The sequence below is a fragment of the Ambystoma mexicanum genome, chromosome 10 (assembly GCF_040938575.1).
Source record: "Ambystoma mexicanum isolate Mex_15411 chromosome 10, UKY_AmexF1_1, whole genome shotgun sequence".
Classification (NCBI taxonomy): domain Eukaryota; kingdom Metazoa; phylum Chordata; class Amphibia; order Caudata; family Ambystomatidae; genus Ambystoma; species Ambystoma mexicanum.
This window is the reverse complement of record NC_090932.1, coordinates 118,580,819-119,119,299: the sequence shown is the minus strand read 5'-3', so window position 1 is coordinate 119,119,299 and position 538,481 is coordinate 118,580,819. Positions and strand designations below refer to the sequence as shown.

The following is a 538,481-nucleotide window of genomic DNA, read 5'->3' as shown; positions in this document are numbered from 1 at the left end:
AATTGCCAAGAACTTGCAGAGGCATAGAGAGAGGACGAACGTGACAGACATGTACCTCGCAATCTATTTTCCTGGGAAGTATAACTGCAGTAACAGCAGTACCTTGCTCTTGAGCCATTATAACTGAAGATTTTGTAATGAATGCCGGTGTGGCAGTGAAAAAAATCCTCCTCTGAAACACTTGGTGTAGAAAAAGCAGTCCCGCCAACTCCAAAGAGGACAAGAAACAATGTAATGCAGACGTTCCAAAAAAGCAATAAGCCCATTTGAGCCCACAACGTATACCTTTTAAACAATACAACACTTAATCAGCCTGCTGTAGAAGCATGGGGTCAAGCCTTGTGTTCTCCTCAAAAGATACACCACCAGAAGTGGCTAACTCGGTCTCGGGTTTCTCCACAAGACTTTCTTAATTTTCCTCCTTTCTCACCTCATCATGTAATTCAGCAAAAGGTTTTTCGCTCCCGGTTATCTTGTTTAGAGATTTGAAATGATATCCATAACACTTTGGTTGGTACGAAGTGATTCGTTTATTTATGATAATTTTCTTGAGTGTTTCTTTCTATAGAAACTTTTTGTGTTTTGAGAAATACTGTTAGAAACTTGGAGTGCAAGTTTGGTCATCATGTAATTCTTTCCATGGTGATGAGACATTCTCCCTTGGTCACTGAAAAGATTCCTCATCTATGAGTCGGATGTGTGATGAAGGACAAAGCTAGTCCAGACTTGTACCATGGCCCACAGCTTCAGCTTCCACCATATAGGATCTATGAGTCGGATGTGTGATGGAGGACAAAGCTAGTCCAGACTTGTACCATGGCCCAGAGCTTCCACCATATAGGATCTATGAGTCGGATGTGTGATGGAGGACACATCTAGTCCAGACTTGTACCATGGCCCAGAGCTTCCACCATATAGGAGCTATGAGTCGGATGTGTGATGGAGGACAAATCTAGTCCAGACTTGTACCATGGCCCAGAGCTTCCACCATATAGGATCTATGAGTCGGATGTGTGATGGAGGACAAAGCTAGTCCAGGCTTGTACCATGGCCCAGAGCTTCCCCATATAGGATTTATGAGTCGGTTGTGTGATGAGGACAAAGCTAGTCCAGACTTGTACCATGGCCCAGAGCTTCCACCATATAGGATCTATGAGTCGGATGTGTGATGGAGGACAAAGCTAGTCAAGACTTGTACCATGGCCCAGAGCTTCCACCATATAGGATACCACCTCTTGGCTTCTAAAGGGTTCCAGCCATCTTTCAGACCCCAAGTGCTGCCACTATGCCCCAGAAAACCCTTCTTTGGTCCTGCCCCAATGTAGTGATGTTCTTGTTCTGCCACCCTTTGCAGGCTCACCCACTAAGAATTTGGGTCTTTCCAGTTTCTCCCTTCCTTCATGTTTCTTATATGCTTCTTAATCTGACGTTCCTTTTCCCTCTTAATGGTTCTCCCCTCCTCTCCACACCATCACTTCTTCTCATCACTGGTCTGACTCACGTCCTTCATCTTCCTTTCATTGTCCTAATTTCTCTCTGCTTACCCTCTTTCCTCCTATCCTACACTCTCGTCTTCCTCCTCCTTCTTACTGATGGCCCTCCGCTCAACTTACCGTCTTCCATCCTCTCACCCAAAGTTCTCCTCTCTTCTGCACTCCTTTTTCCCTCCTCCCTGTTTGCAACCCTCTCCAGATATCTTTTAGTATTTCTCATCAGCAGCTATCCCCAAAGGCACTACCTTTCTATTGCACACACACACACACGCGCGCGTTCACTTGTTCCTCCCCATTTTTTTGATCTCAGTCATGGTGGTAATTGGGGTTTCAATTTGCAAACAGGTTTCACTAGTGTGCATTTTGGTATGGGACTTGTGCATTGGCTGGCCAATGTTGGAACTCGTTGTTCATTGGTGATAAGTTGTACAAGGCCCTGTGAAGCAGTGTTCCGAACCAACAAATAGATTGAATCGAGCACGCTCTTCCATGCAGATCACTGCCATGTTTGCCTCTGGGGGTCATGTCTCTGGGAGCACAAAGGACTGCTGTGGGACCACAAAGGTGGCAGCCAGCTATTATCATGAGCGAGAGCTTTTTCGTGCTCACACTTTGAGTCAATGTGGAACTTTCCAAGTGGTGCTGCTAATTCTGTTTGCCTCTTCAAGTAGTAGCCAAAAACATCTATGCTTTGTCAGGGGTTTTTTTCCCCTTTAAGATGTTTGAACACGGCCACTGGACAGTGGCCTAATGTACGTCAGCGCAGGCAGAGTGCCACAAGTTGGTCCCAGGTTGTGAGCCGCTGCCCCCTGTTCCTGGTAAGGCGGATGCAGCTGGGTGGTCCACCCCATTCTGCCACTGGGCCCTGCATCTTGGCACCTCTCAGGTGCTCCACCTCCCTAACTACTATCAGGCACGGAACTCTGTCACAAACAGGCAGCACCATGGGATCAGGGGAGTATAGAAGGACATTCAGGCATTTCCATTTTAGTGGTATATAGTTTAAATAATGCAGCCTTTTTCGTTCAGCTTTATTCAACATAAGTCTTAAGCACAACAAAAATGCATCCATACAGAATAGCCACAACACAATAGATTAAATCACGATCAGTAAATCATTGATACTCCACAGAATCACAATACTACATTTAAAAAAGTCTCTACAAAATGATGGTCCTTAAGCATTCTTCCTGCTGGTGTACATTAAAATACAGTGAGCTGGTGCCTAACTTCGGAGAAAGACCTTAGTCCTTAGATAATTCATGATTGCATAGCATACAAATGCATCGTTTCACAATGCTACAGCAATAGATTGATCACATCCTGCCATACAGCTCTGATGAGCTGTATACTTTCTATGGAGGCACCATGACATTGTCCGTGTTGGGTGCGGACTGATTAACCTGCCATGTACTGTGGAAGGTCAGTGGGTCTGCAATAAGTCATAGCTTCCTCTGCATGGCGGATATGTGTCACTTTGACTAATGGTATCAGATACTGAGCCCTCGGCTCCTTAAAGCCATCACAAAGCACTATAAAGTGCATTACAGTCTCATCGCACCCTCAGCTCCTTAAAGCCATCACAAAGCAATATCAAGTTCATTACAGTCTCATCACTCCCTCAACTCCTTAAAGATATCATAACATTCATTAGTCTCATCGCTCCCACAGCTCCTTAAAGCCATCACAAAGCAATATAAAGTACATTGCAGTCTCCTTGCTAGTTCTAAATACTGGGCAGATAATAGAGTTAAACCCACTCCAGTTCCTTGTAAACTTTGCTACACTCTGCGTGTTCATCCTGAACTCAATATAGACAGGGTAATTCATAGAATTTCGCAGAAAAGTGTCGCAAGCGGCTGGCGCAGTGTGTCCGCGTGCGATTGACTGCGCCAGGCACGTGCCCTAAACCCGATTTCCGCGCACAGCGTATTCATGGATTTTAGGCTTCCAAACCAGCCGTGGCGCAGAGAATCGCAGCGACCCTGCAGCAGCGCCAGTAACGCCCCCAAGAACGCCCTCGCGCGAAGGAAAAGCCATCAAAATCGATAAATCATCGCAAAGGGCTGCGCTAACCCTGGACCATTTCACCGGGCTGGCAAATAGCAAACGCCAAGCGGGGAATGTGTATTGCAGGGGTGCGCGGGAAGTTCCACACGCGACTGGCCCCGTGCAAGCAGGGTACGTGTATTTCAGGGGTGCGCGGGAAGTTCCACACGCGATTTCTGCAGGGTACGTGCATTTCAGGGCTGCGCGGGAAGTTCCACACGCGAATGGGCCAGTGCGAGCAGGGTACGTGTATTCCATGGGTGCGCGGGAAGTTCCACACGCGATTCCATCAGGGTACGTGTATTTCAGGGGTGCGCGGGAAGTTACACACGCGAATGGGCCAGTGCGAGCAGGGTGCGTGTATTCCATGGGTGCGCGGGAAGTTCCACACGCGATTTGATCAGGGTACGTGTATTTCAGGGGTGCGCGGGAAGTTCCACACGCGATTGTCCCAGTGCGAGCAGGGTACGTGTATTTCAGGGGTGCGCGGGAAGTTCCCCACGCGATAGTCCCAGTGCGAGCAGGGTACGTGTATTTCAGGGGTGCGCGGGAAGTTCCACACACGATTGTCCCAGTGCGAGCAGGGTACGTGTATTTCAGGGGTGCGCGGGAAGTTGCACACGCGATTTCAGCAGGGAATGTGTATTTCAGGGGTTCTGGGGAGTACTACACGTGAATTGGCCGTGTGGGTCCTCCCAGGTGTATGCTCCACAACCTCCACGGCCCCTGCAGGCAGCCCACACCACGGGGGACTACCCTGCACCCCTGCTCATGTCACGCAGGCAGCCCACCCACCATGGGCATGCCCCCCAGCCAACCCACATGTCACCTTGCACTACTGATCAACAATGCATGTCTCCCACCACCCCCACCCCCCAGCACTGTGGGGCACCTGCCAGCAGGCCCCCACTCATGTCCAACTCATGTTTCCCACCACCCCCACCCCCAGCAGTGCAGAGGCACCCTCCACCAGGCCCCCACTCATGTCTCTAACCACACCCACCCCCCAGCCACCATGGCCACCCTCCACCAGGCCCCCACTCATGTCTCCCACCACCCCCACCCCCCAGCAGTGCAGGGGCAGCCTCCACCAGGCCCCCACTCATGTCTACCCCGACCCCCCTGCCACCATGGGCAGCACCCACCAGGCCCCCACTCATGTCTCCCACCACCCCCACCCACCAGGGGCACCCTCCACCAGGCCCCCACTCATGTCTCCCACCACCCCCACCCCCCAGCCACCAGGGGCAGCCTCCACCAGGCCCCCACTCATGTCTCCCACCACCCCCACCCACCAGCAGTGCAGGGGCAGCCTCCACCAGGCCCCCACTCATGTCTCCCACCACCCCCACCCCCCAGCAGTGCAGGGGCAGCCTCCACCAGGCCCCCACCCATGTCTCCCACCAGCCCACCCCCCAGCAGTGCAGGGGCAGCCTCCACCAGGCCCCCACTCATGTCTCCCACCACCCCCACCCCCCAGCCACCAGGGGCACCCTCCACCAGGCCCCCACTCATGTCTCCCACCACCCCCACCCCCCTGCCACCATGGGCAGCCTCCACCAGGCCCCCCACTCATGTCTCCCACCACCCACACCCCCCAGCAGTGCAGGGGCACCCTCCACCAGGCCCCCACCCATGTCTCCCACCACCCCCACCCCCCAGCAGTGCAGGGGCAGCCTCCACCAGGCCCCCACTCATGTTTCCCACCACCCCCACCCCCCTGCCACCATGGGCAACCCCCACCAGGTCCTCACAATCCCCAATCATGTGCGTAATGGTCAGCCTCCACAGCCAAAAGCCCTACCAAGTAACCCATTCACCCACATGGAAATGGAAATCACATGTTACACCCCCAATGTTCATGAAGCTAATGAACCCATGTCCGTCACACACAATGGTTGCAATTGAATGGGAAAACACCCAACATGACATGCATGAAACCAATGAGATGATACCACACAGTGAAGTATGGAAACAAAATTGTATTGAAAAAAATAAAGAATGCTAAAGAAAGGAAACAAACTACAATGTGAATGAGAAAAAATAAGCTTGCTGTCCGTATAAAAACAAAAAACTGCAAATCAGAATCCAAATAAATTTTGTCCAAAGTCAAATGTAAAAAAATCTCCATGCAATAAAGAACTATGTAAAAAACTACCAAGGGTCCATGAGCCCAACTGAACAAAGGAAACCTACTAAAAAACCTACCTAAAAATCAACTATATACAAAAAGTGGAGCAGTGTCCGTCGACTCCAAATCATAATAAGAAACAAAGGAAACCTAAAACTAAAGAACTATATACAAAGACGGCAGGCAAGTCCAGCGGCTCACTCCGTGGTTTCCCGGGCCAGGGCATCATCGAACTCCTGTTCAATGTCCCGGAGGCGGTCCAGTTCCATGGCCCCGAGGGTCCGCTGGGACGACGCCGTGTCCTCCTCCAACCCCCTGCGGATTGCCTCGAGGCACTCGGCCCGCCTCAGGGCCCTCCGCATGGAGTTCTCCGCCCTGACCATTGTGAGCCGCGCCTCTTCCGCCCGCCGCCGCTCCGCACCTATGGCGTGGCCCAACCGCTGCCACACGGAAGACACTCTCTGTCCTGGGTCCTCCTGCCCTCCGGCCGATGCCTGCCCCTCCGATGTGGAAGGCCCCGAGCCTTCATGTCTCCCACCATGTTGCTGCTGCTGCTCTGCCTCTGCCCGTGCACTGCCTCCTGCTGCCTGCACATCCTCCGCCGGCTGGGGTGCAGTTGTTGATGTGGCCACCCCTGCTGGACCTCCGACTCCCGACTTTGGCAGGGATGCCTCCTCCACCAGCCTGGCTGCACCGTCAGAGGCAGCTCCACAGGGCACCCAGGTGACTGATGGGTGGGAAGATGGCACAGAGGACGACTGGCACGTAGGGGGTCCAGTTGAGGAGGGGGTCGGAGCAAGCCCCATCAGACGGAGGAATCCGGCCTGGGTGACCTGTCCCAGCAGGCTGACGTGGTCAACGAGCCATTCGAGATGACGTGCAGTCTCTCCATGAAAAGACTGCAGGTCACCTCGCATGGCCCGTTGACGCATCGCCACACCAGCAAGGACAGGCTCAACCCGGACCTGGATGGCCACGTCCGCAGGCAGAGGAAGGCCAGTTGACGTCAGCTCATCCCCTGCCTGAAAACGGGTCTGGACGTAGGCATCCCTGCTGGTGCAAGATGATGCAGGGACAGGATCGGGGACAGGATTGCACACAGGCACCTCCGCGGCGGCCTGTGCTGCCTCCTGTCCCTGGTCCTGCACTGCACCACTAGCACCAGTGGGATCCCCACCTCCAGACCCCGCCTCTGGTGCTTGCATGGCCTCCTCCTCCACCAAACCCCCCACCAACCTGGATGACTCTGTGCCATCTTCCCCTGTTGGGCCCTGTGGGATCCCAGCTGCCCCTTCTGCTGCCGAGGAGTCCAACTGCAACCTCCGCCTCTTGGACCTCCCCCCGGCAGCTGCAGCCTGGGACGCGGCACCGGACTCCTCACTCCCCGACGAGATGACAACATGGGAGGGGAGCCGTGCCTTGCGTCTCCGGCTGGCGGTCGGATCCCCGCCGCTGTGCTCCACAGCACCTTCTCCGCCCTCTTCATCAGTTGACGCTGCAGACAGGGAGAAACAAAACACAGTCATCAGGGCACTGTACAATGGACACATACACACATGACAGTTGCACATGAGTGGCATTGGCAAACCTCAGACATGTCATCACAATCCCCAGCACACATGTCATTGCAACTCGCACACATGAGCCATACCACAGCCCTATCGCAACTGCCAGCACCATCCCTACACATACAAAAGCATCAGCAGCCAAAGGGGAGCCAGACATCACATGCAACACAGGAAGTGCACCACACATGTACACACACCACCACACTTGCATGCATGTCTACACCTCTGCCAAGTGTCGCACTGTTCGGACGGGCATCCATGTCACATCTGCCAATCAGGCTTCCACATACCGCTGTCACATGCATCCATGTTGCATCACTGTTGCACCCTTGTCAAATACACACACATGCACATGTACACAGTGCTCGTACATGCAGCCGAAAACAACATACATGCCTGACATGACGGACATGTCTACTTACATACACATTCATCCAAACATGTGTGCACGCACAACTGCATTTGCCATGCAAGCCTACACACACAAGCACCATCCATGTCTCACACATTACAGCCCTCGCATGTGTCAGCCCCATGGCCCTGTACACCCCCACCCATACTCGACCCCATACAAACAGATGTGCAACCTGCATAATACCGAATAATCACCACACGCACTGCTCACAATCAGGATACATGTACACTCACCGCTCGACTCCAGACGGGTCTGCTTCTCTAGGACCTGGACGTGGAGCGCTGGGGATATGCGTTCCAGGACCCCCATCTGTTCTTCCGACGACAAGTGGCCCCGGCGCCCCTTGGCATCCGCTGCCTTCAAGAGGCGCCGGGCCTTGTTCAGGGTCCTGGACCTGAAGTCCTCCCAGCGCTTCCTGACATGTTGTAAGTCCCGGACTGCCACCCCCTCCGCGTTGATGGCAGTCACGATGTCAGTCCAGATCCGAGTCCGTCCTTCCTTGTCGGCGCGGGAACTTCCGAAGAGGGCATCATACTGCCCCAGGACTTGCTCCACCAGGACACCAACTTTGGTGGCACTGAAGCTGGTTCTCCTCTGCCTCTCTGGCCGGGGGTTGTCAGTGGTCACAGATGGTGTTTGCCCCGACATGACAACCCCAGAGGCAGGAGTGGGTGGGCAATTTGGTCCTGGGGCTGGGCTGTGGAGCGATGGAATTCCAGTCGGGAGTCTTCGGTTCCAGCAGGGGTGGTCACAGCAACAGCACCCCTGGCTGATGTGCACGCAGCAAATGGCAGTGCACGTGGGCAGCAGGCAGTCAGGCAGCAGCAGATGGCAGGTGGGAGCGTGCTCGTGGCTCTGGGGGGCAGTAGTTCGGCCTTCTGGGCAGGAGCGTGGTCTTCCGTGTGCTTACGCGTGGCCAGCTTGGTACGGAGTGATTTGGCACGTGAAAATCCTGCACGTCAGCGTGAAAATCGAGGAAAGGCCCTTAGCGCGTAAGCGCGTCAGCACGCATACACGATTCTATTGGACCAAAGGCCCTCAGCGCGTAAACGCGTCAGCACGCATAGGCGATTCTATTGGACCAAAGGCCCTCAGCGCGTAAGCGCGTCTGTGACGTGACCCGCACGGGTGTTTCCCACACAGCACGTGATGACAGAGCACACATGGAAAGACTGCACGTCCGAGTGTCATCGCGTGTAATTGGACAAAAGTGCGCGTACACGCGATTGGCCTATGTACGTGTATATCAGGGGTGCGTGGCCACTTACAGATGTAAGTACTGTATCCCGGGGTGCGCGGGAATTTCCACACGCTATTGGACTGGGTACTGGATTTCAGGGGTGCGCGGGTCACACGCTCGCCTACAACACGCGCAACGCATAAATTTGCGCGCTAACAAAATAACAAGCTCAGACCCAGGATGAACATACCGTTCCTAGCAGCAGTGGGCGTGGGCTACCAAAGGAGGAGGAGGAGGAGGATAGTCAGGGCCAGAATATTCACACCCAGAACCAGCCTTTTCGGGATGCCTGATGACCAGGTGCATGGGAGGTACAGGTTTCCACCACACATTATACTGGACCTGGTGAGTGAGTGGGAGGATGACCTCACATCACCCACCCTGTGCTCCCAAGCACTCAGCCCCCTGGAGAAGGTCCTCAATGTACTGCACTTCTTAGCCACTGGATCATTTCAGCGAACAAGTGCCATTGTGGGTGGTGTATCACAGGCCACCCAGTCACGCTGCCTACACCAGGTCTTGAACATCATCACTGCACGCCGATCAGTCCGCAGGCACATATACCTGCCCAGAACACCTGCAGAAAGGCATGCTGCCGCCCTGGATTTTTACGGTGTGGCACGATTCCCCAAAGTGCTAGGTGCCATCGACTGCACCCATGTGGCTCTAGGTCCCCCCAGGGCATCAGAGCACATCTATAGGAATCGCAAGCACTGGCATTCCATCAACGTGCAGGTAGTATGTAATGCCAAGGGAATCATCACCTCAGTATATGCCAACTATCCCGGGTCAACCCACGACAGCTTCATTTACCGAATGTCCACCCTAAGCCGGGACCTAGAAGCTGGGCGGCATGGCGATACATGGCTGCTTGGTGAGTATGAATGCCACTGCACATGCATGCATGTCAGATACTGAGCAAGGTCACAACCCCACCAATGATACCAATCACCACCTCCACAGGGGACAGTGCCTACCCTCTCAGCCCCCACATGATGACGCCAATTCGGAACCCCACCACGCCACCCGAGGTAAGATATAACACAGCCCACATTACAACCCGGGGCATAGTGGAGCACACATTCGGAGTGCTAAAGTCACGCTTTCGCTCCCTTGACCGTTCTGGCGGCCAGCTGTTGTACGCTCCCCCACTAATGTGCAGGATCATAGTGGCAGCATGTGTCCTGCACAACGTTGCAACACGCCGGGGCCTGGCCGTGGACATGGTGGTGGCACCACATCCCCAACCACATGCACAGCCGCTGCGCATGGGAGGGGAAAGGGCACGGGGGGAGGCAGCCCGTACACAGCTAGTGGCTAATTACTTCACATAGAAATCACACTCCTGTGGAGTGCACACTGCCCTGGCACATTCCATCTGACAATCAATGATGACTCAACCTGACACTGATCCTGAATGTCTGGAGAATGAACCGTGAAAACCATATCAGCCTGAGATTGTTCACCTGGAAGTGTCACAATGTGTGCATCCCTACCCACACAGACACCACCAATGCAGTTTTGTGAAGTAACACATTCAAGCAGCTAAAATGAATACCCACTTGCAAAATGCAACAAGAGGACAGTGCCATGTCAGCCAACCCCAGCACCGCCACACGACACACCGTGCCATGTCATGCTATTTGCAGGTAAACAAAGTAATCCCCACAACATGACACTAGTGCCACAATGTACAGTGTCCCTATTAGAAACTTGCAACACCTGAAATGCTCACAGTAATGCCGGACCAACAACAAACTTGAGCAGGTACTACAATTAACATGACATCAAAAAAATGTTAAATATTAGTAGTCTCACCACCTGGAAATGCCTGCACTCCCACCACTACCAAATGTGTAGTGTTGGCGCCATGTAGAGTTGTAGGTGCACTGCTGCCAACATGGACCCCATCTCCAGACTAGAGGGCCTTGTGTAGACATGAGGAAGGGACCTGCAAATTGGGAGGTAGACACAGAAGATGAGTTACACATCAATGCAACATGCAGTGTACAACACAACAGCAATATGCACTAGGAATGTATACACAGTATTGACTAGACTACCCACACATGTAGTGGGAGTCCAATGTCACCATGTACGTCAATGTCACTTGGGCACACCCTTTGCAAGCCCATGGAAACGGGAACCAGGAGGGGTGTGTGTGACTCAAACCCAAGCATCTGAACCAAATACATTACAAGCCTGCATGTGCCCAGCCACAATGCAGGTAGGGAATAAAATAAATAAAAATAAAAATAAAAATAAAAAAAAATAAAAAATGGCCATTGATGGGCCCGGGGGGGTTGGGGAGGCCACCCAGGAGGTCCGAGGACAGGATGCACACCAGAACCCACCTGCGTGGATCCTGGGAAAAAAAAAAACACCTCCATGGGCTCATGGCCCACACGGCTACCCTATTGTGGGAGTATCACTGCTGTCGCTATTATCACCCTGTGCAGCTGCATCCGGAGGTGGTTGCACTATGGGAGGCAGCCCACGCAAGGCCCTAGTCTGCTCCTCCATGGCTGCAAGCATGCGGGTGTGGTAGGTCTGGTTCTGGAGGATGAGTGTGCGGAGGTCCACATGCAACAACTCACGGGATGCCCAGACCTCCGCCCTCGTTGCTTGCATCTCAGCTGAGAGCGTACGGGTGAGACGCTCCAGCTGCTGTTCTGTCCTGTGGTGTGTTGAAGCCTCAAGCTCAACAAGAGTCGTCCTGAGGTGAAGGAGCTCCTGCCTCAGGGCTTCCCTGTGGCCCTGGGACTCAATGGAGATGGCCTCCTGCAGAGTCGCCAGTGCCGCCCGCCTGTCCCTGTTGGACCCCAACATGTCCTCCCTGTGTGACTGGCAGATGGAGTCGGTTGCCTGCTCTAGTCGCTCCATCAGCCTTTCAGGGGGGACAATGGAAGTGGCCACCCAATCCATGGCCTGAGCCATCATCTCGGATGATGCTGCCTGTTGGGTTGCCATACCATAAATGGATTGCTCCCATGCGGTATTGCCAGGTGGCGTACGGCCACCACGTCGGCGGCCACCACACCTGTCTGGGGCAGGGCGAACTGCGCCTTGCTGTGCCGGCACTGCCTGAGGCTGCAGGACTGTATTCCCCCTCTGATCTGCTGGCCCAGGAACAGGATCAGATGTCGCGGAGTGTGACCCTGCATCCGTAACCACCAAAGGTGTAGCTGCCAACACTGACATCCCCATGGAGGGTTCTGACCCTGGTGCAGGTGGGTGGGACAGAACAGAATCCCTCCCTGGAACACTCACCTGCGACGGCACGTAGGTCTCATCCGAATCAACACCTGAGTACAGCTCGGGGGAGGTGCAGCCAGAGACACCCCTTGAGAGCACGACCTGCAGCACTTGTGGGTTCTCACCCATCACCACACCACGTCCCGCACTGGTGGTTGGTCGGCCCTCGGACCCCTCCTGGGTCTGCACCATCTCCACAACCCCAGCAGTATCAGGTGCGTCTTCCCCTGCAAAGACATAAAAACAAAGAAATGGAAACAGGCATTAGCACCATGGCACACAATGAGGGCTGAGAAGCAAGAGAACCAGTACTTGATTGACACATGTCCCACATGACTAAAACCCTCCCATGCATGCACCCTCACTGCGTATGAAGGGCAGGCAAATGGCACACACTGATGACACCAAGATGGAAGAAGAACACATTTTCTGCATGCTGCCTGGCAGTGGCATCACACATTGGCCTGTGATTGCCAGGTGAAACACACATGCCATCACACAGATGGCATGTACCATTGCTATTGAGTGAAGATGGAGAGGAGGGCAGCACCTATTCATTCAGTCCAGTTCCCGCATGTAATAGCTTTTCTAATTCAAACAGGTCAGATTCTTCACCTGGAGCTGCCAGTCCGAAATGGTCCAATTGCACAGGGACATGTTTGAACAAATGATATCCAGGTAACAAAGTCACTCCACTTTACCATAGCCATGTCAGACATGTGACTAGAGGACTGCGACATGCCTAGTAAAAGTGGTGGAATGCAAACAATCTGACTAAATGAACAGTGAAAAATTAAGCAACAATGTTGTGGCAAGGTGACACTTCAAGGGCAACTGGCGTGCAGTTGGGCTAGATGTCTACTGTTGGCAGAAGGGATACTGCTATGGCCAAATGCATCTGCGCAGGATGTATTGCATGAAGCACATGGCTGACCCATACGACTCAGGTGCACACACTCTCACCTGGCACACAAACAGAAGCCCTCACACACACCATGCACATGGATGACGCACACATGCATGTGCACTCACCGGACAATGTCTCGTAATCAGCCAAATCTCCCACGCCTTGGATCTGTTCCTCCGTGACGTAGGTCCCAGCGACTGACTCATGTGGAGTGAGTTCCATGTCTACTACTGGAGACCCACCTCCAGTCACTAGAGTTGCGGCATGACTTGAGGCCAGCTTACTCTTTGCCCTGCGCTTTAGGTCATTCCAGCGCTTATAGCAATCATTGGCTGTGCGCCTCACGATTCCAAGGGCACTTACGATGTCCGCAACGGTCTGCCTTTGTGCCTGGCGTTGTGCAGGTGTGGTCTTGGATCCTGCAACAATGACCATCTCGTTGTCATGTGCGGACACATACTCGACAAGTGCATTCAGTTCTTCATCCGTGAAGCTGGGCTTCCTGGACGGGCCGGACTGTGTAGCCGTGTCTGGGGCATCAGCCTGTGCCGGACGAGCACTCTTCCTCTTCCGCTTGGAAGGTGGTGGTGATCCTGAGTGTAATGCGCTGCTCTGGACACTAGGGGCAGGAGCCCTGGTGGACTCTGTATCAGGAGTGTGGGATTGCACACTCAGCATGGGAGTTGGTGCAGGCATTGGCTCTAGTGTGATGGTGTCAGGGGGAATGTCAGCAGCATGGACTAGGACCGACACTGTCCGGGCTGGGTGTGTGAGGGCTGGGGTGGATGGAGCCGCAGCTGCCCCTGCAGCCGCTCCGCGCTGCCTACTTGGTGCAGCAGATGACCTTGCTGCCCCAGATGCACGTGGCATGGTGACATCAACGTGCACCAGCGCACGTGTCATAGGCCTGCTGACCTGGAAGTCAGCCATGGAGTCAGCCAGGTCTGGTGCCACAATGGGCTGGTCCAACAAGGGCTGAGCGCTGAGCATGGATGGTGTCAGCCACATCAGCCTCAACGGGAGGGAGGGGGGATTATGGGTGCCCTTGACTGGTCCTCCACACATGGGGGGACAGGCTCACCCTGCAAGTAACGACCACGTCCCCTACCGGATCCACCACGGCCACCACTTGTGGCTCTTCCACCTTTGCCACCCTTACGGAATCCTCGCCTCCCAGCCATGGCACTGATGTTAATTTGCGTATGGGAGTGGCTGTAAACTATTGTCCTGGGCAATTGGGGGTCAAAGGGGTTGGGTACCAGATGGTAATTGTACCCTAGTGCTCTTGCAAGGCTGATTGTAACCCCTGGGGAAAGATGACGGGTCACGCTACGCACAGGAGCCCCAAAAAAGGGAGATGACGTGCACGCAACCCCTCCTAGACCACGTGTGCAGAAAGAAAAACCTGCACTACGCTGTGGCACCCAGTAACACAAGAATGAACGTATGCGTGTCACACGCAGCCTAGAATGACCTCTGAAGGGGTAGGCTACACACGGGGCAAGCACAGATTTTCGATACGTGCGTGACTCACCGTCTGCCAGGTAAAAGAGCGTGAAAAAGGAGCGCGTTTGGTTGGCAACACCCCCGCCAAAAGAAGATTTGTACGCTGTCTGAGGAGACAAGACAACAGTAGAAGGGAACACTGTTTGAGGGAACAGGCCCAGGTAAACCAGTAAAAGAGAAAAAAGAGAAAAAGCTGTCAGAGGTAACAGGGAATACGAACTTGAAACGCTGTGAAGTAAATCGCGTGTGAAACGACAAGAAGTACTGAATTCACCCACTCGCTCTCCACGAAAAGCACGTACAAGGAAATGGTGTTCTACACGTACCTTTTATACAGGCCCACACGTCCAGCGTCACTTACGCGGCGTGTATGCGCTAGGGCCATTTCCACCAATTACACGCTTTGTCATTTATGCGTGTAGGGCCATTTATACCAATTACACGCTTTGTCACTTCTGCGTGTAGGGCCATTTCCACCAATCACACGCGATGACACTCTGACGTGCAGTCTTTCCACGTGTGCTCTGTCATCACGTGCTGTGTGGGAAACACCTGTGCGGGTCACGTCACAGACGCGCTTACGCGCTGCGGGCCTTTGGTCCAATAGAATCGCGTATGCGTGCTGACGCGTTTACGCGCCGAGGGCCTTTGGTCAATAGAATCGCGTATGCGTGCTGACGCGCTTACGCGCTAAGGGCCTTTCCTCGATTTTCACGCTGACGTGCAGAATTTTCACGTGCCAAATCACTCCGTACCAAGCTGGACACGCGTAAGCACACGGAAGACCACGCTCCTGCCCAGAAGGCCGAACTACTGCCCCCCAGAGCCCCGAGCACGCTCCCACCTGCCATCTGCTGCTGCCTGACTGCCTGCTGCCGACGTGCACTGCCATTTGCTGCCTGCACATCAGCCAGGGGTGCTGTTGCTGTGACCACCCCTGCTGGAACCGAAGACTCCCGACTGGAATTCCATCGCTCCACAGCCCAGCCCCAGGACCCAGTTGCCCACCCACTCCTGCCTCTGGGGTTGTCATGTCGGGGCAAACACCATCTGTAACCACTGACAACCCCCGGCCAGAGAGGAAGAGGGGCACCAGCTTCAGTGCCACCGAAGTTGGTGTCCTGGTGGAGCAAGTCCTGGGGCAGTATGATGCCCTCTTCGGAAGTTCCCGCACCGACAAGGAAGGACGGACTCGGATCTGGACTGACATCGTGACTGCCATCAACGCGGAGGGGGTGGCAGTCCGGGACTTAGAACATGTCAGGAAGCGCTGGGAGGACTTGAGGTCCAGGACCCTGAACAAGGCCCGGCGCCTCTTGAAGGCAGCGGATGCCAAGGGGCGCCGGGGCCACTTGTCGTCGGAAGAACAGATGGGGGTCCTGGAACGCATATCCCCAGCGCTCCACGTCCAGGTCCTAGAGAAGCAGACCCGTCTGGAGTCGAGCGGTGAGTGTACATGCATTCTGATTGTGAGCAGTGCTTGTGGTGATTATTCGGTATTGTGCAGGTTGCACATCTGTTTGTATGGGGTCGAGTATGGGTGGGGGTGTACAGGGCCGTGGGGCTGACACATGCAAGGGCTGTAATGTGTGAGACATGGATGGTGCTTGCGTGTGTAGGCTTGCATGGCAAATGCAGTTGTGCGTGCACACGTTTGGATGAATGTGTATGTAAGTAGACATGTCCATCATGTCAGGCATGTATGTTGTTTTCGGCTGCATGTACGAGCACTGTGTACATGTGCATGTGTGTGTATTTGACAAGGGTGCAACAGTGATGCAACATGGATGCATGTGACAGCGGTACGTGGAAGCCTGATTGGCAGATGTGACATGGATGCCCGTCTGAACAGTGCAACACTTGGCAGAGGTGTAGACATGCATGCAAGTGTGGTGGTGTGTGTACATGTGTGGTGCACTTCCTGTGTTGCATGTGATGTCTGGCTCCCCTTTGGCTGCTGATGCTGTTGTATGTGTAGGGATGGTGCTGGCAGTTGCGATATGGCTGTGGTATGGCTCATGTGTGCGAGTTGCAATGACATGTGTGTTGGGGATTGTGATGACATGTCTGAGGTTTGCCAATGCCACTCATGTGCAACTGTCATGTGTGCATGTGTCCATTGTACAGTGCCCTGATGCCTGTGTTTTGTTTCTCCCTGTCTGCAGCGTCAACTGATGAAGAGGGCGGAGAAGGTGCTGTGGAGCACAGCGGCGGGGATCCGACCGCCAGCCGGAGACGCAAGGCCCGGCTCCCCTCCCGTGTTGTCATCTCGTTGGGTAGTGAGGAGTCCGGTGCCGCGTCCCAGGCCGCAGCTGCCGGGGGGAGGTCCAAGAGGCGGAGGTTGCAGTTGGACTCCTCGGCAGCAGAAGGGGCAGCTGGGACCCCACAGGGCCCAACAGGGGAAGATGGCACGGAGTCATCCAGGTCGGTGGGGGGTTTGGTGGAGGAGGAGGCCGTGCAAGCACCAGAGACGGGGTCTGGAGGTGGGGATCCCACTGGTGCTAGTGGTGCAGTGCAGGACCAGGGACAGGAGGCAGCACAGGCCGCCACGGAGGTGCCTGTGTGCAATCCTGTCCCCGATCCTGTCCCTGCATCATCTTGCACCAGCAGGGATGCCTACGTCCAGACCCGTTTTCAGGCAGGGGATGAGCTGACGCCAACTGGCCTTCCTCTGCCTGCGGACGTGGCCATCCAGGTCCGGGTTCAGCCTGTCCTGGCTGGTGTGGCGTTGCGTCAATGGGCCATGCGAGGTGACCTGCAGTCTTATCATGGAGAGACTGCACGTTATCTCGAATGGCTCGTTGACCACGTCAGCCTACTGGGACAGGTCACCCAGGCCGGATTCCGCCGTCTGATTGGGCTTGCTCCGACCCCCTCCTCAACTGGACCCCCTATGCGCCAGTCGTCCTCTGTGCCATCTTCCCACCCATCAGTCAGTGGGTGCCCTGTGGAGCTGCCTCTGACGGTGCGGCCAGGCTGGTGGAGGAGGCATCCCTGCCACAGTCGGGAGTCGGAGGTCCAGCAGGTGTGGCCACATCAACAACTGCACCCCAGCCGGCGGAGGATGTGCAGGCAGCAGGAGGCAGTGCACGTGCAGAGGCAGAGCAGCAGCAGCAGCAACATGGTGGGAGACATGAAGGCTCGGGGCTTTCGACATCGGAGGGGCAGGCATCGGCCGGAGGGCAGGGGTACCCAGGACAGAGAGTGTCTTCCGTGTGGCAGCGGTTGGGCCACGCCATAGGTGCGGAGCGGCGGCGGGCGGAAGAGGCGCGGCTCACAATGGTCAGGGCGGAGAACTCCATGCGGAGGGCCCTGAGGCGGGCCGAGTGCCTCGAGGCAATCCGCAGGGGGTTGGAGGAGGACACGGCGTCATCCCTGCGGACCCTCGGGGCCATGGAACTGGACCGCCTCCGGGACATCGAACAGGAGTTCGATGATGCCCTGGCCCGGGACACCACGGAGTGAGCCGCTGGACTTGCCCGCCGCCTTTGTATATAGTTCTTTAGTTTTATGTTTCCTTTGTTTCTTATTATGATTTGGAGTCGACGGACACTGCTCCACTTTTTGTATATAGTTGATTTTTAGGTAGGTTTTTCCTTTGTTCAGTTGGGCTCATGGACCCTTGGTAGTTTTTTACATAGTTCTTTATTGCATGGAGATTTTTTTACATTTGACTTTGGACAAAATTTATTTGGATTCTGATTTGCAGTTTTTTGTTTTTATACGGACAGCAAGCTTATTTTTTCTCATTCACATTGTAGTTTGTTTCCTTTCTTTAGCATTCTTTATTTTTTTCAATACAATTTTGTTTCCATACTTCACTGTGTGGTATCATCTCATTGGTTTCATGCATGTCATGTTGGGTGTTTTCCCATTCAATTGCAACCATTGTGTGTGACGGACATGGGTTCATTAGCTTCATGAACATTGGGGGTGTAACATGTGATTTCCATTTCCATGTGGGTGAATGGGTTACTTGGTAGGGCTTTTGGCTGTGGAGGCTGACCATTACGCACATGATTGGGGATTGTGAGGACCTGGTGGGGGTTTCCCATGGTGCAGGGGGGTGGGGGTGGTGGGAAACATGAGTGGGGGCCTGGTGGAGGCTGCCCCTGCACTGCTGGGGGGTCGGGGTGGTGGGAGACATGGGTGGGGGCCTGGTGGAGGCTGCCCCTGCACTGCTGGGGGGTGGGGGTGGTGGGAGACATGAGTGGGGGCCTGGTGGAGGCTGCCCATGGTGGCAGGGGGGTGGGGGTGCTGGTAGACATGGGTGGGGACCTGGTGGAGGCTGCCCCTGTACTGCTGGGGGGTGGGGGTGGTGGGAGACATGAGTGGGGGCCTGGTGGAGGGTGCCCTGCACTGCTGGGGGGTGGGGGTGGTGGGAGACATGGGTGGGGGCCTGGTGGAGGGTGCCCCTGCATTGCTGGGGGGTGGGGGTGATGGGAGATATGAGTGGGGGCCTGGTGGAGGCTGCCCCTGTACTGCTGGGGGGTGGGGGTGGTGGGAGACATGAGTGGGGGCCTGGTGGAGGGTGCCCTGCACTGCTGGGGGATGGGGGTGGTGGGGGACATGGGTGGGGGCCTGGTGGAGGGTGCCCCTGCACTGCTGGGGGGTGGGGTGGTGGGAGACATGAGTGGGGGCCTGGTGGAGGGTGCCCCTGCACTGCTGGGGGGTGGGGGTGGTGGGAGACATGAGTGGGGGCCTGGTGGAGGGTGCCCCTGCACTGCTGGGGGGTGTGGGTGGTGGGAGACATGAGTGGGGGCCTGATGGAGGCTGCCCCTGCACTGCTTGGGGGTGGGGGTGGTGGGAGACATGAGTGGGGGCCTGGTGGAGGGTGCCCCTGCACTGCTGGGGGGTGGGGGTGGTGGGAGACATGAGAGGGGGCCTGGTGGAGGGTGCCCCTGCACTGCTGGGGGGTGGGGTGGTGGGGGACATGAGTGGGGGCCTGGTGGAGGCTGCCCCTGCACTGCTGGGGGGTGGGGGTGGTGGGAGACATGGGTGGGGGCCTGGCGGAGGCTGCCCCTGCACTGCTGGGGGGTGGGGGTGGTGGGAGACATGGGTGGGGGCCTGGCGGAGGCCGCCCCTGCACTGCTGGTGGGTGGGGGTTTCGGGAGACATGAGTTGGGGCCTGGCGGAGGCTGCCCCTGCACTGCTGGGGGGTGGGGGTGGTGGGAGACATGGGTGGGGGCCTGGCGGAGGCTGCCCCTGCACTGTTGGGGGGTGGGGGTGGTGGGAGACATGAGTGGGGGCCTGGCGGAGGCTGCCCCTGCACTGCTGGGGGGTGGGGGTGGTGGGAGACATGAGTGGGGGCCTGGTGGAGGGTGCCCCTGGTGGCTGGGGGGTGGGAGTGGTGGGAGACATGAGTGGGAGACTGGTGGAGGGTGCCCGTGCACTGCTGGGGGGTGGGGGTGGTGGGAGACATGAGTGGGGGCCTGGTGGAGGCTGCCCATGGTGGCAGGGGGGTGGGGTGGTGGGAGACATGAGTGGGGGCCTGTTGGAGGCTGCCCCTGCACTGCTGGGGGGTGGGGGTGGTGGGAGACATGAGTGGGGGCCTGGTGGAGGGTGCCCCTGCACTGCGGGGGGGTGGGGTGGTGGGAGAAATGAGTGGGGGCCTGGTGGAGGCTGCCCCTGCACTGCTGGGGGGTGGGGGTGGTGAGAGACATGGGTGGGGGCCTGGTGGAGGCTGCCCCTGCACTGCTTGGGGGTGGGGGTGGTGGGAGACATGAGTGGGGGCCTGGTGGAGGCTGCCCCTGCACTGCTGGGGTGTGGGGGTGGTGGGAGACATGAGTGGGGGCCTGGTGGAGGGTGCCCATGGTGGCAGGGGGGTGGGGGTGGTGGGAGACATGAGTGGGGGCCTGGTGGAGGGTGCCCCTGGTGGCTGGGGGGTGGGGGTGGTGGGAGACATGAGTGGGGGCCTGGTGGAGGCTGCCCATGGTGGCAGGGGGGTGGGGGTGGTGGGAGACATGAGGGGGGCCTGGTGGAGGCTGCCCATGGTGGCAGGGGGGTGGGGGTGGCGGGAGACATGAGTGGGGGCCTGGTGGAGGGTGGCCATGGTGGCAGGGGGGTGGGGGTGGTGGGAGACATGAGTGGGGGCTTGGTGGAGGCTGCCCCTGCACTGCTGGGGGCTGGGGGTGGTGGGAGACACGGGTGGGGGCCTGGTGGGGGCTGCCCATGGTGGCAGGGGGTGGGGGTGGTGGGAGACATGAGTGGGGGCCTGGTGGAGGGTGGCCATGGTGGCAGGGGGATGGGGGTGGTGGGAGACATGAGTGGGGGCCTGGCGGAGGATGCCCCTGCACTGCTGGGGCGTGGGGGTGATGGGAGACAGGAGTGGGGGCCTGGTGGGGGCTGCCCATGGTGGCAGGGGGGTGGGGTGGTGGGAGACATGAGTGGGGGCCTGGTGGAGGCTGCCCCTGGTGGCTGGGGGGTGGGGTGGTGGGAGACATGAGTGGGGGCCTGGTGGAGGATGCCCCTGCACTGCTGGGGGGTGGGGGTGGTGGGAGACATGAGTGGGGGCCTGGTGGGGGCTGCCCATGGTGGCAGGGGGGGTGGGGGTGGTGGGAGACATGAGTGGGGGCCTGGTGGAGGCTGCCCCTGGTGGCTGGGGGTGGGGGTGGTGGGAGACATGAGTGGGGGCCTGGTGGAGGCTGCCCCTGGTGGCTGGGGGGTGGGGGTGGTGGGAGACATGAGTGGGGGCCTGGTGGAGGCTGCCCCTGGTGGCTGGGGGGTGGGGGTGGTGGGAGACATGAGTGGGGGCCTGGTGGAGGGTGCCCCTGCACTGCTGGGGGGTGGGGGAGGTGGGAGACATGAGTGGGGGCCTGGTGGAGGCTGCCCCTGGTGGCTGGGGGGTGGGGGTGGTGGGAGACATGAGTGGGGGCCTGGTGGAGGGTGCCCCTGCACTGCTGGGGGGTGGGGGAGGTGGGAGACATGATTGGGGGCCTGGTGGAGGCTGCCCCTGCACTGCTGGGGGGTGGGGGTGGTGGGAGACATGAGTGGGGGCCTGGTGGGGGCTGCCCATGGTGGCAGGGGGGTGGGGGTGGTGGGAGACATGAGTGGGGCCTGGTGGAGGCTGCCCCTGCACTGCTGGGGGGTGGGGGTGGTGGAGGCTGCCCATGGTGGCAGGGGGGTGGGGTGGTGGGAGACATGAGTGGGGGCCTGGTGGAGGCTGCCCCTGCACTGCTGGGGGGTGGGGGTGGTGGGAGACATGAGTGGCGGCCTGGTGGTGGGTGCCCCTGGTTGCTGGGGGGTGGGGGTGGTGGGAGACATGCATTGTTGATCAGTAGTGCAAGGTGACATGTGGGTTGGCTGGGGGGCATGCCCATGGTGGATGGGCTGCCTGCGGGACATGAGCAGGGGTGCAGGGTAGTCCCCCGTGGTGTGGGCTGCCTGCAGGGTCCGTGGAGGTTGTGGAGCGTACACCTGGGAGGACCCACACGGCCAATTCACGTGTGGTACTCCCCAGAACCCCTGAAATAAACATACCCTGCTGAAATCGTGTGTGGAACTTCCCGCACACCCCTGAAATACACGTACCCTGCTCGCACTGGGCCAATCGCGTGTGGAACTTCCCGCGCACCCCTGCAATACACGTACCCTGATGAAATCGCATGTGGAACTTCCCGCGCACCCCTGAAATACACTAACCCTGCTCGCACTGGGCCAATCGCGTGTGGAACTTCCCGCGCACCCCTGAAATACACGTACCCTGATGAAATCGTGTGTGGAACTTCCCGCGCACCCCTGAAATACACGTACCCTGCTGAAATCGCGTGTGGAAATTCCCGCGCACCCCTGAAATACACGTACCCTGCTCGCACTGGGCCAATCGCGTGTGGAACTTCCCGCGCACCCCTGAAATACACGTACCCTGCTGAAATCGCGTGTGGAACTTCCTGCGCACCCCTGAAATACACGTACCCTGCTGAAATCGCGTGTGGAACTTCCCGCGCACCCCTGAAATACACGTACCCTGATGTAATCGCGTGTGGAACTTCCCCCGCACCCCTGAAATACACATACCCTGCTGAAATCGCGTGTGGAACTTCCCGTGCACCCCTGAAATACACGTACCCTGATGTAATCGCGTGTGAGACTTCCCGCGCACCCCGGTATACACAAACACGTATTTTTTGTCAGCGGGTGTCCGTGTTTGTGGGTACCCCTTTGCACGTCATTTGTCCTGGAGGGCCACAGTATAGGACATTCATCATGGCAGTATATAGGTGCTATTTGTTGGCGCACCTTTTGGCGCACATTTCTTACAGCCGCAGAGACGCTACCGCCTGCTTTCTTGTGGCGGTCGTGTTTGTGCCTGTGCGCTGGTTTGACCGTGCGCTTTTTTGCCCTATTCTATTCCATGAATACGTGTTGTAGGCGAGCGTGTGGGCGTTCCGCGCACTTGTGCCCTGTACTTCCCCCGTGACGCCCAGGTTTTGGCAAGTTGTTCCCCATTCCGAGTGTTACGCCCGTGTTCCGCCTACTTTTGTTGCGTGTGCCGCGCTATGAGTGATTTTCGCTGTGGCCTGTGCGATTTTCGCTGTGACCTGGCGCACGCAGTTAGATGGCCTGTGCGCCGACGTGCGCCGCGCACTTTTTATCGCACACCCGCTGGTTTCTCGCGCACGGCCTTCCATGAATCGATGTGCGCTGCTTTTCGCTATTCCACTGCGATTCGCACGTTTTTGCCCACTTGCGCCGCGCTAATTATTCCATGAATCGGCCTCAGAGTGTGTGTGCATATGGCGGTGTAACTATATCAATGTACTCTTCAAACCCAGGCTCATGTTTGCTAATCAATCACAACATGCCGGAGCTCAATGAAAGGCACACATCCTGCATCCTTTTCCTGGATACCAGTTTGGCTGCAGTTTTCGCTTCACGCTTGCTTTTCCCCATGACAGCCGGGTTGTGCATTAAGCTACTCAGGTTCAGGGCTGAACCCAGAATAACACTGGTTTAAGACTAAGCCGTTTATTGGCCGGATGCCACACTCCAGGTGTATACTGGCATTAGGGGAGCTCATTGGAACCGTTAATAAGGTTTTTTAAAACGTGTTCTCAATAACTGCTAAGGCTCGGCAGTTAACATAACCCCAAATGTCAGCTCCATGTAACGAGGAAGCTAAAGTTTGCAAAGGTAGGGGTCACCGCTCATCTCCATGTCTGGCCGAGATTTTTCTTACGCCCCCACTGTGTTTTTTTCCAGAGTTGCACATGCTTCAACAAGTTGGACTGACCAGAAACCACTTTCTGAGCATCTTGTGCATCATAGTAATGGTAGAAAATAACTTGTTCTAGCCTGTTACCATCCACCTCAAAATTCAAGTTACGCTGTTTCGAGAATTTGGGTCTAAAAACCATTATCTTGGATTCACCTTTATCTTTAGTCTTTATACGAGCTGTATTCCGTTCTTGTACCATCAAAGCATACAATAAAAATAAGAAAAAAGCATAATCACAGAATCGTAATGATTAGGCAACAATAAAATGCATATTAAGATATCAGATAAAAACAGACAAAAAGCATCTAAATGTCACTGGTGGTTTCTTTTGTCAATAACATTAAAACACACTTTCTCATCAGCCATGCCCTGTGTAAGTATTTTGTCACCAAGTGGGCCACAGATAAATCGCCATCTTTGGTGCAAAAGTCCAGTGCTTCTGCAGTACTCTGAATTCAGTTTCATCTAAACATGGCCAACGGGTATGTAGCTCTTATAGCACCTGTTAGGGAGAATTCTCAAGAATGTGCTAATTTCCCTTACCTTTGGAGACCCCCAGCAACTTTACCGGATTTCTAGGATTTGATTTTTTACCTGGAAAGAGTGTGAGCCTTTTTTCCCACTCTTCCATGTATTTTGAAGTGTGTTTTACTTTTGTGTTCTGTGGATATGTAGTTTTAAAACCACTCCATAGGCATCATCTTTTGCTGTGTGTCATACAGCACCTTCAGTGCAGTGCCACAGGGATGTCTTTCAGACTTCCCAAGGTTTAAATACCTTCTCTGGGACTGACTATTGTTTCCCAGAGCATGTGTGGAGGCAATAGCTTCCCAGTAAAAGCAGCGTAATTCTGGAACTCCCTTCCTCCTACCTGCAGGGAGGACCTACCCTACCACCAGTTCAGAGCCAGGACTATCCACTGGCTCAAATCTCTCGACTCATAATGACCTTTCGATGCCCAGATGCGCCACTACCATGTGGCTCCTTACCTCATTGAATGTAAATATGTATATAGTATTACCTATAGTGTTTATGTCCTACCCTTCCTATTTGGCATGATACGTCCGGCCCTGTAACTGCAGCTGGACCCCCCCCCTACTGTATGTAACTAGGTTTTGCAACCCTCTTGCTGCCTTTGCGCCTGGCTACCCCTGGGTTTGGTGTGCATTATAAATAAATGAATACAAATACAAATACAAATGTCAAGTTAAATTGACTTAAATTGACATACCCAGCACACACTATCTTCCTAAGGCGTGCTGGAGGGGTTGCCTAGCATCCCCTGAGTCAAAACATTCATGTAACAGTCAAATGTTACCCTTTCCTACTTGAAATGACTGGTGGCAGTGGTTTAGATCAAAGTACCATGATTTGTCCCGACCGCGAACAACAGTAGCTAAAAATGGGTCACCCATGTTTGTCAATATAGTGCCCAAGACCTATCTGTAAAACAGACTCCGGTCAACTTTTTATGCCATTTCTTTTTGGAAAGGTCCTTCTTGTGTTTAACTCTGTGCACCAAGCCAGGTTTGGTCCCTTCGTTCATTTTCCTTTGGCTGGCTTCAGTGCAAAAGCCCTCCTCTGGCGCCTGAATGTCTGGCGTGGACAGGATGTGACGGAAGTGCCCAAAACTCCCTGTGCTTAGTCTTCTAGGAGACCTGAATGCACTCTGGCATGATTGGCCGGCTAGCTGTCCATCAAGGACAGACACCCTGCTGTGTGATTGACAGCCCAGCTGCAATGAATGGGGGAAAACTGTTTAAAAGCAGGTGTCTGGGACTTGAAAAGCAGAGTCGATCATTGGAATGAAAGAACCGAAGACGAGTTGAAGGAAGAGGACTGCTGCAACTCCTGGACGACTGGTGAAGCCTTGCTGCAGGTCCGAATTGCCTGAAACTCCATTGGCAGAGAAGCCCTTCAAGGTCAACTTCTTCCCTTGAGTTTGTGGAAACAACCAACTCGCAAGCCACCTGGACCCCTTCCTCATCCTGGTCAAATTTTCTTCAGAGTGCTGTTGAAAACCAGATCGCCAGTGGGAAGGAAACCAGTTTGTGGATTTTAAGGAACTCACACCTTAAACCAATGTTTTGCCAAGCTTGTGGCCTCTACCCTGGGCAGTGCAGGAACCTCCCGACGTCCTCCTTCTTGTCCCCATGATTGAAGCTCAGGAACAGTGAGATCTGCTCGAACTGCCAGAAACAACTGCCTCAGCTACATCTCTTCTTCACTCTACAGGTACTGTGCAAACACGGTCCGGAAATCTTTTCGGTCATGGTGGAAGTTTGTGAAACTTTCCCAACTTCGAAGGCTTGTCCTTCCCTAAACATTTGTCTAACTTTTCATCTGACCAAATTCTTCCAAGATCTGTAGCAAAGACTAAACCGTTTACTACCAGAACTGTGCTATCCTGTACAAAGACTCTGATCCTTGACTTTGGCCCAGGCCTATGAACTGAATTGCTGGTTGTAGTTAAATGAAACCCTTTGCCCTGCCTATGAAAGTATTTATGCTGTTGATTCTTATAACCTTGTCTTTTTACCCCTTTTGTGTAGTGTTCCCCAAGGGTACTTCATGTGATTCTGACTAACAGCACTGTACACATGGCACAACAGCATAGAATGGGAAATTGATTTGATGGGTACACCACAAATTGGGCACTGTGGACCAATTCGTGGCATATGCAGAAATTCCCATGGAGCCAGCTCTTAAGTCTAAATAAAGTGACTTTGCATGTGGGGGTTGAATGAAATCAAGAGATATTTTGAAGCCAAAATCTACTTTGATGCTCAGGTAGTGGCGACCACATGAAAGTCTGAAGCAAGCTGCCTCGATGGATTGCCTTCACTCCTGTTGGCTCGCCTTGTTATCCAGGTACGATGAACCCTACACCATGGAGGATGGTCGTTTGGGAGATTACGTTTATGCAACCAGAATTTGACATGTTCCAGCCAAGGGGTAGAACCACTGCTTTCCAGCGACATAAAGTCTGTCAGCATAGCTCTGTAATAAGCTAGAGCTGGAGTGGTCCACAGACGTGTCCATAGCAAAAGGGGTTTGAGGGATATCGGATCTTCAGTTGGCCAGAGGTTGTAAGTTAACTTAGTCACAGAGTTTCAGAGACTTACAGGGTGGTTGTTTTTAGCATAGTCCCAGATCTCTTCTGTAGCCACTGGTACTGCCTGTATAGTTGTACTATTGGGGATAGTGCACCCCACATGTGACAGTGCACTTTTTCTTATAGCCCTCCATACTTTTCCAACTTCAGATCTGCTTTGGACATGTGCTCCGTCCAAAGACCATTCTCAATGAAACGAAGGCCCACATAGTTGTAGGCCTGGATCGACACCAGTTTCTCCACATTCACTTCCATGGCAACAGTAGATTTCCTTGCCACTCTATGCCTGAAGATCATTGATTTTGTTTTTGCCTGGTTTATATCGAGGCACAGTTCCCCACATTTTCCTGCAAACAAGGACATGCCATGCTTGGCTCCCTTTGGGGCAATTTGCCAGCCACACGCCATCAACTGTGAAGGACAATGCAGGGTAGTGCATGCTGCCCATCCTAGGGGCATTCAGATTGTTGGCCGCCAACTCCTCTATTAGACCATTGATGTAAAGACAAAAGAGGAGTGACACCAGTATGCAACCCTGCCTCATCTCTCTCTGCATTGCAAAGGGCTTGGTGCATTCACCTCCCACACCTCAACCCAGACAGCCTTGCTTTCTGTACATAAAGCCTGCATTATGGCACGCAAGGTTGTTATATGCAGCTTAGACCAACCAAAGTTTATTCAATGGTTCTGAATCGAAAGCAGTACGGGAGGACATAACGATGGCATACACTTTGATGTTATTAAGAAGTGTGTTCCTTTTCACTAGGAGGTCCAGCTGAAGGCATTGCTCTAATGTGCCCGTGCCATCCTGGAATCCCGCTTGTAGGTGGCTCAGAATTCCTTCAGTTGCTGACCATTTCTGCAGGTGTTCAAGGATGACCTTTGCATAGATTTTCTTGCCCATCTAGGAGGGAGATGGGTCAGTAATTTCCAGGATGCTCCATACCTCGTTTTTTTAGTGTATGGGACATATTGCCGCCTCTCGCCGTTTTGCTTGTATGGTGCCCAATTCGATTGTTGCATTGAACACTCTTGTTAGAACTGGTCCCCAGACATCTGGCTCTTCTTTGTATTGATCGATAATTTTATTTTATGCAGTCTCGTTCTGGAGCTCTCCCACTTTTCATTGCACCAATTGGCCTTTTTACTTTGTTTATGCTTACTCTAAACCCTATATCTTACTATTCAACACACCCAGTCTCGTTATGCACTACATTGACTTCTTGGTCCCTGGAGCTTTCCCACTTTCCATTGCACCAATTGCCCTTTTTACTTTGTTTATGCTGTGAGAAACCAGAAGGTTTCTCACCCACTTGTCCCTGTGGATCTCTCTCTCAGGAGTCCAGGGCACGGCCATCATCTTTGGATCCAGACCCTGGAGGTGGACCAGTCCGGGAGGAACACCTGAGTGAGGAGTCTTGTGGGAGTGGGACGCCGAATGGCATGAAGCAGTATCCCTCCCGCTGTAGCACCTTTAACCCCATCCTACAAGGTAGGTTACATGGGAACCTTCCCCGCTTTCCCTTCTTCAACACTTTAACACGGACAACCTACCCTGAGAGAAAACACTCACACCTGAGCAGTGTACCTGAAATGTCCTGCTACTATGGTCAGGCAATTACTAACACTCACTCACACCTGACTTCCATTAAACATCCCCACACCGATAAAAGGCAGAGCATGAGAGCACACTCTGAGCAAGGCAAAGCACACGAAGGAACAGCAGTTTCGAGTCAGCAGCTGAACAAGGAGATAAAGACGGCAAACCAGGAAGTGTTTCTAAAGGGGCAGTACCCTTGATCTTTTTGGCAAGATGCAGTTACTTTCGAGAAACCTTCAAGGCTGAAAGTGTAAGGCCAGAAAACCAGACTGAAGAATCTTGCATTGTGTGTTTGAAGATACTGAGGGCCCTCCCGCTTAACTGACAAAGGTGGGGAGGAGCAGTAGCCTCCTTGGTATTCTCCTTGGCTCCAAGAACAAAGAAGCAACAGAGCTCAACACAGCCGTTGAGTTGTGGAGAATGATGCAAGACCCCAGTTTGTGTTGAAGTCAAGGTTGCAAGTGGCAACAATGTATAACGAGCGCTGGAACGAACATTGTTAAATGCGTGTGATGAAAGGCATGAGTAAAGCTAAACTGTTGATGAATGTTTTAAATTGAGAAGGAAAGATACGACACAGTTAACAGACTGGTCCGGCACCGTGAATGTGCTCAATAAAAGGTCTCTGTAAGGTATCCCGCCAAGAGACATGAAAGTAGGTGATTGATGAGAACAATTGTGTGAAGTGAATCAAAGTGGTCCTGCGACGGTTTAAGCAAAACCCATCGCACATTCAAAAATCTTAGATTTTTATATCAAGAGGATCCGAGTCCGAACAAGGGAGATCATTATAAAGAGAGTCCAAGCCTAAATGTGGGAGATCCATGGCCTGAGCCCGAACATGGGAGACCAAGTGTGAACATTGTTATAAAAGGGGGGTCTCAGCCTGAAGAGGGAGATTCATGATGAACATTGAAAGCAAGAACTTGTGCATGTGAAAATCCTGATAGGAATGGAACTTTGAGATTTGTTTGTTGCGATAGGACCTCTGCAGTAAGAGACTGTTTTCGGAAAAGATATGTGTTGGTAGAAGACCCTGATATCTGTGCTTTGATCTGTATCCTCGTGGCTGAGAAGCCAGTGTGTACGAAGCTCGAACTGGCCGTCTTGCCCCGTGCTGAAAACATGGGTAAGGGAAGCCAACTCCTCAACCGTCTGGATATATTATTTCTTGAACACTTTTCTTTTGCATACACCATTGTCCCACACCCTTTTGTATTTATAAGCAAGGATTGGCAATATGATTATTAGTATAGGCCCTTTTATTTTGACAAAGACTCAACTTGGACTGCATTATTCTCCAGCATGGGGTCTGGCATGGATTCACATTCTCATGAATATTCCCCGTCGTCAGGCTGGGAATCCTCGGTAAAGAAAAAATCAGTATCAGTTTCGTTTCTGATCTGTCTTTCGTAGTAGTAACCAATCACTGATCTCTGCGTCATACTGACCACAACCAATGACTGCCCTCTACCTAAGCCCTGCCTCTGGCAGCCATCTTCAGATTTTTACCGCACGTTCAAGTGTTGGGAGTCCTCGTGCTTAGCTCTCGAGCTTTTACTGTGTGTTCCGCGCTTTTTCAGGTGAATTTTCACATTTTTTCGGTTAATCGAGCCTCAAGCTCCACCGTTTCTACTCCCGTTAACGGCTACCCCTTACGGGATTTTCCTACGCCCCTCAAGGGTGAAGATTTCGTTGAATCAACTTCTTGGAGGATTCCAGAAGATTCACGGCCTACTTCGAGATGGCCCAGGACGTGAGTTCGTCACCCGGACCCATCTGTTTCGCAGCTGCCCTGGATGCGGGCTGCAGAGTGTGTTTAAGGAAGACGAACATTCGCAATGCCTCTACTGTCTTCATGGGGACAAGACTCATGTAGAGAAGGACTGCCAGTTCTGCAAGAACTTGTCGGAGCGGACCATGAGGGACCGTCGATCCCATCTCGCCAGCTGGTTGGAGAAGGGCTCAACGGGTGAGAAGAAGAAAGGGTCCGAGCGGGCTTCTAAGTCCTGTGCGGACGCCCCGGCGACGGGGGCCCAACACCAGGCCAAGGGCTGCGAGTCCGCTGGCTCCGGGAGCGCCAAAAGGTCGGACTCTTCGGTCGCCAGGCAGGGCGCACCTTCCCCGGCACCGTCAACCACGAGCCAACGCTCCGGTTTGGGGAAGAGGAACTCCGAGACCCCGGGTTAGCTTCGGGAGAAGCCCCGTCCGATCTCGGAAGAGGGGGAGTGAGGTGTTGCCCCTCCCCCGAAGGAGAAGGCCCGGGACGCACCTAAGGTGGTGAAGGCCCCTACCCAGCAGGCAAAGGCCTCTATCGAGGCGATTGCGGCGACTCTGGCCAAGCCAGCAGAGACCCCGCCAGCAGAGACTGCCTCCGGGACTAGAGTTTCCCTGCCGCCAAGGAGGGAATCCTCTTTTCAGCCCATCGTCGTGGCCACCATGATGGAAGAAGCGAGGGGGGGCACGGTAGCCTCCTCGAGCTCGGTGTCCGCCTCGGAGGAGGAACTGACCGAGGCCGTGAGGAACCTCGAAGTCCAATTCGAGAAGGTTCGATCCCGTAAGGAAGATCCTTGGGAGATAACCGAGGAAGACGACGATGGCGAGGAAGAGCAGCCTTCCCTTCTGGCGCAGCCGGAACCTAGGCCTCAGGATGGCTCGGCGGCCATTTTGTCTGCGATCCAGTCCTTATGCTCTGAGATAAGGACGAGATTCCCACGGCCCAGGCTGGAGGACCCGCAACCTGGCCCGTCGGGAAGTCCTCAAAACAAACGACGGAGGACCCAACCCTCTCCTCCACTCGCCCCAATAAGGCCTAGAGTTCCCTCCTCATCCTCCCACGAGTCGGGAGATGACGGTGCGATGGGCTCGACGATGGGTTCTGAGGGCGACGGTGACGACGACGGAACGGGTCTCTCGTCTCCCGTCGCACAGGCCTCGCCGCCCGACGAGATTGGCTCATTCCACGCCATGATCGCCAGGGCGTCCGAATTGTTCCAGCTCTGCCAGCTCTGCCCGGAGGAGCAGAAAAAGGAAGGTTTCCTCTATCAGCGCCGGGAGGCCAAGAGGAAGACTGTCATTGCGGTGCCTCTAATCGATGACATCTGGGAGGAGGGCCTGTCGGTTCTCAAGAACCCCTCCACGGCACCAGCCAAATGGGAATGGCCTCAGGGCCCAGCCAATGCCAGACTCGGTCGTCTTGGTGGCGGCGAAGAAGAAAGCGGCGGGGTCAGGAGCCTCGACGTCGAATTCCCCGCCGGACGGCGAGGGAAAGAAGTTGGATGCCATGGGGCAGTCATTTCGTCGGCGGCGACGACGATAAAAGCGGCCAACGCCCTGGTGATCGTGGCCCGTTACGACAGGGAGCTCTGGTTTAAGCTGGCCCCCATATTGGACTTCCTACCGGACGACAAGAGGTCCGAGGCCCTGGAAATTCTTCAAGAAGGCGAGGTGGCGTCGGACCACGCCATAACGGTGGCAACCGATATTGCTGATACCGGGTTCCGCCAGCTGGGCAACGGTGTCTGCCTACGACGACGGGGTGGGCTCCGGGCGACCGACTTCCGTCAGGACGTCCAGACCAGGGTGTTGGACATGCCGTTCGACGGCAGCAACTTGTTCGGGAAGGCGGTGGACGAATCCCTCCAAGCCATAAAAACGGACACAGAGACGGCCCGCGCCCTAGGAGCCCTTCAGAAACGACGGCCCTTTCGGAGCTCCGGAGGCAGACAGGGTGCCTTCAAGGGATCCAGCGGTGGCTAGTCGTTTTACCGCCAGGTGGCACGCTCCTCGTCTCAGGAGGCCTACATGGGTCGCGGCAAGCAGGGAGCGCCTCGCCGCCGTCGGCAAGGTGGCCAGGGCGGCAAGGCCACCACCTCCAAGCAGGACTGAACCGGCCGTGGTCTCGGGCCCCCACCGAAGCACCCCAGTGGGAGGCCGGCTGACAAATTTCGTCGGCGTGTGGAAGTCCATCTCCACCGACTGTTGGGTGCTGGATACCCTGGCAAGAGGACACTCTATCGAATTCCTGAAGAAGTGCCCTCACGTTCCACCTGTGGCCAGGAAGGAAATCACATCCCGCAACTGCTGTTGGAAGTACGGGCGATGCTCAGGAAGAGGCTCCGGGGCTCCGGGGTGTACTCAAGGTACTTCCTTGTCAGGAAGAAGACGGGCGGCTGGCGCCCCATCCTGGACCTTCGTCGTTTGAACAAATACATCAGGTCACAAAAGTTTAGGATGGTCACCCTCCAGCACGTACTGGGACAGCTGGAGGAAGGCGACTTTCTATCGTCGTTGGACCTAGAGGATGCATACTTCCACGTTCCCATCCTCAAAAGTCACTGAAAGTTCCTCCGGTTCGTCATCCAGGGACGCCACTACCAATTCAGAGCACTGCCGTTCGGATTGAAGTCGGCCCCCAGGGTCTTTACCAAGTGCCTAGCACCTGTGGCGGCGCGGCTGCGCCTGCAGGGGATTCACGTCTACCCCTACCTGGACGACTCTCTCATCCGCTCAAGGATGAGGGAACTCGCCGTCGAACACACTGCGAGGACCGTCCAGCTACTCACAGACCTGGGATTCGCCATAAACTACCCAAGTCCCACCTGGTGCCGTCACAGGTGGCCCTGTTTCTGGGAGCGAAGCTCGATACAGTGAGGCGACTGGCGGCCCCGTCGGAAGAACGGACGAAGACCATTCTAGGCAAAGTGCAGCGCCTGCTAGCCACGGACGTGGCCAGGGTGAGGTCCATCAAGTCCCTCCTGGGGATGCTGTCCTCTTGCATCTACCTGGTGCACCTCTGCAGACTACGGATGCGCCCTCTTCAAGAATTTCTCGACGCCCGTTGGATGCAGGCGACGGGCACCTTCGAAGACAGGGTCCCCCTCAACGAGGTGTTCCGGAGGGCGATTCAGTGGTGGGGCGTTCGAGTGCACCTCACGGCGGGTAAGGACTTTCAGACGCTGGCGTACCAGGAGACGGTGACGAGGGACGCCTCCCTGGAAGGTTGGGGCGTCCACACCGGAGATCTCCACGCAAGAGGCCTCTGGCTCCCGGAGGAGAGGCTCCTGCACATCAACGTCCTGGAACTCCGAGCCGTGTTCTGGGCTCTCAAATCGTTCCTCCCGTCGCTCAAGGGCAAGGTGGTGCGGACCTTCATGGACTACACCACGACAATGTTTTACATACGGAAGCAGGGAGGCACCAGATCCCCAGCCCTATCGAAGGAGGCACAGGATCTGTGGCACTGGGCGGTCGCCCAGGGGATGTCCCTGGTTCCCTTCCACGTGGCAGGAGAAAGAAACACCATCGCTGACTCGCTCAGCAGGGAGCTGCTCGTGTGTCACGAGTGGGAACTGCGCCAGGATCAGGTGGATCACCTCTTCCGACGATGGGGCAAACCCCAAATCGACCTGTTCGCAACAGCGACGAACTCGAAGTGCAAGAGGTTTGCCAGCAGGTTTCCCCAGCCGAGAAGCATGGGCGATGCGTTCTCGTTCCCCTGGGACAGCCTATACCTGTATGCGTTCCCTCCGTTGCCGTTGCTGCTTCGACTCATCAGCCTGCTCAAGAGGTCCCGGTGCAGGATGATCCTCGTCGCACCGGCGTGGCCGAGGCAGATCTGGTTCCCGGACCTTCTGGACTTGTCAACGTCCCCTCCCATCAAGGAGGTGCCATCTTCCACCACGACCCGGCGTCGCTGAACCTGCAGGCTTGGCTCCTGCAGCGCTAGAGTTTGGAGGCTACGATATACCGTCCGATTGCAGAGAGGTTCTTGCAAAGGCCAGAGCGTCCTCGACTCTCAAATGCTACGGTCATAAGTGGAAGAGGTTCTCTATCTGGTGCCGAGCACAGAAGATCAACCCCCTACAGATTACGGCCCCTCAAGTGCTGCCGTACCTGCTATCGCTGGCAAAGGCTGGGCTAGCCCATGCCTCCATTAAGATTCATCTGGCAGCGATCTCCAGATATACCAGAACCACAGGACGGACGTCCCTGTGGCCCCATCGACTAGTAAAAAAGTTTATGAAAGGACTGTTCCGGTCGTTCCCGCCGGTGAAGGCCCCGGCCCCGGCGTGGGAACTTAACGTGGTGCTGACCAGGCTCATGGGGCCCCCATTCGAGCCGATGCACTCCGCACCGATGAAGTTTGTGTCGTGGAAGACTGCATTCCTGGTGGCCATTACCTCCGCACGACGAGTGGGAGAGATCCAGGCCCTATCCTGCAAAGCACCGTACTTGACTTTCCATGCCTCGAGGGTGGTGCTTAGGACGCACCCCTCCTTTATGCCCAAGGTGCCGTCGGACTTCATCTTAACGAGCCCTTGGTGCTACCTGTTTTCTTCCCGTCTCCATCGTCACCGGCCGAGAGGACTTTGCACTCGCTGGATGTGGCTAGAGCGCTGAAGTTCTACGTGGACCGCACAAAGAGTTTGCGGAGGACATCACAGCTGTTCGTGAACTTTGGACCTGTGAATCAAGGGAAGGCTCTCTCGAAGTCTTCTATTTCCAGATGGCTCTCGGCTGCATCATGCACTGTCACCGGTTGGCTAACCGACCGAGAGCCCATTCGACCAGAGTGATCGCTGCTACTACGGCGTTCTTATCTGGTGTGCCCCTGCTGGACATCTGCAGGGCTGCTACGTGGAGGTCGACGCACACCTTCACGAGATTCTACTGCGTCGATCGGGATTCCAGGGAGGAGTCCAGGGTCGGCCAAGCAGTGCTGCGCAACCTGTTCGCTTAAGGTGAGCCTGGTGAGGAGGTAAGAGATTCTTAATGTTGAGTTTTTTGTATTGCTTAATGTTGAGCCTTTTGCCAACCCCTGTGGTTGAGCATGTGTGTACTGCTATTTATTCTTATATTCATGAGCATGTGAATCCATGCCAGACCCCATGCTGGAGAAGGAACAAGTTTGTTCTCCAGCATGGGTCTGGCATGAATTCACATGCGAACCCTCCCTCCTACCCCTCTGCGGCTCTTCACTTGGTTATACTGCCACTTCATGTGCTACCAAATCTGAAGATGGCTGCCAGAGGCGGGGCTTAGGTAGAGGGCAGTCAATGGCTGGGGGCAGTATGACCCAGAGACCAGTGATTGGTTACTACTACGAAAGACAGATCAGAAACGAAACTGATACTGATTTTTTCTTTACCGAGTTTTCCCAGCCTGACGACGGGGAATATTCACGAGCATGAGCATGATTCATTGACTTCTTGTTCCCTATACAGATGGGAGAAGTGGTTTGACCAGGTGGTGGGTGTAATGCTTCAGTTAATTACCTGTAGCAAATTAGGAGCAACTCCCGCCACCAGATTCCAAAAGGTTTTTGAGGAGTCGGACCTCAAGCTTCTGTGAGGATTGTCCACCTCGGTGCGTGGTTGAATTTTTTTCTTTTCTCATTTTCTCTTTTGGTGAATTTATAAATTGCTCCAAGGGCTCGCAATTGGCTTTTGTCTGTTCCTGAGGTCGCCCTGAAACAGGAAAGACTGGCTTTATTGCAATTTCTGCATTCCTCATTGGACCAGCTCAGCCTGGTCGTTGACTTGTGTTTGGCCACTCTATTTGTTTTTTTTAAGCAGTGGGTAGGGCCAAGAACTCTTCCATAATAGTCTGGGCATCAGTCTGGCAGTCACAAATATGGGCAACGTGCCCTTCAGCAGCCTGGTAGAGCTCGGGAGTCTTGTTAAGCTCTACATATCTAGAGCGCTCTACATATCTGCTCTCTGGGGCATTCTTTCCTCTGACATTCCATCATTCAGTGATAAGATTGTACAGGGGTTTGTGGTTGCTCTCCTGGTGGTCCTTCACTTCAAATGAGACTACTCGCTTCCACAACATTGCATTAACCATTATGTAGATGTGCCCATGCTGGCAGAACTAGCCAGCAGTGAGGTTCTGAAGTGGTTCACTGGGCTGGTGCGGCTTGACAGTCTCTTGTCAGATATTTAGGTTCTTTCTTCTAGTCATCCTTCGGGTATGCGTGCGCTGAGAGTGGCAGTTGCGGCTGTGAGCGAACCGAGCAAGCTGAGCGGCGCTGCCTGGGATTTTGAGCTACCTCAGAGTGCCTAATCACCTTTCGGCACTCAGGAACTGGACCCGGACCCGGTAGGTCCCGTTACCAGGTATTATATGGTGAGCGTTGTCTCCGGCTAAACCTGGCTCAGTCTCAGCGTGAGCCTGTGTAATTGTTTAGTCGGGTAGCGTGGGAATCCGGGAGCCCCTGAAGTGAGTGGCGACGGTGTCTAAAGCTTGTTTCTCTGCGGTGAGACTGGGAGAGGTACGGGAGCATTTAACATTGATATTAACACGGTAGGAAGCTTTCCTGCGTTTAATGCCCAGTATAGAAGAATTTTGTGAGGATACGTGGCTCTGGGTGAAATCACCAAATGTAGCCATTGGAAGCTCACTTTTGAATTTTTTGGCAAGTTATGGTGTAGGACTATTTACTTATCAAGGCACTGAGTTTCCTCTTGGGTCTTTAGATGGTGGTGCCTTACTAAAGGGCACTTATTTTTCTTTTCCTTTTCCTATACTCCCTCCTATCCCCTGCGGTATTTCTGTGCAATCTTTTTATGCACTAGCCTCTAGATAGGCTGAAGTTGCTAGTAAACCTGATGTGATGGGGTGCAAGTGATTAAAGGTAATGTTGATGCTAAGGTTGAACTAACCTCCTATCTATACCTTTACCCACTGGTGTGGGCTGCGATTGCTGTGTGAGGGCTTCTGATAGTGCTCATTTCCATCTTTTCACCTGCAATCAGTTATACCAACTGACTTAAGGGGTGAACAGGAAACTGTCAGAAACATTTTCCTTTGATCCTGATTACACCTAGTGGCAAATGGCAATTGTGGAAAACGGACTGTATTAGGTGGATTTAGTTTTCAATAAAATCGTCTCTGCAGCCTTTTGGGGAAGTGAAAGCAGAGTATAAGAAATCATCTAAAAAGTAAAATGCCCCCCCGAAGAAAACTATCGCAGAAAAATTATAACTTGCGCAATAAGAAGCCCAAAGTACCAACAGATAGAACTGCGAAAGGGGGTGCTAATAATAAATCAAAACAGCAATTGCCAATAAGCAAAAGCACTATCACAAACTTTTTTCTGCTCAATCCATCGGAGGAATCTATTCCGAATACTCTTGAAAAGGAGGAAGTGAATAATCAGAGCACAAGTAATGTGCAAGACTACTCTTTGGTATTGATGATTGACAACAACTCCGTATTGGAGATATGCCTCTCTGTTCGGCTATAGATAAAGATAAAGTAGTGACAGCGAAAGAACTCTTACCAACTACGACAACCCCAGAGAGGCTATCGATGTCACCGAACTTAGGTGTACACTCAGAAACCTCAGAACCAGAGTTTAACACAAGCTCCTTTTCTGATACAAATACCCTGGTTGAGATTCAATCTACAACGGCCTCTCTGCAGTTTGCGCTAAAAATGTTGTTAAAGTTGCGTGGCTGTATTCTTGAAAATACAATCAATTTGGCAACATCGAGTACTGTAGATAAAAAGACCATCGAGGAAACTGAGAACAACTTGTCTGGAGCCATTCAGATGATTAAAGAATCTACCCTGCCGTTGGAGGTAGATCAGAATGTGACTAATAATTCTGAGGTATATTTCTATTGGAAACAGCGGAGACTAGCTAGAAGGGCAACAATGAAGAAAAGACCATGTAGTGTGCCCTTACTACACTCAGAGTCTGTTACAGAGATCAAAAACATGAAAAAAGCTAGGAAAAAAGTAGCACGGGCGAAAAAGAGACATTCTGAAAGAGAAGGACACCTTACTAGTTGGCTTATTCCAGAGAAAGATAAAGATCCACTCGATGTAGAGGAAGCACCATCTGAACCTTGTATTTTGCTAAACAAACAGTCAGTAGAAAACATCTCATCTACACCGAACAATGTAAGGGAAATCCCTTACCTTGAGGCTATACAGAAGTCAGTGCATATCAACGACGGGCAGAAGCCAGTAATTGGCACCAACCGTATCTGTATAATCAAGAATCTTTACCAAAATACCAACCACGATTGGTTGACACAAACAGAATTCTTGATTAGGCTGGACTCTATTCCACAACTAAGAGTCTTGACATCTGATGACTTTGAATACATCGAACCACTAAATGCTCATAACACTAATGAATCAGCAATTCATTGCACATTTTTGGCCACTGCTAATTTGCGGCATACATATAAAGTTAACTTACTTGAGGTTGACGTGGAAATTGATGCAGACCCAGGTAAAGAAGATCTGGATTGCCCCAGGAAAGTATTGTTTGAACCGAAGATTAAGACCAGCGTAACCCAGCTTCCTGCAAGTAATCTGGTCCAACTGGCAGATGTACAAAACATCATAAAGTGGCTGGCGGAATCTTTGCCGGTAGTATTGAAAAAAGACTGAGGGAATTCATTCCTCTCATGGAACACTGGGGGTTACAGTCACTTAATTGCCCAGAATGGATTGCTGCCATATATAAGTAACTATACGTGTATTTGTCTACAGGAGGTATGCTTGACTGGCCCAAAATTATTGAATGGATATATAGTGTTCCAATCCCATGCTAAAAAAGGCGAAAGGGGAAGACCCTTTGGGGGATTAATAGTTGGCATTAAGCATAATGTTAAATCATGTCATATAGAAATTAAATCAGATGATTTTGTGATTGCGATTGAATTAGTTCTGTATATCGAGAATAAGGCTGAGAAAATGTTATTGATAAGCATTTATAATCCACTTGAGGATTGCCAAACTGTAATTATTCAAGAGACTCTTCCCGACATCATGATCAACTGGACTTATAACCAGGAAAACAAATATGTAATGATTGTTGGGGATTTCAATTGTGATATGTCTGGAGGGGTGGGGACTACGAGTAATCCAAATTTAAGACCTAAGAGTGTAATGTCCCATACGAAAGTGGACCTCAAAGGACAGTATTGGTTGATTTTTTGTTTAATTGTGGGACATGGAAATGGTCCGTTTCCTTGGGAAAGCAGTAGTTCAAAAAGTATCTTGGATTATATTTTTGTGACTGCAGATATAGCTAGCCGGGTAAAGGATATGAAGGTTTCCAAACATATTTAAAGTGATCATGCCTCACTTGGGTTAACTTTGAGTGCTGATGATGTAAATTATACTGTTAAATCCATGGTGGACCGAAGGGCAAATCATACTGCTACAAGTATTTCCTGGTCAGAGAAAAACATAGCCAAAGTGGTAGCTACTTTGTCATTAGACCATTATAGGGATGCCAACCAATTCCATGCCATGTCCATAGATAATATTGAACATTGGATTTGTACACTTGCAATTGTGCATGCCACAACTGGTGCTGGAGGTGCGGTAGTAGGTCTCACCAAGAGAAACCCTTTTGATAGCGATGTTAGAGATGCTAAAAGCCAACTCGGAGCAGAAATAAGGAAGGCAAGGAAAACAGCTAGGTCAATTAAATGTTATCTTTCTGTCTGTAAAATACTCAAGGGCAAGTTTCAGTCTTGGTTAAAACAAAAGAAATTAAATCAATGGTAAGAGACCATAAGGCTACTATGTACCAAAACCATTTGTGACATCTGGGGCACTCCTGGGAGAAGTAAGAGGCAATATGACAAATTCAATTCTTAATCCTATTGGAGCCCATAAATGGGAAAGATTCCTGAGGGATTGCAATATGCCTAGTAATGTTGAGACAATGGAGGTTGATAACATATTTCCTTCTATGCCTCAGTTTAAAGTAATGGTTGCTATGCTTATTGATAAGATAAATAAGTTAAAATCTTCCAGGGCACCTGGCCCTAATGGCCTGACCAACATCACACTGAAATGTAACCCTACATTTTGGGCCGAACTGCTAAAGATTCTCTATGACAAAATAATGCTGGAAGGTAGAATACCTTGCTCTTGGCAAACAGCCACACTTGCACCAGTGCATAAGAAGGGTGATGAGAGCGATCCTAGCAATTATAGATTATCGATGCTGGATTACACTGGCAAACTTTTTGTGTGTGTAATCCTAGACAAATTATATGAATGGGTGGATAAAGAAAATATATTCAATTGCTTTCAAAGTGACTTTAGGAGGGGGCCACTCTACAACACACAATCTGATAATCTTAGACACCTTGCGTACTGCGGCTAGGAATAAGGGTATCCTCCCCTGTATGCGTTATACGTAGACTTTAAAGCAGCCTTTGATTTGATCTGCAGAGACATCCTATGGGCTAAATTAGAATCACTTGGTTGCCCCCAATGCCTGCTATATTATCTTAGGCTCCTTCATCAGAACAAAGTTTCCCTTAAACTGGATCATCAAGGGAACATGACTGCCCAAATGGAACAAAATAGAGGAGTCAAGCAGGGCTGTGTTACGGCCCCGACATGGTTCCAGAGCACGACCAGGCGAAGGGAGGGGAAACAGGAGAGAAACAAAAACAACGATCTTACTAGGCCCAGTAACATTGAGAACGCGCAAGTGCATGGGGAATGGAAAAGGGGGAAAGTGCATGGAAGGGGGGAGAAATTGGAAAGTGCAGAGCATAGGAAAGAACTGAATAAATAATAATAAATATATAGTGCCTATACACAATGTGTTTCAAAGTGCTTCAAGGCAAGGGAATGAACAAGGGAAAATACAATTCTTACAGACCATTAACAGTAAGGATGTGAAATTAACTATCATACTCACCCTGATGACATTTCAGATAGTGCAAGAGCTAAGACATCGATAAGGAAGAGAGGGGGAAAGTGGGAAGGAAATGGAAATGGAAATGGACAGGCATCTACTGTACTAGGCCTGATGACATTTCTGGTAGGTGAGGGAGAGGAGTGCAGAAAGTGAGGAGTGGAACAAAACAAGCGACTATCGTACTAGGCCTGACAACTTTTCAGATAGTGCTAGGGGGGAACAAGTAAGGGAAGGGAGGAGACAGAGAAGGTTGCTATCATACTAGGTCCACGGACAATTCTGATAGAGTAAGTGTATAGAAGAAAGTAAGGGGAGGAGGGAGAGGAGATAGGAAAAGGGACAGGAGGAGAGAACAGAGAGTAAGCAGTCAAAAAGCGTGAAGAAGCAAGAGGGGAGAGCGAATACAATTGCAGAAGTCAATAGTAACACATAATGTTGCAAGCCAGGATACAAGATGAAGATGCGAACAGCATGATTCAGGGCCACCATGAGTACACGATGCAAAGGAAGTCCAGCAAGAGAGTTGAGAAAGGGTGACGCACCGTGAATCAATGAAGTCCATAAAGGTCAAATCCAGCATTGGCTTGAAGACGCTGATGGTGAAACCAGAATGTATCAGGACAGACTCCTACAGAAGTAGGCTGGAGGGTCGGGGGGAGCAGGGTAGAATAATCAAACAAAACAGGCAACACCTGTGTTAGAGAAGGGTGGGGGCACAAGGGAACATCACAGGGGGACCAGAAGGGGGTGGGGTTGGCATGTGGGGAAAGAGGGGCTAGATGAGTGTTGGTGCATGCTTACCTGCTGTCTGAACAGGGGGTCGGGCCCTGGGTGCTCCTGGTCCGAACAGGTCCAAACAGGAATTGTACTTTTCTTTGTCGGCCCTTTGCTTCAGATGCCCGGGCGAGAGACACCCTTGATCTAAGAGTTAAGAGCAGGAAGGAAGAGGCAGGGCTAAGAAGGTGGGTGGTGCTTAAGCCAGCTGATCTAGATCCACTTGCACGTGCTCCCCATCTGCAAAGGAAAAGAGGCGTCAGGGCTCCTTAAGTAGGGAAAAAGAGCGGCAACCTGGAAGGTTCATAACCCACCTAATCCCCCTGGCTAATGTGGCAGGGGGTACCGGTTTGTGGGGTTTCCTATAAGAAATTAGCAGCTGAGAGGTATTAGGATGCCGAAGCCCCTCTGTTTTTAACTCAACAAATTTTAAGCATTGTACCACACACAGTTTTGGATTCTCTGGAAAGGCAGGGACAGAAATGGAGGAAATCGAACACTTAGTTCGCCTGTAAACAAAGAATGTATCCCCTTTCGGTGTGAACACCTTGTTATCAAGATCCAATGCCCTGATATCTGAAACTCTCAATGGAAAGAAGGCATAACAACATGACTAACTTGGATAAAAGTTGCTGTAAAGTCAAATCATCATTATGAGGCCAAGAGTGAAACAAATCCAATACCATATTAACATTCCATAGAACAGAATACTCAGCCTTAGATGGAACCTTGAGGCAAATTGATTTGAGGGCCTTGCACACCAAGACGTGTCTACCCACTGGTTAACCTTGGAGCAACACATGTCCAGCTGAAATGGCTCACCTGAACCCATTGATAGCTCTGTAAGCCTTGCCTTCTTTAAACAATTTCACTAAAAACATAACTAACTCTACTGGAGGGGCAGAAACGGATCGAAGTGTTGAGCCACACAGTTGATGAAACTTATTTATTGTTGAAGTTTTTCTTTGCTTCTGTGGTGTCAGAGTAAAGGATTAATGCATAATACTCGCCTCCTTCTCTTTAATAGAATCTAAACCCACCTGTGAACCTTTTAGTTCGCTTCTCTTTAGCCATTGGATCTTCAGCCTTTCGTCCTGTACAGGGCTTGGGAGCTGCAGATTGGTGGTAAAGTGGGAAGCATAGCAGTTTTCGTTACACTCGTTCCTGGTTTTTTTTTTTTTTACAGTTGTGCTACTCACCTCGTTTCCCAGATGGCTGACCATCAAGGTGGGGCATAGAAGCGCTGCACAACAAGGATCCTGTACTGCAATGGATACGAATAAGCTGCCAAGATTATTTAAACCGATGAGGTCCGCTCGGGCGCAGTGATCTAAGCTCACAGATTTAAGAGTCTTCCTAACTTTCTATGATCTGCACCCATGAGGGCAACGGACCCATACAAATGTACCGCATTTAGGCAGCACAAGCTCATGCTGGCTACTGAGGAGATGGCACAGAGTTAGATAGAGATGGCCAACGAGCCGCAACCTGAGCAGGATCGGCAAATGGGACAAGGCAAGTCCCAGGTGAATGTTGCAAGTTGAGTGCGAGAGAGACAGAGAATGTGGGGAAAAGCAGAGCGAGCCTTCCAGGGCATTTTTAGGACAACACGTGCAACCAAAGATCTCCAAGAAAGGCTAGGCAGCTGCCCAGGTGAACGTAGGGGATTGAAAGCTCTTTACAAGAGAGAGTGCTGCAGCAGATCTTTGGTAGAACAAACAAATGGAATTTTGTTCGCAACATGAAAATGCTACAAGAAAGAGAAGGCAACAGCCGATACGTGGACAGAAAAAACGCTCTTAGCAACATAAGCACAATGACAAGCACCCACTAGGAGGAGATGGTAGATCGCACACAACACAAAGCCACATTATGAGGATGTGGAGCCACCCAGCACAAAGAAATGCAAAGAGGCGAGGGAGAATGCAGAGGACATAAACACAACCAATCAAGACGAAAGAAGCCCAACGAAAAGAAGAAACATACAGGTAAGAAGGGAAAGTAAATGGGTAAAAATGTTTTAAAATATAAATCGCAACAAGACATTGAGATTGGGGAAAATGGAAAGGATGGTGGCCGAACTAGAAAGATTACAGCAAGGGGACCTGCACAGATATCAGACACCAAGGAAGTCGAAAGGGAACATCTTAGAGCCTGGGAAAGAGGGGCAGCCACGGCCACAAGTGCACATATTAACCCAACAGCAAGTGGAGCGCCTATACTGAGCAAACCATCAATTTTAACAGCTAATGGAGCTCTTAATACAAACTCACCAACAGGCCTCAAAGCCAATGGGGCTGTTAAGTCAAGCACACCAACAATTTCAGCAGCCAGTATTAATGTTAATGCAAGCAGCCAGTATAAATGTTAATGCAACCATACCAACAGATCGAGCAGTCAATTGAGCGTTTATTACAAAATTTGGGAGACCCACAACAGGCAACAAACCACAGAAAAGTTTAAATGGACACTAGAGCAGAAAGTGAAAGAAAAAATATGGAGGAAGGAATTCATAGAGATATTTTCACTGTTAGAATTTTAAAAAAGAGGTTACCATGTAGTGAATGTGCATAAGAAGGAGGAAGACAAGAACACAGCAATGAAATCAATGGTAGAACAAAACTTCAGGAACTGGTTGAGGGCGCTCTACATAATTTCAACCATCAAACTAGAAAAGTTCACAGTAGGAGTAGCATTAACAGCGTACCGGGATAAGATACTGGAGGTCGTTGATGCGTTTGGAGGTGAAGCATGGCTGAACTATGATAGGGAGTTTAGGATGACCATGGATAAATACCCAGACCTGGGTTGGACTGAAGAAAAAGCCAATTTATACATTTTTGAAGTATTAAAAACAAAATCCTTACCAACCAACACACACATGTACCAGCAGGCAGGGAAAACCCCACAGCCACACACAAGTACAAACAATAATAATTACCAACACCAAAACAAAGGGGGACAGCCCTTTCGGAAGAAGCAACCCTGGGGGTTTGGGGCATATACCCGCAGCACAAACTCAATGAAAGGGCACACCCCTAATGGGAACACAACAATTTGATAGACATTTGAGAAAGGTTTCTGCTCTTGGGGGAAGGACTGTAGATACAGACACCAGTATAGCAGATGTGGGGGAGCACAGCATCACCAAATGTGCTAGAAACGTCCCTAAGAACGTCAAAGACAAGGACCCATAGAACACAAGTAGACATTGGCAACAGTCTGATAAACGTGCGGGCAATGGAGGCATGGCTAAATATTAAAGGGCACAGCTTATCGAACATCCCACAAAACTGGAAATCAGCCAGAGAGAACCCAGTAATAGTGACAGCAAAAATACAAAACGAGCTGGGTTTGGGAAGAATAAGTCATCTCACTTGAAAGACAAATTTCAGAATCATATATGCAAGTCACCGTGTGTTTTAAATATCTAATATAATTAAGAGGCTCTACATCTGGATCACATGTTCCCCAACTTCTCCCTGTGGACCAGTGTAGCTTTCCTCATTGTTGGAGAGTGGGACTGCTGACCTGCTTGTGGAAGCTGGAACCTCAAGTCCCTGGAGGTCTGAAGTGTAGTGATTTGTAGCTGGGAAGTTCAAGCCCTTATAGTCTTTTAAGCTTATATTACTTTTCATTCTTATTTTCACAGAGCAGTGTATTCCAGAATCGCACAAAACAGTGGGGAAACAACATCAAATAATATAAAATTGCAAAGCATAACACAGACACATTTCTAAATCCTTTCATGTACAAAATAGACCTCCTCCAACACTTGATATGATATGATATGGTATTTGTAACGCGCCTATACACAGGTGTTTCAAGGCGCGACGAGGCATGGAGGGGAGGAACAAGGGGAGACAAAACAAACGATCCTACTAGGCCAGGTGTCATTCAGATCGCGCAAGTGCAGGGGTGGGGGAGGGGGGAAAAGTGCAAGGGGAAGGGGAGGGGGGGAAGTGCAGTAAAGGTAAGTGGCGTAAGTAATAAATAAAAAAGGGCCAGCTAGTGGCAAGTGCAAGGTAAGTGCAGAACAAGTGCTGGGGAAGGGGGGGGGGGGCTGTAGGGATACAGAGACAGTCCCGTAGTGCAGAGGGGTTCCAGGGGATCAGTGACTGGGACCAGGACCGAAGGCAGTTTAGAGTGGTCCAGTTGCAGGATCAGTGCAGTTTAGTGAAGAATTAATTAGCTGTTCAGCAGGGGAGAGGGAGAGAGAAAGCAGAAGCAAAGAGGAAGGTTTTGAGGTGCTTCCGGAACCGGAGGTGGTTCTCCTCAAGTTTCAGGGAGGCAGGAGGGCTGTTCCAGAGGGAGGCCCTGCCGCGGAGAGAGATCTACCCCCAGCTCGTTGCTTCGAGAAGCGGCTGACCATGAGGGAGTTGGAGGCAGATGAGCGAAGGGCTCTGGGAGGAAGATATTTGGGAAGAGAGAGTTGAAGGTATTTAGGACCCAGGCCCCAGAAGGCCTTGTGGACAATGCAGAGGGTTTTGAACTTTATCCTCGCAGCCACTGGGAGCCAGTGTAGAGATTTCAGTCCTGGAGAGATACGGTCCCTGGGCTTGAGGCCAAGGACAAGTCTCGCAGTTCTGTTCTGGATGAGTTGCAGAGGGCGGAGAGTGGAGGCAGGCAGATTAAGATAGAGGCTGTTACAGTAATCCAGCTTCAAGAGAACCAGGGCTCGGGAGACAGTGAGCTTCTGGGGGAAGGAGAGGAAGGGAAGAATACCTCTGAGGTGGTGCAGCTGGTAGTGTGACCTCTTGGCGACGTCAGAAATATGAGGAGAGAAGGAGAGTGTGGAGTCGAAGATGACCCCAAGGTTTTTTCCCTTGCAGGTAGGAGCAGGGAGGGGGCCAAGAGAGGCAGGCCAGAGATCTGCAGGGAAGGAGGGAGTGGGAGTACCGATGAGTAGAATCTCAGTCTTACTGGCATTAAGGCAGAGGTCATTGGCGGCACACCATTCTTGGATAGCAGACAGACAGTCAGAGATGAGGGAAGGAGAGGGGGAGGCTGAGGGTAGCCTGAAAATGAGCTGGGTATCGTCCGCATAGCACTGGAAATTAGGGCAGAGAGCGACGATGCACATATCACATTTCTCTCCTAATGGTCCTCTTTGAAGAGAATATTCCTTTGAAGTAATGACATATTTCATCGTCTTTTCTCCTATTCTAAAATACTCTGTGTCATACTTTTCCATTTACAGTTTTAAGGCAGGCTACTGGGGAACTAACATATTGGTACCGTTTCAACTATAGTAATCAACATCCTGGTGACTAGCCACAAGTGCCCTTGTAGCCCCACAAGTACCAACTTTCAACCTAGCATCCTTTCATATTCCCTCTTTAAACCTGCCCTAAAACCTTCACTTTTTGCACAGATGCTTATGTGCTCCCAGATACCTTTATCCAGATTGCAATACCAGAATAAAATGGAGGTAACTCGGTACAACTTTGCCAGCCTGTCCTGTGTATAAAACAATTCATAGAAAAGTTGGCTGTGGCTTAGATTCACCCTCAGCAGGACCGAATGGGAAGTAGAATAGAGATTTCACCATTGCTACTCTCACATGGAAATCCATTCTCCATTCGCCCCTTATGTCAAAATGACCATCGTTATCCGACTGCTTCAAATACTATTTGCCACTGAAATACTTCCCTTTCCAACTTTGAAAAAAACAACAAGGTACAGGATTGGAAAATGAAAATGTCTAAATGGTGACCTAGTATGAAACGACATAATTGCAGAAATGTACACAATGGAAACATGTGATGTGTACTAGTATCTATAACTTTGCAAAACAGTTCATTGATTTCTCATGCAGGTTCCCAATTGTTGTAATCCATCCGCTTTTCCAGGATGGATTACGAAGGGGGGAAAGTGCTGATAAATTTAATAATCTATCCCTGTCACAAGAGGGTAGCAACCCCTCTGAGCCTGGTCAGGGAGGACTTCCAGGGTAGAAGCAACAGCCAATCCTACCACAGAGCAGGGATGGTGGCAGTTGAGAGGGTGCCAATTTCTATGCCCTTCTCAAGTGCCAGTCTTTATATTTACAATCCTATCTTACATAACCCCATACCTCTGGCCTCGTTCTCTTTCTTTTCTCAAAATGTCAGGGAAGCAACAACCCGCAAAGACGCCACTCACAGGATAGCAACCCATGAACAGCCCACGCAATCCAAGCTGGGGAGAGAGAACCCCCAAAAGGAGAGCCTGAGCTCCTACACAGCTTGTCCAGGTCCTCAGCAATCTGTGTACCGATGGGTATCCGCAAATGTGATCGATAAAAAACCCGAATGGTAAATATTTTCGAATTTTGGCTGTGAGGAAAAAAAACTGAACAGCCCGAAATTTCAAATAAATTTACCATTCAGTGCCTTTATAGTGAACAAGGGGTTCAGGGGTTGCAGGGGCGTCTCCTGCACCATGTTCACTATAAAGGCATCAAGGGTACAATAAAGTTAGGGAAAAAAAGAGGCCCCTGCGGCGTTGGTTCCCATGCACAGAAGTGAAGGGAACCAGCGTTGCAGTGAGATGCAGGAGACAGTGGCACACAAGGAGGTGTGACGCCCACAAGTAAGTAAGGGGTTGGGGGGAAGCTGGTTATCAGAAATGTTCAGGGGAGTGAAAACCGAAAGTCATTTTAATTCAAATGAATTCTCTTGAACATTTTTAATTTGTTTAATTCACGGTAATCCATACCGATATACATGGCGAGAGAGAGAGAGAGAGCGCATGCAAAAGGGGACCCAGATCTCCTGTGCAGGTTTGACAGACGCTGCACACTGCTCCTAAGCCTCTACACATACAGAAGCAAAACATTTGAGGCCGCCGTACACCACCACCGACTATAAGTAGAGCGGCAACTGCTCAATCGGACAGCACTTACCTTTTGGGGAACTACGTCATAATCCCTTAAAACAAACTCTTACACTTTGCAGCATGGGCCACGATTGTTGCAGCACAGTGCCACTGCACAGGGAAAAGGGGTGAGGCTTTCCCCGTGTTTTGACATTTTCAGTAAAGTAATGACTAGATTGGCCAGAGCCAGAGAACCAATCGTGTATGTGAAAGGCAACAGGAAGAAGAAATGCGTGCATTCTTTGGGTGAGGTCAGAGGGGGGAGGAGGTAACAGACCAGAAGACTAGCAGGAGCGTTGACTAGATTTTTGGAAAAGGTGAGATATCGGATGGTGAGAGCAAGTGGTACTCTTTGGTGAGTGTGTGTGTTAATATTGAGTGAGATTGTTAGGGGGAGTGTAGGGAATGATCCTGGAGTGATTGCGAGAGTGGAGCAAGTGTGACTGTAGAGAAGGTGAGGTGTTTGGCAGAGGGTGTAGTCAGGTGGAGGAGGGCCTTGAGCTGGATCAAAACATTTCTGGCTATATACATTGGCGGCCTCCTAAAAAAAGAAAAAAGCCATGAAAGGCCATTCCCCCAGCCTGCAAACATTTAGTAAGCTTATGTCTTCTTATGGAGCTATGTTTGCTTGCCTAAATAAACATTAGCACCCTGGTGGGGTGAGCCAGCCAATCAGGGGGCTGGTAACGTGGGCTTGGACCGCCGGTACAAACCTGCGTTCGATCCCACCTGACTGCCGGCAACCCCGCCGCCATCTTGCTGCCCACCTTCAATCCCGTTTTTATTTTTCCCCTTCCCACCCCCCACTAAACTTATTTCTGCAGCAGCGGCATTTCCCACCACCACCGCCGCCAGTTCCTCTCTGCTGCTGAAGGCCACCATGGAAAGGGAAGGGGGCTCCTTACAGAGCCCCCTTCCCTTTCCACAGTGGCCCTCTTGGCAAAGTATTTTCCTTCCTTCAACTAGCAACCGGCGCGTCCCGTTGAAGGAAGGAAAATACTTTTTTTTGCCCCCCGGGTTACCGCTTTGGTACCCCGGGGTGATAAAGGCCTTTTGCCCCTGTTTCAAGGGCTGGAACAGGGGGTAATGGCCTGGGGTCCTCAGTAATGGCCCTCGCTTCGCTCGACCTATTACCTTGGGCCACCTGGCCGTTAGCCCCCATTCCAGCCCTTGGAACGTTGACTTAATGCCACATCATCACTGCACTACATACGTTTTTCATAAATATGTCTTTTCCCTGGCAATAGAATAATGGTTTGTTATTTATATAGTGCTTTCCCCAAAGCGCTGTACATAGAAATTGTGCATATGATTGTCACCGAACTAAAGTTAGTACTCCTTTATCAACCTCTGAAAGATGAAAGGATGAGTTGACCTTACCAGGATTTGAACCCATGACATGTAGAGCGCAAACAGATCACACCATCAAGTACTCACCCCGCTGAGCTTATTGGACTAGCCTGAAAAAATAGATACTATGGCAGTAACCAACAGTTTATAAAATTACTATGGGCACCAATGGTCCGAGGTAGCGTCTGCCATCAATTTAACTGTGTTTGGCTTTCATCAAATGTGTTTTGATAATTGAAGTTGTATAGCTCCTTATTGGAAAAAGAGGGCTTAATCCCACCTACATTTTGGGGACGGAGAATAAATTAACTGAACCCCTTTAGAACAGCAAGAAGACTCCATGTGAATCAAAATTACATCAGTTTTCAAGGTATTCATTTTGGAACCTGCTACCCGTGACGACGCATCCACTCCCTTTGAAGTCCTTTCTAAACAGGATGAATCAGCACTGATGAATAGGGCCACGCCCTAAATTCAATCTTATTTTGGGTACTGTAAGTGGCATGATAGGAAGACCTGTCTCGCCGTGCCCGATTCAACTGCCCAGGCGCTCTAATAGCAATGCAAATATAGGGTGTGTAGAGAGGGCATGCTCACCCCTCTCCCCCACCACCTCCTCTTGATGATCAAGCTGTCGCCATGTTTTTATCAGACATTTCCAGGTCTGCATTGGCCCCATTATTTAAATGCTGTGTAGATATGGTGACCTGTGCTGGGACGCCAATGGATCTAGGACGCTCCATAAAATGTACATGTTCATTATGTCCGTCACTGCATCTAGAAACAAGATGGCCAAAGTATCCCCAGTGCCCTGGAACCATTCTACACATTACATTAAAAAATAATTATTATATTCACTGAGAGCTGTCACGCAGGTCAAAAACTCTCTGACCTGGACCTACCAATAATGGGCCAATTTTTGCCAATCTATCCGTCAGTATTTTAATAAAGGTTTTCTAATCACTATTCAATAAAGCAATAGTTTGTAGTAACCAAGAATTCTCAAGATATTTAACTAGTTGTAGAACTGGCAGCAACGCCTCGTTCTAAACATTTGGGAGGCAAGCACCCTAGAATAAAGAGTAACCCAAATGGCATTCACTTACCTTATGCTTCCTTTTTTATTTAGTTTTTAAGAAATCTCAGCCCCAAGTCTTTCCAGGCTTAGCGATGGACCAGCCTCTAGATTCCCAATTGCCAGATTTAGTTGTACCTGGTGGTATTAGATCAGTGACACTGGAAGCTTGTTTTATATGCACCATAATTACAATTTTCACTAAAATCTGTAAAAGTGACAGCCACAGATTGTACAGTTTCCTTCAATAGGTTGGTTTAAAATTCCAGAAACACCTTTGATATTTATAATGCCTCAGTATTGGGCCCACCTCTTAAAGGATGGCTCTCTTGATATTCCTGGAGGATTGTTTCACCTTAACCTGCCAGGCCAAACAAAATGGTGCTGGCTACAAGATTGTGAATGACTCATAACGTCCGGACTACCGTTTTTAAGCATGACATAACATTACAAAAGGGGTCAAAACCATTTTCAAATCAGACTGGGTCCAAACCCAAAAGGGTCAGTCAACCCCAAAGTGTAAGGTCACATTTCTTCTGCACAAATCCGCAAGCAACCACCAACTAGTTTCATTCTCATTGGCAATTTTCAGTGAGGTGTAGCTTGGTTATCAAGGCATGGCAGTTTTGAGTCCCATGGGTGCACATACTTGTCCCACTCAGGGTGACTTCAGAAAAACAAAATGGTGGTGGTTGCAATTTTTACAATGAATCATAGCCTCTGGCATTGCTCTGGGCAACCCTCCAGAAAATCGTTATTCTGCCTGCCAGGCCATTTACAGAATGAGAGAGAACATATGTAAATCAGGCGTGAACCCACCGCAAAAGAGGCAGTTCAGCCCAAATTACTAGATCACATCCCTTCTGCTCAAAGCCACAAGCAGTCTTGATATGTTTTAGGCTTACTGGCAATCTTCATTGAGGTGTAGCTTGGGTCTCTAGGCATGGAAAGCTTGGGACCCACCACTGACATGCCTGTTCCACTCGGGTTGACTTCTGCAAAAAACGAAATGGTGATGGCTGGAAGGGGTAGACACAAGTTACACCTCACTCTTTGTATCTAACTGCCATGGGTTTTCCCCACCAATGCAGAGGCCTTTTTTGGTTATTTTGGTATTTTTGCCATTCAATGCCTTCTAACGTTTTCTTTTTCATTAACCCCTTAAGTGCCAAGGAGGAGGAATCTCGTCCTTGGCAACAGGGAGGTAATCCCAAAGATGAGATACCTCGCCCATGGCACTTAAGGGGTTAAAAATAATTTTTCTAATTATATTTCTTTAATCTGTCCTCACAAAAACCCTATCTAGAGTCTCCTCCCACGTGGTGAGGGAAAGGCAGATTCTTCCTGCTCCAGACTCGTGGGGCGGTGTTAACCGTGAGGATAACCTGGGAGGTGAAGGACCCAAGGGGAACAGGAGGACTTTGTTGGTTGTTGGATGAGGTGAGGTATTTGTCTTCCTCAATGAAGGTTTGCTGTCAGAGAGCTTTTATGTTCTCAAACTGATTGTCAGAAAGGGGGTGAAGACAATCGAACCTTACCATGTATTAGAAGAAAGAACATCTCCTTTGGGGATTATGTATAATTAAAAATTATTAATTTGGTGATGATAAATTCATGGAAAAATCTTGATCTGATGTGGTGGATTTCACATCCCATAATTCCATAAAATACTGGGATGATGAAGAGGACTGCAGAGGCACAAAACTGCAAGTAACAGTCAATTGGGATTAATGACCCTCACCTGAGGGAGACTGCGAGGCAGCAAAAAACCCCCTCAGGTGCAGGCCATGGAGAAGAAGGTGAAGCAGAGCAGTAGTAGATGGTATAGGCGGTTTCCTACCTCCACATGGAAGCGGAAGCAGAGCTCTGTGCCGGGACCACGGAGGCGTGTAAAGTGAATGCTGATTCTGAGAGGGTCTCATATGCTCAAGTTTTCAGCTGCAGAAATTGTCAGCGGAAAGCACACGATTTCACAGTTGTACTCACTGTCAGCCCAGCACCGGGGGCAGGTGAGAACCAGATTGCTGTGGGAGCCATGAGAGCTCTGATATTGGCAGACGTGGGCTGTGCAAAGCCACAAGGAGGAGGTTGCTGAGTCATGCAGGGAAACTGAAGCAGAAGACCTGGAGGCAGAGCAGTGAGCGGACATGCATGCCAGACCCCGTGAGTTCACTGTTACATTGTGACCCCAGAGCTCTCTGTAACCACTCGCTGCCCGAGTCCAGGAATTTAATCTTTAGCATTGTGAACTGTAACAAAGTAACAGTAAGGAGAAGGAAACCTTTTGAATACCAAAATAATGCGAGGCAGGTTCATTCTTCTGTTATGAACCAGGCTGATTTAAAGAGACACAGATTGCAGAATAAGAATATGATTATTTTACCAGAGGAGTGTGATTAAGACATTGTGGCGCATAATGAGAGCCAGCAACCATACAGGGCAATATTCATAGAAGAGAAGACAACCTATCATTGCCAAAGCCAAAAGATAAAACATACCCAAGCAATTAAAAAAGACCCTAAAATGCTCAAGCAAAAGAAGGCAACGGAGGATCTCAGTGTTGTTAAAATCCATTGCTAATATGCAAAGGAAGACTTAAAAGAAAACAGCTTAAACCCACATTGCCAAAGCCAAAAAAGCATCAAAGTGAAACAGAATCCTAATCTGCAGTTGGTTAATATGGACATGGGGAAAATAAGAATGGCAAGAAGGCTGGCCTTATGTAGGCAGAGATTCAGAGGGAGTGGGGCATAACTTGCTCACAGTGTGGCACCCACCCAGATGTGACAAAGAAGCATCAGTGTGGCTCTTGTTTCCATTGATAAAGGGAAAAAAACAAGAGTGACACGAAGGCTGCCCTTCTGAAGGCACATACTCAGATGGAGTGGAGTATAAATTGCACAGAGTAGGGAAACCAGCCAGGTGTGTAAGAAACAGCTTCATTGTGGTTCAAGTTTGCCTTTAAGAGTTTCTTGTATTTTACGTTGTGGAGCAAAAGACATTGCTAACCTGTTTTGAGTTTAACCTTTACCACACAAGTACTTACAAGTAGTAGTTTATTCTGGACTTGCAGGGGAGTACACCAGGTCAGAGAAGGTTGTAGAATTGTTAGCTGTTCTGGCAGGAGAGTACACCATAGCAGAGAGCTTTGTTCTAGTAGGCCTGGCAGGTGAGTGGACCAAGTGGAAGCCGTTGAAGTACTGTGGTGTGGGTAAGAATCCTGAAAAAGAAGTTGAAGAACCACTTAAATGTTTTTGTGGATTAATACAAAATCCTGACAAATTAATCATATTGAAGCAAGTGTTGTATGAACTGCTGCAGAAGTATTTAATAATGTCAAACAAGTGGTTTTGTGAACTGGTGCAGGAATATCCAGACAAAGACCTTTTTGTTGAAACCAAGGAAGTGAAGAAGAATTTTGTGCTGATGAAAAGAGGTTGTTCCAAGATCTTTGTCACAACTGAAAAGAGGAAACGTTGAACACTTATGAATTATTGATTGACTACAAATTGGAACTTTGTGTTATGGAAGTGGACTGCCTTGCAATACAGGATTCCCTTAACCTTTTTGGAACTGTTGAACACAATCCTGCTTGAATCTGGAGAAGGTGACTTCACCCAGATCAGAAGCAGAAACTGTTATGTCATGAATTTAGCCGTTATATTTGTTCCTTTTGAACTACCATATATCACCTTACTACGTTTGTGTATGTTTAAGTGTGAGGGACAAAAAACCTTTGTTAGAGTGTTTCCTTTAGTTTATTATAGGCATGGGAATCGTTGTCGGGTAGGGATAGTGAGGCGTTCTTCCAACGTTTTGAGTTAATAAAATGGCACCTTTTGAAAAACGTTCACTAAGTTGTCCGCCTCACATTTCTGACCCCTTATCTCTGCCTAGTAATACTATCAGACTTGATTATGTGCAGTGTAAGAGCTGCCGTAACAAATTTAACTCCTTCCCATCTCCTCTTGCACAGGAAGCACTTAATGTACTTTACTTTAGGTATGTAAGAGATGAGGAGAAGATTCAGCTGCGGTCCCTCTTTTTTTTGTAACATTCCAGCCCTGAAGGCAGCCTTCAAGGTAGTCAGGGGGTTTGAACCAATTCATAACCTATGGTAGAATAGATGTCTGAATTTGTCCCATTATCACTTGTGTTTTTCCTGTTGGTTGAAGAAGTGTTCATATGCACTCAGAGATGCCCAGGAGCCAGAGAGTTGGTGGACCGCAGGTTAGAATGCACGTAAAGAAGCAAGCAGGCCCACATCATGTGAGTTTGATATTCTCCAACGCAATTATGTATTCTTTTCAAAATGTTAGGGTCATTGTATTATTATTATAATTATTATTATTGTTAGCATATACCTCTACCAATAATGATTATTTAGTGATTGTTTAGCCATTGTTTTTTAAAAGTCCAGGTAAATGTTACAAAATAATAATGTTCTACTAAGATTCTAAGCAACATGAGCTACAGTTTGAGACCAGTCATCATCATCACCGTTAATGCCAATAAATGAACATACACAAATAAGTTGAGCATTCTATAGTGAATGTAATAGCTACTTGACTTTCTATTATCAAAAGAACTTCAAGGCCGAGATATTCCCTGGCTTGTCTTCTTTCCTGGGGGAGAGTGATGAATATAATGGTATACTGATAGAGGGAGGTGTCCAACGGAAAGCCACCATTGCCTCTTTGTTCTTACATTTGCATCTAAAGTACAAAGTGGATGGTAACTAACCCCAGCCCCCCTTAAACGGATGTATTGTATTGTATTGTATTTGGTTATTTATATAGCGCTCTTTCCCCCTGTGTGTGGCCTCAATGCGCTTTATTTGGTTGGAACGCGCTTGGTGACCATAGTCAGTGTGGCAGAAAATTCTAAGGAGTTCAGTTTAGGAGATGAATGTGTGCATGTTGCGGGTCTAGGGCTTGGGTGGCTGGCAATGCTCGACTAAGCAGCCCAAAGAGAGGCCAGGTACGTGGGTGGGCGCTGTAGAGGGTTTGCGATAGATTGCTATTGTTGGGAGAGTGAATGTGTGACCAGCTATACCGAGTTCCTTTCATCCTTTCAGATGGTATTCACCGTATGCTAGTGGCAGAGGTGTTGAGGTATGTTAGGTGTTCCAGTCTGGACGGCTATGTGTAGAGTTGGACCAGAAGAGCATAGCCATAGCCATCGATGTGCATTGATTGAAGGCACTTACCACAATGCACCTGGGCACATTGCACTCATCTTATTGGTGTGCTCTTATTTCACCCATATGTCGCCATCCATAGAGATGACTTTTCATTCCAAGTGAAGATAGGGTTATTTTTAAATGATTATGTATAATCTATTAAGGGATACATTTTCAGACCTCCATGTGCCTTGACGCCAAATTAATAATCCCAGTAGGGTTGAGAGGCCTCGGTAGCCGAGACTCTTTACTTCTTGAAGTACCAACATTCAAAATGTACAGCTTCTGCTAAAAGATCCTTTTCGGGTATTGCGGTGCACTTTTGTAACCTATTACCAATTGATTTGTGTAAAATCCCAGAGTATTTGAGATATAGGAAGATACTGAAAGCATGGCTTTGGACATTTAAAATTAAATAATCTGGATTGTTCGGTATCAATTTTATGACCTATTATCTTTGCATTAGTAATTTTGAATTAGTCTGATTTTTAATATTTGTACATTTCAATTTAGAAATATGCAACTTGCTGACTATATGTGTATTTATTGTGAAGCGCTCAGATACATGTGTGCCTTATTAACGCTATAGAAACATTTTAAATAAATAAATGCATTGGGCTGTAGACCATAAACTAGGGTAATTGGGGAAGGGGGGGGGGTCAGAATAATGGAAATGTAACCATTATTTCAAGTACATGCATATAATAACCAAATAATGATAATTGGCTGTTCAGAGGGCTACCCATAATGTATGTCCATTTTTAAGTTTTGGAGAGTGTCTCTTTGCTTTAGGCACTGTTGCACTGTGATTTTTGTTCTTGTGTGCATTCAGATTAGTAATACAGTTAACTATACCTGATTGGTAGATCACAGGAGATACTACTGAGCTGAGGTAGATACATCAGCCCACACCATAAATTGTGGCCTCATGCTACATGCTCACTGCTACTGCACGAGCAATAATTACATTAACAAAACCCCTAGTGAAGCGGTTCAAACCCGGCTCCCTTTTCCAAAGTCAAATGCTGGAAACATACAATAGCAATTCTCTGGTCACGCACATTAAAGGCGAGTCCAGTGCATCAGTATAAACAGGGTACTATCTTTAGGATTACATTTAGAGTTTATGCTGCAGGACAGTAGATAAGACAACACATTGGGTATGTATTATCCTCTTCTCAAGGACTGTGATTCGCATCGAGGGAAACCGCATAGGACGATTGGAGGGTGGAGCTGCAATTTCTGTTTTCTTTTAGGGGTTGCTCTGCTCGTGGGAATCATAAGTAAATAAATAATGCCAAGCTTGCCAAGATGGAAGGTACCATATCATGGCAAATGCCACATCATGTGTCCCACATTACATGCTTATGTCCACTTTGTTCAGAACTTCATCAACTGGCTCACCACACGCCTCCATCGCTGTGCTATTGTACAGATACCTGCGAGGGGAATGCCTGGGCCATCTGTAAATGTGTTATTGTGAGTAGGTTCTGATCAAAATTGTCATCTCAGTTAAATAAATATTAATACATAAATCCCAAAAAACCAGGGCCAATTGGGTATTTTGCACAGTTCTTCTGATTTACATGCATTTGTTTCCAGTGTTCCTACCAAGCGGGTCTTCCTTTTTCCTTTCAAGACAACTACAAGCCACTGCAGGGTTTCAAATCTTTAAACGTCCTTTCAATATTGTGGCATTGCAGTTGCAACCAGTGTAAGTGCTCATGCCAACTTGAGACGTATAACTTGTCCTTGCCCTTAAAAGTCTTCTGGCCCTTGCTAGGTTGTGCATCTAGTTATCCAACACATACATTGCTGTGTTCTCTCCTGTCAGTTTAATCTCTCACAGTGCAGAATATTTGGCTGAGCCACCTATTGTGTCTTAACCCACCCTCGGTCTGGCCTGTTTGGCTTGGGCACCTACTCCCCTCAGCTTCTGATTCCGAGGCTGCTCTCCCTCTTGTAACACCCAGCCTCTGCAATGCTGTCCTGTCACGAAGCACAGTCCAGCGTTGTTTGCCTCCTTTACATGTTAGCTTGGGAAATTATTGTTCTAATGAGAAAGTTGATTGGTCCAACCATTTTACTATTCCCATGGAGTCATGTGATTGATAGTTGCCAAATTACATCACCTCCTCCCCAGGTGGATGTCTGTTTGCCTCTGAGTGCTTTCAGGAGTTGTGTTTTCTCCAATGGCTCCATATGTCCTGCGCCCCTGTGTCTGCACCCTGAGTGCTCAAATATCCAGTCGGCCATCTTGGGAAGAGTCGTGAGTTACCCAGACAGCCCTGATCTGCTGATGTTGAGGTCTCCGGAAACTGCTGTTACTCGCTCATGATATTATCCTAATTATTTGGTCTTACATTTGTACTAATATTTGTAAATTATGATTTGTTTAAATCTTTGTAACTCTAGTATTTCGAATTTCATTTAATTTAATTCCCCATTCATGTTCCATGTCATCACTGTTCTTCTCGTCATATTTAATATGTATTGATAATTTCTGATCTTCTCTCATATCCTCTTTTCGACCATGTTGGGTCGCCACAAAGAGTTGTTGTGTGGAACAATGTGCTCCTGTTTCCTGAAGGGCGTGCACCATTGTTTGAAGAACTCATGGGGCTTCCGGGCAGAAGGTGTTTGTTTATTCATCTGGGATGACTGTTGAACCAGAGAATTGTGTTTTAAACTGTTCATCTGCCTGGAGTGTCAGAAAGGAACAGGACATCCCAGAGGTGCTTTACCAATGGCCTTACAAGCAAACACTCAATACAACTTTCTTTAGGAACCTGTACACAAAACCGTGTAGTTGAGAGATGTTGTAACTGCAGGCTTTCACAAAGGAATGATGAGATGCTGCAAATGTACTCGAGGACAATGACTCAGTGAATCATCAAGAACGGGTCAAAACAAGAGAGAAACATTTACAGAAAGTATTGCAGTCTGTTTAAAGCAACTGTATTCATGTACTTTCAGCCTTCCCAGTGGTCCATCGCCTATATGCAAACAATTGCTGTGTCATTTATAAGGTAATTTTAGTATTCGGTGGGGTATGATAACATTCATTAAAACGTTCACCTATTATCTTCTGTCACATGGGAGAAGGAACAAAGTGTGAAAGAGATACACAAAATGTGTGAGAACACAGTTTTTTTATTCTTAGATCACCCACCTGTTTGTATTTGTAATAACTAGCCGGCTGTCCACTAAGCGACGGAAGGGCAGCCTGTAGATGGAGAGCGAGTGGAAAGGTAGAATCTCATAGGGCCTCTAGGGAGTTACAACTTGGTTTCCCTACTGCCACAATCTCCAGAGGCGTAGCCAGGATTGTCTAACTGGTGGTAGTGTAGTTGGGCCTATCATAGTGACATTAACATCTGTAAATACCCACACAGTGATTCTAAGGGGGCATTTACAGAGTTTGGTTGGCCTTTGCCCGCTCAGGCCCAGCCCTCTCTACGCCTCAGACTTTCTCTCTAGAGATCCCTATTTCCTGTCCAAAACGTCACTGCAGCCCAGTTTTCTGGGTGTTGTGGGTGCGTTGGAGAAGTGTGTTTGAGAGCATACCTAGTAATGTTCACTAAAGGCCAAAAAGGAGAAATTCGTTGGAAATCACTCTAGGCAGAAGAGTACTCTCAAAGTCTGTGAAAAGGGCATCCTGAGGTGAAGGACATATGGACTAGTGTCCATTCCCTACTCTGATCCACACAGTTTCAGGAATCTGCACCCGGACACACATTCTTCGATTCACGGGCAGTCTCAGGGAGGTTTTAAGTGCCCCTGCCCGATGGTCTGAGTCTCTGTATACTTGTGATGCACTTCTACAAGGGCAGGATCTTATAGACCTCCACCTCTTTCCCTCAGGGTCTCCATAGATTATTTACCAAGGCAAGCCCTTGCTGTGTTCCCCCTCTTTCCCTTGGTTTCTCTGTAGATTCTTTACAGAAGCCAGCCTTTTTATTTTCCACAAGTTGTCCTAAGGGTTCTTCTGGGTGAGATTTCTTTCACCGCTGCTTAGGTCATTGTGATGTTTCAGTAATTATAGGTCTCCCCAGCTAAGGGCTGACCTTCTTGGGCTTGAGCCAACCACTGGCCATTCACTGGGTGAAAGCATCACTTTAGCTCTGGTAGCTTTGTGGCAATCCCCAGGATGTGGGACCGCGCGCCAGCAGTTGGTTCTGAGCCCTTGTCTGTCATAAATGTCATTTAGCTGCTGCCAGCTTCTAGGTCAAGGCTCCCAGCAATCTCCTTTTTCTAATCTCTTTTGAACAATGTGACTTATTTGGCCAAACCAACTACTCTTTCCCAGGTCTCTCATAGTGTGTACTAATTGCCTTGGCCAACTGTTTCTCTCTGCTTCTGTTTCCCCACTGCAGTCATCAACTTTCAGGATTGGTAAAATATCTTAAATGTCAAAGCATCCCGGCTTGTTTTCGGGACTTTGTGTCAGGTGACCCACTAAAGCCAGCGTATTATGGGCCAGATAGCAGTATCTGTTGGATACCCCGGTCACTCCTGCTAAGCCCCGCCAGTAGTCAGGTTACTTTCACTTTAAACAGAAACCGGTTTCTAGCCCTTTTAATGTTAAAGACCCAGCTAAAACTGTTAATGCTGCCTTTTGCAAAAGACATAGATAAAGCACTGGGCAGCACCCACAATACACACAACCCCATCAATTTCCTTTCTGTCTTGTGTAGCAGGCATTGCTCCAAAATGTGCCTGTGAGAGCGAACAAAGGAAACAGGAAACCCCAACGTCCTTTCACATGCAACTTTGTCAACCTGAAGCCAGCTCCTGCCCTCAGTATCAATTGACAGTGAGCAGTAATGTCTGGGACTGCGTGTTTACAGTAGTTCACCCCACAGGGGGACCCCATTCATAAGGTACAAGGATGTGGTTTGCAGGAGCCAGAGAGTCTGATCTCACTGCAGCTTCAAGGGAGACCTGCTGCTTTAATCAGGAACCACAGAGAGCTCCTTTAACCAGAGCGACCCTTTGATCCACAACAAACCAGAAGATGGGTGGGACTAAGTATTACGTGTTTTCACCCCTTTACATTTACTGTTGCAAGGCACTCTGGTTATGACCTCACACATGCAGGAGATTATTAATGGGGAACCAGAACTAGTTCATTAAGGTAGGCTTAGCCTGCACCAATCACTGTGACCACATTTGCTTTAAAATAGGGCTGAATCCTTCTTTTGGCAGATCATCTGAAGACTTTGCAATGGAGTAGCAAGACAAACTCATCATTGAACCCTGGCTGAAGGTACAGTCTGCCTTACATCTTCCTACAGCAAAGGAAGTCCAGGCCCTCAAAGAGGGAAGCGGGGTCCTTGCCCCAAATATCTGCCACCTGAAACCAAGCACAAGGCTGCTACCTGCAATACACTCCTCAGCTTTGGGCCAAACACAAGTCCAGGGAAGAAGCTAGGAGAAGTGTATCGACAAGCATCTACTGACGTCTGCCATAAATGACGTTTTCGAGCCAGTCGAGTCCCTCGAGCTGCAGCTGACTGTTGCTATGCTGCAGTCGCTTAATAACTTCCAAGACACCTTGACCGATGCCTCAGAACTGCCAACCAGCACTGAGGCAATGATTTCTGACCTCAAGTTGCTGTGTAGCAGAGCCTGCAGCCGTATGTCCAGGTTTAAAGTAGCCTGGCTTATAATGATTGCGCCACCCATATGTTTCCAAAACCAACTTCCTTTATATTTCGCAAATTTGGTTATATACAGCAAATCTTTGTGCAGTTTTTAGAGTTTTCCATTTGAAATCACAAAGCCCTCTATTCCTAGTTAACATGTGTTTCGGCTGCTCAAGAGCCTTTTTCAAAACAAATAGGGCAATAACACAAAGCAATCATATTCTGTGTGCATAATTGATAAATAGATTCATATATTTCACCACAAAAGGAAAAAGAAAATGGATGGAGGGTTGGGTTTCCAAATTGTTGCACACATTTAAAAAATAAACAAAAAATATATAAATTCAAATCAGAGAAATCGTACCCAAACCATAAAGGAAAAATAATGTCATTCAGTAAAAGTAAATATACATAGAACATGGACACGAGAAGAAATAAAAATAAAAAACAGAGAAAACAAAAAGAATTGTTTTAGCATAATTTGACATATGTTAATGTGTAAATCAATTCCATATACTGATGAATTACATTTAAAGGCCATTATATTATTAATAAAGGTTTAAAGCATCTCACATTAGTCACTCCCTCCAACAATACAATACTGAAAAATAATGAATTCCCTCTTACCCATCTTTTTTCACAATAATCACAGGTTAATTCCTATAATCAATGAAATATGGGATAATTTTTTGTCTAATCATACTTTCATCACAGTAACATTCTAGTGTTTTGAATATATATCCACCTTGTTCGTGCACTATTATTGTACCTCTCCTTTTAATTTTAGCCAACATAGTGCAAATAACAACGGGTCCCATTTTGTGTGAACACATGCTTAGTTGTAGATAAAAGTTAAGTAACGTTCCCGTGCCTCATATATAATTCTTCACTCAATCATTCAAATATGTGTCCGCGATGCGTACTATGATGCGTGCTCCACATTATCTATCGGACTGAAGACAATCCGTACATCCCTGCGTGTTACCATTCGTACCACGATGTGGGCATAGAAAAACGTCTCCTTATCCCTGCTTCACGGCCCACAGTGTCCGCTTACCTTGAGCACTTCTAATCCTGATTCCTCGCGTCAGCCTTGCTCTGAAATGAGCCGCCGCGGGGGTCTTCTTTGTAATTTATAGTGTTGTCATAGTTACTTGCACAGTCCCTTCTTGATTTCTACTCGCTTTTACAAGGTGGCCATATTGGAATGTCCATGTTTGCTTGTTCAACTGTTTGCCACCTGATACTCTGAGCTGTCTCCCATCTTGAACTCTGTCGCAGGAGCTGCCCTAAAACCGACTCAACCCTGTCGAGCAACAGGAACACCTACAAGCACAAAGTACATTGTGATTCTGTCCCTCTGGTCCTTCTCTGAAAGGCCCTAGAGACATTTAAAGACCCATTGTGCCCTTGGTGCTGAAGCCAAGTATTCTTGAACTGTTGCAAATATTTACTATACCAACCACCCTCCTGTCAGTATCCAGAGTGCATCCTTTTTCTTCTTTGAGACTGTCTTGTCCTCTGCATTCCTTTATAGGGTGGGTTGTATATCGTAGTGGTGCTAGAATGGTCTGTTTTGATAATAATAAAGTAGTTTTATACAATCTTGACTGAGCAGTCCCTTTTATCAATGGATAATAATCATATTTTTGCTCTATTTAAACTAACCAGCAACCCACGACCTTTCGGAGAAAAGCGTGCCGCTCGTCCATGTTACCGAAATTGGACAAGGAGGTTTATCATTTGCTTGTGTTATCAATCTGTTTCGATCCCTTCTGATTTACTAGAGGTGTGGGACTGATTGATGGTTTTTAAACCGATATTCATCCCAAGACCACATGTGTCCCAGTAGTTGATTCATCACAGGCAGAGAGGAGGGAGTGTAGGAGTCTTGAGGCAAGAGAGGCAGAAGGAGGTGAAAGGGGGAGAGGAACTTAGAGAGGTAGGAGGTTTGGAGGAGGTGGAAGACTGCAAAAATCAAGTGGTTGCAGGAGAAAAGAAGCAAGTGTTTGTGGGAGATCAACAGGAGGAATTAGATGGAGAGACGGATTAACCTGGACAAGAGAGTAAAGTCATAGCAGAGAGTCAAGAGGGAGCAAGAATCACCCAGATTAGGGTTTTGGGAAGAGCCCCAATCTGAAGGAGCTGAGCCCAAGGGGAGAGGGGGAACAAGCAAGTTGTACTGCATTGAGAATGGTCAGAAGCAGAAGAGAGTAAGTCAAGAATGGGTGAGCTCAGGACCCTTGGATGAGAAGTTAGCTATACCCATGAGGCCCTCCTTGTGGAAACTGCATGCCAAGGGAAGACATATTCTAGCTATTTGTGCATCTGATTATAAGGTCACAGTTGCATTTACATATGTGGCATCCGGACTAGAGCTGATCAGTTATTAAACGGAGAGGATTGAATCTCAGTGTCCCTGCAAAAAGAGACTGAGAGTCATGGGAAAGGTAGCCCAGATATATATATATATATATATATATATATATATATATATATATATATATATATATATATATTTGCAAAGCAGGGAAAAATAATTTCCAGTTCTCCCAGGGAGGGATGGCACTCGCGGCAACACAAAGAACGCTGGTGTCAATCACTTCCTCGAATCAAAACCAATGCAGTGCAGGGTTAAATTCATTATCCAGTTTTATTAGGCATCTGCCAGATTTAAAAGCACACGGTACAATGCGTTTTGCCGCCTACTCGCAGCTTGTTCACGTACAAGTGAAACCCACAACCAACTGTGTTAATATAGGTTTACAAACAATTAACCAGTCTCTATGGTTCTTTGTGCCATTTGTCCTTTGTCACTTTCTAGTACTAGCTATATATATAGCTTCAGTGAATAGAGAGAAAAACATGGCGGCCATTTTGTAAGTGGCAAATTTGCCTTGTATAATGGATGTATTATAGCCTAAACCATGTTAGCAGGATGTTTATTTCTGGCAAGTATAACCCAAGTGGGTCAACTCTTTTGTAAATCTGCCAGGGTACAACCAATATCCCTTTTGCAAATGCACATTGATGAAGTAATTATTGATTCTGAATAGAAAACATATAATCCTAAAATTCTTCATTTTTCATTTTTACTTTTACTTGTACAGTGCACATGCCTGAAAATTCGATTGACAGGCTATGATTCAATATAAATGTTTGCAACTGATTGAATATAAGCAGAGCAATAAAGTGCTGAGTGCTCAAAAGTGTCATGTGCTAAAGTGCATCTATTGCTATATGAAGCAGCAAGGATAAAGTGCCAATGCATAAAGTGCCTAATTTGGCTAAAACCTATTTCTGCTATTAAGTATGCAAACATAGATTTTAAAATAAACCACTCAGTACAAACGCAATAAAACCAATACAAATATGTGCACCATTATAGTACAATAGGATTTAGAACAATTATGCAATGTAGGGGAAATGACTATGTTTAAAGGTTAACCTCTCAATTCAACCTTTTGACTGGACAACCATAGATTGGAGAACTGGCAATAAGAACCATCTAGGTGAATAAAATTTAACAATGTAACACAACACAAATTTAAAAAGATGTTTTTGTTGACGAACAGACTTCATATGGAGAACTTAACACTTGTCAATACACCTAAAGGTAAGCTATATCGGTCCTGTGGATCTAGGTTCCCAAATAGGTATATAACTCTTCATCTAGATTGTGTCCTTTGGGTTTTTTGGATTCAAAGTCTAAAATATATTTGGTTTCTTTTTTCCGCAGATCAAGTTCTCTAGTGCCTCCCCGTGGGTTGGCTTTTATATGATGTAGGCCAAGGAAACTTAGACAGTCCAGTTTGCCCTGATAAACATCTTTAAAATGGACAGCCATTGGATAGGAGGTTTCTGAGTTTTTTATGGCTCGCATGTGTTGTAAGATTCTCAGCTTCAATTTGCCGATAGTGCTTCCAATGTACCAAAGGTTACATGGGCATAAGAGTCCATAGACCACAAACTCCGTAATACATGTAATGTAATTTTGCAATTCAATTAGTTGTCTCGTAACTTGATGCGTATAGTTTGTTCTATTTAGAGCATACTTGCAGGCTTTGCATTTAGTGCATTTGTAAAATCCAGTGGGATTTGCATTTAGCCAAGAACTGTTCGATATTCTGTCCACGGGAGGCAGGAAACTGCATATTAGTGAGTCTTTGATTGATGGAGATTTTCTGAAAGTGATATTAATACGGTCTTTGAGGATGGTAGAAAGTACTTCATCAGATTGCAAAATATGCCAATGTCGATGAAAAATTTGACGAATCATATTGGCGTGGGTTCCAAACGTTAAAATTAGCCTCGTTTCATCATCCTGTTTGTCTTTCTCAAGAGTACGATTGGAAGAGAGCAAGGTATTTCTGTTAAGGTTACGCGCTTTCAAATAGGCTCTCTCCAAAATTAATTTTGGATACCGCTGTTTGGCGAAATTTGCAGCAGTGAATCGACACTCCTGATCGAATTTTTCTATTGTGCTGCAATTGCGTCGTATTCTGGCGAATTCGCCATAGGGAATACTCCACTTTAAAGACACCGGATGGTTGCTGGTTGCAAAAAGAGGCATATTGGAACTTGTTGGTTTTCAATGCAATTCAGTTATGACTTCCTTCTGATTCGTTTTCACTAACACATCCAAAAAGACCAACTGGTCTCGACTATGGATTTCAGTAAATTTCAGATTGATGTTGTTCGTATTCAATATTTTGACGAAGTCCAGCCAATCTCTCTCATCTCCATTCCAAAGGATGAAGAGATCATCAATAAACCTAAGCCACAGGACCACTTGATTTGTGTATTTGATGTTACGTTCAGTCCATACTATAAATATCTCCCACCATCCCATGGTTAAATTTGCATAGGATGGTGCAAAGCTCGTACCCATAGCAGTTCCTCTGATTTGGTTGTAAAATTAATTATTAAACAAAAAGACGTTGTTGGTAAGTCACATCTCTATCATTTCAACTATCATTTCACCATGTGAAAGATAGTTGAGAGATCTTGTGTTTAGAAAATATTTACACGCCATTTTGCTGTTCTCATGCTGTATAGAGGTGTATAATGAGACAACATCTAATGTGGCAAACATGTAATTTTCTTCCCATGCTATTCCTTCGATCTTTCTGAGGAAATCTTTCATGTCTCGTAAATATGACGGTAAAGTGAATACGAGGGGAAGAAGAGTCTGATCCACATATTTGGAGAGGTTTTCTAATGAAGCTCCATTCAGGGTAACAATGGGACGGCCTGGAGGATTGGTAGGATGTTTATGGATCTTAGGGAGAAAGTAGATGGTTGGAATGCTGGGGAATTTATTATACAGGAATCTGCAGTCGTCTTCATCTAGAAGGCCCAAATCGGACCATTTCTTTAGAAGACGCTCCACCTTAAGTTTTATTCTTTCTGTCGGATTTCCTTCAAGTTTTTCATAACAACTGGTATCCAATAATTGTCTTTCAGCTTCTCTGATATAGTCCACTCTGTTTTGTATAACAATATTAGTACCTTTATCAGAGGCTTTAATGACAATACTGCTGATTTCTTGTATTTCTTTCAAGATTTGTCTTTCTTTGGCGGAAAAATTGGGTTTAGCTTTAATTGTTTTGAATCGTGCTTTTTGAAGATCGTGGATCACCAAATCTTGAAAAGCTTCTAATTTACCACCAGGTTGAAATAGTGGATTAAAACGTGATTTAACCTTCAATTTGCTTTTCATGGGCCAGTCTGTCTCTATATTCAACGTTTCTAAAGAGATATCTGACATGGCCTCTTCGTCATTGTTTGTTGATTCCAGTTCTGCCAAATCAAGTAAAGCATCAAGATCCTCTATACAAATAGCTGTTTTTCCTTGAAGGACTTGTTTAGGCTTGCTTTTCGGAGGATTCAAAATGAAAAATTTCTTTACTCTAATTTTCCGCATGTATTTATAAAAGTCAATCCTAGTTTCAGCATAGTCGTATGAAAAAGTTGGACAGAAGTTAAATCCATACTGTAAAACTTTAATTTGATCCATATTAAGGGAATAACTCGACAGATTTATGATACTATTATCAATGTTAGTGCTGTTCTTCATTTCTGTTTTTTCTGACCAGAGCGTGTTCTTGGATTCCCATCTGGCTCGGTGCTGCTTGTTCCTTTGTCCCCTCCTTGTTTTCCTTTTCCACCTCGTCCTTGCGATTTTCCCCGACCTTTGCCTGGAAATTTCTTTGAGTTGCTGCGGCCGTCTAATCCTAGCATTCTCATCTCCTCTAAAAAATTGTTTTTTTTTAAGCATTCTCCTTTTTATATATCTTTTTCATTATTATTCAATGTCTTAAGGAGATAATTTGTGAACTGTGACTTCTGGAAAGGAAAGAGACTCTACAGAGTATGTGTTTATTGTTTGTGTATTTTCTTTCTTTGAGAATCCCCAGGAAGAGGCTCTAGTCGGTTAAGAATAAAAACTTTTCTGAACCTGGCATCGGTCCCCTTTGTGGTCCCTACTCAGCTGCATGACTCTTCCTTATGAGTCTTCTGATTCTGTTACAGCATGGCTTAGTCACTAACATTTTGAATGAGAGCACTGGTTATTGTTTCGGTTTTCCCATTCGTTTCAGTTTGGGCATTGATGCATGGCTAATGTGCCCCCCTACTGATGTGCATTTCTCATTCCCTCTTGCTGTAAGGTGTTATGAATGTTCTGATAATTTATTTCAGGCTTTGCTCTGGCCCTCTTGACTCCAGGTATAAAACAACCTGCCTGCCATCTTGGCATATTTCAGTGGTGTCAAGGATTCCAAGTAATCCAGTGATCCAGTTGTCAGAGCTGCACAGACTATTAGTGTCTTGTGGCCAACATACACTCAGTCTGAGTTATTTTCTTTGATGTCATGTATTTCTCATTGGATCCACTTCCTGGCCCCTGTTGGGGCATGCACACCTGATCTGAGCCCCATAATGCTGGTGGATATTTAGATGGGACCCACTGTTCCCTGCACATCTCCTGCATATGATGTTCTCATAGCAAAACTATCCTGATTGTCTCAGGGCTTCTTTTCCCTAATATAATTATCTCGTTTGATAACAGCAATGGGCACTTTCTCATTCTTCAAGACAGATATTTCCTTTTGGATGAAGGATCTTTCCTCGCAGGAGTAAATGCTGAGCATGTGATGGAGTACCTCAGAGGGGACTGGCAGAGCTCTGAAGAATCCTCCATTTACCATGCCAAGAGTAGCCTCACATGGCTTCCTCAGAGGTCTCCAGTCCCCCTCTGCCCTGTCCCCAGAGTTGACTCTATCACACTGCATGTATGACAGTCAGAGAGCTTTCCAACTTTATGCAAATACTAATTATATCTAGAATGTATTGCAACACCAGGATTTACTAATTTGATCTCCAGGCAGAAGAGTCAGTCAGACAACTTAATGCCATGATTTAACGTGTTGCATTTAAATAAAAGGAAAACACCTATCTCACCCTATTTCTAAGATGGAAATTCCTTTCCTAAAAACTAAAATAACTAATGGTGCTTGTTAAAGTCCAAAAACATTTTTTTCATCTGAATTCTAATTAATAACTAGCATTGCCACTTAGAAAAATAAACGGAAAGGAGGAGACCAAAATACGGTCTCATGATTATGCTTCTGCGTGGCCCAGCATTGTGATTTTCTCAACAATTCCAAACCGTTCAAATCATTCTTCCATATGCTTTCTCTCTTAACAACTTCCTTCTCAGGTTTAGGGTGTGCTGTAGAAACTGGCCTACTTAGACTGTTTCAGTTTTCACAATCCTGCCCGTTTTTTTTAGTTTACATATAAAACAAATGGTCTCATTTACCAACTCCAATTCTCATACTCTTGGAGATTTCCCCAACTGGTATGTGGAGGAGATATGCCGTTGTCTTTCAGATTTACCAGGGCGCATGTTACTCTGTGTTTCTCAAGCTCCCTTAACCATGGCGGTTTTTCCCAGTTACAACCGACAAACGTGTATTCCTTCTCGTCTGATTTGGATGGAGTGCTTGCTCCATTAAGCTTTTCAGGCTTCCTTAAACTCGTTCTTTCACTTGTATTCCTTCTCTTCTGATCTGATCTAATCTGGATGTAGGGCTTGCTCCATTAAGCTTTTCAGGCTTCCTTAAGCTTGTTGTTTCACTTGTATTTCTTCTCTTCTGATCTGATCTGGATGTAATGCTTGCTCCATTAAGCTTTTCAGGCTTCCTTAAGCTTTTTGTTTCACTTGTATTCCTTCTCATCTGATCTGGATGTAGGGCTTGCTCCATTAAGCTTTGCAGGCTTCCTTAAGCTTGTTGTTTCACTTGTATTCCTTCTCTTCTAATCTGATCTGGATCTAGCGCTTGCTCCATTAAGCTTTTCAGGCTTCCTTAAGCTTGTTGTTTCACTTGTATTCCTTCTCGTCTGATCTGATCTGGATGTAGGGCTTGCTCCATTAAGCTTTGCAGGCTTCCTTAAGCTTGTTGTTTCACTTGTATTCCTTCTCTTCTGATCTAATCTGGATGTAGGGCTTGCTCCATTAAGCTTTCCAGGCTTCCTTAAGCTTGTTGTTTCACTTGTATTCCTTCTCTTCTGATCTGATCTGGATGTAGGGCTTGATCCATTAAGCTTTCCAGGCTTCCTTAAGCTTGTTGTTTCACTTGTATTCCTTCTCTTCTGATCTAATGTGGGTGGAGCGCTTGCTCTGTTAAGCTTTTCAGGCTTCCTTAAGCTTGTAGTTTCTTGCACCTTGCTGTATTCCTTCTTTCCTTCCCCAGCCTCATGAATGGGCCTTGTTAGTCCAGGACTCTCAGACAGCCATAACCTCATATACTTTCTTATATCAAAGTGGTCAAACGATCTTTACCCAGCTTCATACCAGGATTTGCTTATTTGGGACTTTCAGGCACCCGTGACCTCATATGCTCTCTTGCTTCAGTGTGTTCATGATTTAATTCCCCAGCTTACACCAGGGGCTTATTGGGTGGGGACTTGCAGGCTCTTGTGGCCTCGTAGGGTCTCTAAAACTCAATATATGATGTCCGTTCCCCTTAGCAATACCTTCTCTGCTGAAGTGTTAGCTTCCCTGACACAGCGTCCGTTGACAGCCGCTCTCTGTCAGACGTAGAGGTTGGAGATTCATTCCTTCCCCACCAGCCCAGTCTCTGCATCTGTCGCTGGGCTCCCAGCCTACCATTGCTTTATTGTGGTCACGCCACCAGAGGAAATGAGGCCTTCCCCATTGCTACCTCTCCTGACTCTGACTGCTTGATCAGATGGAACACCAGTGTTCTAGCATTCGGCTAAGCTCCGGCTCGCTTCGCAGCTCATCGTCGGCTCAGTATTCAGACTTGGCTTCGAACCTCCAGGACATCCCTTCTGCAGAGGTGCATCTCTGCATCGGACTCGCTCTCTGCCCAGTGTAGGAGATTCCCTTCTGTACACAGTCTTCGATACAAGGCCTTTTTCTGTTCTGATACAACCTCAACCTAATAAGGACAAATAACCCCAACAATATTCACACATCGGATTTACAAATCTCTCTTGCAAGGGAACGAGGGGGAGTGATGAACCCCAGAGGATTCAAGATATTTCCCATTTGATTCCATTCCTACGTGCACCAGTTAATTCTTGTCAGACAATAATTCCAGAGAGACCCATAAGTACATTTAAATCCACTGACACCTTGAAGACTTTTCCTTCACATTTTTGTCAAATAAATTCTCTATTAAAAACTATCTTTTTTTGCTAATTCAAGCCCAGATTTGTCTACCAACCCTCATCAAAGATAATATTTACTTTATCCCATCACAGCCAGACGTTATCAACTATTCATTGCTCTATGAATCCCCCCTTGTACTGATAAAACCAATCTCATTCGACAGGACCTGATGGTTCATGTCCACAGAGTGACGGCCCATAACATAAAATTGGGATTCTGCCTTGTGTGTGTATATATATATATATATATTGCAAGGAATGAATAGTCACTCCCCCACTATAGAAGACTCAACCATATCTCACTCGCAGATTACACCGAGGACCACAATGCCTTGTTGGGTATTAGTGGGATGTAGTCCAAGCCAGGTAGCCATGACATACAGGAGTTCAGAGGTCAGAACAATTTCCCTGAAGAAACAAAGGTGTAAAGAAGAAACAAACATGGAGGCACAACAAGGGACAGCACAGGGTCCTTCAATGATCTTAGTCACAATATAGCCCCACTGGAGGTAATACCCAGAAGTGTCCTTTCCAGGGATAGTCAAGAAATCCCAACGGTTTCCGGAACTGATAGAGTCGCAAGTACAGGTTCCAAAAAAGACAGAGGGACTGCTACAGCAGTCAGCAACGTGAGGGAATCCAGAGGCAGGCACATGCTGCAGTCCAAACAAAAGGGTAACCAACATAAGGTACCAAACGCACAGCCAAAATAGTCCCACAAAGAAGAGCCAAAATATCTGAACATGGGTGTACAAATGCCTGAAGAACGCTAGACAGCATATCCAACTCTCCAATGTTTTCAAGTTTCTCTCACTGTCCTGCATTATCCTTTAAGGTGCCTTTCTTCAGCCCGCGCATACCCAGTAGACTCCGCGGAACGCACCATGATGCTGTGAGCATGCACGCTGGTGAACTAGGTCTCTTGGTGGGGCCACTATGAGGTACCACTCGAGACATCATCCGTAGAACCCGATTTCAAGAGAGTCTGATAGTGTGTGTCCTCCACAAATCATGAGATAAACCAAACTAATGACTTTTCTAAGTGCTTGTCTATCTCAAATCTCCTACTGCAAACCAAGATTTTGAGAAGTTGATGTCCGCAGAACTACAAGTGTAGCATGAAAAGAACTCACTCTTTTGTGACAATTAGGTTGTAGACAGTGAGGCGATGAACCATACTTGCTGATAGAGAGAACTATATAAGATCTCTGAATGTAGTCCAATGTGTGGACCTCGCCCCTTTCTCTCTCTCGGGGACCAGCAGTGCTTAATTTGTAAGCAAATAAGTGCCAGAGCCCAAATATTTTCTAGAATGCCTGTACACATTGTGGTGGGCCACTCCCCGCCCACTGTTGGCACTACCCACAGCTGCTCCATGCTGTGTCAACATATTTGTGGTTCAAGCTGCTACTCCTGCTGGTTCATTGAGGCTGATGATCCACTCTGTGATTTACAGATATCAATCAGCATAACAAATTAGTTGTGTCTTAAAATAAACTAAACATTTAAGTGTTTTTTAAAAACACATAATCGTCAGTATTGAGCTCTGATCCTATTAGTGGCAAGTGGAACATGTTAACCATCTAACCACAGAACACATGAGCAAGCATGCTTTGCTCCTAAAGTAAATTGATGGACAAATGCAAGCAACATCTTTGCATAACTGATGGACTTGGCTATCAAACACTGCAGCAGGAGTGTCATAGATTGGTTGTCACTCATGACAGGAACTCCTCCTCGATATTGGCGTTTTCAAAGCCCTTGCTCCTGTTTTGGGGATGTTGGATGGTGACTGTCCTGTTGTTATCAACACACCCCGATGGTTATTGCAGTAGAGAATGTGCAGCAGTGTCATGCAAGCTGAGTGGAGCAGTGTGCAGACATGGCCAGCATCAATCATCAGTGCCCAGCATTGTCACCATCCAACACATTGGTATTCATACAAATTGATACATAGCCCTGCCAACCTGGGTCATCGGGTTCATGAATAACAATGAGCTAGTTCATGCAGAACCTTGGCCAGTGCACATTGCAGCGCTCAAAATTAAGGTTCAATGAGCATGAGCTAAAACCAGTTCTTGGGTGTCAGGCATCACCCAGTAAGTAGAAGGTACAGCTAGTTAACTAGGAATGGGTACTCAGTGCACCACAAATCTAACTGCCGCATAAGATGCACAGTTTATCTCAAACACTTAAAGTTAATGTCAGAAATGCAGGTTTGTAAGGCACCACTTCGATTGGGAACCAAACGTAGTTCCTTGAAGGTGTTGGTTTCAAGGTAGCTAGGCTCTCCTGGGGTAGAGGTAGGAACTAAATAGCTCCCAGCCATTTCGAACTTTGCACTATTGTTCTTATATTACTATGAATGACTGACTGCCAAGTTAAAATGATAAAGTTGACAAAACACCACAGCATAATCAAGCTGGAATGAGCAATGAGTGCAGGGGCTCAGAAATAAGTGTCAGCGCTGAACCCTGCTACACCCCCCCCACCACACACACACACACAAATTAGGCACTGTGGACCAGCACTGGCGTAGAGCATGCCATCATGCTATATACTATTCTTGAAAATAGATGGGCGTTGTGTGTAGCCTTCAAAATGGAGTTACATGAATGATTCTAAAGCACAACAGCGCTTCCACGCCACCATCCAAGCCTTACATGCAGAGTCCCATTGCTACACTGTTTAACATGTACATTCACACAATGGCCCCTCTGAATAGCCACATCCCAAAAGCCATTCAAAGTGCACATGGATACCTGACAGATACTGTTTCGTATACGGAAAGGAAGTGACTCGCGACAGCATATCTGTTCTTGCTGCTGCTTTTCCTTGACTACCATCTTCTTAGAGGACCATTTTGATAGAGAACTGTTAGGCAGGAGGATTAGCTCTGAGGGGAGAAGTACTGGACCTAATGGGTTGGAGTTTAAGGGACTAGGGTGAAGGGACTAAGAGTGAAGGCAGGAGTTAAGGTTAGGAATAACTGTTGAAGAGTTAGGGATGGTGGATTCTAAGTGGGTAGGACGGGGCCTAGGAGTAAATCGTAGTCATTGAAGGTCTGGGGCAGGGTACTGGGTATGGGTGAAGGGTAAAAGTAAAGGGTGTGGCTAAAGGTTAATGGATGAAGGGTAAAGGTGAGGGCATAGTTTTGAAGGTTAGGAGTAACTAGCTAGGGGTTAGTCGTGAAGACATTACTGCTAAGCATTAGGAGTGAGGGATACGTGCTTAGGTTATCCAAACATTTTATAAGAAATGAAGAAAAGGCAGCGCTAGAAAAAAGCCCAGGTGAAATTAACTAAAGATAATTACTTTACTAATGTGAAGCAGAATGATCTATGCTATTACTGCAAAACCGGAAATATCGACTAAGAAAATGCCGACTTCAATTTCAGCACGCACAGCGCAGTGATCACATAGATCACTTGTTCCCCACATCCCCCTTCCCGTTTCCCCCAAAACCCCTTGCCTTTTCAGTGGCACACTTCTGTGTGTGTCGCCAACTCTCCTCTACCCGAGCAGCGTCAGTAGCTTCCACTTACGTGGGTTGGAAATTATGCTGTAGGGTCCTTTTTTTTCTTCCTTATTGTCCCCCACTAGTGGAAGCGAGGGACACCCCCACAACCTGCAAGCCCATTAGACTGAACAAAGGGAGTGGGGGAGACCCCTGTAACCTCTGCACTCCTTATTCAGTGTAATGGGAGTTGGCATGTTTGTACGGCATAGAGATGCAGTTTTGAATATGTCAGCATTTTTTTGTCGACATTTTGGTACGATTCCGAAGCATGGCAAATATAAACGCAAGCAAAACCTATCATTGTAAATTTGCTGGAGGAAGTAACAACTGCTTCTGGAATCATCCATATCCAAAATCAGATTGACCTGCTTGTGAAACAGCTCCTATATGATGCATGTATTGGAATGAGGCAAAAACCTCTCCCTACAATGAGCCATGCTCCAGACATTGCACACAAAATAAAGCAACAGGTAAATGCAGTGCCAGAAACTGCTCCATTCCACCTGCACATACTTAGTACAATTCTTTTGCTGTTTAATTTTTGTCACAGAGTAGAGCTGGTCAGAACACTGATACTTTTACAACTCATTATTGTACCATTCAATATTATACTGTGTGACGAATCCCAGGATGATATGATGTCGCATTTATAACATGCCTCTACACAAGTGTTTCTAGGCGCGATAAGACAAGGGGGGGGACAAAGGGAGGACATACTACCCACATACAGACCCTTAAGTGCTGGGGAGCCCATAGGCAGTGCGAGGGCAACGGGACATGCAGGAGCCTGGGACCAAGCTCAGAGGGTGATCAGCTAATCGGTGTGCAGTGCAGTCAGGTGCATCAGCTGGGGAGAGGAAGAGAGAAACTGGAAGCAAAAAAGAAGTTCTTAAATTGCTTCCAGAACCACAGGTGGATCTTCTCAAGTTTGAGAGAGGCAGGGAGGCTATTCCAGAGGGAGGCCCCAGCCAAGGAGATAGATCTGCCCCCAACTCTCTGCTTGGAGAAGCATCTGACCCTCAGAGAGTTGGAGGTGGATGATCGGAGAGCTGGAAAAGGAAGATGTTTTGGAAGAGAAAGTTGGAGGTAGAGCGTTCACAGGTCCCAGAAAGCATTGTGGACTATGCAGAGGGTCTTGAAGTTGATCTTTGCAGCCACGGGTAGCCAGTGAAGAGATTACTGAGCCAGAGAGATACTATCCCTGGGCTTGAAGCCAAGGACAAGTCTTGCAGTCCTGTTCTGGATAAGTTGTAGAGGTCGAAGAGTAGAGGCAGGAAGATTTAGAAAGAGGCTGCTGCAATAGTCCAGCCTAGAGAGGACTAGAGCTCTGAAGAAGTGAGCTTCTGGGGGACAGTGAGAAAAGGAAGAATACCTCTCAGGAGGTGCAACTGATAGTTTGACTTCTTAGAGGCGTCAGAGATGTGAAGAGAGAAGGTGAGGGTGGATTGGAAGATGACACCAAGGTTCTTAGCCTCACAGGAAGAGGGCCCAGAGAGAGTAGCCAAAGAGAGAGAAAAGGAGGGAGCGGGTGTCCCAATGAGGAGGATCTTAGTCTTACTGGCATTAAGGCAGAGATCACTGGTGGCACACCATTCCTGAATTGCAGCCAGACAGTCTGGTATGAAAGCAGAAGCAGAGGTGGCTGAGGGGAGCCTCAAAGAGAGCTGAGTGTCATCCGCATAACATTGAAAATTGGAGCAGAAAGTAGCAATGCAGTGGGCATGAGGTGCCAGGCAGTGGCTGAAGAACCAGGGAGAGAAGTTAGACCCCTGGGGTCACCACAAGCAGAGGCAGAGATAGAAGAGAGGAAAGATACCAATTGGCCCTGCGAGCATTGGTCAGTGAGAAAGGAGCTCAACCAGAGCAGGGTCTGATCAGTAATACCAAGGTTTTTGCTGAGGTAATTGAGCAGAATGGAATGGTTCACCAAGTCAAAAGCAGAGGATAGATCGAGGAGAATGAGGACAGAAGGGAGATTAGAGTCAAGATTGGAGAGCAAGTCTTCACGTATTCTGGAGATCAGTTTTGATGTTTATGGCAGCTCTGAAGCCAAACTGGTGGTCACCAGTATGTAGATTAAGCTGGGAGATGGCCAGCTTTTCCAAGCGTTTGCCCAGGAATGGAGATCGGGCAATAGTTAGCTGGAGAGGAAGGATCGGCAGAGGGCTTCTTTAGAAGGGGGTGCACAAGAGAGTGCTTAAGGGGGAGGGGGACCTTCCAGTGGCAAAGTAGTGATTGCAGAAATTGGCCAAGGCTGGAGCAAGGGTGTTGATGTGGTCCTATATGGTTCTGGATGAGCAGGGGAGAACCTGCTTTGACAAGACTTTCATAGATCAGAATTGTCAAGAAACATTGTTAGGGGAGAACAGGGGAAAGGAGCAGAAACGAGGAGGAGATACACCCTCAGATGGGCTAGGAGTGCTAGAGGAGGAGGTAGAGGAAGAGAGAGTGGACAGGATGTCCTGAATTTTAGTAGTGAAGTGAGAGGCCAAGCCAGTGCAGAGGGCCTGCAAGAGAACAGGCAAGGTAGAGACTGCAGCAAGATTGGCGGGCTCCTTGCAGATTTTGAAAAGTGTGTTTGAGTTGTTAGATGCCACAGAGATGTGGGCTTGAAGGTAGGCACTCTTCTTAGAGAGGACAGAGAGTCTGTACTGCCTTTGGAGCAGACAAACTAACACTAAAGACTCTGACTTCCTTTTTATTACCGGGTAGGCTTTGACAGCCTCACTGGACCAAACGTTATAGCCCAAGGTGATCTTGGCACCATTTAACAACGGAAGGCAACGTTTTCCTGCTCTTTTCCAAAATTGTGTGCGAACCGGATATTGCATTATTATTTAAACAACGCGAATCCTTGGATGTGTGTCTTTCAGTCACATAATATTACATGCATTCGGCAGCAGATGATCGCTGCCGTCATTCCAGGACTTTGCTACGAAATGGTAGACAACATCCCACGAAAGGAGACCACACAGCGTTCTATGGATAGTTGAGCATCACTACGAATTGTTAGGTAATTAGGCCCTAAGGGCCCGATTCATGGAATATTTGCCCGGTTCAAAGTGAATTGATGGAATCGTGCAAAGTGTATTTTTGCAATGCAAAGTCAGTGCATAGTCATTTTTGCAGTACAAAATAACTTTTCCCAGACTTTGCAGGACAAAAATACACTTTGCATGGTTCCATGAATCAGGGTTTGTTTTGGCAGTGCAAAGCCCCCTTCCCCACCGCACTTACCCTTTCCCCCACCGCACTTACCCTTTCCCCCTCCCGTGCACTTGCACAATCTCAATGTCACCTGGCCTAGTAAGATCGTTGTCTTTTCTTCCTTCTGTACCCCCTACTTGCCTCATCGCACTTTGAAACACCTGTATATAGGTGCGTTATAAATGCCATATCATATCAGCAGTGCAAATTTACTTTGAACCAGGCAAATATTCCATGAAACAGGCCTTAAGTATTTAAGTTGGCCATGGCATTTCCCAATCCCAACACCTATGGGCGCTTGACTTCCTAAAGCCCCGTAACAGTGAGTGCAACAAATTCCGCTGACACTGTCCCTGCCTACTGAGCAAGACGGAAAGGTTCTTAGGACAACCCTGAGGCTAAAGGGTTGTGTAGCCCCAAAATAAAGCGCATTGACAATCCATAATATGTACGCTCAATACTGATAGAACCTAAGCATATACATTCTTATCATGTGATAATAACCTTGTTTTTATCTCCCAATTACTGCAGCTCTTCAATCAAGAAGAACTGCTCGCCTGAATGCTCCTGCACTCTGCATTACGATCATACCAGAGCGAGGAGTCGATGGGTGCTTAGAGATTTTCTCAGAGCTCTCATCCTTTCTTTGACCTTGTGTATGTTCTTCATGGTTCCCGAAGACAAGGTCAGGATATACCATGACAGATTGAAAGACCTGTTTAACTTCCAGAACCATGGAGACAATGTTAAAAGAACTGGTAAACTCCATGCATAAAATGCAAACTGAGATAAATACCTCCTGACAAGAAAACGCTGTTTTGTTTCAGTCCTTCACTGTATTACAAAACAACGTGGATACCATGGTGACCAAGAGTCCCACCATGAGCCGTCCCTGGGGAGCTACTGCAAGTGGATCAAACGCACAAACCAGTGGACCAGAATCCCAGTCTGTGTCCCGTCCCCTATTGAATCCGGCTACGCTTCCCCCACTGGGTACTGGCCCAAACATTTCCACCCCCCTATGCCTACTAAATATAGGGGAGACCCTAAGGAATGCAAGACTTTCACTACTCAGTGTAAAATTCTTTCTTCATCCACCTGGCTTGTACTCCTCAGACCAAGCCAAGGTTTCCTTTATCCTTCTCAACCTTGATAAAACCGCCCTATCATGGGTCACTCGTTATTTAGACACAGATAACCCTATATTAAGTAATTACAAGGAGTTCTTCAAGGCCTTCCAGTCGATGTTCGGTCACTAGTATGTTACCCAATCACTCAGAAACCAATTCATGGATTTGCGTTAAGGGAACAGAGACTTATTCTCCCACATCGCTTTGTTTCGAAAATCTAGTCTCCCAGACTACCTGGCCTCAGGACGTCCAGTTAACTATCTTCCAACAAGGATTAAGAGATGATCTTCAAATGACAAACCTCAGGCTCATCCTCTGACAAACTGGCCTGCCGTCTACTCCAAAGACAATACATATTCTCCATCCGTGCCAAGAAAAGAGCCCACATACAGGCATGGGTTTGTAGTGCATCTATCAACATGGCTGAACTTTTCAAGATTTGCAGGGAACTAGCCATCCCTTCTGCAGTCTCTTCCTCCCTGTCTCCCTCCCTCTGTAATGCACAGGCCACACACTTTGCCAGAAAAACTCAGGATATCCTGAACTCCCTTGTCACTCAGCCTCCCAACTCTTCTCACACCACCATGCCTCCCTTGGCCCCTCACTCTCCTCCTTCCCCTCTCCACCTTCATCCCCATCACACCTGAAGTTGTTATCAGAGTTGTCCACTCCATGAAGGTCTCTTCTAAACAGGATTCCCCTTGCTCATCCAGAACCATCAAGGACATCATTGGCTCTCTTGCCCCCTCACTCTCTGATGTCTACAATCACTATTTTGCCAATGGATCTTTCTCCTCCTCCCTCAAGCACTCCCTTGTGCGCCCCTCCTGAAAAAACCATCAGCACACCCTACCTGTCCGCCAACTATCGCCATATTTCCATCACCCTCTTCCTGGGGAAACTGTTGGAGAAGCTGGCCCGGCCCCAAATCAACTCTCACACCAAACGTGTTAGTGGCATCCACGACCATCAATCTGGATTCCAAGCATCCAGAGGCACAGAAACTGCTCTTCTGAACACCTGTGAAGAACTGCTCACATCTCTGGACTCCAACTCCCAGGCTGTCCTCATCCTACTTGATCTCGCCTCTGCATTTGACACTGTCAACCTTTCCATCCTCATTCAAAGATTCCACGATACCCTTGGTATCTCGGATCGGGCACTGGACTGGCTCACATCCTTCCTAACTGACCGCTCATCCCAAGTCATCCTGGGCACCTTCTCCTCTCCAACTTACTTCTCCGCCTGTGGCATCCTCAAAGGTTCTATCATCTCCCCTTAGCTCTTTAACATCTACCTTGCTCTGCTGGCATGCCTCATCTTGTCCTTTCGCCCCAATTTCCAGTGTTATGCAGGCAACACTGAACTCTTTCTCTGACCCCCATGCACCTTCCATCATCCCCGACTGCAATTCCGTCCTGCTGCACCTCTAACGATCTCTGCCTCAATGCCTGTAAAACTGAGATCCTTCCCATCGGGACCCCTGCTCCCAACCTCTTCCCTTCAATCTGGCCTTCCTCCATGGGCTCCCCCCTGTTCTGTCCTCTGAAGCCAGAAACCTTGGAGTCATCTTCGACTCCTCTCTCTCCTTCCTCCCTCACACTCAGGACATTGCCAAGAAGTCCCACTTTCAGCTATTCCTTCTCAAAGAAATTTTCCCTTTTCTCACTTTCCCCCAGAGGCTCAATGTTACCCGCGCCCTGGTTCTCTCTAGGCTTGACTATTGTAATAGCCTCCTCCTGAATCTACCTTCTTCCACTCTGCAACCTCTCCAGCTAATCCATAATAGGAGCCAGACTTATCTTTGACCTTGAGTACAGGGACTGCATCTCTCCTGCCCTAAAAAGTCTTCACTTACTCCTGGTTGTTGCTCGGATTAAATTCAAATCCCTCTGCATAATCCACAAGGCTATCTGGGCACAGGGACCTCGCTATCTTCAACTCTATCTCACAAAATACTCTCCCTTGAGACCTCTACGTTCCTCTGGTAACAACTCTTTCTGTGTAAAGTGCTTTGCTAAGCAGAGGGCAGGAAGTTGATCGCTTTCCTCAGTTTGCTCCCCACTTTGGAACAGCCTTTCCTTCCCTCTGTGCCTTCAGCAAGACTTCCTTAAATTCCAGAAGCTCCTCAAGGCTTTCCTCTTTACCTTCCTTCCCATCTTCTCTCCTCTGCTAATCTCACAGTTGCTGTGATTGGTATCCTGGGCCCTTATGCATCCTCGGGGCCCCTGATGTATCGCACCCAATCGCCCAACTTCTGTCTACCCTCAGCACTTCCCTTGGCACTCCCTCCACCTTGTAGTCTCACATTTACACCCAACACGGCTCCAGGCTGTGTAGCACTTACCACACCATGCACTTCATCTGTTGCTCACTCACTAGCACAGACACTACAGCATTGTCCCTCTCTGCCCTCTTCCTTGCTGCACTTGCACGTTCTGAATACTCACAAGGCATAGTAGGTTCCTCCTTTTTCTCCTTTCCTCTCTATTGTGTATTTAATTTGTATCACTCCCTTGTTCCCTCCCTTTCCCTGTGGGCACTTTGAAGCTGTATGTACTTGCTGTATAAGTGCCAAACAAGCAAACAATAAATAATCAATAAAGACGCCATGAGCCAGGCTGTAACTCCACCTGTCACCATCCAAGAATGCATCGCCCTCATAGCAAGACTGCACCAAAGGTGGCGGGGTCGGAAAGGTGAGCGTAAATGCTCAGAATGGAGAAGAACACCTTACCCAACAGAGCGAGTAAACAACCAACCGCTGCAGGACCAGGGACCTATGCAACTCGGAAGCACAGGAGGACCAGTTACACTGGATGAAAGAGAAAGGAGGCAAAAGGGGAACCTGTGCGTTTATTGTGGGAGTCAAGGGCACACAGTCTGGAACTGCCCGAGAAAACCAATTGACAGAAAGGTTCTTAGCGCAACCCTGAGGCTAAAGGGTTGTGTAGTCCTCCCAAATACAGAGGATTGACAATCCATAACAGGTACACTCAATACTGATAGAACCTATGGAGATACATTCTTCCCATGTGATATTAACTTTGTTATTATCTCCCCATTTGGTGCAGCTCGACAATCAGGAAAAGCTGCTTGCCTGAATCCCTCATGCACTCTGTATTTTTGGATTATGATCATGCAAGGGCGAGGAGTCGATGGGTGCTTAGGTTTTCTCAGAGCTCTCATCCTTTCTTTGACCTGGTGTATGTACCTCATGGTTCCCTAAAACAAGGTCGGTATATACCCATGACAGCAGGCCAGTTTGTCAGGGGGTGCACCTCATGCACTCCACTTCCACCCCACCACCCTCCACTTGTCTTTAAGGGTAGCGAGGTCAGAATCATACCAAGAGTTGCACTTTAATTTGGGCTTCATGCGGATCCTCATGACAGAGGCAAGGACATCCAGAGTGTTAGAGATAGAGAGATGAAGTTTAGAGAGGGCTTTGTCAGGGTGTGGGTTAGCCAAAGGTGGAGGAGGAGGAGATAAAGTACCATCGAAAGCCTCAAGTGACAAACGCTTCATGGGTCGGATGACCGAGAAGGTAGGTGGCAGTGCTGGGGTCGGCATGACTTGCAGGGCATAGAGAGAGCGAGAGAGCGGTGGGAAGAAAGTAGAAAGTGATCAATCCAAGAGAGTGGAGTGGTGAGAGGGCTAGAGAAGGGGAGGTCTGAGGAGATCAGTACATCCAGGGTGTGCCTTGCAGAGTGAGTCAGGCCAGATGGAAGAATAGAGAGAATCGCTAAGGTTTGCGAAATAGTCCTGAAGAAGAGCTGGTAACATCCAGGTGTATGTTCAAGTGAGGAGAAGTTTAGCGGTAGAGGCAAGGAGCGAGTAGGAGAGGTCAGCCAACTCAGAGAGGAAAGGGGGTGACCTAGCCAGATGGCCTGTAGATAGTGGCCACAGTGAGAGAGCCAGGATAGATAGAGAGCCTGCAGACCAGGCACTCAAAGGAGTAGTACTGCTGCATTGGATTGATAGAAACAGGGATCCACTCTGGGTAAATCAAGGCTACACCCCCACTGGGACGGTTGGTTCTGGGTTCAGAGAGGATTTTGTAGCCATTGGGAAGGAGAGTTTCGATACTTGTGACAGAGCTGGCCATGAACCAAGTCTCGGTGAGAGAGAGTACATCCAAATCAAGCTCTACCAGGAGATGTTAGATGTCAGAGGAGTGTTTGACAGCTGAACAAGAGTTGAGAGTAGCAATGTGGAGCAGATTGCCACATTTGAAGGACTTCGGGGAGGGGTCCAGGCCAGAGGTACACCCTGTGGAAGTGTTGGAGGCACCAAGGATGGGCAGAGGATGAAGGAATAGAAGGCAGGGTAGTCAGAGAGAAGAGAGTGCCAGAGGGGTGGCCGAGGAGGGAGGCATCAGGGTGGCCAGAGAAGCAGCATGGGGTGCCAAAGAGGTGGCAGAGGAAGGAAGTGGCAGAGGAGCCAGAGAGGTGTAAGTCGGGATAGCAGGAGAGCAAATGAAGTTGATAAGGCGCGGGAAGCATCTATCAAAAAGGATGAGATAGGACCAAGACGGTGCCATTTAAGGAGACATTAATGATGGTCTTAGAGGAGTGGAAGGGGGCAAGGAGGGCCTCCCACTGGGTGCCACCATTAATGGCAGAAGAGGAGAAAGGAGAGAGAACAAAGACCATGGGGGGGGGGGGTTCATAGGCCTGGAGAGGGAACGACAAAGAGTATGTCGGTAAGTGTCAGTCTGGAGGAAGCACTGGTATAGGTATCAGCAATAGGGAGGTGTGTGTTGGAGACCAGGATGTCCCTTTTGAGATTTTTGCTGACAGACTTAGTGGGAGGGATATGATAGTCGATAGAAAAGCAAGCAGTTAGAAAAGATAGGGGAGACTGGAAGCCCCATAGGGGGTGCAGGGAGGAACTGGGGGTTAGGGAGAGGGGAGCGCAGGCAGGTGAGGAGGACAGGGAGTTCGCATAGGGGGGAAGAGAGGAGGGAGGCACAGGGTGGGACACGAAAGGGGGGCACAACAAAGAACAAGAACAATGGACCTACAAAGCAGATGCAGTACAGAACCAACAGAAAGAAAAGAGGACAAAAGGGAACCTAGAAGTAGAGAATGCAGGTGTAGTAAAGAACCAAAAGCAAAACACAGAGGTCTGCAGGGAACCTAGAATTGAAGAAAGCAGGCAATTGCAATGTGATGCCACAAACCGTGGATAGCAACACAATATCAAGAACGGTAGAGAGAAAACACAAAGTCAATACAGCCAACAAGGCACAGAACATAAAAGGAACCTAGAAGAAGAATGCAGGCAATTCAAAGTAGTGCCATAAAAACTGGGGAGCACGAGACATTTACAGAATAGTGCACAATAGATCGAAGAGCGAAGGGCTGAGATGGGAGAGGAAGGAAGGGAAACGCAGGAGGGGGCAGAACAGGATGCAGGGACCTACGATTCAAGGGCGCGCATGTGGTGAGAGAAGCAATGGAGCGCACATGGCCAAGTTGTTTTTGCCAAGTTGTGTGCTAAGTATTTGAGCACAATACAACACACACAGATTTAACTTTCGCAAAAGGTGTAAAAAAGGCTAAATTTTTTAGCACAGCACAATATAACACACCCAGATTCGACTTACCTGATCATTTGCAGCAGGTCGACGGTGGGAGGGAGGGAGGGCCAACAAACAAGGAAGGAACCGGGACAAAGAGAGCAGGCACACACGCAGTGCGGCGCAAGAATAAAACCTCTACAAATGTGCAACATACTGTGCCACTGAGCACCTATCCTCACCCCAGCACGAGAGAAGTTGACGTTGGGGTTGCCTGATGATGGTGGGGATGGTCTGTGGGGACAGAGGGAGAACACACATGTTGGTGCATGCTTACCTGCTGTTTTAGCAGGGCTTCGGGCCCTTGGTAATCCTGGTGCGAACAGGTCCAAACAGGAATTGCCCTTTTCTTCAGACTCCCCGGTGACAGACACCCTTGATCTAAGAGTTAGAGCAGAAAGGAAGAGACACGCTAAGAAGGTGGGTGGTGCTTAGGCCAGATGAGCAAGATCCACTTTCATCTGCCCCCCAACTGCAAAGGAAAAGAGGCTGGGGGGCTGCTTATGTAGGGAAAAACAGCAGCAACCAGGAAGGAACCAACAGTGTAAAGTGATTGACAGGTGGGAGGGCATAGGACAGGTGATCTAGATCCATTTGCACCTAATCCAACTGCTGCCCACCTGTCATCACTGCTTCCGTAGCAGAAGCTCCTTCCCATGAGGCCGCGGAGGTGAGGCCTCTACTCAAAAGTTCCCTTGGGGGTGGTATTCAGCAGGTGCATCTCATGGGATGAGAAAAACCCTGTGGGACAAATGATGATTATTGTGGGGGAATACGCTATCCGCGTAACACCTCCACCTCTCCTTCACCCCCACGCTCTCCATGCCTAGTCTCCTGTCCTATGTACTTGTATAAGACTCAAGAAGTAGAAAGGACTGAGACAGGGAAGAATATACGTAGCTATCACAAAGATCCAGGGGAAGAGACTGTGACGAACAAGAGGTGCGGATGCACAGGGATCAAATCAGATGAACTTGCATGCACAGTCTAGTCTAAAATTGCAGAGCTTATAGGATATCAACATAAAAACTGACAACCGACTCCCCTGAGAGAAAGATCCTCCCGGGAGGAAATGACAGCATGGTGCAAGCTCAGCGTGGAGAAAAGCAGGAGGAGACCAGAATGCTGGAAGGCGAGATGCATGGTGTCCAGGGGACATGTCAAGAAACTGAGAACCGAGACATGGGTGGGGAGAGCACGGGCAGTGCACCACTGCGAGAACACGCGGCCTGATTGGAAAGACATGCCAAACAGGGTCAAAAGCTGCTGCAGCATGCCATAGAGAGCTCCACATCCCTTGAGAGCCAGACAAAGATACAGGGAAGCCTGCAACCGGCTAGAGGGCTGTTTGGGAAACATTTACCCACTCATTAGAGTTTCTCTCGATCTCCAAGCTGCATTTCAGCAGTTACCAACAGAATGGCTGCGCTGGCTCCTTTGAGCGCCATTGCCTCGCATCAAAACTGCATTTTGCAGCTACAAAATGATGGCTGCACTGTCTTGCCAAACACCTATGGGGCAAGATGGAACAGGGAGCACACTGATAAAGGCTGCCAGTGTGTTGTCTTACATCCACCAAGGAAGATAATTGAAAACCAGCGCTGCTTTGCTGGTTGCTTCAAATTTCTTATTGGAAAAGGAAATATTTACATTTAAAATTATGCCGCCCTGTTGCTCTTTTCATCTGCTTAAACATTACACTGCTTTTATCAGTGATACCCTGCTATGCCCGTCCATATTCAGAATGTGCTCCAGCAGAACAGTGCATTATGACTGAATGACAGGCTGTGGCAGGCAAGATCTGGGAAATCACTTGAAATGTACTCTCAGCCATACGGAAAAACACTTGACTTTTGCTATAAAGTGCAAAAATAAACCCTTCAATAGAAACCCTAGCTTTCGTTGCACATGTCAATTTCAGTGGACATTTGCCTTGAATATACTGCTGTGTAAGAGAAACTGACAAGGGCTGGAAACAATGTTTGGAATCCAGATGGGAGAGCAAACGGAATTTGAAGGTGGCGTCCCAGCAATTCACCACGTGTCATAATGTGCTTTTACAAAAGAGAAAAATGCCTGTTTTAAAAGTACAATGTGATTAAGGCCCTGTCCTTGCCTAGAAATGTAAGGGGGGTTTGGGAAACATCTGGATAATGTTTTATTTTAACAGATTTGCTTCTGATTCAGAACAAAATAAAATAAAATAAATAATTAAATGCCTTGGCTGTACTGGGGAAGCAGTCAAACATGTTTCCTGCTCAGTTTACATGGACATGTGAGTGCTGGCAACAGGAGTGCCCCCCCAAAAGGAGCCACAAAGGGATTTCTGGGACACATACGTTAATTTCTGCTCTTGAAAACATTGAATGGCCAAGAGGAAGAATATCACACCCCCATCAGACTTCTGTCTGGGCTTCAGTTTGAGACAATGGATTCTGGGACACCTACATGTTACTTTTGGAAGTGACACCTACCAGTCACTTAAACTGAAAAACTCCATGGCATCCCTGGGCTAAACTGACATTTGGTGGTAGCCTGGAAAAAATGGTCCCAGTTGGAGGACAAAGGCTAGCCCATTTTGGCTCAAAGACTATTTAATGAATACATTTTAAAGACTGTTAATTCTATAACCGGACAATGCAGTAATGTAAACGTTTTACAGTTTAAAGGTAATTTTCGTGGCTTTCAAACAAGATATTGTGGCTGTTCATAGCATGTATGGGACGTAAACACCAGGAGAACGTGAATGATGGGAAAAGTACATATGATGGAACGTTAAAAATTACTGGAAATGTGCTCTATGATAATATGTATAAATGCTTAACATTGTGGGATTTTGGGTGAAGCGGTTCCCACTAAAAACTGCAAAAAACTATTAGAAGGGCGGAATAATGTCGTACAGACCTGGGAGTGGGAACCCCATGCTCTGTGTGAAATATACAATTTGCCTATGTATTTTGCAAAATTGGCACAACTGTATAAATGTGTGATTTTCGTTAAGATTGATTTTAGGCAAAAATGACTGTGGGATGGCTTTGAATCTCATAAAACACAACCCCATGAACTGAGTCCCCTCCTGGAGGAGGCAACCAACATAGGCTGACCTATCCAGTTCTTCGGGTAGGTCTAGTTTAGTCCTACCCAACAATAAATCCTGTGAGTCACCCGCCTTATAAAAAGAGGAAGCTAACAGAGACAAGGACACTCTCTTCTGTATTTTCCAGTGCCTCCATATCCAGACATTCCAGACCCACCCTGCAGATTCCAGACTCCGCTGCCAGAAAAGGCATAGTTGGTTCAGGTCCTCCTATCAAGGCAAGCCCACCCTTCATGACCAAACCCCATAACAAAATCCCACTAACTCAGGGAGAAGGGGGAAAAGCTGTGGCACCCTTTTGGGAGTATCCTGTGACCAGACTGGCTTTTTGCCCACTACCTGCTTGCCAGCTGTACCCTTGTGATCCAGTGACCAGACAGGACCAGCTGTTGTTCTGCTAGGAGAGTCTGCCGCCTTGCTGTGACCAGAGTCTTTGAGTCCAGAACCTGCTTGACTGTCCCAAATCCCAAACTCAAGAGCGGATTGTGAGTATATCCCCATTCCATAGCACCACATAGCCTACCCCATCTTGATACTTTGTCTTTGTTCCACTCTCTGAGTAATCCTATCCATACCCTGATAACTTGTTTAAAACTGTCAGAATTCTTTGTGCATCCTGTCCTTGATTTCTAAGCGTTAACGCTATTCTTCCATTCAATCCTGTCTTGTAGGTCCTTAGCAATATTTTAATTAAATTAATGAATTCTCCCTAAAGAAAAGGGGCACACTGCGTGAAGGGCTACAACTGCAGTGTAACTTTTCTATTCACGGCTGGCGTTCCTCTTTTCTAGCCATTAAATTTAGTGTAAGTGAAATTTGTCTTTTTCTTTTCCAAGACGATTTTCTTTCCTAACTGCTTTATTTTACAAAAACCGAATCTCTTTCCATATTGAAAATCTCATCCATGTATTCAGCTACAGTCACCCTTTCACTACCCTATTGTCCCTTTGATGTGCATCTATTATCCAGCCTAGAAACCACATTCTGATTATGTCTATTTCACTCATTTAAAAAAAAAAAAAAACTGAAAAAGTGTAATGCAACTTTTCAACGTGTCATTTGGCTGCACTGTGGCTTTACTTTCAAGTTGATTTCTGAACTGTTGCCCTTTGTTGACACCTTGACTTGTAGTTGCTAGTGATACTATATCCCTGATACTGTGATACATCATATTTACCTCTTTGATTCAACTGCACATTCATTTAATTATTTTTTCAATTCTGAGTGTCATTTTATGCAATTGCAAAGGGTTTTTGCCTCTTATTTTGTTAGGGAAGGTCGGATTTTGATTCTGTTTGCTGCATAGTATCCCTGACTCTTTGCTGCTCCTTCCTACCCACTTAAAAAGTGCTCCTATTCATTTGTGCTTTGGATATGTTCTTGTAGGAGGTCAACCAAGTGTATTTCATTGTAATTATCACCCCATTGGTAATTGCTGCACAATATTCAAACTGTGTGATTTTCTTTGAACTTAAAATAAATAAATATTGTATTCCCACAAACCGGCCTGGTTCATGGTCCATTGTGACCCAGGATATTTGTAAAACGGGGTGTGATACGGGTTGGATGCCAGCTCAATTCGACTTCATAGAAAATAAAGAAAAAGTATTCTAATTGAGCGCTGCATCCTAGGCTAAGGGCAAGCTTCCTGATCCAGTGTGTGACGTCCGATTGGAATGCTTTACAGTTTGGGGGCTCGTCCAGGATTTCAGATTGTGTATTCACCCATGACAGCTTAACACAGCAGGCTAACCTTCAAGGTAGTGATACTTTGTGTGGTTGGAACACTCTGTTACACTGTTAAAAGAGCCTCCCAAAAACAAAGACCCTAAGTATCAGGCCTGAGTATAAAATTAAAGCTAAATCAACCCCAAATGAGAGACAAAGCAACAGAATACAGGTTACCCTTATAGAAATAAATTAATAAAGAAAGAACACTTTCCAAAAGGGCCACATTAGAGATCAAAATGGCTAGGGAGCACCTTCTGCACACATTATTTGTAATGGGGGAATAGGCAGAGCAAGATGAGAAAGTCTGGCTAGAAGAAATGATGCAACAGGCCACCGCCATGGACATGGACATGTGGCAGGATGGTGGCCTATTACATCAAGCTTTGAGCGAGTTGTACAAGACTCCCAAAATTAAAAAGGAGCATATTAAAATTGTCAGAATCACAGCTTACATATATCTCCATATGGGAGTGATGCTGGCAAAGCATGAAGAAAATAGACCTCTTGCACAAAATCAATATGAACTCTTAACTAAAATTCAGACTGAGCTAAAATTAATGGAAGAAACATTGAACAAGTGTCAAGATTTTACGGTAGAATCTGGAAATTACATTAAACAGCTAAAGGAGGACTTGGCCCTGCAACGACAGAATAATTCAGACCAAGAGACCCAATTAGATGCATTGAAAGAGGAGTGTAGGGAAAAGGTTGAAGAGAGTCAACAGAATCTGAATCAAAAATTAACATATAACAGGGTCTGCTCAGGACAAATAACCATGCTGCAAGATCAGGTCAAAAAGTTGGAAGAGGAGAATAGCAAATTCATTATTAAAGAACTCCACTCGCAAGCAGAATTTGATCAAGAATGCCAGAAATTAAATGCTATCAAGCAACAAAGAGATGACCTGGCTGAACAGAGGGCAACCTAAATCAGGAGAAAGATGCCCTATGTCAGGAAGTAAGCAACGTAAAAACAGATTTACAGAAAAGAGAGTTGGGCCTCCAGAAACAAAATGAACTCTGTAAGAGGATTCAATTCAGCACTACAGCCAAGTTAACGCCTAGTCTAGAATACTGAATGAAAACCCTTATTGATATATCTTTAGGTCCAGTTCATGCGTTCTGGGGCTGGGAGACATTCCACCCACTTGGTAAACAAGCATGTCACGGTCAACATGTACTTATTCCCCCTCGCCGAGCGAATCACAGGGCCTACAAAGTCGATTTGTAAATCTGACCATGGCAGTGTCATTCCCCTCTTTTGTAAAGGCGCCCGGTGTGTGAGGGATGATGGCTGAAATTGTGCACACACAAGGCAACCCTTCAGGTACTGGTCGAGGTCCTGCCCCATGTGTGGCCAGTATGCAACCTCTCTTAAGATTTCCAATGTTGTGTGAAACCCCCTATGACCGGCAGTGGCCGCATCATGGGCGTGACTTAACATCAGGCTTCGGAATGAGGTAGGAACCACCCACTGATCGTGGCCAGCTTTGGATTTCCTTACCAACAAACCGTCTTGGATCCGGAACATTTTGGGACATTTCATCAACACTCTTAGGTCCTCTTTCCCAATGTAATCGGTATCCGTCAGGAGAAAGTTCTCAGGGTCCTCAAGGTGCTGGTAAAATTTACCAATTATTGGATCCCCCTTCTGAGCAGTAATCAAATCAGCATCAGGGGTCTCCTTACTCCATTGTGCAATTGAGAGGTCGTTGTGAGCATTTGTCTGGGACCTAGTGATGGCAGTGACCTGGATTTCCCCCAACAGGGACTCAATCTCAATTAGATCCCCTTGGATGGCCCCGGTTTTGGCCAGCTGATCAGCTAAGTCATTTCCAGTTTTGTCTGGTCCCTCTACTTTGGAATGACCCTTAATCTTCTTCCAATAGATGGTCATCCCATTCGAGGTGACCAGATCATCAATGTTTTGGATCAACTTCCCATGTTTCAAGGGTTTGTTGTTAGCACATAACATGCCTCTGGTTTTCCAATTAACCAGGTGCTCCACGAACCCGTTCCGTACATAATCCGAATCTGTGATTATGACCAGTTCGTGGAGTTGATGTTGGACAGCAGTGAGGATGGCCTGATGCACAGCCATCAATTCTGCCACCTGACTACTTCGGGGACCAATTTTGTATCCAGCGGAGGGTTCTGGGGACTCATTCACCCATGCATTCCCTACGCCAGCCACCAGTTCTTTCTCCCCGTTGTTGTCAACATGGTAAGAGCATCCATCCACGTACACAGTGGGCATTCCCTCACACTTGTCTTCTTCAAAGACTTTGTGGGGGGAATTAAGGTATGCCTCCATGTTGTCCTTTATTTTTAGACTTTCGTCCTCGAGACAGTTTTCTCTGGCACAATCATGCAAGTCAGCCAGACCTTGCGCGAGGGGACTCTTCTTGTTTTGGCCATATCTGACCTCCACAGGAAAGCCTTGCATTGACAGAATCCAGGAAGTAATTCGGGAATTACTCACATTTCCGGCCCGGATTCTGTCACTTTGGAGATATTGCAGAGGCTGGTGTGGAGTCTCCACTATGATGTGTTCCCCCTGGATAAACGGGCGGTAATTCTTCAATGCCCACACCGTTGCCAGGAGTGCCTTCTCACAATCGTTGAATTTTTCCTCCACAGAGGATAAAGTTTTGCTCGCATAGGAGATTACTTTATTGACCTTGTCATGCTTTTGATATAATACTGCCGTCAAGCACGTATTAGAGAACCCCGTCTCCAGGAAGAACTCCTTGTTTCTGACAGGGTAAGCTAGGCAAGGCGCTTGTGAGAGGCTTCTTTTGAGTTGTTTTACTGCCTCGGCTTGTTCTGGACCCCATTCCCACTTGACCCCCCCCTTCAGGAGATGAATCAGGGGTCTGGTGATCTCTGCGTAGCCCTCAATGAACTTTCTGCTGTAATTAGTCAGTCCAAGGAGGCTCCTTAGTTCCCGCAGAGTTGTGGGGTCTTTCAGTTTCTGAAGTGCTTCCACTTTCATTTCCTGGGGACAGAGACCCTGAGGAGTAATCTCATGCCCCAAGAAATTAACACGGGTTCTACACCACTGTGCTTTCTGAAAGGAAAGTTTTGCTCCGGCGGCCCTCAACTGTGTCAGAACATAACGGATCTCCGCTATGTGTTCCTCCACAGATGAACTTTTGATGAGGACATCATCTACATAAGCCAGGTTACCCCTCGTACCCAGGTCAGGCATGGCCTTATGTAGGAAAATGTTGAATTCATTTCCGGAGTTGAGGTATCCGAAGGGAGTCCGGGTCCAGGTGTACTGCTGGCCCCCAAAGGTAAACGCCAGCTTGTATTGGTCCTCCCTACTGACAGGCACGGTCCAGTATCCATTGGTCAGGTCTATTGCAGTGAATACCTGTGACCCCTGGATCTGGGCCAGCCCTTGGTCAATGTAGGGCAGAGGCCATCGGGAAGTATGGACCCGTTTGTTGAGCTCCCTGAGGTCGGCGCAGAGTCTCCACTGGCCGTTTGGCTTCAATATTCCCAGCACCGGATTATTGAAGGTGCTGTGGACTGGACGGATTATTCCCCGGGACTCAAGGTTCTTAATTATTTCAGTAAGGGACTCCATTGATGCGAGAGGCAAGCGATATTGCTTCACAAACACTGGAGTCATGCCAGGGTCCGTGGGGATTGTTGTGGTGTGGATGTCGGTGCGACCACAGTCATATGAGTCTACCGCAAAGAGATCTTGGAAATCCAAGAAAACTTGTTTCAACTTTTGCTTTTGTTCCAGAGTCACACAGGCATCAGCTAGGTTGACTCTCTCTTCCACCATCTGCCTGAAGCCTGGAAAGACTTCTGGTTTGGCTATCTCCGCGGCCTCCTCCAGCTGGGTGGAGAAGTCCCTGGTCAGAGTGCTGATTTGGACCGGAGGCTTCAGGTGGGAAAGGCAGCCCTCATGGACCTGGAAAATCACCTCATCCCTCCTGAAGTCACACGTCACATCTTCCTTACCATAAGGGCAGGAAGTGTACACCAGGAAGTTCCCCCCATGCCGGGTAAAAATCCTGTCTGGTGTTGTATTGTCATCACTGTCACTGTCAAAACAGTCCTTGGGGATTGGTCCTAACAGTTCATTTACTAAGTCGATGGAAAAATGTCGGTCATCAACCGCCATTCCAATAATGGTGCCTGCGGCTAGAGTAAAACTCTTTAAGTCGCTGTTATCCACCTCTATTGGAATGGTGTCATGTTCTATGTTGACTAATGGAGTTGGGTTTACCCCCAACCCTTGCTGTTGGAGAGAAGCATTTAGATGTATGTAAGCATCAGGGTTTTTCAACTCTTGTCCCCTTTTAACTTTCACTTCCAGGGAGAATTGTCGGGTCCTTTCTGGGATGGTGACTTCCTCTTTAACCTGAATTTCAACTGCATAAGGTAGCAATTGAGCTGACCTAAATGCTTTTTCTGGATCATCAAAGCCCATGGGATTATCCGCTAATCGGGACCAAGCTTTGAAGTTTATTAGGTCCAAACTAATGGCAAAGCGATTGAGAATGTCACTGCCTAAGTAAAAGGCGGCAGTGACGTCTCGCACGACCCAACAATTATGGACTATGCTCTTGTTGCCAATGGAGATTTTGAGCATACACCTGCTTGGCAGGAGATGTTTGGAATTAGGTGCTTCCAGGTCCATTTCCCATTTGTCTATCAGTTTGAAGGTGGGAATGGCTGGATCTTTTGGGAGTTGGCGGAACATGGCTTCGCTGATGAAGCTCTTACCGTTGTTCACACACACTCGAGCGAGAACAGAGTCCTTCCCATCATTTAACTGAACAGGGATGAACAACTGCTCTCCAATTTGCTGAATCTCAGCCAGGCTCTGAGCTGATTTCACATCTTTCTGGACTATAGGAGTGGGGGTTTCTGATTGTGGATTAGTATAGAATTTCAGAGTGTTTCCTTCCAGCGTGGAATACCACTTTAGACTGGAAGGAAGGTTGATTTTCAGAAATAGAGAGGACCCCCCATCACCAGTCTGTTGTCCTACTGCTATTACCGTCACGTCTGGAATTTGGTTGTTCTGGAAGTGAAATTCTACTTGGTCGGATTTTTGTTCAACCATGTGGCATGTGCCGTTTAAACTAACATGGTTGACACTCTGTTTTAATTTTATGGGTCGGCTAGTCTGAGTCCAGAGGACCTTGTTTACGCAATCTATTAGGGGTGACAACCTTCTCAGGAGGTCATTCCCTAGTAAACAAGGGGTGCCCTCTGGGGTCACAACTATGACCGGGTGTTTCAACTTATGTCGCCCGATCTTAATGTCCAAGTCTGCCGTCCCCTCGACGGGAATTTCCTTCCCGTCAAAGTTCTGCAGTTGTCCAGGAAGAGAGGTGAGAGGAATTTGGTAATTCTCTCCCCTTCCTGCATTCAGTTCGTCAAAGGCCCTTCTGGACAGAAGGGTAGCTTGAGATCCAGTGTCCACCAGTGCTGAGATTGTACCCTGCCCCTGTACTTGTACCGGGGCATAATATCTTCCCTCCTTCTCCTCAAGGGGGCACAGATAATGTACATTTTTGGACAACTGGTGGGCTAATTTTCTGGTTTTGGACATCGCTAGCGAGGAGATTTGGGCAGAATTCTGTGGAGAGTCTTGGGAATCTGAAAGAAAAAATTTGCAACTGGAGATCAGAGCCATTGTGGGTTCCCCTGGCTCCGTTTCTGGGCCGCCCCCCCCTTTTTGGAGGCAGTCGCCAGGATGGGTTTGAACCAGGGGATTTTCTTGCTGTTGGTTCTGGGATGAGATGGTGGGCGGCGGTAGCTCAGTCTCCACATCTCCCCAGTCTGGATTTGCATCCCTAGGGACCCATTTTTCTTTGGGAGGAGTTCCCCCCTCTCTGAAGGAGAAGATCCTTTTCCCAGGATCCTCTGAGGATCCCTCTCCCTCAAATTGGAAGATCTGTACCTCCTCCTCAAACTGAGTCTGTTTGGGTCTTTTGTTTCTCCTACCCCCCCCTCTGCTCCTTAGGAGGCAGACTTTCAGGGGCAAGAGATTTTGTTTCCGGTTCCTGGGTTTCCAGGGGCTGTTTACAAGTGAGGAAGGAAGCTTCCTCCAAGGCTTTACACCCCCCTTCCCTTTGTGCCTCCTCCCTGGGAACCGGTGATTTATCGGGGTGCTGCCCCCGTCATTGTTCTGGAGCACCAGGTCCAGAGTTGGGTGCGTTCTGCGCCGGCATGCTGATCTGAGGGTTCTGCTGTGCCCTCAGTATATGACCCATATCCCGCGCCATGTTTTGAACCTGGTGCTCTAACTGGGAAACCCGCTCAGGCTGATACGGGGCCCTGTTTTCTCCCCTGGGCTGATCCCGGGAAGGGTAGCTGTCCCTCCTCTGGTAGTACCCCTGGTTGGGAAGATTTTGGTACCCCTCCACCCTTGGCCTCCCCTCTCCCGGATTCAGTGGTCTGGGCTCAGGGAATTGAGGAAAGAAGGATGGATGATTTTGGGGTTGGAAGTCGGGTGGATATCTGGGGAAAAAGTTCTGCCCAGGGTTTGGTAAATTTCTGCCCTCCTGTGGGAAGTTTGGAGGGAAGTTCCCTGGGTTAGGTGCTTGGCTGGATCCCCCCCCTTGGGCTGGAGGAGTCCACACATAACCCAGGATGGGTCTGTTACCTTTGTAGCGAGGACTTACATAGTCAGGAGAGCGAGGGACCCCATTTGTGGGGCTGCCTCCCTGGCTCCCTGTCTGCGACTGGCCCGAGGACCTTCTGGGCCTAGCATTATTAGGTGCAGGTAGGTTTTTAGGCCCCCCCATCTCCAAATCCAAAACGGGGGTGACCTTTACCTCTGCCACCTTGGCAGCAGCAGGGGTGCTGTTGGCTTTGGGGTTTTTCTGGGCATTGCTTTTATTTTCTATGGGCTTCTGCACCTCATAGATGCGGGTAGCCTGTTCAATGACCCAGTCTAAAGATCTTTTCTCGTGAAAATCCCTCACGAGCTGGGTCATGATATATTTGGGCAAGGCGTGGAAAAACGTGTTTATAAATTCACGGCTATCCGTGCGCACCCTTCTTGTGGTCTGTGCAAAAGCCCGCTTTAACTCCTGCACAAATTCTTGTGGGGCCTGATCCTCCCCACATTGCAAATTGTAGGCTGCCTTGCGAGCCTCTTGAGGATTTCTGTGAACAGAAAAATGTTTCAGGATGGCCGCCTTATAGGTGGACCATCTTAAATGATTTTGGTCCTCCAGCCCCGCAAAGAAACTGGAGTATTCCGGGGAGAAGGTCCACTTTACATATTGAATGCAGCTTTGGCTGTCCTTCAAATGGAAAGTCTCCATCATTTGTTCAAACAACTCTAAGTGCTCCCAAACAGAATACTTAGCGTTCTTATGGTAAGGCGTGATGACGCTCCTGATCGCCTTAATCTGCTTTAAGGGGTCCTTGAGCAAGGCCCTTTTTGCCTTATTGGCCCTTTTGGTTCGGGTATCCCTTGTCCATTCTTCGTCGGACTCAGAGGCACTGCTCCCAGAGGTTCCCGTCCGTTCTTCCAGGTTTTCCCGGATTCTGCGAGCCTGGGAATGGCTGGCAGAATGTGGGGACCTGGTCTCCTGTGTCCTGCGCAGTTCAGAGGAGTCTTCAGATTCCTCCTTGCTGTCAGGATTTGATGGGTACCCCCTCCACTGACCTAACTGGGCAGAGGTTTTCAGGATGCCCTTAATGGGCCTACTCTCCTGGGGTTCCCCACTGAACTGTATTGTACTTGGGTGCCCATACCCGGATGCCCACCCCTCCATTCCTGGATGGTACTGGCCTATGAGCCCCATGCTTCTGGCTGGATAGTAATCTGCCATCCCTGTGGCCCTGTGCTCATGTGCGCCAGGGGACATGGGGGTGGCAGAGTCCAGGGACTGAGAGGTATGAGGGCCTCTGGTACTAGGGCTCCTGAGGTTATGCTCCGGAGTTTCCATTTCCCAGCGAACCTCATCTCTATCCGCCCCTGCTCCCTGCTGCAATGCAAGAGCCTGCATTTGTGCCTTCAGTTCCTCAGTTAAGGCCTTACTCGACTCTATCAGTCTCTCCTGCATCGCTACCTGCTGTTGGAGCCTATCATTGTGTTGACAGAGGGCCTCATTTTCCCTCTGTACTTCCTGGTTGGTCCTGGAGAACTGGGCCAGTCTTTGCTGCAGGAGGGTTACCTCCTGAGCTGTGTCCCTATTGGCCTGCTCCTTTCTTGCTAGAGCATCCTCCACCCTCCTGGTGTGCTCTAGCAAGTTCTGGTTTTCTTTTTGGAGGTCACCCAGTCCCTGGTGGGCCAGGTGATTTTCTTCCATTTTCCTTTTTAAATGGCAGACTTCCTGGCCTAAGGCGTCTCTTTCCTGACTAAGAGCCTGCATTTGTGCCGCCAGGTCGTCCCTTTGCCTTTGGAAGGCACCAGCTTTCTGGCGCTCCTGATCAAACTCTGCCTGGGTATCCAGGTCTTTCAGGATCAGTTTATTGCTCTCCTCTTTCTCTCTGTCTATTTGGATTTGCAGGGTGGCTACCTGCTCTGTGCATGCCCTGTTGAAATTGATCTGTTGCTCCAGCTTTTTCTGGCTCTGCAGTAAGGAGTCCAAACTGTCTTGGTGCTCCTTCTGCAGGGCCAGAAATCTAGTATCCTGTTCTGACTTTTCCTTTTGCAGCACATCCATATCCTCCTTTATTTTAGTAATGTACAGTCTGCTGTCATTTTCTGACTCCTGGCTCCTCTGCAGCCTCTGCTCAGAAGAGTCCAGATCAGATTGGACCTTCTGTAATGCCATCTGTTGCCTATTTGCCAGATTTTGGCTTTCAGCACATCTATCCTGCATGTCTCCCATATATAGGTACAGGTATGCTGCTATCCTGGCGATCTTATTGTGTTCCTCTTTGGCTTTAGGAGCCATATATAGTTCACTCAGGGCCACATGTAAGGGACCCTGATCTCTATATATATCTGACCCTGTTTCAGTGACCTGTTGTGTGATGGCCTGCAACCACACATCCTGGCCCTGTTCGGTCCATTCACCTCTCACAAATAGCTTATGCAAGAGGTGCTCTCTGGCTATTTTCATGTCTACTAAGGTCGTCATTCTAGAGATTGGTCTCTGTCCTGACTTACAGAAGTTAGTATTTTATTTTTGCAGAACAGAACTTTTCTTGGAGTGTCCCTTTTGAGGAATGCTTCACAGCGTAATGCAGCGTGGTGATCCGACCGGGTGTATGTATCCCGTCAGTTAGCACACTGTATTAAGCTGCACAACTGGTAAATCTAACCCAACATCCCGGACGAGCCCCCACTTTGTAAGAGGATTCAATTCAGCACTACAGCCAAGTTAACGCCTAGTCTAGAATACTGAATGAAAACCCTTATTGATATATCTTTAGGTCCAGTTCATGCGTTCTGGATGACTACCCTTGTATAACACCCCTCTCTTGGAATCCCCCTGACCCCACTGAGCCAAGAAGTAATTCTGTTTTGCAAGTTTAAAAGGTTTATTTGATAAATTAAAATATATATCACACTTTTTAATAAATTAATAATTGAATATCACACTTAATCTGATATGGTAAATATTAACAACGGAGAATCTGGCACTAGCACACTTCTTTAATCACTAATGAGTTGACATGAAATGGATAAGGTAGCACACTGGTAAATAGGAACAAAAGTATAATGTGGTAGAGGATGCTTTATGTAGGCTCAGGTGGATGCAATATTCAATGAATGCAGTACAGAAAATACGCAATATGATTTCAACCAAACAATGTAATCACTTTTCTCTGGCTACTCCCCTCCCCCCCTTGATGCAAGGCAAGGAAATGGAAGGAAAACACACAGTTCTCAGAAATGCAATCAACTGTAATTCAGTTCAATCCAGCAAGCTTAAACAGAAGTTTGAAAACACAGGCAAATGCTTTGATAGGTGCTAGCAATGAATGAGAAATATGCTGGAAACGCTCTTAATTCCCTTTTAGAGGTTCAGGATGAGTGGTATCTAGTTAATATTAGTCCAGGCTCACACTAGCAATGATGCAGGGATAGTTAGCAGGTTAAACGAATTTCTGGCAAATGAAATCAGGCAGCAGCAGTTTTTTTACATGTGAAGAAATTGCAAATCGCGGCAAAATTCGCGGATGCGCCGAGCGCTATTACAAAGGAACCGCAAGGACTATCTCTACCGTTTTGGGGTCCTAGGAAAGCCTGGGATCTCAGCTTCCAAATGAAAGTTATTGCAAGTCTCTAGCCCAAACGGTTGCGGAGATATGAGTAATTTAGTAAAGGTCGTTTTTGGTTTTGTAAATTTTAAACGCACACTTTTTCAAAATGACAAATTTTACTAGAAATGACAGGTGACAGATAGGAGGCAGTTCTACTTAGGTTAAATAGATTTAATTAGATGAATTTAAACTAAGAGATGTGTTCTGAGTTTTGCTAAGTACTCACAAGAGATTTTGAACAGGAAAGCGACTTGGTCACGATCTTCAGTCTGGTCAGGTCTTTCCGGATTCTGCTCACAGCGCCTGGTCTGGTCTCGGCTAGGCACAGCACTGCTTTCTCTCTGGTCTGGTCTCTGCTAGGCACAGCACTGCTTTCTCTCTGGTCTGGTCTCTGCTAGGCACAGCACTGCTTTCTCTCTGGTCTGGTCTCTGCTCTGGATAGATTGAAGTCTCTAGTTTGGCTTTCTGGAGTTTGATGGAGGTAAGTATGGATTTTTCCGGCAGGGCTTCCAGCGGCAGATGAAATTGAATGTCTCTATGTGTCCTGACTCTCTGCTTTTATCTGTTTCTTGAGAATGGGTGTGTGTGTTGCATCACTAGACTTGCCCCTCTCATTCGTCATTGGTCAGGCTTCCATTCCTCCGCTTGATTGGCAAACTGAACTGTGAGTCAGATTGATGTCATTTTATGATCTCTTGAAACAACCTCCCTTATCATCTGTGCACCCAAATATATATATGATCAAAATCCATACTTCAGAGTTACACAGTTGTTTGAAATTACATATACATGGTGTGGCTGAATTTAGCCATGTCTATGTCCAAATCTGCTCATTCTCAGAGCTTGCATTCAAAGAGTGTACATAATTGACTTTTTAACTGCTTTTTCAATTTCCGACATGGACCCAACTTTACATACATGTGTGCAGGGGGTAGGGACATTAACTGATGAAGTTTCAGATTTTTAACATGCACACATTTAGAGTAATATCCACTTTTCCGCTAAAACCCCCCTGAACATACCACCGGTTCCTACCACGTCTTAAACTGTGGGCAGAAAAATCACAAGAATTATGGTATCATTTATAAAATTTTCACATGTCCGCACTATGAATTATCCCCCTTTTTATAAAACCATATCCTTGCTGCAGGGGTGTGTCTTTTCAGGTCACATGGTACAGAAACCAGTCTTTCCAGTTTCTGCCAAGCCAGCTTGCTTCTCACAGGCAGTGCCCCTCCCAGCTTCTCCAGGAGGAAGCCACTTTTTACGACGTCTGTAATAAAAACCTTTGCCTGAGTGGAGAGGGCTTTGTTCACTCTCTGGCAGAGCACAGGAAATTCAATTATCAGATAGATGGCATATCCTTAGTGTGGGCAGCAAAAGGAACATTGGCCTGGGAACATAGTTGTGACTCAAGTTTCACTCCTGATGGGATCCGTTGCTAGGCAAAATCAAGTTCCTTAAGCCAGACCTTCAGCTAACTTTTTGTTGCTTTTAAAATAACTTGTAATTTTACACATGCAGCTAGAATGCTGATTCTAAGTGCAAAACTATGACATTTCAACAGTTACAAAGGCATGTGACACCAAACATAGGTCACTCATTTAATTTAACATTTTCGATTTTGGTGGTTTTAAATCCAGTTGCAGTTAGGCTTAAGCTGCTGACTCCATAGCATTTTTGTTATAAGCATTGTTTTTGGGCTCTTCATTTCCCAGATTTTGTAGGCACACAAAACTCCATTCTGCCAAATGTCTGCTGGTGTTCAGTGAATATTTTGCACATGTTGCAAGGTTTGAAATAGGCATTTTGCTTGCCTTCAGAAAAACACACAGTGGGTTTTAAAACGCCGGCTTTTGGATAGTGGTGAGTACTGGTACTGCACCCATTTTTGGGATTTTCTTGGATTAATGCATTCTAAACAGGAATGGTTCTTACATGGTAGTAAATCCTTGCTTAACATTGTTTTGATGGGGCTCCTTACAGTAAGATGGTTATGTGGAACCCCACAAAAAGGGTTGAATCTTTAAAGTGGTCCAATGAGTCACGATTTCAGCAACTTTTTGACATCAGTAAAAGTGGATTTTGTTAACAAAGACCTTTCTTTACCCTGGTGGGTGGCAAGTTAGGTAACCATTTTGGTGTGCGCACAACTGCGCAGCTTTCCTGGATTTCGGCGCACATGTGGGTTTTCCGCCATCTTGAATTTCCTAAGCCCACAGCACCAAATGTTGTAGCAGGGTAGCTTAAACGTGGGTCAGGACACCCTACAACTCAAAATAGAATACAGAAAGTTATTGGAGCACACCAGATGGGTAGACGTTTCTCTGGAAGAGAACACCAAAACTAAAAATGCGCAAACTCAGGAGGTGAATCTCCTGCAACAAAAATGGTCCCATTTTTCCCAAACTATACAGGCAGCACAAAAAGATAATGAGGCCCTTTGTGAGGAGAAAGATGGGCTCCACTAGCAGGTGGCAGCTCAAGAGCGGGTCAGAGGCCAGTAAAGCCCTGATAGCTGAGAAAAAGGGCGAAGCAGCATCGCACAGACTTGGCGTTGGAACCGGTATGTTCCTTGTGAAATATGGAATCTGACTATCTGATTTGTATAATGGTGACAATTGTAAATATAAAGTTGTATTCCATAACTCCTTTTTGTGAAAAATTAGTTTTGTGGGACAAAGAAGTCATAAAATGCCTACACCTAAGGGGAGGTCACTTCCTTCAATCCAGTCAGCTCGGAGGGAGGTGGTGACAGGAATAGCCTGACCTTCCTAAGTAAAGAGGTATGTCCAAATGATTTCCACCCACATTGTAAATTCTCTGATGTCACTCTGCCTATATACGCGCTAGGTCGGGAGGCATAGTGAGATTCAACATTCAAAATTCATCCTGCAAGACTCCAAGACTCCAGAACCAGGTCCAGAGGTAGCTGATCCAGATCCAGGCAGAACCACCTATCCAGAACCTCCTGTCCAGAACTGCCTATACAGAAACAGATCCATCCCAATAATTCAGGGAGAAAGGAGGAAAGGCTGCTGATCGCTTGGGGAGAATCCAGCAACTAGACCCTCTGCCCGGCTGATGCATCCCACTGTCCACAGTGACCTGACCCCCATTGCCCAGCAGTTCCCATAAAAGAGAGCACAACCGCTGTCCAGAGAGTTAGTTGTCCAAACTACCCAACTCAAGTGCATTTTGTAAGTGTCACCCTCCCCAGTACCAAAAAGCTGCCTACACACCGCTCTGTTACCTTGTCTTCTATCAAAATCCTATACAAATCACATAACAACCCTAGTAATCTGTCATGCCCCGGTGTTCAATTTCCCCACCTAGCCGTGGGGGGAATAGCAATTGGAGGTTGCCGTGGCGCTTGTTGCAGCGGAAAGCGCAAAAGAACTACAACATCCAGCATTCCCTGCCTAAACACGGTCATGTGATGCTGAAGCGACGCACCTCCCGACTTCCAGTTGGAAACACTACTAGTAGCAGTGAGACACACAGCTCAGGTGCTCCTTAACTGTGTTGTTCCTGTCATGTTAAGTCGCTTATGTATTTTGACTTCATGGTATCCTGATCTTTTGATTTGCTCTAAGGACTGCCTTTTGCCTGAATCCTATCTGGTCTCTGTTCGCCTGGTCCCCTTTTCCCCATTTGCTGACTTCCCCGGTTATCATACCTCAGGATTTTCCTCCCGACGCCGAGTCTTCTCTTGCCCTTGGATTTGTTTGCTACTTCTGGAAACTTCAGTACCAGCCTTGTTCTCCGCTTGTATACTAAATTTCTACTCACTCGCTATCCTGGCACAGAGGTTTCTTACTCGCTAAGTGCACTGCCCCTCATTCTCCTCCCACTGCCTTTCCTTTCCTCCGCACCTGGGTAGAGATCACTGTTGCCTTTGACAGACTAGCCCTGCTTGCACTTCCCTCCGGTGTGCTTCCCTGCTTCTTCCCGCTATCCTCTTATAACCATTGGATGCTCTGCTGTATTTCACCATTCATCCTCTGCATCATCATTGTTTGGTAACCACTGGACGCTCTGCTGTATTCAATTCCGGTTACCCACCGGCCTCACAACGATACCTTTGTGACCCCTGGACGCACTGCTGCTCACTCCTTTTGGGTCCGACACCAACAGCTCATCTGGATTACCAAGCTTCTATTCCACCTGGATTTGTTGTGACTTTTAGACGCACCCTCGTGCTGTTCGGGTTAGGTTGTTGGGACATTTGCATTTGGAACAAGACTCTCTCTTAGGACCTGCTTCTTCCTTTTCTGCTACTCCTCCTCACAAGATACGTAGCTTCTTCACACTCTTCTCGGACGCATCAGGTAAGAGTGGGGTAATCTGGGGTTTTGCGGAGTGTTGGACCGGAGTCTTTTTGGTATTGATACTGTGTTATTGTTTTCCTTCCTTCTAGTATTGTGGCTGCTCCTTGACTTTTCACTCAAGCCCCAGGCCTGGCAGGTACCTTTTCTACCCTGCAGGCCACACTCTTGGGAGAAAAGTTTTTCTGTCTTTGGTCTACGGTTATTGGTGGTTCAGATCCGGCTCACCCTCATTGTCCAGCAAGACCCCGACAGATTAAGGAGCCCTTACTTTTTGCGGCATGGAAACAGCGGCATATCCCATGGCTGCACTTTTGCAAGCCTTTTCTGCCCTCCTTACCGTTATGGCATCCACCCATGCTACGCTACATCAGCTTATGGATGTCTTACAAAGTTTTGTACAGCCTCTTCCTCCTGATGAGGAATTTGGGGATGTCGCGGCTGCCGCAGCCCCTCCAGTCCATCCGACCCCACCTCCTGCCCCGGCTCCCTTGGTCCTTCCTGGGCCGTTCCCCTTGGCTCCGCCAGAACATTTTATGGGAGACCCTAGAACGTACCGGACATTCATCAAACAATGTCGGTTACATTTCCTTTGTCGACCTTTGGCTTTCCCTGATGCAACAACTAAGGCAGCTTTTGTCTTATCGCATTTAGGCGGCACGGCCGCAGCCTGGGCCAATGCGCTCTTGGAGGCTGATGACCCAGCCCTATATGATTTCGAGGCCCTGTTACAAGCCATGAATGCCGTGTTTGCTGCCTGGTATAAGGCTCAGGCATCCGATTTGGAGTTCCTTGCTATCACTCAAGGTAAATAGGAATTGTTACCGTATCTTGCTTGCTTTAATCAGCTAGTTGCAGAGAAAACATGGCCTGAACAGAAGAAGGCTGCAGTATTCTACAAAGGCCTATCCGAGGAATTAAAGGACGCATTAGCTGTTGTACCGTCCATTCCTTCTGTGTTCTCCGAACTGGTAGACTTGGTCTTACAGATAGACGCCCGTCTCGGCCAGAGACGGGGAGAACGCTGAGTTCCCGAGTTGTGTCCTGCTAAATCAACTCCATCTGCCCCTATGTCGTTAGGAGATGTAGAACCCATGCAAATTGGGGCCACCAGAGGCCCACTAACTACGGCAGAGCGAGAGAGACGGGTCACGAATAACCTGTGTTTCTATTGTGGCCAAGCTGGCCATTATGTTAGTGTGTGCCCTAAAAGACCAGCAAAAACGGCAGGAAACGCCAAGACTCGTCCTTGAACTGAACCGGAAGGATGAGTGTACCCACAGACGGTTCGGGTGATCCTTCTTCGTCATCTCATATATACTTGTTGATGTGTTTTTCTACGGCTTCCCCCAATGTTTCCTTCTCTTGTCCGGTCATGGTGGACTCTGGCGCCAGTGGCAACTTCATGGATGTATATTTGGCCAAACAACATGAGTTGCCTACATATCCGAAAACCAGGCCTGAAGAGGTACAAGCTGTGGATGGTTCATGCCTGGTTTCAGGGGATATCACAGAACATACGGCCCTATACATATATCCACCTCTGAGGGGCATTTTGAATGGATTTCTTTTGATCTAATTTCCACACCTCAGTTCGGGGTGATACTCGGTCTTTCATGGTTAAAAAGGCATAACCCCGTCATTGATTGGGATCAACAAACGGTGCAATTCACATCTGATTATTGTGCCAAACAATATTAGCTATATCATCCTGAGGCAGGGGTTTCACCCTGTCTAGTAATGGTGGCTAACGTTTCTTCCATCAGCGCTACATTGCACAACCCTGCTCCAGAACTGCCCTGAGTGTATTCAGAATATAAGGATGTTTTTGACAAGGGCCTCTCAGAGAAACTTCTGCCTCATTGGAGTTATGACTGTCCTATAGACCTGGTGTAATTCCTCATGGTCGTATATAATCCTTAACTCAAAAAGAAGAAGAGTATCTGCGGGAGTACATCGACAAAGGCTTGCGGTTGGGGCACATCAGGCATGCTCAGTCCCCAGCGGCCTCTCCGATATTCTTTGTGCCCAAAAAGGAGGGGGATCGTCACCCCTGTGTGGACTACAATGCCCTCAATAAGATCACCATTAAGAACCAGTATCCATTGCCGCTCATTTCCGAACTGCTGGATAAACTGTCTTCATCTTTGGTGTTTACCAAGTTAGATTTAAGAGGCGGGTACAATCTTGTACATATGCGGGAGGGCGATGAATGGAAGACCGCTTTTAAAACCAAGTTTGATCTTTACGAATACCTCGTCATGCCCTTCGGCTTGTGCAATGCCCCTGCTACATTCCAACATTTTGTCAATGACATTTTCCGCAACATATTGGACTGTTACATAGTGGTCTATTTAGATGATATTTTGATCTTCTCTGACACCTTACCACATCATGTGCAACACGTCCGTTCCATTTTGCAACGCCTTCGGAAACATTCATTGTTTGCCAAACTGGAGAAATGTGTTTTCACACTACTTCAGTGGAATTCTTAGGATTCTGAATATCAGACCAAGGGTAGACATGTGCTCCTCTAAGGTGCAAGCTGTATTAGATTGGCCCGTCCCGACTACTGTGAAATCCCTACAATAATTCTAGGGCTTCGCCAATTTTTACAGGTGGTTCATTGCCTCTTTTTAAAAAAAAGCTGCTCCACTTACTCGGCTTACGAGTCAGTCTGTCCCGTTTTGTTGGGATCAGCAAACCCAGGAGGCTTTTCGGACACTCGAAGAGGCATTCACTTCCGCCCCTGTCCTGCAGCATCCCAACCCGTCTCTTCCTTTTATAATGGAAGTGGATGCATCCGCCATCGCTGTAAGGGCCATTCTCTCACAAGTTTGCCCTTCCACATGGCGGTTACACCCAGGGGCATATTATTCCAGGGCTCTGTCTCCATCCGAACACAATTATACCATCATGGAAAGAGAATTATTGGCTATCAGAGCCGCGTTCAAGGAATGGAGACACCATCTTTTGGGTACCCGCCACCCTGTTCTTGTGTGCACTGATCATCGCAACCTACAGGCTCTGTCTCAAGCCAAGTGTACCAACGCCCGTCAAGTACGATGGCATTTGTTTTTCTCCTTTTTCGATTTTACAGTCACTTACCGGTCCGGTCCTCTACATGGTAAGGCCAATGCCTTGTCCCGCATTGGTGTGGATGTTGACACTCCCAAACCACAGCCTACTATACTTCCCTCTGGGGCAGTGGTCTGTGTCTGTTCGGTCTCTGTTTCTCTTCTAAGCCGACTGAAGCAATGGGCCTTTGATCACCCTTCCCTTCTAGACCACCTGGACGTGCAATTGGTGGCGGGACTTCCCTATATCCAGGGATTGTTATATCTCCCGGATGTCCGTTCCAGAAAGCTCACCTTGGAATGGTCTCATGACTCCCGATTGGCCGCACATCCGGGCCAAGCCAAGACTTACGATCTGTTACGGCGTTGGTGTTTCTGGCCTGGAATGAAAGAAGATGTGAACCATTATGTCTCTAGATGTTCCATCTGCACTCAGTGTAAAAGACAAACCAGAAAACAAGTGGGGTTGTTGATGCGGATGCCCCTGTCACACTGTGACCCTAGACTTCATGGTTGAGTTACCTGTTGTGGACTGCATGTCCTCCATTTTGGTGGTGGTAGATGTCTTTACTAAAATGTCCTGTTTTATACCCTGTCAAGGGATTCCCTCGGCCGCCGGGGTGGCGGTCTTGTTTTTTGACCATGTAGTCAGGTACTTTGGACTCCCTACAGTGATGATATCGGACCGGGGGTCTCAATTCACATCTCGTTGTTGTTGTGCTTTGACCACTTCCTTGGGCATTGACGCACGCCTCTCCTCAACCTACCATCCACAGACTGACGGACAAACCGAACGTAACAATGCCACAATGGAACAATATTTATGTTATCTCTGTTTGCAACATCAATCGGATTGGTTGTCGGTTTTGGGGGGCCGCAGAGTTGGCATATGATAACTCCAGACACTCTTCAGTAGGCTGTTCTCCTTTCTATGCCATGTAGGGGCAGAATACCAGGGTTCTCCCTCTCCCTATGCCCTCCCTGGAACAGGTACCAGCAGCGAAATCCATACGGGATTCTTTGGTGAACATTCGATCAGCGGTTTCCGCTCATCTGCACACTGCTCAGGCACGCGCGTAGAGGCAGGCGGATAGACGACATTGTCCTGCCCCCGTTTACCATCCTGGTGATCCCGTATGTTTGTCAACAAAACATCTCTCCATTTGTGGAAAGTGAAAGTTGTTACCGTGTTATGTGGGTCCATATAAAATCATACGCTGCCTCAATCCGGTTGCTGTCTGTCTGGATATCCCGGTATGTTGGCGAGTGCACCCGTTCTTCCATGTTTCTCTCCTTCGCCCGTGTCTTCCAGGCACCCGTTTCTCTGTTCCCCCTTCCCCGATACTGGTGCAGGGTGAGGAGGAATATGAATATTGTTTTCCTTCCTTCTAGTATTGTGGCTGCTCCTTGACTTTTCGCTCAAGCCCCAGGCCTGGCAGGTACCTTTTCTACCCTGCAGGCCGTGCTCTTGGGAGAAAGGTTTTTCTGTCTTCGGTCTATGGTTATATATAGGGTCTGTGTAAGTCCTTAATAGCATTTTTAAAATAAATAAATTAATTCCGCTGTAGGGAGGAATGGGGCACAAAATGGTTAAAATTGCAAATTAACCTCCTTGCGTGCAGTGTCTTTCTTTAATAATCTAGCCACTAAAAAACAGTCTCAGTAGAACAAATCATTTTGTTAACAAAACCGATTTTTGCCCGTGTGATTGCTTTCGTTATAAAATCTGATTTTCTTTTCCTATAAAGAAACCCATACTGTCACCCCATAAGAGTCATCCCTTCACTTCAGTATCCTATCTGTTATGTGCCTTTGTTTCCCACCCCAAAAACTGATTACCGATTTTGATTGCTAAGCTCATTTCCCTAGCTGTTTGCTTGTTTAAAATCTATGAAAAATAAGAAAATGCAATTCTGCCACGTGTGATTTTGCTGTATTGTTTTCCTTCGCAAAGTCGATGTTCTCACCTGGATTCATGTTGCTTAGTACGTTGCCCAGTAGTTTGTAAGCTTCCTTGCCTCTTTAGTACAGCCACCCAAATTCCTGTTCTATCCATTCTACCGCACATATAAACTGACCTCTAATCATCCAGTGAACTTCGAGTGCCATTTTGCTCCCTTTTCAAGGTTTTCATTTCCTTTTTGGGCTCCCACTCTGGAATGGTAGGTCGAATTTCCAATCTGATTTTTCCCTCATATTTCTGACTCCTTGCTATTCCTTTCCACCCACACAAAATGTTGTCAGCAGGTGTTTAGGGGAGTGTTGCAGGGGAAGTGCATAACAGTTGTGCCATCTATAAGTATGACAAAATGTGATCTTGCTTCCATCTCCATTTATAACTTATGTATCTGATATCAGAAAGATTAAATTAAGTGTTTTATAACATTTTGCTGTATATTAACACCACACTGGTGATTGCTGCCCTAAATTTGATTTGTTTGATTTTGCATTTCAATTTGAAAATAAATAAATATTTCATTATTACACACCGGCCTGGTTTATGGTCCATTGCGACATGGGGGTGTTTGTCAAGGGGGGTGTGAGACGGGTTGGGTGCCTTCTCAAAGCAGAATACGAAATCAATAAAATAAAAAAAATGTTTTTATTGTGCGCTACAGTGGAAAGAGTCCTGGTCTGGAGTCTGCCGTGTTGTAAATTCCACTACACGGCAGTGTGGAGAGGGGGTTGTACTGTCAAGGGGCTGCCTGGGTAGTGTTAGAGGCGAGGTGGGTTGGTGGGTGGTATCAGGACTTGAGGGGGCTCCTTGGGGGTGGTGGCAGAGAAGAGGGGGGCTGGCAGATGGTATCAGGACTTGAGGGGTCTGCCTGGGGGTAGTGGCAGAGGTGAGGGAGAAGTGGGCAGGTCGTTGTACTGTCAGGGGACTGCCTGTGGTAGTGGCTTAGGTGATGGCGGCTAGTGGGTGGTGGGTGGTGTCTGGATTTGAGGGGGCTGCCTGGGTGCAGTGGTGGAGATGCGGGCGGCTGGTGGTTGGCTTTGGGACTTAAGGGGGCTTCCTGGGGGTATTGGTGGAGGTAAGGGCAGTGGGGGTAGGGTGTTGTACTGTTGGGGGGCTGTGTGAGGTAGTGACAGAGGTGAGGGAGCTGTTGGGTGTTGTCAGGACTTGAGGGGGCTGGCAGCAGGTTGTTTTGGAGATGAGGGGGACTGGTGGTTGGTATCAGGAATTGAGGGGGCTACCTGGTGGTAGTGATGTAGGTGAGGGCCATGTGAGCAGGGGGTTGTACTGTCAGGGGGCTACCTGGGTGTAGTGATTGAGAAGAGGGGTGCTGGTGGTTGGTATCAGGACTTGAGGGGGCTACCTGGGGGTAGTGGCGGAGCTGAGGGTGGTATGGGGAGATGGTTGTACTGTCATGGGTCTGCCTGGGGTAGTGGCTGGGGTGATTGGGCCTTGTGGGTGGTGTCAGGACTTGAGCGAGCTGACTGAGGGTTGTGGTGGAAGTGAGGGCTATGTGGGGAGGGGGTTGTACTGTCAGGGGACTGCATGGGATCGTGGCTCAGGTGATGGGGTCTGCTGCGTGGTGTCAGGACTTGAGGGGGCTCCCTGGGGTAGTAGCAGACGTGAGGGTGGTGTGGGGAGGGGGTTGTACTGTCAGGGGTCTTCCTGGGGTAGTGGCGGAGGTGATGGGGGCTGGTGGGTGGTGTCAGGACTTGAGGATGTTGCCTGGGTTTAGCATCAGAGATGTGGTGGGCTGCTGGTTGGTCTCAGGACTTGAGGAGGCTGCCCTGGGGTAGTGGCAGAGGTGAGGGCAGTTTGGGCAGGCAGATGTACTGTCAGGGGGCAGCCCAGCGTAGTGTTCGAGGTCAGGGGGGCTGATGGGTGGTGCCAGGACTTGAGCAGGCTCCCTGGAGGTAGTGTTGGTGATGAAGGGGGCTGGTGGCTGGTATCAGGACTTGAGGAGGCTGCCTGGGGGTAGTGGCGGAGATGAGGGTGGTGTGGGGAATGGGTTGTACTGTCAAGGGGCTGTCTGGGGTAGTGGTGGAGGTGAAGGGGGCTCATGGGTGGTGTCAGGACTTGATGGGCTGCCTGAGGGTAGTGGCAGAGGTTAGGGCAGTGTTTGCAGGTGGTTGTACTGTCAGGGGGCTACCTGCAGTACTGTCAGAGGTGAGGGGGGATGGTGGGTGGTGTCAGGACTTGAGGGGGCTTCCTGGGAGTAGTGGCAGAGGTCATGGGGGCTGGTGGGTGGTGTCAGGACTTGACGGGGCTGATGTGCAGTGTGGATATATGCCGGAAGCTTGTTTGCTTTGGGAGTATAGGGAGTGTTCGCGATTTCACAGGGGTGCAGCCGTTATTACCATGGGTGCTTGCGCATGTTTGCAGGAGTTTGCAAGAGTGTAGCTTGTCTTATGAGCTGTTTTGTGCGGTGCCACCCTGACTTACGTGGGAGCTTGTGCGGTTTCGCAGGGGTGTAGCTCTGACTTATGAGGGACCTTGCACGGTTTCGCAAGGGTGTCACTTTGACTTATGGAGGAGCTTGTTCGTTTTCGCAGAGGTGCCGCCTTCACTTATGAGGGTGCTCGTGCATTTGCGCAGTGGTGCAGCCCTGACTTACGAGGGAACTCGTTCGGTTTTGCACGGGTGCCGCTTTGACTTACAAGTGTGCTTGCGTGTTTTCGCAGGTGTGAAGCATTGACTTAAAAGGGATCTTGCGCTTTTTCGCAGGGGTGCCGCAATGACTTACGAGGGAGCTTGTGCGGTTTGTAGGCGTGTGCATCGACTTACAAGGGAGCTTGCATGGTTTCGCAGTGGTGCTGGATGGTGGGTCAGGGGTAGACGCAGAGGTTTGCACTGATGCAGGGATATGGCTTTGTTTATGGATTGCATGGGAGCATGTTGAGGGCGTTCCTCTTGCAGCTCAGTTTTCTTTGCGGGTTGGAATGCGTTTTGAATTCCATGACTATGCGGAGCCCGCATTGGAAACTTTGCGAGTAGGGCCGCGCAGAGTCATTCTCGGCACTCAGGCTTTGCAGGATCCATGCACCCTTTTCCATGAATTAGGGCACTTTGTCTAGTTACATGAGACAATTAAATAAGGCTGGAATAAATTGATGAAACCCTCTACTTATTAAGAGTGGCTTTAGTGTCCTCTGTCGAACTACTTAGGTTCGGTAGAAGAATAAAAGGTGCCCAATGGTTTCCATACAAAAATGTCACATCCATGACTCAGGCTTCATTCCTGGCCAACTACCCTTCACAGTGTTTAATGGGAGGCAATTGAACCCGAGGCGTGTTAGATGAAAACGCTTACCAATGGCAGGACACCATTCCAAGGAGGGCTGTGATAAGTATGAGAGTGAAATTGCCATGTGTGCTCTTCTAGAGGGTTTCTCATACTCAGAGTTCATTCTTCGTACATTATATTATGTAAGTAATAATTCCTTCCCCTACAGGATCGTTCTATAGATTCGGGTTGGTTCAACCAATGGCTTGTATTCATTGAGGCCAGGCTAGAGCTAACATGTTTCAGCCATCTAATTGTTTTCCGCCGATCACAACCCATTTTATTCCCAATAATCTGACCTGACAATGTGGCACCAAGATTTGCCCATGTGGAGAGCCCTATCAAATCCGGGCTATGACTTGACCATCCTCTATATAACTCATCCCCAGTTCACCCGGACTGAAGAAGTTGGATCTCGCTGTGGTAGGGATAGTAGATTCCGACAGAACATGTTCTCTATGCTTTGCAATGTGACCACTGTCTCTGTCTTGGAAGGATAGTTCAGCGGCAACGTGCTCGCCTTGGAAGCAAGACGACATGGAGCAACACAGGTTCCAGCCCGGGGCTGCGCTTATAAACCTTGGGGGTATTAAGCAGCATTATAAATAACCAATCATATCATATCAAACCTGGACGTTATATAAAGTTCACTGACTACAGCTTCGGCAGTGTAGACTTTTTTCATTATGTCCACTGGCTGTTCCTATGCTATTAGCACATTGGGGTATGCCGTCTGTTGCCTAGCCCATTGTAATAGGTTGCTACAATATGTGTTCTTTACACCGGCCGCAGCTAGAAAAGCTGAAATGTATGCCAGTATTGACATTGTGGACTCCTTCCAAAGGAATCCCATTGACCAGGAAGCTCTAGATCCTCTAAGAGCTTTGCCCATCGCCATAGCTGATGATTTTACCAATTACATTGTCATTTTCCTGATGGACATAAAATTGACATATTACATCTGCAATGCATTAGGTGTTTGTGCGTGCGAGGAGTACGTGGCAATTTGAGATACATCAGATGTGCAGTTTCCAAAATGGATTGGAGCGAGCACCCACCCCTGACGTGCGACCCAGGGACATGTAGCATCTTTGGAGATGTTGTGAGGTGCGGTTCCACAGTGCCAGCAAACAGGTAAGGAGACAGTCTTCTGCGCATGGGCATGGTGTGGTGACGTGGCCGTTCCATCTCGAATGGCAATGTGGTCCTATCTGGACAGGAGCCCTGCTGACCGTGTGCTACAAGGATCTCATGTCCATAATGACACGCAACCTTATCCCATAAACACATAGATATACAGGAACAAAGGCTTGCTGCATAGCTGTGTACTGGATTTTACATGGGGACCAGGAGTAGGTGAACGGCAACGCTGAACATGGCTGCCACCGACCAGTAATGCCCCAGCTTCCAGCTATGGAGGGTACATACGGACAACATAGTACTTGATATTGCCTGACCGTGAGAGACTCAGGGTTTCTCAGGGAGACCCTATTTTACCCACATTTCTGGTGGATTAGGACTCCTCTAGAAAAAAAAAAATCAATAGCCACTCAGGGTTAAAAGTGAAAAACAGAGGGTTCAATATTCTAGAGGGATGGCATGGTACTTCTGGTTTCACACGGCTAATGTTACCCTATTGCTTACACTCGTACTAGACTCTGGAGGGCAAACTGCCTTTGCTGCCTGTGGCGCCACACCCGTCAACACCATGACCCATCCTTTGAAAACATCATCGTCAATGTTTGAGTTCATCGCCCACAGCAATACCGTTGAGGGAAGAAAAAAAAACCGCGAGCATCATCTTCCATTAAGCCACGTGCAGAAATAAGGCTATAAATAGAGAGGGCGACCCTTGCTCTCTCACGTTGCAAAGTGGGGCGCCCCGTGCAGAAAGGAGTGAGGCGCGTTGTCCAAGATGGCTGGAATACTGCTGCTGCTCTTTCTGATAAAATGTCAAGGTGAGGATTGCTATTGTTTTCCTAAAGACAATACACATCCTATGATATTTGAAAGATCACGTGAATCTAAAAATATGTACTATACATTGTGACAAATGTTTCATGATGGGACAGAAGATCATTTTGTGTGACAACTGTATTGTGGAGTAATGCTGTGAACTCAATCCCATCTAGGCTTTCTCAAAGGGAACTGTTCAGCCTGTTTAGAATAACGCACAATGTGTACAGACAAACAGATGAAGATGTTTGCCCAAACTTACACCAATTCAATAACTTCTGGAAGCAAGTGTAAAAGACTAGGTTTGTCAATTTCAAAGTCAGCAACCTAAACACTAGACCGCAGGTGTTTGGGAAGCGTGAAATGACAGCATTTGGGAAATACTTGGCACATTTTCTTGAAGTAGCATTATGCAGCATTTTACACTTTGAAATGCTGCTACTCGGTATTGATTCAAAAGAGTTTGAATCTGGCCGGATCCCGAGTTGTGGACCCCCAATGGTGAATTTTTGGTGCTATTACCGTGTGCTACTAGCACCGCAGTAACAGCACCAAAAATAGATGGAAAATTGACAGAATTATCCCCAGCTCAATGCAAATAGCGTTACTGCAACTCGGTCCAGTGCTTTTAGTGCTAGATCCCGAGGTGTGGTAAAGCGGTAAATCCCAATTTGTATTGGGTCCATTGGAACCAATGGGACATTTGTGACGCTATTAGCGTGTGCTAATAGCGCTGCAGTCATAGCACCAAAAATGGATGGAAAGTGACCAGATTTACCTCCAGCTCAAAGCCAGACCAGAGGTAAATCTCAAACTTTCCCCCCAACTCCTAGTTGGGCGGAGCATTAATGTGGTAGTAATAGCATTACGAACGCATTTTTTACAGCTCTTGTGATGACCCCCAAAGATCTTGGCAGTGTTCTGTTTAAGAATGGTCTGAATTCAGGTGCTCAATCATGTTTGTATATATGCATGTATATATGTATGCATGTACTGGATTTATAACACACAACAGCATCTAGCAACCAAACGAGCATCAAGGCACATTGTTTAGGACATGCAATAGCAGCTTAAATACCAACATGCACAGCCATTTATCTAGGAAAGTGAACAGTTTTCAATGCTTTCCTAAAAAGCCAAATGATTTTCCAGCAAAGGAAAAGGTGGAGGCAAGGCATTCCGTGGCGGTGCTGCCTGCACAGAAAAAGAGCAACCACTCCACTTTTGAATCTACATCTAGGAGCAATAAGTACACTGAAGAAACTGATCTAGGCTGAATATTAGATATATAGCATAAACCAGCTGCTAGTGAGTTTGCTAATCTGGTTGGGCATGAAGAGATCTGTATCCAGACGAATACCTAAATTGCAAACCGATTTAGACGGTTGTGGGCAGGGGCCAAATGAGGCTGGCCAATAATAAATAATCTTGCCATGCCTGCTCTCTTTTAATATTGACATCTGGTGACAATGGTTCAGTAGATAACATGTGTCCAGCTTTACTGGAACAGATGCATGCATCAATTTTCTGAACTTTTGTCTGCAAACAATTGGAACCAATCCCGATTTTAACTTGTTCCATACAGCTTTCAAATTTCCCAATAGCGATTCCTCCTGATTGCTTCGGTGAAGAATCAGCTGGGTGTCATCAGCATACATAAAGAAAACTATCCGTACCCTATGAATTAACTCAGCCAGTGGTCTCATATGGACATTATATAACAGTGGACTCAGTGATGAGCCCTGTGGGACTTCACAGGAGATAGGTCTCTGAGTAGAGCAAAAGGTGCTAATGACACAAATTCGGCTCGATTTGTAAGGAAATACTTCAGCCATCTCCAGGCACTGCCTTTAATGCCCATATTGTACAGCCTCTCTAACAACATTTTAGTGGCCATGATACCGAAGGCCACGGACAAATCCAGTAAGACCAAAGCGCCCATCTTCTCTGAATCCACTCAACATGTAAGACCATCCCGTGCTACTACCAGCACTCATTCTGTATTAGCAAATGGTCTAAAAACCTGCCTGTACGTCATCCAGCCCACCTGATATAGCCACAAAGTATTGCAACTGGGAAGTTACCTGCGCTTCCAACATCTTATTGAGGCGATATTAACCAAGGCGGAGGGCCGACCCAGTCGGTAATGGCCTGCAGCCCAAGTTAAGGGCTCGAACGGAGTGATTGTCGCTTAACGCTGGTGGTGGTGCCGTTACCAACATGGTCGGCCTTCAGCTTAGGTTAATATGACCGTTAGCACCCTGTTAATGGTGGATTTTCCTAAAAGAAACATACCTTTGTGGCATGGACCTGCACCGCACAGTGCTGCTTGATGACTGTGATGTTATCAACATGAAAATGGACTTCACTGACCAGCAGCACTGTCCGTTTTCTACAACATTAGAACCTGTGTCAAACTACACTGGTGCGAAGTGGTGAAGGTGGAGCAGGGAAAGGAAGGGAGGTACCCTTAACCAATCAAAATGCTCTGAGTGTGGTCTTTCCTTGGTTCATACAACCCGCTTCCAAACATTTTCATTGGTTTACAATGCTGCCCACGGTGCTAATGAGCAATAGTTACCTGGATTACTAGCATCTAGTGTGTCATTCCTCAAAAGAGGGGTCACCAATGCGAGCTTGAGACAGACCCTAACTTTCCCATAAGAAAGTGAGTTGTTTATGATCTGACAGATGTATGTCAGGGTAGGAGAACCATCTCCGGTTCCGGAAGCACCTCAAAACCTTCCTCTTTGCCTCCGCTTTCTCTCCCCCTCTCCCCTGCTAATACTACTGAAACTGCACTGAATCTGCAACTGGCCCACTCACCGTTCTCTGTCCTTGGCCCAGCCACTCTCCCCTGCACTGCCTCCCCGGCAACCCCTGCACTGCGGGGCTGTGTCTGTATCCCTACAGCCCCCCTTCCCAGCACTTTTCTGCACTTACCTCCCACTTGCCACCAGCTGGCCCTTGTTATTTATCCAGTATGCTGTATGCTAATAACCCTGTACTGCACTTTCCCCTCTCCCATTTCCCCATGCACGTTTCCCTTCCCCTCTACCCTTGCACTTGCGCGATCTGAATGACACCTGGCCTAGTAGGATCGTTGTCTGTCTCCCCTTGTTCCCCCGCCTCGTCGCGCCTTGAAACACTTGTGTATAGGCGCGTTAGAAATGCCATATCATATCATATCATATCATATCATATAACATCTTTCATAAGCCATGTGTCAAGAGACCCCGGACCACGTTTTCCACACACGAGTTGCGACAAACACCCCTCTGTTAGTAGTTGGGACGAGGTAAAGTTTAAATATGAGGGGGGTTACCCAAGTGCTATGATTTCAACACTGTCAATATCTTCCTTTATAGCTGAAGAGATACATTGAGCACTCATCTTTTTAATGTTTTCATAAAAAAACTGGGCTAACTCTTGCCATCTTTCTTGGGAGGGAGGAATATGCCTTTTAAGCACTTCTGTCGATCATAATTCAGCAAGAAAGAGAAACAATCTCCTTTGGCGAATTAGCACTGGTAAGAATTCGATTTTGCCCTTGTGATCTTTTTTTGTAGATGATTGATAAACATGTGCTTATGAGTCTGTTGTTTCTTTTTCCTGCATACTTTTATGTCTATCTGACCAACTTTTTTGGATTGCTCAGATTCTCTTTAAGCCATGGTTTACTATATTTCAAATTACAATGAGCAACAGTTTTTTTTTTTGGTGGGGGCCAATTGATTTAAGCCATTTAACAGGTTTTATTAAAGGAATCTCTGAGGGTGGTAGTGCGCTGCCTCGAGATTCTCCTGTGCGAGTTTCTGTGACAGTCTGGTCCACAGTAGAAGGAGCAGTATGTATTGTTTTGTCCACTCGTTGAGGGACATTTTGCTGCTGCCATTGTACACTTTTCTAGGGATATGCTGGTTAATTGTCATTTGAAATGTGTTTCTTAATTGAAGCATCTCAAGTAAGTACATATCCCCATTTTTACATCTCAACCAATCCTCGCAGTCCTTACTCAATGAAGTGTTTATGCTCACGAGACACTCCACAAGACAGCCATAACAAACTAATCCCAGAATACTTTCTCACTCCATTTCAGTGTTCTGAAGTAAAAAACTTACAAGCAAAGGCAGTAGATTTGGCTGCCCACAGTGTGGGCGATAAGTAACACTAAGAAACATACCTAATGCATTTTTCTGAAGGCAGTGAAATGTTCCAAAGAGTTGCCCAGTTGCTAGCTGGACATGATTTGCGGGTACCCAGTTAATATACTGAAAACAATTCAGAGCGGTACATTTCACCGAAGATCATAATACTGAAAAACACCCAAAATCTTAAATAAATATATAAAGGGATTTGGGGTAAGGGGTTAAAATGAGCCGGGCTGGGGTGGCGTTATGAGGGTAGACAATCGTGGGATCCCAAATTTAAAAAGAAATCACTGTTTTTCAGTATTTTCTTCGCGATGAAATGTACCACTCTGAATTTTCGGTCAGCAAAACCACATATAACCGATTTGAGAGCTCTTAAATAGATACCAGTTAGCTTTGAAGCCAGTCTTTTCTGGGCAAGGATATGATATGATATGGCATTTATAACGCGCCTATACACAAGTGTTTCATGGGCTCATACTAGGAGATGATGGCGGAGATCCTCCAAATGGAGGGATCCTCTAACCTCCAGTGTCACAAGCATATTAAACTATAAAATAAATGTAATAAATAAATAAGCATATTAGTTAAATAAGCATATTAAGCTATATAATAAATATTATAAATAAATATATATATCTACACTGTGTTAGTCTGCATATTCTATGGTGTTTGTCCTCTACTGTTGAACCCATATACAAAGTAACGTTGAAGCAGGCTTACAAGCCCTCGAATTATGGTTTAATAATAAATGGATGAGTTGTATCTAACTCTGGGATTGATTATATGACAATCAAGTTATTGAGTGCGTTGGAGCAGTATCTCGATAGGATGTTCCTTAATCAAGGGAAAACGGAATTCTTCAAATTTCGACTGCAGATTCTGCTGGTGCTTTCTTTAAAGTGAAAATGGAAATAAAATATCTGATGTTTCAACCACATAATTAACAAATGAACTGCACCATGTGAAATATCCTATTCATTTTGGATTCAAGCAGAAATGGCTGCCCCCCATGCAAAAGGCATGTGGAATTTGGCGAGTAAGTTTAGCATGTTATATCTGCAATCATTTCCCTTCAGTTCGTTTTTGAAGTGAGGCAATTCATCAGGAAGGCTTGGTCCTATACGATAAACCAGATTGATGATTTGGTTTGATAATCTGACTAATACAATAACTCCGAACTTTTTAAAGATTGGTGGAGTAGTGCCTACATTTGAAGTGATTCAAAAGCAGGGAAAGTTACCGTCCCAAAACGAAGTGGGCTATTTTGACGGGAACATGGAGCAGGGGCCTGTTGTGATGAACAATTTTATCAATGCTTCTTTTAATGGTGCACCCTTTATTATAATTGCATATAATATATGTGCTGATTGCCATCTTTTAAATACATTGGGGCTCATTACGGGTCTGGCGGTAACCGTGCCGGTGCTACCGGGAAGTTAGGCACCAGCAAAATGTAGGACTCTATGGAAGTGAGGACCACAGAAGCACTGGCACCGTTGTTAACAGTGCTGGTGCTTCCGTGATGGCTTTGCCTGCCTTGACCGTTGTGACCAGCAGGGTCAGGCCTGTTGGGGACAGCGGCTCCGGCAGTCTAACCCTAGTTTGCCGGTCCAGAAACAACAGTGCAGGTTAGCTTACCAGCACCATTGTTTCCGGACCACCAAACTTAGAATGAGATCCATTTTTTTATATTGTTAGCATGTGGTACACCAATAAATTTGTTGATTTTGCTCACCCTTTCGTCCATTCGCCAGTGGCTTGTAGTTGCTGTGGTGGGTCTTGAGCAGTTGGTGCTTTTGTTCTTAACCCCAGGGTTGTGGCTTTAGGCCTTCAGACAGGTGAAAACTGGAAACACAAGATCTTCCATCTTGCTCTTTCCTAGGTGAACCACCCTTCAGGATCTTAGCATTGATACTGACAATATATTTTTGTTTAACAAACATCCAATCGCTGTGTAGTCTAAAGGAACATGCTTTTGTGTTTGCTTCTTCTCAGCTTCGTGCGATTACCACTTCGGTTAAGAGGGTTGCATTATGTGATTCTCCTAAGATAAGTCATTTGTTTCCTCGTATCTCCAAAGGACACAAATTAGAAGAAAGAGGAAGTGCCCATGTGCCACTTCATGATGTGAACATCCTGCTGCCTGTTAGATCAGAATCATGTCACCTGTACAGCCCAGTCTTCCACCGCTCCATCCCTCATAGCCACTGTCCAGATATACAGACGAGGCTGCCTGCAGTGTTCAGTGGGGTTCCTCCGGGAATCACCCTTGGCATGTACCCCAAAATCATCTACAACAACAAAGGTTTGCTGACTTTCGGCCCACCCACACTTTTTCCCATCTCACCTCTCTTCATTACTCCTGCTAGCCTCTTCTTTGGAATTCGAAAACAACCCCAGGACTAGCATTCTGCTGCTTTTTCCCCAATGCTTTAAGCCCTTGCCTGCTAACCACTTGCGCGTGTCTATTCCGTTGGAGTGGGAGCCACGTGTGTGCCCCGCATGTATGACTTGACTTGGTGAGCCCCAGAAAAGAGAAGCCATTGTGCATCCAAGTCTGGGTCATTCTATGTCCTCATCAGCCTAGTTGGTGTTGCCAATGAGTGATCTGTGCCCCGAGATCCCTGCCTGCTAGTCTGCAGGCTCAGTAGTGAAGAGACCACACAAACCGAGGACTGTCATCAGTGCTCACCTCCCTGAGTAAGTACCCACTTCGGGCTCCTTCATCAGTGCTCTGGTGCCCAGCCAAGTAAGGAAGCCACCTCTGCGTCTCACCCCAGGTGGCAATGTAGAACAGGTATCTCCATTGCCAGGAATGCCAAATTGTCAACGCTTCAATTTACCTGTGGTGTGGGGACAAGTACTAGGGTACAACCTTTGACTGTGTTGCTGTCATGGGAAGTGACATCCTAAGGCATGGCATCAAAAGATGTGGCATCATAGGCAAGTGCATGTGGAAGGTGCACTGCGTAGGCCTTGTTTTGTATGCACCTAATTCCAAATGAGTGATTGATCGAAGGTTTCAAATGATCCATAATCAATGGCATTGTTCTAAACATAATTTGAACCTATAATTATTTGAGCCAGTATGCCAATAGTGAAAGAGGACTAACCATTTGCAAAACAATCTTAGATAGTTAAAGATTGCTAACCATTTGCAAAACAATCTTTGATAGTGAAAGAGTGCTACCCATTTGCAAAACATTCTTAGATAGTCGGAGTACTAACCATTTGCAAAACAATCTTCGATACTGAAAGAGTACTAACCATTTACAAAACAATCTTAAATAGTGAAGGAGTACTAACCATTTGCAAAACAATCTTAGATAGTCAAAGAACACTAACCATTTGCAAAACAATGTTTGATAGTGAAAGAGTGCTACCCATTTGCAAAACAATCTGAGATAGTCAGAGTACTAACCATTTGCAAAACAATCTTAGTGAAAGAGTACTAACCATTTGCAAAACAATCTTAAATAGTGAAAGAGTGCTAACCATTTGCAAAACAATCTGAGATAGTCAGAGTACTAACCATTTGCAAAACAATCTTAGTGAAAGAGTACTGACCATTTGCAAAACAATCTTAGATAGTCAAAGAACACTAACCATTTGCAAAACAATCTTTGATAGTGAAAGAGTGCTACCCATTTGCAAAACATTCTTAGATAGTCAGAGTACTAACCATTTGCAAAACAATCTTAAATAGTGAAGGAGTACTAACCATTTGCAAAACAATCTTAGATAGTGAAAGAGTACTAACCATTTGCAAAACAATCTTAGATAGTCAAAGAACACTAACCATTTGCAAAACAATCTTTGATAGTGAAAGAGTGCTACCCATTTGCAAAACAATCTGAGATAGTCAGAGTACTAACCATTTGTAAAACAATCTTAGATAGTGAAAGAGTACTAACCATTTGCAAAACAATCTTAAATAGTGAAGGAGTACTAACATTTGCAAAACAATCTTAGATAGTGAAAGAGTGCTAACCATTTGCAAAACAATCTTAGATAGTCAAAGAACACTAACCATTTGCAAAACAATCTTTGATAGTGAAAGAGTGCTACCCATTTGCAAAACAATCTGAGATAGTCAGAGTACTAACCATTTGTAAAACAATCTTAGATAGTGAAAGAGTACTAACCATTTCCAATACAATCTTGGGGCTGCTAGGAATATGAGCAGCAATATGCACAGCTGATGGCTGGAAGATTTTCAATATCATGGTTTCTTGCATTCCTCTGTGCGACCTCCCCGACCGTAATTCTTCAGAGTGACATTACAATACAGAAGGTGAAAACCATATTCGCATGAGGCTTTCTCTCACACCAAAAGAAGCAGTGGTTCGCCATGAAATGCCTGATCGCATCTCTTGTGTACAAGATCACAAGCAACCAGAGGCATTTTCAGGCTGTTTTGCCTCTGTCAATGAGGTTTAGCTTGCCATGGCCCAAAATATGTATCAGAAGCCCCCTCCACAGTGCCACCTACTGGAACCACCAGCGGCGTCCACTGCTATCAGCATCACTCAACGCCATCACATTTGGCATCATCCGAATTGGCTGGGAGTCTGGTGGCTAGTTAAAGTGGGTGTGAAGGTGCACTGCACGTTCATGTTTGGCTTAGAAACTTGTGCCTAGTTCACAGCACTCCTTTACATACCACTTTAAGTGTGGCAAAAAAGGAAGGGAAATAGTGCCCTCTAAAGCACCCACAGCTCCAGTAAATTGTCCAAAAGCAGATGTGCTTGTAAGAAAGACTTGTCAAGGAGCATAGGGGCTCCCTAGGCAATTTTCATACAATCGCAAAGGAACAGTTTTTCTTCAAAATAATACATTTTAAGGAATGCATTGTCAAAGAAGTTAGGGTACCTGTTAGGCCTTCTCCCTGAGGGGCTACAGATGTTTTGTTTCTTGGCAAATTTGCATATGCCATACTTTACACACTGTGACTCTCATAAGGAAATGGTCCAGGTAGCACTTTTTTTCGGTGCTATACGCATATTACACAATGCCCAGTTTAAACCATTGCACTATGTAATTCCCCAAGGCCGAGCCAATGCCATTTGCTTTCATGTGACTTATTGGTTCTCCATATGTTACGTTGTTGTAGCCCTAGACCCCTATCACACCACCTCTAAGTCTAAACCTTACCACTCTGCTACCTACTGTGACAAATCACAGCTATTCATACCTTTCTCCCCAAGGGGAGCCCCCCCCTTTGAGGCTAAGGAGGTGAGCTCGCTCCGCAAGACCCTGCCTAGGAGTCTGGGTAAGTGGGATGTCACTCGGGGGGACTTGGTTTAACAAACATCCGCCCTGGTTTTAAACAAACAATAACTTGCATCTTGTTCTGAAACTCCAAAACAGTCTTCCAAACAGTGTATACAAGTTGGACCAATATTTCACAGACGGAGGACTCTCATTAACGCATAGTGGCCAATTTTGACCGATTGCAGAGTGAAGTGCCGTGCACACACTATGATCACATTCATATGTATAACATACCTATGTTACGGTTGGTTCATTGAATCATGCTACAGTGAGTATGTCACGTTATGCCAAGTTGTAATAAATGCTGTTCCCAGGGAATGCACTGTCCACTTGAATAGCATGTATAATGCAATCCCTCAAGCACATATACCCTAGTAGCTTGCACGCAGCCCTCATTTATAAGGGTCTCACCATTTATTCGTAGGCATGTTATAGGTGTCTAAAATAATTAGGCCTATTAGAACCAGGCTGATGGGAAAGTTTTTTTAACGAATCTCGGAGGGCAATACCCAGCGATTGGTGGGACACCCTGAAATGGTTCCATGTGTCAATATCCCGCAAAAATGTTGCAATACAAAGATATTGCCATATTTTGCGGTAATATTGAGGCATGGACCCTGCGGGGGACACCCCCGCATCCCCTGCATTATTTTTAAATGTGCGTGGGACACCCATGCAACCCCTGCTCCCACAAATTATCCCACCCAAAAATATTGCCTATGGCATTGCAGACGACAGCAATATTTTTGGTGGGGATAATATGTAGGGATATCCCTGAAACAGGGCAAAAGAATGTCCTTATCACTGGTTTTGCTCGCCTTTTTAAAGGAAATGTTTCAGCTACTGACAGACAGGTCTTGAGGATTATGTTTGACTGTAATTGAAGTCTGGTTCTAACTGAATCGTTTAAAAAAACCTTGAAGTTTTCCTTTTATGTTCTTTTTTTCATTTCTCAAATGGAAGTCTCGTTTTTCCTTTCGCTTTCTTTCTTCTCTTTTTTACTTTTTTCTTTTCTCTCTAATTAGTGAATATTGTGATTGCAGCAAAAAGGTTTATTTTGTAAACTAAATGCTAATAAATTATTTTAAAAAAATATTTCTAGAAAAAATGAAATTCAAATTGGAACCATAGTTCAATATATCGAGGATCCTCCTTACAAATGATAGATTCAGAGCTGTGCAGGATGCTCACTTTAAAAGTATCCCTACTGCAACAGCTGAAGTAAATGAGGATGTGCCTGGGTCACTGCACCACGCAACTTTCACTTTAACTGTTCACAACACTACAAAACACCCCGTGTTTTTTGTCTGAAGCATTAGTGCTCAAGTGACCCTCAGCGGACGGCCTGGCCCTCATTTTAATGACAGAGTGCACTCATTTGATTAAAAGTAACTCATTTCATGTTGTTGTTCTAAAATAGTCATCATCCAGCACAAGGCATTTTATCAGTGAGTTCAAGATAAACCAAAACCCAAACATCAGAGGACACGCGTCTTAATTAATAGATCGAGTGCTTTGCATTTTTTCAGTGAATACCATGCATAACGCAACGCATCAAGCACGTTTGCTTGCAGATTTCCCCTGTGACATTGCCCAGTTTGAAACAATGTACACAATAGAGTGTGTAAGCACGACAGACTGCCGGAGTCAAGCGCATGCGGTAAACAACGGCCACAAAACAAGTTGCTAAACAGGTACAAAGCATTTGCAACTAAGAGCATACGACACTAAGATAAAGTACGTTTGCAGTATTGCATTGTGCAAACATAACCGGGTTCACCAAAATGTCCCATTTGTAAAATCGAAAACCAATGACTTGCCTGCCAATTCTTCTGCAAGGCGGGGCAATGCGCACTCTATTTTGGCCTTTGCATTGTTGCTTCTTTCTGCTCTGCCCCTCTCTTGGAGGAAACATATTACTAATGGCTGTGAAGGGGCAGGCACGCGCCCGCCACAACAGAAAGGAGCAAACACTGACTGGCACCACAAATCACAAGGCTATAGAAATCTTTCCAGTTACTACTAGACACAGCGAGGTATCCAGCCCTGCACGGAAATTAAAATGGCGCCCAAGCAGCTGGCACTGAAAACCGAGTGATCGTTTTGGGGATTGGGACACACACTACCCATGCCCCCCCACCCCCTCAACAAAACATAAAACAATGCATGTTATGCACTCCTTTGTAAAATCCCATTATTCCCAGTTGGAGTAGGCCATCACACACACAAACTGCACACCCTGTGGGAAGCAAGCACACTCCCTCTGAAGAACCAATGCAATGCACTGGAGTGGGAGTCCTTCCTAACAAAATGACATGCACGCCTACTGTACCTTTCAAAATATCATACATCCTGTACATGCTTAAAAGCAACACCAAGACTTGCCACGAGGCAACAATCAACCAAAGATGGCAACTGTAAAAACAACATGAATACTGAAAACCCATGGACGTCATATTCCTTCATAACAATACTCACCTATAGCTAACAACACGAGCAATACGTATAATGATGACCTCAGACATACCTTGTAAGAAACACCCATACAAGGACATACACATGTTGCATGCATTCCAAAGATGAAAATTCGCCACATTAAAATGTGGAATTTACATAACTCTACATCCAACATATTTGGCTTGATATAAAATCATACTTCATTAAGAAAAAAGCACATATTAAAGACAAACTTTCCAATATATGGTAACAGCTATGGAAATAAATTAAGTTGGACTTGGGGCAGTAACACGTCTGGAGTTATCATAGTGGTTGTCATAAACCTTTATTAAATACATTTTTTCTTGTTTTTATTTATTGGGTATTTATAATGCGCATATACAGCAAAAGGTGTTTTCAAGTCGCAAGTGGTTGGAAAATGCCTCAATGTCCTTGATCTTGCAGGTATTTCCCTACCTCAAAAACCAAGGGCCTGTCCTATGTGAAGATGCCCAAAACAAAAGTGTCCTGTGCCTAAAATCCCATCCTACCCTTTTCATTCTAAAAGCAACTACAATGTGCTAAGGGTGCTGTCTTTGGCTTGAAAAGTGCACAGAAGTTCAAGTTCAACAAAAAGGTATTATTCCAACAGAGGTTTCAAATGGATAGTGTTGGCTCCCTTCCCCAGGTTTCTCTACACCAAAACAAATGCTCCTAAATAATAACCAATTTCTTTGTAGCCCAAGAGGATAACCCTCTCCTCTTGGTGTTGCAATTCACTCCTGGGAAATGACTCCCTTCCCCAGGTCTTTTCCACATGTCATACAGTTCAAAATCCTAAAGGCATGAATCTTCCTTTAGATTCTTTTTCCAAAGTCACGCAACTGAAATTTAAAATCCTAAGGGCAATACTCTTCCTTGGGATTCGCTTTTCAAAGTTATTAAATTCGGGTGCAGTTCCCAGCCTCCCAAATGCTTGGTATACACTCCTGCCTGTAATTTTGTACCACTCAATTCTTCATGGGTGCGGATCCCATATCCCAGATATGCTCTTCACCTGGTATACTCTCCTGCCAGGACTTTTGCACAACTCAACTCTTTCTCAATATGCATGTGGGTCCCAGACTCATACAATATCAGGTAACAGCCTTCTCCATGCTTTCCTTATCAAGTGGGCCAATGACACTTTGCTTGCAAATTCATTAGTCTCTCTTACTTCACAGCACTTTCTGCCCTCTCAAATCACCTTGTCAGGCTTTCTCTGGGATGTGCGGCATTCGCAGTGAAGCGACCCAGCATCCCACCTCTTCCCACTCGCCACACCTGTTTCAGGTAGTCGCTTCAGCATTGCTTGCGCTGCCTGTCTGCTGCTGCCTGACCACACTCAGAGGGAGCATCTCACTTCTGCTTGCCTTCCTTTTTGGTCGGTCATGATCTCAGCAAAGGAGCACCATTCCCATTCAGAAATACTAGGGAAGCAAGGAACTTCATATCAGTCAGTGGGTCAACAGTGGCTTCAAGCCTGGCACAAAAGACATTTGTCTCATTCATAGAATTGCACCCATATGCTCACATAGCGCTTACATTGGTTTTTCCTACACTCAACATGGTTGCCGCAAAGTCTGTTGTAAACTCACAGCACATACTACACCTATTGCAGAGGGAGCTACTTAAGCCCTGCCTCCGCTGGAGCGCTCGCTTCGCTTCTTCTCCGCTGACAGCGAATAACGCTACCAGCGATCTCCTGACAGAACCTGTCAAAGGAAAAAAGAAGTTAAGAGATATTAGTTTCCACAGAAAATCAACAGAATTCCATAGTTTACTGAAAAGACTTACTGAACCGAAGTGTAGAGGAGGTCCCAGATATGACCTGCACCCCTGCCCCTCATTGCGAGTTGCCAGTAAGGTACTCGCCGTGGTATGTGACGTACGAGGAACAGCAGAACCAACAAAGGGCAGCAATGGGCCGCTGCCCTGTGTACATTAGAAGATCAATACCTGTTGAAATGCCCATAACCAGGCAACCCTGGGCAGCACGGTACCCAATCAGACAACCGTACCTGCCATTGGTACAAAACAACGAGTATTTACAGACTGTCCACGAGGAGACCCCGAAGGCCTTAATGGAAGGCCAATGGAAATAGACTAAGGATCTGGGCAGCCCCGAGAACAACCAGAAGTGGCTACTGAAAGCTATGCATGCCAGTACCGACAACTGCAAGGAGAATTGTAATGGACGAAGGGGAGAGACAATGTGAAAACATATGAGAATGGTGCCATGAGACAAGACGGAAGCAACCGCCTTATTGAACGTGTGTAAATAAGCTTGAAACGCATAATGCTAGGTAATCGATACCGACTGCAATGTTTAAGTAGAAGAATAGAGCGGCATGCGCCAACTATATATGTCTACCTCAATACAGCACATTGTACACGTGTGACTCCATTTTGTTTGAGCCAGTATAGGTCAAGATAAGAGAGGCCCATGCACGTGGCCAAGCGAACACAGAATCAAATGCACGAAAAGACTGAGAACTGAAGCAGATTCACGGTGGACCAACACGTGACCAGACAGGCGCGAAGATGTATTACTGCCTGATGTCATTCAGAACCAAGGGGTGCCATAACTTTTCCTGTTAAGAGACTACAGATCCGAGGCCATACCCAGCCAACTAATTGACACATAGCCCTAAACTACTGATTGATGAAAGGGAGGCAGGGTGAATCTTGGGACACCAGGCACCAGAGTGTATATTCTGCAAGCTGCTAATTAAAGTGGAGATTTATGTTTAGGGGTGTAACTTGCCCAATCACAATGGACCATGTAATCTAGGGTCCTATAGAGACTGTAACCAATAGGACGTCATACTTTTAGTGACGTCAATCACGTGTGTTGTAGAGGGATGGACGTAGACGCCCACCCGATAAGAGTTATCCAATCCGTATGCTTTATTTTCATATATAGATATAACACCTATACTTAAGTTACCTTTCCCAACCAATTATAATGCATGATGGTTTTTTATAGAAGTGTACGTCAATGATGACGAAGTTTGCCCATTAAAGAGGCTGTTGTACTGAAGTTCGGGTTAGTTGGGGCGAGAAACGTGTTTGCGATGCTGTTGATTTCCACAAGTTGATGTATGTATTAAAAACACTTCCCTTTGCCAATTTACTGAGTCCCTAGAATTTATTTGTGCTGGAGTATGTAAGTCCTGCACCCTGTCCCCACTCGGTGCAGCTATCTTGTCTTACAAGTGTTTGGGGGTTGAGTACTGACCAATGGGCCCGTCAGTAATTTCCTCTCCCCGAGAACAGAAGTATTTCCGAAGTGTTTCTTTATTCAGCTGTTTATTTCGTAGTCTCTGCATCTTCTCTCAGACGTTCCGTCGCAGCAGTAGCATCTTCCTCACAGCAGTCTTTGTTCGTGGTCGCAGTGCCTTCATTTAGACGTTTTCCTCAGCAGTCTCTGCATCGCCTGAAGGTACTTCATATACAGTTTTCTGAATACCTGCAAAACAAAATGTATTTTCGTTAATGAAATTTGTCAATAAGAAAGAAGACAATTTACATATGTTGCTTACCTGAAGACCCAGCAAGTTATTATTCGCTTAGTTATTACCGCCCTCGTCTCTCAAGGCTGCAATTACTCAGTTAAGACGAACTCACGTTTATTAAATGTTTCCTCAAACCGAGTACAGTTGCAGCCATACAGCAGCATCTAACCTTTTCTGAGAACCAAGAACCTGCAAAATAAAAGGGGAACATTTAGAAAGAGAGATCTCTCCAACATAGGGACTGCTCAGAATCTGAAGAACTATATATATTTTTTCACCCAAGAATCCACCCAAGATAACTCTAAAAAGAGGCAAGGACATTATCTGACGCAAATCTTTTGAACACTGCAGCCTCTCAAGTTAAAGGTTTCAAACCAACGTGCCCCTGTGTAATACAGGAAGGAAGCAAGGGGAGCTCCACAAAACCTAAGCACAGGTGAGGATGAGGGATTTATCTAAGGCACACTGCAATACAGTTTTTTCCCGCCAATAGAAATTACAGTAGTTCTATTGTTATTATAGTTGTTTCCACAGAATAAGAGCCCAGATAACAGATCCTTTAGCTGAGAAGGCATTACAATCCTGCGGAGTCCCAGGTAAGCGTTACAGGTCTCCAGCCTCCTCTGACAGCCACGCGCTGTCAACGAACACACCCTGGATGACCTCCAGTTCTTCAGTGTTCAGGGAACAGCATTTCCCAGAGTGCTCCAAGCTCCTGTAGCCCTGCACTTGCTTCCTGCAGTCCATCCGGTATTCCTTGCAGCCCGGCCTTCTCTGAGCCGAATCTAACGGGAGCCACCTGCTCCTTTCAGTCTCTATCCTCTCTGCATTTGTTGTCGAGGATTTAAAGGTCCCGCCATGGCACCACTCCATCCAACAACTGGAACGTGTTGTTTGTCTTCGGGCTTTGCAGATCTTTATCGTTCCGTCCGTCTTTCTCATCCCAGTAGTGAAGATTTGGTTGTGTACATGCAGGGAATAATCAGCTGTATTTGCTGTCTCCTTTTCTACATAACAATATGTCAAAAAGGCATGAGGAATGGAGGGGATATCCCTAAAAGGAAAACAGGGATACCATGTGTCATCTGACAATGTCTCACTCCACCCGGAGGGTCGCCTACCCCCCATTTGATCCCCCCTCGCATAGCCACCCCCAGGGTCAGCATCAGGTAGTAGCCACTGTCCCCTGGCCACATGAGAAGAGGCTACCTCTGGAAAAGGAGTGATGGCATCATCAGATTCATTACAGGCACACAAACAAACCAGCATACAGCGCCTTGAACAGCCAGGCCACACTGCAGCACTGAAGAACTGTTGTGTGCATGTGGATGTATGTCAGTTTCTTGAATATCAATGTGTTCCCCCGTCACGGTGGCTGATATTCTAAAGTTAAAAGACTAAACTGAACCTAAGCGTGTCGGTAAGATGACAACTGCTGCCCACACATCTGTAAAAGAAACAAAACATAGGGCCTCATCACAAGTTGGGCAGTAGCCCTTGAATGCGGCAGTAACAGGGTTACTGCCACATTTACCACTCTGCCCAGTCTCAAGTCCAGCTCGTTTTCCCCTAGCTCAAAGCTGGGGGTAAACACGCTGGGAAAATGGCAATTTTTGGCTCAATTACCACTGGCGGTATTACCGTGCAGTAATTGCGCCCAAAAATCCCCATTGGGTTCAATGGACCCAATGGGGAATGGGGAGTAACATTTAGTGGCCAACCCGTGATCCGGCAGTAATACGCCGGACAGGTGGGCGCTAATGCAAATAAAGTTGGCCCGTATCCCAGGTGGGATACGGCCCAACTCATGATGAGGCCCATAATCTCCACTCCTCTGTGACGTAGTGCAAGAAAGGTGTTAAAACAGTACAATGAAAGTTCTGTCCTTCACAGTAAGTACTGTTGTCAAGAATTAAGTCCTGGGGCTAGGCCCCATCAAACACTGGCACAAATTAAGTGCTGGTTTCTGCACGGCAAGCTTGGGACCCATGTCTGGGCATACCCGCCCCACTCGGGCGACTTTATCAAAACACAAAGATGGGAGCTTGAAGGTTTTGAATGAATCAAATCTTCTGGCGTTGCTCAGGGAAACCATCCAGGCCATAGTCATAGTTTTTAGCCTGGCTTCCATTGCAGAAGGGGAAAGACCAAATGAAAATCAGGTTTTGGTTCCACCACACAAGCAGCAATTCCATAGGCTACCATTCACCTTTTCTGTTTTGCCTTTCTGTTTTGCCTTTCTGTTTTGCAAAAATGTTAACAGTCCAGTCGGATCTGCTAAGCTATGTCACCTCTGCATGACAAAACAATCAGCACCAGATAGGTTTGGCTCTGTGGACCTTCTGTGAAAGGTGCCAAGTTGTGTCAGGTGATGCACAGGGCAGCCCAGGTAGCTTTGGGGGCTGCTATACTGATATAATGGGAGATGGAACTACATACAGCAGGAAGATAAAAGGGAGGAAGAACAGACAAGTTACAAAAGAACAACTGAACAGGAAGAAAAGGCAAACTGCATTGGTGAAAAAGAAGGGATGGGACCCATGTACTGGACATACTATGAAAAAAAACAATAGGGGTGTAAACAGGCAAGAATTGAGACTACCCACAAAATTAGCGACATTCAATGTTTTTGTGCAAGTCACTCTCACAGGCACCACACCCTACAAGTCCTTTTAAGGGGGCAACAAGAGTGGTTTCTCTATCTGGGCCCTAAGCCACAAACAGGGAATGTACTCACACAAGACAAGGCAGTGTGGGTCCAGCCATAACATACAGTGGATGCCTTATGTGGGAACAGCAAGCCACACACTGTTATATGAAATACACTATTGACTACACGTAGGACGAGATAAAGAAATGGCAGAGATTCACTCTTAGGTTACAGGAGGCACAAGTCTGGGCACAATAAAACAATTCCCAGTCACAAATGGGAAACAAGAATTCAGAACAGGAAAGCAAGAACTAGGAATCCAGAAAACAGTAGCACTGAACTGGGACATGGTAAGAGAGGCAAGGAACTGGTACAAGGTAACAGAGGCAAGGACATGGTACAAGGTGAAAGAGGCAAGCAACTGGTAAAAGGTAACAGAGGCAAGGATGTGGTACAAGGTGAAAGAGGCAAGCGACTGGTAAAAGGTAACAGAGGCAGGGATATGGTACAAGGAGAAAGAGGCAAGGAACTGGTACATACTAACAGAGGGAAGGTACTGTTCCAAGGTAAGTGAGCAGGATACTGTTCCAAGTTAAGTGAGCATGGTACTAGTACCTGGTAACTAAATCTAGGGAACAGAAGCAGGCTTGAAAACTGGACTGAAAACACACAAACCGTGCTCCTCGAGTGCCTGCAGTTATGCAGCACAGTGCCTGGGGTTCCATTGGTCTTTTACCGTTTCCATTGCCTTTCATACCAGCTGACTGACCTTTCTTTCCAAGTTGCACTGGGGGCACATAGAGCGTGCACACAGTGCTCCTCGAGTGCCGGCAGTTATGCAGCACAGTCGCTGGATGTCCAATGGTCTGTTTACCATTTCCATTGCCTTCGATACTAGCTGACTGAACATTCTTTCAAAATTGCGCTGGGAGCGCATAGCGCTCGTGCAGAGTCTTCCTCGAGGGCCTGCAGTTAGAGCAAACTTCAAGGCGATGGTGTGGACAACCTCATCTTGGTGGTGAGCTGTCGGTACTCTTTTGTTGTTCCCTTGCCTGCACCGACACCCGCGTTGATGGCAACAGCGTCCTCGTGTAATGTAAGATGCTCCAACCATACGCAATCCCTTCTATCCTGGAAGGGTGACATTCTAGTATAATGAACCAGGAAGGCAGTTAAACATATCTCGGATCCTTCTCCATCTTGAGACCTCACTAATGAGGGAGATGGTAAGAAAGAAAAAATCCCCAACTGTTATGCCAAAATGGGAGGAAAGTCATGTCTGAGTAATGTACCTAATATTGCCTTAGATACACAGCTTAATCCTAGGGCAAGCAAACCCCTTGTCATGTCGGCCATTCAGCTTAACTCTTCCTCTACATTGCCACTGATTGGCAATAATTCTCTCCTAGATTTAGGTTACAGTCTCCAGTGAGAATTGAACTCGCTAGAAACAGGTGTGGCCCCATATAAGCCAAATCCAATTGCTAACATTATGTGTTCTAATTTTTCATTATCCCCCGACCTTTGCCATTGCGGGATATGGTGATAGCATCAGCAGCAATGAATCATTTTTAAGTGATAACACTTTGGGGATTCCCTCAGCTAATTACAGTGCATTGATCTACTGATGAAAGGGGTTCTGTCCATATGTACCTCTGTTCAAAAAAGCAAAGTGAGATACACAACACAGCAAAGCAACACTGAACAAAATGCTAGCCCCTACACACCCCCATTCTTCGACTTACAATAATAGCATGCTTAAAGGGCCACACATTATTCCATTTCTGTCTCCCAGGTCCAAATCCCACAATGCATCTCCTACAGACTTGGCATTTCCGAACAAGCCTCATGAGACAGTTCTCCCAGCAGTCTCTCCCAGCAGGTACAATGATATTATATGATAGTTTATTAATAACGTGCTTAATACCCAGAGGTTTCTAAGGATCGAACCTGTGTTGCCAAGGCGAGCATGTTGTCACTGAGCTATCCTCCCGAGACAAATGGGTGAGCCGCAGTTGGTTCACATTGACGTTGACTCAGTGGAGTTATCTTCAACCTCTGATAGGGCTGAGGATTGCAATATTTACCGTAACAAGCGTAGTAAAAGAAAGCCAAAAAAGCTGTGAAGAAATGCACTCAAAATACAGAGCTTTAAAAAAAAACTCAGAAGAAAAAAAAAACTGTCTCTTCATCCAACCAGTACGAAATAAGAGAAACCCCTGAGTCCAATGCTGAAAAAGAAAAGACTAATAGCCAACCAAGCAGAAGAGGAAGCCTGTTCTAAGCAAAAACGTAAGACACAACGTTTGGACGCTTGTTTAATGAAAGCCAAACCCCCTGTCACAAATTCTGTCATTGAAAACACTGCTGACAACTGTGGTCAGTTTGGATATAGAAACCCAGTCTATGGAAGTTCTTCATGAGGTCGCAACTAAGTCCACTCAACCTCAGCTTTATTCGGATGACCTGAGAGGACCTGCGGTGTCTGCAGCCAATCCATTGTGTAGATCAGTGCAGTAAATCAACTATATGCAGGAGTGGCCAGAGAGGGAAGTCCAGTGTGGATAGTTAATGATGTGTTTGCAACTGACCAGACCCTGTTCATGAACCATTCATTCATAGTGAACCTCAAAGGAGCTGCCTCTACAAACTCTACATTTGTAGCTTTTGCTAGTGCTTATTTACTTTGAAACATGTACAATAATCAACGCATCTTTAGAAAATAAAGTAATGCATCATATCCAGTTGTACACGTGGGATGCAATGCAGTGTAGGACTGTGGCAGATATCTGATAGTTTACATTTGTTGTTTTACTTATTCAGTCAGTTCCCAATCTTCATTGCCTGCAGCACTGGACTATGAAGTTGTTTATCCTCAGGAACTACACCCCAAATACAAGCGAGGCATCGAGGTAAGGAACGCATGTTGCTAAATGTATCATTGTCCCACGTGGGACTTCATGTGTCCATTTGCATACCTGTTAACTAATTCTAAATGTATGCACACATGGCCATATGGTGCAGAAATGAATTGTCTACAAGTGCGATTGTGTTTTCTGTCTGTGCAGTGTATATAGGGTAATCCTGAAAAAGAACAGGATATCTAATGGGCAACGACAATGCAGACGTGTAACCAGCACACCTAGATGAGAGCAGCCTTTCGTGGTAGTACCTTAATCCTACTAAGAACTAACACAAAAAAGTCCCACCTCCACCTCCGCCTCCGTTGGAAGATCCTACGTTACCTTGACATGAATTATACAATCCAAGTTGCCAGAGCACACAACGTGTCATGCCTTGACTGTCGTATATACGCCTATTTCTGGGTTCAAACAAAAATCAACTACAGCTAGTCCTCAACAAATCAGCCAGGGTTGACCTGGGTCTGAAACCTTGGGTTCACCTCTCATTAGACCTGAACACCCTACATTGGCTCCACGTGGAGAATCCAATTTTACCCAGCGTTCCCTGCCTCATTTCTCAGGAAACTGAGGAACAAACTACCTGAAACATTAGATAAACAATTACATCCCAAGGCGAATGTTAAGGATGTTAAGATTCCCTACAGCCCAAAACCTAAGATTATCCTGAATGAATAGATAGTGACATGGAGGCATATAGCTTGCAGTGCCAGGTCCTAAACACTGGAACAATCTTTCTTTTGACTTAAAACAGAGCACAGCTCCAAGAGAAATGAAGGAACCCTGAAACGTGGGCTTTACCAAACTCAAACCCTAAACAGAAAACCCTCCTCACTGACAGTCGGGATCCACTCTGACGGCCATGACCCAATAGATCGTCTTCAATTACCTCTGCCACCATTAAGAATTCTGCTCCCTATCCGTTTCTGGCCCTCCCAAACCAGCCCGCGTTGGGCCCGTGAATTACTACGTTTAGTTACAGTGTCAGACTTTTGATACCAAATAATTAGCAAAATGCCTTTTTTCCCTCAGTGTCAACCCACCCTATAGTAATTTGATTACTTTAAACATAGCTTTCTCTTTTTAATTACCAGTCTGGAACCTTAGAAGGTTATATGTGCTTGCCTACAGTTTATGTTGACTTTTTTTCAAATCATTGCACTGGGAGTGCTAATAAGAGCCTGTTGAATCTACTGTGAGTTATATTCCCCACACATTAGTTGCAGTACCTTCTAATACTATGAGCAACATGGTGCTGCGACTCACAGAGCACACACCGTCCCTGACTACCACCGCCGTCACGCTGATGCAATAATGTGTACAGGGAAAGCCCACACTCTGTCACTGAATGCAATGTATTCACACTGATGACTTCAATGTTGCCAGTATCCTCCAAACAAAAGAACACGGTTTGTATATGCTGTGTTTCTGCTGCTGCATCTTATATTGTGCTACATGTGTACTGCACACATCTCTGCAACTCATGTTTACTGCACACTAGATAACAGTGCCTTATAGCACTGTCTAAAACATGTATCTGTGTGGCTGTGCGAAAGCACTGTTGCCAAACGTACAGCACTCACACTGATGCCAACAATTTCAACAGTGCTCCTGTAGCATTCCACACAACACGACACAATTGGAACATATGAGCATCTTTATTAGTTTGGTGGTATCCCGCTGGTAAATCCGGCGGGGTTACCACCAAATGGTTTTACCATTACTGCCACTTGATGTTCAGGAATTACCAGCAGACTGCAAGTGCTGGTAAGTGTATGTAAGTGCTGGTAAGTGCTGGTTATGCCAACATTCATTGTTGGTGGGGTAGCTGGATTTACCGGCAGCTCTGAGCTTGTAGTTTGGTGGTGCAGGACAAGTGGCGGTAACGTAATTACCAAGACTTATTTCCCCCAGCACCAGCCTTGTAATGAGGCCCATGTAGCTACATTTCTAAGTTGTGTTTCATATTTACTCTACACATGCATTCAGCATACAGCAGCTACACTGCTTTCTGCATATCCGCAGCACCATTTCAGACATTGTTTCATCTTTATGTACTGCCACTAGGCTGCAGTTAACACAACCACCCACAGATGTCCTCACAATGCACAACAGCGGATCCAAGGGATGCATGTTTTTTAGGAGGGCAGGAATGACTGGTTCTTCCATATAAACTTCACTACAACAATGTGTACATTCACTTTTAAAACCGCACATGCATAGCTCCTCTTCAATGCCATGCCACATGCTTGTTGTTTATTACATAGTCAAATTAACCTCTTCAGTTTGGGGTCCCCCCAACTCTCTGCCATCCATGCCATCTCGTTTCATTGGGATCTTACTGCCTACCACCTTGCTAGGCCCCTGCTCTTCCCCCTACTCTACATCTCAAACCCCTCTTGATGTTCATCTCCTCTTTCCTCGATTTTCCTAACACCATGGCCTCCTGATTTTCAACACGTTAACAACGCCTTGTATTGTCTCCCCCCACCCCCTCCTGCCATTCTAAACAAACCACCTCCTGATGTTCAAATCCGACCTTTTATGGATACCACCCCTGCCGCCCCCTCATCCCCCAACACACACACACACACTGGTCACCAGTCTCCTTCTCTCACGTTCTTGACTCTCTAAACTCTTTCCACTGCCTCCTCCAAAAACATCCCTCTGTCTCCAACCTCCTGACACAACCTCCTTCTGACACCCACACTCCCTGACTGGAAATCTGGTTTATATTGCGCTGTAACACATCCTCTTGCTGCAAAGGTTTGAACCTGTGGGTGTGAATGTGTGAGGGCAGTGATTGGCTGCTTTTAATTGACTCACCTGTTTTGGGTTAAAGCTTTACAGCCAGACCAGCTCATCCACTGCAGGAGTGCTGTCGCCCGAGGCTGTCCACAGCATTCATTTTCTTTACACAAGATATGGAGCAGATGATCATTCTCTGTACGAGTGTTGAATGATGCTGAGCAGAGTAGACGCACTTTTGAATGTGGCACTGTTCTTCCTTTGAGCACTATGAAGACCCACAACCCATGGAAACAAACATGTTAAATGGACTGGCTGTGCATTTGCCATGGAAGAATAGGGTGTTCCACTGATGCCTCAGCTGGTGTCTGCTTCTGATGTTGAAGAAATCTAATAACTTCACATCATGTGTTCCCTTTGTCTCAGACTTCCTTTCCTTCACCACTTACTAGAGAAATCAGATCATGAAATTCAATAGAAAACTGATCATTCCTTGCAGGTCACTTTTGGGCTGTACTAGCACACATTTAGAGTTACTTTACTTTTCTCAATTCATCCTCAATATCATCTTTTATCAGGGTCTTGTACTATCTTACACAACATATGTCTAATGTTTTAGGCAGTGTTAACATTTTCCAGAGCCCTTACCCTCTTTTAGATGACCTGAAAATCATATTGTGTACGCTCATGCCTTTTCTTTGCAGACTGTACTTTTGAATTGTGCTGTCTGCTCATTAACAACTTCTTCCCCTGACAAAAGACACAAAGAAGAAAAATGATAAAACAAAGCAACAGTTAAGAGGAGTTCAGAAGGAATACGAAGAAATCGGGAGAGAGGGATGAATGCACGTGACATACTAGGAGTGAGAAATTAGAGAGCATGTAGTGTGGCAGGATGAAGGCCCAACTGCCTATCATCTCCCAGCATAGCACGCCACTACCGCCTGAGATCTTCTGCGAAGAATCTCCACTCTTTGGGTGCCCTTCTAATGGATGTGAATATCTTTGCTGTTGACAAGCAGACATTCAGTAGCCCTGCTTGGCGGTGCAGTACACACAGCCTGTCCATAATGTGGCTCCCACCCTTGCGTCTTCTCGAATGGGGCTTAGATTGAGATATCGATGGTCGCTGCCCATGTTAAATGACTAAGACTCACATTGTCTAGAATTGCTGGGATTTGCTAATCCATCATCCATCAGATAGTCACTAGGCATGTCAATCACTCATCCATCGTTTACAGTGTGTATGCCCCTACTCATTGTCTAAAGGATGTAGTGCTATACGTCTGCACCATGTGACATCCTGTTCCTACTGGCATCCATGCACTAGAGCATGATGATGCACATGTGCCTAAGTGCAACTACCTGAAACTCCCATACATGTGGGAATTTTACGGGAACACAAGCTGTGTAGTTAAACTTGAACATTTAAGTCGTGTTCTCAATCCAAACAAAGTTATCAAAGCCAAGGAATTAGGTGAGAAAAAAACCCTATATGATATACAAAAATGTAATAAATGTGGCACCATATAGAATGCCCTACTCAAATCGGATATCAAAGTCATTAAAGCAGACTGCTTTCATGAATTTGTTAGGAATTTGTTAGGATTCCAACCTATTTCTGAAAACTACCATGACAACAGTTACTGAATGTTCATAAAATCAATCCATCTTTCATTTTCAGGCGAGGTATCCAGATGTTGTGCAGTACGAATTGAACTTGGAAGGAGAAAAACAGATCCTCCATCTGGAAAAGACTGCGTAAGTCCAAGGGACCCTTTTGAGACAGCTCAGTTGGTGAAAGCATCTGATGCATTCATCTGCCTGCAAATGATAAAGTCCATACATTATGGGGAGTTCCAACTAGCGTCTTCTGCTTCGTGGATCCAGACAATGGCAGCATGGAGTTTGGTGTTCGTCAGAAGAGTTACTTACAGTGTTCAGAATCCTCAAGACCTTGGCTGCAAGTGCTGCACCAAAGGGGCTTGTTCTCGTTCTTATAATACATTATTAGGGCCTTGGAAATACATTGGAAGATTTGCTTGGTTGGTTCTTTTTGCCACACGTGTATTGGTGGATGGGCACCTCAATGTTCGTGCACCTCTTCCGCTGCGTCTGCCAACAGATGCCCTCTGGTGCCTACACCTTGGTTAAATGATGCAGGCTTCTTTTGGACACCAGGGCAGGCTGGTCTAAAACTTGTGTGTTCTTGTTGTAGGGATCTTATCGCCAGTGACTACACAGAAACCTTTTACTTGAGTGACGGGCAGCCAGTGACCACCATTCCACAAAACCTGGTAACGTACCAACCCTTTTAAGGCACATATTTTTCTGAAGTGATGTTAATAATGTCTAACAGGGTTACTGTGAAAAGGTATGTGCTCTGAATGTTACTGAATTTGCAAACACTTCAACGGTTTGCAGGAACAAAGCAACCGTATATGTTGATAAATTCCCCCAAAATACATTGATTTTCCTCCATGATATATTAACTGTAATCCTGTGCAATCTTTCTCAGGTGTGATTCGTGTAGGTTTGCGAGTTTCCGCAGATGCTACTTCTTGGCCAAACTCTCCTGAATCTTTTTTAAGTGGCATTGACCTCAAGGAAATTCGGGAGAAGTTCGAGCAGGGTCAGGATGATTCTACACAAAATAACTTCAAAGGCTACAGGACGAAAGAGAATGGTTAGTGGAAAAGGAGGCGTGGAGAGTAGCTGAACATAGGGGCTAGCAAGAGGAAGAGTAGTCCTGTGCGTCTTAAATTTTTCTCTCCAAATCAAACAGCACATTAAACGCTTCAGTAAGACATCTCAGTGGGTGAATGCACCACCTGCATAGATCTACGTGCATTCTGCAGGTCACAGGTTGGAATCTGGGTAAGAATATCCCTTATATCTGTCTGAACCTGAAAATGATTAAAGCTGATTTGGTCAAGGTTAATATTCCATGTCAAACCAGCAGACCAAGTGATATGTCAGGCAGGCCTCTGCCTTTCATCATTTGGGGCCAATACAGTAAGTATTATTGAGGTTTATAATTCATAACAGACATAAAAAACATGACAGACATGAACACCTAAAAAGGCTATTGGGTTGGAAAAGAATAATGCATTTGGTATGTATGACGTTTCATCCTGCTGAGTGTTCTTCCATAACAACCACTGAGGATACACATGTTATAATAAGGATAGTCCAATGCTGATGGTCAATAACCTCAGAAAGGCCAACATGTCAACCATTCATGATGGATACGGCCATCCCTCCGATGTTACTTAAATGAGTATCACTAAGTCGTGTAGTATTGCAATGTTATGAGGTCTTTATCTTGGAAACGACATATAACATATCTATACATTAAAGGCAGCATACTGATGAAAGCTAACCCTACTTTTGCCTCATCAAACTGTCTTGCTCCTCACCAAGTTAAGCCTATCACTTTTTTGGTGGCGTCTCACTGCACTGAACTCTTAAACCTGTTCTTCGACTCTCCTTGATTTCTCTCTATTTTTAAAAAGGCCACGTTCATCACTCTCCTAAAAAAGCAAGGGGCTGTCTCGAACCTACCAGCTAACTTACCCATGTCTCTCCTTCTGCACTACTCTAAAGTGCTTGAAAGGGTTGTGTTCAATTATCTTACGCATTTCATAGACATCCACAACGTTTGAGACCCCATACAAGCAGAGCTCATGTCACTGAATGGAAACTGCTCTCATGAATGTCTCCAACTTCATCATCTCTGCTAAGCACTCCAGCACATCCTTTACCTTCATTCGTCTTGACCTGTCTGCTGCCTTTGACACTGACAATCACTCTTTTCTTTACCTTCATTCTTCTTGACCTGACTGCTGCCTTTGACACTGACAGTCACTGTTATCTCCTCAATAAACTCTCTCTTCTTGGGATTCACAATCAAATACTTGCCTGGATTGAATCCTACCTGTCACCTCACCAGTTCGCTGTCTCCTGGAACAATTATGACTCTCAACTCACCCTGCTAACTGTTGCTGCTCCACAAGTCTCTGTCTTGGGTCTTCTCCTCTGTGCATTCTACACATCTGCTATTGGGGCTCTCATCTCCTCCTTTGGGTTCTTGTACCATCTGTTCACAGCAAACACCCAAATCTACTTCTCTTTTACTAAACACTCATCTGATCTCTCTATCAAAATGTCCAACTGTCTCTCTACCATTAAATATTGAATGGCTTCAAACTCTCTCATGTTAAACTCTATCAAAACAAAATAGTTCTTCTTCCCTGCCAAATACTGTCATCATTTCCTCTAACTATCCAGTTCCCACCTGACACTCTCCCCTATTCTTCTTCAGCTAGAAACGTCAGAGTCATCTATGACCCATCTCGCACCTTCGCTACTTTCAATAGCAGCTCGCCTCATCCTTGTAAATATTAGGAAAATCATACACCTCCTTATGTTTAACACTGCCAGGCATCTCCACCTCTATTGTCTTCTATAAACTTAACTACTATGCCAGCATCCTCTTTGGTCTCACCAACCATGCTTTCTATCCTCTCGACTACATCATTAACTTGACTACCAGGCCTGCATTTGAACTCTCTCACTTCCCACCTACTTCCTTGTACTGCGACGAGTGTGGTGGATGATGCTTCACACAAGTGCCAGATTTAGATTTCTTCTCCTGGTTCACAAATCTGTCCATGGTAAGGCACCACTGTAAGTATACTCCTCAATAGAAGTATACACACCTTGTAATCTCAGCTCTGACTACCCTTGTGGCACCTCGCCGTACCTGTGTTTCCTCTCACTTCCACTCTTTCTCTCCTCTTGATCCACTTGCATTGACGTTTCTTCATGGACATCCGAGAAACAGACCACACTGAGTTGTTCAAAAGCAAGCTAAAAGCCAACCACCTCGCTTCCAAGTTACACTCTTACTTACCTCTCATCTTACTTCTAGATAACATTTTTCCTCGCCTTTAACCTGCCTCTGTCCCTCACTTTCTCTGTCTCCACTCTAGCAGTTCATCCATCATGGTCACATCCCTAACACACCTGGCCGTACCACCTACCTGCATTTAAAATTGTCTCATGCTGGTTGTGCTTAACCTATGTATGTTCCCCCATGTATTGTTCCTGACGACTGTTCCATTTACTCCCCTCCACAATCTGCTCGGAATGTCACTCAAAGTCACCTGATTGTAAGAAGCTCACTGCTTCCCATCAAAGCTGATTTCTAATCTGCTATACTTTCTTTTGTGATCAAAAGAGTATTTATTCTCTCGGTATATAAATAAATACAAACGTTCTACCTCCAAAAGGTAGTTCCTATCTTAACATTTGGTGCAGAAGCGGGATGGAATATAAGAGAGCAAAATTGGAATGTATTAGAGGGTCTCTTTTGGAGACGTGTCCTCAACCTTCCGATTTGTATTCCAATCATACTGATACGTCATGAACTATCGCTGAATTCACTCTTTACCCATGTGATCTGGAAGTCCATCGCGCTGTGGCGTAAAATGAGAGAAGTGGGCGGTGCGCCAGCTTATAGAATATTCACCGCCGCTGACGACTCCAAAATCAGCTGCCTGTTGGATCAATGGAGCATAAGAGTTCAAGAGTGGATTGCTGCAGCTGATATTAACAATTTTGATCTATTTTCCCGTCCTCAAGTGGCCAAAAGCAAATTTGAAGCGTGGGCATGGATCGACAATGTTGAAAAACATACAAACCTCGCTGCTTCCCAATGGCTAGGCAACGCTAAAAAAAAACTAAGTTGCCAGCCTCATTACCTGACTCAATGTTATACTCGTTACTACCGTGAACAATTCCTTCGCTTCCGCTTAAATACGCTGAATACGAAGGAAATTCTATTTCAAAGGAATCAGCCCAATGTAAACAATAACCTTTGTCGCTTCTGTGCAGTCTCGGTTGAAACTTTGAAACACTTAATTCTAAATTGTCCAGCTACTGGTGACCTTCGTTCTATTCATTTAGGCAAATACGCCCCCATGGATGGAGACATGTCTACTTGGTGGCTTTTGATTTCTTCCGGACAAAACACCAAATATGTTTGCACGATCGTAAACTACTTGAACGCTATCCTGAGGTTTCCCCCTAACTATAAGGGATGTCCAGCCTGATGCCTCAGAAGGTTGCGTGTAAAACTGAAACTCTCTGTGTCTACAGTCAAGGCATGTTATGTTGTGTTGATGTTTTGAAACAAAAGTTTTTTTTCTTTTATGATAAAAAACTATAGTTTTTCAATAAAAAAAATAAATGAAAAAAAAATAAATACATGAATAAATATATAAAAACATTGTTTGTCCCACCAAAAAAACATGACCTATTCACAAAAGGCATTTTAATGTGCATTTCATTGATGCACGCATTCAGATGCCCTTTTCGTCCCCTTTGCACATTTGCTGTTTTTTATTGTTTTATTTTTTGATTAATGCAAGGTCCTGGGGCTGTGGCCAGCACCATGTGGCTCTTTGCTTCTGGGGTGGCTGGCTTTCTTGCGCAGGCCTCTTAAAAAAAAGAAAATAAAAAAAAAAGAACAGGGGTTCCACAAGTCTAACACTTTCAGCAGTGAACCTAAATGAGAAAGAATGGGAATATCAGAAAATGTGTCTTTCTAGAATTCTTTACAATAATTTCTAGACTCATTAGTAGATGAGCCGCTGATTTAGTCTGTTCTTAAACACCTCAACTCAGCCTTTAATCTTTCTGAGGTCGATAAATGAATATCAACACAGGTTGGGTGATATTGTATGTATAGTTGTTCTACATAAAGCGCTTAAGCTTAAGTGCTATTTAATACCACATCTTTATCATTTGGCCATGGACATCTGCTTGCATTCAAAGTAATTTGGTAATATGGGCCTAAACACACTGATCTAAATGATACATATGGCGATCCATTCTTGTATGAAATGTATATCACATTATAATGATATCGTAACCATCTTTTTCGTAGTGTGTTTAGGAATAATGCTATGTGACGCCACTTACTGTTTTGTCAACGGGTGAAAGGTCCCCGTGATATCACTTCGGGGTGGGGTCAAATGACATCACTTTCTGTGATGTCATCAGAGGTCAAGGGTCATGTGATGTCACGTCTGCTACCCCTGGCATTTTGGTGAAATGACGTCCCTGAACTGCTGCATTCCTGATGGCATTAGGTTGTGGTCTCTTGGTGCTGTACCTCAGGCAACACGTTAAGGAACCATGCTGGGAATCGTGACATAGATATAGCTTGGGGTAAGTCTTCTTTATTCCTTCAACTGTGCACAGGATCACGATTGAAACGTATGTTCAATTCACATGTTGCCTCAGCAGGTTCACTGAACCCGCCTTCCTTTCTCTCACAACAAGAGACATACGTGAAACCTAGTAAATAGATTACAGATGCCTCGTAGCCTTCTAATGCTAAATGTGTACGCATTTCCACCCCCACGTAAAATTATGACAAATGTATTATGCCCTGATTCTACTTATGCACACATACTTGTGCACAACTACAGCACTATAGACCAATAAGAACATCCAAAGAATATTTAGCTAAATCCTAAAACTCACTGAACTAAACTTAACTACTGCAGTAGAAACTAAACTAGACATAACTTTGATATCACTATACTTATTTGCACAACTACCCCCCACATTAACCCTCAGAGACACGTTTCAATGTAATCTTTTCAAACAGCTTTAGTAAATCAGGATCTAGTGCCTGCAAAATCGAAAGATAGCGATCGCATAGCGATCGCTCTGCAAATCAATAACTGTCCCACATACTAAGCAAAAACCCAGTGCAGCCGCCAACTTCCCTTCATCCTCCAAACAGTGAAAACCAGTAGAACATCTCTTCCTCTGAAAGTTCTGCCCGGTCCAGGGACAGCCCTTGTCTTCATGGCCCATGCAGTACTTCCGAAAGTTTTGCTCAGCCAGTGGACACTCCTTCTCCTCGTTCTCCTCGGACTCCCTTCAGCGGTTGCTCTGTAGCACCTCCTCATCACTCCCATGCACTGTACTCTGTTTCAGTCGTCGTTCTCCTTGAGCTTTTACTTCCGGTCCTACACAGTGGTCGAAATAGAGGAACTATGTTCCCTGCTGGCCTGCCACGGCTCCTCACAAACCCCATTTCCAACCCCCAAACAAACACACTTGGAGGCCGATTCATGGAATTGTCTGTGCAGAAAATAGGGCACCTGCATGCCCAACTGCGTGCAAATCCGCCTTTGTTCATTCATGGAACCAAATGCGTGGTACTTTCCCTGGGGTTGCACTGGCTCGGCACGTCTATGTGAGCTTTCAAAGGCCTTGCACGAGACTCCGAGCAGAGCGTGGGCGTGACCTGTGCGGAAGGCTGGCAAGCGGGCGCAACACCAAAAATGGGGAAGAACTTGCAAAAAAGTGGGCGTTCTGTGCGACGGCCTGCAGGCAGTCCCTCGCACGCCCACTATTGCGCGACACAACACATATTCATGGATTTGATTGCGCAACGTCTGGGCTTGAAAATGGCCATGCAAGTCCTTCATACGATACACCACCCAAAGGCAGGTGTAAGTACACTTGCGCGTAGGATTTTCAGCGCACAGGGTGGGGTCTCATGTCGGATTTTAGGGTGCGTGTACTCAATCAGGAATCCAATGTAATTTAGGGGTGCGCGTAAGCAGTATAGCGGAGTGCAGGAACGTTTTACGTGGGTTTGCATGCAGATTTCCCAAGTTATTGCTGAGTTATGATTTTTTATATGCATGTTCTCGGGGTGCTGAATACAGTTACAGGGAACCCCGCATAGGCACCCCACCCACTGTTTGAAGGGTGTGTGTATTTGCGCCCGGTGGAGCATGCAAAGGTAGCTGATATGGCAGATTTCTGGTTTGCGTGTGGGGGTGTCAGGGGCGTTCAAGCCGTGACTTGCGAATACGGTTACTTTGTGTGAACAATTCCATGAACACGCGGGGCGCTCATTTTTTCTTCTGCACACAGGCTCGTGCAGTGTCCTTCTCGGGACGTGACCCTTGCACGATTAATGCCGAAATTCCATGAATCGGCCCCCTGCTGTTTAAGGGATTGTTCAGTGCAGTGCACTGAAGTGCAAGTTTCAACTTTTTCCTACACTTTTATTTGAAACGAAACCATCCAGAACTGTTTTTTTTTTTTTTCTTCATAAAAGTATAGGAACGGCAACCATTTATTTTTTAAATGTAGAGGAGCAACGCTCCCAACCGCTCCTGCCCACTTCGACCACTGGTCCTACGCAATGGTCCCTATCTCCTTCCATCACTGCTTTGCAGTTCAACACAGTCAACGGCGTGCTCAGCGAATGGCTCTCCTTCGCACATCTTCATCACAAGTCTTTTAAACACCGGAGCAACAGGAGCTGCGTAAGGAAGAATCGAACGCCAACGTTTTACTGCTTTAAGCTCCACGGTTCATTCTCCAATACACACAGGAGCAAACCGCTAGCGCCAATACCACTCAAAATACCCAGCCAATAATTAACAAGCCCTGGGGCATGGGCCCTTCCTTCTGGGGGATTATGGTCAAGGAATTCCATTACTCCCTGTGCAGCAGTCACAACTCAGAAAGTCAGTTGCCCACTCATCGCCAAATTTGTGATCTCTTGGTTCTGTACCTCAGGTGACACAGTAAGGAACCATGCAGTGAACGCTGACACATAAATAACTCTTACAAATCGATTAATGGAATTAATGTGCGCTGAAATTTTCAGCACAAGCGTGCGAAAGCGTGCGAATTGCAGCGCAAGTGCGAAAATCGCAGCGAAACCCGCGCACAGCGATTCAGTGAAGTCCGTGCGCGTGTAAATCCCAGGATGTGTGCCAAAATTCTGCGTGGCACATGCTGGCGCACACGTCTCCAAACAGCATGCGCTACGCGCACAGGGAAATCGCACATAGCGCGGCGCACACAACAAAAGTAGGTGGAACAGGGGGCGTGACACGCGGAATGGGGAACAACGCGTGAAAATGTGGGCGTCACGGGGGAAGTACAGGAGGCAAATGCGCGGAACGCCCACACGCACGTTCAAAACACGTATTCATGGAATCGAACGGGATTAAGGCGTGCGCCAAAAAATACACGCTAATCCGGAAACACGTACGCCAGCAGGAAGCAGGTGTACGTGGTCCCGCGCAGCATAAAAGTGCGCGCAAACAAACAAGCTCAGATTCCAGGATGAATATACCATTCCTAGCAGCAGTGGTCGTGGGATACCGCAGGAGGAGGAGGAGGATAGTCAGGCCCAGAATTTTTACACCCAGAACCAACCTTTTTGGGATGCCTGATGACCAGGTGTATGGGAGGTACAGGTTTCCAGCTCACATAATACTCGACCTGGTCAGTGAGTGGGAGGATGACCTCACATCACCCACCCTGTGCTCCCAAGCACTCAGCCCCCCTGGAGAAGGTCCTCAATGTACTGCACTTCTTGGCCACTGGATCATTTCAGCAGACAACTGCTATAGTCGGGGGGGTGTCACAGGCCACGCAGTCACGCTGCCTACACCAGGTGCTGGCCATCATGACTGCAAGCCCATCAGTACGCAGGCACATATACCTGCCCAGAACACCTGCAGAAAGGCAGGCTGCCATCCAGGATTTTTACGGGGTGGCACAATTCCCCAAAGTGCTAGGTGCCATTGATTGCACCCATGTGGATCTACATCCCCCCAGGGCATCTGAGCACATCTACAGAAACCGCAAGCACTGGCATTCCATCAACGTCCAGGTAGTATGTGATGCCAAGGGAATCATCACCTCAGTATATGCCAGCTATCCAGGGTCCACCCACGACAGTTTCATTTACAGAATGTCAACCCTAAACCGGGACCTAGAAGCTGGGCGGCATGGCGATACATGGCTGCTCGGTGAGTATAAATGCCTCTGCACATGCATGCATGTCAGATACTGAGTAATGTCACAACCCCACTAATGATACCCATCATCACCTCCCCAGGGGACAGTGCCTACCCTCTGAGCACCCACATGATGACACCAATTTGGAACCCCACCACGCCACCCGAGGTAAGATACAACACAGCCCATATTGCAACCCGGGGCATAGTGGAGCACAAATTCGGAGTGCTCAAGTCACGCTTTGGCTCCCTTGACCGTTCTGGTGGGCAGCTACTATACGCTTCCCCAGTAGTGTGCAGGATCATACTGGCAGCATGTCTCCTGCACAACATTGCAACACACCAGGGCCTGCCGGTGGACATGGTAGTGCCCCCACATCCCCAACCACATGCACGCCCGCTGCGCATGGGAGGGGAAAGGGCACGTGGTGAGGCAGCCATACACAGCTGGTGGCCAATTACTTCACCTAAAATCACACCCCTGCGGAGTGCACACAGCCCTGGCACATACCAGCTGACAATCAATGATGATGACATAAGGGACAGTCAACTGTCACTACCATACCAGCCTGAGATTGGTCACCTGGAAGTGCTACATTGTGTGCATCCCTACCTACTTAAACACAACCAATGATGTGTGATAAAAAGACACACATTCATGTTGCATGAATGACTACCCCCTTGCAAAATACAACATGAAAATAGTGTCATGTCACCCAATCCCTCCCCATCTCAGCTACCCAACACACCATGGCATGTCATGCAATGTGAAAGCAACCAAATGAATGCACAACACATGACACAAGTGTCACAAAGTGCACTGTCCGAAATGGAAACAGGCCACAGACAATATGCTCCCAGTAATCAATAAGAAACAGCACACATGAACAAATACTTACCAGCAACACAATACAGAAACACAGGATGAAACAGTGGCAAAATATGACAGTACAAATTCAAAGTAGTGCAAGTCTTACAACCTGAATACGCCAGCACATCGACCCGTTCCATCTGTACAGTGTTACTGCCACGCAAATGTCTCAGTGTACTCCATCTGCAAAGTAGACGGCCTTGTGAAGACATGAGGAAGGAACCTGCAAATTAGGAGGAAGACAAGGATGCACAAGCACATATCAATACACCATGCAGTGTAGAAAACAACAACAATATCTAATAGGAATGTCTACACAGTATTGACTACAGACTGCCCACACAGCTCATGGGAGACCAATGTCACTGTGTAATTCACTGTCACTTGGTCACACCCTTTGCAAGCCCATGGTAACGGGAAGCAGGAGGGGTGTGTGTCTCACGAACCCAAGCATCTAACCCAAACTCAGGACAAGCCTGCATGTGCCCAGCTGGAATACAGTGGATGCCCACGGGAGCCACACAAGGCAACACACTGTTAAAAAAAAAAAAAAAAAATGGCCATGTGGGGGCCAGTGGGGGTGGGAGAGGCCACCCAGGAGGTTCGAGGACAGGGTGCACACCAACACCCACCTGCGTGGATGTTGCGGAAAAAAATACCTCCTTGGGCTCATGGCCTGCACGGCTATGCCATTGTGGGAGAACTGCTGTCGCTCTCCTCACCCTCTGCTGCTGTATCAGGAGGTGGTGGCACTATGGGAGGCAGCCCACGCAAAGCCCGGGTATGGTCCTCCATGGCAGCAAGCATGCAGGTCTGGAAGGTCTGATTCTGGAGGATTAATGTGCGGAGATCCCCATGCAGCACCTCATGGATTGCCTGCATTTCTGCACGCATGGCCTCGCGTGATGCCTGGATCTCCTCACGTGTTGCCTGCATCTCAGCTGAGAGAGAACGTGTGAGCTGCTCCAGCTGCTGTTGTGCCCTAAGATTAGTGGAAGCCCCAAGGTCAACGCGAGTCTGCCTGAGGGTATGTAGTTCTTCCCTCAGGGCTTCCCTGTGGGCCTGGGACTTTATTGATATTGATTGGCGCAGAGTCTCCAGTGCTGCCCTTCGGTCCCTGTTGGACGCCAACATGTCTTCCCTGTGTGATTGGCAAATGGAGTCTGTTGCCTGCTGTTGTTGCTCAATCTGCCTTTCAGGGGGCATAATGGAAGTGGCCACTCTCTCCATTGCCTGAGCCATCATTTCTACTGATGCTGCCTGTTGGGTTGCAATACCGTACATGGAGTTTTCCCATACAGTATTGCCTGGTGGCGCACGGCCACCGCGTCGACGGGCACCACACCTGTTTGGGGCAAGGCGATCTGCACCTTGCTGTGCTGGCACTGCCTGAGGCTGCAGGACTGCATTCCCCCTCTGATCTGCTGGCCCAGGAACAGGATCAGATGCTGTGGAATGTGACCCTGCATACGTAACCGCCAAAGGCGGACCTACCAACACTGACATCCCCATAGAGGGTTCTTCCCCTGGTGCAGGTGAGTTGGACAGAACAGAATCCCTGCCAGAAATACTTACCTGCAACGGCACATAAGTCTCATCATCCGATTCAGCACCCGAATAGAGGTTTGGCGAGGTGCACCCAGAGACACCCCTGGAGAGTATGGCCAGCAGTAACATTGGGTTCTCACCCACCACCACACCACATCCCCTACTGGTGCCCGGTCGTGCCAGAGATTCCTCCTGGGTCTGCACCATCTCCTCAACCTCAACAGCATCAAGTGCGTCATCACCTGCAAAAACATTAAAGACAACAAATGGAAACAGGCATGAGCACCATAGCACACACATAGGCCGTGACAAGCCACAGATCCAGTGCATGATCAACACATGTCCCACATGACTATAACCCTGCCATGCATGCACTGTCAAAGAGTTGGAAGTGGAGTCAAAAAGGCAGACAGTGGGGAGAGCAAGATGGCAAAGCAACACATTTGTAGCATGTTGGGTAGCACAGGCATCACACATCAGGCTGTGAGTGGCATGTCCAATACACATACATGACACATGCTACCACACAGATGTCATGTAGCATATCCATGGTAAAGTACAAAACTACAGCAATATGTCAGTGATTGAGTACTGTCACACATCCATGTGGCATCGACATGATAAGAAGATTAATGCTGAATAGTGTTTCAAAATATGCGTGTGCCACACACTGAAACACATCCAGTGTCCAAAAATACTGTCATTGTGGGCTGATCAAAGGTTGGTCACTTTGACCTCACAGGAAACATCTGTCATGTTCCACATGCAAACAGCCCCTTATAATAATTTTTATGCAGGCCAATACTCCATCAGCCTGAATGGTGTAATCATTAACATAACCAGGTAATAATAGTGCCCCAGTGTGGCCTGTAAACAATGATTGAAGCATATCACATATGTCGCAGTAGGGCATAAAATTGTCTAGCAAAAAGGGGAGAGTGCAAACAATCAGCATGAATGAAGACTTACTAAATCAGACCAATGTAGTTGCAAGACAACAGTTCAAGGTAAAGTGCACAAATGTGGGCTTAATAGGCAACTGTGGCCAGAAGGGATACAGTCATACCCAAATCCAAGGCACGTGAATGTATGGGAGGAAGCACATGGGTGACCCATACCACTCAGGTGCACACACCCTCACCTGGCACTGAATCTGAACCCGTCACCCAAACAACATACACATGGATTACACGCACACGCATGGGCACTCACCAGACAATGCATCGTAATCAGGTAGTTCTCCCACGCCTTGGATCTGTTCCTCTGTGACGAAGGCCCCAGCAACAGACTAATGTTCAGTGAGTTTGTTGTCCTCTGGTGGAGACCCACCTCCAGTCACCAGAGTAGCGGCATGATTTGAGGCCAGCTTGTTCTTTGCTCTGCGTTTCAGGTCATTCCACTGCTTGTAGCAATCATCAGCTGTGCGCCTCACAAATCCTGGGGCACTTATGTGGTCGGCGATGATCTGCCAGTGTGCCTTACATTGACCAGTTGTGGTCTTGGACCCTGCAGTCACCAGCATTTCATGCTATGTGCCGACACATAGGACACAAGTGCATCAAGTTCCGGGTCATTAAAGCAAGGCTTCCTTGACGTGCCGGAATGTGTGTAGCCATGTCTGGGGTCTCAGCCTGTCATGCCAGAGCACCCTTCTTCCTCTTCTTTAAAGGTGGAGCGGAGCCAGAGTGGCTGACGCCGCTCTGGTCAGTAGGTGCAGAAGCACTGGTGGACTGGGTAGTAGGAGTGTGGGAATGCACAATGACCATAGGTCTTGTTCCAGGCATTGGTTGCAGGGTAATGTTGGCAGGGGGAATGTCAGTTTGATGGACCTTGACCGACACTGTCCTGGCTGGGAGAGTCAGAGCTGGGGCAGATGGAGCTGCAGCTGCCCCTGCAGCCTCCCCACCCTGCCTACTCGGGGCAGCAGATGACATAGCTGCCCCAGATCCACGTGGCTTGGTGACAACAACTTGCACCGCCACACGTGGCCTAGACTTGCTGACCTGGAAGTCAGCCTGGGAGTTTTCCTGTGCCAGGTCAGGTGCCACAATGGGCTGGTCCAACAAGGGCTGAGCTGGGATGGTGTCAGCCACGTTTTCCTCAACCATGGGGGGGGGGCATGGGTGTCCCTGATTGGTCCTCCACACATGGGGGTATAGGGGCACCCTGCAAATCCCAGCCACGTCCCCTACCGTGCCCACCACGGCCACCTTTTGAAGGTCGGCCACCTTTGCCTCCCTTACCGCTTGGTCGCCTCCCAACCATGGCACTGATGTTGTTGTGCGTAGGGGAGTTGCAGTAAACAATTGTCCTGGGCAATTGGGGGTCAAAGGGGTAGGGTACTAGATGAAATTCGTACCTTAGTGCTCTAACAAGGCTGTCTGTGACCCCTGGGGGAAGATGACGGGTCACACAATGCACAGGCAGCCCAAAATCAATAAATAACGTGCACGCAACCCCTCGTAGACCACGTGCGTGAAAAATGTACCCGCACTACGCTGTGGCACCCAGAAACACAAAAATAGGCGTAGGCGTAATACACGCAGCCTACAATGACCTCTGAAGGGGCAAGCACAATTGGTAAATACATGCACGACTCACCGTCTGCCTGGAAAAAGAATGTGAAAAATACGCCCGTGTGCGCTTTGGCAACGCCCCCGCCAAAAGAAAAATGGTACGCTGTCGGAGGAGATAGGACAAAAGAAGAAGTGAACGCTGTTTGAGGAAACAGGCCCAACAAAAAATCAGAAAAAAAGCTGTCAGAGGTAACAGGGAGTACAAACTTGAAACGCTGTGAAGTAATCGCGTGTGAACCGACAAGAAGTACAGAATTCACCCACTCGCTCTCCACGAAAAGCACGTACAAGGAAATGGCGTCCGACACGTAGCTTTTAAACCGGCCCACACGTACACGTCACATACGCGTGTACACGCTAAGGCTCTTTCCTCCAATTACACGAGCTGACACTTGGACATGCATTTTTTGGACATGTACGATGAACATACACCCGTGTTGATGGAAAGGCCCGCGCGCGTCACATCACTTACGCGCGTAGGCCCTTTCCTCGGAATACACGCATCCACACGTGGACGTGCAGTTTTTCCACGCGCGATGCCACATCACGAGGGAAAAGCCTGTGCGGGTCACGTCACAGAAGCGCTTACGCGCTAATGACCTTTGGTCCAATGAAACCGCATACGTGTGCTGACGCGCTTACATGCGAACGCCCTTTCCTCGAATTACACGCTGACGTGCAAGATTTTCACATGCCAAATCACTCCGTATCAAGCTGGCCATGCAAAAACACACGGAAGACTACGCTCCTGCCCAGAAGGCCAAATTACTGCCCCTCAGAGTCCCGAGCACGCTCCCACCCGCAATCTGCTGCTGCCTGACTGCCTGCTGCCCACCTTTACTGCTATTTGGTGCCTGCACGTCAGCCAGGGTTCCAGTTGCTGTGTCCACCCCTGCTGGAACAGAAGACTCCCGACTGGGATACCATCGCTCCACAGCCCAGCCCCAGGACCCAGTTGCCCACCCACGCCTGCCTTGGGGGTCGCCATGTCGGGGAAAACACCATCTGAGACCACTGGCGACCCCCAGCCAGAGAGGCAGAGGGCCATCAGCTTCAGTGTGAAGGAAGTTGGTGTCCTGGTGGAGCATGTCCTGGGGCATTATGATGCCCTCTTCGGAACATCACGCGCCAACAAGTAAGGACGGGAGAGGATCTGGGACGATGTAGTGGTTGCCATCAACGCGGAGGGTTTGGCAACCCACGACATCAAGCACATCAAGAAGCGTTGGGAGGATTTCAGGTCCAGGACCCTCCACAAGGCCCGGCGCCTCGCGGAGGGGGGCCGGGTCAGCATGAGTGACATCCAGATGAGGGTCCTGGAACACGAATGCCCAGCGCTCCATGCCCAGATCCTTCAGAGGAAGACCCGTCTGGAGTTGAGCGGTAAGTGGCCAAGCATTGGTGTGCGAGACAGGGCATGTTGCAGTGTGCTGGTAGTCTGATACTTGCCTGTATGTGTGACATGGGCCATGTATGGATGTGTGTGTGCAGGGACATCATGGTAATGCATGTGAGACCAGTAATGTGCGAACCACATGGTTGGTGCATGAGTTCCAATGCTACATGGGGAGCTGTAAGGCAAATGCACACATGAAAGCATGCCAGTTTCTGATCTTGCACATGGTGGGGGTGTGATCGATGGGTGCTGCTGTCATGTACATGTATGGTGCACATGTGTGTGTGTCTGAGAAGTGTGTCTGTGACTTCGATACGCCATGGATTCATGACACATGTCTGTGATGATGTGTAGATTCACTCATGCGGTGCGGTCACCGTTGTATGCACTGTGTCTATCCACTGTGTCTGTGGTGTACAAGGCATGATGCATGACCCTCCGGTGATGTGTGTGCATGGGATCAGTGTGAGCCAGGATGCATGTGAGTTTGAAGGCAACATTTTGATTAATAGAGGCCCTTGTACATGGATGCTGACGTTGATTGCAGGCGCCATGCCTGTTTATGCATGTGTGTTGCGTGCATTCACCAATGTGTTGTGGAGGGACAGGATGGAATTGATGTTAGACACTGCCACTCATGTGTTATTGCTTCCTGTCTAGGGGAATATTGTACTGTACCCTGATGCTTGTGTTCTATGTCTCCCCCTACGCAGCATCAAGTGAAGAAGAGGGCAGAGACGGCGCTGTGGAGCCAAGCGGCGGGGATGCCTCCACTGGGCGGCGACGCAAGGCTCAGCCACCCTCCCAAGACTTGCCATCATCCGGGAGTGAGGGGGCTGGTGCTGCGTCTGCCACTACGGCTGTGGTGGAAGGGCCGGGTGAGCCCCCACAGGGGCTTGCAATGGCGGAAGACGGTACAGAGACATCCAGGTTGGTGGTCTCCAAAGAGAAGGAGGAGCCCGCTACTGAGCCGCACATGGGGCCTGGTGAGGGTAGTACCACTGGTGCAAGTGGTGCAGTCCAGGGCCAGGGTCAGGAGGCAGCACAGGTCACCGCAGAGGGGCCTGTGCATGTCCCTGTCCTTGACCCTGTGACTGCACCACCATGCACCAGCAGGGAGGCCCCGTCCCAGGCCCGTCCGCAGGTAGGGGAGAGTGCCATGTCAGCTGCCTCTCCACTACCTGCAGACGAGGGGTTCCATGAACGTATGGGCTCCGTCCTGATTGGTGTCGCGTTGCGCACGCATGACATTCGTGATGACATGCATTTCCTGGGCAGAGAACGCACGCCATCACGAAGAGCAGCGTCGCGACGTGGCACTGTTGGGAGGGGCCCTGGTTGGTGGGTTCCTACATGTGACGCGCACTCTGGCGGACCTCTCCTCCTCTGTGGAGACTATGCGTCAGTCGTTCTCGCTGCCGTCTTCCGGCACAGATTCCACCAGGGCCCCCTGTGGACCTGGCCTGACCACCACAGTCAGCACATCCCTGCCACAGTCGGGAGTCGGCAGTCCAGAAGGGGTGGACACCACAACTGGAGACCAGCTGATGGAGGATGTGCAGGCATCAACGGACAGGGCACATGGACAGCAGCAGCTGCAGCAGGAGCAGGCTCTAGGTGGGAGCAAGGATGGCTCGGGGCCATCGACATCAGGGGGGCAGGCATCGGCCAGAGGGCAGGAGGACCCTGGAATGGATGTGTCTTCTGTGTGGCTGCGGTTGGGCCAGTGTATAGGTGCGGAGCGGTGGCGGGCCATGGTCAGGGCGGAGTTCTCCAAGCGTCGGGCGTTGAGGCGGGCAGAGTGCCTCGAGGCGACTCGCAGGGAGTTGGAACAGGCCATGAGTGCCTCGGGGCCAGGACAGAGGCCCGCCTCCAGTAAATAGACATGGAGTTCGATGATGCCCTGGCCGAAAACATCAATGAGTGAGCCGCAGGACTTGCCCGTCACCATTGTAAATAGTTTATAGTGTTAGGTTTCCTTTTATTTTTTTTAATTTGGGGCTTTTGGACTATGCCCCACACTTTTGTAAATAGCTTTTTAGTTAGGTAGGTTAGGTAGGTTATTAGATAGGTTTTATTTTTTTCGTTGGGCTCATGGACCCTTGAAAATTGTATTGTACATAGTTGGACGTTCAATTTATTTGGACATTTTAATTTCATTTCAACATGGATCAATGGATTTGGTGGACAGAGAGGTTTTGCCATTTTTCTTTTGGACTTGGATTTTTTTGAGGAATTTTTTTATTTTTATTTGGACATGCATTTCATTTCATATTTGCCATTATTTTATGCTTTAAGTACTTTCAATTGGTTTTCATGTTAATACATTTTGATCTTTTACTTCAATGTGTGGGATTCACTCATTGGGTTCATGCATGTTGACATGTGGGTTTACTCAATCAATGGCAACCTGTGTGTGTGTGTGTGTGTGTGAGATGGACATGTGTTGATGTGCATAGTTGACTTTTGGTTTGTGTCATGAGATGGGCATGTCACTGCTGGGTGGGTGAGTGGGTGGGGGTCATGAATGGGACATGAGTGGGGGCCTGTTGGCAGGTGCCCCTCACTGCTGGGGTATGGGGGTGCAGGGGGACATGTGTGGGACATGAGTGGGGGCCTGCTGGAAAGTGCCCCTCACTGCTGGGGGGTGGGGGTGCAGGGGGACATGAGTGGGGGCCTGCTGGCAGGTGCCCCTCACTGCTGAGAGGTGGGGGTGCTGGGGGACATGTATGGGACATGAGTGGGGGCCTGCTGGCAGGTGCCCCTCACTGCTGGGGGGTGGGGGTGCTGGGGGACATGTGTGGGACATAAGTGGGGGCCTTCTGGCAGGTGCCCCTCACTGCTGGGGGGTGGGGGTGCAGGGGGACATGAGTGGGGGCCTGCTGGCAGGTGCCCCTCACAGCTGGGGGGTGGAAGTGCTGGGGGACATGTGTGGGACATGAGCAGGGGCCTGCTGGCAGGTGCCCCTTACTGCTGGGGGGTGGGGGTGCTGGGGGACATGTGTGGGACATGAGTGAGGGCCTGCTGGTAGGTGCCCCTCACTGCTGGGGGGTGGGGGTGCAGGGGGACATGATTGGGGGCCTGCTGGCAGGTGCCCCTCACTGCTGGGGGGTGGGGGTGCTGGGGGACATGTGTGGGACATGAGTGGGGTCCTGCTGGCAGGTGCCCCTCACTGCTTGGGGGGTGGGGGTGCTGGGTGACATGTGTGGGACATGAGTGGGGGCCTTCTGGCAGGTCCCCCTCACTGCTGGGGGGTGGGGGTGCTGGGGGACATGTGTGGGACATGAGTGGGGCCTGCTGGCAGCTGCCCCTCACTCCTGGGGGGTGGGGTGCAGAGGGACATGAGTGGGTGCCTGCTGGCAGGTACCCCTGACTGATGGGGGGTGGGGGTACAGAGGGACATGAGTTGGTGATCACTAGTGGAAGGTGACATGTGTGCTGGCTGGGGGACATGGCCAGGTGTGCAGGGTAGTCACCTGTGTTGTGGGTTGGCTGCAGGGGCCGTGGATGGGTTGGAGGGCACACCTGGGAGGTCCCGCACTGCCAATTCATGTGTGGGACTCCCCGTGCACCTCACTAGATATGCGTACCCGCTCTGACAGCGGAATTGCGTGTAAAACTTCCCACGAACCCCACAGGGCCCTTCGCGTGTGAAACTTCCTGCGAACCCCAGTAATACACATACCCCACTCGCACAGGGCCCTTCGCGTGTAAAACTTCCCGCGCACCCCAGTAATACACGTACCCCACTCGAACAGGCCTTTCGCCTGTGAAACTTCCCGCGAACCCCAGTAATACACGTACCCCACTCGCACAGGGCCAATCGCGTGTGAAACTTCCCGCGAACCCCAGTAATACACGTACCCCACTTGCACAGGGCCAATCGCGAGTGAAACTTCCCGCTAACCCCCAGTAATACACGTACCCACTCGCACAGGGCCCTTTCGCATGTAAAACTTCCCACGAACCCCAGTAATACAGGTACCCCATTCGCACAGGGCCAATCGCGTGTGAAACTTCCCGCAAACTCCAGTAATACACGTACCCCACTCGCACAGGGCCCTTCGCGTGTAAAACTTCCCGCGCACCCCAGTAATACACGTACCCCACTCGAACAGGCCCTTCGCCTGTGAAACTTCCCGCGAACCCTAGTAATACACGTACCCCACTTGCACGGGGCCAATCGCGAGTGAAACTTCCTGTGAACCCCAGGAATACACGTACCCCACTCGCACAGGGCCCTTTCGCATGTGAAACTTCCCACAAACCCCAGTAATACACGTACCCCACTCGCACAAGGCCAATCGCGTGTGAAACTTCCCACAAACCCCAGTAATACACGTACCCCACTCTCACAGGGCCCTTTCGCGTGTAAAACTTCCCACAAACCCCAGTAATACCTGTACCCCACTCGCACAGGGCCAATCGTGTGTGAAACTTCCCGCGAACCCCAGTAATACACGTATCCCGCTCGCACAGGGCCCTTCGCGTGTAAAACTTCCTGCGCACCCCAGTAATACAAGTACCCCACTCGCACAGGGCCCTTCGCGTGTGAAACTTCCCACGAACCCCAGTAATACATGTACCCCACTCGCACAGGGCCCTAAGTGTGTGAAACTTCCCGCGAACCCCAGTAATACACGTACCCCACTCGCACAGGGCCCTTCGCGTGTAAAACTTCCTATGCACCCCAGTAATACATATACCCCACTCGCACAGGGCCCTTCGCGTGAAAAACTTCCCGCGAACCCCAGTAATACATGTACCCCACTCGCACAGGGCCAATCGCGTGTGAAACTTCCCACGAACCCCAGTAATACACATACCCCACTCGCACAGGGTACTTCGCGTGTAAAACTTCCCGCATACCCCAGTAATACATGTACCCCACTCGCACAGGGCCCTTCGCGTGTGAAACTTCCCGCAAACCCCAGTAATACATGTACCCCACTCGCACAGGGCCCTACGCGTGTGAAACTTCCCGGGAACCCCAGTAATACATGTACTCCACTCGCACAGGGCCCTTCACGTGTAAAACTTCCCACGAACCCCAGTAATACACGAACCCCACTCGCACAGGACAATTGCGTGTGAAATTTCCCACGAACCCCAGTAATACACTTACCCCACTCGCACAGGGCCCTTCGCGTGTGAAACTTCCCGCAAACTCCAGTAATATACGTACCCCACTCGCACAGGGCCAATCGCATGTGAAACTTCCCGCGAACCCCAGTAATACACGTACCCCACTCGCACAGGGCCCTTTGCGTGTAAAACTTCCCGCGCACCCCAGTAATACACGTACCCCACTCGCACAGGGCCAATCGCGTGTGAAACTTCGCGCAAACCCCAGTAATACACGTACCCCACTCGCACAGGGCCCTTTTGCCTGTAAAACTTTCCGTGAACCCCAGTAATACACGTACCCCACTCGCACAGGGCCCTTTCGCGTGTAAAACTTCCCGCGAACCCCAGTAATACACGTACCCCACTCGCACAGGGCCCTTTCGCGTGTAAAACTTCCTGCGAATTCTAGTAATACACGTACCCCACTTGCACGGGGCCAATCGCGAGTGCAACTTCCTGTGAACCCCAGTAATACACGTACCCCACTCGCACAGTGCCCTTTCACATGTGAAACTTCCCACGAACCCCAGTAATACACGTACCCCACTCGCACAAGGCCAATCGCGTGTGAAACTTCCAACAAACCCCAGTAATACAAGTACCCCACTCTCACAGGGCCCTTTCGAGTGTAAAACTTCCCGCAAACCCCAGTAATACACGTACCCCACTCGCACAGGGCCAATCGCGTGTGAAACTTCCTGCGAACCCCAGTAATACACGTACCCCACTCGCACAGGGCCCTTCGCGTGTAAAACTTCCTATGCACCCCAGTAATACATATACCCCACTCGCACAGGGCCCTTCGCGTGAAAAACTTCCAGCGAACCCCAGTAATACATGTACCCCACTCGCACAGGGCCAATCGCGTGTGTAACTTCCCACGAACCCCAGTAATACACATACCCCACTCGCACAGGGCCCTTCGCGTGTAAAACTTCCCGCATACCCCAGTAATACACGTACCCCACTCGCACAGGGCCCTTCGCGTGTGAAACTTCCCGCAAACCCCAGTAATACATGTACCCCACTCGCACAGGGCCCTACGCGTGTGAAACTTCCCGGGAACCTCAGTAATACATGTACTCCACTCGCACAGGACCCTTCACGTGTAAAACTTCCCACGAACCCCAGTAATACACGAACCCCACTCGCACAGGACAATCGCGTGTGAAATTTCCCACGAACCCCAGTAATACACTTACCCCACTCGCACAGGGCCCTTCGCGTGTGAAACTTCCCGCGAACCCCAGTAATATACGTACCCCACTCGCACAGGGCCAATCGCATGTGAAACTTCCCGCGAACCCCAGTAATACACGTACCCCACTCGCACAGGGCCCTTCGCGTGTAAAATTTCCCGCGCACCCCAGTAATACACGTACCCCACTCGCACAGGGCCAATCGCGTGTGAAACTTCCCGCAAACCCCAGTAATACACGTACCCCACTCGCACAGGGCCCTTTTGCGTGTAAAACTTTCCGTGAACCCCAGTAATACACGTACCCCACTCGCACAGGGCCCTTTCGCGTGTAAAACTTCCCGCGAACCCCAGTAATACACGTACCCCACTCGCACAGGGCCCTTTCGCGTGTAAAACTTCCCGCGAACTCTAGTAATACACGTACCCCACTCGCACAAGGCCAATCGCGTGTGAAACTTCCAACAAACCCCAGTAATACACGTACCCCACTCTCACAGGGCCCTTTCGCGTGTAAAACTTCCCCCAAACCCCAGTAATACACGTACCCCACTCGCACAGGGCCAATCGCGTGTGAAACTTCCCGCGAACCCCAGTAATACACGTACCCCACTCGCACAGGGCCCTTCGCGTGTAAAACTTCCCGCGCACCCCAGTAATACATGTACCCTACTCGCACAGGGACCTTCGCATGTGAAACTTCCCATGAACCCCAGAAATACATGTATCCCACACGCACAGGGCCCTAAGCGTGTGAAACTTCCCGCGAACCCCAGTAATACACGTACCCCACTCGCGCAGGGCCCTTCGCGTGTAAAACTTCCCACGCACCCCAGTAATACATGTACCCCACTCGCACAGGGCCCTTCGCATGAAAAACTTCCCGCGAACCCCAGTAATACACGTACCCCTCTCGCACAGGGCCAATCACGTGTGAAACTTCCCATGCACCCCAGTAATACATGTACCCCACTCGCACAGGGCCCTTCGCATGAAAAACTTCCCGCAAACCCCAGTAATACACGTACCCCACTCGCACAGGGCCCTTCGCCTGAAAAACTTCCCGCGAACCCCAGTAATACATGTACCCCACTCGCACAGGGCCAATCGCGTGTGAAACTTCCCACGAACCCCAGTAATACACATACCCCACTCGCACAGGGCCCTTCGCGTGTAAAACTTCCCGCACACCCCAGTAATACACGTACCCCACTCGCACAGTGCCCTTTCCGTGTGAAACTTCCCGCGAACCCCAGTAATACATGTACCCCACTCGCACAGGGCCCTACGCCTGTGAAACTTCCCGGGAACCCCAGTAATACATATACTCCACTCGCACAGGGCCCTTCGCGTGTAAAACTTCCCACGAACCCCAGTAATACACGAACCCCACTTGCACAGGGCCAATCGCGTGTGAAACTTCCCGCGAACCCCAGTAATACACTTACCCCACTCGCACAGGGCCCTTCGCGTGTGAAACTTCCCGCGAACCCCAGTAATATACATACCCCACTCGCACAGGGCCAATCGCATGTGAAACTTCCCACGAACCCCAGTAATACACGTACCCCACTCACACAGGGCCCTTCGCGTGTAAAACTTCCCGCGCACCCCAGTAATACACGTACCCCACTCGCACAGGGCCAATCGCGTGTGAAACTTCCCGCAAACCCCAGTAATACACGTACCCCACTCGCACAGGGCCCTTTTGCGTATAAAACTTTCCGTGAACCCCAGTAATACAGGTACCCCACTCGCACAGGGGCCTTTCGCGTGTAAAACTTCCCGCAAACCCCAGTAATACACGTACCCCACTCGCACAGGGCCCTTTCGCGTGTAAAACTTCCCGCGAACCCTAGTAATACACGTACCCCACTTGCACGGGGCCAATCCCGAGTGAAACTTCCTGTGAACCCCAGTAATACATGTACCCCACTCGCACAGTGCCCTTTCGCATGTGAAACTTCCCACGAACCCCAGTAATACACGTACCCCACTCGCACAAGGCCAATCGCGTGTGAAACTTCCCACAAACCCCAGTAATACACGTACCCCACTCTCACAGGCCCCTTTCGCGTGTAAAACTTCCCGCAAACCCCAGTAATACACGTACCCCACTCGCACAGGGCCAATCGCGTGTGAAATTTCCTGCGAACCCCAGTAATACATGTACCCCACTCGCACAGGGCCCTTCGCGTGTAAAACTTCCCACGCACCCCAGTAATACATGTACCCCACTCGCACAGGGCCCTTCGCGTGTGAAACTTCCTATGAACCCCAGTAATACATGTATCCCACTCGCACAGGGCCCTAAGCGTGTGAAACTTCCCGCGTCCCCAGTAATACACGTACCCCACTTGCGCAGGGCCCTTTGCGTGTAAAACTTCCCACGCACCCCAGTAATACATGTACCCCACTCGCACAGGGCCCTTCGCATGAAAAACTTCCTGCGAACCCCAGTAATACACGTTCCCCACTCGCAGAGGGCCAATCGCGTGTGAAACTTCCCATAAACCCCAGTAATGCACATACCCCACTCGCACAGGGCCCTTCGCGTGTAAAACTTCCCACATACCCCAGTAATACACGTACCCCACTCGCACAGGGCCCTTCGCGTGTGAAACTTCCCGCGATCCCCAGTAATACATGTACCCCACTCGCACAGGGCCCTACGTGTGTGAAACTTCCCGGGAACCCCAGAAATACATGTACTCCACTCGCACAGGGCCCTAAGCGTGTGAAACTTCCCGCGTCCCCAGTAATACACGTACCCCACTCGCGCAGGGCCCTTTGCGTGTAAAACTTCCCACGCACCCCAGTAATACATGTACCCCACTCGCACAGGGCCCTTCGCATGAAAAACTTCCTGCGAACCCCAGTAATACACGTACCCCACTCGCAGAGGGCCAATCGCGTGTGAAACTTCCCACGAACCCCAGTAATACACATACCCCACTCGCACAGGGCCCTTCGCGTGTAAAACTTCCCGCACACCCCAGTAATACACGTACCCCACTCGCACAGGGCCCTTCGCGTGTGAAACTTCCCGCGAACCCCAGTAATACATGTACTCCACTCGCACAGGGCCCTTCGCGTGTAAAACTTCCCGCGAACCCCAGTAATACACGAATCCCACTCGCACAGGGCCAATCGCATGTGAAACTTCCCGCGAACCCCAGTAATACACGTACCCCACTCGCACAGGGCCCTTCGCGTGTGAAACTTCCCGCGAACCCCAGTAATATATGTACCCCACTCGCACAGGGCCAATCGCATGTGAAACTTCCCGCGAACCCCAGTAATACACGTACCCCACTCGCACAGGGCCCTTCGCGTGTAAAACTTCCCACGCACCCCAGTAATACACGTACCCCACTCGCACAGGGCCAATCGCGTGTGAAACTTCCCGCAAACCCCAGTAATACACGTACCCCACTCGCACAGGGCCCTTTCGCGTGTAAAACTTTCCGTGAACCCCAGTAATACACGTACCCCACTCGCACAGGACCCTTTCGCGTGTAAAACGTCCCGCGAACCCCAGTAATACACGTACCCCACTCGCACATGGACCTTTCTCGTGTAAAACTTCCCGCAAACCCCAGTAATACATGTACCCCACTCGCACAGGGCCAATCGCGTGTGAAACTTCCCACGAACCCCAGTAATACACGTACCCCACTCGCACAGGGCCCTTTCGTGTGTGAAACTTCCCGCGAACCCCAGTAATACACGTACCCCACTGCACAGGGCCAATCACGTGTGAAACTCCCCGCGCACCCCAGTAATACACGTTCCCCGCTTGCGGTGTGCTGTGTGGCGGCCATGTATACTGGTACAGGGTTAGCGCAGCCCTTTGCGCTGGATTGGGGATTTTGATGGCTTTTCCCTGCGCTAGGGGCGTTCTTGGGGGCGGAACTGGCACTGCTGCAGGGTTGCTGCGCCACTGTGCGCCACGGCTGGTTTTGGTAGCTAAAATCCATGAATACGCTGTGCACGGACATGGATTTTAGCGCACGCGGCTGGCGCAGACAATCGCACGCGCACACTGTGCGCCAGCCGCGTGCACCACTTGTGCGCTAAATTCTCTGAATTACCCCCTTAATTGGTTCATGTTACAAGCCTCTGCTGACAGGTACAGATTAGGACCCACAATAACTACTGGTGCCTATTACCCATGTTGGCCACCTCCAACTGGTACTCCTGAAATACCCCAAGGAGAATATTCCACTGGTGATCTAGATGTGTAATAAGCTATGACATCACAACCCAACGACTAGCCACTACACAGTCCACTCCCTCAAGCAGGAATACATATTTTTAATCTACACATTTCACAATGACAGAGGCTTGAAGGGCCCATCGTGGTGAAATGGGCTCCCAGTTCCAATGCGAGTGCTGTGAGCTTGCCATTCATTAGTGTTGGAAGAGTGGGGAGGGGGTGGGGGTGAATGCATCATTTGTGCTGCACTACCCTGCAGAAGTGCAAATCACCTTTGGAAATAAGGTATCCTGACTATTTCTCAAATGAACCCAAGTAAAACAAGAAGTAACCTCTGCGCATGGTTGATTGCATTTCTTTTGGTCAATTTGTCCCCAAGGATTCTTTTAAAATATTTCTTTTGTCAGCTAAAAGGAGAGTTCATTTTTGTTTCGACATTAGAACCCCGATGAGGGTCAATCAGAATGTAACAAACACTGTGATTGGCTTTCGCTCGGGCATTACCTGACTCAGTAATGCCCCTGCGGCTCAGGCTTATTGCTTAATTGTAGAAACAGCCATGTGCAAACCAATAGTCACATAGATCATTTTGTTTTATTTGATGTCCCTGGCAAGAATGGTTCTGGCCTTCTGAATTAGGTTTATACTTCATTTGCTCTAAAGATGTGCTGGCTTAAAAGGGTATGACCTCTTCAAACCGACTGTTTACAGAAACATGTCATCAGCATGAAATGTTCATGGTCTTAGCCATCTATCACCTGCATCCCTTGTAAATTTAGCTAAACCAGAACCACCCAAATACAGCCACTGTTCAATTGCTTTGGGAGCACGTTCCTGACAAACATCTTTGCAAAGGGATTGGCTCAACATGTGGCAGCAATTACTGCAACCTTGCAGCGTTACTCATAGCCTGGACATTCCAACTCATGCATATTACTTCACCTGCCATGCCAGGGTAGTATCATGAGAAATGCAACAGGTGAATTTTGTGTACATTGCTTCTTCCTCCCATAATCTGATTGCATTTTGCACAACACATATTTTTATCTGTATACACTGAGAGTAACGTATGCCCCCTCTCCCCCCACCCTCACTGCACCACATAACCCTGCAATGTAAATTCCCACCCACTGACCCTTAAACATCAAGCAACTTAGCTTGGGGAAGGTTGTTGTTATAGGTAGGAAGGCCACCATCTGAATTCCAACGAAATGAAACATAGAATAACAGTCTATAAAATAAAGCACCCAGTAAATGTGAAAGGAGTCTCAAGTGAACAAACCAGGATTTTACTTCAGTGGCGACCAGTCTCTCTCTCTCCAGGACAAGGGATATTATTCTCAATGAAGGCAGCTGCTTCACATAGCAAGGTAAAAAAATTGCGATTTATTTTGAAAAGTAAGTCTCAGTTTTGCCGGATACAGCATGGAGCATGAGATGGACCTATCCCATAAGAGCTTCTTCACACCCAGAACTGTTTTCCATTCTTGTTGGACTGCGATAGAGAAGTCTGGATAAATAAAGATCCTATTTGATCCAAGATGCAGTTGGCCCTTCTCTTGAACCGCTCGCAGGATAGCGTCTCTGTCCCTATAGTTGGGATTCTGAGCTGTTATTGGTCTGGGAGGGGCACCTGGTCTGAGGTGGGGCACCAAGGACCCATGGACTCATTCAACCAGGAAATGAGGGGATAGAAGAGGCTGATCCTGTATTTTTAGTAAAGTGTTCTGTATAAATTGCTCCATACGGCCTCCAGTTTGACCCTGCAGATCTGGCAGAATTCAAACGTTATTCATTTGTGACTATGATTCCAAGTCAGCACATTTTATTTATTTATTTTATTTATTGTGTTTGTTACACTGCCAAACCCTTAGGGTTCTGGTACATACATGCATTCAGTTACAACATATTCAGAAACATTGGCAGCATTGGTTAGGACCTTGATCATTTTCTTGAAACGCTGGTGAGATTTTTCATTTCTAATGTGGGCCGGTAGAATGTTCCTAAACGTTGTTGTAGCTACTGGGAAGCTAGAACCTCCCACACTTTTACTTTTGTACCGTGGAACATTCAGGAATATGCTCGAGCAAGATCTTAGCAAATGCGTGGAGACCTTTTGGTTTACGCTATATTCAGATAGTTGGGGGCATCATTGTTGATACATTTGTGGGTAGTGATCAGGGCCTTAAAGAGGATTCTCGCTTGGACAGGGAGCCAGTGAACTTCTTTTCTGATATGGGAGATGTGATCCTTTCTTTTTAAACCAAAGGCAGCACGTAGAGATTTATTCTGGAGTAGTTGCAGTTTGGCCAGTTTAGAGGTCTTAGTGCCCAGTAAAAGAATGTTACAGTAGTCTAGTTTTGAAAGGATGAGGGCTCATGCTAGAGTCAAGCAGTTCTGGGGAGTGAGAAATTGTCATCTAAGTGAGATAGATTTCGTAGTGAAGGCTTTGGAGGAGCATAAGGCGTTGAAGTGTTTGGTCATGGCGATGTTAGCATCTAGGTAGACACCTAGTGTTTTTACTTGTTTCAGAATTGGGATAAAGGTACCATCAATATTTATGGCAGAGTAGTTATCATCTAGGGATTTTAAGCTGGCATTTCCTCTGTGTGGCCTTAGCTGCAGGGGCAAGGGTATCAAGTGCCTTGTTCATGGAGTCCACATACTCTTCAATCAGCCCTACCCTTGTTTCAGCTTTATTGATGCAGTCTTGAGCCCCCGCCAATTCAGCGCTCAGCGATGATCTTTTTATTTTTTATATTTTTTTTATTGTGCAATAGTTAATTATAAACCTTTAGGACAGTTAAAAGAAAACCATTCATAATACGTCATCATATATAAAATACTTCAGAAATACATTTTATCAACAACGGTTCAATAAGTTCATTTATAAAATGATACACCCACTTTCTAACCCAAAAACTGCACACCAATAAAATATATTTTCATATGTAGCGACATAACAATACTCAAAACAAACCCCCCTCGCACAGTAGCACACCTTTGTAAGACACATTGCAATGCTCTTCAGCATCCAAATGTTTTACGGTATCCTTCCAAATCATAAAAGCAGCGGCCGATATAACAATGGATTCTGCCCCCTATAGTGTAGACCATAATTGATCACTCCTGATATTTTCTATCCTTGTAAAAAAGGCTGCATACCCTTTTATGTATTGTTTTATAAGGGTAGGGCATGCTGTTAACAGGTGGCGACTTGATTCAATATCATTTTGGCACATTCTGCATACACCTATATTTTTTATCTTTGCATTCCATATATCAGTAAGTTCCCTAGTCGGTAAGATATTAAAACGTAGTTATAGTATAAAACGCTTAACTTCGACTGAACATCATTTCACCAGATACCTGCGTGGTTTAGAGAAAACAAAACTCTGGTGTGAGTATTCCAAGTATCTTTTCTTCATATGTAATGCGTCAACCTTACAAGACATATCCCATGATCTGGCCTTCTGTTTCTTTTTACTGGGAGGCCTGGGGGTACTTGACACAACTCCAAGAGTTTTCAGGCCATTAGCCAACAGGTTTCTCCCAGGCACTTCACTCTGCACACTAACAGGTATGTTGACATTCATATCATTACACTGAATGAGAGCTGGTAGCTGGGGAAGCATTTGCACAGGGCCTCCAGCTAACTAGTTTAGGCATTTGGGTGCCTTAGCAACATCCTCCACCTTGAACAATGATCCATCAAGCACAGTTATGCTGGCTCCAGTGTCTCTGATGGCAGGGGTCTCCTGGCCATTCACAAGAACACTAACTTTATAAAACTCTTTAGTATTATCTGGGATGGAATTATAGACATCTCAATTCTGTTGTTCCCACAAGCCCAGGCACACTAAAGAAACACTGGCTGAGACTGTCATGGGTTCATCAGCCAGTAGGTGACAGTTTCCACTTGCCATAGGTACTTCTTCCTCTGGGGAGAAGGCTAAGGAGACAGTGTGTTCCCCTGAAGGTTTACCCTTACATCTGGGATCCCCTTTCACATGGTCAGTTGACGCACAAACATAACATTTCCCAAATGTCTTGATGAATGGAATTTTATTCTGACCTCCATTTGATTTGGGTCCAGATGGTGCACCAGCCTGATTCGGTTTCCCTTGTGGTTTACCCTTATGTTGCTGTTTTGGGCACTCTTTTGGATTGGAGGTATTACAATTCTCCTTGTTATCTTTCTTTGGCTGCTTCCCCTCATCCTTCTTCTGAGTTGCCCCAGAATCCTCGTGAGTAGCCCTGTTGGCAACCCACAAGTCAGCAGCCTTAGCTAACTTCTTTGGATCTATCTCCTTAGAATCAGCCAAGTGCTGTCTGAGCTCAGGAGAGCAGGTGCCATAAATTAATTCCAACATAACAAGATTTCTCATACCTTCATTAGTGTTTACTCTGTAACCCTTAACCCACCCATCTAAGTTTTTCAAACATTCACATACCCAGGTAGCCCAAGGGGTACCATCATGCTTTTTGAGGATCCTACACCTCTTAAGGTACTGGGAAGGGGTCTTCCCAAATCTAGCAATTAAAGCTAGCTTCACACACTCATAATCCATCCTATCCAACTCCCCCAACTCTATCACAACATCAGATGCAACAGTGGGTAGCCTAGAGAAGAGCCAAGGAAGCAACTGATTCCCTGTAATATCTTGAATCCCATGGTTATATTTAAACATTCCCAACCAATCCAAAATATCAAGCTTAAACTCATACATACCCACAATTTCTTTAGGCATATATGGTCTCTTAGGACTGGAAGACCTAGAAGACTCTGGGAGGGAAGCATTTTCCAAAGACAACTTTTTCATTGCTAAGGCATGATTCATCTCCATTTCTCTGAGCTTAAGTTCTTGATGCTTTTGTTCAGTTTGAGCATTTAAACATTTAAAGTCCAATTCAAGCCTCATCTTTTCTAGGGCAATGAATTCAAGACTGAGTGTAGGGCCTGTAGGGGTCCCAGTGGACAAGGGTTGAGTTTGCTGAGCAGGTAAAGGAGCAGTGAGGCCTACATTGTGGGACACACCTGTTTCATCTAACTCATCCATCATAGACACATTATCATTCTCATCATTTTCCACATTTGCTGAGGGGTTAGGTATTTCAGACCCACCCTCCAGACTTTGTTTCTCTAACAACCTTTCAATCAATTCAGACTTTTTGCCTTTAACAGAGAGATTCCTATCTCTGCACAGATTTTTCAAATAATCCAGAGTGTAACTAAGTAGGGTGTCCTAACTCTAGCTTTCCATATCAGACATGATTAATATTGCTTTTGGTGATGTTTAGCCTTGTGGTTTGTTGATCCATGATAATTACATCATTCTAAGTCTAATCACTATACCTGATACCACCGCTGCCACCAGTGTTAGGCAGAATTATATGTAGTACCCTTTGGGAACACCACACAGAATTAGGACTACAAGTGAAAGTACAAATTCACCTTTGGTACAGGCCTGTACTACACAGTAAAGTGGTAGCGATGGCTGAGCAGCCAGACTTATCTCAAGAGTAAAGTGAGTAGTATCAATAGTTACACAAAGAACAGCAATTACTGTGATTCAAACAAACACTGACTCAAGGTTTCTGAGTAAAAGAATATACATTTATTTACACATCAGTTATAAAACATTTCACTATTATCAAGCAGATGAAAAATCACAATCTTAATACACTACACCGCACCAATAGATTCTGGACAAGTTAGGCTCAAAATGAAGTGTGCGCAAAATGGCACTCCACTAATTTAAAAGGGAGGGAAAGACAAAATTAGACAGAAATTGAGCAGCACCATCAAGTAAGTAAGCAGTAAGTAAGCAGGGCAATATAGAAAAAGGAACTAAAGTGAGGAAATCAAATCAAGGGGCCTGGCCCAAAGTCAATTGACCAAAGTCTTTGCATAGGATCACACAGTTCAGGGTAGTTTGCAGTTAAGTCTTTGGCAAGAGTTCAGAACGAAGTTGGTCGGATGAAAAGTTACTTTAAAGAATAAAGAAGGACAAGGTGTCAGATTGGCGAAAGGTTTCACACACGTTCACTGCGGCTGGACAAAACAAACAACCGGGTTAGCACAGTACCTGTAGAGCAGAAGAATGCTGTAGCTGCGGCAGACGTTCCTGGGAGAAGCGACTGTCGGACTGACAAGAAGGTGGAACACTGGAGGGTCCTGCACTGCCCAGGGAAGAAACCAGCAGAGGGGCAAATCGACGAATAAAAGATGTGCTCCTTAAAACCCAAGCAGGGTCCAATCCTCCTGGCTATCCAGTTCACTGTAGCTGTGCACAGCAAATTCGACCAGAGGAAGGAGGCCTGGCTTGCAGTTTGGCGAACTGGTTGTTCCCACCAGCTCAAGGGTAGAAGATTCCTTGCAGATCTTCCCTCTCGTGGAAATTTGGAGATTCGGACCCGCAGCAGGGCTTCACTGGGAGGTTCAGTCGTGGTAGAGGTCCTCTCCGTCAACTTCTCTTCGGTTCTCTCGATTCAGTGGCGACTCTGCCTTCTCAGTCCCAGAGACCTGCTTTTTATGCAGTTTTCCCCCATTCACACAGCCTGGCTGTCAATCACACAGCAGGGTGGTTGTCCTGGCGGGACAGTCACCTAGCCAATCAAACAGAAGTGCAAGTTGAGTTACAAAGGGAACCCATGGCAGGGGTCCTAAAACCCCTCCCTCACATCCTGCCTACCCAGACTTTCAGGCACCTAAGGAGGGCTTTGTTGCAGAAGCCCGCCAAAGGTCGGTGAACTAAGGGACCAAACCTGGTTTGGCGCGCAGAGTAAAACACGAGAAAGACCTTTACAAAAAGAAATGCGACTAAACCCAGCCGGAAGAAAATAAAGACATATATGGTCCAGTGGGTTTAAGTTCGAGGCTACCAAGATAGCCTAAAACAATACCACGGCTATGTTAAATAACCCAGGTACGGAAAATAGGGTAGATACCACTGCCATCAGCCAAGTGTTAATGAAAAGGGAATGAAACAATGTTCCATGAGAGATGGACAAAAAGGGATAACTATTAACCCTTTCCAGTACTCTATGTAAGATAGTTTGTACTGGGTCTGTGGTTTTAAAATGACTAATAAAGTCAATGGCAACTTTACATGTTCTGGGAACAGTTGTCAGTCCCAGAAAATGCAGTCTGAGTTGGGAAGTCTAAAAAGACAACCCTGTGTTACTCCAATGAATGTGCTGTATAACACACAGTAAATAGATGATGCCTATGGAGTAGGCAAGGCTCCATAGTCTATGAACATAAAAATGTTAAACACACACAGCAAAACACATGTAAGCGTGGGGAAAAAAGGCTCAGACTCTTACCAGGTGAAAAAAATAAATCCTAGAAATCCAGCAAAACCGCTGAGGGACGCAGTAGGTAAGGGAAATTAGCCATTTTGGAGAATTCTCCCTAACACTCCTGTAGTTTGATCAATTTGTGAAGAATCATCAATTAATAGAATTTCACCCCCTCCAAGAGCATTTTCTCTAACATGGGGAATATTATCATAAAACTCAGTATACATTGTGCAGTCATGTACATAGTCCTTTTTCCCTACTGTTTCTGCTGTAAATGTCACTAGATTCACTACTCTACATCTAACAATTTTGATTGCTGGGTTCAAAATAATCACTGCTGCCATCACTTCCCCGTTTAAATGTGAGAATAAGTAAATCTCTTCATTATAGTCTGGAATTCCTAACACAAGGGCTCTAAAAATCGCCCTTTTTAATTCTTCAAATCCTTCAGTCATCTCGTCTATCCATATTATCTCACTTTTATCTATATGTGCTTCCTTGAGTCCTTTTAAAAGTTGTTGAATATATGTACTGTATTCAAAAAGCCAGGTCCTACAATAATTACATAGGCCTATGAATTATTGCATTTCCCTTACTGTCTCAGGTTTTGGAGTTTTCATGATTGCGTCTGCTCTCTAAGGCATAACTTTTCTCCATTCTTAAGCAATTAGCTGTCCTATGTACAGGACCTCGTCCTGGCAATATTGTAATTTCTCTTTGTTTACTTTGTATCCTTTCTCTGCTAGTATGGTTATTAGTTGAACTGAATATTTCCTGCATTTCTCTGCATTTTGTTTTTTACCAATGTATGTCGTATTTCTCTATTCTCAACCTTAATCCAATAGGTGAGACTTATAAAAAATACTAACTCATCATCTGAATTTTTATCTCTACACAGCTCATTATCTGTCAAGTCTGTTAGTGTGTATCCTTCGTCAAGAGTTATTACTGTTCTCCATGCGCTTCCCTCATCATCTTTCCCATGAATAATGACCCTTTCCTCTCTCACTATCACTTCCTCCAATTCTATGTGGATAATCTGTCCTTCCTCATCATCTATAGGTATTTCTGCCCTAAACAAAAAAATGTCAGATATTCTCAACAGTTTAACTATCTATCAAGGAAGCCATGTCAACACAATATTCATTCCCTACAAAAATAATTTGGGGTCTGAAGGAACCCGTTGTAGTGCCTTTTGGTCTGTAAAAGCTGATATACATTCTCTTACATGCATGTTGTGTATCCCTGGAGTCGAACACACTATCCCTTTGTCACAGAAATATATCATCATGTTAAGTTTTGTCATCAAGGCACGTCCTATGTTAACTGCCACCGGCCGAGAAAACAATTGCGGCATAGACACACCATGTTCTCCTATAGAAATTGGTAATTCATCAGAAAATAAAACTGAACTCATAGCCTCGGAGAATCCCTGTGCATTCATGGCAATGCCAGATATTGGGTACTTTCCCTCTCGAACACAGGAACGAGTCGCTCCAGTGTCTACAAGAAGTGAAAATGTCTTGTCTCTTATCATTACCCTGACCCTTGGTTCCTCTTGGGGGCGTGGTGTCACTGATAGTACTGAACACGTCAGGTCGCTCTGTGAGCTTTTCTATTGTGGATTTAAATTCATCCCTGTACCTGGAAAAGGATTCCCTCCCACTACTGTCACACTCCCTGTCCTGTATGTGGATGCTTGTGGGGCTCCTGCATTTGAATTCCATTTTGGCACTATTGCTTTCTGTGTCTTTGCTTGCTGGGTCTATACTTGTTGTGTTTCCATATGCGCTTGCTGTGGTTGCCCTTGTGGCGACTGTGATTGTAACAGAACTTGTTGCGCTTGCTGGATTTGCGGCGCATGTGTCTGATTCTGTGTGTGATTTTGGGCATAGTACTACTGTGGTTCTGTGTATTACTGTGGAGAATAGCCCATCCCCCCTCATGAAGCTTGCCAGTTCTGCTGTATACCCCGTTCTTAAATTATTGCAATTATTAAATGGCGCTCCGTCTTGTGTTGTGTTTTGAACTGTCACACTCGCATATCCTGTTAATCTCCAAATGCCTTCAGCTCTCCCCCCAGCTGTCTATGCTGGTCTCCCTTGTGAGCAGCCAGCACTGGGGCTCCCTAGGTATCAAGAAGCCTGTAACATCCAGTCTACACCCTGCGTTAAGAATCACAGCGGTAAAATGGCCGCCGCCGCAACCAACATTCTACATGGTCCGTGCATTCCAAGCAGGGAGCCAGCTGATTGGGCACTTGCCCATCCAATGGAGGAGGCCGCAGCAAGCCGGATGGGGAAGCCAGCCAGCCTGGAAGGCCAGTATGCAAGGCCAGGCAACAGTGTCTCTGCTGTTCTCCTTTTTGAGCAGCCCCCGCTGCGGCTCCACAGGCATCAAGAAGCCTGAAACATCCAGTTTACACCCTGCGTTATGGAAGACAGTGGTAAAATGCCCGCCACTGCAACCACGTTCTACATGGTCTCTGCATTCCAAGCAGGGAGCCAGCTGATTGGGCACCTGCCCTTCCAATGGAGGAGGCCAAAGCGAGCCAGATGGTGAAGCCGCCTACCAGGAAGGCCAGTATGCAAGGCCAAGTGACGGTATCTCTGCTGGTCCTCGCCGATTCAGCTGGTGAGCCGGATGACACTGCGCAGCACATCTCCAGCATGGTTTGTCTATCTCCACCTGCCCTGAAGGTAAGCTAAGGTTGGACCTTGATATGAGCGCTCCTGTCATGCCTTGTTTCCCGCATGTGCATCCCCGTCATAACGCACCCCAAGTCGGTATCCCTGCCTTGGAAGGTGATTTCTTGCATATCGTGCAGCACACCCCCTGCATCAGTCTGGGTGCACCAAAGTCCCACCAGGACTTGTCATAACCTACCCTCTACATGTCTAAGCAAGATCTGTGTCCTGCTGCCCTGCATTGGCGTTACTTGCTCACTTACTATAAGATGGCAGCAGTGACTTCACCATTTGACCCTGATCCCATGCGGCACTCCACTGACATGGGCTTTTCGGCCATCTTGGATTTTCTAAGCCCACAGCACCAACTGTTGCAGCTTAATGACTCAAACGTGGGTCAATACCCCTGACAGCTCTCACTAGAGACTAAACCCTCGTCTAGAGTTGCACTCTCGGGTGACTTAAACTTGGGATTCAATGACCCTGCAGACACCCACGCACTCTCCCTAGCAGGATCTGTTGAAGCATTGGGCTTCACCCGACACATCTCAGGCCATATACATGACAATTGCAGCACCTTACACTGGCTAATTGACTACACCTGCAACATTAAGGTACTGTGCAACACACCCCGCCCTTGGTCAGACCACAATGTGATCTCCTTCACCATTCCGGTGAGTCATCCCTCCACACTGGCAACACCACCTCTCCCAGCCGCCTTTATGAGAAACTCCCGAAACATCACATCATCCAACATCATCCCATTGCTGGAACCCCTTACTAATGATCAAACTTCTACAAAGGACTCAGCAGCTATGGTTGATCTCTACAATCATGCACTTCTCATGGCAATGGATAAAGTGCCCCCCCCTAACCAAGCATAAACCTAAGCCTCCAACCCACCTGAACACTTGGTTCACCCCTAATCTTAAAACTTTACATTCAACTAAACGAGCTGCTGGGACCTTATCGAAAAGAGATGCTTCTGATACGAACAAATGCCATTTTGTTACCATTTCAAAATCATGAAAACAATCCATAAATCAAGCCAAAAGCGCCTCTTATAATGAAATAATTGAAAAAGCGCAGTCTGGGCCTCATGAGCTTTTCACAATATTACGTGAACTAGAGTCACCAGTTACCCCACCAGACAACTGCCTCAAAGACGTCACCTATTGTGACAACATCCAAAAGGCACAATTGGATAACATTTCTCTACTCCAAGGTAAAATCCCCCCCAAAAAAAACTGTTGACCTTGGGTGCATCCCCAGTCAAACCCTAGCTCCACCCGACTTTGACACCAACCTTTTTGAGTTCTCATTGGTCACCGACCAAGAAGTAATAAACATCATCAAAGGTCTTAAGCCATCGAGATTCCCAGGAGATATCTGTCCAGCAGAGCTAGCAACTCTCATTGCAACACTCATCAACAGCCTCCTTCTCCACCTGGCTGTGCCAACCAACCTAAAAAATGCTTGTGTCCTCCCACTTTTGAAGAAGCCAACACTTGACCTTAACATCTCTACCATCTATTGCCTTATCACAAATGTCCCACTCCTACTCAACATACTGGACAGAGCTGCATATCTTCAGTTTCAAAAGTATCTAATAATTAACAATCTTCTTGGTCTACGCCAATCCGGATTTCGTCCAAGCCATGGAACTGAATCTTCACACCTACATCTAAAAATACAAATGGATGAACTTAGAGCTGACGGAAAGCTAGCCGTCTTCCTCCTGCTAGATCGCTCAGCTGCCTTTGACTTGGTGGATCACAAAGTCCTCGGTCAACATTTGTCTTCAGCTGCACACTTCTCCCCTAAAGCAATACACTGGATTGAACCCTTCCTTTCCAATAGATGAATGAGAGTTTTTTCTCCCTCCGCTTTCTGCTTCACCAGCCCCAGTATCCTGCAGAGTCCCTCAAGGATCCTGCGTTTCTCCCACACTGCACAGAATATTCCCAAAACCCCTCTTTGACCTCCTTGACACCCTGGGTATCGTCTACACTAACTACGCTGATGATACCCGAATCCTTCTTCCTTTATCAGGCAACTACGATACTGACTCTAACTCCTTGAACAAAATATATCAAAGCATACAAGCCTGGATGGCCTTGCACTTGCTAAGTCTTAACGATGACAAGACCGAGTAGCTCCTCCTCGGATCTCAAATCCTGCTAAACAAACTAGATTGAGCATACTCTTCATTCATCATTGATGGCAACGCCATCCCAGTTACTAAATAAGTAAAAACCCCCTGGGTCTATTTTGACTCTTCCCTCTCGCTCACCAGACAGGTTAGTGCCATTGCCTCATCTATGGCTTACACAACTAAACTTATCACTGCTGCCAGACCTTTCTTAACTACAGACAGTTGCACCACCTTAGTGTTGAGAAAGAGCCAAAAGACCCTACCAGAAGCTCCGCCCCATGTTGCCTATATGTTGGGAACCGGAAATTGCAACATGTGCAGTAACAGTGAGGATGCCTGTACCATAAAGAATTCTTGAAACAAGGTATCCATTGAGAAAACCCTATATGCATTCACAAAGATATGATGTCTTCTGGACAGAGTCCCGGAAGAAGTGTGAAAATGAGTGAGAAAGAAGACTGTGACGTCATGTGAAGCAGAACTGATGCACCCTGAAAAGATACATAAGACAAAAGCGTACAGACATTCTATACAATCTGAAGAGAAGGTGTCAAAGATGAGCAACATTTCGGGCTCGAAATGAAGATGCCCATGTTAAGAAATGCTGAAGAAAATGCAAAGTCATTTTACAATTGTACAGATGCTGTAATGCAAGTAGACAAAGTAATCTTGTGAATAGGTTGCGGTGATGTGCCAATATATATGCACAGGAATGTATAGAACCTGAATGTTCCACGATGCACTTTAGCAAAGCTTGAACCCCGTTAACGGAAAAGGTTTTAGTGTGGCACAGTTGGAAAATAGCTAAAAACAAAGGAGAATCCAAGAAAGGCTGGGTGGACCAGCACCAAGAGTCGAGGCCACTGTAAGCCTGGTTGTCTGTCAAGTAGTTACATGAACGTGAGAAAGATACAAACTTCTATTTAAGGTGGAAAAAAAACACTGAAGGCGTCAAAAGTTCATCATTTAATGGTATATGCAGCAAAGAGCTTGAAAATGTGGTCTCCAGTCACATGGTCAGATTCAAATAGACTTTGGGCCGAGCTACACTGAAACCAGAAGATAAAACCATGCCACACTCACTTTTATTGTCAGGCACAGAGAGCTTCTGCAAGGCCAAGTTCAAAGCCTTAATTGAATGGCAGACCGCAAGAGTGATGATAGATGTCAGGCTAACTGGGTGAGAAGCTATGGTCAAGACCCGCCCACAAGCACTTGGGGTACTAGCCTGCATACTGCTAGCATGTGGAATATTCCAGAAGGGTACAAGCGTGGCAAAAAATTATAGAGGGCCATGTAACAGACAGCCCTATAGTTTGTGTAACCAATGAGTCATTGGGCCTCATTACGAGTCCGGCGGTAACTGCAGCGGTAAAACCTCCTGGTTACCGCCGGACTCGTATTACCATTCCACCTCCGTGATTCCCGGAATTACCAGGGCATTACAACCCCGGTTTTCCGGGAATCACGGAGGCGGAATGGTGCTAATCTCCATTCCCATTGAGTCCTATGGGAATGGGGATCATGGAAATACCGGCAGCATCTCGTAGTGCTGCCGGTGTTTCCTCGTCCGCCTGCAGGTGGGCGGTGTTAAACCCGCCAGGTCAGACCTGGCGGGAACATCACCTCCCGCCTGCAGGAGTTGTGATCGCCCGGCATGGAAACAACGGAGGAGGCGGGTTTACCGCCACCGTTGTTTCCATACCGGGCGATTTGTAATGAGGCCCATTGTGTATTTTGTGACAATGAAGATGACTTGCACTAGAGGAGGGCTTAGTTGTCCATCTAATGTTAGAGACCCAATCACAACCTCCGTCAGTATAGAACGTATAATAAGATGTTCCCTGTAAGCCTATCGCATCCCCAAGTAGGTTTTTGTTGTTTGCCTTGTAGTGTGACATCACTGATGACAAATCTTGACTATAAAAGTTGTGTTTTTGATGAAATATTTCGAGATCATGCTATGCGAAGTCCATTGATGTCTGTTGTAACTCCCTGTTTTAGATAATTGCAAATAAAACAGTACTACGCTTTGTCAACTTCATGAGTCAGTTTGATTATTGATGTATGAGTACGTTCTGCATCCCCATCCATCTCTAAGTATTGCTATCTAGTCTTAAAGGTCCCAGGTCTATGGGTTCACGTGGTAGAAGAGGTAGGATGGTTAAAGATTTGTCGACCCAGTAGGCTTTTAAGGGTCTCGGAACATTGGATGTCCTCCACCATTTAGCTGGAGGAACACAACGCTTCCTGTGGATAGCGGCCGAAAATACATTCTTGCAAGAAACAACAAGATAGGTGGGACAGGTCCTTCTTTCACAGAATTCCCCTAAAGATTTCTACAGGCAGCTCAGCGGACTGAAGGCTATGGTGGCCGGTTGAGGAGGAGACGATCCAGAAGGTCAGGAGTTGAAAAGCGAATGGTGAGTAGACGGAGAAAGATGGCAAAAAACGATGTATGCATATTAAGTGGGGAGAGTGATAATGGGAAGAAAGTAACAGAGGTTTGCTGGGGTATTTAGTTAATGACAAAGAGTGTCAAGTACAGGTATATATAGGACGAGGAGTGTCATAGATTAAGCCCATAAATCTTGCGTTCAAGGGACATCTAGAAGAAGTTATTTCAAAATCCAAGTGGACAAACCTAGGCTACGAGCGAACAAGGTTCACTAAGAGAGATAATTTACACTCCGATCTGAGTAATTTTAGGGATGAGAATAAGCAGCAAGGAGCGCTGAGAAGAGATATATGTTGGGGCCGGCCAGTTGGCCGTTTGTATAGTCTGTGTATTATATGTATTAAGGAAATGATGAAATGTCGAAGAACGACAAGTAGTAAAAGGTTGAGATTAGATTATTTATTTATTTAGTTGATTAATTGTGTCGATTGAATAGGTAGACTGTAGTAAAGTGAGACATAGAGGTTTGGAGCGGTGACGATTGGTGCACGCTCATATTTTATTTTTTTTCTGAAAAGTATTTTCTGTGTAAAATAACAATAAGTATTGACAGTTCATTGTGACCTGTCATAATGGAGGATGTACTCCGCTCATGCACCTGTGCAAACAGCTGCCAAAACATGCACCCAAGTTTACGCAATATAGTGCAGCATGGGTTAAGGGCACGGCAGATAACATTTTCATGCTATGGCCACAAGGGTGATCACTGTCAAAACCAGTTTTGCAACATATGACCACATACTTGCACACTGGGTACACGGGAAAGAAGTTGGAAAAAAGGTTAGCTAGCCAAGAGCTTTGGACAATGTATCGGGAGGAACGGGAACACCCGCCTCCCGAAGACTGGATGCTTAACCAGTTTAAAGAGGGGGGTGTTGAGCCTTCTGCTCCCCTACCGCGCCTGAAGTAAATGGCGATAGTGCAAAAGATGAAGGATTATATCCATTAAGAGAGCTAAGGGAGCAACAGGATACAGTAATCCGATACATGAGCTGCCTGCGTATAGCAGTGATGAGAGTCCAGAGAGAATTCTAGAAAAAGATGTGATCTCTAAAGTTCCGTGGGTGAAAGAGAAAATTGAATGACCAAGTGTGACCCTAGATATAGAACGAGAAATTAAGAGATGGAAGGAAGAAAAAGACAAAGTGCTCATACAGAACAAATGGATGGGTGGTCAGATATTGTTCAAACTTGATAGGAAGAGCATCAAATAAGTACAGAAATGGAAAAATCAAGATGAGAAAGATAAAAAAAAGATAGGGAATGTGAGAAACAATTGAAAGAAGATGAGTATAAAAGAAAGAGCATACAAAGACGGGAATAAATGTATCAGGAAAAACAGTTAAGAAAAGAGGAGAGAGCAGACGAGCAAAGGAAATATGACAATAGGCAGAGAGCAATCAAAGAATGAGATAGGCTAGAAAAGAAAAGAGAAAAAGAGGAAGAACAGAAATTATGAGATAAAAGAATGCAAAGACGCAGAGATGAAAAGGTGGGTAGGGCAAATGGGAGAAGAGAAGTGAAAAGAAAGGAAGAAGAAAGCATTAGGGAGGAAGGCAAAGAAACTAGTAGAATTAGATGGGGAAATGGATCAAAAAAGAAGACAGAGGACACGCGACATTGGTCGCATTGAGAGAGAGCTAATGGAACAGAGACCAGTGGTATTATGGGAGGACATAGAGGAGTTCCTCCCATCGCAAGAACTGATGCCAGGACCCTCTACAGTAAACCTAGAGGATAATTCTGAGATAAGAACTATCAGAGACAGAATTGAGAAGGTTTATCAGGATATGAGGACAAAAAGTAAATTGAGAAATAATGAGAATGATGATCGATCTGAAATTGCCCAGTCACGAGGCAAGGTGGAAGGCCTGTTTAGTCCCGAGCATAAAGCCCTATCTTTGGACAGGATGACTCTAAACAGAGAAGAAAGATGACAGTCATACTAGTTGGGAACAAGATATGTCAGATGAAGACAGGGAAACTTCCATGGGGAGGTGTCAGACTCTGTGTTTTGTTTCCTTGGAATGTCCCAACTTCCCTCCTCCTCCTCCTCCTCACCTGTGTTGTCAAAATCTTCATCCACTGGGCTGAGGGATCTTCGGGCTCTGTAGTCCTTTTCTTTTTTTGTCTGCGGCTTGTGTCTCACACGGGAGTAAGCCACAATGAAGGCTATTGAAAGAAGCACTCCACAGTGACCCCTTTCCCGGGGGGACCAAAAAGGGGAAAAAGCCGAAAATGGCAGAAAAAACCCCTGTGGATTTAAGGTCACAGCAGGACTCCTCTTGGAAGCTGGGCTCATAGTAGTAGTAAGATTGCAATGGAATATGCAACGTATAACAATCAGATTCCGTGGAACAAGGAATCAATGAATCCAAAAGTAGAAACGAAATAAGCAGCATTTTAGAAAAATGGCAAGCCAGCGGGGCCCAGCAAGAAGAAAAGAGGAGGAGTGACGAGCGAGAGAGTAGGAAGAAAGGAGGAGACAGAAAGTACTGAACGGGGTAAAAATGCTGAATGGTAATTAAGGCCAGAGAAAGTAGAAAAGAGGGCACAAGAATGAAGAAGGGAAGCAAAATGCAGAAAAAGCTCTGAAAACAGAAACGGAGTGGAAGAAACGTGTAAAGCAACAGCGGCAGCAAAGAGGCTCAGCTGACCGTAGGGTTTGCAACGTGAGTTGCAGAAGGGGTCATAGCTAAAAAAGACCTACGGACATCCGAAGCGGAAAACAACTATACCACTGGATGTGCGTAGAGTACTGAACATGATGGAAATCAGGAACTGTGCAAAAGAACTTGGGGCAACAGGCGCCAAGATCGAAGACGGCGCATGACAGTGTACCCCACTCTCAGTCTCAAGCCCCCGGTTTTGCCTGGATGAGGCCTGTGAAACTTCCTAAGAAGGACGGGGGCATGAATATGCGAAATGGGTTCCCAGGCATCCTCAGCATGAGAGAATCCCTTCCAATGCACAAGGTATTCCAACCAACCTTTTCGGTATCTGGAATCTCTCAGTAGCGAGACCTCATATTCAGGCACTCTGGAAGGGTGAGACGGTACAGGGAGCAGTCGAAGAATGCTTGACTGATCAGCACTCCTCAAAAGTGAGGCATGAAAGACAGGCTGGATGCGCTTTAAAGCAGAAGGTAGTTTGAGGCAGAATGCCACTGTGTTCATTTTGGCAGTAATAGGATAGGGCCAATGAACCGTGGTGACAGCTTAGACGGATGGGACCACCGTGGCAGATATTTAGTGGAAAGCCATACTTTGGAGCCCACTTTCCAGTTAGAAACATACTGCCGATGCCTGTCAGCCTGCTGTTTATATGCCTTGATGCTCTCTGTCAGATTGAGTTTAGCCATTTCTTGGGCGTCTTTAAGACGGGATAACACCTCTTCCACCGCAGGAAGAGAAGATTGAATGGGAGAGAGTCGAATGATGGAACAGGGATGAAACCCATACGAGCAGTAGAATGGCGACATCCCACTTGCAGAATGTCTGGCGTTGTTATATGCGAATTCCGCTATGGGTAACAAGTCAACCCAGTTATCTTGTTCCAAATTGGTGTAGCTCTGTGGATACTGTTCCAATGTAGAATTAAGTTGCTCAGTCTGCCGATTAGTTTGGTGATGATAACCTGAAGATAACTCTCTTTCGATGCCAAGGTTTTTACAAAGCGATTTCCAGAACTTGGATAGGCATTGACTACTACGGTCCAAGATCACTTTGTCCGGGTGACCATTTAGCTTAAATATATCCTTGATGAAAGTCAATGCCATTCCCTCCGCAGTGGGCAGACCAGGGAGAGGAGAGAAGTGAGCCATTTTAGTGAGAGAATCCATGGACACCATATTGCAGGAACAACCGTGTGAAATTGGCAGATCTACTATAAAATCAGTTGTGACGTGGCTCCATGGACGATCAGGGACGGTGTCTTGTTTTAACAAACCTATACGTCTTTTTGTACTGCACTTGCTTTGCTTGCACACACTACAGGTCTTAATATACTATTTGACGTCTTTGGAGAACCCAGGCCAATAGAAAGCCCTTTTGACTTAATCCAATGTGCTGGCTTGCCCTCTATGTCCAGCTGTTTTATGGTTGTGACACCATGAGAGGATATTTTCTTGGGGCGCTTTGGAAGGCACCCATAACTTCCTGAACAGTAGGCCATCCGTCTTTGTCAAACCTCTTGGTTCCGGTTGATTGGCGACTGCCTCTCTGATTTGCTGCAAGAACGTGGAGACGTTACTGATGACCCAGTTCCTTGGGAACAGTCTTTCTGGTGTACGGGGAGAAGTGTTTAAGGCATACGACTTCCTGGAAAGAGCATCAGACAAGGTATTCTGACTCCCTGGGATGTAGGTGATACAAAAATCAAACTGGGAAAAAAATGTGCCCACCATGCTTGTCTAGAATTCATACAATCCATGGACTGTAGGACCTGTAGGTTTTTATGATCTGTCCTGATGATGAAGGGGTGACTACTCTCCTGTAGTAAGTGTCTCCATACTTTACATGCCTTTTTCATGGCTAGAAGCTCTCTTTCAATGACTGAATCGTTTTGTTGGCTTGCAGTGAGGGTTTTAGACAAATATGGTATTGGGTGTTCTTCATTTTGATGTTCCTGTAGCAGTACAGCCCCTATAGCGGCTGCAGAGGCGTCTGTTTCGAGGATGAAACATTTACTTTGATTGGGCTGTTGTAGTATGGGAGCACTACAAAACTGTTTCTTCAAATGTTGAAAACTGTGCTCAGCTTGTGTATTCCAGGTGAATGGTATAGATGATTTCTTGAGAAGACTAGTTATTGGCAGAAACTATTTCAGAAAAAACGGATATAAAACACCGGTAAACATTTTCCATGCCCAGAAATCTTTGCGCCTCTTTAACCGAAGAAGGGGCAGGCCATTGGAGAATGCCATCTATCTTCTTCTTGTCCATCTGGATTCCTTGAGGCGACAGGATAAAGCCCAAATAGGGCACTGAAGTAACTCCGAAAATACACTTCTCTCTCTTAGCCAGAAGGTGATGTTTTTTGAGACGTCTCAATACTTCAGTAAGATGTACTATGTGATCTTGCATGTTTTGGGAGAAAATCAGAATATCGTCAAGATATACGACAACTGATGGAAATAGCAGATCAGAAAAAATTCAGTCTATAAACCTCTGGAATATGGCTGGGGTGTTTACAAGCCCAAACGGTATCACGTGGTACTCGTATAAAGCGAAGGGTGTCCTGAACGCGGTCTTCCATTCATCCCGGAATGTATTCTAAGCAGATGATAGGCGCTGCGTAGATCCAGTCTGAAGAAGACAGAAGCACCCTGGACGGCTTCTTAGATGTCAGGAATGAGGGGCATAGGGTATCTGTCCTTTTCAGTTACCTTATTGAGTCCCCTGCAGTCAATGCATGGCCAGAGGTCTGTAGAGTCCCATTTTGGTAAAAAGAACAATGGATCTCCGAGAGGGGATTTGGAGGGCCTGATGAGACAGTTGTATAGATTCTCATCAAGGTACTTCCTAAGCGTTTCCTTTTCCTTTTTTGATAAAGCAAACATTCTGACAAAAGGTACCAATGCATTTGGCAAATTAACAAGGGGGGTCCTGGGAGTCCCTCTACCAGACATTAGTCCTGGTTACGAGAGACTTACCCAGAGTCTTTAGCTCACTATCTTTCACAGAGAAGAAATATCCGAAACCCCGCCCAGGGCCGCGGTAATCAGCGACATCTTTGACATCTGTGGCCGAACGAAGAAGATCCCAGAATCCTGGCAAAGAACCGTCATTGTTCCAATTTACAAAAAAGGACCAAGACAGGACCCGGCCAGCTACAGACCCATAGCGTTGCTAGATATCCTGAGTAAATTATATGCCACTCGCCTTTTGGCCCATTTTTGGATCTGGGAGAAAAACAGCGAGGCCAATGACCACTTCCAAACGGGCTTTCAGAAACATGGTGCCACGACCATCAACCTTTTCACTTTGAACATCTTGAAAGCCAAAGTGAAAGAAGGAGCACCCAAAGTCTACCTGGCTTTCGTGGACCTCTCGAAAGCCTTTGACAAGATCGACAGAGCCAGGCTATGGGCAAAGCTGCAAAGCTGGAAATGCCCGATGAAAATATTAGAGCCCATTATGGCACTTAACACGGATATAAAGATGAGAGTAAGACTCAATCAACAGGGGGATCTGTCAGAAGAAATACCTGTGAACAGAGGAGTGAAGCAGGGCTGCCCGTTCGCGCCAGCGCTTTTTATCGCCTTTTTAGGCGACTATCAGCACTCTGAAACAAAGATCCGAGCGTTCCCTCCAAAAGTTGGGAAAGTCAAGATCCCTCGTCTACTGTACGCGGACGATATTATCATCATTGATCAAACCAAAGTGGGTCTCCAACGCAAACTATCTAACCTGCAAAACTACATGGAGGACAATTTGCTAGAAACAAACAAATCCAAAACAAAAATCTTGGTATTGGAGAAACTGAAGGCAAAGGGAACTTCTAAGCCCAATATTTACCTTGACAATGAACACATCGAAGTGGTCACCAACTTTAAATACTTGGGGACACAACTGGACACTTCCAAAACAGACCTTAGTTTTCAAACTCAACTGTGGGCAAAAGTAAAATGCCTAACGGCTCAAATAAGGGTGATCGACCGTAAGTTCGGAAAGTTCTCCCTGTTACCAGCCATCCTGTTCTATAAAACGAAAGTAGTCCCATCTCTGACATATGGAGCAGAAGCTTCGCTGTATCTTCCTCCGCAAATCTGGAACAAATTGGAAGGATATGTGTGGAAAACGTTGCTGGGTCTCCCCAAGTCTACTGCAATAGCTGCCATCAGAAGGGAACTAGGACTGGTTTCTTTAACATCCTTGGTAAACCAAAGTGCGATGCGCTTATATAGTAAAATCATCTCTGCGGATACTTTACCGATTCTAAACATTATTCACGCAGAAATTTCAACTGGCAATTGTCTCGCACTAAAAAACTGGGTCACCAGGAGACTAGAAGATCTTGAAATGATCAAATGTTCCCAGACGGAGCTAAAGGAAAACCCAGATCGTATCAAAACTAAAATGGAAGACATGGATTGGATTACCACAATAGAGCAGACATCTAACAACAAACTATTGAGTCATCTACCACCCTCTTTTAACAAGCTGAAAAAACCCCTAAGTTACTGTGCTAAATTTCCGGAAAAAAAACTGAGAAACGTGATTATGAGAGCCCGCTTTAACCTGCTACCAACCAGAGAGATATTGGCCCTCAGAAATCAGGGTTCTGTAACACTCTGTCGTCTCTGTAAAAGCCCAAACACAACTGAAACACTAAAACATCTGATAATGGATTGCATCGCCATGAACGACATAAGAAATGTCTATCTACTCCCTTTGTCTGAGAGATTGTGGTTTTTGCAGAAAAACGACATATGGAATAGACTAATCTCCGGGGAGAATACCAAATGGTCTCAGGCACTATCTAAACTGATCGATTTAGTCTTTGCAAAAATCATGCAGACTGATGCCAATGAGTCCGGTGAAACCACCTCCGCTTTGGCCTGAGCAATGGCGGAATGCTTACCTTTTCTTCTTTTCCTCTCTCTTCTCTTCTTTCCTTCTGCTGATCCCTGAAGAGTTTCGCCCTGGTCGGATCTGTTACTGTTTTCGTTGACAAAACTCAGTTTTAACTGTGTAAAGTTCAATAAAAAAAAAAAAAAAAAAAAATATCCGAAACATATCAGTCTTTGTCCTGCCCTGGGGCAGTCCAGCACCGAAATGCTAGGCAATTCTCCTCTGAACAAGAGTACCAACAGAAACCCCAGACACGTGTCTCGGCCTGGTTGGACCTCATCAGTAGGGTGGATCTGTGCCTCTCTAAGAATAGTGAGCAAGGGGTCCACGTCTGGATTCCCCTAGTAACTTAGGGTGAGACCCAAAGTTACTTAAATATGCAAATTAACAAGGGGGATCCTGGGAGTCCCTCTACCAGACATTAGTCCTGGTTACGAGAGACTTACCCAGAGTCTTTAGCTCACTATCTTTCACAGAGAAGAAATATCCGAAACATATCAGTCTTTGTCCTGCCCTGGGGCAGTCCAGCACCGAAATGCTAGGCAATTCTCCTCTGAACAAGAGTACCAACAGAAACCCCAGACACGTGTCTCGGCCTGGTTGGACCTCATCAGTAGGGTGGATCTGTGCCTCTCTAAGAATAGTGAGCAAGGGGTCCACGTCTGGATTCCCCTAGTAACTTAGGGTGAGACCCAAAGTTACTTAAATATGCAAATTAACAAGGGGGGTCCTGGGAGTCCCTCTACCAGACATTAGTCCTGGTTACGAGAGACTTACCCAGAGTCTTTAGCTCACTATCTTTCACAGAGAAGAAATATCCGAAACATATCAGTCTTTGTCCTGCCCTGGGGCAGTCCAGCACCGAAATGCTAGGCAATTCTCCTCTGAACAAGAGTACCAACAGAAACCCCAGACACGTGTCTCAGCCTGGTTGGACCTCATCAGTAGGGTGGATCTGTGCCTCTCTAAGAATAGTGAGCAAGGGGTCCACGTCTGGGGTAGGGGGACAGGGCAGGACAAAGACTGATATGTTTGGGATATTTCTTCTCTGTGAAAGATAGTGAGCTAAAGACTCTGGGTAATTCTCTCATAACCAGGACTAATGTCTGGCAGAGGGACTCCCAGGACCCCCCTTGTTAATCTGCATATTTAAGTAACTTTGGGTCTCACCCTAAGTTACTAGGGGAATCCAGACGTGGACCCCTTGCTCAGTATTCTTAGAGAGGCACAGATCCACCCTACTGATGAGGTCCAACCAGACCGAAACACGTGTCTGGGGTTTCTGTTGGCACTCTTGTTCAGAGGAGAATTGCCTAGCATTTCAGTGCTGGACTGCCCCAGGGCAGGACAAAGACTGATATGTTTGGGATATTTCTTCTCTGTGAAAGATAGTGAGCTAAAGACTCTGGGTAAGTCTCTCATAACCAGGACTAATGTCTGGCAGAGGGACTCCCAGGACCCCCCTTGTTAATCACCAATGCATTTGGCACCAGATCAATTGCACAATCCTCCGGTCTATGGGGAGGTAGTTCCAAAGGAGTAGTTTCAGCAAAAACTGTGTTGTATTCATCTAGCATTTGTATAAGAGAGTGAATACCGTCAGTTGTGTGAAGAGCGCTGGGAATGGTCCTTACATTTTGGTAGCGTACTTCCTGAAAACAGTTTTGGTGACAATAGATTGAGCTGAAATTCCAACAGTTGGAAGTCCAGTCTATGCCCGGATTGTGTTGACGTAACCAGGTGATTCCTAGGATGAGCGGAAAGTGTGCTGCAAGGATGATGTCAAATGTAATAACTTCCGAATGCTGGTGAATGATAAGTGCCAATGGTTCGGTAGTCTGGGTAATCGGCTCGGAGCTCAAGGGTTTTCCATCCACACCCTCGAGCTTTTGACCTTGCCTGCGGTCTATATGCTTAGCTCCAACCTTGTCCACCCAGCGAGTGTTTGCGAAATTGCCTGCGGCTCCGCAATCAAGCAATGCCAGAGCCTCAACATGGTTGCCATTGATAGTAACTTTTACTGTCAGTACCATGAGGCGAGAGTCCTCCGAAGTGTCTGTGGAGCCAATAGACATCGATGCATAGGGACTACAGGATTTCCCTCGATATCCCTTCCCTTCTAGGATCAAGGGTTGTCATTTTCTGACTGTTTACTGGGCAGTTCAGTGCAGTTTCGTACTGTATGTTGATCCGAACCACAATAGGCGCATAACCCTAGTCCCCTCCTGCTCTTGCTTTCTTCTGGGGTAAGGGATCGACGAGTTGCACCGTTCTGCATGGGTTCGTCAAATGGTTTGACAGTAGACGGAGGAGGAGAGGGGTTCCTTGTGAAGGAAGGACATGTTTTACGTCTCTCATGACGCCTTTCTTGCATTTTGAATTCCATTTGGAGTGTGGCGGTCATCAATTCCGGCAGGGAGGAAGGTTGTGGAAAGTGCGCCAATTTGTCCTTTAGTTCTTCTCTGAGGCCGCGCCGAAACAAAATGAATTGGGATTGTTCAGACCAGCCTGTTTCCATAGCTAATCTTTTAAATGAGGAGATATATGACAGTACATCAGCTTTACCCTGACGGACGTCTAACAGGTCTTCCCCTGCTGCCATAGCAATTTCGGGTCTCTCAAAAGTGCGTTTTAGGAGATCCACAAAGGCCCCAAAATCCTGGAGTACGCGATTAGTACCGGTCACTAAAGGGGTGGCCCAGGCCAGGGCATTACCCGACATGTTAGAGATCAGGAAACCTACTTTGGCATGATCTGAGGCATAGGTGCGGGCTCTAAACATAAAGTACACCCTGCAGGCATCCAGGAATTCATTTAATTTCTTGGGAGACCCGTCAAACTTGCCAGAGGACAGTGTCATTGGGGGTAGGTCTGTGGTTGGTGGTTTACAAGCTGCCACCATCTGTTTCAATAAGTTGTTCTCAGCCTTCATATTTTGCATCTCTAAGGAAAGATTTTGAACTGCAGCTATTAATTCTTGCACTTGTTCAGCAGTAGCCATTTTTGGGATTTGGCGTTGCAAACTTTCAGACTCTGTGTTTTGTTTCCTTGGAATGTCCCAACTTCCCTCCTCCTCCTCCTCCTCACCTGTGTTGTCAAAATCTTCATTCACTGGGCTGAGGGATCTTCGGGCTCTGTAGTCCTTTTCTTTTTTTGTCTGCGGTTTGTGTCTCACACGGGAGGAAGCCACAATGAAGGCTATCGGAAGAAGCACTCCACAGTGACCCCTTTCCCGGGAGGGACCAAAAAGGGGAAAAAGCCTAATACGGCAGAAAAAAACCCTGTGGATTTATGGTCCTGGCAGGACTCCCCTTGGCAACTGGGCTTGCAGTAGTAGTAAGATTGCAATGGAATATGCAACGTATAACAATCAGATTCCGTGGAACAAAGAATCAATAAATACAAAAGTAGAAATGAAATAAGCAGCACTTTCGAAAAATGGCAAGCCAGCGGGACCCAGCAAGAAGAAAAGAGGAGGAGTCAAGAGCGAGAGAGTAGGAAGAAAGGAAGAGAGAGAAAGCACCGAACGGGGTAAAAATGCCGAACGGTAAATAAGGGCAGAGAAAGTAGAAGAGAGGGCACAAGAATGAAGAGGGGAAGCAGAATGCAGAAAAAGCTCAGAAACAGAAACGGAGTATAAGAAATGTGTAACGCTACAGCGGCAGCAAAGAGGCACAGCTGACCGTAGGGGTTGTAACGCGAGTTGCAGAAGGGGGGGCATGGCTAAAGAAGACCTACGTACATCCGAAGCGGAAAAGAACTAGACCACTGGATGTACGTAGAGTACTGAACGTGATGGAAATCAGGAACTGTGCAAAAGAGCTCGCGGCAACAGACGCCAAGATCGAAGGCGGCGCATGACAGGATGAGGGTGTTGGTGTGTGCGGTCCCAAGAGGTGTTTTCAGATGGAAAAAGTGAGGTGGTCGGATTTGGACCTGCCTAAAGAAAGGACGCCAGAGCCTATGGCACAGCCAGAGCGACCTAAAAGGGGACCTCTTAGTGAGAAGGGAGACTTGCCACCCTATGTGAGTAGACTGAGATCATTACTTGGAAGAGGCTATCAGGAACCATTGTCCCTACTATGAATAGGCAGATTATGGGAGACAATTGCGATTTTGTGCTTTCACAATTTCCCTTGTTAGAAAAAGGAGCGGCCAGACCGCAGTATATTCCATGGCCCCAGATGGATAAGGACAATTTAAGGTGTACATTGTCCAGTTTAACGTTGGGGGCTGGGAACTGGATCTATGAATTGTACAAAATGACAGGAGGAAAGGCGTTAGCTATAGGGGACATAAAGGGTCTCTAGCAGCTATCCTTGGTGAAAGGGCTGATGACATTTGGACGAGAGCAGGTTACTCAAGTGTCATAGCACAGAACACAACGCATGATGGAGCGCCATTTAATAATTTGAGAGTGGAAGTCTGGAAAGCGCTTAGAGTACAACATCCTGATACGTCAGATATGGGCGCAATTAAGGTACGCAAGATGCAGGAAGGCGAGGATCCGCTTGCTTACATTCTGAATTTTCAGGAACAGTGGTCTTTGGAAACTCGAGAGCCATGGAGGAAATCAATACCTGTAATCTATCATATTTTGTATCAAGGATTGCCAGACCAGGTACAGAGACAGCTCAAGAAGCTGGTGAGTATGCAAGCAAAGCCATGGCCAGAAATACAGCTGACCATTGCACACCATTGTCAATTGTTGCAAGAGAAAAATCGAAAGAGAGAAGATGCTAGGAAGCTTGAGGAAGGCAAAGTAGTACAGAAAAAGGTGTTGAAATATGATATAGAAGGGTCAATATTGACTAGCGGAGAAGGGCTAGCATCTCAACAGACAGCGGGCATGTGGCAAGTGAATAATCAACAGCAGTTGGATCAAGTGGGAACAGATTTATGCCGAGAGGCAGGGGAGGCTTCTGCGGAAGAGGAGGCTTTCAGAATAATCAGGGAAACTTTCAGAATAACCATGGTGGTTTTCAGAATGTGCAGAATGATAATCAAGGCACGCAGAGAGGGCAAATTAGAAGATCTCCTCCTGTGTGTTGGACATGTGGAATGACAGGACACAATGCATGACCATGTGAGAGCCAAGGGTATGTACAGAATGGGCAATTCTCAAGAGGGACAACAGCTTATCCTCCATCATATAGCCCACAAATCAGGGATGAGTTTGCACAAGATCAGACAGTGTATCAAGCAGAAGTACCACAAACACAACAAGCTTTGCAACCACAGTAAGCACCATTGAATCTATCGCAGGGGCAGTCACAGCACGCACCCATGCAGAGGGTGGGAATCCTTTTACAGGAACAGGAATAGGTATGTACCCACAATAGGACACAGAGTGACATGATGTGTTCAGTACTATCAGTGATGTCAAATCCTCAAGTGGAACCAAGGGTTGATGTTATCATAGGAGGTACATTCTTTTCTTTTTTAGAAGACACAGGAGCATCTCGCTCATGTATGCAAGAGGGAACATTTACGTTATCAGGAAATGCCATAAATGCTCAAGTGTTCTCTGGAGCTGCAAGTAGAGTTCCTTTTACTGAGAAATTGCCTGTCTCTATAGGAAAGTGTGGTATGTCTGTGCTGTTGTTGTATTCAAGGCAGACACCAGTTAATATACTGAGCCGAGATTTACTGACAAAGCTATTTATGACAATTACCTTGACTGATGAAGGCATAGTGTGCTCAACGGCAGGAATACATTATTTAAATGTGGGAGAATTTATCATGGCCTTTACTGGGCAAATAGCTCTGCAAGGAACGCCGTTAGAGCCCAATGTTTTTCATTATGGGGTATGCAATTTTGGTAATGTGGTTACCCGGTTTAGTGGGCAAGATTATGAGATTACCTGATGAATTTCTGTTCAGGCCACAGATACCTTTAGACAAAGAGGGGGGGCAGGTTTTTCCCTAGGAATTACAGGCAGCCATAGTTTGAGGGCATTTGGGCATGCTCGAAGGATTCAATGATGAGGGCACGTCATAGAGAACAGTGATTGCTATTAGGGAAGGATATAAATTGACTGACGTAACTAATGAGGATATGTTTAAAGATGGCCCATCAGATGACGAAGTAGTGTTCGAAATGAGAATTACATATTGGATCAGAAGAGAAAGACGAGAGGTTCCCCAGAAGATGTTGATGGTGTGACAGTGTCCTGCATTTTTTGATGAGGATATGGAGAAAGTACCAATTTCCTTATGGACTTCGGGCCCTTATGTACGTATGCCTGTTAAAAGGGGTGGGATAAGTTAAAATTAAGTTGAAGACAGGAGTAATTTTACCTCGAGCGAAGCAGTATCCCATGTCTCGAGAGGCAATCAAGGGTATGTTCAAGACTGTGGGCTTCATTACACGTTAGGCGGTAAGGGTTTACCGGTACAGGTAAGGGCTCCGGTACCAGTAAACCCTTACCTCCTTACTACGAGTTCCCTTTGCGGGACCCGACCTTAACGGCTGGTTTTACCAGCCGTTAAAGTAGGGTGCCGCAAAGGGAAATTGGAGCTAATTACGGTACCGCAATTTGCAGTACCGTAATTAGTGCCTTCCCCATTCCCATTATGCCCTATGGGGGCAAAAATGGGAATGGGGAAGTGCCTTGGTGAATGGGGAATTACCGCCCCCGCTCACCTTGGAGTGGGGCGGTAAATCCGCCATCCACCAAGACGGGCACGGTAAAATACCGGTGGCAACCATGGCGCTAATAGCGCCATGGTTACCGCCTACCGTGTAATGAGGCCCTATATCAGCTACGATGGAACAAGGTATCTTAGTGATGTCAGAGTCACCATGTAATACCGCAGTGTATCCGATTGAAAAATCAAAGGGTAGGTCATGGTGTTTAATTCAGGATATGAGACCAATTAATCAGATTGTAGAGGCAGAGTTTCCCCTAGTTCCAAATCCTGCGAAGATTTTGTGCAGCATACCGCCGGAAGTGAGATATTTTACGTGATTGACTTGAAAAATGTGTTTTTCTAAATCCTGTTGCATAAAGATTCCCAATATCTTACATCATTCACGTTCCGTCACACTAAGCTGAAAAGTACATGTTTGCCCGAGGGGTACTGTGAGTCTCCATTAATCTTCAATAGGGTCCTGCAGATGGACCTAAGCAATTTTGATTTGCCAAGTGTTATGCTGCAATACGTAGATGATATTTTGGTCTGTAGCACAACAGAAGAAGAGTGCAGACGAGACTTGATTCAGCTAATGATTATTTAGTAGACAAAGGATGTAAAGTGGATAAAGAGAAGTCGCAGTACTGCCAGGAAGAGGTGTTAGACATAGGACAGTTAATCTCGCATGAAGGAAAGAAAGTTACACCTGAAAGAGCTGAGGGGATCTTAAAAACGTTAAAACTAACAAACGATAAAGCAAATGCAACAGTTTTTAGGACTGTGTAATTATATTAGAGCAAGAGTATTTGATTATAGTTCATACACAAAACACGTGTTGCAAGCCCTGAAGAATGCACAAGTAAGTAATGAAAACATTTAATGGACTGAGGAAATTAAGGAAGGGTTCAATGCACTAAAAAAGGCAATTTGCACAGCTCCAGTTTTAGGAATTCCCAATTATTCTGAGGAGTTATTTTTATTCTCGCACACAAATGGGACAGTCATGACAGCAGTACTCACACAGAGAACTACATTGGAGCACAAACCCTTAGCATACTACAGTGGGATCTTGGACCCAGTTATGAGAGGTTACTTCCCTTGCAAACAAACGTTGGCAGAAGCTGCGTTTGCTATCGAGAAATCTTGCAAGCATAGTGATGGGGTGTTCCATTATGTTATTTGTTGAGCATGCTTTGTTTGCTGTTTTGGGGAAACCTAAGGGTACACTAATGTCTCAAAAAGCTCCTGCCTATGAGGTGGTTATATCAAACCAAGCAATCAAAATAGTCAGATTTAAAATGGGAAATGCTGGCACGTTTGTAGCCGAACCACTGGCAGTGGATGAGCAAGTGCATGATTGCTCAAACTATGAGGAGTTCTATGACGAGATACCGAGAGTGAAGGAAAATTCTCTAGCAGATGGGAAGGTTCTCTTTATTGATGGTTCTTCTAAGAGTCATCAAACTGAGGGAGAAAGGCATTTAGGCTCAGCTGTGGTAAGACACAGAGCCAATGGGGAATTTGAAGTGGTAGCAAATGAGAGACTACTGTCTAATTTTTCAGCACTGACTGCAGAATTTGTGGTGCTTATTGTCATGCATGAGAATCAAGCCGTGCATACAGGGTTAGCACATGGGAAAAGGAGGGTCTACCTCTGTGCAGACACGCCGCATTATAGGACAGGCTTATTAAGGCACTACATCTTCCGGTAGCCATCACAGTAGTTAAGTGCGCAGCACACACTAAACATGCTGACTTTATTTCACGTGGAAACCAAGCTGCAGACGAAGAGGCCAAAAGAGTTGCATATTCTTCTGATATTTTTAGACTTGATACTCATAATGTGAAAGAGAATATGTTTGTGAATGAAGGGTTTAATCATTTATCACATACCCAATTAATGGAAGTACAAGGTGGACTTCCCAGGAAGAGAAAGATCTGTGTATGCAGAGGGGGTGTTGTTTATCGCCTTCCGAAGCATTGTGGCGACAAGACAGCACTGGTAAACTGGTGATGCCTGTAGCCTTATTAAGGGTGGTGTTAGAACAGCTACACTACCCGGCACATGTCACTATGGAGAGCCTAGTGACATGCACTGACTAGGGAGTGACTAGGGAAAGCCTTGCAGCAACCATTGCAGAGGACTAGTACCGAACCTGTTAGAAAACGTTGCTTTTTATGTAGTAAATTGCATTGTATGTCAAAAGCTTACTGCTGGCCACATGCTGCAAACAATTAGAAGAGAATGTCTTCGACCAAATGGTCCTTTTCAGCATTTACATATCGATTATGTTGATATGCTGCAGATTTGTAATGGATATAGGTATATGATCGTGGTAGTGTTCCCGTTTTCAAGATGGATTGAAGCTGGTCCATGCACACATCCTGATGCCACTTATGCTGTGAAGTTCTTAGTGCAAGAGGTATTTCCTAGATGGGGAGTATGTGAGGTGTTGAAATCAGATAATGGTCCTCATTTTGTGAATGAGGTATATGAGCAGATTAGCTTATTGCTTTGCATTAAACACAAGTTTTCTTCTGCTTATCACCGGCAAGTGAATGGAAAAGGTGAGAGTATCAGCGGTCAATGGCAAAGTTGAAACTGACCCTGAAGAAGGGATGGCTGCATTGCCTGCCCCTTGCATTATGTGTATTAAGAAATCAGCCTGGTTCTGACCACCACCTCACACCCCACAAAAGAGTTAAAGGGAGGTGAATGCGAACACCTCTGACTCCTCCATCGAGGACTAGGAGTGATGCTCAGACAACTGCAGACTTGTTAGGAAATGAGTTACGTGAGTACTTAATATGTATTACTGCTAGTATCGCTGTCATTTCAGATAAATCAAGCGAACACGGTGTCAGTCTTAAAACACAGATGAAGACCGTACAGCATCCGGACCTGAGAGACTATGTGTTGCTAAATTGTTAGCTGGAGATAAGGTTCTAATAAGGAACTTCACGAGAAAGTGGCACAAGCTCAGATTTAGCAGCCCTTTTGTCGTGGAGCATATTACTTCGTCAGCAGTCAAAGTCCTAGTGAGATGAGCTTGGATACACCTAGGAGATGTAAAAATCTACCCTGTAGAGACTGCTGCACCCCCAACTCATTTGAAGCAAGTCAAGGACAAGAAGTTCAGCACGTGCAGACTCAATCAATGACGAGGAAGAAGGACGCAAAGACTGTCCAGTAGACAGATGAAAGTGTACATTTGGACTGTGGCTCCCCTGAAACACTCTTTGTAGCTGCTAGAAAGGAGTGATAAAGCTACTGTTCTTGAGCCACAGGAGTTTGCTGACATTCGACTTTGGAGTGCTGGAGTAAACAAAAAATGCCAGATTTAGACTTTCTGTTCGACGATTGGAAGAGGTTACAGTTCCCTGACTCGTTTATCACTGAGTTTCTCTCTGGAGGTTCCCATGGTGCTGTCAGATGTTGACATACACAGACTGCTTCTTCCTGTCTTCATATTTATACTGAGAGCTTACCCTGCTCTTTTTGGGAGGAGCACAGATATATATACTTCTGTCCAAGATCCTAAAAATGGCCCGCTGATTAGACGATTATTGGCAGTAATTATACTGTCTTTTGTTGCAATACTGTTGTTGATAGCAAACCTTCTTGAGGCCAAGGCATGAACATTTTATCAGCTGTGCCTTTTACCCATTCGGCATGATATTTTCTAATTTTGGGTGTGTATCTCGGTAATGTTTTGCACAAGTGTAGTAGGGGAGTGTCCCCTCTAATGTCAAGTCATTTTTAAATGTCAATACTTGCCGAGTCTTTTATTCTATTACTACTATCAATTATATCACAACAATCAATTCGGGACAGCACCATCAATCGCTGCCCATTATCCCAAAATTTCCACCAAACAATTTCCAAGCCTACACAATAGTATTATCTTTGTTTCTTCGTTCATGATTTTACCAATTCTTACTATCCTGCTTTTATTATTGACAATCTGAGAATTGTATTTTATTCTATTTCTTCTCAACTGATACTCTCCTATGGTTGGCATCAATTGCTTGTTTTTTAGGGTCTGTTAACCAGGCAAATTATTTGCTATTGTTCTATAGTTTTGGCCTACAATCTATATTATCACAATCTAATACAAAATATGTCAACTTTTTACACTAATATGTGTTTACAACCACAAACAAACGTGCACAACAATTTCTATAATCGTCATCTTTACGGTGTCTAGCAAAAGTATCTCATCTCTTATTTTACTCCATTTTGGAGTGTGTTGCACATCCTTCCTTGGCCTTGCCACAGCAATCCCTTAAAATATACTCTGTTCCAGAGATTTATGTGGTCCCATCTATCGTCTTAAGAATAGGAAACGAGGTATCACTCCTTAATCAAACCCCATTTCGTTCCCCTATCATATATATACATGCAATACGATCCCTGGCCTTTTATTTGCCACTTTTGATGTTTCTACTTAAGTCTGTTGTTCAGTTTGAGCCCTTTGGTATCGACTCTTCCCCAACCGACCACTTTGCCTTCTGTCCGCAGGGCACCCTTGGGGACCGGATAGGAATTTCTTCAAAGAGGAACCTGGCAACCGTCTCAGTTTACACGTGTTTTTCTCCCGCTCTCCACAGGAACATCCGCAGTCTTTGTGCACATGGTGGAAGACGTCAAGAATCCGAGAGTCTGGATCTGAACCAACTGCACCGCTACCAAAATGTGCAGTAGTGCCTTCTGCATTCCAATTGCCAGATGTGAGAACCAATAAATTATCTCAGGCCCAAATAACTGGACAGACTCAAAGAATATGGCAAAATACTACTTTATTATTAGCTCATTAAAGTAGGGAAACCAGGCAAACAAACCAATTGTAGCTCACACACTCGCAAAGCATTTCCATTACACAAAAGTCTTTATACTTCAATGTGCTTCATCTATGACGTCATCCTACATGGTGAAGGCACTCCCCTGCATGATCACGCCAGAAAAAATACAACCCGCTAGGGAAACAAGGCCAAGAGATTCTTGCAAGGATAACAAGTTTTGATCACACCAAAAAAAGGGTAGGACAGCAAAGAACTCTGCTGCTCAAGAACGTTCTGCCAAAAATAGTACAAGCAGAAGGTGATAAAGAAATACATCGTCACTCAGGATGTCACATATACAGTAACAAACCCGTGTGGATGGTTGGTGAAACCCTATACATGGGTGGCCTGCTCCTTTTGGGTTACCAGGCTGCTATTGGTCCCAGGCTTAAGATCCTGCTGACTCACACATTCTTCTCTCATTCCATATCACACCATACGCATCCAAGTTTTCCACCCTTGCTTTGGACTATAATTTATTCCTCCCTGTCCCTCGTATTACAAAGTGTGTCATTATGAAATAAGGTGGTATGGTCGTGTTCTTTTAGATCTTTTATGACCACTGGGTCGATGGTTGGTGGTCTGGGGTCACCTACTATCACGGAATTCAGGGGTCTCATACTGGGGCAATTTTGGTTGTCATGGTGAGCTGGGTAGGGGTTGGTTCTGCTTTGGCCTGCCTGTGATAAATGTGCATTGCAAGGCACCTGGTATTGTCTTGCAGCCTTGCAGGGCACATTCCTTCTTGAAATAACACGTATTTGCAACAGTTATGGAACAAAGGGAAGTTTCTATGGGAGCTAGCAGCATGGGTCCCTCTATCATCAGCGCTTGGGCCTGTTCAGGATTTTTTATTGTATACGGGTTTACTGCACCGCCATGCAGGGCCGAATGTTTTACCATAACTACAAAAATGGTGCTTCCTTATATGTGCACACTAAATCTATGCATTTATATATATTATTGTGTTTGTTCAGGGTTTCTTAGCATACCCTCCTCCCCTCTGGTACATTGCAAGTGTGGTTATGGGATTTGCATTACTCTAATCCACCTAGGTGGGTGGGAGAGGTTCATTTGATTCCCAACCTTGGCAAACAGTAAAAACCTATTTGTCTGGAGCTTTATGAAGATGGGCCTCATTACGAGTTTGTTGGTCCGGAAACAACGGTACAGGTAAGCTTGAGGGTACCAGTGTTTCCTGACCGGCAAACTACGAGTTCTGTGAGCGGGTGCCTTTCAGCCCGTCCAGGTCTGACATGCCGGGCAATACGGCACCTGCTCGCAGACCTTGACGGATGCACCGCCACTGTGGCACACAGTGGCGGTGCATCCGTCCTCCCCATTGAGTCGACTAGGACTGGATTGGAATGGGGATTTTATTGAATCCGGCTGCAACCGTGCCAGTATATACTGGCACGGCTACCACCAGAGTCATAATGAGGCCCAATGTCTATTTTCCTGGTCTTGCAATATGTGTGAGGAGACCACGATTTTGTCCATTCTTAGCTTCAATTTAGTGCTATTTGATTTAATTATATTGGATGCTATTACTCCTCTTAGCCTCTGGAGACTTGGTTTCTCCATCTTGCATATGCTTTTAGCATCTTTGATTGTTAAATACTTGGACCTTCCAAATGTTCACTCCTTTGCTTAATCTAAGAGAAATATGTCATGCATATGTAGCTTATCCTCTTTAACTCCTTTTGTGCCTTGCAGTTGTTTCTTGCTGTGGCATCCTTGATCCTAAGCCAAGCAAATATTCTTTGTTCTTGCACAGAGCTGTACTCCAGCGCCTGCCAGCTCTGCAGCCTTGGTCTCTCTCCTTCAGGCTTCTCGTTTACTATTTTATACAGAGTTGAAGTCCATTTTATCATTATGGCTGCTTTACCTGTGTTATATTTTCTACTGAAGCAATGTTGTATAGCTTGGGCGTGAGATGACTTGCATTGAGTCTTTGAGCAAGTCATCCTTGCGCACTGTATTGAGACATGGACATATTTGACAGTTGAACTGCCATACCTTGCTGACCCATTTGCTAAGAGGGTCTTTCTTTCAGTGGCAACAAGGTGCGGGATGAGGTGGAAGACCCTCAGGTCTTGCATTTCACCAGAAACGTGCAGCCGTCCTTTATCTGCATCCTCAAAGCCTAGTCTGACAGGGTTGCTTTTCAAGGACATCCATACACCCTGCACGACTGGCACATTCGGCGCTGCAGCAAAGGTGATCCCATCGTGGGGAGGGGGTTTGGATGCTTAGCGACCCGTACTGAACTCGGAGCAGCATTGCGAGGGACAGCAATGAACAACTCACGGCAGTGGTCACCGGAGGAGGTGAAGTTGCAGTCATTGTGAGCAAAAGCTATTTATAGCTAATCGGGGTAGCAGGGAGGAGGTCTGGAGGAAGAGGCACACGGAAGGAGCCTCACCGCATGAGTGAGAAGCTGATACAGATTCTTCCGGCATAACGTTCTACACATTTGTAGTGGCAGGTGCCATTATCTTCTATGCTCAGCTCCACTGGTGGAGGAAAATACTAGAATCCAAACTCTGTAGTTGTCATATTACACTCATAGCTCCCCCATGTGGAGGATAAAATAGTACACTTTCTTCCTTGGTTTCAAATTAATTCCAGGGCATTTTATATTAGCTCTCAGGAAGAACAGTGAGGGTGGGGCGAAATTATTATCTAATATAAGGAATTGTTTTTTCTGTATTCAAGGTTTTCTCTGTGGATAGAAAAATTATCAGAATCCAAAGAACAGAGCTGGTGGAATTGACCTGAGGCAGCCTCTCTATACTGGGCTATGTTTTACAGTGAGGAGGACTATCTCAGCACCATCTGATAGTGACAGTAGGAGGAACTCCTGTCTGAAGATAGCTGGGATTAGAAAGGAAAGGGACAGTCTTGGTACAACTTTGACAGTCCCAGCACCATCTGGAAGTGACAGTGGGTAGATCTACTGTCCGAAGATAGCTGGGATCTGGAGTTTGAGTCAAGAGAGAACTTATTTCATTTTTGGATTTACCCTCATCCTCAGTACTTTTACAAAGGCAGACATTCTGTTCAGAATATAACTGGGATCAGTTCAGTTATTGGTTATCGACAAAACCATGCAAAATATAGAGGCACCACTCACATTTTGACAACACCCAGGGAACCTCTAATTCCATGGGAAGATTGGAGAGATTTGTTTACATTTTATTTTGTGCTATCGGGTGGTGAAAGATACTCGGATGAGAGGAAGTATTCAACATTAATGTGTTGTTTGGGGGCAGCAGCTGTGTGCATCATAAAAGAATGGCCTGATGCTGTGGATGAGGGTGCAGCTGCTGGAGGGAGGGGACATTGGGAAGGTGTGTATGCAATGGCAATGAAAAAATTACAGGTACAGTTTGACAAACAGATCAATATAGTCTTAGAGAAGTATAAGTTCTTCTCAAGAAGACAGGGAGTGGGGGAGGCAGTAGACTCAGCTGAGGGTGTTATTGGCATCATGTGAATTTTACGGGAAATGGAAATGAGTCTATCAGAGACCAAATCATGATGCACACATCTAAATCTAAAATACAGGAAAGGTTGTGGCAGGCAAGGAATCCTCCTTTACTAGACGGATTAGCAATAACCAAGGGCATGGAATTAACTAGCATGTGTTTAAAGTTAGTGAATTCCAAGAATAACAAGGAGAGTGTACAAGCTATAGTGGATAAAGTGGTAGACATTGCAAGTGGTAGTGATGAACCTAATGTATGTTTAGTGAAGAAACACACGGAAATGGGTCGGGGTCATTATGGTGTGAGAGGACCTATTGTGTCTGGCGGGAATAATGCATTTGCACATGATAACGGCAAGGAACAATGCCCCAGGTGTGGGTTTGAGAAACATGCCATGAATGCTAAGGAATGCCCAGCCATGAGAGTGAAATGTAGACATTGTGGAAAGACGGGGCACTTTGCAAGGTTGTGCAAATTTAACAACAATTGTATGGAGACAGAAAAATATGTCCAATTTGTGGGAGAAGGGAGAAGTGAATGGGCAAACAAAATTGTGCATATTTTGGGAGGTAAAGAGAACAATGACGAAGAAGAGTATGTGCTCCTGGAAGTGGAAATTGTAGTGGCGTCGTCCCTAGTGATGCATTAGCGGACTCTGGATCTCCATATATCATAATTTCGGAAGAATAAAAGGAAATATGGGGTGACACAAGCCACATACTACACAACACTGACATAATGCCAAGAGCATATGGTGGAAAATTGAGGGAGGAACTGCGGGGTCTATGTGAGCCAGGCATAATAGAACCTATTGGAAGCAGTGAATGGTTGTCCCCAATTTTGGTCACTCAATGCCCGGATGGTTGCCTATCGACAAGTGCTGTAATTTTGGAAAAGTTGTTTGCCAGGGAAGGTTATCCCAAAGTGACTGGGCCTCATTCCGAGTAGGGCGGTAAGGGTTAACGGTCACCGGTAACGAGACCGGTGCCATTAAACCCTTGCCACTCTACTAGAAGTTCCCTTTGCGGGTCCTTCCTTAACGCCTGCTTCTAGCAGGCGTTAAGGACAGGACCCGCAAAGGGACTTTAGTGCTAATAACGGTACTGTAATTTACGGTACCGTTATTAGCGCCTTCCCCATTCCCATTGAGCCCTAAGGGGGCTCAAATGGGAATGGGGAAGGGCCCTGGTGAATGGGGAATTACCGGTCCATCCTACCTTGGAATGGACCGGTAATTACTCCATTCACCAGGGCGGAGTCGGAACGGTTTTGGAGGCAGCCATGCCACAAATAGCGGCGTGGTTACCTCCAAAGTCGGAATGAGGCCCACTGTGTCTGACAATAGTGTTCAGTTGGTATTGAATGAAATGAGGTAATACTTAGACCTTCATGGTATTCAAAACCATCGTACAGCTTTGTATAGTCCAATAGGTCATTGTTTAGTGGAGCGCACAAATCACATAATCAAATAATCTTTACAATTGTCTTTAGCAAGTGGGCTGTAGTGGAAAATAGGAATACACAAGATGTTGATGGCACATCGGACACACCACATGTATTAATGGGCATATCATCATTCTGTATGAAGAGAGGTAGAGATAAGGGTTTGGATATTTTCCTGGATTGGTTAATGAATCAGCAAGAGACTGTCAAGAGAAGAGATGTGAGTAGGGAGCAAGGATTAAAAGTGTGTGACACAGTTAGGATAAAAAAAAAAACGTTAAGAGTACCCAAAGGATGCTAACAATACTTTGACCCAATTGTAATTACCAAAGTGGGTCAGAAACATGTGGTGACCAGTGATGGAAAACTTTGGAGCATGAGACGTGTGGTGATCATGAAATACTGCGATGCATGCAATGGTATCAGGGGTAAGAACTAGTATAATGAAGTGGGGGATGAATGGTACAAGGGAGTTCCTCCACAAGAGAAAAATGTGTGTAGAAGTTATTTGGAAGATGAGTCAATCCCCAACGATCTGAGAAGATTATCAAGTGATGTGATTGCCAACAGGGCACAACCCACATGTAATAATAGTTATGACAACAGTGGGGAAGGTCAGGATAGCAGAAGTGACGAGACATGCCGCATGAGGAAAAGACCAGTGAAATGTAACCATTACAAAATGTATCAATGATATCGTGTGCAGGCACATAGTAGACTGGTTATTGTATATCTCCCTTTATCTCAAACATCTGTGTTTTATTCATTGAGTTTTTGTTACATTCAAATGCTATATGTATCCATGCATAAAATGTGTGAGTTTAATTCACTCGCATAAGTACCTATACACAGATGTCATTATAATATTGTTATCCATAAGGGGGATCATATGTTGTATAGCTCATACAATGTATGTGGCATAGCTCGCGCACCGTATTGTGACATGGACAAATTTGACCGTTGAACTGCCATATCTTGCTGACCCATCTGCTAAAAGGGTCTTTCTTTCATCAGATTTAAAATAAATACTATTATTAGATAACAGATTATTGTTACCTCGGATATTTCATGCATGCTTCTAAATGTCTCATCCACCTTGCATTTCTTTGTATATCCATGCTGCATCTCTTCTGACTTACCTTACTTCAGTCACATCTTCATTCTTTAAGTATTTGAATATCATTTCAGTGTGTCTTTGTGTCTTCTCTTCATGCCGTCACTTTACACTTGTCAGACTTCACTTATAGCTCTTCTATGTTCAGTGGTGTCTGCAGACATCCTACAATGTCCGTTCGAGGGTACATTCGATACGGTTGTCTGAGCGCATATCGTCTCTCATATCTTCGATGTGGTATTGAGAGGATACCTGGTGTCATGCATATTGTCTTCTTGTTGTTTTTCCAAAATGACGGAGGTGATGGGCAGGCACCCATCTGCCTCTCTACAGTATCACTAGTTCTTTTCAATCTGGCAACATATTGTCTTTCTAGGTTTTTTGTCCAATGTAGCTACTTGATTTAAACTTGTTTTTATATATATAGCATTGACAAAATGCACCTCGCTTTTGTAGAACAGTATGAAAATATTTAATTTATATAGTCAATCACTGTATTGCATTGTTCGGAAGATAGCTACAAACAGCTTCGGCAGTGTGGTTCATGGCACCTCTTGATTCCTGTGCAAGCATTCTGGTGACCATGCTCAGCAGAGTTTCTTGAACTCTCCTTTAAAATGGAAGTGCAATATTTTTCTAGGTTCAGAGGTAACACTGCTACTGTTTTGGGAACAAGAATTGTATAGCTATTATAATGTGTTGAATATCAACAACTCTGAAACATTCAAGGATGGCAATATTATAGCAGTGCCATGGTTCAAGTCTGTAGTAAAACCAAACGGTGATGGCTGGAAGGTTTAGGAGCAATCATGATCATTGGCATAGCTCTGGGCAAAGCTCCACGCCATCATGTTTCATTCTACAAAGCTATTAAAGAAGGGTACAGACCATTTACAAATCAGTCTTGATCCCACCCCAAAAGGTGGTGTCCACCCCGAACAGCAATCTCACATCCCTTCTGTACGAGACCACAAACAACACCAGACATGTTTCGGCCTCATTGGTATCGTCCGTTACGTGTAGCTTTGGTCTTCAGGCCCAGCATACTCGGGAGCCATGTCTGAGCCTACTGGTCCCACTTAGCGTGACTTAAGCAAAACTAAAAGATGGCGGATGGAAGATTTAGATGGCGAATGCCAAAAATAGGTTAAAATAGCTTGTGGTCTTGAGCAGAAGGATGTGCACAAGCAGTTCAGGCTAGACTGGCCCTCTTTGGCATTGGACCACACCTAATTTCTATATGTTCCCCTTTCTATAATGACTTTGAAGGATGAAGAACAATTGTCGAGTGCTGCCGAGAACAATGCCAGAGGTTGAGTTTAATGCTAAACCTTCCAGCCATCACTTCTTTTGTTTTTTGAGGCTTAAGTCTGTGGCATGATCCTCTAACAATGTTATTTAAAAAAAGGGGAACATTGCATGCAGGGACCACCAACATTTGCACATATCTGCTGTTAGGTGCCCTGCATGCAATTTTAAACATTTACAAAGCATAGATTAAAAGTACAATGAGCCCGGTTCTGTCCTATCTGCAAAGTGACTACATGGCACAATGGAGCCCACACAGAATTAGAATACTGGATATCCTATGAACTCAGTCGGAAAAGCAAAGGCGAAAAGTGATGGACTACCTCTGGTGGGGGAATGGTAAGGTGGGGCGGCGAGAGTCATATGTTACATGATTGATGTTTCTTGCTATGCAAAACTAAAACAAATATTTTTTTTTTAATAAAAAAAAAAGTAAAAAATTACAATGAGACGACATTTTCATTACCCTTCAGTTTTACTCTGCACTCTAAGGAAACTGCCCGTAAATTACTCTTTGCAGGCAGCGTTAACTAATGGATTCCTGCGGAATCCACTGGCTCATTAGCAGCAGCTAATCTGACATAGATTCCATAGGAATGCATTGGTTTTGCACCTGCATGAAATCTCATGCCAGCATAACATGTGGTGCTCTTATAAGACGGAGGAGGAAAGCACGGCTGAGATGCAAACTCTGCTTCGTGCCCCTCCTGCACTTTGGACGATCATAACAATGGACTGAAGTGCAAAATGAAGACATATGGGTCTCATTACGAGGTGGGCGTAATGGGTTTACCGGCACCGGTATTGGTGCCGGTGCTGGTAAACCCATTCCGCCCTATTATGAGGTTCCCTTGTGGGACCCGCTCAGAAAGTCTGGTCAGACCAGACGTCCTTTACGGGTCCCGCAAGGGGACCAGGGAACTAATAACGGGCCCGTTATTAGCTCCATCCCCATTCCCATTGAGCACTATGGGGGCTCAAATGGGAATGGGGATGGGTTTTTCAAATGAGGAATTACCGGGTCCTCCAATGTTGGAATGACCCGGTAATTCCTCATTCAAGGAACCTGGACACGATTTTGGAGGCAGCCATGGCGCTACAAGCGCCATGGTTACCGCCATCCGTGTAATGAGGCCCTATTTCTTTTACACTTTCATTTTGCACCATGCTCATTTGAAAATGATCCCCTGAATGTATTTTCTGAGCACAACGTGCCATATGCTTTGTCCAGATATGTGAGGAGTCTTGTTTCTGTTTGTAGGAACATTGCTACTATCAAGGGCACGTCACAAATGTAAATGGCTCATCTGTCAGTGTCAGTACTTGCAACGGCCTAAGGTAAGTGCAACTTAAATTGTACTGGAACCACAGAAAATGTTTCCTCTGCAGTCCTCTGCAGCACTTGTAAGAGTAACGTGTGATGTAGTGTACTGACTTGATCATCTATCATGTGAAAAATGTAAGATCAAAGAAAGCAAGGAGGGAAATACAATAAGCAAAGAAATCATGCCATTGAAACAAGGAACCCAGAACATTCCACATTAAGGTATAACAAGCTTTGTCAAAGCCAACAGTTTTGGCTTTTTTGACAGACATAGGGTAAATGCCACTAACATTGCCTTTATATAGTGCTTGCTTTGGTTTGGGTTTATTTGACCTAAAACATTTGACCTAACCACATTTGATTGAATTTATTTGACCTTTTTTCAGTCTAAAATGTGGGGGTAGACCCCCCGCTAGCCCCCCCCACTTCCCCTCAACCTAATCTATTCCCTTACCTGCCCCATATATATATTTAATTAAATTTGACCAAAAATAATTAGATCAAATATTTCATGTCAAATGTTTTTAGGTCAATTATGCTAATACCCTTGCTTCATCTAACCTCATTTCACATCAGTGGATTTGTCATTTTGCATTTTCTGTTATATGTGTAAGCCTAAATATTCCATTATAGCAAATGCTGCTGGCTAAAAGGCCAGCTCTGGATATGGTCTACTCTGATGACTTGGAGCCAGGTGACAACTGTTGCATAGAAGAAACGAGTGACTGTCATAATCTGAGTTTTGCGGCGTGTTATTGTTTTTGCAGTGGGCTGGTGAAGATGCATGGTCAAAGATATGTCATTCAACCACTTCAGCACGCCGAGAGAGGGGAGCATGCCGCCTATAAAAGCGAGCATCTGAAAGTTGAACCAAAAGTGTGTGGTGTCACTGTTACTCCCGCAGAAGATGTACCAGAGCCCCCTGTCATGGACAACAAAGAAGTGAGTTCAAGGGAGTGCTGGCTATTGTGTGCATTTTCTCTAATGGTGGAAAAACATCTTGGGTGACTAGAAATGGTGGTGGACATTTTGTGTGATGCCATTCATGTTACGGAATGTGTGTGAGCCAAAATTCCTACCTGATGTTTGACAGTTGTGACTTAGAATCAACATAGCACAGGAGACAGTCTATAGGAAAATACTGTTCTTTGCAAAGACAACATGATGAGTTTGGCAAGCAACTTGTATGGATGACAATATTTCTTTGAAACAAAACAGGATATCCTCTCTGTGCTCACTGACTAAATAATGCTTTACAGAGGGGAGCACGCTATACAATTTCTGCATTTCTTTGTCAGGTGTGGCTAGTGGTGAGATGGTCATCCAACAAGGTCTTTCAGTCAACCTCTAGGCTAATATCCCAAGCTTCCCCTTGTGCTAAACTTTGGCCAGACTAAGGGAGGTGATGAATGTCTAAAGGGGTTGGGTTTTCATATAAAACTAGATGGGAACAATTGTGCTAAGAGTGTCAAGACAGGTAATTCATATGTTGAAATGGGTTTAACTCCCTGTCCTTATGAGTATTCCCTAATCTAATACATAATTCCAATTGCTGCTTGATATGTCGGTCAATATTCAGGGTCTCATGGTTGTAGCACCCATCACGCTTCTTGAGTCCCCAGTTCCAAGAATATTGCACCAAACACACTTCTTCACCAATGACTTACCAACAAGTATATTTTCCCCCTTGCCTTAGTGTATAATTGTCACGCATTCCTATGAGCAAGTATTTCTTCCCCCTTGAGTATGGTAATTTTTAACTAGTGGTCCTACCAGCCAGCACTCTGAGCCAAAGGTTCCAGCCTTAGCAGGCTCTTCATTTTCCTCTGAATCAACGACTGCTGCCAGTGCCTGAGATCTAGACATTAGAAGGCTGAGGGCTTCTGGTCCTTCACTGTGCCTGGTCTCAACAAGTGTCTGAGATAAAGCCCTCAGCACATTTGGAGCTCATGTTTCTCCTCATAATATGGTCCAAGCCAGTGGCAAAGTCTTCAGCAGGCATGTTGCTCTCTCCCACTGGCACTCCCCACCTCCACGTCAGTAACATGGGTTGTCACTCTCTCTGAAAGCCCTTATAACTTTTGCCTCTACCATGATTAGACTGAATACCCTCTCTGTGCATTGACTGGTGCCTTTCCTTTCTCATTCCTTATTCTCTAGTTCACTCATGATTGCCCTTTCTCTGTTCCCTCCCTTTGGTTCTCTGCTTCCCATCAGGCATCTCAGATGTATGACATGATTCCCTCTCCTTGTCTGATTATACATAATATTTTCCTTTGTAGCGAGGACTGAGGGCTTACAACCCTGGCCAGGCATCTTGAAATCAGGTGGAAACGCCTGTAGACATTTCTCATTGGTGCAGTGTGTCACTACCACCGTGAGAGCCCTTTCAACATGTGGCAGGTGCTCTCCTGAATCTGCGTAGGAGTTAACATGTAATGTGGCTGAGCCATGGGGTTTGTAAAATGTGAGCAATTGTATCTGTCTGAGACTCTCCCAACCTGCAATAGCGTGGGCTAGTGCATATGGACAAATGGGATTCAATATGCATGGTGGCAGTTAGTGATTGGGGATAGCCAGGTCTACTGAGGAGCAATTCTTTTAGTAATCCCAGGAAATACCTTTCTATCCCCAACCTGTTTTGAGGGGTCAGTTATGTGAGGTGGACAACTGTTTGATGATTTATCAAAACTTGCCATTTTCTTCTTAAAATACATGTAGTAAAAGGCCTCAATAGCCCTACTCTGATGAGGATTTACTTGCCTAACCAAAGCTGAGGGGAAACACTCTAACACAGGATCTCTGAACCTCACGCTAAGTAACAAATACACAAAGAAAATATATGGCAATACAACATAACATAAACAACATGCACAGTTTCTAAATGACCTTCTGATGTCCTGGGTGCATTCCCTTCCCCAGGATTCAATGTCAATTCTTCTAATGTTCAATCAATCAAAGGAAGGAATGTCTGAAATCAGTTCTTGATGTTTCAAAGTCAATGTAAATGTTTGTTAACCAAAGTTACAATAATGGTATATTTCTTCTCCTTGGTGAAATATCCACTTTCCACTTCCACCAAATAGCAACAATGGTAATCCCAACCACAGTGATTTGTCACCTCTTCGAGAAGACTTACCACAGTTCAGAATAAATGCATTAGACGCAACTGTCAGTTATGCACAGTTCTTGGTTAACAGCCAGTATTCCATAAGTTACAGTTTAGAATTCACAGTGGAATATTTCTCAGGATGACTTCTCAGCGCTACTGATTCCACTTCAACAACTTCACTACTACTTGATTCACCATGAGAACAGTCACCTTTGTCGCACAGTACTGCACTTTGTTTAGGCTACTACAATGTTGCATCTACTGACAACCAGTTATACCACCACAGGTTCAGTACTTTAGACTACTACTGCACTTCAGTGGTTTTTACTTCTAGATAGGCTTCAACAAGATACACTATAAAGGATTTCAACACCTTCAAGTCTGTCTGCCACAATAATAACATGGGTTTGCCTTTAAGGCTCACTTCTCTCTGTCATCCACAGTCTGTGGCACTACAGGTTGTGTCAACTTCAAAATAGTCTTTACATGTAGTACATATCCCTTCCCCAACTTTATTAGCCTAAGTAATTACCCAGAAGCCTTGGTGTCACTCTCTTAGCTTCAGGTAATGCTTGTACACATATATCCTAGGCCAGTTGCACTGTTATTAACTGCACAGTAACAGATTGCTTTTTAACTCTGGGAAAGGCTAGTTTCACTTTTAATATAGGGAGTCCCTTTGCTTGGGCAATGCTTATTCTCTTCTTCAGTAGTAGATACACTTTAACTTCTTATATATGAAAAGGTATGCCACATTAAAGTAAAGAACAGAGCTCAGTCTTTCCTTAGGAATCACAATTAAGGCGCACATGACAGCGTCTTAAGGCAGTTTCCAAAGGTGAAAGACTTGTATTGAATTGTATTTCATGTGAAAGTGAAGAATAGAGTTCTGTCTTCCTTTGGGAATCACAATTAGGCACACACAGCCACTCTTTGATATAGTTTTCACAAGTTAAAGACTTCCAGAATTATTTTATCAGGATTAGGTATTCGGTAATGGCCTTTGCAAAGTTTACTCTTCCCAATTGATGACACGTGACCAGTGCTTCAGGTATCTATAGTCTGTTAAGGGTTTAACAATGGGTTTAAGGAGCATTTGCTCTCCATGCGAGTAAAAGGACTTTCCTGATGTACGCGAGTGCTACTTTCCCATTGTTCAAATATTAGAGCTTCAATGAACCACTTAATCTCGCTTTAAATCACACACAAGTCAATAGGGAACTAGATACTGTTGCAGGAAATGCTTATGCCAGGTATTAGAATGCTAGGCTTCACTCACCAGTTTCATTAACACTTGCTCTGGGGGTTGCACGCCTTCCATGACTTCTGTCACAAGTTCTACTTCTCTGGCTTCTTAGAGACCTGCATCCTTCCTCTCTGAATGTATCTTTGGTCCGGTCACATGTTTATGGAGTCCCTTTCGCTTCTGGGACCCACGGCTTGACAACTGCTCCTTACCTCAGTCTCCAACATGTTTGCTTCATTGCAACCGCTGCAATCAGGCTCAAAAGGGGAAAGACAACCTCTTTGCACACCTTCTGCTGTGCAGCTTCTGCACTTCAGAGATGGGGGAACAGGACCCTCTCAGTACAACCAGGTGAAATCTGGTGTCTCCACATTCCGGTGTCCCTCTTGGTCTCCCACTTCTGCTTGGTCTGTGAGCTTTGAGTCTTCTTCTTTCTACTACAGATCGCATTCCAGTCACAGTTCCAGCTCCTTCCAATTGCCTTTCCGTTTATACCTCCCAGCTTCCTTCAGGTGTGGGCCATTAGGATGAATTGCCTGACTACTGCAACTGCATGCCTCTTCAGCACTCTTCCCCACCCCAGTACTCATGGGGTTATGAGACATGTAGTCTCCTTCAATAATGTTAGTTCTTTTAGCAATTGAGTTAATTTTAGGGGTAGATGTATATCCCTTAAAAGATGAACCTTTAGAATTGGTTATTACAGAGGTATACATTTGGTTTAAGACTCTTCTGTTAGATACTTTCACATTATACCTTTGGGAGTAAGGAGGGTATTTATTCTTAAAAAATCTTTCTGTTAACAAGGTTTGTTTGGATTTAACAGAACTTGTACCCGGGTGATAGATCTTATATGAGGGTCAGGGACATTATAATGGCAATATGCCATTACCTGGTTTGGCAACCCAGAAAGGCACTTCTTTTCAGAGGACAAATACTGTGCCTCATCCCACGGGATCTCCTCACCATTCTGGGCTTTGTCTCCTCCCATGTGATCCTCCCGCAGTACACTACACCCAAGGTCAGGATCAGGAAGTAGCCGCCTTTCTCTGGCCACCTGGGAGGAGACTTTCGGCAGGGTTTCAGCAAGAGATCCATAGGATTATTCACACTGTTCTTTGGTTCTGAGTTATAAATTGTTTGGAAAGAAAGTGCGCTTCCATCTGATGGGGTTGGGAAGCGAGAAGATGCTCTTGGGATCTGTTGAGTACTTCCTCTGAGTAGCACTCAACTTAGATTGTGGGCATCAGTCAACACTAGGATGCTGCAGACTTTAACACATGGTAGGTTCAGTGAGAAATTGGGGTTCATTCCGAGTTTGGAGGTAGCCATGGTGCTATTAACACCATGGCTGCCTCCAAACTCGGGTCTGGGTCCGGGTAGTCAGAATGGGGATTTACCGGGTCATTCCAACCTTGGAGGACCTAGTAAGTCCCCAATTTGAAAACCAATCCCCATTCGAGCCCCCATAGGGCTCAATGGGAATGGGGAAGGAGCTAATAACGGGCCCCCAAATTGCGGGCCCGTTATTAGCTCCCTGGACCCTTAGCTGCTCCCGCTAAGGGCGGCAGGTGAAACCAGCCGGCCTTAGTGGGACCCGCTAAGGGACCTCGGAATGCGGCGGTAGGGGGTTAACGGCACCGGCATCCTTACCAGTGCCGTTAACCCCTTACCGCCAGGGTCAGAATGAGGCCCATTGTCACACACTATGGGGTGCAACAAACCTTTTATTTTCATAGGCAAAACCAGCAAACTAAAACAGTAAACAGAACATTGACCCTCTCTTTACTTTACCTGTTATCCTGCACACATCTTTGAAGCCAATTACATTTTAGAATGAGCAACTGCCAGAATATTATTTAATTGATCTCTAGATAAAACTGAACCAATCAAGAACATCATCTTCAAGAAGTAGCTGCACTGGAAATGTCAACTATTAAAAAGTCTTAAGAGAAAGATATTTGAACACGTTGTGAAAACTTTGACAAAAGGGCACAAGCATTGGCAAAGCCACAGGTCTTGGCGTTTGCAGTTGTTTATTGCATTTTACATGTATAGATAGAAATGCAGTAAATACCTATGTTTAGAGTGTGTGCTGCCTTCTGAGCCCTTCCACTTTCTGAACACCCCCACAGAGCCATTCTCTGGCCACGGTTTGTACTCTTTGGCCTTTACTTGTCTCGGGCTGTTTTCCCTTCTTTCCTAAAACAACAGGGGGTACCCATGAGACATCTGATTTATTTTTTAAATAGCACTCCTGCATATTCCCCTTCTTTCTGGTGCCCCTCAGATGCTCACAAGAAGGACTTCTGATGCTCCATTCAAACTAACACAACTCTGGTAAGATGTTCTGCTTTGTCATAGCAGCCGCATGATGACCTCTCGAAAAGGCATGGCCTCCAAAGTAAATCCTCATATTAGGGTTAATATTTAATGCATACGGAAAACCCAACAATAGCGTTTCCCTCTCATCCTATGAGCTTTCAGCGAAAATATTATCCGCCTCAAACAGTGACGACATAGCATTTTCTGGAAGTTATTAAGTTGACAAATTGGAAGATCACAGGACAAACCTATTCAAAATGCTTGTTATTCACACATTTTGGGGTACATGGACGTTATTCGTTCGTCATTCAGATAGAAATGGTTCAATACATGTTCTGTCAAATGCGTTTATTTCATGTAAAGCGAAATGACAATTTGTTGTATTTTCATGCTTTGTTTAGGAACAACATTCATTTCAAAAGCAACAATTTCTGGAGGTCTTTATAGTTGCCGATAATTCTATGGTATGTATTTAAATGCATCAAAAAAAATGTTTCTCTGTTTCTATTTTTATTGTTGAAGCACTGAAGGTGCTCTCTGAGCACTCATCTCCTAAGGCAGTATTAAGACGAGATGAGGAACTCTGGGTCTCCTTAAAAGTTTGGTGCTAATTTGGTAGTAAATCTGCTGAGTTACTGTCAAACTCATTTACTGTTAGCACTTTTCGGTCTTGCGGGTTTACCACATAATTACAAGCAGTGGGAAGGCGGTGTTAATCCCCGCGGCACTTCATTGGAATTTTTGAGGCAATTCCTCTGCAATAATTCCTTTAATGTTGTTTAACTTAAATTGGGGGATATACATGCAGCTTGTTGCTGGAGGTAAATCCTCCACTTCAAGATCTAAATTGGAATAACAGAAAATTCGTGACTGCAAAAAAAGTTGAAAATGGATTTGCAGCTACTTTTTTGATACACTGCCAAACTTGGACTGAGGCCAACTGTGCTTGCTTTGTATGCATTCAGAGTACTGGGAAACAACAGAGTGGGGACAATTGGGAGGTAAATTGAATGTAGCAATCACCCCGTGTCAAGCGATGTACAGGGCCATTAATGACTTACCAGCCTGAGCATAGGTAGGACCAAGCAAAATGAAGGCCGCGCCGAGGGCTCAGGCCCGATTCCGGACTCTAAGGTTGAAATCCATTTTCTCTTTTATGGATTGTGATATTAGGTAGGATCAACTGTTGAGGACACGTTTTAAAGCACGCTGCGAACTCAAGCGACACACAGCCATTCATCGGGCCCAGTTATGAGTCAGCCGGTCCAGAAATATAGGTGCCGGTAACAAGTTACTGGGGGGGTCTATGTCATTTCATCGACACCCGTTTTTACGATGGGTGTTCTTACGTGGAGTTTTTGCCGAATAGTTTTTGCGGGGTACCTCCCTAGCCCAATCATCTACCTATTTTGTGTTATTCCTGACCCCCCCAGCCCTTTATATGCCCTTTCCCACCCCCCCAAAAAAATCTGAAAATATTTTGGGGCAACAATTCAGCAGAAAAAGACCAATCGTAAAAACGGGTGTCGATGAAAGGACGTTTTAGCGTTAGCAGTACCTTTTCTGGACTGGCTCGCTTAGAGTCTGCTGGTAGGGACAATGAACTACCGGCAGGCCTGACCTGCCGGGAGTTCAGGCCTCTACTGCCAGGTTTTTCATTGAAGCACCAGCTCTGTTAACAACGATGCCAGTGCTTCAGGGTTCCCACTCCCATGGAGTCCTATGGGACATCATGGGAATGGGAATTTACCATACCGCTTCCGCTTGTGACATCCCTGTAGCACTGGGATGCCAGGTAGCTGTATCAGTAATACAGAGTTGCCGGCAACCTCGTAATGAGGGCCATGATCTTGATTATGACAGTCAAAGCAAGAGGGGCGGATATGTGTAAGCCAACTCCAATTCCAAATATGAACTTGCTTCAGCATTTTAGTGCCAACCGCGCTCAGAAGCAGCATTGTGGCATACCGTAAAGAGGTACGGTGATATAAACGAAAGGGACAGTTGAGAAGAGGGGAATATGGTCCAACATAGTTATTAATTGACCTGTCATGTGTTTGAAGGACTGGTGACTTCATTATTTTCTAGTTGTAGGGTACTGTGGGATCTGATCCCAGCAGATAATGAGGTATGCTGTTGTTAATACAGAGAGCAATGCAGGAGCGTGTGTGTGCTCTCCTTTTGGCAGTTCTAAGCTTCCAATATTGGAGTGGCTTGGCATATATGGCAGAGCTCCTATATGGTCATCGAAGAGATTTGCAAGAGAACACTTGGAGATTCTTTGAAAGAATGGAAACATGTAGGGCTGTAATGACTGATTCATACAGAAATATGTTGGCCATACAGAAATATGTTGGCAAGATGAAAAACCTGCCACAAAGCAGTGTTAGGACACAGGGCACTTTTGGACTTGTGCATACGGAAATGCTCATATCTCCTTTCAGATATAGTAAACATAAATTGGTAGGAAAACTGTGCTTGGAGGCAGTGCTGTTTCTGTAATATTTTCATCAAATATTTGTAGAGGCTCAGTAGTAATTTCTGGTGTTCACATATGTATGAATCTGTTTTTTGTATGCTTGCAAACCTAATGCTCTAGGACATTTGCCGAACAATTTGATATAAAATACTTCTAGCTACGTCAATACATTTTATGATCTGGTTGAGATATGACATCCTCTTTTAATCAAATTTTTTTGTAAAAGCCTCCTCATCATCAAGAGGACATACATTGTGTACAATCACATGAAAATCAAAACTTGGCAGAGCACTGAAGCAACAAATGCTTGAACTTTAAAAGTGTCATGACCCATCGGACACGCCCCTTCTGGGCCTCCTGGTTCCTGTCACGTCGGGTCTTGCACTCTGTTGTACTACCAACATGGCCGCAAACGCTGAACGCTGCCTACCAGCTTTCATGTTCATTGCAGCGCGCTCGATAAAATAACCACACCCCTGCGCTTCTGCGCGTCTCAGCGCTGCTGTTAGATGTGGCTAGACATGTGCCCGTAGTTCGCTTTCACAGAACTTTGTTTCTTTCCTGGTTCCCGGACCCTTGCTTCATTCTATCCCTACTCCTTCTTACCCAACCTTGTCCCGGAATCCTTGCACCCCCCTCCGAGTGCTTCTTCCCCTTATTTTTTCCTCGATTACCTAGAGTTTACTATCGATCCCGGACAAGAAGTTGAACGAACACTGGAAGCCGAAGACGGCCGAGCGGACTTGTACAAGACCCGAACCATAAGGAAGAAAACTTCTACAACGGAATCCATCAAGCAGCAAAAACAGGTGAGAAAGAGCGAAACCTGTGACATATTGAGACGCCACCTGACCCTAGTCGATACAGACAAGGATGCGGCCGTTCAGGATCTTATGCGCGGCATGCAGGAACTATCGACTGAAGTACAAAACCTAAAGGCAGAGAATGCCGCGCTAAAGCAATTGGTTTTATCCTGCGATTCTGCCATGAAGGAGAGCGTACTATTGGGCAGCATTGTTGACAAATACGATGGGTCAGCAAAGAACCTTTGTGGATTCCTAGATTCCTGTTTGGTCCACTTTACTGTTAAGCCCTGTTATTTCTCCACCCCCAGGGCTAAAGTGGGCTTTATTATTTCACACCTTACCGGGAATGCAGTAACCTGGGCCACACCATTAGTTAATGCCAGAGATGCCCTCCTGGATGATTATGACGGATTCATTCGAGCACTTAAGACCATGTTTGACTGCCCAGATCAGGTCTATAGTGCTGAGGAACGCCTCCTCGATTACCAGCAGGGCTCCCAGGATATGCTCACATATGTTACATGATTTAAGCAATAGGCTAAAGAAGCAGACTGGTCCTCTGAAGCCTGTTTCACTCTCTTTCGAAGAGGGTTGAACGAAGGCATCAAGGATGAACTGGCCAGGGTGGCACGTCCAAGTTCATACCAGACCATTATGGATCTTGCTCTACAGATTGACTTTCGCATACAGGAAAGGAAGGCAGAGAAAAAGAAAACCAAGTTATCCTTCCAGAAGAATCCCATAGAGACTGCCACGAAATCCTAAGACAGTTCTGCCCCTATTAACAAACCCTAACCGATGCAATTAGGGGCCTTCCATGGACCAATATCCCCCCAAGAAAGATTAGGAAGGATCCATACCAGCTTATCTATGTATTGGGCATCGGACAAACATTTAGTGAGAGAGTGTTCTATAGCTCCTCCACGGCGCTCGGGAAACGCCAGCTCCCGATCCTAGATGTAGCGCAGTTTCGGGAGAGAGGTGTTGGCTCCACATCTATACCATCCTTGAACTCTCCTGGAGAGAACAATCTGGTAATTTTACAGGCCTTTCTATCGCCATCCAAGAAGGACACCTACCCCATTCTGGCGTTAGTGGACTGTGGGGCCATGGGAATATTCATAGACCAAGAATGGGTCCTTAAACACCATATTTCCTACGAATCGCGGAATGTCATGCAACCTGTAGAAGCAATTGATGGGAGACCCCTTTCTTCCGGACCAATAACCCTCCAGACTAAGGAAATCGAGCTAGCAATAATCCACCATCGATAGAGATAAGCTTTGACATCATAAAGTCCGCCCATTACCCATTGGTTTTGGGAATGCCCTGGCTACAAAGACACGATCCATACATCAATTGGGCAGCAGGTTCCTTGTTCCTGGGTTCCGAATATTGCATGTCTCTTTGCCTACCCCTGGACCCGGCTCTCACACCAGCGGAAGGACTTTCAGCACTCTCGGTCTCAAACATCATCCAGGTTCCAAAAGTCTATCAGGAATACTCTGATGTGTTTTCTACTGCTATTGTTCAAGCCTTACCTCCTCATAGACCAGAAGATTGTGCTATTGAAACCGAACCTTCAGCTATGATCCCCTTTGGGAGGATGTTCATTCTATCCAAACCCGAGAAAAAGGCCCTCTGTGAATACCTAGATATTAACCTTGAAAATCGCACCATACGACCATCCAAATCTCCAGCAGGAGCATCACTGTTTTTTGTTCCGAAGAACGACACCAATGAGCTCAGACCTTGCCTTGATTATCGAGGCCTAAATCAGTGCACCCTAAAGGATCGATATCCATTGCCCTTGATCTCAGACATCCTGGAAGCAGTAAGAGGAGCCGTGGTATTCACCAAATTGGATCTTAGAGGTGCCTATCATCTGATCTGTATTAGAGAAGGTGACAAATGGAAGACAGCCTTCAGGACACCCTTTGGTCATTATGAATACTTGGTCATGCCTTTCGGACTTGCTAACGCCCCGGCGGTCTTCCAACGTTTCATGGATCGGGTGTTTTCGGTTATGCTATTCCTTTTTGTCATCGTGCATCTGGACGATATCTTAATATTCTCGAAGGACCCACTCAAGCATAAGGAACATGTTAAGGCAGTGTTACAATGGCTACGTGAACACAAGCTCCTGGCAAAACCCGAGAAGTGCCTCTTTCATGTCCCTACTGTCCACTATCTAGGTTTTGTTTTTAGCCCAGAAAGTATTGGAATGGATCAATCCAAGGTAAAGGCTATACTATCCTGGCCAAGTCCGACCACCGTGAAACAGATCCAGTCCTTCCTGGGCTTAGCTAATTTCTATAGGAAATGTATACCTTCCTTTTCCGAGATAGTCCAACCAATTATTGCCTTGTTGAAGAAGGATGCTCCCTTTCATGGGCAACAGCTCAGGAGGAAGCCTTCCAACGCTTGAAAACAGAGTTCACTCAAGCTCCCATTCTGGCTCAACCTGATATCAATCGGCCCTTCTTAGTGGGAACAGACGCCTCTAACTACGCCATTGGAGCAGTTCTGAAACAAGAATTCAACGACAGACTGGAAAATCCTATTACTTATCTTTCACGGACCTTAACTCCCAGTGAAACCCACTACTATGTTTTAGAAAATTAACTGTTAGCCATCCATCAAGCCTTTCCCGAGTGGCATCATTTACTCTTAGGAGAAAAACACCCGGTCCAGGTTTGCACGGACCATCGAAATCTTCAAGTATTACCTTGGAAGATTTCGATGGTCTTGGAATGTAGAAATAGCCGTCAAGTCCGTTGGGCCTTCTTCTTTGCCCAATACCAGTTCCAGATTCACCATGTACCTGGAACGCAGAAAATAATTGCTGGCGCTCTCTACCTCCTGATTATGAACCTCCTGAAGACCGGACATTCCCTAAGATGTTTCCCCATACGATATTTGTAGCTCATGCAATCAGCCTCCTGGAAGAAATTCGCTTACAAACCCAGTCCTATGAACTCTGGAAGAACATTTCAAGGAAGAATCAATGGGATCTGAAAACCAAGGACGGATATTTGTTCAAAGATAATGCTTTAGTCATTCCCACACAGAAACTACAACAAAGGACAATAAACCTTTGCCACGATACACTTCACTCTGGACATCGTGGCATTACCAATATCCTCTGTCTCATAAAAAGGCAATTCTGGTGGCCTAGAATGAAGACTGACGTAAAGCTGTACGTCCAAGCCTGTTCTGTCTGTAGTCAGAACAAACATGATAACAAGAGACCGGTGGGTCTCCTACTGCAGCCTACACTACCAACAAGGCCCTGGGAATTTATCGCTACAGACTTCATTGCGGAATTGCCACCTTCCAGGGGATACATGACTATCATGGTCACCATTGACTTGTTCACTCATTTGGCTCATTTTGCACCCCTGTATAAACTACCGTCCTCATCAGAACTTGCTGGAATTTTCCTGGAACTCATATTCCGGCTTCATGGTCTCCCTTCCAAGATAATATCGGACAGAGGACCCCAATACATTTCTCAGTTTTGGAAACACCTTTGTCGAATATTAGGAATTCAACGTGCTCTCTGCTCAGGCTACCATCCCCAAACAAATGGAGCTACAGAACGTGTAAATCAAACCTTAGAACAGTATCTTCGATGTTTTGCTACCAAGGTCCAGGATGATTGTCCCTTTTAATACCTGTGGCTGAATTTGCCTATAATAACTCGGATCACTCGGCTGTTAAAACCAGCCCTTTTATCTGTAGCCAGGGGTTCCTACAGTCAATTCCTGGATTGAAACGCTTATCAATATACAAAGAGAAGCCAAAGAACAGCTAGAAAGAGCCCGGAATCAGACCAAACTTTATGCGGACTCAAAGAGAAGACCAGGGCCCTACTACGCAATAGGCGATAAAGTATGGTTATCCTCGAAACTACTGCCTAGACATCTACAGCCAAATAAACTGGCTCTCCGATATTATGGGCATTTTCCTATAAAAGAAATCATCAACCCAGTGGCCTTCCGCCTCAAATTGCCAGATTTCTGGAAGAAGATCCATCCAGTTTTTCATACATCTCTAATAAAGCCATACATCCAGACCTCTCGGAATAACCTCAGACCTAGCCCTGTCCTTGTCAATGACCAACTGGAATATAAAGTCTCCGGAATATGTGACTCCAGATATAAACGTGGTCAGCTCCAGTACCTGGTGGAATGGAAAGGATATCCACCCAGTGAACGCACTTGGGAACCCGTCTCCAATTTGAATACCCCCAGGTTACTCCGAAGGTTCCATCTCATACACCCGGGCAAACCTGGCGGGATGGGTTTTCGGAGGTGGCATGCTGTCATGACCCATCGGACACGCCCCTTCTGGGCCTCCTGGTCCCTTTCACGTCGGGGCTTTCACTCTGTTGTACTACCAACATGGCCGCAAACACTGAACGCTGCCTACCAGCCTTCACGTTCATTGCAGCACGCTCGATAAAATAGCCACACCCCTGTGCTTCCGCGCATCTCAACGCTACTATTAGCTGTGGCTAGACGTGTGCCCATAGTTCGCTTTCACAGAACTTTGTTGCTTTGCTGGTTCCCGAACCCTTGCTTCATTCTATCCCTTCTCCTTCTTACCAAACCTTCTCCCGGAATTCGTGCACCCGTCTCTGAGTGTTTCTTCCCCTTATTTTTTCCTGGATTACCTGGAGTTTACTATTGATCCCGGTCAAGAAGTTGAACAAAAACTGGAAGCCGAAGACGGCCGAGCGTGCTTGTACAAGACCCGAACCATAAGGAAGAAAACTGCTACAACAGAATCCATCAAGCAGAGAAAACAGGTGAGAAAGGGGGAAACCTGTGACAAAAAGCTCTTAATATTACCTCACACATAGGAGACAGAGAGACATCTTCCTTAGCTGTCAGTCAACCTTTCAGTATGTGTAAAGAAGGGTGGGGTATAACAAGACTCTGGCTTAGTGCTGGTTCAAACATAGATCTTGGGGAGGTTGGCTGCAAGAAATTACACTTATAACCCTCCAGTTAAGATTACTATAAATGGTAAAGTATTTGCATATTCTTTTGCACCACACCAATGATATTTAATGAAGGGAATGTTTGTTTGAAATCTTGAATCTGATTTCTAGTATGATCTTCAGTTACAGTCCATAGATAGTTAAATTGACATGTTTTTCAGTATTTTGTTAAATTATATTTGGACATACAGTGATATTTTGGTACACTCTTTGGCCTACACAAGTTTTATTTAACAAGAGGTTCTTCAGTGCAAAATAACCCAGTGATTGCGGTATGTGCACAACAGTTATGTAAAGTGCATTTTAAGTACAACTGTTATACCATGATATATTTGACATTTAATCCTATGGGGGAATCTGCACCATGCACTTTACAAGCATATAATATACAATATTAGACAAACTATCCACTTTATTAGTGCAGCAAAGAAGCACATACTATGTTCTGTATACCTACACATATTAAGTGCAAAACTACTACACTATGTACCTCAATAATCAGGCATACACATATGCACCATATATGGTACATATCATACAGTGACAATATGCATTATTAGCTATGATAGTGCAAATTATCCGATATTAATATAGATAGGATGGATTTTACCAACCGTGCATATAGAATAGGAACTATGCCTTATGCAGAAGTTAAAATAAGCACTAAATACTGTTTTTATGCATGTATACAAAGAGGCATAATGCACTTTTAGGTTATATTAAGTGCAATAATCATGCATCAGGCCCTTTAGCAAATGTGTACAAAAAATATGCACTATAAATCATCGGCACATGTACGAAAAGATGGTTGTGGTAAAAAAAAGGGAATTAAAAAAGGCCCTTCTGAAGGTGCATTCTTCTGGTTCTGATTTAACAGCGACCAAAGGTGGACGGTTAAAAAATGCCTATAAAAACCTGCCCCGGGACGCAAATCGATGATGCATTAGCACAATGATGCTGAGTCTAATTAATAAAATGAACACAGGTGAAACCTGTTAATTAAATATTGCTCTAAGACCCAGGACGCCTTGCAGACAAATGTGGTCTCTGAGCCCTCCTGGGTACATCATTATAAAAATCTTTATTCTGCTGGGAATGATTAGGAAAAAAGGGCCTCAGCGCTCTGGTAAATACTATACACTACTGATGATATAATAGACTTAATCAAAAAAGCAAGTTCTTCCCGAAACGCAGGCCCGGTCGGGTTGACGAATGCCACGCCCAAGCAAAACCATGATCTTTGGCCAAGTGTTTTGCAAACCATTTTTGGGAGGATCATGCGAGATCACGCCATTTGTCCATCATGGGCACCAGCAGGTTCCGATATTCAAATAGGGCCATAGGGATGATCCGGGTAACTACTGCCCTATTGCCCTTTTGGATGTCTTGGGCAAAATTTATGGAAGTTGTCTGCTGAAAAGGTTGAATGAATGGACAGATAGAGCTGGTCACTGAGGCACTTTTCAGACCGGTTTTATGAAGGGTCTGGGCACTAGCGCAAACATAGCCCAGCTCTCTTGCTTTGGAAGGCCAAAGGAAGACAGTTTCGGCCTTTGTCGACCTGGACAAGGCATTCAACAGTATAAATAGATCAAGACTTTGGGCCATAATTGAGCAATGAGACGTCCGGAAGACCAACTGGAGCAAATACGAGCTCTCCATACGGGAATGACTGTGAGAGGGAGACTGAACAAGGCGATTTGTTGACTGAAGAAATTCCAACTTCCAGAGGCCTTAAACAGGGTTGCAGTCTGGTGGCCGCCCTGTTTAATGCCTATATCTCAGATTTGGGGCAGACCTTGGAGAAAGCAATTGCTTAACCTCCAAATTAAATGGTATCCCAGTGGGCCATATACTTTATGCTGATGATCTGGTACTTTTGGACCAGACACCCTTAGGACTTCAGTGTGTGTTGGCCAAGTTTGAAGAGTACGTTAAGGAAAACAAGGTGGCTGTCAACAGTATTAAAGCTAAAATGTTGGTTTTGGACAAGCCGCATAAAAGCCCAGAATACTGCCTTGATGATATATTGGCGAGTTGAAGAAATTCAGTCATTTAAGCACTTGGGTCCTTGTATAAATGCAAGGAAGATTCAGGCCAAGTCTGTGGAATTGCTGAGGGGTAGGGCCTTAACGTTGGCAGCACAAGCCGGGATCATCAACAAAAGAGTCTGTTGGTTTTCGATTGTGCCTTTAATAGAGGTCTATAAATTAAAAGTGACAGCAGTGCTGTCCTTTGGCGGGAATCTTTATTTTCTATTCCTGAACCAAGTTGGCCTTTGATTGAAGGCCTGTTTTGGAAAATAAAGTCCTGGACCTCCCAAAGTCTAGAGATCAATGCAGGTGATTAGGCGAGAACTGGGGCTGATTTTTTTAGGATGCGTAGTGGAGAGAAATGCCATCTCACTGTTCAAGAAATGTGTCTTGGAGAACCCCCCTAAAATAATAAAGATTAATAAGGGACGAAATGACAGCAGGAAGGTCCAAAGATTTGCAGAAATGGGAACTGCACTGTGCTGAGCTATTGGGAAAAGCTACCTCTACTGTGGAAGACTTGGGAAAAAACCCAACAAAAGTCAAGAGACATTTGTGGAGGGCGGATGGGATTGAAATCTTGGAGGGGCAAGCAGCTATATTCTATTCTATAGCTTAAGGTTTGAGCTGAGAACCGCCGGCACGCTCCCAAGATATCTCTCTAAATTCCCAAGTAGCTCACACAGATCCTGCATTTTGAGGCTGAGTCTGTCTCAATTTGTACCCATCAGCAGAGGTTCTGCTTCAAAGGGCTGGCAAAGATCTCGAATCAGCAACATGTTGTTTATGTAAGATTGAGGGAATTGTTGAATCTATTGGTCATTTAGTGTTATTCTGTCGGTGCTTTGCAGACTTAAGAACAAGCCTGTTTGTAGGCTTTCTAAGTAGAGTAGCGACTCTATCACCTGAAGAATGGTGGAAGCTTTTTGAGAGGGGAATTATTTTCATTGATTTTTGCTGTGGCGCATTTCTTAAAGAAGATATTTGAGACGCCTTAAGGTTTCCGCTTGGGGGAATGTACCTATAGTGGTTATATCTATGCATATGTGAACTGGGAATTAGTTAGACGATTTTTATCTTTTGATTCGAGTTTTAATGATGAATAGTAATGACCGATTATGAAAAAATATGATGTTTGTTTTAATGTTTGTTCGGATTGTTTTTGCAAAAAGGTTTTTCTGGTAAAACTAATATACTGCAAAAAAATAAAATAATACATATGCACTATGCACTACATTTAAATTTCAGTGCGATATGAAAACCCTGTAAGGATATATGAAGTGCAATAATTATGTATCAGGCACTTTAGTACATTTGTACAGAAAACATGCACCATGCACTTTATTTATGAATTAAGTGCAATATGAAAATCCTGCAAAGATATATTAATGAACGTCACGTATTTGAATGGAAGTCACTAATAGTTACCCTTCCGATAAGGTATGTGATTTACACTATGTGAGAGCACACTGTGTGCAACAGAACTGGTCCAAAAGCCAGTAGAGCGCTCGCTTTGACATCCGTGCAGAACTTGCTGACACAGGTTTGAATTCTGGCAGGGCCAAACTCAGCCTTTCATCCTTCCGAGGTCGATAAATGAGCACTACACACTGCAGGTAATAAAAAGCAGCGCACAGATGCCTGAGGGTTCGTAGCGCTATATAAATGCTGAATTATTATTATTATTATTATTATTATTAGGTAATGAGCACTTCACCAAAAACATATGTTATAATAGTGTTAAACCGTTTGACCTAAATGGATGGAAAACCACTGTAAAATGGCAGCTGAATATCATGCGTTAAACACAGTTGGCCTCATTATGAGTTTGCCGGTCCGCGAACTACGCTACTGGTAAGCTTGCCGGTACCGTAGTTTCCGGACCCCCAAACTACCAGTTGTGCTCGCGGGTGCCTTTCTGCCTGCCAGGTCGCAGAAAGGCACCCGAGAGCACAGCATGTCGGATGCACCATTATAAACGGTGCCGGTGCATCCGACCTCCTCATTCCCATTCGGCCCTATTGGAGCATCTTTTTTCCGGTGCCCGCAAATGGGCAATTACCGGGTCCAGCAGGACCGTAAGGACCCGGTAATTGCCCATTTGCAGGCACTGGAAAAAATTGCAAGTTTGGCGGCAGCCTGCCGGTTTTACCGGCAAGGCTACCGCCAAACTTGTAATGAGGCGCAGTGTTTTGTTTGTTTGTGTCAACATGGAAGAGGGACTTAATGTTTTCTCATTTATGTATTAGATGAAGTCGAATAGAGGACTAACCAATTCAGAAGAAGCCTGTGAAGGGGAAACGTGTTAGTTATGCAGCTCTGCTGCTGTTTTGCCAATAGTTATGGTTAAGTTGCTCCATCCATAAGAAGAGCACTTTTTGGGTGGATGATAACTTTGCCCCCCCCCGAACAAATCCTCACCAAACTTTGCAAAAAAAAGTACATGGCCCCATCGGACTGGTTCCACAAACTTTGGTGAGGTTTCGTCCAGGGGCGGGGGTAAAGTTATAGGGTGGGTGCCAAAATGTGTGGATTTCCTCATAGACGCAATGGAAAAAATAATTTGCTCACGCCTACAGCCCAATTCGCTCGATGGATTTTCACCAAATTTGCAGCAGGAGTTGTGGCTTGGTCCCGAAAGCTTGCTTTTGTGAATTTGGTGTAAATCTGTAAAGTCATTTTTTTTTAAACGGCCGAAAAGTAGGTACAAGAAAATGTATCTGGGTTCGGTCCGTGGACTCACTCTACGGCGTGATGTCCGCAGACGGATTGGATGATGAAAAGCAAAAGTTACATCATATTTTTAGAAACGCCAACCATGTTGAATTCGTGGACAGCGACTGGTGCACGCGAACATTGCGGTAAAAACATATTAAAAAACACAACATTGTACTTGTCAAACTAATGAAACAATCTCAGGGGATGTGATGGGTGATGAGGATGGGATGGGATATGGCCATAAAAAGCCAAAAAACAGGTGGTTTTTCATCTCTGAATTCTCGGAACAGTTCAGGGACAGCCGTGTAATGTTTGGTTCTGTTTTGCCAAGAGGGATCAAAATTAGAGGGGGGGACCAGAATATTTGAAAGGCTTATACATTTGGTGTCGTTTAACGAATCTGCACAAACGTTTGTACAAAGATTTAAGACCCAGATGTGAATGTTTTTGCAATGTTTGGTGGGATTTTGTGACGAAGGGGCACAATTAGAGGGGGTCCCCAAATATCTGAAAGGCTTATACATTAATTGCTGTTTCACAATTTGCACAAAAGTTTGCAAAAAAGATTTAAGTCCCAGATTTGAATGTTTTTGCATAGTTTGGTGGGATTCTGTGAAGAGTGGGCACAATTAGAGGAGTGGCTTCAACATTTTTAATGGCTTGTAACTTTGTTGCCGTATGACAAATGTGCACAAAAGTTTTTAGAAAGATTATAGGCCCAACCTTGAATTTCTTTGCAAAGTCTGAATGGTTTTTGTCAAGTGGGAGCTATGTTATATGACTATTTTATGTAAGTAGATTTTGACACTTTCCAAAATATGGCTGCATTTGCAGGAAAGTTATGCAAGGAACATTGGCAAGGACCTGAAAGCATGGTTTTGCAAATGTGTCCATGTTTTATTTTTTTAAAAGTGTCATAATGTAGGTACAAAAAATAGTGATATACCTTTGATGACTGAGGTGTAGCCGGGGGCCCTGGGCAGTGGCCAGATTGTCCGAGTCATGGGCTGTAACCATGGGCAGTAGCCAGATTGTCAGAGTAATGGCCACTCAGAGAATTTGGCTTCTTGCCATGACCACAAAGGACTGGCAATGGGATTAAAGTGGGCATGGCCACCAGGGACTGGAAGTTTTTCAAAATCGGGATAGGTTTGAATGGGAAAATAAATTCTGCCCATAGCTAAAATTCTGTCTGTAGCTACAGCCCGAAGTGTTGCACAGGATTACATCAACAGATTTTTGCGACTATCGCTGCATACACACCGAGACCATGGTAATCAGCAGATAATTACCAAGCACAAACCAGAAGCCCACGTGAGTAGCAGGCCACCCCTTGAATTGATTAACCACCCTTATTTGCAATCATAGTGGAACAAGATATTGGGATTGGATGCCGGACTCATTTCCACAAACTTGTAGCAATGACTTTCCCACAATCCACATGCCTGGAGAAAGAAATATATATAGCATTAGGAATGGTTTTGCAGAATGCTTCATTATGACTGTCAGGATGCCCGGGTCCTAGGCACAGGAGCGACGTGGTACCAACCACCCCCTCAATGGTCTCAGTGCCTGCAAGTCAAAGCTTACACAGGCCTCTTGAACCAGAGCGGGGAAGGAGGGTTAGGATCTCGTTGGATGGATAGGTAGGGGGATTTTAGGGTAACCGGATTGAGATTTAGGGAGAGATTATGGATGGGTATGGGGATTTTTGGGTGAACGATGGCTGCACACTTTCCTCAAAACTGGATGAAGGTTCTTTTTTAAACACATCCACATGTAAAGGTGTTTCCCTTCACATTTCCTTTCAGAACAAACAGTATGTGCCTTCCTTTCAGAACAAACAGTATGTGCCCCCCATGAACAAGAAGGCTAAACATGTTAAACATCAAACAATTATTGGCAAAAGCCCATCGCAGTTTCAAGGGCACAATCACATGCACAGCACACTTAGCTTTTGCTTCAGTCTTTTTAGTCCTGTCCTGCAAAGGCTGTTGAGTCCTGTGCCACGTCCTTGCAATCTGAGTCCAGGTTCAAATCAGGTTCAAACTAAAAGAAAACAAAGGACAAGCATTAGTTTATGCCTTTTGGCTCTGTCGGTCTCTCACTCCCATTCACTCGTAAAACACGCATTCAACACTCAGTGTGCTTCAAGGTTCTCAAATTGCTATGGGCGCGTTGCCGCGCGTGGCTTGCTATTTCCAGATTCTTGCGGTTTGGCCCGAATGCGGTCTTTTATTAGACTGGGGTTTTACGGTTGGCCCCAACACGGTCTTTCGTCAGACCGAGTGCCGTATGATGTACTTATCCGCGTCATGCGCCTTTCCGGCGTATTCTCCGCAAAGTAAAGTGTAACACACTCTCTCGTTGACTTTCACACATGCGTCAAATGACTCCCATGTACCCGCCCACTTAGCTTTTTCGTGGTGCACAGGGGCTCTGAAGGGATCGGGAAATGCCCCCTGCGCTTCCCCTAAGGGTTTCAGGATCTGCTCGAGTTGAGCGGTACTTATCTTTTGTCTGCAAGGGGCCGGATCGCTGTTCCAGAGGCTCTAGGCCCCTCGCGTGTGGATTCTGGGGAGCTGCTGGGCTCATGTCCTCACTCCTCGGTGTCTCAAGCACAAGCCCCGTGCCTTGGGGCTTGCGCATGCGCATTTGTCGCGCTACACCCAGCGCGGCTTCCCATTGGCTCGCGGGCCTGCGAAGCCTGCTGGGAATTGTAGTTCCGGCGGGCTGAACGCTGGATCAGTCTGCAGAAAGGGCACAACAGCCCTTTAAAGTATGGAAACCCTCTGGATCTGGGTTTCATCATGGTCCCTGGCCCCACAGCCCCAATAGTACTGGGCCTAAGGCCAGTCTTACCTCTGACAGCACTCCCCCTCCCACGGAAGGCAGGTCCCCCAGGTTTCTCAGGGTAGTTTTTGTGAAAGGTGCGCAGCAATCGTGGGGCATGTACATGGTGTGAGGGTTCCCAGGAGCGGTCTTCAGGCCCGTACCCCACCCAGTCAATTAAATAATAGATTTGGCCATTCTTTTTTTTAGAGTTCAAAATTGCTCGGACTTCATACTCCGGCTCCCCTTGTACAAGTACCGGGGGTGCTTTTTGAGTGCGTACCCCAGGCGGGGCTGGCTTCAACAGTGACGTATGGAGAGTTGGGTGGATTTTCATCTGGGACGGCAGGGCCAGTCGTACCACTACTGGATTGATTACTTTTTCAATGCTAAATGGGCCTAGATAGCGAGGTTGTAATTTTTTGGGTCCCTCTAATCGTAAATTACGAGTGGACAACCACACCAAATCGTTTTTATGGTACACAGGGCTGGCACGTCGATGTTTATCAGCATACATTTTGTACGTTTTTTTGGCTTTTACGAGATTATCCTGCACCTCCTTCCAAACCTGCTCTATTCCGATCCGTTGTCCTGCTAATGTAGGCAGTGCCGTTTCTGCTGTTGGGAAGGATGAAGGTAAAATCCGTGGATGTCTTCCATACAAGCAGAAGAACGTGGATCGTTTTGTGGAAGAATGAACAGCATTATTATATGCCATTTCTGCTAGCCAAGTGTGTTGAACCCATGTTGTCTCCCGTCCTGCGGCTAAGCAACGCAGGAACTGTTCAAGCCCCTGGTTCACGCGCGTTCAGTTCGGCCGTCCGTCTCGGGATGATATCCCGAGGATAACCGAACTTCCATACCAATGATGTTACAAAATTTGCGCCAGAACCTGGAGGTGAACTGTGGACCCCTATCTGTGATTATACGGCACGGAAGGCCATGAAGCTGAACCACGTTTTGCAGGAATAATTCAGCGATTTCTTTAGCTGTTTTAACCCCTTTGCAGGGGATGAAATGGGCCATTTTAGAAAAGGCATTCACTACCACCAGTATGGAGGTATAGCCCTGCGCTTGTGGAAATTCAACTATTAGGTCCATGGTGACTGTATGCCATGGAGTAGTTGGTGTTGGCAGGGGACGTAGGAGGCCTGCCGGTTTCTGGTGATCGGCTTTGTTCCGAGCGCATACTGCACACTGTTGTACGTATTGCTGGACATCAAGCCGCCACTTTGGCCACCAAAAATGTCTCCCCACCAATTCCAGAGTTTTTGCCTTACCGGGATGACCCGCTAGGGAGGAATCGTGGCACCATGACATCGCCTGTTCTTGTAGCTGGGGTGTAGGCAAGTACAATGATTGCCCATGATATGGGAGCCCATCCAAAATGGTGTGCTGAGGGTCCAGCTTGCACCATTGGTGAAGGTCATGCATGGAAAGTTCCTTTTGGATGCTCTCAAAGATGTTGGTAGTTAAACCGACTATTTGCGCCGGGGAGACTATTGGCCGAGACACAGTTTCTATTTCCTCAGAGACCTTCTCCGGGTAGCGAGACAAAACGTCAGCCTTACGATTGTTCGCTCCAGGTCGGTATGTGATAATAAAGTCAAACTCTGCGAAATATTGGGCCCAACGCAGCTGACGTGGGCTCAAGGTTTTGGCAGTTCTAATAAACTGTAGGTTGCAGTGGTCGGTGATAACCGTCACTGTGTGACGTGCCCCCATCAAATAGTGCCGCCACTCGCCAAAGGCTGCCTTTATGGCCAATAGTTCCCTATCTGCTATGATGTAATTAACTTCTGCGGGGAGCAGTTTCCTAGAGTAGTAGGCTACCGGGTGTAAAAGGCCCGTCTGAGGATCCCGTTGGGAGAGAACGGCCCCCAGCGCATAGCTGGAAGCCTCAGTTTCCACCACAAATGGCTGGGACAAGTCTGGGTGTTTTAGTACCGGTGCGTCGGTAAAGGCCTTCTTGAGCTGTTGAAATCCCTGCTCAGCCAAGACGTCCCAAACAAATGGGCAGCCTTTACACAGAAGTCTTGTGATTGGAGTAACCAGCTCAGAGAAATTCTTGACAAACCGTCTATAGAAATTTGCAAATCCCAGGAAGGATTGCACATCTTTTACATTGGCTGGTGGGGGCCAATCCAGAATGGCCTGTACCTTTTTCTGATCCATTTGTACGCCTGTTGGAGTAAGATAGTACCCCAAGAATTCCACTGTAGTCCGGTGGAATTCACATTTCTCTAATTTGGCGTAAAGATGGTATTCTCTCAACTTCTGTAAAACAGCGCGTACATGTTTGACATGTTCTTCAAGACTGTGAGAATAAATGAGGATGTCATCTATGTACACGACGGCACATATGTCTAAGTATTCTCGAAGTACTTCATCTAGGAAATGTTGGAAGGCAGCGGGTGCGTTACAGAGACCGAATGGCATAACCTGATATTCATACAATCCAAATTTTGTTCGGAAGGCGGTTTTCCACTCGTCACCTTCGCGCACCCGCACTAGATGGTAAGCTCCACGAAGATCCAGTTTAGTATAGATGACCGCGTCCCTAACCTGATCTAGAAGGACTGGGATGAGTGGAGCGGGTAACGGTTTTTGATGGTTATCCGATTCACCCCACGGTAATCTATACAAGTCCGAAGTTCCCCGGACTTCTTCGGTACGAAGAACAGAGGGGAAGATACTGGCGAATTAGAGTATCTAATAAAGCCATTCTGTAAATTAGCTGTTATGTACTCCCGAAGGTGTCGTTCTCACCTTCAGTCAAGGCGTATATACGGCTGCATGGTAATGTTGCCCCTGGCTCTAGGTCTATATGGCAATCAAATGACCGGTGTGTGGGCAGGGTTTCGGCGGCTTTCTTGTTGAAGACATCTACAGAGTCAGAATACTCTGCGGGTAGTTCTTCTGAGCGTACCTCGGATTGAATTCCTGTAACGCTTGCAACTTGGGGAGTTGCGGCCGCCGGCCGCTCACAATGTTCTCGACAGTAAGGAGAGCTAAATTCTATCAAACCGGATGTCCAACAAATCTGAGGGTCATGTTTTTTCAGCCAGGGCAACCCTAAAATAAGGCCGAATTGCGGGGCAGCAATTAGATCAAAGGTAATAAATTCCCAATGCCCAACTCCACAACTTAAGGACACTAAGTGAGTATTATGTTTGATGGGTCCAGAGCACAGAGGTGTACCATCGACAGCACGTACGAGCTCAGGCTTTGCCTTTAACTGGATAGGAATACCCAACTTGGCAGCAAACTGGATATCTATGAAATTTCCCGTTGCCCCTGAGTCAATCAACATGGTAACCTCTTTTGATACTCCCCGAAACCCTAGACACCCCCTTAATGAAACATGTGGGGCAAAATTGGGACTACCATCAATTGGGGCCCTGCAATTGGTTAGGCTCGACCGGGTGACCCCCACTACCGACGAGCCGAAGCATTTCCCTGAGTCTGGGGCTTTGTGGGGCATTCACGAACAAAATGTCCTGACTTCCCACAATACATGCAAACACCATCTTTCCTCCTCCGTTCTTTTTCCTCTTTGGATAGGGGACCTCGAACCGACCCAATTTGCATCAGCTCGTCTCCAACGGACTTGTCCACTGACCCTCGGGTCCCTTTAAATTGGTCAAACCTTGCCACAGGACGCGACTCCCCTTTTTTCCTGTCCCCCCGTCATTCACCCTGACGGTGATCTAACCGCATGGCCAGATCAATCATATCCGAACATTCTTGGGGTTGGAGGTCAACTTGGGCGATAAGATCCTTTAAGTCATCCCTCAGTCCCTGATAAAATAGAGACATACATTTATCGCGTGGCCACTCGGCTTCTGCTACCAATCGGTTGAATTGGGTGACATATGTCACTAGCTCCTTATTTCCCTGCCTCAGGGTCAGCAATTCCCGATCCTTACATAAAGTGGCGGCCCTACGATTAAATATTTTCTCTAATTCACGGAGAAACTCGTCCCAATCATATAAGATTGTATTGTCCTTTTGGACTAAGGGGTTCGCCCATGCTGCTGCATCTCCGGTAAAATAGGAGATCACGAATGCTGTCCTAGCCTGATTGGACCGGAATGCTGCCGGCTTCGTAAGAAAATGGAGGTGGCATTGCGTGATAAAAGTGGAACATTTCTGTGGATCTCCCGCATACCGTTCTGGTGGTGCCAGGGAAACCACGGCCTCTGGGGTGACTTGTACCTGCACTGGTGTATGACCAGGCAAGGGTGCCGTCTGGGCGGCCAGGCTACGTACCTGCGCAGACAGCGTGGCATAGTCCTGTCTGGACGCTGCCAACTCCCCCTGTAGGTCTTGCAAGACCTTGGCTATCTCCTCCATGACAGCGATGGGGATGGCTACACCACTCAGGCGCCTGAATATTACGTGGGCTTGTGCTTCTGTCAGGATGCCCGGGTCCTAGGTGCAGGAGCGACGTGGTATCAACCACCCCCTCAATGGTCTCAGTGCCTGCAAGTCAAAGCTTACACAGGCCTCTTGAACCAGAGCGGGGAAGGAGGGTTAGGATCTCGTTCGATGGATAGGTAGGGGGATTTTAGGGTAACCGGATTGAGGTTTAGGGAGAGATTATGGATGGGTATGGGGATTTTTGGGTGAACGATGGCTGCACACTTTCCTCAAAACTGGTTGAAGGTTCTGTTTTAAACACCTCCACATGTAAAGGTTTTTCCCTTCACATTTCCTTTCAGAACAAACAGTATGTGCCTTCCTTTCAGAACAAAAAGTATGTGCCCCCCATGAACACGAAGGCTAAACATGTTAAACATCAAACAATTATTGGCAAAAGCCCTTCACAGTTTCAAGGGCACAGTCACATGCACAGCACACTTAGCTTTTGCTTCAGTCTTTTTAGTCCTGTCCTGCAAAGGCTGTCGAGTCCTGTGCCACGTCCTTGCAATCTGAGTCCAGGTTCAAATCAGGTTCAAACTAAAAGAAAACAAAGGACAAGCATTAGCGTATGCCTTTTGGCTCTGTCGGTCTCTCACTCCCATTCACTCATAAAACACGCATTCAACACTTAGTGTGCTTCAAGGTTCTCAAATTGCTATGGGCGCGTTGCCGCGCGTGGCTTGCTATTTCCAGATTCTTGCGGTTTGGCCCAAACGCGGTCTTTTATTAGACCGGGGTTTTACGGTTGGCCCCAACATGGTCTTTCTTCAGAACGAGTGCCGTATGATGTACTTATCCGTCTCATGCGCCTTTCCGGCATATTCTCCGCAAAGTAAAGTGTATCACACTCTCTCGTTGACTTTCACACATGCGTCAAATGACTCCCATGAACCCGCCCACTTAGCTTTTTCGTGGTGCGCAGGGGCTCTGAAGGGATCGGGAAATGCCCCCTGCGCTTCCCCTAAGGGTTTCAGGATCTGCTCGAGTTGAGCGGTACTTATCTTTTGTCTGCAAGGGGCCGGATCGCTGTTCCAGAGGCTCTAGGCCCCTCGCGTGTGGATTCTGGGGAGCTGCTGGGCTCATGTCCTCACTCCTCGGTGTCTCAAGCACAAGCCCCGTGCCTTGGGGCTTGTGCATGCACATTCTTCGTGCGCCACACCCAGCGCGGCTTCCCATTGGCTCGCGGGCCCGCAAAGCCTGCTGGGAATTGTAGTTCCGGCGGGCTGAACGCTGGATCAGTCTGCAGAAAGGGCACAACAGCCCTTTAAAGTACGGAAACCCTCTGGATCTGGGTTTCTTCATGGTCCCTGGCCCCACAGCCCCAATAGTACTGGGCCTAAGGCCAGTCTTACCCCTGACAATGACAACAGTTACTTATTGAATAACCTAGTGCTAAGGGGAACAGGGTTCACTCTCCTAATCGAAACCTAACCCTTGAAAAAGGAAGGCCACCTTTACAAAAGAACCCTATCACCAGCCGCAGGGTAATTTGTTTAATGTACTAGATGAAGCGCGGTGATCTACCCATTCTACCACCATGCAATTACTTGATAATTGTGTACTCTAATTTTATTACTGAGGCATGCAGCATGGATGAACCCTAGGTTTGAATGAGAATAAATATTCTGCTTGCAGCTACAGCCTGAAGTGCTGTAGTGAATTACAACAAACCTGCGCAAGGAGCAGCAGCAAGGACCTTAAAGCATGGTTTTGCAGATCTGTTTTGTTTTATTTTTCCAAAGTGTCCGAATGTGAGCAAAAATAAATAGTGATATAAGTTTGGTGCATGGTCCTGGCCCTCGGCAAGGACAAATACGTACTCTGAGGTACTGATTGGGGCATGCAACATTGCCGAATCTCTAGTTTGAAATGGGAAGAAGGTCTGATTGCCGCTGGATCCCCGAGTGCTGGACGCAATTGCAGCAAACATGCGCGAGGAGCATCAGCAAGGACCTAAAAGGATACTTTTGCAAATCTGTCCTGTGTTTTATTTTTTTGAAAGTGTCACAACGTAATTAAGAAAACTAGTGATATCACTTTTCTGCCATGGGCAGTGGCACAAAAAATAGTTATATAAGTTTGGTGAATGGACAATGGGCCTGGCCCTCGGCAAGGACGAATGCTTACTCTGATTTACTTATTGCGGCATGGCTCTAGGTTTAAATGGGAAACAAGAAAATCTGCTTGCGACTGCAGCCCAGAGTGCTGGACTGGATTGCAGCAAAATTGCTTGACGAGCATCAGCAAGGACTTGAAAGTATGCTTTTGGAAATCTGTCCTGTGTTTTACTTTTTTCTAATTGTTGAAACATAAGTACAAAAAATAGAGATATAACCTTTCTTCCGTGGGCAGTGGGACTGGCCTTCGGCAAGGACAAATGTGTACTCTGATTTGCCTTTTGGAGTATGCGCTGCTGATAGCGACTCACATAAGTATGTGTTGCAAAAATATGTTTGTTAAAGGAGCTTTATAGTTGTTTTGTATATGTTAATGTTAATGTTAAAGGATATTCGTACCGCACACTATCACCACCGGAGTGCTCCCCTGGTGCTCTGGCAGATCTGTAACAAAGGGGGCTAGGTTAGGCATGTTAGTAGGGCAAAGTTTGGAAAAGAGCAAGGGAGCTGCCAAGTACTGTAGGCAGCTTCAGTTTGTTTAACATATTGCTGTGTTATTCGGTTCTGAGTCCGTAGTGTGCTGTTGATTGGGGGTCTTTATGGTGTGGTTGTTGTTGCGGTGTGGTGAAGTGCGTGCAGGTTGCTGCGGCATTAAGAGGTGTGGTTGTGTTTGTTTAGACTTTGAGAGGTGTGTGAGGAGTGGATAGGTTTTTAGGTTTTTAGTAGTTTTTGGGTTGGTTAGTATCCTTGTTAGGAGAGATGCATATTCCTATTGCATCTACTTTGTGATTTCGAGAAGGTTGTTTTCTTTCAGTGATTGAAATTCAGCATGATAAGGTTGTCTCATTTCTTTGTCATTATGCTAAGTTAGCTACTTGTTTCCATCTCTGTATTGGGTTAGCCCTTTTATCCCAGTTTGTCTTTGCTGTAGCCTAGGTTTTGGATTTATTTACTTTCGGAAGAAGGCCTGATGACCAACTTCTGCTGCTGTCCTGTAGGTGATCTTCAGCAGTCTTGCAAAGGAGCAGCGACCTTTGGAGAGAAGGGAACACCCAATCTCGACATCAGCTCAGAGTTCTACAAAGAAGGGCCTTTGGAAGTGCCCCTGGACTGCCGAGTGGCTGACCAGCTCTGAGTTTCGGCTACCATGCTGCAGACGTCAACTTTCCGAGTTGAGGCCTGGAACAAGGGTGATATTCAGCATATGCAACAAGACTTGCCTCTGCAGAATTTCGTTGTCCTATCATCAATGGGACCCAAGATAGGAGACAAAGTCTGACAGCGGCAAGTGAAACCCTTGGTGTAGCCGTGCATCATTGGCCTTTGGCCGAAACTGCTTGCATGCGTCCAGTCCTGTCCTGAGAGGGGCCCTGCATTGAGTTCTTTTGCATTTCCCAACTGGAAGACCTTGCACCAGCATTAGTCACTGAACGAAGGAGTGTTCGATTCTGCAGCCCCGTGGATGAAGGGCTGAGGCTGATGGTGGGAAAAGCAACCTTGGACCCTCTTCAGCAGATCTGCCAATACCCATGAAGATTTGAGTATGGGGGTGAGTTGTACTGATACTTAACTGAACCCCTAACTCCCTTTTGGTAACTTGTATTAACAATTATATTACTTTGGATTTGCCATTGCTTGTTCACACAAGCACTGCAAAAATCGGGGACACGCTTGTTGGTTATATTAACTTGTCCTCTAACACTTGCAACTGTTCATTCTACCCCAGAGACCCCACCCTCATTGTTTCCAGCTTCACAATGCTGTATGAAACTTTGATGAACATTGGGGCACAAGGCCCTGTACATCTTAGACCCTCCTGCGTGGACGAAATTCCATATCACAGGGTATCAGTAGAGTGTCTCCCACACTTCTTTGGAACGTTGTTAAACTTGGGCTTTCACCCTAAGTAACCCAGGGTAATCCAGCAGAGGACCCCTTGCCCACTGTGTCTCAGAGAGGCTCAGCTTCACCTCACTGATGAGGCCCCGACTAGGCCAAAACACATGACTGGGGTTGCTGATGGTACTCTGGTTCAGAGGAGATTTGCCTAGCATTTCGATGCTAGACTGCCCTTGTGGTTGCTACAAAGACTGATATGCAAATGGATATTACTCCTCTGTGAAGGGTGCTGTGAGCTAAAACGTGGTTATAGACCCCCTGAGTGGAAGGAATTCCATAGAACACTCCACACTCCTTTCTAACACCATACATCTCAGGGATGGAAATCTAAAGTTAGGATTTTAACTCTGTGGACCTGTAGTGCTAACACTTATCTGTACCTTCCCTTTCAGGTGTTTTGATCTGTATTTTGTCCTACTGCCGTGATTGTTTATATGTATCTATGATTAAAGCTGTGTGATAGTATTACCTGTTAGTAGTTGTTGTTCACTGTGTTATTTGTTCATAAGTAAAGAAGTATTTTTATACCTGTTTGTCTAAGTGTGTTCCTTAACTGGTTCACTGTGTATGCTCATTGCTGACCAGTTTCAAGCTCACCACCTCTTGAGACCTAGCCTAGACTACTCGCCTTGCTACCTTCAATTGGTTTGGCTAAGGCTCCCAGAGTTGTCCCTGTCATGATACTAGGTTGGCCTTCTCTATACCTGTCCACCAGGCCAGAGTATAGAAAATCAGTCCTAACATTTTGCTGCCAGTCGACAGAAGAAGCCCAGTGCCGGAAGTGGATTATGAGGGGAATACAGAGTTACTCCCTATGAATTTGAATAAAGCTGGGCGCTCGAAATATGAGGAATGGAGAGTTGCTTCTGACTGAGCATGCCCTGCAGTGCACCAAGTATTTACAGGGGGAGATGGATACCTTGATTTGTGTCCAAGAGGATCCGGAAAAAAAATTTAATTGAATATGGTGGGGGTAAGATCACAAATGGATCGTCTTAAACTGTTGTTACTCAATACCAGATCCTTGTTGAAGCACGCTTTGGAAGTTGCCTCCTATATTGAGAATGCAGACTTGATGCTTTGATGCAGCTGGCCCCTCTTTAGCTTTGGATGTTCCGGAAGGGTATAGAATATTACATTGGGACAGAACCCTAGGAGGGGTGGCATTTATTTTTAAATCTAACCTAGATGTTAGGGACGCCACTATTTCACCCATTGAGGTGAATTACATTTTACATATTAACAAACTACACTCAACATGATCTTGGTATATATATCCTCCAACCCCCATGCCTGAATTCTCAAGCCAATTGAGTAATAAATTGCTAACTATCTTGAAGCCTAAAACCAGGGTAATAGTTGTTGGGTATTTTAGTTTTTGGTTGGGCAATAGTGATGATATTACTGCCAAAAGGTTGGACGATTCTTTGGATAACCTAGGTTTTAAGCAGCATGTGCTCTCCCCTACTCATGATAAGGGTAACACATTAGACTGGTTAGTCACGCATAACATTAATGTAGATAACTTATCGGACTCTCCGTGGTCATGGTCTGATCATTTCTTTGTACAGTGTAGGGTGGTTCTAGAAAAACCTTTGTTGCCCAAGGTTGTGGAAAAAACGCCTTATGGTTAGGAATTTTAAAAAAACTGACACCAATATCTCTGGTTCCTTGGTTAACACCCCTGTCACAGAAAGTGACGGACTGAGATCCTCCTCACTGGTACACCTTCACCATCCTTTCCCCTCACTCTCTGGCCGGCCTCCCTTGGCCCTCCTCCTGCCCCTGGCTGTGAGGCTAAGAACCTTGGGGTAATCTGTGACTCCACACTTTCCTTCTCTGCACACATCTCTGATGTCTCTAAAAAGTCTCAGAGGCACTCTGCCTTTCCTCTCCTTCCCTCAGAAGCTCACTGTCTCCCAAGCTCTGGTTGTCTCTAGGTTGGACTACTGTAACTTCCTCTTTCTAAATCTACCTTCCTCCACTCTCCGCCCTTTAAAACTAATTCAGGGCAGGACTGCGAGACTTGTCCTTGGCCTCAAGCCCTGTTAATCGTATCTCTCCAGCTCTGAAATCCCTTCATTGGCTCCCACTGTATGCAAGGATTAAACTTAGAACCCTCTGCACCGTCCACAAGGCTTTCTGGGGCCTGTGTCCAAAATACCTTCAGCTATCCCGCTGTAAATACCTCCCCTCTTGAGCCCTTCACTCCTCTACTTCTAACTCACTCAGGATTAGTCAATTTACTAAAAAACGTGCTGGGGGTAGATCTCTGTCTTCGGCTGGGGCCTTCCTTTGGAACAGCCTACCTGCTACCCTGAAACTTGAGGAGAACCATCTCCGGTTCCCGAAGCACCTCAAGACTTTCCTCTTTGCTTCTGACTTTGACCCTCTTCTCCCTGCTGATCTGTTTTCTCTCTTGGCACCATGCACCTGGCCACCCTCTGTCCTTCGGGCCCAGGTACCCGCACACCCTGCCACCCTCCTGCACTGCCCTGGGGCCACCCCTTGCACTGGGGTCTGTATGTGTACCCATACAGTCCCCCACCCACTTTTCTTCTTCACTTATCAGATATACCCTATCTGCTTAACCTAGCACTTGCCACTTGCTGGCTGCACTACCATTGTTTATTTATTTTCTTTATTTTACTTATTATTTATTATTCTGTTCTCTCCTCTTTTCTGCACTTTCCACCTCTCCCCCTTCCATGCACTTTCCCCCTTTTCACTTTCCCATGCACTTGCGCGTTCTCAATGTCACTGGGCCTAGTAAGATCATTGTTTTTGTCCTCCTCTGTTCTCCCTTTGCCTGGTTGTGCTCTGAAACACTTGTGTACGGGCGCAATATAAATAAAATATCATTTCATTTAAATTAGCAAGAGCGGATGATATTGCTGCGGCAGTCCTTGCAGGAAACTATTGAGTGGCTAGCCACTCTGAGAAAAAATGTGGCCATAGAAAGGAGAAATAACTGGTTTTCTTCAGACCTACAAAAGTTGAAATCCACCAAGAATAAATGTTTTTATGTATGGAAATACTCACAATGTGCTCAGGATCAAGAGAAATATAAGTTGGCAGTGAAAGATTTTAAAATGGCAGTCATTGCAGCCAAGAAAGACGTATGTGATAATAGGATCAGGAATACGCAATCTAACTCTAAGGAACTTTTTTAAGATATTAAAATAAAAGGAGGAGCCCTGTAAGACTAAATCAGATACCGTTGTAAAGGATGTGGGTTGGTGCACCATGATCCAGGAAGCCATGTTGGGGAAATTGGCTAAGATTAAAAAAAGTATAGAGAGCAATGAATTATCGTGTGCTAGAGGAGCTTTGGAGAACTGTAATTGGCCCCTGAGGGTTTAGACCACCAATTTAAATGTAGATCAATCACAGAAAGTGTACTATCCCTGATCATTGCAAATCTAAAACCTACTAGTTGTAAAGGAGATATCTGCCCCGCGCTGATAATTAAGGAATGCTCCCCTGAATAAATGGGCACTGTCTGTAAATTACCCTGAGAACCATGTTCGAAGTGAACTTAAGAAGGCATGGATCACACCCTTGATCAGAAAGCCGGATCTGTGTCCGTTAACTCTGGCAATTTACCAACCGATCATTAACACCCCGTTCCTTTTGAAGATTTTGGATTCAGTGGCATATTTGCAAATTTCAGATTTTCTGAATGAATCAGGCATCCTAAACAAATGGCAGTCTGGGTTCAGGCAGGGCCATGGTACGGAAACGGCCCTGCTTGATCTGCAGTCCGGACTACTGCAGTATATGGATAATGGATAAAGGGCAGGCTGTGATGATGATGTTACTTAATCAGTCTGCTGCTTTTTACCTGGTGGACCATGGCAAATTGGTCACCAGGCTAAAGGAGGTAGCTCTCTTTTCAAATAATGCGGCCCTTTGGATTGCATCTTGCTTGAGCAATCGATCACGTAGAGTCTGGAGTGAACTAGCTGAAGCCCCACCAGCCCGCTTGAATTATGGCATGCCTCAAGGAGCCTGCCTATCTCCCTCACTATACAATATGTTTACAGTTCAGTTTTTTAATCTACTGGAGGACACTCAATGTGTAATCCCATTGTCAGGACTGCATGGGGTGGGTGAAAAAAACATCAACAGGGTATATGAGATCGTCCAAAATTGGATGATGGCAAATGGGTTGGCACTCAATAAAGAAAAGACTGAGTTGATGGTGATAGGCACGAGTACTGAAACCACAAAGCTGGACCGAGAGTATAGTCAATTCAGAGTGGCTGTCTGTAACATTACATCCAAGAAGAAGGTGAAGACCTTGGGCATTGTTCTAGATCAAAATCTGGATATGAGGGGTCAGGTAAATTGCCTAGTTTCCTCAACAGCCTCATACATTAAACTGTTAGTCCAATTGCGTCCTTATATTTGGCAAGTTAATTGTGAAATGGTAGCTAGAGCGTTGGGAGGGTCAGAAATTGACTACTGTAGTAGTCTTTTGGTAGGACATGCCTAAGGCTGATGTTGCGTGACTCCAGACCTTGATGAACAGTATGGTGAAGATTTTTGTTGGTCTTAAGAACAGAAATCACATATCAGAGGCCAGACGTAACCTGCACTGGGTACCGATTGAAGCAAGGATTCAGTTTAGGCTGCTTGTCATAACATACAGATGTGTCAAGGGTACTGGCCCTTCATATCTAGCAAGAGACTCGGACTCCTAAATCTAATGTTAGGGCATTGAGATCTAATAACACCAACTAGCTAAAACGTTCAATGTGCAATCTCACTCATTTTATGAAAAGTGCCTTCTTTACTGCGGCACCTAAGGCATGGAATGCCATCCCACCGGACCTTAGAGATATTCATTCTATGGCAATCTTCAGCAAGAAGATTAAGACGTTGTTACGTAAGTAAGAACATTTGCCCTCCTTTTTTTCCCCATGTAGAATTATTGCTTGCTATGTCGGTTGTTGTGAATTCTTGTGCCCTTAAGCCTCCGGGTTCTATGGAGCGCATAATAAAAAATTAACTAACTAAATAACAGTAAACTACCATCAACGTTAATGGGTGCAAATAATGGAAAAGCATTGAAAGTCAATTAAAAAGTGGTTTAATAGTTTAATTAGAATTCAAACGTGGCCAGGACATCTCAGGAGTTAGAGGTAACTGTCTGTAAATACCTCCAAGGTGATCTATCTGGAGAACCAGGTACATTTCCTTGACCTATTATTCATTTAATAAAGTTGACATCTGTCCTTTTTTTTCCTTCAACAGGTCTGCTTTCATCAAAGTGTAACATACATTTTAAGGCACATTTTTGTTCTAAAGTGTTCAATATGTTACTTTATTTAATGTATTCATTGTTCAAGCAAAGATTCTTTAGAGTTACATATATTCTGGCTAAATATTGCGGATCATTTTACATAAACATGTTTACAATACAGTGTATTTGTGAGCCTCTAGTTGGACATTTCAAAAAGGTTTTGGAGCAATTCATTTTGCACAGGGTCCTTTTTTATGCCAGTGAAAATGCAATTAAAATGTGCATTTTAGCCAGGAAAGGTGAATGTAAATTGTTGTAGTGTTTTTTTTTACAATAATTGCATTTGTTTCACAAAGACTTTGGGTTAAAATATGTAACTCGTCTGAGATCATGCACCCTGGACCCTGAGTTAATGGACAGCATCCGTGTGTCAGAGGGTGCTTCTGGAGCATGAAGTCTAAATATCTACTTCCCTGTGCATCCTGTTCTGGTGACCTATGCATCTTATCTCCACCTTTCAGAGTGTACTTTGATGTCAATAATTCCTTGCAATCTATTACTTTGTAACCATTCTTTATCTTGCAGTTTAAGAAATACAAAGAAGACACTGAAGCTATCAAGCAGAGGATTTTCGAAATGGTGAACCATGTCAACATGGTAAGAACAACAATTTCAGAATGTTTATTAGAGTTATGCATAATGGAGAGAAAAGTCAATGAAAGACTGAATCACATTGTTCGCCCACAAAATTAAGATGCAAGTAATTCTCTCTAATATATTTACATTAATGTGAAAGCAATCCAACCTGTTGTATTCTTTCAAACTGTAAATCATGCACACAATATTGCAATCAACCATGTCCAATTATATGTATGGGTGTAAATACGTAAGCTGGTCTGCACTTGTGTGTTCATCTATATTTTTGGTACTGTACTTTTCTGTAAATATTGAAGTTAATTTAACAAAACACAAATATTGGATCAAGAGATAACCACAATAAAATTGCAGTCATGATGAGAACTATATCAGCTAGCATACCATCCTCAATGGTAATGCATCTCCCAAAAAAGTAATATGGTACATATCCATAGAATTGTCTAGGGGTGTAAACGCAGACAGGTGAAGATATAGGGCAAGGCTACAGAGAGAAGTGACACAAACAACACACACTAAAATCATTAAAGGTTGACCAGATAATCCGTATGCGTTTTCATCATCTTTTATCAAACACACTTTCCTTTCACTAACCTCGATGGAATCAGCATGTCCTGCAGTCATTGCCAGACTATTTAGTAAAACCTTAATTATCACCCAAGACTATGCAGAGCCTAAACGGGTAATAGCCCCAATTATATGGAAATGTCCTAAAAATGTTGATCTTTTAGAGAGGAAACCTAGAACAAGATCCTATCTAAAATAATGTTACTTCTTGTTCACCATGTTCTGCATCACAGTAGTTCTCTGAAGTTGTTTCTTCTGGATATGATTTTGTATGAAAATGCCACATAACTACATACATAAATAATTAAATACATAAGTAAATAAAGTAATGGCAAATTCCAAACCGGACAATCCTTCTGTGAAATTGCTGGTGGAGTGCAGTTGTGCTGAGAGAACGAAGCGGGTGCATCTGGACCTTTAACAGAAGGAGGAGGAGTGTAAGGTTTCCTCCTGGCATGAAGCGCCTGTGCAAGTGCTGATGGACTGGATGGATAGCGGTCGGAGGAGGCAGGAAGCTGAGTTGGAGACGCCAGTGACATTGACTACAGGCTCAGCGCTAAATGTCGAGAAACAGTGGGCAAATGCGGCTTCCGGTGGATGGAGCAGTAGATATTATAAAACGGCTGACCAAGGTGAGTGATGTGGAGAAGGAGAGAGGTGCTGGAGACATGGAAATCCAGAACATGTTTCATTTTATCAAGCACCCACCCTTGCAGTACACTCGACAAATGCAAACCAATTTTGAATGTTTGTAGCAAGGCGAGCCTTTGTTAAGGCTGATACTGTCTTTCATGATACATATTCTTGATCTATGGTACATCCTTATTAGAGACCGCAACAGGAGCTTTACTGGAAAGGTCACTGACTTTGGTGGGAGTATCAAAACCAACATCTGAATCGCTGAAAATTCCTGTGCCTCCTCTAGTGCATCCTATAAGTGGCTCTGAATCCGTGCCTTGCGAAACGTGCTTGCAAAACGACTCGGGCTCCCTTGGAAAGAGGGTTCAAGGAATTCAAGGTCTACAAAGTCTCCTGAAAACGGGGGTGAGTAAAATCACAGCCTACTTCCCAAAATCATCTTTGATAGTTGCAGGCAAGCAACTGGGATTAGATCCTAGAGAAGGGGAGATAGCAGACGCAGAACTACTTGAAAGCACCGCAATGATTGAATCCAAACCTTGTTCTCTCCCTCCGCTCCCGACTGCAGGTGGAGCCTCAACAAGTGCATTAACTGGTGCAGTAACAGGGAACACAGTCTGACACTCTTTCCCTTCCCCCTCACTCCATCCCCTGCCTTTTCAAATTTGGCAGACTGCTTAACTCGGGATATTGCTCCAATCACAAGTATGATGGCTGAAGAGGGAATGGAGACAGAGTCTCCTTTAGAAAAACAGACGAGACGTGGGGGGAGGTTGTGGGAGAGGTAATAATGTCTACTCCACACGCTCAATACACTGCAAACAAAAATCTTGCAGTGCAGGGGGCACCTGTGAGTGACTTGGCTGAAGTCCTATTGGAGAGCCCAGTTATGCAAGTAACTGTGGAGCCTTTAAGAGACAGGCTGAGATCACATAGACATACTCGTACCGGTACCCATTTTCCAACAAGGGATTTGAAAAGTTCAGAAAGTTCAACTACCTCGGATTCAATTAAAAATGCATCCCTTCTGTACACAAGAAAACCACCAAAGGATCCTAGTGGTGACACCTTTAACCTGCTTGGCTGAGACGGTTGTAAGAGACCGGGTGAGATCACATAGACATACCTGTACCCATATTTCCACAACAAGGGATTTGGAAAGTTCAACTACCTCTGATTCAATAAAAAATGCAACCCCTGTGCACACAAGAACACCACTAAAAGATTGTAGTGGTGACACCTAACTATATGAGCCTTTACATGATAATCTTAAGGGCCATGAAACTTTACTAGCAATGCTGCACTCTTAAGATGACCTTTATAGATAGGTTTGCGACTGTGGCGCAAGCCAATCTTGACAGAAATGCAGATCACATTCTCACAGCAGTACAGCATGCAATGGAACCTATAACAAAAGAAAGGAGTGAAAGGGAGACTACAGGACCCAGATTGACTCAAGTCCAACGAAAAGGTTTAGAAAGAGCAATTCAGAGGAATTGAACTTTGCTAATGCGCAACATCTCCTAACACCTACAGATCTAGTTGAACCTGCTGTGGCCCTCCAGAAAATAACCAAGACAAATTGTGTAAATTTCTCAGAAAAAGTGGAAATTGTGAATATGACTGAGTGGTTAGATTCCATATATACCCCTAACCCAATTCAAGTGCCTATTAATGAGTGTGTAGATACAGAGGTTGCCATAGAAGAAGTGATAGGGTACCGCTTATGGACCAGGGTAACGCGCAACCTAACACTGCGGAAGAAGACACGATTCCCCAAAGAGACTATAGCATCTTCTCTCAAAGAAGGAAAAAGAAACACGGCCAAAGGGGACAACAAAAGAAACAGAAGTACCAAAGCCAAGTGAAAAAGATGAAATCTAATGACTCTAGAAAATGTTTCTGAAGCATAAAACTGGCAACACACATAGAAGAAGAACCAGCCAAGCAGATTACAAGAAAAACCATAAAAGCGCCTAGAATCACTCGGCTGAATGTCAAAATGGAGTCAACGCAACAGGCTTTAGAGGAGAGCTAACTCCCATCCGGCCAAGAGACGAAGGACAAGCTCATTGAGCAACTTATGGATTCATCAGTGTATCCATTGACGATAACAAGGCCTAGCTTCATCAGAGGCCTTTACACCAGGAGATTAATCCTGTCTTCATACACCTGAGGACCTCAGACCAGGTATAAATTCATGGTATTCAACAACTAAAGTCTATGAACGGGTGCATATTGGAAGGGACCCCTTGGGCCCCGGTGCAGCCTACCATAACTAACTCCTCTTTGGCCTTTCAAACTTTGGAATACAAAAGGCTTTTGGAGGAAATAAAACTTAAGACTGGGTCTAATGAAAGAGTCAATCTTGGACAGAATGGAAGAAACATGGCAACTACCCAAAAGGCCTGAGTCCCAAGTCAGCCTGGAAAAATGAATGTGTGCTGTTAGAGAGCATGCTCTATAGGGAAGATGCTCTAATCATGAACTGTTCTAATATCCTCAACCTTTTGCATTGTATTCCCAAATTGAGGGCAATAGGCTTGGATGACATTTCCTTGGTATAATTTGTGAGTGAAAATAGGCTTTATATGGTATTGGTTCTCTTGAATTAAAATTAGAATAAACAAACGCTAGTGGAAGCTGCACATAGCCTATTGCCCCTAGGATTTGATTTAACAGAAGTGACAGAGGAAAGCTCATGCGAGGCGAAAACTGCATGGAGTTTTGCTGAGCATAATACTAGTCAGGAGGGCTCCTATAGAAACTTGTATGTTGAGAAGGCACACACCCACACACGTGTTGAACCAAAACGGGGTATTGCACCTGAGTATTCCCCTAGTTATCATAGTCCCCCATTTTGATGTAAGGTAAATCAATTAGCAGTTGTTTACAAGTTTCCCAATTCTATGGGTTCTGTTTCTCTTGCCCTTTTTCCCAATGCGTGTTGACTGCTTTACAATTGAAATATTTTCCAATTTTGTTCGATTTCTATGGAAAGCAGAACTTAAAATAGTTCTTGGCCAAGGAAAAATTGCCAAAGAACTACTGTGTTTTCTTCTGGAAACACGATTAAAAAACAGACCGAGGTTACTCGGTATAGTCTCCTGTACACCATAAAAAAGAGTCTTAGAGTTTCTCTGGCTCCATTCACAGTGCAGAGTGTATCTTTATCCTCCATTTTCATTTGTGAGAGGATCAATGTGTGGCCTGTCACCAAGTTCCTAATTTGTTGCTTGTATTTCCAGGGCACAAAAAAGCCTACCGGATTCAGTGGTGACTCTCATTAGCCCACTTTCATCAGGGCTACATAAACCAACACTCGGTAGGTAGTGTGCTGTCTTCTTACTAATTTGCATAATCTCTGTTTTCAGGAAGCCCTACCCTCGTTTTCTAATTACCCACGTATTGCGGTCCGTCTGGACGGGAAGGATATATTATTTCTTCCGGGCAGGCGCTCTTGATAATGTGTGTCGAGGGACCTTGCAGTTCCGGTGAAATGTCTCCTGTTTCCGTAACGCCGAGCGAGGATTCTTGACACGCATTATCAAGAGCGCCCGCCCGGAAGCAATAATATAGCCTTCCCATCCGGACCGAGCGCAATTTGTGGGGAATTAGAAAACGAAGGTGGGGCCTCCTGAAAATAGCAGAGATTCTGCTGTTTGCCTGAGAGAAGCTGCTTGCCGGTGAGTGTACGCCCAGGATTGTGTGCGTTTGGTGCTCTGTGTGCACACCGTGGGCCTAAAGCCCCTTGATCCCCGTGCCTTTTCCACCCTTCCCACCCGACTCCCTCCTCCAGTCCCCTCGAGCCCTCCCGCCTCCCAGCCCTTCTTGGTCCTGCCCCCTCCCACCCATCCTGCCCTTCATCACTGCTCCTCCCAGGGCAGCCCTCTGCCCGGCAGCCCCCAGCGGCTAAGGGCCCCAAGGCCAAGGGCGGCTCCAACAGAGGCGGCTCCAGGAAGTGTCAGCAGGTGTCCGCAGGGGACGCCAAGGAAGCCAACAGACACCAGGCACCGACAAAACTCTAAGTGCTGGCTTGGGTGCGACGTAGTGCAATTACTCTGCTCCTGAAAGCTCCTGCCACTCTAACCTACCTTTCAATAGCCTGCAGTCTAATGATAACTAGTACAGTAGCCCGAGAGAACCACACAAATTAGCCTGCGCCACCTCTGAGCAGAAGTGTGAATGTTAGCATATGCCACACTTGATTGAATCTCTAATAGCCTCTCTTTGAAAGCGAATCTAGAAGTGTACCTCTCCGCATAAAGTTGATTTTGAAGTGCTTTAGAAGCTGAATTCAGACGTATACACAATTGCATTTAGAAGTTGTGACCAATAGCCTCTCTCAGAAAGTTCAATTCAAATTGCACCCAGTTCATTAGAGGTGTGCCCAATTTGCCTCTCTGTGAAAAGTTGAATTAAGAAGTTCGTTTAGAAGTGTGCCCAATTTGCCTCTCTGTGAAAAGTTGAATTAAGAAGTTCATTTAGAAGTGCGCCCAATTTGCCTCTCTGTGAAAAGTTGAATTAAGAAGTTCATTTAGAAGTGCGCCCAATTTGCCTCTCTGTGAAAAGTTGAATTAAGAAGTTCATTTAGAAGTGTGCCCAATAGCCTCTATGTGAAAGTTGAATTTAGAAGTGCATTTAGAAGTTGCATTTAGAAGTGAACAGAACGCGAGAAGTCCATTTAGATGTGTGCCCAACCTGCCTCTCTGTGGAAAGTTGAATTAAGAAGTTCATTTAGAAGTGTGCCCAATTTGCCTCTCTGTGAAAAGTTGAATTAAAAAGTTCATTTAGAAGTGTGCCCAATTTGTCTCTCTGTGAAAAGTTGAATTAAGAAGTTTGTTTAGAAGTGTGCCCAATAGCCTCTATGTGAAAAGTTGAATTGAGAAGTTCATTTAGAAGTGTGCCCAATTTGCCTCTCTGTGAAAAGTTGAATTAAGAAGTTAATTTAGAAGTGTGCCCAATTTGCCTCTCTGTGAAAAGTTGAATTAAGAAGTTCATTTAGAAGTGTGCCCAATAGCCTCTATGTGAAAGTTGAATTTAGAAGTGCATTTAGAAGTTGCATTTAGAAGTGAACAGAACGCGAGACGTCCATTTGGATGTGTGCCCAACCTGCCTCTCTGTGGAAAGTTTAATTAAGAAGTTCATTTAGAAGTGTGCCCAATGTGCCTCTCTGTGAAAAGTTGAATTAAGAAGTTTATTTAGAAGTGTGCCCAATTTGCCTCTCTGTGAAAAGTTGAATTAAGAAGTTCATTTAGAAGTGTGCCCAATTTGCCTCTCTGTGAAAAGTTGAATTAAGAAGTTCATTTAGAAGTGTGCACGTATTTGCCTCTCTGTGAAAAGTTGAATTAAGAAGTTCATTTAGAAGTGTGCCCAATAGCCTCTATGTGAAAGTTGAATTTAGAAGTGCATTTAGAAGTGAACAGAAAGCGAGAAGTCCATTTAGATGTGTGCCCAACTTGCCTCTCTGTGGAAAGTTGAATTAAGCAGTTCATTTAGAAGTGTGGCCAATTTGCCTCTCTGTGAAAAGTTGAATTAAGAAGTTCATTTAGAAGTGTGCCCAATTTGCCTCTCTGTGAAAAGTTGAATTAAGATGTTCATTTAGAAGTGTGCCCAATTTGCCTCTCTGTGAAAAGTTGAATTAAGAAGTTCATTTAGAAGTGTGCCCAATAGCCTCTATGTGAAAGGTGAATTTAGAAGTGCATTTAGAAGTTGCGTTTAGAAGTGAACGGAACGCGAGAAGTCCATTTAGATGTGTGCCCAACCTGCCTCTCTTTGGAAAGGTGAATTAAGAAGTTCATTTAGAAGTGTGCCCAATGTGCCTCTCTGTGAAAAGTTGAATTAAGAAGTTCATTTAGAAGTGTGCCCAATTTGCCTCTCTGTGAAAAGTTGAATTAAGAAGTTCATTTAGAAGTGTGCCCAATGTGCCTCTCTGTGAAAAGTTGAATTAAGAAGTTCATTTAGAAGTGTGCATGTATTTGCCTCTCTGTGAAAAGGTGAATTAAGAAGTTCATTTAGAAGTGTGCCCAATAACCTCTATGTGAAAGTTGAATTTAGAAGCGAATAGAATGCGAGAAGTCCATTTAGATGTGTGCCCAATTTGCCTCTCTATGAAAAGTTGAATTAAGAAGTGCATTTAGAAATGTGCCCAACAGCCTCGCTGAATCTAGAAGTGTGCCCAATAGCCTCGCTGTAAATCTAGAAGTGTGCCCATTAGCCTCGCTGTAAATTTAGAAGTGTGCCCAATTGCCTCTCTGTGAAAAGTTGAATTCAGAAGTGCACTTAGAAGTCTTCCCAATAGCCTCGCTGTAAATTTAGAAGTGTGCCCAATTGCCTCTCTATGAAAAGTTGAATTCAGAAGTGCACTTAGAAGTCTTCCCAATAGCCTCGCTGTGAACTTAGAAGTGTGCCCAATTGTCTCTCTAAATCTAGAAGTGTGCCCAATTGACTCTCTGTGCATTTAGAAATGTACCCAAGTCCCTACCTGTAAAAAGTTGAATTAAGAAGTGCATTTAGAAGTTGCATTAGAAGTGTGCCCAATAGCCTCCCTGCGGAAAGTTGAATTAAGAAGTGCATTTAGAAGTTGCATTTAGAAGTGTACCCAATAGACTAATTGTGAATTTAGAAGTGTGCCCAACAGCCTCTCTGGGTAAAGTTGAATTAAGAAGTTCATTTAGAAGTGTTCACAATAGCATCTATATGAAAGTTGAATTCAGAATTGCATTTAGAAGTTGCATTTAGAAGTGAACAGAACGCGAGAAGTCCGTTTAGATGTGTGCCCAACTTGCCTCACTGTGAAAGTTGAATTTAGAAAGTTACCCACCCCGAAAGTTACATTTAGAAGTGTGCCCAATAGCCTGTCTATAAATGTATAAGTGGACCCAACTGACTATCGGTGATAGTTGAATTTAGAAGTGTGCTCAACAACCTCTCTGTGAAACTCAGATTTAGAAATAACCAACAGTATAGCTGTGTAATGTAGAATCTAAATCGGTGACTAATAATCTACAAAGTTGATTTATATCCATGCCTAATACCCTCCCTGCATAAAGATGAATTGAAAGAAGTCCACCACTACCGTGCCCTATTCAATCCTATTAGTATAACTAACAACATAGTTGTGTAATATAGAATCTAAATCTGTGCTCAACAACCTCTCTGTGAAACTCTGATTTAGAAATAACTAACAACATAGCTATGTAATGTAGAATCTAAAACAGTGACTAATAATCTAACTACAAAGTTGATTTAGATCCATGCCTAATACCCTCCTTGTATAAAGGTGAATTGAAAGAAGTCCACCACTACCGTGCCCTATTCAATCCCAATAGTATAACTAACAGTATATCTGAGTAATATAGAATCTAAAACTGTGACTAATAATCTAATACCCCCTCTAAGCAAATTGAATCTAGAGGCTGACCGAATATCTTCTCTGTGTACAGGTGAACTTAGAAGTGTACCCAATAAACTAAAATCACCTCTGTTTACAATTCTATCTACAAAACCACCAATAGTCTAGTATCATCTTCAAGCAATTGAACCTTGAGGTGTGCCTAAAAGCGTGTCACCACCACCGCGCCTCAGAACTACAATCAGAAAGCCCTCCTAAATCAACCTAAAAGCTCGCACCAATCATGAGTGCACCCACTCCTCCAGAGTCAGTCAGAAACGAACCCCGTGGACCACCCCCACTCTCCGATCTGCCTTCCCTCCTGCCCCCCGCTCCCAAATCTCCCCACCCTCCTTCGCACTCCCTGCCATTCCCCTCTCCAAACACCAAGCCAGGGGGGCATGATGGCGAGCCACTCACCCTAAGACCACTCATCCCCTGAACCCCACCCCCGACCCACCAGCATTACCCATACCCGCTCCCCTCACTATAATTCCTGGCACACCCCACCCTGCATTCTCCCACCTCCCACCCTCCCCTCATACCCCTGCCACACTCCCCCCCGACCACACCCTTTCCCCTCCCTAAAAACTGCACGCCTAGCCCTAGCAAGAACTGAAGCTGCATCCCTCTCCCCTCTGGCCCCCCTACTCTCTCCCACACACCAGTCGCAGCAAAGAAACTAAAGAGGAAACGTTCCTTGTCCCCTTCAATCTCTCAGCACTCCTCACCTCCCTTATCTCGACCCATCACCTCTATCCCGCAATCTCCTCCTTCCCCCATGGCCTCTCCCTGCCTGAAACCCCTCTCCCTTGATTTCACATCACCTGCAACTGAAACTCCTAACCGCCAACACCCCTCCTTCAAATCCCCCAACCCAAACCCGATCATCCTATCACACGCAGCCTTCCAACCCCACCCGAAGCCTGCCAATCACTCTGCTCACCCACTATTCCCATCTATCATCACACACCCTACCCCCCTCCCTCCACCCTCTCCTCCACCGCCCCATCCCGCTCCAGCACCAAGACCATCCTTAGCTGCCGATGTGAACTGCATCCTATTTAACGCCCGATCTGTGGCAAAAAACAGACATTGCATCTTTGACTTCCTCGCCTCAGTCAAACCAGACCTAGTTTTCATCACTGAAACCTGGTTCTCTGACGACTTCGGCCCAATCGCTAATGAAGCCTTTCCGCCTGACTACTCCCTCATCCCACTGAACCGTCCGTCCAGTCTTCCGCGCCTCAATCATCGACAACCAACCCTCCATTCCATCCTGCAAATCTCTCCTCGTTAAACTATCCCTCTCCCCGTCGCTCTCACACAGCTTCCAAATAATCTACAGGCCCCCTGGCTACGATAGACACTTCGCAAACAACCTTTGCGATTCTATTGCCACCCTCCAACTAAACCATCCCAACCTCACCCTTCTTGGAGACTTCAACATATGGCTCGACATCCCCACCAATCCTATGACATACTCCCTGGTTGACGGTTTAGATGCAATTAATCTCCAACCCCACATAAACGGCCCGACTCACTACAAAGGACACACTCTTGATGCCATCTTTAGCTCCAAAACCCTGACTCATCTAATGCCGCCCACCCCTGTCATCTGGTCCGACCACTTAATTCTCTCGTCCGCCATCCACTCACCCGAACCCCTTCCCGTACTCGTATCTGAACCTCCAAACATACGCAAATGCTGGAAGAAACTAATAATCATCCCGGACCTAGCCGAGGCACTCCTCCAGTCTCCACCACCTACCTGCCATCTCAACAATCAACTAACCCATGAGGCCTTTGATTCATGGCTCAACGCATCTCTGATGCGGCTCACCCCCTCGTGCAAACCATCAACCCGCCGTGGCCTTTTCCCCAGATGGTTCACCCCTGAGCTGAAGACCACTAAACGACAATACAAATACCTAGAACGCAAATGGCAGAAAGAGAAAGACCTCCTTAGCCCGACACCTGTATCGGTACAAAGCCAAAATCCGGAAAGCAAAAAAAGCCAACTACAACTCCCGAATCCTAAACTGCAAAAACCAAAGCAAAGAACTTCACAAAATTATCTCCGAATTCACCAATCCGGCTTGTAACACAACCATCTTGACCGCGTCACAATCACTTTGTGACTCTCTCTCCCTCCACTTTTACTCCACGGCTATCGAAAGGACAAAAACTCTAACCACCAAACTGGCTCTCTTACAGCCACCAGGCAATCCTCCGCCCGTACCGACCAGCCCATCAGCTGCGACCTCTACGCAACCAACGTTCGAATCCTTCAGTCCAATATCACCAGAACAATTTCTCAAACTCCTATCCGCCCGCAAACCATCTGGATCACCATTGGACCCCTGCCCAGCCACAACCCTAAAAGAAATCTTTGCCTCCACCTGCGCAGGAGAACACGCAAGATCTATCATAAATGCCTCCCTTTCCGCTGGTATCTTTCCAGATGCATTCAAATTGGTGCACGTCAAACCTCTAATTAAAAAACCTTTGCTCGACCCTCTCGAGCCCAAAAACTACCGCCCCATCTCAAACACCAGGTTCCTTGCCAAACTCATTGACCGAACCGCCTACTCCCAACTAAATGCCTTTGTTGAAGCCAACAATCTCCTGGACCCCACCCAATCAGGATTCAGAACCCGTCATGGAACTGAAACCACCCTAACCTCGATCTGGGATGACCTTAAAATGACAGCTGACTCCGCGGGATGCGCCGCACTAATCCTTCTCAACCTATCGGCCGCCTTTGACACGATCAATCACTCAATCCTCCTGGACCGCCTCCACTCCCTAGGAATACGTGGAACTGCCCTTAAATGGATAGCTTCGTTCCTCAAAGACAGGCACCAAATAACGACACTCTCCGACTTTACCTCCCAAGCCCAACCAGTCGACACAGGAGTCCCACAAGGAGCATGTCTATCCGCCCTCCTGTTCAATCTCTACCTGATCACCCTCCCACCAATAATTTGTTCACACAACATCCTGTGTTACAATTACGCCAACGACACTCAACTAATTCTAAAAATCTTGAACGCAAAACCCAACTCCCGACCTGATATTGCATCCTGCCTCCTGAACATAGAACGCTGGATGACCCAAAGCCACCTCTTGTTAAACCCATCCAAAACAGAAATCATGGTTTGCGGGAACTCCGATCTTCTACCGCACCCACTACCCTGGCCACCCGCCATGGGCAACTCACCGACACCCTCCAACACAGTGAAAAATCTTGGATGCACCCTTGACTCCGACCTAACACTCTCGCGCCAAGTCAACAATGTCTCAAAGTCCTGCCACTACCACCTCAAAAACCTTAGGCGCATCTTTCCACATCTCTCATTTCCCAACAGAGTTTCCACGGTCCAATCAATCGTCATATCAAGACTGGACTACGGAAACCCCCTATACCTCGGAATTCATGCCTACCAACTGAATATACTCCAAAGAGCACAAAACGCGGTGGCCAAAGTGCTACTCGTGCTCGGTCCAAGAGACCACGTATCCCCAGCTCTCAAGACACTGCACTGGCTTCCAGTAGCCCGTAGGGTGGCCTTCAAAACCTTATGCCTCACCCATCGAGCACTACATAAAACTGGACCGCAATATCTTCAAGAAAAGTTAATACCTTATCACCCCACTCGCACCCTTAGATCAAGCTCAGCCGGCCTCCTAGTAATTCCCAAGACAAACTCAGTCAGGTTAGGCGGAGCATCATTCTCAGCCCTGGCCCCAACCCTATGGAACTCGCTCCCTCCCCACATCCGCCTAACTGAGGACTTAATGGCATTTCGCAAACTACTAAAAACCTGGCTCTTTCCCTAAAACCAACCGGTTCCAAACCAGCAACATCAATCATCACAATAAAAACCGACCCAGCAAACCACTAAATAAATAAATAAATAAATAAATAAATAAATAAAGTACAGCTAAACTAACCAGACTCTAACCTACAATGACAAACAGAACTAAAACGAGTAATGTAGATCTAAAACAGTGAAGTGGATAATAGGAATAAATCACTGGGAATGTAGAAAGTGCAGAGAGCGGATGAACGTGGAGACCGGACGAGCGTGGAGAGCAGAAGAGTGTGGAGGGCGTGATTGGACGAGTGGGGAGTACGAATGAGTGTGATCAGTATAGATGAGTGTGGATGAGTGTGGAGGATGAATGCTGTTGGCGGATGAGTGTGGAGGGCAGTTGAGTGTGTAGGTCGGTTGAGTGTAAAGAGCGGACGAATATGAAGAGCAAATGAATGTGGAAAACGGATGAATGTGGAGAGCTCATGAGTGTACAGAGCGGTTGAGTGTAGAGAGCGGAGGAGCGTGGAGAGCGGATGAGCGTGGAGAGCGGATGAGCGTGGAGACCCGACAAGCGTGGAGAGCGGTTAACTGTGGAGAGCGGATGAGCGTGGAGGACGTGAGCGGATGAGTGGGGAGAGTGAATGAGTAAGGATGAGTGTGGATAAGTATAGATGAGTGTGGATGAGTGTTGGAGGATGAATGCTATTGGCGGATGAGTGTGGAGAGCGGATGAATATGAAGAGCAAATGAATGTGGAGGACGGAAGAGTGTGGAGAGCAGTCGAGTGTAGATAGCAGTCGAGTGTGGAGAGCGGTTATGTGCAGAGAGCGGAGGCACGTGGAGAACGGAAGAGCGTGCAGAGCGGAGGAAGGTGCAGAGTGGAGGAGCGTAGATAGCGGAGGCGCGTGGAGAGCAGAGAAGCATGAGAGCGACTGAGTGGGGAGAGCGGTTGAGTGTGCAGGGCGGTGGGGGGAGCGACTAAGTGGGGGAGCGACTGAGTGGGGGAACGGATGAGTGTGGAGAGCGGATGAGTGTAGAAAGCGGATGAGTGTAGAAAGCGGAAGAATGTAGAGAGCGGATGAGTGGAGAGCGGATGAGTATGGAGAGCGGATGAGTATGGAGAGCGGATGAGTGTCGAGAGCGGATGAGTGTCGAGAGCGGATGAGTGTCGAGAACGGATGAGTGTCGAGAGCGGATGAGTGTCGAGAGCGGATGAGTGTCGAGAACAGATGAATGAGGAGGGCGGATGAGTGCGGAGGATGAGAAAGCTGAATAGGAGACCGAACTAATATAGATGAGTGTGGATGAGCGTGGAGGAGGAGCGCTGCTGGCGGACGAGTGTGGAGCGCGGATGAGTGTGGAGGCTGGTTGAGAGTAAAGAGCGGACGAATATGAAGAGCAAATGAATGTGGAAGACAGATGAATCTGGAGAGCACATGAGTGTAGAGAGAGGTTGAGTGTAGAGAGAGGTTGAGTGTAGAGAGAGGTTGAGTGCAGAGAGGGGAGGAGCGTGGAGAGCTGAAGAGCGTCCAGAACAGAGGACCGTGGAGAGCGGAGGACCGTGGAGAGCGGAGGACCGTGGAGAGCGAAGGAGCGTGGAGAGCGAAGGAGCGTGGGGAGTGGCTGAGTGTGGGAGCGGCCGAGTGTGGGAGCAGCCGAGTGTGGGAGTGGCCGAGTGTGGGGAGCGGCCAAGTGTGGAGAGTGGCTGAGAGTGGAGAGCGGCTGAGTGTGGAGAGCGGCTGAGTGTGGAGAGCGGCTGAGTGTGCGGAGAGCGGCTGAGTGTGCAGAGAGCGGATGAGTGTGCGGTGAGCGGCCGGGTGTGCAGAGAGCGGCCGAGTGTACGGAGAGCGGCCAAGCGTGCGGAGAGCGAACGAGGATGTGGAAAGCGAACAAGGATGTGGAGAGCGAACAAGGGTGTGGAGAGCGAACGAGGGTGTGGAGAGCGAACGAGGGTGCGCAGAGCGAATGAGGATGTGGAGAGCGAACGAGGGTGTGGAGAGCGAACGAGAGTGCGGAGAGCGAACGAGGCTGCGGAGAGCGGACGAGTGTGTGGAGAGCGGGCGAGTGTGTGGAGAGCGAACAAGTGTGTGGAGAGCGAACAAACGTGTGGAGAGTGAACGAGTGTGTGGAGAGCGAACGAGAGTATGGAGCGAACGAACGTTGTGGAGCGGATGAACGCATGGAACAAATGAGTGTATGGGTGAATAGTGCATAGAGCGGATGTGAAACAAAACACATAGAACGGACCTGACCGCTCAGAATTGCGTGACGTGCATATTTTGTTTTGGAATGCAAGGAATCTTTGAAAGAGCATACTGCATATCACACCCCACTCTTACTCTCTCCTTACACCACCATTCAACTAGAACACAGAGATACTATGACACCATTCGGTATAACTGTTCTCATATCAACATCTGCCGCTCACCCCCCATCACTCTAAGTAAACATGGCTGGTCTCACACCCCCAGCCAGGCGTTTCTCCTCAGGCCTAACGCCGCCACACTCGGTCTGGATAATTCCAGCCAGACCGAACACATACCCCTGATCTCTCAACCACCACACCTACCGCTAAGAAGCAGCTACCACATGAATTCCGCACCAGCTGCACACATACCGGTGCGCACACGCACCTTTGGACTCTCTCTAATCTTTCCACTGACCCGAACTTCAGTTCCCAAGGGCGTTCAACCTACCAGCGCCTTCAGACCATACCAATGGTATATAAGGCGCTATATAAATGCAAAATAACAATAACAATAACAATTTGCATAGCGCCTTTCACCATTGGTATGGTCACAATGCGCTGTAGGTTGACGCCCTTGGAGACCAGAGTCCAGGTGTGGGAAATTCTAGGTAGTGCCTAGTATGTGTGTGTGCATGTGGGACCATTGGAAGATATGAGGGGTGGTCAAGTCCCTGCTAGCCACCCACGTTTACCTGGAATGTGCATGGCTGATGAGAAGTAGTCTACGGAGGTATTTGAGAGTGGGATAGGCCTTATGTGTGCAGCTGGAGATCACATTTCTGTCGTGAACAGACGCTGAATTCTTATGGCAGAGAAGTATGGTCTATGGTAGCACATGTGTGCGGGTCAGTAGCCCTGCCTTTGGCTAGAGTTCCATTTGCGTGAAGTGTGGCAAAGTTCATAGCATTGGCTGATTCTAACTATTGTCTAGACTAGATTCATTGTCTATATCTCAAATCATCCAGGATGGACCAGTGCCTACATTCTTTTAAATGCAATAAGTTAGCTAACCTAGACAATTCTTCTAGTGAAACATACTTGCTATCCTTCACCATTCTTTTGGGTGCAACACATTGGCTGACCATCCCAATTCTTCCAAGTGCTGTATCGTCTGTCCTGTACAGTTGTTCCAAGTACCACGTATCGCTTAACTACATAGTTGTTCCAAGTGCAATACGTTGGCTAACCTTCACAAAACTTCAAACAGCGGTGAATGGACTGTCCTACCCGGTTAATGTAAATGTGACATGTTGGCTAACTTTGAGAGATCTTATATATAAATATATAGATATACCTATTACGATTCTTCCCAGTGCAGTTCCCAGTCTCATTTTCACAGGTAGGTGCAACATATTTGCTAGCCTTCACATTTCATACGAGTGCAACATGAAGGCCAGCCTTCACAAATCTTCACATTTTAGCTAACCGTTAAAGTGCTCCAAGTGCAATACATAGTCTAACCTTCGAGGGTCATATTTGTCCAATATGTTGACTAGCTTTCACATTTTATTAAGGTGCAACACAAAGGTCCATCTTCATAGTTCTTTCAGTGTGATACCTAGTCCAACCTTCACAGTAGGCACTAGTGTGGAAGTAATAGAGTGTATGTATTCTACAAGGGCCATATGTGAGTTCAGGGCTGCTTCATAGATGAAATTAGAAGGAATTCCTTGACCGAGTATTATATGTACCTGGGATCTGTCCTGGCCGCCTACCATTGGGGGTCATTACGATGTTGGAGGTAACCATGGCGCTATTAACGCCATGGCTGCCTCCAAAACATCACCGACTCCGCCCTGGTGAATGGAGCTATTACCGCCCCATTCCAAGGTTGGCGGGGCGGTAATTCCCCATTCACCAGGGCCCTTCCCCATTCCAATTCCCATTTGAGCCCCCATAGGGCTCAATGGGAATGGGGAAGACGCTAATAACGGTACCGCAAATTGCGGTACCGTTATTAGCACCAAAGTCCCTTTGCAGGTCCCGTCCTTAACACCTGGTAAAACCAGGCGTTAAGGGAGGACCCGCAAAGGGAACTCGTAATAGGGAGGTAAGGGATTACCGTTACCTGTGCCCTTACCGGTAATCCCTTACCGCCCAGGTCGTAATGAGGCCCATTGTCTGCTAGGACCTATGTCAGGGATTGGGTAAGATGATGGGTTGAGTAAAGGTAGATGGTGTGTTCGATATTCGGCTGCATTCTCTAATTGTACAGAGTTTTTACAATGAAAGTGCTGAGAGGACCAGCATAAGTGGGGCAGGGAAATGTCCTTGCTGGTTGCTTTGTAGCATGTAATCACTGACATAGAGAGAGCTGTTGTGTCTTACCTGTCCGTTGAAGAGGAACGGGTACAGTGTCTGGATTGAGCTATCCATGAGAGACGGGTTGATCTGTGGAAGGGAGAGGTCCTTGAAAACCTCCCTTTTACCCTCTGAGCTATGAGCGTTCTAGTGAATGGGAGCTCTGATAATGCGACTAGGTTTAGCAGAAGTATGGGGAGTCAAGTAGAAGGAGGGAAGAGACAGGTTGTAAGAGCTGTCCTGAAGCAGAAGTGGTCCTCTTGGAGGCGAAGGTCGAGTGGGAGGGAATTCCAGAAAGTCAGTGTTTGGACTGAGAAAGATGTTCCTCCTAAGTTTAGCAGAGCAAGATCTCAGGGTTCTATTTGGTTGGTAGCGAGAGAGGTTTTTTTTGGAGCAATTCAGGGCTTTTCTTGTGGAGTGGGTCGTAATGAGGCCCTTTATTTTTGTTCCAAGCAGGCGTTACACTGCTCGTGCTATGCCTGGGCAGTGGCTTGAATCTGGAGGCAAGCTCTAGCCATCCATTTCACTTAGCCAGGGGTGACCCAAGCCCCACATTGCTTTCCCAACGTTAACCTAAAAAGGTGCCAGGATGTGCAGCTTCTCACAACCTGTTGCTTATGCTTATTCATGAAGATGTTAGATTCTAAGCACTGCTACCAATTGTGTACTTTCACAAATGGAGGGTGATGTTTAACACTGTAAAATGCACCATTTTGTTCAACACATGTCTGCTCCTTGACTGTATTCACTGGTTCCTCTTGCCCTCCCCATTGCTTAGCTCCAATCCTAGTTGTGGCTGGGACATGAAAGGCAGTGGGGCACAGACCCATATCCTTCAGGAGTCGCCACTCATTCTTTAATGCACAATACACCATTCTCGTTCTATGTGCGTGGCGGAGGCAGGACTCAGGGGAGGACGTTTCAGTGAACTTCCCTGTCTCCTTCCTGCCATTGCCCAGGCAGAGGAGGAAGAGTGTGTCTACTGGGGAAAGTAACCAATCATCACAATTATCAGGTATGTAAAAACAAATGTGTGTGTGGGTGAGGGTTGTGTGAATACATGTCTGTGGGAGTGGGAGCTGGTTGTGTGAGTGAGTGTGTGTGTGTGCGTATGCAGCCATTTCACATGTGTTCCTATACAGGCACGTACACGAATGTTGGGGTAGAGCCATCAAAAGTGTGTTCTAAAAGGAGAAAATACCAGCATGTTGGGGCAAAGACATCACACCTGTGTTCTAACAGTGTCAAATAGTGGCATGTTAGTAACAGTCCATCATAGGTGTGTTCCTATAGGGGAAACTACTAGCACATTGGGGTAAAGCCATGACAAGTGTGTTTTTACAGGGGAAAATAAAAAAATTCGGTCACAGCCATGACAGGTGACTTCTTATATTGAATAATACTAGCATGTGAGGGCAAAGTCATTACAGGTGTGTTTATTTTTTGCATGATATTAGCAATAGGGAAAACATCGCCCCAGTGCTTTAAACATATATTTGCATTGCATTTCTGCACCAGGGCAAAGTTTGCCTTAGTCCTAACATCACTCCATATTAGCATTAGGGCAAACCTTGCCCTGGTGCAAAAATTCATTCAAGAATCCATTTTTGCACCAAGTTATGTTTTGCCATATTGCTAGTACCATGCAAAATTCGCATGAAATAATCGAAAGTGAAATGTCTGAGGGAGAAAAAAGAAAGTTATTTGAACGAAACAGAAACTTTAGCTTTTTTCTCCCATGTACATTTCTGTGAACCCGCTCCCCCAATCCCCATTACTTACCTTTTAGAGGCACACTTCCCTGTGTGCCGCCGACTGCCTGTCTCCCTGCGTCACCAGTGGATGGGAACCGGCACTGCATGGTCTTCTTTTATTTCATTTTTTTTAAACTTTATTATTCAGGAAGCAGGGGACACCCCCGTAACCCTTAATGCCATTGTAATGAAGAAGGGTGTGGGGGACAACCACACAAACCCTGCTCCCCTGGTTTTCTACAATGGTACCGTATGGTTGTTAAAATGTATGACATTTTTGCACAGCTGAAATTCAAACAAAGTATCATACCCCCTCCCTGGAAATTCTTTCAACGATGACAACCTTCACCACCTCGCCACTCTTAACTCTCGCTCAGGCATCAAACACTCCTCTGACATCTGACATCTCCTGGAAGTACTAGACCTTGATGTGCTTGGTCTCACCGAGACATGGTTCACTGCCAGGTCTGTCACAAGCTTTGAAACTCTCCTTCCTGATGGCTACAAGATCTTCTCCACACCCACTGTTCCGGTGGGGGTGTAGCCTTGATTTTCTCAGAGTAGATTCCTGCTTCTATCATTCCTATGCAGACCTACTTATCCTGTGAATGCCTGGTTTGTAGGCTTTTTCTCTCCCCTGGACACTCTCTCAGGGTGGCTACTATCTACTGGCAATCTGGTCAGATCTCCCCTTTCCTCTCTGAGTGGGCTGACCTCTCTTCCTCCCTCCTGGCCTCGTCCACTCAACTCCTCCTTCTTGGAGACTTCAACATCCACCCGGATGCTCCCTGTCCTGCCACAGACTCTTTCGCGACATCTGCGATTTTCTCTCTCCATTCTTCTTTCTGGCCCGACACACTCAGATCTCCTCCACTCTAACCCTCTCACCACTCCTCTCTCCTGGGGTGATCACTTTCTCCTCTCCTCTCATCTCTCTCTACCTCTTAGGCCAAAGCTACCCATACACTGCCACCCACCTTCTCAGTCATTCGACCCATGAAGCGAGTCAGTTGAGGCTTTTTCTGCATCCTTCTCTCCCCCTCCTGCAACTCTTACTGACTCACACCCTGACACAGCCCTTCCCATGCTCCACTCTGCTATCTCTTATACTCTCCATGTTCTTTCCCCTGTCATGAGGATCAACATGAAGCCTAAAATCAAGTGCAACTCCTGGTATGACTCAGACCTCGTCACCCTTAAACGCAGGTGTAGGGTGGCTGAGAGGAAATGGTTGGCATCTTGTTCACCCTCTGCCAAACTGGCCTACCGCCTGCTCCAAAGGCAATACCGACTCTCTGTCTTCTCTAAGAAGAGAGCAAACATCCAAGCCATGTTTCTGCAGCACCTAACAATTCGGCCAAACTCTTTCAAATCTGCGAGGAGCTGGCCAATCCTGCTGCAGTGTCTACCTCTCCTGTCTCTTCCCAGGCCCTCTGTTCGGCCCTGGATTTTTACTTAATCTCTAAAACAGAGGACATCCTGTCCACGCTCTCAGCTTCTCCCTCCAGTCTCTCCTCTTCCTCCGGCCCCCAAGCGGCCACCCCCTCCCTTCTATGCCTTCCCTCTCTTCTCTCCTGATGAGGTTTCTAGCCAAGTCCGATCTATGAAGACCTCATCAAAACAGATTCCTCCCTGTTCTTCCAAAACAATCAAGGACCACATTGATATCCTCGCTCCAGCCCTAGCTGACTTCTGCAACCACTCTTTCACCTCCAGAACCTTCCCCTCCCTCCTGAAGCTCCCTCTTGTGCACCCTCATCTCAAGAAACCCTCAGCCGACCCCTCCATTCCAGCTAACTATCACCCGATCTCTAACACTCCTTTCCTGGGCAAACTCCTGGAAAAGCTGACCATCTCCTTGCTTAATCTTCACACTGAATCGGTTGGTTGTTGCCTTGACCATCAGTCTGGCTTCAGATCAGCCAGAAGCACATAAACTGCTCTCCTGAACATTTGTGAAGACCTGCTCTCTAACCTTGATTCTAATCTCCCATCTGTCCTCATCCTACTTGATCTCTCTTCTGCCTTTGCCTCGGTCAACCATGCCATCCTGCTCAACCGGCTCCATGATAACCTGGGTATCACTGATCAGGCTCTGGCCTGGCTGACTTCTTTCCTCTCCGACTGACCCGCCCAGGTCCAACTTGGGTCCTTCATCTGCTCTATCCCTATCTCCACCAGCGGTGTTCCCCAGGGGTCTAACCTTTCTCCCTGGTTGTTCAACCAATACCTGGCACCTCTCGCTTCCACATTTCTGCTCTCTGCTCCAACTTCTAGTGCTATGCGGATGACACAGAGCTTGCATTTAGGCTCCCCTCTGATACCTTTTCTCCTTCAGTCATCCCGGATTGTCTGACTGCAATCCAGGAGTGGTGTGCCGCCAATGATCTCTGCCTGAATGCAAGCAAGATGGAGATCCTCCTCATCGGCACACCTGCACCCCTTTTTCCTACCACCCTCTGGCCGGACTCCCTTGGCCCTCCTCCTGCTCCCACCTTTGAGGCTAAGAACCTCAGGGTTATCTTCGACTCCTCACTCTCGAATCTCCTCATATTTCTGACATCTCTAAGAAGTCAAACTACCAACTGCACCTCCTCAGCGGTATTCTTCCTTTTCTTCCCCCATAAGCTCACTGTATCTAGAGCTCTGGTTCACTCTAGGCTTGACTAATCTAACAGCCTCTTTAAAAATCTGCCTGCCTCTACTCTTCATCCTCTGCAACTCATCCAGAACAGGACTGCAAGACTATCCCTTGGCCTCAAAACCAGGGATCGTATCTCCCCAGCACTGAAATTTCTTCATTGTCTCCCAGTGGCTGCAAGGATCAAGTTCAAGACCCTTTGCATTGTCCACAAGGCCTTCTGGGGCCTGGGACGAAAATATCTCCAGATTTCTCTTCTGAAGTATCTTCCTACTCAAGCACTTCGCTCCTCTACCTCCAACTCCTTGAGGGTCAGTCGCTTTTCCAGGTAACAAGTTGGGGGCAGATCGCTCTCTTTGGCTGGCGCCTCCCTTTGGCACAGCCTCCCTGCCTCTTTGAAACTTGATCAGAACCATCTCTGATTCCGGAAGCAGCTCAAGTCTTTCCTCTTTGCTTCTGCCTTCTCTCATATGCTACCTTGCTGATCTCCTGTCTGATATTGCGCTGGTTACCTGGCTACCCACCGAACCACGGGCCCAGGTCCCTGCCCTCCCAGTTGCACACCTGCACTGCCTCCTGGCAACCCTGCATTTGGGGCTGTATCTGCAACCCTGCAACCCCCTACTTGCACTTATCTATCACTTGTTTTTCTGCACATAACCCTGCACTGCCACCTGCTGGCCGCACTTCTTGTTTTCGATGTTTGATCTTATGGGCCTCATTACGACCCTGGCGCTAATGGGTTAACAGCGCCGTAAAAGGCTGCAGCGCCGTTAACCAATTAGCGCCTGATTACGAGGTCCCTTTGTGAGACCCGACCTTAACGGCTGGTCTACACCAGCCATTAAAGTAGGGACCTGCAAAGGGACCTTGGTGCTAAGTATGGTACCGCAATGTGCGGTACCGCACTTAGCGCCTTCCCCATTCCCATTGAGCCCTATGGGCAAAAATGGGAATGGGGAAAGGCCATGGAGGAAGGGGGAATTATCGCCCCGCCAACCTGGTAATGGGGTGGTAATTCCCCCTTTCTCCATGGCGGAGTCGGTAAGTTACCGGCATGGACCATGGTGCTATTAGCACCATGGTTTTCCGCCTGGGTCATAATGAGGCCCTATGTCTTGCACTTGCTCCTCATCCCCTTCCCCTGTCACTTCTCCCCTTCCCTCTACCATGCACGTGCGCGATCTCAATGTCACTGGGCCTAATAAGATTGTTGTCTTGTTCCCCCTTCTACCGCTCCCCTGCCTCGTGACGCCTTAAAACAGTTGTGTATAGGCGCGGTATATATAAAATATCACATCATTTCATACGTTTTTTCTTTTATTTTCTTATACGGATTCCACTTGCAGCGGTGCAATGTTTCTATAGAAGGCCCGCTGTGTCTCTTTCACTACATAGTTACACTTATTGTGAACATACCTATTGGTCTCTATTCTATGTTGTCTTCGAGAAACAAATGATTTGGTGTCAAGTTTCCTTCCTGTGGAAAAGTACACACTTCATCCCAGCAATCAACTTCAGATGTGTTCACCAAGCCTTAGTCCTTTTCCACTTTGGTGGTGGCAATGCCCTTCTAGAAGGCCTTCCATGCCACCACCATGGTACCCTTGAGATGTGTCCTCCATGCTGCAGCATGACTCATCAAAGGACTCTGCAAATGCAACTACATTGCCCAGACCCTCATCAAACTGCACTAGTTCCCTATGCAAGCATATAGCACCTTCATATCCTGCTGCATCATCAACAAGACAGTCACCCCCAAGTCCCAAGCTACCTCACTGAGAATCTCTGCATCACCGGAGGCCTACAATCTACCAGACAAATGAAAATTTGAACTCTGATGGTGCAGGGGGGGGGGGGTGGGAATGAACCAGAAGAAAGACCATCTCTACCACCGCCCCCAGACTCTGGAACCCCCAGAATCTGCAACCTCCTCCCCCTTACCAACAGACTCGCCCACTTGCTTCTACATTTCAGTGAGGAGTTAATGACCATCGTCTTCAAGGAATGGCTCCTCCAAAACACCCACATCCACACATCCTCCATGCCCCACTTAACCTGAGAGTGGCTGATCTGCTCCCCCCGTTCCCTCCCAGGTTGCTTGTAGATCACTTTCTGCCTAATTATCAGCCCCCCCTCCCATTGATTGGTCCCTACTCTTTTATATCTTTGCTTCCCTGATCGTGTTCTTCCCCCTATGACTTGTAAAGTGCTCTGTTGCTTCCTGAAGGTAGGTTAGCACTTACTACTAATAAATATACTAATAATAATAATAATAATAATAATAATAATAATAATAATAATAATAATTAATAATAATAACAATGATGGTAATGATAATAATAGTTAGCAACTGAAGCTGGCCAGTTTTACAGTGTGTTCCCTCTCCCCCAATATGGGCCATATCCTGGGGTTTTCACCTGTGAATGTTAATTGATTGTGAACTGTGATTGGCTACTCCTCCTGGGCACAACAGGGGCTGGAGGAAACTCAGGGTTCTGGCCCAGATCTATATCTCGCTGATCTGCCATTTTTAATTTTAGATCTGTGATTCTGCTAAATATCTAATAAGGAGCAATATTTGTATTCAGAAAGTTGCCCTCTCCTCAGCGGATACCTGAGGCACATACATTCAGCAGAACAATTACTTTTTACCCTGCGCGCGGCGCAGCCCTTCTTTTGCTATCTCAGGACCAACCATGAATTTCCTTCACCTTTTCTATTGAAGCCTATTTTTGGAAATTCCTCCGTGATCAATTTTGACACGATTAAAAATTGGATTAAATCATTCACACGTATTACTCAACTGCACGCTTTTGAATACATGATACGTATTGACTATATTACCAATTGAAATGCTTGACAAATTACTCTGCAGTTGTTTTGAAAAATACTGCTTGTAACAGGTTGTGCTACCATTGATTATGACGTAATATCACGTCCTCCCACGTTATGCTGGTCATGTGATGCTTTTGCATCATGCACATTTTCCAACATACTTTGCATGCATCCAACACTTATTTTCTGACTTATTGGATTCCTGGGGACCGATTATCAAAGCTTTGCACCGGTGCAAAAAAGTGGAGCAAACGCAGTTAGTACTGATGTTAGTGCTTAGACAATTGGGAATAACGCAAACAGATTTAGCCCCAATTTGTATTATCTAAACATGTTTTCACTGGGGTAACAGGACACAGAGGGCCTCATTACAAGTTGGGTGGTGCGGGTAAAATGCAGTGGTATTACCGTATACTGATGCATTAATGTACCGCCCAACTATATGTTTGGTGGAAAGTTGGAGAATTCACCACCAGCTATGAGCTGGAGGTAAATCCGCCAATTTTCTGCCCAATTTTGGTGGAATTACCACAATGGAATATTGCCTCTGTGGTAAATCTGCCAAAATCCCCCATTGAGTTCAACAGACCCAGATAAATGGGGATTAACACCACTTAATGCCACTTTTAATCTGGCAGTAATACCGCTGGACCAAGTGGTAGTAACGGTAATTACATTTGGTGGTATCTGGCCAGATTTACCGCCCAGATCCCACCAAACTCATAATGAGGACTAGACTGTTTTATTTACTATGTTTGATGAGAAAGACAAAAAGAAAGGCAGCAGATTTGTTACGTAATGTCGCAAACACAGTATGATTTATTTTTGCCCCAGTGCAAATGTGTTTTGGGTTCTACCAAACGTGACAAAACCTGTTTTCTGCATTCTATATTATCAAAGCATGTGCTCTCGTTTTAGAACTTGTGCAAATTTTAGCTAACCTGGCCCCATATCTCTTGAATGGCCAGCTTTGTGTCATGGGTGCATGGTGGTTGAGAGGGAAGGTATACGCCACAGGTATCTCCATGTGCACTGTGTAGTCCTAGGCTCGTGTTCTGAACTCTACACTTGCGTTTTACTGGAGTGGTAGCTGCAGATACATACATGTTGGCCACCTCCCGAGGCGCCATAGGTTGATACTCAGTGCGATGCACCTGGAAATAATGCAGGTTTTCATGTTTTAACAGGTTTACAAAATTATAAATACCTTTGTGGCGTTGATTGGGCTGGAAATTTGGACCAACCGGGATCTCATAACTGTGGTTCCTGAAACTAAAGACACGCTATCAAGCTTTGCGCGATGGAGACGGACGGATCTGCTTAAGAGGAAGACGCACGACAATGCCCAATTCCTCACGTAAGATCTCTCATGTGCAATTCTTTGGATTAACAAAATAAGAGGATGCTCACATGCGCTGGAACACTGAAGTGTGTATGACAAACATTCTGTATACCTCTGCTCCATTTACTGTTTGTGTGACTGCTAAGATGATTATTCCTCCTTAGATGAAATTACATTTTGGCACATCACCCCCTACAAGAGGGCGACCTTTACTGTGTGCCGTACAAAGGTAGTACCACCTAGTGTTGGCTAGTACATATCACCCTGACCATTACAATCAGTATACTGGTTAGAGTTACAGCAACCCCGGTCACCCAGGGGCTAATTTGTCTCCTTGTAATAGACTTTTATTTTGATTGTATTAACTTCTCGCTTAGCCTATTGAGAATGTGTACAGGGATTTGGGGTCACCACGTCTCCCTTGCTACCCCTGTGGTCTCCCTTGCTACCCCTAAAAAAAGTGTTTTTTATTTTATTGTATTTGTTTTTTAAATGTAAGCTCCTGGGCTGTGGCCAGCACCATGTGGCTCTTTGTTTCTGGAGTGACTGGCTTTCTTGTTCCGGCCTCTTAAAAAAACCAGGGGGTTCCACAAGTGTAACAATTTGAGCACTGACCCTAAATAAGAAAGAATATGAATAACACATAATTTGTCTTTCTGGAATTCTATACAATAATTGCTAGACTCATTAAAGGTTTATTTCAGGCACACTTAAGGGGGTGTGTCTCTGATTGAGTCTGTTCCTAAACGCCTCAGCTCAGCCTTTCATCCTTCTGAGGTCGATAAGGAGGATAGCTCTGGGGCAACATGCTGGCCTTGGAAGCAAAACGGCATGGAGCACCACATGTTGGCTCCCCGTGGGTATTAAGCGTGTTATAAATAACCCATCATATCATATTAAATGAGTAGTACCAACACAGGTTGGGTGATTATTGTATGTATATTTGTTCTATATAAAGAGCTTAAGTGTAAGTGCTATATAATAACACATCATCATTTGGCCTTGGACGTCCGCTGGCATTCATAGTTATTTGGTAATATGGGTCTATATACACTGATATTAATGATACATTTGGTGATACATTGTTGCATGTAATGTATATCACATTATAGTGGTATCGTAAACATATTTTTCGTAGTGTACTTAGTAACAATGCTTTGTAACGCCACTTCCTGTTTTATCAAGGGGTGCAGGGCTGTGTTCCATCGCTTCCCTTGATGTCACTTCCGGGTGGGATCAAATTACATCAATTCATTTGATGTCATCAGAGATCAAGGATTGTCTGATGTCACTTCCGCTACCCCTGGGATTTTGGTGAAACAACGTCCCTGAATGTGTATATGGATTTTAAGCTTATTCTGAACATATAGTAGGGTTACAACTTGATATTCATTTTAAAATAAGTAATGTTGTAGTCTGAAAACACAGGTAACACAAGAGTTGTGGTAAAACCTGTATTATTGAAGTTTGGAACTGTTTGTTGTAAATGCCTATTTGGAATAGGGGTTTACCAACAAGAAAAACAAGGTCTGCTTTGAAACATGATAAATTAAAGGTGTCAGGATGGTGTCAACTATGAAGAGCTAGGGTGTTGTTACTATTAGGGCTGCTGGTCTTCTCCAGGATCCCTACTCTCAGCACAGCCTCAGAGATACAGAAGCCAATACACTTCTTTATCAGACTAATAGTCACATGTGCACAACATCCAGCTCCTTATTGATTCACAAACACACTCACAAGGATATAGAGCCTAGCTACTTTTATATTAAGCTCACAATCACAGGGATATAGCACTCAGTCACATCTTTATCTAGTCTACCTATATACGGTTAATGTGCCCTGCTCACTATTCATTATGCAGTCCAGTAGGATCATGTCTTTGTTGTGCCCTAGGCAGTAACCATGCATGAACAGGTGGCTTATAATAAGGCCCTTAATGGCAACCAGCACATGAAAATAAAATAGAGTCTTACTGTCCTTTATAGAGGAAGATAGTCATCAAGTAGGATAGGACTGTGGTCTGTACAATAACCATACATGGACAGGTGGCTTATAATAAGGCCTTTAATGGCAACCTACACATGACTACAAAATAGATTCTTACTGTCCTTTATAGAGGAAGCTAGTCATCAAGTAGGATAGGACTTGCAGGGTGGAGATGGTGGCTGCAAGCTGTTGCTGGGCCAATGTCAAGAGGAGTGCTGGGACTGCCGGGGCCTCTTTAGTACTCCCTGCATGCACAATGCTGTGGTGTGCGGGCGGTACTCTACAGTCTTCTTCCTATTTCTATCTGTATTTATTGAGTAACAAGATTGGTATTTCAATCAGAAATAATGTACACATTAGGTGATACAGTATAATGAGGCAGGCCCTGCATAGGATGCTTTTACAATAGGTAGGCAAATACTTGATAGAGAGCAAATCGTTTAGTGAAAGGGGTAGCATGGTATGACATATAGCAGTGACATGGAGAATTAACAGACATTAATATACTGAACAAAGGTGACCCGGTGCTGTTACATGTTATTAGAAAAAATACATACATTCAGTGCCTGCATGTAGAGTAATCACAATAGGGATTGGCAAGAGTCTGCGTGGGGTCAGTACGAGGTTGTTTCCATTTAGTGATTTGCCAGTGAACCTTTATCCTGCCTTAAACACATTTAGTAATGGTCTGGCTGTGATGAGGGGGCAAGTCAAAAGAAGGTATGGAATCTGGAGGACAAGCATTGGGGGCAGGTGAAGGAGAGTTTGAGGTGAGAGGAGGATCACATAGTGCAACTGGGAGAGTAGAGAGAAATTATGTCAGCTGGGTAGGGAGGTACAAGACCATGGAGGAATTTGTAGATGAGGAGTAGGGATTGAAAGAGAGAGTGATTGTGCATGGAAAATCAATTGGTATTGTGATGGTGCAGTGATGTATGGAGGAACTTGGTAAGTTGTAGAGGGTGCATGTAGTGAATTTGAGAACCCTGTTGCGAGGTGAGAAGTTATAAAGATGGTTTTGATGAGGGTTTTTGTAGAGTGGAAGGAAGAAGGATTTTCCTTATGTTGAGGAGGATGTGCCTCATGTGGCTGTTGCCATGATGAATTTCTGGAGTCTTAAATCACTGTCAAAGAGAATTTGATTTTGCCACCCTTGGGGTAATACAGCAAAGATATCCGCGGTGAAAGAGATAAGAGATAAGAGAGTGTAATTGATGTTGGGGGTGGGGATAAAGAGTACTTCTCTTTTGGATGAGTCCAGCATTGGGCAGCTTCTAGCTATCCAATGACAACAATCAATGGGATAGTTACTGCAGCATTGTAATAGGACAGGGGTGAACAAGGGAAGGGTGTCACCACTGAAGAGACCGTATTAGAAGCCAATGGAGCCGGTTGTCTTGCCCAGGGAACAGAAATGGAAAGTGAAAAGGAGTGGACCCAGGAATGCACATTGAGGCACTCCATCTGGTATGGGTTTGAAAGAGAAGGGGCTGTAGGTACAAGAGATGAGAGAAGGAGCACACTGCAATGTAAGTGGTCACCCATTTCTGTGTAATGTTCTTGAAGACCAGGGAGGACTGGGTCTCAATGGGGAAGGACTGGTCAACAATGTCTAAGGCTGAAGAGATATCAAATAAAACGACAATGTAGGAGAGGTAAGAGTGATGAGCAATGGTTAGAAAGTCAGTAAAATGAGATTTGGTAGATTGTTTTCTCCTGAATCCCGATGGAAGTGGGTTACAGAGTGAATGATATTCCAGGAAACTGATGATGCAGCTAAGAACAACTCGATAGAGGATTGTGGAGTGATAAAGTTGTATGGCAATATCTTAATAGAAAGATACACTCTTGGATCAGCTGAGAGTTTCTTGACTACGAGCATGATAGTGGCAACTTTAGAGCAGGAAGGGAATTTTAAGGACAGAGGGAGAGACTGAAGAGAGAGCAGAGGTAGGAGAAGGAGGCATGCACAAGGTCTTTAATTGTAATTTGAATGGGTCGATAGGAGCATCATATGGGTTAGCCGAGCAAGGGGTATGTAAGAGATCAGTGATGAAGGTGAGGAGGAAGTGATATAAAGAGGAGAAATGACAGTAGTAGGAGGTGGAGCATATGAGGGCAAGAGACAAAGAGTCACACATTTTAGTCATTTTGGAGAAATAAGTCAAAGTCGCTTGCAGAGAGACAGGATTGTTTGGTGGTGTATTCTGTGGGGGTAGAACATGGCCTTGTGGGTTATGGAGAGTTTGTGGGATTGTGATTAGAGTATCCAGTGGAAATGTTGCCAGCCAAAATAGTCAGTGAAAAAGATGTGCAGAAAAGACCTCTGAAGTTCAAAAGTTGCCAAGCAAAAAGTAGTCTTAAATGGAGTTGAAAATGAGCAGAAAATGTAGTGCTGCTTTAATTGTTAGGGTTAAGGAGGCTTTTGTAGGCTTCTGATTGTCTAGTTTAGGGTTAGGATATGGGTACAGTGTGGGGGCAAATCAGAATGTGTGTGTGCTTAGGCTCTTATTTACACTTGCTCTATTATTATGAGTTAGTAGCTGCATATCTGGGTGACATATGTATTGCCCTAAACCTATACCATAATAAACATTGTACACATGGGTCAACCCGAATAATTGCGCTAATCAAACTATTGTATGATTCAAGAATTTTATCACATGATATTAGCACAAAATTCATATCAAGTAATGTATACAGAATACGATTTCTTTGTGTATGCCTGATCCTAGCCATAGCCAACATGAGTTTCAACCTCCTTGGTCTTTCTGAAGCCTAATATTTGGCCTATACACTTGTCAATTACATTTCCAATGATCAAATGCCATAATTAACATTGTAAACACATCAAATCAAAACCAAACATAATTCATTGTGCGCATGTACACAGATCAGTGAGGGAGAAAAGGACGACAAAGAAAGCCATACGTAAGATATATTGTGTAAAATTGATACAAAAAATTCTTCTTACCACAAAGTGTATCACCTCTCATGATAGTGTGTCATGCTTAATCACTCTACAAAATCCACCCAGGTGCTTATCGATATCATGTTCAAATTATTTTGTTTAATATCCCCACCGGTGCATTGCTGGTGCAATGATGTTTATCATAATGTTGCTAATATGTGATCAAACTGTGCCCTTATCCAGTAAAAGATGAGCACTTTACATTATAGTACTCACCATCAATCCTTGTTCTCAATAGGATATGCGAGTGCATCTTAAAGACTGAATGCTAGATTATTCTTACTGGAAACATTTTCACACTTTTCATTGATTGTATCGAATGACTACATTTTTGAAAACAACTTCTTTACTGTCTACATTTTCACATGACAACATTTTCCTAGGGACATTTTCACATGACCCATGGATAGATAGAGGATATACGCTTGGTGTAGTAAGAGGATTTAGTGAAGCCAACAGCAGTGTTGAGAGAAAGGAGAGAGTCCTCTTAGGTGGTGAGAGGATTCAGAGAGCCTCCCTTGTGCCGATTCAGGGAGCATCCATTGTGGCAGTGGTGAAGGTAAAGACACCAGGTTGCTATCAGCAGTCCCATGGCAGGTGAGATCCATGGTGGTTGGTGGGGTGAATGGGGTTGAAGGATACAGCCAGCTAGTATTTATAATATGAGGTGGCAAGTAATGTACTGAATTTCTCAAAGAAAAGTTTGAAGTAGGGGCAAGCAGATGAGACAGGGCTTTGAAGGAAGATTCAAATTAGCATAGATATGGGGTCATGGAGATGCATTTGAATTTCCTTTTGGTGATTGGTGATAGGGAGGAATGTGAGAGGGGGAATGGAGTTAGGGAAGTGAATAATTGAGTGTGATATGGAGAGGGGTTGATAGAGCAATGGAGTAGAGTGTGAAGAAGAGAAAGATAAGATCAAAGGAGCTACCATGGATGTGGGTTGGAAGGCTATGCACACTGACCAGCTAGTAGCCCAATACAGTGTAATCCAGTTGCAATTGCTGAGTATTGATTAAGTTAAGTTCACCTATCACAACTAAGGGGACATCAACCAGCAAAGCATCAAGTAGGAGGTCCAGTTCTGAAAAAAAGAAAAATATTAGAGATGCTAGGTGGATGATAGATGAGCGGGAGAATGAGAGGGGTGGATGCAAGACCTGGACAGAGATTTGATGGAAATAGCAGAGGGTAAAGTCAGGGGGAACACATTTGGAGTGTCCTTTTGTATTAGGAGTCTGACACCACCACCTTTTTTGTAGAGTGAGGGGAGTCAGAAATGTTACCAACGTCAGCACAGAGGGATTCTAGAGTGGCTGCATCTTGAGGAGAGCTCAAGGTATGAGCGATGAGTATCACATGCGCATATTGTAATTCCTGTCTACAATATGGGCTATGATTATCTTGTTTTTTAAGAGATGAAGTGCCCCGCTTTCTATCCAATCACTATCCAAGCCCCCCTCTTCCTTTCCAAAGTCTGAAGTACACTTTTCACTCCTCAAGGAATATAGTGCTCCCCCTTATCCACAAACATGGCCAGTTCCTTTTAGTGGCATTATGCCAGTCACCCCACCGGCTGCCATGCTGTCTAAGACCGTCAGCATTTCTCCTTCTGCTATTCTGCAAAAGTCATCTCTTTCAGGGCTTCTCTGGTGATTCACCTGTTCCTGTAACACTGCACGCATCTCCTGACACATTTAACTTCTTTGTAGGTCTTCATGCTTTCACAACTAACTTGCAGATTATCCCAATTGTTGCTTTACAGTCAGCATTGTAAGGGGCAATGTGGGAGGTGCATTCACTCCAGTGATGGAGTCACATTGCAGATGCCATTCTTCTCCTTTACCCAAAACAATGAGGTGTTATGGAAAAGCAATGATGGGAGTCTGGGAGTGGCAAAGACTTTGAGAGGGAAGAACAAATGTGGAGAGACAAGTGAATTCCTGATATACTGTGAGCAAGACCCAGGTACAATGGGATGGCAATAAACATGGTGATTATGTGGATTGATGGATATGTGGTCACACATCATCTTGAAGACATTGCCAGTGTCACAGACTCTTCAGGGGATGCAGACAGAGGGACACCCAACCACACATCCTGCAGTCACATACTCAGAAAGGATTCCCTAGTATAAGTAACAAAACTGTATGCATGAGAACTGATGGGCATTGTCCTCTTGGAGCACAAATGTCCCTCAGGGTCAGTTGCTTCTGCAAGCAATGAGTTGGTGGTAGATCTCTCTCTTTAGCAGGGGCCTCCCTCTGGAACGGCCTTCCTGCCTCCCTGAAACTTGAGGAGAATTATCTGCGGTTCCGGAAGCACCTAAAAACCTTCTGCTTTCTCTCCCCTCCCCCTGCTGAATTCCTGGTAGAAACTGCACTGGTTAACTGGCCACCCTTTCTGATCTCGGGCCCAGGCCCTGCCAGTTGCCCACCTCCACTGCCTTCCTGGCAACCCCTGCACCTGGAGACTGTTTTTCTGTGTCCCTACAGTCCCCCTACCAGCACTTATGTCTGCACTTACCTTGCACTTGCCACCAGCTGGCCATTTCATTTATCTTATTTATTCCACTATCCCATGTACTGCACTTTCCCCTCTCCCTCCCCCCACGCACTTTTCCCTTTCCCCCTCCCCATGCACTTGCGCGATCTGAATGACACCTGGCCTAGTAGGATCGTGGTCTGTCTTCCCTTTGTTCCCCTTCCTTGCCTTGTCACGACTTGAAACACTTGTGTACAGGTGCGTTATAAATGCCATATCATATTATATCATGTCATATCATAAGGAGAGAAGAAAGTATGTAAATGTCAACCTTAAGATATGTTTTCAGGAGGTGCTGCATGCATGGGAGGTTCTCCACCTGCTCCCGGCCTTCTCGATGAATTCACTCACATATTAGGACTCATTGTCAAGTGCACCTCTATTGCTTAAGCCCCATAATGCATTATGAACCCCAAAGGAGAATGTGTGCTCACGAAGACAGGTAATGAAACTGTTCATAAATGCACATAACAAGCTTGGGTCTATCAAATAAATACTATCAGGAAAGGAATTGATAGTTGGAATATAGGAACATCCAGTCACCATAATACCCAAGCCTGACTCCAAGATGGAACACACAATATTTGAGCCCCTGGCTCAAGTGCTTTAGACCTGGGCCAAAGTGAATTGTTAACTGAGGCACAACTCCTAATTATAAAGGGACAGAAGGTACTACAAAGGGGATGAGGTGGAACCATTAAGACACCTCCAATTACACCATCTCAAGCTAATGGTGAAACATACCCACAAACCAATGCACACACGGGACAAGTGTGTGCAACCCCCAACATACAAAAGGAGGTACAAACAATTAAACCCGTTGGGAATTATGATGGCTTTGCAGAAACCTGGTGTTGGATCATTGGAAACAACAGGCACATTAAAGGCTGCGAGCATGAGGTGGATGAAATAGGACACATTTTGGAAAAGTTAAAAAACAGAAGGTGGCTGAGTCAAAAACACAGGCACATTGTAAGAGGGCTAAGGCTTAGAGGAGAGGCTATCAGTCACAGCCTTCTGATGGATTTAATGCAGAGGCTGGCACAGCCATACAACAATGAGTAAAAGTAGGTTAAGAGCCTGCTACAGGCTTACACTAAGATCCAGGTGGCAGAGCTGAAAGGAATTATTGTCACTATTTAGAACTGTTGAAGAGCCTATGGCTCAAGTGCAAGAAGTCATACCTTGGTTGAGGACTCAGAATTACTGCAGCCTATAACTATACAGGTAAAGTGGAGCCTAAATTAGGCCCCTAATGCAAGAGGCAGAAAATGAAAGGTCTTGTCCCAGTAAAAGCACAAAGAGAACCCTAGGGAAAGAGAGGAAACTGCGAGCCTGTGCCCTGATTGGAGTACAGCTACAGAGTTGCAGAAGATGCACCAGCTTCTAGATCCTTTGCCAAGGCTAAGTAAAGATTTGTGATGGGGCTTTTAAAACAACCCTGTTATTATGAGTGTATTAAGGGACACTTTCCGGGTGCAGATGCCATGAACCGTTGTGTTGATTTTAATTGGGATTGGACATTGAATTAAGGATGTTGTGTCCTCTTATCATTGGCCTGTTTTTATTATTGAAATATTCCTCCATCCTGACACTATTACCTCCCTTTTATTTCAGTTATCTATTCCACCCCTTTAGTTTGAGTTATCTATTCCCCTACGTTATGCTGGAATTGGGCTAATTTTACCCTTAGCATTAGACTTGGAAAATTAAAATTGAGCAGTCAGGTCCTACTGTAAAATCTTGGATATTTTTCTTGTAACTGAAGGGTATATATTACCAGGTACCTCCTGAAAGGAATAATGTGTTTCCTGAGACCCTATCATGTTTTGCTTGGTGTAGCTACCCTGACAAGTAGGTTATACTTTTTTGATGTGTACCAACTTTATTTTGCTTCCAAAGACCGGAAGTGTCACAGCTTCGGCTTCCAGGCGCAGGAGTGCATTAACCAACCACCCCGACTGTGGTCTTGGTGCCTGCAAGACTAAGCTTACACAAGCCTCCGAGACCCCAGCTGCGAAGCAGGGTTAGGATCACGATGGTTGGATAGGTACCGTGCAGAGGGTAACTGGAATGAGGACTAAGAGAGGGGAAGTGGATAGGTAGGGGGACTCAGGGTAAACTTAACAACAGTACTGTATGAGCGTACACACATACCCCAATGCATACATTTCACACTGCATCCACACACAATACAAGGTAACCGGAAAGGCACTTAGCTCTGGTTGTGAGTGCTGGCCTCCTACAAGCGCATTCTCAGGTCCGGTGTCAGGAGCAGTTCGAATGCTGCAAAGAGAGCTTGTATTAATGATCTGCGTGCTGCTTTCATGTGGCTCACAAGGCATACAGTAGTGCATGCAGACTGGTGACACCCCCAAGGCATGTTAGTACAGGTACATGCAACCTAAAGCAACTGCAGAGTTAGTACTGCTCATGCAGCTCTGTACGTGCAGCAACGGTAGTCTGCCACACATGGCTGCGTTATGAAGAAAGAACATGCAACTACTGTCTGCCGCATGTGGCTGAACACTAGAAGTCTCAGCGTGCAGCCGCACGTGGGTAAGTCTTTTGCATGCAAGACGTGCTTGCGGGAGAAAACTGCAGTCTCTATGGGAACCAGAGGGCGTTTCAAATTGATACTATCTTTATGCGTGGAGCATTTCGCTTTTACTCTGGGCAGGGTACATGGTTGATCTGGGCCGTGCCCCCTGCCTGTGCCCCTCAATCCGGCGCGTGCCGCCCTGGTACTCCGCTTCCCCCTCTATCTCTGCACTCCTTCCCTGATGCTGCACGTTGAGATCTGAGCTTGGGTTTATCCATGGCCTATGGTATGGTGGACCATAATATTCTTAGAACCACAGCTCGGGCTTCAAATCAGGCAATTCATTTGTGTTGCTGTTCCCTTTCTAATAGTCCTCACACAGTCGTTTCCAGTGATTTGTGGTGTCCCTCAGGGGTAATATTTGTCAACTCTTTTTTTGGGACCTCTCTATGCCAACATTGATGACCAGCTTTCACTGATTTGGTATGCAGTTTCATTCAACTGCAGATGATTCTTCCTTGTATGTCAGAGCCTCTGGCCCTATGACATACTTTTCTCAACTTGCGGTATGTCTCTGTGAGGTGCGACACCGGATGCTTATCACCAACTTCTAATTAAATCTATCAAAGATTGAATTCATCTGATTGGGGTGGAAATATTTGTTGAAAGACCACTGCCAGTCTGCTTCTGCCCCACTGCTATTTGTTCTTCCTATTATTTTCTCAAATAAAGTAAAGACTTTGGGTTTTGTCTGGAATTCTGATCTAAGTTTCTCTCATCATGTTAATGAACTAACGCGATCCACGCTCTTCTGAATTTGTTCTTCTTATGCACTCTCTTCTCTACATGCCTCAGGATGACCATGCTGTGTAGGTGGGCAATCTGATGAATTCATGACTCGAATATGATAAAGCGGTGTATGCGGGCACCTCATAATACCTTATAGGTGTCCTCAAACTGTTCAGAATACCTCTTTTCAGCTAACATTTAGAGCACAAAAATCTTATTGTTTTGCCTTTTACACATTCTTTAAACTGCCTCGTATTTGTCAATATATTTTATCTACGGCACTCTGTTTATACTTTAAATTTGTTAATGATTTCGCCTACCAAGTCCTTACTTGTAAGGCCAAACCATATAAGCTAACAATGCCTCTGTGATCAAAGCACCAGCAGCTGTTACTCATTCACTCCGCTCGTTAGAAGAACAGCAATAGTGGGCTCTCTGTCCTAGGCCTTAGTCTATGGAACTATCTCCCCTTGGAATTTTATTTAATCTTTGCCCAGGTGCAGTTCACTCTGCCCAGTACTTAATTGTTTTGCATTTTACAAATATAAATCAAATCAATCAAGAAAATCCCATTCACTTGGTGAAGATCAAAATTGCATCTACTAAAAATAGCTCAGTGCAAAAATAAGCACATACACACCAATGAATCTTTTTCTGCAATTATTACATTGAGTGAATTGAAGTGAGTGTGAAAAAAAACATGACCTTGTTTCTCGAGTTACTCGAGTGAGATAGATTTGACCACATTTTTCTGCGGGATCAGAAATCACAGTTAGTGTGAGCAACATCAACATGGAGATCAAGAGGAAAGATTTTTGGAACCAATATGTTTGTATTCCTGAAATGAGGAATTGGCAGAAGGTAGGATAATGCCGGTCTGTATTTTATGCTTCCAAGACAATCGTGTTGCCCCTGAGCTATCCTCTCAGTTCACAAGCATAAGGATGGGAATTTGCAAATAAGAGGGTCATGAGCCATGATGCTGTTAATTAAACATGTGATTGTTGGCCACAAATTACCCAACCAGTTGTGACATCTTCAGCACAATCAGTTTGTTGTAGCTACCATAATATATCCTCCCGGTGCAACAAGAGAGTGAAAGGGATACATGTGCTTGTTACCAAGGCTGGGAAAGTCAACAAATATGTGAAACTAATTGGACTGAGAACCAATAACCCTAACAAAGAGCCACAGGGCTTTGCGGAGTCCTTGTGCCACAAAGTGGGATACAGAGAAGTGTGTGCAACATAAGCATGGCGGGATTTAAGTACTGGTAAAAACAAGTTATCCTTGAGGGATTTAACCAGTTGTAAACATCTGAAAAACATTTATGGAAAACAGAGAAAACCACCCAGAAAACATTCATAATTCTGAGTCGACAAACTCTATACTAAGACTGTGAACTGTGTAAATACATTCTAAAGGAACTCTGAGACTGATGATAAGTATTAGAATGGCCAGGCCAGGCCAGGCCGGGCCATGAAGTAGCCCGTTCCGGGATTATTGTACAAGCCTTCTTCCCCTTTTATTTTGATTTTCGAAAGTGGTAGGGCCAGTAAGTAGCTAGGAATTTGGACTCAGGACTCTTTAGTTTTGGACTTTGATGAGCACCCTTAGTTTTGTTTTAGAAGGTAGGGAACTTTCCTCATAGTGATAGGGCCAGATAGGCATGTTTTAATGTTTTATTTGAATAAACAAATCTGTACCATAATCCATTGTAGCCCTTCTCTGGTTCGCAACAACTCCCTTATGAAATTAGATGTGTTTCCATTAATGTTGTAGCCTGTTGTACAAGACTTTGTTTTAATTCCGGCTTGCTCATGTTTTTTTCTTTCTCCCCTGACCGTAAGATTGACCACTTTATTGGGTGATTCTCCTGGTATAATCATTACAGAGTTTGTTTAAATATTAGGGCCCTCCTCATGAGTTTGGTGGTAATACAGTGGTAATTGCACCTCAGTGGAATTACCATTACCGCCATTGTGTCGAGCAGAGTTACAAAATGGCTTTTGAGCAGTAATTCTGCCCAGAATCGGTGGAATTACAATTACTGCCTGCATGTTTGGCAATCATTCAGCAGGTGGAATTACCACCAGGTGAATTACCTTTATGGACTGAACAGGAAGCCTACCGGCAGCCATCTTGAAACATTAAATTCGCTCAAAATCACCATTAAGGGATTGCCATCCAAGCCCAAACGGTACCCATAAGCATGTCCTCAGGAAAATGAAAAAGGAATGTGCCAGAAATGTGCCAGAGAAAACCCAGATTCTCAGAAGAGGAGTTGTATGGGACACATAACCGCAAGACGTCCTCCCACTGCAAGAATTTCATTTGGACGGAAATAAGGAACAAGGTGGCAGCCATGGGTAGTGTTCCACAGGATTGTGAGGACATATGAAAGTGCTGGAATGACATAAATGCCAGGGTGTGGATGCTCGTCCCCAACCACTGTCGGGGCACAGAGGCCATAGGTGGAGTAACTGTGGGCCCACTGCAGCTCACACCGTGGAAGGAGAGTGTGAGAGCATCCTCCACATGGCAGTCCTGGAGGGTGTGGGTACAGCATAGGTGTGAGCCACTAGCCAGTAAGACCCTGGCGAGTACATGAGTGAATCATGGACCTTAGGCACAAAAACTATAATGGAATGTCAAGAGACACACTTGCAGTCACCAAGCAGATATTCACTGAGCCACTGCATATGCAACAGATGAAACATCTTGAAACAGTACATCAATGGGCATGGTAGGTGTGAACCCCCTAAAAGGCATACCATTCACAAGTAGGTGTCCCTCTTGTAGGACAGATCCAACAACCATGGTACAGCAAGTATCATGGACAGTCACCCATTCACAAGCTATATTCCCACCACATTATGCAAGCATGTTCAGCACCCATGTAAGAACACAACTCAAAAGAGCTGTGTGATGAATCCAATGGTGTCATCATTGATTCCCCGGCAGTGACCCCCTCCTATGTGGTCAGGGCACAGCAGCCACTGCCTGATCCTGACCCTTGGGGCGGCTATATGAGGGATGATCACATGGGAGGAGACAACGACCGCGGATATGTCATGACTTAATTGGATGAGATGAGGTTCCCCTATTTCCCATGAGGAAGACTCTCTAATGCCCAAAGCCTTCTTCCATGAGAAAGACCTGTAATGTCCAAAGCCTTAATGGCATATTGCCAGGTATTGGTTCCCCCTTGAGGGGGAGAAATGAAACCTCTTCCCAATATCCCTTTGGTCCACCACCTATGATCTAAACACAAAAAGCTATAACACAACACTTTTTGCATTTAGGGTACCATCAGGGACGTCATTTCACCAAAATGCCAGGGGTAGCGGAAGTGACATCACCCGACCCTTGACCCCCTGATGACATCACAGGAAGTGATGTCATTAGACCCCGCCCCAAAGTGATATAGCGGGTAGCGATGGAACACGACATTTCACCTGTTGACAAAACAGGAAGTGGCATCACATAGCATTGTACACTATGAAAAATATAGTTATGATATCACTATATGATGTACATTCATACAAGAATGGATCGCCATATGTATCATTAAGTTCAGTGTTTATTGGCCCGTATTACCAAATGACTGTGTATGCAAGCAGACGTCCATGACCAAATGATAAGCGTAAGTGCTATATAATAACACATCATTAAGCGCTTTATATAGAAAAAATATACACCCAATCTCACCCAACCTGTGTTGGTACTCATTTATCGACCTCAGAAGGATGAACGGCTTAGGCTTAGTGAGGCGTTTAAGAACAGACTAAATCAGTGACTCACCCCCTGAAGTGTGCCTGAAATAAACATTTAATGAGGCCAGCAATTACTGTATAGAATTCCAGAAAGACACATTATTTGGTATTCCTATTCTTTCTTATTTAGGGTCAGTGCTGAAAGTGTTAGAAGAAAAATAAGAACAGGAGTGCCTCAAGTCTTTTTTTTAAGGGGCCTGAACAAGAAAGCCAGCCACCCCAGAAGTAAAGAGCCACAGCCCAGGAGCTTGCATAACTTAAAAAAAAATATATATATTTTTTTTTTTTAGTAGAGGTCGCAGTTTAGTAGTTGCGACCCCTGGCGACCCCCAAATGACGTCCCTGGGTACCGTTATGTAAAATCACTAAGAAGAACAATTTTAACACCAAGTGTCCAATGACACCAATGGACTCCAACTTCCAGAATCACCCAAGTACTGAGACGAGGAGGATGAAGGAGTTTGTTCAAGGTATCAAGAGCTCAAAGCACAACATGGAGTCTAGTTGTTTTGCCAGATTACCTGTGAGTGGGACATTTAAATATGGCAACTGCACAACTGAATATGGCAGGGCAGGAAAAGACATCAGCTCGTATGCAGAGGGTTGGCAGCATGATGAACATGTACCCGTGTGGCGGAGCGGAGGAGACCACTGGGATCAATGGAGGAATGCAGTGAACAAGCAGGAAAATATGTGGTTATGCTGGGAAACGTGACAGAATTAGTGGGTACTTGGCAGCTCGAAGAGGCATTGTTCTCCAGACCGGGACCTAAAGGGAAGCAGGTGTGTGATCACGGAGCTGCGAAGGAAGCCAGAAGGACGTCTGCACACTTCAGAATGGGAAGCGAGTGAAAGAGCTTCACTGCATGAGCGCAAACTGTACAGGAGACACTGGAAAAACCCAGTGAGTGTACCTGAAGCCAGTGGGAACCCTGGGGCATTCCGGCAACCACACCATTGACAATTTGAATGTAATACCATTGCTCAGAATACAAGAAGTTTGTTTGAATGCAGAAAAGACAAAGTACAGAATCTAAGTCCAACAAGAGGTTTGTTTGAATGCAGAAAAGGCAAACTAGAGATTCAAACCCCAGTGAGCTACAGATGCATGAGATGTACGTGTGAAGCAAATTTTGAGCAATTATTAACACAGACATATATACCAAACCAATAACAACACATACACGTTTGGTGATGCCGAGGAACTGTGAAACACATCAGAAGTCCTGGCAGGGGAGTATACCACGCAGTGAAATCACAAGAGAAGTCCTCACAGGAGACTAGTGTAGGCAGTTGCAATTGAATGAAGAATCCTGACAGGAGAGTACACCAGGAAGTTGGAATTGCATCAAGAGTCCTAGCAGGGGAATATGCCAGGCAATTTGGAAAGTTACCAGAATTAATAAATAACAACAGTGTTTTCTATATACAGGAGAAACTCGTGTTAAAGAAAGACTGTTACAGAACTTGTTAGAAACTTGCGTTAAAGAACGACAGTTTCAGAAATTGTTGCCCGAACAGGAACCTTGTGAATCAAGGAGAGAAACAAAGGAACTGTTTGTGAAAGAGACAATTTCCATCCTACCTAAGAATACAGGGGTTGGAGGAAAATCCTCTGATCGAAGGTCTTCCACCATGGAGAACATTTTTTGTTGGAGCTATTCTTATTTTCAGTTGTGAATTCTTCTTTGCCAATATCAGGTTGAGGACATTTCCTTGCACCCTTTATTGTTTTGGTTATAGTGTGAAGGTCAGGATAGGACATTATGGACACAAGAACAGCTTTTCTGTTATTGAAATCCTGACACAAACAGACCCTTCGTTTTGCTTTATAGGGAGGGAAACTCCTCCTTAGAATAGGGTCAGAGAGGTATTTCCCCAACCCATTTTAATTTAATAAAAGTCTTAAACCACTAAATGACAACCTTGTGTCCGACTCTCATTGCTGACTCCTAACAGCTGCCACACACTGAACATATGGCACAAATTAAACAACTGCAGATATTTGGGTCAAACACCCAAAAAATGCAAAAGAGCAGTAGTAGTAAGGCCTCTGTGAAGATGGATTCCCCCTAATGTCGCAAAAATACTCCCATGGCTAGAAGGACATCCCTGGCAGGAGAAGAGGATATGCATATGCATGGGTCAGCTCTACATAGGCACCCATCCCCTTGCACAGTCATCAAGAACATGAAAACACAGTCCAGGCAAGGCAGACTGTGAGATTCAGATGAGATTCACACCTAATCATAAAACCAATAATCCATCATGCTGCATGTCACGTGAAGTAGGCCACCATGGGCACCGTACAGAGGTAACCAAATCACCAGCTGAAGATGACGAGGTGCATGGTGAGCAGGCATCTGGCAACCTGGGAAGACACTTCCACCTCTTTCCTAGGCCAGTGCCACAGTACACTCTGGATGCCATCCGAGAGAGGGTCACCAAGATAGATCGGTGGCAGAACAGGATGAAGCTCATAGCTTAGGAGCAACCGTCTGGCTCACAGGCAATGCGTGATGCAGTGCTCGGTGCCTCCAGGCAGGTGTCTACTGCCCTGGACCGACTGTGTTGTTGTGCTTGTGAGGGAACTGCTAGCACCCCCCTCATGAGCTGTGTTGAGGATGAGGGTGTGGGGAGGGTATTGTGTTGGGGACTAGGATGTTAGGGGGAGGTAGGTGGGTAGTGTGTGTTGCGGAGGGGAAAGCTGAAAGGTAGGTGGGGAGTGGGGATGGGTTGGTGAGGATGTATTTTTTCAAACTTGTGTATTAAATACTAGTTAACTTAAAGCAATGCATGGACATTCCTTATTGTGTGAATGTGATTTATTCAATACATGTCTATATACAGTCGTCCAGATAAGATTTGGAAGTGGGAATATTTTAATCCCTATTTTTTAAAGTAGGGAGTAAAAATGTAATTCCAATTCCCAAAGGGAGTATTATTTATATGTGGAAAACTGAAATATTGTTGTAATCATTATTTTTGGGCACCTAATTATTCATACACGTTAAAATGATATGTTTACTTCTTCTGGACATGCCTAAATAATACAAAATCCAATGAGCTCTGTGGGTGAAAGTAGGGGCATAATGTTCTACATGTCTGTTTCCTATTTTTTGTTGGGAGTATCTGTACTGCCTATTTTGATTTTTTGGGAGTATTTGTCTATTTTTAGTGAGTAACAGTGGCCGATGGGATCTGGGTTGATTGTTTGTGCTGCATTTGATTGCGGCCGGACTGCCCGCAGCCTAGTTGCTCGGGCCCTATTATTTATTTTCTTTTATTTATTTATTTGTTTTTCCCACCGCCAAACCTATCAAAACGGGCGACAACTCCGCCTCCCCGAAACCCAAAAAATGTCGAACATGGGGAGCAGGGGACACACCCACAACCCCCTCTCCCTGCTCTTCATGTTCAGTTAATCTTTGGTCTCGATCAAACTGGTAACACCCAATTAGATCAAAACGTCCATATGGCCAGTTTTTTTAAATTAAATTGGGTGTAACTGGCGGATACGCCCCTTATCTATAGGGCTGGCTATTTACAAAGGTGGCAGTATGTGATTATCGATGTGATAAGAAATAATTGTCTATTAGTCCTTGCCGCACAAGGTGACCGCCCCTTCCCTATTTCAGCTCATTTGTGGCAGCACTAATCCTGTTGACATATCCTCATCAGGGGGCAGAGGTCATTTTGCCTGAGCCAGATGTTGTACAGCCTGCCACAGGCAAGACATATTTGTCCAACCATCTCTGGCCTAGACAACATTGCCCCTCCAGTCCAGTGTAGACACTGAAAACGAGCCTTAAGCACGCCAATGGCTTGTTCTATGTACATCCTGGTCCTGACGTGTGCCTTATTGTAGGCCACTGTGGCATAGGTGGATTCCGTACAGGTATTATTGGCCATGGTAGCTGGGGGTAGCCAGAGTCACATTCAAGAGCAAAAGTAGCAGGTGTCCGTTACAGTGCATTGTAGTTGAGTTTCCTTTCGGAAAGGCATGTTGATGGACACTCTGGTCATGCATTGTTTCTGCATTGTTGCACAACATGGTTTTCCATCCCAGTAATGTAGTGTCATATACTATGGGCGTACAAGTGCAGTGTTACACCATGCACACAGCTCTCAATCAGCAGTCGTCACTTTCATTGTCTGTGATTGGAATCGCATGTTACCAGTGTTGGGCACATGCGTTGCTATCATGAATGTTCCCTGATGGCTGATTCGTTTTTTTGTGCATGTTTGCGGTTTGTGCTCTCCTTCCATTATGACTTCACATGTATGATTTCCAGATTACATGCAATCTCTGTCTGTCTGCCAGTGTTGATTTGTTTTTGTGCAGTGCTGAACTGTGATATTGGTTGCATAGGTTTTTCTTATGAATTGTTGTCTTTGCAGTCCTCTGTGTGTGTATTACTTACTTATTGGGGCAATATGCATTACTGACATAATGCGTGCCTAGTACTGTGGGTTGGTGGCCGTCACGTGCAGGGTGAAAGGGCAGGTCCTGCATGTACAATGCCTTCCGAAGGCATGCATTGATCAAGTTTGTTAATGGCCATCCCCCTTCATATTGCATTTCACTGGTACTGCAAGATTATTATTATAATTTTTCTTTTATAACGCGCTTAATACCAGAGATTGGTTTCCAAGTGCGGGATCGGGATTCAAACCTGTGTTGTGCTGCGTTGTCTTGCTTCCAAGAGAAATGTGTTGCCCCTGAACTATTATTGAACTACATTAGTTTGTGTGATGCCACTTGCACTCAACCAGTATCTATGTCCATTGGCTTTTGTGGCTCTCTGTGTATGCGGGCAGTGTGCTGTTCTACAGGACCATGACATTGTGGGTTGAACCAGGGAAGCGGGCACATTAGTGTTTGATCACTTGGTCAGCATTGCAGGTGACCTGGATATTCATGGAGTGACACTGCTTTCTGCTGCATTATACCTGTTCCGATGTCTGGGGGGCACGAACGCCACATATGTTCATTCCAGAGCAGCTATTATGTTGGGCAGGTGAGCTGCTCCGTAGAAGCATGCCTTTGTGGCATTTATCTGTGGCAGGGTGGGGGCAGGGAGATGTGCCAGGAGGCATGGTAAAGGCGTGCTTCAGGTGCCTGCACAAGCACATGTGAAAATGTGTCCTTGGACAGGCCCGACAGCATGCCCACAGTGTGCTGGAAGGTGTCAGTATCAAGGAAGTGTAGGACCGACACAAGCTTCAGCAGCGGTGGTAAGGCTGTTCTGATATTGGTCCTGATCTGTATGTCATCATGGAGCAGGGCGGGTAGCTCAACAATGGCATTGCTTTCCAGTAGTATCCTGTGCTGCTGTGTGCTATATCTCAAAATGGGCCTCTAGGACCATGAGCGCGCCGTGCTGGAAATGAGGGATACAGAGCCTCTGTTAACAGGTTATAACCTCTCTTTATTTTCTTGTACACTGCTACAAAATCGCGTCAAATTCATGCGCACATCTCATTGGCTCCCCCGTGCATGACAAGCCTCCTTGTCACACTGAGTTAACTGTCTGCATGCAGGACATGACATCTCCTCCTCTTTGGCAAACAGAACACCTGTTACTAACAGGTGGCTTCACATATCTTCTATGAGTCTTACAGGTCTGGTGATGCATTGTTTGGGCCTCATTGACACCTCCACAAGCTGCCCCATGTCTGGTGATGCCCCGTCCTCCTTCCTCGACCCCCCTTGGGCACCTTCCACAGCATTCTCCTCGTCCTCGCTGTCTTTTTTGCCTTCTTGGTAGAGTTTGTATTGTGACACGTTTTGTGTAATCACTCGTCCCGAGGACCGGACAGTCACCATAGACCCTTTGATCTGCATGATGGCGTAGGGATGGAGATCAAACCTGGACTCTGACTTCGTTCTTTCTTCCGACACACGAGAACCGTGTCTCCTGTATGTGCAGTGTCGACCACTTTGCTCCCATTTTCTTGTCTGCGGCGTACCTTTTCATCTCCTGCTTCTTGGCTGTGTCCTCATTCTGAAGTATCTTCAGGTCTGTTTCTCGGAAATCCCCACTGTGGGACAATCTCATCTTCACCGTCCTCAAAACGCCACCTCCGATGGGCTCTTTCCTGTTGTTCCACCTGGTGAGTTCCGATAATCTCGGAGCATGCTACACAGTGCCTAGTTCAGCGACCTCGGACTAAATTCATTTTGTTGCAGCACCTTTTTCAAACTTCCCATTAACTTTTATATCATCCCCTGTGCTTGTGGCGAAAGGGGTGTCATTTTTCAGTGATGTATGCTCATGTGACTCAAGAATTGGGCAAACTCCCCACCTTTGAACAGAGGCCTATTGTCTGACTTGAGCACCTCAGGAATGCCCCCCGCTGAGAATATGACGTCCAGCTCAGGGAGGATGCTGCCTTCTGTGGATGAAATGAATTGTACCAGCGGGAATCACGAGAATTCTTCCATGTCCACCATCCAGTATTTGCCTCCCATGAACGGGCCAAAGAAGTTTATCGCAACATATGTCCATGGCGCCTAAGGCAGCTCAGACATCCTGGGTGGCTCGGGATTGCTTGGCTTTGACATCCACTGTCATAGATGGCATCCTTTCATGGTGTCTTCTACCAATGAGTCAATTCCTGGGAACCACATTGTGTCTCTTATTTGTCGCTTGGTGGCCACTATGTCACAATGCCCTTCATTGGCCAGGTCCACTACTTGCTGTCGGAGGTTGTTAGGCAAGATTTGTATGCAGTACCCTCTGGGACCACTACACACAACTCTGACTACTGGTATAGGCAACCCAACCTTTAGTATAAGGTTGTACTAAACAGTTTTGGTAGTGTGTTGAGCAGCCAGGCTTATCTCAAGAGGGGTAAATGTGAGCTGTAGTGCAGTTACATAGAGATTTACAGTTACATTTATTTAAATAAACACTTACACTCAAGGTTTCTTGGATAAACATTTATTAATTTATTTATCAGTCTGTTAGAAAGCCTTCTTCAGAAGGGAGCAATATAATAGTAACACACAAATACACTTCACTACTGGACACTCTTAGTTTCTAAAACAGTAAAGACCCTTTTGGGATGGCCCACAGACACAATCTACACCCACAGTTGACTTCAATAACTAGGGTGCTGGGGACATTAATATCTCACTGTTGGCATTTGGAATACTTTTAGAAGTGGGTAAAAGGAAAATGTTTTTAGAACAACAAGAGACCGCCAATATTCTTAAGCAGGCAATTCGTTTTCGATCTTCCACGAAGAGTCATACAATTCAATAAACTAAGCCAAAGTCAATGGGCAAGAGTCTTGTACAGGATGAAGCACTTCTGGTAATTAAATCGAAAAGTCTTTGCACAAGTTTTTATGAGTCTTCCGATGAAAAGAAGAATCAAATGTAGGGCCACAAGCTGATTAGACTTTTGAGTTGTAGAAGTTTCAAAGCAACTCCATAGTAAGATGTAAGTACTCTTAGACTTTTTACAGTATCTTAGAAATGAAGAAAAAGATGCAGCTGATGACTTCCGTTCCTGTGTTGCTCTGCAGATCTCACTGTTCCTGTGCCTCAGTCGTGGGGTCAAGAGGCAGGACGTCGGGGGACTCCTGCAATGCACTGGGATGGTCAAAACTTGCAACCGGCAAACTTCACTTTCAGTGGATGTTCAGTGTTTCAGCTCCTCACGTCTACTGCAAATAGCAACACTGTGGTTCCTGGCTGTCGAGATGGACTTTCTTTGCTTCTGGCGTCCCGCACTCTATTGAGGGGGCTTCAGGCTTGGTCAGTCCTGCTTCCTGGGAGTTTGGAGGGTCTTGAAAAAGCTCTAGGCCAGCTTAAAAGCAATGCACACAATCTGGTGTTCCTCACCCTGGCTATACAGTTTCCAGCAGCAACTCTGTGGAAATTCAACCAGCTCTCAGATAGATGTCCAGATGGCTTACTTTGGAGTTGATAGGTCCCACCAACTCAAAGGGAGAAGTCGCCCTTGCAGGGACTTCTCTGCCGATGCGAATTTGGCGTTTCAGCAATGCAGCGGGGCTTCGCCGAGCAAACCAACGGTCCAGGAGTTGCAGCAGGCGTCCTCTTCAAGCTCTTCTTTGGTTCCTTCGTCTGTGGTCGACTCTGCCTTCCAAGTCAAAGTACTTACCTTTTATTCAGTTATTTCCCATTCATTCCATCCCAGCTGTCAGTCACCCAGCAGGGTGGCTGTTCTTGCCGGACAGTCGGCCGGCCAATCACCACAGAGTGCATTTGGGTCTCCTAGGAGACTAAACACAGGGAGTTTCGGGCACCTCCCTCACTTCCTGCCTACCCCAGACACTCTGGAGCCAGAGGCGGGTTTAACTCGTGAATCTCGGCAAAGGCAAAATGAACAAAGAGACCAAACCTGGTTTGGCACGCAAAGTATATCTCAAGAAGGACCTTTTCACACAGAAATGTCGAAAAAAGAAGACTGGGAGCCATTTTGAGAAAGATGGCGCCCATGGTTGCTTTACAGCAGCTGTGAACGCAGCCCGCAGTAAATGCACACCATGGTAGTTAAAACGAAACCACTGCCACCAGCCATTCAGTCAGAAAGGGTAACATAAAAATGTTACATGAGAAGCTAGACATAGGGGATACTAGGTCCCCTCCAGCACTCTATTGTAGGATAGTGTATGCTGAGTCTAGAGAGTTACAATGGTAAGTAAAGTAAATTTCACTTTACTGCTCTGGGAAACAGTAGTTTATCCCAGAGAAGGTATTTAAACCTTTGTGAAATCTGGAAGACTTCCCAGTGTCACTGCACTGATGGTGCTTTGTGATACAATGTAAAAGATGATGCCTATGGAGTTTGTCAGACTCCACAGCCAAAAGAAACACAGAGGTAAAATGCACATTAAAATACATGAGAGGGTGGGAAAAAGGGTCTCACTCTCTCCAGGTTAAAAAAAAAAATCAAATCCTCAAAATCCAGCAAAGTTGCTGGGGGTCTCTAAGGTGGAGGGAATTAGCACATTTCTGGAATTCTCCCTAACAGAGGTCCATGGGTATAACGATCCTCCTTCCACGCATCACAAGACCCTCTGCAGTGACTGATAACTCATCTTCCACTTGCTTAAAGGCCATCATTTCTTGCCGCACACCATCTTGGTCTCTTTGTGAGTGTTCTAACTCCCAGGGCCTCATTCCGAGTACGGCGCTAACCAATGGCGCTATTAACGCCTTGGTTGATGCCGTACCCAGACCGGCAGCGCCTTGGTGGATGGCGGAATCACCGCCCCATTCCAAGGTTGGCGGGGCGGTAATTCCCCATTCACCAAGGCTCTTCCCCATTCCCAAATGAGCCCCCATAGGGCTCAATGGGAATGGGGAAGATGCAAATAACGGTGACCGTTCATTACGGTCACCGTTATTGGCTTGGAGGCCCCTTTGCGCCCTCGACTTTAACACCTGTTCAAAGCAGGCGTTAAGGGCGAGGGCGCAGAGGGAACTTGGAGTATGGCGGTAAGGGAATACCGCCACCGGTCTCGTTACCGGTGGCCGCTATCCCTTACCGCCATACTCGGAATGAGGCCCACAGTCTCTCCACCTTCGCGACATAATGAGTTCTTTCACTTTCTGCAACATCCAATCACTCATTGTGTGGTCTCTCACCTCGTTCGTCGTGAGTGGCATCGGTGGGCCACACTGAGTGAGAAAGTTTATGTATTCCACCGCCATGGATGACTCACAATCATATTTCACAAGCGGTTGCCTTGACATGAAATCTGCCGGATTGTATTCCTTGACCCGGCTTGTGCATGATGGCAAAATTGAAGGCTTGCCGTTTTAGTCCCCACCTTTGAATCCTTGGGGACATTTTGCACAGGGGGTTTCCATAGATTGTGACCAGGCCCTAATGGTCGGCCACCACATTCAATGGTTTTCCCAGGAGGAACATCTGGAAGTGCTCACACACCCATAATACTGCCAGCCCCTCCTTTTCTGGCTGTGAATATTTATTTTGAGGACTCATGCTAGGATGGCACCCAGGCTGACCAGTCTTGCGTCTACCATCAGCTTAGTGCACTTGCTAGTCGAAGTAGGCCATACACTCAGATGACCCAATGTCTCTCTTGATTTGGCTGAAGGCTCTCTTGCAGGCTTGGTCCCACTGAAAGATGTTCCCTTGGTTGGGGAGTTCTCTCAGTGGTGCACTAGTGATAGGCAAAGTCTCTCAAGTACCTGCTGCAGAAGCCCGCCATCTCCAGAAATGATCTTATGTCACTCACATCATGCGGAGGCAAAATGTTTTCGATCGCTGCAACTTTTCCCGGGTGAGGGCTCATTCCTTCTTGCGAGAACGTGTGTCCAAAGAACTTACTTGAGGTTTCTTTTGTGGAATGCACACTTCTCGACATTCAGCGTCACCCCCGCCTGAGAGAGTTCTAGGCATACCTGGTGTAGTGCCTCGTCATGTTGTTTGAGGTCTACTCCAAAAAACAAGATGTCGTTGCTATAGTTGAAGCAGTTCTTTATGTGCCCAATGACCTACTGGATTATCTCTTGGAAGATCTCAGTAGCTGACGATATCCCGAAGCGAAACCTCTTATACCTAAACAGGACTTTGTGCGTTGCAAACATGGTTATGTACCGCGACTGCTCTGCTACCTGGATCTGAGGATATCCCTTGTAGAGGTCGAGTTTCCTGAATATCTTGGTTTCATTTAGCATGCCAACCATGTCATCCAGATGCATGCCAAGGTGCTGTTCTCGTTGAATTGCCTTGTTAGCCTGGCACAACTCCATACAGAGCCTGATCTTATCAAAAGATCCTTACTTGGGTACTGCCACAACATGAGAGATGCATGGGTTGGGACCCAAGCTTGTTCTATGATGTCTTCCTTCAGCAGACTCTGGATCTCTTTCTCGGCCGGGGTTGTTGCACCACAGGAGTTATCGACTCGTCTATGTGTACGGTAACTGGGTCTCCTTTCAAACAACCCAGTCCTTTGAATAATTCTGGGAATTGTTGCACTACGGACACTTTGTGCTGCATGCAGTATGTCACAACTGCAATCTTCATTTCAAGGGCCGTTCGTTGACCTAATAGATTACTTCCTGGCACTTCCCCTTGAAGAATGTGTTTGTAGTTCAGGAGAGTCGAGAACTTCCCATGAACTGGACCTCCAGCGGCCCACTGGAATATCTTCAGCTTGGATGGTTCTAACTCTAGTGGGTGTCATCTTGTGAAACTCAGGTATGCACATGATGTTTAGCGTGGCCCCTGTATCGATGAGAAACTTGGCAAGGTGCTGACCCACTTGGATGTTGACATATCTATCTGGGGCAGTCACTACATCACTCATCATGTGTGCATATTCATGTGGGTCTCTCTCTCGCTCTGGTGGAGGAGGTGGCGACCGTCCAGTAATTTGCCGAACATGACTGACCAGGTCTCTTCTCGCATTGGTGTCTCTTCTGGGGTCCGGTGTGCGCAAATGATCCTCCTGTCTCGCGCCCCAGAGACCACTTCCTTGCACCCAGTTAGGTGGCGCATTGCAAACCCTCGCCTTGTGGTTTTCATGTCCACAATTGGTGCACGTTTGTCCAAACGAATGGCACCATGTTCCTTATTTATGGGGAAAAGGCAGACCACATCTTCTTATCGGGGCGTGACTACTGCTGCCACTTCTCCCGCCTTGACTTATGTAGTGCGCATGCTCATTCACCTGACCTTTTCCAGTCTCTCTATGCATGGGTTGTGAGTCTGCTCTTGCTTCCGTCTGTGCAATCTGTAGAATGGTGGTTGAGGGGGCGGTTCCCGAAGTAGTTTTTGTTTCTCCAAAGGTAGATGACAATCACCAGCCGATGATCCTTAGTCTAATGGCCTCCTTATTCGAGAATTTGTGAAAGTCACAGTGGGCCACCAACTCGCGCAGTCGAGTTGCAAAGCCATCCATGCACTCACCCGTGACTTGACAGGCCATGTCGAACATGTGTCTCTCATGGTCCATATTGGGCTGGGGGTCAAAGTATGTGAACAATGCCTCTTTAAGTCCTTTATATGTCTTGACCTCTTCAGGCGGGAACGTGGGGATGAGATCTTTGACTTCATCCCAAACAAGATTAATGAGTAATCTTCTGGCAAACATGTTGGGGGCCTTTTCATCCTAAGCAGCCATGTAGTTTTCAAACCTTCGTAGCCATGTCTCCCATCTTTGTCCTAGGCTTTGTTTATCTCCCATGTCAAATGGGCCTGTTCGCCGGAAGGCAGCTGCGCTGGGCCCTTAGTCCTGAGATGTGTCACTTGCCTGCCTCTGATTGTCTCTCGCTCCATCCCCAGGCATTGTGCTGCAGGCAGGAATTCTCTGCTGCTCTCTATTGCTGCAGTGTGCAAGGTGTTCACCAAGGTTTAGGCCTCCTTGTGTCTTCATGCCTGATTTTTCTCTCTTCTCCTTTTTTTCTTCTTTTTTTCAAATGGGGTGCAGGAATCCCACCTTCATCACCAGCTATCCTGTCTTGCTGTGTGCTATATCTCAAAATGGGCCTCTAGTCCCCTGCACGTTTTGGAAATGAGGGACACAGAGCCTCTGTTAACAGGTTATAACCGCTCTTTGTTTTCTTTCACACTGCCGTGAAATTGCGGCAAATTCCCTGTGCGGATGCGCGAGCATGCGCACATCTCATTGGTTCCCCCGGGTGTGACGAGCCTCCTTGTCACACTGAGTTAACTGTCTGCATGCGGGTCATGCAGGACACGACAAGCTCGTACAGAGTAATCAGCTGGGTGTCAGTTGAGGTCAAGGGTGAGGGCCTAAACCAGGAAATGTGCACTCCTCTTGCATGGCGTCTCCTCCTCCTTGTCCTTTCTGTGCCCTGTGCCCTGTGTTGCTGTTCATGCCTCTGCAGCTCAATGTGGAGCAGGAGCAGCTGCATGTCCCAGTTCACAACAGCTATTGCAGAATTGTGTTGGTACTTTTGTAAGGGTCAGGTATGTGCCTTTTGTACTCTTTCTGAGTGGATTGGGTGGGACAAGGTGAGATAGTGAGATCATTCATCGTATTTTCAAAGGTAATGATCTAATCCAGTATGTGACTGTCCGTATTGGTGGAGGCCATAACATGCTGCTGAAGGCCAAGATCAATAAGAGCTTGAAAAATATCTGCGCCATCATTAAACCAATAATTTGAATCCCCACTATCAAAATATTGGACAAGGGTTTAATCAAAGGAAGGAGACTAGAGATAAACTGGGTCTCAAAATGCAGCATGTCATTAGGGGGTCTATGCAGTATAAAGAAACTGCAGGTAACAGTGTATGTATGTATATGCTACGTACACCAGGAACTACCTGAATGGGGTGGTTCAGGATTTCCCCAAATCAGCTTATTTAGGGCTGATGCTGGTGTCTTTCTAAGGATTGACGTTGATTACAAGACCTCTCTGCTCATACGATAATGCCAAAGGAACATCTCTGGGACGGAGGATGCTAGCAATGCCTCTCTACACAGGAAGCATTCTGTCATGCCTTTATGGTACCTGGGAGAGCCCTAGCAAGGCATTGTTTTTCATAATGGGACTAGCAGAAGTATCCACTCTCGAACGGGTTCTTTAGACAGACATGATATCACTGATCCTGTAGATCATTGTTCCACTTCACGTATTGCTTACTGTGCTTTGCATCCTGAAGTAACCTGCAGTGAGAATGGTCGCGTGTGTCTGGCTGACAAACCCAGGGGCAGACATTGGGGTGAGGCGAGAGTTGGTGTGCTGCTGCATACTGGGAACTTCTGTGCTCTCTCCCCACCTGTCGCCTCACTCTGGCATGGTGCAGTTCATTTGAGTGCATTGTGGTGCAAATATGTTGGAAACCATTCATACTATGACCTGGAGCTTGAGTTTTGTTCCTCGTTGTGGGACCAGTCCTTCTAAGACCATGTTGATGTCTCGCCGATTTAGGCAACTGTCTCATGTGTGAAAGTGCTGAAGGGGTGGGGTGTCCAACTGTCATGTAGCTAATAATGTCCAGAGGGTCCTAAAAGTAAACTATGCAGAATTTGGTGCAGATTAGTGAAACGATGTGGAATTGTATAAGGAACAACACTTCCCCAAGCCACAAACCGACATACACATTTTGACTTGTACTGAAATCCAGGGAACAGGGTGGGTTGTGCAAATATCATGTAGCCAGTTATGTCCATATGGTCCTAACAGGCAACTTTGCAAAATGTGGTGCAGATTGGTGAAACAGTTTGGACTTTTTTAAGGAACAATGCTTCACCACAAATCCCACCACAAGCAAAAACACATTTTGAATTTTATATATATTTAAATTATCATGGATTGAATGAAAAGCCATACAAAACCTGGAGTGAATGTCACACCTGGTGCATCATCACTAAACTCTAGAAGGTTGTTATGAAAGACCGTCAAACACCTCACACTGCTACAGTGAACATGAAAGTGACTGCGTCATGGTCCATTGTATGTATTGTTTTGACTCAGGGATCTGTAATCCTTTAAGAACATGTGCGTTGAATAGGATATCCCAGCAAATCAGTAATTGTGCTCTTTGTAAGCGAGGCAGATTCAGGGATGTCTGAGACTCTATCATGCCTCTCTAATGGAATGCCTAGCTTAAATAGACAGTAGTCCTTTAAATATTGGTGCACTGTAATAAAGCTGCAGCCATTTACGTTCTAATTTGAACCAGTAACATGTGGAGTGCCCCAATCTTCATCCCTCCACTAACTCCTAAATATGCTTACTGATTGAGCTGGTTTTATGTTATGGCCTGACACCATACATCTAAGCTGATGATGAAATTATCGTAGACTTAACACCTGGATTTTCCTATCATTTATCACGTTTTTCTGAATGCATATGTCTGATTGCTAGATGTATGTATGCCACGTGACTTCATCCAACGAAACAGAAGTCATGGTAGTCTGAACTGCACCCTTTACATGTATTTAATTGTTTATTTAATTGTTTTTTTATGAAGCGCTTAATACATGAGTTTGGTTTCTAAGCTTGGATCCGGGATTCAAACCTCTGTTGCTCTGCACGGTCTTGCTTCCAAGACCAGCACATTGCCCCTGTGCTATCCTCCATTCCATGGATACCTTCAACTTGTCAAAGGGGCTGGCCCCTACTCAATGGCCAACTCCATGTGTAAAGAATAAAAGAATGTTGTAATAATGACAGATCAAAAACTTCTGGAAAAGTGTTCTCCCTTTCTTGACTTATCATCCGTGAGTAAGAAGTAAGTTCAGTCTTGTCCCTTATGCTTATTCCCGTAGAGGCGCCCGTCTTGACTGGGCGTATACCGTATCTTCAAAGGTGATGTGTAACACACGGCTGACTCTTTGGGCTGGACCTCAGTGCACTGTATGTCTGGCTCGAAGGGTAAGATGTCTGCAGATAGAAAATGTGGGATTAATGAACTGGGTTATTGAATGTCTCTCTCTTCTTCCCTTTCTCTTCTCCTGTAGAACCCCAAAGGTTAACGCTCTCACCTTAGGTAAGTGAACGCCGTGCTCTCCATCTGCCTCGAGGCAGGGTGCTGTAACCAGTTTCTTCACTGGATAAGGGGAGCAGGCCTCTTGACTTCAGAGGACTGCTGTCCGTCGTTTACTGCACGAACGGTAAGTTTTGAGTAATTCTAATGTCTTTAAAGTCTTTAGTAATGATGTCTCTTGTTTTGCAGGGTTCCGGCGATGGCGGATGGCGGGCTGAAGTGAGTTGAAGATGGAGCCCGTGTGATGAATAGAAGCGCCTGGAAGCACGTAAGTAAGCGCTTGTTGCCTGCTTCACGATGCGCTCTAACTGTCTTTTTATTTTGCAGGTACAAGTTCGGGGCGGCTGCAGGGTGCCGGAATACCCACTGGGTTAGATGTGGAAAGGAGTAATGGCACGTGAGTATTAAAGTTCCCCAATGTCTTTAAACGCACCTTGTTTTGTCTTTCAGATGCGGGATGCAGCGCCGAAGGCCTCCGGAGCGTGCGAAGAGTTGGTAAGCTTTTTTCTTTCAGATGCCGGAATGCAGTGTGAGACTTCCGGAGCGCACGAAGAGTAGGTAAGCCTTTGTCTTTCAGATGCCGGAATGCAGCGCGAGGCGTTGGTGACAGCCGATGGACCAGGTAAGTGAAGAGCTGTCACTGAAGACCGTAATGCTAACCTGTTCTTTCTTGTCTTTATAGGTGTTGCTGAAGACTGGATTCAGAATGGTAAGCCTTTTTCCTTAGGCCCAGGATCAGATGCAGAAGACACGATGAGCGTTCTGCTGCTGAGGATGCAGAAAAACGCAAAGCAAGATTCATCCATCGGGTGTGGTTTAAATAGCCTCCTGTAGTGCTTAGGTGTCTCCTTCCACAGCCACGCCTAGGTAAGAAAAGAGTTCCTGCTTTCCAGAAGAGTTCCAGTGTTCTGAATCTAGGGAGTGGCTCCTGCCCCACCCAACAGGAAAAGTAGTTCCAAACAGAAGAGGATCAGAGGCTCAACTGGCAGGCAAGTAAGCAGCATGGTCTGTTGCAGGTAAGTCCACCCAAGCATTATGAGCCCGGCGCTTCCAGCGCTGGGACTGGGCATATTTATGAGCCTGGTGCCACTGGCGCCAGGACTGGGTCCAAAAGGTCCCAATTGGGACTGGTTGGCACTCGGAACCTGGGTTATGGATCTGCTTCCAAGGGAGTTGGGAAAACCCTGACCTTTTGGAAGCAGAGATCATGACAATACCCCCCCTCAAGGCCCCTCCCAAACCGGGCTTCTCCGGGGGTTTTGGCTTGTCAGGAAATGTTCGGTGAAATCTTTTGATTAGGCGAGGAGCGTGGACATATTCAGCAGGTTCCCAGGATCTCTCTTGGGGGCCGTAGCCTTTCCAGTCAATTAGGTAGAATAGTTTAGATTTGGAGATCTTGGAGTCCAGAATGCTTTTGACTTCAAACTCGAGTTCTCCATCAACTAGGATAGGTTTTGGAGATTTGGTTAGTCGGGTTTGAGGTTGCACGGGTTTTAATAGGGAGACGTGGAAGACCGCATGTATCTTCATGTGCGGGGGCAAGTCCAACTTGACCGCTACTGGGTTTACTATGGTAGTGATGGAATAGGGACCAAGGTATCTTGGGTTGAATGTGCGTGGCCCTTTTAGAGGTAGATATTTGGTGGATAACCAGACTTGATCCCTTACTTGATATTGAGGGGCTTCCTTCCGATGTTGATCTGCTCCTTTCTTGTATTGTTCTTTAGCCCTTTGAAGGTGAGAAACAGCTTCCTTAAAGGCTTCGGTGATTGTAGAATGCAGGTAGTCTACTGCTGGTGTTTCAAGATCTTGGAGGGGATCCAACTCCGAGGTTCGAGGGTGACTGCCGTACAAAAGAAAAAACGGGGTTTTCCCAGTTCCCGAATGGACAGAGTTATTGTAGGCATATTCGGCTATCCAAAGGATGTCTTTCCAAGTTTTTTCAGTTTGTTGCAGCATGCAGCGTAAATACTGTTCCAGAGTTTGATTGGTCCTCTCGGTTTGTCCGTCGGTCTGAGGGTGGTGACTGGTCGATAGTCTCACATCAATTTGAGCCGACCGACAGCAACTTCGCCAAAAATGAGAAATAAATTGACTACCTCGATCCGAAATTAGAACCGAAGGAAAACCGTGCAGTCGGACGATGTTTTTGAGAAATTCTCGGGCCAGAGTTGCTGCTGTTGGCAAGCCTTTGAGCGGAATGAAATGCGCCATCTTGGAGAATAAGTCCACGATTACTAGAATCGTATTGTATCCTGAGCATGGAGGTAGATCGGTGATGAAGTCCATAGAAAGCGTATGCCAAGGGCGAGGTGGGATGTCAATATGGCGTAAGAGGCCTGCTGGTCTTTCCTTTTGACTCTTGTTTTGGGCGCATACCCCACAGGACATTATAAAGTCTCTGATATCTTTTTTCCAAGACGGCCACCAGAAGTAGCGCTTGATCTTTTCTGAGGTCTTGGCCATACCGGGATGTCCTTCCATTAAAGAATCGTGATAACAAGAGATTACTTTTTTCTGTAAATCTGTGCTGGGTAGGTATAATCGTTCTTGGAAATACAATAAGTTGTCCTTTACTGCAAAGTCCTTTCCCTGCAGATGCCAATTCTGTATGTCTGCTGAAGTTACAAGTTGCCTGGCTTTATCCTTAACTTCCTCTATGGATTCTGTGGCGATTACACCCAGAATTCTTTGTTCGGGAATGATTGGTACAGGTTTAGGGTTGATCAAGTGTTCTTCCACTCCCATCCGAGAAAGGGCATCAGCTTTACCGTTTTTTGTACCAGGTCGATAGGTAATTATGAAGTCAAACTCGGCAAAGAATAATGCCCAACGGAGTTGTCTAGAGGATTGGGCTTTTGCGGTTTTCAAATATTGCAGGTTTCGGTGATCCGTAATCACAGTAACGGTGTGTCGGGCCCCCAGCAGATAATGCCGCCAAGCCTTAAAGGCAGACTTGATAGCCAGAAGTTCCTTGTCAGTAATCGTGTAATTGATTTCAGGAGGCGAGAATTTGCGGGACCAAAATGCCACGGGATGCAACTGATTGGTTACCGGGTCCTTTTGTGATAGAACTGCCCCCCATGGTAAGGCTTGAAGCATCAGTTTCCACGATGTAGGGGAGTTCGGGGCGAGGGTGTTTTAAGATTGGTGCAGAGATAAATTTAGTTTTCAAATCCTGGAAAGCTTGTTCCGCCTCGGTAGACCATTCAAAACGTTTGTTTTTCTTTAACAAGGCAGTGATGGGCTGGACTATTCGAGAGAATTCGGGGATAAACCTGCGGTAAAAGTTAGCGAAGCCTAACATGCTTTGCACGCCTTTTACGGAGGATGGTGATGGCCATTTGAGAACTGCATCGACCTTCTTTGAATCCATACGCACTCCGCCAGGTGATAATATGAATCCCAAGAATTCAACTTCAGTCACGTTGAAAACACATTTTTCCAATTTAGCGAAAAGTTTGTGTTGACGCAATCTTTCGAGGACCATTTTCACGTGTTTCCGATGTTCAGATTCCGATGAAGAATAAACGAGGATGTCGTCCTTTACAGCCTTGGGACAAAGAGTTAGATTCATCCTCAAAACCATTTCATGATCCACATAATTGCCGATGGCACCGCTGTCGACGTAAGCTTCAATTGCATGTAATCGATCCGGATTATCAGGGCTAATGAGGACCATAGGTATCACGAAATGCGAGGTCACGGAACTGGTTTTCACGCTCGGCAAGAGGACCTCTATTCTTGTCGGGCGAGGTCGTTTCCCTGCTCAGAGTTTGTAACTTTGGTAACTGCAGCTCCTACTGCCTTCTTGGCAGGTTTCACCGGACAGTCTCGAAGAAAGTGCCCTGAGTTTCCGCAATAGAGGCATAATTGCAACTGTTTTCTCCTTTCCCGCTCCTTTTGTGTTAGAGGACCTTTCAGACCCCCTATTTGCATGGGTTCCCCGAAGTCTACTCCTTTGGAAGGAGTTGGCGGTTTGGAAAATACTCGAGCATCAAACTTGGAACGATCGGCCTTCCTTTTCTGCAGTCTGTGATCTATTTGAACGACTAAGTCTATATAGTCCGAACAATCTTGTGGGGGATTCACTACTTGGGCTAACACATCTTTGAGCTCTCCGCGTAGACCTCTATAAAACAGCGTAATCCTTTTGTCCTCAGGCCAGTGAGTTTCCACTATCAGTTTGTTGAAAGACGCAATATAAGCCAAAAGGTCTTGATTACCTTGTCGCAACGAAAGAAGCTCATTGTCCAAGGCCTGCCCCTGTGAATGTCTTGCGAACAGTTTTTCCATACTGAGCTGAAAAGCTTGAAAATCATGGAGGACCGGATCATCTTGATTTACTAGAGGGATCGACCAGTCTGCCGCATTGCCACTAAGGTACGAAAGCACGAAAGCTACTTTAGCTTGATCAGTTGGAAAGGCTGCTGGCCGGCATAAGAAATGCAACCGGCACTGATTGATAAATACTGCAAACCTCTTTGGGTCACCAGAAAATCGTTCGGGCGGAGCCAGAGGTACATTCCCAGGTAGGTTGATCTGCACTGGATTCATAGAGGATGTAGAAGGAAGATTTCCCCCAGATGCGGGTAACGGGGTCTGTCCGGCTTGTGACTGTAGCAATTGTCTAGCGAGATCATCTGTTCGCTCCTTGGAAATAATCAGTTCCCTTCTTAGAGCGTTTGTTTCCTGACGGGCTGCATGCACTTCTGCCCTTAGTTCCCCAAGTAACTGGGCTAGCTGGTCGGTATCCGAGGTTTCCATAGCGTCTGGACGGGAGTTTTGTGGTAGGCTTTGCGTTCTGTAACGCTCACCTGATTCCCGTAGAGGCGCCCGTCTTGACTGGACGTATACCGTATCTTCAAGGTGATGTGTAACACACGGCTGACTCTTTGGGCTGGACCTCAGTGCACTGTATGTCTGGCTCGAAGGGTAAGATGTCTGCAGATAGAAAATGTGGGATTAATGAACTGGGTTATTGAATGTCTCTCTCTTCTTCCCTTTCTCTTCTCCTGTAGAACCCCAAAGGTTAACGCTCTCACCTTAGGTAAGTGAACGCCGTGCTCTCCATCTGCCTCGAGGCAGGGTGCTGTAACCAGTTTCTTCACTGGATAAGGGGAGCAGGCCTCTTGACTTCAGAGGACTGCTGTCCGTCGTTTACTGCACGAACGGTAAGTTTCGAGTAATTCTAATGTCTTTAAAGTCTTTAGTAATGATGTCTCTTGTTTTGCAGGGTTCCGGCGATGGCGGATGGCGGGCTGAAGTGAGTTGAAGATGGAGCCCGTGTGATGAATAGAAGCGCCTGGAAGCATGTAAGTAAGCGCTTGTTGCCTGCTTCACGATGCGCTCTAACTGTCTTTTTATTTTGCAGGTACAAGTTCGGGGCGGCTGCAGGGTGCCGGAATACCCACTGGGTTAGATGTGGAAAGGAGTAATGGCACGTGAGTATTAAAGTTCCCCAATGTCTTTAAACGCACCTTGTTTTGTCTTTCAGATGCGGGATGCAGCGCCGAAGGCCTCCGCAGCGTGCAAAGAGTTGGTAAGCTTTTTTCTTTCAGATGCCGGAATGCAGTGTGAAGACTTCCGGAGCGCACGAAGAGTAGGTAAGCCTTTGTCTTCAGATGCCGGAATGCAGCGCGAGGCGTTGGTGACAGCCGATGGACCAGGTAAGTGAAGAGCTGTCACTGAAGACCGTAATGCTAACCTGTTCTTTCTTGTCTTTATAGGTGTTGCTGAAGACTGGATTCAGAATGGTAAGCCTTTTTCCTTAGGCCCAGGATCAGATGCAGAAGACACGATGAGCGTTCTGCTGCTGAGGATGCAGAATAACGCAAAGCAAGATTCATCCATCGGGTGTGGTTTAAATAGCCTCCTGTAGTGCTTAGATGTCTCCTTCCACAGCCACGCCTAGGTAAGAAAAGAGTTCCTGCTTTCCAGAAGAGTTCCAGTGTTCTGAATCTAGGGAGTGGCTCCTGCCCCACCCAACAGGAAAAGTAGTTCCAAACAGAAGAGGATCAGAGGCTCAACTGGCAGGCAAGTAAGCAGCATGGTCTGCTGCAGGTAAGTCCACCCAAGCATTATGAGCCCGGCGCTTCCAGCGCTGGGACTGGGCATATTTATGAGCCTGGTGCCACTGGCGCCAGGACTGGGTCCAAAAGGTCCCAATTGGGACTGGTTGGCACTCGGAACCTGGGTTATGGATCTGCTTCCAAGGGAGTTGGGAAAACCGTGACCTTTTGGAAGCAGAGATCATGACATTTGCTGTGTTGAATGCACACATGCAATCTGTTTCGGAGTTCCAGACTATCCTATCAAAATGCTGCAACTCATCTATCATTGAAGGTCTGATTCGGAGGCTCCATTTCCTCCCCATTCTGCTCCTGCCACATAGGGAGCGGAATGAAGTGGAAGCTTCCGTTGAATCTCAGATTAATTAGACACTGACGCACACATCAGGCTTTTTACAGCAAAAGATCACCATTTTTTACAAAACCAAGTCTTGCACTACATGACTACTAGATCATTGATATCATCTAATGCATTATTTCTGCATATACTTGAAATATCTCAGACCTGCATTTGTGATTGGCCTTAAACCCCAAACCTCTGCAATGCAACCCCCAACCTTCCCCATTGCAAGAACAGGAAACCAAACTGCTGAAGGCTTTTCTCTTTAACTCGCACACTCACTATCCATTGCATGAAATAGGCACCAGAAAGAGACCTTATGGGTGATCCTGCACTAAATACATACCCACTGACATAACAATACATTGCAATCGTGGTCCTTCAAATGTTTACAGATACAGTGTTTTTTCCTGCACCATTGTATTATATCACAACAATTTTTATTTTATTTTGTTGCTATCTGTGCCTGCTTAGATCTCCATGCATCGTTTATTCTACATATCAATATGGGGAAATGTTGTGTCAAGTAGCAGATGCAACAGAGACTAGGGATGGAGTTCAGATCCTATGTCTTCCAAGAATTGATTGGGTTCATGTATAGTGTACCTATGCTGGTTAAATACAAATTGCATCAATATTGTAATCTATTCCTGCTTCTGTATCCCCTGAGAGTCTATTCAGTTGGAGACTGAGGACCGAGGCACTCTGCCTTAGGTGCAAAACATCGGATGTATACGAATTGCTCTAATCACAATTGATCACGGGAGAATTGCTTGTGGGAAAACTGATCTAATTTAGTAGGTCAATCAGGACATATATGCAGGAGGAATCCCCCTGCACCCGCCACACCTAATCCGAAAAACCCTGCAACCCTCCACCCAATCCCCTTATATTATTTATTATCCCAAACCCACCCCACACAGATATAAAAGAACTAAGATACAGGTAAAGGTCAACTGTGCAGAATGTCAATTAGGACCACTATTATTAGGTCAATTAGGGCAAAAAGGTCAATTTGAAAAAGTCAATTTGGGTAATACCAAAACATCGATGGCCACAATTGTGGTCTTATGTTGGTACTTCCCCTGGAACTTTTTCAGCTGGACCTTCTGACATTTGACATGACTAGAAGCAGGCTTTGAGATTGAGATTGCTAATTGACTGAAGCATCATGTACCACTGTTTGATAGTGGACGTCATAGTGAATGTTTAGTTCGCTACTTGGAGAGAAAGTAATCAGATTCAGCAGCCTATCCGGGTTTAAATCAATGTACCTGGCTTATGAATGTGTATTGTCGAATCCTCCTCTGACTGTTTTTATTATCTAGATTTATTATATGTGTATGTATAGATCATTCTGCTTGTAGCTATATTGTTATCCTGTTAAATATCTTCCCAATTATAATACATTTTTTAAAACAATGTTTATAAAATAACGACTTGTGCTTGATTTATAGAGCTTCGAATGTTTACCTGAAAATATCTTTGCTATTATTTGCTAGAGATGTTGCCGTTGAGGCAACCTGTCACTGTAATTGGGTATGATGTACATTTTCACAATGTTTTTAAAATTTTAAATTAGGAAATGACATAATTGATGTTGTATTTTTCTTTCAGCAACATGGACTTTAAAGGCAATACAATAGGCCTGGCATATCTGGGGCAGATGTGTTCCACCCATCAATCCTGTGGCGTCATTCAGGTGCAGGCATTTCTTTGGCCACTACTTATTGTCCTTTACTGTGATTAAACACAAAGGGCCTCATTACGAATGTGGCGGAAAGGCAACAACGGCGCTGGTAGTGCTACCGGCGCCGTTGTTACCTCGCTGCCACATTACGAGTTCTGCTGGCCGGTGCCGGATTGCATGCGTGGTCTGACCAAGCGTGCAGACCGGCACCCGCGAGCAGAACTCGTGATTGCACCGGAACCGTTATTAACGGTGCCGGTGCAACCATGCTCCCGACCCCCATTCTGCCTTATAGGGCAGAATGGGGATCGGGAGCACGGCCATACCGGCACCCGCGAATAGGCAGTTACCAGCCCATTCATCTCGTAATGGGCCGGTAATGGCCCATTCGCGGGTGCCAGTGCCAGTGGCGAGTTTGGCGGTAGCCGTGCCCTTACCGCCAAACTTGTAATGAGGCCAAAAGTCTTGTTTTCTCTAGTCTTTTATGTATAAGTGTGATTTTAATCGTGTAAATGGATGCACAGTCCGATGTATTTTCTCTCTCTAGTCTTTCTACGACGCACAGAGCATGTTCTCTGGTAGCAAAGGTAGTAGGAGAGAGAATTCTTACGTTGGGTTTAGGTACGCATGCCTACTGTTTTCCACAAATCGTAGCTAACTGTGCTCAAACAATGTTATGCTAGAACATTTATAAAAGGTGGCATGAGTACTTCCGGGAAACCGAGGTTTTTCTGGCTATTTATATATTTTCTATTTATTTATTGCACTCAACTTGTCATCATCCGGTTACTTTACAATGCAGCTCGACCCTTAGATATAGGGTATTATGTGAGAGTTCCCAAATTGAAAGTCCCAGGCCATAGTCGATTCACAAAATGCAAATGATTAGTGCTGTCAAGGCCATGTTCCCATTTGAGCAGTTACTTAGTTCTCCGTGTCGTAGGTAAGCGGTGTCCGGAGATTCGCTCTTGAAATGGGAACAGAGCCGTAAAGCTAAAGCAACTTTAATGATGGAATCATTAAATGGCTAAGCCCAGAATTGCTGATCCAGTCCCATTTTAAGTAGGCTTTGATGAAATGTGCACAAGGTCACAAAAAGTGTCAGCTGAGGTACAATAGTACCCAAAAAAGTGATTGTTACTATGATTATTTTAAAATCAGGAATGGATAACCTGGGACATGGAGGGCGGATCGACACCTGCATGGGAACAGAATATCTGAATAAAACATAAATAAGGCATTAGTGTGTAACTCACAAATGAATGGCCAATATGTTAGAAAAGGAGAAAGAAAACAGCTCTGGTTAATGATGTGATATCTGGTTCTCAAGTGCAATAATTATATAATGTTGTTGACGTTTGAACCAAGTGTGAGCAGCCAGTTCAGAGTTGAAAATGATCATACTACAGTAAAGATGGTGCTGCTGTCTTTGAAAATCCCTTCTTTTTAGCTGTGAAAATGGCCTTATCCTTTATGAAGCAATGGCTCCCAGTGGCTGCGAGGATTAAGTTCAAAACCCTCTGCATTATCCACAAGGCCTTTGGGGCCTGGGGCCAAAATACCTTCAACTCTCTCTTCCCAAATATCTTGCTTCTCGAGCTCTTCGCTATTCCGCCTCCAACTCCCTCAGGGTCAGCCACTTCTCCAAGCAACGAGTTGGGGGGAGATCTCTCTCCGCAGCAGGGGCCTCCCTCTGGAACAGCCTTCCTGCCTCCCTGAAACTTGAGGAGAGCCATCTCCGGTTCCGGAAGCATCTCAACACCTTCCTCTTTGATTCTGCTTTCTCTACCCTTCTCCCCTGTTAAATCACTGAAACTGCACTGAATCTGCAACTGGGCCACTCACCAATCTCAGTCCTTGGCCCAGCCACTCTCCCCTGCACTGCCTCCCTGGTAACCCCTGCACTACGAGACTGTCTCTCGAGCCCTACAGTCCCCTCTTCCCAGCACTTGTCTGCACTTATCTTGCACTTGCCACCAGCTGGCCCTTATTATTTTATCTTGTATTTACTAACCCTGTACTGCACTTTCCTGTCTCCCTTTCCCCCTTGCACTTTTCCCTTTCCCTCTACCCATGCACTTGCGCGATCTGAATGTCACCTGGCCTAGTAGGATCATTGTCTGTCTCCCCTTGTTCCCCCATTGCCTGCCTCGTTGCGCCGTGAAACACTTGTGTATAGGCACCTTACAAATGCCATATCATATCAATGTTTACATCAAGCAGATTTGATGAACTGGGTATATCATACGCCGATCTCTCGCTCCCTCTCCCTCTCTCTTTCCCTCACTCTCTCTCTCCCTCCCTCCCTCTCTCCCTCCAGGTTGCCTTTCTCTCTCTCTCTTCCCTTTCTCTCTCTCTTTCACTCTCTCTCCCCGGGATCCCTTGCTCCCTCTCCCCGGGTTCCCTTTCTCTCTCTGGGTTCCATGTCTCCCTCTCTCTCTCTCTGGGTTCTCTCTCCCCCCTCTCTCTTTCCAGGTTCCCCTTCTCTTGCCCCTCTCTCTCTCTCTCTCTCTAGGTTGCCTTTCTCTCTCTCTCTTCCCTTTCTCTCTCTCTCTGGGATCCCTTTCTCACTCTGTCCAGGTTCCCTTTCTCTCTCTCTCTCTCGCTCTCTCTCTCTCTTTCTCACACTGTCACTCTCTCTCTCTCCAGGTTCCCTTTCTCTCTCTCTCTCTCTCTCCTCCCATTCTCTCTTTCTCTTTCTCTCTCTCTCTCTCTGGGATCCCCTTCTCTCTCTCTCTCCGTGGGGTCCCTTTCTCTCCCCCCCTCAGTTCCTGGGTCCCTCTCTCTCTCTCTCCCTCCCTCCCTCCCTCCAGGTTCCCTTTCTCTCTCTCTCATCCCTTTCTCTCTCTCTCTCTTTCACTCTCTCTCCCCGGGATCCCTTGCTCCCTCTCCCCGGGTTCCCTTTCTCTCTCTGGGTTCCATGTCTCCCTCTCTCTCTCTGGGTTCTCTCTCCCCCCTCTCTCTTTCCAGGTTCCCCTTCTCTCGCCCCTCTCTCTCTCTCTAGGTTGCCTTTCTCTCTCTCTTCCCTTTCTCTCTCTCTCTGGGATCCCTTTCTCACTCTGTCCAGGTTCCCTTTCTCTCTCTCTCTTTCTCTCTCTCTCTCTCCCTCTCTCTCCCTCTCCAGGTTCCCTTTCTCTCTCTCTCTCTCCTACCTTTGTCTCTTCCTCTTTCTCTCTCTCTCTGGGATTCCCTTCTCTCTCTCTCTGTGGGGTCCCTTTCTCTCCCCCCCTGTCAGTTTCCGGGTCTCTCTCTCTCTCTCTCTCTCTCTCTCTCTCTCTCTCTCTTTCTCTCATCCCCTCTCTCTCCCCTCTCTCTTTCTCTATGTTCAATTTCACTCTCCCTCTCTCTCTCTTTTTCCAGGTTCCCTTTCTCTCTCTCTCTCTCTCTCTCTCTCTCTCTCTCTCTCTCTCCCCCCGCCCCCTCTCGGTTCCCTTTCTCTCTCTCTCTCTCTTCCCTTTCTCTCTCTCTCTCTCTCTGGGATCCCTTTCTCTCTCTCTTCCCCGGTTTCTTTTCTCTCGCTCGCTCTCTCCGCATTCCCTGCCTCTCTGTCTCAATCTATTTGTCTGTCTCTATAAGGGGGAGACCCAGGTTGTCAGCAGCACATTTACTAAATCCACCCCAGATGACACAGCTGTCAGTCCAGAGGAAACAAACTGATATCCTGAGTAGAAGAGGTCTGCTTTTTTGTGCAAAAGCAGCGGTTAAAAAAATAACATTATTTAACGTGCTACTATTGTAAACTGGCTCCAATTATCACATATTTATATGTAGCATTTTCTGACCACTCCTATTGATCAACAATGTTACCAAAACTAGGTGAGGGCGAGGAAGAACTATTGCACACATTAGGTTCACCCTTAAATGTCTTATGGCACAGACTGGGTGAGGGGTGATCATGAGCAAAAACTGTATGCAAAGAAAAACAGGGTCATGTGTGGAATTTCAGATTAAAACAGTCTTTCTCTGTTTCCTGAACTAGAGCCAGGAGGAGCTTTGTATGTTTCGCACGAGAGACTGTCCCAGAGCTTGGGACCTTTGTAAGGCTGCAGAAGGAGGAAACTAACACTCGTGTTGCATGGTTGCTGACATACACCTATGTATAAAAGAGGAAACCTATCTCTCCCTAATTCTAAGAGGGGCTTCCCTGCTTCAAATGAATGCTAATGAGTCCGTCAGGATGTCTTGTTAACTTAAAGAGTCTGCTGTCCCATGTCAAAATGCTCCTGTCTCTGTCCCTTACACTAGTAACTAAACTAAACAGTTGTTCCAAAGTTGTTGGTCTAGGAGAATGACTCCCTCCTCCTGGACTAGGTAGCACAGTTCTGGCTGAAAGCTCTCCAGCAGGGGGAATGACTCCCTTACCCTAATTCCAGCACTTCACAAACAAAATGCAAAATATGTAGCTTTTCCAACACTCTGCGTCACAAAGTTCAAGTACTTTATATCCCAGGGGGAATGACTTCCTTCCCCTGGATTCCTGGTTTGGTCCACCTTTTGGGTCAGTGTACCCTGAGAATGACTCCCTTCTCCTGGCTCTCGTTAGTTTTGCTTTCCTGGTTCACAAGACCAGAGGGGATGCCTCCCTTCTCCTGGTGTTCCATACATTTTGTTTCACAGTTTGCACCACCTGGGGGAATCACTCCCTTCCCTTGGCCTTTCTTAACTAGAAAATAATCAATTGTGATCAGGGTCCTCAACCATGGTTTAACTTCTTTCTTCTGGTGTATTTGGTGTATTCTCCTGCCAAGTACTTTCTCTTCTTTCTTCTGGTGTACTTGGTGTATACTCCTGTCAAATACTGTGATGTGAAAGGGTGTGTATAACCTTCTCTTGTGGGTGCGGGTTCCAGACCCATACTTTTCCATGGCCTGTTTGTGGTAGACCTGGTTCCCTCTCCTGCCAGGTACTGCCACGAACAAAAACAACTTCCAATGTGCTCTCTTTCACTCTTTACTTTGAGAGAGGTATGCGACCAATCATTGTGCTGAGGAAGACGACATCCAATGCACTCTTTCTCACTCTTGTTCTCAATAGTGGTTTGCAACCAATGACTGTGCCGAGGAAGATGATTCCTTTTGCACTCTTTCCCAATCTGGACTATGGCTCTCACACTTCCTATCTCCCCTGTTATCTGGTTCCCAGGAGCTCCTCGCTGGATCTCTGCAGGGCAGCAGCTCCTGGTTTGTGCTGCGCTTCACTGCTCCGGGTGATCCTGCATGGCTCTGCTGCAAGATACCATTGCCAGCCTCAGCGTTGTTCTCTGGACTCCTGGTCCCCCCGCTTCGGGTCACGCCAGCCCCCTCCAGCCTCAACACCACCAGGACAAGGGTCCCATCTCCATCCTCCCAGCTTGGGGAGCGTGTTGCTCTCTGCTGCATTGGCCTTCAGTTCCATTGGGCAATCTTTATTAGTCCTTGGGCCCCCTCGTCCCAGTATGTGTAGTGTAAGTAATCATCATGCACCCTATGTTCTTCCTCATCTTAGTGTTTTCTAGTGTGGTGACATAATATTGCATGGGGGCATTTCTAGTGAAGGGGTACTTTGAAGAACTACACTTTGGGTGGTTGTTAAGGGGAATGAGTAAGGTGGTTGGGATTATTATATCATGGTTCTGAGATCCGATGAACCTTATCCATGGAGGGTATTTCTTCCATCGCAGTCTCAAGGGAGTGTCCCTCCTCTTTGGGATGAGTGACGATAGCCTGCGCTTCATTACACCTTGAACAGAGAAGCATCTGTCACCTCCTTCGCTAAGTCAGGTTTAGTGGATCCGAGAGAACGAGCGGGACAATAATATTTGAGATTAAATATGTTAAAGGTAGTTCATTTTTTTATTGTTATGTTTATAGCTCAAAAAGCTTTATCATAACATTCTTAAACATAACAAATTTCATACATATTAATTCTCAAAAATACTTACAGAAATGTACATAATCAAATACAGTTATCAAATCGAATAAAATCTCAAATACTTACTAAATAAAATACTTGCTAAAAAATACACCCATTACAGTACATTCATTACATCACAGCAATTGACTTACTTTCATAATTCCATTTACATATTCAGATATGAGTTACAAGACATGCAGCCCTGTGTTGTCGTGTTTCGGGCAAAATAGATGTAATACTGTTACACAATCAGGACATTGGGCCTCATTACAACCCTGGTGGTAGCCGTGCCTGTCACACAGGCACAGCTGCTGCTGTAGTTGGATTTTTTTCCGGCCCCTGGCATGGAGACGTACAGGGCCATTCCGACCTTGGCAGACCTTGTATATCGCCATTGCCAGGGGCCCGAATCCATTACTCCCCATTCCCATTGAGCCCCATAGGTTATAAACGGTGCCGGTGCATCCGACATGCTGTGCTCGCGGGTGCTTTTCTGCCCGTCAGGTCCGACCTGGCGGGCAGAAAGGCACCTGCGAGCACAACTCATAGTTTGCCAGTCCGGGAACGACGGTACCGGCAAGCTTACTGGTACCGTATTTCCCGTACCAGCAAACTTGTAATGAGGCCTATTGTTTCCTACTTTACCCAGCCTTAAAATGGCCTTCCAGATGTTTCACAAGGCTATGTGCATAGATTTATGCCCAGAGTTCAGGCAGTACGGCCAGAAGGAGTCACTTTTGATGTTATTATAATTGGTCACGAAAGGGCCAAGTCTCTTTATGTACAGGGATCCATGTTCCCTACATTCAGTCAGAACATGCTGGGTGGTCTCTAGTTTTCCCATAACTCCACCTGATCGACACATTTTCCTCTTTTTAGGGATGCCCCACTCTGGGCCAATGACTGTTAGTAATGGTAATCTGTCAATGAGCAGCAAAAGTATAAACCTACGCAGCTCCGGAGAGGGGCACAATTTGATGTAACCTTGGGTGGACTTGCCATTATGGACCAGTAAGTTAATAATATGATGGTAACTACTTAGTGTGGCAAGATGGTTACAGTTAGCACACCAGTCCCATTGCACTAAATTAACATTGGATTTCTTGGTCAGTTCTTACAAACTATGCTCCCAATGAGGGCTCCATCCCATATTTTCAAGACATGCCATACCCAGGGAGACCATAGAGTCAGACGACTCGCAGGTAGTTAATTGACCCATTAAGGTGAGAAGCGGGCAGATCTGGGGCTTACATGCTTTTAGGAATAATGCATTTCTTTTTTTCGAAACACACGCTGGAGACCAAGTAATAATACTGGGTCACACAACCGCTCTCATATGGGGCCCAAGATGGGCTGATTCACGACAATATGTTCAAGTATCCATAATATACCATACTTCTTAGAGAAAGGAAGATGAGTCTTTCTGATTCATATCAAAAATGATTTATCCATAGTAATTCAAACAAAAAGCTATCACTAATAATCCTTAGTGAGGAAGCAGTTGCCACAATCCACATGTATTAGATTAAAAAAGCCAATGCATTTCTTGTAAGCACAAGTGGATTTTCTCCATGCCTTTGTGCATAATGTCATTTACAACCCACTGCTGAGTGGGCATGAACGCAGGACGTTCTGTTTTTCACCACTGACCACACCAATGAGACTCGCCCTGATGAAGGAAATAATTTCCGAAATGCATTGGCTTTTTTAGTCTAATACATGTGGATTGTGGCAACTGCTTCCTCACTAAGGATTATTAGTGATAGCTTTTTGTTTGAACTACTATGGATAAATCATTTTTGATATGAATCAGAAAGACTCATCTTCCTTTCTCTAAGAAGTATGGTATATTATGGATACTTGAACATATTGTCGTGAATCAGCCCATCTTGGGCCCCATATGAGAGGGGTTGTGTGACCCAGTATTATTACTTGGTCTCCAGCGTGTGTTGCAATTATAAGTCCGGGTGTCTCCAGACTTGTCACAGCCAGCTCCTTTTCAATTGGATGTATATTCTTTTTTGAAATATTTGATTTTTACTTGAATATTCTGAACATTTTTGAATACATGGTGGTGCCCACTCTCTTCTCTGTTTGTTTCTTTTTTTCGAAGCCATATACGACATGGACATAAGACCCAGCTCCAAAAGAATAATTTCAGATTGGACCCAAGGGCAGAGACCAAGCATTTTCCTCCAGAATATGCCCTCTAGAGCATCGAGCCACGAGACGTCTCTCATGCTAATAGCATCTAATCCATATAATACTTATGTACACAACATTGTTTATATAGTGTAAGGATCTCATGTTAGCTGAAACCCGATGCCGCTCTCAGACACCTGTACATCATGTTCAGCTTGGTTATTGCTCTACTTTTCCTAGCCTTTAACAGTTCCACATAATCTGTCTTAGTAGAGAATTGAACACCCAGGTATTTATAACTGGAGACTTGCTCTATAATATTTCCATCACTAGTAAGAGCGGGATCCTTGACGTTCTTGTGTGAGAAATACATGACCTTACTCTTCTCTAATTAAATATTAGGTCATGGTCGTTAGTGAAGCTTTGTAGTGCTTCCTTGGATCTCTTAAGTCCTGCAAAGGAATTGATCAAACAGGATCAGGTCATCTGCCAAGGAAAGGCAGTGGAGCTTACACCCCAATATCTTCATTGAGGAATTGTGTATGTTTTCAAGTACGGCCGAAGGTGTGGCCAGATATATGTTGAATAGTAAGGGGGCAAGAAAACACCCCTGTTTTACACCAAGGTTGGTACAGGGTCGTAATGAGGAAACTTTGCATAAGTGTAAGGGCAATTAGCCCTAGAGTAGAAATTGCCCTAGTGTAAGAAACATAAACTTTCAATTAATGTTTGCACCAGGGCAAAGACTACCACCAGGGCCAACATTGCCTGGTACAAATATAGAATTAAGAATATTTGTTTTTTGTAGTAGGACATTATGGAGTACGCAAGAGAGTAAACAGAGACACTAAAGACGGGCGCTACACAGTTACTGCTGTCCTAATGTCTTCTTTCACGCTCTGAGGGATTTTCATTTCCTTTGATGGCGGAAGGCAGAGACAGAGTAGTAGTTATATTTCTTCTCAAGTTTAACCTCCGCCTTCAAAACAACTTGGTTTTACACCAGCATGAGATTTTCATGTTGGCGTGAAACCAAGGATTTCCTATGGAATACCTGTGCTTTTTGCAGGATCAAAAAGCAGGCAGATTCCATAAGAAGTAATTGTAAACGCTGCTTGCCACACGTAATTGGCAGGCAGCGTTTACTCTCTTTACACTCTGGAGTGCAAAGCAGAAGTGTAAAGAGGCTCCCACCATCGCTTTACACTTCTCATGTGCACTCACGCCAATGATAAAAATTACCCGGTGGGACCTGTTTGCACATAAGTGCAAATGTAAGTGTTCCCCTGCGGGCAATTTAAGATTTAGAGAAAATGAGCTCCATAGTATTAATTTCACTTTTATGGGTGCAACGATTCTGTAATAGCATCCCGATTCTTTCAAGGCATGTTTGCACAATGGCTATGTTTGCCCTAATCCTACCACTACCAAGAAATGGGCTCTTCTACAAACATGCTTTCAAAGAATATGATTTGTGCATTAGTGATATTGTTGCTCTAATACCAATTGCACTTTTCACTAGTATAATTGCTTATAGCACCAGGATAGACATTCCCCTGGTGCAAAAACATTCTTTCAATGATATTTACATCAGGCCTAGTCCGTGTCCTTTGCCCGAGTGCAAATATGCATTACAATAATCTGTTTTTCACTCAATGGCCTTTTTTGCTAATTGCATTTGCATGGGTGCAAAGATTCTGTGATCCTGGCCATGGTAACGGTTGCATGTGAAGATGTCTCCATGCAAATGTTGCCAGGTAGGCACTTTTTTTTCCCTGACCCCTAACATCCTTTCCCCAATATTCTAGGAATGTTATAGTTACATATTATTACATCCAATCCTAGAATACTTTGGGAAAGTGTCTGATCGTGTGGGGAGTGCCTCTTTAGGGAAATGCCCCCACCTGCAGACATTTTTACGGCGACATTAACACTGAATATGGTGGTGACATGGAGACAGCTGGTCATCCTTTTATAAAATATCCTAAGACTGGGATTCATGTGATCTAAAAATTAGCAAATGACTTAAGGCCGGTGTAAAGACTGGAGGGGGGTGTCTGTACTTCCGCTCTCTATAAGGTAGAGGCGAGGCACAGAGGACCCCAGCCAAGATTATTAATTATTGGCAACGTATTCGAGCAAACAAGGCCTTGCTTCTCAGGAGGTGATGCAGGCTGGTTCTTAAGTATAGTGCAGTCCACCAGCCCCCACAAATGAATGTCCACACACCGTATTACTGAAAACACAGTCTTTATATAATTAATATTCAAAGGTATGTACACAATCACAATAACGCACTTTGTACTCAGAAATCAGCAATGATAAATATATTCAATTCTAAAGTGGTACCACCAATATTATCAAATCTCATTTAAGTGCAACAACTGTACGGTTAAAATGTCACACAGATCAATAACGAGGAAACCAGCAATAGAGATAGGAAGGAACGTAAGATGGTTGAAACAATAGGCAGAATGCTGGCCTCTACCGATAGACACAGTTCTGTGTGGAGATCCCCCCACCTGGGCAACCTGTAAAATAAAGATATATAGCACAAGCCCACTCCATATATTGTTCAATAGCCTTATTTCCTCCTTTTAAGGTTTTACCCCCCCAATGTACCTGGTGGAATAGAGTTCTTCGAAGACGCGTCGAAGGGCTTGAGTGACTCCCTTTAAAGCAGGAGCCACGGATCGTCGAGAGGCGTCGAAGATGGTGAACTTGTCATCAACGGCAGCGATGAGAAGTTCAAGGGTGCCGAGACCCCGATGTCGATCCAGACGGTGCTCGTCAGAGATGTCCTGCGAGGATGAGGTGTGCGGGGCACCTCAGCGATGGATTGTTCAGGGCCGCAAAGAGTTTCAGAAGAACTGTGGCCCAACAAGGGCATCGAGTCGTCAAAGTCTTTGTGGCCTTCAGGTGGTGGGAAACCCACCGGCGGATTCTCCTCGGCGCGTTGGTCGTCCTCGACTTTCTCTGGCGGGAAAAAGCGGTCGACGTTGCGGACAAGGGAGTCCTTGGATTCAAATGTTCTTAGGCAAAGGAGCGGGCGGCTCCGGTTGTCAGCGGCACGGCGTCAAGTGGTCCCCGTGGCTGGGCAACACAACTTCGACGGGCCTCCAGCGGTTACACAAACCTGCAAACCCTGGTCGACGGCAATAGACTTCGACAGCGGCGAAGTACGGGTGCTTTGCTTCGTTCTCCTCAGTGGTCCAGTCTTGGGTCGGCAGCCTTTCGAGGGTCTGACTTCCAGGGAGCTTCGGCGAAGGTAAGCGGTGCTCGATGGTCCCTCGGAGCACGGGAAGAGGGCGCCTTACCAGCTCCTCTCTCGGATCAGTCCTTGACGAGTTCGGCAGCTTTCAGATCAGGTTGAAGCAAATGCAACAGCAAGTCTTCGTCTTCCAGCTGGGCGTCGAGGATCAGCAGTTCCAGTTACTCTTCAAGTGTAGACACAGCTTCTGAACAACTTCCAGTGGTGAGAGGTCCCCAGATATACTATCTTGTCTCTCATCCACACTGCTGGGTCCCTCTCAGCAGCCAATCATACAGAAGGGCATTCATGCAGTCAGTCAGCCAATCAGGCACACAGTGCATTCAGGCCATTCTCCTCCCTCTCAGACACTCACAACAAGGAATGTGGATTGGGACAAGTACCCAGCCATTCAACACTACACACTGCATTCAGGCCTGTTTCGGGCAGGGCTGTCTCAGTCTTTGTCTCTCATACCAGAAACCAGACAGCCACAACAAGAAGTGCATATTGGTCACACACTGCATTCAACCAGGTGCCACCCACAGGAGGTACCCATAACATACAGTCACTGGGAAGGCTCCAGTCTGTCTGGACTGGACTTCACAACAACACCATATATGGAACTTCCACCCAACAGCCGGTCAGGGGGAAGGGACAGAGTCAGGGCTTCCCAGGACTTTGGGAAAATAAGGTATTAGGTAATAGAAAGCAAGAGGCCACAGGGGCCATCTTGTTTTCCATCAGGAATCAACTGATTCCAATGGCAGGGCCTGAGGATCCCAAAAAGGAGGATACTCAGCGCACCTGTCAAATTCAGCATGGAGCTGCCACCAGCCCATACCCCGCTCTGCGGACCACCCACAGGTGCCCAAAAACATACACTAGGGGAAGAAGAGAGAAAAGAGAGAGAGCTGCACCGGCAGGAGTCCCACATGAACTCCTGCGTGGAAAATATGACAGAACACACGATAAAAAGGCAGTAAAGGACAAGGAAGCGGATGCCCTGTCCCTCCGATGCATTTCCAGCATCACAGCCGGGAAGATGTAATATCCAATTTTATGACAACAGTTCTTTTAAGGAAAGTACGCCCATTGTGTTAACAATCTGTATCGATTTAAGTATGGTTTACAGTCAAGTGAACACAACATGTTATTTCAAAGTGGAGAGATTAAACACTCATTCACAGTGTTAGTTCAACTTTTTATTTGTCACTGTAACAATCAAATGATTTGGCAAATAGTTAATAAAGCTATCTAGAAAGGGCGAAGTACAACGTTGCCCTAAAATAATAATATTCATTGGGTGGAAATAAAAGCACTAGACCACGTGTCACGTTTTTTGCAGGTGCTTTTTATTCCTATACATTAGGAACGGCTTTATTATGACCTATACACAGTGTCATTATAGGGATCCTATAACAAGCCGGCCCATTATATCACGAAACTACCGACAAAAGTCAATATCAAACCGAGTAGGCAACACAAAACAGAACAGCACCAGGTTGTGATGGATCCAAGCAACCGCGCGTGCTCTATGTGCAAACTGCACCGTCATTAGACCTGTGACTTCCGTTTGCCAGAAAACAGAGGTTGCAACAGGGATATCTTGAGTCCTGATGACATCATAGAAAGTGAATTCACATGACCTTGTCCACGGTTGATGTAAGTGAACTTTTACCCTGTCTGCAGTAAAAGAAAAGCTACAACAAATGTTACATTAATTAATGCAATAACAGGATAGTTCAATCAATCAATCAAGCAATTAATCAATTAATCAATTAATCAATCGACCAATCAAATACTTTGTTCAGCAGAGCGCCATAAAAGAGACATAGTAAAAAATTACATACACAGATACAATTAATAAGTAGTATTAGATCAAATAACACTTATTTAACATTTTGTTTGAGTAGCAATATAGACACTAGGTACAATTCATGACACAGTGGTTAATAAATGCTACAAGAGTTTAAAAATAAGTCAGAAAAGAAACCTTTTAAGAATTGGCCGATCTTTTCTTCACTTGTGACAGCCCAGGGTAGCTATGACATATGGCTAAGACAATGCTCTCTGCGTTATTGGCCAAGCTTTGAATAGCATATTCTATGAATTCTTCATCTTTTCCAAAGCACCATGCCAGGTCCTCCCTGCAAAATCGAATTTCGAAATATCGATTTCAAATACAATTTTCTTAGGTTTGAGTAAGATCTACATAGTAAGAGGAAGAATAAGATATTCACAGTTGCTACATTATCGCAATGACATAAATTAGTCACACGAGGGTCCCAGTAATATCCCCATCCTGAATGTTGCATACAGTGCACAAGCATATTTCGGTCTTAAAACATCAAAATAGCATTCAGCTGACATGTAGATTTCCTGTTCCAGTATAAAGTAAAAGTTTGAGAATTGATAAATCTGACCTTTATTCTCTCTTCCTCATGCCAATTCTGTAGTCTTTTCACTAAGCCCTTTGAGGTGTTATTCACAGTTTCAGGTCTATGCCTTACATCCTCACAAAGGATACGGCAAAGTGTCGTTTTTATATAGCAGCACCATGTTTCTGTTTGTCCACCTTCCTGTGAAAGGAGGTCCTTTAATGCCTCTCTGTACACTGGTAGAAATGGCAAGCTCCAGAGTTTTACCGAATATAGGAGTGGGTTAAATTGTATTATATATTCTATGTCCTGCAATCCTACTACCATATGCAAGAGTACAGTGGGAGAAGATTCTGAGATGCCAAAGATACTCTTTAAGAACCTATTTTCCATGAATGAAAGGATATAGCTGAGGGGAATCTGTTACAATAACCTTGTGTGAGAAACTTGAAGGTGTTTCCCTAACTAGTCCCCAAGGATCTGTATTCCAGGTGTCCAGGACATGGCCATCGCTATTGGATACAGTTCCTGGGGGTGGACCAGTGAGGGAGGATCACCTGGATGAGGGGTTCCTGGGGAGTGGAAGTGGGACACCGACAAGTGGGGCGCGGTATCCCTCTTCTTGACTCCAGAGACAAGAAAAGCCAAACAGTTCATCGTAACTGGTGAGTCGAAGGGAGAGCCGATAAGAAACCGAACTGTGTTGAACAAAAGTAGCAAACGGCTAATTGATGAAAAGTACAAAGAACTGTAAATACAAGAGGGGAAAAGCAGCTGCAGAGGAGTTCGGCACTATATGGGTGCTCACTTGAGAAACTCTGGGTGATTACCCTATTGTTCAAACTACCGTTACCAGAAGGCCATGGGAGCGGGGCGAGAAAGGGGTCAAAGTGGTCATACACCGGTCTAGCAAAATCTTCTGCACAGTTGAAAGTCTTTGACTAGCAGAAGATTGTAAAGCTAAGGGAAGTGAATCCTGCATCATAAAAAAGTAGAAGAAATTATGTGATTGATAACAGTTAGCAAGAGTGACACTGACAAAGGGATGTCGATGGAAAGGGGTGAAACCTAAAGTCCAGAGGAACAGTGTGTTGACAACGGTGAACCCGACAGAGGGATGTCCGCAATGAACTCTTTAAAAAGACACTAAGACTCATGAGGACTCATGAAATTGTAGTGAGGAACAGCTGTAGTGAACTCGACTGAGGGATGCTGATATTCAAGAGGGGTCTGAGCCTGGAAAAGGGAGACCCTGGGGTCAAAAGTCATCACCCAATGTACATTTGGAAAGGAACTTTTTATTTGTTATTTTTGAATACATCAGGTCCTCGAAGGCAAGAGACTGTTTGTAGAAAAGAGACTTGACCATCAACGGTCCTGATAGCTGAGAATGGAACTGTTGTCTCATGCTGGCAAATCTCGAGAGTGTGCTATGCTCAGGAGCCCCACCTTGTCCCGTGCTCAAAACGTGAGGAAGAGAGACCCCCGGCTACCACATCCTGACTTATCATTTGTGAACACTTCTTTCTTTTTGTGACTCTTATGCCACACTCTTTTTGTATTTAGTTGTATGGATTGGCAAAAGTTTTTTTTTTTTAGTATAGGCCCTTTTTTAAAAAAAGACACAACTAGGACTGCCTTTTCCAAACTGCACATACAGTTTAATAAACACCCTTGAACTGCGATCAGTTGTGTCTGACTTTACTGTTGCCACCACGAGTTCCTTACATATGGTGTCAGAATGGGATGTGATTCAATTGAAACTAATTGGGTAACCATACAATTTCAAAAACTTAGTCAGAGAGCCTCTAAACATTCCATCACCACCAAGTAATCAATAGGGTTTGATATCTGTAGCGTAGGGAAGCTATTAACCCCCTGGGAAAAGAGGAATGATTCCTACAGACTTGGTTTTGATACCCACTCTAGGGTGCTTCATTGAATTGGCCCCGAAATCTGGCCTAGCTGTGAAGTTTGGGATAGATATCTTAGCAGGTGTTATTGATCCCAACTTCCGGGGAGATGGAAGGCTCTTTTACAAAATCATGGCAATGATTTCTATATAGAAGTGAAACTTCTAGGGAAGGTTTAGTAAAAACACAATTGGTATTATCCAAGAGCCACCAAAAGGTTGTACTGGAGATTGCACATTCCCATCTTACCGGGGGGCATTTAGGACATTCTTAAACCCAGGCACATATAAGTGGGAAATTTTACTGGCCAGGTATCCACGGCAATATAAATATTTTCATCCAGACCTGGGAAATATGTCAAAAGACCAGCACGCACATCCCAGTACCCGCCCCTCTGAACCCATTGCCGATCATAGAAGTCCCCTTTTCAAGAATTGGTATAGACATAATTGGACCTCTGGAGACATCCAAATAACGCAATAAATATGTGCTTGTGATCGTGGATTATGCGATCCGATATCCCAAGGAATTGCCAATGCGAAATAATACCACAAAGCAGATCCTTAAACATCTTCTACTGTATTTCTCCAGGGTCGGTTTTCCCAAGGAAATATTAACAGAAGGGTCTGAATTTCATGAGAAGGCTTATGACCGAAGTGAAGGAGCTACTCCACATTACCACCTTACAAACTTCTCTGCACCATCCCCAAACCGATGGCTTGGTAGAAAGATTCAATAAAACCCTAAAAATAATTTCACGGAAATTGGTAGACAAGGACAGGAAAGACTGGGACTGAATGATCCCATGGGCAGTATTTGCAGTGAGGAAAAACCCCTAGGCTTCCACAGGTTTCTCTCCCTTTGAATTGCTGTATGGAAGAGAGCCTAGAGATGTCCTAGACATGCTCTGGGAAACCTGGGAAGAACGAGTGGAGGCCCCCATTCCCATCTCGCAAACCGCTGCCAGAATGCAAGAACACATGAAATTGGTTCCAGACTTAGTTTGTACTCATATGGAAAAGGCCCAGAACCAACAAAAGGCCACTTATGACAAAAAAGAGAATTTCAGATCATTCTCCATTGGACAGAAAGTACTGGTCCTCTTACCCACCTCAGAAAACAAACACGTCTCCAAGTGGCACGGACCTTATGAGATAGTAGAACAGACCAGAACCTGTCCTCCACTCCCACTCTCCTCTCTCGCACCCGTAACACCCAATGAGGTCGCCAGACAAGTCTATTCTATGAAGGCCTCATCCTAACAAGTGGACCTCTGCCCCTCCAAAACCATCAAGGACAGCATTGACTTCTTCGCCCCAGCCTTGGCTGACCTTTGTCCCTTGCCAAATCACCCTGCATTTGCCTCCAGCTAGCTCCAATACCTGCCTGTTTCTTAGCATTAAGACATGTAGGAGCCTCCGCGGTTGCACATACTTGTGCTGGATCGATTATTACTTCTTCAGCCAGCACATTAAACCTGTTTGTAATTAAAATTTCAAGAGGATAACCCTCTTTAACATTTTCCTGATCAACTTCATCAATGATGGTTTCACGTAATTCAGGCGGGACAGTATCATTTTTGCCTCCTGTTTGCATACATGTATTGGGAGTTAGAAATCAGGCAACATTTCCCCAATGTCTAGCCGTGCTGGGAATGTTGACCTATTATTTTGACATCTTTAGGTTTATTGATATGGGGTAATATATTCCTCACTTTCTTCTGCTCGTGGTTAATGCTTTTAGACTCTGCTCCCTCTTGGGAGCTATGGGGGGGGGTGGTCAGTGGATGATTGATCTTTAGGCATGTATACAATATAATTCCTGGTGCTTGATTCTATCTTGCCATGGGCTTTATCATTACATTTCAGGTGGTCCAGATCCTTAAGAAGGTCTGCAATTTCACCTATTAGGACATTGACTTTGTCTATAGGTTTGCTAAGTTTTGCTATTATTTTTGCTGCCTCCAATGTCAGGGGATCAGTTATTGCCTTCCTCTTTACCATTTCTTTAAACTCTCCCTCACACCCCTATAGTTCAAACTCCCCTACACAAGTGATTATCTATGTTGCCTTAATAGGCACTTTCATGGTCACAATTTAGTAACTGGTCCCCCAGAGTACTGGGGTTCTCCAAGGCCTGTTACTAAAGAGATTTGTGGACAAGTCCCCTCAGCGTATTCTCTCGAATAAAGTCCAGATGTACATGCTACTTGCTTCCACCGTAAGCCTATGGCACTGGCTATCTACATAAATAAGCCGTTACTCAACTTAAGACCTTTTGACCCATGTAATTCCACGAAAAAGTCAAAATAAACTTCAGTATTAAAATGCAGAACATTGCATGAACAAATACTAGTTCAGAAGGATTATATACATTCAATAGTTTGGGTGCACCAGCAAGTGAAATGCAGCAGAGTTTGTCCATCTATGTGAAACAATTTGGAGGTTTCAAACAATTTCATATGCAGCGGCAAGACAATAGCATAAGCCTGGTGTGCTGTGGGTACCCTCAACAGCTTGATGATAGACCACAGTCCAACTCTGCCCTTAGGTTACCAACTTTTTAGCAAATATGTTTCAAGCTCTCTCTGTATGCCCGATTGTTCAAGGAAAGATCATAGTATGAATCACCCCCCAACAAAATGTAGCTTGCAATCTGTTCCACAGACTTTTCAATTTCTGCAGTGATCTCTACTTCTCTATTTTACAACTTCGTGGAGCATTCCCTTTGAACTGGATGGTCAGAGACCCGCTATATGCAGGGCTCGTTCTCTGCTTATAAATTGGTGCATGATTGTATAGAGTCCCTGCTCCTCTCCCGTCTAGACAGATACCACTAACAAGCTCAAAGTTTTACAACCCTTTAGGGATCAGGAGCAAGGTTCACCAGCAAGAGTTCTCTTTAGCTTGCTTATCTGGCTTCTGCAACCTTTCTACAAATTTGCTGATATTCTATTTTATATCAGCATGTGGTTTAAGTCGTCTTAAGACCTTTCTTGTGACAAATGATGGAATGCAGGGGCCCAGGCTCTCAGTAAGGGAGGCTGTTTGTATATGCAGCTTGTGTGAAACTGAGGCCCCTGATCCCTCGAGCAAATCTTACCAATCGGTGTGAGAGGCCACCGTGAAATTACAGTTGGGGCTCCTCCAGCCCAACAGCTCCAACAGCAAGTTCACCCTTTGAGCAGACTTTGCTGCTGCTCGAAGCTTTTCAAGAGCTTTTTTTCTACAGGCTCCTCCTTCTGCCAGGGGCACCCACAAAAGGTGTGTCGATCAGCCCGAACAGCAAGTGCTCCCTTTGTGTGGGATTGCCAGATTGAGCTCTTCAGGAGCTAGGCTGCTACGGGCTCCTCCTCCTGGCAAGAGCACCTATGAATGGCGCCGCTGATCAGCACCAACAGCAGGTGCGCCCTTTGACCAGGATTTGCCAGTTGGAGCTTTTCAGGAGCTTCGTTGTTGTGGGCTCCTCCTTCCGGCCAGAGCACCCAGGAATGGCAATGGTGATAAAGTGATAAGCCCCAACAGCACACACGCGCTTAGTGTGGGCTTTGCCTGTTGGAGCTTTTCAGGATCCAGTTTGCTATCGGTTTCTCCTCCTAGCCAGAGGACCAACGCATGCTGACGGTGATATGTCCCAACAGCACGCACGCCCTTAGCGTGGGCTTTGCCTGTTGGAGATTTTCAGGAGCTTCGTTGCAGTGGGCTCCATATGGCCAAAGCACCCACAAATGGTGCCAGCAATCAGCCCCAACACCAGGCGTGCCCTTTGCATTGATAGTTCAAAAGTAGAGTGTTTCATTAACAATTATATCAACTATGGTGCTGTCCTTCTATGGCAACGATATGCCTGGGGCACACCCTGCACAGCTATTATAAACCATGGGAACCTCTTAGGTAAATGCCATTACAGCATCATATAACCCACTTCAGTCTCATATATCTAAGTTATTTCACTATATGCTAAGTACAGCACCATAGGCCCAGGAACTGGTGTCACATGCATGGTAAAGGCTCATATACCAGGTATAGACCTTGAAAGCCAGATACAGCCTCAACCATCTCTCCCCTCCATGAACTGGTATCATGTAACAAGATGGATGGGAACATATGCCATCGAACTGCCATGTCAAGTCCAGTTGTAGCCAGAGCTCCCCAGTCCCACCACACAAGTATATACAACACCACCGCCATGAGGCATTAGCTCTCGGGCAGGGTTGAGGGCAGCAATCCTTGCGAGGGACAATGAGAACAAACTGCAGCCAATACACACCTGCAGTCACAAACCACATGAAGGGTGTGTTCCGCAATGTGCACCATCTTACTCTGGAGTCCCTCCCCGCACACCACAATACCTTGGCTGGAGTCTTTGCTTCTGGCTGCCACCCACCAACACGGACAAGCCAAGCTAAGTCATTTGAAGAGGGGTCGCCTTTGGATTCCCAAGCAAGCAACTGCCCTGCCTTTTCCACACAAAAGTGGACTTTAGAAAATCCCATTGTGCTGGGAAACAACGGGGTTGGGGGTTTAATCAGGATTGGTTTACAGGGCCAGCACTGTTGGGGGCCTGCTTCCTGTCACCGGGGCAGGCTACGGAGTGTGTCGGGAGCACCCGACACCGCCAAGTAACACTTCGTCCTCGCAGTGTGTGGAGAGCCGGGATCACCCAGCTGCACCCGGATCACCGCGGGTGCGGCTTCTCAGGCCGGGGGTCACCCCAGCAACGGTGGCTCTTGCACTAGGGGCACCCAGGCAAGGCCGCCAGATAGGCCGCGATCACGCGGCAACCAGTTTATCAAGGAATCACGCAGACACGAGGTGCCATTTCCTGGGACTCTGCTGCACTGCCGTGTGCATGCCAGCAGAGCCCCTTTTATTACAGAGGCGCCATGACGAGGTCATGACGCTCTCTGGCAAAAGAAACTAGACCCATACACAGCATCCCTCCTTTATTATAAACAAACAAAAATCAACCCCAATGCAAACGGGAACCGACTACTGGGTTACACTTGGTACATTCTAGTCCGCGCACTGTTGGGTATTTTGTATAGATTTGGGGCCTAGCGGTATTTTCTTACCGCCAAAATGAACATAATTCAGTAATAATCACTCTTTGCATTCAGATTAGATTTGGTATATAGTACTACAGTATACATACATTATTTCAGCACACAGATACATTTAGTGGTATACATTATGTTGGTATGCGTTATTGGTGGTATTTCTGGTGAGCATAATTCCTTTGTTTTATATGTGGCCCCAATATCCAGAACCCCTTATTTTTGCTTAGTTTGTTCGTATGATCACTAGAGAGGCCTCAGGCTTACATTTCAGGAACACCACCTTTTCAATTGGAGTGCCACCATGGGCTGTCCTCACTGACTTATCTACGGCAGCGAGCTAACATGTGGTATTCATCACCAACTTATCTACATCGGTGAACTATGTCCAGGGCCTCTCTTTCTGCTGACTCATGTACCTCCAGCAGCAGGCTATTTCATTATTTTATTATTATGTTCTGTTCAGAAAACACACACTTATATACTGAATGAATCATGCACACAGCTACCGTCAAGTCTTATTTTTAGCTACCTTAAAAATGACAATTGCACTGTCTAAACCTCTCCCCATATTATCAGAACTGTAATGGTAGATGCACAAATAAAAGAGAAAAATAAAACACACTATCCGTCTGCTTTCAGATATTTTTGTGTATTATAAAAATTGCATTTCAACACGATCTTACTCTTTTTACAGAAATTAATAGAAATTGCACAGTAACAACATTATCTGTAACAAAATGAGAAGAGAGCGGCGAGAACATATTCAATTTGCAACATTAAACATGTTGATAAAACACTAGAATTCCCTCTTTTACTCTGAATGAATAGTTTTGCACACATACGCACTGCCCCCACACTCTGCAATATAATTACCAAGCCTGTCCAGCATGTGAAATTCTTCGGCTGGTCGCCTTCTTGAAGTCCCTCTTAGATCACCCCAGCAAGGACGAGCATCTGCCGTCACTGAAACTGGGGCTTATTGACTGGAATTCCCAGTCTCTGCAGCAGTGCACTGGGATCTGCTTTTTCAATCAGGAAACTCCCCAGCCACCAGCCAGGTCTTTCTCCCAGCTGTGTAAAATGTCTTCTCCTCTCTTTTTCCCCGAGTTCCATTAGAAAAGCTCTGTTACAGCCTACCAAATGAGTTCAACCAATGAAATTCAATCATGTCCTACCCTCCTTCTCTTGAACAATGGCTTGGCTTATACAGTTGCAACTGTAACCAAACTGATTTCCTGCTTATTCGAGTCTTTGCTTCCTGCAAATACTGTGGACAGAGCACAGATAGAATCAAAGAAAAGAAATCTGGATGCGCATTTAAAATGACTTTCAGAGCCTGTCATTTTCCATCTCATTTTGCACTGGAGAACACATTATATTATTAATGAGTTAGAATCGTTAGTATTGTTAATGAGGTTAATTCGTTAATCCTCAAATGTGTCTCCTGCAACAGAGGAATTTCAGGTGAGAAAAAAATATATATATGTTTTTAACTGTGAAAAAAAATTATTTGCATTTTAGATGTAGAAATCGTTTTTTACTGAATAGCCTGTTTTCATTTACATGTCCATGTCACACTGGCAACACATGCCTTGCTGTACCGCATTATAGCAATGCACCAAACCCATGCAGTGGTGCTGCATGAAAAAAATGCTAAATACTCTTACACATTCCCTCCTTTTTTATGAGAATTTGGCAGTCCAAGCCATAATTAGAGGAAAATCAACTTGCTCCCTTCCTTCTTTTAAAATGTGGCAATCCAACAAAATGAATATTCACATGCAAAAACGAAAAAGTTGAAAAACCACTGTCCAATCAACATAATATCAAAATTCATCTTTGAGTCCATATGTTCCTTCCCAATGGAAGTGTCCATAGTCCAATGCTTCAATTTTATACTTGCAGTCAATCAAAAACAATAAGATAAAACAGATAACTAAAACAAAGAAATAACATAATAGATTAAAATAATTAATAAAAATAATAAATACGTGCAACTCCATACAACAGGACACTTGCCTGCCTCTGATATGTCCCGACCAGCGATGTCACATCATTTGGTTCATTCAGGTGTTCTACCATCTTGGTACTCTTGGATCCTTTTCTATAGAAGTCATCTTTTCTTTGGCATACCGGTTATTTTGTCTTCACCTCCACCCGGAGGCAGGCATCATTCGATCTTCATCCAGGGGACTCCAGGACTCCATCGTCTCCCGTGACCTCCGGTACAAATATGTTAATATTCTAAATCAAATAGAAAAGAAACAGATTAAGTATATAGCACAATACTAACTTCACCCTTTAGCCAAAAATAAAACATGCTTTGTAAAACATTTCACCCTTTTTCTTTCGCCTTCTGAAATTAAACACAGGTTAAAAAGAAAACAATCATACATAAAACCGCATTCAATATTTAATACATTTTCATTCTGCACACCAACTCCATAAACTTCAGCTTCTATTTTCTTTTATATTATATATATATTTACATATATTACAGTGTTTATGGGCCATTATAATCAACCATCTTTATTTAACTTCTCTGTCACTGCCTCCTGACTGTTACCATTTATTTTACCTTTTTGTGTTCAAGGGGCTTTATCTGTTTCTACACGCTCCAGATTTTTTATCTCATGTCTTGGATGACATGGCTTGATTTGGTTTACATGCACAAACTGTTCTGTTGCTGCTTCACCTTCAGTCTTTAAAAATTTGTAAACTACAGGAGAGACTTTATCTATAATTCGGAATGGTCCCTGCCAGGCTGCTAGGAATTTGGAATTTTTCTGTTTACTTTTCACAAAATAAAATGTATACACTTGATCCCCTACACAATATTCCTTTACTGTTGACTTTTTATCATAATATGTTTTAGCACTGTCAGCAGCCCTTTCCAGATTTCTCTGTACAAAAGCAAATGCATGTTGTAAATGCTTCCTCAGCTCATCAATGTATTCATGAACTGTAGATGCGCCTACAAGTGTTTGCTCATGTGTTCTGTATAGCAGGTGTTGCGGCAACACCATTTTCCTACCTGTCAAGACCTCATGTGGGCTAATATCTGTTGCTTTGGCAGGAGTTGATCTGATTGCCATCAAAGCCAACGGTAAACATAAATCCCAGCTGGAACCTGCTTCAGCTACAAATTTATTTAAAATGTCCACAACAGACCTATTACCCCGTTCAACTCCACCTGAAGAAGCCGCCCGATATGTGATATGTAGTTTCCTTTTCACACCCAGTATTTGCCATACCTTGCTCATTAGAGCACTTGTGAAATGACTTCCTCTGTCTGACTCAATTCTTTGTGGCAACCCAAACCTTGAGAACACATGATTCACTAGCAATGTGGCTGCTGTTTGCGCACTACAATCTGGTGCAGGAATACATTCAATCCACTTCGACATCAAACATACGACACTCAAAATATAACGGTTTCCTCTGCCCCACCTTTCTAAAGGCCCTACATAGTCTATTTGCAAATCTGACCATGGAAGGGTTAGGCCTCTTTTCATTAGTGGAGCTCTGTGCATTGGTGAAGCAGGTTTAAATTGGGCACATACTAGACATCCTCTAGTATATAATTCCACATCTTGGGACATATGTGGCCAATAAGCATAATCTTTTAGTATTTCCAATGTTTTTTGTGAACCTCTGTGGCCTGCAGTTATGGCATCATGTGCATGGTGTAGCATTAGCCCTCTAAATGAAAGGGGTACCGCCCATTGTATCTGTCCTGTTATGGACTCTCTAACCATGAGTCCATCCTGTAGTCTAATTTGTTTTTTATTCTTTAATAGCACCATCAATTCCTCTTTTCCCACACAATCATCTTCTGTTAAAGGATTTTGTCCAGGATCTATCAAATGGTTATAATAGATTCCCAAAATTCGATCATTCTTTTGTGCCTCAATCAAATCTTGGTCTGGGGTGTTGTAACTCCATTGTACCACTGATTGTTCTGTCTCCTTTGGTGCTTTAGAACGTGTTACTGCATCAATCTGTATTTCACCCAGTAAATGTTCAATAGGTAATAATTTTCCCATCACAGCCCCAATTTTAGCCAGGTGGTCTGCCTTATCATTCCCCTCCTTATCCTCTCCTGGAGTTTTTAAATGCCTGCAAATTTTTCTCCAGTATATTGTCAAATTATTTTCTGACACCAATCTGTCTATGGCTTGTATAATTTTTCCATGCTTAAGTGGCTTTTTGTTGTATGTAATCATGCCTCTCGCTTTCCAGCCAAGTAGATATCCCACAAAGCTATTTCGTGCATAGTCAGAATCAGTCACCAGGACAATTTCACTGAATTTATTATCAATTGCAGTAGCAACTGCTTTATAAATGGCTGCCAATTCTGCTACTTGACTGCTCCTAGCTCCAATTCTCATCCCTATGCTGGGGATACCTTCACATTTCAACCAGACATTTCCTATTCCTGACACTTTTATTACTGTCATTTTCAATGTGAAAAGCACAACCATCAACATATACAGTTGGCAAGTCCTTGCATGTTTTTTCATCAAATGCTTTGTGTGGTGATTGTTCAAACTCCTGTAAATTAGGTTCTATTTCCATTTCGTTTGATGCTTGTTAAGCTGCACAGTCCTGTAAATCTGCTAAACCTTGAGCAATTGGGCTCTTTTTATTTAGGCCATATCTCACTTCTACAGGAAAACCTTGTAATGCTAGCGTCCATGAAGTGATTCTGGACTGCGCTAGATTACCTGACCTAATTCTTTTACTCTCTAAGAATTGCAAAGGTTGATGATTTGTTTCAATAATCACCTTTTCTCCCTGAACAATGGGGCAGAAATGTTGTAGCGCCCACACAGTGGTTAATAGGACCTTTTCACATTCATTGAATTTTATTTCAACTTGGGAAAATGCTTTACTTGCATAGGCAATGGTTTTGTGATTCACATCATGTTTTTGTGATAACACTGCTGACATACAATGTTCAGAGAAACCTATTTCTATAAAGAAATCCCTATCCTTTATGGGGTATGCTAAACATGGTGCCTTTACAAGACATTCCTTCAATTTGGCTACTGCCTCAGACTGCTCTTTCTCCCATTTCCAGGGCATATTTAGTTTTAGCAGTTTAGTCAATGGTTGAGTGATTTCAGTATAATTTTCAATGAACTTTCTGTTATAGCCTGTCATTCCTAATAAACTTTTCACCCCTTTCACATTTTTAGGGTCTTTTAGTTTTTGTATGGCCTCTATTTTCTTCTTTTGTGGATTTGGTCCATGTTCAGTTACTTCATGGCCTAGAAAATTCACTTTTTTCTTGCACCATTGTGCTTTTTGTAAAGACACTTTGGCGCCTGCTTTCTGCAATTGGCCAAGCACATGCCTTATTTCATCAAAATGGTTTTTTAAGCTTTCATTTTTTATCAGGACATGATCCACATAAACTATGATTCCTCTTTCCGCTGCATCAGGCAGGGCCTTCCTCAAAAATATTCCATATTCACTCCCACTATTAACGTGCCCATGCGTATTGAGTCCTGTCAAATGTAAAGGAAAATGAATTCTGCATCTCCTCTGCCAATGGCACGCACCAATATCCAGAGGTGAGATCTAATGTGGTAAACACTTTTGAACCATGTACCTGAGCTAGGCCCTGATCAATGAATGGCAGTGGCCATCTGGACACTGGTACTCTTTTATTTAACTCCCTCAAATCTGCACATAGCCGCCATTGACCATTTGGCTTTAACACACCTAAAATGGGCATGTTGGATGTGCTATGGATAGTCCTGATGATTCCTCGCGATTCTAAACTTTTAATAATCTCTGCCAATGATTCTAAACATGCCAGCGGTAGTCTATACTGGCGTACAAATACTGAACTTCTGCTACACCCTTCCGGAAGTGTGGCCACATGTAAATTAGTTAACCCGCAATCATTGGCATCTTTTGCAAATACATCTTTAAATTCCATAAATATCTTCCTCAATTCCTTTCTATCCTCATCGTTGTCACACGCATCCGCTAAGGAGATCTGCTCTTCTACCATTTTGGAAAATTCTGGAAAATGTTCCGGAGGTGGAATCTCTGCGCTTTCCTCTAGCTGTGTGGCTGTGTCTCTTTGTAAAGCTGCCACTTTTAAATGTTTTGTCATGTCAGCTTCCATTTCAATGGGCTGATTTTCCATTTCATTTTCATTTAAATCAAATGTTATACAACTCTCTTGATAACAGCACACTGTCTCACTTGAATCATAAGGGTACACAGAATGAATTTTAATTATTCCTTTGGGCTGAGAGTCCAGGTATTCTGGCAACTCACCCTTGCCATCTACATACTTTTTAGGGATATTTCCAATCAAGATGATATTTAGATCTGCAGTATAATGTGATTTTTGTATGGCCATTCCTAATGGGGAGTTTTCCTCTAAGTGAATATCTTGACAACCCTTATTATTTACCATAATTCTTACAGGCCTTTCACCAATATCTACCAATGGAATGTATTCATAATCCAGGCCTTGCTGTTTTATGGATTCATTCAGGCACACAAATGCATCAGAGTCTTTCATCTGCTGTCCATTTTTACATTTCAGTGTTATTGCAAACTGTTTTGTAAATGCAGGAATAATAGTATATTTCCTCATTTGTAGTTTGATTGCATAAGGGACCAGTTGTGCACAATGATAAGCCCTTCTTTTGTCTTCAAATTCAGGTGCCGGCCCACCTAGGCGTGACCATATATTTTGATTAAGAAAATCTAACACCATACACATTCTGTGATTGATGTCATTGCCCATGTAAAAATCATTTTGTGCTCCACTCACTATCCATACATTATGGTAAATTGTTTTCTGCCCGATGCTAATTTTTAGCATGCATCTGCCTGCAATTCGGTTTTCAAAATCTGGACTGTCCAACCCAGAAACATATTGGTTTTTAATCCTAAACTTCGGGATTTCCTCCCTCTCCATTATTTTTTGCAACAATTTCTCATTAATGAAGCTCCTCTCCTGCTCAAGCGCTAAAGTGGCTTTTTTTGTTTTAAAACAGTCATTTATACCAACATGAACTCATGGTTGCTCATCTTCCATGTGTATTTTAGCAAGAGTGGTAATGTGTTTTTTCTGAATCTGCTTTAGGAGTAATATTTTGTTTGCATGTCTTTTCTTTTAAATAAAAACGTAATGTGTGCTCATCTATGGCGGTCTGCCAATTTTTCCTTGGGTCCAAGTATATTTGTATAGATAGTTATTCATTGTCGCTCTGCATTTTGTCTTGACACATTAATATAACAGTGACACTAGGTATGCAACTATTCTGGAGATATACCTCCACAGCATCATTTGTTTTGGCAACGGTGTGACATTCATTTATGTTGCTGTTTTGTGATTTTATTTTCTTAGGTCTCAATGGTTTTTTGGTTAAGGACCACAGCACTCCATTCACCCCATCTATGGGAGGAGACAATCTTTTCAGGCAATCTGTCCCCATCAGAAATGGAATTTCACAAATAGATGTGATCAATACCTCTTGTTTCATTCTGTGCTTTCCTATTTTTATGTCAACCTCAGTTACACCTATGATGGGCACCTCCTCCCCATTAAAGTTATGCACTGGACCTTGATTTTCCTTCACTGTGATTTGATTCTGTGGGGATCTCCCTTCATTGATACTCTTTACCAGCTCCTTGGACATAATTGTGGCCTGTGCGCCAGTGTCAATCATTGCAAATGTTTGACATTTTTCTTCTACAGTGATGGGAGCATAATACCTGTCCTCAACTTCCTCTAATACACATAAGAAGTGTGAATTCTTACTGATTTCAGGACTCACTTTTCTCAGGCCTTTTTCACTTTTGGCTAAGCACATTGGTAAATGGAAAGACATTTTTCCTTCCTTTTTACCCATTTCTGCGCGAGAGACTTTATTCATTTCTCCATGTTCAGAGGTTTTTTGGAGTGTGGCCACTGTTCGCCCATCCATCCAGGTATCATCAGGGGCCACATTACAACCCTCCAACTGAACATGTGTAACAACATCATTCAGCAATCTGTCATTGTTTAATTCTGTGCATGCGTGATCATTTATTGTGGTACCAGCCATTTTAAGCCTCTTCAAATATATGTGGCTCAAAGAATTCTTCAGGTGATTGACCTGTACCCTCCTTTTGAGTATTTCCTTTTTCTGCCTGAGTTTGGTCATTGTTCTGAGTGTCCAGGGAAGAAATTATAGCATCCCCACTTACTCCCTGTTTACTGGTATTCCTCATGCATGAGTCATTTTTCTTAAATCTGTCTCGTTGTTCTCTTGGAGTTTCAGGTTTTTTTTTTCATTTGTACAAATCTCCAATCTTTGATTTAGCTCTAGGTTAAACCGTACCTCTCTTTTAGAAGTATTTTCACTTTCTGTTACATGTTCATTTACTGGCATTTTCACTTTTAAATCTTTAGACATCTCAGAGTCATTATGCGAAATTACATCAGAGCAATCTGTCTTTTCGGCGCTGTATGTATCCTGAGTACTTAGTCACTTTTCAGAAGAAGCCCCCCTGGTCATTGCTATGGCCATCTGCCCCCTCCTTTGATGACTGTTTTTGTGCTGTACAAAGCTTCCCTATTTGTTCAGCTAACATTTTCACTTGGGCCTCAAGGCACTGGAACCTTTCCATCTCTCTAGAATCCTCTCTCTGTGGCCTAGATCGATATTGGTTGCTTTATCCCTGATTGGATCTATTCTGATACCTCTCAGGTGAGTGATTTCCATTGGGATAGTTTCTGAACTCTTGATTCATTTGTGGAGGGGAGCGGGGTGCACCCATCCTTTGGTTGTAGTCCCCTGCTGGGGAATCATTGTACTGACGTGGAGTGTAATTCATGTTCTGTCTCATGTCCTGAGTCTCATGTTGTGGGTACTGACCTCTATGTTGATTCCCATTATAAGCAAATCGATCCACATATCGGGGTCTATCCTGATTACCATATATCATGGTGTTGGGATCAAATTTGCTCTGTGTCCCCAATGTCTGGTAGGGACCACCATTTCTTTGATCTTGATTTTGTCTCTGATTATGGTTCATACCTGACATATCAGGCCGATAACCTGCCCGGGGCCTATCTCCTAAATACCTAGCACTGATGTAGCTCTCCCTATTACTAGGATCATGTGATTGAAACATTGGTACAGAGTGTGATGACCTTTGTTGATTAACCCTTTGTTCAGGTGCCGAATTATTTTTACCTGGACTTTGAGCAGACTCAAGGGACATCTTGGCTGACCTGATTTCCATCACTGTTGCTGAGGGTTCTTTAGATTTAGGTCTAGTATCTTTCATTTAATCACTTTCTCTACCCTGACAATAGAGTACCTCATATAGTTTTGTGCTTTGATGCACAATCCACTCAAGGGACTTGTCACGATCAAATTCACAAACCAATTGGGATATGATGTCTTTCTGTAGCCCATAGAAGTAGGCGGTTTTAAATTTATTAGAATTGGGGTCAAAAGATACATCAAAGCGGGAAAATGCTCTTTTTATGTCTTGTAAAAACTGGCGAGGGGATGTATAAGGCCCAGCAGTAAGTGTGTAAGCAACTTTCTTTGCCTCCTGTAATGACTGGAAAGGAGAACAATGACGCCTAATTTCTTTTTCAAACTCCACCCATGTCATATTCTGCTGTTCATTTGATCCCCTTATGATGCTGGCCGTCGGAGCATCTAAAGTTAAATGAAAATATTGTCTGTACTGTTCCTTAGGTATCTGGAGTACTTTAAAAATGTCATGAACCGCCTCTAAGTGATCCTCAATGCAGCATTCCCCTCCTTTTTTAAATGGTTTGATCAGAGCTTTAATAGATTTCATTATTTTTATGGGGCTACTTGTTGCAATGCATGGAATTGCACTACTTGGTGACTCAATCCTGGTTCCAGGTGTATTAGATTGGTGGCGGCCCCCAATGGGAGTATCAAATCCCCCAAGGGCGCTGCAACCAAGTTCAGTCACCGGCCCTGTCACTGGAGCACTAGCTCTTTGGGTAGAAATAGAATTCACCTCCACTCCATTGAATGTAGTACTCTGCCGCCTCTCCTGGGACCTGGGAATGCACATTTGCTGTTCTAAGTCTTTGCACTTTTTAAGGAGCCTGTGTGCTTCATTTTGCAGATAGTTGTTTTCATCACTCATTTTATTTATTACCTCCTGCATGTCGCACATTTGCATTTGGCATTCATTCAATTCTTTGTTTCTCTTGTCTCTTTCATGAATCATTTTAACCATTTCTTGCTCTGCACCTTGGAGATCACTTTCTTTTTCAAAATGTTCTTTTTGTAAAATCTGCATTTCTGAAACAATCTCATCTTTATCCTGTCTAATGTGATCCACTAAGGCTTTTAAGTGAACCAATTCTTGCTCACTGTCTTCAAACTGTTTCTTGCTTTTGGACAACTGAATATCAAAATCTCTACATTTTATTTGCATGTCTTTTTGGCATCCTTCTAATTCTGTTCTTAACATCTCCTCTTTTTTACTTGCCCCATCTAAGTCAGACTTTAACCTGTTAATTAGCTGGGTATCATTGTCTTGCATTCGCACGGACCTATTCAAAATAAACCATATTTTGGTGCATAGCCGTATTAAACAGTCTTTCTCTGCACTTTTATCGGCTGCATTCAATAACCTTGTAAGGCAGACCTGAATTATGTTGCCTTCTGCAAAAATATTGCCTAGTTTTTCTTTCTGCACCTCACCCTGAATGCGGTCATGCCATTCTGAGGTACTGTTTGATAACCACGTCCCATGTGCAAACAACTTTGCCTCTAAATATGTGACATTCTGAAATTCGTTTTTGGTGACACACTGTTATTATGAAATGGGTTACCTTTAATGTACAGATGGCAGTGTGAGACACACTTGCCTCGCCCAGTAGGTGCTCTATGATCACTTTCCCGGCCTGCAACGCACCATAAATATGTTGGGTATTTTGTATAGATTTGGGGCCTAGTGGTATTTTCTTACCACCAAAATGAACATAATTCAGTAATAATCACTCTTTGCATTCAGATTAGATTTGGTATATAGTACTACAGTATACATACATTATTTCAGCACACAGATACATTTAGTGGTATACATTATGTTGGTATGCATTATTGGTGGTATTTCTGGTGAGCATAATTCCTTTGTTTTATATGTGGCCCCAATATCCAGAACCCCTTATTTTTGCTTAGCTTGTTCGTGTGATCACTAGAGAGGCCTCAGGCTTACATTTCAGGAACACCACCTTTTCAATTGGAGTGCCACCATGGCTGTTCTCACTGACTTATCTACGGCAGCGAGCTAACATGTGGTATTCATCACCAACTTATCTACATCGGTGAACTATGTCCAGGGCCTCTCTTTCTGCTGACTCATGTACCTCTAGCAGCAGGCTATTTCATTATTTTATTATGTTCCGTTCAGAAAACACACACTTATATACTGAACTGTAATAGTAGATGCACAAATAAAAGAGAAAAATAAAACACACTATCCGTCTGCTTTCAGATATTTTTGTGTATTATAAAAATTGCATTTCAACACGATCTTACTCTTTTCACAGAAATAAATGGAAATTGCACAGTAACAACATTATCTGTAACAAAATGAGAAGAGAGCGGCGGGAACATATTCAATTTGCAACATTAAACATGTTGATAAAACACTAGAATTCCCTCTTTTACTATGACTGAATAGTTTCGCACACATACGCACTGCCCCCGCACTCTGCAATATAATTACCAAGCCTGTCCAGCATGTGAAATTCTTTGGCTGGTCGCCTTCTGGAAGTCCCTCTTGGATCGCCCCAGCAAGGACGAGCATCTGCCGTCACTCAAACTGGGGCTTATTGACTGGAATTCCCAGTCTCTGCAGCAGTGCACTGGGATCTGCTTTTTCAATCAGGAAACTCCCCAGCCACCAGCCAGGTCTTTCTCCCAGCTGTGTAAAATGTCTTCTCCTCTCTTCTTCCCCGAGGTTCATTAGAAAAGCTCTGTTACAACCTACCAAATGAGTTCAACCAATGAAATTCAATCATGTCCTACCCTCCTTCTCTTGAACAATGGCTTGGCTTATACAGTTGCAACTGTAACCAAACTGATTTCCTGCTTATTCGAGTCTTTGCTTCCTGCAAATACTGTGGACAGAGCACAGATAGAATCAAAGAAAAAAAAATCTGGATGCGTGTTTAAAATGACTTTCAGAGCCTGTCACTTTCCATCTCATTTTGCACTGGAGAACACATTATATTATTAATGAGTTAGAATCGTTAGTATTGTTAATGAGGTTAGTTCACTAATCCTCAAATGTGTCGTCTGCAACAGAGGAATTTCAGGTGAGAAAAAAAAAATATATGCTTTTAACTGTGAAAAAAAAATATTTGCATTTTAGATGTAGAAATCATTTTTTACTGAATAGCCTGTTTTCATTTACATGTCCATGTCACACTGGCAACACATGCCTTGCTGTACCGCATTATAGCAATGCACCAAACCCATGCAGTGGTGCTGCATGAAAAAAATGCTAAATACTTTTACAGCACCCCCTGTGCTCCTACATTATCACAGCAAACATTGGGTGCATTCCGGTCCGAGCACCACCTCATAGCTACTAAAACTTAAACGTTTAACACTGCAAACAAATGGGTGTGTTCCAGTGCGCACACCACGAAGCCCGATGGTGGGCTGCCTGAGCTTGAGAATATCCCAGGATCAAACTAGCCACTGGCGCTGCTGCTGGACTGGAAGAATACATTTTCTTCATCTTCCTCCTCTCCGACATCATAATGTATTCCTCTGGGACCCTCTAGCACCTGGACCACTGCCACTCTGGGGGTCTTTCTCCACTTTGACTCACCCCCCCCCCTCGATGTCCCCGCCATGCTGGCTGGCGTTAGGGTGAGGCACACCTGTGCAAAGTGGTCTACTTTCCCGCACCTTCCACAGATGTGTCCTTTTGCCGGGCAGTCCTGCGGGTGTGGAAGGTCTCACCCGCACTGATGACATTTTGTGGCATTGGGGTCTATCCTTGGCCAGTGCCCCCTCCTCATCGGTTTTCCTCCTTGCCACTTGCCGACAGCTGCCACCTCCTTGAGCTTTACTCGCTGCAGGGGGGCCTACAACTTGAGGTGGTGTCTGGATGAGTCCATGACCGAGGCCCTCACCTCTGCCAGCTCCTGGGCACGGCCTAGGTCTAGTATTCGATCGAGGGTGAGCGTCAGGTCCCTCAGGTCTTGTTTGCATAGTTTAGAGGAGCTGTAGGCGTAGATGATCTGCGCTCTAATCTCATTCCCCTCGAAGTTTCCTAGGTTGCAGGACAGTGCAATGCCACGCAGCTTCCCATGGAACGCATCAAGGCTCTCCCCTTCCTCCTGCTTTCCACACCTCATCCTGAACCGTTCATAGTCTCTGTTGACCATGGGTCGGAAATACTCGTTCAGGGCTGTGATGGCTGCATCGTATGACTGATTTCTGGGCCTTAATGTCGTAAATAGCCTCTGAATAGCCAGTCCGGCGGAGTACAGGAATGTTGGGCGTTTTGCTGCATCTTTGATCTCCATCACTTCAAAGTACAGCTCTAGGTTATCTACCCACGCTGTCCACCGGGGTCCCAAACTGGCGGGCGAGCCCATCACATCAAAGTGGGGCAGTGGTGCGAGCTGTCCCCAACATATCTCCTCATTGTCCTCGTCCGTCATGGTGGCTGCTGGGCACTATCCGTGTTGGGCCAACGCTGTTATGTGTTGCGGAGTGCACCCAGTCACTGGGCTGCAGGCATACCATCCCCTCTTGGGGAAGTCTCTTGACGGCGCACCAATGCTCCCAGGGCAACCACTGCCTCTTGGGGCTTGTTGCTGGCGGCAGGGTTGTCAGACTGGGTTATCCCTGTCAAAGTACTCACTAGACTGGGCACACCAGTTCTTGCCCCTGATGGGCATCAGCAGTGACGACCAGCGTCTACTTCCCCTGGGGCGCACAAGCACTCCATGTGGAGCCGCTACCCCTTTTGACTGAGACAGATAAAGAAAACAGGGGACCTACTAACATCCCCCTTCTCAGAGGTGAATCTCTTGATGTTATCCTGTCTTCCCTTTCAGCTAGCCTGTTGCCATTCTTCCATCGGAGATCTGTGATCCAGCAAAAGTAACCGCTGCGGCCCGGGTCAACAGGACACGCCCCTTTCCTTTGTTGGCAGGCTGATGTTGTGGAGGGTATGCCCCCTGCCAGCCGCACCGCGGGCGAGATCCAGCGTTCACACTGGTAAATATCCACCTCACCCAGCAGCCAGGTGTTCGTGGGTCTCTCTCTCTTCACAGCTACGCTGCTCCTCTGCTGCAGCAGGCAGAACCGATGGCAAGTTTATGGCGGCGGCCGCGCTCCAGGCACACGCGGGCATGGGCCCTCACAGGCTCCCTCCTTTCTTTGTCCTGTGCAGGGCCGTGTCACACGGTCCTGACGGTGGTTCCCCCATTCGGCGGCCCCTGCCACAGATGGCAACCCTCCCGGGTGTCCGACGTCAGATGTCTTTCCACCAGAGGGGTCCTGGCCGTAGATCACTGCCGCACACGCGGCTTCTTGGCTCCGCCCCCTGTTTTTCCCCACAAGTTCACCAGAGGAAACGCCGACCCCTCAGGCGCTTCCCTCTGCGGTCCTGTGAGGGGGCGAAAGCCCCTCATCGCCAATGTTGGGGGCCTGCTTCCGGTCACCGGGGCAGGCCACGCAGTTTGTCGGGAGCACCCGACACCGCCGAGTAACACTGCGGCCTCGCAGTGTGTGGAGAGCCGGGATCACCCAGCTGCACCCGGATCACTGGGGGTTGTGGCTTCCCAGGCTGGGGGTCACACCAGCAACGGTGGCTCTTGCACTGGGGGCGCCCAGGCAAGGCCGCCAGATAGGCAGCAAACACGCAGCAACCAGTTTATCAAAGAATCACGCACACACGAGTTGCGGTTTCCTGGGGCTCTGTTGCACTGCCGTGTGCGTGCCAGCAGAGCCCCTTTTATTAGAGAGGCATCATGACGAGGTCATGGCGCTCTCTGCCAAAAGAAACTAGACCCATACACAACAAGCACTAGGCATTGCCACGTGTATGCCACATAATGCTTTGATTCAATCTGAATTACTTGACATATACATAGTTGTGTAGTGCTTATGTCAATTAATTAGATGGCTGAGTGCATTTGAACTGTGCTGACGAGGAGAGCAAGAATGCAAACCCGTGTTGTTTGGTTCTCAGGCCAGACCACTTCTCCACAGGACCCTCTGTACCGTTAACACTTGGCTTCTGCACTTCTCTGTAACAATGCTGCTCGGTTCCTGCTCCTCTCTTTATTGTATGGACCCCTCTACTCAGTGACGCTGTTACAATTCTGGTGAACGTTTGTGCAGCAGGGCAGACAAGTCGAGGGTGCATGCCAAACCCCTTTGGTACATTTTGTTATTTTTAGGCCGACAGTATTTGTCAATTCTGAATGCATATGTCAGATTGCTGAACATGTGTGTGTCAAGCAACTCCACCCATCAAAACAGAGGTCATGGTACTCTAAACTCTACCGCTTCTTTGGACTCCTTTTGTTTGGTCAGAGGAGATCAGCCCTATACACTCTCCAAGTCTATTTGAAATATTTTTTTAATACCAATATGTTATTATAATTTGGTACTTTCATGTTGTGTCTATAAAATATAGTACTGTTGAAAACCAAAACTGTGAGTGAGGAGGAGAAAGGAGAGGGGAGATTGGTCAAGATTTACAAAGTCACAGATGTGCGAAGAGAGATTTCTGGACTGGAGACTGGAGAAGTTGTTTACCCTGGTTATGGCCCTGTGCTGGTATTCATGGCAGAAGTCGAGGGTGAGGGCAGATGTGGGAAGCGTCTGACAACATTTTTCAAAGGATGGACACCATCCCCCTTAGGTGCTACATAATGTTATCTAGGTCAGTTATTTGAGTATAGCCACTGTTGTTTCTGGGTGAATTATTTACGTAAAGCCACTGTTGAATCTAGGTGAATTATTAGAGTATAGCCACTGTTGAACCTGGGAAAACTGCTCAAGCACAAACACTGTGGAATTCAGGCAAATTCACTATATAGCCACTGCTGAAGAAAAGAGAACCACTAGAGTATACCCACTGTTGAACCCACTTGAATCTCACAGTATAGCCACCACAGTATATCGTATAACTACTATAATACACTCTCTGGTGAATCATTCCTAGTGAAAGATTAGAGTATACCCACTGTTGGATCTGGGTAAATAGACTGAGCATAAGCATCCTGGTACTAAACCATAGTACACTCTTTGTCCCCAACAAGCCTTAAATCGGACTAATGTACCGCTGACTCTAGCATCGGGGGCTGACATCACATTGAAGTGCATTTCCTCCCACAGCATTTACTCCAACAAAATAGTTTGGATGTAAGATTGGCAACATCTGGTAACTAACAAGAATCTGACCATCACATGAAGGCCACCACCCTTGTGAAACAGACACAGCTAAAATGTTGCAGGACTCCACAACGAGAGACAGGCACACAGGAGCCCATAAGGGAAGAACTAACCACAGGAAACCACGTGTCACTACAGGGAGGCTTTTCCAGTGGTGGAACCTGATGCAACTACAAAGCTACAAGAGCCCATTAAGGGAGTCAACTTTACAGGGCACCTCAGGTGAAGACCTAATCACAAACAACATGGGAAGCCTTAGCCATTGAGAACCGGATACTACTAAAACCACAAAACCACAGGCAGGCCACCACCTCTATGAACCAAATACAACCAGATACAGCTAAAAAACTAAGGGACCTCACAAGAAGAGACAGCCACACAGGATCACACTAGGAAAGATCTAATCACAGGACTCCACTGGACACCACAGGGAGGCATTTGTCACTGTTGAACCCAATACTAATATAAGTACACACAAAGGGAGACAACAACTATACAGGACCCCACAAGGGAAAATCAAACCACATCACCACAGGGAGGCTTTCGCCACTGTGAACCCGACACAACTATAAAACTACATGTCGTCACAGGGGAAGATCAAATCAAAAGGTATCACCGGGACACTTTTGCAACTGTGAGCCTGATACAAACACAAATACAAAACTCTTGAAAAGTCACCAGGATAGACAGCTACACATAAACCTACAAGGGAATGTAAAACTACAGGCCACCACAGATCACCACAGGAGGCCTTCACCACTGTGAACCTGACACAAACCAATACAACCTCCACTACAAAAACTACATGACCCCATTAGGAGAGGGAGTGACACAGGAACCTTCAAGGAAAGACCAGACAACAGACCACCACAGGTCACCACAGAGAGGTGGTCACTACTGTGAACCTATTACTAATAACCACCTAATCTCAGTCAAGCCCACCAAAGTTAGTCACCTACTGCCAGGGTTAGTCCCTATTGTTAAGATTAGTCAGAGGCAGAGAGGGCGGATCCCGACTGTCAGGGTTAGTCACTAACTGCCTGGGCTAGCCCAGAGCCCCTAGAACCAAAGGCACCACAAGAAACAAAATGATACACTGCAACATAGTCAACGAGATTTCTATGTCCAAGCAGTCAACAGAAATATACAATCTCCTATACGACACAAAGAGATAGACATCCTACTCCCCACAGAAACCTGTTTAACTCAAAGGTACAAGGTAATAATGCACACCTGCCTACCCAACAACTTCAAACCCTTGCAATCCAACAGAGAAGGAAAATAAGGAGGACTCACTGTAGCATACTAGGACCAGCTAAAAATAACAACAGCACCACTGTTAAACATCCCAAACTGTGAATCACTCATCCCACACCTATCCCTAGATTCTCAAACTAACCTAATGTTTATACTCATCTGCAGGCCATCGACATAAGACCAAACCTTCATAGACACCTTTATGGACGCCATCCGTAACATGCCCATTAAACATGATCACCTGATAATTCTTTGAGACTTAAACATCTGGTTTGAAGAAGGAAATGTCAACTCACTCAAAACAATAACTAATCAACTAACAACAATGCACCTTTGACAACTGGTGAAAGAAGCAACACACACAGCAAGTCACACACTAGATGCAACATTTGGCAACAAAAACCTGGTTACAACTTTACCTCCATTGCAAATCCTCTGGAGCGACCACCTCTTTATACCCTTTGTGAAACAAATGTCAACAAGGATACCCGGCAGTCTCCCTAAAAACCCTATCATGCTTAAAAGAAATTGGAGTGAAATTGAAAGTGTGGACCCAAATGCGAAATTGAAGCTATGAAACTATCAGACAACATCCTAGACTATGCCAGCATAGAAGAAAAAAAAGACACAATCCTAAAATGGGTTGCAAAAACACATTGACATTGCACCAGAAAAACCTTTCAACCCCGCACTAAAGAAAACAATGGCAAGATGGTATACACCATGTCTGAAAGCACTGGAAAAAAACAACAGAAATCTTGAACAAGAATGGAGGAAAAACTACAACCTACACACAAAAAAACACATACTTAAGACAGATTAGACTATACAAAGCTGAAATACTCAAAGCAAAAAAAGACCTACTACAATGGACAAATTGCAAAATCAATCAACACCCAGAAAGAATTGTTCAACATCATAAACGAGATATGAAACCCATCCATGTGCTAAAACTCACCAACCTCTACGCAAAACGTATGTGATAACCTTGCCAATCACTGCAAGAACAAAATCACTAGCATCCAAAAAATCATACAAAGCAACCCAAAAATCAGCATTGATCACCTCAACCAGCCAATTCTGGAACCACCCACAAGACTAAACCACCTCCCACTGATTTCGACAAATACATTTTACAGTCTGGTTAGAAAAAGCAACAGAGTGGGCTCGCCAGCAGACTCCAGCCCACCAGACATCTACAAAACCCTCTTCACCCAAAGAACACCAGCAGAATATTACCTCAACCTCCGAAACCTCTTACTAGCAACAGGAACCGTGCCATGAGCCATTAAATCAGCCTACATCAAGCCACTGCTTAAAGATACACCTGGAGACTTGGAAGACCTAACCAACTACTGACCAATTTCAAATATACTATACCTGGCGAATCTACTAGGACGCTATGTCTATGAGCAAAACTTTTAATATGTAGAAAACAACTGGTTGTTAGCTCTGGCACAAGTAGGCTTCAGATCCATGATAGGATTAGGAACTGTGCTACTATCTATATGGGACAACTTAAAGACCAACACAGACTCCAGCACAAATTCAGCACTAAGACTGCTTGTTCTCTCAGCCACCTTTGATACAGTCAACCATGGCACTCTCATCAAAAGACTAGACGATATTGGGATTGGCAACAGAGCTTTGCCCTGGCTAAAATTCTTCTTGACAGAAAGAACAAAAACAATCTGGATAGCGCCTTTTAAGTCAGAACATCAGACAACAACATGTGGAGTCCCACAGGGCTCATTGCTTTCTCCGCTACTCTTCATCATCTGGATGACCTCCCTGATTAACCTCATCAAAAACATGACCTCACCTGCTAGAACTACGCTGATGACACTCAAATCATCTCCAAAATCAATTCCAGGAAAGAACAAAACCCAGCCTCACTGAACTAAACCAGTGGATGAGCACCAACAACCTTAAACTCAACCTGAACAAAACCAAAATCATGATTGCGCATGATGGCCCGATGAACAACCATCACATTCCATGGCGCACTGAGCTGGCAAACCTGCCAGAACTATCCAAAGTGGTCAGAAATCTTGGAGTACTAATGGACAACGAACTAACACTAGAAATACAAGTCAACACAGAAATGATGAAATGTTTCCTCCACCTACACATGATCAAGAAGATACTTCCCTTCTTCTTCACACATAGAACACTCACAGACACCTGTCTCGTCATGTCAAGAATAGACTACACCAACAGTATCTATCTTTGTATGCCAGAATACCTTATGAGGAAGCAACAACAAATATAGAACGCAACAGGAAGACTACTCCTTATGCTTATGAGAAGAGAACACACCAAACCAGTGCAAAAAACATTGCATTGGTTACAGGTCAAAAAATGAATCTTCTTCAAAACTCTCTCCATAACACACAGAGAAAAGCTCCATCTACTACTCAACAGGGACACTAAGATCTAGTAACAACATTTGCCTCAAACTGAATCATTACTCAAAACAAAGATTTGGGGGATCAGCATTTTCATGCATAGCAGTGAAACTCTGCAAATCGCTTACAAAGGAAGTAAGAACAACAGAAGATTACCTAAAATTCAGGAAACTCGCAAAAACATCTCTCTTTAATGCACCAAGATTAAGAAAACATTGGAGCAACACATCCTGCCACCGCAATGCAAGAGAATTCTACAAGACTGCACCACCCAAAGAAAAATCAACCCCAAACCCAATAGGAAGAAGACTAAGCCAAAGCGTCAACACAGACAACCCTGATTAACACTACTAAATCAGTCTAACAATCTGCATACCTACCACCCCACACAGAAGTAACATGATGCCGATTTTGGACACAAACCACTGAAACTACTGACTACCAACTCTCCACAACACCCAACATGCTCATGAAACAACCACATACAATCACCAACAAAACATCCCACAAACACCAATCTACCAAAATAATACCAGTACACAGTGAATGTTTTTTCCAAATGGAACCTACCAACAGCACATCAAAGCTCTCTTGCCCGTTTCCCTCTCAAACCTACTAACTCACCATCCCAACCCCCTTCTTTTTCAGATCCACCAGATTGCCTGGAGATCATGAAAATGGCAGCCGTGTGTGGTACAAGACACCATAAGATAGCATAAAACACTGTTGGTGGAATTTGCAGTAGGTCTTTTAGTTATGCTGATTTGTGATTTTCATTTTTTTGTCTCAGTTGTACCAGACCGTGGTATGAGAGAGAAGAGGGAGGATAGTTTTCACACATATCTGTCCGCCCATAACTAGTAAGAGACCATCCCTAGAGTCTCTCATGTTGTGGGTTCATCTTACTTTTTGCTAACTGTCTATGTTTTGTTGGCTAGTATGGGGTGGAGAATGAGGTTTGGGTCTACAATAGCAAACACACTGTGCAGGTATTATTAAAAATATTCTGTAATGTGAGGTCCAGTGAAGTGACTCAGATACTGACAGCAGACAAGGGCTGTTGGGCACACTTGCTTGTGCACTTCACATGGTTGCTGCAGGTCTGGCCTCCTGCACAGCACGATGCCAGTGCAGTAGATTGCAAATACATGGGTGAGAACGTTTTTGGTAAGATGTGTGTGTAGGGTCTTAAGAGTGCTGGTGTAGGGATTCCTTGGTTCAGCCCTTTCCATGAACAAATTGTAATGGCTTTGAAGGGTTGTCTTGCTTGACAAATGTAATGAGATTTGAGTTATCTTGTTAATGTACCTCACCACCTAACCTTTTGTCAATGGCCCAAGTTAATTACTCAGTAAATAATACAAGGTTCTTTGATTTGTTTTACATTTAAGGAGAGAGTATCTAAACAGTAATTGGGATCTGCACCTATTTACATAGGCAAAAAATGGCTCTGTAACATTCTGTTACTTGTGCTTTTTTAGGCCGTGCACATCATTTCTTAGACCACACCCATCACTTAAGCCATGCCACCAAATTACAGCCCCCTTCGATTTCTCACCCTGCGTAAAGCACTGGCAGTATGGGTTACTCTTGGGAACATTTGTACCAAATCATTGGATGACAAGCAGGCTAGTTTGCAACAAGGTACTGATAGGTTAAGTTCTTTCTTGCTAGCAGTTTGAAATTGTTTAATGTATGTGAAAAACTGTGAAAAATTGAGGCTTTTCATTCTGTCATAGAATCCTCCCCAGTGTGTGACTACCAGGCCAGGCATTAAAAGTATATTTCTCCATTCTTTATTTCAGGACCACAGCACTCCTCCTGCATTAGTTGCTGCGACCATAGCGCATGAGATGGGGCATAACCTAGGTATGGAGCATGACAAGGCTGGGTGCAACTGTTCATCAGGAAGGTGCATCATGTCGACCACCTTAAGGTACCCTCTTCTGTTTGGCTTTGTTGTTATTGTACAATAATTATTTCTGGCTTGCAATTTCTACCACAGGACCTTAACAGATGTTATTACGAGCACCTCCGAAGGTGAACAGGTAAACATGCATCGGTGAAAGCATTGGTATGAGTAGGGGACAGGGCCTAAAGAACGATCATGGACCTCCAAGGTAACTGCAATTTGTTCTTACCGTTTAAACTGTGGAAAAATAATGGACCTCAAATTTGTAATTGGATGTTTTAAGATTTTAGACACAACCACAAATCATCAGCTCATGTATGTATACATGATTTCCAAAGGCATAGCACAGTTTCAGAAGTGATTGCATTGTCATGGTGTCCAGCTACGTAGATGGTGACCCACACAGTGGGGTGTAGAATTATTTATTGTTGGTATTGATATACAGATCAGATAGGGCGACATGTCCAATCTCATTTGCCCTGATGTACGGTCTGTTTGGAGGGACTCCCAGGTATGCCAGAGTATTGGGGTCTGCCAACTTCGATAGCCCAACACCCTCCCCAGAACAAATGGAAGTCAAATACAGTGCACACAATGTTATAGGCCGTTACCCCAAAATACACATAGCCCCAACACAAACCCCTCAGCTGTCTTCCTGCCTCCTAGCAGAGTATGCCAATATTCCCTTGTGTTAAATGTGTACCTGATGCATCGCCTAGCAAATAATATGCCTTGTCTCGAGACTTAACCAGTCAAATCACCTTCCGCAATCTCGGTCAGCTCCCTTGCTAAACCTTTAGGGGATACCCAACCCACAGGAAAAAACTATTTACATAATTCTGTCATCTCTGCCTTTGGGTCAATAGTCTAGGTAGTTCACCAGAACCATTTACCTCTAAACTCGAATGTGCCGTACCCACAAATAATGACGTATACCTCCGCTCCTGTCCCTACAACATTTAACAATGCTAAACAATACTTTGACAGTACTCTACAATACTCACACCTACAGTTGCCGTATAGCTGGGACAATACTTACACTCTGTGGTTTGCTGACTCTGCTCGGGTGCCGCGTCCCCCAAAAGCTGCCCCATCCCCTTCCTGGTCTGCTGGACACCTCACGGATTTCGAGCAGGATTTTTCCCAAGCTGGCTCCTGATGGCCTTTTCACGGGGCATGCATTCCGAGGGGTCCTGCAGCGTCTCAGGTTCTGCAGTGGAGGAGCCGGCTTTGTGCCGGGCAGGCGCAGTCAACCATCAACTCTGCTACCAACTTGTTGGAAGGGACTCCCAGGTATGCCAGAGTATGGCTCGGGGTCCGCCGACTTTGTGGCCCAACACCCTCCCCAGAACAAACAGAGTACTCAGCCAACGGCAAGTAAAAACTGCGGTTTATTACAAATAATACCAACAGGCATCAATACAAGAAAACAGGAATTTTCTGGTACTTATCAGCTTTACATGGCATATGGCATAGTTTTGTGTGCTCTGTCGTCATCACTTGTGCCCTTCTCGAAAAACCTATCAGCATGAAGGATTGGGTATCGAGAGTACTATAACCTGAATGGTCTCCTATTGATGTTGTCCTACTGGTCCTTGCATGTCAAGTGGCTGGCATGTCCGATCCCCAAGAAACTATCTATTATATTGCTGCAGAGAAGTGGATTTACTATTGGTTCACGCCCCTTGCCATCCACCACTGGGTTTCTTAACTGTGATTGGTAAGAGCTGATCTCCCCAGGCTTGGGACTCGGTCGAGTTCTCAGCTCGCTGTGCACTTCTTCAAGGTGATGTCAATGATTATGTGCCTGTATTGTAACTTGTGTATCACCTTTGACTATGAGAATGTGATCTTCACGTCGCAACACTTGTTGCAGTCTGTGTCTAGCTGCCTGGGATGAGCTCCCCTTTCCCACCACGGATGACTGTCCATTGTCTCATTTGGCTGTACCACGTGTTTAGGGACCACAAAATCTTCAGCTTGCAATTATGAGGATTTGTTCTGTTTCTCTACAGCTGGTCCCCATGTCACCTGAGACTGGAATGTGTCTGTGTATCTTTGACATTGTCACACTTGGTCCTATCAGGTTCCATATATATCCCTGTAGTACCATAGATGTATTCACGTTAAGGATCTGAAAGCTTGCTCAGGATCCCTTGTGCCTTGGGGTTCTGCATTACTGCATTTGGCTTAAAATAATAAAAGCAATGATAGTATGTATATGTATCTGTCCTCTAGCTATAGAACTGTGCACTTATGTTCTTCATGTATACAAGTGTATGTTTATGTGTGTGATGCAGTGCAGGACTGTGAGTGTGCTTCATGTCTAACACTGCTACGTCGTGATGTCACTAATGATGTCAGCACCATGGCTTCTTGGTGCTTAGTCAATAGTTTTCTCTGTCCAGGATCTCCGGTCTCAGGTGATTTAAAAATGGAAAGTGGTTGGCTTATACATGTTGGCTCTTGTATGTTTAAATGTGGAGAATAATAATCTCATGGAGTCTTACACTCTGATCTGACCATATGTGTATCCATTCTCTCGGAATATAGATGTACAGCTTTCTCTGAACATTTGTAGGCAATCTCCTATACAAATGTGGGTGCTGCTTTAAATCTATATATGTGTACAACTGTCAATCTATCTATGTATACACAGCTTTTACCTAAATGTAGTTTTCACTCTATGTGAGTTTTCAGAATAGAGATGTGAGCTTTTCCAGTAAAATGTACTCTGTTGTATTCCACTGCCCTTTCACATTACACATGAGCCTGCCTGTGCATCCAAAGACAAGGGACTGCAGGGGTTTAACATTTTTTGCAAAACAATGTTTTACTTTATTTCAGTCACAGAACCATAACAGTAATGTCACAAAGAAGTCAAAATCCCAAAACATCGATTGCACAGTAGATTGTCAACGCAGTTGCAGCAATAATTTCACAGAATCACATCATATAAAAATAGCAGGGGTTAAGCACATTTTTAAAATTCATTTAATTTTATACAAAGCTTCTAAAATGTGGTTTTAAAGGTACATGATAGAGCTAAAAGTAATGCGCCCAGTTAAGATGTAATTGGAAAGAAATGGTAGGCTCATGGTTACAAAAGAGCAGCTTTGATAAGAAGATACCCAATCTCGCCCCTCTTTTATACAAAGTACAGCGTTAAGCAGTGTAACGTAATCTTGCCCTCTATGCACCCGCCGCGTACTTTACAACAGAGCGCACTGCCAGATTGTCTTTTGAGTTAACAGTGCCAACACCTCCTTTGTGTTACTCGCAGCTCTGCACGTAAATAGTGCCATAAAATATATGTTCCTTAGGTATAGAGGGTAGAATAAAAGAAAATGCACTACATTCTCAGTTTTGTTTTCACAGGCGGGGCATTTTTTGGTAACATCACAATTCCATTTATGTAATAATTGAGCCAAAGGTAACGTGCCCAGACAAAGCTTAAGATACAGAGCCCTGGGAAATTTGGGAGACTCAACATCCAGATAACTTTCATACCCAACACTTTTCTTCAAATCCCAGTATCTCCTTCCACTCGCATTACTTGATATTTCGATTAGGAGTCCACATGTATTATCAAGAAAGAGAGCTAATTTGATCCATATTTCTGAGCTCTTGGTAATAAACTGAGATTCTGACAAGCACTCAAAGTTTCCCCAGTTAAAGGCTTCCTTTAAATATTTTATCCATGGCAAAGATCGATCACCCTGCTGTGATAAAATGTCTTCCAGGTCCAATCTATCCATAGTTAGTCTCGGAGAGGACGGACCCCAAACCCGATAGAGTGGGTTCAGACCTACATAGTGGCCCAATTCTCTGGACATTGACCTCTATGAAGACTGGAAAGGTAGGAGTGCTTCTGGAGAGTCCCAACACAATGTTTCACAAATTTGTTTTCACTTATAGTTAGTTGATCGCAATTGGTTCCTCCCCACAGTTCTGCCCTGTAGAACGCTGCTTGTTTGGCCTGGGCAGAGTAAGCTTCCAAGGATCCTTTCACCCCCTCATTGTAATAATCATGAGCAAATGTAGCAATGACTCCACAATGGAAATTGAGTTTACTATCAGCCCTGGAAACTTGAGAGGAACAATTGCACTTTTCTGTGAACCAGACACACAGATAATCATGCTCGTTAACTTGCTCAGCACGCTCCCCATTGAGTGTCAAGCTTAGTTTTTTTAGCCCCTTGGTCCAGCTTTTCCTACAGGTCATGGTCTTTGTTTTTTCACATGTATGGCAAGCACATTTGAGTCACAAAACTCTTTGAATGCCAACAATTGTTTTTTTAAGCCAAGAGGGGTAAGTGATAAAAGTACAGCATCATCCGCAACATTATAATTGGGCATTCTTCCCCAGCTAAAACCAGAAAAAAGTCATTAAATCAAAAGTTTTACCATTGATAAAAACACAAAAACGTTTGGCAGCCAAAACACATCCTTGGCGTACTCCCAGATTTTCTTGGTGACCCTGCCATCGGCACTCCATCTTACCACAGCCTTGTTCCCTGTGTATAAACTTTGAATTGCCCTGAGGAGGGCTTGGGGTATGCTCATATTTATTAAGGCATTTCATAAACTCCCCCTTTGTCCTTTATTGAAGGCCATTTTTAAAATGACAAATGTGCCATATAGTCTCATTTCCCTCAGGTTTACATATTTATCACACAATAGCCCAAGCCTTAGACATTGGTCGATGGTAGTAATATTTGACTGGAAGCCAGCCTGAAAATGATGTAAGGTGTTCTTCTCTTCCATCCAGGCCTCCATCAGTGCCTTTTTGCAAACCCGCCCTCCCCCGTTTTTGACTGTTAAGAGCAGTAATAGCGTCACCTAGTGTTTAGCTAAGTGGAACAAAATCCTCTTCACTATCGACCATACTAGGAGAGCTTGCATCCAAAAACACATTAGAATTCCGATTAATGAAGGAGCACTGCACTTTTCAACGACAGATAAAAACATTACTTTCCCCCTGAGGTTTCCTTAGTCTTTCTCTGCCTGTTTGTCGCGTTCTGTTTGCTATATCCCTGTGTTTTTGTTTCGGCGCCCTGATGCCTGCGGGTTTACGCCTCCATATAAATAAATCAATACACAAATAAAAATAAAGAAACTCTAGATTCAGCATACAACGATATACCGCGTGAAAACCAGACTGATTCAGGAACATTGCACAGGATTTGCTGTTGGCCTTCAGTGCCTTCCATCCCTATAAGACTCCAAAATCTGTTTGGGTCTTTCTCTGCCATGGCGTTAAGGAGGGAACTCCATGTGTCCCTGTGGTGCTCCTCCTTTTTCTCCTTTAACATTCTCTTATATAAGGAATGGGCTGTAATTACCGCCTCCCCGCCCATCCGATAAATGTTAGACACTTTTAATCAAATTCTCTATAGCCCTCCGACAATCTTGATCACACCAGGGAAACGCTTTAATAACATTCCTGTGATTCAACGTGGTATTGGCCATAAAGAGTGGTCTTATTTCATCCACAAACATCAAATGCTGCGGCAATACATGCAATGGTGCCCCCCCCATCATATTGCAAAATTCTTTCTAATTTTGGGAGAATAGATTCATAGATAGCAGCCAATTTCCCATGTGTATTCATTTTGACCCACTTGTTGCATTTCCGGAAAATCGCAGTAATACATTGTCGGGAAGGTCACTAGCCCCGTCAACCCAAATAGTTGGGGAGCCACCCTCAACATCTATGGCCGATGATCACTTTCCACCCTTGTGTGTATTACAAACTCAATAGTTTGGGACCATATTTCTAGACTTACCAAAATGTAATCTATGAGCGAGACTCGAGGGCCATACACGTATGTGTGTTTGGCCAGGCAAATCTCCATCAATCCCCCATGGCATGCGTGCATGTTTGAAAACATACAGATACTTACAAGAACAATGGCATTAATTTTGGAACATCCAGGGGCATTGCACAGAGGCTTTCCACATTCAACAGGCTATCCTCACCTTCACAAATGCCCTCAGTCAGTGGCTGGGTCTCATATTGGAGATTAAAGTCCCTTATGATAAATACCTTTCGACTATTTGAATGTTTCATTCTCCAAATATTAACTCTGGCCTTGCGGAGATCAAGCAACTGAAGTTCTTTTTTGATCAGGTGTTTTACACACATTAATTAATAGTATTTCAGATCCATCCTTGGTGCTTAGATGGAGCTCCAATTACTCATGGCATGTGTTGTCAATCTGTTTTGCCAGGGAGGCGTCAACACATATTAAAAGGCCCCCATTTGGTCGCCCCTGCCTTCCCTTAACTGCTGGGATCTAGTTATGTATCCCTGGAAGTGGATTACCTCTGTTGACCAATTCTCTTGGCGGTAGATGATTTTATACACTCATACAAATTCTAGCAACTGGCTGTCCATCATATTTTTGGCCAGCCCTACAATGTTCCAGGAATATGCACCCCAAACTCCCCTTTATTGGCTGAATCATCCCCATGAGTAGCCAAGGGCTTGTGGTGGCACATATGACATCATGCCACAGTCCCTCTCTCCCCCTGATTCAAAGAGGGTGGCCCACTCCCATTTACCTCATTTCCCACTCATACCGTTTGTTGTCAGGGCGGTGTCATGGCGGGCATTGAGTTGCGGTGTTCCCACTTGATATCTAGTTGCCCAATTCCATGGGGAATTGTATGAGTGTTGGACCTCTAGCTGAGGAACAGATGGTAAGAGTACAGTGTGCGATCCAAGTGGGGATAAGGCCTCAGTTCTATTGATAACAGTACCTGCGCAAGCTCCTCTCCAATCAAGAACACCTGTTGATAATTCATGGGGCTGTTGGGCATTCTTTTCTGAATGCATTTAACAATATCATCTCATATAATGGAGATGCAACCTTTTTTGTGATGTAATCAGTGGAGTGTCTTATTGGTAAGAGCATCCTGGCTCTCAAAAGAAGTCTCTAGCAATCTAGGGGCATTATACATTACCACAAAATGATTTGTGGTGCCATATTCTAAATGCCTCATCAGGGGAACCCGTCCTCTGGGGCATCTTATCTGTTTAACCACTGGGTCCAAGGGTCCAACTCCTAGATCCCTGTGCGGGGAGCAACCACTGGGACCCTTCAAGCTAAAAATTGATTGTTCAAACCAGTAGAAGGGAATCTCGTTATATTTTTTGTGGCATCCGTGATCAGATCAGTCCACCTCATACTATTTGATGCCTTAGTGGTATCTCACTTTTGGGCTTATTGTTCTTATCCACGACATTTACCTCCATTTTGCACCAAATTGGGTCATTTAAAAAACTCCTATGGTTGTAAGTGATGTAAATATTGCTGAGACAGGATCTTGGCATTTTAGAGAAACTGCGTTACATAAGAGTAGATATCCAAGACATTTGTTACATATTCAATCTGTTGATTTCTTTGTTGGAAAACTCAAGGTTCAGACATCTTTGTAATTAAAGTATTTAGAGACTGCTGGGGAAAAGACCCACCAACGGAAGCCTCAGTCCATACTTTGCCTTCTTTGAACTTGATGGGACTTGAGAAGGAGGGGGAAGAAGAGTGGGCCGAGACCATGGGGTAAAGCAGTTTAAGAACTTGTGGTGGCTTGTGTCTAGGCAGTGAATATAGTGAGTATATATGATCTACAAGTGTATCTTCTGATCATTATGAATAATGAAATCAGTACTGAGCCTAATTTTGTGTATGTGTGTTGATCCCATCCGGTTTTGTGGCCAGTACAAAATTCGACACAAAAGTGCACGTTAGGTTTACTATTATGTAAGTGTCATGAACCGTCGTCTAGGTCCCTTCTGGACCTCCTGGTTATTGACTCGCAGGGGATTGAATGCAGTGATCCTTCCAACATGGCTGCCCGGAACAGAACGCTCCTGTCCAGTCTATACGGTCCACGCTGCTCATCGTACAAGAGAGACACACCCCCGCGGCTCAGCGCATCTCAACGCTACCGCTACCTGTAGTCGGACGTGTTTAGCCGGAGTTCGATCGGGGCTCTTGCTTCTATCCCTATTCCCAGTTCCTTGAATCCCGTCCTGTTCCTTTTCCCTCTCCAAAACTCCTGGAAACCCTTCCGCGCTAGAGTCACGGACCTCTGTGTCTCCGAGCGTACTTATTTTCATCCTGGTATTACCCTGGACCTACGAAGACTCCTGGAAGCTGAACCGATATCCTCACACTGGACGCCGAGGACCAGCGTTCGGGTCTATACAAATCCCGGGCCATGAAGAAGAAGAAAACCCAGAAGGACGCAAGTACACAACAAAGACAGGTGAGAAGGGGAGAGACTTGTGACAGATTGAGACACCTTAAAAACGAAACAGACACAGAGATGGAAGCCGCAGTTCAATATCTCATGTGAGGTATGCAGGAATTAACTACAGAGGTACAGAACCTCAAGGCAGAGAACGCTGCACTAAAACAGCTAGGCCTATTACGTGATTCCGCAACCAAAGAAAGTGTGATATTGGGAGGAATAGTGGACAAGTATGATGGTTCTTCCAAGACCCTCCACGCCTTTCTTGATTCATGTTTAGTTCACTTCACCTTCAAGCCCTACTATTTCTCCACTCCTAGAGCAAAGGTGAGCTTTATGATCTCCCACCTCACTGGAAATGCATTGACTTGGGCAACCCCCCTGGTCAATTCAAGCAATGCCCTCTTGGATGACTATGATGGCTTTGTGAGAGCCCTTAAAGAAATGTTTGATCGTCCAGAACAGGTGTATAGTGCTCAAGAGAGACTACTCGAGTTTCAACAAGAGTCCCAGGATATGCTCCCCTATGTTACTTGTTTCAAACAACTCGTGAAAGAAGCAGATTGGTCTCCAGAAGCCAGCTTTACTTTCTTCCGAAGGGGATTAAACGAAGAAATAAAAGATGAGCTAGCAAGGGTTGCCCGCCCAAGCTCCTTCCAGGCTCTTATGGACTTTCATTGCAAATAGATTTCCGAATCCAAGAAAGAAGAGCAGAAAAAAGGAAATCTAAGGCGACTTTTCAAAAGACCACTATGGAACCTGCTCCTAGAGCAGAGCCTACCGTTCCTCCTACCCCGGACACAGAACCTATGCAACTAGGAGCCTTCCGTGGTCCCATTACCTCTCAAGAAAGGATGCAGCGGATCCATACTGGTCTGTGCATGTATTGCGCCTCCGATAAACATCTAGTGAGAGAATGTCCTAAAGCCTCTCCATGGCGTTCGGGAAACGCCAGCTCCCGATTCTAGATGGAGCACGGTGTCGGGAGAGAGATGTTGGCTCCACATCAATTCCATCCTTGAACTCTCCTGGACGAAATAATCTTGTGGTTCTTCAGGCCCTTCTATCACCTTCCAAGACCGAATCCTACCCCATCCTGGCTTTAATTGACTGTGGATCTATGGGCGTTTTTCTAGATCAAGATTGGGCCACTGCCCACAACATTCCACACGAAAGCCGAGCAACAATGCAACTAGTGGAGGCAATTGATGGGAGACCTCTTTCTTCAGGACCCATTACCCTTCAGACTAAAGAGATTCTACTCTCTATTAATCACCATCAAGAAAGGATCAGATTTTACCTCATTAAATCAGCCCATTATCCGATGGTTCTTGGAATGCTCTGGCTACAAAGGCATAATCCTCACATCAATTGGGCAGCAGGTTCCCTGTTCCTAGGATCCGAATATTGCATGGCTCACTGCTTATCCCAGGATACCTTACCAAAGCCCTCTGAAGACTTCCCAGAGAGCCAACAAGGTCCAGTTACCGTTTCTAACATCATCCAGATTCCCAAGGTCTACCAAGCCTTTTCTGATGTATTTTCGACCGCTATAGTTCAAGCTCTCCCTCCTCACAGGCCAGAGGATTGTGCCATTGATACAGAACCCTCAGCAGTGATTCCTTTCGGCAGAATGTTTATATTATCAGAACCTGAAAAGTAGGCTCTCCGTGAATACCTGAATACTAACCTGGAAAATGGCACTATACGCCCATCCAAATCTCCAGCGGGTGCTTCATTGTTCTTCGTGCCCAAGAAAGACACCAAGGAACTCAGACCATGTTTGGACTACCGTGGGCTAAATCAGTGCACTCTCAAGGACCGTTACCCCTTGCCCCTCATCTCGGATATCCTAGAAGCAGTCAGAGGTGCAGTAATCTTTACAAAATTAGACCTAAGGGGTGCCTACCATCTCATTCGTATAAAGGAAGGTGACGAATGGAAAACAGCCTTTAGAACCCCCTTTGGCCATTTTGAGTACCTGGTAATGCCCTTCGGTCTTGCTAATGCCCCCGCAGTCTTCCAACGTTTCATGGATCGAGTGTTCTCTGATATGTTGTTCATCTTCGTTATAGTATATCTAGATGATATACTGATATATTCAAAGGACCATCGAAAACATGAGGAACAAGTGAAAGCAGTCTTGCAACGTCTATGAGAACATAAGCTCCTGGCCAAGCCTGAGAAGTGTCTTTTTCTTGTTTCAACTGTTCACTATCTCGGTTTTGTCCTTAGCCCTAAAGGGATTGGTATGGATTCTTCAAAGGTAGACTCCATTTTGTCCTGGCCTACTCCTACCACCGTGAAACAGATACAATCCTTCCTAGGACTTGCAAATTTTTATCGTAAATTCATACCAAACTTTTCTGAGATTGTGCACCCTATCGTCTCCTTATTGAAGAAAGACACCCCCTTCTTGTGGACCACAGCCCAAGACGCGGCCTTTCACCGCCTGAAGTTGGAGTTTACACAAGCCCCCATCCTAGCCCAACCTGACATAGAGCGACCCTTTCTTGTTGAAACTAATGCTTCCAACTACGCCATTGGTGCCGTCCTAAAACAAGAATTGGACGACAACTTAGAGCACCCTATTGCCTATCTTTCTCGCACTCTAACACCCAGTGAAACCCATTACTCTGTTCTGGAAAAGGAATTGCTTGCCATTCGTCAAGCCTTTACTGATTGGCGCCATCTTCTCCTGGGAGTCAAACACCCAGTGCAGGTCTGAACGATCATCGAAATCTTCAAGTCCTATAATCCCTTGAATGCAGAAACAGTCATCAAGCCCGTTGGGCCTTCTTTTTTGCTCAATATCAGTTTCAAATCCATCACGTTCCTGGAACACATAACATAATTGCTGATGCCCTATCCAGATGTCCTGACTACGAAATAACTGAGTATCGGACCTTTCCAAGGATGTTTCCCCCCACAATCTTTGTGGCCCAAGCTTTCACCCTCCTGGAAAACATCCAAGGTCAAACTCGGACATCTGGAAGGAGCACAAGAGAAATAACAGATGGAATCTCACAACAAAGGATGGGTATCTATTTAAGGACAATCGCTTAGTCATCCCAACTCCTGGGCTGAGAAAAAGGATCACAAGTCTCTTTCATGATACCTTACATTCAGGACATCGTGGAATTACCAACACTCTCCATCTAGTACAAAGACAGTTTTGGTGGCCGAAGATGAAGGATGACATTAGGATCCATGTCCAAACTTGCACAGTTTGCAATCAGAACAAACACGATAATAGGAAGCCGGCCGGACTCCTACTCCAACCAGCAATACCAACAAGACCCTGGGAAATCATCGCCACTGATTTTATCGTGGAATTACCAAGCTCTAGAGGCTACACGACAATCATGGTTACCATTGATTTGTTTACTCACATGGCTTATTTTAACCCTTATCCAAACTGCCGTCCTCATCTGAACTTGCCGGAATCTTTCTGGAACATATATTCCGACTTCATGGGCTACCTTCCAAGATCATTTCAGACCGAGGACCCAGTACATATCACAGTTTTGGAAGCAAGCGTGTCGTATTTTGGGAATCCAACGTGCCTTATCATCTGGCTACCATCCACAAACCAATGGAGCCACTGAGCGTGTGAACCAGACTCTCGAACAATACCTTTGTTGCTTTGCCACGAAGTTCAAGACGATTGGTCACTCCTAATTCCTATGGCCGAATTCGCTTATAACAATTCAGATCATTCAGCTATCAAGACCTGTCCCTTCTTCTGTAGTCATGGATTTCATCCATCGGTGCTACCTTCCGTACTCCCTCACCCTACCCCAGTGCCTGCAGTAGACTCCTGGATCGGAGACCTCATCACAGTACACAAGGAGGTTAAGGAGTATCTAGAAAGGGCCCGAAAAGATGTCAAACATTATGCTGACTCCAAAAGAAGACCTGGACCTTCATAATCAGTAGGAGATAAGGTTTGGTTATCTTCAAAGCTTCTTCCTCCACATCTGCGCCCTAATAAACTGGCTCCCAGATATTATGGTCCTTTATCTATACAGTAGATCATCAACCCCGTAGCCTTTCGACTTCGATTGCCTGAGTCCTGGAACACTTCTCTGTTAAAACCATACATTCAGTCGTCCCGAACGGCTCCTAGATCCACCCCTGTTATCGTACATGATCAACTGGAGTACGAGGTTTCAAGGATTTGTGACTCAAGATATCGACGTGGTCAACTACAATATCTGGTTGAGTGGAAAGGTTACCCATCCAATGAGCGTATCTGGGAACCCGTGTCAAACATGAATGCTCCCAGACTGGTTCGACGATTTCATTTGATCCATCCGGGCAAACCCGGAGGAGCTGGGTTTCAGAGGAGGCATGCTGTCATGAACCGTCGTCTACGTCCCTTCTGGACTTCCTGGTCCCTGATTCACAGGGGATTGAATGCAGTGATCCTTCCAACATGGCCGCCCGGAACAGAACGCTCCTGGCCAGTCTATATGTTCCACGCTGCTCATCGTACAAGAGAGACACGCCCCCGCAGCTCAGCGCGTCTCAACGCTACCGCTACCTGTAGTCGGACATGTTTAGCCGGAGTTTGATCAGGGTTCTCGCTTCTATCCCTATTCCCAGTTCCTTGAATCCCGTCCTGTTCCTTTTTCCTCTCCATTACTCCTGGAAACCCTTCCGCGCTAGAGTCATGAACCTCCGTGTCTCCGAGCGTACTTATTTACATCCTGGTATTACCCTGGACTTTCGAAGACTCCTGGAAGCTGAACATATATCCTCACACTGGACGCCGAGGACCAGCGTTCGGGTCTATACAAATCCCGGGCCGTGAAGAAGAAGAAAACCCAGAAGGTCGCAAGTACACAACAAAGACAGGTGAGAAGGGTAGAGACTTGTGACAGTAAGCTAGCCAGTGCCGTCTTCACACATCTTCTCAGCTTCATGAAAGGTGTATGCCACAATGTGAGGGAACCAGAATGCAAAGGCCCTCTCCACAGTCGTTGGTAAGGGAGGGAACCAAAAGGTTCCTTAGGAATCTTAGGTTTAGGCTGCAGATGTCTTGTGTGGCAGTAGTGTGGGGTGTATTTCTTGAAGCTAACCGGGACATGTTTCAATTATTGTATCTGTAATAGATCATTGAGTTTAACTCAGTGTGTGACTGAGCAATGTATACAGGTTTCCTCGGATGTATTTGATGTGGGCTCTTCTCCATCTGCACAGTACTTGAGATGCTGAAGTCTTGTCACAAGCTGTACCAAGTTAGAGTGAATTACAGAAATTGAGGTTCACAGAAATTCAGATCTGGATCTGGATTTCTTCTGGAGTGTCCCTTTAATAAAGTGCATAGGGCTTGTCAAATACAGTCCCGATCAAGTGTTAACCTTTACTTCCATTGGTGAGGTATATTGGCGATACTACATCCACAGTTTTCTGCCTTTTCGTGCAAGGGTGGTCAGCTGGGAATGTTGCTGTTTCCATGTTCCCTTTTGAGTTTGATCACTCTGTATTCTTTAGGGAGTGTATTTATTATAATGGGGCCCATCTCCAGAATTCAGTGCACACAATAGTAGAGACCGGCTGGTCCTCCATTTTATTTTGTCTGGATTTGACATTGTAAATGGTATATAAGATGATCTTCTGTAATTGACATAAATATGGTAACTCTCACCCACTTCACTGTAAAGGTGCCACACTGTGTCCATGTACGTATTCGGAAGCATTGGCAAAGGCAAAGGCCTCGGAAAGGCATTTACCAGGCACTCATCTTATAATATTACCTGACCATGAGATGTGAACAGTTGGCAAATGCTCTGAGAAGCTGATTATATGATGGCAGTGACTGGCAAGACCTTTATAATGCCTAACAAAATAGTAAACAGTGTTGGCTTCAGAAATACTATGTACTATATACAGTGCCATCTAAGCCAAGCGCTTGGTGATACAGAGTGACGGAACTTGCTCTAAGAGATCACAGGCGGATGTGTATTGAACGCAGATCGGGGTGTAGTGAGTGGGCGAAACCCCAAACAAGTCCAACAGCCTGTGTCCCCCATCGCACCCCATCTCCCTTCTATCTGTTCTCCTATGTCAAGGGTTTTGTCTTCTTAGGTTGTGCTAAAACACCACCTTACAGACAGAACTGAAAACTGAGGGCAGTGCACCTCCACGAAGGGCCAACAACTTACCAAGTCTGGTTTTTACGGCACACACTTTTTTGGTTTTATGGTGACCATTGATTTCCTTTTGATAGGAGAGGTCCATGCCACATTAGTGGCTGTTCCGACAGCATGGCAATGCCACTAACTGTCTTTAGAAGAATTGGATCTATGTGATCACTGCGCCGCCCGTAATTCCGCTGACGAAAATTTCGACTGCAATTACGGCACGGTGCAGTGATCAGATGAATCACTTCTGCCTGCCTACCCCGACCTGCAATCCCTAAAACCACAACCTCCCGACCCCCACCACTTACATTTACTGCGGGGCACTCCTGTGTGTGCCGCTGGCATTCTTGTAGCCCTGCAGCATCAGTTCCTCCCACTTACGTGGGGCGGTGCTGACGCTACAGGGTCCTTTTTTTCAATTTTACCCCTGCAACACCTGGCCCTGTTACTGAGCCCAAGTATAGTGTGGGGTACGCCTGCAACCCCTGCTCTACTTGGCACGCAGTAATGAGGGTCGAGATTTTTGTACCGGGCTCCGGCGCAGTGTATTATGGTACAATTCTGAAGAATTCAGCGGACACAGACAATGATGTTAGGCCAAACGAGAACATAAGGCTACACTTCACCTCACCCATCGGACGACCCGCCCCGGCATTCACCATTCTGAGCACAGAAAGCATCTTGCCAGGAAATATTCTTATATTGAAAAAAAAAATGGTACCCAATTTTCTGAAAACGGCTGCAATATGGCATCTGTTGTGATGACTCCAGAGAACGAACTGAATGATGAATTGCATGAAGCTGAACTTTTAGCGCAACTGCGTTCTCCCTTTCGCGACTCGTTGTGTCACATAGTACAGAATAATCTCTCTATTACTGGAAACAACTGCCCACCCTTGTTTGAAGCCAATGCCACCATCCAGGCTGCAACATATTGGCCCTCATTAGGACTCCGGCGGAAAACCATGGTGCTGTTAGCACCATGGCCGATGCCGGAGTCCGCCATGGCGGAATGGGGAATTACCACCCCATTCCAAGGTTGGCAGGGCGGTAATTCCCCATGCCACCATGGCCCTTCCCCATTCCCATTTTTGCCCCATAGGGCATAATGGGAATGGGGAAGGCGGCAAGTACGATACCGCAAGTTGTGGTACCGTACTTACCTCGCGAGTCCCTTTGCGGGCCCCTACTTTAATGGCTGGTCTACAACAGCCGTTAAGGTCGGGTCCCGTAAAGGGACCTCGTAGTAAGGCGTTAAGGGTTTAACGGCGCCGACACCTTTTACGGCGCCGTTAACCCCTTAACGGCAGGGTCCTAATGAGGGCCATTCTCTTGTAAATGGGAAACCCATTAATACTATTTCTGAATGATTAGAGGGCTAGCTTGGGCATAGAATGATACAGGTGCCATGGGTGTAATGCCACACACTATTGGTGCCAACCTGGAACTTCTTTGCACATCTAGGGCTTTGGGGCAGAAGAACATACCACAGTACATGTTCCTACTGTATTCATTACCTTTTTCCAACAATTATCATTTGTCACAGAGAATTGTTTCGTGTGGAAACCTGTTATCCAAAGTCTCTGCTATCTTTCCAACACCAGTACTGACGCCCCAAGGGAATTCAGCGACTGCAGCCTTCAGAATCTGAAGACTTTCCTTTCCAGCCCATTGGCAAAGTGCATGTCGAACAAGCCTTCCCGAACGAAGGTGATGCCGAAAGCGCTGTGTGGGAACAACTTCGTTGAAGTTGGAGAGGAATGTGACTGCGGAACCGAACAGGTATTCAGTTGGGTTGTATGTGTTCAGCTTTGATAATCAAGCATGATGCACAGAACCAGACCACTGACATGTAGGTCAACAGACAGATACCTCGTAAAGGAAGATAGGGCTGCGGAATGAGAAACGTATACATAATGTGACTAACTATGGGCCTCATTACACGGAAGGCGGTAATCCAGGGTGCTATTAGCACCCTGGGCCATGCCGGTAAATTACTGGCACCGCCTTGGTGGAAAGGGGAATTACCACCCTATTCCAAGGTTGGCGGGGCGGTAATTCCCCCTTCCACCATTGCCCTTCCCCATTCCCATTTTTGCCCCATAGGGCATAATGGGAATGGGGAAGGAGCTAATTACGGCACCGCAATTTTGCGGTGCCGTAATTAGCACCAAGGTCCCTTAGCGGGTTGGTTTTTAACGCCTGCATAAAGCAGGCGTTAAAGCACCAACCCGCTAAGGAACCTCGTAGTAAGGCGGTAATGGTTAACGGTCACCGTTACCATTAATGGTGGCCGTTAACCATTACCGCCTTCCGTGTAATGAGGCCCTATGTCTAAGTGCTACTGGGCTTACAGCAGCTATGGCCCTCATTACAACCTTGGCGGAGGACCATGGTGCTATTAGCACCATGGTCCATGCCGCTAAGGTTGCAATTCCGCCATGGTGGTTGGCGGACTTACCGCCCCATTCCGACCTTGGCGGGGCGGTAAGTCCCCAATCCCCATTTACCCTTCCCCATTCCCATTTTTGCCCCATAGGGCATAATGGGAGTGGGGAAGGCGTTAATTACGCCACCGTAAATTACGGTGGCGTAATTAACTCCATGGTCCCTTAGCGCCATGGATTTTAACACCTGCTAAAAGCAGGTGTTAAAAGCTCCATGGCGCTAAGGGACCTCGTACTCAGGCGGTAAGGGTCGGCGCTGTTTACGCTGCCGTAAACCCCTTACCGCCTGGGTCGTAATGAGGCCCTATGTCTTTTATGTATGTATGTCTTTATGTATTTATTTATTTATTTCATTTGTTATACACCCAAACACTGGGGTATCACGGTGTAGGTTACAGAATGCTTAGGTATCTGGTTACAGGGAAAACAGTCATACAGTAGACAATGAAAATAAGGTATAGTTGCAAGAGAGATTCTCTGGTTACAGGTGAGAATACACATTTTACATGCATAGATTATTCTTATTTACATTAACAGTGGGGTACAGTCAAGTTACAGTAGCTAGTATTTGTTGAAGAGCCAAGTTTTTTGTAGTTTCTTGAATTTCTGGTCGGAGTGTTCGTTGTTGAGAAACCAATTGTGTCACTTGTCAAGCAAACTCTGTGGGGCCGGAAACGTATCAGACATTGACAATGGCGCCAGCCATTGGGCAAATGCTACAGGAGGATTGGGATTCAAGGCAGAGCAAACCCATTTGCCACCGTGTGTATGTTCAGGTTTCAAAATGATGTCCTTTAGACTAAGAAACGAACCTAAGTTGATCCATGTTTCAGCGAGGCTCAAAAAAGTGGCCAAGCTGTCATCTACTTCACAAACTTGCCAGATATCTGTGACATTATTTACACAGCCCTCTGGTAAAGGCATTTGCCAACATGATTGTTCGAATATGTTATTATGTTGTTATGAAATATGTTGTCGAGAATTATCTCACAAAGATTAGCTTGCATCTTTAGTAAGTCTAAACATGTGTTTCGTTTTTAAAATGTCTAAAGCGGAGCCCTTCCCTGAAGAAGAGAGGGGTCGGTTCGAAATTGTGAAATGTCTATAAGGGATACAAAATAAAACCTTAGAGAGCGAAATGTCAGAATAAAAATGCATTTGAAATAAAAACAAACTTATACAAAAAGAAGTACATGAAAACGTACACCTCTTCCAATAAACACCAAGAAAAAATAAAAACAAAAATGCCTCACAAAGAAATCAGTGCCTGGTAATCTTTAAGCATCAGTAAAAGTTCCACAGGAGAGGAGATGTCACAGGGAGTGGTTGATTAGCCAAGCCTCTGAGTGTTAAGATCTGTGAGCTCCTGTTCCTTCAAGAGCCTACACCTTAAGGACAAATATAGCCGGTCATATAGGACAACGCCTTTAAACCCCCTTAAGTGCCAAGGACGAGTATTCTCGTCCTTTTTGCATAGACTTGCATAATAGCCTGGCACAACAGTTGCAGTGATAAACGGCCTCCATAAACGAAGGCACCGTAAACCTATGCATGTCATACTTACAACTTCCAAAGCTCTTGGAATGGGTTGTCCTTCAGCAAAACGCATGTTCAATAAAGGACACAGTGACCTGGAGGATGGCTTCCAATTGAAGGCTAGCAGACAGATCATCTGGTCACAAATCAATGTCCTGATTAAGCCACAAGTTGTGGGCCTGAAATATAAGCATAGAGTGTTCAATGGGATCTCATACTCCACGCATAAGGGGCCTTACTTCAAATGTAGAGAATTTACTGGGGTTGAATAATGAAGAAATCTAATCTGGCAGAAGAACTGATTGTACTATTTTGCAGCCGCAGCAGAGCACCAGCCGTACGTCCCTCTATGCCCGCCATCTAAGTAGCAACAGAGCATGATGTAGCTTGGCACACAATCACCAGGAACTCCTTTCGGAGACCCCCTTGCTTTGTGACTGTTTCTCACCCCAGCCCCATTATTCTGACCCACCTTTGCATCTGAAAACCAGGAGTAGGTCCTCTCTGTTGTAACTCCCAGATACCAAATGCTCTTAAAGCATTTTAGTTTCTTGTCCTCTGCTGAGGCTGATCCCACACCCTCTACTACTGTGCCTAATTACATTACACGTCATTTTTCAGGATTAACTGTCAGGTCTCTATTGGCCATTGTCAAGTTGAGTGCATAGATAGAACATCAGCCAGATTCATGTCTCCTGTACTTTCTTCACCTCTTTGTGTTTTCTTACCGCTCTATCTTGCTGTTTCACTCCTTCCTCCTGTTCTCTCACCCATTCTACTGCTCTTTATACACCTCTTCTGGTACTCTCAGCTTGTTCACTTGTCTAGCACCATGTTCTCCTTTTCTATCACTCCCTACTTCTGTCATTTTCCCACCACCTGATGTGTTTCCCTTTGTCATCACCTTTCCCTATATCTGCTGTTACCAACCTCCTCCTCCTACTCCTTTTGTCAACTCCTTTAGCCTTTTGAGCCACTTTCAACTCCTCACTTCCAAACAATTCCTCTAGCCTCCTGCAAACGAGTGTTCTCCTCCCTGCTCCTCTTTTCTCCAACATGCTGTTTAACAACATGCTATTTAACTACGCCACACAATTGTTTTCTATGTGTAATTTATTTCTGTGACCTAAGCTGTGAATTTCCTTGTAACCTCTGCGCCCTGATACCTTCGTGTCTGGTGCGCAATACAAATAATTAAACAAACAAACAAGCAAACTCTCCAAACTCCCACATGGCTCTCATAAGCCCTGTACTCTACAGAGGGCCCGTGTTCTACCGCAGGGGATCAACCAAAATGATATGATAATATATGCATTTGTAATGCGCATATTCACAAGTGTTTCAAGGCGCAAATGTATTCTGCCAATGTGCGTGTGACTTTGTAGGCTGCACTGGGACTTTTGTTTGCCTGGATGAGCAATTTCCTTGCCAGGTCAGTGGCCACATTTGCGCTGGTGCTTGATCGGAAGTCCAAACCTTTTCTGAAGGCTAATCAACAGCTTTGACCTGCATAGCACATGTGCATGTGGGAAGGCTACCACTGAGACTACAATGCGTCTTCTGATCTTCCTTGTTCTGTTCCCCCAGTGAAAACCTTTGGTATGAATGCATTGCTCAAAGCACAGAAGTGCTCTCCCTCGTGGCTCTCATGGTTTGCTGCACTGCGGAGCTGCAGGTCTGATGCTGATGGCAACCTGCTGGGAAGAGACCCAATTCTAACGTGCTCCCCAGGGACTTTGTCTCTACTCTCAGACCCTGAGATGTGCAGAGAGAATCCATGGTAGTGGCTACTTTTGTGGAGGTAGGCTCTTTCAGGGGCCAAGTGATTTTGTGTTGCAGGCTGTCGTAGGTCCCTGCCACTGCATGAATGAAGGATGGGGTGAAAAAGAGGGTACCCCCCAATGCCACCTCTGGTCCTGCATCACTAAGTGTTTGGGGGCATCTGACCACCACGGTCACCGCAGTCTTATCCTTCAAAGCCAGGTGGTTACTTCATCACATAACTACCACTTTTTTTGCAAGTCCTCATCTCCTGGGGTTTTAACAGTTGGTTTGACGATGGATATTTTGGGCATTAAGACTACACACTTAAAGTTATGGGCCCACGTGCAGCTCATTCTAGTATTCGTCGACCAGCAGTCACCGTTTCATTAGGTTGTTTGAGAGTGGTGCAGTTTCTCAGGTTGCTTTGGAATGTTGTCATTCCTGAAACTACCTTTCAAACTGAGGTAGATTCTTCCCAATGATGACTTCTTCGGGGAACCAGGTCACGAGATCTACATCAGCATTAAAGTCGGTCCTTAGGGTGTACATTCTGGTCTCCACGCATGCAGGTTATTGGCTCTATTTTCCCGGGGAGCAGCTTTGTATACACTAGGTGAGCTCATACTGCCCCATGATGGATCCCTGAATCCAAGAGGGCTTGAACTCTCTGGCCTTCTACCTCCAGAGAAACATAGAACTTTCCATCGTATCCTTGAAACAGTATGCTCTCTCGCCTAAATTTGCTGACTTTTCACAACATTCTGGGGTGAGCCGTCATTCTTATGCTTCCTCCTTGCCCTGTAATGCTGGGACATAGTCGCTAGTATCGGGTTGTTCTGCAGAAACACGGGTAGGACATGTTTGGATAACCTGTCCCACATTCCCACAGATCTTGAACTTTTTTGTTGATTGGTTGAATTTGGGGCATTCTTCTTTTCTGTCAGATGGACTAAAATAATCTGGAGTGTGTTCGTTTTCACTGACATGATAGGGGTCTCCCCCAGAAAGTGAGTTTTGCTTCTGAGATCTCATCAGTTGGAATATGTTAGTGGTTTAAGTGATTTCCTGAACACAATGTTTTGTTCTCTTGGTTTACATCATTTAGCCTACTGGTGTGGATAGCCATTTATTTCTATTGCTACTTCCAAGGAGGTCTGCATAAGTGGTCGCGTTGGCTACTTCAAACTGGCTGATAAGGAGTCTACAAATTGCTCCTGGCCCAGCTTCTCTGTTACATCCTTGATGGCAGCCCTCCAGGCCATAACAGGTTTAGTAGCTCATCTGTCAGACTATTTCATGGGGCAACAGTGTAAGGTCTCATAGTTGTTGTGGGTAACATTCCTTGCGAAACCCGTCACTCTGGTTAAGTCCCTGGATAGTGGTTTTGAGATCCCCTTAGGAGGGGTGCAATGCAATGCACCCACATTTCTTTGCCCCTCTAGGCTGCCTCTGTGATTCATTCAAAGAGGTGGGGGAATCCCTCTGGGTTTTCACCTGGCACACTCTTCTGTGGCAGGGTTTACAGAGATACTGGTAAATAGCTTTTTTTTAGGACTTTTACCTGTTCCCTCACAAGTCTGTCCAGGATATTATCTACAGAGGATTCTGTCATTATTCTGGCTTTTGTAATTGGGGTGAGGAGAATCAGTTTGTGGAATAGTCAGGCTAGATCCCTTCCTGGTATCCCGGTAAAAGAATGCAAATAGAAAGATCTCCTCTAGGTTTCACCAAAACATACCGAAATAATGTTTCAGGATTTCAGTAGTATCCATTGTTTGGGGCTGTTATCAGGCAATACTTGGCGGGTTTCTTTCACTACCTTCATGGGGTGGTTAAGTGTCCACAGCATTTTATGGACAAAGGTTCGAAAGCTGATGTATTTTCATCCTCCATTCTCTGTTTAAGTTCTTGTTCCAGGGTCCATCTGCTGCCAATGGCAATATCTGGGTGACAATGGAAATGGGGCTAGATGTCCCCAAGCTTAGGCCTCAAGGTCTTCCGCTAGTATTTGGCAGATTGGCTGTGTTGGAGTAAGGTATTTCTTGCCCTGATCTATGGAAGTTCTCACTAATTACCAACTGAAACTCTGGTTACTCTCCTCAATCTTCTACAACAATCCTGTTCCTCTGAAATCCTCCTCCATTCCCCTATGCTCTCCAGTTCCTGTACTGTCCCTTTCTCTGGGCTCCCATTGCCTCCTCCTATGCTCATATATGCACAGTGGTCTGTACGCCATTCCATCCACCCCACTGCTCCACAAGGTATTTGTATATCTTTGGTGTCTTCTCGTTTTGCCTCATCCTTCTGAGACACTTGTCTCTAGCAACTACACCACCTCCCGGGTTGTCACCTCCTCTAGATGTTATATCTTCCCCATCTCCAGGTATTTATTTTCTTACATCACTCTTTACCCCATTCTTGCTCTACCTCCATCCCTTCTTTTTTCTTTCTCTGCCTCCTCCTGTTTTCCCACCAACATCGCATGTTGCGTCACCACCTTCTCCTGCCCTATTCTCTTCTACTCACATCAACTCACCATTCCTTGCTATTTTACTTACTATTCCAGTTTCCCCACTCCCTCTTTCTATTCTCTCACCTCAACCTCCTCTTGTTTCACCGCCTCAACCTGATACTTCCTCTCCTCTCTCCATTTGCTCCTCTCCCCGTTTGTCCTCACCTCCGCCTTTCTGTGCTGTTCTTAACCTCCTCATGCTACTACGTTAGTCCTCTGATCCTGCCACTCCAATTGTCCTCTTCTCCTCCTCCCGAACCACCTTCTCCACCCCTCTCACCTGGAGAGCACTCCTCATTTCCAAATATAGGCTTTCCAAACTCCCACACTATTCTGATCAGCCCTCTCCTCTGTATGGAGGTCTACCTCAACCTCAATGGACTGCCTTCCAAACACTCTACTCAGGTTACTGTGATTATGTCAACTCTCATTGGACGAGCTTGTTTGACTTCATGTGAGATTCCCTTGCTGCTTCGAGCGGCTCTGCCGGTCCTGAATCAATGGGCCGACCATTTAGGTAGACCGGCTCCCAAATTGGATATGTATAGCACAGAGGCCTGAAGGAGGGTTGCCTCTGTGACCACAAGAGTTATGCTGCTCTCCCCTGCCCTATTGGTGCAGCAAACACCTTTGGGTTTTATACAGGGCTCAATCCATAGAAGTCTGCTGTAAATGTTCTCTGCTCTCGCTCATTGCTCAGAAGGTTCACCACACCATGAAGCTGCACGTCTGATTCCACCAGCAATCTGGTGGGAGGACACCTGCTTGCAACTTGCGTCTCTAAGGTGTTTGGCTCTACGCTCCGGCCCTAATAAGGGGCGGCAGAATACATAGAAGGTGCTAGGCCACCGCCTAGATGCCTTTGGGCCATAGTTTGCGCTTTATACATTTTATAATAATAATAATAATAATAATAATAATAATAATAATAATAGTTTCAGGGAACTATGTTCTCTTAAAGGGCTAGTGACTTTGGGTTTCAGTCCGCGGCAGGTCCTTTTCACTTGGAGACGAAATGGTGGGACACAAATTGTTCCTCCCTAGGCCATCCCTGGATCCCCAATCACTAAGCAGAGGGTGGCACCTGGCCCCCATCACCACCCCACCTCTAAACCTAAGAGCAAGGCTGGGCACTTGTCCTCATGTTGCAGTTAATCGACCCGTTAACTCAAGGCATTCAGTTCATCAACACCGCAACATCCACATATTCCAGAACTGGATAATTTCTACTACCTTTTCATTCGGGTTCCCTTGTCATATTATGCAATTACTCCAAAAGGGAGTCAATGTGCAAATTAAAAAGGAGGGGCGCTAAAGCACACCTCTGCATTTCCTCTTGCTCCGTGCCTAATGAGTATGTGTCAATCCCCCATCATACCGAAGCGATCTCTTGCTGCAGGACCCTTTTCCAGAAAAGCCAACATGCACGTACCTCAACACATCTGCCACTAGCATACAGTGAACACAACCCGAAAGGAATCTGGTATAGCTGGCGTCACATAGACTCTCTCAACTATAGCAATCTATCTCCAACCCCCAACAGCACCCACCCATGTGTCTGACCTCTCCTGGGATGCTTAGTCGAGCCTTGTCAGACACCCAAGTCCTGGAATGGCAACTTGCAAACAGGCATCCCCTAAGCTAACCACCCTAGGATTTCCATCCACATTGACTATGGTCACCAAGGGCGTTCAACCTAGGAAAAAGCGCATTGAGGCCACACAAGTGGGGAAAGAGCGCTATATAAATAACAAAATACAATACAATACAAAACTGGATCACGCCTCCAAATATATCCGGGTATGTGACTTTGGGTCTATCCTGCTCACCTTTAAAACAAAAACAAAAAAATAAGAAAAGCACTATTTTCCCAGTAACTCTGATCCACTTTTCTTAGCTCAATGCCAACAAATTTGCTGTGAGCCAAAAAAATGTAAGTGGCCCAAAAATGTGCTGTCTCAATTGGGCATCCAGACGTCAAGTTTGTGTTCAGGAAGATTTGATGGAAAAGCATCCATGCCACGTGCTTTCCCATGTGTAAGTTCTCACGGGCAGCTATTATTTTAGCAATATCATGGGTCAGCTTGTTTAAGACCTTATAAAAGGGTCTCCATCGGTGGACAACATTAGCAGCAAGGCCTGCTGAGCATCTTGCTTGCTAAATCCTGCTGCAAGAACTCGCCAAACGTGTGAGAGGTCTAAGGGCTCAACCCCTTGGCAAAGGGTAGACAGGGTAGGGCCTGAGCGGGCAAGGGCCACCCAACATTTGTAAATGCCCACTCAGCAGCACTGGGTCACCAATGACGGATGTTAATATCACTGCGGTGGGTCCAACTACATTAACTTCTGGCCCCACTTGGTAGACAATCCTGGCTAAGCCTCTGCACTTGGACACATTCATGTCACAAACACCAGTGTTCTTTCTTTCGTGGCTGTCGTGTACATTGTTATATCGTTGCTAATAATTAAATCATTGTGTGAAGAGTTTTTCAAAACAACAAAGAATAGCTTTTCTCCGAAGACTTTTTAATGGTGAAGTATTGAACGTTCACTGTAAGCGAGATGGCTGTCTTCTTTGCAAGAGGGCCTTGAATGTGACCAGTCTTAGTCCTGTGCCAAGCATGTGTCCAGGCACATTCCGAACTCAGGCAAAGCAGCTGATCAAAAATGTCTTTGGGTCAAATTATTGTCCAATGGGAAACACCTAAGCTCTCCTATTCTTTGCACCACCTTTCCAAATAGTGGTATCAATTATAGTTACATATATAAATTATTTGGAGGCAATGATTTCAAGCCAGTCCAGCAATAAATTAATATGGACAATCGACATGGCCCTTAGGGAAATCCAGGTGACATCTGTTAATTGATGGTTTGGGGTGATCTGATCCAGTATTAGGCCTTCCAGATGTTTGATGCCTTCGTGAAATTAAACAAGTGGCAACATGTAAGCACCTGACACTTAACCTCGTGTAGCAAGAGAGATGAATTTGGAAGAAAAACAACAGAACCAGACATTGGAGGGGATATGTGTTTTTCTAGCAGCAAAAGCTGCTAAAATCACACGCTGTGGGGGAACATGTGCTCCAGTGACATTGCGAGCATTTCTTAATAGACTGCCACTTTTCTAATTTAAGAAAGTTTTCTTAAACCTTCATTAAACTAGAAAAGTGGTGCTGCAGTCTAGGAAATGCATTGTTTCTAAAGGCAAAAAGTGTGCAGTGGAGTTTAACGGCACCTCAAAGGTACCGTATATTTACTCCGTTTTTTCTCGTGCTAAACCGGTGCTGTTGGGAAGAGAATCCCCTCCTTGTGGCTGCCCACCAGTCCTGATGCTTGCTAGGGCTGCCCTGCACTCCTCATGGTTGCTAGGGCTGCCCTGCACTCCTCATGGTTGCTAGGGCTGCCCACCAGTCCTGATGCTTGCTAGGGCTGCCCTGCACTCCTCATGGTTGCTAGGGCTGCCCTGCACTCCTCATGGTTGCTAGGGCTGCCCTGCACTCCTCATGGTTGCTAGGGCTGCCCTGCACTCCTCATGGTTGCTAGGGCTGCCCTGCACTCCTCATGGTGGCTGTTGTCAAGCCATGCATCAGGCACATACAAACCCGAAGCTTTCTTGTCCCTGCACCGCATTCTTTCATCAGAATATATATTTGCATGCACCTGAGAATCGTGCTCCTAGTCTGCGCCTCCTTTTTGGGTCAACCGGAATGTTGGGAAAACTTTAGACCCCCCCCCCCTCCCCTGGGGGTCAGCAGTCCATCTCTACTGGGAGAGAAGGCAATACCCTCAGTCCTTTTAATCACTTAGCTAGAAAAAAAGACGAACACGAGGCTCACAATCGGATTCTCTATTGGAGGAAACCAGGTTTTTAGTATTGCTACCAACACATGAATCAAAGTAATGAAAAGAGTAGCAAGTTGAGCATGCAACGTGAGAAGGAGGGCCGCGGAGAAAGAGATCTACAGCTGCTCATGAAATGGGGAGCGAGTATAAACAGATGAGATGCTGTCCACTAGTAGCTACACTACTAACGTGCGGCAAATATGCAGAAGCGGGTGTATGGCGCCATCTAGCCTTAGATTGAATTACATCATTTCAGCCCGATCCCCAGTAAAACCTGCTGTCCGCTATTCGTTGAGCCGCTCGTGACTCGGTTGCAATAGATTTATGCAAAGCGCTCGGCTCCTGCTTGAAGCTCGCGTTGCGCTATAAGAAATGCAAACAGTAAAATAAATTCACTTTAATGAGCAGTGGCAGGGAGTGCATATGAGGCTGTGGGATGCATGTGTCAACTGCCAAGCAATGAGCCAATACTCTCCTATGTAAAAGGGTACTGATCATTTTTAGTAGAAAAAATGAAAATATTACAGTCTCTGCCCTTCGAAATAATTGATCCGCTCTGTTCAGTTTTACTTGGAATTAAGAGATGGATGGGAACATGTGCTCACTTGGTCCAATGTTTGAGAAAGCTGGCCAATATTGTCAGCCTGTGCCAGTGTAGCTGTTCACATTTGCCGATCTTACTAACTTTCAATTCTTTATGACTTTGGACATGATGGGCAGGCACGTCATTTCACCAAAATGCCAGGCGTAGCGGAAGTGATATCACATGATCCTTGACCTCTGATGACATCACAGGAAGTAAGGTCCTTTGACCCCACCCGAAGTGGAATCACGGGAAGCGATGGAACACAACCTTTCACCCCTTGACAAAACAGGAAGTAGAATCACATAGCATTGATCCTAAGTACATTATGAAAAACATGGTTACAGTATCACTATAATGTGATACACATTTCATACGAGAATAGATTGCCATATGTATCATTAATATGTGTATAGACCCATATTAGCAAATGACTGTGAATGCAAGCAGACGTCCAAGGCCAAATGATAATGTGTTATTATATAGCACTTACACTAAAGCGCTTTATTTAGAACAAATATACATACATTACCTCCACGTCCACTCTTCCTCGTCCCAGTACTTACTTCATGAGGCACCCGCCTCCGACACAGGACCTTCTTCTATTTCTTTAAATCCCTATAACTCCTCCCCCACATCCATGTCACTCAGTTTAAATTTTTCCTGCCTCCGGCAGGTTGGACTTTTTCTTCCCGGTGCGGGGCACCAGGGAGCACCGATTGCTGGCCCCCTGGGGGGGGGCTGTGTGGCGGGGCCCTCGGCTCCCTCAGGTGCGGCACTGCTCCTGGGCCCCCTGCGGGGCTTGGGGTCACAGTTGAGCTGGATTGCCTCGCTCGGTTCTTTGCTGGGCTCCGGACCGCAGTGTGAGCATTGTGTCCCGGGTCCTGCACGGCCCGGGGGAAGGTAAGGAGAGGGGAGGACTGGGCTTGGTGTTTTTCCCCTCTCCTCCTGTTTTGGCCATCTTGATTCGACTTGGCAGTGTGGGCTAGCCTTCCCTTTTGTTGTGAGGCCTCTCTGCTTCTTGTCGTGGGGTGACAGTGGCAGAGAGTCTTTGGGAGTGCGGGGGCTCTGTTCTGTCGCGGGCATGTCACATACCACCCGCTCCTCAGACACACACAGCACAGGATGCACCGGATGTTGGCTGCATTATCTGGGGGAAGGTAAGGAGAGGGGAGGACTGTGCTTGATGTTTTCCCCTCTCTTGCTGGTATGGCCATTTTGACTCCTTCAACATGCCGTTTTCCTCGTGCTTTGTGTGCACATCTTTATTGGAAATGATGGCAAGCACTTGGCAGTATGGGCTAAGCCTTTCCTTTTGTTGTGAGGCCTCTCTGCTTCTTGTCGTGGGGTGACTGTGACAGAGTATTTGAAAGTGCGGGGGCTCTGTTCTGTCGCAGGCATGCCACATACCACCCGCTCCTCAGAGACACACGGCCCAGGATGCACCGGATGTCAGCTGCATTCTCTGGGGGAAGGTAAGGAGAGGGGAGGACTGTGCTTGATGTTTTCCCCTCTCTTGCTGGTATGGCCATCTTGACTCCTTTGAAAGGCCGTTACCTCGTGCTCTGTGTACACATCTTTATTGGAAATGATGGCAAGCACTTGGCAGTATGGGCTAGCCTTCCTTTTTTGTTGTGAGGACTCTCTGCTTCTTGTCGTGGGGTGACTGTGACAGAGTATTTGAAAGTGCAGGGCTCTGTTCTGTCACAGACATGTCACATACCACCAGCTCCTCAGACACACACAGCCCAGTATGCACCGGATGTTGGCTGCATTCCTTGCGTGCTGCCTGTGAATACGGCACAGATTTTGGACACATCTGCAAGCGGCCGGAAGGGTACCGGCCTGGCATAGTCTACACTTCGGGTTTGAGTCTCAGCGGTGCTGACTCGGTCCTTCATCCTTCCTAGACCGATGCATTGGAACGATTTAGAGCATGGGGCTACCAGCTACTGGATACAGGGCTCAAGCCACCTCTCAGTCATGTGGTGTGTTAGTGGTGTGTTTGGTTCTGTGCTAGCTATGGACGCAGACTCCTTGTCCTGTCCTCTTCCTCTAAACTGCGCAAGGGAAAGTCAAAGGAGTTGATTTGCTTTTCCCTTGTCCGGCATGGGATTATGGAAAATGATCATGGAAGTAACGGCCATGCAGGGGGTTCCCAGTGTCTCTTCTTTTAGGCCCTAGGTCCTCCGGTGCTGACGTGTTGCTTTCACGCCTCCTCTCAGACTTGTGGGAAGTGATAGGGCACATGGTGGCACATGTCTGTGCTTAGAGGGGTTCTCAGAGCCCCTGGTGCCGGTGGAGGGGGATGTCACTTCAGTGGGTTTTCCAGTATAGGCATACCTCAGGTAGGGGGTTGCCTTTGATGTCGGCTATCCGGGATGGATTGCTTTGCCCCGCTTTGTGACAGTACTCTGCCCTTTTGACGCCAGCCTGGTGGCTCCTCTGTCGGCTGAGGGGGCCATAGTCTGCTGGACTTCTGGCCTGTCCAGTATCTTCCTTTTGATAGGTCAAATCTTTTTGTGGGCTGACAAGCATGCTGTTATATTGTGGCGCAGGCCTGTTTCAACGTCCTGTGATTTCCCTCTGGTGCAAGTGCAGTGACTGGCGGTGTTCCCTGGCTCCTCGTCTCTATCTTCTCGGAGGTATATGGGACCAGTGGGGTTCGGCTTCCTGGGTAATGGGCTCCTTCTGGAGGGGGTATCAGTTGCCGTTCCTGTCTCCTCCTGTCCAGGTTTGCATGGTTAGGACTTTGGTACCCAGCTCACGGTCCAAGTAGTTGGCCATGGGATCCATTCTCTCCGAACGGTTGTTGTGGGTTACCGTCTTGCCCGTTCCTCTCCCTGTTCAGGGTCAAGTTTTCTACTTGCGGGTGTTCCTGGTCCCTATGCCTTCTAGGATGTGTCACCTGCTTATGGGTCTCAAGACCCTGCACTGCTTGTCCAGACGTCTGGGGAGAGCGTACTCTGGATGTTGTGCAGGGGGGGCGCTTGCTGGCTGTTCTGGGCTGGGTTCTCAGAAGGCAGTATGTCTCGACTCACCTGTTGCTGAAGTTACGGGGCACGTGGCGTCTTGCATGTTTTCCAGTTCCTTGAGCCTGTCTTCGGTTACGTCTCCTGGTGTCTTATACTCTCTCCCACTGGCTCCCGACATCTCGGCTTTCGTAGTTTTGTTTTCAGTGTCCCCAGCGCTGCGAGTGTCCCTGCTATGGTGGCGGGGGGTTTCAGGTCTACAGGCTGAGGTGTGCATGGTCCTTCCTCCTGTGACCTCTCCTACTACCAACACCAGCAGAAAGGGTATACATTGGAGGTCCTCTCAGCTCAAGGGTTGTGAGATCTGGGGAGAGCCGGTGATCATCCAATTGGCAAGAGTTGTGCCATTGTGCAAGCTCTGGTGTACTTCGAGGAGTTGCTGGACGGTCGGCGGTTTTTGGTCCGATCGGACAATACGACGGCCTTGGCATATGTGAACTGCAAAAGGGGTTCCGGCTGTTCCTTGAATGCTCTGGCAGCGCTGATAGGCACCTGGGAGGAATCTCATCTGGTGTATCTGCTGGCCTCACGTATCAGAAGGGTGGACAATGTTCAAGCGGATCTTCTCAGACGCCGGTTTTCACTCCTCTGAAGAACTGGTCCTGTTGGCCCAGGTCTTTGCGGTGACCGGTGTCAGATTAGGGTCCTTGGTTCTAGACCTGTTTGCATCCCCGGCCTCAGCAGAAGTTCCCCTCTTCTGCTCTCGGTTTCAGGTTGAGGGGATTGGGGGATGGACGCCCTCTCTGTACAGTGGCCTTGGGGTTTTCCTTTATGCCTTTCCGCCTATTCCCCTTCTGCCCCGGGTGGTTTGGCGCATCTGAGTGGCCAGGGTGACTGTGTTGTTGTTAGCTCTGTTCTGGTGCAGCCGGGGTTGGCTCCCCTCTCTGTTGGAGCTTCGTTCCTAGGAACCTTGGCTGGTTCCGAGGTGGCCGTGTCCCCTTCAAGGGGATCTGCGGTTAGAATTCCACCGGATGCAATGGGCGGTGTGGCTATTGCTCAGTCTAGGTTGATATCTCAGGGGTTCTCAGATCCTGTAGTTGAGTCCAAATGGATGCTCTTAGACCCTCCACTCTGAAGGTGTTAGGCAGACATTGGGGCCATTTCCGAGACTGGTATGGGCAGTCTGGGATCCCTCCCCTGCGTTCTGGCCTCTGCTATCCTTCGGTTCCTCCAGGAGGGGTTTTGACAGGGGCCTGGCAGTTTTTCCAGGCTTCGCTCTCAGCGGGCCTCCATGAAATTCCTTTTGGGGGACTCTGACGGTCACTTGGATGGGGAGGTGTTGGTGAGGAAGTGGATCCAGGGTTTTTCTTCTTCCCTTCCTTGTGCTGATAAAGGGTTTTCCTTTTGGGATCTCCCTCTTGTATTACGGTTCCTTCACGGGCCTCCTTTTGAGCCCGTTTCCGAGATTGATATCAAACATCTTACACTGAAATCTGCTTTTCTTATTGCCCTCACTTCTGCCCGTAGGCTTGGGGAGATTGGGGCTCTCTTATGTCACGCTCCTTTCCTGAGGGTGCTGCCAGACTCGGTGGTGCCGGGGTGTGGTCCGAAGTTTCTCCCTTCAGTTGTCTCTCGGGTTTCACACCTCTCAAGGTCTGGTTCTCCCTGACTTCTTTCATGATCCAAGAACGCCTGAGGAGGTGGCTCGGCTTAACATTGATGTCCGGCGGGACGCGTTGGAGTATTTGGCTTGGTTTGCCTTTTCCACCAATCTGATAGTCTTCTGATTGCTTGTGGTCTGGCTGGGGCTGGGCATAACGCATCTGTGGTTTCCATTTTCCGGTGGTTCCGGGTTGTGATCTCTAGGGCCTATGTGGCTTCTGGCCTGCCTGTGCCTGCGCACAATCAGGGGCGGTCTACCAGGGGTTTCGCGGCTTCCTGGCCCGATGTAAGGAGGGTTTTTCTCTGCAAGAGATTTGTATGGCTGCCGCCTTGGCTGGTCTAGACATTTTCATCAACCGCTATGGGTTGAGTTTCTCCCACTCGGGGGTTGGTTCCTTCGTGGTTGGAGTTTTTGTCTGTGGGGATGTGATTTAAGAGTTATTGTGGGTGTGTTTTGCTGCACTGTTTTTGGCTCTGTCTCATTGGGACCTTTTCCCCTTTGATGCTTTGGTATACCTCATGAAGTAAGTACTGGGACGAGGAAGAGTGGACGTGGAGGTAATGCTCTGATTACTTACCGGTAATCTTCATTACTCCTAGTCCTACTCTTCCTCGTCACAGTACTGACGGCCCTCCTCACCCTCCCTGCGGGGAAGGTCCCATGCTCCGGCTTGGTAATATGAAACTGAGTGACATGGATGTGGGGGAGGAGTTATAGGGATTTAAAGAAATAGAAGAAGGTCCTGTGTCGGAGGCGGGTGCCTCATGAAGTAAGTACTGTGACGAGGAAGAGTAGGACTAGGAGTAATGAAGATTACCGGTAAGTAATCAGAGCAATATCACCCAACCTGTATTTGCACTCATTTATCGACCTCAGAAGGATGAAAGGCTGAGTTGAGGTGTTTAAGAACAGACTAAATCAAGGACTCACCCCTGAAGTGTGTCTGAAATAAACCTTTAATGAGACTAGCAATTATTTTGTAGAATTCTAGAAAGAAAAAATATTTGTTGTTCCTATTCTTTCTTATTTAGAGTCACTGCTCAAAGGGCTACACTTGGGAAAACCCTGTTTTTTTTTTTTTTTTTAAAAAAAGATGCCTGAACAAGAAAGCCATGCACTCCAAAAACAAAGAGCCTCATGGTGCTGGCCACAGCCCAGGAACTTACATTAAAAAAAGTTTTAAAAAAAATGTTTTAGGGGTAGCAAGGGAGACCACATGGGTAGCAAGGAAGACCTCAGAGGTCGCAGTTGTGACCCCTAACAGCCCCCAAATGATGTCCATGATTACAGACCACTTGCAGTATGGATTTAATGTCAAATATTGTGTATACTATATCTTATCTGTAATTTCAATACCATGCATTATGTCTGTCTCATCTATCTTATCTGTTTAACAACTGTAACTGTAACATTTCTATCCTGTAAGAAAGCGCCTAGATGCCTTTGGGCTTGGCACGCTATATAATATAAATAACAGAATTTGTGAGCGAGCTCCCGGTTTGCACGCCACATCTCTTGATTGTTATTGCTCACGTCTACAATTTTGATTATTCCTTTTTTTTTTACTCGCTGACTCTCATGGTGGCAGAGCCTGAACTTTAGCCCTAGTTCCTTTCAGAGGCAAGACTGGTGACAGCTCTTATGTGGGAACTCATTGAAGAAACACAGTGCCCCACTACCACACCATTGCATGCAGAAAGAAACTATGGAACTTGCTCAAACTAACTGTGTTTTCTTCATTGAAGGAGTGCGAGAACAAGTGCTGTGATGCGAAGACATGCAAACTAAAGCCTGGTGGTGTGTGCGCAGATGGTGCCTGCTGCCACGATTGTCAAGTAAGAAACACTGTTCAAATCCTTGCAAAATGACCTCAAGCTATGCTCTCATTTGGTAATAATTTATTTATTTAATTAATTGTTTTTTATATAACGCGCTTAATACCTGATCTCGGTTTCTAAGCGCGGATCTGGGATTCGAACCTCTCTTGCCCTGCGTGGTCTTGCTTCCAAGCCCAGCACGTTCCCCTGTGCTGTCCTCCGTTCGGGCCTAGTTCATTTAGAAATCGGATTTAGGATTGGTAACGAGTGCAGAAGTATTTGTGTTTGCATAACAGAATACATGTGTGATCCTCAGCATGTTGGCAGCGCTTGGGTTGCATCAAGAACACATTCCCTCTGTGATTCAAGGTTGGTTCCTAACCTAATGAGCGAGCCTATGATATTGGAGTAAGATTTCAATAGGCGAGCAACATTGGACGCAGATAAATGTCTGACATGAGTGCCAACACCCACCGGCTATTGCATAGAGCCCACCACCCTGACAGGATCCCCCATCTTTGTTGCTCTCATAGTTACAGTCACATAGCCCAGGTTTCAACTATTCGTGACAGAATAGCTCACCAAGTACTGGCTTAACCGTTGCCATCTGACACTGATAGTACTGTTTGCAAAAGGCATAAAGCAAAACTACAAGTACCGAAATGCAAAGGATAGAACCAGGGCTGAATGTACAACCTGGGGCCACAACAAAGCGCTGCTGACAGCAGAGATTGGCCCAGGTCCTTTCCAGGGCACATTTCTAACAGCAGCACGCCACCTGATCTGCAGTCGCAGTAGCGCCTCAGCCCCTTTGATAGTAGCCATCCCCCTGATCCCACCTGATGGCGGTGCCCCGGGGTCGTGCCTGATGGTGCCATAATGACCTTTACTGGTGCAACAAAGCACAGCTCAGCTAAGGTGACACGTATTCCCATCTCAGTGGCCAGGGACATCACACGAGAGGGGAGCCAGCAGAAATGTGAGCAGGCCCATCGTTGTAGTCCTTATGCGTGTGCTCGTTTCCCCATAACTAGAAAACCAGGGACATGTTTACTTTGCAGCAAAGTCTCAGGGCACTGGAACATAGGCTTCAGATCCGGGAAAGGGTCACCCAACTCTCGAATGGTCTCTGTGAAGAGTTGCAGCCAATGAAGCAATTCCTCTGACTTTCAAACAGCTATTGGCATGAATGAAAACATTCCACTGCTAAGGTTTTCCATGCACGTTCCACAGTGTCAGGCTAAGTAAGGGGTGGGGAGAGAGACTATCTATTGTTAAGAAGTGGCATTATCCAGAACGCTCTCAACCATCAATAAGGAACGTATTTCTGCCATCCTGGAGTATTTTCATGCAAAGCTCAAGCAATGTGGGCATCGTCTCTTTTAGGTCAGGTGGCATGGGCTTACATTTAGGGGGGGAAATGGGTGTTTGTCCCCCTCAACTTTCATGGTACACCATTTTGTCCGCATTCATTTGGCTGGGGCACCTTTTCTTCAGATGTCATGCCCCCCTCAAAATTTTCAGCAAAGTTACTCCACTGTCAGGTAGGTATGTACAACATTGCCACTGAAGGCAATTGTCCCTCTTGGCCCACCATACATTCAATCCAGATGTCATCAGAGCTGCCAAGTAAGGGGAGCCGCCCACAAATCCCACTTTCATCCATCTGCAAAGGAGTGCTGGCTGTTCCAAAGATGGCTCAAGTAGCCTCCACTCCCGGCCATGCAGTGGCGACCGGTGCATGGCTTGACATGTCCTAGCTGTGCTTCACAGAGTGGTACCCAGTCCCTAGAAGAAAGAAACATAGAAAACAAACAGAGCCATAAGAACAGACACTGAACCCGGCGAATCACCAGACACACTCCTGCTTACCTGCAACAGCCTAAAGGCTCCAGGACCACACCAGACATTACAGACACACTCTAGTATAAGTGACTGGATGACAATGCTGATGACAGCACAACAACCATCACTGGAATCTGCCCAGCAGAGTAAGAGATGTTCTTGGTCTATTTCAAAACAAATGAAAAACATATTGCATACATGCAAGTGTAGTTCATGCTAACAGAACAATAACATTCTTCTGGACCTGTTACTGGGGTAACGTGGCCCTGGGCCACGGGCCAGGTCCAATGGCTACTTTGGGGAACTTGGCAGGGGTTAGGGAATGGCTGAATGTCATACCCCAAGCCACGTGGCAACAGGCCTTGGCTACTTTCAGTGGGCTCTAGTTTCCAGTGAGGTCAGAGGTGAGGCTGTAAGTTATGGTAGAAGTGATGTTATCGGTGTGCTCCTGGGCTCCGCCATGAGGGGCTCACAGTTGAGGTGGTGTAGGCTCCAGCATTCACAGAATTGCAGGGGATTGTTGTGTTAACTCATCACCTGAACGTCACTTCAAGTACATGTGTTTTACTGTGTTTTCTTAAGCTATGTCAGAGCTAATATGATCAATTAATGGAAGCACAACCCTATGAGGTGTGCCTCCGAGTCTCTTCAAGATAAGATTGTCGCCAATTCACAACTCTGCCAAATGTCATGAGTTTGTTTGTCATTAATTGGATCATGTTAACTCGATCTTAACTAAAGTAAAACAAATTTACCAGTGGTGGAAAACGTTGCAGTACAAATCGTGATCGAGTGTTCCCTGTGTTAGTGCAAACTATTGTTCATATTTATTGTGAATACATATTAGGTTAAACAAAAAGAAACAGGTTTGCCATTCCTTTTTTGAACTATTGTAACATATGTTGTTATTGGATGTTGTGTTAAACCAAATGAATTCTCCCAATGTAACTAGGCAACCTTCCTGATAAAGCACCTCAATGCCATCGGGCTGTTAGTGCACTATACAAATACAAATACAAAATAAATAAAATTGAGCACAGATACCAGACAAGTGAAAGCACAGAGAAGAGAATTTCAAGGAAGAAAATAAGGGTGTGTTGTCGTGTCTAAATGGCTGTGCAATCGTGCCATGTGAGAAAGAAATGGTTGGGATAAACTTAGGATGAGTAAAAAAGAAAAACATGCAAGACAACTAAACATTTGTCCATGTAATTTCCCTGATATTTTTCAGATTTTAATGATCATTTCAGAATATTGTTTTCGGTTCAATTTTAATTATGACTCTTAATCAAAGGCCCACTACATAAAATCAGTTTGATGTGTGACACTGTTCCCCACCACACAGATTGCCAGTCCTTCCACTATGAGATGTTAAAATTCTCTTATCCTGTTCCCCCCCCCCTCTGCAGATCAAAAGTGCTGGTGACGTATGCCGACCGGTCAAAGATGAATGTGATCTACCCGATTCGTGTGATGGGCAGTCGCCGGAGTGCCCGCAGGACAGATTCCAAAAAAATGGATATCCTTGCAAAAATGGCAAAGGATATTGTTACATGGGTTCCTGTCCTACACTGCTGGATCAGTGTATTGCCCTGTGGGGAAAAGGTACATGTATTAGAGATGGTACTTCATGGTTGATGAATGACTGACCGGGTGGGAGAGATGCAATATAGATGCAATTGAGCTGACTAGTTTGGTGTGTGGGATGAGATGTGGTGGGCTGTGATAAACCGGGAAAAGATGTGGTGGGCTGTGACAAACCGGCAAAAGATGTGGTGGGCTGTGATAAACCAAGAAAAGATGTGGTGGGCTGTGACAAACCGGCAAAAGATGTGGTGGGCTGTGATAAACCGGAAAAAGATGTGGTGGGCTGTGATAAACTGGAAAAAGATGTGGTGGGCTGTGATAAACCGGAAAAAGATGTGGTGGGGTGTTATAAACTAGAAAAAGATGTGGTGGGCTGTGATAAACCGGCAATAGATGTGGTGGGCTGTGACAAAGCAGAAAAAGATGTGGTGGGCTTTGATAAACAGAGAAAAGATGTGGTGGGCTGTGATGAACCAAGAAAAGATGTGGTGGGCTGTGACAAACCGGCAAAAGATGTGGTGGGCTGTGATAAACCGGAAAAAGATGTGGTGGGCTGTGATAAACTGGAAAAAGATGTGGTGGGCTGTGATAAACCGGAAAAAGATGTGGTGGGGTGTGATAAACTAGAAAAAGATGTAGTGGGCTGTGATAAACTGGCAAAAGAAGTGGTGGCTTTGACAAACCGGTAAAAGATGTGGTGGGCTGTGATAAACCGGAAAAAGATGTGGTGGGCTGTGATAAACCGGCAAACGATGTGGTGGGCTGTGATAAACTGACAAAAGAAGTGGTGGCTTTGGCAAACCGGGAAAAGATGTGGTGGGCTGTGATAAACCGAAATAAGATGTGGTGGGCTGTGATAAACCGGAATAAGATGTGGTGGGCTGTGATAAACCGGAATAAGATGTGGTGGGCTGTGATAAACCGGGAAAAGATGTGGTGGGCTGTGATAAACCGGAATAAGATGTGGTGGGCTGTGATAAACCGGAATAAGATGTGGTGGGCTGTGATAAACCGGCAAAAGAAGTGGTGGGCTGTGACAAACCGGAAAAAGATGTGGTGGGCTGTGATAAACCGGCAAAAGATGTGGTGGGCTGTGATAAACCAGCAAAATAATTAAAAATAAGCTGCTGTAATGTTTTCACTGCAAGGATTTAATTGTGTTTTTCAAAACTAATCGTCAGGATAGGGCTGTGGCTAATTCACAAAATTTCACGTAAACTTCGTGACTTCATCTCCCAGAATGTATAGTCTGAGCTTTCTGTCGCAAACAGTCTTTATGGGATTGTTTTGTGATGGTACAACATTTTCCACAATATACAGGGTAATTCATAGAATTTCGCAGAAAAGTGTCGCAAGCGGCTGGCGCAGAGTGTCCGCGTGCGATTGACTGTGCTAGGCACGTGCGCTAAAACCGATTTCCGCGTACAGCGTATTCATGGATTTTAGGCTTCCAAACCAGCCGTGGCGCAGAGAATCGTAGCGACCCTGCAGCAGCGCCAGTAACGCCCCCAAGAACGCCCTCGCGCAAGGAAAAGCCATCAAAATCGCTAAATCATCGCAAAGGGCTGCGCTAACCCTGGACCAGTTCACCGGGCTGGCAAACAGCAAACGCCAAGCGGGGAACGTGTATTGCAGGGGTGCGCAGGAAGTTTCACACGCGACTGGCCCCGTGCAAGCAGGGTACGTGTATTTCAGGGGTGCGCGGGAAGTTCCACACGCGATTTCAGCAGGGTACGTGTATTTCAGGGGTGCGCGGGAAGTTCCACACGCGATTTCAGCAGGGTACGTGTATTTCAGGGGTGCGCGGGAAGTTCCACACGCGATTTCTGCAGGGTACGTGCATTTCAGGGGTGCGCGGGAAGTTCCACACGCGAATGGGCCAGTGCGAGCAGGGTACGTGTATTCCATGGGTGCGCGGGAAGTTCCACACGCGATTCCATCAGGGTACGTGTATTTCAGGGGTGCGCGGGAAGTTACACACGCGAATGGGCCAGTGCGAGCAGGGTACGTGTATTCCATAGGTGCGCGGGAAGTTCCACACGCGATTTCATCAGGGTACGTGTATTTCAGGGGTGCGCGGGAAGTTCCACACGCAATTGTCCCAGTGCGAGCAGGGTACATGTATTTCAGGGGTGTGCAGGAAGTTGCACACGCGATAGTCCCAGTGCGAGCAGGGTACGTGTATTTCAGGGGTGCGTGGGAAGTTCCACACGCGATTGTCCCAGTGCGAGCAGGGTACGTGTATTTCAGGGGTGCGCGGGAAGTTGCACACGCGATTTCAGCAGGGAATGTGTATTTCAGGGGTTCTGGGGAGTACTACATGTGAATTGGCCATGTGGGTCCTCCCAGGTGTACGCTCCACAACCTCCACGGCCCCTGCAGGCAGCCCACACCACGGGGGACTACCCTGCACCCCTGCTCATGTCCCGCAGGCAGCCCATCCACCATGGGCATGCCCCCCAGCCAACCCACATGTCACCTTGCACTACTGATGAACAATGCATGTCTCCCACCACCCCCACCCCCCAGCACTGTGGGGCACCTGCCAGCAGGCCCCCACTCATGTCCAACTCATGTTTCCCACCACCCCCACCCCCAGCAGTGCAGGGGCACCCTCCACCAGGCCCCCACTCATGTCTCCAACCACCCGCACCCCCCAGCCATCATGGCCACCCTCCACCAGGCCCCCACTCATGTCTCCCACCACCCCCATCCCCCAGCAGTGCAGGGGCAGCCTCCACCAGGCCCCCACTCATGTCTACCCCCACCCCCACCACCCTGCCACCATGGGCAGCCCCCACCAGGCCCCCACTCATGTCTCCCACCACCCCCACCCCCCAGCCACCAGGGGCACCCTCCACAAGGTGCTCACTCATGTCTCCCACCACCCCCACCCCCCTGCCACCATGGGCAGCCCCCACCAGGCCCCCACTCATGTCTCCCACCACCCCCACCCGCCAGCAGTGCAGGGGCAGCCTCCACCAGGCCCCCACTCATGTCTCCCACCACCCCACCCCCCAGCAGTGCAGGGGCACCCTCCACCAGGCCCCCACTCATGTCTCCCACCACCCCCACCCCCCAGCAGTGCAGGGGCAGCCTCCACCAGGCCCCCACTCATGTCTCCCACCACCCCACCCCCATGCCACCATGGGCAGCCTCCACCAGGCCCCCACTCATGTCTCCCACCACCCCCACCCCCCAGCAGTGCAGGGGCAGCCTCCACCAGGCCCCCACTCATGTCTCCCACCACTCACCCCCCTGCCACCATGGGCAGCCTCCACCAGGCCCCCACTCATGTCTCCCACCACCCCCAACCCCCTGCCACCATGGGCAGCCTCCACCAGGCCCCACTCATGTCTCCCACCACCCCCACCCCCCAGCAGTGCAGGGGCAGCCTCCACCAGGCCCCCACTCATGTCTCCCACCACCCCCAACCCCCTGCCACCATGGGCAGCCTCCACCATGCCCCCACCCATGTCTCCCACCACCCCCACCCCCCTGCCACCATGGGCAGCCTCCACCAGGCCCCCACTCATGTCTCCCACCACCCCCACCCCCAGCCGTGCAGGGGCAGCCTCCACCAGGCCCCCACTCATGTCTCCCACCACCCCCACCCCCCTGCCACCATGGGCAGCCTCCACCAGGCCCCCACTCATGTCTCCCACCACCCCACCTCCCAGCAGTGCAGGGGCAGCCTCCACCAGGCCCCCACTCATGTCTCCCACCACCCCCACCCCCCTGCCACCATGAGCAGCCTCCACCAGGCCCCCACCCATGTCTCCCACCACCCCCACCCCCCTGCCACCATGGGCAGCCTCCACCAGGCCCCCACTCATGTCTCCCACCACCCCCACCCCCCAGCAGTGCAGGGGCAGCCTCCACCAGGCCCCCACTCATGTCTCCCACCACCCCACCCCCCAGCAGTGCAGGGGCACCCTCCACCAGGCCCCCACTCATGTTTCCCACCACCCCCACCCCCCAGCAGTGCAGGGGCACCCTCCACCAGGCCCCCACTCATGTCTCCCACCACCCCCACCCCCCAGCAGTGCAGGGGCACCCTCCACCAGGCCCCCACTCATGTCTCCCACCACCCCCACCCCCCAGCAGTGCAGGGGCAGCCTCCACCAGGCCCCCACTCATGTTTCCCACCACCCCCACCCCCCTGCCACCATGGGCAGCCTCCACCAGGCCCCCACTCATGTCTCCCACCACCCCCACCCCCCAGCAGTGCAGGGGCACCCTCCACCAGGCCCCCACTCATGTCTCCCACCACCGCCACCCCCCAGCAGTGCAGGGGCAGCCTCCACCAGGCCCCCACTCAAGTCTCCCACCACCCCCACCCCCCTGCCACCATGGGCAGCCCCCACCAGGTCCTCACAATCCCCAATCATGTGCGTAATGGTCAGCCTCCACAGCCAAAAAGCCCTACCAAGTAACCCATTCACCCACATGGAAATGGAAATTACATGTTACACCCCCAATGTTCATGAAGCTAATGAACCCATGTCCGTCACACACAATGGTTGCAATTGAATGGGAAAACACCCAACATGACATGCATGAAACCAATGAGATGATACCACACAGTGAAGTATGGAAACAAAATTGTATTGAAAAAAATAAAGAATGCAAAAGAAAGGAAACAAACTACAATGTGAATGAGAAAAAATAAGCTTGCTGTCCGTATAAAAACATAAAACTGCAAATCAGAATCCAAATAAATTTTGTCCAAAGTCAAATGTAAAAAAATCTCCATGCAATAAAGAACTATGTAAAAAACTACCAAGGGTCCATGAGCCCAACTGAACAAAGGAAACCTACTAAAAAACCTACCTAAAAATCAACTATATACAAAAAGTGGAGCAGTTTCCGTCGACTCCAAATCATAATAAGAAACAAAGGAAACCTAAAACTAAAGAACTATATACAAAGGCGGCGGGCAAGTCCAGCGGCTCACTCCGTGGTGTCCCGGGCCAGGGCATCATCGAACTCCTGTTCGATGTCCCGGAGGCGGTCCAGTTCCATGGCCCCGAGGGTCCACAGGGACGACGCCGTGTCCTCCTCCAACCCCCTGCGGATTGCCTCGAGGCACTCGGCCCGCCTCAGGGCCCTCCGCATGGAGTTCTCCGCCCTGACCATTGTGAACCGCGCCTCTTCCGCTGGCCGCCACACGGAAGACACTCTCTGTCCTGGGTCCCCCTGCCCTCCGGCCGATGCCTGCCCCTCCGATGTCGAAAACCCTGAGCCTTCATGTCTCCCACCATGTTGCTGCTGCTGCTGCTCTGCCTCTTCCCGTGCACTGCCTCCTGCTGCCTGCACATCCTCCGCCGGCTGGGGTGCAGTTGTTGATGTGGCCACCCCTGCTGGACCTCCGACTCCCGACTGTGGCAGGGATGCCTCCTCCACCAGCCTGGCCGCACCGTCAGAGGCAGCTCCACAGGGCACCCAGGTGACTGATGGGTGGGAAGATGGCACAGAGGACGACTGGCGCGTAGGGGGTCCAGTTGAGGAGGGGGTCGGAGCAAGCCCCATCAGACGGCGGAATCCGGCCTGGGTGACCTGTCCCAGCAGGCTGACGTGGTCAACGAGCCATTCGAGATGACCTGCAGTCTCTCCATGAAAAAGTCCTCCATGTCCCGGGAGGATAGCTCAGCGGCAGCGTGCACGTCTTGGAAGCAAGACGACACGAAGGAACAACAGGTTCGATCCCCGGGTCCGCGCTTAGAAACCTCTGGGTGTTTAAGCGCGTTATAAATACGTAACTAAGACAAAAAACACAATTACGCAACTAAGAAAAACAAACAATTCCTGTAACAGCGCCTCGATGCCTGCGGGCTGTGTGAGCGCTTTATAAATGTTAAATAAAAAAAAATAAAAATGGCCCATTGTCGCAACGCCACACCAGCCAGGACAGGCTCAACCCGGACATGGATGGCCACGTCCGCAGGCAGAGGAAGGCCAGTTGACGTCAGCTCATCCCCTGCCTGAAAACGGGTCTGGACGTAGGCATCCCTGCTGGTGCAAGATGATGCAGGGACAGGATCGGGGACAGGATTGCACACAGGCACCTCCGCGACGGCCTGTGCTGCCTCCTATCCCTGGTCCTGCACTGCACCACTAGCACCAGTGGGATCCCCACCTCCAGACCCCCTGGCTGATGTGCAGGCAGTCTCTGGTGCTTGCACGGCCTCCTCCTCCACCAAACCCCCCACCAACCTGGATGACTCCGTGCCATCTTCCCCTGTTGGGCCCTGTGGGGTCCCAGCTGCCCCTTCTGCTGCCGAGGAGTTCAACTGCAACCTCCGCCTCTTGGACCTCCCCCCGGCAGCTGCGGCCTGGGACGCGGCACTGGACTCCTCACTCCCCGACGAGATGACAACACGGGAGGGGAGCCGGGCCTTGCGTCTCCGGCTGGCGGTCGGATCCCCGCCGCTGTGCTCCACAGCACCTTCTCCGCCCTCTTCATCAGTTGACGCTACAGACAGGGAGAAACAAAACACAGGCATCAGGGCACTGTACAATGGACACATACACACATGACAGTTGCACATGAGTGGCATTGGCAAACCTTAGACATGTCATCACAATCCCCAACACACATGTCATTGCAACTCGCACACATGAGCCATACCACAGCCATATCGAAACTGCCAGCACCATCCCTACACATACAACAGCATCAGCAGCAAAAGGGGAGCCAGACATCACATGCAACACAGGAAGTGCACCACACATGTACACACACCACCACACTTGCATGCATGTCTACACCTCTGCCAAGTGTCGCACTGTTCAGACGGGCATCCATGTCACATCTACCATTCAGGCTTCCACATATCGCTGTCACATGCATCCATGTTGCATCACTGTTGCACCCTTGTCAAATACACACACATGCACATGTACACAGTGCTCATACATGCAGCCGAAAACAACATAAATGCCTGACATGACGGACATGTCTACTTACATACACATTCATCCAAACATGTGTGCACGCACAACTGCATTTGCCATGCAAGCCTACACACACAAGCACCATCCATGTCTCACACATTACAGCCCTCGCATGTGTCAGCCCCACGGCCCTGTACACCCCCACCCATACTCGACCCCATACAAACAGATGTGCAACCTGCACAATACCGAATAATCACCACACGCACTGCTCACAATCAGGATGCATGTACACTCACCGCTCGACTCCAGACGGGTCTGCTTCTCTAGGACCTGGATGTGGAGCACTGGGGATATGCGTTCCAGGACCCCCATCTGTTCTTCCGACAAGTGGCCCCGGCGCCCCTTGGCATCCGCTGCCTTCAAGAGGCGCCGGGCCTTGTTCAGGGTCCTGGACCTGAAGTCCTCCCAGCGCTTCCTGACATGTTGTAAGTCCCGGACTGCCACCCCCTCCGCGTTGATGGCAGTCACGATGTCAGCCCAGATCCGAGTCCGTCCTTCCTTGTCGGCGCGGGAACTTCCAAAGAGGGCATCATACTGCCCCAGGACTTGCTCCACCAGGACACCAACTTCGGTGGCACTGAAGCTGGTGCCCCTCTGCCTCTCTGGCCGGGGGTTTTCAGTGGTCACAGATGGTGTTTGCCCCGACATGACAACCCCAGAGGCAGGAGTGGGTGGGCAACTGGGTCCTAGGGCTGGGCTGTGGAGCGATGGAATTCCAGTCGGGAGTCTTCGGTTCCAGCAGGGGTGGTCACAGCAACAGCACCCCTGGCTGATGTGCAGGCAGCAAATGGCAGTGCACGTGGGCAGCAGGCAGTCAGGCCGCAGCAGATGGCAGGTGGGAGCGTGCTCGGGGCTCTGGGGGGCAGTAGTTCGGCCTTCTGGGCAGGAGCGTGGTCTTTCGTGTGCTTACGCGTGGCCAGCTTGGTACGGAGTGATTTGGCACGTGAAAATCCTGCACGTCACCGTGAAAATCGAGGAAAGGCCCTTAGCGCGTAAGCGCGTCAGCACGCATACGCGATTCTATTGGACCAAAGGCCCTCAGCGGGTAAACGCGTCAGCACGCATACGCGATTCTATTGGACCAAAGGCCCTCAGCGCGTAAGCGCGTCTGTGACGTGACCCCCACGGGTGTTTCCCACACAGCACGTGATGACAGAGCACACGTGGAAAGACTGCACGTCAGAGTCTCATCGCGTGTTATTGGTGGAAATGGCCCTACACGCAGAAGTGACAAAGCGTGTAATTGGTGGAAATGGCCCTACACGCATAAGTGACAAAGCGTGTAATTGGTGGAAATGGCCCTAGCGCGTACACGCCGCGTAAGTGACGCTGGACGTGTGGGCCTGTATAAAAGGTACGTGTAGAACACCATTTCCTTGTACGTGCTTTTCGTGGAGAGCGAGTGGGTGAATTCTGTACTTCTTGTCGTTTCACACGCGATTTACTTCACAGCGTTTCAAGTTCGTATTCCCTGTTACCTCTGACAGCTTTTTCTCTTTTTTCTCTTTTACTGGTTTACCTGGGCCTGTTCCCTCAAACAGTGTTCCCTTCTACTGTTGTCCTGTCTCCTCAGACAGCGTACAAATCTTTTTTGGCGGGGGTGTTGCCAACCAAACGCGCTCCTTTTTCACGCTCTTTTACCTGGCAGACGGTGAGTCACGCACGTATCGAACATCTGTGCTTGCCCCGTGTGTAGCCTACCCCTTCAGAGGTCATTCTAGGCTGCGTGTGACACGCATACGTTCATTCTTGTGTTACTGGGTGCCACAGCGTAGTGCAGGTTTTTCTTTCTGCACACGTGGTCTAGGAGGGGTTGCGTGCACGTCATGTCCCTTTTTTGGGGCTCCTGTTCGTAGCGTGACCCGTCATCTTTCCCCAGGGGTTACAATCAGCCTTGCAAGAGCACTAGGGTACAATTACCATCTGGTACCCAACCCATTTGACCCCCAATTGCCCAGGACAATAGTTTACAGCCACTCCCATACGCACATTAACATCAGTGCCATGGCTGGGAGGCGAGGATTCCGTAAGGGTGGCAAAGGTGGAAGAGCCACAAGTGGTGGCCGTGGTGGATCTGGTAGGGGACGTGGTTGTTACTTGCAGGGTGAGCCTGTCCCCCATGTGTGGAGGACCAGTCAAGGGCACCCATAATCCCCCCCCCCTCCCGTTGAGGCTGATGTGGCTGACACCATCCATGCTCAGCCCTTGTTGGACCAGCCCATTGTGGCACCAGACCTGGCTGACTCCATGGCTGACTTCCAGGTCAGCAGGCCTATGACACGTGCGCTGTTGCACGTTGATGTCACCATGCCACGTGCATCTGGGGCAGCAAGGTCATCTGCTGCACCAAGTAGGCAGGGCGGAGAGGCTGCAGGGGCAGCTGCGGCTCCATCCACCCCAGCCCTCACACACCCAGCCCGGACAGTGTCGGTCCTAGTCCATGCTGCTGACATTCCCCCTGACACCATCACACTAGAGCCAATGCCTGCACCAACTCCCATGCTGAGTGTGCAATCCCACACTCCTGATACAGAGTCCACCAGGGCTCATGCCCCTAGAGTCCAGAGCGGCGCAGGACACTCAGGATCACCACCACCTTCCAAGCGGAAGAGGAAGAGTGCTCGTCCGGCACAGGCTGATGCCCCAGACACGGCTACACAGTCCGGCCCGTCCAGGAAGCCCAGCTTCACGGATGACGAACTGAATGCACTTGTCGAGTATGTGTCCGCACATGACAACGAGATGGTCATTGTTGCAGGATCCAAGACCACACCTGCACAACGCCAGGCACACTGGCAGACCGTTGCGGACATCGTAAGTGCCCTTGGAATCGTGAGGCGCACAGCCAATGATTGCTATAAGCGCTGGAATGACCTAAAGCGCAGGGCAAAGAGTAAGCTGGCCTCAAGTCATGCCGCAACTCTAGTGACTGGAGGTGGGTCTCCAGTAGTAGACATGGAACTCACTCCACATGAGCCAGTCGCTGGGACCTACGTCACAGAGGAACAGATCCAAGGCGTGGGAGATTTGGCTGATTACGAGGCATTGTCCGGTGAGTGCACATGCATGTGTGTGTCATCCATGTGCATGGTGTGTGTGAGGGCTTCTGTTTGTGTGCCAGGTGAGAGTGTGTGCGCCTGAGTCGTATGGGTCAGCCATGTGCTTCATGCAATACATCCTGCGCAGCTGCATTTGGCCATAGCAGTATCCCTTCTGCCAACAGTAGACATCTAGCCCAATTGCACGCCAGTTGCCCTTGAAGTGTCACCTTGCCACAACATTGTTGCTTAATTTTTCACTGTTCATTTAGTCAGATTGTTTGCATTCCACCACTTTTACTAGGCATGTCGCAGTCCTCTAGTCACATGTCTGACATGGCTATGGTAAAGTGGAGTGACTTTGTTACCTGGATATCATTTGTTCAAACATGTCCCTGTGCAATTGGACCATTTCGGACTGGCAGCTCCAGGTGAAGAATCTGACCTGTTTGAATTAGAAAAGCTATTACATGCGGGAACTGGACTGAATGAATAGGTGCTGCCCTCCTCTCCATCTTCACTCAATAGCAATGGTACATGCCATCTGTGTGATGGCATGTGTGTTTCACCTGGCAATCACAGGCCAATGTGTGATGCCACTGCCAGGCAGCATGCAGAAAATGTGTTCATCTTCCATCTTAGTGTCATCAGTGTGTGCCATTTGCCTGCCCTTCATACGCAGTGAGGGTGCATGCATGGGAGGGTTTTAGTCATGTGGGACATGTGTCAATCAAGTACTGGTTATCTTGCTTCTCAGCCCTCATTGTGTGCCATGGTGCTAATGCCTGTTTCCATTTCTTTGTTTTTATGTCTTTGCAGGGGAAGACGCACCTGATACTGCTGGGGTTGTGGAGATGGTGCAGACCCAGGAGGGGTCCGAGGGCCGACCAACCACCAGTGAGGGACGTGGTGTGGTGGTGGGTGAGAACCCACAAGTGCTGCAGGTCGTGCTCTCAAGGGGTGTCTCTGGCTGCACCTCCCCCGAGCTGTACTCAGGTGTTGATTCGGATGAGACCTACGTGCCGTCGCAGGTGAGTGTTCCAGGGAGGGATTCTGTTCTGTCCCACCCACCTGCACCAGGGTCAGAACCCTCAATGGGGATGTCAGTGTTGGCAGCTACGCCTTTGGTGGTTACGGATGCAGGGTCACACTCCGCGACATCTGATCCTGTTCCTGGGCCAGCAGATCAGAGGGGGAATGCAGTCCTGCAGCCTCAGGCAGTGCCGGCACAGCAAGGCGCAGTTCGCCTTGCTCCAGACAGGTGTGGTGCCCGCCGACGTGGTGGCCGTACGCCACCTGGCAATACCGCATGGGAGCAATCCATTTACGGTATGGCAACCCAACAGGCAGCATCATCCGAGATGATGGCTCAGGCCATGGATAGGGTGGCCACTTCCATGTCCCCCCTGAAAGGCTGATGGAGCGACTAGTGCAGGCAACCGACTCCATCTGCCAGTCACACAGGGAGGACATGTTGGGGTCCAACAGGGACAGGCGGGCGGCACTGGCGACTCTGCAGGAGGCCATCTCCATTGAATCCCAGGGCCACAGGGAAGCCCTGAGGCAGGAGCTCCTTCAACTCGGACGACTCTTGTTGAGCTTGAGGCTTCAACACACCAAAGGACAGAACAGCAGCTGGAGCGTCTCACCCGTACGCTCTCAGCTGAGATGCAGGCAACGAGGGCGGAGGTCCGGGCATCCCTTGAGTTGTTGCATGGGGCCCTCAACACACTCATCTTCCAGAACCAGACCTACCACACCCGCATGCTTGCAGCCATGGAGGAGCAGACTAGGGCCTTTCGTGGGCTGCCTCCCATAGTGCAACCACCTCCGGATGCAGCTGCACAGGGTGATAATAGCGACAGCAGTGATACTCCCACAATAGGGTAGCCGTGTGGGCCATGAGCCCATGGAGGTGTTTTTTTTTCCCAGGATCCACGCAGGTGGGTTCTGGTGTGCATCCTGTCCTCGGACCTCCTGGGTGGCCTCCCCAACCCCCCCGGGCCCATCAATGGCCATTTTTTATTTTTTTTTATTTTTATTTTTATTTTTATTTTTATTTTTATTTATTTTATTCCCAATTTTTTTGGGACGATTTGTTGGCTTCCGTGGTTCCTGTGGGCATACGCTGCATTGTGGCTGGGCACATGCAGGCTTTTAATGTATTTGGTTCAGATGCTTGGGTTTGAGTCACACACACCCCTCCTGCTTCCCGTTTCCATGGGCTTGCAAAGGGTGTGCCCAAGTGACATTGACGTACATGGTGACATTGGACTCCCATTACATGTGTGGGTAGTCTAGTCAATACTGTGTATACATTCCTAGTGCATATTGCTGTTGTGTTGTACACTGCATGTTGCATTGATGTGTAACTCATCTTCTGTGTCTACCTCCCAATTTGCAGGTCCCTTCCTCATGTCTACACAAGGCCCTCTAGTCTGGAGATGGGGTCCATGTTGGCAGCAGTGCACCTACAACTCTACATGGCGCCAACACTGCACAGTTGGTAGTGGTGGGAGTGCAGGCATTTCCAGGTGGTGAGACTACTAATATTTAACATTTGTGATGTCATGTTAATGGTAGTACCTGCTCAAGTTTGTTGTTGGTCCGGCATTACTGTGAGCATTTCAGGTGTTGCAAGTTTCTAATAGGGACACTGTACATTGTGACACTAGTGTCATGTTGTGGGGATTACTTTGTTTACCTGCAAATAGCATGACATGGCACGGTGTGTCGTGTGGCGGTGCTGGGGTTGGGTTGGCTGACATGGCACTGTCCTCTTGTTGCATTTTGCAAGTGGGTATTCATTTTAGCTGCTTCAATGTGTTACTTCACAAAACTGCATTGGTGGTGTCTGTGTGGGTAGGGATGCACACATTGTGACACTTCCAGATGAACAATCTCAGGCGGATATGGTTTTCACGGTTCATTCTCCAGACATTCAGGATCAGTGTCAGGTTGAGTCATCATTGATTGTCAGATGGAATGTGCCAGGGCAGTGTGCACTCCACAGGGGTGTGATTTCTATGTGAAGTAATTAGCCACTAGCTGTGTACGGGCTGCCTCCCCCCGTGCCCTTTCCCCTCCCATGCGCAGCGGCTGTGCATGTGGTTGGGGATGTGGTGCCACCACCATGTCCACGGCCAGGCCCCGGCGTGTTGCAACGTTGTTCAGGACACATGCTGCCACTATGATCCTGCACACTACTGGGGGAGCGTACAACAGCTGGCCGCCAGAACGGTCAAGGGAGCGAAAGCGTGACTTTAGCACTCCGAATGTGCACTCCACTATGCCCCGGGTTGTAATCTGGGCTGTGTTATATCTTACCTCGGGTGGCGTGGTGGGGTTCCGAATTGGCGTCATCATGTGGGGGCTGAGAGGGTAGGCACTGTCCCCTGTGGAGGTGGTGATTGGTATCATTGGTGGGGTTGTGACCTTGCTCAGTATCTGACATGCATGCATGTGCAGTGGCATTCATACTCACCAAGCAGCCATGTATCGCCATGCCGCCCAGCTTCTAGGTCCCGGCTTAGGGTGGACATTCGGTAAATGAAGCTGTCGTGGGTTGACCCGGGATAGTTGGCATATACTGAGGTGATGATTCCCTTGGCATTACATACTACCTGCACGTTGATGGAATGCCAGTGCTTGCGGTTCCTATAGATGTGCTCTGATGCCCTGGGGGGACGTAGAGCCACACGGGTGCAGTCGATGGCACCTAGCACTTTGGGGAATCGTGCCACACCGTAAAAATCCAGGGTGGCAGCATGCCTTTCTGCAGGTGTTCTGGGCAGGTATATGTGCCTGCGGACTGATGGACGTGCAGTGATGATGTTCAAGACCTGGTGTAGGCAGCGTGACTGGGTGGCCTGTGATACACCACCCACAATGGCACTTGTCCGCTGAAATGATCCAGTGGCTAAGAAGTGCAGTACATTGAGGACCTTCTCCAGGGGGCTGAGTGCTTGGGAGCCCCACTCACTCACCAGGTCCAGTATAATGTGTGGTGGAAACCTGTACCTCCCATGCACCTGGTCATCAGGCATCCCGAAAAGGCTGGTTCTGGGTGTGAATATTCTGGCCCTGACTATCCTCCTCCTCCTCCTTTGGTAGCCCACGCCCACTGCTGCTAGGAACGGTATGTTCATCCTGGGTCTGAGCTTGTTATTTTGTTAGCGCGCAAATGTATGCGTTGCGCGTGTTGTAGGCGAGCGTGTGACCCGCGCACCCCTGAAATCCAGTACCCAGTCCAATAGCATGTGGAAATTCCCGCGCACCCCGGGATACAGTACTTACGTGTGTAAGTGGCCGCGCACCCCTGATATACACGTACATAGGCCAATCGCGTGTACGCGCACTTTTGTCCAATTACACGCGATGAGACTCTGACGTGCAGTCTTTCCACGTGTGCTCTGTCATCACGTGCTGTGTGGGAAACACCCGTGCGGGTCACGTCACAGACGCGCTTACGCGTCTGACTGCCTGCTGCCCACGTGCACTGCCATTTGCTGCCTGCACATCAGCCAGGGGTGCTGTTGCTGTGACCACCCCATCTGGAACCGAAGACTCCCGACTGGAATTCCATCGCTCCACAGCCCAGCCCCAGGACCCAGTTGCCCACCCACTCCTGCCTCTGGGGTTGTCATGTCGGGGCAAACACCATCTGTGACCACTGACAACCCCCGGCCAGAGAGGCAGAGGGGCACCAGCTTCAGTGCCACCGAAGTTGGTGTCCTGGTGGAGCAAGTCCTGGGGCAGTATGATGCCCTCTTCGGAAGTTCCCGCGCCGACAAGGAAGGACGGACTCGGATCTGGACTGACATCGTGACTGCCATCAACGCGGAGGGGGTGGCAGTCCGGGACTTACAACATGTCAGGAAGCGCTGGGAGGACCTCAGGTCCAGGACCCTGAACAAGGCCCGGCGCCTCTTGAAGGCAGCGGATGCCAAGGGGCGCCAGGGCCACTTGTCGGAAGAACAGATGGGGGTCCTGGAACGCATATCCCCAGCGCTCCACGTCCAGGTCCTAGAGAAGCAGACCCGTCTGGAGTCGAGCGGTGAGTGTACATGCATCCTGATTTGTGAGCAGTGCGTGTGGTGATTATTCGGTATTGTGCAGGTTGCACATCTGTTTGTATGGGGTCGAGTATGGGTGGGGGTGTACAGGGCCGTGGGGCTGACACATGCGAGGGCTGTAATGTGTGAGACATGGATGGTGCTTGTGTGTGTAGGCTTGCATGGCAAATGCAGTTGTGCGTGCACACATGTTTGGATGAATGTGTATGTAAGTAGACATGTCCGTCATGTCAGGCATGTATGTTGTTTTCGGCTGCATGTATGAGCACTGTGTACATGTGCATGTGTGTGTATTTGACAAGGGTGCAACAGTGATGCAACATGGATGCATGTGACAGCGGTATGTGGAAGCCTGATTGGCAGATGTGACATGGATGCCCGTCTGAACAGTGCGACACTTGGCAGAGGTGTAGACATGCATGCAAGTGTGGTGGTGTGTGTACATGTGTGGTGCACTTCCTGTGTTGCATGTGATGTCTGGGCTCCCCTTTGGCTGCTGATGCTGTTGTATGTGTAGGGATGGTGCTGGCAGTTGCGATATGGCTGTGGTATGGCTCATGTGTGCGAGTTGCAATGACATGGTGTGTTGGGGATTGTGATGACATGTCTGAGGGTTTGCCAATGCCACTCATGTGCAACTGTCATGTGTGTATGTGTCCATTGTACAGTGCCCTGATGCCTGTGTTTTGTTTCTCCCTGTCTGCAGCGTCAACTGATGACGAGGGCGGAGAAGGTGCTGTGGAGCACAGTGGCGGGGATCCGACCGCCAGCCGGAGACGCAAGGCCCGGCTCCCCTCCCGTGTTGTCATCTCGTCGGGGAGTGAGGAGTCCGGTGCCGCGTCCCAGGCCGCAGCTGCCGGGGGGAGGTCCAAGAGGCGGAGGTTGCAGTTGGACTCCTCGGCAGCAGAAGGGGCAGCTGGGACCCCACAGGGCCCAACAGGGGAAGATGGCACGGAGTCATCCTGGTTGGTGGGGGGTTTGGTGGAGGAGGAGGCCGTGCAAGCACCAGAGATGGGGTCTGGAGGTGGGGATCCCACTGGTGCTAGTGGTGCAGTGCAGGACCAGGACAGGAGGCAACACAGGCCGCCGCGGAGGTGCCTGTGTGCAATCCTGTCCCCGATCCTGTCCCTGCATCATCTTGCACCAGCAGGGATGCCTACGTCCAGACCCGTTTTCAGGCAGGGGATGAGCTGACGTCAACTGGCCTTCTCTGCCTGCGGACGTGGCCATCCAGGTCCGGGTTGAGCCTGTCCTGGCTGGTGTGGTGTTGCGTCAACGGGCCATGCGAGGTGACCTGCAGTCTTTTCATGGAGAGACTGCACGTCATCTCGAATGGCTCGTTGACCACGTCAGCCTGCTGGGACAGGTCACCCAGGCCGGATTCCTCCGTCTGATGGGGCTTTCTCCGACCCCCTCCTCAACTGGACCCCCTACGCGCCAGTCGTCCTCTGTGCCATCTTCCCACCCATCCAGTCACGCCTGGGGCCCTTTGAGCTGCTCTGACGTGGCGGCCAGGCTGGTGGAGGAGGCATCCCTGCCACAGTCGGGAGTCGGAGGTCCAGCAGGGTGGCCACCATCAACAACTCCACCCCAGCCGGCGGAGGATGTGCAGGCAGCAGGAGGCAGTGCACAGGCAGAGGCAGAGCAGCAGCAGCAACATGGTGGGAGACATGAAGGCTCGAGGCCTTCCACATCGGAGGGGCAGGCATCGGCCGGAGGGCAGGAGGACCCAGGACAGAGAGTGTCTTCCGTGTGGCAGCAGTTGGGCCACGCCATAGGTGCGGAGCGGCGGCGGGCGGAAGAGGCGCGGCTCACAATGGTCAGGGCTGAGAACTCCATGCGGAGGGCCCTGAGGCGGGCCGAGTGCCTCGAGGCAATCCGCAGGGGGTTGGAGGAGGACACAGCGTCGTCCCTGCGGATCCTCGGGGCCATGGAACTGGACCGCCTCCGGGACATTGAACAGGAGTTCGATGATGCCCTGGCCCGGGACACCACGGAGTGAGCCGTTGGACTTGCCCGCCGCCTTTGTATATAGTTCTTTAGTTTTAGGTTTCCTTTGTTTCTTATTATGATTTGGAGTCGACGGACACTGCTCCACTTTTTGTATATAGTTGATTTTTAGTTAGGTTTTTTAGTAGGTTTCCTTTGTTCAGTTGGGCTCATGGACCCTTGGTAGTTTTTTACATAGTTCTTTATTGCATAGAGAGATTTTTTTACATTTGACTTTGGACGACATTTTTGTGGATTCTGATTTGCAGTTATTTTTTTTTAAATACGGACATGCAGCTTATTTTTTTCTCATTCCCATTGTAGTTTGTTTCCTTTCTTTTGCATTCTTTATTTTTTTCAATACAATTTTGTTTTCATACTTCACTGTGTGGTATCATTCATTGGTTTCATGCATGTCATGTTGGGTGTTTTCCCATTCAATTGCAACCATTGTGTGTGACGGACATGGGTTCATTAGCTTCATGAACATTGGGGGTGTAACATGTAATTTCCATTTCCATGTGGGTGAATGGGTTACATGGTAGGGCTTTTTGGCTGTGGAGGCTGACCATTACGCACATGATTGGGGATTGTGAGGACCTGGTGGAGGCTGCCCCATGGTGGCAGGGGGGTGGGGGTGGTGGGAGACATGAGTGGGGGCCTGGTGGAGTCTGCCCATGGTGGCAGGGGGGTGGTGGTGGAGACATGAGTGGGGGCCTGGTGGAGGCTGCCCCTGCACTTGCTGGGGGGTGGGGGTGGGAGACCTGAGTGGGGGCCTGGTGGAGGCTGCCCATGGTGGCAGGGGGTGGGGTGGTGGGAGACATGAGTGGGGGCCTGGTGGGAGGCTGCCCCTGCACTGCTGGGGGGTGGGGGTGGTGGGAGACATGAGTGGGTGCCTGGTGGAGGGTGCCCCTGCACTGCTGGGGGGTGGGGTGGTGGGAGAAGACATGAGTGGGGGCCTGGTGGAGGCGCCCCTGCACTGCTGGGTGGGCGGTGGTGGGAGACATGAGTGGGGGCCTGGTGGAGGGTGCCCCTGCACTGCTGGGGGGTGGGGTGGTGGGAGACATGAGTGGGGGCCTGGTGGAGGCTGCCCCTGCACTGCTGGGGGGTGGGGGTGGTGGGAGACATGGGTGGGGGCCTGGTGGAGGCTGCCCCTGCACTGCTGGGGGGTGGGGGTGGTGGGAGACATGAGTGGGGGCCTGGTGGAGGCTTGCCCCTGCACTGCTGGGGGGTGGGGTGGTGGGAGACATGAGTGGGGGCCTGGTGGAGGGTGCCCCTGGTGGCTGGGGGGTGGGGGTGGTGGTAGACATGAGTGGGGGCCTGGTGGAGGGTGCCCATGGTGGCAGGGGGGTGGGGGTGGTGGGAGACATGAGTGGGGGCCTGGTGGAGTGCCCCTGGTGGCTGGGGGTTGGGGGTGGTGGGAGACATGAGTGGGGGCCTGGTGGAGGCTGCCCATGGTGGCAGGGGGGTGGGGGTGGTGGGAGACATGAGTGGGGGCCTGGTGGAGGCTGCCCATGGTGGCAGGGGGGTGGGGGTGGTGGGAGACATGAGTGGGGGCCTGGCGGGGGCTGCCCATGGTGGCAGGGGGGTGGGGGTGGTGGGAGACATGAGTGGGGGCCTGGTGGAGGCTGCCCCTGCACTGCTGGGGGGTGGTGGGAGACATGAGTGGGGGCCTGGTGGAGGGTGCCCCTGCACTGCTGGGGGGTGGGGGTGGTGGGAGACATGAGTGGGGGCCTGGTGGAGGGTGCCCCTGCACTGCTGTGGGGTGGGGGTGGTGGGAGACATGAGTGGGGGCCTGGTGGAGGCTGCCCCTGCACTGCTGGGCGGTGGGGTGGTGGGAGACATGGGTGGGGGCCTGGTGGGTGCTGCCCATGGTGGCAGGGGGGTGGGGGTGGTGGAAGACATGAGTGGGGGCCTGGTGGAGGGTGGCCATGGTGGCAGGGGGGTGGGGGCGGTGGGAGACATGAGTGGGGGCCTGGTGGAGGGTGGCCATGGTGGCAGGGGGTGGGGGTGGTGGGAGACATGAGTGGGGGCCTGGTGGAGGGTGCCCCTGCACTGCTGGGGGTGGGGGTGGTGGGAGACATGAGTGGGGGCCTGGTGGAGGGTGCCCCTGCACTGCTGGGGGGTGGGGTGGTGGGAGACATGAGTGGGGGCCTGGTGGAGGCTGCCCCTGCACTGCTGGGGGGTGGGGGTGGTGGGAGACATGAGTGGGGGCCTGGTGGAGGCTGCCCCTGCACTGCTGGGGGGTGGGGGTGGTGGGAGACATGAGTGGGGGCCTGGTGGATGGTGCCCCTGGTGGCTGGGGGGTGGGGGTGGTGGTAGACATGAGTGGGGGCCTGGTGGAGGGTGCCCCTGCACTTCTGGGGGGTGGGGTGGTGGGAGACATGAGTGGGGGCCTGGTGGAGGCTGCCCCTACACTGCTGGGGGGTGGGGGTGGTGGGAGACATGAGTGGGGGCCTGGTGGAGGCTGCCCCTGCACTGCTGGGGGGTGGGGGTGGTGGGAGACATGGGTGGGGGCCTGGTGGAGGCTGCCCCTGCACTGCTGGGGCGTGGGGTTGGTGGGAGACATGAGTGGGGGCCTGGTGGAGGCTGCCCCTGCACTGCTGGGGGGTGGGGTGGTGGTAGACATAAGTGGGGGCCTGGTGCAGGGTGCCCCTGGTGGCAGGGGGGTGGGGGTGGTGGTAGACATGGGTGGGGGCATGGTGGAGGCTGCCCCTGGTGGCTGGGGGGTGGGGGTGCAGGGGGACATGTGTGGGAGCCTGGTGGAGGCTGCCCATGGTGGCAGGGGGGTGGGGTGGTGGGAGACATGAGTGGGAGCCTGGTGGAGGCTGCCCCTGCACTGCTGGGGGGTGGGGGTGGTGGGAGACATGAGTGGGGGCCTGGTGGTGGGTGCCCCGGGTGGCTGGGGGGTGGGGGTGGTGGGAGACATGCATTGTTGATCAGTAGTGCAAGGTGACATGTGGGTTGGCTGGGGGGCATGCCCATGGTGGATGGGCTGCCTACGGGACATGAGCAGGGGTGCAGGGTAGTCCCCCGTGGTGTGGGCTGCCTGCAGGGTCCGTGGAGGTTGTGGAGCGTACACCTTGGAGGACCCACACGGCCAATTCACGTGTGGTACTCCCCAGAACCCCTGAAATACACATACCCTGCTGAAATCGTGTGTGGAACTTCCCGCGCACCCCTGCAATACACGTACCCTGATGAAATCGCGTGTGGAACTTCCCGCGCACCCCTGCAATACACGTACTCTGATTAAATTGCGTGTGGAACTTCCCGCGCACCCCTGAAATACACGTACCCTGCTCGCACTGGGCCAATCGCGTGTGGAACTTCCCGCGCACCCCTGAAATACACGTACCCTGATGAAATCGCGTGTGGAACTTCCCGCGCACCCCTGAAATACACGTACCCTGCTGAAATCGCGTGTGGAAATTCCTGCGCACCCCTGAAATACACGTACCCTGATGAAATCGCATGTGGAACTTCCCGCGCACCCCTGAAATACACGTACCCTGCTGAAATCGCGTATGGAACTTCCCGCGCACCCCTGAAATACACGTACCCTGATGTAATTGCGTGTGGAACTTCCCGCGCACCCCTGAAATCCACGTACCCGCCCAAATCGCGTGTGAGACTTCCCGCGCACCCCGGTATACACAAACACGTATTTTTTGTCAGCGGGTGTCCCTGTTTGTGGGTACCCCTTTGCACGTCATTTGTCCTGGAGGGCCACAGTATAGGACATTCATCATGGCAGTATATAGGTGCTATTTGTTGGCGCACCTTTTGGCGCACATTTCTTACAGCCGCAGAGACGCTACCGCCTGCTTTCTTGTGGCGGTCGTGTTTGTGCCTGTGCGCTGGTTTGACCGTGCACTTTTTTGCCCTATTCTATTCCATGAATACGTGTTGTAGGCGAGCGTGTGGGCGTTCCGCGCACTTGTGCCCTGTACTTCCCCCGTGACGCCCACGTTTTGGCAAGTTGTTCCCCATTCCGAGTGTTACGCCTGTGTTCCGCCTACTTTTGTTGCGTGCGCCGCGCTATGTGCGATTTTCGCTGTGGCCTGTGCGATTTTCGCTGTGACCTGGCGCACGCAGTTAGATGGCCTGTGCGCCAATGTGCGCCGCACACTTTTTTATCGCACATCCACTGGTTTTCTCGCGCACGGCCTTCCATGAATCGATGTGCGCTGCTTTTCGTGCGATTTTCGCACTTGCACTGCGATTTTCGCTATTCCACTGCGATTCGCACGTTTTTGTCCACTTGCGCCGCGCTAATTGTTCCATGAATCGGCCTGATAGTGTCAAAACTCTCACAGTCGCGTGTAGCCATGTTAGCTCCCTTATGCCTTTCGGAGAATTGTGTGGCTGTGCTCTCTTCCTCTAGGCGTCTTACTTTGCCACTTCAGTACTTGGAGTAGAATTCCCAGAATTCAGTCTCAGAGTATACCATTTCTCCGTTTTTTTGGGGTTTATTTTAAGTGTGTTTCAGGTATGTATCACTTTTCACACTATTTAATATAATATGTATAGACTACAATTTCCAAATTCATACATAGAATGCAATTCAAATTAATCAATAATCATATAATATCAAAATCCTCAATACTTATCCTTAGAATTCCTGTGTCATACATTACATCTTGGACTAAGCCCAACCATAGCATTCTTAACTAAAAACATAGCCTTTATCATGATAGAGCACATATCCTGTTGAACACATACATGGGTGTGGAATTATCGAGATATTGGCAATCACCCCACCATCTGAGAGGTTGTCATTGGCAGGTGCAATGGCCACAAGAGTATGAATAGAAGATAAGGGGAGCTATGAGAGAGCATGTTAGAGGCGGGGGCTAGAGGAGTAAGGAACTTGTATGCCAGCCAGACCCAGATCAGGACAGAGCCACAACAGGGGAGACTACGCAAGCCGAGCGCTTCTATTTAGGATAGAGACGCAAACTAACCAACCCCTACTAACAATTTCCCTTTCTGCATACACCTCTCAAACTCCAAACCACACACAAAGAAAAAACCTACAGCACAACAAACCGCACAAACGTCACTACACTGGAACAACAAAACAAAAAACACACATAGCCTTGCACAACAGTACACAAAGACTACCGGCCGCAAACACCCCAGGCTCAGCCAAGGGATCCACCGGGCTGAGGCCGCCAACAGCACATCACTGCTCTTGTGCACGTTTCCTGCTTCCTCCCACTAACTCAACCTCCCCTCCTCTTTTAGAGCCGCCAGAACGCCAAGGGACCACTCCAGTGGTGAGAGTGCGCGGTACAAATGTACTTTAACATTAACATTAACATTAACAATACATTCTCTCCCCCAAATTAACATTTTTTACTATATCTAACCATAACTTCGAGAATGCCAGCATCAACGATAAGATTGCACATTCTATACAATGCACACAGAATGAGTCCTCTGAAATACATTCACACCTATCTGCAAATCGAGCCAAAGGCCGCTCGTAAAGGTGTGCTAGTACTGTGCATTGTGTCTATCGGTTTTGAGCTCCATTTTACATAAGCGACATGTGCGTGGTTGGCTTATCGAACCATGCCAAATTCCAGTTATTACTAAAGTCGATAGTTTATTAAAACGTAGAAGCAGGATTAGTCTACGATGAACAGGGGAAGGATGTATCCTCAGATATCTAGCAGGAGTCAATAACGTTCTATATAGACTGGCAAACTCATGATATGTTTTTACACTATGTGCATGCTCTGTAGTCTTCACCTAGTCCTATTCCATAGCTCAGGTTTTAAACTCCCACTGCAACATGCCAAATCCAAACTCCCAGCAAGGACGCCATCCTATCTCCCCAAAAGAGCCTTCACAGTTCCTCTAATATTTCAATAATCCCAGGTTAGCATGTGCCATCATAGCTTCTCCCAGCAAGTGCAACAGAGGGCAGGTCGGTGTTGTCATCGTCGTTATATACAGCTATCCTCTTTTAATCAATACTGTACTATAAATTGATGATAAGCCCAATTCAAGTCTTATAGCCTATATAGGGATCCCCTACCAGAGTCCTAAAATCCTTCCGCTGATTTACCCTTCAAGATTTTTTTAGCCAACCCTCATAATTCGCATAGCTAGTTTCGAATCCTTAAGTTAACATAGTGACAATACTTTGTTTATATGCTAAGTGCACCCTTCTAGACTGTAGCCAGTTGTGTTAACTGCATTTCTCTTAATTACAGAAATCTGGGTCAACGCTCTTAACCACCTATTTGCAATCAGCTCATTGCTTCCTCCCTTGGCTGAGATTTCGTTCCCCAGATATGTCTAGGGGGACACTTGATCAATGTACTCATTCCCAATGTGTATCTTCAGCTTACTATCCTTAGCCTTTCCACATCTCATTTGTTTCCTTGGCATACGCAGACAGCCTGGCCGCACTCCTTCTCATGCTGATGCACGCGTTGCCTAACATAAGCACAGCATCAGCATACGCTAGCCAGGGTATGTGGGTCTGTCCTACTTTAGGCGCAAAGTTCTTCCCTGGCACGAGATAATCACCCAGATCCTTCATGTATTAGTTAAAGAGCATCGGTGCAACGACACAGCCTTGTTTCACTCCGCTGTCTGTTGCAATATCCCTGGACAAGGTCCCATGGCTATTCAGTTTCACCTGTATTCTCGTGTGCACGTGTACATGCATTAGATAATATAGTACATATCCTGGAAGGCTTTCACTCCTAACCTTGCTCCACAATGTATCTCTCTATAGGGTGTTGAATGCTGCCCGAAAGTCAACACACAGGGCATTTAATGGCAGGTAATTCTTCACCAATGCCTCCTCCATCAACATATTCAGGGTGAAGCTATTATGAATCCTAGAGCAACCAGGTCTGATGCCAGTTTGAAATGGGCTCAATAGCTGCTCGCTGCTCACCCAGTCCCTAATTCCATTTAACAGACATGATACAAAACATGTCCTAGGTTTGTCTGATAATGCCAAAGGCCTGTAATTCGCTGGGTCATCCCTGCCTCCCTTTTCAAAGACTGGAACCACGATCACCCTTTGCCAGTTTTACGGGATGAAGCCACTGGGTCAAATAATGTAAACACCGCCGCTGGCCAAAACTCTAGATTATTTGTATTCACCACATTTGCTAGTCCAGCCGGGCCACGGCCCCTCGAGCTATTCAATTCATGTATCTGTATTTGTGTTTATTTTATTTGTATTGCGCACCTGCCCCTGGGGCATCTCGGCGCATGTCTTATGGAGTGCATAATGTTACATACGGATGCACAAGGACAGCTCATCAGTTACATAGTAGTAGCAAGTCAATACACAGTAGTCGAACAGGTACAACGGTTGAACAAGGGATGCATAAGGATTTTTCATCAGGTACATGGTAATAGCAATTCATGCAAGTATTGAACAGGTCCGTGTGTTGATCAGGGTACATCTTTACAAAGTACAGGGAAAGTAGATACAGTCAGGTGGGCGAGGCAAAATGGAGAGGCCCTCCAATTCACGAAACCGAACGGATTATACCCTATGTGTGTAGAGCAGCTTGGTCCAGCTCTTGAAGCCAAAGTTTGGTTTTACTCTCAAATAGTTCATTAGAGGTTTCAGACCTAAGAGTATACTTTCCATTACACCCTCCTTAGAAACACACAAACCCCACTTATAGGTCACTATGTCCCCCTCTTCTTGCTTCTCTTTTGTGCCATACTTCATCTTCAAAAAGCTCACCCACCGCTCTCCACGTGTGGGGTCTACAGGCCTATCCTCCCTGCTACACTTAGTGCTGTTAAAGATTCTCCAGAATGTCTTTGTATTGGCAGTGCCCAATATCATATCATGCTCATCTTCTGCCACTTTGCTTTAGTGACTGAGAAGAAAACATGCACCTTTCAATCCAATTATTATACTGATGTTCTAGTAATCTTAATTGACTCTCATGCACCAAATACCATTCCTTTTGTTTACCAACATATCGAAATTGCTGTCTTGATGCTCTCTTTGGATTGTGGATCTCCACGTCAGAAATACGTCTACCGTCCCTATTTGCTTTAACTATACAATTACTTCCGATGGGTAGAAACTTTGCTGTTGACCAGGTGATTTAATTTTCAAGGTTATTCGGATCTCCCTCCATTTCACCTCAGAATTGAGCAAGAGTTGGAGCCTCAACATATTTACTCATTGCTTGCATGTTTCTCTCAGTCCAGCCGACCCACTTACCTTGATTATCTAACTCCAGTTCACCTACATTGCCTACACAAATAGCCTCAATTTGCATGTACATTGTTAACACAATCGCAGCATGATACGCTATACACAGTAAATGCACCTACTAGTGAACGTATATTGGGCAACAACATTACATGTCAGAAGAAGTAATCAGTTGGGGTGCTTATGTTACCCATTCTCCTGGTACAGGTACTAGTTATATCTCCTGTGACTCTACTATTAAGCAACACAAGTTACCAAACATGTAAAAAGTCCACCAACGTTTGACCCTGTGAATTCTCTTTCATTTCTACCATTTGACTGGTTGGTGACACATTTTCACATTTTGCTAATTGTAATATATCAACAATGAGCGTGCGCTCCCCCCCCCCCCACACACACACAACCACCTCTATATCTCTACCTCTATCTATTTCAGCTTAATTTAGGATCTCCAGTAGGCAAAGCAGGGTATTTTCATCCCCAGGAGGGTCATACATATTACACATCAAATACTTTGGTTTGCTCATAGTATCCTTTGTACTAATTATTGCCTTTTGTGGAAAGTGGCATTCAGAAGTGTCCAATTCCACGGACGATGGGTCAGATTGGACACCAGTCAGTAAACCACCTCCCGGACGCCCTTTTGCCCCCTTAACAGTCTCTTTGCAATATACCCGATACCCATCTGTAGGTGCTTTGGACATTAGCCAACTCTCCTGTACACGCATGCCTTAGCATTCACTAACAAGCCCAAACCTCCTTGATGTGCAATAAGATGGTTTTGACCTTTTGTGTTCCAGGAGTCTATTTTCAATTGTCAACGCCTCAATACAGAGTTCGAAGGTAAAGGTCCAGCCAGCCAGGCCCTTTCCCCTTTTTGGTATGCCTCTGTAACACATTGTTTTGTGCATCAGTGTTCGGTATTTGTTGTTGTAATTTTTATGCCAAATTTGGAGGGCAGCACATCTGATATGTGCTCTTACGCAACATTTACTATGATGGGCGACACACATGGGCGACACACATTGCACATATGTTGAGCTTGTCCTAAAAGCATTCGCAAGCACAATGAACTCAATATCCCTTGAGTGTAAGACTCGAAGAGCAGGGATTAAAGAGAATACCAACAAAATATGAGATCGGTATAAAGGCTTAGGACTAGACTCAGGGAAAAGGTTCGTAATAATGAAATCATAGTCACTTATATTTCCCTGCTGGGTAGAGGATTTAGCCATCCGTCCACCAGTGTCAGACCTCTGAGTTATCTTCCGGGTCATCTTCCTTTCCTTATCCTGGCCCGAAAGGACCCTCCCCCCACTTCCTCAGCCCTGTAACAACAGGTGCCCAAAGGGGATTGCATACTTATATCCTGAGCCACTAAGGCTAGACAATATGGCTCTGCTACTGTATCACCACCAAGTTGAACCGGTGTTTTCAGTACACTGCTTCTCAGTCTTTCTCAGACTTCTTGTGCTTGAACTACAATTCCCAGAAGTCAGGGTTTACACTCTCATTCTCCCAGTCTTTCTTAAATTACAATTTCCACAATTCAAGATCAGAGAGCTCCTTCTCTCACTTTATTTATTGGCCACTTTGAACTTCAATTCCTAGATTGTGGTGTCTGAACAGTCTCTTTAATGGATATTGTGGTACGTGGACTTCATTTGCCAACATGCAGCTTCAAGCTCCACTCATGTACTTGTAGCTGAAAAAGACCCCGGTGCACTACCAAAGTTAAAGGCCAATTGCACTGTGACCTATGTCTGTACACATCACAAAGGTTATAGGGCTATACACTATACATCCACATTGATTTACAAAGATACCTATTAACCCTTTGTGAATAGGCACCATGTGTATCTAAGTGGGTTTCTTTTCAAGGTGTATCGTTTAACACATCTGTATTCCCAGCTCAAATCTTTATAGGAATCTAGGTCACTTTATTTAGTACAAAAGTGCAAATCCAACTCGATATCAAGAAAGCAGTCAAATATTCTTTGAATTGCATGGGGTTTCTAAGTGTGAATACAATATACAATGCAAAACAAGGTTTTTTTAAATTTAAAAAAAAACATTAAATTGGACAGGCATATCTTGTTCATACATGTGATTGGAACAGAAGTGTGCTTCAATCATGCCTATTCTATAATAATCTACACTGTCCCATTACATTGCAGAGTCATTGTATCCAATGTCTTAAGCTCCTCGATTTGAAGAGACTAGATATCAACTCCAATACAAACTCTATACTGTCAACACATTGTGTTTCGCCCTATTAATCAATGTACAGAACAATACTCTGTCCGCTTCCCCAATTAATCTATTCAGCCTTCATCAGGTCATACTAGATTTACTTGCAGTCATCAAATGCCTCCCTAATATAGCGATGTGTTCATCCAACTGATTCTTACTTCTTTATAACCTTCCATGCTTCATTAGTGGCATTTATTCAGCAAGGTCCATCTGCCACTAACGTCCCTCATTTCGAGTCCAGCTGTTATTCATTTGTTTGCGTCAGCATACTGTTCTCGATCGGGCTCCAGTGTTTCTCTTCAACTTGGCCATCTCTCCATATGTTGGCGATTTTTCAGGGCACAGAGATCTGCATTCCAGGTATGCCATATATTACAATCGAGCTCAAAATCAAAAGCTTTCACAGTCCTTCTGGCTAAGTATCCCCATGGTCACTTACTCGTTGGAAAACGCTAGTGCTCTTGTATTCTCAACCAACCTCCCATTGCAAATTTCTGGGCCTCTGAACCCTCCTCCAAAATGAACTCCTTCACTCAATCTTTAACACGGCTAACATGAACTGGTTGAATTTTCCCTGCATGGGATTGCGGCTGGCTGAAGGGAGCTTCCAGCTCTCTCCATCCTAGGTCGCTGGTTTAGTTCTCTGTGTCTCATGATCTTTGGGGTAGAGCGGTCCCCCAGTATGATCTACTGGGGGACCTTATTCGACAGTCCTCTGCCTGTAAAAGGTGTCTTGGTAACAAAACCCACTCACTCAATGTGGGCTTTATCACTCCTTTCCAAATTACGCAATACAATGTATACAGCCAATTTTTAGAGGTATTAGATATTTTCAAAAGCTACAGGAGATAGTTGGTTTTTGATTGATAGTAGAATATCAGAATACTGTGCAATGGGACAAAGCATGGCATCAACCCCATCTATGAGTGTTTTATGTATGAAAGAAGATGTTGGAAACATGATATGCATACTCCATAAGAATCGCTGCAGGCTGGTAAGTATCTACACAAAGAGGGGTATGAGGCGAGGGGTGCGCTTCGAACATCCCAGATGTAAGGGGTGCGGACGTGGGGATATCCCAGAGCTAACAAAAGCAGTAAAGTCTAGATGGCATGAGAAGAGCCCAGAACCAGCTGAGGCATAAGGGGTGGAATACTTGGGACGGCCTACGATCCCAAAATCAACTCATGGCAGCGTGGGGATGCTCATGGGGGAGCATAGGAAAAGCCCAGAGACTAGGCATTGGGCAACCACACCAAAGAAGCTTAAACCTTGCAGTGTCCACTTTTCTAATTTATTTTGAACAGAGTGCCTTGTTCTATGTAAAACCTGGATCCTCTTGTGAAGGTAGTAAGCTATTGATAAAGTTGCAGTGTAGACGGCCGCATTGCAATTCCAATCACCTTAGAGCAGTTTCTTAGTGGAGTGAATGCTTATGGCCGCAAAGCACAAGTGCACAGGCACGTCATTAGCAAAAACTGCACAAGTGCAAGTGCAATGTTGCACGGTAGTAGCATTGTTCAAAAAAAGCTGAAGTGCGAGAAAGCACATTCTTTCAGTGGATGTTTGTATCAGTGCAATGCTTGCCCTGTCAGAACTAAAGCAACACGGGTGTCTAGTCAAACGGTCGACAGACAAATGGTCGACACAATTTGGTCGACAGGTCAAATGGTCGAATTATTTTTTATTTACATATATATTTTTTAGGTTTTCGTTTAGGGAAAAACAATATTTATTTGCATTATGGCAATGGATGCCATAGTGCTAATAGTTTATACATTTGAATTAGCACCAATGCAAAGTTTCTCTATCGAGGCCCATTCCTGCTTTCATTGCCGGGCAGGAAGGAGGTAAAAAACTGTGAATTTTACCATTTCTGATGTATTAAAATCTGGGGATTACAAGAAGTGTGAATTATTTAGAGGAGATTGGTGTGTTGCATAGGTTGTAGTGCCGTATTGTATAGAATGTATGTTTTGCAGCTTTCCCAGCAGTACACGTATGCTTTAGAAGATCGAGGCATTGCCGAGGTTGTGCCAATCTTTCTCTACTTTTAAGAAGGATCCCTTGTCTAAGTACAGCGCCCCAGCCAGGCTTGGCCTGTGGACTGCTCACCCTTTCCTAGGCATAGTCCCTGTTATTATATGTTATGCTTATATGTTGTACCTCCTGTTAGCGCTATTATGCCTCCGGGACAGTGACATGCGCTTTATAAACATACAAAATAAATTAAAAAATCAGCAGACACAGAAGGATTAGTGTAGGTTAGCAACATGTGTAGTTCCACTGTGAGTTCATCATTGAGTCTGACAGCATCATATGTTTTTTTTTATTTTTTATTGTTGTGTTCTTAGTTTACAAAACACCTTGCACAGAATATACAAAAAACATACAAAAGCATACAAAATAGATATTAAAAGAAAAAAAAGAAAAAGAAAATTATGACAGAAAACAGAAAATTCTCTTGTACTATCTAGTTGAACTCCTTAAAAGATTAAAATAGGACAACCATAACCATTTTCAACATACATCATAGTAAATACACAAGAGCATCAGATACAAAAAAAAGGAAATCATGTCATGTTGTTGACATAATCAGTCAATAAATCTAGTAATAGCTCATCAGGTAACACGATTCTTTTAATGCAGTTCTGTAGTTACTAGGATCATACTTGGAATAGGGCCCTGGCAGTCTGGTGTTGCATATGGCACACTGTACTTCGATGTTTGCATTACTTGAATGTGCAATTTATGGAGGCAGCCCATTTATTCTTTCAGGTGCAAAGTTGTCAGAAAAGTCCTGCTTTAGGGTCAACCACCAAGGGTCGTATTATGGATACTGCATAAAGAAGGGCGATAAGTATATAGCTTGTAAAAGGAGGTAAGTGTGCACTAACTACAGTAAATCAGTGTGTGTGTGTGTGTCTGTGCTTCCTCACGTTACATGTGACAGTGTTCAGAGATTCATTTCTTAGACTTACACTCTCTGCTTTTCTCATTTTTTGTGTTTCGTTTTATTTATTTGTTTATTTCTAACGCACCATAGCCTGCCAAATGTACTCCTTTGATGCAAGTTCCAGCATAAAATGGAGCCCACCCAGCTGGCTGCCAGCACAGCCATTATCTGCATTCTCTCCACGAAGTTCACCAGTCAGTTTTCTCTAGTTAAAGTCTGAGCTGGGATGTATCAGGCAAGTTTAAAACAATGTATTGTAAATCGGAGCTCAGCAGAAACCAGGCCAGAGACAGACTACCCTCTCTTGAGAGAAACATATGTCCCCACAGGGCTGGACTGGCCTACGCGGTACTCTGGAGATTTCCCCGTGGGCCTCTGCACCCTGGGCCTCTTTTGTATGAAATGGGTTGGGCCACTTTGAACATTATTTGCAGGGCCTCTTTCGGTTTACAGTCCCCACTGCCCAGCACATCTAAAAGGCTGTTCGAATGATGTCTTTGGCAGCAGGGCTTGACTGAGAATGAAAAGTGGCCTTTAACTTGTTTTTCGAAGTGACCCCATATCCCACTATGCAACCACGCCAAACCCCTTTAGCTATGGGTTCGAGGGATTTTCTGACAAGAACATTTGGAAAAACAAGGTCCAAATACTATTTCTTAACACACATGTTTTACTATATATGGTTTCAAATGTATTTAAACATAACTCACACTTCCTATATAACATTTGTAAAGTGTGAGAAATAACACGCTGGAAGCTGTGTAACACATTCCTTGCTTCAAAGCGATCTGGGGGATGAGGAGCGATGGAAGGAAAGGGGTGGGTGCATGGGAAAGAAGTCAGAAAGCGAAGATCCCAGCCCAAAAGAGGCACGTGGTGCAGAGTCTCATCGGGAAATCTGCAGACGAGTTTCCTGCCTAGAGATAAATGGATAGTGTACCCAGTGCCTGAGATAAGAAGTGGCGTGAGGTATTGGGACAGTATTTCAGTGTCAAACTCCGGCCCCAAGCAAATGCCATCATCCCCTTCTTTCTTGCTATGCACACACACAAGGCAAGTAAATACCTCAGTGAGTTAATGCAATGCTCGTGGCATCTATGAGCCAAGCAAACATTTGCTTCTAACTTCGGCCCCCTTCTCCCCTGCTGATCTGTTTTTTTTCTCAGCACTGTGCACCTGGCCACCCTCTGTCCTCCGGGCCCAGGTACCTGCTCACCATGCACCCTCCTGCACTGCCTCCTGGCCACCCCTTGCATTGGGGTCTGTATCTATACCCATACAGTCCCCCACCCCCGTTTTTTCTTTTGCACTTATCCGACATACCTTGTCGGCTATACTCAGCACTTTCCACTTGCTGGCTGCACTACCATCTTTTATTGCCTTTATTATTTATTTATTTTACTTATTTATTATTATTTATCTGTTTCTCTTCTGCTCCGCACTTTCCGCTTCTCCCCCATTCCATGCACTTTTCCCCTTTCCCTCTCCCATGCAATTGCGCGTGCTCAATGACACTGGGCCTAGTAAGATCGTTGTTTTGTTTTCCCCTGTTGCCCTCCATTGTCTTGTCGCGCTCTGAAACACTTGTGTACGAGCGCGATATAAATAAAATATGAATATCAATATCAATAACAGTAATTGCCCGGTCCAGTGGTCGAAGTGCACGAAAAGAAGTAGTGGGACTATGCTCCCTGCTGGCCTGCTCCAGCTCCCCACACACACCATCACCATGCCCCCTCCCACCCGCAATCCAAGCCTCCAAACAAACACGCCTGCTGTTTAAGGGAATGTTCAGTGCAGTGCACTGAAGTACAAGTCTCAAGTACAAGTCTCAACTTCTTCGTGCGGTTTTATTTAAAAACTAAGACATTCCGGAATGGTTTCTTTTTAAAATAAAAGTATAGGGAAAGTAAAAAATAAATGTGTAAAAAAGGTAGAGGTGCACCGCTCTGTTCCTGCCCAATTCGACCACTGATTGAAATAAATCCTATTCTAGAATGATAAGTGCTGAGGTGGGATAGTCATAAAAACATTGCATTTGCAGCTGCGGGTCTAATGCAAGAAGTGTTGCATCAGCAAACACGTTCGGCTATGAGTTACCACAAAATAGTATCCTCTCTCTTAAACAGACATGTGATGTGTGGGAAGCTGTACTGCAGCGGCGGCTCAGGCATGCCTGCATACGGATCCTTCCTGAGGTTTGAGGACTGCAAAACCTCCTTCCCTGATGAACCCGGAGCAGAAGACAAAGCCATGGTGGCAAATGGAACCAAATGTGGGGAGAGCTTGGTAAGCATTGCAAAAACTGTGCCTCCCGCCAGATCACATGCAGTGGATCATTGCTGTAGAATCATGTATGTAACTTTCACAGGAAACTGTTAGCACCTGTATTTCATTCCACATGCTGTTTCATCTGCCATGATGGCATGCCAGTGGAAGGTGGAAGTCATTAACCACTGCTTGGATGTTAGAGCAGGGAATACAGCACGTCTGTGCCTCACATCCGTCTCCTTAGACTCTCTGGAAGCAGAAATGGTGCGGCACTAACTGAGAAGGCTTTGCTGACGGCGCTGGAGCCATCAGCTTGTCAGTTCCATTGAGCTGTGTCTCAAGCGCCGTCAATCACCGAGCCGCATATCTGTGGGCATGACGTCACGGCTCCCGCACCTTTTGGGATCCACGTAGGAAGCAGAGGGAGGTGGGACTGGGTGGCAGGAGGCCATGTACTGCATTGATTCTGGGAGTTGGGGCATAGGAAACTAGGGCAGTTAGGTACCTAGGTATTCAGAGTTTTGGTGTTGGGGAACCTATGCACAAAGAAGTGTGGAGGGTAGAAGAACCAGGTGTTTGGGGGTAGGAGGGCACTGCTGGGGGAGATGGAGGGAGTCTGGCAGGAAACCAGATATTGTTTTCATTTTTTGGTGCGTTGGAGAGCAATAGAGGCAAAGGAGGGTGGCTAGAGGCCAGTTATTCTAGAGGACATCAGGGAGCAACGAAGGTCCGAGTGAGGTGCCTATGTTCTATATGCTCCCGTCGTGGCGTCCATCTCCACCCCTCCAATCCTGCCTCATGGGTGCTGTGAAAGGGCTGGAAAAGGGGGTGCAGAGAGAGCCAGGCACAGCATCACATGGTGATGGGCAACTATCAACAGCAGGGAGCGCTTCACTCCGATGGTCCTTGTGAAATCACAGACCACTGTAGCTTCTCCCTTGTTTCTTCTCTGTTGACACCTCTAACCCCCTCAATGGAATGTGTCCTTGTTTGTGATCGTTACCTATTTACAATTCAATATTGTATTCCCAATTCAGCAGGATGTGGTCCTGGCATCAATGTTCTGGAAATGTGTGCCATCCTGAAGTGTTTGACATTTTCCAACAGTTCCTACAGCAATGCTCCTTTCTTTTTGTGTGATGAGAAATTTCTTTTTCACAGTGGGTCCCATTTGCTATTTTTATTTGAATTTAGTTTTCATAATGTCAAGGTACTAAGTCTCTAAAATACACATCAGGGAATAGTGTGAAGCCAAGTAAGCCAAGGGCAGAAGGTTGGCTCCACAAAGAAAGCCCACCTTGGAACATACATTGGTCGAGAATGCAAGGTTTCCTGGCCATTTCCTCACTCCGTTCCTCTTCCATACTCATTCTACAATGTCGTGCTATCTAATATTTGTATAGTGCCTACTGCCATATTCCTTGGTGCTAAAGCACTGTAGGAAGCATGGCCTTTCAGAAGAGTGTGGTCTGAAAAGATGATATAGAGGAGCACTGCAATGCATGCAACAGAAATTTTAGTTTAGGCACTGTAGTATGACAACAATCCATGTCTAGTGTGGGGACAATCGAAGACAAAGGGTGAGAATGCAAAGGCAGTTTTAAAGATGGTAGAGCCTATGTTAGAGCTGGACTGATCTATTTTGTGGCACTGTAAAGCTATGGGGAGCAATGCTAGAAGAGGAAAGTAGCGGGAATCACAAGTGCATGAAACCCTAGGGTAATTGTGTATAGTATATGTATTTAATAGTTTTTTTATAACGCGCCTAATACCATACCGGAGTTTGGTTTCTAAGCACAGATCCAGGATTCAAACCTCTGTTGTTCTGCATGGCCTTGCTTCCAAGACCAGTGCGTTGCTCCTGGCTATCCTTGAGTTGAGTGCTCTACCATGCTTAACATGCAATGTACATGCATATAGTAGAGACTATGTGGCCGCAGGACCACGTTTGTTTGTGGGACTCACTTGTGTGCTATGAGGAGCAGTGCTACGTCCAGCGTATGTGCGCAGTCAATGATGTGCAGTCACGTGCACCATATATTGTACAGATCTGTTCCTTAACTCAGCAGTGCTGTTGCAGCATGCAAAACATGAGGGGTCTTATATATCTCCCACCGCTAGGCGTCCCATACTCAGAGACATGGAATTCCTTTTGCCACACCAACCAGATCCTCACTGTGCTGCTCTCACAGAAGCCAACACCTGTGCCAGACAACGTGTTGGTGCTGGAGCCCATGAGTGAGTCAGGAGTAGAGCCAGGGTGCCTGCCACACCATCTTGTTAAGTTCCTGATGGGGGGAGCCTGCTGTTTCTGACATGTTGCGCAGTGGCGGCTGTGCAGGGCTTCGCTGAACCAAACACGGGTCTTGGAGATGCCTGCGCAGATCAGCTCTTCCTCCACCCCTATATGATAGACTACAGCGCATTGGGTCTGGTTAGCTGCTGATGTGGGAGAGTGCACTAGGGTAGAAGAGGAGAGCTAAGTCCTGGCATGGTTAGTGTCGATGTGCTAGAGGCCAGGTCTGTAGTACCCATCTGTGAGGTGTCTGTGTGTAGTGTAAGGTGGTAGGAGATCTTAGAGGGGAGTCTGTCAGTTAGGGTCGTGGGGAGCAGGCAAAACAACGTAAAACCTGCACTCTTAACCCAGGCCATCTGCAGATGGGTCCCATTGCCCTAGCTCCCAATGCCACCGTTCTCTCTCTGTAACGCTCCCTCTCTATATCTTACTCTGTCTCAAATAGAAACATTGCACCACACGAAGAACAAAACACGCATCTGCTAGTAGGCAGATGTAGGAAAGGGGCTATCTAGAAACATAGAAATGACCACAAATGATTGGCTAAGTGTTACGGGAGGCAAGAATTTTAGGTTGAAGGGCTGCTTGAAAGCAAAGGACCTCAGTCACCCAGTTTATCTTCCTTAGTATGTTGGTTAGAGGGCTGAGAGAATCTTCTAACCTTACTCTAACATGTTCAGGTGCTATGCCCTTGGCCTGCTGCAGTTTCACTTGTTATGGGCAGGGCCCCTTGAGGCAGGGCAAGGCATTGTCAGTTGATCGACAGGCACTGATCAGAGCAGGTTGCAGATTCAATCTTCATTCCACCCATAGGTCTGCCATGCTGTCATTGATCATGGCAGGGTCCAGATTCCATCCTTATTTTAACCATAGGTGCGCCCTGCTGTCCCGATTCCATCCTCATTTCACCCATAGGTGAATCGGGGCAGTTGCCAGTATCCATGTTCTTCTTGCCCAGTGGTCTACCCTGCTGTCACCGACAAGAAACACACTCTTCAGGCACAGTCCAAAACGAAGCCCCTCCCCCCCAACAACAGCCACAAATCACCCTTGTTTTGATGCAGCAACAGGCCTTGTGATGAAGCAAGGTTCAGAGCAGATGGACAGTTGAGTGTGGATTCCTCAAAATAATATTCAGCAACTTGCCCTAATAAAAAAAGGGGCAGGGTGTGATGGCTGCAGGATGCTGAAGAGCAGTGTGTTGGCAGAGAGAGACAGTTTTTTTTTCTTCTCAGGGTGGGGAAGGTGATATGAGGGACATTCCAATAAGACCGAAATCTCAAGTTTTCAGTTTCTCTGCCCACTTGCAAGATGAGAGCTGTTCCCTTCAAGGGGTCTCCTGGAACCAAGGAAGGAACCCTCTCACTAATTAAACACTATTTACACCGCAGGAGAAATGAAGGAGGACATTGGCTGCCATGATGGGCCTCATTCCGAGTATGGCGTTAAGGGATAGCGGCCATTGGTAACGAGACCGGTGGCGGTGATCCCTTACCGCCATACTCCGAGTTCCCTTTGCCCCCTCGCCCTTAACGCCTGCTTTGAGCAGGTGTTAAAGTCGAGGGCGCAAAGGGGCCTCCAAGCCAATAACGGTGACCGTAATGAACGGTCACCGTTATTTGCATCTTCCCCATTCCCATTGAGCCCTATGGGGGCTCATTTGGGAATGGGGAAGAGCCTTGGTGAATGGGGAATTACCGCCCCGCCAACCTTGGAATGGGGCGGTAATTCCGCCATCCACCAAGGCGCTGCCGGTCCGGGTACGGCGTCAACCAAGGCGTTAATAGCGCCATTGGTTAGCGCCGTACTCGGAATGAGGCCCGATGTCTTTCTGAAGTGCATGGGATGTTCACAGAATTTTGCTTTTGCGTTTACACATTTTACTCAAGTTGGTAAGAGGTCTGAGTTAAAATGTCAGAGAAAGCAGCACATGTAGCCCACGCTTGTTCCTACTGTGGAGCCGCTGTGTTTGTTCTCTGTGACCACAAGAACAATGGTACAGTGCTATCGCTTGGCTTCATGCTAAACCAGCTGAGTAATTTAAAGGGGAGCTGTGCAACAGAATGAAGAAGTTTACAAGTTCCTAAAAAAAGGGAGCATAACAGCATCTGTCAGGATAGAATAAGATATTTGGTAAATGTCTGTGTTACTGGGTAAGCTAGGTCCAGGGTTGTAGAATGCTGTCTGTAACATCTCTGTTATTGTACCCAGCCCAGTGTATAGATCTATATACACATGTACACATTCCACATAAAGAAGATTTGTGTAGATCACTCAGAGAAAAGTGGCAGCTGTGCGGATAGTATGAGCTATTTTTTATGTGCCTGGGCCACACTGTAAGCTGCGTCTATGGTTGTAGAATGCTGCTTGTAGGAGCTGTTTTGGTCTACTCTGCCCTGTGTATAGCCATACATACAGACAAAGTATATATATATATATATATATATATGTTCAATGAAAAAACTTTGTTAAAGGGACGTTATGGTTACAAGTAAAACCGAAAAACCTCAGATATTCACCAGTTATGGTAAGCTAAGCAACCATAACTCACACCACCACTGTGAACTGCTAAGACTAACACCCAGGACATCAACGATGACATCACAAATGTAATTGATGACATCACTGATGACATCACATATCTGGCCCACTTGTTTTTGTTCACTAGCATATCTAGGCCAGGTGGTTTTGTTCACTGTCAGTCAGAATATAAAAAATCAAAAGGTGCTATATATCTAGACATTAACCTTGTCATATGTCCTTAAAGTACTTTCCATAGGGTTTGGTCTCAGCTCATGGTGCACATGGATGGGGAAATAAGCAGGTTTCAAGCAAACAATTCATTTCTATATATAAAGATAAACTCTAATGCTATTAACATTTTCTGATGATGCTGTTTCTTTCTTCCTTACTTTAGTTTCCCTGTATGTGCCTCTGATGTGTGTGCACTGTGGATCTTCATATGTATTGTTTGTACTAGCACACATTGTTAGCCAGTTATTACATGTTTAACATTACACAATCACAACTGACATCTTTTTACCAACATTATAAACACAACCCCTTATAGGGACTTTAATTCAAAATGAATTTCACATGTGATGTCATCAGTGATGTCATCGAATTACATTTGTGATGTCATCTTTGATGTCCTGGGTGTTAGTTTTAGGAGTGCACAGTGGTGGTGTGAGTAATGGTTGCTTAGCTTACCATAACTGGTGAATTTATGAGGTTTTCGGTTTTACTTGTAACCACAATGTTCTTTTAACAACGTTTTTTCATTGAATTTCATAGGTTTTTATAAGTGCAACTTAGCCATAATGTCCCCTTAACAATCTTTCTGCATTGAATTTCATAGGTTTTTATTAGTGCAACTTAACCATAACGTCCCCTTAACAACATTTTTTTATTGAATTTCATTGGTTTTTATTAGTGCAACTTAACCATAATGTCCCTTTAACAAAGTTGTTTCAATGCATTTCATAGGGTTTTAATAGTGCTGCTTAACCATAACATTCCTTTAAAGTTTTGTCAGTGAATTTATAGGTTTTTCTTTGGTGTAACTTAACCATAACGTCTCTTTAACAAAGCTTTGTTCAGAGAATTTCATGGGTTTTTTACCAGTGCATGATAATATACTTGCACAATATAGTAACATTTTTGTCCAATTTACAAAACGTCACCTTAAAATTCTGCCATTTCCCACCTTCTAGCATCATTTTTAACACTTCTATACGTTTTCCACTGTTTTTGCTTCCGTCCATGTCTGCGAATGTCTGACGTCATTGCGGACCTTCCGGACATTGCCACGTGACCATGCGCTTGCGTGCGGCATGATGCCGTGTCCATGAACGCGTTTGCACTTCACGTTTCAGATCCTTACTTTGAGGACAATTCGGAACTGCATTTTCGACTGATCTAGGAACTTTCAAGCTCACAATTTACCCTTGATCAGCTCCTACACCTATTCTTACTAATTATCCATTAACAATCTAGTACAAAGCACATACTTGGAAGAATAATAGCAAAACGGATATTTATCTTAAAAATGGCATCAACTATTGGTATCCCTACTCCCCAAGAGCCACCACCGCTCTGCACTGAGTGCAGCTTTGAACTCAGTTGCAGACTACCTGGACATTACTCCTACAGGACCACCTCCATGCGCCGCCACACCAAATCCAACCACTGCAATGCTCTCAGAAACATTTTTCCTTTGTTAGCAAGCAGTAGGCTGTCTTCCTCCACATCATCTTCCTCAACCAAGACTGTAACCACACAGCCTACTTCTGTGGTACACAAAATCCCACCAGCTAACTTGTAAGCAATAAAAGAGGCTATTGATCCATATTTTTCAAAGACAACAGTCCTCTGTATATACTGCTGTTATCACCGAACATGAAAAACACTGCCCCCTGCCTTAGATGTAATGCACGCCCAACATCTTCCCCTGTCCACTTACCCCTCCATATCTGTGGTTGGTGCACCTTCCCTCATGACCCTCCCCCACTTTACTTACTGGTATCTCCTGTAAAAAAAATAAATACAAAATAAAACCACCACAAAAAAAGGTTTCTCTAACATACAATAAGGACCATAATTCATGGACCTTCATAACTATCCATGGTCCCCTTTCCAGGGCATACATCCTTAAAAGACCTGGATTGCACGTGCACACCATTGCACAGGATAGCTCTTTTTACAGTTATGTTCGTAACACTCCTTCATTGCCTTCTTTTAAACAGTCACACATCTATCTACCTATCAATTCCAAAAACTCTACAAATAACCTATCAACATATTTAACTTCCACACACCAACTGTCACTTATCAATGTTTGGGGGTCTCTGCTTTGTAGGGTTTTACATCACCAAGGTGCAGCCAGGCTCTTCTCCCTTGTACTCTAACCGCCATGTGGGTGCCCTCCTCTACATGGTGTGGTCCTTCAAAATGTGGCTTTTGCCATTGTAGTAAAAAGCTCCTATTGAGCCTTCTGTCTTCAGGGTATAATCCTCTGAGCTTCAGTAATGTTTTGGGATTCATTTGATTGCTGTCTTCATCATTCTTCTTTGACCGCCCCTGCCAGATCCGAAGCTGTTGAGACATAAACGCAGCACGTGCCATCGTTGCCATCAAGTAGTCATGCATTTCAGTTCCAAGAACATTAGACATGCTATGGGCATCAGTTAGCACTTGAGTGGGAGGAGCAAGAGAAACATGCATACAGCTTCCCATCATCAGCTCATGAGGAGTCAGGTGATGGTCGGAGCCGGGCTGATTATGTAATGCAAATAGGTCCAAGTGTAGACAATGGAGCCATATCTTTTCAAAGTCACTTTTAGCTTGCCAATGCATTCTTTGAGGAGCACATTAAGACACTCACAAACTCTGTTTGCCTGTAGGTGGTAAGTAGAAGAGAATGTATGCTTAACAACCAATAGGATTGTGATGTGCTCAAAGACTTTCTTTACAAAATGTGGTCCATTATCAGACTGGAGGACTTCACACAGTCCCCAGCATGGGAAGACCTTGCATACGTGGAACTTTGCAGCACATGTGACATCAGGATATGTGCATGGACCAGCCTCTATCCATTGAGAGAAAGGACACATGACCACTTGCATAAACATGTAGCCGTTACACATTTGGAGCATATCCACATAATCAACATGCAAATGTTGGAAGGGTCCAGAAGGATAAGGTATTGGTCATCTCACTGTTCACAGCATGTGCCCTGCAGTGTACTGCTAACAGACCAAAACATTTGTAATAAAAGCAGCAACTTGCTCCACTAAATTTGGTATGAACCACTCTTCCGTGTTTTATGTGCTGGGTAATGTAGGTGATCTAATACTATGTTAAGTAATCCAAGGGGCCTAACTGCTTTTCCAATGCTGTCCTGCTGCCACATTGTATCTGTGGGGGACAACAAGCACCTCCTATGCATCCATAACTCTTGTTCCTCTAGTGGAGCTCATCCCTGCAATTCAATGATTTGGGCTATGGGCAATGTATTACATCTTTCTTGCATTACCTTGTCTCATGTACCTGTATATTTATTGGGTGCTGTATGAAATACAGTGTTTTTGGCTCCTAGGTTGGTGGCTGTGTTGCCACAGGAAATTAAGTTTGTTCCTTTTGTATGCGCTCTGCACTTCACCACAGCGATGGGAGGTGGGAGCTGTAGTGCGCCTATGAAACTGCCCAATAATGGTGCATGTTGCACTGGCATGCCATTTGCACGTGGAAAGCCACGCCTTTTCCAATGTGACAGTCAAGCGTCTACTGTTGATGTCACTTAGGTGGAGTCAGAATACACAGTTACTTCCTCATCCTCATGCATTTCCAGTGCCAAAATAGGTGCTACCAATTCTGCTGCTTGTGCTGAAAAATGCAAAGGCAATCTCGCACTTGCCAATGTCTCAAAGTTGCCATTCAATTTTGCTTTTACAACTTCAGTGCCCATGTGCCTTTCATCTGTGCTTTGGTCGATCCCTGAGGAATGGTCAATGAAGAAAACCCCCCAGGGCATCTTCCTTAACATGTGGTATATCATCAGGATAATTTGTATATGTGGTGCAATCATGCGTGTAGCCTCCTTCCTCTACTGGCTCTGTTAAAAATCTTGCTGGGTTCACTACTCTACAGGTAACAATTTGTATTGCTGAATTTGAGATTATGCCCCCATACCCTGATGCTCTCTGTGTGGTCAATGTGCTTTTAGGCTTTTAAAGGATGGAAAACAGGGAATGCTCCACATTTAAGGCCACATATAACTTTACTGTACAGCCCATCCTAATACTAGCAGAGTTCTCAATTGCAAAGACTGCTGCCACCAATGAATATTCACAGGGATAATGGCTTCTCATCACTGAATCTAGGATTTCACTGTAATATTCTAATGGTTTGATTCCTAGGGTAGTCTTCTGTGTGAGCACTGCTATCATTACTACTTCATTTGAATGACAGAATAAGAAACATTCTGCACTGTAATTGGGGATCCCTAAAACAGGTGCTGTACATATTGCTGTTTTTACCTCAATTAAGGCTTCTGTTATTTTACCTGTCCAGGCTATGCCACTGTTCTCCTTCTGAGCTTACTTGAGTCCTTTTAAGAGGAATTTGACATAAGTACTGTAGTCGAAGACCCATTCCCTGCAGACATTGAAATGGCTGAGAAATTGTTGCATCTCCCACACTGTTTTTGGTCCGGCTCTTTTTATAGTCACATCTGCTCTTTCAGGGGCCACTTTTCTTCCTTTCTGAGATATCAACTGTCCTATGTACAAGACCTCTTCCTGACAATATTTTAATTTCTCTTTGTCTACTTTGTACCCCTTCTCTGCGAAGACTTTCATCAACTGTATTGAATATTCTCTGCATTGTTCTTCTGTCTCTCTTCATACCAAAATGTCATCTACATATTGTATACCTTTACTTTCAAGGTGTACATTTCCCAGGTCCATTTCGAGGACATTGTTGAATATTGAGGGAGATTCACAGTACCCTTGAGGTAATCTTGTATTTTTCAACTTTTTCCCTCAAATAAAAAATGAAGTCAAGTCTTGTGACCCCTTTTGAAGGGGGAGTAAAAAGAAGGCATTCTTTATATCCATCACTGTGAAGTATTTGGCTTTGGATGCAATATAGCACAATATGGTGGCTGGAGTTTGGGACCAATGGGAATTCTGCTTCTACAATGTTGTTTAGGTGGTGTGAGTACTGAATAAATCTCCATGACACCCCTGTTGATTATTTCACTCGGTACACCTCTGTGATACATGCAGATTCTGATGTGACTAGTATTCCTTGTTGCACTAGAGTGGAAATGGTATCATAATTGCCTTCATCTACCTCTCTTGACATTGGGTACCCTCTCACCCATGGCAACATGACTCCTAGCTTAAATTTAATTTTCACTGCACCTACTCCTCCTAATGGGCCAATATCATATGGATTGCTAATCCACAGCATGCTCGGTACCTGTGCCAAATCTCTCATTATGAGTCCAGCGGTAGCTGTGCCGGTAAAACCATCAGGCTTCTGCCAGACCTGTGGTGATTTACCGGCTCTAGAGTTGCAGAATTTACCAGGGCATTACAGCCCTGGCAGTCCGGTAATTCCGGAGCTGGCATTCCGTTACTCCCATAGGACTTCATGGAAATGGGGATCACGGAAACACCAGCACCATGTTGTAATGGTGACGGTGTTACCACGTCCATCTGCGGGCAGTGCCGTTTCACCCACCAAGGCAGACCTGGCAGACGGGGGGGCACCCACCCGCAGAATTCAGAGTATGCTGGTCTGGTAACATTGCTACCGGCAAGCGTACCGGCACTGTTGTTTGAGGCCCAGTGTCTTTTTTATCAATGACATTCTCTGTGGTACTTCTCTGCTCTCGATTTTCAACCAATACATGAGCCTTTTGAAAAAAAAACTACCTTTTCATCTGAGTCATCATCTGTGAACAATTCCTCATCTGTCAGATCGTCAGTCTGTGTGTCTCATCAAGAGCTATCACTGTTTTCCACATTCTTCCCTCATCATCAGTCCCTTGAAGAATCACCCTGTTTTACCTCACTATTACTGCTTCTAGTCCTATTGGAATGGCATGCCCTTTGTCCTCATCCATGAGAACATCTGGTCTGAACAAAAATTCTGTAGGTAGCCAAAATGTTTTGCCCCTTATTCCGGGAAGCCATGCTAACACTATGATTACTCCATAAAGAAAGACTTCTGGGTTCAATGGCACACCCTGCAGTGCTTTCTGGCATAGAATGCTGATATACAGTCTTGTGCATTTACACAGTGAATCCCTAGAGTGAAACACATCATCCCCTGACGAGTTAAGGATATTGTCATGTTGAGTGTGCTCATTAAATCTCTCCCAATATGTTAACTGGTTTCTTGCGGGAGTACAATAGTGGAATGGAAAGATCATGTTTTCCTATAGTGACGTCAGTAAAAGGAACTATACTTGTAGCCCCAGAAACACCCTGTGCATTAATTTCAATGCCTGACGTTGGGTACTTCCCCTTCCTAACACAGGACATGGTCATCCTTGTATCAACAAGGAGGTAACATTTCTTGTCACCTATGGTAACCCTGACCCTCGGTTCCTCTTGTGAGCCTGGTGTAACTGATAGGATAGAACACATCAAGTCTCTCCTTGGGCTGTCCTATTGTCAATATAAGTTCATCCCTGTACCAGTAAAATGGTTCCCTCCTACCACGGTCACACTCCGTATTCTGGGTGTAGGTGCCTGAGACCCTGCACTTGTGTTCAATGTTGCCATGGTATGCTGTTGTATGGGTGCCTGTGGTTACATCTGTATTTGTTGTGTTTGCATGGATACTTGCTGTGTTTGCATCAGTGCGTGTTGCTCTTACATTGGTGCCTGTTGCCTTTGCACCGACTTTCCATGCTGTACAGGTTGCATTTGTGGTGCATACTTCTGATATTGTGTGTGATCCTGGGCATACTATTGTGGTTTCCTTGCACCAAAATGCCTTGTGGAGCTAGTGTGCTCTATAAATACTTATAATATAACATAACATAACATCACATAAAAAAAACATAACATTAACATAATATTCAGGTGGCCCTGTGCTATATGGTGGAGGATATACTGTTCCCCCTCTAGGAATGTGCTACATTTTTCCAAATGTCCAATGATGAACTGAATCTCTGGCCATGGTTTTGCTTCCATCCACACTATCTTTTTTCAATTGTCTCTGCACTGGCTCAGGCAATCCCTGACAAAACATATGATAAAATATAGATATGGTTTTATCTGCCGGCTCTCTCGTTTTGAGCTGCCATTTCTCTTGAATCTCCTGAATATAAGCAACAGGATCTTCGTCATCATGCATTTTGAGCATCATGATAACACTCATGGCTGATGAATTGGGATATTGCACTCTCCATACATTGTTGTACAGTTAACAACAGTGCTCTGTCAGGAGCAGTATTATGAGCTGTTACTCTGGGATACCCTACTCGCTTACAAATGTCATCAGCTCTCTCCCGATAATGTCAGCAAACAAGCTCTTTATGTCACCCTACAGCTATTCTTATTCCTGTTGTCATTCTTTCTAATTCATATATCCAGTTGCCTGCTCCCGATGTCAGAGTTGGTAATTTACACACTAAATTATTTGTGTCCATTTGTGGCCATGGTACATAATGCAGCTGTCCTCCCCCTTCTCTAACAATGGAAATTGTGTAAACTCTGTGCTTCATCCAATAGCAGTTAGTCTACGTCACTTGGGTATGGCACCTATCAAGTTAACTCTCTTCCATCCTGGTAAAGCTCTCCACCTTCTCACATAGGTTGTTCCTTCTTCTAAATGTTCTGATCATGTTTTTTAGGATCCTCAAGCATTGATCAGGTTCTGACATTCTTTCTTCTCCTTCGAAGCCCAAACACATTATCTCTTCCTCTGTTTTTAAGCATGTGCAGCCTTTTCCTCTTCCTATCTTTCACCTTCCTCTCTTTCCTCATCTGTAAAAATTGTATCCCAACTTCCATCACTTCTCTCATCTTCTCTGTCCTCAAAATCCAGTCTCTTTAGGGGGAACACCTTATCGGATCCTCTCATCCCTTCCTCCAATACACTTAATTTTCCCCTTTGTGGAGACACACCTCCGCTCCTTGTTACACTGAGGACACCACTGTCTCTCCTCCTCCCATACAAATTACAGATTCTCTGTGGCATGGCTTCTCCATCATCTTCATCTGGAAGGGTACAGATTGTTCAGAGTATCTCCTCCCCTTCCTTATTTTGTCTTTCTAAGATCCTCTCTCTTTTCCTCCATTCCTGGTCTTGATATCTCTTTTTATCTTGGAGCTGGCAGCCTCTAATGATCTCATTGATTCCTTTTTGTTGCCTTTCTCTGCATACTCTCATCTCTCATTCTATTTCCCTATCTCTCTCTTCCTCAATGTTCCTCTTTCTCTCTCTTTCTAAAATCCTTTCTCTTTATGTTTCCTCTTCTTGTTTCTTTTCCTTTTCCCTTTCTCTTTTTGTTTTCTCACCCTCTGCTTTTCTTTCTGTAGTCTCTCTCTTTCCTTTTCCTCTAGTTCCTTTCATTTCTCTCCTTTATGCTTCCTCTCCTATCTATCTCCCCCTGGCTTCCTTTCCCTTTCGTTTACTTTCTCATTAATTCTGTTGCATTCTCTTCCTTTTCCTGCTCCATTCTCTGTCATTTCATTTGTTCTCATCTTTTCTCCTCCTCCTCTTTTTTCTCCTGTCTTTCTCTAATTTCCCTATCTTTATCTTTAGAATTGTGCATATTTCTTCCTTCTAATTTAAGCAGTAGTTGTCCTCCTACCCACTCGTTTCAGGTAATTGCTGTCTCCTCCTTCTTATCCTGCCTGTCATTCTGTCTCTGGATCTCTTGCTGCTTTCGTTATACTCATCGCTCGTGAATACTGGCATTTGTTTATTTATTTTAGCTCCATTTATAGCATCTTCACTACTATAGGTGGGGGCATATATGTGGGTTTGTGTACCTTGCCTCTGCTTTTAGTTCTTTCAATGGATATGATACCTATATTTTGACAGATGGATCGATGATCTGAGGAGGAGGAAGAGCCAGTGTGCTGTGTCCTCCCATTCATGCTGATTAAGCATTCACTCTCTCACGGGTGGCTCTTCCGTCTCACCCCCATACATCTTCCACAATGGCTTATCATTTTTTAGTTTTTCCCTTTGTATACATCATGCAAATATGTTCTTGTGTGTTTCAGCACTGATCTTGAAAGAGTACCCTCCTATGGCCAAGGCATGAACATCTTGCCCGTTGTGCATTTCACCCACTCTGTGTGGTATTTGGCTATGTTGTCCTTATACTTAGGCAATGCCTTACTTAAATGCATAAGGGGAGTGTCTCCCATGATGTCATTTCACAATCTTGACTACCTATACTAACCAGACCTTAATGTAACTTCAAACGGATTACCTCTCCACTCTTCCTTCACACTTTCTTTCTAACAATATTTCCCTCTATTTCCAACACCTCTACATTTCCTCCCAACACCTTCTTTTCTACAACAACTATTCAGGCAACTATCACAAATGCCACCATGCTTTGGGCAACACCCTTTGGGTCCAAACCACATCTACAAATGATCTATGATCTGTACCAATATGCACAAGCCCTTACATTCCACAATCAAACCACATTTCACCCTACTGCTGGCGACAGAAATAACTACACAAATAGGTGCACCTCTAATATAATACAACACAGCTGTCTTCTTGTTGCCTGGCAAGGGATCCTTATCTCTTAATCTTATCCCAGAAGGGTGTTTGTATCGCACTATTTCCATGCTTGTTTTGGGCAATCTCTTTATCATTAATCTCTCATCACGAGGTTTAGTGTGTCAGCTTCCATAACCTTGTTACAGGTATTCTCTCACAGATCAATCCTTTATCATCCCTCAATTCCGATACTATACACACATTTCCCTACCCTATCTGTTTTGCCAAGTCAATGCTATACTTACATCCATGGATAGGCTGAGGCCTGCGGTATCGATATTCCCACAATCAGCCAATCACTTTCTGTACTGTAAACACCACGTGAGAATCGGGCAGGATTGTCTCCAAAGGGGCACCTGTTAACCTTGTCAGTTAACGCGTGACTCACATGTCTCCATAGGTCGCCTCGTAGTCCTCAGGCTGTGGCAGGGCATCTCAACAATCTGAGGGTGCTGGCCAACCATCTGAACGGATACCATACGCAAAGGTATTACTGGAAAGCACCAGTATATGCAGAACAGACAGTCTGGGGAAACCTGCAACCTATAACAGAAATAGTCAATGTTAACGGCAAAGCTGCATTATGAACAATCCACGTAAAGCATGGACAGCAATAAGCATGGAAGTCTCAATAGCTCTCAAAGCGTTCAAGACAGAACTGTGAATTATAAGTGAAAAACACCTCATACCTGATGTAATACTACAAACTTAGTTGCAGAAACCTACATGATCGGGGATTGGGTAGGGGCATTGGATACATAAATAAAGTACTAGCTGGGGCCGCTGTTGCCTGTGTCCTGATTGAGTGTTGTCTCAAGTGCCCTGGAGGATGTTTCTCTTGTCCTCTTGTTGGCAAGTCTTGCTTCAGATTGCTCTGGTGTCTCACGTGCCCTGGAGAATGTTGCTCTTGTCCTCGTGTCAGCAAGACTTGCTTCACTTTGCTCTGGCATCTTGTTTGCCCTGGAGAAATTTGCTCTTGTCCTCTAGTCGGCAACTTGTGCTGCTTTTTGTTGTTGTGTTTCAGAGGCTCTTGACAATGATTTTCGCTTTGCATCAGATGGAGATTTTCCAAGTGATGTTTGTTTTTTGTGCGGCTTGTTTCAGTCACTCAATGTCTTCAGCACATTTGAGAAAATGTCCCAGAAAGATTGATAGATTCTGCTCTCTTCTTGTGAATGAACTTAAGTAAATTATAACCTTGCAATTTCCCATATTTGGAGTGGTGTGAAAAAATAAATACATTTTTCTTTTTGAATTGCCTTTTTAACAATGCTTTAATAAACATCTTCACACTGTATACTGTAGTTATTAATTTCAAAAGAATAACTAACACAGTGAACATTTGCTTCAGACACTTTTCCAAATTTTGCCTCCTTCTATTACCTACTGTAGTGAATTTATTAAAATTTTACTAGGTTATTTATAATGCGCCTAATACCCAGAGATTTCTAAGCGTGGATCCCGGGGATCGAACCTGTGTTGCTCGCATCATCTCACTTCCAGTGCGAGCACTTTTCCCCTAAACTATCCTCCCGAGACAATCTGGGTGAGCATCAGTAAATGAGGATGTCTACGGAGTGAATTTTTTGCATCCATAGACTACAATCCTGCCACAGACAAATGAGGAATCCATGCAAAATTTGGTAGCAGTGAGTTCAACTGTGAGGATTTGTATAGCCGGACAAACTTACACACATACATACATTCAGCTTTATATATAAAGATAAGAGTTGGTCTTTTCATTGGGTATAACTATATGATGGCCCCACCTTAGACCAAATGTAAAAAAGACATAGGGCCTCATTATAAGTATGCAGATAAGGTAACAATGGTGCCAGAAGCGCTACCTGCACCGTTGCTACTGTACCGCCATACTAGGAGCTGTGCTCGTGGTTGCCTGTCAGCCCGCCAGGTCTGACGTGGCAGGCAGAGCGGCACCCGCGAGCACAGCAAGTGGGATGCACCGACGTCCCCATTCCCATTGAGCCCTATGGGGTTCAAATGGGAATGGGGATGTACCGGTTCCGGCACCCGCAAAAGGGAAATTACTGGGTCTGGCAGGGCTGTAATACCCCGGTAATTGCCCATTTGCGAGTGCTGGACCAGGTTGCGAGTTTGGTTTTACCAGCAAGGCTACCTCCAACATCGTAATGAGGCCCACAATCCCTTATTTCCTAAGCCATGAGACAGAGCATCTAGCTTTGTACTTGGCCTTGTCGGTTGTCTCTGGTCTGGGAATTTGTGGGGAGTCGATGCAGGTGCCTACCTGTGTATGTAGCTAATGAATAGCTATTGTCTTTCAATTATAAGTCATGTTTTGAATTAGTTTACCCTCCTTTTACCGTGATTTAAGCTAATCTTAATGCAAGTGTTGTTACCCTCTCTGGCCACTGGAGACTTACCCTGGCCTGGAGACTGGCCACTGGAGACTTTGTCGATCTGTTCCTTATAAAATATCAAGCTTCTAATTAATCATTACCTGGCATTCAAAGTCTATTTGTCTTCATTTAATCTAAAAGAAATATGCATTACTCTTGGGAATTGTTATCTTCTGACCTCCCTTATTTCACTGTAACCTTCGAAAGGGGCCGGGCAGCCGCCTTTTGTCCTGCACAGAACTGCATTTCAGTGAATTCAGCAAGTTGGACCTCCCTGCAGCCTCAAGGCTTCTCATTCACTCTAATGCGGCCCTGCCATCCATGTTATGCAAGAAGGCCACTTATTACTGTTGCATTTGTAAGGTAGCAAAATATGTATGTATATCATATCTATTGCATTTCAGTGCATACATAAGTTATTTTATGTCCTTCATGTCTATGTGGTGCAAGCGATATTCTTAGTGTCTAAATGCACGTTTGGGGTAGTGTTCGTGTTTCTTCATGGGGAATGCATATCTACTTCATGTCTATTGTACTCACGTGTGTCACTTAGCAGTGAGTTCCCTTGTTCATGGTATCTTTAGTTACATCAGGTTAATTTCTTCTTGTATTTATCTAGGATAAACTGGTAATTGTAAGCCACAACGCCTTTCACCTTTACAATATGGGGGCAGGGGAGGGCCAGTCACCATGAATGACATGTTCATCTGTATCTCAACACCAACATCTGCGTTCATCACTTATTAGAATTGTTGCTAGCTCATGTATGACGTGAACGTCAGCGAGAGAAGCCACACTCCCTGCAAATCTTTCTGGATCATGAGAACTGGCGCTCAAGATCATGCACACATTCTATTTGTTATGTTATTCTGATATAAACTGTGCACTGCTCCCATTTTCATGGTCTCCATGCATGCTGGCAGATCTGAAAAGCAAGGGGGTTTAGGGATTTAGTTAGTGGGATTAAGAGGGAAAAGCTGTAGAGCTTTGATGTGTTGTTGCCATCTTCAGTTCAGAAAAACGGTCACTGCTAGTTTGTTTTTGGTTGATATACGTTTTGCGGTGTTTGGTGCATGAGTGTGCATGGGGTGATTTGTGTGCGATTGGTTTAGTTTGCTGTTGGGTGGTGTGGCGTGTCTGTAGTTTGCAGTGTTCATTTTTTTTTCAGGCGGATGTATGTGTGTGATTTGTTCAGTGTTTGCAGATGAGTGTTCACAGTATTAGAGAGTTTTTAGTAGGGTTATTGGGAGGAGGGTCATCCGATTCTTTTTGTGTAAGATTGTGTTGATCCATCAAGTTAATGTTTTTCTGTGATGATTTATGGTAGATGTTTTATTTCTTTAGGGGGCCCTTTTTCAGTCATCAGGTTTCCGTTGTTTTTGGTGCTTCTATTGTGATGTATTGACTTGTTATTTCTGTGATGTTTACTATTTAGTCCAGTGAGTTAAATAGCCATGTTTTTAACAATTATCTGAATTTTAGGTGCTCATCTGTTGTTTGTATTTCCTTTGGGAACAAGTTCCAAAGTCTGGCGGCTATGCAGGAGAAAGCGGTTCCCTCAAATGTACTCTTTGAGTATTGTTTAGGTTTGATGCAAATGTCGTTGTTGGACCTTAATGTTCTTTTTGGTTTGTAGATGGAAATATTTGCATGTATGAATTCACCTCCTTGTCCGTGGATTGCTCTGTGTGTTTTGAATTAAATTTGTTTTTTGACTGGTAGCCAATCTAGTGTTCACAGTGCTAGTGTGATGTGTTCTCTTTTAGTTAGTCTGAGGAGTAGTCTTGCTGCTGCATTCTGTATTCATTATAGTTTTTTTTACAAGGAATTCTGGCATTTCTAGATAGATTCTGTTGGTGTAATGTGAGGAAGCTGGAGGCATCTACCCATCTACTCCCCTTGGATCCTCTACTCAGGTGGCCAGGGAAAGGCCATCGCTTTTGGAACCTGACCTTGGGGGTGGATATGCGAGAGAGGATCACCTGGGTAGAGGGACCTTGGGTGTGGGAGGAGAATGTCTTCAGATGAGACACTTTATTTACCATTGCCTTTTTCTGATGAACCTTTCATCCTAGAAATCTTTAAAGGATATTGTTACACCCCATTGTTTTCTTCCATTAAAAATGACCCTCAGACATGTCATCCCTAGAAAGGGACAAGAAAGAGATCAGTTAGGAGAACACCTCCTAATGTAAGCAGGTTAGACCTGCATCCACCTTCTCTTGTACCCTGCCCTTCCACTACCTTTGTAGCTCATTATAAAGCTCCCCTGTTTCACACACGCACAGGTATGCAGTGATTTTAACATATTTACCTAAACATTTTTACATAACAAAACACCAAATCTTTTAAAATATATATACAGAGTGTGGTAAGGGGTTAAAACAGGTGGGGCGGGGGTAGGGATGGGATTATAAACAAATGGAAATGGGGGCTTGAAGGAGATCCCCCCAATAAAAAACAAATCAGTGTTTTGTGCTGTAAAAATCATTAGTTAAACAGGTTTTCACTATTTCTTTGTTCAGTAAAATCACATGTAACCTTACACAAACTGTTCCCCATTCATATGCCCTTAAGACTGGGATGAAGAAGAGGCAATTAGGAGTGATGCAAACTTCCATTTGTGCACACCACTTTTGTACTGAGATGAAGAAGAGGACTGTTAAACATCACTATCATGGCCAGGCACGTCCCACTAATTTGGGTCAGGCAAAGGAATTACACCTGCAGCCAGTTGAAAGGCTATAGATGTATTTAAAAGGTAGAGACCCATTTGGTAAGGGAGTCCTGCTTGGGAGAAGGGCGCAGCAACACGGTATGGAGCAGGCTGGAAAGGTGCCGGTGTGGAGAAAGCCAAGCGCTGTAGGAGATTGTGAGAGACTCCAATCCCCAAACTGGCTGTCTGGAGGTCAGGAGCCATGCAGAATCCAGTTCCTTGTGTCCCCCTCTGGAGCTGAGGGACATTGAAGACTCCAGGGAGCCACCACAGAGGGGGACAGAAGGAAGGTTGGGAAAAGATGCCCCCTGCTTGTCGGAGCTCCAAGTGAGTGAAAGGGGAGCGATAGACCACAGCAGAGATAGCCGAACAAACCCAGAGAAGCTGATGGAGACCGGTGAGTGATGAAGAGGGAATAGTCACACTGAGGCACTCCAGGGGCTGGGTTTGGGCACAAGCAGATGCTGATAAGATGAAAACTCATGATAAGAGGGTCAGGAGACTGACAGAAATATTTATGAATGCTGATCGAGCTGCATTGTGTTTCATGCATTATAGAATACCAAACTAAAGAAAAGTTATGCGAAGTACTTGAAAAAAATGCATACATTTAATTAAAGTGATTTGCAATTTTGAATACAGTGAAAACAGCAGTAATGGACACTGTGAAAGTATGAACCAAATGAAAGCCAATGACAAGGGCTGAAGAAACAAGTGAAAGGCTAATGATGAGCACTATTGTGAAGTATGAAAGCAAGGTGGTGATAAGGAAAGCACCCCACAAAGTGAATTGTGTGAAAGTCATGTTGTGGCAGAGGCAAGAATCTGCCAAGGATAAAAATAACTAGTCATGTTGTGGCAGAGGCAAGAATCTGCCAAGGATAAAAATAACTGCAAGTGGACAAATGACACAGGTTCAAAGAGGGAGCCTGCACTGGCAAGAAAGTTCAATAGGAACCAGTGAATATAACAAAGTGCTAAGAGTTATCGGTTGTGTGAGCTGTAGTGCATGGACCGTGTGATCCATCAACTGCGCCTAGACCGAGTAACCCTACTTGGAAAGAACCAAGGGATGTTAAGGTACTGAAGCTGTTGTTCCTATTAAGTGTTGAAGTTTTTCCAGAAAGGAACACTGTATTTGTACCATTGAGAAGCCTGAAAGGTTTCAAAGTTTGTTTGGAACACTTGTTGAAAGTCAAGAAAACAGACTGTCTTGAACTTGTGGAAGGGAACCTCGAGACCATTTTGGAACTGTGTTGAACTTGGGAAAGGGAAACCCGAGGCCCTGTGGAACTGTGTTGAACTTTGGGATGGGAATCCCAAGTCCTTTTGGAACTGTGTTGAATTTGGGGAAGGGAATCCCAAGCTCTTTTGTATGGAACTGTTTGAACTTAGGAAAGGGGATGAAGCATACGCCAAGAGCTAGAAGAAGCTCAGCCCTTTACTTGGAACAGTGTTTCTTTTGGTGCTAACATCCATACACATAGTTTACCTTTCGTTGTGAGGGTAATGTTTTGGACACAAACAGACTCTTAAGTTGAACTTACTGACCTCAGACTATCCTTAGTTTCTTTAGCTAGGGAAATCCCACCTTAGCATCGGCAAATTAGGCCTTACACCTTCCTGACATTTCAGTTAATAAAAGTGTTTTGTTTAAACATGGAATCTGTTGTCTGTATCTTGTTTCAGGATGCTGTCGTGAAAAGGGGTGTTTCTTCCCAGGGACCAGCCCTTGAGAGCATAAATTCCAAATTCAGCCCAAATTACAGGTATTATCGTGCCAAGCAGTGAACTCATGCTAGTGAAATGACACCGTCAGTATAAATGTAGCATTTATTAGACAAAAAGCATAATATAACAGAACAGTACATTTAGCAGCAATGTGGTATTCAAGTTAGAGAAGAGTACAAAACTCATTAGAGAAATCACAAAACTTAGAGAAACCACACAACTTAGAGAAACACAGTCTTACGCCCCTTGAGACGGTATCATTAATCAGTGCTGGAGACACTGGTCATCTTAAGCTAACTGCTGCCAGCCCTGCTCAGATAACAGTGCTGCAAGGTGCCACACAGAGCCTCAGATTCCGAGCATTCGCTCTTGCTTGAACCAAGTCCGCGGATCGATCTCCCACCCAGTTCTGGGCGCAAGAAACTTTTGTGCTCTCGTGCCGTCAATCAACATGACGCACAGTTCCAGAACCTTTGTCGTGCAAAAAATAGGTTTGCTGATGGAAAAACCCAACTCTCTCTGAGATACTCCCTGCTCCTGCCCCTCCCTAGGAGCCCTCTCCTCGAAAGCACTGGAATGTCTTATCAGCGTGTGGGCAAGGCCGTACCAGGCCTTCTCAGGGAAAGATGATTTGTTTACGAAGCCATGCAGAGCTACAGTTGCAAAGACAGATTATTATAGGAGAAGCTGAAATCAATTAACACCTAGCGAGCAAGCTCTACCAGGCCTGCACCCATAGCTTAGTGTCTATAGCGCTTCACAGATTGGCTATCTAAGTGCTATATAGATGCTATAATGCTCCAAACACTCCAATACAAGTCTCTATTAGCTACTAAACTGGGGCCTCCACTCTGCCTGTCTATGGACAATGCATAATTTGACCTACCACCCCTACTAGGCCTGCATATTCCTTGTAGCTCAGTACTGCGTAATGGAGGCGCTACAACACATCACTTTCAGCATTTAGCACATACTTTGAATACGCTATTTTTTTATCTGGTAATGCAGCCCTATAAGGCCCTAATATGGAAATATGGCACTTTGTATCTCATGACAGATGCCTTCACAAATGGTGGCAGTAGTGGGATATATTCAATTGGTACATGTTGATGGACCCCTATGTGGATGGTAGTGCCACAAACCTCAGAGTAGGACAAATTTGTAAGGGTTCAAGACCACTATCAAGTTTTGGAACTCAGAAGGCCATTTTGCAGTCATTTACAGATTCCAGCTGGCTGTCAGGATCTATTCTATAGGTCAGAACTACTCCTTGATACTCTTCCCTTTATCACCAAGCATTTGAAACAGTGAGACAAAAATGTCCTAACTATTAGAAAACCCAAGTTTTCATTCAACCTGGAGCCTTAAGCCACTTACATCACGAACAGTGGTCCTCTTCTAGCACTTTCCATTTTTCAGCCCCTGAGTTTGGGAAATAGGGAAACCCAAATCCTGCTAGAGAAATGGAAGTTGAGGTAAATTCTGGCACCTCAGAGGACCTAGAATGTTTTTCTTTGTCCGACCCTGAAGGGACTTCAGGTGAGACCATATCATCTCCAGGACCAATGGCTTCCCTAGAGGAAGGACTGGCCCAACTAGCTGTACATCAGTTACTGCTTGAAGCAGGATACTTAAAAAAGCGTTGGAACGGCTAATTGCCGCTCAGGAAAAACCAAACATCCCGCAGTGAGTTCTTCAACTCTACAATGAGGGGGATGATTAGGGGAATTTCTTCTTGAATTATGAACGATTAGCAGCCCAGTTCCGATGGGCAAAGGAATTAATACTATGTAAACTGGGATCCTTATTAACAGGAGAATTACAGGCATCCTACCAACTATTAAACCTCCACGGAACAGCCTCTTTTGCTGACATCAAGGAACGACTTTTACAACCTGTGGGTCAAATCAGCAATGTTTACCGCCAAACATGTAGGAGTCTCAAATTAGATCCCAGAGAAACACAAATTGAGTTAGGAGAACAGGTTAAAAGTGCTTTGTCATTATGGTTAGAACGGGAAACCTTGCACAAAGTGTTAGAGACTTTCAGCCTGGAACAATTTGCTGATGTGTTACCTCCCTCGCTCCAAAGAGCAGTTTTACAATTGAATAAACCCACCTTCTCCCTAGCAATTGAAGCAGCTCAACATTTTTCAGATGCAAATAAACACTTCCATTCGCTGCATAAAACCAAAGAAAGAAAAGAAAACAAAGGACCTCTTAAAGCAACTTTTTCCCCTATAGAAAGAGGTGATTTCCCGTACCGATCTAGAGATCCTAATAGCACGGAAAAATGGAAAATAGAGACAAGAACCCAAACCAAGGGAGGAAATGAATAAGGAAGACAGTAGAACAACAAAACCCATGATTCCGATTTGTTTTTCGTGTAAAGAACCCAGCAATTCGCTAGAAATTGCCCACAAAATAGAAGAGAGGAACCAATGGAGATTAGGTGTATGCTGGGAGAGAAATGGGACAATCCAGAGCATTATGAGAAAGTGGAGACTCAGCGTAATTATTTTTGCGGAACATCTTCTGAGTCCACTTACGAATCAATCATAGTTAACAGTATCCCAGGTCAGGCCCTAGTAGATTCCGGTAGTAAGCAAACCACAATCAGAGCTGACCTAATACCACCTGAGAAATTAAGAGGGGCTTCCCTATTAAACATAACATGTGTTTGTGGAGACCAGAAGGTTTACCCCAAGTTGGCCATACCTATCCAAGTGAAAGGGACAATCACCAACTTTCATTCTGCAATTATCCTGGCGCTACCAGAGGAACTCATTATTAGTATAGGCTTCCCGACTTCCCATCATTGATAACATAGATCCTCAATCACAATTCTCACCATTCAAAATCTGCCAACAAGATCCTTTTTCAAACACTGCTTCTGTATGGAACTGGTCATTACCTCCAGCAGAAGTACTACCTGAACCCCCTCCTGAGAAGCTACCAACCTATGTCCCTTGCGCTGGAGACCTTTTTTTATAGGGGAAGGGTATGCGAGGGACCAGGAGGCCCATCTACTCCCTTTGGATTCTCTTCTCATGTGACCAGGGAAAGGCCATCACTTTTGGATCCTGATCCTGGGGGTGAATATCCGAGGGAGGATCACCTAGATGGAGGGACCTTGGGGTGTGAGAGGAGGATGTCTTCAGATGAGACACAGTATTTCCCATTCCCTTTTTCTGATGAACCTTCAATCCAGGAAATCCTTGTAGAATATTGTCAACCCCAATCTTTTCCCTCTCTTAAAAATGACCCTCCGACATGTAATCTATATAAAGGGACAAAAAAGAGATCAGTTTGGAGAACGCCATCTCATGTAGCCACGTTAGACCATCATCCACCTTCTCTTGTTGATACAGAAAAATGTCAGGGCACCCCATCAGGTCCCCCTACCTTTGTAGATCATTATCCGTACACACACACACACACACACACACACACACACACACCCCACACACACACACACACACGCACACACACACACACATACCCCCCCCCACACACAGACACACACACACACAACACACACACACAACACACACATGCCATTAAGACTGGGATGAAGAAGAGGCAACTAGGAGTGATGCACTCTTCCATTTGTGTACACCACTCTACTACTGAGGCGTAGAAGAGGACTGTTAAACATCACTACCATGGTCAGGCAAGCCCCACTAATTGGGGTCAGGCAAAGGGCTTACATATCCAGGCAGTTGAAAGACTACAGGTGTATATAAAAGCGAGAGACCCATTAGGTAAGGGAATCCTGCCTGGAAGAGGAAACCTGCTTGGGAAGAAGCATGAGGCAACCCGGCATGGAGCAGGCTGGGGAGGGCCGGTGTGGAGAAAGCTGAGTGCTGCAGGAGTGTGAGAGAGGTGGCGCAGCCAGAATGGGCTGTGAGGAGGTCATGAGCCCTGCAGAATCCAGTGCTGTGTGTACCCCGCTCTAGGTAGGGGACTCTGAAGACTCCAGGGAGCCACTACAAGAAACAGGACAGTTCAGAGAAGACTAGCGCTGCTCGTCCGAGCTCCCAGCAAGTGAAAGCGGAGCAAAAGGCTGCAACAGAGAAAACTGAAAGCACCTGGAGGAGCTGCTGGAGAACGGTGAGTGACGTAGAGGGAATAGTCATGCCAGGGTGAACCAGAGGATGGGTTTGGGTACAAGTGGATGCTGATCAGTTGAAAACTCATGATAAGAGGGTTGGGAGACTGAAGGAAACATTTCTGAATGGCAAACAAGCTGAAGTGTTTCATGCATTAGTGAATACCAAAGTAAAGAAAAGTTAAGCAACGTACATGAAAAAATGCACAAATGAAATGAATGTGATGTGCAATTTCGAATATATTGAACACAAGTAAAAGCAGTAATGGACAATGTGAAAGTATAAACCAAATGAAAGCCAATGACAAGGGCTGAAGAAATAAATGAAAGGCTAATGATAAGACTATTGTGAAGTATGAAAGCAAGGTGGTGACAAGGAAAGCACCCCACAAAGTGAATGGTATGAAAGTCATGTTATGACAGAGGCAAGAAGCTGCCAAGGATACAAAGAACTGCAAGTGGACAATTGACACAGGTTCAAAGAGTGAGTCTGTGTTGTCAAGGAAGTTCAATAGGAACCAGTGAAAATAACCAAGTGCCAAAGGTTATCAGTTGTGTGAGCTGTAGTGCGAGGACTGTGTGGTCCAACAACTGCGCCTAGAACGAGTAACCCCTACTTGGAAAGAAATAGGGGACTTTAAGGTACTGAATCTGTTGTTCCTATCAAGTATTGAAGTTATTCCAGAAAATAACATTTTCCATAACCATAACCATTGAGAAGCCTGAAAGGTTTCAAAGTTGGTTTGGAACACTTGTTGAAAGTCAAGAGAACTGACTGCCTTGAACTTGGGCAAGGGATCCCCGAGACCATTTTGGAACTGTGTTGAACTTGGGGAAGGGAAACCCGAGGCCCTGTGGAGCTGTGTTGAACTTGGGAAAGGGAACCCTGAGGCCTTTTTGAATTGTTTTGAATTTGGGGAAGGGAATCCCAAGCTCTTTTGTATGGAACTGATTTGAATCTAGGGAAGGGGCTGAAATGTAAGCCAAGAGCTGAAAGAAGCTCATAACTTTGCTTGGAACACTATTTCCTTTCCTGCTAACATCCCAACACATTGTTTAGCTGTGAGGACATGTACAGGTTTTGAAGGCAGACAGGGCTTCATTATGACTCTGGCGGTAGCGGTGCCGGTATTGGACTAAATGGGAATGGGGAGGACGGATGTACCGGCACTGTGTGCAACAGTGCTGGTGCATCCGTCAAGATGCGAAAAGGCACCCGCTCGCAGAACTCGTAGTTTGCCGGTCCAGGAACAACGGTACTGGCAAGCTTACCATTACCATTGTTTCTGGTCCGGCAACCTTATAATGAGGCCCACAGACTCTTAAATTGAACTTAGTGACTCAGACTTTCCTTAGTTTTTTTAGATAGGTAAATCCCATAGGGCAAGTTAGGCCTTACACCATCCTGACATTTATGTTAATGAAAGTGCGTTGTTTAAATAATGAATCTGTTGTCTGTGTCTTGCTTCATGATTTTTTTCTTTTTTTATAACGTGGCTAATATGATTCCTGAGTTTGGTTTCTAAGCACGGATCCGGGATTCAAACCTTTGTTGCTCTGCATGGTCTTAATTCCAAGACCAGTGCATTTCCCCTGTGCTATCTTCCGTTTGATGCTTTCATATAGTCCATTCTTGACATGATGGGAGAAATGACGGCAAGTGTTCTATGTGGGAAGGGAAGTATCTACTTGATTGTATGTAGTTGGCAGAAGCATTTCTTTACTACTGTGTTGACTTGTTGTATGAGTATTAAGCCATTGTCCATTAATATTCAGAGATTTTTTATCACTTTGGATGGTCCTGGTGGGTTTCCAAATTCTGTGTGCAATGGAATGTGGTGATGGGTCGACGAGTCATTGTGCACGATTATGATTTCTGTTTTGTCCGGTTGAGTTTAAGCCTGTTGGTACTCATCAAATGGTTTATTTCTGTGAGGCAGCTGGTAAGGGTTGGATTTATTCTGCGCTAGGGTTGATTTGGTAGATGATTTGTGTGTTGTCTTCTTAGCTGTCACAGATGAAGCTGTGTCTTTTGATGAGGGGGGGTCATGTAGATGTTCATTAGTAATAGTGAGAGGGTTGAGCATTTTGCAACTGCGCACGTTGTTGTGCAGGGGGTAGAGTTGAATGGTGTTTACCAAGTTTTTTCTGTTCTTTCTGTCAAAAAAGGATTTTAGACAGAGTAATATTGTGTTGCTGCTTCCTATATCTTTGAGTTTTATGAGGAGTGTTTCGTGGTGGACTGTGTCGAAGGCTGCTGCTCGGTCAAGTAGTATTAATGCTGATTTGACAATGGAGTCTGTGTTGCTTATTAGATCATTCCATATCAACGGTGTAATGGAGGGGTGGATATCTCCAGCCTTGAGCAGAACATACAGGTCCAAGAAATCTGAGGCCCAATAACGGAAGAGGCAAGGTAATTGACAAAGAACTGTTTTTATGAACAATCAGCATAAAACAAGGGCAGTAGTAAACATTGAATGTCTTCATGATCTCAATCATTTTCATGTCAAACATTGGCTTATAATAAAAGAGAATCATAATTGACATTGCATTTACAAAAAACTATGGGAATGTGGGATTGGTGGCAGCACTTATATATATATAGAACCTACATGGGTCAGTGTTTTCATTGATTGTAGAACTTTGGTGGCCCCACCGCAGACCACCCTTAAAGTGTTAAGGTAAGACATACATAGATGTCAAAATAATTAATTGACTTATGCAACAGTTGCAAGACAGTATTATTGGAGAGCAGTGATTGGTTGGTACTGACTTCATCAACCTTGGGCATTTGACAGGTAGATAAGTAAAATATAGTGGTAGGTGGAGAGACACCAAGGAGCCGCTTTTCCAATTAACTGAGATACCATTCCTGATTTCCTAAGCCACAAGCCAGGGCTTCTAACTTTGAACTTGGCCTCATTTGTTTTTGCTGTTCTGAGAACTTTCAGGGAGTTGAGGCAGGTGCATTTCGGTGTCAGGCGCTAATGAATGGATACTGTTTTCTAATCATGAGTCACATGTGAGGAGACCACCTTTTGAAATATTCTGTGCATCTTTTAACCTGAATTTCAATGGGGCTATTACCTTTCTCAGCCTCTAGAGACTTGGTCAAGCTATTCCTCATGCAATTTCAGGCTTTTAATTAGTCAGCACCAGGAATTCAACAATTGTTTGTTCTTTTACATTGTCTAAGAGAACTATGTCTTGGGCTTGGGAACTGTTATCTCCTGTTCTACAATATGGCTGCTCAACAGTCACTTTCTTGCAATAACCTTGGAAGGGGGCCATGCAGACCTTTTCTTGTCTGTGCTGTCTAGGTTTCAGCTAATTCAGCAAACGAATCTGCTCTGCAGCTTTGAGCATCCTTAGATTCTCCATTTCCTCCACAGTGGCGGTACCAAGGCCACTTGTTCTTGTTGCTCTTCTCCGTTAAGCAAGCTTCATGTGTATTCTTAAGTGTCTTGATTTTTAGCTTATACATCAATTATGATATGTTTCTAGTGTTTATTGAATATTCTTCTTATCTAAAAGCGTGTTTGACCTAGTATCCGTGTAACTTCATGGTGGGTGCGTATCTGCTTTGTGTCTCGTGCGCCTCCATATGTTAGTCTGGCAGTGAGGCCACCTGCTCTTGTTCTCTTCAATTACAGGAGGTTCATTTCTTCTTAGGTTTGCAAATTCATCTCTTCTTCGATGGATCCAGGATAAGGTCGGTAGGGTTGCCTTAGTGAGAGTAGCATCTCTCTCATACTTGCAATATTTAGGCAGGGAAGGAGCTACTGCCAAGAATTACATGCTAATTTTGTTTCTATGGTATGGAGCCAGGGGCGGGGCAGACCAAATGAGTGACATATTAAACTACCTCTCAATAATATTAATGTTTTTTCTGTTCCTCTCATGGGTCTGAAGCCGACTTGTGCTTGGTCTAGTGTCTTATTGTTTTCTACATGTTCCAGTATTTGTTCGCACAACCTTTCTAGGAGTTTTGTTGGATATGGGATCTTTGAGATTGGTCCTTAGTTGGTTAGGTCTTCTGTGTTCCGTATTTCCTGATGGGTCTTTAAGGAGTGGCTTGATGTAGGCCGATTTGAAGGCTCGTCATACAGTTCCTGATGCTAGTCAATGGTTGAAGAGGTTGAGGACATATTCTGCAGTTGTTTTCTGGCTGGGTATATGTGTGGTGGGCAGGTTTCTTCTGGAAAGCTGGCTTTATTGCTTTTGCTCAATATTTTGTTGAATTCTTCTGGTGAGATTGGTGGGAGGTTGTTTAGTCTTATAGATGGTTCTGGTATTGGCTGGTTGGGGAGGTTGTTGGTGTTTTTTAGCATGCTCTAAACGACCTGTTGGATCTTTGTGATTTTGTTTTTGAAGTGGTCTGCAGGGACACTGCATAGTTTTTGTGAGGAAGTTGGTGTTTTTTTTAATGTTATAGTTTACATTGAAACATTTCATTAATGTTATCTCATAGTATTTGTACTTCATTTTTCAAATTTCAAAATAAACTTTTCAAATCACTCATCAGGTCAGATCTTACGTTCCATTCTAAATGTTTATGACAAAATGTATGGGTGTCCTGACTGTATTATCTTAGTCCAAAATTGGTGCATGTGTGCATGCTGTTAGGTTTCTTAGCTTGTGGATGATGTTGAACATCTCTTTCTGGGTGTTGCTTTAGTTCATTTTCCACTCATTCTAGCATGTCTTTTTTTTCAAGTTTTTTTTTTCTTCATTGCTTGGAGGTGGGGTGTGAACCATCTTGCCATTGTTTTCTTTAGTGAGAGGGAGAATGTTTTTTTCTGGCGCAATGGGCCTCATTACGACCCTGGCGGAAATCGCGGTGCAAAATGCACCATGGAGCACGGCGGAAAGCTGCCGATAGCGCCATGGGGGTTGGCGGATTTTCCGCCCCATTCTGACCTTGGCGGGGCGGTAAATCCCCATCCCCCATTTTACCCTTCCCCATTCCCATTTTTGCCCCATAAGGTATAATGGGAGTGGGGAAGGCGTTAATTACGCCACCGTAAAATACGGTGGCGTAATTAACAACAAGGTCCCGTAGCGCCATGGATTTCTCCGCCCGGAAAAACCAGGCGGAAAACGCTCCATGGCGCTACGGGAACTCGTAGTAGGGCGGACGGGTCCGCCGCGAATACCGCTGGCGTAAACCCACTCCCCCAGGGTCGTAATGAGGCCCAATGTCATCTAGTGTTTTTGTGATCCATATTTGGATTGTCTCAGTTCTTTATTTTTTTCTGATTGAGTCTAAGACGGTGATTGATGGTTTTGTGGTTTCCAATCTGGTATTAAAGTCTGTCATGTTTATGCATTTCCTGTTTTGTTTCTGAATTGGTGGATTTTTTTAGGAGATTAGATAGTATTCGCATTGGTGGGTGGATCACAAAGGGTATTATGAGGTGGTCTCTCTAGAGGATTTGAATTGGAGGTGCAGTTGTGACTAGGTTCCTGTTACAGAGGATTGCGTCTAGGCTGTGGCCTGCTGAGTGTGACACTCCCTTCACCAATTGTTCTCATTGCATCGTTGCTAGCTGATTTGTTAGAGCTTTGAGTGAATCAATGTATTCTTCTTCAAACCAGACGTTTAAATCTCTCAGTATTATCAGGTGATCATGTTTAATGATGATGTTGGTAATGGTGTCCACATATGTGTCCGTGAAAGTAGGGTTGAACGTCAGTGGCCTGTAGACAAGTAGGAATGATAGGTTGGTTTGGTGATCTACTGCTAAGTGCAGGAGAAATGATTCACAGTTTGGGATGTTTAGTGGTGGTGCTGCTGTTATCTTTATCTGGTCCTTCTAAGAAAACTGTGACCTCCTCCTCTTTATCCTTCTCAGTTGGCTGTTTTAAATTTGAGATTGTTGGGTAGGAAATCATGTGCTATTACCTTGAAGTTTTGAGTTTGCCACGTTTCAGCAAGGAACAGGATGTCTGTCCCTCTGTCGCATAGCGGTTTGTATATTTCTGTTGTGTGTTTTGACATTGATCTGGCGTTGCCTAGGTTGCAGTGTATCTTTTTGTTTTCTGGGGTTCGTTTGTCCATTGGTGGTGTCGTGGGTAGTTTGATAAATCTTGCAGAGTCATTACTCAGCCCAGCGTAAAATCTCCTCCCATGTGGCAAGGGAAAAGCAGCCGCTAACTGATTCAAACCCTGGGGATGGTATCATGAGGGAGGATCACATGGGAGGAGATGGCTGTCAGGGGAAAGTGGTGACTCCTTTTGGAGGGATGCAGTATTCATCTTGTTGTGTTTCCTGTCATTCCCAAATATCTGATGGCATGCTGTCATTGCGCGGGACCCTCTCATGAGGAAGCCCTAGGAACCTTCTGTGAAAAGTTACCTAGACAACATAAGCTATATACCTTGGGTGTTCCTAAATCAGATGCAACATCCTCTAATGGCCATGACTTTGTCTTCCGTAGAAATCTTAGCCCTAATGTTAAGTCACACATCACTCACATAACATTTCCTAACTCTGATAACATCCAGTTAAAAAATCAAATAGAAATGAATAGACATAAAAAGGCTGAAACCTGTTATGGACTTCAAGACACATAATGCCTGTTGTACTGGGATGAGGAAGAAGGACCAAGAGTCAATGAGGATCAAAGATGCAGCTGAAGGGCATATTCAGTCTAGCTGCTTGAAGGCAAGACACCTGAGCGGGACATTTAAACTTGAAAATGGACCGCAGCTATGTGGAAGAAGTGGAAGAAGAAGGGAAGGAACAGCAGAGGCAGAAGCCATCAAGAGCGACACTGAAGTGGCTGGAGCTGCAGCAGGAGTGTGAACACCAGCAGAAGCCAATGCAGGAAGAGAAGATGTGTAGCTTTTCAGAGTATGTGCAGCAGGAAGCAGAGTTATGGTCAGCAGCAGGGAGAGAAGCCCAGCTGTGGGGTAGACGTGCTTCTGAACCAATGTGAGTTCCCTGAAGGTGCTGAAGGATGCAGAGAAATAGAGTGGCTGGTGTGGCTCAAGAGAGAGGCCATGCAGGTGGTGACAGGTATGGAAGAGCTATCAAATGAGTTACCGATCCTCTGACGGTCCACCACAGCAGCAGGGAGCAACACAGAGATGTGAACAGAGCCAATGAGTTGGCCTGCAATAGAAGGTAGCACCGGGGTGCTCCAACTGAAACATATACAAAATTCAGACTGTATTGAATACCGAGCAAGTAGAATGACAAGACAAATTGGGCACAATTCTCCATTTATGAAACATCAATTTGGAGAAACCTGTAACCCATATTGCCTACAGCCAAGTGGCAAACCAGAAGAAATAAGAGTGCAAAAAGGGTGCAGTTCTCCATTTAGGCAATGTCAATTTGGGGACACCCGTAAGCCACATTGCCACCAGCAAAGAGACTAGAACAAAGAGATAAAAGAGCAACAAAGGTAAAATTCTCCTTTCCTGAGACAGCAATTTGGGGAAATATGTAACCCATATTGCCACTAACTGAAGAGACCAGCTGTAGAAGTAGGAGTTTTCTTCCTTGGAGGAGAGCGAACCAGGAAAAGGGGAGTAGACCAAGAAGGAAACAGTTGATTTGAAGAGATGTCGTTGTGGTAAAAAGGTATTGTGGAAAGACATTGGTAATTTTTATCATTTTGACAACCTTTTGCATCATCAAAAGTAGTTGTTGTGGTATGCTGACAAATGTATTCCATTGGTAGAATAATTGTGATATAACAATATGTGCTTTGCATCCTGAAAAAGACATTGGGCCTCATTATAAGTGTACCAGTCCGAAACAACGGTGCCGGTAAGCCTACCGGCACCCTTATTTCTGGACTGGCACACTACTGGTTTGCCTGTCAGAGCCACTGTGACCGACAGGGCAGACCCTGCTGGACACGGCTGCCATGGTAAGCAAGCTGTTTATGTTTAACCATTGTTAATGTTGCCGGTGCTTCTGTGTTCCTCATTCACAATGGGAATGGAGAATTACAATTTACCAGCGCTTGAATTTCCGGATCGCCAGGGTTGTAATAGCCTGGTGTTACCGGCAGGTCAAGCGCCGGTAAATCTTACAAGTCTGGCTGCAACCCACCGGTAGCACTGGCAGGGTTACTGCCGGACCTGTAATGAGGCACATTGTGCGGAGGAAAACAATTCCTTTGGGTTTTGGAACAAGTATTTGTGAAAAGACAAGCAAAGTTCTTACCCCTGGTAATGTTCTTTCGATTGGATGTTCCTCCCAGATATTCCTCATCTTTGATATACTCTGATATCCTGCTTGCTGCTTGTACATTTTTTCTTGCAGAGGGCGCTGTGCGTTGGAGTTGTAAACCTTGTGTCCTTTGAGGGCCTCTGCCCTACTCGAGGATGACATTGATTCTGGTGTAAAAGGCATGCACCACGCCCATTGCCTCAGTTCGTGTTTTTCCTCTGACCCTCACAGCAGTCTCAAAGGTGAGAAATACTTGGGCGTTAACAGAGAGGAAGGTGTAAATCACGGAAACTCCTTCTTTACATATGGAGTGGAAGGGAGGGGTGATGAGGACTACGTGGGTGAAAAGTCCAATCAAAATAACTTTACCATGGGAAAGTAATTAGATTGTGTCCTCACACGTATAACTCATTTAGATATCCTCCTATAGCATTGCTTTGTAGGTGGAGGGAAAGAAGAGTTACATTTTGATTAATGCTGTGTAAAACAGCCTTTCCAAATCTGGATTCCCAGCCTGAAAGGGAATCTAAACAGTAGTGATTTGCAAATGTATGCGCGGAAGACCACGTGGCGGCATTGCAGATGTCTTGCAGTGCTACTCCTCCCTGGAGGGCTGAGGAAGCTGCTACACCTCTAGTTGAGTGAGCCCATAGACCTTCAGGGATCTTTTTTCCAGCCAGGTTGTACAATTCAGTTATACACAGTATGATCCAAGAGTCAGTGTTTGTTTAGTAACTGCTTATCCCATCTTGTGGCCAGTGTAACCAACAAAAAGCTGGTTGTGGAGTCTTATTTTCGAAAACCCTGTTAATATAAAACCACAAGGCTCTTCTAGGGTCAAGCCTGTGCAACCTCTTCTCCTACTTAGGTGTTTGAGGAGGGTTGAAGGGCAGCAAAAAATGTTTTGCCCTAAATTAAATTATGACACTATTTTTGGCAGAAATTATGGGCGAACCCTCAAAACTACATTGTCTTTATGGAAGATCGTGAATAGTGGTTTAGAAGACAAGGTCCGTAGCTCACTTACTCTGTGAGCAGAGCTAATGGCCATCAAGAATACTGTTTTCAAAGATAACATCATAAGGTGCCAGGAATGTAATGGTTCAAAAGTAGAACCCATCAGGAAGCTTGAATCCAGGTTGAGATCCCAGACTGGAACAATGAATGGAACGGCGGGAAGATGTTGTTCAACACTTTTGAAAACTGGATGACAATTAGAACCTTGAAGTAGGAACGCTGTTTTGGAGAGCTCTTGAAAATAATGAGCTCCACCAGAAAACATTTGGCCCTAGCAAGCTGTAGCCGCTGATGGGTTAGATTTGAGGGGGTTCTGGTCCATACAAGCTGAAGAGAGAATGTTATGCAAGAAACAGTAAGTAAAAAACCTCTACACATGAGAGCATAGACTGTAAGTATAGATGACTGAAAACGATAAGCAAGTTTGTTTTCTACTGTGGGTGTACAAAGAAAAAGAGGCAGGGTCTTCTACATTGTCTGAGGAAGTTGTATCCTATTGACCAAGTTGCTATTACAGTGCCTCAATCTGAATGTTCATGGTAGTGGGCTTCTGTGGCATGAACAAGGAAACAATACTCACACGACTGAAGCCTGTACGAGTACAGCAAGAGCAGAATAGTCACTGCCTCCTGAAACAGGTGCTAGCACACTGTTATGAAAGGGGCCCCTAGGGGTCCCTTGTGCTATGGAAACAAGGCAATAACCATAAACGAAAAGATGCGCCAGACACGAGGTTCAAATTCCCAATGCTAGGGTTTATTGCAAGCAAAAATAGTCTCAACTGGCCAATTCTGGTCTCATGCCCCACAACGTGAGTTTCCTAGACCTCGAGGGACGCAAGAGAGCGAATTACGTACATCAGTTACATATATACAAAATGCATATCATACAATCAGCAATGTCATGTTTAACACCCCTCTTTATTAAGTTTCTTTGAACTCGGGATGACGATGGACATATCTGACGAATATGACAATTATGACACTTTCGATGTCTATTCTAGTAACAATGTGCAATTAGAAAGTGCGGAGGCATCTTTTAGTTGTTGAACAGAACACGGTGGTTCTGTTCTTGGAAGCAAGCTGCACACGGGGGAAGAGCCACATTCCATACTTTGCTATCTATGAGGTACTATTCCTGTCCTGTGAGCCGACATGCTCTAAAGGGTTTTGCGAAGGGGGGCCGTAGGAAGAACATAATTCAAGCCTTTAGCTGTTTTATTCTAACATATTCCACCATCGCACGAGACTGGCTGGCAGCTGTGAAGTGATTAAATGCCCTGCGGCTCTCTCTCTCAAGGCTACGGAGAGGGAGCGTGGGCATTCCTTTCTGGGCTACTCAGGAGGAGTTTCAACAAACTCCTCAGTCCCCGCGACCTTGTCCTTTCATATTCAGACAACAATGTTAACAGTTGAGCAGAGTAAGCAGAATTTGCAAGAATTGCAAGCTGCAAAGCAGTTTAGACAGAAACCAATGAGCAATGGTTAACAAGCAAAATGGCGATTCTTGCTACGTTTAAAATAGCCGCTTGTTGTTCAAGCATAGCAGTCTATATTTCTATAATTCGGTGCAGAAGACGGTTGGCCTACGGCCATCAAGTTACGTCTGTCATTCAAATGAAGGGTATTCACTTTTTCATATTGACAGTTATCGAATATGGAACAATGGAAAATACAGAGATGCGTCAAAGGAAAGGACAGAGACTGACATAAGCACTAGTGAGGACAAGAACAATAATGCAAGATTTCACAGAAATAAGCAGGGAAAGATCAGGAAGTCTAAGTACATAAGGTTTAAGACAGACAATGAGGAGCAAGATGAATAGAAACAACACTCTAAACAAAGAACAAGGGAAGTGAAGACTGGAACTGTGGACTGCCCGCTATAAAATGGAATCAATAAGCAGCAGATTAAATGCACACTAGTATCAAATAAACTACAAGAAAAGTACAGAACGGAAACTCTGGACTAGAATGTTGGAAACTACTGCGAGAAACTCAGGACTGGAAACAAGAACATGGTGAACAAGAGACTGTAGTGAGCAGCAAGGGAACTGTGGACAGGGAGAAAGAGACTGCAAACATAATACAAAGTACTGAAGCAAGAGCAGAAATGAGAAGTGCAGGCAGATGAACAGGGGAAACTGAAGGCAGTGCACACAAGACTGCAGGGCATAGAGCACAGGGATGCAGGACAGGCAACAAGATCACTGGAACATGGGCAGGTCTGGCAAGAGCAAGCAATAGGATTGAAAAACAAATTCCAGTTCAAAGCCAGAGGGTCAAGAAACAGACTAAGTGCAGGGGCAAAGTCATCCTTCAGGTTGCTGCGTAAGTAGTGTAACAGCCTGATAAAGAAGAAGACTTATTAGCTGTACCTGGTGCACAAGACCTGAACGCAATCTGCCTCCTTCTCTGAACATTTGAACATGAAAGCAAAGAAGCCATACAGGACTTCTGTGGATTGTATATTTCAAACTGCTAGATAGCAATAGACAGGATTTTCAAACTATTGAAAGGTGCATTAAGAGGTACATTATGAGAATATCTGTGAGGTTGACAATAAAGAAAAAATACTGTATTTTTTTAAATGGCCCCTTTATTTGTTTATTTGTTTATTAAGCGTTAATCACGTTATTTCTGCTTATTGCTTCAATTGACTTTCAATGTCCTTCATTCACAAAACATTCACTGCATCATTTTTTGTTCAGTTGGTTTGTTTGAAAGTATTCTTTTCATAGGTTGTTTTCCATTAAATTGTCCTGTATCCACAAAACATTCACTGTTTTAAATATTTCCCAGTTGGTTTGTGAATTTATTTTTTGGATTTTATATTTTAAATGTATAATTTTCAAATCCACTTCTCATATCTTGATCTTTGTATGTTTATTTTCTTCAAAATTCTTTTTTGCATTCTGGACTCCTCACATTCGAGGTTCCTCAACACGTGTTTCCCCGTCTAAATATTTGGCAGTTCCTCAGGAGGTTCCTATGTGGATGTTCCACTTTGCAAAATCCTTGGTTTCCGTTAGGTTCTGTTATACGATACACCATGCCTTTTTGGGCATTCTTTAAGGTTTGTTAGCTGTCGCAATATTTTCTTCTAAGGTTTCCACTTTTTGGTATTGTCAATTACCCCTATCTGAGGTTTTATTTGCTCTTTAGTTTGAGTGGTAAATTTTATTTATGGCTGATTTCTGGAAAAGAAACCCACACAATTGTTTTAGTTTTTGCTGCTTTTAGTGCACTCAATGTTTGTTAGAGTGGTGTTAATCCAATGGACTCAAGATTTAAAAGAAGGAAACAGATTTGTTATAAATAGGGACATCATGTATGCAGTACAGATATATAAGCATCAGCAAGTGAAATACCCCATTATAATGTGCATTGTACTTTCAAACATACATGTTGATGTCATGAGTAACGGTACCTTGTATTTCTGCTGGTCTGGTGAAGTTTGTAGTGTTCATTGAAAAAAGACGATCTTTCACAAGTTCTAAGGTTACCTGTACGGTAAAGACAAATACTTGTTAGTATTTGCCTCTAGCTCGCAAATAGTTGGCAATTTCATTGCATTTAGAACACAAATTGTATGCATTTGTTTTAGCATTATATTTTCCGCCTTTCAAGTCTGTATGTAGACGAACACTATGTTTACCTTGTGATTATTGGTGTTCCCGAGTTTCCTTGTCCTCGCTCTGTGAGGTTGGCATCATGTAAGGAGACAACAGATTCAATATAAAAAAATTACATTTATTAACTTAAATGTTAGGAACTCATATCTCCAACAGTGTTACCCACACTCACCACAGACAACTCTCCTCAAGCCTTATGCTTCTTGGCTTCTCAGCTTCCTTTGCTACTATTGGTCACCCCCCTCATTCTGCCCTTCACTAAACCTTGTATTCAAGGCACATCACTTTCCTTGATCACCTATTGTGTCACTAATCAATCCTCCCCCATCCCATGGAATATGGACACCCCAGAGTGTATGCCTAGCTTGTGTTGAGTCCCCCAATGTTCTATGCTCAGATCACTTCTCTTTACACACTAAATCTCCTCCTTTGGAAAACTTATCTCTTACTTTAGGTTCTTCTATCCCCTTGTTGCGTGACACCAAATAGTATTCCCATGTTCTGCCCTCACCTTAGATCAGGCCTACAAAATCTCTAATTGCCTCTCTACTATCTGAAACTGGATGACACTTTACTTTCTTCTTGAAGGAGATGCACTTAATATTTAAATCAGTGTCCCAGTCCTTACTGCTCCACCCATTCTCCTCTCACCACTGCCTTTCAACCAAACACCCCACCACTTCTTCTAAAAGCTTGCAACCTTGAGGGGACTCTTTGTCAGTGACCTAAAACTCAACCACTTCATCACTTCAACTGTCACTGCTGAAAATGAACCTGCTGAACGTCAGTAAGATCACCTCCTTCTTTACCTAACAATCTACAAAAACTCCCATCTCCACTCTTCTCATTAGTCAGATTGACTGCTGCTGCAGCCCCCTACCAAGTCTCTCACTATACTGATTTAGCTTTCTTAATAATGTTGTCAGTCACACCCACTTCAATCTCTGCTAGTCCTCACCAAATTCTCCCCACTTTGACTCCAAATTAGTTTGGCTCTCATTGCACAAAGGTTGTCTCTTAAAATGTTTTCTTTTTGTCTTTGAACCAATCCACTTAATTGTCACCCGAACTAGTTTTGCTCACACGCTCTTCATCCTCTACCAGTCCTCTCCACATTCTCCACACAAATTATTTGGCTTTCATTGCACACATGTTCTCTGTTAAAATGTCTTATGTTTGTCTTTGAACCAATCAACACATTTGTCACCCGACCTAGCTTTGCTTATCTCAAGCTTCATGCTCCCACAAACCCTTTTTTCCAGCGCCCCTATCAATCACAGAATTCTTTTTCCAACCTATGAACACTTGTGTCTCACTGACACTTGGTGTCTGTTAATATCCCAAGTTTGGACTAATCTTGAGAATAATGCCATTCCACTGTTTGTGAGCAATGGAGGAATTAGCATTTCCCAAAACAAACAGAAAGCCCATAATACCAAGCTTCTCACAGCCTCTGAGTCTTATTGATCCCTGAACTCTTGGATTCATCTGCCAACTCCAAAATCCTTACCAAAAACCTCGCCTCCCCTCCCCGTCCTATTCCCTCTCAATCTGTGCTTGCAGACCCCCTTTAACCACCCCCACACCATCCTTCTCTTCCTTTCCTATTTTCTCCCCTGACAAGGTCGCTAGACTAGTCCAATCTATGAAAGCCTCGTCAAAACGGGTTCATCCCTGTTCCTCCAAAACCATCAAGGACCACATAGACACCCTCGCTCCTGCCCTTGCTGATTTTTGCAACCACTCGTTTACCTCAGGATCTTTCCCCTCCCCTCTGAAGCACTCCCTTGTGCATCCTCTTCTCAAGAAACCCACAGCTGATCCTTCCTGTCCGGCAAACTATCATGCAAAATTTCCATTACCCCCTTTCTGGGCAAACTCCTGGAAAAGCTGGCCATCTCTCAGCTTAACCTTCATTCAGATTCTGTTGGTTGTCTCCATGACCACCAGTCTGGCTTCAGAGCGGCCAGAAGCATGGAAACTGCTGTCCTCAATATCCGTGAAGATCTGCTCTCCAACCTTGATTCTAACATTCCCTCTGTCCTCATCCTTCCTGATCTCTCTTCTGCCTTCAACACAGTCAACCCACCATCCTGCTCAACCGTCTCCGTGATAATCTGGGTATCACTGATCAGGCTCTGGCCTGGCTGACCTCTTTCCTCTCTGATCGACCCTCCCAGGTTCAACTGGGGTCTTTCCTATCATCTATCTTCCTCTCCACCGGTGGGGTTCCCCAGGGGTCTAACATCTCACCCTGGCTTTTCAACCAATACCTGGCAACTCTTGCTCACTGCATTGCCATTTTCTGCTCAAATTTCCAGTGCTACGCTGATGACACTCAACTCATTTTCTGGCTGCCCTCTTCCACCTCCTCTCCCTCTCTCATCTCTGACTGCCTAACTGCCATTCAAGATTGGTGTGCCGCCAATGATCTTTGTCTGAATGCCAGCAAGACAAAGATCCTCTTCATCGGCACACCATCTCCATCCTTTTCCCTCACTCTCTGGCCGGACTCCCTTGGCCCTCCTCCTACCCCTACCTGTGAGGCTAAGAACCTTGCGGTCTGTGATGCTGGAAATGCCTCGGAGGGACAGGGCCTCCGTATCCTTGTCCTTTTTCTGTGCTTATCGTGTGTTCTGTCGTGTTTTCCGCGCAGAAGTCCATGCGGGACTCCTGGCGGTGCAGCTCTCTCTTTTGGTTTGGTGAACAGACCCATGGGATACCCTTATGGCACCCATGGGTAGGGGTGCAACCCTGTGCCCCTAGTGTATGTTTTTGGGCACCCGTGGGTGGCCCACAGAGCTGGGTATGGGCTGGTGGCAGCTACATGCTGACTTTGACAGGTGCGCTGGGTATCCGCCATTTTAGGGTACCCCGGCCCTGCCATTGGAATCTGTTGATTCCTGATGGGAAACAAGATGGCCCCGGTGGCCTCTTGCTTTCTATCGCCTGATACCTTGTTTTCCCGAAGTCCCGGGAAGCCCTGACTCTGTCCCTTCCCCCTGACTGGCTGTTGGGTGGAAGTTCCGTATATGGTGTTGTTGTGAAGGCCCAGCTAGACTTACTGGAGCCTTCCCGCTGACTGTATGTTGTGGGTACCGCCTGTGGGTGGGACCTGGGTGAATGGGGAGTGTGACCAATATGCACTCCGTGTTGTGGCTGTCTGGTTTCTGCCATGAGAGACAAAGACTGAGACAGCCCTGCCCGAAACTGGACTGAATGCAGTATGTAGAGTTGAATGGCTGAGTACTTGTCTCAATCCACATTCCTTGTTGCGAGTGTCTGAGCGGGAGAAGAGTGGCCTGAATGCCCTGCGTGCCTGATTGGCTGACCGACTGCATGAATGCCCTTCTGTACGATTGGCTGCTGAGTGTGTGCCAGCAGCGTGGATGAGAGACCAAATAGTATATCTGGGGACCTCTCACCACTGGAAATTGTTCAGAAGCTGAAGTCCACTACGACGAGTAACTGGAGTAACTGACGCTTGACCTTGAGGCCCTGCTGGAGGAGAAGGATTGCCGTGGCTCTCCTTCACGATCTAAAGGCTGCCGTGTCTCCAAGGACTGACCCAGAGAGGACCTGGTAAGGCGCCCTCTTCCCGAGCTACGAGGGACCATCGTGCACAGCTGACCTTTGCCACCGCTCCCTGGTAGACAGACCTACGACAGGCTGCCGACCCGATACGGGGACTGCTGAGGAATCCCAAAGCGAAGCACCCGGACTGTTGTCCGCCACTGTCGACGACCGCCGTCGCCGACCGGAGCCGCCGTGCTCCCGTTTGCCTAAGAACTTCAACTTGATCAACGGACGCTCTCGTCTGCATCGCCGTGCCGTCTCCTGTGGGAGAAGGCCTGACCGTCGACGCGCCGAGGAGTATCCACCGGTGGGTTTCCCGCCACCCAAAGACCGCAGAGACGCCGACGACTCGACGCCCTTGCTGGGCCACAGTTCTTCCTCATCTCTTTGCGGTCCAGAACTATCGTCACCGAGGTGCCCCGCACGCCTCTTCCTTGCAGGACGCCAACGCTCTGTCGTCGACGAGCACCGCTCGGATCAAAGCCTGCTGCCTCATCGACGTCGTTCTACCCGGTTCACGGTCGGACGTTCGGCGCCCCGTGTCTCCCGCTTGAAAGGGGCGACATTCAAGAAGGGCCGCCGATTCCCCGACCCCGAACCCCGAGTCCGCGACGCCTCTCGACGATCCGTGGCTCCTGCCTTAAAGGGAGTCACTCCAGAAGGATCGGTCGACGCCTCGCCGACGAACTCTACTCCACCAGGTACATTGGGGGGGTAAAACATTGTGGGAGAGAACGAGACTCTTGAACAATATATGGACTGGGCTTGTTTTATATATCGTTATTTTACAGGTTGCCCAGGTGGGGGGATCTCCACTCAGAGCTGTGTCCAGTAGCGAGGACCAGTCGTCTGCCTATTGTTTCATCCGTCTGCTTTCTCTCTTCTCTCTATTGCTGGTTTCATTGCTATTGATCCGTGTGGCATTTTCACAGCCTTGTTGAATGCACTCTAATCGAATATTAGTGGTACCACTGTAGAATTGTAGATATTTACCATTGTTGATTTTCCGGAGCACAAAGTGCGTTATTGTGATAAGTGTACATCACCTTTGAATATTAATTATATAAAGACTGTGTTTTCAGTAATACAGTGTGTGGACATTCCTTTGTGGGGGCTTGGGGATACACTGTACTTAAGAACCAGCCCGCATCACCTCCTGAGAAGCTAGGCCTTGATTGCTCGACCAGCGTTACCATATCAGAGAATCTCGGCTGGGGTCCTCTGTGCCTTTCCTCTGCCATATAGAGAGCGGAAGTACAGACCCCCCCACCTCGTCCTGACAAGCTTGGTGGCAGCGGTGGGATGCTTATGGTTTTAAGAATCAGTGTATAACCGTGCCACTTACAAAATATCTGCACTTTATTGAATTAAGGTTTAGGTGTGTTCCAAATAACTGCATTACAAGCAATGGAGACCATTGCGAATGGTAAATTGACTCGGATGAGCTTAGAGGCTCTCCAGAGTGCTTGTGAAGCCAGGGAGTTAGACTTTGTGGATAAGTCTAGGGCTGAGCTGATAGCTGCCCTGGTGGACTACCAGACTGATGGTGAAACTCTTGATGAAGGGGGGGATGCAACCCGTGAGGACTCTGCCCCTGGGGTTGTCGCTGAATCTGTTTCTGGGAATGCCGCCATTCCTGCTGCCTCTGTTCCGAACCCCAGCAATTCCATGGAACTTGAGTTATTAAGGATGAAGTTAGCCTTTGAATATCGCAAGTTGGAAATCGATGCTGAACTTAAGAAAGAGGAGCTGGCACAGCAAGTGGAACTCAAGAATAGGGATCTTGCGCTCAAAGATAAGGACACTGAATGTCAGAGAATCCAGTTAGAGAAAGCTCGAGTGGAGACTTCAGCTAGACCAATTGAGAGTGGCAGGTCCCCAGCCACCAAGTTTATGAAAGATTTGGTTGGTGTGTTTTTGGAGGGTTCAGATATCCTCCAATGGATTGAAGCGTTTGAAATGGCTTGTGCGATTCATGATGTTGATAAAAGAGATTGGGCTAAGTGTTTGTTAAGTAGAGTACCTCAAACTGGATATGACTGTATTCTGAAGCTGAGTGTGGAAGAAAGGGGTCAGTATGAGTGTATGAAGTCTGCTTTAATTGCCAAGTTTGGCAAGACACCTACCCAATATCTTAAAAGGTTCAGGGATTTTAAGAAACGAGAGAATGTGTCTTGGGTTGACTGGGTGAGTGCTGCGCACATGAACATGATGGGGTGGATTGATGGGTACAAGGTGAAAACTTTTGCTGAATTATCCCACCTGTTGTTTTTTGAGCATTTTTCTGAAGCCTGTTCGCCAGAGCTGCGTCAGTATGTTGCTGACCAGAACATTTTGGATCCCTTTAAGCTGGCTAGGTTGGCTGACAAGTGGGTCTCCCACCGGGTGTCCCCTAAGGACTCCAGTGGGAAGGACAAGGATAAAGAGAAGGGGGCCTCTCAGAAAGCTGAGGAGTCCCGCAAGCAGTCACAGTCGAATAAAACAAAACCTTCCTCTCCTAAGAACCAAAAATCTAGTGGGGATAAGTCCTCTGTGGGTGGGAATAAGAGTAGTGGTCCACCTGCTGCAAAGCAGGCTCCCAGTGGTTCCAGTACCGTACCTCGCACTCCTAGCACTTGTTGGGATTGTGGGGCTCTGGATCACCGAAGGGGTGACTCCAAGTGTAAAGGTAAGGCACTTGGAGTACAGGCTGTCAGCCTGACCTACCCTTACCCCGTGTCTGAGGTGGAGGCCACCGTCCTCCCCTCCTCTACCGGAATCACATTTGGTGCTCCAGTAGAGATTTCCTTAGTGTCCCTTGGGGCCTGGGACCAGTACGCAGAAGTACTGGCGACTATCCCGCAGAACACCCGTAGGTTTTTGAGAAGTGTCCTCGTGAATGGCCAGCCTTCTACTGGTTTGAGAGACACTGGGGCAAGCATGACAGTGGTGGACAGGACCCTGCTCAAGCCAGAGGACTATGTAAGTGCTCCTCTGAGAACCACCAGGTTAGCTGGTGGGCCTCCCAAATTATCGCCTGTAGCCTTAGTCACACTCATGATTGGAGACAAGACAGCAAAGCTTCCTGTCCTGGTTCAGGACAATGTCCCTGCTAACATTCTGTTAGGTAATGATCTAGTAGAGTTGGGGTTGATCTCGGATGGTCTTCCCATGACTGCTGCTGCGGTCACTAGGTCACAGGTGACACCGGGTCTGGCTGTGAGTCAGGTACCCGAGCCAAAGGCGAGGCCTAAGGCACGAAGAAGGAAGACCAAGAAGGCCACCTCTGTGGAGGGAGCACCTTCTCTTCCTGCTGCACCCATTGGGATCCAGGCTCCGGACGGGCTGGGTCCAGTGGAAAACCCGGACTCAACTCCTGTGGGAGAAGAGACAGAAGACTCTCCTGTGGGAGAGGTTCTCAACCCGGAGGATCATCCCGACCTTCAATGCTTGTTAGCTGAAGGGGGACCCTCCCGGGCGGACTTCTGTAAAGGGCAGAGAGAGTGTCCCTCTCTCGAGGGTCTGCGGACGCAGGCCCTGTCCCAGGCACAAGGTGAAGTGCCTAGGACATTCAAGATTTATTGGGAGGGTGAGCTCCTTGTTAGTGAGCCCACTAAGCCTGAACCTGGTGCCCTCAAGAGGTTGGTGGTACCCCAGGTTTACAGGCCCTTCCTACTGCAGTTGGCGCATGAGGTGCCCTTGGCTGGTCATCTTGGTACCAAGAAGACTAAGCAGAGGCTCTCTGCCCACTTCTACTGGCCTCGGATGGGAGTAGAGGTGGAGTCCCACTGCAGGACCTGCCCCACTTGTCAGTTATCTGGCAAGACTGGAGGCAGGGTCATTGCCCCACTGCAGCCATTGCCAGTGGTTGGCACACCATTTGAGAGGGTGGGCATCGACATCGTCGGTCCCCTTGACCCTCCCACTTCAGGTGGACATCGGTTCATCCTGGTCTTGGTTGATCCTGCCACCAGGTACCCTGAGGCTATACCCCTTCGGACTATTACTGCCAAGGTGGTTGCCCGGGCTCTCCTGGGCATTTTCACCCGTGTTGGATTCCCCAAGGAAGTTGTCTCCGACCGAGGATCCAACTTCATGTCGAGTTACATGAAAACCATGTGGAAAGAGTGCGGGGTAACCTACAAGTTCTCCACCTCTTACCACCCCCAGACCAATGGTCTGGTTGAGAGGTTTAACAAAACTCTCAAGGGCATGCTAGGTGCTTTGGAAGAGCCCCTACGGAGGAAATGGGATCTCCTCCTGCCATGCCTGCTGTTTGCTTACAGAGAGGTACCTCAAGAGGGTGTTGGTTTCAGCCCCTTTGAGTTACTCTTTGGACATCCCATGAGGGGGCCCCTCGCCTTGATCCGAGAAGGCTTGGAAGCCACACCTCCAGGTCCCGCCAAGCAAGTGGGGGACTATGTGTTAGGCCTCAGACGGAGGATGACACAGATGATGGGTCAGGCAACAGCAAATCTCAAGGCCAGCCAAGAACTGAATAAGTATTGGCATGACCTTAAAGCTTCGCAGGTCGATTGGACTCCGGGACAGGAAGTCCTCGTGATGGAGCCTACCAAACCTCGAGCGTTGGCAGACAAATGGACTGGACCCTTCAGGATAATCTCCAAGATGGGCGAAGTCAATTATCTGGTTGACCTGGGTGCCTCTGGGGTAGCCCCTCAGGTATTCCATGTCAACAGGCTCAAGCCTTTCCACCGGCGAGCAGAAGTCTCATGTCTCTTGCTAGCTTCAGGGCAAGAAGAGGATGAGAGTGAGCCCCTTCCTGATTTGCTGCATAGCAACCCTCAGGACGGCTCAGTGGAGGGAGTACAGCTCTCTCCCGATTTGACAACAGAGCAGCAGAGGGCCTGCCGGGCTTTGCTCCAGCAGTATGCCTCTCTGTTTTCACTGACACCGGGCCTTACACCGTGGTGTAAGCACGAAATTGACACTGGTGACAGTGTACCTGTCAAAAGCAGGTGCTACCGTATGTCAGATACCGTTAAGAACCACATCCAGGCTGAGGTCGCCAAGATGTTGGATCTGGGTGTAATTGAACCCTCAACCAGTCCCTGGTCCAGTCCAGTGGTCCTTGTCCCCAAGGCAAGTTCCCAGGCGGGTACCAAAGATTGGAGGTTCTGTGTGGACTACCGAGGAGTCAATGCCGTCACCAAAACTGACGCGCACCCATTGCCCAGGGCTGATGAGCTCGTGGACACCATAGGTGCTGCCAAATTTGTGAGCACCTTTGACCTCACCTCAGGCTATTGGCAAATAGCTCTGACGGACCATGCCAAGGAAAAGACGGCATTCTCCACACCAGAGGGACTCTACCAGTTTAGGGTCATGCCTTTTGGATTGAAGAATGCCCCTGCCACTTTCCAGAGGTTGGTCAATCATGCGCTCAGTGGGCTGGAGGCCTTTTGTGTGGCCTATCTAGACGACATTGCCGTCTACAGTTCCACCTGGGAAGCGCATTTGACACACCTGGATAAAGTGTTGCAGGCCTTGAAAAGGGCTAACCTCACTATCAAGGCTACCAAGTGCCAGATAGCTCAGGGGAAAGTTACCTATCTTGGTCATGAGGTAGGAGGGGGTCAAATCCAGCCTCTTTCCAGTAAGGTACAGGACGTACAGGGCTGGGAGACTCCCACTACTCAAACCCAGGTGAGAGCCTTTTTGGGCCTCACTGGGTATTATCGCAATTTCATGGCGGACTATGGGACCATAGCCGCACCACTGACAGCTCTGACTTCACCCAAACAGCCTAGGAAGGTTAATTGGACTGAAGACTGTCAGAGGGCCTTTGATGGCTTGAAAGAAAGTCTGTGCAGGGCACCCGTGTTGTGTGCACCTGATTACAGCCGACCCTTTATCGTCCAGACGGATGCCTGCGACACCGGAATTGGAGCTGTCTTGTCCCAGTTAGATGACAAAGGGAGAGAACATCCTATCATATTCATCAGTAGACAACTCAAGGGTAGAGAACTTAGGTGGGCTACTGTTGAAAAGGAATGTTTTAGTATAGTTTGGAGCCTTAGGCGTTTTAGGCCCTACCTTACGGGGTCCACCTTCAAGGTCCAAACAGATCATAAGCCCCTGAAATGGCTTATGCAGATGAAGGGTGAAAATCCGAAACTGCTCAGGTGGTCCATTAGCCTGCAAGGGCTAGACTTCACCATAGAGCACAGACCAGGGAAGAGTCACGATAATGCAGATGGCCTTTCCAGAAGGTATGTTGACCGTCTGGATGAGGGTGTCTATCCCGTGGGAGATTAGGCACCCTAACCTCAGTCTGGGGGGGGCGACTGTGATGCTGGAAATGCCTCGGAGGGACAGGGCCTCCGTATCCTTGTCCTTTTTCTGTGCTTATCGTGTGTTCTGTCGTGTTTTCCGCGCAGAAGTCCATGCGGGACTCCTGGCGGTGCAGCTCTCTCTTTTGGTTTGGTGAACAGACCCATGGGATACCCTTATGGCACCCATGGGTAGGGGTGCAACCCTGTGCCCCTAGTGTATGTTTTTGGGCACCCGTGGGTGGCCCACAGAGCTGGGTATGGGCTGGTGGCAGCTACATGCTGACTTTGACAGGTGCGCTGGGTATCCGCCATTTTAGGGTACCCCGGCCCTGCCATTGGAATCTGTTGATTCCTGATGGGAAACAAGATGGCCCCGGTGGCCTCTTGCTTTCTATCGCCTGATACCTTGTTTTCCCGAAGTCCCGGGAAGCCCTGACTCTGTCCCTTCCCCCTGACTGGCTGTTGGGTGGAAGTTCCGTATATGGTGTTGTTGTGAAGGCCCAGCTAGACTTACTGGAGCCTTCCCGCTGACTGTATGTTGTGGGTACCGCCTGTGGGTGGGACCTGGGTGAATGGGGAGTGTGACCAATATGCACTCCGTGTTGTGGCTGTCTGGTTTCTGCCATGAGAGACAAAGACTGAGACAGCCCTGCCCGAAACTGGACTGAATGCAGTATGTAGAGTTGAATGGCTGAGTACTTGTCTCAATCCACATTCCTTGTTGTGAGTGTCTGAGCGGGAGAAGAGTGGCCTGAATGCCCTGCGTGCCTGATTGGCTGACCGACTGCATGAATGCCCTTCTGTACGATTGGCTGCTGAGTGTGTGCCAGCAGCGTGGATGAGAGACCAAATAGTATATCTGGGGACCTCTCACCACTGGAAATTGTTCAGAAGCTGAAGTCCACTACGACGAGTAACTGGAGTAACTGACGCTTGACCTTGAGGCCCTGCTGGAGGAGAAGGATTGCCGTGGCTCTCCTTCACGATCTAAAGGCTGCCGTGTCTCCAAGGACTGACCCAGAGAGGACCTGGTAAGGCGCCCTCTTCCCGAGCTACGAGGGACCATCGTGCACAGCTGACCTTTGCCACCGCTCCCTGGTAGACAGACCTACGACAGGCTGCCGACCCGATACGGGGACTGCTGAGGAATCCCAAAGCGAAGCACCCGGACTGTTGTCCGCCACTGTCGACGACCGCCGTCGCCGACCGGAGCCGCCGTGCTCCCGTTTGCCTAAGAACTTCAACTTGATCAACGGACGCTCTCGTCTGCATCGCCGTGCCGTCTCCTGTGGGAGAAGGCCTGACCGTCGACGCGCCGAGGAGTATCCACCGGTGGGTTTCCCGCCACCCAAAGACCGCAGAGACGCCGACGACTCGACGCCCTTGCTGGGCCACAGTTCTTCCTCATCTCTTTGCGGTCCAGAACTATCGTCACCGAGGTGCCCCGCACGCCTCTTCCTTGCAGGACGCCAACGCTCTGTCGTCGACGAGCACCGCTCGGATCAAAGCCTGCTGCCTCATCGACGTCGTTCTACCCGGTTCACGGTCGGACGTTCGGCGCCCCGTGTCTCCCGCTTGAAAGGGGCGACATTCAAGAAGGGCCGCCGATTCCCCGACCCCGAACCCCGAGTCCGCGACGCCTCTCGACGATCCGTGGCTCCTGCCTTAAAGGGAGTCACTCCAGAAGGATCGGTCGACGCCTCGCCGACGAACTCTACTCCACCAGGTACATTGGGGGGGTAAAACATTGTGGGAGAGAACGAGACTCTTGAACAATATATGGACTGGGCTTGTTTTATATATCGTTATTTTACAGGTTGCCCAGGTGGGGGGATCTCCACTCAGAGCTGTGTCCAGTAGCGAGGACCAGTCGTCTGCCTATTGTTTCATCCGTCTGCTTTCTCTCTTCTCTCTATTGCTGGTTTCATTGCTATTGATCCGTGTGGCATTTTCACAGCCTTGTTGAATGCACTCTAATCGAATATTAGTGGTACCACTGTAGAATTGTAGATATTTACCATTGTTGATTTTCCGGAGCACAAAGTGCGTTATTGTGATAAGTGTACATCACCTTTGAATATTAATTATATAAAGACTGTGTTTTCAGTAATACAGTGTGTGGACATTCCTTTGTGGGGGCTTGGGGATACACTGTACTTAAGAACCAGCCCGCATCACCTCCTGAGAAGCTAGGCCTTGATTGCTCGACCAGCGTTACCATATCAGAGAATCTCGGCTGGGGTCCTCTGTGCCTTTCCTCTGCCATATAGAGAGCGGAAGTACAGACCCCCCCACCTCGTCCTGACAAGGTCATCTTTGACTCCACACTTCCTTCTCGGCCCATATCTCTGAGGTCTCTAAAAAGTCAAACCTCCTACTGCACCTCCTCAGAGGTACTCTGCCTTTCCTCTCCTTCCCTCAGAAGCTCACTGTCTCCCAAGGTCTGGTTCTCTCTCGGTTGGATTTTTATAACAGCCTCTTTCTAAATCTACCTGCCTCTACTCTCTGCCCTCTACAACTTATCCAGAACAGGACTGCAAGACTTGTCCTTGGCCTCAAGCCCTGGGATTGGATCTCTCCAGCTCTGAAATCTCTCTATTGGCTCCCAGTGGATGCAAGGATTAAATTCAAAACCCTCTGCATTGTCCACAAGGCTTTCTGGGCCTGGGTCCAAAATACCTTCAGCTATCCTTCCGCAAATACCTCCCCTCTCGAGCTCTTCACTCCTCTACCTCTAACTCCCTTCGGGTCAATCGTTTTTCAAAGAAACGAGCTGGGGGTAGATCTCTATCTTCTGCTGGGGCCTCCCTCTGGAACAGCCTCCCTGCCACTCTAAAACTTGAGGAGAACCATCTCCGGTTCCGGAAGTACCTCAAAACCTTCCTCTTTGCTTCTGCCTTCGCTCCCCTTCTCACCTGCTGATCTGCTCTCCTGGCACTGTGCACCTGGCCATTCTCTGTCCCCTGGGCCCAGGTACCTGCTCACCCTGCCACCTTCCTGCACTGCCTCCTGGCCACCCCTTGCACTGGGGACTGTATCTGTACCCATACAGCCCCCCCCCCATTTTTCTTCTTTTTCTGCACTTATTCAGATTTACCCAGTCTGCTGCTTTAAACACAGCACTTGCCACTTGCTGGCTGCACTACCACAGTTTGCCTCCATTTTCTATTTATTTTTATTTATTTTATTTATCTGCGCTCCTCGGCCTATGCACTTTCCACTCTCCCCCTTCCATGCGCTTTTCCCTTTTCCCTTTCCCATGCACTTGCACGTTCTCAATGTCACTGGGCCTAGTAAGATCGTTGTTGTTTTTGTGTTTCCCACTGTTCCCCTCCCTTGCCTAGTCGCGCTCTGAAACACTGTACGAGCGCGATACAAATAAAATATCATATCATATCATATCAGGTGACCTGCAGAGTTAAAGTATGTGCCTTGGCTAAAATATCAGGTCTTATCAATTCTATTGGTGATATCCCACCTATACCAGTGAAAGAAAAACAAAACTTTAGGATTGATGAAAGGGGTAGATGCAGCTCTCCCAGGAAGAGAATGCCTATGGCATTCTGCTTTCATTATATTACTAGTGGACGAGTTTAATTTAGATCTTAAAACAGGTCTATGCACACTTTCCAACCACCAGGCTATGAAACCATTCACAGAAATTGCGATAGGGGATAGCCAAAAGACAAAAACAAAGGGTTGAACACTGAATCAAATTGGCCTGAAGGGCCCTCTGCAGGGTCAAATGTACGGTACAAATCAGTAGGAGGGGTGTCATCACCATGCCCCTGGAATAGGAGCAGGGGTGCCAGGGCCCTGGAAATTGTCTCATTTAGTGTTTGGTGAGAGATAGTGTAATGTCCACTGCTTGAGAAAGGGAAGTTTCAATAAAAGAGGAAAATGCCCCCTTTGAGGCATCTTTATCTATAGCATATATCTGCTCCTCTTCTTCTGTCTTCAACCCTAGCTCATTCTCCTTTTGCCCACACTGTCTTCTAACTCTATTCTAAAGAAAAGCCCACAGTCTAAGGGTGTAGAATAGGGAAACAATGCATCTGAGCCAGACAGTTCTGAGATTTAAAATGAAAGCAGAGAGCCGTCAACGCTAGACAATCTTCCAGGCAACTAGATAAGTTGTGTGGAAAAGGATCAGAACTTTCCTATATTCTAACCAGCAAGGCTGCACCAGCACCACTGATCACATAACACAGTTTTTGGTTGAAAGAGAACTGGTATTGTCAATGTAGATACCAAGGCCCGGGAAGGGCTGCACCACTCCTGAACTTTGTATGTTGTGCGAGAGCATCAGTACATTTGCTGGAGACACCAAAGCCCTGTAGAACCCCTAGGATTGACGCTCAATTCACCCAGCTTTCAGCAAGAAACAATAAGTGAGCCACACAAACACACCATCAAGGAAGAAAGTAGTAAAAATAATACTTATCTTGCTGACATGGTATCAGTTACAAAAGACGAGGACTTGGAGCACCTCAGACATTGATATATGACTTACTTTAGGGTAATTGGTTTGGAGTTAAAGTGGTTCATGGGCATTGTTTTATTTTGTTATTTCTTACTCCTGTTGAATTAAAAGGAAGTTAAAAACATATAACAACATGCCTCTGTGCCCTGGTACAGAATTCTAATGACCATATGAATTAGAATGCAAAGTGTATTACTAGTGTGGCAAAGTGTGTTCAGTGTGTTCAGTGTGTCACTGACTCTTGATGTGAGAAGACGTGCTTTGGTCTTCCTGCTGTATCATACTGGAAATGTGCTCCTGCTCTTTTAAGGAACGACTTTTAAAACATACAACACACCGCGAAGTGCCACAAAATGTGGCGAAATGTGTTCAGTGTGTCACTGACTCTTGGTGCGAAAAGACATGCTTTGGGGTTCAATGCTGTATCACGCTGGGAATTGGCTCCTGCTCCTTTAAGGAACTACTTTTTACTTTTAAAACCTACGACACAACGTGAAGCGCTGCAAAGTGTGACAAAGTGTGTTCAGTTGGGCAGGGTGGGGAGGTCCATCCGCCACACAGAGCTTGCTTGCTAAGGCCTGTGTGCAGTTGCCCACCGCCCTCCACTGTGATCCTTCTTGGAATTATTCTTCACCTTCAGTGTTGCGCTGCGTGGTGAGTAGATTCTTTGCTCAGTCTTACCAGCTTCTATTCCCTGAGCAAATATGAAACCATTGAAACAATGTAAGTACGCGCTGCGTAGGTTCCATGCGAAATTCTGGACAGCGTAATCGGAGACTGATCATGACAGTCAGTAACGCACGTGAACTTCCCCGACCAAAAAAAGACAAACTGGAACTGGTTGTTGAGAAACAGCCCAACATCTCCGGGTTTTTTCCCTTTACTAAAATAGCATCTGATGAGAGCACTAAATGGATTGACTTGACACCCTCTTCAACCAGTCAAGAAGCTATTATGGAAAAATCATTTCTGAGATCAATCACTAATGATAAGAATAATTCTCTTCTGGTTATGTGTCTGGGTCCACAGAAGAACTCTCTGAGTGGTACAAATCAGCAATCAAAAGTAACCAACAGCTTTGACAAAGTCATAGGTACGAATCTCTCTGCAAGCCCAGACCTACATAGGCTGATTTCCATATCACACTCATCATCAGTGAGGATTAAAGTTCTCTTTTATCAGAGGCTGTCTCCCTTTTTGTAGGCTGCCAACGATTCACTGCCTTCTCTATCTTTCAACTCTTTGTCAGCTAAAACAGAAGCACTACTAACATTATGCTCAGGAATAGCTCAAGTGCAAGGTGAGCTAAAGCACATCTTAGCCAAACTTGTTGACATTAGACCTGGATGTCATTCGAATACACACCTTGATTCCCCTTTGGCTGTCACTACTAGCATCATTTGGGTAGATGCTGTGACCAACGCTCGTGCCAAGGCTTCATCAAACCCTTTGTTTTATGTGAATCAAGATCCATTGACTTTTCAGGAAGAGTCTCTCAGCAAGACCCCATGAATCGTAGCTGACTCTGCTGTTAATATTGAAGTCAGGGAAACTCCCAATTCCTGGGATTGCTCTTGCAAATCCGTAGAAGGAAGCGCATTAAGCAGAAGACGTGTACTACCAATGACTTGGCCAGTGTGTCCTCAGATGTAGTTACATCTGATACTCTCCTGCCCACCCAACCACAAGAACGTAATCCTGTACCTACAAAGAAACACATGATTGCTTGGGCTCAAGATGATGGTACAGTGCAGCAAGTTATTTTACAGCTCCCCTTTGGAAAATGGCTCCTTCTGGGTGTCACACCATCTGGCGTAAAGTTATTTGGACAGGCTGCCTCAGGGCCTCCATTACTAGTTAACACTGATATGGATCCTTTGAGGGTACCCAACAACTATTTTACTTCTTACAGTCAAGATATTGATAAAATGAACAAAGCCATTACATAAAAAGAGCTATTGCATATGCCTGAACCTACTTTGCACCCTTACTCAACAATTATTAATAATACTATCGCGGCTTTCAATTCTTTGATGCCAACTACCTTGGGTGCATCCAACATTGAGACCGATAGTGAGCACTTTCCTACGAGTAAATGTGTTAAATTGACAGAGCTTAATCCACGCTCAGACAGCCCATTTTTAAATTATAGCATCGTATTAGAATTGTGGCATTGTCGCTTAGTTAATATTAGCACTCTAAACATAATACATATTGAGTTGACCACTGTTTATAGCCCTACAAATTGTGCCTTGATTGAATTTATTTGTCATGCTGTTGTCTTAATATTATGCTCTTGTATCAAATAATTGCTTAGGTTAGGCTTTGAACTCATGGTTTGCAGGAAACATACGGTTACAACTCCTGGTATTATTAATCGCAGCCTTCCAACTCTGTGGGTTAACCTTATTACCCCCCCTCAAACTACAGCTATGGAAAGATCTTGCCTGTGTGCCTCTTTAGAACCCACTTGGGAGGTTGCCTCCAATGGCAGGAGGTTGTACACTGGATTCCTGACACATTGAGGGCAAATGGTAATTGACATACTGATCGAGCTGATCACATAAACTGGCTTTGTTGGAACACCCGTGGCTATCGCTCCTTTTTGGAGCATCTTACGGGTTGTTCTAGTATTATTAATGTTGGGGTTTTTCTTTTTCAAGAAATTTGGTTTATCAAACAATTTAATATTGATGGATTTCAAGTGTTATGTCGAGAGGCCACACGCCGACCTAGAGGTTGTCCAATGACAGGGTTAGCTATTGGAGCTCGTACTCAATTTGAACTAAGATCCTTCCCATCAGACCATAACTCTGTGTATGTCTTACCTGCTGTTATTTGTGATCCTAAAAGTGTGCGTCATCAGATCTTGATAGTAAATGTTTATGTCCGAATGCTGATGGAAATGTTACAAGTATAGTTGGCATTATTGATAGGCTATTAGCCGCGTGGGCGTTGACTGCACCATGGGTAAGGTCACTGTAGCAGCATATTATAATACCCCCACTCTCTTTATCCATCCATTGATTTCTTCCACTCTAGAATCGAACACAATATACAATGAGCTAGAGGGTGGGCACACTCTCTGCAGTTCAGTATGGGGGTAGGTTTGTTCATTCTCATGATTTTGTTTGATTGAATAACAAAGATCCTTCCCTTCCTTTCCCTCGTACAATCTGGACAAACAGATCTGTATCCTCCTGTTTGGACATTGTATTAATTGACCATACGTTATGGGCTAGCTGTAGTCTATTAGTCATGAAACATATGGGTATCAGTGATCATGCCACCCTCAGTGGGCATAAAATGTTGATAGCCCTAGTAATCTGACTTTTATGGAAGGTAAGCCCTCAATAATAATCACAGTAATCATATTATGTGGACCGAGCAGTAAATCAAAAGATTGACCAGTTTTATTTAATCTCTTGGATGGTGCGTCCCTTTTTGGCTGGAGAATTATAATTGGAATTTTTGTTTTTTAATGAACCTGCTAGGGAAACAACTATGCCTGTCCCAAATCGGGTATAGACATTTGTGCCCGGGTCGGCTCCTATGATCCAGTCATGCAAAGCAAGAAATGGGACTACCGCCAAGCTAAAGCTTTGGTCAACAAAAATTTCTCTTTGTCCTTTATTGAAAAAGGAAAGCAGCTGAGCAATCTTTCTAGCATCTCTACAAATTGGTTAAAAAAACAGAAACCATCAATGTTAAATGCTAATTGGATGTTTTTTTCCAAGCTATTATGTAGCAATGATAATAAAACATGATGGCCCTTAACTAGGAAATTCCCCACTGACCTAATTCAGCGGGAAGATAATGTTATTTCTGAAGTGGCGAGGATCAAAGCGAATAGTGCCCTTTACTTTGACTCCTGTTGTGTCACTTTCCCCACTCCCACTTGGTCTTCTGAGCACATTGGTGAATTGACCATTGATATAAAATATAAAAATAAATATCCTTGATATTCAGCTCCTTATAAAGAGACTTGAGAGTTCCAGAGCCCCTGGCCATGATGGTATCGCAAACGCAGTCCTCAAGCATGACCATGGTTTATGACTAGTACCTGGTATGACTTTTTAGTAAAGTATTGGGGACAGGTACCATCCCTTCTAGCTGGCGGGTTTCTATTTTAGTTAGGGTGTTTAAGAAAGGGGATGGAAATAACCCTGACAGCTGCAGACTCCTTGCAATGCTAGACAGCAGCTCAAAAATCTTTTCCACAATATTATTGAAAAAGCTTAATATCTGGGCTGAAGGCAAGTGTCTTTTCAATAAGTTTCAAACTGGTTTTCGTAAGGCACATTCTACGTTGCATACCACATGTGCATTACAAACTATTTTAACTAGGGTCGCAAATAACAAGAATAGGCATTTGTTCTTGTGCTTTATCGACTCAATCCCTCGAGCTCGCTTATGGGAAAAACAATATACTTGGGCATCAATTCCCAATTAATACATGTCACCATGGCCTTATATACTGACACCTCTGTCATGGTACGTGTTAACCAGGATGGCCAATTAACCCAAGTTATCCCTACTAATCGTGGTCTGAAGCAGGGCTGCATTCTTGCTCTCCTGCTATTTAATTTATAGATCTCAGACATGGCTGTGGCGATCGGCTCAGCACATCATTTTTGCACCACGATTGGCGATGAACCAGTGCCTTGGTTATGAAGATGATAGCAAACTATTTGTCCACACTCCGACTGACCTTCAGCGCTCGATTAATGCCTTGGAACCATATGCAAAGCAAAATAATGTAAGCATTAATGTCAGTAAAACTAAAATAGTTAGACAGGTTCTAAATCTAAGTGTTAAACCTCCTTTGTTTGTAAAATTGACAGTACAATACTAGAAATCGTTGAGAGACATACTTATCTTGGGGTGCCCATAATTAAATATTATGGCAATTTTCTTATGCCCGAGTTTCTTAAAAAATGGCTTGTGTTGAAACAATGTGTCAGTAATAACGGGGGTAATAATGCTGAAGACTTAATTTCTATTTAGAGAACTAGTGTAATACCTGGTATTTCATATGGCATCACTATTGTACCTGATCCTAGTATGAAGTGGCTAGAAGTCTTGGAGGGAAAGATCTTGAGATCTATAATTGGTGCGCCCTCCTCAGTGCTGGTAGAAGCGTTGAAGCTGGAGTTTAGACCACCATCTCTGAGGCTTCTCCAGAGCTGTAGATTTGTCCTAGCTCTTCATATTGCACTGGCACAGCCCGATTGCCTTTTGGGCTTATTTGTTAAACATCATAAGCATTCTCGTACAAATTCATATTTGTCTGACCTCCACGCCACTCTTTCGAAGCAAATATAGGATCAACCATGGTAGACTTAGTTGACTCTACTAATGTGATCAGCCTATTAAAGCACAGAATCAGTGTTTGGTATGGTGACACAAGATTGTGTAGTCTACAAGTGTATTCCTCGCAAGGCTTTCGCCCTAACGCAACTTGCTCATATCTGGTTAAATCGTGTAGTATGCAATTGAAAAGATTCATTGCTTACTTAAGATTTAATATACAACCCACTAGGGAGCACGTTGGGCGGGGACCTTGTTTAAGAGTAGAACATGCCGATTATGTAACACCGCCATCGGAACTTCTCGCCATGCTCTCACGAGATGCTCGAAGCTAATGAACGCTTACTTGAGGGGATATTCTCACTATTCATCTCAGATCGAATTTATTGAATCTTACCAATTTTGGAATAGTATTTATTGTGCCAACTCAACTGTAGTGACATCTTCGGCTTTCTACATCTGGAAGGAGGCTCTTCATGCATTAGCGTTGAGATGATTTGACTCGTGTGATTTTATAGTGTTTGTACTTTGATTGCATGCTAGTGAACGCATTTATTAGACTGTTTTTAAATAACTCTTAATTCTTCTGAATCAACTTCCGTTTCTTTTGTATCTAGGCATGCTTTGTTTTTTTTCTCATTTTACAATTAAATGTAAGAATATTATGTGCTGAAGGTTTTCAACATTTACCCAAATGCACAACATTGTATTACTGCATACTCGAGCAATGCACTGAGATCATATTCTGAAGTGAAGAGGAGCATACACAGAGTGATGACTGCTAATTGTTGCAAATAATTTGACTTCCAGGTGTGTCAAAATGGAGAATGTGTCAACATGAGCACTACTTACCAGGGAAATAACTGCTCTGCCAAGTGCAAAGTAAATGAGGTAGGATATAATTCACATTCATATTGGCCAGTTATAGTGCTTTCATAAATAGCCTAATCACATATGCATATATGCTTTGAGTTTAACATTCCCTTTCCAACCTTCATCAGCAATGTAGGCATTGACTCCCCAAAAAAACAGAGACCCCATTGTACCCAGCTGCTCACAACCTTTAATTCTAATGGATTCCGGAATTCATGGCTTCTGTCAAATCCAACATTCTCACCAGGGCACCTGCAGTGTTGACGACCTGTCATGGTAATACCTGCAGGTCTTATCAGTCCCTTTGGTGATACCCCAAGCATACAGAGACAGGGACTTTTCTCCATTGTTAGTTCCACCTGTTCTCCCTGCCCACCTCCCCTGCTAATTTCTATACACGGCTGTGCCATCACCCATGTTACTTAACACGCATTGTACCAATATTTAATGATTGTTTTGCACTGTGATGAACTAGGCCCTTTCCTCCCCTCTCAGGATTCTCAAATTTAGGTGGCCTCTCCACCGGTTACTAAATACACATTGTACCAATATTTAATGTTAATGTTTTTTGCACTGTGATGAACTAGGCCTTTTCCTCCCCTCTCAGGATTCTCAAACTTTAGTGGTTTCTCCCTGGTTCCATATTTGAGCACTGTGAGATCTTTAACCCTGAGAGTCTGTCTTTCTGCGCAACTTGATTGCCGTTCGCTACCATGTCCGCTTGCTCTCATCTGTGTCTTCCCCTCTCCCTACCTCCCCCCCTCCTCTCCCACCTATTCTATGGTGCTCTCTATCTCTCCTATCTTCTCTAACTGCTTCTCCATTGACTATCCTGCTCTCCTCACTAAATCTGGTAGGAAAAAGTATAAAAAGGGCATCCTGGTCGCCAACCCAGGCCTCCCTATCGCTGTCACCTACACCAGTGCCTCGTCCAAGGAAACTCTCACGGACATCCTGTTTGTCGTGTCTTCACCTGACCTATGGAACCTTCATATGGTCTCTGTGCTCTCTCCTTTCTCCTCTTCTCCCATTAATGGTGGCACCCATTGGGATGTCCTCTTGGCCTCCTTTCACTCCTCTAAGGTCATCATTAATGTCTACTCTAATGGGACCGTCTTGGTCCAAGGCCATCAGGCCAACCTTCACCTCTTTGATAGACGCTTCCCGCGCCTCATCAACTTCCTTACTTTTCCTGCTGTCCCCCCTCCCCTGTCCGCAGCTACCTTGCCTTCCCCCTCCCTCTCTGCCCCCTCTCGTGCTCCTTCTACACCTCCACAGGACGTATCTCTGAACTGTACCCCTCCCCAGAAGTCCTTCAAGGATGGCAACCTTCTCCACATTGCCACTCTTAACACTTGCTCTGCTGTCAAACATTCCTCTGATATCTGCCGCCTTCTTGAGGAACTGGACCTCGATGTCCTTGGTTTCACTGAAAATCAATGTATATAGAGAGACAAAGCTAGTATGCAGATGCTAGAGATTTAAAAACCTTTAGGAGTCAGGAGGGGGAAGGACCAGTCGCAGTTAAAAAGATAGAAATCAATTTTAATAGTCAGTTATAAAGATTAAAACACATAATTAAATTTGTGGTCCACAGTTTAGTACTTAACATCCAATATAAAACAGGGGGTACGTAACAGGCTAGAATAGCAAGTTAAAACAAATTCACAGAAAAAACATACACAATTGATACTGGTAAAAAAAAATAATAGTGTACCAAGTTCTCATAGAATTAAATGTATCTTAGATTTAGGTCTCTGTTTTTAGTCCAGAGAATTGTCTCAACATGTTTCTGTTCTCAAAACAAGGGTGTAGAACATTCATCAGGAGAAAGTGGTTATTATGATATAACCTAATTCTTATTGGATTGTGATTGATATCAGCATTTGTCTCATAGCATCTCTAGGGTTAAAAACACATAAAACAAAGGGTCAGTTTGTAAATAACTAGATACTTTGATAAATTCAGTTGAACTAGGGCACCAATATATAGGTGGTAATTACCTTATATGGTGCTGGTGGGGGCTCTCTACTTCTGTCAGTCAGTAGGTGTAGGAGGATGACTCAGCCCTATAACGTATATTTAACATTTTAAGCATTATAAATTGCTTGAAACAATAGAAGCCTAATGTGTGCTCTAAACACAGTAACAGAATAGGTAGACTATCTCGCAAAGATAGGCATAGTTGACAGTGGGGTAGTGTGGCAACTGTAGTAGTTTAACTGGGGAGTGGTGGAGAACATCCCTATGGTTCAGAGGTGGTGTAGTAGCTTAGTATTGATTAGGATAGCCTATAGCAAGACCTCAGGATCCCTTCAGGGGTAAGTATTCAAATAGATGGTGCAAAATATTGCATGTTATAAGAGTGAGCGCTCACTGAGCCATGGTTCATGGCCAGCTCTGTCACCAGCTCTGACATACTCCTACCTGACGGCTACAAGATCCTCTCCGTGCCCAGGCCCAATCGCGCTGTTGGGGGTGTTGCCCTTATCTTCCCTGAGTAGATTCCTGCCTCTGTCACTCCTACGCAGACCTACTCCTCTTTTGAATGCCTTGTCTGCTGACTCTCTCTCTCTCCTAGCCATTCCCTTACTGTGGCTGCTATCTATCGGCCACATGGTGAGATTTCTTCCTTCCTCTCTGAGTGGGCGGACCTCTCCTCCTCACTCTTGGCCTCAACCACTCAACTCCTCTTTCTTGGAGACTTCAGCATCCACCTGGATGCCTCCTATCCCCCCTCCAGACACTTTTGCAACCTCTGCGACTCTCTCTCACTCTCCATTCTCCCCTCTGGCCTGACTCATTCTGCAGGGCACACTCTCGATGCTCTGATCTCCTCTGACCTTCCCCTCTCTGTCCCTCTCTCCACTCCTCTCTCCTGGAGTGATCACTTTCTCCTTTCCTCCCACCTCACCCTCCCTACCCCTCAGGCCAAGCCACCTTCATCACTGCCACCCTCCTTCTCGGTCATCCGACCCATGAAGCGCGTGTCAATTGAGGCTTTCGCCGCCACCTTCTCATCCCCCCTCCCGCTTTGGCTGACTCTCACCCTGACACAGCCCTCTCCACGCTCCACTCTGCTATATCTGATACTCTTGATATCCTTGCCCCTGTCATGAGAATCCGCCTGAAGCCCAAAGCCAAGTGTAACTCCTGGTATGAATCAGATCTCGTCATCCTAAAACGCAAGTGCAGGGTGGCCAAGAGGAAATGGAGTGCTTCATGGTCATCCTCTGACAAACTGGCCTGCCGCCTGCTGCAAAGGCAATACTGGCTCTCCGTTCTCACCAAGAAGAGAGCCCATATCCAATTCTGTATCTCTGCGGCATCTAACAACTCGGCTGAACTCTTTAAAATCTGCAAGGAACTGGCCAATCCTGCCGCAGTCTCTACCTCACCTGTCCCCTCCCAAGCCCTCTGCACGGCACTGGTTTCTCACTTAATTTCAAAAACTCAGGACATCCTGTCCTCACTCTCCTATCACCTCCCTCCCTCTACTCCCTGCTCTTCCTCTGATCCTTCTGCACCCACCCCCCTCCCTCCTTCTCTGCCTTTCCTCTTTTCTCTGCAGATGAGGTTTCTCGACATGTCCGATCTATAAAAGTCTCGTCGAAACAGGTTAATTCCTGTTCCTCCAAAACTATCAAGGACCACATCGACTCCCTGGCTCCTGGCCTGGCCGATTTCTGCGATCACTCCTTTGCCACCGGAGTCTTCCCTTCACCCTGAAGCACTCCTTGGTGCACCCTCTTCTTAAGAAACCCTCAGGTGACCCCTCCTGTCCAGCTAACTAACGCCCAATCTCCATCACTCACTTCCTGGGCAAGCTGCTGGAGAAACTTGCCATCTCCGAGCTTAATCTCCACACCTTATCTGTTGGTTGTCTTCATCACCATCAGTCTGGCTTCAGGGCTGCCAGAAGCACGGAAACTGCTCTCCTGAACATCCGTGAAGACCTGCTTGAAGACCTGCTCTCCAACCTTGTCTCCAACACCCCGTGTGTCCTCATCTTACTTGATCTCTCTTCTGCCTTTGACACTGTCAATCATGCCATCCTGCTCAACCGTCTCCGTGACAACCTGGGTATCACTGGACAGGCTCTGGCGTGGCTGACTTCTTTCCTCTCCAAGTGACCCTCCCAGGTCCAACTTGAGTCCTTCCTCTCCGATATCTTTTCCTCTACCTGTGGTGTCCCCCAGGGGTCTAACCTCTCTCCGTGGCTGTTCAACCAATACTTGGAACTCCTTGCCCATCGCATAGCCGCTCTCTGCCCCAACTTTCAGTGCTATGCGGATGATACCCAGCTCATTTTCAGGCTACCCTCGGCCTCTTATTCTCCTTCCCTCATCTCTGACTGTCTGTCTGTTATCCAGGAGTGGTGTACCGCCAATGACCTCTGCCTTAATGCCAGTAAGACTGAGATCCTACTCATTGGCACACCCACTCCCTCCTTCCCTGCAGCACTCTGGCCGGCCTCTCTTGGCCCTCTTCCTGCCCCCACCTGCAAGGCTAAAAACCTCAGGGTCATCTTCGACTCCACACTCTCCTTCTCCCCTCACATCTCTGATGTCTCTAAGAAATCCCACTACCAGTTGCACCTCCTCAGAGGTATTCTTCCTTTCCTCTCCTTCCCCCAGAAGCTCACTGTCTCCAGAGCCCTGGTTCACTCTAAGCTGGACTATTGCAACAGTCTCTATCTTAATCTGCCTGCCTCTACTCTCCGCCCTCTGCAATTTATCCAAAACAGGACTGCAAGACTTGTCCTTGGCCTCGAGCCCAGGGATCGTATCTCTCTAGGACTGAAATCTCTGCACTGGCTCCCAGTGGCTGCAAGGATTAAGTTCAAAACCCTCTGCATTGTCCACAAGGCCTTCTGGGGCCTGGGGCTGGAATACCTTCAACTCTCTCTTCCCAAATACCTTCCTTCTCGGGCTCTTCGCTCATCTGCCTCCATCTCCCTCATGGTCAGTCGCTTCTCCAAGCAACAAGTGGGTTGTCGAGCTCTCTCTTCAGCAGGGACCTCCCTCTGGAACAGCCTCCCTGCCTCCCTGAAACTTGAGGAGAACCATCTCCGGTTCCGGAAACACCTCAAAACCTTCCCCTTTGCTTCTGCCTTCTCTGCCTCTTTCCCCTGCTGAAACTCCTGGCTGAATCTGCACTGGTCACCTGGCCACCCATTCTGATCTTGGGTCCAGGCCAGGCCCTGCTTTTTGCACACTTGCCATGCCCCACCTGGCAACCGATCGCACCTGGGGACTGTTTTATGTATCCCTACAGTCCCCTACCAGCACTTCTTCTGCGCTACCCTGCACTTGCCACCATCTGGCCGCTTGTATTAGCTTATGTATTCTTTACATCCCTTGCACTGCACTTTCCCCCTCTCCCTTCCCCCAGGCACTTGCCCTTTCTCCCTACCCATGCACTTGCGTGATCTGAATGTCACCTGGCCTAGTAGGATGGTTGTCTGTTTCCCACTGTTTTTCCCCTCCCTTGCCTCGTCGCGCCCTGAAACACTTGTGTATGGGCGCGTTATAAATGCCATATCATATCATATCATATCAATGATTGGGATCGATGGAAAGGCTAACTGCATGTCTCGGTAGAATAGCTCAGGGGCAATGTGCTTGCCTTCGAAACAAGACGGCACGGAGCAACACAGGTTCGATCCCTGGGTCCGCTCTTAGAAACGTAAGCGTGTTATAAATAACCTATCATATCATATCGATCCTAGGGAGGGATGTTCTAGGGCATTCTGCTTTCATTGTATTTCTGGTGTCAGGGTCTAATAGGATCTTAAAAAAAGCCTCTGCATAGGACCATTCACAGGCATTGGGATGGGAGCAAGCTGAGGGACAAGGCCCCTCTACAGCGTCAACGCTGGGGTCCAAAACAGTACAGGGGGAGTTGACCACTTGTCATCACCTTCCCCATGGAATAGGGGTGGGCATCCATGCAGTTCGCCTGGCGATTGCTCTAGAGAAACCCCACAACGTGTCTCTCTTGGCCTTCATCTGTCGATTCTCAGGGCAGTGGGTGTAAATACCACCTGAAATTGCTCTATTATGGATGGACCTAGTGCTTCCCTGGCTCTGAGGTTGTCAGGCCCTGAAAACACTGCAGTTGTCTTGCCCCTGTTCCAGCAGTTTCCTTTTAGACAGGGATTTCGTTGCTGTAGACCCTGCATCCCCAGAACTAGTCCTCACATCACACGTTTTGCTACATATGCTGGGTAAGCCCCATGCCAAGGCACAGGAATCTGTCTTATTTCAGGGTTTGGGGAGAAAAAACATCCTTGTGTCTAAGGCCATTTCCACTGCTTGAGAAAATAAATATCAATAAAAGAGACATAATCCCCTTTCAACATATCGGTGTATGGAACATCTAACTCCTAATCCTGCAGATCAGTCTTCTAACCTAGTTCCTTCTCGTCTTTCCCTCACACTATCTCTGTTCTAAAGAAAAACCTGCAGTGAAAAGGTGTAGAAGAGGGAAAGGAGGGAATCTAAAATATCCGAGCGCTTAAATGAAAGCAGATAGACAGCAACCCTGGACAAACTTCTAGCTGAGGGGCGAGGAAAATGTTACAAACTGTCCTCTCGTCTATTCAGCACATCAGGCCCGAGAGCTGAGGGAAGACTGCAATGGCCTCTGAACATGCTGTTTGGGTGAAAGAGCACCTCTGTAACTGTTGCAACTAATTTGATTCCCAGGTGTGTACGTGTGTCAGAAGCGGCCTCTATTCAGTGTGAGGAGTGAGGTAGGTGCGGCTTGACTCGTTCTTTCTGCGTTCAGAGGTGCTTTCCTCTGATTTTGGAGACTGCAAGCGAAGAGCGGGCAGCAGATGGCAGATGAGTAGAGAGGGAAGAAGTAGCGGTCATTCCGCTGTTCCGGGGTACAAGTGAATGTTTCTGCCTGAAGGGGTTGAGGGAACTGCATGGACCCGCGTGGACCTGGGATCTGCGAAGCTACGGGGCTGTGCGAGGTATGGAGTTGTATTTATCAGTGGAGCCCGGAGCTCAGCGGCAGTAGTCCATTGAGCGGTAGTCTACTCGTCACAGCATGTCAGTTTATGCGCAGGTCTATTCACAAATGCATGCTCGCACCTGCAGTTGCAGAAGATTATACTTTAGTATTTGATTTACATTTAGAAAGCCGTAGCCATAATACACTGCAGCACTCAGAATCCTGCAGCTGATTGTGTTTTATATACGTACTAGTTGCGCTGCAGCACTGTTTGTACTGTTCACACACTTTGGAGTGCATAATTTAATTGCAGCATCTGCAACTTATTCTGGCTTGATCCTAGCTTTATCCTCGGTTGCCTCTTTCTTACCTACAACTGACACCGCTATCTTTTATCTTCCCATTGTGGTGGTGAAGTTAAGAACTAGGAAAGTAACCAGCAAGAAGGGGGGGCATTGAAAACTACCCCAGTGTGAAGGCGGCTGGTGCTTGTAACCCAACCAGGCAAGCAGCGATTAATTGGGTAGTGTGAAGTAGGAAGGCTATGGGATTGGTCCCTGTGGCTGAAGTTGTCGTGGAGGCATTCGAAGGAGTTGAGCTGGATGAGGATCAGGCAATGGTTGTAGCTGGACTGAGTCCTAGCGACCCAACATTGGCTGGTGGTAGTGAGGAAGATTCTTGCTGGGGGTCGTTCCAGCCCAAGAGGACCCGTTTGGAAGGGTCCAGAAACTATCCTCAAGGAAAAACTCACCATTAATCTCCCCTGCGGACGACCTGGCAGGTGTGCGTCCAGTAGGTTCCGAACTAGCTTCTGGGGGGCACATAACCCTGGGCCTAATTCTGTGCAGGGAATGGGGGTCATGGTGGGGTTTGGTGTTGAAGGTGCTGCCTCCGCCCTGCCCCTCCATTGGGGGTTATCCTCCTGTTGAAAGTGCTGGTCAATCAGACAGAACCATTTTAGAAGCATTGCAACATTCTATCGATTGGTATTATAAGGAAACCTGTCTACACAACCAAAACAAGGGAGACAAGTTGAAGTTGATGAATAATGCACCTTTGAGAATTGGTGGAAGCCCTTTGGGCTTGTTCAGTCTAGTTTCCAACTTTGAATCGAAATTGGAGCTGGATAGTTCATCAGATATTGAGACGGGTGACTGCAGAAGTCCTGTTGGAAGTAGGTATGGAGTGAGTCACTTCAAGGAGCTTCCAATAATTTCTATTATTATTAAGGATCCTTTGGGTGAACAATTTACACCAGCTCAGCGTTAGGAGGATGGAAGGTAAGATAAAATTCACAAAGACCTGCTGATTGTATTTTACTGGACATTGAGACAGTTAGGCCTACAGCTGCAGAGCCACGTAGGCTCACTCCTGGCCTCTTGCCTTTCCAGTGACGCAAATTGTTTGGTTTTGGATCACCATGCCTACAATAGGGAAGGTGATGTAGCCGGCGATAGGCATATAAAGTGTGAATACGGATCGTACTGTGCATTTTGCTAAGTACTTGAATAGGCTTACTGCTGCAAATCTGGAGTTGAAAGATGCCCTCAGACTCTCGTTGGACAGATGTGAGAGAGGTGCAGGGAGATTGGATGTTTGCCTGGAGGCCATTAGTATGCTAACTAAAACTATGTCAAATATGTCAGCTAGGGCTAGTCCCCGAAATGTGAATGTAGGCGAACGAGTTGGGCATGATCCTACTCGCTACCAAATGTCTGTGTTATAAGAGAAACCCACATAACCTCATCTGTCATCTATGGGGAGATCAATTCCCGATGTAGGCTCTAAGGGGCTGCATATGTCCCGGGAGGATAGCTCAGCGGCAGCGTGCGCGTCTTGGAAGCAAGACGACACGAAGCAACAACAGGTTCGATCCCCGGGTCCGCGCTTAGAAACCTCTAGGTGTTTAAGCGCGTTATAAATACGTAACTAAGACAAAAAAAAATACGCAACTAAGAAAAACAAACAATTCCTGTAACAGCGCCTCGATGCCTGCGGGCTGTGTGAGCGCTTTATAAATGTAAAAAAAAATATATATATATCTATATATATATATATGCGCAGCCATAGAACAAAGAGTTGCAAAAAATCATGGAAGTGTTCACACACAAACTATACAATTCGGGGGGGTTTCTATCATGGTAGCTCAGTCATCCAAAGTCCAGCTGTGAGAAGGGCCCGATCCGGCTGTGGATTGATGAAAGAGTTGCTTAAAGATGATCCATTGAAAGTTCAGAGGAATACAAACTTGATTTGTTGATTCAAGGGTTTAAAACACAGTAATAAAAATGCCTATAAAAGAGATCTAGTGAAAGTCGTGTTGAAAGTCCTGGGGGTAAGAGTTATCTCGTTCAGCCTGTTCCCCACTAACCAAATTCTTTCAGACTGTATGCTTTGTAAATAGTGCCATGTTTGCTTGGCTTTTTAAACCTGCATTATCAGCTTTTCATTTTGAATTGTTGTGATGCACTTGCAATTAGGGGATTGAGGTGTTCAAGGATATCAAGGCAGATATTTGCCATTTGCATGATTCTTGGTACCCGGGGTGTGCAAATATGTTTGAAGAAGCTATCACGGTCAAGCAGGGCAATGCGATTGTGGGTTGTGGGTTAAATGGAAGAACGGAGGTAAATGTTGACCCTAATCATTTAATAATTGATTTGACAAGAACTGAATTAGAGTTAAGATGGAGGAAAGTTGAGTCCTTGGGGCTATCGAGTCTCTAAGAAGGCATCGGAAAAGGTATATGTGTGTGGTACTCACGTCCCTCCTTTGAGGCAGCTTTGAGGGGCCAGCTTTTTTGGAATATGGGGGATGTCTGGGGCCTAGGGAGATTGTGTTAAAGATATCAACTCCAAATGGATCTGTGGGGACCAACACTACTATAAGGCAGTTACCTGGTCACCACACTTGGGCACCAACCTATTATGTTATAGTCGATGAACAATGTATCTCTACATCAGAGGCGCTTGGGTTATGCAGGGACAATATACATCCAATTCGGCCCACACAACATCCAACATATTTAGAGGTGAATACAGGAAATGAATCATGCTATCATGGATTATAGCTGGGTATAATGGGAAAATAGCTTAACCTGCCATTGAGGGTAGGTTGAAAATGTATGATGTCATTCTCCTACAGTAGACATGGTCGGAGGAGGATATAGTGTTCGCTGGGTTTAGGGCTTATCAAATAAAGGCTAGGAGAGGCAGAAGGAGAAGACCTTTTGGAGGGCTGGCAAAATTGTTTAAATGCACCCTTAGTTGTAAGATAGTAGAATTGGAGGGGTGCGTTGATGTTGCACTCCAGGTTTTAGAGCTTGAAAGAACAGATGGTGTTTCAATATTTGTAGCTAATGTACATAACAGGGTATCCTCTCCAAATGTGTTAAACCCCTTCCCCACAATCCAATTGGGTCTTGAGGGACTTTATTTATTTATTGAACATGTGTATGGTGCATATACAGCAGAACGTGCTTCCAGGTGCCAGAAAACAAAAGAGGCAGGGGGCATAGGAAAAACAACAATACCGGTCCTACTAGACCTTTTGATTTGGATCGTGCAAGCATTGCAATGCTAATCAGGGCAGGGAGCCCAAGGGCAAGTGCTAGTAGGAGGGGTGAGAAGGGGAGACTAGACGAAGGATGGCCTGACCACAGCTAGACTCATAAGGGGCAAATGCATCCAGTCGTAGCTGCAGAAGGAGACCAGCAGGGGAGGGGGAGAGAGAAGGAGGAGGAGAAACAGAAGGTCTTGAGGAGCTTACGAAACTTAAGGAGGTCCGGCTCGAGGCAGAGAGGAGCAGGAAGTCTGTTCCAGAGGGAGAGAGAGTTGAATGTAGTGAGGCCTCAGGCCTCAGAAAGTCTTGTGGATAATGCAGATGCTTTTGAATTTGATCCTTGCAACAACTGGCAGCAATTGGAGAGATTTTAGGGCTGGGCAGATGTGGTCCCTGGGCTTAAGGCCAATGATAAATCTTGCAATCCTATTCTGGATTAGTTGTTGAAGAGGGTGGATTGTGGAGAGAGAAGCAGATTAAGGAAGAGCCTGTTGCAGTAATCAAGCATTGAGAGAACCAGAGTTTCAGTGACAGTGAGTTTCCAGGCTAAGGTGAGAAAAGGGAGAATGCCTCTGAGGAGGTGAAGCTAAAAGGGGGCCTTCCTGGAAAGGTCAGCGATATGAGGAGAGCAGAAGAGAGAGGAGTCGAAGATGGCAGCCACATTTTTAGCCTCACACAGGGGTGAGGGGAGGGGGCCAAAGAAGGGCGGCCAGAGTGTAGGCAGGAAGGAGGGGGTACGGGTCCCAATGAGAAAGATCTCAGTCTTGCTGGCATTAAGGCAGAGATCATTTGCAGCAGACCATACCTCAATAGCATTGAGACAGTTGGGAATGAGAGAGGAAGGAGTGGAGGGAGAGGACGGAAGCTTAAAGGAGAACAGTGTGTCATCAGCATAACACTGGAAGTGCAGAGAGAATGTGGAGATCGAGTGGGCAAAGGGGGCAAGGTATATGCTGAAAAGTCACTGAGGGAGGACTTTGGAAGAAACAGCCTGGGAAAGAGCTAATATTGATATGTGGTGGGGACTAGAATCTTAAAATAGGCAATGGTCCCTCAGATGGGTTGTATGATCCAGAAGAAGATAGAGTGCTGGATATTCCTGTGCCAAGGATGAAGCACCCTAGATCGTGTGCAGGGGGTTTGAAACTACTGCCATTGGTTAATTAAAAAGGGTATGAGAACGTTAAATGGTAGGAAAGGTGTCAATATCCCAGGTTTAGCAACCTTTAGAAGTACAGAGGGAGTTCAACTATTGAATAGTTTATGGTGACAGTGAACCTATGGAAACAGACAGCCAGCCTTCTTTAGTGATCATTATGGTTTGGTTTTGGTGGTCCAGTTAAATGTAATCTTGTTAAGTTGGAATACAATTAAACATCCTGCAAGTGTAATGCCACTAAACACCTAAAATGGGAGATGGCAGATAAATCCTGGATTAAGTTAAATGCTCCAAAATGTATGTTGTTGTTGGATGAGTCTGAGAATCCAGAGTCAATCATCCGCATACGAGGACCTTACAAGGGGGATCCAGGAGTCTTTCCTGTTAAAATGTGCAGCAGGAAGGAAGAAAGGAGCATCTAAGTTGATCAGTTGATCAGTTGATCAGTGTGGATCTGCAAGAAGGGTGCTAATTTCATTATTGAAGGGTGAGGTTGCGCAGAGGTTTCAAATCGTATGGGCCAGGTCCTGTTATGAAAGAGCTGTGGAAAATCGGAAGTTACAAATTGATACCAGTGCATGGAAACCTTTGAGGGTTGCTAGTTTGTCAGCTGTCAAACAGACAATTAACATTGTGCGAAGTCAGTCAGCCTACAACAGCCTCATCCGATGGCTCGGATTGCCAAAAGAAGATGTTCATGACGTTGGATGAAAAACGTTGCAAGACGTCAATATTATCCAACAAATCGGCCTGTCAAATTGAAGAGCCCGGCGCTCAGATACCGCTGGACTGTCGTGGAAAGCTGCCGCTGTTTGCCGCTGTTTGGGTCTGCCATGTTGGACTCCTCAAACAAATACACAAGGGACCCTCAGCTGACTATGTCCCTGCAGCCAAAGTCAAACGGGAGTCCACCAACAAGACCAACAATCAGAAAGAATCCGCCAAACGACTCCAATAAGGTCAATCAATCTAAAAAAAATGAACCGTTGCTCCATCAAGTGCTCTTGGAACGTATCGACTCTGCAGACGATCTAATTATGAATCGTCACAACGTTTTGTGGCAATGCCATCTTGTACCAAGCCTTAGAGCAATTGAATCTGGAGACTTAAAAATCGTGGAATTCTTCAATGACACCAAAAACGACGCAGTCATTCTACACGTTCAGTCCAAACTCATAGTTGACACACTTCTTCAAGCTGGCCCGGTGCTATTGTCGTTGGGTTTTGACATTTCCCTAGCCCCGTCTCGTGTTTCAACTAGTGGAATGGAAGAAGTGTATAATATGGCAGACGATAGCAAAAACAACCAAGCATACATGTCGAGGACGAGTGAACTTGCCAAACCAACTTCCCTCGCAAATTCACAATGTCCTGCACTTAACTGGAAGATACCGTTTGAGGCAACTAGCAACAATCGCATAAGGATAACAATCCAAGGAGCGAACCCAGCATCCTCCAAAGCAGATTCGATCGAGCTTTGCTTGCCGCAAACAGCGAATGGAAATGACTTGTCTTGGGTTGCTGAAACTCTAAACAACAAACAGTCATGTTAACGCCAGGCCCCTATCCCATGTAAAAATTACACGTTAGGATCCTGGAACACCAGGGGTTTAGCCACTTGTTTAACACTGCTTGGACTGTTGATTTGGATCTTGTTTGCCTACAGGAAACGTGGCTGTGTGAAAGACCAATTTTGGAGGGGATTGAAATCGCCCATAACCCTGCAATTAAACAGACCAAGGGTAGACCTATGGCTGGTCTCCTGGTGGCAGTAAAGATCGACTCAGGTCTCTGAATATTGGGTTCTGCCAACATCTCCCCCTTTATCCAAGTGGTAAAGGTTGGTACTGGCGGGGCAGCCGATGGCGTGGCTTCAAATCTTTGTATTCCTAACCTCTACTGGAACCATGGGGCCACCGATGCTAAATACTTCATAGATGAGGTTACATTGGCGCTTGATGACCTCATGGAAACCGGCCTGCAACATGACCTGATCATCTGTGGCGATCTTAACATTGACTGCATTAGCCATTTAAATTTACCTGGCCACAAGAAGCGACTCAACAACCTGGAGCATCAACTGACAACTCAGTGGTGCCTGGAAATGGAGGTATGTGAGCTGACGATGCTAAATGGCCAAACTCCGGGAGATATTCCGGCTGCTCTGACCTGGAGAAGAGGGGAACAAAGTTCCACACTTTATTATATTCTCGTATCTGGAAACATCCACATGAGAACCAACAGTTTTGCTGTCACAAAAATGCATCACAGCGACCACGATATGGTGGTTCTTAAATTTGCTTCAAACGCCCTACCTTCACAGGATCGATGGGCTTACTCAGTTAGAACAGGAACCGGCCGGATTCGATTAAATCTTGACTCCAGTGAGGTGAGTTACATCTTGACGGGCTTCCAGTCCTCTGAATCCCTGGAGTATGATCATCTTTTGACGCAATATTAAGAAGGGAAGAACAAACTAAGAAATACCCAATTCACACCTAAATATAAATTCGATCTTGAGGTGCAACAACGAGAACGACACGGAAACAACCTCTCATAGATGTCACCTTTCAAGCACGGAAGTGCAAACAGAGCTATAAGAACTGGCTCAAGTCTCACAAGGCCATCATGCTGCAAAACGACGCAGAGCTTATGCTGTCAAAAATGGAGAGCTCTAACTCAGCTGATTATTGGAGACTTATAAATGACAATCTTGCTCCACAACATGCCCTTCAGGCCAACCTGGTGCTTGAGTCCGAGTGGATAGCCTTTTATGCTGATCTCTTTCATAAGGGTAACTACACTTACGATTATGAACCCTCAAACCTATCACACTGGGATCTCGCATTTGAATATGAGGACATCCTGAGAGTCATTAAAAACGTGCAAACTCCAGAGCACCAGGCGCAGACGGGCTAACGAACTTTACGATCAAGCACCAGCCAGAAGAATGGGCCGCCTTCTGTGTTTTGCTGTTTAACAGGATCATTGAGTGCTGTAAGACCCCCATCTCATGGAAATCCGCGGTGATTATTCCAATATTTAAAAAAGGAGATCGCAGAAACCCTAAGAACTACAGACCAATCGCACTCCTTGATGTGCTGCAAAAAGTGTACATCACCCTTCTCCAACAAAAACTACTGGAGTGGTCTACAAATAGCCATCGGGCAGACCCAAGACAGACCGGTTTTGTTAAGGGTGTGGGCTGCTGCGTTAATCTCTTTTTGTTAAATCTACTGAAGATGGAAGCCCTCCGATCAAACTCTAAGATCTATCTTACGCTGGTAGATGTATCCCAGTCGTTTGATAGTATAAACAGAGAGCTACTATGGGGAAAAATGTCCAAATGGAACTGTCCGTCTAACCTGTTGGCTGCCATCCGAGAACTTCATACAAACACCTCAATCATTGTTCGATTGGACCAAAAGGGCAACTTATCAGCTCCTATCATCACCTCTCGGGGCGTAAAACAAGGCTGCCCTCTAGCAGCAAGTATATTCAACCTGTTTATATCAGACATCAAAGACGCCTTCGATGGTTTACGCACGTTTCCACCCAAAATCCATGGTTCTCATGTTGATTATCTAGTTTACGCGGATGACATCATTCTGTTAGACTCAACACCTATAGGTCTACAACGTAAACTAATCGCTGTGGAAACATATCTAACAGAGAACGGCTTGAACATCAACAGGGGGAAATGCGAAATCATCGTCTTCGAAAAGCTGCAAGGCTCGAAAACAAACCGGCAGAAATTTAAATGGTATCTGGACAAAGAACCCATTGGGCGTGTGCTAAACACCTGCTACTTAGGAATGCGAATAAGTGCAAATAGAAACGACGCACCATGGGTTGAAGCAGTAAAGAGAAAATGCTGACAACTGGCATGTCAAGCGTCTCTAGTTAATAAAAAATTTGGAAAATGTTCCCTAAAACCAACGCTAAATGTCTTCCAGCAGAAGGTGGTTCCCTCACTGATCTACGCCGGTGAAAATGCTTTCGGCTGCGGGAATGAAGTGTGGAACTCGCTCAAAAACATTTTCTGGTCTAAAGTTCTACACCTTCCCAAAGGTACTTCTACGGTCTGCGTTAGATATGAGCTTGGGTACATCTCTATTCAAGCGAGGGTTGCCTGGAATCTCCTAAATCTTTTCAGGAAACTAAAACTAACGAATCCGATGACCCAAATTGCAATACTTCATAATCCAGAGACCGAGAAAGCTCCCACAATCCTATATCAATGGAATGAGCTATGTCACGAGGTTCTCACCTCATATGACATTACGACAGAAATGCTGCTCGAAAACCCTGATGCTGCTAAATTGAAGCTCTGGAGAAATGACTGGATTAACAGCTGTAACCAAAGAGCAACATCTAGGTCTATGCAAGAAGTTCCTGGAGAGGCGAGAGCCTATGGCTGCGTGCCGACATACTTGTCTCGCTTCCCAAACCAGTGGATGCGATCCTTATACTTGCAGTTCAGGCTTAATGTTCTGCCGACCAAGGAACGGCTCTGCTATTGGTCCCATTCATCTGATTCAGACCTTTTGTGTCGCTTTTGTAACATCTCAAACGAAACGCTCAAACATCTGACAATGTCATGCCACGGTTTAGAGCATGAAAGAAACAGCATCTTCGGCACAGTCACAAAGAACTACCAATTCCTAACCCGAGATGATTGGTGGAAAGTCCTGTTTGACGGGTCTAACAGACCTGTGTTGTATGCTTTGCTTTCCATTCTTCAGGCGGTAAAAGAGCGTCTACATGCTACGTTGGCTGATCAGATGGGCAAGACGGTTTGAGGTCTGGTCTTGTTGATGTGTGCGGTGACCAAACACATGTGTTAAGACTCTAAGAGATGTGGGTTGTTGTTTGTCCTGAAAGATCTGTAAATCTGTATTTTTTAAAGGTTTGCAAAAAAACAAATAAAAAAAAAAAGAATTCAAAAAGCTTTTGGGCTGCAGTGAATAACATCCCAGCGTACATGATGCAACATTCTGCCTTAGTAGCCATGATTCTGGATAGTAGCTGGTTTGCTAATTTCTCCAAGCATTATAACTGTTACGCTATGAGTGTAGGAATCCATGAGGTGTGGGGAAGTAGGGAGGTACTGGCAGCTAGGCCTAACATGAAGAGATTATTGATTAATAATCTAGTGAAATTTGAACATGTAGAGGTAGTAACGGCCATTAAGATGTCAAAAAGAAACAGGCCGCCATAGTCGGATGGAATTCCAGTTGACTATTAACAAGACTTCATTGAGATTTGGGGACCCATTTTAACTGGGCTGTTCAATGCAATGATGGTGACGGACATTGTGCCGGAAGAGGGCAATTATTGTCCCTTTATTTAAGAAGGTGTGTAGAGACACTCCTCAATCTTATCACCCTGTGTCCCTTCTAAATTCCAGTTTTTGAGAGATGTCTTTTGAAGGTAATAGAGGAATGGGTGTTAGCAGATTCAATTCTTTCCCCAATTCAAATTGGGCTCCGTCCATCACTCTGTTCTATCGACCAATGCCTTAATATCTACCTGATAATTGCACATTCACCATATTAAAGAAAGAGCCAGTGTACCTAGCATTTATGGACCTCAGCACTGCTTTCGATAAGGTTAAGAGATGTAAGTTAATGCGGGTGCTGAGGTATTATTTCCATCAGGAGTTTTGGATCTTTTCATTTCTCTACAGGAGATGAATGTGGCATGTGTAAGAACACAGTCGGAGGGTCATTGTGCGTCTTGGTTCACAATTCAAGCCAGGGATAGGCAAGGGTGTGTGCTTGCCCCAATCCTGATTCCTTTGTACATTAACAAGCTTTACAAGGCCCTGATAGATTGTCAAGTGGATCTTCCTAAGCTAGTGGGTGTCACTGCTAGTTTTAGTTTCTGCAGATAATTTTATTCATATTTCCCGGTCCCCAAGAGCCTTACAATGCTTGACTAATAGATATGTAGCATGAATGGGAGAGCTAGATCTGCAGGTTAAATCAAAAGAATCTGCAGTCATGTACTGTGGTCCGGCTAGGAGGAAGGGGACGTTCAGGACCATGTGGTGTAAGGCAGACCCAATTCCACAGGTCGACTCATTTGACTATTTGGGGGTCTGTTTCTCATGAGGCTTTTTCTCCAGAGGCTCACTTTAAAAAACAATTGTGTGGTATGAGGCATTCTGTATTTTTTGCCTCATGGCACAGCGCAGGCAGCAGCCATTAAAGATAATTAGAACGATCTACATGGCTAGGACTAGAGGTATTGTAAAATATGGTGCTGCTATAAGAATCAAAAAGCTATTCAACGTGATGAAAATGCGTTTTGGAAAAAGGTGTTGGCCCTACCACTATCAGCCCCAAACCTTTCTGTCCATAATGACGTGGGCCTGACTTATATTGCAGAGGAATTAGCAAGAGATTCGATTTCATTATGGCTCAGGGTTTGGGCAAATTACATGAAATGGCTTTCTTACATAAAAGAAATGTTTTAGAATATACATTTGCGCAGGCACTTTGACGAGCCAAGCTTATTGACCAGGGCGATGACCAGCATTTTGAAAAAGAGAGTGACAGCTTGGATCTATGAAGAAAGGGAACATTAGAGATTACAAAACCTTTTCATAGATGCTTCATGTTACTGGCAACAAATGAAATCAAAGATGTCATATTACAAGATACTGTTTTAATTGCTTACCTCTGAGGGAAGTATTAGCAAAAAGAACGGGACTGAGTATATGCGGGGCCGGTTTGGAGGACTTGGCAGATTTTTGGTTGTTTTGAACCTGTTATGCTGGGTTAAGGAGGTGGTTGTTGGTCGCTGTTTTTAGAGTAGAATGCTTTACCCAGTATGGCCCAGCGCTTCTCTTTCTGTTGAAGACGGGAGCACCCAGGCAGCTTTGGCCTTGTCAACTTTTATAAGTAGGGCACTGAAAATGCGTCAGAAGATATTACAGGAAAGAGACGCCTGTTAGTAATGAGCTAATGTGTCAGTAATTAGCTTATACGCATCCGCCTATTAGAGTCTGTGGGTTTCATATTATTGCTCCATCTCAGGGGGCCGGACACGTTTTAATGTTTTTATGTTTTTGATTTAATGTTATCTGTGTTGTCCATTTTGTGAATGTTGTTACTTTTATGTACATTTATATCCGAATAAAGTTTAATTGACTGACGGACTGACTTTCCAGGTGTGCCAAAATGGAGAATGTGTCAACATGACCATTACCAGTGTGGAAAGAAGCAGCTTGGCCAATTGCAAAGTAAATGAGGTAAGACATCGTGGTGGATAATGAAAGCACTTTTATAAATAGCCTAATGACATATCTATGTTTTGTATTTTTTATGGTCAACCTGAATGGTTTATATAGGGTGATTACAAAGCCGATTTACATTGTATGTGTGAAGAATTAAAAACATGTGGAGATAATATCTGTAGTCGGGCATATCACACATTGGGCCAATTCCCAACATTTCTTTGCTAGATAAAATGCCTCTCCGCTCCTCCGAAAAGAGAGGTTGTGCATGTGCAAACAGCAGTTGACTCTAAAATACATGGGAACTCATTTTCGATGAATTAGTAATTTGACGGCAGAGAGCCATTACGTTGGCACTGCAATATAAACAGTTCCCTGCCACCAAATTGTCATCATTTGATCAGCACGGTACAGAGGTGCAGGGCAAAAGTCTGCCATGCAAAGTGAGTATACGCCCAGGCAGTGTTTACTTTTCATTGTGAGCGTTGATCGCATGCTTGCGTGGCAAGCAGCGCTTACAAATACAATTGAACCCACCCCGATATGCTCACATTTGGGGGAGGGTTTAATTTCAATTGTGAACAATTAAACCCTCCCCAACATGCTTCTATGTCGGAGAGGCTTTCATTTCAATGCTACACGCTGCCAGCCATGCAAGCATCCTCTGACTTATCTCAGTCCTTGAACACCTTGTATGCAGCTGTCAAGGCTCTGTACAGATTATTCCAACCGGGAGAGGAATAAGGCCACTTTGTCGTTCAGCAGCAGTACTCGCCTCTTTCGCAAGGCTCCCTCGCTTGAACTCTTGAACTCTTACGGCCCTTTGATCACAAGGAATTCTCGTCTGGCCTTCCCTCGACTACCATCTTTCTCGAGCAGACCCTCAGCCTTCTCCATTGTGTTGCCTGGTTTGCATCTGCCATGGAGAAACTGCTTCTTCACGTGTCCAGCCTCGCTCAGAGTGTCGGTGTCTGATCTTTTAAACTCTATAAAAGAGTTGATTGGAGTCAGGTGTGAGTAGTTGCCCCTTTCTGCCTGACTCTGCCTGACCTCATTATCTGGGCAATATGGAGACTGCCAATGGGAATCCATTGCCCATGGATTCCTATGGGTAATCCCCATGACTCCCATCTGCCTCTTCTTAGTCCCAGTATTTGGACTTCTATAGTGGCAGTAGGGATTGTGGGAATTGACCTTTTTCCTAGAGATAATGGAAAAATCATGTAGGGTTTTTGTCATGATAAAGGGGGTAAATGTATTGCGGGGGGTGAATGGATATTTTCTATTGGGTTCGTGTGATTGTATAGATGGTTTTAATGTCCCTGGTTGTTTTCTCCTTTTTCGTACAGAAAGGTACTGGGCTATGATGAGACTCTGCTGATACAATCTCATGACAACTGAGGGAATATCGATAGGGCTGCATCGGAATGGGACGAATACCATGTCTCGCCCAAGGGCGTGCCTCTTATAGTCCTCAAGGACCCCCTGCCCAGGTTATACTCCTTTGCTCGTCCGCCCCCAGGTTTGGGATCCAAGACCGATGGCCCTACGCTGGCCACCTGAACAAAGGATCCCGGGGAATAGCCTGGCCAAACTCCCTCAGGTTTCTCACAGTAACCACAACCCTTCATCCGTGCTGGATCTAGACGCAGACTTTTCAGGGTCCCATACCCCAAGACTCACTTTGCACAATGAATATTCATGCTTTTCAAATGGATGAGTCAGTGGGAGCAGCCAGCATATTGAGCTTCAGAGGGAACCCTGAGATTCTGCCTTGCTTAGCTATCCTCCTTGTTCTTCTATGCGGCTCAACTCTTTGAGACTTGGAAGTGAAGGAAGATCCAAAGAAGGACCACCATCTGGTCTTTCCTAGGTCTGGCATTGCCTGCTTGAACCCTCTACTCTCTCTATCTAATGTTCTGTTTTCCACTTTCTCTTCAAACTCTCCCTTTCCAGATGTTGTTTCCATCTTCTGCTCTTCAGTACCTCCATCACCTATGGACGTTATTCAGTTCTTATTCTCTCGTGTTTTCACCCCCATTGTATGTGGCACCTCAACCTTCTGCTGTTACCTCATTCAAGCAACCTTCACATCTCAGTGGGCGATATTTGCTCCATGCCACTCACTTTTGTTTTCGATGTTGTAGCCTATGCCTCCAATTTATCACTTTCTCGACCACCTCAACCTGTTGGCGGTTCCACTGCCATCAACTCCAATGCTGATGTTATTCGACCCTCCTCTTCCCTGCGTTTTCAAGTTTCTTCTTTTTCCCTTGAATTTACCACAAACTACTTCACCTTCTGTCTTACTGTTGCTTCCTGACTTACTGCCTTTCCACTTGACCTTTACTCCCAGTCTTAATACCTGCTCTTGATTTTGAGTCTCTCCTCCTTGTGTTACTACCTCTGCTTTTGCCGTTAGTCTTCCATCTCCTCCTGACTTCCTACCTCTCCCCCTGATGTAAACACCTCCTTTAATCTTGTGGCTATCACCGCCTCCTACTACTCTCCTCTACTGCCAGCTCTTCAATCATCTCTATTTCTCCACTCTCCACGTTCTCCAATTCTCTCCGATCCCACTTTCCATTTTATTCAATTCCCTCTTATCCCCAGACACATCAAAATCAATTCTTCGGCTCCTTCAAGCGACAGTGGCTGACTGGGTCCTCTGGGTTTGATACTCTTTCCTGGGTAGAACTCTTAGTAAAATTGTGCACTTATGATATGTAATTAGGATAGGGCTGTGACTGTTTGCAACTCATGAGGAAACCTGTGGCTGCATTGGGGTTAGGAAGCATGATCAAGTCCATAACTGTCCAGTCTGCCTTCTTGAAATATTCTCTTACCTCCTTCACCTTTTTCTGGTGTTTCCTGTGCTGAATGTATGACTCCTGTTCTTTCGGCATCAAGCTGATTGAATGTGGGGTATGCTGGATAAACTCTTTGTTTTTCTGAAAGTGTGTGTGTGTGTGTTTGACATTGCAACATTGGGGGTCATTCCTAGAAGCCTGGTATTATAGCAGTAATTCTGCCCTAACGTTATCAAGATGACCAGCGGAATTACCGGTGTACTACAACTCATCGTGAAAACAGTAATACTGGCTGGGGTTATTATCAGTGGCAATCGCATCGCCCGGTAATATCACCAAAATCATTGTTCTGGCACCATACCCACTGGTATTACCTCTGCCGGTATTAACGGCAGCAGAAATTGCACAATCGTCAGAACAGGAAGCTTGACGGTGGCCATCTTAAAAGAGCTCAATCCACCCCAAATCACCCATTTGCTGCTGATATCCAGCCCCCATTGTTATGACAACATTATGGCCCAAGAAGAAAGGCCGGTCTATCAGACATCCAGCTCAGGAAGCCAACGTTCTTTGAGGTTGAGCTAACTGTATTGGTAGATGCAGTTGTGGATCGATTATGCCGAAGTGCTATTCGGAAGCAGACAGAGAAAAACCTCTGCCCAGAGGAATACAGACTTATGGGCTAACATAACGGCAAGGGTGATGGCAGTGGGGATCATACTCCGTAGGCCCATGGACTGCCACAAGCTCTGGGATGACCTAAAGGAAAGGGTCTGCAACCTTAGAGCCAGACACAGGAGGGACAGCACCGGCACAGTAGAAAGCACAGTGGAACCACTCAACCTCACCCCCTGGTAGGAGACCTCCAGCTCCATCCACTATATGGAGGGCATAGACGAGATACGGAGTGCGGAGACTGGAGCAGGCATCCACAGTGATGGCGGCAAGCACATCTGACACCATGTACATATGAATGTAGTGTCCAAAAGTATGCGTCCACCAGCAGAGATGCACAAAATGGACACAGGAATGGTTGAACATATGTCAGTCACAGCAAATAGCCAGTGAACACACACATGTGCCTGGGGAGGCCAGAAAAAGTAGAAATCCACATGCAATGTAGTCGAAACGTGTATGCCAACTGTAAGGTACTCAAGGTGGCAACAGTAAAGACAGCCACAAGTGATCATAGTTCAAGGGTGTTTATTAAACTGTAAATGTAGGGTGTACACCCCTTCTCATTAGCATCCCTCCACCGGGTTCACTCTTGTCTACTTTTACGACACTTAGTTCATATACGGATTTCACCATTTGGGATTCATTTCCCTTAGCTTCCCTTACAATCATCTGCTGTCAAAGACTTTCGACGATACAGAGGATTTTACAGACCTCTATATGACCTCTTTGAACTATCTTTGCCTCTTCCCAAGGCCTTCTGGCTATGGTAGTCTCTACCCTTGTATAATCACACAGAGTTTCCTGCGTGAGCACCCACGTAGTGCCAGACACCTCTGTTGCAGGTTTTCCCCTTCTTTCTCAATAGTTCCTTTGAACCTTCTAAAGTTCAAATTAGCTGCTTGCTACTTTTCGCTCAACACAGTTTGGTTTCTTATCGACTCTGGCTGTGATGAACCACTTGGCTTACTTCACCTTCGAGTCAAGGATGGTACCACGTAGACCAGCGTCTCTCCCCGGCTTGGTTATCAGTGGAGGTGGGCCTAGTATACCATTCACACCTGCTGCAACACATGCTTGCCTTTATTCACAGTCTTACGTTTCCATCTGCAGAGGTTTCATGTGCCTTGGTCCGAAAGGACAAGGTCACTTCTCTCCTTGTCTAAGTATTTGCCGTCTTTCACCTCCTCTTGAACTGCTCTGCTGAGTTAGCTCTCACGTTGTGCGGTATGCCTTGCTCACTGTGTGCTTTCGCGCTCCACCTTTTATCCATGTGGGGAGGAGAAAGGGCCTTCAGGTGTGTCTGATTCTGGTTAATTGCCTGACTCTGCCTGACCTTTGTGTCGGGACATGTCAGGTTAACAGTTTTAACATTAGCCTCTTCCATGCAAGTAAGTATTCATGTTGGAAAAAAAAAGTGGAAGGATTTTTGAGTATCCTACAGGGTAGGATGGAGAAAAGGTGTTTTTTCGGAAGGGTGAGATTGGTGGGGTTTGTGAAAGAAATGAGAATGACCACAGTTCTTACTGAAACCTGAATAGGGGTAATTGTGGTAGTGTGTTGTCAAAGCAGACTGGGAGTTCGGGAAAGAATAATCATAGGGATGTGGAAAAGAACAGTTGCAAGTATTCGGGCAGAAAACATTAAAACAATGATTCTGGGAGTTGTGGTTTTTGAGTGTGACAGGGTTTGGGCTCCTCGTTGGTTTACCAGAGGTGTAGGGGTGGTTCGATTTTATTAACGGAACTTCTTCGGGTGGAAGGGAGGTAGATGTGGAGTATGCAAAGAAAATCTCAGGGACTTCCTCCTCCTCTCCTTCTCCTCTGATGTAGTAGTGCGTCTCACCTGGGGCATTTCCCCCCCCAGCATAACCCCAGGCTCCTCTGCTCAGTTCATCCTCCCTTGCTCGTCCACCTCCATGGTCGGGATCTGAGAGTGCCAGCCCTCCACTGACCCCATGAATAAGAGATCACTTAGGTGTACACAGGAGAATAGTCTCAGGTCTCTCACACAACACATGGACACATGAGAAGCAACCATGAGCGCCAAGGTAGTTCATGTCAGAAAGTGAAGCCCCACCGGACCTACAACAAAAGGCCACCTTGTCAGCCCAAAAGGCAATGTCCACATGCATACAATGTGTGCACACTCAGTGGGCACTCCCACAATCTAGTAGTAGCGGAACACTTTGTAGTGCCACCACCCAAGCCAACCACATGAAATGTGCATCTCTGGGACACACACAATGTTGCATGACTGTCCTCCAAGCTCGCAGACATGTCTGCTAGATGACTAACAGCAGGTAATTCTATTCCCAACAGTACCACTGTCAACGGACAGTAATAACTCCAGAACCTCCACTGCAGAAACATCATCTGGCCCCACCGATCCACAGGCCAGACCCATTTCCAATGACAGCAAACAGCAGGGCAGGGCTGCGGGCCACAACCTCTACCTACCATATCTAGTGACCACTGCCATGGACACACAGGCGAGTCCTGAGGATGACACAATCCCCATTGCAGCCCTCACTGGCTCCTCCAAAGGCCTGGCAGGTGACACAGCTGTCACAAAAGCCACCATTGATATGTCAAAGCCGGCAACTGTCATCGGACACAGTGCTTCCATCCCTGCAGTGTTCAGAGGCTGCTGGATTTCCAGCACACCCTCCTCGCCATCACAGGCAGTGAAGCCAATGGCCATCATAGCAGGGCCCACGTGAACTCTGCAGATAAGGATGAAGGGGATGACGAGGAGCACTAGATGGGAGGTGCATCGCCATGCTTCAGCTCTGGCCCTACACACAGCCCACTACTTCTGCCTGTGTGTAGTGTGTTGTCCATATGTGCACACTTGCAAGCGAATGAAGAGCAGTAGGCTTCCTTAGAGCCTCTGGCAGGCCAGCAGATGCTAGAGATGCAGGCCATGCATGAGTAAATGCAAGGTTGCAGCCACTGGATGGCCAGGCCACTCGGCCAAGCTACCACTGCCATGACCGCAATGGTACAGAGGGTGCGGAAGCAACAGAGGATAACGCTGCCTCCACCAAGACCCAGCACCACGGTATGCGGCTTACCCTGCAGTTCATGCGTGCACAGGGTCAGATCCCTCCACCTTTGTGACCCCCCACAGAGGGCTCCCTGCCTTGTCCCCAAGACACTGCTCACAGCACCTCCTCACTGGCAAGGAGCAAATGAAGAGCCCCATGGCCAAAGGGCACAGAACGTGACATTTGGACACTGCCAGTGCGTTTTGTGGGTGGGATTTTGGGGAGTGTGAGTTGAGGGTTGGTTTTTTGGGGAAGGTGAGTTGAGGGTGGGTTTTTGGGGTTGTGGGATGCCGTTCTGGTGAAGGTCATTACACGTTTCACATTCTGACCTAAACGTATTTTCACTTGAAGCAATGCTAGGACATTCCTTATTTTGTGCAAGTGTTTAATGTGAGAAATGACAAAGGTGCAAGGGAAGTGCTATGAGATGGTGCTCAGAAAAAAATACCTATCAGTTCCTGACAAGCCTGGTGCCCCTCCCTGGCCTCTATCTGCTCGGTGCATGCATGCACAGCACCCAAAGGTACTGTGTTGACCTCCTCAGGGGTTGGCATGTCCACATCCGGGGCAAGGGAATGTTCCGCCATATGCAGACATTGTGCCACATTGAACATGACAGGACGATCTGTCCCACGTTATCAGGCCTATTCATAAGGGCCCCTCTAGAGCGGTGTACACAGCAGAAGCATGCCTTCCACAGGCTATAGATGTGCTCAACAGAGACCATAATCCATACATGTGCGGGTTATATTCCTCAGTATAGTAATTAGTCACAGAAGCTGGGGGTATCCGGAGTCACCTGCAGGGAAAAGGACATGTGTGTCAATCATGATGATCTCTGGATGTGTTGCCTGTAACAACAGCATCTCTATAGACAGACTGTGCATGCATGTCACATATTTCCTTGCTCAACGCAATTTCCCATTCCTATCCTTGCATGCAGAGTTAACTGCTCAGGGGCCATATGTAATCTGCCATCGTACGGCTTGTACACTGCTCATAGCCAACACTTGGTGCTTTCATGGTCTGTGATTGACAGGGCAGCATGCCATGGTGGGTGGTTAAGGCCTGTGAATTGTTCCCATGCATGATTCCGGACGGGAGTCTAGGTTACATGTGCAGGTTGTCTATGTGGATTCAATTATGGATTCATATGCATGGTGACCTGAGTACATGCCATGTCAACTCCCAGTGTCATGTCCCTTAGTTGCACTTTAGCAGTATGTCATTCCAGGTATGCCAGTGGTCTTTCCACCTTTACATGACAGAAACCTCATGAGCTTGATTGGTGTTTGAGGGCCATGCACCTAGTCGTTTGCCACCCCCTCAGGTCGCACAACAGTTGTATGGGGTGGCCAGTTTATTCATAATTGCAGATAATCATTGAGGCAACTACTCTCCTTGTGTAACATCGTACTGTGTGGTTTTAATTTGATGTGACAGTAATCTTGGTCATTGGTGATTTTGCCAACTGTCCTCTTTGCCCTTTTCCCTGATGTTTGGGGCATCCCCTGAAAATACTTTGGCCACCCATAGGTGGGCCAACCCTCCCTTTGCAGCCCATAGATGTTGTGTGATGTATAATGTCACATTGTGGTACCTGTAGTCCAGTGTGTGTAGCTGGCCTGTTGGGGTAACATGCCTTGGCCATTTACTGCTGCACCGTGAGTCATGTCCTACTCTTGTGGGTTGCAGTCTATCATGTGCGGGCGGGTCCTGCATGTACAGGGCCTTGTCAGGGCATGCAAACTTCCATGTGAGTAACCCCACCTCACATTACATGTCATGTGTACTGCAAGGGTAGTGTGATGGTACATGTACTCACCCAATATCCGGGTCCACTAGCCTTGGTGTCCCTCCATGTATGCCAGCACAGTGTGGTTCCGTAGGACCAAGGCACCATGGGTCGATCCTAGGAAGGAAGCGGGCACAGCAGTGCATGATGATAGTTCTGCATCCCAGGTGACCTGTATATTGAGCATGTGGAACTGTTTGCGATTCTGGTAGACCTCCTCTGATGCCTGGGGTGTCACCAGATCTACATGGCAACAGTCCAATTTACCCCTGGATCAGGGTCAGCAGCTCAGCGATTGTCACCCTGTTCATCCGGGAAAGGGTGAGTATCTGGCTGTCTGTGAGGGTCTATGGTGAGGCTCTAACTCCTCCCAATCCTCCTCCTCTGCTACATGTTCCCTGTGTCGGTCCTCCAGCCCATGCAGCTCAAGGTTCATCTGGAGAACCTTCTAGTCAATGCACACACACACACACACACACCAGTGGCTGCATCGCAGAGTTGGGATGTGTGGTTCGGGAAGGTGTGGCCCTTTTGTACCCTTCATTAGTGCATTGGTTGCACCTGGGTACATTGAGTGCACCTCTGGCTTCCTTTGCATCACCTGTATGCATTTTATCTTCTGTTTATAGGTGGAGGTATCTCTGCCTTGCTTTTGTCATTATTACTGGCAGAAAAAATATTGGAATTACCACCATTTCACATCTCGTAATGCACCGATAATACTGTTGTGCCGGTAATACTGGCATTGGTTATTCTGTCATCAGATATACCGTTGCTGGACTTTCTGGTGCCGTAAATAACGGCAATGGTATTTCCGCCGACTTGTGATTTGCTGGTATGGTAAATGTGGTGGTAAATAGAATGACATTGTACCCTTGGGGGGGAGTGTCTGTGGCAGGAGACAATACTTTGTTAACTTTATCAACCTGTAGGTTACACAACAACACTGTTTCCCCGGGACTCTCTTGTTAACTACTCACCAAGTTTGCCTGATGTTGCAGGCATACTTTTAGCAATGTTAGAAAGGTCAATACTAATGGAGGTTGTATAAAATTGACTCGAATGGAAGGAACAGGTGCACTTCTCAGCTTTTAGTGTTTTATTCTGCTGAGAGAGAGCTTCCACCTCTGTTAACTAGGGGGATGTTGACTTACCATTGCCCTACTTAGTATTATGTTTTTTTGGGAGTATTCAGGCTTTCAGAACTGGCCTGCCCTAACAGGCTGGTGGAGGTGGGGGAGGGGCTGCACGTGCCCCTCGACTGTCCTTCTGTGAGTCTGATTGATTCTCCAATGCCATGTAACAAGGACCAAGGGTGGGTGACGAGGAGAAAATGCCCTCAACACCCCTTGCCCTATATTCACTACTTTGAGAGGGTGCAAACAGCCCCTAGCGTCATTCTCTTAATGGTCCCTGGAACCAGGCATATGATTTTAAATCATGACAGATGGTAACAGATTTTGATTTTTGTTGTCGTTTAATTGGTCAACGCAATACATGTCTAGTTTAAGTTTATGATAACATGCTTGCGAAAAATGTTACACACATAGATTGGAATGTTAGTATAAAGACATTATTTGAAGCCGTTGTATTCAGTGGTTTGACATGTGGAGTTATGATGTCATTGACTACATTGTTTATCAGTGGGGCATTTTAGGAGTAACGAGGGAGGAAAAAAACTGTGGTTAACAATGTTAGATGGAATATTTTTGCAATTATATTATTTTCCTTGATTTCTTGCATGTTGAAAAACATAGGAACATTATTACATGCAGTAGACATAAAATACATGTGTTATGCAGGAGTGATTTGTTATTAACAAGCAAAAACAAACGGAAGGTTCAAATATTTTTAATATAAAGTAACAATGAACAAAATCGTTTCTGGTTCCAATTTTAAAGGTTGGTACTTGAGAGATCAGAACTGAGTGTTTGCATTTTATTTCATTCATACAATTTGGGGATGAGGTCAATAATGGCAGCCCATTGTATCTTTGTTTTTGATGGTTGCGACGAGTGGTGGGGATCGAGAGTAGAGACTGGGGCAAATGGGTGGGCACCACACATTTTAAATATCTCAAATATATGTATCCTAAATGGATAGTGTTCTGCAGAGAAATAACTAACACTCAGTTGGAAGCAAGGCTAAAGTGATAATGCTGATGTATCTACATCAGATACTGAGACGCTCTCTATGTAGTAAAAACTGCTGTCTTTTATACTCCTTGCAATACAAATTACACAAATTACAAAAAAAAAATAAATAAATAAGTCCTAAAGTCCAGCAACAGTGCTGAAGGGAATTGGAGCAGAAATTAGAATTCTCCCTAACACTGCGAGCTAATTCCAGGTTTTTTGTGTTTTTTCCCAGAAAAAGGTTCTACTTGTGTACCGAAAGAGCCTGTGTGCTCTTCCCTCCATCTTCCGACAGCAGGGATCTGTTTTCAGTGAATTTCAGCACCCCTCAAGGGCAAAGATCATCGAAGTTTCCAGAAGGCCTTCAAGCCTACTTGGTGCCCTCTGACTATGATGGAGGAGACAGAAGGAAGGCGCCTCTTCAAGACCTGCACCAAGTGCCGGCTACAGAACGTGTTTGTGGAGGACAACCATCTGCAATGCCTCTACTGTCTTCGTCCAGACCACAGGGAAGGAGAGTGCAAGATCTGCCTTGGCTTCTCCATCAAATATCAGACCAATACAATAACCAGATTTCGTTTCTAACAGTATTCTAGTGAAGTAACTGGAATTATTGAACATCAGATCAATATAAAGCAATACTCCTACGTCCTGTCCGCTTTCCTCCATACTTATGGGACATCTCTCCGTCCTGTGGGACGGGACCAGAGCACATTGTAAAAAGCATCCAAAAAATGTTTTAAAAAATGTCCTTCCTTTCTTTCTGTGCGGGGCCCGGCACGCGGCCGTAACCCCGCCCACCTTAGCTCCACCCCGCGCATGGCCCATCAGTCCTTTTCTCCGCTCGTTCGGGACTGGATGCACTTGCATCCTCAGAAGATCTTCCCTTTTTCCTCTCTGGCTCTTGCTAGCGATCGGGTACTAGTCTGTCGCTCAAACTAGACTTTCCAGACTGTTTATCGTGTCACCGTCATTTCACGAGGGCGGTTCCCCATCCTCTTTGCTTAGAGTGTTTGGGTCCGGATCACCGTTGGGACTCCTGTTTTTACTGCGACTCCCTTTCGGTCCGGGCACTTCAACGTCGGTGGGAGGTGGTGTTCCGACGAACTCCTCCTTCACATTTTCAGGCGTTCATCGACGAGAAGAAAAAACACCCGGTATGTTCTTTACTTTTCAGAGCACCCCGGCCGGGGGTACCTTTCCAGGTTCCTCTCGGGCTGGGAGGGGCGTTGATCGCTCTGTTACCGGGGTTCGGCCTGAGTTGCCAGTCGGGCCTAATAATTGTACCAGCGTTTTCTCCAACAGTCTCCGTAAGGGGCCTGTGGATACTGGAGCATGCTGCGAGGCCCCTCCTGTGGGGGCTATTTGTAGACCCAGTTCTACTGAATCGTGGGATACCGGAGCTCGCTCTGAGGCCTCTGTCAGCTTCCCTCAAAAATAAGACCGGGGTGTGCCCCGAGGCCTTGGTGGGGCTTGCTGTTACCGAACGTATGTTCGAGGCCCTCGCGGATAAGGCTGTCACCGGACGTGGGTCCGAGGTCCCTCTTTCAGAGGCTAAAGTTACCAACATTTCTGAGAGGCCTGGCAAGGCCTTGCAGGTGAAGGCTGTTTCTCACCGTTCCCGCTCTTGCGGTGACACCAGATCTGTTGAGGGGGCAAAGAAGGAAAGCTCTTCTTTTACCAGCAAGACTGAGGTCCTTCCTGGGAAGGCTGATTTGGCAGTTGGAATGTCTCAAACATTCCAGGCCTCACAGTACCGGCTCTGCCGAGATTCCTTATATTAAGGCTAAAGTTAAGACCCCTGATCCATCGATGGGGACCCCTGCCTCACTTCCTCACGTGCCGCAGTTCCCCTCAGATGATGACAAAATGGCGCCCGTTCCCGCCACGACTGCGGCGGCCATTTTGGGTGCTACCCCTACAACTACGCCATCAGCCTCAGGTGTAGGGCTTGGTTCCTTGGGTGAACATAGAGTCCCTTGTGCGCATCCTTATCGGCTAGTTTACGATTGGAACGCTCGTATGCCTCTTCCGCACAGTGTTTTGTTGCCTGCAGGGTCGGCATCGTTGATTTATGTGGATACCTTCGGTGGAGGGACCAGTGTGGCACCCGTCCCCATTATGTCCCTGGATTTGTCCACCTCATGAGAGGCCTCCTCAGGTTCCGAAACAGTCTCCGGAGGACGCCTTTTTCTGTAAATTTCAAACGCTTATGCGTACCGACCCCATGATGGAGTATTTCAAAGGGCTTTTTAGGGAGAAATGTCCACCCGTGCCTCTGACTCCACCCGTTCCTCCGGTGGTTCTGCCAGCACCTCCCTTGCCTATGGTGCCTTCCCTGACTCTTCCGCCTTTGCCTATATTGTCCCCTGTGGACAAGGCAGTGCCTGACACGGCTCAGCAGGATCCTGACCTTTCGGATGATGCGCAAGGCTATCAGAACAACAAGGACCTTCCCCGCTCTGACAGAGCTTTTCATGACCGGGTACTGGATATGAGCTTCTTAGATGTTCCAGGCGCTGCACAGGTAAGTAATGGCCCCACACGAGACCCTCCAGGGCCCGCTCATTGCAACATCAGAGGCCCGGTGTGCCTCCTGGTACCAGCGCCCACGTGGTCCCAGCTCCCTGTTCCCCCATCGGCTTCCCCCTATCCCTCCCCTCCCTCCTCCCGCCTCCAAGACCACCCCCATTCCTTGATTGGCCCAAAGGCCATGTTTACTGCGGCCTTAGAGGCCGCAGGACCCGTGCAGATGCCATTGTTCCAGGTGCTGCACAGGTAAGTAATGGCCCCGCACGAGACCCTCCAGGGCCCGCTCATTCGAACATCAGAGGCCCGGTGTGCCTCCTGGTACCGGCGCCCACGTGGTCCCAGCTCCCTGTTCCCCCATCGGCTTCCCCCTATCCCTCCCCTCCCTTCTCCCGCCTCCCAGACCACCCCCTCACCCTGATTGGCTCATTCTACACTATTAAAGCCATCCCCCCAGGGCAGCCCTCTGCCCGGCAGCCCCTGCGGCGAAGGACCCCAAGGCAAAGGGCGGCTTCTACAGTGGCAGCTCCAATATGTGTCTGCAGGTGTCCGCAGGGGACGCCAAGGAGGCCTGCAGCCAACAGACACCAGCAAAAAACCGTGAGTGTGGCATGGGTGGGGCGTAGAGCAATCACTCTACTCCAGAAAACCCCGCCACTCTATCTTACCTACCAATAACATAGAGTGCCATAATACTAGCATGTCCACTCTTAGAAGGAACTGTGAATGTTAGCATGTCCACTCTTATACGGAATTGTGAATGTTAGCATGTTCACTCTTAGACGGAATTGTGATTGTTAGCATGTCCACTCTTAGACGGAATTGTGAATATTAGCATGTCCACTCTTAGATAGAAGCGCCAAATCCAGACAGAAGTGTGATTCTTAGCATGTGCCACACTTAGATGGAATTATCAAATTCGGCCTGCGCCAAATCTAGACAGAAATGTGATTGTTAGCATGTATCACACTTCGATGGAACTTCAGAAATGTGATTCTTAGCATATGCCATACTCAGATGGAACTTCAGAAATGTTATTGTTAGCATATGCCACACTTAGATGGAATTCCCAAGTTTAGCCTGCGCCAAATCTAGACAGAAATGTGATGGATAGCATATATCACACTTAGATGGAATTTCAGAAATGTGATTGTTACCATATGCCACACTTAGATGGAAGTCTCAAGTTTAGCCTGCGCCAAATCTAGACAGAAATGTGAAGGTTAGCATATATCACACTTAGATGGAATTTCAGGAATTTGATTGTTAGCATATGTAACTCTTAGCATGCACCACACTTAGAATTGTGAACCTAGCTTGCGCGGCATCCAGATAGAAATGTGACTGTTAGCATGTACCGGACCTAGATGGAATCACACAATTGCAAGGACAGCAATGCCAACTAACCAACCAACTAACAATTCCATCCCTCTGCATACACCTCTCAAACTATAACCAAACACAACCACAAGCCTTAAACGCATCATTCCGCACAAACTTCACAACAACGCAACAACAAAACAAACCACAGATAGACTTGCACAACAGCACACGACGACTACGGACCATAAAACACGCCAAGCCCAGCCGACGGACCCACCGGGCTGAGGCTGCCAACAGCACATCACTGCTCTCTTGCACTTTTCCAGCTTACTCCCACTAACCCACGCCCTCTCCTCCCCTTTTTCAGAGCCGCCAGAGCGCCAGGGCACCACTTCGGTGGTGATAGTGCGCGGTACAAATGTCCTTTAACATTAACATTAACATTAACATAAACCCTTTATGAATATATTGTGCATGCTTTATTAATCTTCATATTTTATTTCATCTTGTCAAAGGAGAAGAAGCTGCTGCCAATGAATATTACCCCTGCATACTGCACAGCGGGTCTTGATTCTATTAAAGACACGGATGCGATCATTATGCTTCAACATCTTTATTACTACAGTTCAGCAGTTTTAACAATTTAACAGAAAATAACAGAACATGACTTGAACCACTCAATTTCTCTTTTTTGTTTTGTTTTTTCAAACTAAACTTCTATCTGCTCTCTGTGTTTCTGTAGTCCTTGGCAATCCCTGCCCTGTCTACATGTCGCTTACTGTCCTTCACTCCTCCTCTTCTTTGGAAGCTCTGAACTGATGCATAGTGACAACTTTGAACCAAACAAAAAGCTCCAATGAAACTCCGGCTTTCAACTGCCTTGGGTCCGCTGCTAGCCTGACGCGTTTGTTCCTTCGCTTCAGCTTCGCTGAGTCGCAACTCATTCCTCCTTCTGCTCAGTTAGTCTTCTCGTCATCTCCTGTTTAGCATGCAAAGTAATCGTCATTAGGGTGGAGGAAATACACTGTCCATCATGACATAACCAAACATTTTTAATGATAAACCACAGTGCATGCGCTGGGTGGGAAATTAATGATCACCTCTGTGTCTTTAATAGAATCAAGACTCCCTGCGCAGTATGCAGGGTGAATCTTCATTCTATGTCAAGACCGGAGGCGTGCATTACACTTGTTCAAAGCTTCCCATTACTGTTGTCACCATTGCTTGAATCGGCTTGAAGTAAAAGGTCTTAAACGCTGGCCCAATCTGCCACCTGCATGATATCCTGCAGTGTCCCCCCTGCCGCAAATGCGTTAGCGGCCATAGCCCTTCTTATGGAATGTGCTCCAAACCTCTTCAGGTAAATTCCTGCTAGCTGCATAATCGCTTGCACCCATCTGGCAGTATTGGCTGTCGCTACCAGTTTGTATGGCTTCCTACATGCTATCAAGAGCTGGGTGATGCCCCCTGGCCTCACCTCTGCAGTTCTAACCTCATATTCTCTAATACATGCCACTACGCACCATTTTGAGTGCCCCGGTAAGTAGGGATAAGAGATAGCAGTGAAGTTGGTTGTTGTTGCCCTAGCTAGTCTAAAGGTAACTCTTCTGGCCCAAACGTTTTCCTGTTGACCTCGAGGGCTTTGACATCCGCTATTTGCCTGCATGATACTAGGCAGAATAGCATGGCTAGATTACCTGACAATTGATTTAAGGATAAGTACTTGTTCGTCGCCCAGCTTGCAAGGAAGCATAGCACTGATGTCACATCCCATAATTGTAAATATTTTGACTCTGGTGGCACTCTGAATCGGGCTCTCTTTAGGACTCTCACCACTGCTGCATTCTCTCCTACTGGGACATTCGCGTCTACAGGTAAGTGTCACCCTGATATTGCTGATCTATATACTCCAATGGTCCTGAAAGCTTTCCCGTCCTGTAAAAGTTGTGCTAGGAAATTGAGGACTGCTACTACAGGGGCAGAAGAGGGATGCAAATGTCTCCCTCTGCACCAACCCAACCATTTATTCCAAGCCGTGTCATAGCTCCTCCATGTAGATGGTGCCCATGACTCTGCTATGAGCTCTGAAGCTTGTATAGAAATGCCTGGCATTGGCCAGCATTTCCTGATATCCTGCACAGCATTAGTGGGAGAGTTCCTTTCACTCTAAGAGGATGAAATGACTCAGCTGGGTCCATGAGCAGGTGTTCTCCTGGCACAAGGATCCGCAGAAAATCTGTGGTTAGTTCCATCAGTGTTGGAAACCACACTTGTGACTTCCACACTGGGACCACCAGAATCATAGTTGCCTCTTCTCGGCGCGTCTTCACTAGTACTCTGCTCAGCATCACGAACGGGGGGAACGCATAGTGCAGTAGCTGCTCCAATCCTTCAGAAATGCATCTGCTCCTTGGGCTGTCAGGTCTAGTCTCCAGCTGAAATAGCTGCTCTTCTGCGTGTTCAGCAGGGATGCAAACAAGTCTGTTTGTACTGACCCCCATCGCTGTTCCAGCTGTTGAAATACCGCTTCATTCAGTTTCCAGTCGCTGGAATCCGTCAGGTACCACAAATTCCAGTCTGCCACTACATTGAGTGCACCCAGCAAGTTTTCTGCCATGACTGAGGTCCCTGACTGTAGGCAGTAATGCCAAAATTCCTTTGTTAGTTCCGCTAGGAGCCTGGGCTTTGTTCCTCCTAGCTAGATGATGTACTTGACTGCAGAAATGGTGTACATTTTCAGCAGAATGCATGAATTCACTTTCCCTTTTGTAAATGCTTTCATCACAAAAGATCCAGCTAGTAGCTCCAAGCAATTTATGTGGAGCTGTAATTCTTCTGCACTCCTTTTGCCTTCTGTTTCTAACTAGCCACACGGTGCTCTCCAGGCTACTCTGCTATGATGGACTCATGGTCTAGGGGAACTGTCTGATGATTTCTCAGCCCCTGCTGCAGGTGTCTGATTTGTAGTCTTTGCAGGGTCTGGTAATGTAAGGGCAGTGGGAATATGGCTTGAATAGATAATGCAAATATCCCTACTATTCTCGCTAGAGCCCCAGAGAAATCACTTGCTTGCTGTGGCATGCTATGATTTCTTTTGTGATGTCTCAGATCTTTCTGGCTGGTAATTCTAGAGTTGCTGACTTGGTGTCTATCACAAGCATAGGAAATCTAGCCTTTTTGACAGGGTCATGTCAGATTTCTCCTGTTTCGCTAGGAATCCTAACGACACAAGGAGTACTTTCACCCATGTCTTCTGCTAGTAACAGCATGTCGTCTAGGTATATGATCATGCAGATCCCCTTCTCCCTGATCGCTGCTGCTACAGGTCTCATGAGCTTGGTGAAAGTCCATGGTGCTGATGCTTGTCCAGAAGGCATTGGGCCTCATTACAAGTTTGCCGGTACAGTAACAACACTACCAGTAAGCTTGCCGGTACCGTTGTTACCGTAACGGCAATCTACCAGGTCTGCTCGCGGGTGCCTTTATGCCCTCCAGGTCTGACCTGGCAGGCAGACCGGCTACCGCGAGCAGACCATGTCGGATGCACCAGCGCCATTCTCAATGATGCCGGTGCATCCGGCCTCCCCATTTCCGTTGAGCCCTATGGGGCTCGACTGGGAAGCATTGTTTTCTGGCGCCCATTCCTGGGCACTGGAAAACAATTACTCTGGCGGCAGCTGTGCCGGTATTACAGGCACGGCTACCGCCAAAGTCGTAGTGAAGCCCATTGTCTTGAACTGCCAGAACTGCTCTTCCCAGCTGAATGCTAGAAAAGGTCAGAACTCTGTCTGTATGCGTACTGTGAGATACGCGTCTTTCAGGTCGATCCTGGTCAACCAGTCCCCTTCTCTTAATGTGTCTCTCAGCTGGAGGATACCGTCCATCTTGAAGTGGCAATAAACCACCCAGCCATTCAACTCCTTCAAGTTCATGACTGGCCTCACTCTTTTCTCTGAACGACGAACATATTGCTTACAAATCTTGGAGCTGCTGTGCATCGCCCAATGGCCGATTTCTTCTCGAGCTACCTTTGTTCATAGTGCAGGCTCTCCTTCTCTGCCTGCACCATATGTATTACACATGGGGTGCGCTCTTGTTTCGGCTCTTGCACAAAATCTAAGCCTTACCCTCTGGTTGTCTGCAGTACCAAAACATTGCAGGAAAGGGAGTGTCAGTTCTGCCAAAATTGTAGTTTCCTCAACCCTACGGGTGGATACATAAATGGTCTCACCTGTGGCGGTTCCTTGGCCTCTTCCTATTCTTCTACCTCTGCGGCCTCTGCGGTAGCGTCCTCTTTTGGGGAAGAAGGAGTCTTCTTGCTTATTCTCCCAGTAGTGGGCATTGTTGTTTTGAGCTCTCCTAGCTCCTTGAAAGCAACTGGCTGCTCGACCTCTGTAGCAGGAACATCTTTCTGATTGACGCTTGTACTTTTTCGAGAGTAAGTCCCCATGAACCTCCCTATTTCTTTGCAAAAGGTCTCCCGAAAAAGGAGTGCGTGCGCTGCTTCCGCCACCTCGTAAGTGGCTAGGTCACTCAGTTTTGCGTCTACCTTCAACAAGGGGCCTCTTCTCCTCCCTGACAATATTGCACTGTTTGCGTTCCCGAGCAGGCAAACTACTCTTTGTGCCCAATTTGCTAGCGTGTCTGCATCTACTTCCTCTCTGGTGTCTTTGGCTTGCTCCGCTAGGTTCATGATTTTCGCTAACGGGCCTGCGAGGGCCAGCACCTTCTCTTGGCAGCTTCACCAAGACCTGTCCATACCTTTGCGTGGGTCGTTCGCTGTTTTGGTAACAAAAGCTAACATTGTGGGGTCTAACTCGGGTGCCTCAGCTACTTTGCCTGGCAGGTCTGGATGGGGACACTCTGCCCTCACATGCTCTCTTGTGTCCTTGTCTAATGCCTTCCTAAGTCTCTGTGTCATGTATTTAGACTCTCTGGGTGATGATTGCCAGTATGACGATCTGGGTTCCTGATGTTATCAGGTTCGAACATGTCTGATATCTCTTCGCTGTCACCTTCCAGGTGATTTTCTTTCCGGGCTCTTTTTACCTCCGGAGGGTCTTGCGCAATCCTCTTACAGCTTGCTTTCGTCATCTTGTGAAGACAATGGGCTTCCAGTGACTCCTCTTCTGAGTCTATGTCTGCATTTCCTATATTATCTTCCCTTGGGGAGGGTGGTCCAGAGGCTTGGCACCGCTGGCCTCTGCAGGAAAGCATTACTTAGGTTTCCAAAACCATCAGCAGCCTCTGGGGTATCTTTACTCACCCTGTAGCTGCGACCCAGGGGGTCAGTAGAGGGTTTCCTCTTATGGGTCTATGTACTCCCCTTGAGGTCTTGGTAGATGTGCTCTGCTTTGCCTCAGTGCTTTTCTGTGTCTGGCTAAAATTTGACTCTAGTGTAACCAGCCTCTCTTGCAAGGGCTTCACTCCCTGCACCACTGCATCCACCAACTAACTTCCTAGCACCTCTCTGAAGCTGTAAGAGAGGTCTTGCGCCTGCTTCCCCTTGCTCCATTCATATTCTGACATCCTCACGATGTCTGGGTGCTCTGTGCCAGTACCTACACTTGCAGGTTGAAATGCATGTTCATGCTGCATTCGTTCTGGATGATTTTAATATTTTTTATTTGTTTTTGTTTTGTGGCTAACGCCTTCTTTTCAGCATTGTATCCATACTGGTGTTTAGGGCGTGTTGCCTCTTAGAGCGTGATACTCTTCTCCTCAAGGATTGTGTCCTTTTACAATGAGCCTCCCTCACGAGAGGTGTTAATGTATTTATGAGTGAATTCTCACATCTCTTGTTTCGGATCACAGTTTCTAGTGGATCCGTGTTGGGCTTATACTGCCGTTCGCACGAGCCGTTCACTGAAGTGGCTGCTGTTCTCTGCACCTCTGCGCCCTGGTTCGGTATTCCCTGCAAGCCGTTTTTTTGCGTCGCTCATGCGACTCACTTCCAATTAGGCCTCGTCCCCACGAGGGAGGGGGCCGCTATGCTCCTCGCGACTCGTGGAAGGAGAAACGGGCCCCCCACTGTGTCAGTAATGTGACACGGGCCCCGTTTCTCCTCTGCTGCCTGCTGGTGCCTCTCGTGCTGTTGGCACCATGTCTAAATCTGGCTGCTGTGTGCCGCGTTGGCGATTGCCGCACCTATGACACAACTGTAATGAAGCCTTGCGTTCTCCTACATTCAACGCTGCTGTAAGGTAACAGCACTGAATGCCTTGCGTTCTCCTACTTTTAACACTTCAAATCCTACATGAGCTTATCTCTTAGCGCTACGTCTTGTACTAAAATATCAAATCATACATGATTTTATGCTACTACATCCAACATGTCTATGAGTCATATCAAAACGATCTGCAGTAAAAGGTGTACTTATCTTGCTGAAGAGCATGAAAAGAAGAGGAGTGTAGGACAGGAAGTGGCATGTAGACAGGGCAGGGATTGCCAAGGACTACAGTAACACAGAGAGCAGAGGGAAATATAGTTTTCCTTCGAGAAAATGAGTGGTTCAAATCATTTTCTGTTATTTTCTGTTATTTTGCTAAAACTGCTGTAGAGTAGTAATAAAGAAGTTGTAGCATTATGCCCGCCTGCGGTCTTGACATAAAATGCATTTTGGACCCTTTGTGTCCATCATCAGGGCAAATTTAACAATGATTTATACATGTATATGTCATTAACAAAACACTTTTATACATGATGGTTGCAAAGCTTCACTGGTATACTGAGATGGGTATTCACTCGCCTGTTCTTCCCTTCCTCAAAGGGTGCTCCCTGGCTGTATATCTGTAAAATGGTAAAAATAAAACTGGGAATCTAAACTCGGTCCAAAAGTGTGCCAGAGAGACATTCATTAGCAGTGTGTCTAAATCACACTCATAACTTGTGATTAGGGAATGTCACTCTCTCAGGTAAAGGGAGTGAGTAAATATCGTCCTCAATGTTCAGTTTCACAAGTCCTACGGTAAACAATAGTGAAAGCATACGTTCATATTTTGTTTACAGCTGTACTATGCCACTAGCCAAATACTGTGAGTGCACAGTTAGAGCACATACCTGGGCAATTGGTTTTTCAGTACGAAAAGGACCAATATAATATGAGAGCAGGCTTACAACTGAGAGCTTATTGTGGTGTGCGTGATCTGTAAGAAAAAATTGGAAACAATATTGAAATAGAACCCGTGGGTTCACACTTTCGGGGTTTACAGGGTGTGATGCTGTAAACCCCGAAACGAGTTTGACCATTCAAAAACAGTGATCTGTATGAACTCGTGTTGTACTAGAAGGTAGAAACGTGTGGTTGGTTCTAGTTTGCAAATTCATCAGAACGATTGTGTGTTTTGTTGTGCTACACAAAAAAATAAGAAAAAACTTGCTTACACCTTATGTATACTAACCTCACAGAGTGAGCTGTTTTTTAAATATTCGTTGGGGCGTCCATGGAAAGTGGTAAAGGGATGGCACCCATTTTGTCTGTTGTAATGAAAACTGTTTTTCATAAAAAATGATGAATGATTACATTGTTTTTTAACAGATTTCTGGCAAGAGTGCAGAGGATCTGTTCTATTATGGCACAAAGCATAGCTCGAGGTCATTAAAAGTGTGCAAAAGGGAGGGGTGGCCTGTCTTCCTGGTTTTTGTCTTAGAAGGGATGGGGCTGGGCATATGGAGGAATAGAAGTCGTGAGCCAAGAGGTATCCTACAATCTGAGTATTTCCATTTTACAAAGTGTCAATGTCGGGTTCAAATGGTACACCTTGAGTTTTAAAGAAGGGTTGTGACATATCATGCCAGTATTCTCATTTTCTGGCCACTCCATTGCTATAAAATAGACACAGATATATCTAATAGTATTTAGGGATTTTGCAGGTTAATCGATCATCGACATCAACCTTGTATTTCCCTTAACAACAAGGGTAATCATTACTGAGTGTGATACTAATGAGGAAGATATGATTAAGCCGAGTCCATACCTCATTAGGTCAAATACCTTGCACCTGCACTCATAGCACACACATTAACAAGAAATCCCTTTTCAGGTGTGTGCCAATGAGGAGAGTTGCCAGTGTCAAGAAGGATCTGAACCACCAGACTTCGAAAAGGCTGCCATCTTAAGGTGAGCTTCTATGTGGAAGAAAGATGAATAAAGGCTGTCACCCAGACAAAGAAGTACCAATGATCTCATTGGGCCTCATTACACGGTATGCGGTAACCATGGCGCTATTAGCTCCCAATTCTATTTTATGGTGACTTGTGTATGTTTATGTCGTGGTCTTGTATCTATGTCCTCGGTATGGTGCATAGTGCTTCAGAGTTCATTCTTTGCGCCACTGGAATCCTGAGAAGGTGTTTGAACATACATGAAACTCATTCTGGTACTCCCAGCTATCTCCATCATGCAATTCTAATCCACTGATAATTAATGAAATAGCAATGCTTGCATTCGAAGAACTTTTAACATAGAAGACAATTGTAAGGGATGACATAACAAACATCATTTATTAAGTCGCTTTTGCTTTTCCAAAGTCTCAAAATGTTCACTTCAACAAACCTACCTATTTCTGTTTTCCACATAATTATGGGCTGATCCTTACATGCACAAAAGGTAAAGCTGTGAGACGGATCTGATATCCACAGATACGGTAGTGCACAAGTCAAAGGAGCTTATTTTCAATCAAGTCACAGTAAAGCTAAAGACTAGAGAGATGGGGAGGCCTCAGGGTGGCTTAATGGTGGCAGTGAGTATTGCTTGGGCCTGTGAAGTACAAATATTAGCTGAGCATCCTGCCTGTTTATTAGTGGTGCAAATTGAAACTCAGAGTGAGTTAGACACCTCCTTGTTGGTGAATGTGTTGTCACGATTAATTAAGCGGTCACACTCAACAGGGAGTTCCTTTCCCCCAGAAGCAAGGTAGCACGCACCCAAAGCATTTATACAGATTCAACTTTAGTGAGGCCTCCAAGCCATCTTGCACCACCCCAACAAACATCCTCTATAGCCCAAATGAACTAAGAACCAGGCCGGTGTACAGAAAGAATATATATTTATTTAAGGGTTGACAAAACGGAATATCAACCAACATCAACCACCAATGCTGTGGCAACACCCAATATCACAGCTCCAAATTACTTTCCGTTATTCAAACAACAGAGGTAACATTTTGAAACATGCAGTCACAACTTACATCAGATTTAATTGCAAATTAACCAATAGAAAACATTCACAGTACAATGTAAAAATCGTTTTGCCTTGCCATGGAAAGACAAAGTTTGAGAAAGGAAATGAATGGGAAAATCGTTTTTTAGACTTTTATTTGAAAGGCACACTTGGGAAAAGGAACTCAAATGTGGAAATCGTTTTTCAACTTTTATTTAAAATGCAAGCTAGGGAAAAGGAACTCAAATTAGTTTTTCAACACACATTCAAATGAGAAGCAATGCTTGGTAATTCCGGTTTGGGATGCAAGGGAATAATGGGGAATTTCATTGTGCACCATCACATACAACTGAGGTGTAATGCTTGGTAATTTGGTTTTGGGATGCAAGGGAATAAATGGTGAATTTTGGTTTCCACTCTCTACATTCAATTGAATAGCAGCATTATAGGGTAACTTATTTTGAGATTATGGACACACCACTTCGGGACAGGAGTCAGGGGTTTCTGAAGGACAGTCACCCAAGTACTTTATTGTCTATACTGGCTCTAAGACACTCGGCCTGAACTTTATTGTTTCGAATTTTAACAACACTCATTCTGTGATTTTCTATATGGCAATTAATTTATTTAAGTTCAATTCAACAAGCTAAGGATCTACACAGCTTCTCCCCTCCCCACAATTTAATGGAAGTGATTAAGGTGGGCTGTTCCCAACACAATTCAATTTAAATGGATAGGGTGGTTTTCTATAGTTGAATTAATTTTAATTTGAATTAATACAATGTGCCAAGGGCCTTCCCAGTACCACCCCCCTATGTGAGATGGAGATTAAGTCTGGCTGTTTCCCCCACACAATTTTTATGGCATTTAGGATATCTCTACTTACATGGGAGGCTTTGGTCAGGGAAAAACAGCAGGGCTCCTCTGAGGACAGCACAGATCTGGTCAAGGGCTTCAGTCAAGGATTTTCTCCTCCACCCGGACTGCCTCTGGCTCCTCTGGTTGGGTCCCAGCTAGCTTCTAGATTTCCCTGTCACTGTCTCCAAAGCAAGGATTAAGGCCCCTCTGCTAGTTGTTCCTCTCAATAGCCCGGCACCAGGCTGCCTCTTGGAATTAAGTGGAAAAAGCCAAGTTCTGATACAAAATTGATCTCTCATAGGGCTTATGACACACCTACATTATCATAATTCCCATGGTAAGAATTGGCTATCAATCTCCCTTCACCTCCCACCAAGATGCTCACTGGCTGCTGATAGGACCAGGAGTTGGGGTGTGTGTATGATGTAGGCTCAGGGAGGAGAAAAATTCTTCATCCCAAAATGACACAGGATTTACCTTTTGGGGTTCTGAAAATCTAACAACATGGCAGCTATGCTAATTATTATGATAACTACATTAACCTCTATATTTTTGGATTCTACATTTTATGGCGATTCGGAAAATACACACGTTATTTCAGCATGGCCTTCCTGGGCAGAACCACTATCAATATTTCCAATTCCTCAGATTTATGAAAATGCCAGAATCATAATTTTGATCATAACCTAACATATTTACATCACACAAATGTCGCTTTTACATGGTCCCAACTGGATTTTTATACCCTTTAAAATTAACCTGGGGTTGGCTAGGACAAACCAATGTACATGTTATTCAAAAAATGTATTCAATGTTTAATCAATGGCACTGCATTATAGGTGCTCCCAGTTTCACTCTTACAATGGCTTACAATGGCCACCACCAATTCTTAGGTTTATATTTCTCCTTAAACATGTGACCTGCCATCTGCTCGTGACACTATTATTCTAGCCTCTTCTCCTGAGCTTCAAATGGCTTTGCTCAGTGCTAATGCAACATTAATGGGGAACCTGACCTTAAAGGTAATTTCTGTTGGTTGTGTTATCTGTAAATCCCATCATTTCAATCTACTTATTTGTATATCTTAGCATTTAAATTGAGAACCAGACCTCCTTCTCCTAGGGTTCCTTAGCCAAAGGGCTTGAGTTCAAATTTTCAAAGGCACAGACCTTCTAGTTTAGTGGAAGAAACACCAGCTGCACCCATCCTTCAGAAAATATAGCTTTAAATCAAAAAGATGTGCTTAAATGTACATTTTAGCATGATATGTATGCCTGCAGTCCATCAATACAATCTTTCTTTTCTACTACGTTAGAATAGAGGTAGATTCACTATTAATCTAGTGCACACAGGCCACAGTTACATAAGAACCAGTGTTCGTTTATGCAAACACGAAATAGGCCTTTCCCTAAAAGCATTGTCATTTTATGTGCTGAATTTATGTCTCTTTATTACTCATGAAGGTAATTTGTCATTCGACTTTAAGACATCATTCCTCCTTTTTAGTTTCTAAATTCACAGTATTTCAAATGCATTTATTTCCTTCCATGTGTACTTAGGCAGCCTTTAATCTGTCACATGTGCCTTCACACAAAGTCAGTATCTGCAGTGCCGAATGTCCTTGGAATCCATTGGACGCAGCTAACAATTTTCCCATTCTAAGTCTCACTTTTCCTCTGTGCCTGTACGTTCTAACAAAATAGAGGAAGGCCCATTCTCGCTTATTCACTAGGCCTTATGTTAAATTCACTGTTTTGTACTGGCTTTTATATTTCAATAGAACTGAGGCGGCTTCACATCTCACCATGGGGCCTAGCATGGCCTCTCTATCTCTGTTGCTCTGGCGCTGTCTTTTTACCCCACATTGTATTGTAATTACCTAGTGATAACACAGACAGAGTTCATGATTAAATTGGAGAAGGCAATGTTAGAATGGCACAATACCCAGGGGGGGGGGGGGCAATGGATTAATGTAACTGTGGATTTTAATACAGATTGTTTGGAAAGAACGGATAAGGTGGTGGCCCACCAATGCAGCATAAAACATAGGAAAGTGGGAAGTGCATGGGCCAGATTTTTCCGGCAATGGGATATGGGGTCTCTTAATGAGAACCTCACATGGGATTTAGATGGTGCCATGACGTGGAAACGTGGTAAGCAGAGTTCCAGAATTAACTTTATGTTTGTGTCAAGTGCAATGCTCCATTATTGTCAAAATTGTTACATTTTGACAGTTCTTCTAGTGATCATTCTGTATTATTGGGTAACCTTTTGCATCAGAATGTCAATAAGGAGAAACATATGGTGCCATCTGTGGAACTCAGCAAGGGAAAGAATCAGCTATCTTGAAATGATCGGGCAGTAAGGAGCTTTATGCAAGTGTTTAGAAAATAACTCAGAGGAAGTTCAGAGACGTGAAACAAAAGTAAATTATGTCAACTGAATTTGTTTCCTGACATTACACAATGTTTAATTATCCAAAAAGGGTTTCCTACCTTCAATGAAACCTTTAGGCAGAGTGGTTATATTCCAGAAATACAAGCCATAAAACAAGAAATGAGGAGGAACATTTGTTACTTGAATTCAGTGGAATGTAAAGGGTTAGACAAAGCCAAATGTATAAAACAGGAAAAAAACAAACTGAAAGTGGTCCAATGTCGCCTACCCACCAAGTTCAGGGTGAGGTTATTTCAAAGAATATCCTACAAAACTCAGACAACAACGTTTGGATGTTGGTAATTTCCAAAAGCAACTTCCAATTTTCTGTTCAAGAAAATCCTGTTTTAGAGACTAGGTGAATAGCCCATTTTGAACATCTATATTTTATTCAGTCTATGCTTGCTGATTCCATTATTAGTCAAGGGCCCCTGGACGAAATGGACTTTGTAACTTAATATTCAAGACTGATCCGATCTTTTGGGCCTTCATTTTATATAATCTATTCAAGACGACTCTGCAGAGAAAGACATTTCCATCGACTTGTTCAACATCAATTATTGCAGCCATCTATAAAAAGGGAAGCAAAATCGATCCTGTGAATTACCAACCCATAATACTGCTTAATGCAGATTCTAAGATATTTGTGTCTCTGATATTAGTGGAAGTAAAAATATGGACCGAAGTAAAGGGAATTATTAAACCCAATCAAATAGGCTTTAGACATGGTTTGGGAACGACAACAGCCGGCTTAGTAATTGTCCATCTACAACAGCTGGTCTGGCCTGGCAAAACAGTACATATGAGATATCAGATATATGTTGTGTGCCTTGATTTTTCAATAGCTTTTGACAAGGTGGATCAGTATTTATTATGGAATGATTGAAAAAATGGGGAATACATAATCATTTGCTTGGTATCCTTGTCCACCTGCATACTAATACCCACTTAAGGGTTACATTAATTCAGAGATGAAGCGTGTCCAGCGCAATTCCCATGGATAACAGGCAGAGCCAAGGCTGTATCCTGGCCCCAGTTTTATTTCATCTTTACTTGTCTGATTTGGACAAGGCCCTAACTAGACTTGCATTTATATCCCCTACGGTTTTTGATTGTGTACTGCATTGGCTTACATATGCCGATGATATATTATTGCTAGATTTCTCAAAGGTTGGAATATCTCACCTTCTTAATTCATTTGGTCAATATGCAGAAGATAATGCATTAACAAAACAATATGTCAAAGACAAAATTATCAGTGCTTAAATTAGGCAGGAGAGGATGAAAACCGGTTTGGTGTATGAATGGGCAGAAAGAAGTCCCAAATTTGAGATATTTGGGCTTTCAGATATATGCTGCTCAGGGTAAGCAGGCTTTGATTGGTCACATAATTGAAAAGCCAAGCATTTGCTATGTGAAATGAAACATCTGCAAAGTCTCTTTGGCAAAATGTCTCTGAAATCGGTTTTTAAGTTCTACGGGGAAAATATCTCCCCAATAGTTAACTATGATTTAGAGATTAACCATCAGCTGAGTGAATATAATATGGACCACATCAAGGGGTTATTATGGAGAAGCACCTTAGGCCTACAGCAGTCAAGACCAATGACTGTAATATGGTATGAGTTAGGCCTGGTGTCTATGAACACAAAAGTTTTATAAAAAAAATAGATAGCCTCTGATATATTTATACATCCACCTTCACATTCTATCTATGAGGCTTTCAATGTGAAATTTTACAAAGTTGCTAATTCAGCCTTTCAACTCTGTAAAATCCAATTGGAAAAAATGTCACTGATGTTCGAAAAGAATACTGAAATGTATATCTAGGTAAAAAACGTCTGTGGAAATATGATTGGCCTTGTCATGTGATACACTTGCAACTTATAAGAAAAACAAGGGCATAGGCATGAGTCAACGCAAAGTTGGTATCCCACCTCTATATCTCACAAAATATCCCTCATCAAGGTTTGCAAGATCTATTTTACGAACCATGTGTTACCCACATTTGAAAATCTCTATATGTGGAAAGTGAAGGGTATCAGTAGCCCGGATTGTAGACACTGCCAGCTAAATAATCACTAAGGCATTTGTTCCATGAGTGTACTTACCTTTAAGGAGAACAAGTAAGAAATATCAGCAAGCAAAACGTATTGCAAAACACAAAGTGAAAGAACTAAATAGAAGTTTTACTTATGTATACAGAGCAACCAAACAAGTGCAAAGGAGAACATGACCATGACAGGTGTGCCGGGAACTTCACTGTTTATGACATGCCCAGGAAACACAAAGGTGAAGTGGCCTGAATGGAAAAAAGGGTTTCAAAACTACATTAGGGCGGCCTGCGGTAACTCACACTCAGTGGAAAGAAAGCTAGCACTGCTCATGGATTTTTTAGGTTATGAGGGGCAGAGGACATATGACACTCTTCCAGACATAACAGGAGCGCGAGATGGAGATGACATGACAGATTTGGATATTGCCTTAAAGAAGATGGAGTTACCATTACAGAATACATGATTGCAACTTTTTTGGATGGTTTATCCAAGAGTTGAGAATTTCAACATGGGAGTTTTTTTGGAAACGATTCTCATTGGACCACTACCCTTTGCCTAAATTGATTACACTTTATTGTGTTCTATTGGAAATTGATTTATTGGCTTTTTAATTGATTAGATGTTGCATCCAAAATAGTTTTATTGGAAATAATCTATGGAGATTGTAATTGAATATGTTATGTTTATGCAATACATGTATGTACAAGTAACTGGTATCTTTTTTTATTTTGCTTTTTTTGTGGTAAAATTACCTGCTGTGTGTTAGGGTAAATATGTTAAACCTTGTAACACAATATACAAAAATACAAGTAGTGAGGGGCAGCAATACAAAAATACGCATAAAGGGAGGAAAAAACAAAAAGATAAGGTGTGAACAAAATATATTTCAGATGAGCAGTCATCAGTAAGGCAAGCACTATTTACAAAGGAGGTAGAGGAACAAAAAGAGCCTGAAAAATGATAAAAGAGGTTTCATCAGAATAATAAAAATCAAATACCAATCTTGAGGTGATAAGAAAGAGGTCCATGTATTATGAGGAATAAAATGAAGCACATATTTATAAAAATGTCACAAATCCCTACGGACATTTACATGTTAAAAGCCCATGGAAGTCAATGCAGACCTTTGCAAACTTGCTGTGAAGATCTAAATGAGTGGAAGTGATGTTCTCAGGATCGCACTGATTTGTTGACCAGTCGGGAAATCCCGAAAAGGCCAACCCAACATGCTGACTGTGCAGTTTGTTTGGCTGAAGTGGGCCAGTTTGAGGAACTACTGCACTGTACAGATGGTCATTTTGGCCAATGTCACTGCCCAAGTGTGCTTTAAAATCACTATTCGCAACATTTTACCAAAATGTTCACATAGGCAGTATTTTTTATTTTTATTACGTAGAGGAAAGAATTGACATTTGATAGTGCGGCCCATTTTGTCTTGGTGCAAAGGCCCATTTTATGTTCCAGTCAGATCCAGGATGGTATTGTGGAAGGCCAAGAACAATGGGGATGTAATGTTGGAAAGCAAAGCATAGGTGGGCTATGTGGTGTCATATATCTCTCATACAATAGGTTTATTTTTAGGGCAGTCCAAAGTCCTGCATGTGTAAAAATGCTGAAATATGTTAAATTCTTCATATGTTTGCATTTCTTTATTTTGCAGTTTGGTGAAACCAGTGCCTGAAGCCTCTCCTTCAAGCGAAGACGGAGCAGAAGCCGCATAAGGAAGAAGGCTCTCTAGAAGAACATGTTCACCATTTTATGTTGCAAATTTTCTATCACATATTTCTTTCTTATAGTGGCAGCATATTTTACATATATACACAATATAAAAATGATAGATTTGAAATTAAGAGTCTTATTAAACACTTGCATTATCAGTGTTGTAAAAATCAAAAATAGTAGATAAACTTTGCTTTGCACACTAATTGATCGTTTTAGGCATTTAATGGACATATTCTAACAGCACACATTTTCTGATAAAGGTTTCTCAGCAAACAATGTGCGTGCTCTTGAGTATTGTTTTAACTCACTGTTCAATTGTTTTGTGAAAGCAAAAAGAAAATATCGAGGCTCAGTACCCCAAAAGGAAATGCACCAACATGGGTGTACAAAGGTACACAGATCTTTATTCTACAACTGAACAGTTTCAAAGGACAAAGCAACAGATAGCTATCAGGCCCTCAGTACAACACAGCAAATACCAGTCCTGTTTGGTGTGTGAAGTGAGTGGGGCTGTAGGCCAGAATGGTCATGTCTTTTATACAATATGTAATCTGATGTCCAGCCCATTTGCAGGTTAACCATTTCTTCGGGCTAGGGGTCCATGCCGAGTTTGTTCCTAATTTATGCATCTATACATTTACGGATTATCCTTAATACATACTCCAATAGGTTACAATAGCAATGTCTTTGGATTCTACATTAAGCCTTCGTACATATTCTTATACAATATAGTCAAACAAGTGTTCACATTAAATGCTCGAACAGTATTGTGCATAATATATGTTCATGGATTAGTATCATTGGTACAGGTAATCCTCTATCCACAGGTCAACGAAGGACAAGGTCTCATTACATGACCCTAACATTTGGCCTGCGGGCAGTTTAAGCATTAACTCATATGCGGAGGTCAAGATGACCATGTTACATGCTTGTTTGTTTGTTTGTTTTATTCACTTATAATGCACACCAGACCCGAAGGTAACCGGGCGCAGCAGTACAGAAAATGCGAAGCTTAGGTTACAGGGTGGGGTCATGGGATACATACACTGTACAAATACAAAATACAAATATAGAATGCAAAATATCACAGTAGGGCAGCAGTTGCAGTTTACATGCAGAATAAATACAAAATATGATCAAGACAGTCTATGTACAGGTACTATGTGGGCGAAAGCTCAACGGTCAGGTGGGCAAAGTGGGTGGGACCATAAGATCATGATGAAATGTATGTTCCGGGGTGGGGTGAAGGATAAGTGGGCGCCAGTAGGCTATTCATTGGCAATCCTTAGCAGATTTATGTAGTTATTTCTGAATTTAGGGAAGGGCTGTGCCTCGCGTAGAGGATTAGGCAATGAGTTCCATAATTGAGCTGCTTGCATGCATAACAACACTGTCCACCATCTTAGAACACAGGGTAACTTTGGAGTGAGAATCAAAATGGCGGATGAACCTAAAATGGCGGCTAAAACTGATCTAAGGTCAGGCCTTGTAACGCAGATTTCTTCGCAGAGCGACTGGGCTTAGGCCAATATATACAGTAAAGGAGGCGTGATATGATTTCCCATTCGACAAACCCTCCTTTTGGCCTAAGCCAAGCGCTAAACTACTTCTAGTCACTTTACGACTAACTCCACGTCTCAACGTCCATACACCCTGAATCACTATCAGAGATATCAATTGCCATTAAATCGGTTACTAGAATTTCTTTCAGCACATATTCATTGGAGTTCTTGTCTGGGGCGTATACCTTGCGTCCTAATGTACCCATCGCCTGTGCGCAACACCCTCCTAACATCGAAGATATACCAGGAAGACATTGTATACAACAGCAAAGAAACAGCAGGATTCCTAGGATAATCAACAAGACCGAAAGTCGCTTCCACCCCCAAGATTGCAAGTAATTCCAGAACCAAGCGCTAAGATCCCAGTTTCCCTCAGGAACATGCACTTCTGAACTAAAGACATGTAGATTCTGCATTGCCTTGAAGATTGTTGGGGTGGAATCTGGCACGAAAACACAGCAAGCGGACCCCACTAATTTACATACCCCTCCACGTTCAGCCAGGATGACATCTAATGCCATCCGGTTCTGAAGTGCTACTAACCTTATTGCTTTCTGTTCTAAAGTCATATTATAGAGAATGTCAGTGGTCCGATTGATGGTTCTCTCCAGCACTCTTGCTAGTCTCCTGATATCCTCAGAGTTCATTATTTGTCCCCAAAATGGCACAAAGGATTTAGCTACATCACCCAGAATTTGTGTTGAAGTGTCTCCAAACTCGTCCCGCCGTGGATGAGCCTTTGAAACTTCAATGGTACTGGCTATGAATACCCCGGGTAACAGGATCCCTAAATAACAAGTTCCCTGCCAATCCCTGGGTAACCATGGAAATGCTACATTACCGCAAACAAAATAGACATGTTCGCCTACATACAAAGGTCTGTCCTTCCCAGTCAAATTTGCAACGTTGGCGCAACCTTTAAAACCACCCATTGACTGAGTACCATTCCTTTGTATGCAGAAAGAAACTGAATCGGGGCTATGGTTAACAGTGTAAGAAGGAGGCGTGGCATCCTTATTGCCTATAGGAGCCATTTTAAAAGAAATCAAGGATTGAAATGGACGAGACAATCTATCAGAAGGCCTAATAGAAGCAACATTAGGCTTACTCCTATTTGCAAAGAGCAAGCATCCCAAGGGAGTCAGAACACGTTTTTCAAACTGATTCAAATTAGTCCCATCAAAGTTCTCTGAGATGCTATCCTTCCAGCGACCAAAGAATCGTGCTCTAAGAGAAGCATAGCATTCAGTTGTCAAAGGTAGAGGATGAATATACCAACCTAGCCCCTTATCCCTGTGTTACGGTAAATGTGAACAGACCCAACAATTAGATTTGTTAAAGATGGCATGTGTAGCATTCATGATGAGTAATGGTGTATTATTATGATATCTCTGTCTGTGCTGAGAGTCTCTAGGAGATAGAGTATGCAGATGCACAAAAGGAGTAGAAACAGTAGGTACATTTTCAGTCGGTAACATATTCTCAAGCGGATGCACTTCTTCTAGATACAAGAAGCCTAAAACAATGACTATTATAAAACCAATTAACATTATCACAAAACAGCAGTATGTTTTCAGGGCCCACGTAACAGTTTGTCCATTTTCACAGCTGGTCGCTTGTTCAATTATCAGTCCTGTACGAGCGGTAGCAGGCATTGTAATCTTCAAATGAAAACACCAGTGTTCTTAGCTGACAACCTCCAGGCCGAGCGTCTTCTTAGTCCTTCCACAAACCCTAGCCAACAGAATCCCCTTTTCAAACAATTAATCGGGCCAAAAGGCAAGCCCTTGATGACTTTCTTCTTCTCCGAGTGCACGGCCGAACCGTGTGGTAAGTCTATTTCCTTGGACGCAGATCGTACCTTGTGATCCCTGGTACTGATTGATCCGTGAACAACGTGTCGTCACTTCCCACTGGAAGCGGCAAATGAGCGGAAGCAAGGTCAGAGGCACAATTGGGGATTGCCTCTGGAAACAAGATGGTTGGAGTGTGTGGGGATGAAATGGCTGTTTCCCCAGACCTCACAGGATCAGGGAGAATCCCCAACACACGTTCGACGCTGGTTACTGCTTCGGGATCATTGGTTGCAGTACTGATGAGGGGTTCTGCTTCTTCTGTATCGTATGGCACTGGGTGTGGAATCTTCTTGGTATGTGTCACATGGATACAATTTTTCCAGCCTGCCACCCGCACCGCAGTCTGTGTGACCAGCAGGACTTGGAAGGGGCCCCGCCAATGAGGTGCGAGGCAAGAAGATCGCTCGAAGGATTTTACGAGGACCCAATCCCCAGGTCGTATGCTGTGACCGGGGCCCTCGTATCATACAGGTAAAGCCTCTCGCACCCGCTGATAAATCAAATACAAGTTTTTAGTCAACTGGCTACAGTAATCTGAAAGAAGTACATTTTCAACATTTCGCAAAGAACGACATTTTGGAACATTCCAGATATTAGCAGGCCTCCCCATAACCACCTCAAAGGGAGAGAGCCCAGTCTTATTTTGAGGGGTTGAACGCATTGATAATAACACGATCGGTAAGGCGTCTGGCCATTTTAGTTTGGTGTTGGCACATGTCTTAGCGAGCTTGTTTTTGATGATGCCGTTGTGTCTTTCCACTAGTCCGACACTCTGAGCGTGTCTGGCCGAATGGAATCGTTTATCGATCTGCAATCCAGCACATATTTGCAGAATTACAGCAGCGATAAAATGTGGACCATTGTCCGACCAGATGACTCTTGGTAGCCCGAATCTCGGGAAGTACTCTTTTAACATAGTCTTTGCAGTGGTCATGGCTGTAGCGTCTTTAACAGGAAAAGCCTTAACCCATTTGCTAAAAGCACAGATGACGACTAACACGTACTTTAGATTATTACACCGTTCCATCTCAATAAAATCAAAATGGATGACCTCGAAGGGGACAGAAGGTGGACCAAAACTACTCCTAGGAGTTGATGTGCCCTTTCCCACATTATGCTGCAAACAAATCATACATTCCTGAACAAAGCGTTCAGCTACTTTAGAGATTTTATCATTTACCCATACTTCTTCCAACATTTTTGTGATTTTACGAGCACATATGTGTGTGGGACCATGAGCCATAACAACCATCATCATAATGTACGCGTCGGGAAGTAGCCACTTCCCTTCAACTCTGTCCACCCAACACCCATCATCATCAAGTTTCCCCAAGCCCTCAGTCCATTTCTTAGACTCTTCTAATGTGGAATCAGCTTGGATATCCCTTACGGAATCAATACCTTCATCCATAGTACAGACATTTGTGGCCTCCTTTGAAGTATACATGTCTGAAGAGAGATCAGTGGCAGTCTGTTTGGCTATCTGATCAGCGAAAGCGTTCCCTTTTCCTACATTATCTGCAATCTTCTGATGCGCTGCGCATTTTACGTTAGCTGGCTGAGTAGGGAGTGCATGTGCTGAGAGTAGCCGTACTATCAAGGAGCCATGATGGATTTTTGGACCATGTGAAGTCAAGAACCCTCTTTCTGACCAAAGTCTCCCAAAGTTGTGAACCACCCCAAAGGCATACTGACTGTCAGTGTATGTATTCAAAGTGAGCCCTTCGGAAAGTTCACAAGCTCGGGTGAATGCTATAATCTCTGCGGCCTGCGCAGAGTTATGCATGATTCTCTTGGTTTCCACGACCGTGCTCAATGTAGTGATTGCATAAGCAGCTGTGAATGTACCATCCGGAAGTTTGCAGCAGGAGCCATCGCAAAACAGCTCCCCTTGTGGATTGTACAAAGGAGTATCTTTCAGATCAATTCTACCCTTTGGGCCTGATCACATCTTTAGCGGTAACCCTTACATCCGGCGGTAGCGCTATTAACGCCGGATTTAAGGGTCCGCCAAATCAGGACTTCAGCAGATTTCGGCCCAGCTCTGAGCTGGGGGAAATCCGCTGAAAATTTGCGCTATTACCGCCGGCAGGAAATCCACCGGCGGTAAGAGCGCGAATCTTCCCCATTGAGCCCAATGGGGAATGGGGCATTTCCGAATGGGCTCAATGGGGAATGGGGAATTACATTACCGCCGAACTCGTGATCCGGCGCTATTAGCGCTGGGGAGTTTGGCGGTAGGGCTAATACCGCCGGCGGTAATACCACTGGCATTACCGCCAAAGTCGTGATTAGGCCCTTTGTCTCTTGTTAGGTAGTATAAAGGCAATCATGTGACTCTTCGTCACTACAAGCAGTACCTTGCGGGAAAGGTAAGAGTTCAGATGGATTAAGAACACAACACCTCTTAATTTGTATGTGTGGTGCAAACAAGATCAATTCATATCTCGTCAACCGTGTGGAAGTGAGGTGTTGCGTTTGAGTTCTGTTCAGTAGAACATCCACTGAGTGAGGTACCATCAGGGTTAAAGCATGGCCTAGGACCATCCCCTCACTCTGTTTTACAGACGCAGCAGCGACAGCTCGCAAACATCTTGGCAAAGCGCATGCTACAGGATCAAGGGCGGAAGAAAAGTAACCACACGGCCTATTCTTCCCTCCATGTTCCTGCGTTAATACAGCCAAAGCACACCCATCACATTCATGCACAAACAACACAAAGGCCTTTTCATAATTTGGTGTGCCCAAAACCGGTGCCGAGCACAATGCAGTCTTGAGCAAATCAAATGCACGCTGGTGCTCCATGTTCCACGGCAATGGCGAAGAAATGCCCTTCTTAGTCAGAGCCAACATCGGCTTAATCACTAGTGAAAAGTTGGGGATCCACTGCCTACAGTAAGAAGCCATTCCTATCAAGGCTCTAACTTCTTTCTTTGTATTTGGGACAGACATGCTAGAAATTAGTTTTATCCGTTCAGGGGTCAATCTTCTTCCCTCCTTTGACAGGCGATTTCCTAAATAGGCGCCCTCCTGACAACAATATTGACATTTTTTAAGCAAAGCTTTATGTCCATGTTTATCCAGGTGAATAAGCAACAACACAGTGCCCTCCTTAGAGTCAGCAGCTAAAAGCAAGTCATCAACATATTGAAGCACTGTACAAGTAGAGGGCAACTCAAGGGTATCGAGCTGTTCTTTCAAAGCCCTACTGTAGATGCTTGGAGTTTCCGTGTAACCTTGCGGTGCACGGATGAAGGTAAACGAGCGTCCCCCTAAGGTGAACGGGAACAGGTATCTACTGTCCTTATGTATAGGAATACTAAAGAAAGCATTCTTTAGATCCACAAGACTAAAGTAAGTAGCTGAAACCGGGATCATAGTCAATATCGTCGTCACATCAGGTACAATTGGAAATTGTGGAGCGACAATCTTATTGATGGCACGCAGATCAATTATGAAACGAAAAGGAATTGCATTATCGCCTTTATTGTACACGGGTAAAATCGGACTATTGCATAAACTACCTGCAATTTCCTCAATCACCCCTCGATGCACAAAATCGGAGACGATGCATTTCAAAGCTTGCTCACCATCGACTGAAATCTTATATAGTGGAATACGTGGCAGCTTTGCTCCATGTTTCAAGACAATTTTAACAGGCTCAATTTGCAAAACACTGACATCATTGTAGTCAATTCCCCACAAACACTCTGGAACATCACTAAATTCCAGCGGAAAAGGTCTAGTCAAGAATTGAGAGACAGAAAATTGTTGTGGTGAAATCGTCAAATGCACTCCATCAGAGGAACAATTAATTACCGCATTTAATTCCTTCAACAGATTCAACCCCGGCAAATTCTCTCCACAATTCGAAGTCAAAAGAAATGGACAATGGTCCGTAAAGGGACCCAAAGAAACAGGTACCAGTGAAGAAACCGGACAGACAACTGGTGTGCCAGAAAACCGTACAGAAACGTTAGTTTGCCCTGACAGTGGAATGTTTGGAACCCGAGAATGATCAATGGAACACTTCTATGCCCCTGTATCTATCAATAATAGATGTTTCCTATTTCCCACTATCATTTCAACATAGGGACCTTTCTGATTAACGGGAATAGGCGTTGATTCCAAACCCTGCTTCGGGCAATCCTAGCGAAACAGAATGTCATCAAAAGGAAGCTCTTCAGATAGTTAAGCGGCAGAAGGATGATCAAAAATGTTTCTACTATCCACACTTGATGCCTCATTGTCCTGTGAAAAAGGTTGCTGTGAATCTTGCGAAAACTGACTTCTAGCAGGGCCCCCTACACCCAGGCGACCTCTGGATCGTCTGCCCATATTCCCAAATGAGTTCTTTGACCTCTGTCGGAGGATTGGGCATTGTGAACGCCAATGACCCTCTTGCCTACAATAGTCACACTGGTTAATGTTTACAGGACCCAAGGGCGTGTTTCCCTGTGGAACATACTGACCTCTGAATTGTGAATTTCCCCCCTAGGGCCTCTAACAATTTGCTGTAATAATACTTTTGTCTTCAAATCACCTCTCATCTTTTCAACTCTTTCTTTTTCATGATTGACACGATTCACGTAGTACAGAGCCATATGCAGTACTTCTGATTGAGACTTCGCTTGCCAAGTGCTCTCAGAAGACATCATTTGAGACTGGATGTCAGGCAGCAATCCACGCACAAATTTATCTACGAATAATCTTTTCCCAGACTATGTTCCTAAGTCCTGTCCACTGAAAAATGAAAATACCGGTTCGAACCGATTAAAGAACTCGGTAGCACCCTCAGACTTCCCTTGAACACAGGCAGTAAGCTTGTCCCAAATAATTCCCTTTTCGGGAATTATAGTTTTCAGTTTCGCAACTATTCTATCAGGTAAAGTTAATATCACCTTTGGCGGTCTTTCGCCAGCTGGCCTTTCTCCATCAAGTGTAATTATGTTAGTCCATGTGTCTCCTAGCCCTGCTACA

The 538,481-nt window shown here is 46.3% G+C and overlaps 1 protein-coding gene across 1 annotated transcript; it reads left to right on the top strand.

Annotated features, from left to right (window-relative positions):
• The first annotated feature begins 114,763 nt into the window (after positions 1-114,763).
• LOC138493140 (zinc metalloproteinase-disintegrin-like ohanin) lies at positions 114,764-530,338 on the top strand. Its single transcript, XM_069620331.1, has 20 exons — positions 114,764-114,851; positions 135,744-135,832; positions 140,274-140,350; positions 140,808-140,886; positions 208,654-208,730; positions 209,484-209,658; positions 215,801-215,863; positions 245,550-245,621; positions 271,008-271,177; positions 309,273-309,357; positions 351,907-352,037; positions 368,029-368,206; positions 385,490-385,579; positions 388,816-389,011; positions 419,302-419,404; positions 421,609-421,768; positions 480,546-480,626; positions 499,469-499,549; positions 521,893-521,969; positions 530,022-530,338. Exons 1-20 carry the CDS (start codon positions 114,809-114,811, stop codon positions 530,080-530,082), a joined length of 2,088 nt encoding a protein of 695 aa, XP_069476432.1. The 5' UTR covers positions 114,764-114,808; the 3' UTR covers positions 530,083-530,338.
• The last annotated feature ends 8,143 nt before the right edge of the window (positions 530,339-538,481 follow it).

What these genes read in the sequence shown, in the direction of transcription:
- LOC138493140 (XM_069620331.1), top strand. Translation starts at nt 114,809, where the DNA reads ATGGCTGGAATACTGCTGCTGCTCTTTCTGATAAAATGTCAAG. An exon ending in CTGTCATGGACAACAAAGAA is followed by an intron (nt 209,659 to 215,800) that starts GTGAGTTCAAGG and finishes TGCTTTGTTTAG; the next exon opens with GAACAACATTCATTTCAAAA. An exon ending in ATCATGTCGACCACCTTAAG is followed by an intron (nt 352,038 to 368,028) that starts GTACCCTCTTCT and finishes TTCCAACACCAG; the next exon opens with TACTGACGCCCCAAGGGAAT.